This window comes from Apiospora aurea (genome assembly GCF_038362705.1).
Source record: "Apiospora aurea strain CBS 24483 chromosome Unknown utg000010l_segment0_segment0, whole genome shotgun sequence".
In the NCBI taxonomy this organism is placed as follows: domain Eukaryota; kingdom Fungi; phylum Ascomycota; class Sordariomycetes; order Amphisphaeriales; family Apiosporaceae; genus Apiospora; species Apiospora aurea.
This window is the reverse complement of record NW_027117397.1, coordinates 1-436,479: the sequence shown is the minus strand read 5'-3', so window position 1 is coordinate 436,479 and position 436,479 is coordinate 1. Positions and strand designations below refer to the sequence as shown.

The 436,479-nt window shown below is 53.6% G+C and overlaps 123 protein-coding genes across 123 annotated transcripts; 63 read left to right on the top strand and 60 right to left on the bottom strand.

Moving 5' to 3' along the window:
- Positions 1-10,468: 10,468 nt before the first annotated feature.
- On the top strand, positions 10,469-11,221 carry PG986_014161 (uncharacterized protein; the record flags this gene model as incomplete). The annotated part of the gene is made up of 1 exon (XM_066850383.1): positions 10,469-11,221. One exon carries the CDS (start codon positions 10,469-10,471, stop codon positions 11,219-11,221), a length of 753 nt encoding a protein of 250 aa, XP_066692621.1.
- Positions 11,222-11,977: 756 nt separating this feature from the next.
- Positions 11,978-12,847, bottom strand: PG986_014160 (uncharacterized protein; the record flags this gene model as incomplete). Its single annotated transcript, XM_066850382.1, has 4 exons — positions 11,978-12,001; positions 12,073-12,261; positions 12,334-12,561; positions 12,668-12,847. The coding sequence occupies 4 exons, from the start codon at positions 12,845-12,847 to the stop codon at positions 11,978-11,980; spliced, it is 621 nt and encodes a 206-aa protein (XP_066692620.1).
- Positions 12,848-15,794: 2,947 nt separating this feature from the next.
- Positions 15,795-17,000, top strand: PG986_014159 (uncharacterized protein; the record flags this gene model as incomplete). Its single annotated transcript, XM_066850381.1, has 1 exon — positions 15,795-17,000. One exon carries the CDS (start codon positions 15,795-15,797, stop codon positions 16,998-17,000), a length of 1,206 nt encoding a protein of 401 aa, XP_066692619.1.
- A 779-nt stretch (positions 17,001-17,779) lies between these two features.
- On the bottom strand, positions 17,780-18,097 carry PG986_014158 (uncharacterized protein; the record flags this gene model as incomplete). The annotated part of the gene is made up of 1 exon (XM_066850380.1): positions 17,780-18,097. One exon carries the CDS (start codon positions 18,095-18,097, stop codon positions 17,780-17,782), a length of 318 nt encoding a protein of 105 aa, XP_066692618.1.
- Positions 18,098-21,017: 2,920 nt separating this feature from the next.
- On the bottom strand, positions 21,018-21,938 carry PG986_014157 (ribonuclease H-like protein; the record flags this gene model as incomplete). Its single annotated transcript, XM_066850379.1, has 1 exon — positions 21,018-21,938. The coding sequence occupies one exon, from the start codon at positions 21,936-21,938 to the stop codon at positions 21,018-21,020; it is 921 nt and encodes a 306-aa protein (XP_066692617.1).
- A 2,287-nt stretch (positions 21,939-24,225) lies between these two features.
- PG986_014156 (uncharacterized protein) lies at positions 24,226-25,891 on the top strand (the record flags this gene model as incomplete). Its single annotated transcript, XM_066850378.1, has 2 exons — positions 24,226-25,227; positions 25,262-25,891. 2 exons carry the CDS (start codon positions 24,226-24,228, stop codon positions 25,889-25,891), a joined length of 1,632 nt encoding a protein of 543 aa, XP_066692616.1.
- Positions 25,892-26,202: 311 nt separating this feature from the next.
- Positions 26,203-26,814, bottom strand: PG986_014155 (uncharacterized protein; the record flags this gene model as incomplete). Its single annotated transcript, XM_066850377.1, has 1 exon — positions 26,203-26,814. The coding sequence occupies one exon, from the start codon at positions 26,812-26,814 to the stop codon at positions 26,203-26,205; it is 612 nt and encodes a 203-aa protein (XP_066692615.1).
- A 2,686-nt stretch (positions 26,815-29,500) lies between these two features.
- Positions 29,501-30,454, top strand: PG986_014154 (uncharacterized protein; the record flags this gene model as incomplete). Its single annotated transcript, XM_066850376.1, has 1 exon — positions 29,501-30,454. The coding sequence occupies one exon, from the start codon at positions 29,501-29,503 to the stop codon at positions 30,452-30,454; it is 954 nt and encodes a 317-aa protein (XP_066692614.1).
- A 1,238-nt stretch (positions 30,455-31,692) lies between these two features.
- On the top strand, positions 31,693-32,990 carry PG986_014153 (M6 metalloprotease; the record flags this gene model as incomplete). Its single annotated transcript, XM_066850375.1, has 2 exons — positions 31,693-32,592; positions 32,613-32,990. 2 exons carry the CDS (start codon positions 31,693-31,695, stop codon positions 32,988-32,990), a joined length of 1,278 nt encoding a protein of 425 aa, XP_066692613.1.
- Positions 32,991-34,263: 1,273 nt separating this feature from the next.
- On the top strand, positions 34,264-44,202 carry PG986_014152 (uncharacterized protein; the record flags this gene model as incomplete). The annotated part of the gene is given in 7 exon segments (XM_066850374.1): positions 34,264-37,593; positions 37,648-37,747; positions 37,842-38,062; positions 38,127-41,153; positions 41,167-41,656; positions 41,737-42,506; positions 42,526-44,202. 7 exon segments carry the CDS (start codon positions 34,264-34,266, stop codon positions 44,200-44,202), a joined length of 9,615 nt encoding a protein of 3,204 aa, XP_066692612.1.
- A 1,019-nt stretch (positions 44,203-45,221) lies between these two features.
- PG986_014151 (uncharacterized protein) lies at positions 45,222-47,908 on the bottom strand (the record flags this gene model as incomplete). Its single annotated transcript, XM_066850373.1, has 4 exons — positions 45,222-45,495; positions 45,583-46,261; positions 46,321-47,256; positions 47,878-47,908. 4 exons carry the CDS (start codon positions 47,906-47,908, stop codon positions 45,222-45,224), a joined length of 1,920 nt encoding a protein of 639 aa, XP_066692611.1.
- A 1,658-nt stretch (positions 47,909-49,566) lies between these two features.
- PG986_014150 (uncharacterized protein) lies at positions 49,567-51,160 on the bottom strand (the record flags this gene model as incomplete). Its single annotated transcript, XM_066850372.1, has 3 exons — positions 49,567-50,430; positions 50,497-51,076; positions 51,129-51,160. 3 exons carry the CDS (start codon positions 51,158-51,160, stop codon positions 49,567-49,569), a joined length of 1,476 nt encoding a protein of 491 aa, XP_066692610.1.
- A 489-nt stretch (positions 51,161-51,649) lies between these two features.
- On the bottom strand, positions 51,650-52,132 carry PG986_014149 (Mss4-like protein; the record flags this gene model as incomplete). Its single annotated transcript, XM_066850371.1, has 1 exon — positions 51,650-52,132. The coding sequence occupies one exon, from the start codon at positions 52,130-52,132 to the stop codon at positions 51,650-51,652; it is 483 nt and encodes a 160-aa protein (XP_066692609.1).
- Positions 52,133-52,590: 458 nt separating this feature from the next.
- Positions 52,591-53,570, bottom strand: PG986_014148 (uncharacterized protein; the record flags this gene model as incomplete). The annotated part of the gene is made up of 2 exons (XM_066850370.1): positions 52,591-53,322; positions 53,418-53,570. The coding sequence occupies 2 exons, from the start codon at positions 53,568-53,570 to the stop codon at positions 52,591-52,593; spliced, it is 885 nt and encodes a 294-aa protein (XP_066692608.1).
- Positions 53,571-54,799: 1,229 nt separating this feature from the next.
- On the top strand, positions 54,800-56,428 carry PG986_014147 (uncharacterized protein; the record flags this gene model as incomplete). Its single annotated transcript, XM_066850369.1, has 4 exons — positions 54,800-55,594; positions 55,660-55,686; positions 55,767-56,169; positions 56,229-56,428. The coding sequence occupies 4 exons, from the start codon at positions 54,800-54,802 to the stop codon at positions 56,426-56,428; spliced, it is 1,425 nt and encodes a 474-aa protein (XP_066692607.1).
- Positions 56,429-56,909: 481 nt separating this feature from the next.
- On the bottom strand, positions 56,910-58,365 carry PG986_014146 (uncharacterized protein; the record flags this gene model as incomplete). Its single annotated transcript, XM_066850368.1, has 3 exons — positions 56,910-57,821; positions 57,932-58,072; positions 58,129-58,365. The coding sequence occupies 3 exons, from the start codon at positions 58,363-58,365 to the stop codon at positions 56,910-56,912; spliced, it is 1,290 nt and encodes a 429-aa protein (XP_066692606.1).
- Positions 58,366-60,660: 2,295 nt separating this feature from the next.
- Positions 60,661-61,769, top strand: PG986_014145 (uncharacterized protein; the record flags this gene model as incomplete). Its single annotated transcript, XM_066850367.1, has 2 exons — positions 60,661-61,510; positions 61,558-61,769. The coding sequence occupies 2 exons, from the start codon at positions 60,661-60,663 to the stop codon at positions 61,767-61,769; spliced, it is 1,062 nt and encodes a 353-aa protein (XP_066692605.1).
- Positions 61,770-62,549: 780 nt separating this feature from the next.
- On the bottom strand, positions 62,550-63,002 carry PG986_014144 (uncharacterized protein; the record flags this gene model as incomplete). Its single annotated transcript, XM_066850366.1, has 1 exon — positions 62,550-63,002. One exon carries the CDS (start codon positions 63,000-63,002, stop codon positions 62,550-62,552), a length of 453 nt encoding a protein of 150 aa, XP_066692604.1.
- A 6,786-nt stretch (positions 63,003-69,788) lies between these two features.
- Positions 69,789-71,500, top strand: PG986_014143 (uncharacterized protein; the record flags this gene model as incomplete). Its single annotated transcript, XM_066850365.1, has 3 exons — positions 69,789-69,856; positions 69,925-70,642; positions 70,856-71,500. 3 exons carry the CDS (start codon positions 69,789-69,791, stop codon positions 71,498-71,500), a joined length of 1,431 nt encoding a protein of 476 aa, XP_066692603.1.
- A 1,713-nt stretch (positions 71,501-73,213) lies between these two features.
- On the bottom strand, positions 73,214-75,893 carry PG986_014142 (uncharacterized protein; the record flags this gene model as incomplete). The annotated part of the gene is made up of 6 exons (XM_066850364.1): positions 73,214-73,431; positions 73,772-73,964; positions 74,214-74,679; positions 74,757-75,474; positions 75,515-75,578; positions 75,684-75,893. 6 exons carry the CDS (start codon positions 75,891-75,893, stop codon positions 73,214-73,216), a joined length of 1,869 nt encoding a protein of 622 aa, XP_066692602.1.
- A 660-nt stretch (positions 75,894-76,553) lies between these two features.
- Positions 76,554-77,587, bottom strand: PG986_014141 (uncharacterized protein; the record flags this gene model as incomplete). Its single annotated transcript, XM_066850363.1, has 3 exons — positions 76,554-76,967; positions 77,043-77,160; positions 77,259-77,587. The coding sequence occupies 3 exons, from the start codon at positions 77,585-77,587 to the stop codon at positions 76,554-76,556; spliced, it is 861 nt and encodes a 286-aa protein (XP_066692601.1).
- A 2,011-nt stretch (positions 77,588-79,598) lies between these two features.
- PG986_014140 (RP/EB family microtubule-associated protein) lies at positions 79,599-80,673 on the top strand (the record flags this gene model as incomplete). The annotated part of the gene is made up of 5 exons (XM_066850362.1): positions 79,599-79,615; positions 79,703-79,774; positions 79,873-79,985; positions 80,136-80,404; positions 80,458-80,673. 5 exons carry the CDS (start codon positions 79,599-79,601, stop codon positions 80,671-80,673), a joined length of 687 nt encoding a protein of 228 aa, XP_066692600.1.
- Positions 80,674-82,562: 1,889 nt separating this feature from the next.
- On the top strand, positions 82,563-83,714 carry PG986_014139 (uncharacterized protein; the record flags this gene model as incomplete). Its single annotated transcript, XM_066850361.1, has 2 exons — positions 82,563-83,426; positions 83,643-83,714. 2 exons carry the CDS (start codon positions 82,563-82,565, stop codon positions 83,712-83,714), a joined length of 936 nt encoding a protein of 311 aa, XP_066692599.1.
- Positions 83,715-84,809: 1,095 nt separating this feature from the next.
- On the top strand, positions 84,810-85,332 carry PG986_014138 (uncharacterized protein; the record flags this gene model as incomplete). The annotated part of the gene is made up of 2 exons (XM_066850360.1): positions 84,810-84,997; positions 85,020-85,332. The coding sequence occupies 2 exons, from the start codon at positions 84,810-84,812 to the stop codon at positions 85,330-85,332; spliced, it is 501 nt and encodes a 166-aa protein (XP_066692598.1).
- Positions 85,333-87,091: 1,759 nt separating this feature from the next.
- PG986_014137 (uncharacterized protein) lies at positions 87,092-88,069 on the bottom strand (the record flags this gene model as incomplete). The annotated part of the gene is made up of 1 exon (XM_066850359.1): positions 87,092-88,069. One exon carries the CDS (start codon positions 88,067-88,069, stop codon positions 87,092-87,094), a length of 978 nt encoding a protein of 325 aa, XP_066692597.1.
- A 1,327-nt stretch (positions 88,070-89,396) lies between these two features.
- Positions 89,397-91,999, bottom strand: PG986_014136 (uncharacterized protein; the record flags this gene model as incomplete). Its single annotated transcript, XM_066850358.1, has 3 exons — positions 89,397-90,529; positions 90,581-91,693; positions 91,729-91,999. The coding sequence occupies 3 exons, from the start codon at positions 91,997-91,999 to the stop codon at positions 89,397-89,399; spliced, it is 2,517 nt and encodes an 838-aa protein (XP_066692596.1).
- Positions 92,000-94,543: 2,544 nt separating this feature from the next.
- On the top strand, positions 94,544-96,184 carry PG986_014135 (uncharacterized protein; the record flags this gene model as incomplete). Its single annotated transcript, XM_066850357.1, has 1 exon — positions 94,544-96,184. One exon carries the CDS (start codon positions 94,544-94,546, stop codon positions 96,182-96,184), a length of 1,641 nt encoding a protein of 546 aa, XP_066692595.1.
- A 1,860-nt stretch (positions 96,185-98,044) lies between these two features.
- Positions 98,045-101,248, top strand: PG986_014134 (glycosyl hydrolase family 47; the record flags this gene model as incomplete). The annotated part of the gene is given in 3 exon segments (XM_066850356.1): positions 98,045-99,028; positions 99,048-100,870; positions 100,942-101,248. 3 exon segments carry the CDS (start codon positions 98,045-98,047, stop codon positions 101,246-101,248), a joined length of 3,114 nt encoding a protein of 1,037 aa, XP_066692594.1.
- A 1,793-nt stretch (positions 101,249-103,041) lies between these two features.
- On the bottom strand, positions 103,042-104,005 carry PG986_014133 (uncharacterized protein; the record flags this gene model as incomplete). The annotated part of the gene is made up of 3 exons (XM_066850355.1): positions 103,042-103,414; positions 103,475-103,871; positions 103,975-104,005. 3 exons carry the CDS (start codon positions 104,003-104,005, stop codon positions 103,042-103,044), a joined length of 801 nt encoding a protein of 266 aa, XP_066692593.1.
- Positions 104,006-110,990: 6,985 nt separating this feature from the next.
- On the top strand, positions 110,991-111,942 carry PG986_014132 (Protein AIM2; the record flags this gene model as incomplete). The annotated part of the gene is made up of 3 exons (XM_066850354.1): positions 110,991-111,153; positions 111,199-111,606; positions 111,647-111,942. The coding sequence occupies 3 exons, from the start codon at positions 110,991-110,993 to the stop codon at positions 111,940-111,942; spliced, it is 867 nt and encodes a 288-aa protein (XP_066692592.1).
- A 704-nt stretch (positions 111,943-112,646) lies between these two features.
- PG986_014131 (uncharacterized protein) lies at positions 112,647-113,413 on the bottom strand (the record flags this gene model as incomplete). Its single annotated transcript, XM_066850353.1, has 2 exons — positions 112,647-112,868; positions 112,961-113,413. The coding sequence occupies 2 exons, from the start codon at positions 113,411-113,413 to the stop codon at positions 112,647-112,649; spliced, it is 675 nt and encodes a 224-aa protein (XP_066692591.1).
- Positions 113,414-113,469: 56 nt separating this feature from the next.
- On the bottom strand, positions 113,470-114,315 carry PG986_014130 (uncharacterized protein; the record flags this gene model as incomplete). Its single annotated transcript, XM_066850352.1, has 3 exons — positions 113,470-113,591; positions 113,781-114,132; positions 114,181-114,315. 3 exons carry the CDS (start codon positions 114,313-114,315, stop codon positions 113,470-113,472), a joined length of 609 nt encoding a protein of 202 aa, XP_066692590.1.
- A 9,228-nt stretch (positions 114,316-123,543) lies between these two features.
- Positions 123,544-124,346, top strand: PG986_014129 (uncharacterized protein; the record flags this gene model as incomplete). Its single annotated transcript, XM_066850351.1, has 3 exons — positions 123,544-123,721; positions 123,789-124,030; positions 124,089-124,346. Coding segments are annotated over 3 exons (678 nt in total), but the record flags the coding sequence as incomplete, so codon positions are not given.
- An 857-nt stretch (positions 124,347-125,203) lies between these two features.
- Positions 125,204-126,391, bottom strand: PG986_014128 (uncharacterized protein; the record flags this gene model as incomplete). The annotated part of the gene is made up of 1 exon (XM_066850350.1): positions 125,204-126,391. One exon carries the CDS (start codon positions 126,389-126,391, stop codon positions 125,204-125,206), a length of 1,188 nt encoding a protein of 395 aa, XP_066692588.1.
- A 1,274-nt stretch (positions 126,392-127,665) lies between these two features.
- PG986_014127 (uncharacterized protein) lies at positions 127,666-128,325 on the bottom strand (the record flags this gene model as incomplete). The annotated part of the gene is made up of 1 exon (XM_066850349.1): positions 127,666-128,325. The coding sequence occupies one exon, from the start codon at positions 128,323-128,325 to the stop codon at positions 127,666-127,668; it is 660 nt and encodes a 219-aa protein (XP_066692587.1).
- Positions 128,326-128,964: 639 nt separating this feature from the next.
- Positions 128,965-130,023, bottom strand: PG986_014126 (uncharacterized protein; the record flags this gene model as incomplete). The annotated part of the gene is made up of 2 exons (XM_066850348.1): positions 128,965-129,337; positions 129,407-130,023. The coding sequence occupies 2 exons, from the start codon at positions 130,021-130,023 to the stop codon at positions 128,965-128,967; spliced, it is 990 nt and encodes a 329-aa protein (XP_066692586.1).
- Positions 130,024-131,816: 1,793 nt separating this feature from the next.
- On the bottom strand, positions 131,817-132,668 carry PG986_014125 (uncharacterized protein; the record flags this gene model as incomplete). The annotated part of the gene is made up of 2 exons (XM_066850347.1): positions 131,817-132,386; positions 132,447-132,668. 2 exons carry the CDS (start codon positions 132,666-132,668, stop codon positions 131,817-131,819), a joined length of 792 nt encoding a protein of 263 aa, XP_066692585.1.
- Positions 132,669-133,183: 515 nt separating this feature from the next.
- On the top strand, positions 133,184-134,076 carry PG986_014124 (uncharacterized protein; the record flags this gene model as incomplete). The annotated part of the gene is made up of 2 exons (XM_066850346.1): positions 133,184-133,553; positions 133,613-134,076. The coding sequence occupies 2 exons, from the start codon at positions 133,184-133,186 to the stop codon at positions 134,074-134,076; spliced, it is 834 nt and encodes a 277-aa protein (XP_066692584.1).
- Positions 134,077-134,256: 180 nt separating this feature from the next.
- Positions 134,257-141,539, bottom strand: PG986_014123 (ATPase; the record flags this gene model as incomplete). The annotated part of the gene is made up of 7 exons (XM_066850345.1): positions 134,257-136,247; positions 136,313-137,288; positions 137,343-138,009; positions 138,068-138,404; positions 138,538-139,977; positions 140,058-141,156; positions 141,318-141,539. 7 exons carry the CDS (start codon positions 141,537-141,539, stop codon positions 134,257-134,259), a joined length of 6,732 nt encoding a protein of 2,243 aa, XP_066692583.1.
- An 839-nt stretch (positions 141,540-142,378) lies between these two features.
- On the top strand, positions 142,379-143,867 carry PG986_014122 (uncharacterized protein; the record flags this gene model as incomplete). The annotated part of the gene is made up of 2 exons (XM_066850344.1): positions 142,379-142,640; positions 142,705-143,867. 2 exons carry the CDS (start codon positions 142,379-142,381, stop codon positions 143,865-143,867), a joined length of 1,425 nt encoding a protein of 474 aa, XP_066692582.1.
- Positions 143,868-144,038: 171 nt separating this feature from the next.
- PG986_014121 (glycerophosphoinositol permease 1) lies at positions 144,039-145,791 on the bottom strand (the record flags this gene model as incomplete). Its single annotated transcript, XM_066850343.1, has 3 exons — positions 144,039-144,146; positions 144,257-145,200; positions 145,320-145,791. 3 exons carry the CDS (start codon positions 145,789-145,791, stop codon positions 144,039-144,041), a joined length of 1,524 nt encoding a protein of 507 aa, XP_066692581.1.
- Positions 145,792-146,686: 895 nt separating this feature from the next.
- On the top strand, positions 146,687-148,487 carry PG986_014120 (PhoD-like phosphatase; the record flags this gene model as incomplete). Its single annotated transcript, XM_066850342.1, is given in 4 exon segments — positions 146,687-146,770; positions 146,904-147,137; positions 147,154-148,062; positions 148,212-148,487. The coding sequence occupies 4 exon segments, from the start codon at positions 146,687-146,689 to the stop codon at positions 148,485-148,487; spliced, it is 1,503 nt and encodes a 500-aa protein (XP_066692580.1).
- Positions 148,488-150,724: 2,237 nt separating this feature from the next.
- Positions 150,725-152,556, top strand: PG986_014119 (uncharacterized protein; the record flags this gene model as incomplete). Its single annotated transcript, XM_066850341.1, has 4 exons — positions 150,725-150,988; positions 151,100-151,990; positions 152,051-152,139; positions 152,202-152,556. The coding sequence occupies 4 exons, from the start codon at positions 150,725-150,727 to the stop codon at positions 152,554-152,556; spliced, it is 1,599 nt and encodes a 532-aa protein (XP_066692579.1).
- A 615-nt stretch (positions 152,557-153,171) lies between these two features.
- On the bottom strand, positions 153,172-155,882 carry PG986_014118 (uncharacterized protein; the record flags this gene model as incomplete). The annotated part of the gene is made up of 2 exons (XM_066850340.1): positions 153,172-153,569; positions 153,647-155,882. The coding sequence occupies 2 exons, from the start codon at positions 155,880-155,882 to the stop codon at positions 153,172-153,174; spliced, it is 2,634 nt and encodes an 877-aa protein (XP_066692578.1).
- Positions 155,883-156,300: 418 nt separating this feature from the next.
- Positions 156,301-156,940, bottom strand: PG986_014117 (uncharacterized protein; the record flags this gene model as incomplete). Its single annotated transcript, XM_066850339.1, has 2 exons — positions 156,301-156,613; positions 156,681-156,940. 2 exons carry the CDS (start codon positions 156,938-156,940, stop codon positions 156,301-156,303), a joined length of 573 nt encoding a protein of 190 aa, XP_066692577.1.
- Positions 156,941-157,574: 634 nt separating this feature from the next.
- On the bottom strand, positions 157,575-159,034 carry PG986_014116 (uncharacterized protein; the record flags this gene model as incomplete). Its single annotated transcript, XM_066850338.1, has 5 exons — positions 157,575-157,939; positions 158,012-158,133; positions 158,246-158,712; positions 158,774-158,814; positions 158,860-159,034. 5 exons carry the CDS (start codon positions 159,032-159,034, stop codon positions 157,575-157,577), a joined length of 1,170 nt encoding a protein of 389 aa, XP_066692576.1.
- Positions 159,035-161,821: 2,787 nt separating this feature from the next.
- On the bottom strand, positions 161,822-163,057 carry PG986_014115 (uncharacterized protein; the record flags this gene model as incomplete). Its single annotated transcript, XM_066850337.1, has 1 exon — positions 161,822-163,057. The coding sequence occupies one exon, from the start codon at positions 163,055-163,057 to the stop codon at positions 161,822-161,824; it is 1,236 nt and encodes a 411-aa protein (XP_066692575.1).
- A 2,770-nt stretch (positions 163,058-165,827) lies between these two features.
- Positions 165,828-167,211, bottom strand: PG986_014114 (uncharacterized protein; the record flags this gene model as incomplete). Its single annotated transcript, XM_066850336.1, has 3 exons — positions 165,828-166,486; positions 166,551-167,031; positions 167,107-167,211. The coding sequence occupies 3 exons, from the start codon at positions 167,209-167,211 to the stop codon at positions 165,828-165,830; spliced, it is 1,245 nt and encodes a 414-aa protein (XP_066692574.1).
- A 576-nt stretch (positions 167,212-167,787) lies between these two features.
- Positions 167,788-168,517, bottom strand: PG986_014113 (uncharacterized protein; the record flags this gene model as incomplete). The annotated part of the gene is made up of 2 exons (XM_066850335.1): positions 167,788-168,175; positions 168,234-168,517. The coding sequence occupies 2 exons, from the start codon at positions 168,515-168,517 to the stop codon at positions 167,788-167,790; spliced, it is 672 nt and encodes a 223-aa protein (XP_066692573.1).
- A 635-nt stretch (positions 168,518-169,152) lies between these two features.
- PG986_014112 (uncharacterized protein) lies at positions 169,153-169,513 on the bottom strand (the record flags this gene model as incomplete). The annotated part of the gene is made up of 2 exons (XM_066850334.1): positions 169,153-169,285; positions 169,404-169,513. The coding sequence occupies 2 exons, from the start codon at positions 169,511-169,513 to the stop codon at positions 169,153-169,155; spliced, it is 243 nt and encodes an 80-aa protein (XP_066692572.1).
- A 1,741-nt stretch (positions 169,514-171,254) lies between these two features.
- On the top strand, positions 171,255-172,070 carry PG986_014111 (2OG-Fe(II)oxygenase; the record flags this gene model as incomplete). Its single annotated transcript, XM_066850333.1, has 3 exons — positions 171,255-171,566; positions 171,632-171,832; positions 171,885-172,070. The coding sequence occupies 3 exons, from the start codon at positions 171,255-171,257 to the stop codon at positions 172,068-172,070; spliced, it is 699 nt and encodes a 232-aa protein (XP_066692571.1).
- Positions 172,071-172,895: 825 nt separating this feature from the next.
- On the bottom strand, positions 172,896-175,589 carry PG986_014110 (Tripeptidyl-peptidase sed1; the record flags this gene model as incomplete). The annotated part of the gene is given in 7 exon segments (XM_066850332.1): positions 172,896-173,048; positions 173,161-173,388; positions 173,399-174,203; positions 174,271-174,391; positions 174,668-175,010; positions 175,093-175,249; positions 175,321-175,589. The coding sequence occupies 7 exon segments, from the start codon at positions 175,587-175,589 to the stop codon at positions 172,896-172,898; spliced, it is 2,076 nt and encodes a 691-aa protein (XP_066692570.1).
- Positions 175,590-177,282: 1,693 nt separating this feature from the next.
- On the top strand, positions 177,283-178,700 carry PG986_014109 (uncharacterized protein; the record flags this gene model as incomplete). The annotated part of the gene is made up of 2 exons (XM_066850331.1): positions 177,283-177,408; positions 177,537-178,700. The coding sequence occupies 2 exons, from the start codon at positions 177,283-177,285 to the stop codon at positions 178,698-178,700; spliced, it is 1,290 nt and encodes a 429-aa protein (XP_066692569.1).
- A 1,072-nt stretch (positions 178,701-179,772) lies between these two features.
- PG986_014108 (uncharacterized protein) lies at positions 179,773-180,784 on the top strand (the record flags this gene model as incomplete). Its single annotated transcript, XM_066850330.1, has 2 exons — positions 179,773-180,215; positions 180,307-180,784. 2 exons carry the CDS (start codon positions 179,773-179,775, stop codon positions 180,782-180,784), a joined length of 921 nt encoding a protein of 306 aa, XP_066692568.1.
- A 2,850-nt stretch (positions 180,785-183,634) lies between these two features.
- PG986_014107 (Di-copper centre-containing protein) lies at positions 183,635-185,225 on the bottom strand (the record flags this gene model as incomplete). Its single annotated transcript, XM_066850329.1, has 4 exons — positions 183,635-183,898; positions 184,011-184,562; positions 184,641-184,803; positions 184,918-185,225. The coding sequence occupies 4 exons, from the start codon at positions 185,223-185,225 to the stop codon at positions 183,635-183,637; spliced, it is 1,287 nt and encodes a 428-aa protein (XP_066692567.1).
- A 2,694-nt stretch (positions 185,226-187,919) lies between these two features.
- PG986_014106 (integral membrane family protein) lies at positions 187,920-189,374 on the top strand (the record flags this gene model as incomplete). Its single annotated transcript, XM_066850328.1, has 4 exons — positions 187,920-188,084; positions 188,253-188,622; positions 188,684-188,801; positions 188,882-189,374. Coding segments are annotated over 4 exons (1,146 nt in total), but the record flags the coding sequence as incomplete, so codon positions are not given.
- Positions 189,375-190,451: 1,077 nt separating this feature from the next.
- PG986_014105 (uncharacterized protein) lies at positions 190,452-192,920 on the bottom strand (the record flags this gene model as incomplete). Its single annotated transcript, XM_066850327.1, has 1 exon — positions 190,452-192,920. The coding sequence occupies one exon, from the start codon at positions 192,918-192,920 to the stop codon at positions 190,452-190,454; it is 2,469 nt and encodes an 822-aa protein (XP_066692565.1).
- A 1,676-nt stretch (positions 192,921-194,596) lies between these two features.
- Positions 194,597-195,758, bottom strand: PG986_014104 (Upstream activation factor subunit spp27; the record flags this gene model as incomplete). Its single annotated transcript, XM_066850326.1, has 4 exons — positions 194,597-194,785; positions 194,865-195,374; positions 195,525-195,664; positions 195,746-195,758. 4 exons carry the CDS (start codon positions 195,756-195,758, stop codon positions 194,597-194,599), a joined length of 852 nt encoding a protein of 283 aa, XP_066692564.1.
- A 5,453-nt stretch (positions 195,759-201,211) lies between these two features.
- PG986_014103 (IRE1-protein kinase) lies at positions 201,212-204,988 on the top strand (the record flags this gene model as incomplete). The annotated part of the gene is made up of 3 exons (XM_066850325.1): positions 201,212-201,334; positions 201,489-203,802; positions 203,853-204,988. 3 exons carry the CDS (start codon positions 201,212-201,214, stop codon positions 204,986-204,988), a joined length of 3,573 nt encoding a protein of 1,190 aa, XP_066692563.1.
- Positions 204,989-206,163: 1,175 nt separating this feature from the next.
- Positions 206,164-207,916, bottom strand: PG986_014102 (T-complex protein 1 subunit beta; the record flags this gene model as incomplete). The annotated part of the gene is made up of 3 exons (XM_066850324.1): positions 206,164-206,223; positions 206,298-207,827; positions 207,914-207,916. The coding sequence occupies 3 exons, from the start codon at positions 207,914-207,916 to the stop codon at positions 206,164-206,166; spliced, it is 1,593 nt and encodes a 530-aa protein (XP_066692562.1).
- Positions 207,917-208,796: 880 nt separating this feature from the next.
- Positions 208,797-211,021, top strand: PG986_014101 (eukaryotic translation initiation factor eIF2A-domain-containing protein; the record flags this gene model as incomplete). The annotated part of the gene is made up of 2 exons (XM_066850323.1): positions 208,797-209,205; positions 209,226-211,021. 2 exons carry the CDS (start codon positions 208,797-208,799, stop codon positions 211,019-211,021), a joined length of 2,205 nt encoding a protein of 734 aa, XP_066692561.1.
- Positions 211,022-211,938: 917 nt separating this feature from the next.
- On the top strand, positions 211,939-212,827 carry PG986_014100 (uncharacterized protein; the record flags this gene model as incomplete). The annotated part of the gene is made up of 2 exons (XM_066850322.1): positions 211,939-212,454; positions 212,534-212,827. The coding sequence occupies 2 exons, from the start codon at positions 211,939-211,941 to the stop codon at positions 212,825-212,827; spliced, it is 810 nt and encodes a 269-aa protein (XP_066692560.1).
- A 904-nt stretch (positions 212,828-213,731) lies between these two features.
- On the top strand, positions 213,732-215,483 carry PG986_014099 (alcohol acetyltransferase; the record flags this gene model as incomplete). The annotated part of the gene is made up of 3 exons (XM_066850321.1): positions 213,732-213,765; positions 213,833-214,671; positions 214,788-215,483. 3 exons carry the CDS (start codon positions 213,732-213,734, stop codon positions 215,481-215,483), a joined length of 1,569 nt encoding a protein of 522 aa, XP_066692559.1.
- A 3,431-nt stretch (positions 215,484-218,914) lies between these two features.
- Positions 218,915-221,217, top strand: PG986_014098 (tbc1 domain family member 12; the record flags this gene model as incomplete). The annotated part of the gene is made up of 2 exons (XM_066850320.1): positions 218,915-220,669; positions 220,735-221,217. The coding sequence occupies 2 exons, from the start codon at positions 218,915-218,917 to the stop codon at positions 221,215-221,217; spliced, it is 2,238 nt and encodes a 745-aa protein (XP_066692558.1).
- A 1,113-nt stretch (positions 221,218-222,330) lies between these two features.
- PG986_014097 (uncharacterized protein) lies at positions 222,331-222,543 on the top strand (the record flags this gene model as incomplete). The annotated part of the gene is made up of 1 exon (XM_066850319.1): positions 222,331-222,543. One exon carries the CDS (start codon positions 222,331-222,333, stop codon positions 222,541-222,543), a length of 213 nt encoding a protein of 70 aa, XP_066692557.1.
- Positions 222,544-224,458: 1,915 nt separating this feature from the next.
- PG986_014096 (uncharacterized protein) lies at positions 224,459-225,764 on the top strand (the record flags this gene model as incomplete). The annotated part of the gene is made up of 2 exons (XM_066850318.1): positions 224,459-224,635; positions 224,829-225,764. 2 exons carry the CDS (start codon positions 224,459-224,461, stop codon positions 225,762-225,764), a joined length of 1,113 nt encoding a protein of 370 aa, XP_066692556.1.
- A 232-nt stretch (positions 225,765-225,996) lies between these two features.
- Positions 225,997-227,895, top strand: PG986_014095 (uncharacterized protein; the record flags this gene model as incomplete). Its single annotated transcript, XM_066850317.1, has 1 exon — positions 225,997-227,895. The coding sequence occupies one exon, from the start codon at positions 225,997-225,999 to the stop codon at positions 227,893-227,895; it is 1,899 nt and encodes a 632-aa protein (XP_066692555.1).
- A 4,979-nt stretch (positions 227,896-232,874) lies between these two features.
- Positions 232,875-234,326, top strand: PG986_014094 (Delta(12) fatty acid desaturase; the record flags this gene model as incomplete). Its single annotated transcript, XM_066850316.1, has 1 exon — positions 232,875-234,326. One exon carries the CDS (start codon positions 232,875-232,877, stop codon positions 234,324-234,326), a length of 1,452 nt encoding a protein of 483 aa, XP_066692554.1.
- Positions 234,327-236,404: 2,078 nt separating this feature from the next.
- PG986_014093 (uncharacterized protein) lies at positions 236,405-240,870 on the bottom strand (the record flags this gene model as incomplete). Its single annotated transcript, XM_066850315.1, has 4 exons — positions 236,405-239,100; positions 239,160-239,448; positions 239,523-240,149; positions 240,202-240,870. The coding sequence occupies 4 exons, from the start codon at positions 240,868-240,870 to the stop codon at positions 236,405-236,407; spliced, it is 4,281 nt and encodes a 1,426-aa protein (XP_066692553.1).
- Positions 240,871-241,874: 1,004 nt separating this feature from the next.
- PG986_014092 (uncharacterized protein) lies at positions 241,875-242,958 on the top strand (the record flags this gene model as incomplete). Its single annotated transcript, XM_066850314.1, has 2 exons — positions 241,875-242,083; positions 242,349-242,958. 2 exons carry the CDS (start codon positions 241,875-241,877, stop codon positions 242,956-242,958), a joined length of 819 nt encoding a protein of 272 aa, XP_066692552.1.
- A 4,412-nt stretch (positions 242,959-247,370) lies between these two features.
- PG986_014091 (uncharacterized protein) lies at positions 247,371-248,591 on the top strand (the record flags this gene model as incomplete). Its single annotated transcript, XM_066850313.1, has 1 exon — positions 247,371-248,591. One exon carries the CDS (start codon positions 247,371-247,373, stop codon positions 248,589-248,591), a length of 1,221 nt encoding a protein of 406 aa, XP_066692551.1.
- A 2,407-nt stretch (positions 248,592-250,998) lies between these two features.
- On the top strand, positions 250,999-251,984 carry PG986_014090 (uncharacterized protein; the record flags this gene model as incomplete). The annotated part of the gene is made up of 3 exons (XM_066850312.1): positions 250,999-251,233; positions 251,304-251,495; positions 251,530-251,984. The coding sequence occupies 3 exons, from the start codon at positions 250,999-251,001 to the stop codon at positions 251,982-251,984; spliced, it is 882 nt and encodes a 293-aa protein (XP_066692550.1).
- Positions 251,985-254,985: 3,001 nt separating this feature from the next.
- On the top strand, positions 254,986-257,979 carry PG986_014089 (uncharacterized protein; the record flags this gene model as incomplete). The annotated part of the gene is made up of 6 exons (XM_066850311.1): positions 254,986-255,066; positions 255,147-255,202; positions 255,280-255,440; positions 255,525-255,863; positions 255,939-256,167; positions 256,251-257,979. The coding sequence occupies 6 exons, from the start codon at positions 254,986-254,988 to the stop codon at positions 257,977-257,979; spliced, it is 2,595 nt and encodes an 864-aa protein (XP_066692549.1).
- Positions 257,980-259,913: 1,934 nt separating this feature from the next.
- On the top strand, positions 259,914-263,169 carry PG986_014088 (uncharacterized protein; the record flags this gene model as incomplete). Its single annotated transcript, XM_066850310.1, has 4 exons — positions 259,914-259,954; positions 260,133-260,191; positions 260,284-260,591; positions 260,665-263,169. The coding sequence occupies 4 exons, from the start codon at positions 259,914-259,916 to the stop codon at positions 263,167-263,169; spliced, it is 2,913 nt and encodes a 970-aa protein (XP_066692548.1).
- Positions 263,170-264,171: 1,002 nt separating this feature from the next.
- Positions 264,172-264,548, top strand: PG986_014087 (uncharacterized protein; the record flags this gene model as incomplete). The annotated part of the gene is made up of 2 exons (XM_066850309.1): positions 264,172-264,337; positions 264,442-264,548. 2 exons carry the CDS (start codon positions 264,172-264,174, stop codon positions 264,546-264,548), a joined length of 273 nt encoding a protein of 90 aa, XP_066692547.1.
- Positions 264,549-265,394: 846 nt separating this feature from the next.
- Positions 265,395-266,785, bottom strand: PG986_014086 (uncharacterized protein; the record flags this gene model as incomplete). The annotated part of the gene is made up of 2 exons (XM_066850308.1): positions 265,395-265,828; positions 265,912-266,785. The coding sequence occupies 2 exons, from the start codon at positions 266,783-266,785 to the stop codon at positions 265,395-265,397; spliced, it is 1,308 nt and encodes a 435-aa protein (XP_066692546.1).
- Positions 266,786-269,000: 2,215 nt separating this feature from the next.
- Positions 269,001-270,264, top strand: PG986_014085 (uncharacterized protein; the record flags this gene model as incomplete). The annotated part of the gene is made up of 2 exons (XM_066850307.1): positions 269,001-269,077; positions 269,142-270,264. 2 exons carry the CDS (start codon positions 269,001-269,003, stop codon positions 270,262-270,264), a joined length of 1,200 nt encoding a protein of 399 aa, XP_066692545.1.
- A 636-nt stretch (positions 270,265-270,900) lies between these two features.
- PG986_014084 (uncharacterized protein) lies at positions 270,901-273,414 on the top strand (the record flags this gene model as incomplete). Its single annotated transcript, XM_066850306.1, has 1 exon — positions 270,901-273,414. One exon carries the CDS (start codon positions 270,901-270,903, stop codon positions 273,412-273,414), a length of 2,514 nt encoding a protein of 837 aa, XP_066692544.1.
- A 662-nt stretch (positions 273,415-274,076) lies between these two features.
- On the top strand, positions 274,077-276,050 carry PG986_014083 (uncharacterized protein; the record flags this gene model as incomplete). The annotated part of the gene is made up of 2 exons (XM_066850305.1): positions 274,077-274,151; positions 274,254-276,050. The coding sequence occupies 2 exons, from the start codon at positions 274,077-274,079 to the stop codon at positions 276,048-276,050; spliced, it is 1,872 nt and encodes a 623-aa protein (XP_066692543.1).
- A 711-nt stretch (positions 276,051-276,761) lies between these two features.
- On the bottom strand, positions 276,762-278,139 carry PG986_014082 (uncharacterized protein; the record flags this gene model as incomplete). Its single annotated transcript, XM_066850304.1, has 3 exons — positions 276,762-277,139; positions 277,312-277,455; positions 277,990-278,139. 3 exons carry the CDS (start codon positions 278,137-278,139, stop codon positions 276,762-276,764), a joined length of 672 nt encoding a protein of 223 aa, XP_066692542.1.
- A 2,910-nt stretch (positions 278,140-281,049) lies between these two features.
- On the top strand, positions 281,050-282,842 carry PG986_014081 (uncharacterized protein; the record flags this gene model as incomplete). Its single annotated transcript, XM_066850303.1, has 2 exons — positions 281,050-281,247; positions 281,349-282,842. The coding sequence occupies 2 exons, from the start codon at positions 281,050-281,052 to the stop codon at positions 282,840-282,842; spliced, it is 1,692 nt and encodes a 563-aa protein (XP_066692541.1).
- A 1,316-nt stretch (positions 282,843-284,158) lies between these two features.
- PG986_014080 (kinase-like protein) lies at positions 284,159-287,649 on the top strand (the record flags this gene model as incomplete). The annotated part of the gene is made up of 4 exons (XM_066850302.1): positions 284,159-284,498; positions 284,803-285,410; positions 285,474-286,742; positions 286,795-287,649. The coding sequence occupies 4 exons, from the start codon at positions 284,159-284,161 to the stop codon at positions 287,647-287,649; spliced, it is 3,072 nt and encodes a 1,023-aa protein (XP_066692540.1).
- A 2,804-nt stretch (positions 287,650-290,453) lies between these two features.
- On the bottom strand, positions 290,454-292,464 carry PG986_014079 (kinase domain-containing protein; the record flags this gene model as incomplete). The annotated part of the gene is made up of 4 exons (XM_066850301.1): positions 290,454-290,834; positions 290,900-291,657; positions 291,717-291,870; positions 291,925-292,464. The coding sequence occupies 4 exons, from the start codon at positions 292,462-292,464 to the stop codon at positions 290,454-290,456; spliced, it is 1,833 nt and encodes a 610-aa protein (XP_066692539.1).
- A 3,216-nt stretch (positions 292,465-295,680) lies between these two features.
- Positions 295,681-296,875, bottom strand: PG986_014078 (chaperonin 10-like protein; the record flags this gene model as incomplete). Its single annotated transcript, XM_066850300.1, has 4 exons — positions 295,681-296,241; positions 296,299-296,586; positions 296,671-296,681; positions 296,746-296,875. 4 exons carry the CDS (start codon positions 296,873-296,875, stop codon positions 295,681-295,683), a joined length of 990 nt encoding a protein of 329 aa, XP_066692538.1.
- Positions 296,876-298,855: 1,980 nt separating this feature from the next.
- Positions 298,856-299,256, bottom strand: PG986_014077 (uncharacterized protein; the record flags this gene model as incomplete). The annotated part of the gene is made up of 2 exons (XM_066850299.1): positions 298,856-298,925; positions 298,976-299,256. The coding sequence occupies 2 exons, from the start codon at positions 299,254-299,256 to the stop codon at positions 298,856-298,858; spliced, it is 351 nt and encodes a 116-aa protein (XP_066692537.1).
- Positions 299,257-300,783: 1,527 nt separating this feature from the next.
- On the top strand, positions 300,784-302,824 carry PG986_014076 (uncharacterized protein; the record flags this gene model as incomplete). Its single annotated transcript, XM_066850298.1, has 4 exons — positions 300,784-301,022; positions 301,081-301,677; positions 301,740-302,585; positions 302,677-302,824. The coding sequence occupies 4 exons, from the start codon at positions 300,784-300,786 to the stop codon at positions 302,822-302,824; spliced, it is 1,830 nt and encodes a 609-aa protein (XP_066692536.1).
- A 732-nt stretch (positions 302,825-303,556) lies between these two features.
- PG986_014075 (uncharacterized protein) lies at positions 303,557-304,668 on the top strand (the record flags this gene model as incomplete). The annotated part of the gene is made up of 2 exons (XM_066850297.1): positions 303,557-304,089; positions 304,128-304,668. Coding segments are annotated over 2 exons (1,074 nt in total), but the record flags the coding sequence as incomplete, so codon positions are not given.
- Positions 304,669-305,532: 864 nt separating this feature from the next.
- PG986_014074 (Cyclochlorotine biosynthesis protein O) lies at positions 305,533-306,629 on the top strand (the record flags this gene model as incomplete). Its single annotated transcript, XM_066850296.1, has 3 exons — positions 305,533-305,788; positions 305,890-306,163; positions 306,251-306,629. 3 exons carry the CDS (start codon positions 305,533-305,535, stop codon positions 306,627-306,629), a joined length of 909 nt encoding a protein of 302 aa, XP_066692534.1.
- A 652-nt stretch (positions 306,630-307,281) lies between these two features.
- On the bottom strand, positions 307,282-311,134 carry PG986_014073 (uncharacterized protein; the record flags this gene model as incomplete). Its single annotated transcript, XM_066850295.1, has 9 exons — positions 307,282-307,326; positions 307,386-307,584; positions 307,644-307,952; positions 308,352-308,542; positions 308,590-308,679; positions 308,846-308,930; positions 309,422-310,246; positions 310,450-310,967; positions 311,018-311,134. 9 exons carry the CDS (start codon positions 311,132-311,134, stop codon positions 307,282-307,284), a joined length of 2,379 nt encoding a protein of 792 aa, XP_066692533.1.
- A 945-nt stretch (positions 311,135-312,079) lies between these two features.
- Positions 312,080-313,114, bottom strand: PG986_014072 (uncharacterized protein; the record flags this gene model as incomplete). The annotated part of the gene is made up of 4 exons (XM_066850294.1): positions 312,080-312,477; positions 312,556-312,806; positions 312,881-312,991; positions 313,059-313,114. 4 exons carry the CDS (start codon positions 313,112-313,114, stop codon positions 312,080-312,082), a joined length of 816 nt encoding a protein of 271 aa, XP_066692532.1.
- Positions 313,115-313,983: 869 nt separating this feature from the next.
- PG986_014071 (uncharacterized protein) lies at positions 313,984-317,631 on the bottom strand (the record flags this gene model as incomplete). Its single annotated transcript, XM_066850293.1, has 3 exons — positions 313,984-314,052; positions 314,132-316,900; positions 316,990-317,631. 3 exons carry the CDS (start codon positions 317,629-317,631, stop codon positions 313,984-313,986), a joined length of 3,480 nt encoding a protein of 1,159 aa, XP_066692531.1.
- A 2,835-nt stretch (positions 317,632-320,466) lies between these two features.
- On the top strand, positions 320,467-321,956 carry PG986_014070 (uncharacterized protein; the record flags this gene model as incomplete). The annotated part of the gene is made up of 2 exons (XM_066850292.1): positions 320,467-320,774; positions 320,834-321,956. 2 exons carry the CDS (start codon positions 320,467-320,469, stop codon positions 321,954-321,956), a joined length of 1,431 nt encoding a protein of 476 aa, XP_066692530.1.
- A 229-nt stretch (positions 321,957-322,185) lies between these two features.
- PG986_014069 (RTA1 like protein) lies at positions 322,186-323,216 on the bottom strand (the record flags this gene model as incomplete). The annotated part of the gene is made up of 3 exons (XM_066850291.1): positions 322,186-322,649; positions 322,727-322,978; positions 323,057-323,216. The coding sequence occupies 3 exons, from the start codon at positions 323,214-323,216 to the stop codon at positions 322,186-322,188; spliced, it is 876 nt and encodes a 291-aa protein (XP_066692529.1).
- PG986_014068 (uncharacterized protein) lies at positions 323,155-326,251 on the top strand (the record flags this gene model as incomplete). The annotated part of the gene is made up of 3 exons (XM_066850290.1): positions 323,155-323,180; positions 324,146-325,300; positions 326,227-326,251. 3 exons carry the CDS (start codon positions 323,155-323,157, stop codon positions 326,249-326,251), a joined length of 1,206 nt encoding a protein of 401 aa, XP_066692528.1.
- Positions 326,252-326,293: 42 nt separating this feature from the next.
- On the bottom strand, positions 326,294-327,677 carry PG986_014067 (uncharacterized protein; the record flags this gene model as incomplete). Its single annotated transcript, XM_066850289.1, has 2 exons — positions 326,294-326,480; positions 326,659-327,677. 2 exons carry the CDS (start codon positions 327,675-327,677, stop codon positions 326,294-326,296), a joined length of 1,206 nt encoding a protein of 401 aa, XP_066692527.1.
- Positions 327,678-331,642: 3,965 nt separating this feature from the next.
- PG986_014066 (uncharacterized protein) lies at positions 331,643-333,085 on the bottom strand (the record flags this gene model as incomplete). Its single annotated transcript, XM_066850288.1, has 4 exons — positions 331,643-332,277; positions 332,357-332,376; positions 332,520-332,899; positions 332,975-333,085. 4 exons carry the CDS (start codon positions 333,083-333,085, stop codon positions 331,643-331,645), a joined length of 1,146 nt encoding a protein of 381 aa, XP_066692526.1.
- A 1,268-nt stretch (positions 333,086-334,353) lies between these two features.
- On the bottom strand, positions 334,354-335,337 carry PG986_014065 (eukaryotic translation initiation factor 3 subunit EifCk; the record flags this gene model as incomplete). Its single annotated transcript, XM_066850287.1, has 2 exons — positions 334,354-334,894; positions 335,174-335,337. The coding sequence occupies 2 exons, from the start codon at positions 335,335-335,337 to the stop codon at positions 334,354-334,356; spliced, it is 705 nt and encodes a 234-aa protein (XP_066692525.1).
- Positions 335,338-336,013: 676 nt separating this feature from the next.
- PG986_014064 (phosphoglycerate mutase) lies at positions 336,014-337,592 on the bottom strand (the record flags this gene model as incomplete). Its single annotated transcript, XM_066850286.1, is given in 3 exon segments — positions 336,014-336,128; positions 336,164-336,330; positions 336,342-337,592. 3 exon segments carry the CDS (start codon positions 337,590-337,592, stop codon positions 336,014-336,016), a joined length of 1,533 nt encoding a protein of 510 aa, XP_066692524.1.
- Positions 337,593-338,295: 703 nt separating this feature from the next.
- On the top strand, positions 338,296-339,416 carry PG986_014063 (RNA polymerase II transcription mediator complex subunit 9-domain-containing protein; the record flags this gene model as incomplete). The annotated part of the gene is made up of 3 exons (XM_066850285.1): positions 338,296-338,825; positions 338,956-339,189; positions 339,233-339,416. 3 exons carry the CDS (start codon positions 338,296-338,298, stop codon positions 339,414-339,416), a joined length of 948 nt encoding a protein of 315 aa, XP_066692523.1.
- A 352-nt stretch (positions 339,417-339,768) lies between these two features.
- Positions 339,769-341,181, bottom strand: PG986_014062 (Tubulin-specific chaperone C; the record flags this gene model as incomplete). Its single annotated transcript, XM_066850284.1, has 4 exons — positions 339,769-339,981; positions 340,129-340,563; positions 340,625-341,055; positions 341,130-341,181. The coding sequence occupies 4 exons, from the start codon at positions 341,179-341,181 to the stop codon at positions 339,769-339,771; spliced, it is 1,131 nt and encodes a 376-aa protein (XP_066692522.1).
- A 1,523-nt stretch (positions 341,182-342,704) lies between these two features.
- PG986_014061 (antiviral protein) lies at positions 342,705-347,045 on the bottom strand (the record flags this gene model as incomplete). The annotated part of the gene is made up of 1 exon (XM_066850283.1): positions 342,705-347,045. One exon carries the CDS (start codon positions 347,043-347,045, stop codon positions 342,705-342,707), a length of 4,341 nt encoding a protein of 1,446 aa, XP_066692521.1.
- A 1,245-nt stretch (positions 347,046-348,290) lies between these two features.
- On the top strand, positions 348,291-350,785 carry PG986_014060 (glycosyl hydrolase; the record flags this gene model as incomplete). The annotated part of the gene is made up of 3 exons (XM_066850282.1): positions 348,291-348,674; positions 348,822-350,030; positions 350,084-350,785. The coding sequence occupies 3 exons, from the start codon at positions 348,291-348,293 to the stop codon at positions 350,783-350,785; spliced, it is 2,295 nt and encodes a 764-aa protein (XP_066692520.1).
- Positions 350,786-354,663: 3,878 nt separating this feature from the next.
- PG986_014059 (uncharacterized protein) lies at positions 354,664-360,278 on the top strand (the record flags this gene model as incomplete). Its single annotated transcript, XM_066850281.1, has 3 exons — positions 354,664-358,071; positions 358,122-360,058; positions 360,155-360,278. 3 exons carry the CDS (start codon positions 354,664-354,666, stop codon positions 360,276-360,278), a joined length of 5,469 nt encoding a protein of 1,822 aa, XP_066692519.1.
- Positions 360,279-365,329: 5,051 nt separating this feature from the next.
- On the bottom strand, positions 365,330-366,583 carry PG986_014058 (glycoside hydrolase family 16 protein; the record flags this gene model as incomplete). Its single annotated transcript, XM_066850280.1, has 4 exons — positions 365,330-365,580; positions 365,651-366,232; positions 366,282-366,328; positions 366,393-366,583. 4 exons carry the CDS (start codon positions 366,581-366,583, stop codon positions 365,330-365,332), a joined length of 1,071 nt encoding a protein of 356 aa, XP_066692518.1.
- Positions 366,584-367,331: 748 nt separating this feature from the next.
- On the top strand, positions 367,332-368,868 carry PG986_014057 (uncharacterized protein; the record flags this gene model as incomplete). The annotated part of the gene is made up of 3 exons (XM_066850279.1): positions 367,332-367,786; positions 368,340-368,449; positions 368,531-368,868. 3 exons carry the CDS (start codon positions 367,332-367,334, stop codon positions 368,866-368,868), a joined length of 903 nt encoding a protein of 300 aa, XP_066692517.1.
- Positions 368,869-370,261: 1,393 nt separating this feature from the next.
- PG986_014056 (glycoside hydrolase family 7 protein) lies at positions 370,262-371,755 on the top strand (the record flags this gene model as incomplete). The annotated part of the gene is made up of 3 exons (XM_066850278.1): positions 370,262-370,846; positions 370,946-371,500; positions 371,561-371,755. The coding sequence occupies 3 exons, from the start codon at positions 370,262-370,264 to the stop codon at positions 371,753-371,755; spliced, it is 1,335 nt and encodes a 444-aa protein (XP_066692516.1).
- Positions 371,756-372,340: 585 nt separating this feature from the next.
- PG986_014055 (uncharacterized protein) lies at positions 372,341-380,509 on the bottom strand (the record flags this gene model as incomplete). Its single annotated transcript, XM_066850277.1, has 13 exons — positions 372,341-373,195; positions 373,279-373,608; positions 373,683-375,525; positions 375,575-375,621; positions 375,690-376,931; positions 376,985-378,008; positions 378,067-378,226; positions 378,282-378,939; positions 378,992-379,148; positions 379,391-379,740; positions 379,797-380,062; positions 380,117-380,261; positions 380,324-380,509. The coding sequence occupies 13 exons, from the start codon at positions 380,507-380,509 to the stop codon at positions 372,341-372,343; spliced, it is 7,263 nt and encodes a 2,420-aa protein (XP_066692515.1).
- An 885-nt stretch (positions 380,510-381,394) lies between these two features.
- Positions 381,395-382,228, bottom strand: PG986_014054 (uncharacterized protein; the record flags this gene model as incomplete). Its single annotated transcript, XM_066850276.1, has 1 exon — positions 381,395-382,228. One exon carries the CDS (start codon positions 382,226-382,228, stop codon positions 381,395-381,397), a length of 834 nt encoding a protein of 277 aa, XP_066692514.1.
- A 917-nt stretch (positions 382,229-383,145) lies between these two features.
- PG986_014053 (uncharacterized protein) lies at positions 383,146-384,342 on the top strand (the record flags this gene model as incomplete). The annotated part of the gene is made up of 5 exons (XM_066850275.1): positions 383,146-383,385; positions 383,461-383,568; positions 383,622-383,873; positions 384,074-384,273; positions 384,315-384,342. 5 exons carry the CDS (start codon positions 383,146-383,148, stop codon positions 384,340-384,342), a joined length of 828 nt encoding a protein of 275 aa, XP_066692513.1.
- A 2,424-nt stretch (positions 384,343-386,766) lies between these two features.
- Positions 386,767-388,835, top strand: PG986_014052 (major facilitator superfamily transporter; the record flags this gene model as incomplete). Its single annotated transcript, XM_066850274.1, has 7 exons — positions 386,767-386,964; positions 387,028-387,341; positions 387,403-387,664; positions 387,731-387,904; positions 387,972-387,991; positions 388,046-388,756; positions 388,808-388,835. 7 exons carry the CDS (start codon positions 386,767-386,769, stop codon positions 388,833-388,835), a joined length of 1,707 nt encoding a protein of 568 aa, XP_066692512.1.
- A 301-nt stretch (positions 388,836-389,136) lies between these two features.
- On the bottom strand, positions 389,137-390,514 carry PG986_014051 (FAD/NAD(P)-binding domain-containing protein; the record flags this gene model as incomplete). Its single annotated transcript, XM_066850273.1, has 2 exons — positions 389,137-390,127; positions 390,207-390,514. 2 exons carry the CDS (start codon positions 390,512-390,514, stop codon positions 389,137-389,139), a joined length of 1,299 nt encoding a protein of 432 aa, XP_066692511.1.
- A 7,528-nt stretch (positions 390,515-398,042) lies between these two features.
- Positions 398,043-399,434, bottom strand: PG986_014050 (short-chain dehydrogenase/reductase family protein; the record flags this gene model as incomplete). The annotated part of the gene is made up of 4 exons (XM_066850272.1): positions 398,043-398,217; positions 398,308-398,812; positions 398,908-399,207; positions 399,326-399,434. The coding sequence occupies 4 exons, from the start codon at positions 399,432-399,434 to the stop codon at positions 398,043-398,045; spliced, it is 1,089 nt and encodes a 362-aa protein (XP_066692510.1).
- Positions 399,435-400,776: 1,342 nt separating this feature from the next.
- On the top strand, positions 400,777-401,170 carry PG986_014049 (uncharacterized protein; the record flags this gene model as incomplete). Its single annotated transcript, XM_066850271.1, has 2 exons — positions 400,777-400,788; positions 400,862-401,170. 2 exons carry the CDS (start codon positions 400,777-400,779, stop codon positions 401,168-401,170), a joined length of 321 nt encoding a protein of 106 aa, XP_066692509.1.
- A 1,224-nt stretch (positions 401,171-402,394) lies between these two features.
- Positions 402,395-405,936, bottom strand: PG986_014048 (kinase-like protein; the record flags this gene model as incomplete). The annotated part of the gene is made up of 2 exons (XM_066850270.1): positions 402,395-403,487; positions 405,929-405,936. The coding sequence occupies 2 exons, from the start codon at positions 405,934-405,936 to the stop codon at positions 402,395-402,397; spliced, it is 1,101 nt and encodes a 366-aa protein (XP_066692508.1).
- An 840-nt stretch (positions 405,937-406,776) lies between these two features.
- On the top strand, positions 406,777-408,154 carry PG986_014047 (uncharacterized protein; the record flags this gene model as incomplete). Its single annotated transcript, XM_066850269.1, has 2 exons — positions 406,777-406,797; positions 407,030-408,154. 2 exons carry the CDS (start codon positions 406,777-406,779, stop codon positions 408,152-408,154), a joined length of 1,146 nt encoding a protein of 381 aa, XP_066692507.1.
- A 756-nt stretch (positions 408,155-408,910) lies between these two features.
- Positions 408,911-409,921, top strand: PG986_014046 (uncharacterized protein; the record flags this gene model as incomplete). Its single annotated transcript, XM_066850268.1, has 1 exon — positions 408,911-409,921. One exon carries the CDS (start codon positions 408,911-408,913, stop codon positions 409,919-409,921), a length of 1,011 nt encoding a protein of 336 aa, XP_066692506.1.
- A 404-nt stretch (positions 409,922-410,325) lies between these two features.
- PG986_014045 (uncharacterized protein) lies at positions 410,326-410,763 on the bottom strand (the record flags this gene model as incomplete). The annotated part of the gene is made up of 1 exon (XM_066850267.1): positions 410,326-410,763. One exon carries the CDS (start codon positions 410,761-410,763, stop codon positions 410,326-410,328), a length of 438 nt encoding a protein of 145 aa, XP_066692505.1.
- Positions 410,764-411,382: 619 nt separating this feature from the next.
- On the top strand, positions 411,383-412,647 carry PG986_014044 (uncharacterized protein; the record flags this gene model as incomplete). The annotated part of the gene is made up of 4 exons (XM_066850266.1): positions 411,383-411,545; positions 411,601-411,725; positions 411,786-412,521; positions 412,613-412,647. 4 exons carry the CDS (start codon positions 411,383-411,385, stop codon positions 412,645-412,647), a joined length of 1,059 nt encoding a protein of 352 aa, XP_066692504.1.
- Positions 412,648-412,724: 77 nt separating this feature from the next.
- On the bottom strand, positions 412,725-413,465 carry PG986_014043 (uncharacterized protein; the record flags this gene model as incomplete). Its single annotated transcript, XM_066850265.1, has 1 exon — positions 412,725-413,465. One exon carries the CDS (start codon positions 413,463-413,465, stop codon positions 412,725-412,727), a length of 741 nt encoding a protein of 246 aa, XP_066692503.1.
- A 913-nt stretch (positions 413,466-414,378) lies between these two features.
- On the bottom strand, positions 414,379-416,083 carry PG986_014042 (uncharacterized protein; the record flags this gene model as incomplete). The annotated part of the gene is made up of 6 exons (XM_066850264.1): positions 414,379-414,773; positions 414,829-415,137; positions 415,286-415,372; positions 415,425-415,443; positions 415,742-415,864; positions 415,970-416,083. The coding sequence occupies 6 exons, from the start codon at positions 416,081-416,083 to the stop codon at positions 414,379-414,381; spliced, it is 1,047 nt and encodes a 348-aa protein (XP_066692502.1).
- Positions 416,084-417,310: 1,227 nt separating this feature from the next.
- Positions 417,311-425,783, top strand: PG986_014041 (uncharacterized protein; the record flags this gene model as incomplete). Its single annotated transcript, XM_066850263.1, has 9 exons — positions 417,311-417,484; positions 417,565-417,709; positions 417,778-418,385; positions 418,442-418,477; positions 418,537-418,681; positions 418,737-419,618; positions 419,686-423,980; positions 424,056-424,874; positions 424,935-425,783. The coding sequence occupies 9 exons, from the start codon at positions 417,311-417,313 to the stop codon at positions 425,781-425,783; spliced, it is 7,953 nt and encodes a 2,650-aa protein (XP_066692501.1).
- Positions 425,784-426,732: 949 nt separating this feature from the next.
- On the top strand, positions 426,733-432,250 carry PG986_014040 (uncharacterized protein; the record flags this gene model as incomplete). Its single annotated transcript, XM_066850262.1, has 5 exons — positions 426,733-427,703; positions 427,760-429,670; positions 429,732-430,848; positions 431,036-431,149; positions 432,092-432,250. 5 exons carry the CDS (start codon positions 426,733-426,735, stop codon positions 432,248-432,250), a joined length of 4,272 nt encoding a protein of 1,423 aa, XP_066692500.1.
- Positions 432,251-432,335: 85 nt separating this feature from the next.
- On the top strand, positions 432,336-433,389 carry PG986_014039 (uncharacterized protein; the record flags this gene model as incomplete). Its single annotated transcript, XM_066850261.1, has 3 exons — positions 432,336-432,563; positions 432,797-432,970; positions 433,204-433,389. The coding sequence occupies 3 exons, from the start codon at positions 432,336-432,338 to the stop codon at positions 433,387-433,389; spliced, it is 588 nt and encodes a 195-aa protein (XP_066692499.1).
- Positions 433,390-436,479: the final 3,090 nt, after the last annotated feature.

The window sequence follows — 436,479 nt, the reverse complement described above, 5'->3', positions numbered from 1 at the left end:
AATCATTTTTAAAACGATTAAAACGAAGCTTTACCGGCTATAAATACCGCCTAGGCTGCGTTACCCTAAAATTTAATAGGGTACTCCCTTTACGAGATCGAAATAAAGTTCCCTATAAAATTTACCTAGGATTAAGAGGCTAGGATTAAAAATATAACGAACTTAAAGGAACGCGAGAAGCTTAGCCGAATAACCGTATAGAATTAAATAGAGTAAATCGTTAATTACTATAAAGCAGCTAAAAGAAATATAATTAAAACTTAATAGAGAATGTATATTTAAAAAAATAAACATTAACGGTAACCGGATTTCGATATCGGGGATCGGGTATTTATTATTAAGAAAACCTAGTCTTTTATAAAGCTTACCGATAAGCTCGATTATTTTTTAACCCGATAGTACTATAAAATCGAACGAAAAATCGGTTAACGTAATCCACGGTTTAATTAAATACACGGTTTAATTGAATACTTTTTTTTAATTCCGTATAACTTATATTTTATACTTTATATTTTTACTACTTACGATAATAAATTAATAAAAAAAGAACGATATATAATTAACGCTTTAAGCGTTTTAAAAAAAGTTTAAATTACGCGTACGAGCCGTAGCGCGAATATATAATATCCCCTATATAATCTTATATTATCGGCGTCGCGGTGATATTTTACGATAAAATACGTAATTATTAACGTAAAAGCTTACGAATTTCGAAAAACAATTAATTATATAATATATAATTAATTTAAATTCGCGATCGTTTCCGCCTCGGATAAGTAGTTTTAAAAATATAGCGAATCGATTACTTAATTTACGCGACGCGGAATACGTCGGCGTTAATTAAGCTTTTAATTTCGTACGATAATAATTAAATTTTCGGACGCGTTTTAACCGAAAAATCGATTATTAAAAAGTCTTTTACGAAAATCCCGACGCGTATCGCGTATAATTTACTTTTTATATAAAATATAATTAATAAGTATAAAATTTAAAAAGAAAATATATATAATTTCGACGAGACCGGGTTTTTATAAGCTAAATCTCGTTCGAAATAGTCGTAATTATTTTTAATTAATGCGGAAAACTTAAAGTAATATAGTAAAGGAACCGGGAATAAATTATAATAATATAAAACGTCGAATTACACGGTTACGTTATCCCTCCGTATATTATTTTTACCGGGAAAACGTACCTTTTTTTTAGTACGAAAACAGCTTATTATTAAAAAATTAAGTAATCGTAATTATTAAAAATAACTGGACTACGAATAAAAAAAGCGAGGATTAAATTCGATATTTCGATAAATATACGAAGTTTTATATAAAAAGTACTTATCGCTTATTAATTTTTAACGATTATAAAAACTACTATTTAATAACTTTCGAGTTTTATTATAAAAAGAACTCGATTATTATACTTTATATACCTTTTTATTTATCGTATAAGCTTTAGCTTTTTAATATCGGCTGTTTTCGTACGTTAAAAAAGGCGTACAAGAAAAAATTAAAGGTTTTATACGGGCGTATATTACCTATATTTTAAAGGAGGACTTTTTATTAACGTTTTTAAAAGCGTTCCAGGCGATTTTTACCGTTTCGAATATATAAAAAAAGCTTTCGAGGGACCGGATTTGTTTTATATAATCCGGAATATATTATTTTATAATTAAATATAAAACTATGTACTTTAATATTTCCGGGGACGTTTTCCGGCTTATTTATTCCTTAAGAATTAAAAACTTTAAATAACCCGATTAAGGCTTAATTTTAAACCGAATAGGTTCGAAACTGTATCGTACGGTATTAAAATAGCTTTTTAACGTCGATTTTAATTAAACTTAACTAGATTACGAAAAGTATAACGCAAGTAATGCACCGGCTCGCTTTTTTAAAAGGTAAAATAACTGTATTATAAAAAGTAAATAAAATATTTAGCCGGCGCCGCCGTACGAAAAAAAAAACAGTTACAGGATAAAGAATTATTTCGTATATAAACTAAAAAAAACTTATAGTTTTAAAGGAACGTTAATAAATAATTATAGGATAAATCGCGCCGAAATAGTGGTTATATAAAAAAGCTTAAAACGCGCCCGCGACGCTATAAAATTTACGGGAAGCCCGGGTATAATATACGTATTTATTAAAATAATGTAAAAATATTTAAAGAGGAGGATTCCGATTGATTTTAATATATTAAATACGTTATAGTGGAATTGATTTATATTTCGTTGTATAAAGCCTTGGAAAGTGTTTAATTAAACCGTGTATTTAATTAAACCGTGGATTACGTTATTTATATTTACTAAAAGTCTTAAAAGGATGGATAAGTTTTAAAGTCTTTTATATAAACCGACTTAAGAAGTACCCGAATAACCCCTTAGTCGAATAAGCGGCACGAAACTTTAACGGCGAGGTAATCGAACTAGGCGAAAAAAAAAAAAAAAGTATACCGTATTATTAGCTTAAAAACTTACTATCGAAAGTTATAATATTAAGTTAAATAGAAAAAATAAAATCCCGACTTAACCTAGTATCCCGCAGAGAATTTTAAAAAATACGGCTAAGCAATTATAAACCTATTACGAGTAAAATCCTAAAGCTTTTAATCCCTCGATACGTTTATAATATTAATTATAAACGGCCGAGAACGATACGTTTAACGAGCTATACGAAAATAATAATAAACCGGCCGCCCCCGAAAAGAAAACGGTATAACGAAGAGGTCGAAAGAAATAATAATTTAAATAAAGGAATAAGTTTAAATAATTATAATACTAATTTTTTATTTAATATATCTCGGAACGAGCTATTTTAAAAAAAGGGGTAATATTACGGCGCACTTTAAAACAGGCTTTTAATAGCCTTACTAACTAGAATAGAATAAAGGCATACGAGAAATAGCCCGAGCGCCACTTAACTTTTCCCTACCTATTTAAATAAAGAAATCGTCCCGGCAAGGCTGAACCTTTTCCTTTTTTCCCTATCTTTTTCGGTTTTCCATAATAAATTAATAACCTATAGCCTTACCTCCCGAATTACTGTAACTGTGACATATACGAAGTTTCGTATAAATGGTGTTTACCGCCTATTAATTCTTAACGGCTATAAAAGCTACTACTTAATAGCTTTCGAGTTTTATTATAAAAAAAAACTTAATTATTATATTTTATATATTTTCTTATTTATTATATAAGCTTTAGCCTTTTAATATCGATTGTTTTTATACGTTAAAAAAGGCGTACGGAAAAGAAATTAAAGGTTTTATACGGGTGTATATTATTTATATCTTAAAAGAGGACTTTCTATTAACGTTTTTAAAAAGCGTTCTAAGCAACTTTTATTGTTTTAAATATATAAAGAAACTTTTAAAGGATAGGACTTATTCCGTACGATCCGGAATATATTATTTTATCATTAAGTATAAAACTAGATACTCTAATACCTTTAGGGATATTTTCCGGCCTATTTATTTTTTAAGAATTAAAAACTTTAAATAACCCGATTAAGGCTTAATTTTAAACCGAATATATTTAAAACCGTATTGTACAGTATTAAAATAACTCTCCGACGTCGATTTTAATTAAATTTAATTAGATTGCGAATGGTATAATATAAATAATATATTAGCTCGCTTTTTTAAAGGGTAAAGTAATCGTATTACGAGAGATAAATAAAATACTTAGTCGGCGCCGCTATACGAAAAAAAAACGGCTATAAAATAAAGGATTATTTTATATATAAACTAAAAAAGACCTATAGTTTTAAAGGGACGTTAATAAATAATTATAAGATAAATTATATCGAAATAGTAATCGTACGAAAAGGTTTAAAACGCGCTCGCGACGCTATAAAATCTACGGGGAGCCCGGGTATAATATACGTATTTATTAAAATAATATAAAAATATTTAAAAAGGAGGATTCCGATTAATTTTAATATATTAAATACGTTATAGTAGAATTAATTTATATTTTATTATATAAGGCCTTAGAAAGTATTTAATTAAACTGTATATTTAATTAAACCGTGGATTACGTTATTAATATTAAAATATTTAACTTTAGGGCACGAATACGATAAAGAAGGGAAAAGATCGATAACTCGGTCGAATTATTAAATAATCGAAAACAAACTTTATTATTTAAATCTACGAGGTCGAATTAACTTAGCCGAACTTTTATTGAGGGGACGCAGCTAAGGCGCTACGGTATGGATGATCTGATGAATAATCCGATGGTTGTTGATACCGGTCGCGCCGGACTCGCGTAGAGCTAGTATTACCCGCGAAGCAACGTCGCGGCGTATAATTAAAGACTTTAAACGCTTTAAACGCGTTTTAGCAACGAAAATGGCTCGAAAAGAGGTATCGAAAAAGGATTAAAATATTTAGAGAAATTAATCGCTAATTTAGTAGCCTTTAGTAGTAAGCGTAAAGAAATTTTTTAAGTAATTAGGGAACTTCGTATCGAAGCGACCGAATTACGACCGTATTTCGATAACGACGATAACGCGCTAGTAATCCGCGGAGAATTGCGAAAAATAATCGAAGAAGTTATCGTTTAAACTACGTAGGATTTTAAAGCTATATAAATTAAGTTTTAAGCTTAAGTTATATCTGCGCCGCGTAGCAGCGATTTTATTGCTTAATAACCGAAAATTATTGTCCTAGCCCGCCGAAACCGCGAAATAATAATTAAAAGCGTAAATTAATTTAATGATATTTAAAAAAAGAGGCCAGTAAATATCGTATAAAACGTTAATACGGTAATCGGGTATAGCGAAATTATCGTAATGAGGAAATTACTTAGCGGCGATATTGTTTTTATTTTTAAAAACGAAGCGAAGAAATATATAAAAAATAATGGATAGGTTTTAAACGCTTTCGGGATTAACGCGTAGTTTATTTATAAAAAACTCGTAGTTATTGCGAAAAGGGTCTTAGTAAAAAAACTACGGGATATTTACGACGAAGCCGTGTTATTACGTAGTTTACTCGTAGATAAATATAACCCGAAAAAGATTTCGAAATATAAGCGTAGCCTGCCGAAGAATTTTAAAGTACGCTACGCCTCCCTTATTTTGTATACGAACTCCGTTTAAATTGTAAAGGATTTATGCGATAACGGCTTAATATAAGATTCCGAAATTTTCGATTACGAACCGTATAACGTTAGCCTCCGTATTTAATAATATTACCGTTGTTACGGCTACGGTTATATAGTTAAGTATTATTAGAAACAGTAGCGATATAGTTACTATTTTATAATAATATACCTTAAAAGAGACTAAAAATGCCCCTAAAGAAAACCACGAGGTAGGAAACGTTGTATTAATTACGGTAAGGAATATACGGCGTAAGATCGCGGCTGCCCCGTAGTAATTTAACAGAGAAAACGCGTAAGAGAAGTTTATACTTATCGGCCTCGTTAATTCGAAATCCGTAATACCGGCGATAGTTCGGCAAAAATAGGGCGTTTATTATTATTAACGACGTTTTTTATTAGCGATAAAAAAGGTATACAATAATTTCGCGAAAGAGAGGCCGCCCGCGATTCGATTCGATAATAAATAGTTAAAATAAAGAAACACGCTTATAAAGCCGGCGTAACACCGTCGTTCCCTTATTAACGTAAAACACTATTATAGTTTTATAATTATAAGCTTACGAATAATATATTAGAACGTTGCAGTATTAAAGGTAATAACGGTACTTACTTTAATTAATTAAAAAGAATACGATATATTAATATTATAAAAAGTATAAACGAACCCCCGCACGTAGACCGCGTATTGTTTAAAGATAGCTAAGTATCGAGTAATTTACGGCGAGGGTCGAGCGGCTATTTATATATATAAACGCCTCGATATCGTTAAGTTAAAGATTAAGGTAGGCCTCGATTAAGCTGCCGTTACGATACCGAGGGGAAAAAGTGGCCGTTTTATTATATAGTTTATATATTCGCTAATTTAAAAAACTTCTCGATAACGAAACCTTTTAAGCGATTTCGATACGATCTTATACCCCGGGCGATATTTACTCGTCGAAAACTTTAATATATACTATCCGCTTTGAAACGTGTATAGCAGGAAATCGTACGGAGTAGATAACCTTTTTACCTTTACGAACCAATGGAACTTAGAGCTAATTACGCCATATAAAGAAATTACGAAACGACGCTACGGATAAAGAGATTCTACGTTAAACCTAGCTTAGGTAACATAAGGAATGATAATTTTATATAAAAAAAACCCTGGCTTAAAAGGTTTTAATCACAGGGCACAGGTCGTCCGCGTTAAACTAAAAGCTAACTCGCTACGAGGTAGTAAAACGAAAGCAAAGGAATAAAACTAGACGATATTAAATAAAGGGCTAATATAGGCGGAAACCGGAGTACGTTTAACCGATATTGCTAAGCTAATAAGCCCGGAAGAGCTGGATTAAGTTATCGATAACTTTATAAGCGACCTATGAAAAATTACCGATATAGCAGCCTTAAAAAAACCTTTTATATTAATAAAGGTACGCCCTAATAATTATCGGAAATCTAAAAAGCGCAGACTATAACGAAATAACGATACCGAGCCTATTTCGCGGTACCCTCGTAATATATTTAAAACTAATATACCGAGTCGAAAACGGACTTAAAAAGAATCGTTTAAATAGCGAAAACGAAAAGTTAACGCTATGTAATCGCCGTTATTTTTTACGATTTTAAAATACTTTAGTTGTTTAAACGATAAGCCCGACTACGGAGCTGGACGCTATTATAAATAGCGGGAATTTTAGAATTACGACGTAGCGAAAAAGCTATTAACGAAGCGCGAAGTTACGATGAGAAAGCTACGTTTTTTTCGGAAAGGTTTTTCTTTAACTTAAAAGTCGACCTTACGGATTTAAATACCGTACTGAACTACGCCTTTAGCTTTACCCCTATCGAGATAAAGGTAACGGTTAAAGAGATAAAAGATATTATTAAGTAAACGGGACCCTGAAAGGCTTTAGGGGAAGACTTTTTACCTTTTGGTTTCTTTAAAACGTATAGGGAACCCCTTTTCCGGACGTTAGCCGGTTTAACGACAGCGAGCTTTCGGCTTACCTACTTCCTTAAACGTTTCCGTACGGTAAAAGTTATCGTAATCCTAAAACTAAATAAAATAGTAACCGAAAAGCAGACACCTAATGAATAAAGACTTATTTTATTATTTAATACGGTTGGGAAGGTAATAGAGATAATTATAAACCGGCGAATTACCGGAATAACCGAGGAGTACTCGTTTTTATTTAAAAGTTAAATAAAGAACCGGACGCAGCGGTTTACCGAGCTAGTTATTCGATTAATTACTAACGTTATTTATATAACGTAGTAATAAAAAAGCGTCGTTTCCTTTTTTTAATTCGATATTAAAGGCGTTTTTGATATAGTTAATTATAAAAAACTAATTATTATACTCCGCGAAAAGGGATTGCCGGATTAGGTTTATCGATAGGTCGAGAGCTTTATTACGAATAAATCGGTCTATTTTTATTTCGACGGCAAATCGTTAAAGAGGATTTAGTTCCGCGCTAATGTTTCGCAAGGCTTTCCGTTATTACCGATCTTTTTTATTTTCTATATCGCTATATTATACGAAGAGCTAAAAGCGTACGAGTAATTTATTATCGTTGAATTCGCGGATGATACGAATTTTATTACTGTAAGGCTAGATTACGTTACGAATTATCGAAACCTAAAAAAAGCTTAGGAAATTTATAGCCGCTGGGCACGCACGAAAAGAATAGAGTTCGAACTTAAAAAAAGCGAGCTTATTTATTTTATTAAAGCGCGAAAAGCTTATACGTTGTAAGTACGCTTTAGAAACGTTATTATAGCGCCGGTAATTTTTACGAGATTCCTCGGCGTTTAGTTTTATTGAAAATTATAATAGAAGGATTATATTTTAAAAATTAAAGCGAAAATGGTAACTTAAACATTAGTTTTTATTAGGCTCGCAGCGTTAGTTTAGGGATGTTCGGTACGAAAGGTAAAAAAGTTTTATACGAAGGTAATACGTAACGTATTTGCGTACGAAACGTCGGTTTGGTATAAAGTAAGCGATACCGAAAAAAGGCTAGCTTTTAGCTTTATAATAGTCCAAAATTCTTATCTCCGGACCGTAATAGGGGTATATAAGGCAACCTTTTAATGCTATTTAGAGATTAAAGCGGTAGTTTTCCCCTTCGACCTCTATTTAAGTGCGAGGGCAGCTAGTTTCGAAATACGTATGGAAATTACCGGGAAGCTATAATTTTTACGCGGCGCTTATATAAAAGCGGTAGAAATTATTAATAAAGAACGTAGCGTAAAAAGAAAGAGATAAAGGAGACCTTAAAGGGCTATTAATGAAGCCCTCACGATTTTATAATTAAGCGACGTTTAATTAATGTTAGTTAAATAATGGTTAAATAGTTAAACGGTTGAATAAGCGCTTAAAGAAAAATAGGAATAAAAATGGTTTTATACCGTTATTTCGACGCGAGGCCGCCGCGAATTAACTGTAAAGTCGCCGCTAAACTAGGGAGCGTGCTGTCGTTATAACGATATGTTTAAATACGAAATATCGGTTTTAATATAAATACGTATTAAAAAAATAGGGTTTAAGTCGTTCCTGTTTACTTATCGGGTTTTAAACGTTCCGACGCCGCTATATAATTGCGGTAAAGGACGGGAGATAGCCGAACACTTGATCCTATACTGTAAAGACTTCGAGGGAAGATAAAAGTAGCTAGTAAAACAGTTAATACTTAGTCCGCTGCGAACTCGTTGCGATCTAGCGGCGCTTATTATAAAAAAAGATACGGTAAAGGTTATCGCAAAGTAGTTTTTACGAACCGGTCGACTGCCGCTATATAAATTGGCAATAGAAATTAAGGGATTATTTAAACCTAGATAATCTCTCTTTAGGCCCTAAAGTAAGGGTTACTAGGCTGGTGGGTGAGAATTAGCATAGTAACGTCGAGCACGTGAGGTAAATTTTACGATATTGGCAGCGTGTATTTTTAGTCCAGCTTCGGCACGGTTTATTACACGAGGAACTAGGTAGATGTACCGAAGGCCTTCGGCATACGGCGTACTAAAAAAAAAAAAAAAAAAAAAAAATTTATGTCAGCGTGGAGTGGGACGACTCGCCCTCGGAGACGCCTTGGTGCTGAGCAAAAGGCAAATAGCCAAGGGTTGTCAGCAAGAGCACATCGCAATCTCCCCAGGAAACTGCCTGATGCCGTGCACGGGACACGGGATCCGCCAGGGATGCAAGAGATGGTTCGTGGTGATGGGCATCCGTTAAGGTAACAAGGGCCCTTTGATATTCCATTGCGATTGCACTGTTGGCGCTGAGCAGCATTAGAGACGTGATGCAGCCACTTGAGGCCCTCTTTGCCTCTTCAGAGGAATGATGGTACGTGCATGAAACAACTCTTTGCTGGATGCATGTGATCTGTTATGCTTGTGCACAAGATGCGCTCCTGCTTGCAGCGGGTGGTGGCAAGCTGGTTGGCTCCTGTTGGTGAACACCTGCACCTACAGGTAGACTTGAATGTGCCGGATCCGGGTTTACTGTATTTCCCTATCTTGCTGGCGCGTCAATCTGTGACGGTTCCCCAAATATCAACAGGCTGATGCGACCCGGTGTCGAATTGAGTACGTCACGACAGAAACACACGCCAGTTCATCAAACAACCAAACATTGGGTACCGCCGTTTCGGTCCCTCGAATCGTTGCCCCATGAGGCAGGTGGGCCCAACGATCGTTGTCTTCGGCACTGGCAGCGCGCTTGTGCAGGGTCGTGGCCCGCGACAGCGCCAAGCAGTGTCGACCACCAACACCCCCCACACGCGGCCGATCGCAGTTCTGTTGTGTCTGCGCAGCCATGCAGTACTGATGCAGCCCGCCTGTTCTTGGCGGGCGGGAACTTCTGAAACAGCTCGGGGCTCACGAGGCGCAATTCTGCCTGTTCGCACATTGAAGATGGCAATTTGCAGCGAGAATCTTTTGTTGATGTGTGGTAGCACCAAACCAGCCCTATCTCCATTTATTTCCGACAACGAACTGATGTGGAGTATGGATAATCAGGACCTCGTGGATGCCGAAAGTGTATCGGAAACGAACCCACCACCGTGACGAGCGTTTTAACCGGGCAAAGGCAAACGAACGGCCAAGGAGAAAAGAGGCAAGAGAAGGTTATAAGAGGGAGCAGCCCGACCAAGTTGAAATCTCTTTCCACTCGACATCACTACACTCCCATCGACGACTTGCAACAACAACCATCAACCAACCTTTTCTTTTCCTCTCTGTGGCTGGGCCAATATCCTTTGCTTCGACAATCTGTACAAAGTTTTACCTTCTATTCACATCTGCATCGTTCGCCGTTACCAGACCAACCCCATTCCTTCAGACTGCTCCCATACAACCACAAACACAAACACCGACACCATGAAGTTCACCACCGTCCTCCTCTTCGCCACCTCCGCCACCGCCGGCGTCCTCGACCTCGGCTGGCAGCGCCGCCGCGTCACCCACGACCCCGAGGCCGCCGGCGCCAACACGGGCGCCAAGGTCGAGGCCCCGCGCGCCCTCGCGTTGGCCGGCGAGGTCCGCAACAACGCCAACAACAACAAGAAGAGCAGCAAGACCGGCGCCTCGGCGGCCGCGGCGTCCTCACAGGCGGCGGCCTCGGCGGCCGCCGCAGCACCATCGCAAGCGGCGGCATCATCGCAAGCAGTGGCCTCGGCCGCTGCAGCCCCCTCAAAGGCAGCCTCGTCGAAGAAGGCTCGCAGGTCGGCGGCGGCTAAGTCGGCGGCGGCGGCTGCACCATCTCAGGCGGCTGCTTCGGCGGCAGCAGCAGGACCATCGCAAGCGGCGACCCCCTCCAAGGCGTCGTCCCCCAAGAAGGCTCGCCGATCGGCTGCAGCCAAGTCCGCGGCCGCGGCGGGCTCTCAGGCATCACAGGCGGCTGCCTCTGCGGCGGCCGCCGCGCCATCACAGGCGGCTGCCTCTGCGGCGGCCGCCGCGCCATCACAGGCGGCTGCTTCTTCGGCGGCCGCGGCGGCAGCTCCCTCCAAGGCGGCGTCTTCGCAGAGGGCTCGCCGATCGGCCGCCGCTGCGTCTGCGGCTGCTGCTACTCCTGCTGCTACTCCTGCTTCCGCGGCTGCGGCGCCCAAGGCTTCGGCCACCTTGAAGGCTTAATAAAGAGGCTACTACCAACGCGATCGATATTTCGAGTGGGGAGGATGGGTGCGCTGCGAGAAGAATAACGGGGATGACGAAGCGATAGAGGTAATGAGTCTGGGGCTCTTATGGGAAAGGGGGCATGTGACCAGTTTGAGAAGGAAAATGATCTGGGAACCAGTCTAGTACACGGGTAAAGGCTTGGTGTGTTATTATTTGAGAGTTGGTTTGGTTAGTTTAATTGCTGCAAGTAGTACTCTGTATGATAGCAATGGGTATGGTGCAACGAACTTGGCTTTTGAGGTGATGCGGATGACTGCAATACCGTGACATCTGAATTGGAGTGACATATTGTGTGATTGGGACGGGAAACAAGGGTTGGCAGCATGCCTGGAGGCACTGTTCCCAAGACGTGAGTGGCAGAGGCCGTGGTCCGCAGAATGCAGTAAACTCGCCGTGTGTGAGACAAGCAAGTTCAAGCCGAACTCGAAGTCGTAATACAACATTTGTCAAAAAAGGGTCGACTTGGTTATTGTGCTTTGCGTGTTCGCTTGATTGCTATCGGAACGATTTTATATATACAATCCAACATGCGCTCCTCCGCTTCTTCCATAGCATCAAGCCCATCATGCTATCAAATCAAAGGGAATTCGCTAAAAGGTGCACCAATGATAAACAGAATAGAAAACGGATATCAAAGCCAGAAAGGAAATGTCGAATCCGCCGAGGGGACTCAGTGGACCATGTCAAATGGCTGTAGGGATTGCCACCCATCTAGTTCTTGGGGCACTTTCCGTTCTGCAGAGAAAATAAGATTAGAAACTGTCCGTAAAAGATGATGAAAGGGGAAAAGAAAGGGTTTGACTCACGCAGACAGAAAGGCACTTCTGCTGCACCAGAGCCAAGACGGTCGAGTTGCAAGTAACAGCGCAAGCACCACGGCAGACCTGTCCGCCGGTGAGGGGAGCAGGCGCCGGCTCCGGGTCGCGGACCTTGAGCGAGCCGGCGTTGCAGGAGGCGACGCAGGCGTCCTTGGCGGCGGGGACGGGGATGGCAGTCTATTGGGCGTGTGTGTTAGTAGAATTACATTGAAAAAAAGAAAAAAAAGCAATGGGAAGAAGAAGACGTACGCAGACAGTAGCGCAGCCCTTCTGGCAGAGCTCGAGGGCCTTGCCCTTGAAGAGGCCGCAGGCCCGGGCCTCGAGCGCGCGCTTCTCGAGCTCCTCCTCGGTGGGCTCGACCGCGCTCTCCTTTGTCTCTGTCTCCTCCTCCTCCTCCTCGTCGGAACGGGCCTTGACGGGATTCTGGTCGCAGGAGGCGGCGCAGGCGGCCGAGGCGACGGGAATGGGGATGACGGTCTAGTGAGTCGTGGTCGTGTTAGAAAGCTACGTGCCAAAGAGTGTGTGTGTGAGAGAGAGAGAGAGAGAGGGGGAGGAAATGGTGGTGGTGGTGGTGTAGACTTACGCAAGCGGCCTTGCAGGCCTTCTGGCAGAGCGTCAGGGCATTGCCGCGCAGGAGACCGGCGCCGCACGAGCGGGCGTGGAGCTGGAAGGTCTCGGTGTCGGCGGCGCTGAGGGCGGGGGTGGCGGTGACGCCGGAGATGGCGACGGTGAAGAGGAGGGCGGCGATCTTAGTGAACTGCATCTTGGCGGTTGTTGTTGGTGTTTGTTGTTTGGCGAATGAGGAAGAAGAGTTGATGAGAGTGGGTATCAAAAGATGGTCAAGTAGAAGGTCGATAAAGTCGTTGTTGAAGTGAAGAGCGACTGGCGCAGAAGGCTGAAGTGAAGCTGGGAGTGGAAGAAGAAGAGGAGTGTTGGAGTTGTTGGTGAGAGTGATGAGGAAAAGATTGGCTGTTGAGGGTCGATCGTGGAGGCCTTATATACACTGATTCTTCCGCATCTCTGTACTATCGTGAAGTCTTACACCGAGTCACGGAAAGAGACTGACAAGTCGCAATGCTACACTATACGACGTTGGAGAGCCCCTACCCTGGTTACCCCTTCAGAGCGCAGCTCAGCTCAGCTCAGCCTACTCTATTCGCGATCGTTTCGTTGGCAGGCATTGCGATGATTCGAAACCTCTACGTCCCATCAGAGCTATAGCTAGGGCGGAGCAACGCGATAAGCAAAAGCAGCGTGGTAGCTAAGCTTTTTACCGATTGTTCGAGCGCTATAGATGGGGCCCGACATGCATCTGGTTCTATTTTCCGACCTGTCCGCTAAGCTCAAAGCAGGCGGATGCTTCCCACGGGGATGGAATGGCATAGCCCTTAGACTCTATTCCTGGAAACACACAGCTCGCCCTGCCGCCTAGAGAAGACTTGGCTTTGCGGCTCTGCGAACCACAGAGGCTTCGCTCGTCGTTCTCCAGGCCGGGTCGGGGTCTCGTCTCGTGGGGTCAGTGCGCCGGGGTCTGGATGCTGGTTCCTGGACAGGGGTATGGGTTTGAGGCCCCATGTTTCACATCGATGAGGCTCTGTATAACATGACTCGCGAGCATCATGCGTTCCCAATCATGGTGAGTAAAAGTCTTTCTTCGCGTCTCACGCATGAAGGCCCAAGATAGATCTTTGCTCAGCTTGTCCTTTCGCGTATCTGTGAAAGAATGTCACGTTGGCGTTTAGTGTAAACCAAGAGAGAACAACATCCCAGCCGGAGAAAACCTCATGATTCCTGTGCTGCTAGACCGCCATGCTACAGACTGCTGATACTAACCCTGCAACCTCTTACGTCGCTTTCTTATCTCGGTTTCGGCCACCCAAATTGTAAACGCGGGCCGGACTGCTTTTGTAGCCCATGCACCAGTCAGCTTACAATCTGGGGAGCATTGGGGAGAGGACATGCTGTTGTATCAACACTCGTGATTGGTGGAGGCGATGAGAGAGCTGTCAACTCTGCAGGCGAGTAGTAGCATCCGAGCGAGTCATGTTGGTTGACAGGCCACAATCTGGCGTTACTGGGGTCTGATCGGAATATCCCTCCGAACAAACTAGGTGTGTACATGTTGCGGGGCTTGCTTTGCAGGGTGCATGATGCCATCTGACAGGCTGCACAGCCTCACTCACTCCCATTGCAATACAACATTGCGCGACTCGTTGTTTTTCTCTCGTCTGTTTCAATATCGTGGAATACACCCCAGTGGATCGGATTGGACTGGAATGTTTCTAAATTTGCATCAAGACTTCGCGCTAAACGTACACTCAAGGAACCTGTCCTTGCCGATCCGGCTTCACCCAGCGGCTGAGGCCGGTTAATTATCTGTGATGCAATGATCCGGTTTACGGCGACGTCTCGTTCTCGGAGTTGTCAGACATACTGGCGGTCAGCCAGCTGCGAGGACCATGCGTGTTGCGATGCATGTGGGTTGTGTATCTTGTAAAACGTTTCAACTGTGCCTAAAGTTCTGTTTCCATCGTGTACACGCTCGAGGTATGAATTTTGTGAGTTTCATTGTGAAGGTCTGATACGAAGTATAAGGTATGATATATAGTCTACTAGAAAAAAACTTGGTTTTGAGTTATCCATCGGTAGATCAAGTCCTCCCAATATGCGATCAGATAGGGCACGTTTAGCACTAAGTATTAACCTCCTATTTGCCACAGGCGGCGATGTAATGCTGTATCTCATTCCCATCGTCGGGTCTCTACTGGTTTATTTTGGCAATTGCCTCCGGCTTTCGGGCCCGAGAGGCTGCAAGGGCATTCCTTGTGTATTTTCGCCCGTGTGGTGGCGTATGCCGCTCGCTTCCTTTGTCTTTTTCAGATGTTATCGCAAACCACTGCGACTCCTCTTATCGATAACAAGTGTGTTGGCACAGTTTAGTCTAGCAAATTGTGTCATCTGATGATAAGGTTCCGGCATAGTTGACGATGCTGGGATGATTGGTGATGATGAGACGATTAGCGTTGATGCGACTAGTAACGGGGTAGCATCAGCTTTAATACTGACGTCCTCTATTGAAGTTCGTCCCTGTAGAACCCAGGCGTCTTTCAAAGACCAACTGTCGTCCATTGCCTCTCATCATTAAGGGGCCAAGAGTTACTCACTTGGCCCCAAGATTTGAGGGTTGGCGAGTAAAGGGGTTTGCGCGCTGAGGTGTGGTGTGGTGTGCCAAGAAGCGACAAAGAAACGGCAGCCCCCGACGCGCCCCGAGGATTGGATGTGGCTTGCCTGCGGTGCAACTGTACGACGCCGAAGCCCCTGCATGAAGCTGCCAACATCGACATGCTATTGGCCAGCTCCCCCTTTGTTTCGGCCTCGGCAGCGCTTGCATTTTGAAACAAAACGAACATCGACAATACAATAGGATGCTCGACAAGCTGACGCTGCGCGATCCTTTGTTGCAGAGTTAGTACAAATGTCTTCCTTTTCTTTTTCCCCCAGGAAAAGCAATTACTGAGAAACAATACCTTTCTTCGGCCCCCGAACATATCACTTTGACCCTCGGGCAGCATATCAGGTATATAAGACTGTAGATTGACCTGACATACGAAAATGTAGCATCAAACCATCAAACCACCAAACCACACAATACCAACCACTTACTATCTTCTAACCCTTCTTTTTCCCAATAACCAATTTCACCCGCCACAATGCATTTCTCCACATCGACCACCTATTCCATCCTTGGCTCCATGCTCGCATCGGCAGCCTCGGCACATGTCGTCTTGGAGAACCCTCCTCCTGCCAAGTTCCTGGCCTACGGTCCTACCAACCCCATCGAGTCCACCGGCGCGGACTGGCCCTGCAAGATCCCCGCTGGCCAAAAGCTGGACACCTCTGACGCATCTCCCCAGACAGAGATGGTCATCGGCGAGCCCCAGAAGCTCAGCTTCAAGGGCAAGGCCGTGCACGGCGGCGGCTCCTGCCAACTGGCTCTCACCAAGGGCTGGGACCCCAAGAAGGACAGCCCCTGGTCCGTCATCCACTCCATCGAGGGCGGCTGCCCCGCGAGGAACCAGAAGGGCAACCTCGAAGGCGACAACAGCGACGTCTACGAGTTCAAGATCCCCGCGGGCATCGCGCCGGGGCAGTACACCTTCGCGTGGACCTGGCACGCCCGGATCGGCGGCCAGCCGGAGATGTACATGAACTGCGCCCTCCTCGACGTCAAGGCTGCCAACACGAGGCGCATGGAGCTGTCGGCACGCCGGGAGCTAAGCGCCATGTCGAAGCGCGCCGACTTCCCGGAGCTCTTCATGGCCAACATTGGCGCGGTGGGCGGCGGATGCACGACGAGCGAGGCCCTCAACCAGCAGATCCCGATCGCATACCCCGACCCTGGCTCGTCGGTCGACCGCCCTGAGGGCGATAAGCTCTTCAAGCAGCCTTGTGACGGCAACCCGCGCGCCAAGAAGGGAAGTGGTGGTGGAAGCAGCGGATCTCCTGCTCCTGCTCCTGCTCCTGCCGAGCCCTCGTCCCCGCCTGCATCCAGCGCTCCCCAGCCCAAGTCTTCGACTCCCTCTGCGGCCAAGCCCACTTCCTCAGCCAAGCCCACCTCCTCTGCCGCCCCTATCCCCACCACCCCCGTTGTGCCTGCCCCTAAGCCGAGCTCCGCCGCCCCCAGCAGCGCCGCCCCTGCCCCCGTTCCTAACGCCCCCGGCGCCGGCGCCGGCGGACAGAACCCCTCGAGCCCCTGCACTCACGGCCAATTCGGCTGCTTCGCCGACGGCAAGGAGGGCTACGCCTGCACGGGCACCAGGTGGGTCAAGATCTTCGACGTCTCCCACTCCGACCCGCCTCGCAAGTGCACGCCCGGTGTCGGCAACGGCGAGAACTTGGTGCTGGTCGATGCTTAAGTGCATCCTTCACCTTCGCGGGTAAGGGTTGAGAGAGTGTGAAGGAATGAAGGCGGCGTGCGTGGCATCTTTGGATAGACAAATAAGGGAGTCGTTCGCGCTGGACGCATGCATGGAAGGCGTTATGGTATAGACTTATAGATTGTACAGTATGACGGAACAAATCCGAAATAGCATCAATTACCTATGAGATTTTCCTTGCATCGTCGACGTAGCTGTGAATATCATACTGTGGCCATTATTGCTGAACGGAGTCAGCCACCTTAGAGGTGGGAAAGGATACGGCAGCCCTCCCCTGTTGGCACCTATTCAGCATCCGTGGTTACGATACGAAGTGATACCAGCAATCGCAATACATGGCATCAAATGATACATCGCCAGACGGTGTAGTTCACATCAGGACCTGTGTCATGCTGACATCACTGTCGCTGTGGACATAGATAATCTACTCTGCACTAATTGTCCAGGTGTGGAGGCCCTAACTTGGTTGCACAATAACGTGGCCGTGATACTACAGTTGAATACAATGCGTCGCGTTCTATACCTATGGGCAGTGATCAATCTTACTTTATTTGAAAACTGCATACGAGCGAAAGTGTAAAGTAAATGTCCAATACACAATACCTATCTCTAAGGCAACCCCCATCTCTGTTGCTCCCACGACTAGTTGATATTGGCAGAGAAGAATTGCATCACATGCCCCCAGATCCTACATATCGCCAATTTCGTAGCTTTACTTCTCCCAGCACGAAAGAGTGTCGTGCTGTTGATGTGCACTATTAGGTGCAGTGTGTCAATTTGACCACGTCGCATTCTCCTATGGGTGTCGAGGACGGCGCCTCGGAGACGGTCTCGGTAGATGGCTTGAGGGAAGTAACAACTGTGGTTGTTACTACCGCCGTGGGGTAGGCAGCTCGGATCGGATATTCAGCTGTTGCAAAGGTGCCGGGCGGCATCCAAATCTCATAGTCGGTTGAGATGGGGCCCTCATAAGCGGGCATGTCCAAGTCCGGTGCCTCGGCCACCGGGGCAATCGCCCCCAGAGGCACGACGCTGGTAACAGCAAAAGTAAGAATATGGATGTTGAAGTGAAACATGCTGGATTTGGTGGGTGTTTCGGAGGTACGAAACTACTGTGCCAGGGATGAATTTGAGCGCGCTGAAGAGTATTGAAGATCTGATGGGATGAAGCTGAAAGTTAGATATGATCTGGGCTTCTAAATAGAGATGAGAGAACGGGAGCCTGACGCGATTTATATAATGGCGATCGGGGCTCTTGAGTTGTCAAGGCTGGTGCCCTTTTTGACTCTTGATGTATCGTTCGGCCTGACTGATGGGATCAGTTGAGGGAATAGTCATCAGCTCACCTCATCATCGTCTACGGCGAAACAAGAGAATTACCTGACAATGGAAAACCAGACCATGCTTGCACTAAGTTCACCAAAGCGGAACTCCTACCAGATGTAAAAGTTGCCTGAACCATGTCTTTGACATCATCTCTCGGGTCGTAGCCAGAGCTTGGGTGTTGCTTGTCTGCTTCCTTGCTACCTTTGTCGCCCCACGAAACATCGGATGAGTAACGTAGCACAATCTTCGACAAGTTACCTCACGCAAAAGGATAGCGTTTACTGATCCTTTGGAGATGGTGTGGGTGAGAATTTAGTGGTTTTACTCGACCCAAGACACGCTCCGGCCGTAATCCGAGGCAGGGAGTAAGGGTACCTGTCACCATGTCAAGCAAATCATTCCTGCTGCCTTGCACTCAAAAGCAACCACGATACGCAGGGTTAGATGAAACTAGACTGACTTCGTTAGCATATCGAAGAAAAAAAACGTCAGAAATGTGACCAGGAAGTGAATAGGGGGGTCACATTCTAGCTATGCGACATCCCCCATCTAATACACCATTGAGGTATATTCACATCTTTCGTTAGCCATCCGCCAAATTCACTCTTCAGGCAACGTAACAAGTTTATTTCACTGAAACATCGAAGATAGATGTCCTGACTTATTCTGGAAACAAGGCATAAATGGAATTCAACACCTGGGTACTGCGGTCGTCTGTTGGGACCAAGCACGAAAGAAGACAAAAGATTCTCTTGCATGCAAGGGTACCGGGGCGAGAAAGACATAACGATGCAAAAAAAAGAGAAAAACGAAAAATACTGGAGAGGCTGGGAATCGAACCCAGAACCTTTTCCATGCTGACTATTGTGGTAGCGCATGCTAAGGAAACGTCATACCACTAGACCACATCCCCTGTTACTTGATGGAAGCTTTGGCCGTTATGAGGCTACTCATAGTGTGGTGAGACTTGTGGCGGTGGGGGGACGACAGCACAGCATGCGGCCAGGGGAATCTGGCTAGTAGGCAATTGCCCCTGGAGATTGCCTCAGCTGAGGCGGATAGAAATGGTGGCGATGCAATACGATGCAATAAGGTTGCTAAAGGACGGCGTCAATTATACGATACTGAAATTGGTTGGGGCGAATACCACTGCATGACAATCCATTGCGGTAACGGGCTCGAACATCATGCCTCCAGTCTTGTTGTCCCTTCTTGATTTCGGCTAATTCGGCCTCGTGGCCCTCCCCTCTCTTTGCCGTGTATTCAGAAGCCCCATATCTTGGAGAATAAGCAGGCCGGAATTGACCGTTTCTGTTTCCGGTGCATCGCACTCTGTTTCTGAGCTTGACCGATCCAGTCTGCGAGATCCTTGAACTACGAGGGAGGGAAGAGGCTAGATATGCATATAAATGCCACTAGCTATGCACAAAGTTCTTGGTAGTCGCTATTACCGGAATGCACATCCGTATCTTGGCGTATGGTGACATCCCATCGAAACAGTTCGGGAGCGTCCGGTTCCCCGTCCGAACCCGAGATTTCGAAACCAGAGTCGTGATCTTCAGGCTGCTCCGCGAAACGTTCTTCTGTTGACATCACGCTCCGCTTTCATCTGGTCGTGTCCATTGCTCCCCAGTACGTGAACCTCGGGAGGGATCCGGATCCGGATCCGGATCGAAGAAGATAAACCATCATGCCATCCCAGCCACGCCGTCCCTCGCCGTCCCAGGGCCCCGTTTCCCCAGTGATAGTTAGCCGGGCTTACCAACACCAATCAGTTGAGGCTCTATCGCCATGGTCCAGATTCTCCGAGGCAACTCGAGTGGTAGCTGGGGGAAGAGGTGGAAAGCGGACATGGCGTGGATGCATATAAGGAGAGCAGCACGATCAAAGTTGCCTCAAGATGGACAGTGGGACGAAAGGGGAAAAGGGATAGGTCGAAGTCGGATGGTGTAAGAGTTTGGAGGTAGTGGTCGACGATATCGAGCTGATGGAGCGGCCAGGGTTATCGTGCAGCAAACCAACAGCTTCGGGGTAGGCTAGGTGCAACATGTAGTTATTCGATCAAATCCGACATCCGAGTCTATCTCCGAACCAGGCCGAGAACCTTTGAGATGCGTACCTAGATCAACCCCCGCAAACTGCGGGCTTCAGTGAAGCACCCTTGTCCAGTCCCGCTGCTTAGCGCGGAAGAGGGCCCCTACATATACCCCCGCAGAATAGTGAATAAGCCTCGCATCTTCGACGACGCCATCTTCAAGGAGATGTGTGTGTGGGTGTGTGAGTATGGTGTCGTGGAAGCATGCAGCATAACCCACACAGGAATAGGGGTTCAGCGTATGCTAGCGAGTCATGGCCGCAATCCCGCCGGTGTGGAAAACCATCATTGTGTCGAAGACGTAATTTGGCTGCAACAGCAATGAGCGATGAGTACTTGTTATCTACATAGCCATAAGACTCCACTAAATCGGCATGGTAGGAGTCCGGTCTTGCTTGTTGTTTTACGTCCATATACAGTGCTGGCGGGGCTGCTCTATGTATTAATATCTATATACATGTAATTGTACCTCTTGCGCTGACATTATATCCCGAAAAGAAGTCTTGTTATGAAATGTGACACCAGCCCGGGATCCCAACCGTATATCATCAACCGTAACCCAATACATGTTCTCTTCAGCGAAGCTTGTTCGCCGCCGGAGGAAGGAGGTTATCCCTCCCCAGAACCAACGTAGCCTTGATGCCCAACCGCGCCAGCCGCTCCGCCTCCGCGTTCGCCTCGCGCGGCACGAGCCAAAAGTGTATCCCCACGCCCTTCTTGTCGAACTCGTCCATCAGGCCGGCCAGCAGCTGCCAGATGGGCTTGTTCGCCACCGGTGCCCCGCTGCCCGTCCGCCAGCCGTTGGTCCGCCACCGCGGCAGGTGCTCCGTGACGGACTCGACAAAGTACGCCGAACCCGACTTGATGATGATGTGCTGCGCGCGCCGGGGCAGGTGCTCCGGCGACGTCGGGTCCCACTGCCCGCCCTCGGTCGCGAAGCGCATGCCGCACGACGCGCCGACCCAGGCCGCCGCGAGCTCGGCGCGCTGGCGCGTGTGCGGGAACTCCGGGTGGTCGGGCATGCGGAACGCAATGTTTCTCCACTTGGTGGCGTGGCCCTCGAGGTCGCCGAGGAAGACCCCACCGGACGACTTGGTGGCGGCAGCGGCGGCGGCCCGGTCGGTGTCGGTGCCGGTGCCGGTGCCGTTGGCGCCGGGGCACGCCCCGTCGACGGCGATGATCAGGGAGTCGGCGAACACCTCGCCCTCGGTGCCGCAGGGGGCGTGGTAGAAGCCCCAGGGCCCCTGCACCTGGTGCGGCGGATCCCCGGCCTGGTTGCAGGCCCGGGGGTAGACCCGGCACATGGACCAGCAGAACGCCGTGGCGGCGGCGCTGACGGGGCGGAGCTCGTCTTCGTCGTCGTCATCGCCCCGTTTCCGCTTGAGCGCCCCCTGTTGTGGGTGGTCGTCGGGATTGCTGGGTGAGTGAGGTGGCGGCGAGGGCGCAGCGCCGGATGGCCCGTGTATGGCAAATGCGAACCCTGGAGTTGGATACATGGCTACATCTGTACAAGGATGAAGCAGTGCAGAGAAAGCGGTGGTAGTATTGACTTTGAGGAGGGAGACGAGAAAATTCCCACTTCGAACAAGTCTAGTCCACTCGCGGTATCCATTTTCGGAAAGTTGAGGTTCAGCTGGCGGCCAGTTGGCTTGCAGCTGGCGGGGACTGGTAGTACTGAAACGTTGTCCTCCCAATCCAGATTATCACAGGTCGCAAGAAGAGCAATCAAACCCACTGCGATGCAGATGCAATCGAATCTGTATGCAACCAAAAACAAATGAAAGAGTCATCACTGTCGGACCACATTTTGAACGAAGCGCTGCCAGCGAAGTGTTGGTCTTTGGTGGTTTGGATTGGTGGGTGTGGTGTTGATGGTTGATGGTTGATCAATGTGCGATGCGTTGTGCCGCAGGAAATGCGGACCTTTACTGTGTATGAGACAGCTAGGGATTGCCGAGAAAGCATCACCCCGGCCCAGGGACGCAAGCTGTTGGACACACGATCAGTACACGATAGGCAGTCAGAAGAACGGTGTTACCGCCAAACGAAGCGGCAGTTGAACGTCATTTTAAGGTCGGGATGTTTCAATGTTGATGCAGTCGTAACCATTGCTCCCACTTGCCTGGCTGAGTGTCTTGGCAATTATGTCATGGTGTGAAGATTGCTGGGATCGCTCGCTCTCGGTTCTTTGGGGATCCTAAAAATACCGTGGAACCATGCATAACTTGCTTATGCGCAAACAAGCGCAAGGTGGCCGTGGCTCAGCATTGGTAGGCGGTTCTGGCTCGCGGTCGTGGAGGTGAAGTACACCACCGGTTTCGAATTGCAAAAAAAAGGCTAAAAAAGGGGGGAAAAGTGGGATATCGATAATCAGAGTTGGTTATTCTATTAAAACGGCCTATTGCGCCAATTGTCTCTATTTGTATTGCTGAATTAATCGGTGCAAGTCACTCTGTTTATTTTTATTCGACAGCGTTGGAAAGTTGACTATGGGCGGCGCCTCCAGCGACCGGGAAAAAGCAGCAAGCAGACTGGCCGAGGCGCAGATGCAGCCACACAGCGCGGGCACAGGCACAGGCCAGAGCACCGGCTGACAGGGTGGCTGCTCCCAACGCACGTCGATCGAATGGTTTCTGGTTTCAAGTTTCAACAAGCGAGACCAGATGTTGCGACTGCGAGACACGAAAAACAGCGCATCCGTTTTCCCCTGACGATCTCCGCAAGTTGCTTTTCTTTCCAGCCTTCTAGTGCGGACACTGAGCAGTTGAGGTAATTTCGGGGTTCAAGTAGCAGAGTCAAAAAGAGTCAAGTCGCCGTCGACCATTGGCAGTGCTATTGCCGACTGTCCAAGCCTTTGTAGGGGTCGGATAGATCGGGAACGCCAAGCCCCCTGCTCTTTGGAAAATCGAGGCAGTGTTCTACTTGCAACGATTGGGAGGATGATTCATTTTGTTTGGATTGGCGAGACTAAAGTTAGTTCGTTCTGACAACGGATGACATGAAGCGGACGGCGGGCTCGTCAGCTCGTGTTTGTTGGTGGTGCAGCGCAGTGCATTTGCTGCAGCCTGCGACGCCTATCCCTGCAGCAATCCTGCTGGTGCGGAATGTTTACCCATGGTCTGCCGCCAAGGAGCCGTCCGAGCCGTTGCTGTCTTGCTTTCTTTTCCGCGTCTTCCAAATTCAAATATCCTGCACGCATCCTCTGCCTCTGCCGTTGAACCCGTTGCCTTTGACGTTGATGGCTTTTTGTCCTCTGTATTGAGGATACCCGTTTGCCGACTTCAGGCCAATCGGGCTAGTCAGGGGACCCCGAGAGGCAAAGCTTGTTTTTCTCGTAGCGAGGATCACGGCCCGCCCAGCAGCGAGTTCTTACGCGTAATAGCCCATAAGAGACCAGCTAAGCAGGGAAGAGGCCCCCAGAGCGACAGTGCTTGAGCCCACTAGAACGGTGGACCATCTTGGCCCCCCACCAACAGTGCCACCTGCTCGGGCCCAACGCAGCACTTCCTCTTATTTCCCCTGCTTTTTCAGCCCTCCGGCCGCTGTCAAGTCTGTCTTCTAATTTCCCCCATCTTCCTACATCTACGTGCCAAGCCCCTTGGAAATCGGAATTGCCTTGGCCCTCGTCACCAAGCTCTATCCAGACTCACTCGTTCACGGTATTCAATTAGTCCCAGCATTGCTTTTTGTTGCTGCCAGTCAATCATTGAGAAACACCCTCTATACACCATCGTTACCCGCGGGTCGCTTCGCGATACCTGAACCAAAACCCCAAACCCAACCATGCCTTCGTTCGCGCAGACCCTCTCGCTGGGCGCTGCGGCCCTCTCGCTCTTTGCGACGGGCGCCTCGGCCCAGAGCTGGAAGACGATTCCTCCCATCGAGATCTACGGCCAGCATTTCTTCTACAGCAACAATGGCAGCCAGTACTACATGAAGGGTGTCGCCTACCAGAAGGACTACTCCGGCGGCGGTCCTACCGGCGCCAAGAAGCGAGACGACAAGCCCCAGTACGTCGACTCGCTCGCCGACATTGACTCGTGCAAGCGCGATGTGCCCTTCATGAAGCAGATCTTCACCAACGTCGTCCGCGTCTACGCCATTGACCCGTCCGCGAACCACGACGAGTGCATGGACCTTTTGGCCGCCAACGACATCTACGTGGTCGCCGACATGGCCTCGCCCGACGAGTCCATCAACAGCGACGACCCCACCTGGAACGCCGGCCTCTACCAGCGCTACACTGGCGTCATTGACGCCCTCTCCAAGTACAACAACGTCATTGGCTTCTTTGCTGGCAACGAAGTCGTCGAGAAGGCCAACCAGACCGAGGCTGCCGCCTTCGTCAAGGCCGCCGTCCGCGACACCAAGGGCTACATCAAGGCCCGCGGCTACCGCAGCAGTCTCGGTGTGGGCTACGCTACTGCCGATGTGCCCGTCCGCGACCAGCTTGCCGACTACTTCGCCTGCGAGCCTGACAACACCGGCAACGCCACCTCGATCGATTTCTGGGGCTACAACGTCTACTCGTGGTGCGGCCACAGCTCCTTCGAGAAGTCTTCGTACGATGAGCGCGTCAAGTTCTTCGCCGACTACCCGGTCCCCGTCTTCTTCGCCGAATACGGCTGCATCGAGGGCATTGACGGCGGCCCCACCCACCGCCCCTTCGAGGAGGTCGCCGCCCTCTACGGCGACAAGATGACCAGCGTCTTCTCCGGCGGCATCGTGTACGAGTGGTTCATGGCCGCCCGCAACTACGGCCTCGTCAAGATCGACGGCAACAGCGTCTCCCCCTTACCCCGACTTCACCTCCCTGCAGTCGCAGCTCAAGACCGTCAGCCCGACCATCACGGCCCGCAGCGCCTACACGCCCACCAACAAGGCCCCCTCGTGCCCGCCCACGGGCGCGAGCTGGATGCCCAAGGCCTCGCCCCTGCCGCCGGCCGTGAACCCCAAGTTCTGCGACTGCGAGATGGCCAACTTCGGCTGCACCGTCCAGACGGACGACGAGACCAAGTACGGCGACGTCTTCGGCTACATCTGCGGCGAGGACAAGTCCCTCTGCGACGGCATCGCCCACAACGCCACCACGGGCACCTACGGCGCCCTCGGCGGCTGCTCCCCCAAGGTCCAGCTCGCCTGGGTCGCCAACGCCTACTACGAGAAGAACGGCAAGAACAAGAGCGCCTGCGACTTCAAGGGCGTCGCCGCCACCCAGGCCCCCTCCGCCGACGACTCCTGCTCCGCCCTCATCCAGGCCGCCGGCACCGCCGGCACCGGCGCCGTGCCCTCCCCCACGGACGCGCAGGGAGGCGGCTCGGCTGCCACGTCGAGCAAGAACGCGTCACCCGGCGCCTTGGGACCTGACTACTTCAACTTGGGCAAGGTGCTGTTTGGGGCCTACGCCGTCGCGGCGGTGGTTTCGGCGGTCGGCATGTTTGTTTTGTAATAACTCAGGTATCCCAGAAAGAGAGAAGGGGGTAAGACTACCAAGTTGGATGTACAGAATGTTGTATTAGTTTGCGGCAGGAGTTGCGTTGAGCTTTTAATGATTTCACGGCGTTGTTCCGCAAGACGGCACGCACGAGATGATGTGGATGGGGAGTTAGTGGACGCAGCCATCTTTGCGGACTAGGATGAGACGAAAATAGCATGAGTGAGAATAAACATATTTCTGCTTAAGTAACCGATTTCGTTATCTTGTTACTTCTGCCAAAGCACCCATAATAACAGTACCCCCTCATAAGTATGGCTGAGAATTTAATAAAGGAAAGCACCCCGTCTTTGACGCCAAGAAAAGACCAGCGCACTCAATAACAATCCCATCATCAATGGCACCACTAATCGGAACATCTCCTCCACGAGCTCGCCCTCCAGAGTCATGCCACCGGGTACGAGAAGCTGAACGCCAATGACCATGACCGTGAACGCGAATTGGTTCCACACTAGCGCGTACACGTTGCCGAGGACGCCCAGCGTAAAGGCCCCGGCCAGCATCGCTAACTGAGGATCCGTGTGAATGTGGATAATGCGTTGGACCACAACGGCGGCAGATGCGAGTATAATTTGTACGGGGATCTGTCGGAGCCTCGATCCGCCCCGTACGCATGTTAAGATCAGGATCAGAGGAGCGAGAAGCAGTTTGAACTTAGGATGGATGTAGACCGACCGAAGGCAGGCGGCGGAATGGGGATCACTGTTGATCGTTTGCCACAGCAAAGATGCTAGCTGGATGCCGTAACCCAAGAGCACCACTTCGACGGCGGCATTGAAAAGGCGCGCCACGCCAACGGTGCTCGACGGCGGATGGATCAGCTCCAAAGTTGCAATGATGAACGTATACCCCGGCAGGACCGAGACGATGGCGCTCATGGCGACCGGGGCGTAACAAAAGAACTTGCCGTGCCCGAGCGAGGCGAGGAGTTATCTATGTATGTAGGTAGGTAGGTATTGACATATTGCTGCTATTCTGAACAAGGGGAGGGGAAGCCTGTTGGACCTCGCTCAGGCTGCGATCTCCCACGCCGATCGGATCATCAACTTAGTATGTTGACCCAGTCCACTTCTCGGATGCGCATGTTGTCGCCGTTGCGTCGCCCACCCATCGTGCCGAAGAGGCAGATATTGGCTGATCGGCGTCAGCTTGAAGCCAAGTAGGAACTGAGCGACGAGACGGTATATGACGTCCAGCGAGGCCATTCCGTTGTTACCGGCCGGATTGTAGCTGGCTGCGATGCTTCCTACATCGCCCTGTTGTCCAAATAAGGCCGCGAGCCTTTCCGGAACGACTCGATTTGGCTCAGCACGGGGTGTCAAAAGGGGGGACGAGCGCGAGGTGGATGGAAATGCCACACTCGCTCGGGCTTCAGCCCCTCCTCCTTTATTTTTTGACGCACGCTAACAAACAATGGATGAAGTTTCGACGAGAGAAAAGGCAGGAGACGGCTAAGCCCACCGTCATGCATGTTAGGTACCCTCTTGGCTGCAATAACAGTCGATAACACGTCTCCGGGTGGAATAGCGTGTGTAGATGGGGGTGTAGATGGGGATGTAGATGGGGATGTAGATGATGCTGATTATCCCGAGATATGTAAATGCTACACTACTGCTTGGGATGCATTCCCAATTTTCAAAGATCGTTTTCTACACTCAATGCTTCTACTGGCCTGCACTTCAGCAAACCAGCAACTGCAGAAAGCGAACCTTGGTCCATTTCAGATTAGCAAGTGCAGGCGTGTGCTGAGGGCTTCCCGTTAACGATATCGGCCAGTAAAAACCAACGACAAACCCTTCTGAGACCAAGGCGTCCACATTTGGAGCAACTGCACTATATGGTTCGTTGATATACGACCCAAGAGCAAAGAAAACTGGCGAGCAAGTGTGGTAGGTATTTACCTAACACACATACCTTGTTTTGTCGTAGTGGTTTGAGACCGTCGTTGAGGTCAATGGTGCCCTAGCGCCCGACCTGTTCACCAATCCTCATCAAGCAAGAATCGATGAGCGAAATTTGGCCCAACACAATTGATATCTGGATGAGGTGCCTGGTTGTGACTTCGACATTTGGATCCGAAAATGCCCCTGGAAGCATTCTGTTGCATCTCTTCCTTTCTCCACGATCCATCTGAGCTCATCGCAATACAAGGATGGTAACGCCTGCCTTTGCTACTTCCAAACACACGCCCCAATTGAGTTGATTCTTCTAGTTTGCGCATTTTGGCACGTCGATTCTATGGATATTGGCAAGTACCAGTCGTTGGGGGGTCAATCACTTAGGCATCGTTCATGCGCTATCGCCCTTCTTCAGCCGTCGTATTCCACAAATCGACAATCCGGCAAACGTTTCGTATCTTACCAGGCTAGCCCGGCAGAAACAAGATATTCACCAGGACTGACAGCTCTCTTTAGCTATTGCATTCCAGGAATCGATGATCCCACGAACACGATGTACAAAATATCACAATATTCTTACCGACTGAGCGTAACCAACAGCCCCCAATGAGTACGCGATGGAAGGGTGCAGTCCGTCGAGCAAGAAGTCTGCGAGCGGGCATCTTCACAGAGAGCAAGGCCGGGATTTGTCAGTGCCGTAGCCACGCTTGGCCTCTAATTGACGCTTCTATGCGCTACTGCAGGCTGCCTGCTTCTATTAATAGGTGCCGACGTAGTGACTACTACACTAGAAAAGCAGTGCATCTAAAGGTGGACCTCGGTTCTTGCAGGCAGCAGCTCCCCCGCCATTTCCACCACCAATTGGTCTTGCTTACCTTGACTTGCCATTAATCAATTCAAGTTGACCAGTTCAATTGGCGGCAACCTGCGTTTTGCCATCTCTCCTCGTCGCTGTTTCTTCCAATACCTTGTAACCATGTCGCTCCCGTCCTTGCCCGTCGAGCTGCTGCATCATGTCGCCCTGTACTGTTCGCCTCGTGACGTCCTTGCCTTGACTGAGAGCTGCCGGTCGCTTCGAAGCGCCTACGACGACAGCGCCATTTTCAAGCGAGCTTTCTTGGAATATGTAACCTCTGCGATCCCTGATAAGGCTATCGGGTAATGCCGTGGTCCTGCTCCTATTATTTGCTGACTTGTTTGACAGATCCCTCCGGTGACGTCGCGATCAATTGCGAACAAGGAAGCCTTGATGGCCTGCATCATCAAGCAGCTGGGAAATCTGGAAGACACACCTGAGCTCTCCCAAGCAGACCAACAAAGATTGATCTGGAAATGCATGTCAACGGCTGTATACCGCTTACAATGCGTGGGGGACGAGCTGAGTATGCCAGTATCAGCCATTTCCTCCGATCTGGATGCGCAACCACAAACGATTACAGACTCCCTTCAAAAGATCTTGTCATCTTTCACCTTACCCGGCTTACCACATGTCGACCAAGTTGTCTCCATTCCCGAGACAGCTGTCACTTCGAAAACTATAGAATCCTTGCGCAAGAGTTTGGGACTTCTGAGCATGTCAATAGTTTGGGGTTGTGAGTTTACCCATGCTTGTTTTCCTACTATATGTTGACTTTGTCAAGGTTCCTCGGTTTGCGACGACAACGTAATGCGGCTCCTTGATGAGCTATGTGCATATATGTACGCCTTGAAGCCAAATAACCCAGGGCCACCATTCTTCATGAGATCTTCAAGCTCGTGGGACTTGGAACTTTCGTTCTGCTTGGCAATCTGCGCCATTCGTATCGTTGGATGGCAACCAGCAGGCCCGCCTGCCATCGTCCAAGTTAATGGTATCAGGGCTTGGCCTCGGGGCCGGCTCGATTTCGTCCAACGTGCTCTCCGGTGCCTCTTGCAGACTTTTGAGAACAATTGGGGCGACCGATACAGCACGGCCCAAGATAGCCTTCCCCAGAGCATGGCACTTCTTACGTGCGCCGTGGCCGCCCGTACTAAACTGCAGAGTTTCCCGGACCCCGACAGCGCACCACCGCGCCCTAGAGACTTCCCTTTTGGTCTCCAAGAACAAAGCCGGTCGTCGGCGGATATCCCGGCGGACAGTCCAGGTGGTACACACCGAGCACCGAGCATCCCCTTGCCTGAAGTCACCCCGCCCTCCAAGGAAAATAGCAGCCCTTCTCTCTCGCCCTTCGCCTCTGGCAGCTGGGACCTGTGGTACAAGGCCCGCACGAGAGCGGTGATGGACGAGATAGGCTCGGGCGAATGGCAAGGGTGTTACACGTACGGGCTAGGGGCCCAATCCCGCGTCGACCCGCCGATGGAGCAGATCCGATTCCAGAAGTCGGCACAGAGAGGGAACCAAATTGACATCTGCGCCAGGGGCTGCGTCGATATGGTTGGTCCGTTCCGGCTGGACGGTCACCTCGATCTGGAGACGTGCAACGTCTCGCTCCGGAAGAGGTACCTCGGCCGCCACCATTTCGACTGGAGGGGCGCTGTCACCCCGTTGGGAATCGCGGGCTACTACTTTTCGGGCAATAGAGAGAGAGAACCCTCGGGGTTCTTTTGGCTGTGGAAGCGTGATTGGAAAGACGGGAACTGAAAACAGGAGCTGTAACGAGCTCTGTACCATATGAGGCAATAGCAACTGGAATGCGCAGAAATGAGTTGGGTAAGGGTTTGGATTTCATTCATGTAGTTGATAATGTAGAACGGTATGGACCATTTTCTGTCAGGTAAATTCTCGTCAGAAATGCTGCTGCTGGTGTCGATTGCCACTCGTCTTCGGTATATCTCACCAAGCCATCTGCACATATCCCTCGGCATTTGGTTTACTCGCAATCGTGCGTATGGGAAGGAGGAGGTTGGTAGTTCAGAACAGCTCACTCCAATATTTGTCGATGGTGGTCAAGAAAGCTCTGTTGCACCTCCCGGGTTTAGTCCCCCTTCGCGGCAGGGCACCGCGGCCGTGCACCGCTGCCAGGTTAGCCAAAGACCTACTTGCGTGTACCTATATAAGACTTTCTTCCCTCCAAGCCCCTACGGTGTGTTCTCAGCTTCTCTCCTTCCGTTCCCTTGAGATTGTCACGAGATTGGTGAAGCATGTTTGATGATGTCTACATAAGCCTGTCGTCTATCAACACCTTCTAGCCGGGCCAAATCTTTCGTTCCTCAGGATGTCTCAAGCCTATAAAGTTTCGTTTCCTAGATCCCTTCTATACTGTACGTGGCAGAATCACGGTCCTGTTCATGGGCAATCATGTCAAGTACTCCGCCCTTTAAATGCCGTCCCCATGGCTGATAAGTTTTCCAACAACGCCAGAAGTGCACTAGGAATCTGCCTGTACTCTCTGCCAGGCATATCTTGATAGCTGCATACCGACAATAAACTTGATGCGAGAAGAGAGAAAAGAAAGAAAGGGGGGTGGCTGTTGTGGCAGTTGTTGTGGCAGCTGTGGCAGTTATTCTCTTATTGTCCAGGGTTGCATGACAGGAGCGGTGCCTTGGCGCCATTCTGGGTTGCTGGGTTAGGTTTCGGCTTCGGAAGAAGATCCGCTCTGCCCCACTCTACGGCAACCCCCGTTGGACCAAAGTAGGCCAATATGAGAAAAGGGTGGACAAATGGGGTCGCCTAGGGGAAAACCGAGGCTCAGACTCCCGCCCAAGTCCCCTTGAGGGAAGAAGTGCCGGTCGAGACACAAGCGCTGTCCGTCGGAGCCGGAGGTTTTCAATTGCTTTGATGTATATAGTGGTCGCCCGATGAAGACTTTTTCCCTTTTTCTCTTTTGCTTGCTTCACCAACTATTACCCTCGTTAATAATAGCATCATCCGACGTCATTATGTTGGCGTTAGGCACCATTCTTTTATCTTCCGTCTGGCAGGCTGCCACGGCAGTCGGCCATGTAATCCCCAGGGAATTCGACGACTCACTGATGTCCGCCAACGACACAGGCAACTACACTGTCCCGGAACGCGGCAACTACACATGGACACCAACCTGCCAATTGCCGTCCCCCAACGACTTCATGTATAGCATGGGCTTCGATTTGTCGCCCGGCAGCGTTGCGAGCACCGGGACGCTACGGGCCTTCATGCTCTTTGTAGACTTCCCGGACGCCATGGTGCCCGAGGGCGAGAATGCTCAGGCCATGTACGATACGATGGCGCCCAAAGCGGCCGAGTGGTACGCCCAGGCCAGTTACGGCGCCCTGAACCTGAACGTGACGGCCGATACCTCGGCGTACTACCGTATGCAGAAGACGGCCGCCTCGTACAACTGGTTAGGTAGCACGTTCCGCCAAGACGCCTACGCCCGCGACGCCCTCGACGCTTTCACGGCCAGCGGCGCCCGCCTGCCCGCCGACGTCGACGTCGTCTATGTCGTTCCGACGGGCCGCGCTTCGCCCTGGATTTCCCGCTCCCAGACTCTCTTCGACCCCATCGCCACGCGCGACGGCCAGAAGGTCAAGAAGACCGTCACTTTCGGCGCCACCGACTGGGACCTCACCGACATGACCATGGTCCACGAGACGGGCCACACCTTCGGCCTGTCCGACTACTACTCCTTCTCCTCGTACGCGGGCCTGTACGTCGGTGGCTTCAGCGTCATGGCTCAGACCGTGGGCACCGCGCCCGACTACTTCGCCTGGGACAAGTACCGCCTGGGCTGGCTCCGCGACGAGGCCGTCGACTGCGTCCTGGACGCCGGCAGCACGACGCACGTCCTCACGCCCCTCGCCGTCGCCGGGCCCGCCGGCAGCAAAAGGCCGTCATCGTCGCGGCGAGCGAGACGCAGGCCCTGATAGCCGAGGTCCGCGTCGCCGCGGGCGTGGACTCGGCGCTCTGCGCGCCCGGCGTCGTGCTGACCCAGGTGAATACCCGGATCGGGGCGGGCAGCGGCCCCATCCGCGTGCTGGATGCGACGCCCGGCTCGGGCGGCTGCGTCGGCCTCTTCGACGATCTGATGGACGCTGCGCTGGCCCTGACGCTGGAGGGGAGCAAGTCCCTGGCCTGGGCGCCCGTCAGCTCGTACGATGTGCCCGGCTGGGGCGTCAGGGTGACGTTGGTGGGCGTGGCGGGCCAGGAGTACACTATTCGTATCGACCGTCAGGAGTCGGCTAGGACGAATTCGTATTAGTAGTAAATAATTTACTGTTAATTGATTCCGAGGACAATAAATTCATACGAGCACGTTTATACGTGGGTGTGATCTAAAGCCAGTAAGAAAGCAGCCAGTGAAGCCATCCACCATCTCTCGGCACTGGAGGCGGTTGGATTCTGTCCGAGACTGCCGTGACTCGACATCAATACAAGAACCGGCTGATCCCCAACGTGCACGCGAACCAGGGAGTAATATCCTGTTTGAGCATATATTAAATGACGTATTGATGAAATGTGCAGACAAGTCGACAGCCAGGCTGCCACGCTAATGATGCCATTACTCTGACTCAACGGGAAACCTGCATGACGTTCTGCCCCCCAAAAGCCTTCCTGCGTAACGTGAAATGGCGACTACCAGATTCGATGGCGATACTCGGGCCGTGATTGATTGGGTGGGTCGGCGGGCTTCCCGTGCCGAGAAGATCAACTGCAGCCGGAACCTTACGAGTTTGTATGGCGTTTTGGGATCCCTCCCCATTGGTTGCCTACTTCTTACCTAGGTCCGTGTTTGTCTCAAGGCTACGGCGCGTTTCTTATCAAGAGCAAGCAAGCAAGCAAGCAAGCAAGCAAGCAAGCAAGCAAGCAAGCAAGCAAGCAAGCAAGCAAGCAAGCATGCACGCACGCACGCACGCATTGGGGTCCAAGTGCATATGGCGGCCGATAAATGGTGTGATGGGCTCTGGATGCGGGAGGCCCTCCACGCTTGAATTGACATGTCGCATGGCAGCGGCCTGGTGAGAAGAGTGTGAGGATGCAGCGAATCGTATGTCATGACCGGCAGACTGCTTGGTTATGCGTGCTTGATCTTGAGATTGATTGGCTGAGATGAGTCCGAAGAGGAGGAGGATGCTTGCTCTACGAGGTACCTACTTTGCCTTCTCGATTCTGGCAGCAAACTCCACGACAACGTCTAGGCCCGTACTCGACTGCTAAATGAGGTAGTAAAGGCAAGGTACACACAACTTATTACATGTACTGACCTACTACAGAGGTGGGGCAGGCATTGTGCTACATACATCCCACTTCAGTCAACGCGCACCTGTTACACACGATCGACACCTACCTACTTCCTAGGTACTGGAACAATCATTGTTGATTTTGATGTTGATTCCGTTTGTTCAAAACCAACCACCTGCGGTCATTCGCAACTCCACCACCACTCCCGACATTGGATAATCATTTCCTTCCATCTCTTCCACTGACCACTTCTCCCTCACTCACCCATCCATCCTTCGTCAACCAATGCAACGATGGACAACAAACAGAAGGCCCAACGGGCACACCAACGACTAATCCAGTCGTTATTCAATCACCTGGCATTTCCCATCCAATTGCCTCAGCAGGAAGACACGATTATCCCAAAGGTCGAGGCCGCCTTGGTCGACCGACTCATCGTCGCATCGCGTCGGATGCAAGACTACACCCATGGTGACGCGGTTTGGCAGAGCATCCGTCGCACCTTGGAAGCAACCACCAAGGTGACCAATCCGGCCGGCCGATTGGAGCGAACCCGCCTCCAGTCACAGCTACGCGAGTTTGCCGCTGCTACGGCGCGCAGCGAGTTCCTGATTCTCCACATTGCTGCACAGAATGCTGCCATCCTCCTGTACAAATGTGGCAGCGGCAAGAAGTCGGTTGTGTTTGAGATGTTCGAGGCATCAGCCAAGCGAGAAGACGTCTTGGCCTCAACAGGTGCCCTTCAATGGGATTTCCCTGGCGTTGCAGTTCAGGTTCCCATCAACCTTCTCACGGATGAGGCGTTCCTCGAGAACCTTGCCGTGTTTCTCGAGCAAGCCTCCATCGAGGATACCAGGAACTTCGAGTTCGTCACCAAGGCAGGAGTCGCAGTGTGGGAGAACCGCGAAACCCGTGATCCGTCAATCATCACATCTCTTCTTGCCGCCCTACTGGAAGCCAATGGCACTCGCATCGCCCCCAAGCTCCTACGAAAGCGCGTGCGCGACGATGTTTGCTGGCACAAAACCGAGATCCCATTCCGTCGACTTCCCTACTTGCTGGTCTTGAAGGTGGCCCTGGAGCGACACTTGTCTTTGGTTCTCGGTGAGGAACTTGGCAGGATTCACTACAAGCTCTTGGTATCGACATTGCTGGAGCTGCTCCTCGAGGAGTCCAAGGCCACTGTCAGCTTCGAGAACCAGTCATTTCTCGCCACAAAGTTATGTCGGCGCCTTTTCAAGCTTGAGGGAGACATGACGGGTGCGTCAACAGACGCCCAGAGACTTGCTGGCCCCCTCCTGAAATCGGTGTCAACCAGCATTCGCAGCACGACACAAGAAACGACAAGTCAGATTAGCATGATGTGGCAAACCGAGAAGCGTGGATGTACCAAGCTCATACCCGAGCTTCCACGTCAAGCCAGGGACTCTGAGCTTGTCTTGAGCATGTATTCCAGCCGCCAATATCTGCAAGAAGCCTGCCACAGATTCCGCAACTTCACTCCAGCAACCGAACGCAAGAAATTTGAATCGCGGAAGCCCATGCGGATTACAGAAATGCAGAATATGGCGGCCACTTATTTCCGTCTCTTCCAGAGCGAGAAGGAGATGAACCAGTCATATGACGCATTGGACCCGGAATCGCAGGTTTTGACGCTGCAAAAACTCATCAAAGAGTACACGAGCCAAGTTAGCAGCCATTACGACGAGAATGTCGAACAGAAATCCTTGATGCTGTTGAGCATAATGCAAGCCTGGATGGAACTGGACAAAGCCGCTTGTCTCGAGTATCCGCTGCTGAAGGATTATCACCCTCTTTTCCCCTCCCGTATGCTCGACGTCCTGCATCTTCCTCTATTTGATGACATGATTCGGGCTCGAAGAATCGAACAATACATCCAGGAGCGCATACACGACAGCCTGAAAAGCTCCATGACAATATTTGATGATCCGGTGAAGGGGTGCTTCGCTGAGAGATTCTACGACGAATTTGGAGAGGAGGCTGAGCTGCATGATTTGATGGCCGCCATTGAGATCGCTGCCGAAGAAGCGCGACAAGAGAAGAAGAAAGAATTAGATGAGAAGACCGAGAAATATCACAAGCTGTCGCGAGAGATTGACGACACGGCATGCGTTTACATTCGAGATAACTATAGCAACGAAGCGATACACCATCGACACTGCAGCAAGTGCTTCCTGACGAGGGAGAGGCAACGTCTGAGAATACGCGTGTTTGAAGAACCCCTACCAGCGGGCGAAGTGATGAAGAAGGCTGTCATCTTCGAACTCGCTTGCCCGGAAGCCTTTGCGGCCTACCGAGACGTTACCTGGGCTATTGCGGTGCAGTTTAGTGTACAGAGTATGGAAAAGGGCGCTGTACCTATGAAGGAATTGAAAGATTACAGCGAGCTTGAGAAGTATCACACCTCGACCGGAAGCATCTCGCTTGCATCGACAAAGAAGTCATTCCTGGGCACCCACTACGCTCACCAAAAATTCCCTGTTGATCAGAGCCAGATCTTTAGACCAAATGCGTTGTCATACAGCTATTATGATTGCACATCGAAGTCCTGGCCGGGATGGAAACGTTTCAGACCGAGTTTCGCACATCAGTGCAGCCTGATTCTTCCGAAGAAGTCCCCATACGCATCTCTTCTCGACGTCCCAGGCTTCGACAACATCGGCGGAGGCCCATCATCTTATGAGATCGTGGGGAGTCAATCGTCGTGTCCTCCGGGCCTTAATGTTCATGAATACATGGCTTTCCAGTTCTTGATGTCAGGAAAAGCCAGAAGATGGGTTACGCTTTTAACCGAGCTGGCATCCTCGAGCCTCAACTTTTCAACCGAGTCAGTTGTCATGTTGGTCAGCCATGTTTCGTTGCAACTGGGACCCCCATGCGAATCAGGCGACGCTCGAGGCATTGCGCATTCCATCTTTTCGGACGCTTCCTTTTGCGATGGTCTGTTGAGCCAGCTGCAGCTGAAACTCGAATGCATCGCTTCGAACTGGAGAGAGACGAGCGTCATGGAAACGATTCTGACGATCGTGCTTCGCCTCGTTCAACTGACCCAGCACCATCACGGGGCTGCCATGGCAATTCTCGACCGGATTAGAGAAATAACTACGCTATGGATACGCAAGCTACGAGCGGAGACCTATCAAGCGTCAGATTCCAAGTCCGCGAAGAATTGCCAATTCTATCTCCTTTTGGCCGCACTACTTTGCAAACGCGCCTGCTTCAAGCTTCTAGAGGCTGAACATCCGCCGTTCTTCGTTATAACGGCTTTCCTTGAAGCTTGTGTTGCTGTCCATGACAACATCCCCGAGAACGTGCAAGAGTTGCCTCGGATGACTCGAAACCACATCGTCAGGGACTTGAGACTGATGCACGGAGTACGCGATAGATTGCGGTCGCTGTTGAGATCAAGTCAGGGCCGGAGCCTTGTCCAATCTCTCCATGCCGCATGGCCGGCATCCGAGTCCAAGGAAATCGAGACGTTCGAGCTTGACGGAGATGAGTGTGTGGTACTCCATCTGCGAGACATGCACGAACCAGGCTCACAGGAAGTTAACTACAACTTCGTCCAGGGGTCACTATTGGTAGATGGACAACCACTCGGAGTAAGTTGAACTTATGTTACCCCATACAGGAAGGTACTAATTGGAAATGCACAGCGATTATCGACGGATGAGAAGAGTTCCATGATATTGGCCACTTTATTCGGAAACCAGAGTCTGATGAAGTTTCCATCGAGTAGCCCTGGGATGTCCTACAGTGAGTACATAATTACCACATGGTTATACCATCAGCTGCTCCTAGGCCACTTGGATTAACCGTTTGGTCGTGTTGCTAACCGTATATCCCCTAGCGCTTTGTGTCCAGAAGGATGGTTGGCAAACTCACATCGGTTATGATCAAAAGGGATCAACGATTATTCGAATCACCAGACAACACTTTGTACTGGAGTACGTTCCCAGGGAGGTGTTCCAGCGGGATAACAGTATCGACCTACCCTCATCACTGGTGGATGATTGCATCCACTGGCTGAACCTCAAGACACGCCGAATGGAAATACGCCCATGTTCTAGTGTCTGGCTCAGTCAAGCACGCAACTGGACGCTCGACATGAACAAATGGACCTGCAGTCGACTAGTACCTCCGAGCAAAAAAGAACCCCAATGGCACCAGAGAAGATTTGGTAGATCCCTATTCCGACTTATCCGGCCGTGTTGCTCGCATTTTTCATGGATTTGAGCCGCGACGGCACCTTACACTCTACCAGCCTCAGAACGCAGTCCTTACGATTGACCTCAAGAGAATGAGCATCAGGTTCTTCATCAATAAGTTCAAGAGACTGCAGTCCAGCCAGCTTCGAATCGAGATTGATACCAACCAGGATGCTGGTACCTGGTACGGCTTCGACAGCAAACTCGTCTGCATGGACCCCCATGATTCAAGTCAGCGATCAATCCTCATGCCAGTGGGGGACCTGGATGTGGTGAAGCGAGGATGCCATGTCCAGGTAGTGGTGAAGCCTATCATTACGCCTTATGTGCATTACCTCAAATATTCGATCAACGAGACACTGGGACGGCTGGAATGCGCTTGTGAGCCTGTGATGATATACAAAAAGGCCGAAGTACACGCTTTCACTTCGTGTGGCTATCAGCCCGACCCTCTGACTGGCAGAACCGGCACAGAAGAGGCTCTGGATTTGCTTGCTTCGGGTATCAGTCAACCATGGACCTTACTTGGTAGCCTACCTATTTCGTGTCTCCAGTCGGTTGCCCGGCTGTCACCCCGGCGCGAGTGGTACCCGGAAGACAAAAGATCGATGAAACGCGAGCACTGGGACGCGCGACATCCGGTGTCAAACCAGCATGATGCCTTCCGTCCACTGGTCGAGGTCATACTCGAAAAGTCAACGAAGCTAGGGGTTTTCGGTCCTCCCAAGACGATGGAAGAGTCCGAAGCTTCACTTTCTAATGATCCATACTTGGCAAAACGAGCTTTACTACGACGGCAACTGCACCAAAGAACGGTTGAATCTCTTTCACAGCCCAAACAAGTCGATGATCTGCATTACCGGTCCCGCGATACCCCGAGCGATACGAGTGTGAAATACAACAACGTCTACGGTATAGTGGAGACCATCAAGGCAAGACGTCCGGCGATGGCTACGGTGCAGAACCTTCCTGGCGCCTTGGCACAATGCTCCAACATCCAAGGTTACTCAGAGGAGCTCGAGCAGCTTTCTCTCGGTGAACGACTTGATATCGACGTCTGCAAGCTTTGGGGGCCCTTGGTCAATTACATACGCCAATCACAGTGCGAGTATGAAGTCATGTTCCTGTTGGCGACCATCTCCTTCCGCTTCAATGCACCTACGGCATTGATACGTACAATCGCTGCCTTTTTTCTATTCGACGAGCTCAGATCTCTCGACTACCCGCTGGCGGACGAGTACCAGAATTTGCGTCCAGGTCAACTTCCTACGATAGAAAGCTTGTTGAAAGCGATCGAACCGTTCAAGGAAGCTGGTCCAGCAGACCTGCCATTGATGGAATTTGCCAGCTCAAAGGCCAAGAGACAGCTATTCCAAGCCCGGGAAGCTCATGAGAAGAGGGCGAACCGAGAGTGTACATCATTTGCAGAACATCTTCTTCAGCAATGGCCATGTCGGGAGCCAACAGTCGATGGGCTAAATGGGATCAGCCTGGTGGATGTACATCTGGCCCTCGAGGCCGTACTTCCTGAATGGCAGAGGTTGCAAGAGAACCATGTCTTCGTAGCGCATCTGGAGAGCGTTCAGAAGATGCTTGGCGCGAGGTTCGCGGACAGCGCCAATCCGAGACGGAGCTTTGTGACCCGGGAGGTGTTTGCCAGGCCCGCGAGCCAGTACACTATACCCCGGCTTGGCAAAGACTTGATGACGATGGCTGCCTCGAGTGCATTATCTCAGCCTGATCGTATTGTCAGGTCTGTCATGTTCACCCTCCAGAACCAAAGTTCGGTCGTGCAGAAGGGAAATTCGGGCTCTCGAAGACTGATTTCAGATCCGACAAAACCGATTCCAGATTCAAAAGAGCGAGATTCAACCATCGACGAACTAGAAACGATCATCCGAAGAGTCGACAATCCAATGTCAGCCATAGCCAGAGGATATGCGAAAGACCTCCGAAGCAGTGTCAGGGCCATGAAGTCGCACAAAGAAACAGTGGCTGCTTTGGATGTGAAGACACTACCACATATTACCGAATGCAGAAACGCCATCAATAGCCGAATGCGTTCCATGGATACGATGTTGCGCCAGCCTAGTCGATCGATTACAATGGAGCAAATCCAGTGGCTTACTCAAGGTCGGCTTTGGCCCATCGTGACGCCCATTACGCTACTCGAGCAACTCCGCTCAACTGCGAAGGTTTCCTTCGGGTCTGGAATGAAAGAGAGTCTTGTGAACATGGGATTGTCGATAACTGCCTTGCAGCGAGGTAAACGGATTGCGAAGTACGAACGAGACGAGCTGCGTTCCCGTCTGGAAGAGGAGAAGAAGAACTTTGGACATGCGAATTGGTCTCCCTACGAACATACCGACTGGCTTCTGCTGGAAATTGAGTCTGAAATATTGATTCGCGAAACGCAGGTCGATGTTGCTCGGGCCATCGCCACGTCAAAGGTTGGGAATAGCGTTTTGCAAATGAACATGGGCCAGGGGAAGACCTCTTGTGTCATTCCGATGGTCGCCACGATGCTTGCCGACACCAAGAACCTTGTAAGAGTTGTTGTACCGAAGGCCCTCCTTCAACAAACTGCTCAGCTTCTCTCTACCAGTGTTGGTAGTTTGCTCGGACGCCAAGTCCGCCACATTCCCTTTTCGCGTCGAACCTCAACCAAGGAAGACACCATCAAGCTATACCACTCACTGCATCGCGAAATCCAGAAGCAGAGCGGCATCATGCTGTGTGTACCCGAGCACAATCTCTCATTCATGCTGAGTGGACAGCAGCGGTTGCTGGATCAGAGAGTTCCAGAGGCAAGTGTTATGCTACGGACACAGGGGGTGGCTGAACGCAACGGCGCGAGACATCATGGACGAGAGCGACCATATCCTCGCAGTGAAGACGCAGCTAATCTACCCTTCCGGAAGCCTCTATTCAGTCGACGGTCACCCAACACGGTGGTTGGTTATAGAGTCTGTCCTTGCCTTGGTGGACATGCACCTCTACAGTCTCGAAAAGACGTTTACCCAATCTGTACAGGTTGTTAGACGGCCTCAAGGGGGCTTTCCTCTGCGCATTTATCTGCTGCGGCCCGATGTAGGAGAGGAACTAGTCCGTCGCCTGCGCAATGACATCTTGCAGGGACGGATGGGCATCCTTCCCGTGGAATCATTTGATTTGCAGGACAAAGTTGCCATCCGAGAGTTCTTATCTGGCGGTAAGATGCGACCGGGATCTATCGACCGCATCAACAAGCTTTGCCCCGACCAGCTTCACATCCGGCAAACCGTTTATCTCCTCCGAGGCTTGCTCTGCCAACGAATTCTGATCGCGACTCTACGAAAGCGATGGAACGTCGAGTATGGACTGCACCCAGAAAGGGACCCCATCGCAGTTCCCTACCTCGCCAAAGGTGTACCGAGTGAACAGTCAGAGTACGGTCACTGTGATGTAGCAATATTACGTGAGTGACACGTTGACATGAAATCATGATCCCTTCCCTCTTTATGAGAATCCATACTGACCAAATGGCTTAATTGACAGTCACGTGTTTGTCGTTCTACCACGGCGGTCTCAACGAGAGTCAGACCCGCGAAGCTATTGAACAAGTCCTTAAGTCCGATGATCCAGCAAGCCTGTATGAGAAATGGATCGACGAACGATTGCCCGAATACCTTCGAGACTGGCAGAGCTTGAATGTTGACGACCCCCAACAACTTTCCCAAATCTGGGCCTGCGTTCGGTACCGCGTTGCTGTCATTGACTACTACCTCAACACTTTCGTATTTCCCCGGCATGCCAAACAATTCAAGGTCAAGATCCAGAGCAATGGTTGGGATCTCCCACTCCCGACATCCCGATCAGGCGTTGGCGAACACGTACGATTCAGCGGCACCACTGGCTTTTCGGGCACCAACGACAACAAGACGCTTCTTCCTCTCAACATCAAGCAAGAGGATCTGGAACCTCTGTCTCACACCAACGCAGAAGTCCTTACTTACCTCTTGCAACAGAGATCTCGGCGATATTATAAGATTGCCGATCGGAAAGGAAACCGCCGGTCAGAAGTCGAGTTCCTGCATATGCTAAGCAAGCACGGGTATCGAATCCTTATCGACGCAGGTGCCAGTATCCTAGAGATGGACAACTACACGCTGGCAACTACATGGTTACTGGTGGACAATAATGCCAGCGTTGCTTTATTCTTCGAGGGCGATAAACCGATGATCGTTTCCAAGCAGGGCGCAAAGACACCACTGCTCGCAACACCCTACGCCGACAACCTTGATGGGGTGCTTGTCTACCTAGACGAGGTCCATACACGTGGAACAGATCTCAAATTTGCCCCCCACTGCTAGAGCGGCTCTCACGCTTGGTATTGGCCAGACGAAGGACCACACTGTGCAGGCTGCTATGAGATTGCGTCAGCTTGGCACGAGCCAGATCGTGACATTCTATGCCCCACCGGAAGTAGACAGGAGCATTCGGGATATCTGCAGAAAGAAGGACCACGAACATATTCAATCCCCGGACGTATTACAGTGGTTGATGACCAACACGTGTGAGAGCATTGAGGCTCTGCAGCCCTTGTACTACGCACAGGGAACAGACTTTTGCCGCCGCAAGCAGGCTGAGCTCGATTACCCCCGTTTCGTGGATGACGACGATGAGCGAGACCAGTATGTCCCCGCCATCCGACAGAACGAACGTCAGACGCTACAGCAATTGTATGGGCCCCAAAAGAAGGGAAAGTCAACGACCGTCACAATCCGAGGAGGCTCGAGCCTAGCACCGTACATGAGAGAACTGGAGATTCGTCGGAAAGGGTTCCAGGATACTGGTGCTGCAGTACACGCCTCTGCGTTGCAGGAGGTAGAGCAAGAAAGGGAAACTGAGTACGAAATCGAGCTCGTCCGGCAGGTGAAGCGCCCACCGCCCTGTCCTCCTCACAAGTTTCCAGGACTTCATCGGGACCTCGACATCTACGCCAGGACTGGTCGCATACCTGGAGGCTCGGACTGGTTCGTGCCAATGTTCCGCGCCCTTTCCCGCACTGGACTTGGCCGGAAGTACAAGGTCCATGGAGAGCATGTCGGTTTCCCCCTGTTGCTGTCTGCCGAATTTGAGAAGACGGTCAAAGTCGTGATGGAGACGTATAGTGACCAGTTCATGAGGCCTGTGCAATGGGTCCTGTACTCACCTTCGCCAGAAAGCGCCGTGGTTGTCACACCAGAGGAAGCCGAAGATCTGATCCCGATGCTTCGCGATGGAACCTACCCCACTTACCTCCTCACGTACGCTGCGCCAGTGACGAGACGCATGGTCTGCTTTAACTCTTTGAAGTTCTTCAGTATCCCTTCGTTGCCTAGGAACTGGACCGCGCCGCCGGACCTTGTGGTAGAGCTCGGACTTTTCGCTGGTAGGCTCTACTTTGACTGGGACGAGTATACATCGGTCTGTAGCTTGTTGGGCATCGACGAGAGCATGGCCGTCAACAAGGAGGAATTCGACTTCTCGCCCGAGCGGGAGACAACATCCGCGACCGAAAGCTCGACCGAGGCATCGGTATCGATTCCAGCTCTAGACGGTACCGCCGAGTCCAGGATCACGAGCCATGGCCACTCGGGCCATCACGAAACGACCGGTTTCACCCCCAAGCCGTTCACCTTCACCCGAGAGTGGCTATCAGTGCGCCGCCGAGGCCAGGACATCGCCCACAGCCCCATGGGCTTCATCGCGAGCGGGAAGCCCCTGTACGCGGACTTGCCCTTCTTTCAACGGGCCCGGGAAGGTGCCGGCGTCACGTCATCCCTGTTCGCGCCCGTCTCGGCAGCGGGACCGATGGACCCAATGGCGGAAGGTGCTGCTGGTGTACCACCTATGCGCCACGATGAGGAGATGGATGTCGGGAATTACGATGCGGAGGCAGAGCTTCGCGGCGACGAAGTGCATGAGGAGATTGAGTATGAAGAGGCGGATAAGTACCAGGAGGAAGGAAAGGAGAGCTGAGCTTTTGCCGCTGGTTGAGATATGTCGGGCTCCTTTGGGGGCTGTCCGTTCGTTTTGTTTTGAGGGGAAGTTGCTGTAATAATACGTCGTTAGCTGATTCAATTGATTGGTGTCCACAAACTATGCCCCCTTGATTATTCCTCTCAAGGTTCATATGACCTGTAATACCATATTGGATTGTATAGTATCCAGTGTTCCTCTATTGACCCCCACCTGTTTAGTCCGAATTGAGTCGAGGCACTTCTGAAAGCAGCGGGCGGGCTGTGGCGTGGCATATTCTCGGCAAACTGTTTACCTAATTTTTCATTCCGACAAGGTATACGTATTGCCATCGTCCAATGATCACTCGAACCGAAAGTGGTTGCTTGATTTGGTGGCCATGCTGACATTTGTCTTTTGGGGCTGGCCAGTGTTGGTTCGTCCGCTGTTTTGTTAATGTCCCCTGTAGCCTTTGGCAGGGACCAAGGTCGTCCACTAAAAGCCACCCTAGCCGGGGTAGCTACAGGGTATGAAGCGCCATTATTAGAAGAGGGCACCCACTAGTTAGCATAGGTCGTTACGATCAAATTCAGGGGCCCCTGTCAGAGAAGGCAAGTTGGTCAGATACCCAACGAAGTAATGAATGCGTAACCTTCCACAAAGACGTTGTTTGCCGTCCAACAAAGGACAAAGCGGTCCTTATCACGTCAATCGAGTGGCCTGCAACAATTGTTTCTTGCCTAATGCAATACTGTCGACCTGACACAATGGACTTGTTTGGTTGTCATCCTTTGACTTGAAGCCAGACAAAGGCATATGCGCCGAAATTGGATAAGAAGAACATAGGACGGTACCTTCTGCAGCTGCTTCGCACACTTATACATGAGAGGTTCCGGACGCCGGGCCGAAAGAAGAACCGACATACCAGCAGAAAGTCATTCATCCGACTACGAAACAGCACTTGAGCTACCGTTTTGACACCCCCCGGGAGGTCTCAACAAGACGACTTATCTCCCATTAACCGAACCAACCGTCTACTGTCATCCAGCATCATGAGTAACAACGCCCCCTTTTACCAAACCCTGGCTAGCTCTAGCTCGGTCGCTGGCTCGGTCGCCGGTGAAAACGACGAGTGGCCTGTGCCGCAAGACGCCGTGGAGGCGACAGCCATAGCCGATGGCGAGCTCCAACCCTTGTTCGCGCAACTCTCCATCACGTCGGGCGAGCTCAAGAAGCCGTCCACGGAACCCGAGGTGGCCGATGCGTGGCGCGACGTGTTTGGCTTCCTCCCCCGAAGCGAGGCGAAGCCTGTTGCTGGAGTTCCCCGTCAGGTCCCTCTCTCAGCTGAGCCCGGAGACCAAGCAGGCCTTGCTCGGGACACCCAAGGTCAGGATCACCCACGATATGCCGGCCAGTATCTTGTGCGGCGCGGGACCGGGAGGATCGCCCGACCCCCGTCGGAGCAGCAGCCCGTCCCGGCGTTTCCGCGCGAGCCGATGACGGTGTACCAGGGGCTGGGGAGCGTCCCGCCCGAGATCCTGATGGTCCTGCACGCGTACATCCCGCCCCTCGACGAGCTCCTCCTCTGCCACACCCACCCGACCATCTTCAACAATGATCGGTTCTCCTTTTACCGGGTGGACGCCGAGTATCAGGTGGAGTGGCAGCAGTCCAACCCGAGGTGCCAGGACGAACGTGTCCCGTTGCTGTACCACGCCATCTGCAACGAAGCGCCCATGTCCGTGATCGACGACATCCTGGACTCGTGGCAAGCCAACGGCATGGACTTCGACATGGCCTGGGCCACGGGCCGCGTACGCACCCCGCCGATCATGCGGCCCATCCTGTTCGCCACCGGAAGCGGCCGCGTGGACGTGATCCAGGAGCTGAGGCAGAGGGGCGCCAGCGAGCAAGGCCTGGACCAGCAGGTCCGGCTGCGGGCGCACAGCGCCCAGGCGCGCGCCCGGTTCACCGACGAGACGTGGTGGCGCATGGAGACGCTGGCGATCGAGCTGTGCAACCGGGACGTGCCGACGGGGGCGATGCGGCAGCTCTGGCTCGATGCCTGCGTCTGCGCCGGCTGGACGCAGCTGTTCCGGCTCTTCCTGGAGCTCGCGCCCGGGCCTCGTTCTGGATCACGGGGGCCGGACGCGTGCGCCGCGACAGCAAGGCCATGTTCGACTTCCTCTTCGACCGGATCGGGGCCCAGGTCATGCCGCCCATCGAGGCGCAGCGCGGCGACGACACGTTCGACGACTGGCTCGGCAGCCTCGTCGTCGGCGGCGCCAACCAGCCCAAGCGGCCCCTCAACGCGGCCCACTTGTTGGACCGCATGCGCCGGCAGGACTCGTTCCACCTCCTCTCGCTCGCGACAACGGTGCCGCGCTACATCCTCGAGTGCGCCGCCGACGACGCGTGCCTGCCGCTGACGCGCGCCCTGCACGACGGCCTCGTCGACCTGACGGCCAACTACTCGTACACCTTCCTCACCCAGGCCTTCGGCCACGACTACACCCCGGCCCGCCACCCGGACATCCTGCGCGCCTACATGCTGCACGTCGCCCTGACGTCGGCCCAGGGCGCGCCCCAGACGGTCCGCTGGCTCGCGTGCCAGGGCCTCGTCGACCTGCACCTCAACATGTGGGAGCTGAACCGCCCCCACGCGCTGCAGGGGCTGGCCTCGTCCGCGTCCGCGGCCGTGCTGCAGGCCAACCTCGACGCCGTCCTGACGCGCATGCCGGACCCCAACGCCACCGTCGACGAGGGCGTCTTCCCCGTCCGGCCCGTCGACCTGGTCCACGGGCACGACGCGACCTTTGTCGAGTTCGTGGCGCGCGCGCCCGGGCACAGCGACGCGGGCGCGGGCGTCGACCTGACGCTCGCGGGCGTAGGGACCAAGACCGGGGCGCGGGAGCGGCGCGAGCGGCGGGAGAGCGGGATGGAGATTGCGACCATGGGGAGGTCGCTGAGCCAGCTCATGGGGGAGGCGTCGATGAGCTACGAGGTCCGGAGAAGGATTTTGGATTGGTGCATGGTTATGGAGACCAATGAGATGCCGGCGGTCATTAGGGACGTCTAGATGCCGTTAAGGGATGGTAGTAAGATTAGGTAAGTGGCCCCTTTGTCCTCACGATGCGATATTGCTGTGGCTGGCCAGATGGTATTTCTTCTTCTACGTCTTTTTGTCTCTCAAGGTAAGGGCCGCACAATAACAGGTAATCAAGTCACATCGAGGGCAGCTTCCGGATGGGTTTCAGGTAGGTGTCTCTCCCGGTAGGTGTCCTGATTTCCACTTCTGCCTAGCCTTTTCCCATAAACATGGAGCGGTGCAGGTAGGTAATGGGCTTGGATGTGGACCGTTGCGTTTCTAAATAGTGAGTCGCAAAGTGATAGAAATAACTGTCCTCTCTGGAATTTTGGTGTGAAACGCCGAAAGCAGTTCAATGTGACCCATTAGGAACCTCGAGTCTACTCTTGTTTCATTGTTTCTTCCTTACCCCTAATAATCCCTCTTCGTCTGAGACCAGGGTCGCGGAGAGGGAGACCTTTCTGTACTACAGGCCATACGTTTTCAACCCGATTCTAGTTTTACCCTTGGCCGGGACCATGTCGGAGGTAGAACACGATACCCGAGGTTTGGATGTACGCAATAGCCCCGAAGTAGTCTTGGTTCCTTACACCGGAGGGCTCACTCACCTTCGTGGCCTGTTGAAGACGCATCCCCCATTCCAGGACATAACTACTCAAATCTGCATAAGTAGCTCTGATCGGTATCTACATAGCTGGGCCGATTGGTAACCGCGTGGCATGGTGTGCGGATAGGTCATAGGCGATGCCGTAGCAGCAGCTGTCAGTCACAACAGACGGCATCCAGTACCTAGTGTACTGGGTAAGTAATTTATACTTTGGTGTGCAAATGGCGTTAAAATTGGAAATAGAAAAATAAAAAGGGGGAAAAAAAGCCTATTCGCAAAATATAAAAATGGATTGATAGAAAACTGGAAATGATGTGGACAAGCCCAGATGTTGCGCCACGCTAGAACAATGCCATGCCGGCAAGTATGTGCAAGAGGTGTCACGAAACCATCTCCTCCCATGCCAACCTATATATGCACCCCTTTAGGCGTTCTGGTAGTCAAGACGACCGACGCCGTTGCTTCGAACATCAGCCCGAGAATAAGAAGAGACAAGCCTCTCCACTAACATCTTTGCTTGCACGCACCTTTGTCCGTTAATACTGCCCAAGGTGCAAGGGCAACACAAAAAACGGCAACTGGCACCTGGATATGAATGTGACTTGCAGACCCTGCCATCGCTTACCTTATATCCAGAGAGAGTATACTAGCAGTGCTTGGATCAGCTTGCTCAGGGGGAACCGCCAAGTCCTGACGATGAACCTTGTATTGCGAGGGTGCTAAGATAATCCTCGCTTCGTGTTGGGCGACGACCAGCTCGACGTCTCAACAAAACTCAACTTGTTCTCATCTCTGTTCACCCCCTGCCTGGCCATCAAGAGGATTCGACAACTAACAAAGCCCCTTTGTCGTACGAACTCAAAGCCACCACACAATAGCTTAGTTCTGCAATACAATACCAACTCCCCCAAGGGCTTACAATGAGCTTGTTTTCAGTCCCGTCTTTCACCCCAGACCCGAACAAAGAGGTATTCATATCTACTTGCCGGATACGCCGAGGTATGTTCGACGTACATAAGAAACCTTCCGCCGCCGACCCAAGAATAGACCAAACCAGTACCAGGCCACCATATCTACCATCAATCACCAGCACTTAAAGAAACACCAGTTTCTTTCCGTGCCCTATCATACCAAAATCAATTCCCAAACGTCAAAGTCCATCACATCACCCCTTTTGTTTTTACCATCATCCAAAATGGCAAGCAACAACAACCCCCTCAACGCGGGCAACCGCTCCCCTACCACTCCGGCAACGAGCCCTCCGCCCTCGCCGCCGCCGCCCTGACCGGCGCCCTGGACGCCGAAGAGGCCCGCCTCACCGACCAGGACCTCGCCGACGAGGTCCGCCTCAACCCGGGCCTGCGCCCCGGCGGCTCCTCCTCCCCGCCGCCTGCAAGTCCCCCTGCACCGACGACGAGGCCCGCGAGGCCTGGACCGACGTCTTCAACCACGTCGGCCTCGACGTCCGCCAGTCCCTCGAGCGCTCCCCGGCCCGCATCATGCAGCGCGGCCCCAGCCGCCTCGGCCTGCGCGGCGGCAGCGGCGGATCCTCGTCCGCGGGCTCAGTGTCACCCGAGAGGCAGCCGGGGCAAGGAAGCCCCTCGCAAGGCGGCGGTAACGGCAACGGCAGCGATAACGTCAGCTATAACGTCAGCAACTACGAAACGGACGAGGAGTTCCCCACCCAGTATCAGGTATTCCTGAACGCGCTGGGCGACGTGCCCCCGAGTTCCTCCTGAGGCTGCAGGCCTTCCTGCCGCCTATCGACGAGCTTCTGCTGGGCCACACTCACCCGGCACTCTTCCATTCCGACAAGTTCTCGTTCTACCGCCTCGATGCCGAGTACCAGCTGCAGTGGCAGCTGCGGGGTCCTACCTACGGAGACGAGAGGCTCCCGCTGCTGCACCACGCCATCAAATGCAACGCGCCTCTGGACATCATCCAGGAGCTCCTGAACGCGTGGGAGGCCGTCGGCCTGGACCTCGAGCTGGACTGGACCAAGAACAACCCCCAGCCGCGCCAGAAGAAGGAGCTTTTCATCAAGCCCATCTTCCTCGCCGCCGTCGTGGGCCGCGTTGAGGTCATCCGGGAACTGATGAGCCGGGGCGCCAGCACGGCGGACCTGGACCGGTGGATATTGACCATGCCTCTGAAGGACTGGCCCGCCAGGCACTTCAGGACAGTGAACTGGGTCGGGATGGAGAACCTGACCATCGAGCTCTATGAAAATGGATCCCTCACATCCCTGTATAGGCCGTTTTCTCCACTTGCCAAGCGCATGTACAAGGGTTGTGTCACGGGCGGCTGGGTGAAACTCCTCCGCTGGTTCATCGATCCCTTGGTCAACCTGCAGGAGGTCGAAGGCAACGACGAGCACAATGCCAGGGTCCAGCAATCCCATACCAACCTCGCGATCGAAATTGAGCAATGGCTGTTGTATTATGTGGGAGAGGTTCGTCTTGATAATAGGGCCATGATCGACTACATTGACGAACTTTACGCCAAGAGCGAGGCCGTAACAGGGCGGCGCATCCCCCTCAATAATTGGGCGCCGCTCGAGAATATAATCGCCCAGCAAGATGGTATTCCGGCCATGTTACCGGTGATGCGCTTGACCAACGTATGCCACATCATCAACAGGTTTGCGGGGCGCAGTCTGGCGATCGCTTCTTTCTTGATCGATATGCAAGACGTATGGGTCAACCGCGACGACTTTCTCGAACTGGCGCAAGCCTGTCACAATGGCTTCGTGGCATGTTATAGTTACGTTGCAAATCCGGATCAAGATATCATCGGGAACGCGAGGACAAGAATGCTGCATCATGCTCTTGCGAGCCGGCCCGGCGTGCCCGCGATCGTGCGCTGGCTGACCTTGGATGCGAGGGTGCCGCTCTTCACCGACGACCGCCACGCGGTCCTGTGCCTGCTCGAGCACGGCCAGCGCCACAACCCGTACGTCTTGCGGGAGAACATGGCCTGCGTCCTGGAGGCCGCGGGCGGCGACGACAACGCGCCCCTCCCGGGCCTCCACACCGACGTCGGGCTCCGGGACCCCCGCCCCATTGACCTCCTGGTATTCGAGGACGCCCCCTCGTCGAGCTGATTGCGCGCGGCGGTGTCGACGTGACTCTGGCGCAGCCCGCCACGGTGCAGTACTCCGTGGATCGACGGGCCAACCGCCCGGACAGGTTGGACCTAAACTTCAACGGCATGTCGTTGGTGGACCTTATGCGCACCGTCCACTTCACGTACGACATCAAACGCCGCATTGCGGACTGGTGCATCGTGATGAGAACCAACACGGTTCCGGGCGTGATACCCGATATCTAAATGGCAAGGTAAGAGGGGCGTTGAGAGGCGAATGCCTTCGTCGACAGGCTATTTCACGATTTGATCCCGGTAGGTGATACCAGGTAGGTGTTCCAAATCGTTTTCCTCTGGCGTATTTGGTGATGGGTGTATTCAGAAGTGGTATAGGTAAGTAAATGAGTCTGTGTGTAGGCGTTTAAAAGGAACATAGAGTTGGTGTATCAATATTAAGGCCATTTGTGCGATGTGACTTGATGCGACGAGCACCCCGATGCGTTTGAGATACGACTCCATACCAGACATACTTGTTGTAGTGTTAATAATGTGACAGAGAACCAAGACCTTGGCACGAGACCTTCCTGCATCTGATCAGTAACAATCACGACAGGAATGGAGAAGAAGCCTTACCAGATATAGTCTTGCGCCTTCATTCATTAGAATCTCCCCAGAAAGCCCTTTATATCTCATGTAGACGGCTCCTTCCGATGCATCTCTTCGGCGGGCGGCAGGGTATCGTAGCGCTCGGCCCCCTCGGGTATGTCGACGACGGCGGAGCGCATGTAGATGTGCTTGCCGCCGGCCCAGTCGAGCCCCTCGACGCAGCCGCCCTTGATGCTGACGGTCCAGCGCGGGGTGTCCTCGGGCTCGAAGAGGCGGTGGAACAGGCGCGAGCCGCACTCGAGGCAGAACCAGCAGCGCATGGTGCGGTTGCTGTCGGTGGGCCGCGTGTAGCATCCCAGCTTTTGCTCAAGCTCCGTGGACAGAGGGAAGAGGCCAGCGGCTGGATAGATGGCCGAGGTGCCGTATGCAGAGCCGGACTGCTTCTGGCACTCTGTGCAGTGGCAGTGGAAGAGGGCGATGCGCTGCGCGGTTGGGGTCGGGAAGCTCACGTGGCCGCATTGGCAGCGCACGGTGAGAGGTTTGGCGGCGGTGTCTGTAGATGCCATGCTGGAGTAGTAGCGGGAGTAGGAGTCAAGGTTGGCAACTGCAGTGACTCTACGTGGTGCGAATATTGACAACACTCGTAGCATAGATAGCTCGTGCTCTTTTTGCCGAACCTGAGGAGGGTTTGCGGGGCTGAAGAGTAAGCGTTGGGGAAGTTTTGGGGGAACTTGGGGAAGAGCGCTCCTTCCCTCCTGAATTGGACAATTCACTTTAGGCTACTGTTGACACTGTCACCGCCGATTGACGTACAGCCAGCAAGCCGTTCTTTGAACGGCAGGATTGAGCTCTACTCGAACAATATCCTTGGTAGAACAAAAGAATAATGGCTGTAGTCTTCTATATCTCTTCACCAAGTATATGTGACAAACTGCCGCGAAAGAATGTGATTGCTGAAGTGACTGGCCGTCTTGTCGTACAAGTCAAGTCAACCACGCCTTAAACCCCACTACGTCATCGCCCTTCACACCCTGAAGCATGCAAAGTTCATCCTCTTCTTGCTCGCATCGTCCAACGCGCCCGCCTCGCCCCGCCCCTCGTCCACCATCTCGACCTCGGTCCGCCACCGCGTCCCCGTCGCCTCGCCCACCTCGTCCCACAGCCTCTGCCACGTCGCGCCGTCGTGCACGAACCGGCGCTCGCCCCGCGGCCCCCTGATCTCGCGCGGCGACGTGCTGGCCACCTGCCGACCGAAGACGATCGCTTCCTGCCCGCCCTTGCCACCGCCCTCGTTCTTGCTTGACGACTCCCGAAAGAACCGCACGACTCTCTTGGCTGCGACGACCTGGTCGTGCCACGTGAACAGATGGAAGAACGCGCTCGCGTACACGATGTCGATCTTCCCATCCAAGACCTCCAGTGTCGAATCCCCGCCCTCGGCGAGTGCATCCCCCACCACGAGCGTCACCCCCCTCCCAAACGCCCCCTCCCGGTCCCTGAACAGATCGAACCCGGCCTCGACGAACGGCCTCTCCAGATCGGCCCCGTACAGCCGTGAGGGTGCGACGCCGGACCAGACCAGGTGCCGCAGCACCTGCCCGACGCAGCACGCCATGTCGAGGAACGTGGCCGCGGAGCCGGGCGCGCGCAGGCGGGACAGGGCGGACTGGTAGTGGCGGTTCGTGACGAAGTCGAGGGTCAGGAAGCGGAAGCTGCCGATGCAGTTGTAGGGCTTGACGGCCCACATTCTGTCTCGCTTCGAGGGTGGGGTGGAGTTGAGTGCCCTTTTGTTAGTACCTAGTCTTTCAATCGGAGAATAAGAAGCAAACGATAATGGATTGTGTCACTTACAATGGTATGGATGTGCGCGGTTACGTCCTGTGGGGGGATTCCGCTGTACTCCTCAAGGAGTTGGCGGATGGAGCCGATGTCGTCGGGGATTTCGGCGCGGTAGATCTTGGCTTTGAACGCCTCCATGTCGTAGCTTTCTTTGCCATCCGCCATCTCGGAAATGTGTATGTACTTCTCTGGTTGGACAGACAGGAGAGGTATGCGTGGATGATGGGGGGGCCAGGCATACGAGGTGCTCGTTTTTAAAGGATGTGGTCTACTTAGCCGTTCCCGGCTCCGAGTGACTTCGAATCATTTCGCTTCGACCCCGCGACGCGGACGAGTTCCAGGATCGCCGGCACTTGTCAAGACACCGGTGTTCATCCGACAGTCGAGAGTCATGCCTTGGCCCCATTCGATGCCCGAACTCATTATTCATCGGGTATGGGACGAATTGTGCATCCGGATGTGCGGATTGGGTTACCAATTATGAGTATTTGCACTTAGGCTCGATCGGAGCTGTGCGTACGCCTTCGCCGAATGCGAGTTCCAGCTATTCTCTTTCGCATCCGCGTTCAAGATACCTGGTCTGTCTCAACGGCGGCGCATTAGCAGACAATTGCGATGGGGAAAGATATACCAGGCAATCTTCAGCATCCGGTGTGCTGACAGTCATTATATGCTTGCGTAAGTGTGCGCGCGGATATGTACCGTACATTTATGTTTATGCCCCATGAGGATGTGTACCTATATAGCACCCAATTGCCGACAGAAAAGCGCACAGATACGTAATGCGCCAGTCTTGTACCTATCTCTCCATGAACCTTTGCTGATAAGAGGTGGCTTCGTGCATAATGACGAGATCTCAATTCCAGCTTTACAGGGTCGAAGCTTTTGTCATCATTTGTCACGCTCCTACCTATGCTGCGGGTAGACATTGCCAGGCATGTTACCCAGCATCCTGCAAGGATCCATATTTCGGAGCCGACGCCCTCCAGCCCAATCTGCATCCCATACACATCGAAAAAGGAAGGAAAGCGAGCGAAGTCTCGGATCCCGCGCCGTCGTTGCCATTGTGGCGCTGCGACATTGATCACAGGATCAACCGACCGATGCCAGGAACGCGAGAAGAGCGGGCTCTCAATGGCTGCGTGTATTATGTGGCTTCAACCCCCCTGGTCGAATATTAAGCTCCGTATGTGAGCGTGAGCTCTCTGCAGGCATGGCTGCCGGTGGGGCAGTATGTCGTGTGTGATGAAATGCATGCATAAGAAGGTGATGATGTCCCCGACCTGCATCATGACAGACCGAAGCTGTGGAGATAGAGCGCTTCCGAAACTAAATACAGATTGTTGCACGTCCTTGCCTTGAATACGCGCGAAACCGACTTCCCATCCATCACGATGTTCGGTCCACGCAAAACATGGCCCCTAATCTGCCTCCTCCTTTTGACCCAACCCCTCCAAGGCTGTAACATCCTCCCCCCATCCCCCCAAGATGCCGCCCTATCAGCCACCCTCCTCCTCCGCCCCCGGCTCTCCAAGGACGCCCAGATCTTCCTCCCCGGCTCCCCGGGCTACGTAAACGCAACCCAGCGCTGGAGCACCCTCTTTTCGCCTTCCCTCTCCCTCATCGTCGCCCCGAGGACCGAACACGACATCCAGTCCACGATCCAATACGCCCACGCCCACGCCCACGCCCTCCCCTTCCTCGCCCTCGGCGGCCGCCACGGCGTCGCGCAGGCCCTGAACAACGCGCGCCACGCCGTCGGGATCTGGACGCGGGGCATGCGCACCATCACCATCCACGAAGAGCAAGGGACCGCGACCGTCGAGCCCGGCGTCCAAGCCGGCGAGCTCACCTCCACCCTCCACGCCCGCGGCAAAGCCGCCGCCAGCACCGCGTGCGACTGCGTCGGCCTCCTGGGCGCCCTGCTCGGCGGCGGCCACGGCTTCCTGCAGGGCCGGTACGGCCTCGCGCTCGACAACCTCGTCTCCGCGCGCCTCGTCACCGCCGACGGGCGCCGCGTCGTCACCGCGTCCCGGACGCAAAACGCGGACCTGTTCTGGGCGCTGCGGGGCGCGGGGCACAATTTCGGCGTCGTGGCGTTGGTCGAGTACCGCGTTTTCGACAGGCGGCCCGACACGGACGAGTGGGCGTACGAGGAGTACGTCTTCTCGCGCGATAGGTTGGAGAGGGTCTACGAGATTGCGAATGGGATGATCGGGGGCCGGTCGAGTTAACGCATTATGGGCATTTCGAGCGTAGGCCGGGCGTCGATGCCGAGCATGTGAGTTTGCCCCATCCCTTCCCCCTTTACCTATACGCAATCTAACTAGGTAAAACATCTTATTTACCCGCTTTGTTTAGCCCGTCCTCCCCTTCTGGGTAATCTGGCAAGGCCCCCGCGTCCCCTCCCAATACACCGACCCCCTACGCGCCCTGGGCCCCCTCTCCACCAAACGGGGCGTGGTCGACATCACCCAGCTCAACGGCGTCGCAGGCGCCAACCTCTCTTCGCCCTTCTGCGACTACGGCGCCGAGGTCCTGATGTCGCCCACCAGCCTCCGCAAGTGGAACGTGACGGCCCTGCGCTGGGCCTTTGAGGTCTTCGCCGCCTTGCCGCCGTGGCTGCACCGGTCCGCGGCCCTGCTCGAGGGCCACGCCACTCAAGCCGTGCAGGCGGTGCCTGAGGCTGATACGGCGTATCCGGATCGGCTCAATAATCTGCTTGTGTCGCCCGTTATGATCGCGGACCGCGATGCCGACGAGGGTAAAAAGGCAGGGGGCGGAACGGGACGCGGAAGCCCGACCTGCGTGCCGAAATGAAAGAGTACGCAGACCGGTTTCGCGAGGCGCTGCTCGAGGGGAGCGGGGACGATAAGCTGTATGCGTATGTGAACTACGCTTCGGGCGACGAGGGGCTGGAGGCCATCTACGGGTATGACAAGTGGCGGCTGGAGAAGCTGAGGCAGTTGAAGCAAATTTGGGATCCGGAGGGAAGGATGGATTTCTATAACCCTATATCGTAGCACCAAGAACCCAGGATCTGGTGTGACCAAATAGCACCGGAGTTATACTCAACCTCCGTGCCAGTCTCCCCCTTTTCATCGTCTTCCGCATTACCCATCCGCATTCTTACTCCAGCTACGAATACGCGCTCCGTACTAAAGAGACGTGTCAGACGGACAGCCCACATCATGTATAATATATCAATCCAACTTACATGGTAGAAAATGAACGGTACCGGTATAAACAGCACGGCTATCCCGCCAAGCAGCGAGTTCCCTGGCCCAACCCCAAGTCGACTAAATAGCGACCGTGCCTATCCCCACTTGTTAGCGAGTAGCATTGACAACGATACGCAGCCGAGAGACGACTTACGAAAAGGGGAAACGTCGCCCCAAACGAGGCACGAAACAGCGCAGCCCCGGCAAACACGGACGCCGCGTCCTTGGCGTACGCAATCCCAATATAATTGTAAATCGAATTAAACAGCGTGACCATCCCGACCTAAAAGAGCCCCGACCCGAGCACCGAGACGATCCAGTGCACATCCGGCCGCGCCGTCCAGCCGAACCAGAACAGGCAAACGGGCAGCGCAAAGCAACTAACAAAAGTGGGCGGCAGGAGGCTCTCGGGCACGAAGGAGTCGTCGCGCATCTTCGGCACGATTTTAAACCGCGTCCAGAGCAGGAAGATTGAGACGGTGACGGCAGCGAAGACGAAGATGCCGAGGAAGACGAGGCCTTGCTGGCCGGAAGTGAAGTGGTAGATGTCGCCGTAGACGAGGGGGAAGGACTCGAACCAGAGGAAAAGGACTCCGTACAAAAGGCCGGCGTAGAGGTCCACCAGCAGGATGACCGGTTCGCCAAAGGTTAGGGTGAAGGCGTGACCTAGCATGACTAGGGTGTCTTTGGGGGTATGGTGTGCGGCGTCGACCTCGGACTGGCTTTTTAGCCGGTCGTTGCCTGTTGTCTTCCTCAGTCGCTTAGCGCGCTGGTAAAGGATGTTGGCAGAGCTCGTCTCGGGGAAGAGGAAGAACATGGTGAGCAAAACGGCTACACACATCCAGGTGAAAACCCAGATGGTCCATCGCCAACCCATCGCCGGAGCGAGGTAACCACCGATAATGGGGCCGAAGACGGGGCCGCATATCCCCGCCGAGGCCCAGATGCACAGCAGCAACGGCACGGCGGTCGGGTCATATATGTCAGTGATGGTACCTCCACCCGTAGACAGACAGGGACTCCCGCAGAAGCCGGTCACCCAGCGGAATACGAGGAAGACGGCCACGTTGGGTGCGAAACCCACGGGTAGCTGGAGGAGGATGAAGGTGAAGAGAGTCCAGAAGAAGATGCCGGACCGGCCGATCTTGGGCATCTCGGATAGGGGGAGACCAGAACATCGGACCAAAGCCATATCCTCTGTATGGGTGAGAGGACAAGTTAGCATGCTACACTCATAGAACCTCGGGCGCTCCTAGGTGGTTTGGGTGCTCACAAGGCGAAGAGGGAAAGCCCCAAGGTGGCGACTATGTCGCTCACGCCGAACTCGGGCATGAGACTGGCCTCGCCGGGAACGTAGATGGAGCTGGCGATGTAGACGGCGAAGTTGAGCAGGCATAGCTGGAAGGCGATCAGGTGCTTGAGAGCGACTGGCCAATTCTGCGGGTTCTGCGAACCAAGTTAGCGATGCGCAGAGGATTAGATGTGAAAATTGCAAGCAATACCTCCGGGTCATCTGGCCCATACCAGCCGACTATGAGTATGCTGCCATGTCCATCGACTGCATGGGATGTTGACTCTAGTCGTCCCTCGGTCTTTGCGTGCACTGGAGCCGCATCGTCTTTCTGTGCAGCGCCCTTCCAAAGAGACGGATTGTTCTCGTCGGGGTATTGAAATAGCCTGCCACGAGAAACAAGGCGCACAAGCTGGCCGAAGATGGTGGACTGGAAATGAAATGCCATCAGGTAAACAGAGAGAAGAACTAGAGCGGGCTTGACCTCACATCATAAGATCGGGGCCTTAATGGTTTCTCGACTTGATTCGCTCTTTATGTGCTCTACAATTTGATGTTGATGTGAATCGGACTTAGCTGTGTTGCCGTCGCAAAATCCGGCAATCTCCTGGCATGGGAAGAGTGTGACCGGAGGGTCGGAGGATCATCGTGGTTTGCCTGTGCCGTTCATTTGACGGCAATTTATCGCCGATGACGCCGGTCGGGTAACCTCAAGCCAATGCTCTCTGCTCTGACCACCCGCCATCCTCTTTGTGTGACGCACCGGGTTCAAGGGAAACTACTGCCGAAAGCGTCAAGGCCATGGTCACATGGTGATATTGAAGATGAGGCTGTAGGCATTTGACGTCCCCATGATGGCGAACGCGCTGCTTTTCGTGCAATATCTCCCGTGAAATGATCGACGAGAAGCGGGTCCATCGACTTTGACCACATACCCAGTGGAACAAACAGTCGAAAACGGTATCTCAATGGGAGTAAATCATACTGGATCCGTACAGTGCGGCCTAACCCGGTGAGAGCGGTCCCTCTGTCATCAAGGGGACTGATACATGGCGATGGTCTTACTTGATACCTCTTGCAGAAGTATTCACTGCGCAACAGTGGAATGGACAAGAATGGGGGATGATGCATTGGTAGCCAGTAACTTGACCCACACGAAATCAACAGAGAGCGCACAACAACGACAGGGAATGTCAAATGTCAACTTTTTGACAGACAAGGTAGGAAGTATGGGAGGCCTCATCATGAAAGGGCTGCTTGGACTTCGGGCACAGATCAGCAAAATGGCTTGGTGGCAGTTGTTTGGTGAGCAGGCAAAACGAATACCACGTCAATGTGGAAGGATGCAATGGTGGTGAGGGTGTAATTCAATGGAGGGGCAGATATGGAGGTAGTCACACCACTGTAGCGGATGGGATGGGTTATGGAGCGAGATGTTTCTCAAGAGAGGGGGATGTCAACCTGCGGTCAACATAGTGGACTGCAGATGCAATTGCATTGCATCGTTGAAGAGCTGGAGAGGCTGGAAGAGCTAAGCAGATGGTAAGAAGCAACCACACCGCCACACGTGGCTAAGCTGAGTCGAAGGTACGTGTAGCTCGAACTTGAAGGCCCAAGAACGTCCCAGAGTTTCGAAATCTGCATCCTGTCCCGAATCTCCCGAAGAACGGATTATTCGACAAGCCAAGCTTGTCCAGGTGCCTGTTAGGCGGAAGATAAACAAGAGCAGCATCCAATCGCATGGTGAAATGAGTCGGCTCCGATGTGACCTTTGGGCTTGTTGCCTGGTGCCTGAATCGTACAACCCACCTGCCCTCATTCCAAGAGATCAATGCACGACGCTGGGGCCATGCGATCGATGGATGCCCTTTGTCTCCGTCCGGCTTCTGTCAAATGTGGAGGGGAGGGAGGAGAGGAAAAGGTGGAAATCGGCACTGCAGCTTCGTTTCCGCCAATGTTCCATACCCGCGCATGCACGACATGTCCACTCAGGATATGCACCTTTAGCATGTCTGCCTCTCGATTACGTACCTGGTGTAAAAGCTGCACATTGCCCTTGAACAAGAGGACGATATGGGTAGGTTCTTAGACCACGATCGGAGCACGCGACAGCTGAAGAGCTGCTGAGTCAAGCACCCAAGGTACGTTAAATTACGTGGCCGTCATGTGACAGTCATGTGCCTGTGCCTGGGCCGCCTTGGATGCTCATTTCATGTTTCGAACGGCTTTTTGGACGATGAAGGTTGGGGGAGGGAGGATGAATGGCTGATTCCTGAATGGACCTCAGTCTGGCCCGCCTTCTTTTTAATAATGCGGCTGCCTTATGCACTTAGGGAGCCATTCAATACGGCGCAAGCGCAGGTGCAGCGGGCCTAGCGCCGCGGTCGCTGTGGGTGGGAGTGGTACAGGCGTCGCAGTAGCGCCTTGGACCTGTGCAGGGCATGACCATCGCCGTCATTCATCCACTGCAGCTAGAGACAGACTCCAAAACCTCGTCTCTTCTCCCCCGTTTCAACGTCTCGACTCCAACACAAAATATCTAGACATCCGTAGCAGTTCTCAAATCCCGCCCTGCTCTGAAGGTTTCTGCTGCATCTCGGTGTTATCTTTCCTCGCTTGCGGTGCTATTGCGACTTTGCGTTCCTCTGCATTTCCAGAAAAGCCCACCGCCCCTTCGAGTGGATTGTCCACCATCCGTCACAGCGAGTTACGAGTCACGAGTCACACTCAACCCCGACGAAAAATGGCGCCACCCGCCGAGATCACCATTCCGACGACGTCGCTGTCCAAAAACGACGACGGCTCCAAGCCGTACACCCTCTACAACATCACCCTCCGCCTGCCGCTGCGCACGTACGTCGTCCAAAAGCGCTACAACGACTTCGCCGCCCTCCACCAAGCGATCCAGACACATGTGGGCACACCGCCCCCGGCACCGCTGCCCGGCAAGTCGTGGTTCAAGAGCACGATCTCGTCGCCGCAGCTGACCGAGGACCGACGCCGGGGCCTCGAGACGTACATGCGCGGCATCGCCGAGAGCCCGGACCGGCGGTGGCGCGACACGCCGGCCTGGCGCGCGTTCCTGAACCTGCCCAACAGCGCCAGCAACAGCGCGGCGTCGGTGCGCGCGGGCGGAGGTTTTGGCATACCGAACCGAGACGCCGCGAGGAATGCAGGTGCGCAAGACCCGGGTACGTGGCTGGACCTACACAAGGAGATGAAGGCTGAGTTCCAGGAGGCGAGGCGGTGCCTATCCAGGCGAGATAACGCGACGGATAATGCGACGGCCCTGGAGGCCGGTGCGGCGGCCAAGAGGTCGCTCGTCAAGGCGAGCGGCTACATCACATCGCTGGGCGACGGGCTGCGAGTTATTGCCGAGAGCAAGAGGCTGGGCGAGGGCGAGATACGGCGACGGAAGGATCTCCTAGCGGCTGCCAGAGTGGATAGGGAGGACTTGGATAAGCTCAGCAGCTCCATCGCACCGAACATGAAGGCAGGAGCACTTGGCAGCTCGGGCATGCCCTCAGCGAGCGATAAGATGGCGCTTCTGGGCGGTGCCGGCGACCGGCCGCGGGCCTCGGGACGGGTTCTCGGTGCGCCGCTTCCCGAAACGGACAGGACGCGAGAGCTCGACAACCAGGGGTGTTGCAGCTGCGGCAGCAGATGATGCAGGAGCAGGACCAGGACGTGGAGAGCCTGACCAAGATTGTGCAGCGGCAGCGGGAGATTGCGGAGGAGATCAACAGCGAGGTGGCGCGGCAGAACGAGATGCTCGAGGCCGTCGACGACGACGTGAGCCGGCTCGACAAGAAGACCAACATCGCCAAGAAGCGTGTCAAGAACCTGCGATGACGGGACCTCCTCCTGAGCTTGACCGTGCGGGGGACGCTGCTCTGGATCGAGGTCTTCGTGATTGCGGTCCAGCTCGCTAGGGGGATCATGGGATGGACGGCCTGGTGTATCAGGGCCGCGCTGGTGCTGACCCGTCGACTTATCTGAGGATGATGAAGGAGCGAGCAAGTCGAGATGACTGACTGTTGCGTTTGTGTTTACCAAGACGAGACGAGGCGTACCAGGATTTTTGAACTTTCCCCCAAGAAGCGAGTTTAATGCATCATTTTTGGATCGGACGCAGGCATTGATTTTCTGTCTTTTTCTTCGCGCGCTTGGGTTGTGGAAGCGCGGCCATTGGAAGGAAGTATGATACCACACCATAGAGAATGTTAATAACCATGATAGCTACGTACAATATTACATAGTCAACGATTGATACACAAACTACATTTGAGTGCAACCTTCCTCATTGTCCGTTCGTCCATTGCCGGCCTACCACAGCTACACCGTTAGTGGAGTAGTTCCTTGGCTCGTGATGATCGCTGACGCCCGTTCTGCTAGCTCATGCCGGTGGCTTGCTCTCATTCTGGACAAACACCTGTACTAATCTGTGTAGTATACGTCCTAGCGCCAATGCCAGGGTTTCGCCGATGCATGCACTATATTGGATGTTACCAGCAGTAACCTGTACTGTCAATAGATTCAGTGACAGACGCTGTGCAGGCCACGGCAGACGAGGTCGTCAAGCAAGAGCTTCTTGGCCCTCTTCCTTGGGCACACGCGGGATATGCTCCAACATCAGCCAGCGTGACGACGGCCTCGGAGTTGCGGACGGTGCCCTCCATGGGCGGCCGCACGGAGCACAGGCTGCTGGCGGTGTAGTACCCGGGGAACCGCTCGGGCGAGAGCTGCTGATGGGCGTGGCGCCGCCGAGACGAACCATTTCGGCGGAGATAGAAGAGCTGCGTGGAGCAAGGTACGCTCAAGTATATATCCCCGGAAACAAGGCATGGCATTGCATTGGAGGGTTCCAGGCTCTTTCCTTTGCTCATTGTTCTGCCGGGGTACTAGTTCTGCGTTTTTGCTAGTCCCTTGGCTTATTATGGTCTCCGTTCCGCTGGCGTAGACAAGGGCCGTGCTTCGGTCGCTGATGATCTGAAGAGACATCACCGAGGCGATTGTCGCCTTGACGTTCTTGGTGTCGTACATGCGTGGTTCGTGGTCGACTGCGCCGCCGAGGTTCCGGAGCATCACGGAGTCCGTGGTTTCGGTTCGGGACAGAGTGTACAGAGGTGTTGGGCGCGGTGCCGCAGTTCGGGGTGGTTCGGGGTGGTTCGGGGTACATGCGAAGGGTAGAGATCACCGAGTTAGCTTCGTGGTCTATAGCCGGTGTATGTGCAATATAAGGGTTATAACCAGGGAAAAGGGTGCATCTCTATCTCTGCTTGGTAGACGCGGTGTGTTGAGCAAGAAAAGGAAGGCGACGAATGCAGCGGCATGGAGACCAGTCCCATGGGATGTAATTAGATGGACGGATATAGTCGACGTTCGGTTCACCGAAAAAACCAGGTCGTCAACAACAATCAGCTTGGTCTTGCGATCAGAGCTGCTTTCGGTACAGGGGATGTCATGTTCCATTACATACCTGGTTGCCAGGGGGTGCTCCGTTTGAGTGACTTGCTTCTGCTGGCCTGCGCCGGTACGAGTCCAAGAGTAAAAGAAGAAAAAGAAAGAAAAGGAAAACTACTAGGGGTGGTAATAAGGGGTTGAAGAAGCAGCAGCTTCCGGCCTTTCATCAGCAGCTTTGCCGTACAACAGGACATAGCAAGAAATAGCAGGACGGTCGTTTGATCCCTTTATCCTTTCGCTATCACCGTCTCGACTGAACGTTGCCGACGGATAGCTACTACCGCCCGCCAAACTCTTTCCTTCGAACGACACGGCTGGTTCAAAATAGTGCAACGGCCACATTTCCCGCTTTGGCAGGATAATGGTCCGCGGGGTCTCATTCCGTACGCAGTGCTTCCTGTTCGCGTCTGTCTGATTGTATTGAAGTGCGGAAGCGCCTCCGGGCGGGCACCGTGCTGGCGCTTACCAGCTTGTCCTTGGCCATGGCCGCCACACTCTCTGCGTGTCCGACTCTCGAGGCTGCAGCAAAAGTGTTGTCGAATTCGGGGGAGGGGTAGTAGACCTTAATGCCCTATTCTAACTGCTAGACATCTTTTGCCGTCTCCGAAACCCTCTGCAGGGTGTATCCTGCGGCCATGGCCATGGCGCGGCCTGCTCGGAGTCAGGGAGCACATATTGTAGCTCAATGCTCTGTTGTGGTCGCAGTGTCGATCTGCGTTGTTAGACACCCCTTGCCGTCCGCCAAGTCCTTTTTACGGAGAGTCCTGTGGCCAGGGCGATAGTCTTGTTGGGATCGGGGAGGAGGGACACCGGCTCGATAATCTGTTGTGATCACCGTGTTAGTCTGCCCCCGTAGAATCCACTTGCCGTGCGAGGCATGTTCTCGAAACAAAAGGGGAACCAGAAGGAAATGGGCTACGCCAGTTTTCCTAACCAAGCACCTTGTTCTTCCCCAAGCTCCCGTGAGAGCCCAGGCACACTAGATTAGGACAAGTCATGGAGCCAAGTATTAGAAGCAATTCCGAATTGCAGATTCCTACCAGGCACTGGCCGCCGCCGCAGGGTTATGCACTACCCCGTACGGTTCAGCCCCGCGAAAACGGAAGAAGAAGCTATTGCGCCATTTATAACCCGGCCGAGTCGCTCGGAGGAAGGAGTTTCGTCGACGATGGTATCCACTCGCCGGCGGTCAAAGATACGCCCCAGCGCCTTCGTAGAAATGCAACCGCTGGTTGTTGCTGCTGTTGCTGTTGTCGTGTTAGTTATACTCCGAGCCTCTTGAAGGCAACGACACATGCCGAGTTCGACGTACTATCCGACAGAATCAGGCGTGAATACCGCGACGTACCAGAAGTTCACAAAGGTCCCGCGAACGGATCCCTGCTGCCAATTGAGTACCTCGTCACTTTTCTCTGTCCCCCCATTTTGCTGCCCAGACCCTTTACGTATTACCCCGTCGTCTCTTCGCTGACAAGCGTCCGCCCGTTTCCTCGGAGTTGTAACGTGGGCGGATACATGTCGGAGTTATGTACAGCTGTCGGCGTTTTGCGGCGTTCGGTACGGTGATCCGACTCTGTCGGTGGTTTGCCGTACGGTGCGGTTCCTTTCGGGCTTCGCTAACGGCTGCGGTCCGGTTGGCCAGCTGGATAGGGAGTTGGGGGTACGAGGCGAGAGCGGAGAAGCTTGAGGCACCGAAGGGATCGACGTACTGTGCTGAATACCGTCTGGAGGTCGGCGGGTGTGTAGTCGTTCTAGTCCAAGCCGTTGTTATTCTGCTCTTGAAACATCTTGTCAGCTCCCGCCCATGTATCAACCGTGGCTACACTCCGAGTGGAAAGGAGACTTGAAGGGCTCATGAGAATAGAAAATGACTTAGCTGTTGAAACGCGAAGGGTCTGCTCTGGATTCCCTTTGATTGATTACTTGCTTGTGGGTAAGGGGTAATCGAAGGCCTTTTGCCGAAAGAATTTCTTCTTCGCGACTATACTCGTTGGCCGATTCGTTGAGCAGAAAGCGACTGTATAGGAGTAATATCAGCCACATATTTTCAGGTGTATTTGCCGTTCTTGTGATCCTCCCAATGCAGTGACTCTTGCCGCCTGTCTCGTAGGGCTGGCCCCTTTCCTCCGAAGCGCATCTATACTGTCTTGGTCTAGATGAAAGGCCAGGCATATTCTTTGCAGGGATTCGGATGGTCTCGTAGTCAGGACAGTTTCCGGTAACTTCGGTGTGGTATTCTGTTGTACAGGCGGTACGTAACGGGGATCGACCGGTCTGGAAACTCTTTGTTTTGTTTTACTGTTCGACGGTATAGTTAGCACACTGGGTAGATTGTGTTGTCCGAGACCAAGCTGCCTCCAGAACATAGTCGTGGTATCCGGAATTCGTATCTGCCTTCCGAGCATTGTTGAAGGATCGTCAAAGGCTCGTCAAAGGCTCGTCGGAAAACCAAAGGAGACGAAATGGAAGAAGAGTCACTATAACGTACCACGAATAGTGTTACGGGAAGCATGGAAGGAAACAGAGCGAGCCTGGCATCCCAGGTTGCAGGGCAATCCTAGGTAGCCATGTAGAGGAATACTCTCGTAGTTCCCATAGGCAAATAGTCGAAGTAATGCGTGTTTGCCAGAAGGCAACATGTACTAGTCCTGTAGGCAGTCAGCAAGTCTCCATCGCGAAACGTCCTGCTGCTCTCTGGAGGCTAGGGGTTGTCTGCCTTCGCGCCAACCCCTTTGACGCAAAAAGGCACAACAACGACGACGACAACATCAAGAAGAATAGAGGAGGAGGGATCATCTAAAAGGGTTTCTGCCCTGTGCTGCGAAGCGAATCCTCGATGCAGAAACCACCACTGGGCTCGGCTTCGTCCGGAGACAACCGGCTCTTGGAGTCGCAGCGACTCGGGGAAATTAGCACGCGTATTTCGTGAAGAGTCGATTTAATTGCGCTGTTCACGTTAGGCTGCTGCCAGTGGGAATTATGTAGTGATGCCGTGCAATGTTCGAAGGACAGGACGGTTTTCGTAGTTGCTGGAGTCTTCGTGTTTGGTGGATCGGCGTTAGTAGTCTCCGGTCGCCTATAGCAATTTGCTCCCCACGATCCTTGTCTGCGAAGTTGGGTCTTTCAGTGTTGCCGCCTTGGATTTTGTCAACACCGCCGCCATCGTCCAGGCTGGTACTCATCGTTGTGGGCGTTGCGAAGTCTGTCTCTATCGCTGCCGGCTTTGTCGGGAAGGACTGGAAGGAAAGCACTGTTAGTAAGATGCAACCCCTATCGGCTGCCCCCCCTCAAATAACCCATACATTCCGTAGTTTCCCACTTAAATCGGTAAGATTTAAAACTTAATATAAAATTGAATAAAATAGGTAAAAATATAGAAATTTAATTATAAAATAGTAATTAAAATAAGAGAAAATTAGGTATTTAATATTAAAATTTAAAAACTTCGTTAAGGTTTTTTTTATAATAATTTTAAAAATATAGTAACGTGGTTTACTATTACGCGACGTATATCACTTGGCGACGCACTTTTTTTACTTCTCGACTTTTTTATATAAATTAATTTAATTATAACGCTTGAAATTAATTAAAACTATTCGCTATTCGATTCCTCGCTTAATTTTATATTTTTTTTATATATTCGCGCATTGTGACCTGTCTCGCCGTAAACACTATAACGCTTTTTACCGGTCGCTCTCCGTTTTAACGAACCCTTATTTTTATTTTTATTGGGCGTTAAACGCTTTTTTTTTATTTTTTTCGTTTTATAGTTATTGAGATTTTTTAATAATAAGGGCTTTTTTAAACTGGATTCGCGATTTTTTAGCTCTTCGGCGTTTAGAAAGTGCTAAATTAGCCTCTTTTAGTATATGTATTTTATTACGTATAAGGGTTATTTTATAGGCTATTTTGGTTATATTTTTCGCTATTTAGTTTACCGTATTTAAAATCGGCGTCGGAGAGTTTCTTTAATGGGTAGATACCCTTTTTTTAATATAAGTAGAGTGCTTAGTTATTTATTAGGGGTTGGACGGCGTTTAAAGGTCGTAAATACTGGCCGTCTTTAGACGGGATAGGTTAAGTGTAGGCGTCCGGAGACGCATATTTAATTTATTAATTATTTCGTTAAAATTATAAGGTATTAAACTAGATACGTTGAATTTAAATTTAATATTAACTTCCGTAAAAACAGTAAAATGCGCGGTTTTAAAGGCGATAAAGAATTCGAGCTTAATAATATAATTTATAAAAACCTTAATAAATAACTCGATTTTTTTCGAATAAATACGCTTTAAAGGTAAATAAAGTATTATATTAAGAAGTTAGAGTAAGTGCGATAAATAGGGAGGTATATTAATAATAATAATATCGTTATTTTAATAGTATATCTCGAATTCGGCCGAAATATGGTTTTCGTGGCCGTTAAGAATTAAAAGGCGGTAGCGACTTTTCGTTTACGATTTAATATATTTATTAAAGTGTTTAATTTAGTTTAAGCTTATTTCGTTATTAGTTTAATTATTAAAAGTCGGCTTAATTACTTAATCGCTTAGTAAATCGGTTTCGCAGGACTAGTTCGCGAGGTAATATTAGCTTTAAACGATTAAGAACGGCGGAATGTATTAACCCTACGAATTAATGTATTTAATCGCCGTTATTTATTCCCGATTATTAAACTGGATCGACTTCGCTTTTTTACGTCGCTCGGCGCGTATTACGACGAGTATTAACTCGATTATATTTATTATAAAGCCGGTCTCGTCGAAATTCTAGATATTTTCGTCGACGATCCCGTATTTCGCCTTTATATTCGCGACTAGCGTAAATTAAATAGAAATAACTTTAAAATTTTCGTAAAAAGCCTTTTAATAATCGTACCGACGATTTATTTTAATCTTTAAGTCCGGGTTACGGTTAATAAAGCGCTTAACTTAATACTTATCGACGCGGTCGCCGCCGCGCGACGCGGTAAAAAAAATTAGCTATATTTTTTATATTAGCGAAATCGGGAGGTATTCCTCGGATATTTAAATTAATTATATATTTACGAAATATTTCTTTTTTAATTAGATTTATTTTACGTCGTTTCGATCGGATTTCGCGTTTTAAAGTTCGGCCGTAAATTCGATAGCGTAAAATTAATTCGGGTATATTATAAGCTTTTATTACTACTCTTTAGTTTATTTAATTCGATCCGTTTCGTGTCGCTTAAATTATTAAAACTATTCGATTTTCTTAGGATTAATTAAGCATTATAGTTATAGAGGTATTACGCGTTAAAGTTTAATTATATTGGAATTAAATTAAGGTGCGTCGCCAAGTAATATACGTCGCGTAGTGGTAAACCACGTTATAAATTCGTGAAAAATGAACTTTTTATTAAAAAGAGATATAAACATTACGTAAATATAATATTTAAATAACTATAAGAAAAGGAATTTTAAAAAACGAAGTTAAAAGCTAATTTATTTAATTTTATAAAATTATTTTAATTTTTCATTTAAAGTTTACTAAGAAAAGTTTCTTAGAGAAACCTTTATTTAAAGATAAAATTTAAAAAGATTTTTTTAAAATAATAATACTCACTTAAGTCGATAAAATAAATAGTAAAAAGTAAAATATAAAAGTATTAAGTAATAAGAATAAATAATAAAAAAGATATTTAAATAAAAAAAACCTTTAATATAATAATATATTTTTAAATATTTAATTAAATAAAATAACTATTAAAATATAAATTTAATATTTATACGCGTTTAATATAACACTATTAGCGTAAAATATAAAAATAATTTATTTAATTTATTATTTAATTTTTAAGTACCATTTACTTAAAGGGTTAACGAAAAGGGGGAGGGTTAGCCGATAGGGGTTACATTTTAAACTTAGCACTTATACTTAGTACACGACATAAAACTACCTAATGGACTTAGCAGGCTAATAGGATAGCCGACACTGAAGCCTTTAGTCAAATATACCTAGGGGTACGTAAATTAACGGATAGTGTAAAGGTAGGCATTTCCTATTAATCCTGGTACTACATCGTGTATCAGCCCCTGAGAGCCGGAATGGCACGACAATATAAATAACACGCCACAATTCCAATTTTCACCATCCCATCAGCTCAGGTTATTGACTATTGCAAAACAGGAACCATTTTATGTCACTAAAGGTACTATATGTTTATTACAGACACGGATGGATTGTCCTGCCAACATCCACGTACTCACAGTCTAGGAAAACGGATATCAGCACACCTTCCACACGCTAACTGGGTTGCCCATTCTATTTCTGACTACCTCGTCTGTATTCCCCTCACAACATCTTCCAAGCATCGTTTTCCGTTCTCTAACGGATTAAGAACCTAAACGAACGCTTATTCTCTGTGCCAGAATGACTCCATCCGATATGGGCTCTGCTTCATCGACTCTATATGGTGATAGCGACCACGACCGCACCTTCAAGGAAGGAGAGGCGTCAGTACTAACCTGTCCCCTTACAATCCCATGCCACTATCCTTCTAACCTTTTATTCCTATTTCCAGGTGCGTTGGTTTGGACTTTGGACATAGTAGCTCCAAAATGAGCATGGCCTATTATCTGGGAAACAGCAACCTTCCCCATTTGCACCGGATTCCTATCCATGCCGACAACGCGAACGCCCATGTTCTCGAGCGACAGAGCGACCCCCACCAGCTTCTTGCCTCTGCGGGTCGATATAAGGATATATGGGTGACGGGCTGGCTATCCCGGGAATGCGACCAGCGGATCCCACTCAAGTCAATACTCACGTACATCGCTGGTACCTCGCGAAAGCGTATCATGGAGCAGCTACCTGGAGGCAAGGCGTTACACAGCATTATGGAGGCAGACAAGTCGCTGAATAGCTGCACAATGCGAAGGCTTCTTGTCGAGCACTTCCAACAGCTCCATCGATTTGCAGAAAGCGAAGCGGAAGGCAAAGGGGTCAAGATCAAGGTGGTTGTGGTGACATTCCCAAACTATCTCTGCGCGGACGAAATGGATGATTTCTTCGAGCAGTACAGAGACACGCTATTTGAAATCATCCAGCCAAGCTGGGGCGATCATATCCGATATGAGGCTGTTAGCGAGGGACAGGCCACGGCCTTGTACGCTGTGGAGCCGTGCGACGACTTATACAGCAAAGGTCCACGGAAGAAGCGACTGCAGGACCTGTTTGGGGGCTTGGAAGCCAGCGAAGGGTTGAACCTTCTTATCGCAGATAATGGCGGCAGCACAACGGTACGTCTGAGACTCTACAATTGATACAAACAGACACAGTGGGCATTGACTGGTACGAGTGTATATCAATCATGTTCATTGATTATATAATTTGGCAGCCAATGATCCAAACCCCAAAAGTTCATCAATTCACATGTCCTCTAGCTTCTTCGCGTTATCACTACCTTGGCGGTTATCACCTCCTCTTTGCACTGTCCATGCTAATCCGAGTAGAACTTTCAGTCGCTTGGCATCTTCCTCGACAACTCCGGGGAGGTCCTGCACAGCCAATCCAACGTACCAGTCGGTATAGCCACCGGCTCCAAGGGAGGCAGCAACACAGTCAATGAAATTGTGGACATTGAAATCCGAAAGAAGCTTTGGAGACATATCTATGAGCAGAACTTAGCACCAGGCCAATTAGCCGCCATGTCAAGGAATTTCGACCGACGAAAGAGAGAACTTGACTATGCCAGGGGTATAGCGCCAATCACCTTCACCTGCAAGACTGTTGAAGGCGGCGCAGATACAGTTGATGTGGTAATAGGCGGGTATGTCATCAGGGCCGCCATCGAAGCTGCTTTCAACCCCGGGATCGAGTTGATCAAGAAGGAGATCGAGCGAGTGACGAATCTCGGCAAAGACTTTGCTGTCTTGTTCTGTGGTGGGAGCTACATGAACCCAGGCCTATGGCACGCAACGAGCAAGATGATGGAGGGCATACGCAAGAATGCCAAGAAACGAAACATCGTCGTCAATTGGGCCTTCATGCGGACGGAGCCATACTGGTCCAGCGCCGTGTCGGCAGGCGCTGCCTTATCCATGATGCATTTGCCTGCCGCCGAAAGTCTCCTACTCAACTCCGCCTTGGGTATCTAGGAGGTAATATACCACCGTGGTTCATGGGTAGGCGGATGTGAAGCCGACGTGCTTTATCACGGCCATAACCGCCGCAACTCGGTCGTCGATATTGACAACAGCAAGCCAAGGCGAGCCTCGGAACGTCTGTTTGAACTGGTCTGCGATCCGCTCTATGGCGAGCGAGTAGACGTGAATCCACGTGATGCCAGATTGCCTGCGATCAAAACAGGAACAGAACAGGAAAGCTACGGCAGGTTCTGTGTGTACGATGTGGGATAGTGGCTTATGCCCGGGGATCTACCTCAAGGAAAGGTGCGGCTGCGGCTGAGTCTCCTCAAGGAGGACGAGGAAGGGCGGCCCAACACGGACAGGTTGTCATTCTTGCTTACCGCCCAAAGGGTCAACGACTTTGGAAGCAGACTCAATGACGCCCGTGACAAGAAATGGGTCCTTCGGCTCGTGACAGCTCCCCCGACCAAGCTGCTACAGGTGGACGACAACGTTTGCGAGCTCCCGGTGTGGTGCTCCATGTGTGAGGGCGAACTGGAATCGGCACGATGCTGCGAAACTTGCCCAGACTTTTGCATCTGTGAGAGCTGCCATCTAGACCTCTGTTTCAATACCCACAAGCACCAGCATAAGAGCTTCCCTCCACTCGTTATCCCAACCCACGACTCAGCCAAGGGCGTACCTAGAAACTTAGAGAGTGGCCCACAGCGTCAAGAGTAACGACTGGGTACTTGGAGCGACATATTTACCTTTTTTTACTAGCACTAGGGCTAGATAGCAAGAAGTCATTCGTTTATGAGATCGTGAGGAAGATGTGGAGTATTTACAGTGCCTCCGCTATCCTTCGTTATAATCGCCATGGTATGATGTATATTAGTGCTAATTATGAATGACTCGGGGGTTCGTTTGAATCCTAGAGTTTCCATTGTTCTAGACTTTTTTCTCGCATTGTGTATTAACACTTAATGCCATGGTAAAGCCCTCGGGTTTCTAGCAATATCGACGATTATCATGTGTGACTAAGCGATCGAGAGTGGTATAAACCATTATGAGGACACTGTTTAAGTTATTACAAGAGCACAGGCAAGATATCCAGCTGAGTAGGGAACCTTTTTCTTTTTTCTTTTTGAAAGGCATTAAATGGGCGTTATACACGATAACCCTGACCCGAACCCGAACCCGAACCCGGAGCGTTGTTGTAACCCTCTAAGTGACCAGTGTCCTTTGAGATGCTTATTATGCAGAACGTAGCGTTATAACGAAGAGCTGGTGACCTTGTAGCGGGTTGATGACGCCTCTTATATTAATATTTGTATAGGTCTAGTCACAGGAATAGTTCAATCTTTCAAGTACTGGTAATACTGCAGTTTTGTAATCATCGGAATAAACTCTGGTTATCGCGACCAAAGTGGCGGGTCTGCCTTTTCTTTTACCCCTACCACCGATAATCCTCCAACTACCTGTTACGATTGAGTGACATAGTCCGAACTAAGGACGCCTGCGTGGTCAGTGGCAAGATACGTCTTTGAACTCTGGACTAACTATTGGCTCGGTACAGGCGGATTAGTAAGTTGGTAATCCAACGTGGACACGGCAAATGATAGAAATCCCAACTAACTAATGGCTCTGATTATATAATTAATAATTAACACATAAAACATATTTTCGAGCATGCCTCCTCATTATCACTTTATCCATTGCTAGCCAAGCGCGACCACACCTTTAGTTGGTAGTCCCTTGGCTCATTATGATCTCCGACGCCCGTTCCGCTAGCGCGTACAGGGTGACCGTGAGGTGACCGCTGATCTGAAGAGGGATCACCGAAGCGTCCACTACCCTGACGTTCTTGTTGCCGTACACGCGGAGCTCCGGGTCGACGACGCCGCCTAGGTCCCGGGACATCATGGCGGCGGTGCCGAGGCCGTGGTGGTTCGGGGTAGCTGTGTCAGATATTAGGGAACCCCTGAGTCAGTTCTCTAAGCAACCTAGGGCCTGCGAGAATGGGTGTGATCTTTCCAGGGCCACGATGGCTCGGGGAAAGGAGAAGGGGGGGGCGGAAGGAACATAACGGGCTGTCATGATATGGTAGCAAGGGAGGTTCGGAGGAGTGGTAATGGACGGACATTGTCGATGTTCGGTTAAAGGGAGCGAGCAGGTCGCGTACTATACTACGCACACCTAAACGGCGATGGCATCGCCGGATGATTGGGACATTTGCATGCCGCTAGCACCGTTGCCACACGGCATATCCAACGAATTGAGGAGGGAAGATTGGCTTACCCGTATTTGCCAAGTGCGCCTCCCACTGCGCGTCCGTCGCATTGTAGTTCGGCAACGCCTCCGGACCGGGCACCGTGTTGGCCCCCACCAACTCGGACATGGGCGCCGTCCTCCAGAATTTCTGTGCGGCGCGTCCAGCGGCTACGGCGATGGTCTTGTCAAAGTCAGCAAGGAGGTATTGCGGGTTAATCACCTGTCAGATCATGCACGTGATGTTAGTCTGCGTTCTTATGCCCTTTCGATGATGGATAATGAATTGCTCCCCAGGAGGGACAAGGTGACATGAGAAAGAGCGGGCCGACCGGCGATATCTGGGGGGTGTCGGCCGCGTATCTGGTATCGAACCACTAGATTCCCCGAGAGAACGAAGACACTCTAAGCGATGGAGAAAGCGAGGACGGAAACAAGCAACAGGGATTTCCGGCAGTAGGCCATTGCTCACCGGGTCGCGGCTCCTGCGGCCTAGGTGAACGCTGCCCCGCGAGAAGGGGAGGAGTGGCCACCATGCCGATCCGAACTGGCCGGGCCTTGCGAAACTGATGATCTCGGTGACGGTCGCGTTCTTCGCGAAGATGAGGTCGTGTTGGACGCGGAGGACGTGCTCCAGCGCCTTGGCGGAAATGCGATCCCCGTTCGCGGCGGCGATCTGCGTGGACCAAGCGGGGATGGAGTCGAGGTTGCGGGAGGCGAGAGCGGGGAGGTTCGCTTCGCCGAATAGGTCGCCCGCGGTCAGGAAGGTGGCGTAGGGGGCGATGGACCCTGTATCGAGGTCGTCTGGTGTGGTGCCGTTGTAGACCAAGACGATGTTGGGCTGTTCCTGGAAGTTCTCGCCGACGCCCGTGAGGTTGATGATCGTGGGTATACCGAACGAGGAGAGGATACTGTACTGATTAACGTTCACGTTCCTCCTAAGTAGACGATTAAGACGAATACGAGGGGGGGTGAGCGAATAGGAATGGAAGGGTAAAGGGTAATGCGGCCTTACTCTGGATTGCCTACCCCTGACTGTTCGAGGATCAGGGGCGTCCGAATCGCTCCCGCCGATAGAATCACTTCCTTTTTCGCCACAACAGTTACCATATTCCCATCCGGAGTCTCGTATTCCACGCCTCGCGCCACCACCGTCGCGTCGCCGTTCTCATCCATCTGCCCCTGTGACGTGCCACACCCGTCGTCCTCCCATACCACCCGTTTCACCACCCCCTGAACGATGTCCAGGTTCGGCCGGCCCGCTACGTCCCAAAAATACGCCCTCGCCGCGTCCTCGCGCACGTCCGCGTCCCGGTCCACCGTCATGGGCCATGCCGCGAACCCCCGTACATCGCCCCCGTTGGGGTCGCGGTTCCATCCCTGTCCTAGCGCCTCCCACGTGGTACGCATCCGGTCGAACAATGTCCCGTTCAGCATTTCGTACGGGTAGCTTGTACGTAGCGGCCCCGAGTTCCCATGGTACCGCGGGATCCACGACGCGCCTGCCGCCGTTTGAGCCTCGGTGGGAGGGGAGAAGGCCTCGCTGCGAAGATAGTACGGGTACATGGATTTCCAGTCCCACCCGGGGTTACCGAGAGCGGCCCATGCGTCGGGTTCGGCGGCGTCGCCGCGGAGGTACGTCATGCCGTTGATGGTGCTGGTGCCTCCGATTGCCTTTCCCTGGTGGTACTCCAGCGAACGGTTCGCGAGGTGCGGTTGTGGGGTCGTCTTGTCTATACACGAGATTGGTTAGAACCTGCGCCCGCTCTATACGAATACGCGTAAGCGATGGTGCGCGGCCGTTCATGGGCCGAGTCCAAACGGCGAATAGAGGGCGCTAAAGTATACTGCTAAAGGGTCAGTCGGGGTTTTTGTAAAATCCAGGTGTATGTTTCCGGGGTGTTATATACCATTGCCAGTCTATATGGGTATTGAAGGGGACGGTAAAGGCGAGGGGGCTCGTAACGTTGGGGTTTGCATGTTCGTCGCCCCCCGGCTCAATCACTAACACGGAGGTATAGGGGTCGGCGGACAGCCGGTTGGCAACGACGAGACCCGCTGTCCCGGCCCCGGCAACGATATAGTCGTACGGGCCGCCTCCGGCCACGGCGACACGGCCGTGTGCCGCGGCCAGGATCAGTCGCAGTGCCATTGGTCGGCGTTCTACGAGGCAACTACGCATGTCGTCGCGCGGGTAGATCCAGATGAAGTCGATAGTAAGTGGGGGTAAGAAGTTTGATCGTTTGCCTATGTCTAAAGAAAAGCTGATGGTTGATACTCATGGATGGGAGAGGATGAGGGGTAGGCCTAGGCGTTATAGCCGTGATGCTCACGTCAGCTCGGTCCCGAAGGGTTGTCTCACCCTGTCCGGTCTCCGGCACACGACGGAGCGCATTACACGTTGGATATCATGCCCTCGGCTCAGCGGTAGCGATATGCGTCTCTCCATTTGCCTCGATGTGCGACATGGCGGTTTCTGGCAAAGGAGAAGAAGCGAGAATAATGGTGAGCATAATCTTGGTGCAATTGGGATTCGGTACGTTCAAAAGCTTTGTAGGAGTTACAACTGTGTTTCCGTTTTAGTAAGTAGTGTTTTTATCATACTAGAAATGCATGGAAGCACATCTCATCCGTCTGCTTTCATGTACGCTTGGCTGTGACCACTTTGCTTGACTGCGCGCCCAGTCACGGTGTCTCAAAGAGACCTTGGGGAATACATACAATTCCCACTGAAAGAATGATACAACTTAGCGTCAGTTTTTTACAAGCCTGTCTTCAAATATGGATGCGATAACAAACGACTAATACGCGGTCATTCAGCGTCGCTGGACGGCGAGTATGTCCTTCTGCGTTTGGCGGGTCGTCCATCGCAGATGCGGTGGAACTGGTCGACAACCGCCTCGAAAGCCTGGACCATGGCCCCCTCGCTAGACATGCTATTGACGTCTCCTCTTGAATCGAATCCCTGGTTCGCGAGATGGACGGCGTCCTCGCGCTGGCGCCTGGCCCAGTCCCTGGCGTTGCGGTAGGTCGCGACGGACCGGCGGCACACCTCAGGATCGCCAAGCAAGGGCAAGAAGTCGAGGAAGGTCGTGGCGTAACAGAGGTCTTCATGATTGGCCCCCTGCTCTGGCCCTACAATGTGGCTCGCGAACAGCATCAACCCGCCCCCGTGGTACGTCGCCGCGATGGTATAGGCCTTCTGGTCGTATACGCCCGGCCGGGCCTACCCGTAGCAACGCAGGCTGTGCATCGCCCTCGCGCCGAGGGCGCCGGCGTAGATGGTTTTGCATCGGGCGACACAGCCACGCAATTCGGTCTCCACGAAGAAGTTGGGCAGAACGGGGAGGTCTTTGTATGCCGAGGGGACGATGAGAGCATCGAGATCCTCACGGATGTCCAGCTGGAGGCTCTCTGGCCTCGAGCCTTGGTAGTAGCACGGCTTTGCCGGTTCGAGGCGACCGTCGGTGAGATTATCTAGGTTGTCGAATGGAGCTTGGAATCGCTCGACAAATACGACAACTGATCGTCCGCATCCACGAGGTCAAGCAGGTCTGATAGTGCGTTGTCTATTGATTTCGCAGGGAAGTAATTAAAGTGGAAGTCCGACACTTCATCGTCCGTCAAGACGAACGAGGGGCGTGGTTCGCGCAAGGCAGCACGTATCTCGGACAGATTGGATGGTTCTGGAGCCCTGGTGCCATTGGGGTATCGGTAAAAGGGCGGGTAGATGGAATGATCAATGAGGTGCTGCGGGAAGGCGACATCGTCAGGTCCAAACTTCTTGGTGCTGGGCGGCGTCTCGAAATCTTCTTCACTGAGAGTTGCGACGGATTCTTGGTCCATTTTGGGGCGGTCTTGGTGTACCTTGGCCTTCGCGCTTCTTCTATGGCAGATGAAACTGTTGGGCTGGGGGGACACGGACACAACACAGGAATTGGCTTCTGGATGTTCAGCATGCCCCGAGGCTGCTTGGGCTTGAGACTTTTTATCTCAACTGCCAGCAAACACGAAAATAGGCAGCAGTCGCTGTTGGTCGGAAGTCACGCCATGGGGATTGCATCGCGTCCAATTGTTGGGCATGTAGCAGGCCGTCTGGTCGCAGGTTTACGAGCTACAAATGATTGGCTACATCCATCATGGATGCCTGAGTCGAGAGACTGACTCGATTGCCAATTGGGTACTTGTGCGACACGGTTGGCGACTCTGCACACCTGATTTCGCCGTCTCCAGTGTCTGCCCGGCAGTGCCTTGGTGTACACTGCGTAGGGTAGTCATGGCGAACTCGAAAGACACACACTTCGCGCGACCGCGATGTAATAAAAATGCAGTGATTTGTAGTTGAATTGGCTTGATCAATAATGTCATGTTGTGATTACAAGACTCAGTCCACTGTACTCAGTTGCCGTAGGGCTGGTAGCGTAGTGGATTTGGTGATTCTTGCGGATGATTTCAGGGCGATTCAGGGGCCATGGTGTCCCGCTGGGTTACCTGCCCCGCTGCGACCAGTCCCCTGGACAGCGGTACCTGATGCAACAGGGATAAAGACTAACCTCCCCTGTGGTAAATCGCCGTTCACTGAGTGCTACCAGCGACCGGGCGCCTGCCTGCTGCTACCTGGACCGCCTGCAAGCAGACCTCTACCACACTCCCACCATCTATCGCACTATTCTTATCCACTGCATCACGAACGCAGAATTCTCATCTTTCGGGTCCTCGTTCCACCCAGTTCTAGCTATGGCAGATACCAGATGCGATGACCTGGATGCCGACAAGGAGCAGGGAGGATCTCTGTACATATAGATGATGCCCCGCAATGGAATGAAGCCTCTAGGCTCTGTGTTCTGGAGCGGATTGAGCCGTAGTGATACTAAGGAGGATGAATGCTGTTTTACAAAGTACCTTTTAATTGAGCCCCCGTGCGTGTTGAGTTTGCCCGGTCCTGTGTCACCTGCTTCTGCTGGCCTGCGCCGGTATGAGTCGAAAAGCAAAAGAACAAAAAAGGAATGAATAATCGAAGTTCGACCACATGATATTACTTGCTTCTCTTGCTCTACGTTTGATCCACGTTGCTTAAATTGAGAATACGCGTCCAGTTTGGCACGGGATCACTGTTGCATACGTGGGAGATGGTGGGTGGTGGTTCAAGAGACAATTGGCCTGTCTGACGTCGGCCTAAATCTGCATGGTTCCCATGAGACCACTGCGTCCGCCAGCTGCCGATTCATATTGCAAGCTTCAGGTTGAACAGGTAATAACCGGTACTATAAATACGCCATAAATCGAGTTCAATAGTCAAGTTACCCACCAATCGAGTGTCCTGTATTACATTTTTCGCCTGTCGCGATGAAATCCCGTGGCTTTCATTGAACCTGAGAGAAAGGAGTGACTGCGCCTAATTTTTGGTCGACCCCGCCACCCCCCACCTGTCGTGTGGCTTGAAAATAGACAGAAGCTCGAGTGGCCGTGCACGTGCAGCCGAGACCTACCCTGTGCCTCGTGGCTGCCCGGCTAGTCTAGCCAGGCCGCAAGCAGCGTTTTTGGCCATTTGCCTTGCCTTGCACCCCGCCGCTACCCAGACATTGGCAGGTTGATTGGGTGACGCCAGTGTCGATTTTAATCCTGCCGTCCACTGCGATTTGCAGAAGCCTAAAGGGAAGTTGTTGCAACACCACTTTTTTCTAGCCACCACCCGACCACGCTGCAACCCAACTTTGTTGACTTCTCTCCTTCTACGGCTGCAACCATCACCACGTGCGCATCCCCCGTCCTTCGTCGCTCTCGCTCCCGCGTCGATCAGCGTCTTCCGAAACGCCCGCATCCCATTTTACGTTCGTCCGATTTACAGTAAACAAACATGGCCAACGAATCTCGGTGAGTTTGGGCTGTTGACACCACAACACGCCACCTCCACCCCCGCGGTCATGGACCACAACGCTGACAAGACGACGCAACCACCAGGCAAGAGCTGCTGGCATGGCTCAACAGCCTGCTCCAGCTGAACATGACCAAGGTCGAGCAGTGCGGTACCGGGTAAGTCCAACGACTCCTTTCATTTCCTCCCTCTTTGCTGCCCCTCCCCCGCAGCACCGCTTCCACTCCCAGGCTAACCGTCGATCCTCGTCGTCTAGCGCTGCCCTGTGCCAGGTCTTTGACAGCATCTTCCTGGACATTCCCATGTCGCGCGTCAAGTTCAACGTCAACGCCGAATATGCCTACCTCCAGAACTTCAAGGTGCTGCAGAGTAAGTCCCCACTTGCCGCCACCCCTTTGCCCGACTCTCCCGACGCTTGCCGTTGCCCTTCGTATCTCCCACCAAAACACAAGTTGCCCATCTATGGAATGAGAACAGTTGTCGTCCAGTACATTCGCTGACACGATGCTCTTGCCACAGACTGCTTCGCCAAGCACCAGGTCGACAAGATCATCCCCGTCCAACAGCTCGTGAAGTGCAAGATGCAGGACAACCTCGAGTTCCTGCAGTGGTCCAAGCGGTTCTGGGACCAGTACTACCCCGGCGGTGACTACGATGCCGTGGCGCGACGAAAGGGCAGTGGCGCTCCCCCTCTTCCGGTCCCGGCCCGAAGGCTGCGCCCAACACTGCTGCACGAAGGGGGGGCACGACGCCCTCAGGTGGACCCCGCCTCGGTGCCCGATCGGCTGGTGGCGGCGGTGCTGCGTCTGCCGCTCTGCAGGCTGAGAACACCACACTGAAGGAGACGGTCGTCGGTCTCGAGCGCGAGCGCGACTTCTACTTCAGCAAGCTCCGTGACATTGAGCTGCTGGTGCAGCAGGCCGTGGAGGAAGACCCCGAGATCGAGAAGCAAGAAGACGGTCTCGTCAAGCAGATCCAGGCGATACTTTACTCTACCGAGGAGGGCTTCGAGATTCCCGCCGAAGGAGAAGCCCTGGACGACCAGGAGACGTTCTAGGCGGCTTTGCAGAAATGGGAGCCGGGCCAAGGAAGATACTGAAGTGGTAATAGTACTGGGGCGGCTGGGGGCAACCGGGCCTGGCGAGTCGCTGCCAATATGGCATAATGCAGAGAGACGCTGTACGAATGCAATACAAAAAGGGCATAAGGCGTGGACTGGTGTGGAGTCGAGCGGCGAGTGGCATGCGATTTGGTCTACAACAAACCGTTGGGCGTATGGCCTGCACCCCCACGAAGGGGGCTTTGGCATGGCGGTCAGACGTGCTGGGGCATATTGATACCTGCTATGGTCTTGGGGTCTTCTCCTACAGACGAGAAGGCCTTTTGAGTTGTAGCCTTCATGATAGAGAAAGAAACTTCCTTCTGCTAATAACGTTCTACACTACACCCTACTCTGTTTCCGAGACCGTTTGCATACTTGGTGAAAATAGACAACTTGACTGGCATTGCGGTCATCGCTTTCGCTGGTCACAATCTTCTTTCCTGTCAGGATAGCGGTCCTCTAGTCTGACAGCGTAGCGTGATGGAATGGGGTGAGTTGTTGATCAATTTGATTCCGATTCGCATCGGGTTAGATTTGACCTAGAGTATCCTTGGGCGCACGTGCCATCTACCCCTGAGCTACAAGTTGTCTGTTGCTTACCATGCCTCCCTGAAATATGGACAAGATGGATCAAGTGGTGTCGGGAAATACACGTCGGCTGGTGACTAATGTCTTGAAACCTGTGTTGGCCCTGTGTTGGACGACACTGGACGAAGGACATGACGAATTTGATTGTGTCTACACATGCTGTCAGACAGCATCTTGGATGTCTCATGCCGTGCAACTTCTGGGCACTGTCAACGGGGTTTTCGTTCCTCTTCTGGCCGATCCCTATGTGCTTCCACGGGAGCTTGTACTTGTTGGACTTGTCGTCTCCAATCCTGCCATTGTTCCCCTAACCTTCGGCCGAGGCATGTATCTCTGATGTGAGGCACAGCTTGTTCTCGGCCACATGCCTGACTAGGCGTTGTGATGGATGAGCATGGTCCTGGTCAAACTGACGATTAGCTGAAGACAAGTTCTTGCTGGCCTTGACTTGCTATTATCCCACACAAGAAGTACGAAACAAACTCGGTCATACATATTACAGTCCAGATGTTGCGAGCGAGTGTGAAGACTTTAGTAATATGATTCTTTTCTATGCGCCATGTAGAGTCATTAACAGGCCTGTTACTTTTTCTGCCGCCCAGACAAGCCTCATATTAGAATGGAGTGGAATGCACTGTCATTTGATTCTGCGAGGTCATCGCCGACCCCTTTTATTCTCCCCAAACAAGCCTTAGATGGAGCTCAAGCAGAAGGCACCGTTGCCACATGAAGGTGATCCCATGTTCATGTTCAATGAGAAATGAGATAGCTGTCGAATCTGCTTGCATGTATCTGATGCAGCCTGGTAGCATGTCGTCTCGTGTCGTGAGAGCTGGGTGGAGCCAAAGTAAACAAAAAGCCGAATTCACGATTGCTTCAAAGACGGCAGGCGCCCGATTTGGGACGAGGCCAGAGCGGGTCTTTGCTGGGGGCGTGGCTGCTGTATTCAATTGTAACTGCCTGGCCCGAATTCAGGTTTGTTCCTTCCCTCCCCGTCAATGAGTTTTGATTATCGTCGGGTCGACAGCGACTGGCCCCGCCCGCAAAACGCTGCTTGCGAACTTCCTCAACAGGACAACGACCGCACTGCTCCTTCACTGGGCTTTCCCAAACCAAAACACGCCGGGCCTTTTGGCAGCTTCCCATCTGTGCTTGGTCACGCATCCCTTCCGCGCTCCCAAACACACGCACGCACAAACTCCGTGCTTTCGCAAATCGTTGCAGTTCACGTTGTTTCTCCCGCACGCCCGCCCAGAATGGCTGACTTCAACGCTGGCAACGGCTCCTCCTCCGGCAACGGCTTCTTCTCCGGCAATGTCCCCACTTTCGGCAACATCTCCGGCAGCATCTCCTCCGGCAACGAGCCTGGCACGGCCGAATCCGAGTCCACCGGCAGCATGATGTACACCACCTGCATGACCCGAAGCAAGACGGCCGCTTCCTCCGGCAACCCGTCTGCCACGACCGATCCCGAGAGTGGCAAAGAGTACAAGGCTCCCTTGACCCGAAGCATGAAGGCTGCTTCCCCCGCCGCTGCCGCTACCTCGTCAATCAAGACTTACGGCTTCCAAGTCCGCAAGAATGCCTCTGTCCCCCAAGCCAGCAAGAACCCCGTCCTGCCGGTTGCGTCCAGACAATCAATGCGGATTGCCATTGCAAACAGCATCCAGACCGGCAGACAGCACCAGCTAGCCCATCCCACTGCCGCTGCCCGCAACAATGCGGCTGCAACCAACTTGCGCCGCAGCGCTCGCAGCGCCGCCAGAGCTCCGGCCCCGTCTGTCTCTCGCCGTCTCATGAGCTCGTCCGCCCAGCCTGCTTCCTCCACGATCCGCCCGAGACACGGAAGCAGCACGACCGCCAATCCCTACTATAGACGCATCACTGCTGCCGTCGAGACTGGTCGCCGCGGCAACAAGAAGAAGCCTGGTCAAGCCACTGCTGCGAAGAACATGGTCCAGACGGAACTCGACTTCTCTCGTGGCATCCCTGCCGAGAAAGAGGGCTATTATCGGATCAAGAAGATCGTCACCGAGGTGGCCCGCCTTGGAGTCAACCAGTACCTTGTAGAATGGGAGGGGGTTGACCCGAGTACCGGAATGGCATGGCCATACGAATGGGTAAGGCCCACTACCTTATGTGCTTTTTTATTTCGTCGTCATCATTCGTGATTTGGTGGACTGGTTTGCTGCTTTGTTTGGCCTGTTAGACAAAATCGCACAGCGCAAACCGGTTTGATGATGGGGAAAATGACATACGTGCCTTTTTTTGCGTGTTGTGTATTCAATACTGCACGCTCATATTGTTTGCGACCGAATGCTAATTGGTTCTCACAGGTCAACAAGTCTGATCTCAGCAAGGCCGCCCTTGACGCGTGGGAGGAGGAGAAAGATGAGGGAATGGATTGATTCTGCCAGGAACTGAAGTAATTGGAGCAATGTTTGGAGATCTGGGTTCCCGGGTACTACGCACGGACGCTAGGCGACAAGGTCTCTAGAGAGGAAGAGGGCTCACTTGGGGGCCTCACTTGGGAGCCTTGGAACCCGGCGCCGTAGCAGTCATGTTTTTGACGTGCCTCGGCTGCTCAGGACCACTTGGTTCCAAATTCTAGATAGCCTTTCTGATTTTGAAAAGATGAAATCAAGACAGAGCAATGGAGAATTCACACACACACACACACACACATCAACATCAAGTTGTGCTTCTGCCACCGTCCAAACCGCACGCCTTTTATTCTCCCCTCTACAAAGGTCCCATCAACCTGGACTGCCTCCTCTGCGGACAATTCACTGTTCAACTTATTTGTTTCCTTTGCCCCAAACACACAAATACCGTCATCATCTTAGGGCGCCTCCATCACTTTGTGTTTCCTTCTCTGTGAACTCTGTATCGCAACAATCGGTTGTGAATATTTGTGCAGCGGCGCCAGGCGGACGCGCAGTCGGGGCTGCAGGTACAACGCCTGCCAGCGTCGGGGGGTGTGGATGCAGTATCTCGGGGTCTCCCAGTACGGTTCGTGCACGAGCATCAGGGGCAGGGCTTCCGGGCCGGTGCTGCCTGGTTGGTCGGCGGCGAGGTGCCAGATCTGGAGGGATGCTTTTTTTTCAAGTTGAATACACGCCATGCAGGAAGCAAGCCACAGTTTGCACCACCCTCTATGCTTGGTGAGCTTTTGTTGGCAGGTGCGCCATCTTGCAACACAATGGCTTTGAGCAACAAAGCATATTGTCGCTTTCAAAGGGTTGCAGTTCATTGGAAGACAACGTATTGGTGCTGATCACATGAACAGATCAATGGAAAATGTTACGATCGCTTTCTCCTCATCCCCGCTGGCATTTAAGTATTTCAGGTCGTGTTCTCCCCTAGAAGGTATTTGCTGACCACGCTTGCACAACTACAGGACTCTCCTATCTCGCCAGCTGTTGCTCATTAAATACTTATCCCGGCAGAACCGAACCGATCCCATCTGATACATTCCTCGCGAACGAAAAAACACAATCAAGATGTGGTTCTCAAGTATCCTTACCCCTTGCCGCAACATAAAGTTCCCCGAAATGATAGCCCCCCTTACATTCTCCCTCCTCCTCGTCTTCGCCCTCGGCGTCGTCCTGGGCGCCCTCATCACCATCCCCGTCACCAGCGCCAAGCACCACAGCCAAGAGGTAGCCGCTGCTGCCGCAGCTGCTGCCAAGTGCTCCCCAATCACCCCCCAGGGCGACGAACGTTGTCCACGCGCCTGCGACGATCGTGGCGTCCCGCAAAACCATCATGAACGACGATGACGAGTCTGCTAATCATTGTGGTTACAATGTCGACGAGGATCCGTATAAACACCACCCTCACTACAATAACGCAGAAACCCCGGTGATGGGTTGCAAGAATGGGACGAGGAGCAGCAGCGCGAGCGTCGCTCGAATCGGGCATCTGAGCCTCGCGCTGCTGGAGTCGGTCACGGCCGCCGTCATTGTGGTGGCTTTGGCATGGGATCTAGTCATCATGGGGTGGGTTTGTCTTGTGGCACCTTGAGGCAGTGGCCCCGGTAGCCTCAGAAGTCACAAAGGTCACTGAAGACGCCTGATAGCTACCAACCGCTTGTGGGAATTCCTCCGGGGATAAGGACACTTCCTCGTCGCTGATAGGCTAGGTAAGTCATGTTAGTTTTGTTTATTTGTTTGTTCTTGACTTTTTGCGTCTCGACGCCATTACCTCCTAGGACATGTTAGGTAAGTCAGTAAATAATCCATGATATATCGGAATACATTCTTCGAGCTTTCCAGCCGTGTGAGATCCACGGGCTATGTCATGTGCCAAGAAGGGATGAATTCAGGCAGCGAGTTAACGTATATGCAATATGGTATCCGACTCGTTATCATGAGCCACCGCCGAGACCAACAATAAGCCCATGGGACCGGGCAGGGAACAGATAGATAGCGGTTTCTTCGGGCAGGGTCTAGAGTGATGCAGGGGTGCAGCGCCCGGGTGGGCGATGAGCCAAGTAAGCAGATAGACAGATAAAAGAATGGGATGAATAAGATTGGGACCCCGACGCGGGAATTAGAGATCTTATTATAGTCAGGCAGCAGAATTCTTCAGACTCTAGTGCTCGTGACATAGTTTGTCCAGATGGCCAAGAATGGCCAATTGTCAGTCCTGATTGGCTGCTTGGCTGTGGCAGGGCTCGGTGTAATGGAGTTTACGAATCGGACAGCGCCGCATGTCCGTACGGCACTGCCGTTGTGTAGTTCTTGGCAGTCTCACACCGTCGGAAGCGCGGGCACGTGGGAGCCTCTCAAGTGTCTTGTCAGCAGCATTGCGGCTGCGGCTGATGACAGGAATCATATGGGGGAGAGACCATAGTATTAGTTGCCAAGAGAAGTAGCAAGGGCCCCTGACCCTGGTCTCGACCACGACCCATGTGCGACCCCGGGTATGTGCGAGCTTGGCGGTGGACCTTAGATCCCTGTCATCCTTGTCAGTTGGCATCTTGCTTACTCATACGCAGCGCCTATAGCGTACGTAGCCTTCCTGGGGGCCAGATGACCATGTCATCTCATTTCGCCTAGAAACAGCAGGTAGATCCGTGTCAGATCGAAGAGAGATTCCAGTCGGACCAAAGATGCGATTCTCGGGAATAAGCTGGGACCTCGGTTTCAAATTACCGGCTTCGAAAATACGGTACATATCATAGCCTACTGTGTGCAACAGGTACTCAGGTTCGATCAGACGTCACTCCTGCATGAAGTTGTGTCCATCCCGCGGGGGTCTTATTTGAAACTCCAAGACAACTCAGAAAATACAAGGCAAAGCTAGACCCGAGTGAATACGACTTGGTAATTTACAAACGGATAGGTCCCGTTGCAGAGCGGTCGTTAGTTGCGACGTGCTTCTCAGCAGGTGCAAGGGTGAAGTTATGAGGCTTAATTACCCGTCTAATCCCTGTCCAGGTGTACCACGGGTTATTGAAATTGCATGGATACTATCATGGATTCAATAATAACATTGCATCCCAGAAGTAAGCTCTTTGAGTTACCTGTCAATAACGATTCGAATTAGTGGAGACCAAGTATCTACATGTTTGTACGAGTGGACCAAAGGAAGGCAAAATGTGCCACCAATCCGTGCCAGAGTAAGCCCGCGTCTAGTAAACATGAAACCCGTCCGAGCCTAAAAATGCATGTAGTCCATTGCTGTTGATCCATTCTAGTAATTGTGACGCCTAAACCCACTCTATTTCTATATTTTCTCAATAGTAGATGCAGAGCCCCTTGCCTCGTCAGTACTAGCCCTAAATGAGCATGACGTTCCGCGACGTGATATAAATAGTCTTGACGCCGAACTTGTGCCGGATGGCCGCGATGACGGGATCGCTGTCGGTCGCGACGACGGGCATGCCGTCGCTCGACTGGCGCGCCGCGAAGCGGATGGCGGGGCTCGAGAAGGTGACGAACCCGGAGTCGGGGTCCTGCTGCTCGCTGTCGGGGACCATGACGCGCTGGCGGATCTTGCCGGAGCGCAGGTCGACTTCGGCGATGAATTTGTTGTTGCTGCTGGAGGAGCTGCTGCTGCCGTGTCGACTGCTGCTGCTGGGGCCGTGGCGGCTGCGGCGCGAGCTGGAGCTGGAAGAGCCGGAGCCGGTGGAGGAGCTGGACCCCGTGGTCGCGGCGATCTGCGACTTGTCCGCGAAGTTGGTCACGCAGCGGGACTCGGCGTCGATCCAGACCATGCCCTCAGCCACTCGGGCCGACAGGTAGACGGCGTCGTGGTCGAGCTCCAGGCCGTGGGGGGCCGAGTAGCTGGGGCCCAGGTCGATGATTCCGCAGACCTCGGCCGTCGCGAGGTCCACCACGGAGATCTCATGCGAGGCCTCAATGGGCGCGTACGCGTTTCCCTGCCGGTACCGCTGCGATACGTAGAGCAGGTTCCGGCCCCAGTCGTGGCAGACCTCTTGGGGCTCGGCGAGGAGGTCGTCTAGGATGAAGACGCGGTAGGTGACGGCGATGTCGCCGAAGGTGCAGAGGGTCTGGGCATTGCTCATCTTGAAGTGGTTCTTGGGGCAGTTGCGATTTCTTGGTAGCGGCTGGGTTGACAGGATGGTCTCTTTGGTGTCTTCTTCTCCTTCTTCTTCTTTTGGTTTGATGCACGGTGGTATGTCTTCGATGGAGTGTCGGTGTGTATATGCTTCTTCTTTTTCTTGTTCTTCTCTCTTGACAACAACCACGGGCTGGCGATCGCCATCTTTATGTTCGGACTTGATGAGACTCATCTTGAAGTGATAACGGCCCTCAGCCACGATGGACGAGGGGTTTTGGACTGAATGCGGTTATTTTTCTCGACTTCTGATGGGATCAACGACCGAAAACCAGGCAATCAAATAAAATGTCGAGAAAATGAAGTAATCCAATCGGGTATGTCAGAAACGCAGACGAGATAAAGGGTAACGGAGCTGATGCTGCTGCTATGATGCAAAGAGAGAGCCTCGTGTAGAGCCGCCAGTCAGGGCCCGCTTCGACCCCACAGGATCGTATAATCGTGTTAGGCACCGAGTTGAGTATTCGGGGGTGAGAGGGGGCAAGACAAGCGAAGGAATACACGGGCGGGAAGTATTCAGCTGTAATCCAGCCTTATCCGCATCGACATATGGTAAGCTTGACAATTAGGCAGAGAGATAGATGAAAGAGAGAAACGAAACTTGGAAACAATGGTTTCCCAAGATCATCGGGTCGCTCCCAGACAGCACCTAACATCCATATCCGCCGTTCTCATTAGCCAATTGAGTTGGCTTCCCCAACCAATCAGATCGAGGACTGTTGCTGGCAGTTGCAGCTATCGTAAGTCGTAAAATGCAGCTAATCAGCGTCAACGCCAAGATCGATCTACCATGCATGTCACCAACCAGATTGTCCAATCAGAATCTTGCCACGATCTGTCTCTCCCCAAGACTGCGTCCCGACTCCAAAGTCATCGGCTTCCCACCCTGGTTTCGCCTCAGCCCTACAGGGCTGAGCTGGCAAGGGCCTGCATATGTGAGTACCTATGTAAGAAGTCAATTCGCCGGCAGCATGGTCCTATCGGCATCCTCGGCTCAAGCTTTGAGTCGGGTACCCGGTGAGATGGCAATGGCAGTGGGCCACGTCCCCCATCGGAGTGGTCCGGATCCCCTCGGATCATCACAGGAACGTGGCGATATGGCGCAGTCACGTGGGACAAGACAGGCTGGGTCTTACGATATCCGTCCATGTTGACGACATATGCAACGATATGTTACGATGTAGCTGCGCATTCCAGTGCCTCGTGGACGAAACAACATCTCATGTGGTCGAAGGAGCTTCGGGTCACATGCCTCGGTTCGGTGGTGACAGACGCCCGGCTGAGCGGTGAAGGCCATAGCCGACAGCCTCAGCCTCAGCCGACAAAGTTCGTTTTTCAACAAATCAGATTACAAATGGCAGCTGATTAATACCGAGCTCTTTCTCTCCATTATATGCCAAGTTCGGAGCCTGGGCCGGTGGGATAGAGCTGCATGTCCAGGTTACACGAGTATCCAGTGACGGTCAGAAAACTACCAGCTCATTATACCCAGGGGCCATCCTTCAAGCCGTTTCACCACGTGGCTCACCGAAACCATTCATCAAGGTCGACTCGACATCAAATGACACGTACCCTTCCTGCTCTGTGCTGTTGAGCGCATTGGTCCCGTTCACAACAAAGAGCGACCCAGTCGTGTCCCCAGCCTCGGACCTAGCAGTCTGGCCCGTCCGCAGCAGCGCCAACAACGCAAAGTGTCCGCCAACCACCGGCCGCGCCTTGAACGTGACCTCGTCCGGCACCCTTGGATACCCCCCGTCCCCAATCGTCTCGTACAGGTCCGTGAACGGGAACCGGGTCGCCGTGTTATTCAACCAATAGGCGATGGACGTGACGAACATCTTGCGCGTGCTTGCGGAACAGGTCGCCGCGGCCCAGATCCCCCAGTCCGACTTGGTGTAGTGGTGCCGGCTGTCGAGCGGGACGCCGTAGAGCTGCGACACGCGCGCGTACCAGCGCGACTGCATCGCGTAGACGGCCTTGTCGACGACGCCCAGGTTAAGGAGTTTGTCGAGGTAGATGTTGTACAGCAGGCCCCAGCTCGAGCGCCACTGGTACGCGAGCAGCGTGTGGTCGCGCGAGGGCGCGATGCCGTACCGCTCCCAGTCCGCGTAGTAGGCCTTCACGACGGCGTCGGTCACGCCCCCCATGGCGTCGGCGTCGGCGTTGGTGGTGGTGGAGGTGGCGGGGTACATGCGCGACATGAGGGACATGGTCTTGAGCGCGATGATGCCCTTGATGCCCAGGTTGGTCTGGTTGATCATCCGGCCCGCGAAGTCGTCGGTGCTCAGCTGGGCGGCCGGGACCTTGGAGAACGCGAGCAGGTAGCTGGCGGATCGGGTCAGGGTCGGGTAGTGCCGTTGCAGCCAGTCGGAGTGGCCGCTGAACTTGTAGTACGCGTAGCTCATGAGGATGAGGTTGCCGCTCTCCTCCACGGGCATGGCCTCGTCGTCCCCCGAGATGTGCCCGGTGGCGTTGGGGAAGGAGCCGCCGATGTCGTGCATGGCGAAGGGGTTGGGGTAGAAGCCCCCTTCTTGCAGCTGGAAGATGGGCTCCAGGGAGTATTTGAGGATCTCCGGGTTTGCGTACAGGAAGAATGGGGCGGTTGGGAATAAGACGTCGAGAGTACCAACATTGCCTGTATAGTCGTGTCAGTAGTCAACAACAGTAGGTGTTTCATTAGGCTTACCGTCACTTGAGATCTCTTTCAGAAACACCAGTGGTTCTCCACTGCCTGGAGATGATGTGTTGCAGCTAGATACTGTGGGCGGAATGGCATAGACAAAGGAGCCCATGACCTGGCGGGCACTGAGGGCCACGATGGCGTAGTATGAGTCAGATTCAGAAGCGTCAGGGACGCCAAGGCCAGTAAAGTTGTCGGGGTCCAGGAACCCATATGCGTCGCTCGAACCGTCGATGTACGGCAAGATGGTCTGCGTTGGCAAGGCGGATGCGCGCCAGGTACTAGGAGACTGGACTGGTGAAGGGGTATCGGGCGCCGGTTCAGGTGATGAGACGTGGTAGAACTCTTTAACGTCTGACGCGAGCTGGCGTTCAGCTTGGCCGGCAAGCTGCTGCGCGACCTTGAAGTCGTCCCAGTGGATCTTGATCATGGGGAACTTGTCGCCGTAGCAAGATTTCCACCACGGCTGCAGTTGAGCGACGCCTCCTTGGGTCAAGTACCTGATGATCGGCTCTTGGATTAGGCCCACGGTGTATCGTACTTCCGCTTTTGACACGGGACCAAAGTCGTGCGCGTAGGCAAAGACGGCTTCGGTCCACCAAGTGCCGTTGTAGGCAGTACTGACATTGTTAGCCAGGCTGTGAGAATTGACGTAGCTGTAGCGAATGTTCAAAGCAGGGCCACTCTGGAACGAGAAGTTCCGGGCGCCCATCGGCTGGGTGGAGTAAGCGACGTTGCCCCAGCGTGGACGATCGGCGGCCTCCCCGAACGGCAAAGGGGACCCGGGCTCGTAGATCCAGCTGTACATGGTGTCGGGCGCGACGGTGACGTTGCCCGTGCCGTTGATGGAGGCGCCGTTGCGGAACAGCTCCCAGTTCATGACGCCATCCTCGCCGGTGGCGACCCAGGCGGAGTTGATGTCGCTGTAAAACTGAACATCGTGCGGCTTGTCGTCGGTCGACTGGACCGTGGTGCTGAGGTAGCTCAGCGGGATCGACGTCCGGCACAGGTCCTTGGGCAGCACGGGACTGAAGAAGCTCGCAGTGATGTTGACGGGCCCGGCCAAGAAGGTGAAGTTGGAGTAGCTGGCATCGTAGGCGACGGTCAGGGGGAGGAGGTCTGGTAGTTGGGCAGTGTTGGAAGAATTCCCACGCCGTTTCCGAGGTAGTTGTAGGAGATGCCGTCGACTGTGACGATGCCTGTCCAGCCGAGGGCGTCACCGGTCCAGAAGATGGGGCTTACGGTGTTCAGCGTGCCTTGGTTGTAGGTAGAGGACCAGGCACTGAGGTACGGAGTCCTGACGGCCAGAGGGACCGCGGGTGGGCGTGCTGGGGAGTAGCTTGGGAGGGAGTTGCCGTTGGCGTCGGGAGTGAGGGTAAGAGACTGTGTGGCAAAGGCCAGTAACAGTAGGGGGTAGGACAGCATATTGATCTGTCAGAATACTGGTGGATTGGCCAGACGGCCTGAGAAAGAGGGCGAATAGTGAGAGTGAAAACCTGTATGTTGCAGCGAATGATACCAAGCAGCGATAGACACAAGGATGGTGAGCTGAAGAGTTTTGGTATTTGCCCCAGTAAGACAGTCGATATGTAATATCAACGGTAAAGGAAAAGACATATTATTCGGTTGTACAGGTAGAAAACAAATTGCCGATATAGGTTTCGATGTTTCCTGGGCAACACTAAAGGCAGCTAATCGTAGTCAAACTTCATGTATATTCTAACGATTGAGTTTGCTTGATCGTATGCCCTTGACTCAGACATGCAGTGAAAGATGGCCGCGATAGTATGCAACCTGGAGGCTGGTATGTGGTAGAAATGGCGGTCATTCTGGGTCACGCCGGGTCACGGCATCTTGTGTGATGACCGGCACGTTCCAGTAAGTCGCACGGGGGCTCTCCCGGTGGGTGTCCGTGGCTGCCACGAGCTACGAAGGCTCGGACTCGGCAACTACCTTATCTCGAGCCCCCATAATTCCTTGATTTCCGGGTGTTCGGCCCTCGAAACATCGGGAGTTGCACTCCCGTATTGGGACTCTTCAAACCCCGTGGAATCCTAAGGCCGGCACCACCATTTTCATACATCAGGTGTATTCACAGCCGACTAGAGTACTTCACCGCAAGATGATGTAGATTGCGATCAGTACACGGGCATGCAACACGCCGTGGGGCAGAGACATGTGTGATACCATGGCACTGCACTCGAGCACGGCACTCTGGCGATAGCCATCACGAGGTGGCATCTCTTCTCCAAATGGAGAGTCCGTCAGCATCACTGCCCCTCGAGCTCAATTATTCACGGCTTGATGCAGGGCCGGTCCGGACCCAAGTAGTTTCTTCGTATGTACGCTTCGCGTCAGTGTTTGTTTACTGCCTATCTCAGCATCGTGGCCTTGCATCATCCTGCATGCAAATGCAAATGTAGGTGTCACAGTTAGCTTGGTTGCGCCCCATGTGTCACGGCACCCCGCCATGCCCTGAGACGACGTCGAACCTGCATAAGTTGTGGCTGTGTGGCATGCCTACACGCCAATCACTAGCGAAGTAGTCATGTAAACATAATGCAATGTAAATTCGAGTGTGGATACACAAGCCAAATCTGGCAACGTGTCTTGCTGCTCCCGCTTAGACCGGTGAGGTGGCTGACCTGGACGCATGATGCATATCAGCAAGGTCCGGGGTACCGGTGCGACGGGAGGAGTGGCTGTCAGAATGTGATAGCCGGCACCGGGCGGGATTGTGGCCAGAGTACACACCGGTGTGGCTTACGCCGAAGAGGTTGGGTAGGCAATTGGCTTATCTCCGATCACTTGTCAAGTTTTTATCATCACTTCGTCGTTATACCGCCATGGGAATACCCGGGCGCAGTTTTGCCGCCTTCCGGGTAAGTTGTACAGAACGGAGGCGAGTCCGGGACTGACCTCGCCAATCAGACGGGAACACAACTAAATATCCCACCACACTCAGTTGCAGCTCGGCTGTTTAACCCCGGCAGCCTTGCGCCGGTGCCCCGACCGGTGTCCCGATAAGCTGACTAGGAGCTCTCGGTGCATGGTTTCTCGGCAGTATAGGTAAGATCATGTAGCAATGACAGTCGAATTAGAAGAGAAAGCTCCTGCCCTACGTAGTAAGAGATGACGTGAGCCGAGTGGGAAGACAGACTCGGGTGGCGTCTTGGTACAAACTCGGGACGTGAGGGGACAGACATTGACGGAGATCGTGGACGCCCCCGAAGCTTACAAGGGATATAAGGTTTCTTGGTGCTCTCTCGGCAGGTGGTTCCGTAGTGGTCCTGGGACCAGGGCGTGGTTCGCGTCCAGAAATTTAAGAAGCTTGCTGGATCCTGGTGTACCAAGGTGGAAAAGAAAAACATCGTGTAGGGTCGTATGGATGCGTCCGCGCTGCCTCATGTTGGGCGCGACTCACCCTCAACATAATGCTGATCTGGGTCAGATGACGGGAGTGTGACGTGCTTGGGGGTATCCGCTCGCTTTGTCCGGCGTACGATGGATAGGATGCTCGGCGTTGGCGCAGGAGGCTGACTTCTTTGTTCTCTACATATTCCGGGCTTCCCTCGGCGAATTGATCGCCAGTTGGGCTTCTTTCGAGGAATCCCAAGTTCTCGAGAACAAAGAGATTACGAGCAATTCCTGAACAACAAATTGGCTCACAACTTAACAACAACAGATTCCTCTGCGGTTTGTTACACGAAGACTCGCCAACCCAACAAGGGCAAGTCGGCCAAAATGGACAACATCATACTCCTTGTCGATTATGCCATGGCTATAAAACGATCGTTGGTGTCACCTCAAAAAAGGGGGCATTCAACTGCCAGTAGGTATCGTCATGAACGTCACAAGTCTGCTTCCTTCTGCCTAACCTAGACTAGAACCCCTTACTCCTATGCTCTACGCGCTTTTGATACCAAATCACCGAAGAGTATGCCGCCACAAAGAGCACCGATCCTCAGCATGGGCTACGAGTTCGAAGCATGGATACCATGTCTGTTTAATGACCTCAAGGATGAATACCACCCCCTTCAAAACGACGGTCGGGAATTCTTTCCTACAGGAACCTTGAGCACTAATGGTGAGCCTCGGACCGAGGCACCATGGAAATATGATGAAGACAATGCCGCCGGGCCTGATTGGATGCCGAATACGGATCGTGTGCCAACACCGGAGAGCGAGAACGGGATGCTGGACGCGCTCCGCAAGCTCTTCAGAAAGGTCCTAGCCTCTAAAGGACCCGACCTCGTGTCGGACTTGAGTATGGAGAGAGTCGACTTGGGACCTCTGAAGCAAGGTGTTAACGAACTTTACCAGCAGTACACCGTGTACGCTGACAGAGGGCTGGTGGCGGACAAAGACCCGAGCCCTTATCGGAGGGACTCGCAAGTCTACGTAGGATATTACTACTTCAATGCTGTCGAAGTGCGTACTCCGGCGTTTAGTAAGGCGAACAAGCACAACTATCAGACAATGTGTGGGCAGATAGAATCTATTCTAACGGCCTTGACGCGGACATACCCTGTCTCTATCAATGCTGGAGCCGATGTCTGGTACAAGCCACCCGCGAAGAGGATATCAACAGCGAAGGCCCTCCGTGCAGAGTCCAGATGCGGAACCCACATCCACGTTGGAGCGGAAGGGGTCCTTGAGTACCTTGAGGCCCCTGAGGACCCGGAAAACCCCACGCCTGCCTTTCAAGCGGCGTTGGGCATCACGATGAGCAAGCGTATATTCGCTGCTAAGAAGACACTCACTCTTTACTGGTTGATAGAGCCAGATATCCAGCAATTGCATGCATCGTGGAGGTCGAAGGATATGAGATACAGTGGTCTACTGAGGGAGCACACTAATCTAGCCTATTACTTTTCCCTCAAAAAGGACGAGGAAAAGCCACTTCACCCTTACCATAGATACGAGGAAGAGAAAAACCTGGCCGCCAATCACTACGACAAGGCGAAGTTCGACAAAGAGCTTGAGGGAGTATCCAAAACCCATCAGATACCGGCCAGTGAGCTCGAGCAACATGAGAAACTAGCCGCCAGGGTGTTGAACAAGTTGACCAAGACGAAAAGTGGCACTGCTGGTGACCGGGAAGCCATTGCCACCATCTGGAAGGCCCGCAGCATGGACCAGCTGGCGTGGCTTTGCTCGAACCATTTCAGCAACAGGCGGGGATCGCTGTGCCTGCACCAGCTGCTGCCGTGGAACTCCGACTTCGCGGGCGGGGCGGTCCGGGAGGCGAAACGGCGGATCGGGACGGTGGAGTACCGGTACATGCAGGCCTCGCTCGACCCCGAGGCCGTCCTCGCCTGGGCCGACGTCGTGATGAAGATGACCGAGCCTTGCGTCACCGGGGGCACGGCCGACTTCGTCGAGTTCCTCAGCCAGGCCGTGGCGCGCCCGGGCGAGCCGGGGGGGCCCAAGGCCTTCGTCAGGAGGCTGGGCTTGGCCGAGGACAGCCGCCCGTACCGGTTCTACGACGAGAACACCCAGCGCAGGTTCGACGAGGAGGCCGATCCCAGGATTATGAAGGACGGTGTCGCGAACATCCTGGTGCCCAAGCCGAAACCGCGAGATCCACCTGCAGCTGCAAAACCTTAAAGGCCAGAGGGGATCTCTAGTATGATGGGAATTTATTTATTATTTATGAAGACCGAGTTAAGAAGACGGAATGTTTCGTATCTAATCAACAGACATGCGAGCTACCTCACTCTTTAGAATAGAACTTTCTGATTAGAAACAAGCTTATTTTTGCAACGGGCACGCCGATCCCCTGTTTTTGAAACCCCTGGCATTTTCGTGCGAGTCTCGGAAACGGAGGTAGAGACACATCCCTGTAGCCTGCTGCAGGAGCTGCGTCGAACATGAAGTCTGGGGAGAACTGGGCTTTCTTGAAAAGACAAACGCGCATTTGATCCCTGGCTGTCAGCTCAATGCATGCTGATAAAAAAGACCGTGAGCCACAGCAAGACGGTTCCTAGGATATTGTGTGGTTTATCGGCCTGATGTACGACATTCAACACGAGCTGTTGAGCTGCGCGCGCAATTGGCAGATGCAATGGGCTCAGGTTCCAGAAGCGTTCTGAGTGTGCCTCGGATGACTTGGTGCCGATCCTGCCACATATTGCTTCTGCCACCCCCGAATCTTGGTCTCTACCTGCGTGTAATCAAACCAATAAACTGGCAGAAGAGAGCGACAAGTATTGCTTGCGGCAATTGGGGTGTTGCTACTGATATTATACGAGTATTCTGTGGATGTTCATACCCACAGATAGAGCACCAGGGCGACCACGGTAGTAAAAACGGGCATTGGTGAGAATCCGAAGCAGCACTTCTAGAGCAGGCCCACCCACCTGCATTAACTGCAGGCTGTCAGCCCCCCCGCTCCCCGCCCGGCCTTCCGTCCCCATTGTGTGAAGATCATTTACGACTGTGCTGCAACGCAAACATGGCCAGGCAACCAGGGCAAAAGCTTATTGTTTTCCCGTGTTTGACAACAAAGCGATTCTTATCGCCCATGTTTCATTCTTTCTCCAGCCTGTCATCCCATTTTCGCGCAACCTTTTCCTCCTTTCCATGACCCTGTCACAGCGCCTGGAACTCGAAGCCGCAGTGGCTACTTGTTCCCCGTTAGTGACCACCATGATGAGTCCCATCCAATCTATTTGGGCCCTAAAACCGGACTGGTTGCCCCTCTTTCCTTCCCACCGAGCGCAAGAGCGAGCCTGAGCCTGAGCTTGAGCCTTGTAAGTTGTCACTCTCCAATTGAGCCGATCATGTCACGGAAATCCGTCCGTGGGTGACACCAATGCCAAGCAAAAACCTCGTTCTCCAGGCGGGCCCTCCAGGTGGCTTTTTCCCTTTTGCCAAGACAAGTCCATCCTGCAGGCCAAGAGGCCCAGTTGTTCCGGCGGCCCATTCTAGCCATTGCAGTCGCTATGTACTTGTCGCCTGCTCCTGCTCCTGCGGTGGTTTTCGCCCAGACAGGAAACTCAAAGGGTCTCCCCCAATCGATTGGTCCAATTTCGGAACGACTATTGCGCATCGTTTGTCTACCTGGATGGTTTGTCGGCTGTCCAGCTATCTCCCACTGACTTGTCATCTTCGGTTGTTGGTTCCTGCTTTTTCTCATTACCTGTGATCTATCTCTAGACGACATTGCTGTGCGCCCTTGCATGACACGACTCCTTGATTCTTTCTGCTCGTGTGCGACCTGCCTTTGTCTGTGATTTCCTGGGCTGCACCTCAACAAACACATCCATGTACAATACAGCCTTCTTCTTTGGCTACAGGACACCGAATCTCCTTGGAGGCGAGGAGATGTCCGATGTGCGATCGCTATAGATGGTGCCCTTGACTACATCTTGAAGATACGACTTTGACACTGTGCCCTTCTCGACACCCTCCCGACTCCAATATCGCCCAAGGCCCTAGCTGGCCGCACGGCGCTGAACCGCCGCCATGCTTCGCATCCGCAGATATCGCTACTTTGTGGCGTTCGCCGTAGTCTTGGTTTTCATTCTCTATCGAGTGAGCAGGACCGGCGATCGATGGGACGACCTATCCACGCCATTGCCTTTCAAACCCCTTCCGAAAGCGCCAATCCAGAACCCGCCGCCAGTGCACGACCATGACCTCCCAACCAAACCCCAGAAGGTCGCCCAAGACGAGCCGTCGCGACAGAAGCCTGTAAAGGCGGCCGAGAAAGAAGATGTGCCAGTCAAGATCCCGACACTGGAAGACCACGACAAAGCCGGGAAGTTCGACCAGCCGACCACGACGACATCTTTGACCCGGCCGAAGCCGACAGTCGACGATAGCAGCGACGATGTGGCACACAACAAGGTTCAAGACCATGCCCCTGACACCACGAAACCGCCCACGATCCCCGCCATAAACATTCCCGACCGAAAGACGCCGCAGGAAGCATTGCAAGAACAGCAGAAGCAGGCGCAGGCGCAGGTGCCACTCGGCAACCCGCAGCACGTGCCTACTACCACCCAAGTCCATTGGTCCAAGCAGCCCGAGCACTTCCCCGTCGCCAAAGAATCCATTATCCCGCTCCCGACCGGAAAGCCCAAGGCGATACCGAGGGTGCAGCATGTATTCGGGCAGGAGTCGGAGGAGGCCAAGGCCAAGCGACTCGTGCGCCTGGGCAAGGTCAAGGCTGAAATGGAACGTGCCTGGGGCGGTTACAAGAAGTTTGCTTGGCTGCATGACGAACTGTCGCCTATCTCCAAGGCCTTCAGGGATCCTTTCTGCGGCTGGGCTGCGACCATGGTGGATGCGCTCGATACGCTGTGGATCATGGGCATGAAGGAAGACTTCGAGGAGGCCGTCAAGGCGATTGGCACTATCGACTTCACCTTCACGGATAAACGCGCCGAGATACCCGTTTTCGAGACCACCATTCGCTATTTGGGTGGACTACTTGGAGCCTACGATGTAAGCGGAGGCAAAAAAGGGAGGCTACACAATCTTGCTGGACAAGGCGGTTGAGCTCGCAGAGATTCTCATGGGTGTATTTGACACGCCCAACCGCATGCCTGTTCTCTACTACAACTGGAAGCCAGCGTTCGCTTCCCAACCCCACCGAGCGGCCAACGGAGCCAGTATCGCCGAGCTGGGATCCTTGTTGATGGAATTCACGCGCCTTGCGCAAATCACCAAGGAAAACAAATACTTCGACGCTGTCGAGCGCATCACCGATGCTTTAGTGGACTGGCAGACGCGGGGCACCACTGTTCCCGGCATCTTCCCCGAGCGAGTTGATGCCAGTGGCTGCAACCGAACTGCTGCCATTAATGCGCAGATAAAGTTGACACAGGATGAGGCTGAGAGAATCAAGAACACTGTTACCCCGCCGGAAGATTACACTGGAAGAGAGTACGACAGTACGCTGAAGTCCGACAGACAGGAGAAGCCGGACTCGCTGGCTGGTTTTCCCCAGGGCAGCAAGAAGACTCCACCTGCCACCAAGCAGTCTCAACCGTTCAGACGGTCGCTCGCGGATGATGCGGAAGAGATTGACGACCGGCCGCTTACAGTGAAGAAGGGCGCTGCTGTTCCCGCGAACAAGCCCAAGAAGCCCGTCATTTCGCCTCCTGACTTGTACCAGGAGATGAGCATGCATGGCACAACTGGTGAGCCATACGAAGACAAGTACGAAAAGGAGACGTGCTATCCGCAGGGGTTGACCTCCGGATCGAGCTTCCAGACGTATTCCATGGGTGGCAGCCAGGATTCCACCTATGAGTACTTCCCCAAGACCTTCTTGCTTCTTGGTGGTCTGGAGCCCAAATACAAGAAGCTGCATATGGACACTGTCGATGCAGTCAAGAAGTGGCTGCTTTATCGGCCAATGGTCCCCAACGACCGCGATATCCTCTTCAGCGCGAAATTGTCGACAACTGGCAACCCCGAGAAAGATGCGTCAATCGAGTTTGAAGCCACACACTTGACGTGCTTCCTAGGCGGCATGTTCGGCCTGGGCGGCAAGATCTTTGAGGATGAGATTGATGTGGCCATTGGCGAGAAGCTTGCCGACGGTTGCGTTTGGGCCTACGAGAGCACCGCCAGTGGCATCATGCCCGAAGGCGCTACCGTCGTGCCGTGCAGATCGGCTGACCACTGCCAATGGAACGAGACTCTGTGGCACGAGTACCTGGATCCGATGTTCAAATCCCGAGACTCGGAGGTCGCGGACTGGGAGAAGCGCCACGCGCAAATCGTGAAGGCCAAGAAGGACGCGGCTAAGCGGAAGGCGGAGATCACAGGTACCCCTGAAAAAGAGTCCGTCGATGCTGACAAGGACGCAAAGATGGCACATCCAGAACAGGCTCTGGGTGGTGCCAAGTCGCCTGCTGCCGCGGCGGTGGAAAACAGCGCCAAGACGGTCGGCACTGCTAACCACGATGCCCCGCCGGCTGATAAGCAGAAGGACAAGGAGGCGGACTGGGGCACCCTTAGAAAGCGTGGCCTGGACACGGCCGACGCCCTCGAGACGAGCTCGAACGACAACGCCCCGCCCTCCAAGACGTCCAAGAAGATGTCGCTCGAGGAGAGCTTGGACATGAACACGGCGGACGGGACGGGCAAGGTCGGCATGCCGCTGCAGGTCGGGACCGGCCAGATTCCGCTCGCCGAAGTGAAGGAGCTCGAGGAGACGTTGGCCATGCCGGATCCGCCTCGGCCTTTTACGCACAAAGAGTACGTGCAGTCCCGATTGGACTATGAGATCATTCCTCCTGGATATGTCAGCATCAACAGCAAGAACTACATCCTCCGGTAAGTTACCACCTCTTCTCACTTCTCTCATATTTTCCTTCAGAGTAGATGCTAACGAACATTCATTTTAGACCCGAAGCGATCGAGTCGGTCTGGTATATGTACCGCATCACGGGCGATACCAAGTGGCAGGACAAGGGCTGGCGCATGTTTGAGTCGATCATCAAAGCGACGCAGACCGAGTCGGGCCACTCGGCGATCCGGGACGTGCTGGTGCCCGTGTCGGACCGGACCAACGAGATGGAGAGCTTCTGGCCCGCCGAGACGCTTAAGTACTTTTACCTGCTGTACAGCAAGCCGGACGTCGTCAGTCTGGACGATTACGTGCTGAATACCGAGGCGCATCCGTTTTTGCGGCCGGATGCTTCGGTGCGATGATTCTCGCCATGATGGGAAGTAGCAGTGTGGGAACGGGAGGAAGGCCGAGCAGCGGAGATGAAGGACTGGCTGGGTTTCACACACACACACACATATATATATATATAACCACCTGGAATGGTAGGGGTTGCTGAGTGGTTGTGCGGCATACAAAGCACAGCCCACTTCTCGCTCACTACCACGTCAGCGTTAGTCATGACAAAAGGAGACATGTTGCCAACAGCGATAGGGAGGGACGAAAGTATCGTCGCTTACTATATACATGGCAGGAAGACCCAGACTTCCTCGCTAAGGAGGCGAAAGAATGATATAAACCACGGATAAGGGCGAATGGCGCATACAATGAATATGACGGCATTGCTTGAGTAGGCAAGGGCTGGCTGGGGTTTATTTAGAAGATAGAACCTATTTACTGCTTGCTTGCCGGGTTTTGCTTGCTTCGACTTCAATATATATATTTCCTGATGGGTTCATTCCTCGTTGTCTTGTTTGTTCTGTTGGTCAGGTTATGCCTCGGCCTCCCCTGGGGTTTTGTTAGGATCCCATCCGTCCTACGCACTTGGTTGACCCAATCACTTCTTGGCCTGTTGATCACAAGCGTCTCCTTGCCATAGAGTCGGTACATCCCGTAGGATTGAATCGTCTCTGGGCACGTCAACGCACAAGAAGTCAGAAACTAAGATACACGGTCCATGTTGATGTGTCATTTTATTGATGCAATCCGTCTACGTTACTATCCAAACCCAGGTCATTTTCCTGCCCCTTCCTTCCAATATTCCCTGTCTCCCATCTCGCCCAAGTTGTTTGCCTCTAAATATACCCCTTTCCCTCGTCATCCCTTACATCCCTTTCTCCCCGATGCACCCTGCAAGACACATCAGCTAATCACACAAGCGAAGGAAATACATGCACATTAAGTCACAGCAAGCATCAGTCGAGAAGTCTCCTTTTCATCATCATCGATCATCTTTCTTCTTCATTTCATTATATCTGCATCTGTATCTTTCCTCTCGTAGTCGCCGTTGCGGTCGCGGTTTTTCCTGGTCCTGGGTCGGTCGCAACTGGTCCCTCCCCCAAATAAGAACCAAAACCGTCAAGCCCCTCGCCCGAAACAAAAAAACAGCCAAATCAAAAAGGGCAATTAGGTAGTACCATGTGGAAGTATGCGTGTATGTGTCATGGTAATCCAAATGACACCACAGCATTTTTCCAACCTCTACCCTTCCCCGCCTCCTGCCATGTTGAACGCCGTTTCCCCAAATGCTCTGCCTGAATGTTTTTGTGCGGTGGTGTGATGAGGGGTGTTGCTGCAACTGCTCCCTGGCCTCTTTTCCCCAGATGATGGATGGTGCGCTTGCTCCTTGCGACTCCACACCTTCGCTTATCCCATTGATCGCCGCGAGCCAGGTGTTTTTCGCATCTGGTAATGGCGCTAAGAAGCAGAGCACGGCCGGTGGAGCGGGGAAGCTGATCGATCGTATCGAAGGAGGTTTCGAGAATCCAGGGAGCGAAAATGTACAGTGCTGCTGGGTTTGTTGGATTGTGCGTGTGTGAAGGTGTGTTTGCGTGTTCGTGGTCGTCTATAATGTGGTCGTGGTCATAAAACGCTTGTCGCATGCCGTGCCTGCCTGAATCCCTGGGGGTGAAAGAGAAGTATAAAAAAAAGAATACAGAATGATCTCCTAACCATCATGTGATCCGTGCCGCCGTCCGTCCGTCGAAGTTTTCGTTAAATATAGTCTTGTCGAAAAAAGGTCCTCGTGTCGTCTTATCGCTCGTTCTCCCCTCATTCATCAGTCCGCAAGCTGCGTCAATACCCGTATGCTCAGGATCATGACCAGCAGACCTATTGTTACGATGATGAGGAGCGTGAAACTGAACCAACCCAGGACCATGGCCGACGTGCCAACTCCGGACATGACACTACCATTCCCGAAGTCTTGCGCTATGACCGAGGCTGCCACTGATGCTGTATGTTGCCATAACACGCTGACCAACACGAAGATGGAGGCGATGAAGATGATGGCGAGGGCGATTTGAGACACCGGCCTCGAGGGGAACGGCTTGATCTCGCGCTCAGAACCTTCGGAGTCCTCCTCCTCGTGCCAACCGGGGAAGGTGGCGAGCAGCAGGAAACAGACGAAAGCGAAGATGATGGCGATGATGCTGTGGGAGGTTTGGTTAGCTCGTGTTCAATTGCAGTCGGGGATGTAGGGGTAGGCGTACATGAGGTATGGGAAAACAATCATATCCTTGAACTGCGCGGCCAGCCAGATTAGGTTCAGGGGATCCTGGTCTACCGAGACCTCGTTCGCGAGGGCCGTGGCATTGTTGCTACATAACCACGAGCCACCGTCCGGGTTGACGCAGATACCAAAGTAGCCGACGCGGGCCTGCAGATGGGCAGAGCCGACAATGTTCTGGATGGCTTGGTTGACGTTGTAATCGACCTGGGAAGTGTCTGGCACGGCGGTGTAGTGTTCGTAGTAGAGCGACAGCAGGAAGATGTCGGGTATCATCGGCGACGAGGAGGAGCAGCCGGCCAATAATAACGAGAGCAGGATAATGGAGATGGCAATCAAGATCATCAACACATGATGGTAGCCCAGGAACGGAATGAACCCTGAAGCGCAACGAGTGTTAGTAGGATGTCTCTCAGATGCGATGGCATGCCAGCAGCATTCCTCGCCGTGGAAGCCGTGTTGGGTTCGAGAGGTTGTACTTACGGTACCAGCCGACTTGGAATCGTTCCGCCATTCTTTGGATGGGTAGTTTTCTTCTTCAAGACCTCGGATTCCCGAGGCGTAGCTTGAATAAAACCCTCACCGTCGTCCTCCGTGGGAGCGACGTTGGGTACGAATCCGTGGACAGGACAGCTAGGCTGCTGGAATTCTCACGGCAACGAGAGGGTGGAATGGATCGCTAGGCGATGCAACTTTTGCGCAGACAGCAGGTTGGAATGCTGCCGTGATGCGGTGTCTCGGTCGTGCGAAAGCCTCCCAATGCTGTCGTCTCGAGTATAAAGAGGCAGGAGGTTTGCGCCTGTTCGGATGGAGAAGCTGGACTCTCGTTTCCCTACGTGTTAGAGCAAAGCAGCTGCGTGTGCTTGTTGACAGTGACGTGGAGTATGTGCGTGAGTGGCTCTTGATGTGGGAGGGAGGAGACTGGTATGTGGGCGGGCGGTGGTGTGATGTAGAGAGAGTAGGTTAGGCAGAGGAGTAGAAGGAGTGAGTACAACTCGGAAGTAGATTAGTCAGTTGAGCGTCAATAACAATTCCCTATGTTGTTCTCGTCAATAGGCTTGTTAGAGTTTGTGGCAGTATGCAGGTCTCAATTGCGCAACTGGAGTAAGCATCGAGAAGAGGAGAAAGAGACAGAGGGAGAGAGGGAGAGCGGCAGAGGAGCGCGAACGGAGCGAACGTCTTTCGGGTCGGTCTGTCTGGTCAGTACTCAATATCTCGGTGGTTGGGTGGCAGGAAGGTCGGAGGAGTAGTTAGCGGCAGCGATCTTCTTTTCTGGGCTTCGTCTCGCAAGCGGTGGTATGGCATGCATGTGCAGGCCAGATGGGAGAGATGAAAACGGGGGAGAATTGGAGACGGGCGACGGAGGCAGAGGTTGTCATTGGTCTAGCCACCGGGTTTTGCAGTGTTGCCCGTGAGCCGATGTGGTGACGCTGCTGGATGATGAAGCTGCAAGTCTGGTCTCCCAGCCATCGACTTTTTGTTGATACAGGGATTGCGGTTGCTGAGGGGATGCCGACCAGTCCCGACCCAGGCCCCGACCCCTGTCCGCTGGCTTCTGTGACGCCAATTAAGCGACTTTGCCATTCGCTGGGTGCTGCAAAACCAGCAAAATCAGGTTCGACCTGCCCGCATTAGCGCCAGGGGCCCCCACCAGCCCGCCTATGATACCGCACCAGCAAATCAGGCGCCCCGCTATTGGAGGCTGGGCTGGTCTTGGTTTTTCTCTGGCTGCTGCCACTGCGACTGCAACTGCGTCTCCAACCCAACCCAGGCTGGCTGTCAGCACTGCACTGCACTGCACAGCTCGCTCTCTCTTTCTCTTATTAGCAGCTGGGCATTCAAAGGTCGCAATTGGGGCTGGCCTACATGCTAGTAAGCTGTAGTGCACAGTCCCTGCATAGCATCGCCTCGCATCTACGCATCGCATTCTAAGTCCCTTCCTTACGCCGGTGCCTGAATGATGGACCGGGGATGCCCACCCTCTCAGCTTACCCAGTTTGGGGATTTTCGGATTTTCATTGCTCGTGTCGGCCGGACGCGTCAATCTGGCAATCTTAAAGCCCGCCTAGGCCGGCGCGTCCCAGCCTTAGCCCCAGGAACCCGATTATCCGCGCGCACTTGGGGGCCCGGCGTACCTGTCCAATGCTCCTTACGACGGCTTCCCCCCCCATGACGTCGCAGTGTCGCATCCCCTCTGGCGCCTCCCTTTCTCTTTCCTCTGCGCTCCCGGGCAACCATGGCTCGGCACCTCCACTCCTCTATTGTGTTTCCTCTTGTCAGCAAGCCACCGTTGTCTCAAGTCTCAAGCTGACGGACGGCATCGACAGGGCTTGTCTCCTTGTTAGGGTGCTGGAAGCGTTCAACGGCTACCTACATGTTTCCCACCTGCTCAGCTTTGCCTTGCTTCAGCCCAATTGATTGCTTGCAGCAAGCGCTGCACTACTGCTATGCAAGTCTGGTTTGCAGCACTCAATTCAACATGGCATGTACGGTAAATGCCCCATCTCAATTGCATGCACATACCTAATGTATGCAGATAATCCAACACATTTACGCAAAACAGAGGCATCTGTCATAGCACTCAAAGTAGATGCGGTGAAGACCGTAATAATGCTTTGTTCCGAGAACCTGGCTGCTTATGTGTGGTCATACCAATATCGTGATCTGTGCCAAAAACACCCCGCCATAGCCACGCAAGGATGCTTTGAACCCCGGAGAAAACTGATGCCATCACCCGGGGAGCTTTGACCGTAAAAGCCAGCGAGTTGGACAGCGACACAAATGCAGCAACATGCAAATACACATGCCACTTGTGCCGGTGTTCCATCTGGGCAGGACCCGCAACAGCCAAGCACTGCCCAACCAATTGGTCACAGGCGGTGTGCGCCCTCAGGCAATAAGGTCGCAATGCACACTGCAGGCCACGAAGAAGAGCCCTGGGAGGCGTCTGGGAGGCGTCTGGGAGGCTTATTCTCTTCTCAGCTTCTAGAAGAACTATCTTGCGGAGAATTGCATGCAATTCGCCATACAGCAATGATCAGTTTAGGCATGCGGCTGGCCAGCATGAAAGCATGGTGCCCATAATGCCCCAGGCAGATGCAAGCAAGTGTGGATGGATCTAAAGATCAGATCAGCCGTCCTAGCACCTCCTTCCTGGCCAATTGCATCGCCCCGCGAGGGTCCTGCTCCTTCCCCTCTAGGCAATATCAACTCAACTTGACCTCCACCAAAGCCAGGTTAACACCGCGTGTGCAGCATGACTTGCAGCACTTTGAGCTATCATCACGTTGGACGTGAGCAGTATGAACCTTCTGCGCCAAAACCCTTGACACAATTCCAAAATGCTGAAGGCGCTTCATCCATGGAACCAGCATTGACCAAGAAGCACAGCGTCTGTAATAAACTGCACCAATCCCACGACACATGCTTGAGTTACCACGCAACCTCAAAGGTGTTTTGTCCAAGTCGCATGACATGAGACCATCAACCCGCCTCGGAGAGCAGCTGCATACTTGATATCTGGAAATGAAGCACAATTTGAAAAGGCAACGATGAGACAATGAAGCAACGAAGCGAATGAGGTGCAGGAAAATGACATTGGATGGTATCCTGCGAACTGCCTAAAGCTAATTATCTGGTCCAGTATGTACAGCCACAGCCTTCACGTGTGTCTACCAATTGGTCCAAATCAACCATGCTTTGCCCAAACTCTCCCATCCCCAGATGCAACCCAAAACCTCGATTCCCGTTGTCGGTTTGTCGACCGGAAGTTGGGGCTGATTGGGTCGGAAAAGAGTCGGGGCGTGGGGGGGGGGCGGTCGAAGAAGGTTCAGAGGCCCCAAAATACCTATTTAAGGCACACCTGTTTCAATTTTTTCCACGTTTAGGCGTCAGCCGAAGCCCAAGCCTAGGAGATCAGAGAAACACGGTGGTAAAAAATATTTCGTCATCACACTTGATCAGACACGCATGACTCATCCTTTCACCTACCTTGCATCATCCCCCGGTTGAGGAGCCTCAAGGGTGATGTCCGACAAAGGAGCCCCAGTCGGTGCGATGGCAAGGGAGGCTGAAGGGCGAAAGAAACACGGAGTTAACCGAAAGATGATGACTCGAGAGCAAGATGCAACATCCGTCAGCCCGTTGAGGTGAGGATGCGTCTCTGCCAAAGACTGATTTCGGACAAGAGAAAGGGAGGGAAAGAAGAAGGGTAGGCAACCTTGAGATGTCGAGCATCAAGTGATGTGGCTCGAGGCCGGCGGGTGCAAGTCGAATCCGAGACGGTGACTGGATGGAAATGGTGATTGCAATGAGCCACGAGTGTGTGCACAAGGGAAGGAAAAGACAGAGAGGTATGAAGAGAATGCAGCAAGAAACTGGCGATGGAGATCTGGTGTTGATGGAAGATGGGAAGATGGAGAGGAAGGAATGCTTCGAACCCAAGGACGGAAGAGGGCTACTTAAACCCTTCGCGGGCAGTAGAGATGGCCTGCGGAAAATCCAACCACCAGGTAGTTGCTCTACGGCATCGACTCGTCTGTTGAGAAATGACTGACTGTTGCAACGGTAGGTGCTGGTCGGGAGGTAAGTAGTATCTTGTGGGTTGGAAAGTGCCCAGTACGGTGCTGTGGCATCAATGGCGTCAGCGGTAGGTATGGGAAGAGCGACAGCACTCGCTTGCCCAACGAGACGAGCCACTGCAACTTACATAGGAGGTGCCTACCTCGGAAAGCGACATGCGCAAGATCAAAACCAATCTGGTCAATTGGAAACGGGAACCTATTGCAACTCCAGAACGCATGAGCAGGTGTAAATTGATCAGTGTTCCATGGCGAACGACACAAGGCGTCAGGCTACTCGTAACTGGTTCTTTCCATGGCAAGTTGGACTTATGCGGAAATGTCGTCCATACAATGTACCAACCCCTGGTCCAGCAGGGCTTAGCAGGCCTTTGCAGGGTCACTGCACTTACTTACACACCTGCCGGCAGCCCAGGGCGCTGTATTGCTTCTTTCATGTCAATTGAAGGAAGGTCTTTCCTGTCAGGGACTTCAAATACGTGTATTGATGTACCTATGTAGTCGCCGAAGGCTGGCCAGAACGCAGCAGACGGGCACCGTGGCCCCACGCTGCAGCTGCCACTGGTATCAGGGAACCACCCCCAAAACGAGCATCCATCCAAAGGCATTAGGTAGGTAGTCGTGAAGTAAAATGACAACGGTCAAGAAGGAAATCCCAGTACGATATCTCCCCATGCACCGATCGGCAGTGCCGACCAGGTATTGTCCCAACAGTTGGAAGCCAACAAGCGTGCGCCGATTTGCCGTTTGGGTCGGAAAGGAGTTGGTGTTGAGGCAGTCGCAGACGCCAGTGCAGCTTTTTGACGTTCATAGGCGCAAAAGAACGCTCAGGCCTAGCGAAACCAGAGAGAAGCACGGAGATAATTGGCAGTATTGCGGTCGCACATGTGTTGACAAGCATAACTAGGTAGCTGATCGATTCACCTACCTCGTCGGGGTGGACCTAAGAAACACTCGGCCGCCGTAATAACGGAGGTCGAAAGTTATATGGAGCCGAAATGTGATGATGGTTCGGACTATTCACGATACTGAATAGCCAAGACTGGTTTCGAATAGGGGCTTGATGAGGCAACGAGTGAGGAAACGTCCGGTCGTGGTGGTCCAGTGACACGCCCCCGTTGGCTTTCAGATGACGAGCAACGCTGTCGTGCAGCCAAGCCCCAGAAAGCAATTGCGGTCTCGCGGCGACTGACATAGGGCGGCTGTTGTAGCAATGGGTCATTAGCACGTACGTGGCAGAAATGCGAACGACGCGTTGGATCTCGGAGAACATGACGCGCGAGAGGAGGAGTAGTGGCAAAAAGTCTGGGTCCTATTGATAGAATGGAGAAAAGAAAAGAAAGCTCATCGGCCACCGGGAGGGTAGAGGTCTACTTGAGCACCTCCCCACCAAAGGGAAGGGTGCCACGTTAATCTAACATTGAGGCATCCTGGGCTCTATCACATGAACTAGTCTATTGGGAAGCGGCTGAGTTGCGCATCTGGGCAGGCATTGGATTCCTTAGCCTCCATGGAAGAAGATTTACTCTCCTGGCAGAACCCAATGCGCACCCATGTGGCATCCATGTGGCATGAGACAGTATTCGCAACATAGGAAAAGTGATTGTACACAGTTTGCCCGATTAGTAACTCAAAATTGGCTTGTCAATTAGACGTCTGAATTCAAGATACATCAGAACTGGTTGTCGCGATGGAGTCCCCTATATGGAGATGTGTCGCTTTGCAGATATATTCGTGGCCCGCCTATTCTCAGCAGCCTATTCAACTGCCATCCATGTCTCACATGCGAGGAAACTATGTTTAGTATCAGATCAGGCGTGCTGTTGTTATTGATGTGCCCTCGATGTACTCTCCTGTCAAATGTGAGTAGCCGAGGACTGGCCAGGGCTTCGTAGCAAATCAAGCCCCATAGCATTGGGATATGACCCAAACGAACAGCACACCCAGCTGAATCACATGGAGAGAGTTCAGGGGGCACCTGGCTCTGTGGCTTTGCTGGCTGAGGTTTTCTAGACAAAGCCACTGGTTTACCTAGTTGTGTGGGTGGATGCGAAAGGCCGCCAGGAGTGAGTTTATCGCAACAAGGCAGCCGACAGACGCAGGACGTTGATTGATGCGATCTTTCATGTTGCCGTGTTTCCCCATTGGTGTAACTGGTTCATCGTGGCGTCGATCTGGGCAAAGATCGTCGGCACCAGATCCAGTACTGCCTCGAATAGCAGACTGCCGAATTGGCAGGTTGGACCCCAACGTTGAAGAAGCGACTAGCATCCAATGTTGAATGCCGTCTTCCCCGTCTCCTTTAGCCGCAAAGGGGGTCCAGTCGCACCCCGCATCCCGCCTCTTGGCACACGTTCTCGACTAATTGCCCAATACGACGCTGAGAAATGATGCGCCTCAAAGCTTCGATCGTTCCCGAGCCGAGTTTGCGTGCTAAAAGTGCAGGTGAGACATCGTGGTCAGCGCTGCAAGGGCCCTGACCTCAGCGCTAGAAAATTAGGGACGCAGCCAGGTCATAGGCGCTTGGTGGTAATTGCCTGGGGACTAACGAGTAGTCAGTCAGTCGGTGGTTCAAGCGATTGAAACAAGGGAAATTCTAGTTTGGAGTAACGAGCCCTACTGATAGGTAAGTAATAATAGAAGTAAGTAAAGCCAGTTGAGGGGAAATTGGGGGGGAAGCAGCTATGAACGGGTCAGGGCAAGCAATGCATGCTCGGGCATATTTATCCTCTAAGACCGATCGCAGCACATGCACACACCCCTAGAGTGGTTTTCGGAGTGGCATAGGAAGTCATGATTCGGTAATGATCGATTCATTCCGCCTGCGTATTAAAAGGCTCGTGGCTACCCCCAACTCCACGATGGAAAGTAGGAGTTGGCAGAACGGACAGCCAACTTTTCACTTCCTTATTCTGCACGATGCATTGCTTTTCCCTCGCCGTCCCCTTTTGGGGGTTAGCCGCCTTTGCCACGGCAAGAAGCACCTGTTGCAAGGCAGATACCAAGCAATGCCCGGGCACGAATTTGTCGGCCCTTAAAGAAACGGGGGAGCCGGTTGGAAACACGACGGTCTTCGAGAATGGTAATTAAATGAACTTTCTTTTCTCTCTTCCATCTCACTGCCGAGCATCCCTCTCCTCTGCCATGCAATCCCCACCATTAAGCAACCCCGTGCCGGCTGCTGACCATGAGAACCCAACCCGCCCAGTGACCATGTACTACACCGGCCAGGAAGACAAGTGCCGCCAAGACACCGCCGTCCTCTTCCTGACCGACATCTACGGCCTCGCCTCGCCCGAGGACCTGCGCCTCGCCGACAGCTTCGGCCGCGCCGGCTACTTCACCGTGGCCCCGGACCTGTTCAACGGCTCGCCCTCGCCCCTGGACATGAACGCGCCCGGCTTCAACCAGACCCAGTTCCTCGCCGCCCACGGGCCCAACGTCACCGACCCCATCGTCGCCAAGGGCATCCGCTACCTCCGCGAGGTCCGCGGCTACCCCCGCGTCGCCGTCACGGGCTACTGCTTCGGGGGCGGTACGCGCTCCGGTTCGCGGGCGCCAGCGGCGCCGTCCAGGGCGTCGACGCCGCGTTCGCGGCGCACCCGGCCATGTGGACGGACGCGGAGATCGCGGCCATCACGCTGCCCGCCTCGGTCGCGCAGGGCCTGCTCGACGAGCTGAACCCCCGGCCCTGAGGCAGGAGTTGGAGAATATCTTCGACAACCTTACGTCGCCTTGGCAGATCGACCTGTACAGCGGGGCGAGGCACGGGTTCGCTGTGCGGGGCAACCTCTCGGATCCGCAGATGCGGTTCGCCAAGGAGACGGCCTTTATCCAGGCGGTGAGATGGTTCCAGTTCTGGGCCAAATAATGATGATGGTGTGAGATAGATTCAAGTCCTTCCTGATTACCCGGTTACCATAAGTGACGTGGGTGAAGAGGAACGTGATAGAATTAAAGGAGAGACGGATAGACGCAGAGATAGCGTTTGGATATGACACGATATCGCATAATCCCTAATAAAACATCCATGGTACATGAACAACATTGACCAAGGCTACCAATTACACTCTGCTCCTGCTCCTTGGGCCATCCGAGTATTATCAAGGTGCGCCACGCCGTCTCCGGCCTCAGTTTGGCCCTTCGGGCCGTTGCAAGAGTACGTTGAGGAGCAAGGGGTCATCCGAACGTTTGTCTACATGATGAACACGTACATGTCTAAAGTAGTCAAATGTCAATAAAGGTCCTCCGACTCTTGTAAAGTGCACGTACCGTTGAAGATTATCTGGCCTTGGGTACTTATGTTCACCGTCGGGACAGAACGGGCACACATACCCCGGGCGGTCATGAACCGGCTCGTGTCGCCTCAAATCCTTTTTGGTTTTGAAGCCTTTGCCACTAACGGAACGGGGGCAACCTTTGGCCGGGCAATAGTGAGGCCTAGCAGACGCATGGACGTGGGCATGTGTACTGGACACCGTTAATACTTGCGCGGATACCATCGCTCGATCATATACCTACTTTAAGAGATATTGTGTCTGGAAAGGGGTTGCTGTGCGCCCGGCGAATTGGCACTTAAACATCCCTGTTGTTGGTGATGATGGGAGTATGCTTGTCGCTGCTCCCAAATCTAATGATGATTGGAATTGACTCAAAGGCCTGGAAAATATTAGGGATGAAGAAGATGATGACGGGCTTTCTGGTTGGCTTGTATCCCTGGATCGACCAAACCATCTTTCCAGCTGCGATCTCAACCACGCCAAGTGTCTCTCCATAAGACGAATCGGCTTCAAGCTGCTAATCCTCCTGTCGTCCTCGCTTGAAATCAGGGACGAGCGGTGCCGCGTGAAAATCTCCAGCTCTTCAATAGAATCATACTCGACTATAACGTCGTGGGTAAGACTTCCGAAAACGTGGAACTCTAGCGTTATGGCCTCCATGTATTCGATTGCTAGAGGGAGCCGCACAAAACCATCCGTGACATCGGTACTACCATCCGCAAACATGATGGTCTCTTGATTGGGCTCTACCTGGAATTCCCGACTTTGGGCATACTTCGCGCTGAGGAAATCGGCATCGGAGCCAGAATCGGTGTTGGCGGTTGCCCATTCGCCACCCAGGGCGCAAAGCAGACTTCTCGCCGGTGATCCAGTAAGGTTGACTTGCAAAGCCAGGCCAAATGGAACAGTCTGCTCGACGAATCGATCGCGGTACTTGCTCAAGGTCTCCGTATCCTCTAGAAACGGCATACCGAGAATGAGGGGGACCGCCAATGTCCAAATACGTAGAAGAAACATGCAACACCTCCCAGCATTGAAGGTTGACCCGGCGCCAGATCGCATCGTGATGATATAGTCCCGACGGACTTGACGATTTTGCCGTTTGCCAATCGGAATTCCTAGGCGCTATTCTCATCATTCGCAATCGGCAAAGCAAGAGACTTGGCCATTTCAAAAGTAATGACGTTAGAAGCGGCTCCTGTGTCTGGGCATGCAATCATTGCAACATCGCTCAGTTGTCCTTCGAAAGTAATGGGAAGGCCTAGTCGCTTGCGTTGATGTCGGTTTCTTAACTTTTCTTTTGGTTCTTTTGCTTTTCGACTCATACCAGCGTAGGCCAGCAGAAGCAAGTGGTGCAAGATACTCAAACGCGGGAGATTAAGCCAACCCCTCTTTACAGCTGGACCACGTTCGACATGGGTAGTCTGACTAGTGGGCTGCTGTTCGGGCTGCTCTTCGAGCTGTACTACACCAAGTGCCGATGCAGCAAGTGATTTAAGATCGATTAGCGGACCGACTTCATTTTTGAGTCCAGTGAGCTGGGAACCCGTCCGATCAGTTGCTCCATACTCGGTCTCATGGTTCGCTATCACGAGTTGCGATTCATCCAAAGGTTGCCCCGGAGGATTTACCTGCGGTGGAGGGCAGAAAAACGACTCTCTAAAATCTGGCTGAGCGTTTCTGAAGAGCAATGAATCCAGAGGATGGCCAAGAGGGCCTGCGGAGGTGTCAAATGGCGTAGGATTCCCCGTTACTCGGAGCTCCGTCTTCCAGGGCGTGTTCTTCGTTATGTTAGCAGACTGTAACATTTTCTGGTAGGATGTACTCACTAGGTCGTAATGGTCTATCTCTAATGCCTCGGACGTATCCCTCTCTTCGTGAGAAGGATCAAAATTAGGGATGGCTTGGAGAAAAGGACTGTTTCTAGGAATCGCGCTGTCTGGATCGTAATACTGGTTATCCATCTTGCCTCACCAAGGAGGTGTAAGCAGGATTTACACGACGGAAGTCTTTGGAAAGAAGATAATACACAGTTAAGAAATTGCCGTTGGGAAGTGGTCCAGGCCCATCGGGCATCTCGGGGTTTGGCAAAAAACGGCCAACGAAGCCACATGATCTATTCGCCCGCACAGCCGGGCGGCGTGAGGGCTGACGGCTGCCTTGGAGTTGCAGCCAGTGTGAGAAAGAGCAATCAACCCACCAACAGAAATTGATTAAAACTAATACCCAAGGCAGATGCAGTACGGTACCTCTGAACCCCGCAACCAAGGAGCAGCAGCTACCCAGATGCGCACCACCGATATATGCGCAGACCCAGAATAAGGGTCATATACCCGGTACTCGATAAGAAATTAATAATATAGTCTTGCTATTTCGGCAGGTGTTAAAAGTTAATATAGTTAATAGGCAGCCGACGGTATAATTTTATTAATTACTTTAAGAACGTATTTAATCTCGTTAATTAAGTAAGTTTTTAACTTAATTAAAAAGGTTAAAAATATATATTTAATAACGGCTTCTTTTATATATTAATTAAAAATTTAATGAAATATTTATTTAATTTTATTATTTAAAAACGTTAATTAGTATCGTTTTTTATTAATTAATTACTTATATTAATAAATTTTGAATAAATAATTTAATTAATTTAAAACCGATTAATTTATAGGTTTAAAAGTATTATAAAACGTTATAAAGTATAAAAAGTATTATAAATATAATATTATAACGTAATCCATAGTCTAATTAAATATACGGTTTAATTAAACACTTTCTTTTAATTTCGTATAACTCACATTTCATGCCTTATACTTTTACTACCTACGATAATAAATTAATAGAAAAAGAACGATATATAATTAACGTTTTAAGCGTTTTAAAAAAACCCTAAATTACGCGTACGAGCCGTAGCGCGAATATATAATATCCCCTATATAATTTTACGTTACCGGCATTACGGTAATATTCCACGATAAAATACGTAATCGCTAACGTAAAAACTTACGAATTTCGAAAAGCAATTAATCGTATAATATATAATTAATTTAAATTCGCGATTATTTCCGCCTCGAATAAGTAGTATTAAAAATATAGCGAATCGATTATTTAATTTACGTAACGCGGGACGCGTTAACGTTAACTAAACCTCTAACTTTATATAATAATAACTAGATCTTTAAACACGTTTTAACCGAAAAATCGATTATTAAAAAATCTTCTATAAAAATCCTAACGCGTATCACGCGTAGTTTATTTTTATACGGAATATAATTAATAAATATAGAATCTAAAAAAAAAAATATATATATAATTTCAATAAAACCGGGTTTTTTATAGGTTAAATCTCGTTCGAAATAATCGTAATCACTTTCGATTAACGCGGAAAACCTAGGGTAATATAATAAAAAAACCAGGAATAGGTTATAATAATATAAAGCGTCGAATTATACGGTTACGCTATCCCTCCGTATATTATTTTTACCGGAAAAACACACCTCTCTTCCTAATATAAAAACAGCCTATTATCGAAAAACTAAATAATCGTAATTATTAAAAATAATTAAACCACGAATAAAAAAAGCGAGGATTAAATTTAATACTTCGATAAATATACGAAGTTTTATATAAAAGGTATTTACCGCTTATTAATCCTTAACGGCTATAAAAACCACTATTCGATAACTTTCGAGCTTTATTATAAAAAGAACTCGATTATTATACTCTATATACTTTTTTATTTGTCGTATAAGCTTTAACTTTTTAATATCGGCTATTTTCGTACGTTGAAAAAAGCGTACGGAAAAAAAATTAAAGGTTTTATACGGGCGTATATTACTTATATTTTAAAGAAAAACTTTCTACCAGCGTTTTTAAAAACGTTCCAAGCGATTTTTACCGTTTTAAATATATAAAGAAGCTTTCGAGGGACCGGACTCGTTTCGTACGATCCGGAATATATTATTTTATAGTTAAATATAAAACTACGTACTTTAATATTTCCGGGGACGTTTTTCGGCCTACTTATTCTTTAAGAATTAAAAATTTTAAATAACCTAATTAAGGCCTAATCCTAAACCGAATACGTTTAAAACCGTATCGTACGGCATTAAAATAGCTTTCCGACGTCGACTTTAATTAGACTTAACCAGATTACGAAAAATATAACGTAAGTAATATACCGGCTCGCTTTTTTAAAGGGTAAAGTAATCGTATTACGAGAGGCAAATATAATATTTAGCCGGCGTCGCCGTACGAAAAAAAAAACGGCTATAAGATAAAAAATCACTTTATATATAAACTAAAAAAAACCTATAGTCTTAAAAGGACGTTAATAAATAATTATAAAATAAATCGCGCCGAAGTAATAATTATACGAAAAGGCTTAAAACGCGCCCGCGACGCTATAAAATCTACGGGGAGCCCGGGTATAATACACGTACCTATTAAAATAATATAAAAGTATTTAAAAAGAAGGATTCCGATTAATTTTAATATATTAAATACGTTGTGGTAAAATTAATTTATATTTCGTTATACGAGGCCTTAGAAAGTGTTTAATTAAACCGTGTATTTAATTAGACCGTGGATTACGTTACGCGTTTATATTTTAATATACGCTTAACCTTTTAAAACATTAATTTTTATTTTGAATAAGCTTTAAATAAGCCGGCTAAAGAGGTGCGTGTATTAGCCGATAAGTTATAAGCTAGCTGGCTAGAGTAAACACGTCCTAAGTTATATTATATTAAAGGGTTACCCGATACCTTAACCGTTAAAATAGAGGACTAAGCTTAACCTTATAATACTGTTAGATAAAAGGGTTTCTCCGAAAGGCTAGTTTTAAAAGAATATAGAAAACCTTAATAAATTACTTACTATGGTAACTTTAATACACGGAGTTTAGGTTAATACTTTAAAACTTTAATTAAAAAGGGTATAAATAACTAAGAGAAATCTCTTTTATAAGGATAAACGGAGGAGAATAAATTATTTTAAATTATATAATATTTGCTTTTATTTAATATACGTAATATTTAATAATTAAAAGTTTTATATTATTCTTATTAATTTCGAATAAGAAGTATTATAACTTTAATCGGATTTATATAATAACGAATAACGATAATATATAAAAAACTTACTTTAAGTCGTTAAACGATTAGGATACCTAAGGATTCGAGTTCCGGAAAAAGGCTAAAGCTCTCGAAATCTGGGAATATATTAATTTAAAACGAAAGATTAATTGAATGTCTCCTTCGTAACGACTATTTTTACTCGATTATCCTAAGAAACTAGTGTAATTAAATAAACGATTATTTATTAATATCGGCGGAGGTTTAGTTTTTAATTAAAACGATTCACTAGTAATATTTATTATCGACCTAATAAATAACGGCCGAACTAGTTTTTAGCTCGATTATACTATATATACCTATAAAATAAAAAAATATAAAAATTATCGGAATAAGGTCGAAAAGCTTTTTAATTAGGTACTAAATACCGTGTTTAATATATATAAAAAAAACTTACTGCGATAAAAACAGTAATTTAGACGGCTAGTATGCCGCCTTTCGTAAAGTTAAAAAGGTTTAGGACAGCTATTAAATAACGGAAGCTAGAGAGGTTTACCGTATATTTATTAAGCCTTTTATTAAAATGCCTCGAGATTTTAATGCCTAGGTTATTTAATAGGAAACCGCAATAGCCGAAGGTATTCGAAAAAAGGTGCCAGAGACATTTAATTTTTAAGCCTAGTGTTAAAACTTTATTATTACTCTTAAACTTATTATAGAGAATTAGGTTATTAATTTTTAATTTAATAGGTAAAATAATATTTATTCGGGACGGATAGAGTACCGGAAAGTAGCTTTCGACCTAAGAATTTTTTAGAAAATAATAATAAGGGTTCTTTCGGTATTAAGAGTATTTAAAGGGTTATTTATTATTTTTAAGAACGTTTTTAAAAACGAACCTTATATGTAAAACTTTAATTAAAGCACGACGGGCTAGAAAGCTTCTAAGTTTAGTCTTAATATTACCTCGAAAGGGATATTAATACAGTTACGAAAGGACGCCTAAAAGATAAGCGTTAAAAAAAAGAGAGAGGAGACCGATACGGAATGCGGAGCATGTTTCGGTAAACACACTTTAATTAATTATTTCTATTTTTTCTCGAATAAAGCTTTTTAGGGATAACGAGCATTAAAACTAATTTAAAAACTTGTAAAATATAATATAAATATATACACGGAGTTAATAAAAAAGTTAAGCGATTAAAGAAGTCGAAAAACTCTTTAAATTAATAATTCGCGCTACGAATAGTCGGTAAAACTAAAGGTTACTTTATTATTTAATAAGTATTTAAAGGAGCCTTTACTGCGGCCACTTACTTTTTAAGGAACTTAGTAATCCTAGACTTAGGGATTATCATCCATATTTTTAACTAGATTAGTCGATTTAACCGATTCCGGTAAACGCACTTAGATAATTAGGTTTATATAAGAGATAACTCGGTTTAAATTATCGGCTACGAAAACGTTAATATTACCGTTAATAGCTTAAAAAAAGAACGATTATGAGATTAATAAACGTGGCTTATTATAAAGACTTTAATTATAACCTAGTATTCTTTAAGCTCTTACGGCTAAAAGGGTATTAATAAAATAATAAGGCTTTAAATAACTGTTTACGCCGAAAAGATAACATAATTATTTATTACTTAGTAAAAAGATTTAATTAGTTTATTATCGAAAATATCCTAGAGTTTTATACCTCGGCAGTTTTTTATACCCGTAAAAATTAAATTAACATTTAAACGAAAAGAGCTTCGAGCTCAGTATTAAATAATAAATAGCACCTTCGATTTAATTATTTTGAACCCGAAGCTATTTTACACTTAACGAATTATTCTCGAGGGGTAAAAATAAAGGGACCTTTTATCGTTTAATATGAGGCATACGGTGTATTAAAAGCGAAACGTTAAATTAAACGATCCCCGAGAATAAATTTAACTAAACTAGGTTATTATATTATAATAGACTTTTATAACTTTAAACTAGACCTTAACGGTAATAAAAGCGTTATATTCGCGATAAATCGATATATAGGGATAATTTAGGATTATTATTTTAAGGATCGAGAAATAATAACTCTTATTATAACTTTTCGCTATTTTATTAAACTCTTTTAAAAGTAATATAGCCTTAAGGTTCGAGTTATAAAATATAATAACGAGATTTTAATTAAAACTTTTAGCGTAATATATTAATTATAAAATTAACACTTTATCCTTTTCGAGCCCTCGGCGCCGTATACTTAGTTATAAAATAAAGCCGCCGAACGCTGGAGGGGTATAATTAAAGAGAAGGCTCGCGCGATAAGAGTAGGTTTAAAGCTCCCGAATTTCTTATAGAAAGAGATTTAGAAATTAGTAGTTTATTTAAATAACCGAATATTTAAATACTCCTTTTATTAGAAAACTTTATATAAAACTTTTTATGTTTATATAGTATATAAAAACGGCAGCTCTAAGGCGAAGAGGTAATTAAACTTAGCGTATTTTAAAGTTTACGGATGTAAAGCTTATACTTTAACGGTTAACGCCCTAAAGAAATTATACCGGCTTAAACGGTTAAACCCGAAGGTATAGATTAAATATCTTATTAAGTATAATTTAATTAATATTTATAGGGTATAAAATCTATTAATTAACGAAATATTCGCCGTTCGCGATGTAATATTTAACGAAAACTTAGTTTTTAATAGCGCTATTTAACGACTACGGGATAATCTTCGAGAAGTTAATTATTAAGCCTTAAGCTAGCTCTTATAATTAACGGCGCTTTTAAAAAGAGGTGACTTAATACTAAGTGTAGCGATTTAAAAAGAAAATAAAAACATATTAACTAGTTTTAATAGTAAAAGAAATAATTTAATAGTTAAGAGTAGTTCGAGCCCGGAAAATTAAATAAGAAAGAAATCCTATTTCTTTAATAAGTAATTACGGACGGAGGGAACGGAAAGGATTAATTATTTTTATATTACGGTAATTTTCGTCCTATTTTTAACCCCCGAGGTATCGCTTACCCGGCCGGCTTCCCTCTTTGCTAATATTATTAAAAGTTTTATTAATAACGGAGATCGTAATCGTATAAGCCTAGAAATAGTCCTGCCCGATCTCCGGTGCGCATTATTAAATAAGGTAAAATCCCTTCCCGTTCGATATATAAGCTAATAGTTTACTGTAACGAACGCTATCTGGGTTCCAAAGGAAACCTAGTAAGACGTACTGGGGTTTTATGTTTGGCAATACGAGAGAGTATCTGAACGTGCGATAGAAGTCCACTTCTATCGATACAATGTGCAATAGCCGTAGGAACAAAGATGACTGAGGTGCGTAGACTTGAGGGTATTCACAATAGGGTCGTTAAGGCTGTTTGCCTCACCAATGGGTTAGATTGATGCTTAGATTAATTACTGAAGTAGAAAGTGTTTATATAAAATACATGAGGAATGTTCATCGTTATATATCCAACTTCTCCTTCACTGATCTCCCTAGATCTCGGGGATCTCGCAGCTCTCGCGAGATCCTGTCGAGCTGACTCTCTGGCTCTTATCGCGATCCCGAGAGTCGTTACGCGTATCTTATCTCCACGTAACCAGTATTATCCTGCTGTGGCTTATCCTTCCCTGGCTGTTTAGTTCGTGCTGTCCAACTCGTGCTGTCCAGTTCGTGCTGTCCAATTCGTGCTGTCCAATTCGTGGTGTTGGTCATCGTCGTAGTTGGCCTTGCTGACCAGTAGGGTCGTGATAACTGGTGGGGTTTCGCTGACTGGTGGGGCTTCGGATTACGCTGGGTCTTTGTGCAGAGGTTTCGGGGTATCGTAAGGCCGTGCCGTAGGGTGGGTTCTGGGCCGCATGGCTGGGCCAGGTCGTAACATTTACGTTTAACGTAAGAAAAGTATCTGTTACTATAAGCTTAGTTAACGGGAAGAACGTAAATAAGGCACGATTTAAGGCACTCTTAAATTAAAAGCCGAGCTAACTTAATAAAATAAAGTTTAGCTTTTTAGTGCTTTCTTTTAATTAAATATTAAAGGTACTATTAAAGGGCATTAAACTTTATAAAAGGTAAATATTAACTCTATTTAAAAATTACCGTAACTTTATAGTACACCTATATAAAACACTTTTTAAAAAAATAAAGAAATAATATTTACTTAGCTACCGAGAAATGAAATTATAGACGGAAATTTCGTTACACTAGGCTTTAAAACACTAAGTATTTAATTATATATAGGTTTACGTATATAAGTTCGATAAGTATAGCCGGTTTATTAAATATAAAGTACGCTTAATTGTACGTAATAACCAGTAAATAATATTTAAATACGAAAATATATATGCGTTAACGTTAGCTGGCCGTTTTTTTCGAGCACTAATAGTTATTACGGCTAAATTCGACTTAGAACTAATCTAATATAATACCGTAAACGCGTTCGTTAACGTTAAAATTAATAAAAACGTTTATATAAGACTACCTTTTAGTTATAAGAAAACAGCTACACTAACTAAATTAAACAAAGCCTTATACGAGCTCCGAAAATTACTATTATTATAGTAAAAGGAGCTTACTTAAACGCTCCTCGAGCTTAGTTTCGTTTAAATCCCCTATAAACCTTGTTATTACTTAAAAAAGAATATATTAATCTTTTTTTACGTTAACGATATCGTTATAATATTTAAAAATCGAGAGAAATATACGGTTAATTAAACGATTATACTCTTAAAGAAGCACTATTAACTTACGGGCGGTAATAAACTTTAATAGTTCCTCGGAATTAACGTTATTCGAAACCGCGCTAAAAAACATATTTAATTATTATAAACCGATTATATTAATAAGATTGCGTAATTATTAAATTAATTACTAGAGCGGTTATTTCGAACTCTTATAGCTTAAAACGAACTCTTATTTTTTAACGGACTTATACGGCTAAGCGAAATTAACTTATATTAAAAAAGATCGGTTCGATTTTATATGCGGCAGTTATTACTCGATTAAATATCGTATTTACCGCCTCTCGCTTATCTAAATTTAATATAAATCCTAAACCGTTATATTATACTATAATAAATCGAGTCTTTTAATACTTTTACTCTATAAAGTATTTCGTATTATAATTAAAAGGATCCGATGACTTTATTATAATAAGCAACGCTTCCTTCGCCGATAATTCACTAAACCGAAAAAGTTTATAAGCGTATATTATAAAACTATTTAGCGGCATTATTAATTAGCGAGCGAATAAATAAAAAACCGTAACTATTTTTATAACGGAAACGGAGTTGTTTTCCTTTGCTTAAACTATTAAAAAAAGGTATTTTATTTTTAAACTATTAAAAGAATTAAGAGTAAAGCTAAATACCTAAAAAATTCGCCTAAAATATAATAATTTATAAATAATACGGCTAGTTTAAAAGAAATTTACGGTTTTAAATACTCGCTTAAAGTATATAAACGTTTATAATTATTAATTAAAGTAAAAAGTTTGTACTAAGACTTTTAAAGTAATATACACCCCGTTAAAGCATATAATTACCGATAGTTTTACGAAAATATTTCCTTACTAAAAACATTAACGATTTATCGAATAAATCGGACTGGTAAATATAAAGGAAAGACTTGAAACTAAATAAAAAAGGAATTTAATTTTAAAAGACTTCGAAGCAGCCGAAGAGTTAATTATTAAAAAAAAACAGATATTACTAGTTATTAACTCGTCTATTTTAAAAGGTTAATAACTAAAGGGGTGTGTTAAATAAAAGGGTTTCTCCGAAAAGCTGGTTTTAAAAAATATAAAAAACCTTAATAAATTACTTATTATAGTAACTCCAGTATACAGAGTTTAGGTTAATGCCTTAAAACCTTAATTAAAAAGGGTATAAATAACCAAGAGAAATCTCTTCTGCAAGGACAGACGGAGGAGAATAGATCACTTTGAACTACACAATATCTGCTTCCATTTGATACACGTGATATCTAACAGATGCCTTCGAACAAACAACGTACGAGGCCACTTCACCAGCAACATGACTATTCTACTTTCGCCTCTTTTATAGCAGCAGATCTCGATAGAAGCACACTCATTTTTAACCGCTTCGACAGGCTAGCAGCGCGGAATCTGCTGATGATGCAGAGCGAACTGCACGAGCTCCAGACGGAGTTGGACATGCTGGATGCTCAAGATAGCCGCAGCAGCGAGTCGAAGGACGCCGCCCGGGATTGGGTGGTGTTCAAGAAGCGTGGCGAGTCAGAGCCGAGACGCATGCAGCTCGTGCAGGAGATACGGAGCTTGATGAGTGATTATAGTAAGACAACCGAGAGTAGCAAGTACTGATGAAGAAGAGTTCCGTATTAATATGTCCGAGTGAACAGGACAGGCGCTGCTGAGCGAGAATCAAATGGCTTCGCTTCCTCTACCGGATCGGCGAACACTGAAGGCTTTTCGATGGCAGCCGTGGAAAGGAGTCCCCTGGATGCCAGGAAGCGAAAGCGCCCTGGGCGGGAATGGCCAATCTATATACGATGACCACAAAGCACTTGTCGCTCTGAAGGTCCCCGACCAGCACGACCGGATGTCGCAGTTTGCAGAGAATCACCTTGGGGGGCTATTCAAGGTAGTGTTATACCGCGGTGTCCTCAAGTAAAACGAGTCCGCTGACCTCGATAACATAGGACAACTCGACAACAAGCCAAGAGGGAGATCCCAACGTTGCTTTCGTATCCGAACGGTCCATTGCCACTTTCGTTTCCTATTTCAGCACGATTCTCGCCGCAGTCCTCTTATTCGGTGCTATACTAATCCTCTACAACGTCCGATCACCCACCGTCAAGCTCGGTCTTGTGGCCCTCTTTACTGTTCTCTTCGCGGCCTCCGCGAGGCTATTGACGAACGCAAGAAGAGCTGAGGTATACGGCACAACAGCAGCGTATGTAAGAGAATCATACCTATGAGCAGTGCTAACTTGTTTGCAGCTATGCCGCTGTATTAGTTGTCTTCATCAGTGGAGAGCTGGGCGGTGGGTCGGAATAGGGGCAACACATCTCATCGAGCTCGGATATGAGTGAGAATAGAATGGCATCTCTCAATCATGTAGGATGCACCTAGATAAGAACGCGAACGCATCTGTCATCTCGCTTCTCTGCTACATCGGCCGTATCTCACAGGATTCTTGGATCCTCCCATATTTGGTTAACTCTATATCTACGCCGCCCACCCAAATCAGGCATGTTAGGGACCAACACGTATTTGTCCAAGTCGTTTAGAAACGAGCACCTTCATACACACGCATCGTATTCTCGAGGCATTCTAGCTACGTCCGCCGGGCAACGAGGGAGAGGCTCTGCCCCGAGTTCGGATGTCGGTCGGTCTACTGGGCTGGACTTGGCCTCTAAACCGAGCCACGTGAAGAACAAGGAGCCCTCTGGCGACTTACGGGCACCGGATGTGTTTCGCATACGCGGTTCTGGTCACGTCCGTTTGTGTACCTGGGAGTTTCCAGCAGCTGCAATCAGAGAGCGTGACAGTCCTGCGGCCGCATAGACGGACGGCCACTCTGCATCGGCCAGGTCACACCACAAACAAACACTGTTCACCCGACAACTGCTTGCTCGCACACAAACACAGAACCTGCGGCAGCTTTCATCAACGCCACGTCAGTGCTCATGGTCAGCCTCTTCGGCGACCCCCATGATACGTCGGATTGAGTCGCATCAGCTGGGCTATTCAAAAAGTAGTGGTAGTATGTACATGTTCATTAGCTAATAAATAAATCTTATAGATTCAGATCTCAGGGATCCCAACTAAACTTCCGCGCATGCAAGGAGCCGCCCCCGCCGTCCCGCAGCGATTTCCTCCGGGCGCTCGAGCCCTCTATATCGTTGGACGTTGCGATCGAGATCTCATCCTCGCGCCGGTAGGGCGCGATGCTCGTGTCGGCCAGCTCGGCGACGAAGGTGGTCGCGGGCATTTCCTGTACGGCGGGCCCGTGGGCCGGCAGCTCCATCCACGGGTGCGCGTGGGGGTCGGCTTCGTGGATGACGGCGGCGTCCATCTCGGTCGGCATGGGGATCGTCGTCATGGAACTCTTCATCTCCTCTTCCTCGTCGTGGGTGGGCACGCCCGCGAACCCAGCCGAGTTGGCGCTCAGGGCCGTGGTCGAGGCGTTGTTGTTATCATCGTTATTGCTGTTGTTGTTGTTGTTGTTGTTGTTGTTGTCGTTGCTGTGGTCTTCTGTCCTCGTCCGCTTGTATTTCGTCCGGTAGTGGTGCCGCCAGTACAGGAAGGCGATGATGCCGAGGAGGAGCGACACCACCGGCACGATGACGCCTATCACTATGACCATCGTAGGGGGGCCGTCGCCCCCTTCGTTTCCGCCCTTGTCGCCATCGTCCGGGCTCGGGCTGTCTCTCGCACTTGTTCCCGTATACGTCGCGCCGGGCACCGTCGGGTCCGTCTCGAGTATGCTCAGGTCCGAGCTCTGCCAGCGCACCTGGATGCCGAAGGCCAGGCCCAGCGTCGTGGTGGTGTAGGTGGCGGTCCCGTCCCGGGTGTAGACGTAGGTCGTCGTCGGGTTGGCGGCCGTGGTGATGCACTTGCGCCACTGCACGTCGGCGTCGGTGCTCGTGTCCTCGAAGCACGAGTAGCCCTCCGGGCAGCAGATGCGCGCCGTCTCGCCCGCGAGGATGGGGCCGCCGTTCCAGGGGTGTCGGTTTGTTCCCGCGCGCGCGGCCGACTCGGGCAGGTAGCAGCCCTCTGTGTAGCCCTGGGGGCAGATGCCGGGCGAGTAGAAGCCGCGCCGGTTGCCGTAGTAGTCGACCCAGTTGCCCGGCATGCAGACGGACGAGGACACGGCCGGGGTGCCGCTGAACGTCCACCAGGGCTGGTGGCAGAAGTCGGGCATGGTAAAGACGGTCGTCAGGGGCCCGGCGCCGCGCGCCGCGCTCGTGATCGGGTCGGCCGTCGTCGCCGTCGCCATGGCTGCGGGTGGCCCGGCCGATTGCCGTCGTGTGGAGATGGGAAGGACGCTCTGTTTCCGGGGAGGAGGGTCGTTCGGTGCCGCGATATTTTCGGTTCGGGTGTGCTGATTACTGCAAATGGCGGCTCCGGGTTGGGTCGAAGATTATGCCGTTAATGGAAAGAGAGTGTGCAGAACAGAAGAGGGATTGCCTGGCTCAGCATCCACTACAGAACAGCAACGAATCCTGGATGGCCATCAGGAATCGGGATGGCCGACGAACCAGGGATGGCCGACGAACCAGGGATCCGGGGGTGGCCCAAGTGCGGCCCACGACAATCGTTCCCTGGGGCATGGGCGAGCGGAAATTTGCCAGGCAATGCCCAGCTTGGCGTATCAGTAAATGCAATGGGTTGGCTGCCAGTTTAACACGTCCAACTGGCCCTTCGCCGTAGTCACGTTCGGTGATGCTAGGATGATGAGGCCTTAAAAAGTATCCTTCCGACTTTTCGTACCGATGACGGGATGAATTATTTTACCCTTTTCAGGGGACGACCATTTGAAATATGCACGACTCAAGGATGAAACATGGCTCCTGGAATCAACCCACTTGCCAGCGCAGGCTAGGTTAGCGCCCAAATTGAACCAGGATCCTGCACGTAATTCATCACCTGCATCGGCGGCGCGGTGGAGCCCCCTGGTTCCCTCAAGAACGCGTAGCCCAAACGTCAGCGGCGCCCGTAGGCGAGGTGGCATTTTCAGAGTCGTGTCAGTCCACGGCGCGTGAACACGTGACCTACCTCGGGCAGCGGCTCTGCACGTCAGACCCGATATAGGACCGGTTGCATCAGGTGCCGGGGGCCCTCTTGCTGGTTGCCGATGACCGGTAGGGCGTCAACATATTGAACCCGTTGACAAGATTATTGCCGTTACTAGACACGTGCTTGTGGCAATAGGAAAGAACGCACTTCTCAGCGCGTATCACTATCATCGCGCAGGGGGTTCTCAGCCGGGTTGTTGGGAACACAGGGGTATCGCGAGTAGTGGGCCCATCTCGCAAGGTGGGCTAGAGGCGTCAAGGGGGAGAACGTGTCTGGCTAGGTATATTTGACCCTAAAGAAGTGTATCCGTTCGACCTGCGATAATGACCGTGTATAGGTGAAGGAAAATAGTAGTAAAAGCATAACGAACGCCAAATCCCGACACCGAGGAAACAACTAAAAGCACACATCCAACAAACCACCCGAACCGAACATGAGAAACCCGGGAGCAAACAATGAAGCAAATCCCTTAGACTAAGCCAGCATGACCTCCTTCGGCATAATATGAATCCTGTTGGTGTGAAAAGTATTCCGGATTCTTGAGGCCACAGGATCGGCTTGGGCATTGGCAATAAGGGGGCGTGGGCCGGGAGGGACGGCATTGGTTGGGCCAGTGTTCTGACTCATGTTGAACTGCAGGAGCCCAGACCGTTCGTCTATTGGCGTGGTGCCGTACGGCACGTTGACGCGCGCCACGATATGGCCCGTTTCGAGGTCGACCTCCTCGACGAAATTGCCGTACAGGAGCGCCTTATAATACGGATCAGGGTCGGGTTCAAAGGACTTCACCTCAAGGTTACCCGTACTGATCCAGATCATGCCTTCGGGAACGTAGGCCATCAGGTCGCAGGTCTCGTTGAAGAGCCGGAATCCGTACGGGTTCGAATGCGGGCGTATGTTGATGCCGTCCCGAGGCCCCACGGGGCCCTCGAGGGAAGATATCACCCCGATCTTCTGCGAGCTCGGAGTGTTACCTCTCATCCCCGGTACATACAGGACGTTTTCCTCTTTGTGGTGGACCACCTCTACTGGACCTGTCAGGTTCCCGAACTGGATGAAGATGCGGTACTCGCCCGCAATGTCCTCAAAAGACAAGTTCTCTCGCCGCCGGGTCGATTCTTGTATCGCGCTCATTCTACCTTTTGTTTTTTGAATAACTTGTTTATTTGACCCTCACTCATTCTCTCCTTAGGGGTAGCCCGTCGTCGTCTTTATACCCGTACAGCTGACCTGTTGAACCCTTTCCTTCACACCGCAATCAAATTCCACCCGCCATTCGAACCAACATAACGCCAGAGGACCCTAGAATTGCAAGCTGCTAGAATATTCCTTGCGAGCTCTGCTTGTGTTTGGCGGGACAGGAATGCGGGTGTATGTTATGTTTGCAGCTTACTGCCTTATTACGATACATGCGGATCTGGCATTGGCCGGAAGCCTCCACACCAGTACAACATCAGCAACGGTGTTTTTAACGGACCGGTTCATTCCGCCACGGCCTGGACATCACCAGAGGTTGATTATAAAATTATAGACTCCCGTAAGACTGTGGATTAGTATATATAGTGCAGGCTAATCCCATCATGTGTCATCTTTAGTTCGTGTTCCAAAGTCAGAGAACACATCAAATGTGTGTGGCATTTCCCCTAGGTGGTTGAAGAATGTGAGTTGTGTAACTGTAGTACATCGAAGTTGGAATGCCGTGCAACGTAAAGCTCCCGCCCAATGCGGAGGAAACGGTCATAAAAGCGCGCCAAATGGGGTAAGCATTGCTCATTACCCCGTGATAATCTCAGCAGTCTGCGCGAACGGATTAGTCCGCGTCTTGCCGTCCATCGCGAGCTTGGTGTAGCAGTAGTTGTTGGCCGAACCCGCGTCTCCGTCGTTGATCCACGAGACGCCCGCGCATCCCGTCCTCTTCACGCACTCCTCCATGCATTGGAGGAACGTGTCCGCCGTGACGCTCTGCAGGTCGCCGCCGTCCCGGGAGAACCCGCAACCGATCTTGAACTTGATATTGCCGTTGTCGGGTAGTGTGTACGTGCTGTTGTTGGCCGAGGGGCAAGTGATCGGACCAGTGCCGCCGGGTGAGGAGATTGCCGAGGGGGATGCGGAGGGGCCGCCTGATGTTGTCGGGGTTGTACCGGACCTGGTTTCCGTTAGCACATCGAAACTTTTCCAAAGGTTTGGCATGGCACATGTATGGAAGAGAACTTACCCGCCGTTGGATTGTGCACTCGTATTCTTGGCCAACTTCCCACTCTGCTGCACCCCCACCACGACGCCCACCGTGATCACGACAACCAGCAACCCGATCAGCAGCGCCGTGAGCCAGAAGCGCTTCTTGCTCATGCCGAGGACCCGGCCCTCCTTGGATTTCGAAGCCGTCGTCGACTCTGCATCCCAATTCTCAGCGTCCGTCCTATTCTTTGCCTTGTTTGTATTGTTGTTCTTGTAGTAGGCCTTGGAGGTGGGGTCGACCACGCGCGGGCCGGCGAGGACTTCCAGGCCCGGCTGCGACGGGTGCTGGTAGGCGGCCACGATGACTTCCTTACCGGGCTCGGGCGGGTGCATCTGGAGCGTCGAGTGCGTGCTGCTGCTGGTGCCGCTCAGCTTGGAGAAGATGCTGGCCTTGGACTGTTTGCGCTTCTTCTCCGAGAGCGGAGAGACTAAGGCGGTGACGGCGGCGGCCGCCGCCTTTCTTGTGCCGCCGGGATGGCCGGCCTCGACGCAGTCCCAGCAGACAGGAACGGTCCCGTCCGAGTGCGGGCACCGGACCGCTGTCGAGGCCGTGGAGGGAGTGGTGACGGCGGCGCTGTTCGGGGCGGTCGGCATTGTTGGTGATGTCTTTGCCGAATGTGTTTCCGACTTGGGTTTCTTGCTACCCATGTTTTTCTTTTCCAAACGTCGTTGTTATTAAGTATGTTCTATTATTAAATAAGAGAAACCGAGACCGTGTCTCATCGCAAACCTATCAGAAATTTGGGGTAGCGATACATCGAAGGGGTCTTTGAGTTTAAGTACAAGGTGGAAAAAAAAGATTGAATAGTACGTAAGTTTACGCAACCCCTGCGTTTAGGAATGAGAATGGGTTGAAGCGCCATTACGGCTGGCTGGAAATCGACAGAAGGCCCATGTCAACGGCCATGGATGGCGTTCTCGGCCTCTTTGAAGGGATATCTTTAGAACAAGGGCTGTTTGGTGGCTGTTCGTCTCCTCGTGGGGAACAGAGGCTATGGCGTCAAGGCGAGCAAAGGGAGACAGACAAGTCTTAGTCGCCGACCTTGCCCCCCGCAAACTCCGCCATCAAGTTCGCAGCGGCTCTGTGCAACCCCCTTGCGCCGATGGCCCGCCTGAATCATTCCTTCGGGTTAAGCGGCTCGCTCGAATCGGTATACCGCCGTTACGGCCGGGGACACAAGCCACAGCTGAACCAGCTAGAAAGCCAGGGATATACAGTTCGGGCTTAGTGAAGCAGCATCTAAGATTGCAGCTCCCATTGCGTCTGCATAGATCGACAGAAAAGGACAGGACATACCCTACATATGCAGTATCAGTAATCGATAATGACCTCTTCTTTCGCTAGTCAGGCGGATGCCATCCAATAGGACGCTGTATTGCTGCCACACAATCTTGGTCAAAACATCAAGCGTGGCCTCAACTGGAAAGCTAATTTGGTCCAGTGGGACAACACCTCCGGCTCGACCACTTTCCGTAAGGCTACGACGTCAGGCATGCCTGCCCTCAAACAGCAACCCTACACAGCTTACCCAGTACCTCCGGGCTGGGCCTATCAAGGAAGGAGGCCCATGCCAGCTCGGGACCGAAGACGATATCGAGATTACCAAAGGAGCTTTTCTATGACGCCTCCGATACAAAGCATATAAGATCTTTGTGTATTCTGGCACGTGCATCCATCTGAAAACACAATCATAACTCCGATTACTTTGAGTAGTTGGCGCTAAGTAACAAAAGAATTATGCTGCCGGCAACAGCTGGCAAATGGACGACCACCCTTACCTACGCAAGTATCGTCGCCTTCATCTCCGACTTCGTCGAGTCTCACGATCATCACACATAATTCCTTCTACAAGGATCGTTGATTACCATATGCCTTAGTCTTGGGACAGGAATAAAACTTATTCCTTGATATGCCCTCACATCCACCATATTGAACGGTCCGGGACTTCACTAGCACGACGAGATCCGCCGCTGGTGGGGTTCACAACATCGATAATTCATAGAGTGAACGCGTCAACCGTGGTACTTCCCGTTTGGTCAATCAGCTATACGAAAGAGGAAGTGTCAGATCCTTTCAAGAAACCCCTACCTCCGTAAGCGAGACCTTACCTCGTCGGGCCGATGATGGTCAGTCCCATGCCTGCCCCTGCTACGACTGCATCATCCCTTCTTCCCTTCAAGGTAACACATGATGGCAACGCCAATGCTCCTGCTCATGGGTGTTTGGCATCGGACAAACTCGTCCCAAGTGACACAGGTGGAAGCAATGCCTCCTTTTCCACTCCGTACACCCAACCTGACAACGAGATAACAATAACCCATAAAGACCCATCCATTTTCTTCCCCCATTAGATATCACCATATTCTCGTTCTTCCTTTCTTGATTACTATACCCCCGGCCTCGTCCTTTCCGGTACTGCCTCGCCTTCGCATGCCTCTTCCAGGTCATCATCTCGGTACTTGGCTGCACGGTATAACCAAAAGCTACACCAGCCAAAGTTGACGGTCGCAACGCCTCCAGCCACGAGAACGAAGATCCCCGTCCGGGGGTCTCGGGCACCGGGCGAGTCCTGACGAAGCGGCGAGGTGACATGCAGAATGAGACCGAGGTTGAACATCACGACTGACCATGCCATCTTCATGACGGGGGTTTGGAAGATGTATATCATCCGTAAGCTTGGAGAAAGTGTCTCGTTATTCCTGTCGTCGCTCCCCTTGCCCGTGATAGTAGTGGTGGTCGTTAGCCGGAGGAGGGTTTGACGGCGGACGTGTTGGCTGCTCATTTCGCTCCCTGGCCCTAGCAGTGTATAGAGTACCGCAGAGTGTTGTCCCGCCGTGATCAAGCTCAGGATGGACAGCACCAGGCTGAAGTACCATGAGGCAAATACGACCCACGTGGAACCGTCCGTCGAATCCCACGATAGCGCTCCGACGTTTGCTGCAGCTGCAAGAGTGCTCTGTGTGGTTGCGTCATCAGTCAATGTTTTACCTCAGGCGCCATATTCTCGAAGACATACAGCCAGTGTCACGAATTTGAGTTCGTGGCTCTTCCCACGGAGAAACATATTTGCCTCTTTTTGAAACCGAGCATCGTCATGCTGGGTCCCGACCATCCTTTTAATAGGGATGATGGTGAAATGGTTCAATGTCCAGTAGTACGGCCAGGATACCGCCCATAACATGATGTTGGTGACCATTGGCCATATGAACGAGCGCAGTCGAGCTTTCGCCGCAACCATTTTGGATCTCAATTGGCTTGAGTTAGGTGTTTGACTGAAGGAAATGAATGAAACACCGGATCGCAATGCGGGGGATAAATACGTATTATGCAGGAATCAACTCATGGCGAACAGGCTGGTTTCAGCGCAGCCTGACCTTGCGGTACCCCTTTTGGTTAACACGCATGTGGCGTTTTCCTTCGCCTTTCCTTTTATTCGATTATCGCCAGTCAGTCGTGGCTCTGCAATCCAATTGGCCCCTGAAGTCATGCAAGATGTCAGCCTCGGGCGTCGACTTCTGGATCAATGCCGCCCAAGCCTACCCAACCCTTCGCTTTGCTGTCAGATTCAGCCAACTTGCGTAAACCCAAGCCTCAGGCAACCCTTGCCCCGCTTTGTCCTGCCGGCTGACCTACCGGCTCTAGGATACTTAGGTATCCATCTCCCACACTTTTCTTTTCCCTTTCCTCCCGCATCCCACCATCATTATCCGGCCTCCTTATTCTCCTCTACTATTGTCTGTAGAGATCGAAAACATGGCGACCGCAAGCGGCAGCGCTACTGCAGTGAGGCCCTGGGATTATATCTACCTCCGGATCACTCCCATCGCCCGCAGCGACGGGGCTTCGGGGAAGTCCATGGCTTCCCTAGTAAAGACGCCTCGCTTCCAACACTGGGCGTTGCAGGTCCGGCGTTATGTCTACGATGTGTCCACCAAGAACAGCACGGACGACAACGACGGCACCCTTTTCTATGACCCCGTTCCCGTCGCGCAGTGGGAAACTCTGCATAACTTGGCTCCGGGAACGGGCATCAAGACGCCGATTGGCGTCACGTTCTTCAATGACCTCACGATTCAGTGGACAGGTACAGTGCAGTTCCGCTTCGATCCCTGGCCTGCTTTAAGTCCCTTCAAATATGTATCGTATGGCCAGTTGGGGCTGACCTCTCACATGGGACATCAGGAATCTCCACCTGGGAGGCCCATTACAGCGTCAATGGTGGCTACAAGGTCCGGGAGCAAAACTGCCAGCACTTCGTCATGACCCTCACCCAACGGATCCAGGCCAACCGCGCGCAGCTCCCCGCCGTGCCCGCATCCGCAATGGCCAGGGTGGAACGTCTCCCGACGCCGCTCTGGCCCTCGGACACGGTGCCCTATGCCAGCCCATCCGACATGAAGAAGAACGTGGACGCGGAGACGACCTGGCCAGACAAGTGGGAAGCGGGTCACCGTGATTCCTTCCGCCCGGGACAGGTGGCGCGTTACGTGGCCATGGGCTACGATATCAAGGATGTCGTGCTTTCGCTGCAGCGACTGGGGTTCAGGCAGGGGGTGCAGCAGTCTATCAGCTCGGAGATGGAGGCGACCATATTACAGGTTCTCAGGGGCGAGATCAGTCTGGATGACCAAGGAAACGTGGAATGAGGAACAAACTTGGATAGAGAAACGATAGCACAAGTCTTAGAGCAACCAATTTCCCATTTCCGGAGTGACATGCAAATTCCATCCGATATGCATAGCCTAGTAGTATTACAAAATCAACGCCAAACATAAACATACCGACACATCTCTGATCATGCCGACTCACTCAAGCCCCTGAAGATCTCAAGTCCCCTTCAGAGCATGCTCGGGAACAAAGTGCGACCCGCCCGCGCACCTGTATCCCGAATCCTGCTTAATCCAGTGGAATCCCGCGGGGCATTTTCCCATCTGCTCCAGCTTCTTCTTAAACGCCTCTTCCTCCTTGCGCTTCCGGTCCTCCTCCAGTAGTTTCCGCACGATCTTCTCCCGGTCGGCATCCGACGCGGCCTTCTTTTTGTCCTCGAGTAAGCGCTGGTACTCGTCCTCCCGGTCCTGCTCGGCTTGCTTGTCGCGCTGGAGCTGCTCCCAGACCGCGTCGCTGACGCCGGCGTCTCGTTGCGCGTCACCGCCACGTCCTCCTGAACCATCATCTACCTTGAATTTCGGCTCGGGGGACGGCGGCGGAGTTTCCTGCTCTTCCTTCTCGCTCTGGACATTTTCCTTATTAATGGCCGTTTTTGTTCCAGTGACGGTACGTGGCGCCGACGAGGTATCTGAAGCTGATGCAGCCTGCAGCAACTCATCGACGACTGACTTCGGCTTGGCGGATTTGCTGCGCGCTATCCGCTCGCAGAGCATGCAGTTGAGCACTGAGAACACAGTTTGTGGGTCAACAGAGAAACGTCTGGTCCGGATACCTTCTTTCGACTGTATTGTCTTGCTAAAGATGGTTTCGGCCAGAGTTTTGACATCGCGAGCGTTTGCCCAGCCCGATTGGCACGACAGTTCCAGGAAAAGCTTTTTGATAACATTGTATAACTCCTCCTCGGTCGTGGTGAGCTGGCTGGTATCGAAAGATACGGGTTTGGTCTTGTTCTTGTGCTTGTTTTCCAGTACTCGCCCCTTGGCAAGGAGCACGCTGGTCATCAACATGACGCACTCCTCCGGGTTGAGGCTCCGGAACATGATCGCCTCGGGGAAGCGCGAAGAGAGGCCCTCGTTGACCGAGGTCAACCGGTCGATGTCCTTCTCGTAGCCAGCAAGGATGATGATAAGTTTTTTGTAGTAAGCTTCCTTGGTCACGCAGTCGACGATCTCGTCGATCGCCTCTTGCGCAAAGTTGCCCTCGGCAAGCCGATACGCCTCGTCGATGAACAGGACCTTTCCTAGCGCCCGGTCAAACATCTTCTTCACGTTGGGTCCCGTCTGCCCCACGAATTGAGCCACGAGGTCGCTGGAAGAAGTCTCCACCACTTCGGCAGTCGATAAGAATCCCATGTCGTAGAACACCTTACCCATCTTCCTTGCCGTTGTCGTCTTCCCAGTGCCCGGTGGGCCCTTGAAGAGGAAGTTGAATGGTATACTCTCCCGGGGATCCATGTCCAACTCCTTCATGACGCGGACGGTTTGCTGATAGCCCTCGAGCAGGGCCACCGTGTCCTCGGCACCCACGGTACCTTCGAATAGCTTCTTGACATTGGTATCAGACATGACCGCCCGGTCGAAGTTTTCGTCAAAGTCACGCGCCTCGAGAAGTTGCCTCGACTTGGCTTCGCCCTTGCTGACCCTCGACTGGTGACGCGATTTGGTCGCATCAAGGATGATGTCGATCTCACCCGCATTGCCGAAGTTGGGGCGGTTGCGGGCGCGGTTGAGCATTTCCACGGCGACGTTCTTTGCCTCTCCTGTTGCGTCAAAGCCCTGCTGCTTCAGCTTAAGATTCAGAATCTGGAGGAGCTGCTGGTCATTGAAATCTTCAAAGTTGAATGCGGACGCCATAGGGAACCGTCGCGCGAGACCGGGGTTGACGTTGTCGAACATGGTCTGCATTTGATCTTTGTAACCCAGAAGCAGAACGCAGCGGTCGTCCCCAGGGACGGACTGCACCTCGGCCACGATGGTGTCGATGACGGCGGTTTTGTATGGGTCATTGGACGAACCCGTCTGGCCATACAGACCGTAGGCCTCGTCGATGACCAAGACCTTGCCCACTGTAGCGGCTAGGATGCCCTTTGCCTTCTGTTCTGATCCTCCTACGACTGCGTCGATGAAGTCTGCCGGTTGCTTTACCACCACTAGAACGGGGTTAGCGATGCGTTATCTCCAGGTTACCAAGCATCCGCTGTGCGGGACTTCTTACCTTCTCCTTTTGATAGTAGCCCAAGATCCACCAGGATCTTCCCATAGAGCTTGGCCACGGTTGTCTTCCCCGTACCGGGATTCCCGAGGAATATCTTGTTCAACGAATACTCCACAAGTGCCTCTTCGGCCAGCTCCCGGTCGTAGTTCTCCGTAGCACTGTCGACCAAAGCTTTGACATTCTGCTTGACGGCATCCAATCCGATCAGTTTGTTCAGCGCCGTCCACCCTTCCGACTTGGCAAGCGCGTCGGCGGGTCTCGGTCCGATGAGGTCGAGCTTGGTGAATAGGAAGTCGTCCGGGGCTGGCTTGTTCTTCTTGCGGCGCTCCCTTCTGAGCCGAGATGCTTGGGCCTTGGAGATCCGGGCCAGGACATTCTCCACCGTCCGCGCGTTGCCGAAGCCCTCCTTGCCCCGACCACGGCCGATCCGTCGAGCTACGATGCGGCAGTATAGACCCGTCGGTCCATCCTCACACTTCATCTGCTTGTTGTAGTGGTTGTCGATCTTGAGCTTCAGGATGTCCAGCAGCTCCTTGTCCGTGTAATCGGCGAACTTCATCTGGGTGGGGAACCGGCTGGGTAGGCCCGGGTTGTGGGCGAGGAAGCTCTCCATCTGCTTGTCATAGCCCGCCAACAGGAAGACGATCTTGCCTGTGAGGTTTTCCACCTCGGCGAGGAGGTAGTCGAGCACCGCCCCGCCGCCGGAGCTATTGCCGGAGGTCAGCTGGTAGGCCTCGTCGATGAAGAAGACGCCGCCGCCACTGTTGAGCATGTTGTCGACCAGCTTCTGGCACCCATTGACCCCGATATTGGCGAGTTTGGCCCCGGTTGTCTCTTCGAAGTTTGATCCGGGGAGGACTCCCAATGATGTGAGGAACCGGGCGTACATCCGGGCCACGGTGGTCTTTCCTGTGCCGGGATTGCCTAGTAGCTGGGACCCAAACCGTTGCTTGCTGAAGTCGACGCCTTGTCGGACCTAAAGCCTGTCAGTCTAATGCCCTCAAAAGTGTAATAGTCACATGTAGCATACCTTTGTGTCGACCTCGCTCTTGATCTCCAAGAACTGGGTCTTCACGTCTTCTAACCCAATCATGCCCATCAACTCGTCCAATGGAGCATTCTGGACTCCTTCGGCCTGCTTTAGGTGTTCCCATTCCTCCTTCGCGTTGACAGGGACGCCAGGAATGTTGGCACCACTGCTGCTCGGCGTGCTGGATTTGGCTTGGGAGGTATCCTTGGAAGACGCCGCAGCTTTCTTCGCAGCCGCAGCTTCCGCCCTTTCCTTTTGCATCTTCTTCACCTCCTCGTACTTTGCCCTAGACTCCTTCGTCGCCTTGAGCTCTCCTCGCTGTTTGGCCAAGGCAGATTTCTCGTCCTCTTCCTCGGCCATGTACTTGATCTTCCGCTTCTCGTGGTCAAGCTCGTCCTGGATCTCCTGTAGCTCCCGGGCGTACGCTTTCTGTCTCTCGAGCCGCTTCCGCTCCAGCTCGAGGTCTCGCTTGATCCGGCGCTCCTGTTCTTCGTCTTCCTTTATGCATTTGTCACAGCGGTCTTTGCGCTTCGAACAGGCCACCTTCCGCTTGTGCTGGCGGTCGCACACCAGGTCAACCCTGGTAGTACACTCGACTTGTTTGTGCGATCGCTCCCGGTGACAACGTCGCTGGCAAACATGCTGACCGCAGTTCAGTTGCACTCCGCTTGACAGTGTTAGTCAGTCGGTGTTCTTTAGGTATGTCCTGGGGGTGTTCAACTTACCAGGACTCGGCACAGCCCCCATCGGGACAGAACTTGGCATAGTCAGCCGGGTGGCGGATTAGTGCTTTGGTCTCGGGGTGTTGCTCGCACTTGACGGGGATCCCATCGTAGAGGTTGTTATTCTCTTTCAGCAGACCGAAGGACTTGGTCCAGAGCGAGGCTCCCTTCTTGCTCTTGGTGAAAGTGTCCATGTTGCCGATCATGATGAGACAGTTCCGCGCTCGCGATATCAGTACATTCAGTCGCTCAGGGGACGACATGAAGCCGATGTCGCCTTGCTCATTGCCACGTGTCAGTGATGCGATCACGATGTCGGACTCCTCGCCTTGGTAGTTGTCTGTAGTTGATGTCAGTATAATGTGCACTTCTTGCACCTGCTGGAATACTCTGGTAGGAAGGGAAAAGAGGCGAAGCTGGGACAGAAGGAAAAAAGAGGAAAACGAAAGCGTTATGTTGGGAATGGCACTCACCGATGGTGGATAGCCGAATCTGTCTCTTCCCGACCTTCGAAGCAGCCTGTGTAATCAGACCAGCCCGAAGAAGCTCCCCCGAATCCAGATCGTTTAGAACTGGATCGTTCTCGTTCTTCAGAGCCTCTCGGAGGAGGCGCAGCTGTCCGAGATAGGGCGTGAGTATCACCATGTCACGGGTGCCGTAACCCTGTTGTGCCAAGTACTTCACGAGGCCGACGACCATTTGGGCTTCAAACTGGTTCTCCTTGCTAGCTTTGGCGGTCGGATCCCGTTTATCGGCGACCGAGTTGTTGGTAGTCTCGGGCTGTTCGTGGTTGAAGAAGACGACTCTGTCCTGCAGGCCTAGTATAGCAGGGCGTTCTGCCGTCTGTGGGCCGTCAAGTAGTCCGGGATACGTCAAGGCACGGGGGAAGAGGGAGATGCTGGGGTGCATGCGGTGCTGCTTCATGAGGGTCTGAAAGGAATGTTCGTGCTCAATCAGCCTTTCGAACATTGACATGTTGAGATTATATCCATCGCCCTTCTCGACCGACAAAGCGTAATTATTGATCTTGGGGCGAAGCTGCTTGTGGTCTCCGATCAGGATCAGCTGTTTGACCGAAGGCGCCAAGGCGGTCAGGATGTGTGCTTCTTGGATCTCACCAGCCTCCTCGACAAGTACAATGTCTGGGTTAGCGGCCCGGATGACGTTGGTGTACATCGCCGCCGCTGTCGTCGTGCAGCCGATGATGCGTTTGGAACGCAGTGTGTCGATATCGCGCTCGTTGAACTGCTCCTGGACCCGTTCATGTACACTGTCCATTTGCCGAGCTACCTCCTCGATGGCCTCGATCTTTTCGAGGTTGATGGCTTTGTACCACTTGTGGTAATACTCGGTGCGCTTGTTGAGGTTCATGTTCCACACTTTATTGCAGTTCGGCGGAACATCTTGGGTGAAGACGCCGGGATTTCCACCACTGCACCAGCGGCGGAACAGATAGTCTTCCTGGATCCCTTTGCCCTTCTTGTCTACTCGTCTCCAGTCTTGGTCAGACGACGGGATCGTAAAGGCTTGGTGGAAGTCGCTGTCGTCGTCTGAAAACTCAAGGTGCTCCATGATCGCGTTGAAAGAGACCGTGGAGTTGACGAGAGCCGAGAACCGAGACTGGAGTTCTATATGAAGCACCGACCATTCCTCTTTCAGCTTATCAATGAAAGCCCAAGCATCGGCCTTTCGTTTGTATGTCGATGTTTGCTTCGATAGTAGAAGTCCCAGTGTGCGGTCCGTATACTTGGATCCGAGACGGACCATCTGGTCCGCCGGGATCTTGGCATCCATCAATTCCTCGAGGAATTGGTCCAGGGCGTGGTTGGTGTAGCTGATGACCAGGATCCGGTCTTTGGAATTGTCATACAGCGACTTCACGATCCACGAGCCAACAAATGACTTGCCAGTCCCTGTATACTCAGTCAGTTAGTATTTGCTGGTTTAGACGTCGTAAGACCATGATAGTAAAAGGGTCATTTGCCTGGAGGACCCTGAATAAGAGCCACCGGATTAGTCAAAGCAGCCATGAATGCCTCGACTTGGGACACATCCACTCGCCGCTTCACATTGCCGATAGTCACATCCGTTCCACCGTCCGGAACATCCTTGAACTTGTTTATGAGATTAATCCGTGCTGCACTTCTCAAAGGAGCGTCGAGTTCGTTGGGCTCTGGCAGATCCAGGAGTAGCTCGTGAAGCGGGAGGTCCGTCATGTTCTGTAATCCCTTCAACACGGGCTCGTATGCAAAGACCGGGGTCTCCACCAGGACGAACTGACAACCACACTGTGTCCGAAGCGCTAGTAGAGCCCGACCAAGAGCCTTGCTGTCAGTGAACTGGAGGCAGACCTCCGGAGGCTGCATACAAAGCAGTTCAACGTCCCGATCGATGAAGGCGAACCCGTAAATGTCCTTGCCACAGACCAGAGCACCGAACGACTGATGCTTCAAGTAGTTCTTGTTGTCCTCAAGAAAGCGCTTGCATTGTGCTCCATTCATGCTCTTCAGCTGACCCAGGCCTTGGCGGCACTCTACCATGAGCGAGCACTTCTTGCCTCTCTTGTCATCTCCGGCATCTAGACCGACAAGACCGAGGTCACTGAGGATCTGCGCCGGGCGACGAGGCTCCTTCTTGCCCACGATGACTTGATAATCTTCGCGGAGCTCCTGCAGCATGTCCTCTCGGAGCAATCTGAACTGGTTGTCCAGGTGCATACTTGCACGTGCTGGAGGCTCTGCTCCGTCTACGTCTCTAGCTCGACGAAGGAAAGGCTTGGCGGAAGCTAGAAACTCGTCCGTAGTTGGCCATAGTGAAATGCTCCGATAGTCGGCAAAATCATTGTCATGTCGACCGCCCGGGGAATAACTTGAGTCGGAAGCCGTGGGCACGGTCTTCAAGTTGATGACCTTCTGGATCTTATATGCCATTGCTCTGACTTCGTGCGAGTCTGACTTCTGTAGCTTTCCGCGAGCCATGACTGCTTTGATGTCGGGCAAGAAGGTGGTTACGGCATCATCTGTCGAGGAAATGATCTCGTGCATGAGCCAGGCGAAGTGATGAAGGTGCTCATGGTCAAGGTCGTCAAGGGACTTGATCAATCCTTGCCACATAGTAGGGGGTCGATCATGACAAGGATGATCTGCCACAGGAGGCGCCCGTCTGCCAATGCCTTAACTGTGGGGACTGAAATGTAGCGGGCGAAGCTGAGGGTAGAGGTCTTGATGAATCCGGGTGATACATCGGCGCGTACACTCGCTCGCACGCAGTCCAGTCCGTGGCTACTTGCGACGATGTTCTCGACAGTCTGGTCAGGAGATCCAACATTCTCGGCGGACTCAAGAAAGAGCTTCGCGTCGCTTGCACTATTGATAGGCCGCTTTCCCTGGATGGATGCCTTGAACAGTCGGGCCAGCTTGAGAGCCCGGCTTGAGGTGGCATCCTGTCCCGTGGTGGGAGTCTGAATGATAGCCATGACTTTGAGATGAGGTATGTGACCAAGACCGGTTGGGGTAACTGGGTTGACAGTAGAGTAGATGCAACGATAGTAGGTTGAATGAGGCAATAATAGAGCAAAGAGGCGTTGCAGGATATTGATAGGCAGCAGGCTATGACAAAAATGAGTTTCTGGTGATGCAATAAAGGATACCACAAGCAGAGAAATCCTCCAGTGACTTGGAGAACGTAAGAGAGAGGGAGCACCAAAGTCTACCTAGTCTTGGTGGGCATATGGTTGACCTCGAGTGACAGCCTCCCGTTTGTACATGGGAGGAGCGACGATGTCGTCCACCCGTTTGACACAGGCTTATCGGTTTCTACGGCATGGCATCTATGATTGGTTGCCGCGTGCATGAAACTTCCCTGCTCTGCTGCACGCTGCGGGAGGCCCATCATGGCGGGAGTCGGGGGTAGGCAAGGCAGCAAGGCAAACTCCAATTTTCCATGGTACCGATGCGGGCACCAACAGAATTGCCAGCACCGCCCCCAACCAGGCCGCATCAGCCGGTCGAGAAATGAGGCCAACGCATAAACCCAAGGCAGATTCGGCCAGGAAACGGCTCGAAGCTTCTGTGCAACTCGAAGCCCAATTTGATCCCAGGACAGACGCGCACCGGCATTCGATGATGAAAGTGGTGAGCCTCTTTGGAAAATGCCAGGCAGCACAGCACCCCCCGGCGAAGTCCATCCCCTTTGACCCAACATCTGATGCCTTCGATATATCAACTCAATAGAGACCCTCTCAGCTTTTAAAGGTCTAGCCTCTCCTCTGTATTCAGTTCAGTGTGTCTCTTTTAGGCAGCTAAGATCACCGCAATGTACTACAACTCTTCGCGTGGCAGCTCCTATTGGCGAGGCGGCGGTCGCTCGCGCGGCGGCAGATATCCTCATGTCACCTCTAGACCCATCATCCCAGATACTCCCGAACATCCCCTTGGTACTTTGGTCAAAGAGCTGCGATCGGTCGACCTTGCTGAGAAAGCCGCGGACCACGAGCAACATGCAACCATCACGGACTGCCAGCTGGTCGCATCCTACAATTGGACCAACAGCCCCTCTCCAACCATGTTGATGCCAGGTAAGTGTTTCCTCCTTCGCTAATTCCAACTTACGATCAGGGACGTTGATTAGAATATGTAAAGGTATGCCACCTCGGTGGAGCCCACTCAAAGAGCCCATCAAGCTACCCGAAGACAGCGGGAACTACTTTCGGGACCGGAACGCTGCCCGGTACCCGACCCATCCCATGGAGCCAGCCGTGGTCGCCGCGCTGACCGAAGCGCCCGATCAGTGTCGCAGCGCCGCAATCGACCTTGTCGCCTGCAGCAGCACGATGGGTAACCTTCTCCGGTTCCTCCGGGGCGAACAGAAGCCGTTCCGCATTCTCGTCGAAGAGGTCGGAGGCACCATGTTCTTCATCCGCCGCGAGAAGTCACCCACGGAGAAGATCCCGGATGTTCGGGGGTTCGGTCATACCTTTCCCGAGCACTACACCACCTGGGACGAGTCGGTCAAATCATCCACCTCCCACCTGCGCCTTCTCAGCTACAGCTTTGGAGGCATACGGTGCTTCGTCCGCTTCGAGGCAGATGGGTATCTGCCGGCGGCCAACGCCTCAAGCAAGAAGAATGCAACTGCCAAGGCCAAGGACCCAGTCGGCCTTGACGACCTGCTGTCCTCGCTCGGATCCACCACGGTCGACACCGGAGAAACAGCCACCTCTACCGGCGGGCTCAAGATCAAGAACGCCGGCGCCAAAGTAGACCAAAGCCAGGTCTTCGACCTCAAGACGCGCAGCTTCCGCCGTAAGGTCAATCAAGACACCCTCAGCGACGAGATGCCTCGGCTCTGGGTCTCGCAGATCCCCAACTTCGTCCTGGCCTACCACACCAACGGTGTCTTTGACGACATCCGGGCCCACAACGTGCGGAGCGAAGTGTCCGCCTGGGAGAAGCTGCAGCTCCCGGTCTTGACTCGGCTTGCGGCACTGCTTCATCATATCCGGGAACTGGTCCGGGACAATCCCGCGCACAAGCTAGAGCTCTGTCACAATGCGGACAGACCAGGTACTCTCCTGATTCGCCAGCAGCTTGCTGATGCGGGCAATGCGCTGTCGGAAGAGGTCAAGGCCCGGTGGCTGTCTGTCAGTGTGGATGGGGAGAAGGCCGGCGGGTCTCCGGGTGACTCCGACACGGACTCGGACAGTGGTATTAGCTTCGGCGTCAATGACGGAGAGGAAGACTTTACGGCTTGCTCGGACGCTTGTGGTTACTGCGGCCACTGCGCTTTGGGCAAGAATGCTTGATGTCATCACGCGGGTTCTTCGCTACACTTAGCTTTATTTGAACTGTAGCAAACAAGAATAACATCCCACCCTTATATTTTCTTGATAAATATTGAAGCATTTAGTACCACAAACTCTGGATAGCGCCCACCCTTTGGAAACCCGGTATACTTGTGTTGGGACTGGATAGCTCTAGCTCGCAACCTTCGGAGCTTGCAGACCCATGTCGCTAGTATCATAGCCATTCTCCTCCAGGTAGTTCCGGAAGCGAACATCCTCGTCCTCAAGATGCGCGGGAGCCTGTAGAATGCATCAGTCAGTTTTGCCGTTTTCCCTTTCTGGGTGGGACTAAGCCGGAGCAGCTTCTCAGGGGAAGTCTAGACTTACATCCGGGATGAGGAACCACACACACAAAGGGTTCCGACGACGGAGATTGCACTTCCAATCAAGAAGATGACCTGCTGGCCCTTGACCTTGTCGTCAAAAGAGGCGAGGGCCTTGCTCAGGGCGGTGGTACCGATGGCGGCACCAGCCTTACCCACTGCGGCGGCGAAGCCGAGGAAGTGGCCACGCAGAGGCGTGGGGAAGGACTCGGACGAGACGAGGAAGTTGCAGTCTCCCGGACCGACAGACAGGAAAGTCTGGAAAAGAGCATAGAAGACGACAAATAACGGAAATACATGCTGCAGCGGGACCATGGCACCCCCAATAACAAATCCGAAAACGCATACAATGGACCAGCCGAGCGCGTAGGTCTGGCGGCGCCCGATCCGGTCCATGAGCAGGGCGCCGATAAACGAACCGGGCAGCGCGAAGAAGTTGATCAGGGCGCTCCAGCCAATGCTCTCGGTCATGGACTGGTTCTTGGAGAAGCCGGTCACGACCGTGGGGGCTAGTAGGTTGAATGGGTAGACGACGAAGTCGTAGAGAAACCAGGCGGAGCAGCAGCCGAGGAGGGCCTTCCAGTAGAACTTGATGGCGAGCCGGTAGGGGACTTTGCGCTGGATGGCGTGCTTTTGGTACTGCTCCGAGTCGGATAGGCGCATGCGGAAGAGGAAGATGGAGAGCGGCAACTGAGTGTCGGGGTCAGTAAAAGGGGGGGGACGTGACGAACTGCTCTTGGAATATTTGCTCACCACAATGCCGATGCCGAAGCAGATTCGCCAGATGCCGTCGCTCGGTTCGCCGCCATAGGCTGCGATCACGATGAGAGAAACAATGCTCGAGGCAACGAAACCGGAGATGATGGCGGCGTTGGTGGAGACGGCCACGAGCATGCCGCGTCGCTTGCGCATCTCCGGGGTACTGTCGGCGCACTCTAAAGCCTGACTGGTGCAAACAGTATACTCTCCACCTATGGAATGAATACCACGGTTAATATTTAAATTCTTCCAGGGCGCCTTTGAAGCGCAACAGGATGGTGACGGAAAGGCGAGACTCCGGAGTATGCCAAGGAGGAAAAAGGGAACTTACCCGCACCCACACCAGCCACACCCCGGCCAATGACCATCATCCAGAACATGCCCTCAACAGTCGTGCCATGTGATACCGTGGCGAGAATGATACCGAAGACGAGGAACAGTGTGGTCAGGATGATGCCGACGCGACGACCGAAGCGGTCAATGCAAAGACCAAAGAACAGCATGCCGAAGACGTCGCCGATCAAGATGGAGTTGGACAACCGCGTCTTGACTTCCGCGGTCATCTGTTTGGGGTACAGCTTGGCCAGAACCGTATTCATGTAGCCGATAATCTGGATGTTGTAGCCGTCGGAGAACAGTGCTACGCCTTGGATCAGGACGTCGATCTTGCCGGCGGGTCGCTGGGTGGCAGGAGCAGTAGCGACCACCAGAGTCGCAACATCTTCCGAGGATGACGAGTTGGTAGTCTCAGAACTGTTGAGAACAGCAACCGCCTTGGGTGCTTCCTCTACTCCGCTCATCATGTTGGCCAGAGACAGGTTGCTGAGGCGAGAGGTGGATGTTTTCCAACGAGATATGGCTCCATGCGGGAGTCTTTCGGAAAGCGGATGTGGCGTCCCTTATATCGTGCACAGTTGATCCTGGTACGGATAGTCCTCATTCTAGAGCGGTTGCTTTTTCGGGTTGCTCCGACGGAACCGACCCCTGGCCAACCCCCACGTGTAAGTGAACGGGTGCGGGACGGGCAACAGGTGAAGCAATTTGTTACCACTAACTAAGAGGGAGATAGCTGATTCTCGGGGGAAAACTTCATTTTCTGCACGCCGATGGTAGGGGAAGAGAAATGCGAAATTCTGCTTCTTTTCGCGGCACGTAGTCCGGGATCAGGGTGCATCGGGGGTATTAGCAGGGGACGTCGGAAAACGGATACGGCGCCCCCCCCCCCACCGTTTGCGGGGCCTGCCCATCGCGACAAGAAGCCGTCCAAGCCAGTGAATTGAAGCACGTGGTCGTTGACACGATCGGGCCGTCGCGTCGGCCTTCCCATAGTTACATAGGACGCATTCGACGACAAATTTTCTTCTCCTGCTAGTAACCGCGATTTCTAGCCTCCGTCGGAGCTGGTCCCTTACGTTTCGGTCGCTTTCCGGATTTGATTTTGTTAGTCTTGTGGGCGTCGGACTGCCTCCGACTGCAATTGAAGTAACCGGGACCGCGACCATCAAGTCGCCCACGTGCGCCTTTGGGTCAAGACATGTGTTGGCGGACACTTGCGCGGAACATGCCATGGTACGGATGTCGGCATTGAATACCATATTCAACGAATAACTCCGGAAACAACTGTGCCAGACAATTACTCAACTTCCGGCCACAGCTGCTTCCTCCTGGACAATCGCGCAGCCCTGCTTGCCCGTCATCATGTTTATCATCCCGATGTTGGATGCGGTCGTCGCAGCAATTACCCTTACCTTGAGATACTCGTCCGTCTTGTTCGTGCGGTTCGTAAGTGCCACCCTCCCTCCCCTGGCTGCTTGATACGACCCCTCCGGCTCACACTTGGCAGTATCCGATCGCCCGGTATCTACCCCGGGTATACGCAAACTTCACTGCATACGCCCTATCAGCGTTACTACAGCTGCATCTGGCCCGCCGGCATGCACGCAAGGGGCGCCGTTACCCCATCTTGATTGCTCTATTGGGGTGGCTTGACGTGACTCGGCCACTACTCTCTGCTTTGACAGCCCTGATTAATATCCTCTGCGTACTCTCTGCAGTCGACTTTGTCTACCGGGGTCAGTACTTCCACCCGAGCCACGACCTTTCTTTCTCCCGCTTGGGCTACGTCGATGCCACATCCGCCCGGATCGTGGTCCGAGCCCCCTCAGGCGTCGGTCGTGGAGCTGCAGGCTAGGCCCGACGACTCCGGTGCGACTGCCGAGGACTGGATATCCGTGATTGTCCGCAACCTCTCGGAAGAGACCGACTGGGCCGGAACACTGACGCTGGACGGTCTCTTGCCCGACACCACATACACCTACTCCACCAACGCTAGCCACTCTGGAACCTTCAAAACGGCCGCGGAGCACGCGAAGAAGTGGACCATGATCCAGACCAGCTGCGTCAAGCCCTTCTACCCCTACAACCCCTTAGACCACCCCCTGCGCGTCAATGGCCTCGAGCACCTTGGTCGGTACCTTAGCAACCGTTCCGCCGAGTTTATGCTCTTCCTCGGCGACTTCATCTACATCGACCTGCCCTACCCGCTCGGCTGGACCCGGAAGCACTACACCGACCTCTACCGGCAGACATACGCGTCGCCCAGCTGGACGCCGGCGCTGCGGGACCTGCCGTGGCTGCATGTCTACGACGACCACGAGTTTATTAACGACTGGTCCGGGAACGAGACGGGGATGTACCGAGACGCGGTGGCGCCGTACTGGCACTACCAGGGCCACGCGAACCCGCCTTCACCAAGCGAGTTTGGCGCGGGGGCGTCGTACTATACGTTTGCGCGCGGCGACGTCGCGTTCTTCGTGCTCGACACGCGGCGGTACCGGTGGCCCGCGGAGATGCCCGATGGTCCGGAAAAGACGATGCTGGGACCGGTGCAGCTGAGGCACCTCCGTCAGTGGCTCCGGGACGAGCCGCGGTGGAAGGTGGTCGTGAGCAGTGTGCCGTGGACCCGGACTTGGGTCAGCCCGGATCAGAGTGATCGGTGGGCGGCCTACTTGCACGAGCGGGAGATGATTTTCGAGTGGATGAGGGAGACGGATGGGGTCCTCCTCCTGAGTGGCGTAAGTTCATTCCGGCTTTCCGCCTCCGCTCCGTAACACCCCGAAAGCCTCCTTGTGGGGATAAGCTGAACAAGTAAACAGGATCGTCACGAACACACCACCACCCTCTTCCCTCCCCCTCGGGACAAGAAGGCAAAACCCTCATCGAGTTCTCGACGTCGGCCCTGAACCAGTTCTACGAGCCCTTTGACCGGTTCCATGTTCCGGTCGTGGGCGGGGATGAGGCGGTGTACAACCACTGGAGTGGCAACTCCAAGTTCGCGTCCATTTTGTTCGACACGACGGATCCGGGACGCTGGGTGCTGCAGTTCGATTTGATCGTGGATGGGGAGAAGGTCTGGGATTATGAGTGGGTGTACGAGAGGGCGGCGGTGGCCGATGAACCTGAGCCGACGCCGGGTTCTTGGGGGTCTTGGAAGAAGTGATGGGGTTTATTACAATGGAAAGCTTCTTGCATGGGACGAACTGACGGAGGTATCGACTACGAAGCCTTATATACCTACCATTGCTTCCTAGATACCCCAAATTTTCGAGTCTCGTGCTTTGGCTAACAATTGAACCAGTTAAAACACAAATCAACATAGAGCAGTAGATGTACCGGACCATTCGGGCCCGTTCTCGCCCTTTTAAGCAATGATGCGGTCTTGCGTTCGAATCTTGTGTTTGACGCCGGTTTTCCTGGATACGACGCGAAGGCTGTCGTTAGACGGACCCAGGCAAATGCCATGGAGTATAGTGGCAGTGGGTAACTAATCTAACAATGTTCGCGCAAAGATCGCGGGCAGATTTAGGATGTTGAAATACGATTATGTCCAAAACTATGTTTACTTCTATTTCATTGACGGGCATTAAATTACTAAACCTCTCGAGGGCACATGGTTCTGACGCTCCAGGCATCAAATGAACTCACAAATTTTATGCCTCTCTGTGACTCTTGCCGTTGTCCATCCCCTGACAGTACAGCGCTGTCAGGTTGAGAATGAGGCATTCCAGTTCAGGGAATCGAGGACGCACGGCGACGAGATCCATCAGCGTCCTCTAGTGCACATTGACCCCTGGTCTCAAGAGGCAACAGTCCCGGAGGCGGACCGAAATGCTTTCCAGGCTTGCCGATGTGCTGTGACAGTTGGGTTGGGCCATTGCAACAGTTTGGGGTTCTCAACGTGACCATGAACTGGACTGTCGGCTCTAGCCATGGGCTTACTTCCCTGGCAATTAAGAGCGCAAGATTCAGTCGCTCAAAAGAAACGCCAGCTTATGTGTTAAAATTGGCTGACCTGTTGACGACCTCGGAGTATAATTTTCTGATATGCCCGTAACGGTCAATTTCATAGACAGAGCAGCTTGGCACTGACTAATTAGACATTCCTTTTCGAAGCGCGCAAGATTTGGTAAGTTCATCACGTATAATTTGGCAATTGGGCAATGATGCTGCTACCTGTTTGCGTGTGAAGTCGGAGTAACGTCGATTCCCAGTTTGGTCCTGCTGCCGCAGCCTAGAAGCAACGGTCACTTCAGGGGGCTCGTTAGGGGGTAACATGAACCCACTCTATTCGGCTAGCGGCATCGCCCGTCTGTTGATGAGAAAATAAAGTGGACATTTGATGACGGCCCATGCTTTCAGCAGGCTGGCATGCCTTTTTTTTTTTTGGGATCGAAGTCTCGTTATTGGGAAGACAGCGCTACATCTGCGTTTACAAACAACAGGTCATTCCAAAGTTGCTGCAATAGAAACGTGGATGTGTTTGTAGGCAGCTCGGTGTTACAGGCCTGCCGAGTGTGGTAGTGCAGCCACTTTGATGTGCGACGCTTGAGGTCCCATCAATCAAAAACAAGCGGCAGTTCTTGAGCTGAAAGGTCACCACCCGAAAGTCATTTTTCTGCCCACTCGCACCAGGGAAGAACTTGATTTGTACATACGCGTCAGTCGTCCTGCCAAGTCCCCTAGCTTGGCCAAAAGAATATTGACGACATTGAAGAAATCCGGCTTGGATTTGAATGACAGCTGCCGATTGCCGACCAGATGGGACCGCGATGGTCTGCCACCCAATGAGATTCCTCACAGGACGACGCCGGCGCCAGATCGCCAAGCTTTCCAAGAAGGAGGTCGCCCATCGCTTCATTTCAGACGGGACAACTCAGGAGACGAGACAGGATGAGAGTTTCTGTCGCACATGCGACATGCGGGCGCACGCATCTTGATCCAGGCGTGGCTAGGCTTGCTGCACAATGTGGTCTAGCCGCCCGCTAGAGGCTAGAGTTAGGTTCGTCGCAGGTGGGCGTGCAATCAAATCAAACTTCCCGCATTCCCACGTCGCCAGACCTTAAAAAATGCATAACAATGAAATCAATAGTGTGTGCCTGTTGCTGCACAGCGAGGGTGAGAGAGAGGCCTCTTCGCAGTTGTCTGGTCTGTTTGCTGCTGCTATGACGACGACGGCGCACTGCAGGCTTCGTCATCGTCATTTCTCGTCCACCACACCCACCCTGCCACTACTACTTCCCGACTTCCATACCATCAGCATTTTCCCCATCGCATCGCGAAAACAGCAGTAAGTAATTGAATTGGTCTGAACTATTTCGTTGCATCATTTCGATAGGTTCCTCGTGCCGTGCGCGAAAGTGCAATTGACTTGCCAACTGAACGGACGCGACGCCCAACATGTCGTACAACCCGTCCGGGGCGGCGAATGGTTATTACCACCAGCAGCAGCCTCAGCAGGGCGGCTACTACCAGCAACAACCACCACAGCAACCCTATGGCCAACAGCAACAACCTTATGGCCAACCTCCGCCACAGCAAGGATACGGAGGTCCGCCGCCGCAGCAGCAGGCATATGCCACCGATGGCCATGAGAAGACGACTTTTGACCAGACCTTCAAGGTCGAGAAGCCCAAATACAACGACCTCTGGGCTGGTATCCTGGTCCGTGCACCCATCGCCCTTTCCTTTTCATGCCACCATCATTCCTTCATTTTCGACTTCATCTTATGGCGCAAGTAATGTCGTGGATCAATTGCTAACACTGACCCAAAGTTCTTGCTCGTCTGCGCCGGCTTCGTCGTCGTCTCGGCCTTTTCGCTGCAGGGCTACAGCGCCGCCAAGCGCTTCAATGGCGGCGGCATCTACGACGGCGCCCAGGCCGTCGGCCTCAACACCAACACCATCGTCCTGTTCCTTTTCGTCCTCTGCGTCGCCCTGGTCTTTAGTTATGCCTACGTCTGGTGCGCCCGCCTCTTCCCCAAGCAGTTCATCTGGATCACGGGCATCCTCAACATCGTCTTCGGTCTCGTGACCGCCATCTACATGCTGGCGCGCCACTACTACTCGGGCGGCATCGTCTTCCTCATCTTTGTGGCGTTCCTCATCTTCGCTTTCATCACGTGGATCCCGCGCATCCCGTTCAGTGCGCTCATGCTCAAGACCTCCGTCGACGTCTCCAAGAGCTACGGCCATGTCTACCTCGTCAGCTTCCTCGGCGGTCTGCTCGCTACCGCATTGGCCGCCTGGTACAGCATCACCTTCGTCGCCGTCTACGCCAAGTACCAGCCCGGTCAGAATCCGGCCTGCCGTGAAGGTGTTGGTGGATGCAGCTCCGGAAAGGTCACTGGCCTGCTGGTCTTCGTTACGTTTGCCATGTACTGGATCTCCGAGTGGCTCAAGAACACGATCCACACCTCCATCTCGGGCGTCTACGGGTCGTGGTACTTCCATCCCCATGCCCCGCCGTCCGGTGCAACTAGGGGAGCCCTGAAGCGATCCTTGACCTACAGCTTCGGCAGTATCAGTCTTGGCAGCTTGGTCGTGGCCATCATCAACTTCCTTCGCCAGGTTTGCTCCATGGCACAGAGGCAAGAAGCTGCCGATGGTAACATCCTGGGCACCATCATGTTCTGTATCCTGGGTTGCTTCATTGGGCTTCTTGATGTAAGTTACAAAATCTCGTGAATCATTCCTTTGATTATCGTATGCTAACCTTTCGTGTAGTGGGCCGTCCAATTCCTGAACCGATATGCCTTCTCCTACATCGCACTTTACGGAAAGGCCTACATCCCTGCCGCCAAGGACACCTGGAAGTAAGTATTGGACTCTACCTACGTTTCGTACGAATGAAACCTGCTAACCTATGTTTGTACAGTATGATCAAGCAGCGTGGAATCGACGCACTTGTCAACGAGTGCCTGATTGGCCCCGTGCTCAGCATGGGTGCCACCTTTGTCGCTTATGCCTGTGCCCTGATGGCCTATCTGTACATGGTCTTCACTCACCCGGCCTACAACGCGGACGGTACCTACACGCCCGTGGTGGTGGCCATCTCTTTCGTGATCGGTCTGCAGATCTGCAACATCTTCACTACCCCCATCAGCAGCGGCATTGACACCATCTTCGTCGCGGCGGCGTGGCAGCCCGAGGTCCTGTACCGCGAGCACCCTGAGCTGTACCAAGCCATGGTCCAGGTGTACCCGCAAGTTCAACAGGCTATCCATCCTTAAAATGTTCGGCATGGAGCCAGGCTCATGTGAGAAACTGAGATGGCGGCAGGGAACACTGTTATCAACGCGGCAATAATTCAAGTCATCGGTCCGGAGTACCCGTTCCCGTCGCGATTCCCATTCAACATTCGGTCCCTAAAAAATAGTATAATACGGAATTTAGTTTCAAGCACCCATCCTATAATCATAGCTAATCATGTGGGAGCCGGCTTCTTCATTTGGCAGGATTGACTTATGTTGACATGCAAGCAGGTCGCGTACCTAACGAGTCGGCACTTTAACCAAGAGTATATCGCAGTAGTAACATGTTTTGGTTATTGGTTCCAGTGGTTTCCTAAACGCATAAACAGATGAAACAGATAAAATAAGAGCTCGCTCGCTGATGACAGTTGACGAAGACCAACTGGCAACAACAGGAAACAAACAAAACAATTAAACAATGAGCGTCAACGCCACAGCCAACAAGGGCAGCAAAAAAGCCACGACGTGCGTACGCCATGCTGCCCCGGACTCACTTGAGCGTTGTGGTTGAAGAGGGGTTTGAAGGGGGAGGAAAGGCCCTATGCCAACGATTTCATCGTCGGATGCCATGCCGCCTCGTCCGTCTGCTGGATTTTATCGCCTGGAGGAGGCGCGCTCGGTAAGGTGCATCATGAGCGTGCCCACGCCAAAGGCGAAGAGGAAGATGGCTAAGATGACAAAGATGATTACGAAGAAGGCGCCCCCGATGCGCAACGCCTTGGCGACCCACGCGGCGAGCCACTCGTTGCTGCCGAAGCCGCCCTGTCGCCCTGTCGCCGCCCTGGCCCCCTCCTCCGCTTCTTCTCCTTCTCCCATCGCAGGGACCGGGCGGTTCGGGAGCGGGGCGCCGATTCGGCGCCGCGTGGCCGCCTCCTGGATCCAGGCGCCCTGGGCGGCCAGGTCTGTCTGCTGCAGGGTCTGCGTGGCCTCGAGGACGCCCGTTCTCGCGGCCTGCTGGGCCTCGAATTGGGCCAGGCGCGTTTCCACGTTGCCTAGCCGGGTTCCGTGGTCGGCGTTGCCGACGGGGGTTGTTCCAAGGCTCCTACTCTTCCCTCTAGAGTGGTCCTACGGGTCTGCTCCGCGTCGAGCAGCCCCCGGACCTGGTCGATGTCGGGGTTCTGTTCTAGGGTCCTCACTCTGTTGTCGAGGTTGGCGGCGTTAAAGGCGTTGACGTCGGTTCTCAGGTCCGCGATTCGGTCTTCGTGGGTCTGCACCTGCGCACCCCGCGTGATGTTCTCCCCCTGCACCTCGGCGATCAAGTCCCTATGGCCCCGGACCGAACCGTCCAGGCCGTCCAGGCGCTCGTCGTACCCCCGGATCCGTTCGTTCATGCCGCGGATGTCGTTGTCGTGGTTCCCGGACGTTCGCAAGAGCTCGTCCAGGCGGTCGGCGTCCGCCCGGATCCGTCGGTCCGCCTTGGCGAGGTCGGTGGTGTGGTTCCCGGATGTGCGCACGAGTGCGTCCAGGCGGTCGGCGTCCGCCCGGATCCGCCGGTCCGCCTCGACGAGCTCGGCGGTGTGGATCGTGACCCTTGATCTGAGGGCCTCCAGGTGGGCTCCTTGCGCCATGTCGATAGTTCTCAGGTTCCTGAGGTCGTCGAAGTGGCGTCTGCCCTGGTTTTCGAGGTCTCTGCCCTGGTCTTCGAGGGCTTGCAGGCGCCCGGCTTCGTGGCACCGCTGTTGGTTACACGCGGTTCCATTGCCGGTCCTGTTGCCTTCCCCGGTGGTTTCCCCGGTGGTTTCCCCAGTTCCTCCCTCGCTCTCGCTCTCGCTCTCGCTCTCACTCTCGCTCTCGCTGTCCGTACCCCTGTCCTTCTCCTTGCCATCGCCGTCATCGTTACGGTCATCGCCACCACCACCACCACCGCCGCCGCCGGCGCCGGATGTTTGTCCGGTGCTAGAGCCAGTGGGGTCGTTGTTGTTACCGGCTCCGCCACCGCCAGTATTATCGGATTTTTTGCCGCGGTCCTTCTTGCCACGCTTGCCCAAATTTCTTCTCCAGTCTTTGACGATCTTGGCGACTCCTTTCATTCCTCCACTCGCTTCGTTCAACGCCTCGATGATGCTCTCGGGCGTGACGTCCTTGGTGCCGACAGGGGCGGTGGCGTCCTCGATGCTCTTGGCGTCCAGCCCGGCTAGGGCATTCAGGTTGCGGGCCAGAGCCTCCAGCTTCTCGAGGGCGGTCCGCTCGTCCGGCTCGTCTTCTTGGCGGAGATCAATGGGGCCTTTGCCGCGCTCCCTCTTCAGCTTCCTCAGTCGTTCCATGTTCGTCTTGATGCTGCCGAAGTTGCCGTTGGGGCTCCCCAGCGACGGTTCGCCTTTGAATGCAGTCTTACCAGTGATCGGGTCAACGTGACCAAAAGCGCCTTCGATGTTGGACGTGTTGAAGTGGACCGGGACCTCCGTACCAAACCCGGGCACCGGCCAGCCGTAGCCCAAGCCGCTCCACGGCTTCCTCCCGGTGCTATTGCCGGTGCCAAATGGCGACGACTTGCCTTTGCGCCCCGAGGGGGTCGGGGTGCCCGTGGGGTCGGAGGCGAAGCTGACGCTTCTGGTGCCGGGGCCGGCACCGTTGCTGCCAAAGAGCGTGCTGCCGCCGTAGCTGGTATTTCTGGAGCCGGGGACGGTGCCGTTGCTGCCAAAGAGTGTGCTGGAGGCGGAGGGGAGGCGATACGCCGTGCTCGGGCCGCTGCCGAACCCTTTGGTTTTGCTGTAGGCGAACATATCCGCCGAGTCCCGGCTGCGCGGTAGGGGTGGCAGCTTGTACCCCTCGTCCGCGAAGACGGCGGCCATCGCCGCCCGCTTGCGGGATTCGGACGTCGTCCCCTTGGGCGCCGCTCCGCCCCGCGAGCCGACCGGCAATTCGAGGTCCTCGTCGCCGCCGCTGCGGTAGCCGGTGTCGAAAACTGCGCCGCCTTCTTCCTCGCTGCTGTCCAATTCGACGTAAAGGTCCTCCTCCTCTTCTTCCTCCTCCGACGACAGCGGGTTCAAATACAGCGCCCCTCGCGCCCGGGCCTCCCGCTTATCCCTTTTGTTCACCTTCTTACGGTGCCTCTCCCTTGCGTTCAGCTCCGCCGGGGTTAGGTGGTACTTGGATACTCCGTTGTACTCCCTCATCTTCGCGTTGAACTCGTCTTCGTCGGTGACTTCGGAGCTGTCATCGGCCGGGTCCGGGTTGGTGTCATCGTTGTTGGTCTTCTCGCTGCCTTCGGTGCCAGTGTCTTTGGGACCGTCATCTCCGGGGTTAGTGGCTTCTGTACTGCCATCTCCGGAGTTGGGATCCCTTGGTCTCCTCGTCGAGGCCATTTTCCGAATTCTCTGGTGTCTGGACTTGCATATTGAATGTGAATGCAGTCAGAGTCCTTCTTCTTTCCGCCGGCGTGGGATATCGGCTTGTTCACAGACTACCTAGGTTTGCAAAAAACGACTGCTGGTGCTCTGTGGTGAAAGTTGCAATAGCCACGGCTGGAACGGAATCAGAGTTTGCCGCCCTTATTATATCTATGATTTGTTTTTCATTGGCTGCTGCGTCTGGTATGCTCGCATAATGAGGCATTTATGCCTCGCGTCTTTGTGCGAAACGCCGTTCTTTGTCCCGGGTTTTCATCCACGTCTACAGACCACACCGCCTTAAAGAGCCCATTGCGACCTTGTTGTCAGAGGTCAAAGGAGGCAATGAATGGCGCCCCCATGACCCATGTTCTCGTTGTCCACGTCTATCTAATTATGACTGGTTCTCCATACAAGCCCCGTCGTGCAACACCACATGCTCGGGGATGACGTTACCCTCAAAGGGCGCCTGCACCAGCACCGTCTGCTCGTTGCTGGGGAACTCGGTAAAGTGCCCGCGGAGCGTGCTCGTGTTCTGCATGTCGGCCGCGATGATGACCGACGACGCCAGCGTGCCGGGCATCATGTAGGCCACGTTCACCTGCGGGCACGTCGGCAGCTTGTTGCCCAGGAAGTCGATGCAGTTGGGGTCGATGGACGGGGCGGGCGCGGTGATGCGGATGAGGCCGTTCATGACCATGGTTAACCTGTGGGATTGGTTAGGACTTGAGTGTTTTTACTACTTGGTGGGATGATGGGATGCAAAGTGCTCACTGTATAGCCGGCGCCCAGGCTTCGCCGGGCGTCGTGTTGGGCTCAATGATGGACCAGGTGGCGCTTGTGGTGTTCCCGATGAAGTAATTCATGGCCGACATGGCCTTGGTGGGTACGGATGCATTGAGCTGCCAGCATTCTAGCACCGAGACCTGGTTGCGCGAGGCCAGGGCCGTGATGTTGAGGGGTATGAAGCTGTCCGCTCTCGGCTTGATGGGAGCAAGGGAGAGAGCGACGGCTATGCGTTTCAGGAGATACATTGCGAGGGCGAGCACTCAGCTCGGTAGACAAAATCGCAGCAAGGGCCGTGACGACGCGAGGGTCAGATCATGATAGCATTCAGAAGAACTGAGAAGAGAGCAGGTCGGCTCGCATGGGCGGATGCGATATAAGACATCCCGGTCGGTGTGGGTGTCTGTGTGCCACAAGCTGGAACGCCACGGGCATCGAAATAATGACGGACATCCGGCATAACACACGGGATGCAGCGCCCAAGCACGCCCAAAATCCATCATGCCACGTTAATGTCAGCCACAATGGAAGTATATGTCTTAGCACAGGGAAAAGAAACGATTCTAGTGCCACTGCGCTGCCGCTCCTTTCAATCCTTTTCTTTACAAAGGCACGGCAGGTCCCTAACATTTGAAAATGGCATGATGATAAAATGTTTATGTTCAATTCGTGAAGAAGTATACACTTTATACGGGCGGCACAAACCACTCCGGGATTTTTCGGCTCTTTGTCCACCAGGGATTCTCTCATTCCATTCGTACAAAGCGAGTGCAAACGCTCGGATTCATTCCAATCAACTAACCAGACTAATCCTCCACCTCCATCCTGAACTCAGTCTTCCGAACGATCCGGTTTCCCTGAATGATGATGGCCTCCTTGCTGTCATTGCTCGACGGCATCGGGGGGCTCAGCCGAGTCGGTGGACCCCTCCCTCTTGCCACCACCACTGCTGTGGCTCAGGTACGTCTTGGGCCCCGTGTAGGGCCGGCTGCCGGAGCCGCCCATGTGGGCGTACTTGGAGCCGCGGCCGCCGCCGTTTTGCTGCCGGTAGTCGGGCGTCTGGTGCAGCGAGGAGCCGAAGAGGCGCGGCCACCAGCTCTTGAGCAGGACCTTGAAGGCGGGCGCGGAGCCGCAGAAGATGGCGACGTAGATCTCGAGCTCGCACCAGTTGAGCGAGTCGGCCAGCAGGAAGTACATGTCCGTCTCGTTGGAGAGCTTGCGGACGTAGCCGAACCGGACGCAGCCGGCTGTTGCGCGAGGAGGGGTCTTGGTTAGCCGGATGTGCTTGAAATCGAATCATGGAAGGTCGGTCGACTTACCGGCAACAGAGAAGAAGCCGAGGCTGAAGACGCCCAGCAGGGCCACCTTTTGGCGCATGGGGATCTGGATGTTCCACAACATGGGCATCGGGGCGATGTAGATGGCGATATCGGTAATGATGCTGTGTGATAGGTCGGTCGGTCAGCATTAGGTACAACATAATCAACAATATCGTTTTCGCTCTATTGCATGTTGTATGTATGATGGGCGATCTGGCTGGGGAAACCACTTACTTGAGATAGCCATTAGCGTCGTAAAACGCCTGCTGCGCCCCGGGCGCCATGCACTCCCCGTCGACGACGCCCTCGACGTCCCAGAAGAGCGCGGGCGGGAAACACGAGATGGCCAGGACGACGCCGCTCGCGATGTTGAGGGCGGCCACGACGAACATGAGGCCGTAGACGGTCCAGCGCATGACGCGGCGGTGGTCGAGGCGCAGGTAGAAGACGAGCAGGGACTGCTTGACGAAGAACATGGCGACGCAGTACAGCAGGCGCGTCGAGTAGATGGACTGGAGCATGGGGACCATGTCGGCGGGGGGATGTCGGCGACTGTACGAGGGGGCGGTATTGTGAGCTTCGGGGAGTTGGGAAGGAGGGATAGGGTGAGCTTGAACTCGGGCTGGGGGATGCTTACTATGTTTACCGACACCATAGTACGCGGCTAGCATCGAGGCGACGGAGAGCCCAAAGGTGAAGATCTGATATCAATCTTGTTAGGACTTGGACAGATCAAGGCGACGAAATTCTGGAGCGTCTTACAGTGCCGACCAACATAAAGACTAAAACGACATCGCGGTTAGCTTACTACAAAGTATGGAACAGATGGATATGAGTGTGTCACTTACTGTCGTCCACCCCGACCGCCTTGATCATGAACATCCGGACGTACATCCGCACCGATATCAGCATCGCGATGACGGTGATGAAGCTGATGCCGACGCCAAACACCGAAGCCTGCCGCGATCCCTCCTGGAGGCCGGCTCGGGCGTCGAGCTCATGGTATTGGGGGTGTGGCGCCATGGTCGTTTCGAGTATACTCGTGTATAGTCTCGCAATGGGATCAGAGGAGAGGTTGATTGTCTTGGTACCGTTGCCGCCGTTACTGCTGACTGGGCCAAGGGGGTCTTCCGTCTGATGGCAGGTTTAAAAGAACAGTCAGCCGAAAGAGGACGGCCAAGGGGTTTCGCCTTTATAACGGCATTTGGGGGTCGAGGGTATAGAGCGGGGGTGATGGCGTATATGCCTGCCCTGTTTTTTTTTAATTCTCCTTCCGAGAATAAGAAGCGCGGTGGGCGCGCATCAGGGTCGTATGGAAGCCGTTTGCCTCTATTTGCTTGTTTTACATTCTGTCTGTATCGGTCGATTGCAACTGCAAAAATCGACCAAAAGAAAAGGGCGAGGCGAGTTGCCGCCGGACGGGACTAGACCTGAAGGGCACATCCACCATCACTCGCTTAACGTTGTTCCCCGGTTTCCTTGCATATTGGGGGAATGGATGACTTGCAGAGAGGGAGGGACCAGATACGGCAGGTGGGCTTGGCTGCCTATTCGCCTGTCGCCCTTCTACCTTCAGGGGCCGGCGGGTAACTCATCATTTCTCAGATTGCCGATGTCACTCTGTCGATGCAGAGAGTAATATGTGCCTCGGTCCTAAGCCTCTGGACAACCGCGACACAGCCGCCCGATTGGGTGTGACGACGTCTCTTCGGACGTTTTATAAAATGGGATCAGCGGCCAGTCACATTTGTCAAGAGCCTACTAGTAGGTGCCCTAATAGCGGGCGCTCCCGGGGCCGGCGGCCGGTCAAGGAAAAGGTGGGCTGGGCAAAGAGTCGCGAGTCCCACCCCCAGAGGAGGAGCCAAAGAGGGTTTGATATTGGAATAGATCCTTGGCATTCCTTGCAGTGGTGCCGTTGGTAGCGCGCTTCCTAGTGGAAACGGTCGTGGAGTCGTTGTTTTCTTTCCCAGGTGGCAAGTGTGACAGCCTACGTCTCCAAAAAATAAAGTAAAACCTGCATCCCTTTATGCGCACAGCAGTCAGCTCGCGTTGCGACAGGCTGACACCCAAGCGGCCGGTTGGCCGTACATATGCACGCAATCAACTGTCGGCGCTGGAACACGAAGTTGTTTGCTTCTTTCTTTGTTTTCGCTGTTTCTTTTGTTCGTTGAGTGCTTCCCTCTACAAGCGAACGATATCTTCCGCCAACCAGTCCCCGGAGCAAACCATCTCCAGAGCCTGGTGTTCGCAACTGTGCCGTCCAACCAGACATTTCGCCGAGATAACGAAACCAAAGACGGCAGTCGAATGTGTGTCCTGTACGAGAATGCGTTGGCTCTAGCCTCTCATAGGACAAGACGCGCAGATGGGCAAGGTAGAAGTCTAATTAAGTATAACGTATGCTTCAGGTTTGGTGCGTGTCCAGAAACCGGCCGAATCCCAAAAGAGAAAAGGAGCTCCATTCTGGCAGCGGGCCGCACGACCCAGGATGCGCCCATGAACATGTGATTGGTCACCTCGGGTCGTCCCTGGGTCCTGGCTCTCTCATTACTTTGTCTCTATTCCGGGATTCACGTTGTTCATAGGTAGGGCCAGAGGGGGCCCCGATGGGGAACGAATGAAGATACTAAGGTAAGGATCGGTTGTTGAGGTTGTACTGCTAACCACTCCCCAGTTTTGTTGACAGAATTGACCTGTCAATGGACAGTGCGGGCGTCCGGAAGCGTGGCCCGAGGCGATCATATTGGTGGGCTTTGGCTGCATCGGAGCTGAAGGTAAAATTCTGGCTCGCCCTATAACATGCCAGCTATGGGTGTTTCGTGGTCTACGCGCGGAGAGACTGGCTGACTAGCAGAGCAGGCATGATGATGCCAGGCTGACCTCACCCCGAAGCGATACCACCTCCGGGCCTCTGCTCCAACTACACCCGCTAAGAGCCGGTATTTTCGAGGGGGGACATCATGTTAAAAGTTCAAGAGGTTATCATCATCAGTTTAACCAACGGTCGCTCTCACTGTGCCTCTTCCTGATAATCTTTCGGAAGTTGCTCGTGGCCTCTCCACCTTCGCCCGCCTCACGGACAGGGGAGCTCCAGAAATAAGGGGCCACTGAAAACGATCCACTATCCCTCCAACGACTCATTCGGCGCAAAAGGAAACAGCAAAGCTGGCAAGAGGGGACTCTCCCACAATTACTACAGATGGAGCTGTTCCTTGCAGTGGTGTCGTGTTTGAACGAGTGTTTTGTCCACGAGTTCGCGCCACGAGCGCGTCAAGTCAGCCGTATCGACGCAATCGCATCAATACACCATCACGGGGATGAGTAAGGTACATCACACGGTGTTTATGCATCCATCCATCCATCCATCCATCGGAGATCCGTTGGAACCTCTTGGCTGCCTGGCTGCTGCTTGCATGGCTGCTTTCTATCTCGATCAATCAGCCTCTGTCCATATTGCCCAGAGAGTGCAATGTCATCCATTCGTCATAAGGTGCTGCTGCATTGGGATAGAAGAGCTGAAAAGCTACTATGCCATTTGAGAAGGAATAATAATAAGAGACTCGTTAATTACAGTAATGCTACAAAAACGACGACGACCAATGGTCGTCCGCAGAACGCTGATGCCACTCCACTCGCCCACGATGTATACATATAATCCCAGTCAACGCCGCCCTGATTGGCCCGGCGGAATACCCGGTCCACCAATTCTGTTGGGGCCTTTCAGTAACCAGCCCCCCTGGCCACCCATCGGAACGTGCTCCCCGATCACCATTACCACACACGTTGTTGTTCCAAGGTCAAGCTGCTCGCTCAGACGTGCACCGCAGCGGAGCCGACCCCCACTCCCCCCTCCAGATGCGGCAACATGTCCTTCTCGGCAATGCAGCTGTCAATCGTCACCGTCCGCTTGCCCGCGACGACATGGCGCAGCTCGTCGACGAAGTCCTGCTGCCACGCCTCGGCCGCGTGCACCGGCGTCCACCCCAGCCGCTCGCGCGCCACCGTGCCTTTCGTGGCTCTGTGCCCGGCCCACCCGACCTCGGCGACGACGACGTTGCCCGCCGTCGTCGTCGCGGCCTCTTGCAGGTCGACCTGCCGGATGTACTTGCGCAGCGGCGTCATGACGCCGTCGCCTCCACGAGGTAGCACGCCCGCGGCGAACGCGGCGTCGAGGCAGCCCTGCGCGATGTCGCGCATGTAGACGCGGCCCGCGGTCGGGAAGACGATGCCCCGCGCGCCGCTGGGGAGGTTCGAGGCAGAGTTCTCGACGATGTCGCGGACGCAGCGGACGTACAGGTCCGCGAGGTCCGAGACGTGCACGTAGTCAATCACGCCGGTGCCGTCGCCCAGCTGGAAGCCGTAGCCCTTCTCGACGACGTACCGCATCATGATGGGCACCATCAGGCCCGCGCGCTGGAACAGGCCCTCGCCCTCGCCGAAGATGCAGGGGGCTTGGATGCTGACGGCGCCGACCTCTGGCGAGGGGCCGGAGACGGCCGGGTGGCTGAGGACGGCGAGCTCGGAGGCGCGTTGGGGGTACCACTCCCGCGCGTTCTCGGCCTTTTCAAAGTCGTACACGGCCGTGCCGTCGGCGTCGTGCAGCTCGCGGTCCGGGAAGGCCTCGCCGGTCAGGGGCCGGTCGGACACGTTGGAGCAGCCGCTCGTGTGCAGCATCCAGGGCTTTGCGGCGGTGGAGTTTCGCTGTTGCTGCCGGCTGCGCTGGCGGAGCCCGCGCACCATGGCCTCGGCGCTGGCCGGGTGGAAGCCGGAGCCGGCGTTGATGACGATGTCGTGCTGGCTGGCGAGCATCTCGATCAGCTCCGTCTCGTCGTAGTTGCGGAACAGGATGGGCAGGACGCGGTCCCGGCCGTAGGTCCGCAGCAGCTCGTCGACGCGCTCCTCGCCGCGCACGAGCACCGACACCTTGGGCAGGGCCCGGATCGAGGCCTCCGGGCTCGTCAGGAGGCGGTGCAGGACCGTGCCGCCGACGTAGCCGGTCGCGCCGGTGAGTAATATCTTGGGGTAGGAGGAGGAGGACGACGACATGGTTTCTGTGTCTGGATGGGGAAGGAGGAGACGCGGAAGAAGAAGACAAGCGTGATCTGCGGCGGGAAAAAGCAATGCCGATCGGTCGGTGAGAGAGAAGCGAGGGTATGTATGTCTGTTCTGTCTTGGTAGGCGTACTGAGTGAGAGGGTGCAGATGTAGAGTGAGGGAGGGATATTATACAATAAGCAAGTGTAAGTTGGATCTGCGTAACCGATGGGAGAGTGGGAGCTGCAGGCGAGAGGTCATTTGTAGTAAAGTGCATGCTGCACCTCCCCTTCGAGATAAGAGACCTGTCGGATTTGGGCATGATGTCCGACATCTCATGTTACGTGGCATTCCCAGTCCCTACACAGTCCCTACACACCCCCATTCTCTGCCCCAAACTCCCTGGCCGGGTCTGGTCTGGTCTGGTCTGGTCTGACGTTCAGGCCATGCACCACGAGAGAGCTGAACCCTGGAATGAAGCAATGGCCGCATACTACGCATGGCTGCATCAGAAGTAGGGGCTGCTGCTGCATGGCTCTTGCATGGGTGGTATACAGTACATTGTAGGTTAACCCCTTCGAGGTGCGTTGGTGGATGGTTGGATGGATGGATGGATGGATGGATGGATGGGGCCCCCTCCCAATAGTCAGGGCCCCATTCCCCTTATGTACTACTATTCCCGGTACCCTTGGCCCGGTCGCCGCGGGTGGACCACCTTCCATCTCTTGGCATACTATGTGGGCTGGGAAACAGGGCACAGGCTGACAGGTTGAACCCCCCGAGTCTGTCTGGACCCAAGGCCTTTTCTCCCAGGATTTCCCAGGAAGATCCCTTCCTCCAGATGGCGTCCGCGATAACCAAGGTTCTTGCAAAACGTGTTTCTTGCGCCATGTTGCATACCTACCTACATAGGTATTGCGGCGGATACGGCGGGGAATCCGTCGACGGTCGCAATCGGACCAATCCATGGCTAGAGCTCTGCGGCCCCTCATGGCGCCTGCGACGTTCATCTTACGAGCAGAGATGTGCATCTGAGTATACCGAGCCCGCATTGGTCGATAGCCACCTTCGGCCTCTTACCGTGTCTTTTTTCGTAAACGAACAGCACATTTAGGGGCGCAATCTCGATATGATACGGTCGCCTCGCTTCGGCAGTTGCAAACGAGGCAGCATGATTCATTGCTGTATTGCATATCTGTTGATCTTGCGTCGAGATCCAATGATCGCAATCCTTCCTAGGGTTGGCTCTGGCTAGGACTATGCATCTCTCTACTAATACTTTACCACACGTGGGCTATCGTCCCATCCCACGGTGGAACAAATTTCTCCGGTTGTTTCGGCTGACAACGTCTGTTGTGTACGGACAAAGGATGTTCCTTTTGGGTATACCTTTGCACACTCGTGATGGGCTTACTCAACTTCTACTGATGGCCCTTGGTAGATCCTGAAACCAGGCTCTCAATGCCGATGGCAGCCGTTCTCGTGTGACTGCGATATGTATTGCGAGGATGGCCTGTGACAGACGACCTGTAATAGACGCCCATGTCCGAGTTGCCGTCGGCACAAAGGGTGTGGCGGTATTGATTATAAGCTGCCTGGCAGAGGTACTCGTTGGTATGAAAGATGAAACACAAAAAGGAATTTATAGTGCTCACTACCGGACTTGAACCGGTATCCGCTTGACTACTACTTATCTCGAGTACACGTGCTTTCCCATTAAGCCAAGTGAGCCTCGTCGGTCGTTCGTATATTGGCAAGATGTACTCGGCGATCAGCTTATTGCCACTTATGACCTTGACCGAGTCCATATTATGCAGCGGCTTGTATTCACTTGGCGACGTGAAACACGCAAAAAGGAAATATTTGTCTTTGGTTTTGTGATGGTAGTTATCAAGGCCATGCAAAAGGTACCAACGCTCACTACCGGATTCGAACCGGTATTCGCCTTACTACCAATTGCGTATTTGCCGGGAGTAAACGTGCTTTGCCATTAAGCTAAGAGAACCTGCTGCTGCATCTCTGTCGTTTATGCCTACTCGGCCATCAACCTATTGCGCTACATAACCCCCTCTGTGTCTTATTGGGCAGCACTCCCAGCTTCTCAAACCGGCCATCGGCCGTTCCTTGACCCCGGCTGGGCGGCTGCGCAAGACTGCGCACGCCTATCACGAGGTCGACTTCCTCGCCATATTATAAGATACTCCGCAAGCACATGTATGACACCACCATGACGGACTTGGAGACGTGATGGCGGAGGTCCGGTGGACACCCCCTTACGCAATGCCGCCCAAGCCCCTACAGGGTATGGTATTCGCCTCCTAGCCGTCGATGGTGTGTCTCCGACTCGGTCTACTGCTTACTAGGCATAATACCAATCTATACATTTATCTACCTGCCGTCCCCCACCCCAGGTCGACGTGAAACTGGAAAAGCTTGGCTTATCCCTTGGGCCGTTACAACAACAAGAGCCTGACGACATGCTTGGTGGTTTGACACAACAGTGCCGTTTGGTAGATGACCGGGTTGCGTTGACCTGGCTTTGTATCCTACCTGGCAAATGTGCCAATGAAGGATGCCTTTATTGTTTCTCGTTTTTGGACTAGTCTTTTGTTCCATGAAGACAATGTGGCAAATGATGGCGCTGCAACTCGCGAGACTTGTGGTCCTTTCCAGACTCCCCGTCGACATTCCAATTTGTTTGGTAGATAGCCAGGAATGGCTCTTTTGGCTTCTTCGGTCTATTTGAAGCTGGTCTAATTGGAGATGATCTTGTGGCCTTTGGATTATTGCACCTGTATAGCTCGGCTGTTGTTCTTCACCCCGTACTTCTCCCGCTTCCGCGTCCTCTGCTCCGCGTCCGCGTCCTTGAGCTGCTCGTTGAGCACGACACGGATCACCAGAACCAACGCAAACGAAGCCCACGACATCGCAACCAGCCCCGACCCGCCGCCGATGCGGATATGTACGGCCTGCGTCATGATGTCGACGAGCCCCGTGATCAGGCTCACGGCCGAGACGATGACGGACGCGATCAGCAGCGCGTACAGGGCTATGGCCGGGACTAGCTTGAAGAAGGTCGCGAACCCGAACACGTTCTCGGCCAGCGTGCGCTTGCCCTCGGGGTGCTTTTTACCTAGGGTGAAGCCGCAGACGATCTCGCCCACCAGCCCCAAAAGGAGGAGCCAGGCGCAGGCGCAGGCCACCGCGTAGACGATCATGGTGGGGCCGAAGGTGAAGAGCATGACGCCGCGCTTGAGCGAGTTGCTCGCGTTGACGAGCTCGCGCTGGACGGTGTTGCAGCCCTTGTCGATGGGCTCGCGGAGTTTCTGCTGGACGTCCTTCGGCATGAGGAAGATGCTCGTCACGTTGGCGATGAGGTCGCCGGGGGAGAAGCTGAAGATCTTGCCGCCGTTGGCGACGGGGTCGAAGGTGGTGTTTTGGCCTCGGAGAAGGTCAGTAACGTACGAAAAGGGGGAGGGGGAAGGATGACTCTGGGTTTCACTTACCTTCGCCGAATAGAGAAGTACAATTCTGCGGCGCCGTCGAGAACTTGGTCGTGCTGTTCGTATACTCCACCGAGCGCGGTACCCTGCACCACGTCGTCGTATGCAACGAGTACCTCTGCGAGATGCCCAGCTCGTTCAATTTCCGCACGACGCGCAGCCCCCACTCGTTGAGCTGGTCCTCGATCTTGGCCAGGACCTTCATGACGAGCTTCTCGACAATGTCCTTGATGTCGCCGATGTTGTCGCCGACCTCGTCGGCGAGGTCTTTCGCCTTGTTGGCGATTTGGGAGGTCGCGTTCTTGACCTTGTCCTCGGCGCCGTTGACGACGGTGCCGACTTGCCCGGAGGCTTTGTTGATGCCGTCGCCGACTTTATTGGTCACGGAGCTGATGTCGATCCTGCGCACGAGTTGACGCGTTTGCGGCTTGTCGACGAAGGCGATTTTGGTCCAGTTGAACTCGGCGAAGTCGCCCATGTCGATCTGTAAGCGCCGCCTGTGTTAGTTGATGAAAACGTTTCCCATCTAGGCTCTCCCCAGGACATCTGTTTCTCTTACCGATATGACGGCTAGCGTGCTTGGCATCTCCGCATCGCCCCGTCCCACGCCGAACGCAAGTGTCGTCATGATGCTGACGGCGAGTATAGGCAGCAGGAGGGCCATGGCTGTTTTGTTGGGAATACCAGGGAACTTTCCCCTGACCTGTTTCGTGACAGGATTATGAATGATCCAGGACAACATTTTTTGCTGGTAATAGTAAAATGAACGTGGCTAAAAAATTAGAAGTGAATAAACAATAGTATAAAAATTGAGATTCGAGTGAGTGTGCCGGTTTGCCATTTTCGAATAGGCAAGCAGCAGACTCTAATATCTCTTGCCATGACTTTTCTTTATTCCATTGACTTCTGGCGGATGAAGGGATAACCCCGTCCGGTCCCTTTATCCAAGAGGTCACTACGACAACAGCCCGAGTCCCAATCACCTGCTATTGCCTTTTGTCGGCCAGTTTCATTGTTTCGTCCCGATTTATTTCTGGAAGCCCCAAAAGAAGGCCGCTTAACTAAGGGGCGAAAAGAAAAGGAACGTTGCCCCGACCAGACTGCCGATCATACAGGCTAGGTTGCTGTCATCCCCCCCCCAAGTTTCTTTGTGGGGAGGCTAGGGAAACCAAACCCGGCTGCCCTAGTCAATTGGCAATGGCCGAAACAACCTTAAATGGACGACGGGCGATAAATCAAGTTATGTAATTTTCAAGAGTTCAGCGGCGTTCTGATACGCGACCTGGACGAACTCTGCCTGCGATACCAAGCCGCTGTTCCGCAGCGCCGCCATGAACGCCGCGCCGTCCTCGTTGCCGGCAAAGGGGTAGTCCACGCTGTACAGAATGCGGGTCCGGTTGGTGTTGCGCACGAGCGCGGCGACGGGGTCGAGACTGAAAATGCCGCTCGTGGTGACGTAGGCGTTGCCCGCGTACACCTGGTCCAGGGTCCGGCTCAGGCCCGGGCTCAGAAACAGGTCCGACCGCCACAGGTAGTACGGCACCAGCTCGCCCATGTGGCCGGGGACGCGGCGATGGCGGCCGCGAGCTCGTCGTTGGCGGTCGCGCACGCGGGGGCGACGAGAGGACCTCGGGGACGGGGACGTGGGAGATGACTTGGATTTGGATGTTGCTGGCGTCCATGGACGCGAGGCGCTGCGCCCCGATCTCGCGGAGCTTGGGCAGCGTGCCCCCGCCGGGGCTGCCGCCGCCGCCGATCAGCGCATTGAGCGGGTTGGCCAGGAACTGCTGGGCTAGCGAGGGGGAGAGCCAGTGCTCTTCCAGCGTGTAGTAGGGAGGGAGAGTGCAGTTTCTGGTTGTGGCCGGCTTGCCGTGCTTGCTATTTGCTCCAATGGAAGCGGCGGGCAGGCCCGACGTTAGCGACGGAAGCAGCGGGAACAGGAAAAGGCCTGCCCGGATAAACGAGTGCATGCTGTCGGAGCATTAACGAAAGTGGTATGAGAAAAACTGGCGAACGAGCAAAAGGCGACGGTCTGCTTCTCTGCGCTTCTTTACGGCTTCTTATGGTGCTTCGGAAACTCGCACTTCGACTTGCATACGATGTCGTCGGGGGAGGTGGGATGTCTTGGGTTTTGAGTTCACGTTACGTATCCGCGTCGAGGGGCCTGCCCGCCCGCCCACAGAGTGTGTTGACTTCGGAAAGCCATTGCGTCAGTAGATGCAGCCATCCGCGAACTCACGTTTGAAAAGTGATCATGGGCTTAAACCTCCCAATTGCGGCAGCCTTGGCCAAGACCGGTCTCGACTTTGGCGCCAGGCCCCTCGTCTTGGGACATACAGCAGGCATAAGAGTTCAGAAAGTAACACGCATTTGTCTGTGTGATAGCTTCATATTGCCGACGTACCAACATGGACCAGATACCTCCAATTGTCGCATGAATCAGGGGCACGTCGCACTATTGCCCGGTGCTTCCATTAACGTAGACCTGCGTCCGGAATGCCCCAACGTCGATGTGCTGTCTTGACCCTGTCTCGTACACTCAAGCCCACCCTGTCGCTTCCATCAAGTTTCTCCGTCGCTGTATGAGGCGCGCAGTCGACATTTCTCAGCCGCACGTGGCTCCGAACCGGCTCCCGATCTCGTCAATTCGCCGTTCATCCTGGCACACTTTGGTGCCTGTACAGGTCTCCTTGACGGACAGCTTCCCGGCGCTGCACTGGAAGGAAATTTTGTTGTTGCTACATGCGTAGAATATAGTTATGCGTCAGTGAGTTCGGCATATTCATTCAATGGCACAATGGGAATTCAAAGTTCGAAATGCATGGCGGCTGTTGAGATAGCTGGGAGCTGACTGACCCGCAGAACACATCGCCGTCTTGGTGTTTGTCGCCACTGCACTCGCCGGCACCGGCGTGCGCCATGACCACGCATAGTGCGATGAAGAGAAGGGTCGCGATGGACCGCATTTTGATAGCCGAGAACAGATAGACCAATCCCGCGATAGCGTTGGAGCTGGATAAGGTTTCCTCGCCTGTGGAGAGCTACCAGGAAGTTGCAAAAGAAGAAAGAAGAGAAAAGAAAAAGAAAAAAAAAGAAAACGTCCGTAAGGCTGGCTTATCTTACGCTGCCCGACTTGGTGACACCCCGCCGGGGGCTGAGCGGCCCCCATGTTGCAGTATTGGATATGCAGGTCTTCCGACCCGGTCAGTTTAACCGAACCAATGTAACGTTCGTGCAGGCAGAACATCTCACCTCGGCATCGGGTTGCTGCAGAATCTGTCGATCATGGGCATCTAATAGGGATGACATGGCAAATTCTGATATCATGCTTGGTTCAAGGCTGGTCGGTTCACCTTCAAATCTCCGGTATCCTAAGGTGCGTTGAAGTGTTACAATCCATGTTCTTACCCCAATCCCCAGGGCGATTTGGTCAAGTAGGACTCGTAGTTTTTACAGGTCCAGGACTTATAGTGTAGCTGTACAAGTACGAGCAAGTCCAAAGGTGTCTTGATGTTTAGTTACTCAGTCTCGATATGGATCTATCGAAAGATAGGAGTGACTTCAGATAATGAATAGGGGCTTGGCGCTATCTGCCGGAGGCACAAATACCTATTTCTGATGTTCGACAAATAGTGTCTCATTCTGTACTTTGCCAACTGTATCGGACTAAGCAACGTATCCCAAGCTTAAAAAATGGCATCCCAAGACGGAGGGTAACGGATCCATGTCTTATGCACATCATAGGTCCTCCTGGGCTTTTACGGCTTTACACAGAAAGGAGTAGAAGGGGTCACAGTGAAACACGTATATAATTCTTATTAGCATCCATAATCACGATTGGATTGCCATATCCGAGATCAAGTACGCAGACGATGCGTCGGTCTGAGTCATGGTTTTGTTCCTGTCGAGTGTGTCTTGATATCGGCCACCAGAGATATTGGAGAAGAGAATACATAGGCACGACTGAAGTTGGAGATTACAAAAGGGGGTTTGTTTGGCTTCTGGCTTAGAGGCGCTGAACCTTTGAGTGCTTCCCTCGACATGTCAACCGGTATACTTGGGAGAAACATGCGTTCCCGCCATATCGGCGGCCTTCTTTTTTAAGGGAAAAAAAAAAGAAATGATGTTCTTCTCTCAGCCCAATTTGCTGCTCTACCTACGGCGGCCAGGAGGTCGTGTGGTTGTTGTGAGCAGACCTATTCAAGCTGCGCACCATCGTAAAGCATGCCGAAAGGAGGAATCAGGATGAGAGTGCCCATACAATGACCATTGAGCCTCATCGATGGCAAGGTGCTCGCGCTGCATCCACTCCAATGTAATTTTATGTCGTTCGTGCTGGGATACCAAAAGAGCTATGTAATATGTATGGAAAGTTAGGTACCAATTGAAGTCCAGGGGGGTACAGAAATGGCAATGTCCCTATGGCTTTCTTTTAGGGGTCTTTGTGGTGTACCAATCAGTACCCTACCGCTAAAAATGTGCCCCCCACTTTGGCCAGCCCCGATGGCTCGATTTGGTGGGCTGATTTTTCCACGGGCGCAAATACAACACCATCTCACCATTCACTCAGCAACTTTGTGGGCAAAATTAGAAGAAGAAAAAAGAAAGGGAAGAAGAGAAGGGGAGGCGAAATAGAGGTTTAGAGAAGGAATCCAAAGTAAAGGAATCCCGACAATAAGGGGTGAAGAGAGAGGGGCCTTGTTCGAAATGGAGGAGCTACCGATGGAGCCCCGCGGCCTCTTCTACCAGGACAACTTCGTCAGTCCCGCGCACGAGGCCGAGCTGGTGCGCCTCTTCCGCGAGGAGCTGGACTGGCCCGTCCGCCCGCCCGGCACCCGCCTCAGCCTGCACTACGGCTACACCTTCGACTACAAGACCTTCGGCGTCGACCCGGACATCCCCTTCAAGCCCTTCCCGGACTGGCTGCGGCCCCTGATCCCCCAGACGGTCCGGGGAGGCCTCCCGCCCGCGCAGGTCTGCCTGCAGTACTACCCACCCGGCGCGGGGATCCCGCCGCACGTCGATACGCACTCGGCTTACGACGAGCTGTACTCGCTGTCGCTGGGGGCGCCGTCATGATGCAGTTCCGCCGGCCCCCGTCCACTGCTGCTGCTGCTGCTGCTGGCGCTCCCGAGACCACAGTTGGGAACGAGGAAGAGGAAGAGGACAAGCGCGCGGAGCTGGACCTGGCCCCCCGCAGCCTCCTCGAGATGCGCGGCGACTCGCGCCTGCACTGGACCCACGGCATCAAGAAGCGCAAGACGGACACGCTGCCGGACGGCACGGTGCGCCCCCCGGCAGGACCGCTGGAGCATCACGTACCGCTGGCTGCGGGAGCGCGCCGTCGACGAGAACACGCCGGCCGAGTGCGAGTGCGGCAACGCGCGGCTGTGCGACACGGCGCAGCGGCGCGTGGGGATCGAGCGGGAGTACCGGTGGAAGCAGCAGGAGCAGGAGCAGGAGCAGGAGCAGGAGCAGGAGAAGAAGCAAGATGGGCCACAACCGCAGGAAGCGGCCAGCTGAAAGGGAAGGGGGAAAGAACATCAATCGATCAACCTCACACTGACAGCCAAACGCTTGAGCGATGCACGACCCATCACGTGTCGAATGGCATGTGCAAGCATGCAGCAGGTGTCATTTGGATGGGATGCTGCCTACTTACCTACATCCTACAACCGAAACATGCATCACACCAAATCAAGCAAGCAGTCAAGAGTGACTATCCGCCCAGTTCCCCAACTCTAGGAACGCTTCAATGCGCTCATGCGCCCCAAAAATATCGCCGCGCGGATGTTGATATGTGTTCTGGCAGGGTACGGAGGCGAGGGCTCATTCTCTAAGCAGCACCGTCTCAGGTCGGCGGTCATGGCTCGTACCGTGAGCAGTGCGGCTTGGCAGACTCTGAACTGTGCGTCGAGACAATCTTCGCGCCTGGTTATTCAGTCTTAACTATGACCTCAGGGCATAATCATCGATGACCTTGGTGCTGTTATTGGTGTCGGCCCGCGAGTCAACGTAGGAACACACGCACTGAAGGGGTAGACCACGCAGTTCCTTGTGGCGAGGTAGACTTGGATCAATCATACTTGATAGCGTCAAATGATCGAATTTCTCTTGGCATTGATCTGACACGCATGATAACTAGCTGATTGCTGCCATGTCGGCCATTCATGAGCCGGCCCCGGAGGTCTAGCAATCAAGTAGGCAAAGTCTTTCATTCGAACAACACGACGTAGGCCTGTAAACACCCAAGCTTGCTTCTTGTCATTCATCTATCTATCCCGTACTATAGCGCAAGACGCGTTACCCAATAATGCCATCATGTCACCATGCCGATTCCACCACTGCTCAGAAACTCATGAGCAGGTCCAGAAGCTTGGGGAAGTTAGGCGACCCAAGCCCCGTAACCGGATCCCACCCCTTCGCCGCCGTAAAGCCCGACGAGCCGCACCCGGGGTTACTACCCGCCGTCACATCGAAGAAGACCTCGGGATGGGCATACTAGATAAATTGTTTGGTCAGCCATCAATCAGTCTCGTCTTCTCTCCTCATCACACAGACGCTCTTCCCAGATATTAATTAAACAAAAGGACTCCATGAGCGAACGACTTACCAGAATAGGGTTGATGAAGCCCACCGTGCTCTTTCCCGCCTTCAACCGCTCTTCATTAATCAGCGTCAGTATCGCGCCCCACACCGGCGCCGACAGCGACGTCCCGCCGATGAGGAACCAGCTCCCGTTGGTGTAGACGACCTGCCGATCGCCCACGGCCGCGACGTCCGGGTACGCGCGCCCGAGGCTGTTGTAGACGCCGTTCGTGACATTAACAAAATCGCCGTCCTTGGGGAACGCGCCGTAGGGCGCGAACGGGAGGGGCCGGGCCGACCTTTTCGAGGTAGTGGCTCACTTGGCGCTTCTGCCACTCGGGCGCCGCAAAGACGTTGCTAAACCCACCGCCGCTCCCGAACCGCGCCGTCGCGACCTCCTTAAGTCGCTCGCCCGGCAGGGGCGCCGTCGCGTCGTGGTGCCGGTCCCACTCGGTGCTGCCGACGGCCAGGACGTAGGGGCAGGTCGACGCGAAGTCGGGACCGAACAGGACGGTCGCGTTGTCCGCGCCGCCGCGGGGGCAGTCCGAGCCCACGCCGTCGTCGCCCGACGAGATGACGACCGTGGTGCCCTGCAGCGCGAGCTTCATCCACTCCTTGCACTGGCGCTGCATGTAGTAGTCGGGCCAGTCGTGCTCGCTGCCGCCGTACGAGATGGAGATGACGTTGGTCGGCGCGTAGACGCCGCACTGCAGCTGGCCCTGGTACCCGCCAGGGTTGGGGTCCGGGTACGACGGGTCGCGGCACCGCTCCTCGGTACAGTCGCCCGTCTCGCCGTAGGCGCTGTAGGTGCAGTAGCTGCCGTCGATGGCGTCGAGGAAAGTGTTCCAGAAGCCCGAGAAGTTGTATGTGCTCTCGTAATATTCGTCGTCGACCTGGTACAGCACCGTCTTCTGCGGCCAGATGAGCGGCCAGGACGCGTCGAAGTCCAGGGCGGACTCGGAGCCGGGCTCGCTGATAGGGAGGTCTGGGGACTGTTCCTCGAAGGCGCCCACTGCGCCATCGACGAGCCTCTCTTCTGGGTACGTTCCATTTGGTATGTTCATGTGTCTACCGAGACGTGTTAGTCAAATAAGAGCGGCTAACAATTTCATAATGGAACGTTGCATAAACATACGGGTAAAGCGTGGCAAAGAAAACGTCCAGGTCAGCCCGGCTGTAATGGTCGTCGATGCTCTCGAATATGCCAAGCTCGTTCCCGGGATAGGATGTTGTCCCGTTGGGCAAGTTGTACTGGACTACACTCGGTAAGTACTGGCTCGACTGTGATTGACAAAAGGCTGGCTGGACTCAAAACGACGGTTTTTCTGCCGTTTGCGTTGGACAGCCACCTGTCGGAAAGTTCAACGATGAACAAACACTTGAATGTACGCTGTTCCACACTGAACCTTTGACAGGTGGTCGGTCACACAGACACGTTTGCTGGCTTTACCCCTGGTTCGTGGCGTTGAACCCATCCTGTCTGTCTGCTTTACAGAGGCCGACGTGGTGGAACGAGCTGGAAATAAACTCACCTCTCGTGCATTCCGCCGTGACGTAGAGGTCGCAGGTAGTAGCATTAGGATTCGGGAATTCTGGGAGCTGCGTGATCGCCGGACGAACGACGTTGCCGTTCTTGAGGCCTCCCCGCTTCTCCTTCCTCTGGCTGCTGCCATCCTTGCCGCCTCTCGTCGCCGCCGAGCGCTTCCGCAACCGGGTGCCGGGCGTCACGTAGTCGACGTGTTCTTGGGCGTGCGAGGGTACATGGTACGACTCGGTCGAGATGTCACGTGTGCCGTCCGTGTTGTGCTGCCAGACGTGGAACTCTGCGTACAGCAGGCTCTCCGCCTCGGCTGCCGTGGCATCAAACTGGATCCACTACAACAACATCGCACGCGCGTATGATGAGCAAACGGCAACATCGACGAAAGGACGGCTATGTAACTAGCCAGCCACGTACCTGCTTGTTGACAGACTGGGCCACCCGGTCTCGGGAGATTCCCGAAGCGACCACCCAGTCGATCACAGCGTCGGCGCTCGACTGCTGCGGGGCGAAGAAGTCGATGACTTCGTCAGAGCTCATGTGTTTCCCGTAGTTGATGGATTTGGGATTCGAGCTTTTTGGCGAGGGGTTTCCTCGTGTTAGTTGTGATTGATTGGACTGAGTATGGGTGGTACGTTTGCTCACATATCCATCAGCCTATCATGTCCGGCGTCCAGGTTGCTCTGCTTCAAGCCGATCCTCATGGGCAGGATGGCGCGAGGATGGACCTTGGCTCGCTTGGTCCATTGCTGTCCCAGCCGAGGAACGTGACGCTCGTGGAGGTTGTGCGTAGCAGGAACCTCGCGCCTCTTCAGCCACGAGGGGCTTCCACGCTGCGGCACGGCCACGGGGTTGGCAACGGCCTCGAGGGCGAGGCCGGTGGTGAGGGCAGTCACCAGGGATTGGATGAGCATGACGACTAATGGTCAATAAAGACCGGGTAGACAAGTAGAGGTGAAGGAGTAAGGAGAAGAGGCAAGCTGGCCCTATCTTGTTGACCCTCAAGGGCCATGGCGGCCTTTATAAAGGAGATATTCGGCACCTGCATCTGCTCCAAGCGATCTGGTCGTGACCTGGTCATGCAAGCGAAGTGCACATCTCGATGTTTGCTAAGCAATCCATCGGAAACAGAGCATGGTATGCCATATCCCGCGCAGATTGCAGCGGTCATCGAAAGCCGCAACAAGCGAGAGCCACGGGAGGGGAGCCTATCATTGCCATGTCCAGTCCGGGGGTGGTTATCGGACCTTCCTCATCGCTACTAATGCCGCAACCTAGTACGTGATTAGAACCATGCAGTCAGATCAAAGACGACGCGCCAATGCACGGCTTGACGGTTCGATGCGCAACCGACATGGTGAGCGGAAGTGTGAGCGACGCGAGCTCCCTCATCCGGACTAGCTTATCAGGAAATGGCGCGAGCAATCGTGCGTATTGATAGGTCGCCATCGTTGCTCGTCAAACACCCCTGAATCCTGGTCCATAGCCGGCCCCGCAGGCTCGACGGCCGGGTCGCTTCTCATTTCTCGATTGGTCGCATTGGTTCCTCAGAGGACTACCAAGCTTTGACTAGACGGCGATATTCCTGGGCAGGAAGCTTGATCTCACTTCTCCCGTGGGACCCCATGAGTGAATGTCTGGTACATCCTGTCATGAGTTTGGACATAAGATTGGTTTCATTTCGGTGCTTGGGTACTGCAGGGAGCGTCGGGAAAAGAACCTGGAGTTTGTGCTGATCGTCTTGTTGATAGCTCATATCCTGTTGCCGTCAAGCCATGACCTCCCGGCAGAATGCACCAGCCTTGTTATGTGACTACCAACATATATGTTCCAGTCACCCAGCTATAATCGGGGTGTCGCCGCTTGCTGCTGCATTCGTCTTGCATAGGTGGCGTTCGAGCCCTATGGAAGACTTAATAGCCGGTATCAAGTAACATTGGAAACGCGGATGGGTAATGCATGGAGTTGGTAACTCATCCATGGCGACGAGGGCGCAGTAATGAGGAGCTGTCTTGGTGTAAAATCTAAGGAAGGTCTCGGGGGGGGTTGTTCAAGTTGTAGGTAGGTATGAATACATGGAAGACAGATCAACGGGCAAGCAGAACTACAGGCTGTTGGGCTGTTTATTTCGGTGATGCTACTTGAATGCAACTGCCCAGATGTCTGGGTGGCGCTTGCCTCATGTAAGTGGTCTGTTGCAGTTACAGCGCCTTCAGCACCCGCTTGAGGACATTGGCTGTCCACTGATGCGCATGGATCGACACGATGCAGTACGACATGAGATTTCTGGCAACCCTACATATTGGGAACAATCATCTTTTGCTGGCACCTAGCATCATCTTCAGTGTTTGATCGGGACTCAACGAGGCAAACACAGTGAGAGAAGGAAGGAGGAGGCATCCCTGCTTCCTTCCTTTGGCCATAGGTGGGGCACTTCAGGCACAAGTGCCCAATCCGATAAGCAGCTTTCGCTGTACCCCTCCCCCGCCATCCACGATAAGAACAAAAAATTACTGGTCCTGTCCCGCATTCGCATTCGAGGCCATCGTCGCGGAGAAGCTGGTGCTACTTGGTAATGAGCGATCCAGTCATACCTACACAGAAATCATGGCGCCTTACGACAGTGACTCGTCTGGAGGCGAAGAAGAGGAGTACACCGAGACCAACGTCTTGCTGGGCTACGCTTCCAAAGACGCCGACGATGACACCATCAGCCGCCTGGGAGGACGCCCTGTAAGTCCTACACTCTCCCAAGCACACTCTGGGCGCTAGGGTCGCGGAGGTGACTCGATATTTACTGCGCCATGGCTATATTCTTTTGGTGGTTCTAATTTCTGATGCATATTTGCTTCAATATTTAGGAATGGCTAGACCCTTCTTCGCCCCCGTCGGCCGCGCTCGCCAGGTGCAAGGTCTGCAAGGACATGATGGTCGTCATCCTCCAACTCAACGGCGAACTGCCCGAACAATTCCCCGGCCACGAAAGACGGATCTACGTATTCGCATGCAGAAAGAACACCTGCAGGCGGAAAGATGGCAGCATTCGCGCAGTTCGCGGCGTACGGATTGCGCCAGGCTCCAAAGTCGTCGCGGCGAAGGAGGAAAAGGAGGAGAAGAAGCCGGCACCCCCGGCCAAAGCTGAGCCCAAGCCGATCACCACCGGCCTAGGAGAGTCCCTTTTCGGTGCCAAGCCGATTGGATCCTCTACGGGCTCGGCCAACCCGTTCGCGACTGGCAAGTCGTCTGGCGCCGCCCCGAGCAATCCGTTTGCCTCCGCCGCGAACCCCTTCAGCAAGCCTGCTGCGCCGGACGCCGAAGAATCGAAGCCAGCAGACGCCGAGCCTAAAGAAGAAGCTACAGTTACGGAGAAGGTCGCGGAGGCTGTCAGCTCTTTACCCCAAACCTTCGCCGAGACGCTCAACCTCAACAACCCCCAGGCCAAGTCCGACAAGCCCGAGCCCACGGAGCCCTGGCCCGCCGAGAAGGACCTGCCCGCGCCCTACCCCGTGTCGTACCTGGCCGACGCCGACTACGAGACACTAGACCCCACCCCGGCCCCCGTACCCCAAGCCGTGCAGATGGACGTCGACGACCCCTCGGCGGCGGGCGGCAGCGGCGGCGGCAAGGAGGAAAAGGACGTGTTCGAATCGACCATGGACGCCGACTTCCAGAAGTTCGCCGACCGCCTGGCGCAGAACCCGGAGCAGGTGATCCGCTACGAGTTCCGCGGGCAGCCGCTGCTCTACTCCAAGACGGACCCGGTCGGGCAGAACCTGAGCACGGGGCGGAGCATGCCGCGGTGCGGCAACTGCGGCAGCGCCCGGACGTTTGAGGTCCAGATGACGCCCAATGCCATTGCCGAGCTCGAGGCCGAGGAGATGGGGCTCGAGGGCATGGATTGGGGCACCATCATCGTCGGGGTGTGCGACTCGGACTGCCAGGCCCGTGGGGTCGGTGAGGGCGAGGCGGGATACTTGGAGGAGTGGGCGGGGGTGCAGTGGGAGGAGTTGACGATGCGACGATGATGACGGGGGAAGAATACATATTGAATGAATGAACGACTAGCACATACTACGGAGCAAACGGGGACGGGAGGCGGTCAAAAGTTTGGGCAAGCTGCCGACTAAAGGAAACGCTACTGCATTGCCTATTCGTGGTGCTCATGTTCCTGTCACAAAGAGCTTGCGTAGATGTACTATCTATGGGATTCAAAATACACCCCCAAGGAGTTCGCACTCGTTCGTCACATCCCAGCGTTTGTGTTCAACTGCCAGTTTCCACGAAGCAATACGCGATAATCTATTAACCCAACATAGCCCAGATGGGGGAGCACGATATTACACGGTGATTGCAACATCGTCCAGCAGGGCTCTCATGGCTCCTTCACGGTTGGCATGCCGAATGATGGTTGAGGAGGCCTTGAGGAATTATTATTTGCGAGATGAGTGTCCCAAAGCAGCTGGCCAGATTCCGAACGATCCAGATGTGGATCGAGAATCATCCTATTGACGGGGTCCCCGGGAAGAGGAATCATTGGAGATACCCTTTTCCACCAATCACCACATGGGGTTGGCAGATGTGCCCCTTGCAACCGCTCCCCCGCCATGGCCGGGCAAGCGACCCGTCTTGGCACAATCTGCCATGGAGCTAGCGGTCAATATACGCTTGAGCTAGGCCTTCTTCTTCTGCGTCCGACTGTGGTCATGGAATGGAACGCTGCCGAATCTGGCATGTCCGGAGCGTGGATGCCGCTCGGTACCCTCCAACCCCCCCGGCTACAGCACCGCGGTCCGCGGGCCTACTCACAATGGCACCGGTACGAATGCTTGCGTGTTGGCCATGATAGGTTAGTGGCGGAATGAATCGGCGACGACGGAATAGCTACCTAGTTACTACATGTATATATATATATATATATAATGGGAGATGGTAGGGCTCTCGTGTGTTTTCCCCATTGCCCTTTGGGTGGGCACAATCCCGTCAGCTGCAAGAGCTTGCGGCCATCTGCTTCTGAAAGTCGTTTCGGATCGCCTACCGTGTTCCTCCTAGGCCACGCTCACCACGACAGCGAAAGTCCCCCCCCACCCTGGCGTGAAGATGCAGTTCTCCCTCTCCAGCCTCGTCATCCTGGCGCTCGCCGCCGCCACCGCCTCCGCGCAAAGCAAAGTCAAAGTCATGCTCCTAGGCGACTCCATCACCCAAATCACCTGCTGGCGCCCCAAAGTCTGGTCGCAGCTCGCCTCGGCGGGCCTCGCGGGCAGCGTCGACTTCGTCGGCAGCACGCGCGGGCTCGAGTCCAAGTGCGGCGCGGCCCCCGCCGGGTTCGACCCGGACCACGAGGGCCACTCGGGCTGGCAGGCGTACGACATTGCGCGCAACAACATCGCGGGCTGGGTCCAGAACACGAAGCCCGACGTCCTGCAGTTCATGCTGGGGACCAACGATGTCAATATCGGGAAGCGCGGGGTTCAGGCTATATTGGATGCGTACACGACGATACTCACGACGACGAGGGGGCGAATCCGAACGTCAAAGTCGTTGTAGGTTTTCTTCTCTTTCTTCGTGGTGTGTTGTGATATACGCCCTTGGGGCGAACAGGGTGGTTGGACGGGTACCAGCCAACTGACAAAGTCCATTGAACAACCGCATGCTGATAACACACATTTGCCCCCATGCGCAGATCGACAAGCTGATCCCCACGAGCTGGAGCGACTCCACCATCGAGTCCGTCAACAGCGCCATCCCGGCCTGGGCCTCGCAGCACAGCACCTCCGCGTCCCCCATCGCCGTCGCCGACTGCTCGCGCGCCGCGGGCTTCACCAACGCCATGCTGCAGCAGGACGGCGTGCACCCCAACGACCTGGGCGACCAGTTCATCGCGCAGCAGGTCGGGCCCAAGCTCATCGCCGCCATCAAGGCCGGTGGTGGGAGTGCACCGGTCGCGACCACCACACTGAAGACGTCGACAACGGCAGGAGCACCTTCGACCCCGACGGGGAACTGCGCGGCCATGTATGCGCAGTGCGGCGGGAACGGGTGGGCGGGCGCGACGTGCTGTGCGCAGGGAGCTTGCAAGGTCTCGAATGAGTGGTATTCGCAATGCGCCTAGGCTTAGGCTTGGGCTTGCTAGTCGAGAAAATGCATCAATGGTTCTGGTTCGGAAAGTTCAGGGGTAATGTACCCTACATACAAGCCGAGAATACTGCATTATCCAAACGCGTCCCGAACGTTTCCAAAGTCGATCTTAGCAGCTACTGTTAACCACCGTGTGTCGGCCTTGGCTTGCCGTATCAGGTAAAGTTGCATATATATATCCGAAGAACAATGAGAAAAAAAAACACGCGGCGAAATGCCTTCAGGGGACGGACGGGAAAGAAGCAGATCAGATGGTCAAAAAGATGACAAACTCGTCAGAATGTCCGTATGCGCATGACAATCCCAAACACCAGCACCCTCCACTTCCTAGTTCTTTCCTTGTTGGTGGGCCTCTATCGGACAACTTCAACTTTACGGCAAGATCACTTTTTTCGTCTTTTGCGTGGGTGGGCCCTTAGCGCTACTTCGGCTGCCTTTACCAAACCCCATGATTCTCCCTGTTGTTGTTGAGTCTCATACTCTTCCAACTGAACCAGTCCGTGTCGAGAAGCACGGAGGTTGCGAGAGTGCGATGAAGCGAAATAAAAAGCAAAGAGAGCATCAGTCTGCATCTTCGATATATCACGACCAGAGAACAAGTGGGCTGTCAGCGCGAAGGTTGGAGTCGGATGACAGAAGCGACGGGGCAGCCTGCAGCTTTTTACTCCTCTGGCGTCCAAAAGCCCACCGAGACGGTGGATACTCGCTCCAGCGAAGGGTAGATAGCCCTGTCATCTCCATAGGTACTTACTTACTTGGAGGGCAGATGATGAGTATATCTTTATTTTTTGACTACGGGCGTATACTTCAATGGGCAATCGGACGGCGTTGGGAGGCGGGTAAAGAACAGGCTACGATTGGGCGCTGCCAGGCAGCATGAAGCCGGTGAAAGGCTGTTCCAGTAGCGAGCGACTGTCGCAGCATCCATCCACCGAACCAACGGCCAGGCCGTTCAATATAGCCTCGGAAACGTGAGAATGGGGCCAATGGCGCATGTTAGAAGATCTTTATTACGTAGTTCATAGAGAGCGTGCAGAGAAGTCGTTTGGCTCGCAACCTGTCCCTGGGGAGCAAGTGAGGAGGATACAGAGGTTGAGAAATGGTGTCGCGCGAAAAGTGGCATCGCTGAAGTTGTCAATTGTCCCTCGTCGGCGGGGAGAGCGGACCCAACGAACCAAGCTAATGAATGCACCTGCATATGACATGCATATTCTCCCCGTAAATATAGCCAGCAGGTCACCAGCCATAATTGTAGTAGTACTCGATGTAGAAGACCAAAAGAAGGAAATGGGCTTCATAGTAGATATTAATATAGAAAGAAAAGGCTTTAAAAAACGACAAAAAAAAAATTGCGCGCGCTGTGAAATTCGAATTCAACACCCTCTACCTCAAGCCCACTTGGAACACCCAGTCTCTTTTGTCAAGGGAACTGCTGTGAGTTCAAATGGTTCAGGTGCATGTGCGGTAACATAGCTTGGTTCAGTAGCGCTCGGCGTGTGCGAGGCTTGGAGTAGTCAACGGTCCGGCTGTGGGACGTGTCTGTATGGTATGTACGTATCTTCCTGTTAGGACGAAGATAGAGGTAACGGTTTGGATTCAATGAGGCGAGTAAACTCAGAATGTTTCCAACTAGACCATCGGTGTCAGGCGTTGAGCTCCGAATTTAGTTGGGAGAGGTAAAGCTATGACGGGTTATATTGCTGCGCAGAGGGCTGTTCTGTAGTGTCCTGAGCCGGAGTATGTATAACCGGGTGAGAGTGTTTCAAACCTTGGAAAGCTTTGGCCGTCGAGTGGCAGAAGAGTTGGGGTCTCGAAGTGAAACAGAAAAGTGAAGCCGGACAGGAGAGAGTGCTTTTGCACATATCATGTACGAAACAGGAGTTTACTGCTAATACAGAAGAATGGACAACAGTTTTGTTACTGGTGTGATGGACCTGCAGCTGCAGAAGTTTCTGTTTAGTGAGGCCCCGCTGACGGTGTGCATGGTTCCCCTCTTTCGGCGACCAGGTCCAGAATTGCCCTATTCAGCCAACTAACTGGTCCACTTGTTCTAGGGCCCAGAGCGAGCGCGGGACGAGACGATGGACTTGAGTAAGTGCTCCCTTTTGGCCAATAACGCTGCAAGAGGTATGTATTAGCCCATCTCACTGCAGTTGGTAGTAGGTGTAATAGTTTGATCGGTACACAGTAACTGCGAGCGCAGGATACAGCGCCGACGCAGTAAATCAACCTAGTTTGCACCAGCATTTCCATTCCATGTGCGCTCCAGCGGATCACTAGAACCAAGGCAAGAGTCATGATTCCGTGCCAATGCATGCCCTGCACCGGCCGTCAAGCCCTCAAGAAATCAATGTGAGGATTTCGGATCGATAGCTGGAATCAGGTCAGGTCAGCTCGGTCAGGTCGGTCAATCTGCCAGCTGCGTCACTGCAAATATGGAGTCCTTCGTTATGAAATGAATTAACAGCATCTAGCCAGTTTCTATCTAGGTACTCTATGGACAGGGATATCATGCCAAAATCAGGCTATATGCAAAGAAGAAGAAGTAAAATAAGAGGAGAAAGAAGAGAAATCGTTTTCGTCGACCGCGGTACAGCGGCGCGAGGTTGGTGGCCCGTGACGACGCGTTCAACGGCTGCTGAGTCGGAGCCGGGGCCTCTATACGCATGGGCGAAAGAAGAAACAGGTCATTAGAATAGTAATGATTACGAAGAGAAAGGTAGGTAAGAGGGGGAAGCAGCCACCACAACCAACCGAGCTGGATGGGGAGCAATGAATGAGAGGTGGTGGAGGAGGAGAAGGAGGGTGAGGTAGCGGGTTCCCCTTACAGAGAGTAGGTGTAGCAGAACGGCCCGTCGTGGATGCTGGTCAGCTCGCGCATGGTGACGGGCCCGCCGCCGGCGTAGAACAGGTCGATGACGGTGTCGAGCGTCGTGTTGGCCGAGGGCGGCTGGTTCAGGAACGTGTTGGTACCCGCCACCTGGTTCTGCCGCGCCGGGAAGTCCGCCATCTGCCACACCCACCACACCAGGTCGATCATACCGTGATGGAGGTAGAACGCCGGGTCGCCCGGAGAGGTAAAGGTGTCCTGGTTGACCAGGAATGTCAGTATGTCTTTCGTTTGATTATATCGAGGGGTTTTGGGGAATAGGGGCTTGGTTGAGCTGGGAGGGCTGGAGGGGGGAGTGAGGAAGACTTACGCCGGCTGGGTCACCACCAATGGTGTAATGACCACCTCCGTGCACACCGATGCTGCCAGAGCCCGGTACACCCTGCATGACCATTTCGAAATCGGCGACATTGTTATTGTTCCCAATGAGCTGCATAATGGACGTGGCATTCGCAAATGCCTTATTGACGCCCGCCGAGATATCGCGCTTCAAGCAGCGCGGGTTATAGTTGAGTCCCGTCCCCTGAATGACAGTCCCGTTATTCAAAGGCAGCGCCACAGGGCCCAGGTTGACCACCATATCCTTGAAGGGCCCGGTCTTGACGCAGCCGCCGCCGTTGCCGGGCGGCAGGACGACGGGCGCGAAGTTGCCGAGCAGCAGCGTGATGGGCCCCTTGTTGGCGACGGGCTCGCCGTCGCCCGACATGCTGAAGGCGCTGCCGTCGAAGATGGGCGACGTGACGGGGTCGTCGGCGTACAGGGCCCAGTTCCAGTACGGCTGCGCGCCCTTGTAGCCGCACTCGTTCTTCAGGGCCTGCTCGTACTGGAAGGTGAACCAGCGGTGCCAGGCCATGAAGGTGCCCTGTGCCATAGATGAGGGTTTGTGAGCGGTCTACTACCACATGGACATCGGATGCCGTGTGGGAGGATCATGTCTTACCGTGTAGTGGATGGTCTGGGTCTGGTTGATATGGGATGCCAAGAAGTCGTCAAACCGCGTCCTCGCACCGGGCACCAGACTCGTCGGCGTCCGGGCCGGAAGCTTTTGCAGGCACAGGACGGCATCGGTGTAGGCCTTGCGCTCCGTCGTGCTCAGCGAGCCCCTAGTACATGATAAGTATTGGTCTCCGGCGACGTCCCTTGAACAAGAGAACCTGGTGCCAAAAAGAGAGCGACCACCATGGCGGCGAGGAGGATCATGATGTGGGACTGCTTACCAAGGCTTACGAACGGTCAGCTTCTCCTTGGTGCATTTCCCCCATTTTGAAGGAGGTGCCGTCGAGTTGCCAGCGGGGGTCTTAGGTCCTGCCTGAGGGGGCGGCGGCGGCGTCGGTAGTCTAGGAAAAGGAGGCGGTGGTGGTGTTGCCCGTTTCGCTTTCGCATCCAAGATGGCGGCCTGGCTTGCTTGAGCCTGGGTGACGAGAATCTTGAACTGGGCTAGGGCGTCGCCGCTCTTGAGATCCGGCGTCAAGGCTGCCAGAGCCATCCCGAACAGGAAGGCCGCCGAGGCCAGCGAGAAATGCATAGCGACTAAAGAGGATCTCCTGGTATAGGTAGCAAGCAAAACTTTGCTTGGGATCGAGGGTTTCAGAAACGACAGGAAGAGGAAAGGAGTTGTGAGACTATTGGATCAGGTAGGGAGATGAACCGGTGTATGTACCTCTCTATTCAATTATTGAACACAGCTGCTCTCAGGCAGACAGGCGATCAATGGAACGAACGGGAATCTGGGCGACCGAAGAGCTAGCAGACGAATCAACGGGGGGGTCCTTGGATTATAACAATGGCCATGAACGAGCACGCGGCGATGGTTGGTCTCTTCCACATACTAGTATCACTGACCAAGCTCGCTCTTCTCCTCGCCGTATCCTAGAAAACCGTCGCATCATGTTTAAAAGGCATGCTGCAGCCCCCTCCTCTGATGCTTACCTACATACAGCCACCGCTAAGAAGCCCGTCCTTCCCATTCCGCCCGTCGGCCGTTGGGTTGTTTGTGGATTTCCCCCACCTCCCCGGGGACATTGAAACCAGGGCCCAAATCGCTAGCTCTAGAACACTACCCTAAGAGATGCAGCTTCCGGTGGATCTTACACCCCTCCCTCGCCTGGGTCATCTTGGTTTAGTCTGGTCTCATCGCGACGACCCAGTCAGATCCAATCTCTGATCCGTCCAGGGTCCTGGAGCTGGGGAGCTGTTAGTGTTGCTACTCTCCCGCCATCCCGGGATTCCTTGGCCGTTGGGTGGTGCGGTAGTAACTCATGCGCACGGCCTCTATCCTCCTCTTCCACTTCGCGCACCCGGCTGTCGGCTTCGGAACCATGGTAGCAAAGGAGTATAGCGGCGTCGGGGCTGGGTGCATTAGGCTGTACGCACCATGCAGACTATTATACGACACCTACATATGTAGCTCCTTTTTACCAAGGTGGCTGCTCCCTTTTTTTTTCGTTTTTCAATGTGGAAGGTTTTCGGATCCCGTGAGTCCTTTCCCGGCCGCCGGTCTTCTCTTCAAAGTGACAACATCCTTGACCTGGCGAGTGCCGATTTTCCTGAAACCGCGCAACAGAAAACTTCGCGGGGTGTTCCTGGCCATCCTGGTGAAATAAAATCAATTTTCCCCCGATCTATGTTCCCTACTGCAGATTAACCCGATGGGCGATCGGGGCCATTAAGGCTGTTCCTCCCCTAAAGTAAATGTGCCGATTGCCCGCCGCCGTTGGATCTTCCCTGCTTGGTCAGGGCGGCATCAGGGGAGAGATCGAATAGCATCGCCTAAGGCCCCGGTTCGTCTCTTTTCTGTAATGGTTCCATTTGGCCTTGGTGACATTGGCGACATCCGCTGGTGATGCCAAAAACAAACATCAGGCGTTTTGCAACAGACTCAGATATTTCCAGATAACCAACGAAGGCTAACTGATTAGATGAAGCATGCCCTTATGTACGTAATGTCGCCATTTCTCGAGTCCTCCAACGAGATGCCACAGGACAGGGATAACGATGCAGTAGAGCCCAAACGTGACCATCGGGCCAAAGTGCCGAGAATTACACGACAGGTTTTCAGAAGGTAGAATATATGCCTAGTAGTTGGCTGGATAGGAAGAAGCATCACTAAAGAGTAAGCTTGCTTGCTAGTGACTCGTGAGGGGCTTTTTCCTTGCCGACACCTTCGGGCGAGTCAAGCAAGTAGACGGCATATGCCACGAAGTGGCAAGTTGGGGGGTCACTCTTCTTCCGCGTCAAGCCCGACAAAGTTAGACGGTGATTCTAGTCCCAGCCTGGTCTGACGACGTTGTCGCATCTGGATGCCCCTTAGTATCACCGTCGTTCATGCTAAGGTAGCATCTCGTTTGCTAAGAGCGACCTGAATATTCACCTGATATCTGGGACGAATTATACCGAGTAAGCCATGTAACCTGTGTCGGTAGTACCTAATGCAGCAGCTCGTTCCTGGACGGGAGCGAGAAACCTGCTGGTCATGGGCGAAATAGAACGCTCCAGTCGGTTGCATTGCGAACCCCCTTGTTTCGTAACCGAGGAGGAGGGCATGGCATTTGTAAAATACCAAGGCGTCAGCCGGGTATTGGCACCTGCAGCCTGACCAGGTCCAAGTAGCCTGACAAGGACTACCCCCCTCCCATTGTTCGTGATCGAAATGCAAAACGCGAAATATGAGGCGTCGCCGTGTCGGTACCGTTTTATGGGAAGCCCACACCAACAAGGCGAGAGAGAGAGAGAGAGAGAGAGAGAGAGAGAATGAGAAATACCTACCTACTGGAAACAAACCATGTGAGGATTAGCCTGCAGGCAGGAGAGGGAGAAACCAAGGTCTTGGAAGGCTGCCGGGGTTCAGGCACGAGGAAAGAGTGCCAAGACGGTGGGGACGATCGAGAAGGCTAGGAGGAAGCTGGAAGGGAAGGATGCAGAGATATACAAATCATATAATCCCCGACGAGACCCATGGCCACACCCTTGTTCCAGTCCGTGTGCAAGTATGTGTAAGTGTGTGTATGCCGTGCCCACTATCCTCTGCCGTCACCTCCCCCCTTTGCTACTCCCTATCAATCAACAATGAGTGACGTGAGGATCTGCGACACCAGATCGACCACCACCCCATCCCGCGCTTAGAGAATCTTAAACCAGACGACGACGACGACGACGACGACGACAGCAGCGACTTGGGCCGCACACCACGATCACTTCGCGGCTTGCAGGATCAGATCCAATGTCTGCGGATTCACCACCACCGCTCCCGGGGGCTGGACTCCCCAACGAGTACAGGGGCCATGAGATCCTCGGTGCGGTCATCGCCACGACGTCGATGGCGCTCATGACCGTCTGTGCCCGTCTCTGGGTACGCCTTACCATGGTTCATAAGATGGGATCCGATGTAAGTTTAACCCACAAGGTCTTTCCCATGGTGGCTGTAAGTTGGGACACTGACAGGAGGATACCGAATAGGACTATGCCATGATCATAGCGATGGTAAGCTCATCTGCTCTTGCCCGGACTTACATATCCTTATATTGTATTTGCTAACAGAAAGCCCCCATCGCAGACCCTCTCCCTGGCTGGCCTGGGCGTAGTCGTTCCCCAAGTCGTCTACGGCGCGGGCCGGCACATCGTGTACCTGCCGCCCGCCGTGGCGACGACGGGGCTCAAGATCAACTTCGTCGGGCAGGTCATCTACCTGTGGGCAATCCCGGCCGTCAAGATGTCCATCGGCCTGTTCTTGCTGCGCATCGCGCCCAACAAGCATTACCGGCGCGCCCTCCAGGGCGTCATGGTGTTTACCATGGTCTACACCCTGTTTTGTTTTGTTACGCTGCTGGTGCAGTGCACCAATATCGCTATTCTCTGGGACCCCACGGTCCAGGCGACGTGCTGGTCTAAAGGAACGCTGCAGCTGCTTAGTTATACTAACTCCAGTGAGTCCTGAACCACCTGTGGGGGAAATGAATTACAACTTACTGACGGTCGAAACTTAAGTCATCAATATCCTCACAGACATGTTCTTCGCCGTTCTCCCTGCGCCAATGCTGTGGAATGTGCAGATCAACATGCGCACCAAAGCCTCCCTGATCTGCATCATGGGACTGGGTGTATTGTAAGAGTGGCCCCTAACTCACTCACTCTCCCTCTTTCCTCCTGCAATCCAACTGACTCAAACCCCTTAAACTCCCACAGCGCCGTCGCCGCCGCCATCGTCAAGTCCTTCTACATCTCCAACTACGGCAAGACGGGCGACTTCCTCTGGGACTCGACCGACCTGACCATCTGGATCTCGGCCGAGTGCAACACGGGCATCATCGCGGCCTGCCTGCCCACTCTAAAACCCCTGTTCAAGCGCATCCTCGAGACCACGACGCAGCGCTACGGCAAGTCCTCGCAGAACCGGACGGACCGGTCGTACAAGATGAAGCCGTACGGCCAGAACAGCAACAGCACCAGTGCTAGTAGCAATAAGGCGGGGGCCCGGCACTCCCAGTCGCAGAACCAGGCCCAGGCCGGACGGGGCAGCCGGGCGATGAGCAATGGCAAGGGGGGCGCGAACGAGGACGAGCTGGCGCTGACGCGGCAGGCGTCGCCGACCGCCATCACCAAGGTCACGACCGTCACGATCGACACGTCGCACCCCATCGACTCGTCGTGGTGGTCACCCACCAGTCCCCGGATGCGGGTGTGACTAGCGGGTAAATCCACCTAGCTGATGATGAGTATGTGTTGTCGGCGGGCCGGGCGCCTGTTCGTTTACTTCTTACGATATACCCATTTTGTCCAATATTCTTTATTTTATCTTACTTTATGTCTATGCATATGTTTGGGCGCATTCTTTGGACAAATATACATATTCGGAGGGACATGACTTCCAAAGCGCTTCGAGGAGGACACCTAGCAATCAATATATCATATCATATATTTTCCTACTCTCCTTCAAGTAGGTACCTGGCTTCACTTTCTCTCTTGTCCTCCTACTATCAAGCGCGTTACCAAGCACATGGTTGAGATTGCTGAATACATGATGCCCTGAAACCTCAAATACTCCTCATCAAGTCAAGTTGGAAGTAATCATCTCGAAAACCAAGTCCACTTTAATCATGCTCTATCTGCTTAGGTCTGCACCGCCAGTGACACACCTCTGACCAGTCCCTGCCAAGGATTGCCAAGCCAGCAGAAAGCTTGAAAAGCCCCCAGGAACAGAGCCGAGATAAATACATAAATTAAATTGCATCGTCATAATCCTCTAATTCTGGGACGCGGATCGAAACCTGGGATAGCCCACTCACATGAATCGACGGCGAGCCCGGAAACAGAAATAGTTACACATACCAGCATCACCCATGAAGCGGATGAACGAACCTGTTCAACGACTGTCGCGGAATGACCGACAGCTCCAACATTTCGAGATCATCTGCGAGAGACATATGGCTGTGTAGACATCACACCAAAGCAGATAACTGGCAACAGACCAACTCTGTGGCTTCGAGGAAACATTCAGTAAGATGACAAAAGGCCATACACTGGACCGGCACTGGTTTCGATATGCACTTCTAGTGAAGCGGAAAATAACGAGTTGATCAGCCATTGGATTCATGTGAATACAGACTACCTGATTGTACGTGACCAGGCAAACGAAGGATCATCTGCTGTGTTTCTATGATTCATCTCTTTTACCTTCGTTTCGTTACCAGCCATTCATCCATCTGCTTCCCCCCCTTTTTTTAGCTTCTTCTTCTCTTTCTCTCCTGTCACATACCTAACCCCATTGCACTAGCACCTTCTTCTGCTTCTTCTTCTTCCCCTTAGCATCAGCAGCATCCGCCTCCTCCGCCTCCGCCTCAGCCGACGGGGGATCCCCACCAGACCGTCCATTCCAGTTGAACCCGGTATCCCGCGACCCGCCGATATCGCGGCGCACAGCGCCCCGGCCGTACCCGAAGATCGTCGTCAAGGGCTTCGGCGCCGCCGGCAAGGCGGGGAATTCGGGTCCACTGGCTGCCGGCTTCGGGGCCCTGTGGATGGTGTTGTTGTTGTTGCTACTTGACGACGGCTGGCTGTGGCTGCTGGGTCCCCATAGCGAGGCCGATGTCGCTGCAGAAGATGAGGACGATGCGGGCGTAGGTTTGGGTCCCTTCGAGCCCTTGGAGGTGGAAGTGCGAGCCGGAGGTAGAGACGGGAACGAAACGGTAGGGGGCGGCCGTGAGGCGGTTGACCCGGCGGATGCTGCCCAGCTGTTGGACTGCTGGGAGTTTGACCTCTGCGATTGCTGCGTCATGTTCTTGAGCTTGAGCACGCGTGTAGTATGACGCCCAGTAGGCATGTTAGACGCAGCAGCAGTGGCAGAACTCGATGCAGCCGCGGCCCAGCCACTGCTTTGCGTCGTAGCACCATGCATTCCCGACAGGTTGGGAAGTGTTGGGTAATCTTCGTTGATAGCGCGCCAGTCATTCCATGCATTGCGCAGCCTTTGCGCTTTGTCCTTGTCTTCAAACAGGTCCGCAACTTCGCGGACAAGTGTACCGAGCGCCGTCGACGAGGTCTCAGAAAATAATGTGAAGAAAGACTCAACAAGTGCCGTTGGCGTTATCGAGCCTTGGCGATAGGCAGAGATGTTAGATCTGAAAGTCGCCATCTTGCTCGCGTCGTTTTGTAGAAGATTCGAGGCACGCTCGACAACAGATGCATGGCGGACAAGGCGAGCACGCTCCTCGGGTGTCAGATTGGGGTCGGTCACACTAAGACCTTCCATACCAGCAGTCGGAACGGCCTCTGCAGCTGGCGCGGCGTTGTTGGATGCCGAGGCGCCAGTGCGCTGTCCCGCCGGTGCATTGCGGGAGGGCGTGGCAGATGGACCTGCGGCACTGGAGGACAGTTGTCCGCCAAATGTGCGGGTCGATACGGACTGAGACGAGTGAATAGCCATTTGACGTTGGAAAGCCAGCTCGTCGCGGCGCAACGGCTGCGCAGAGCTTGCCGGTATCGGTTCAGCATTGGGGTCACGACCTCTCCTGCCCCTGCCACCCCGGCCGCCCTCCCTATCACCCCCTCTGTCGCCGCCTCCACGGCGTTCCTGTTGGTAGGGTTGTCGGAAGTCGAAGCCAGCCATATCGACAAGTCTTGCGTCGCGTCGCACATCCTTGGACAGTGTGCTTCCATGCTCACTCAGCTGGTGAGCCTTCAGGTCCAGCTCAGATGCAAAGACCACAAATTTCTTCTCCTGACATTCGCGATCGGAGCAGAGGTAGTGGTCCTTCTGGAAATGCTTCTCCAGAGCAGGGTAATCCATGTAGTAATGAGGTTGTCTTGGATCTTGTCGGTCGCACAGGAAACATCGCTCGTGCTTGTTGCGACAGTGTTCGTAGAGTTTGTCATCGTCGTAGAAGCGCGAACCGCAGAAGGCGCAAAGGGGATGGCCCCGGAAGCCTGTCTGATCAATCGCACCTGGCCGGTCGTCTCCGTTTCGCATGTGCTTTTCCAGTTCCTTATCGGTGAAGAGATCATGTTCGTGGGTGAACACTTTCTTGTTGCGGGTACACAGGTCGCACATCTTCTTGTTGTGGGCGCTTCGAACGTGGCGATGAAGGTCGGGCCAGCCTAAGCCAGCAAAGTCGCAGTCGACGTCTGGGCAGTTGTACCTAAGTAGTAGAACGGTATCCCCGACGATGTCCTCCTTAGCATAGCGGATACCAATGTTGTCGTCGACACTCGTGATGTCGGGCGCATCGGCTGTGTAGTCCTCGTAGCGCTTCGTGGCGTCGTCGGTGAAAATGACGTATTGGGAGGCAGTGCGGCAGTGAGCGCACTCCTTGTTCTTGTAAAGGGCCCTCATGCGCAAGGAACAGATGTGACATGTCCGGTGGTTGCAAGGCGCCACAGATTGGTGGACCACAGGGCTGGCGCAGATAAAGCAGACCTCGGCCTCGACGTCGTCGCCATCAGCGTCTCCTGAGGGGGCGGCCGCGCCGATGACCTTCTTGGTTTGCGCAGGTGCTGCTGGGGCCTCGTCGCCTGCACCTTTGGCTGCCGACTGCTGCTGGGCAGCTCCTCCTTGTCCTCCTTGGCCGCCGCGTCCTCTGCCTCTCTGGGATCTGCCACCTCTTCCGCCCGCCTGGTTCTGGTTGCCGCGTCCGCGGCCACTGCCTCGTTCTCTGCCCTGGCCGTCGCCTCTAGGACGTGCGGGCGCAGAGGACGGGCCGTTGGTGTCGGCAGGCCCTCCGGAAGACATGACTTGGGAGAATTCTTGTGGTTCGGTAGGGCTGGTGTTTGCCGATCGAGAGTGGGTTGGTTGGAGTAATGGTGGCACCAGGTAGGAATTACCAGCAGATAAGGCTTGGGAGAGCTTCAGTGCGATCGGTGACGTAAAGGCCAATTGGCGGGGCGAGGTGAGCAGTTGCTGTTGCTGTTGCTGTTGCTGTTGCTGGCTTGGCCCAGCAAGAAGAGTTGAAGGACGATATGGTGTCGAAGGTTGTGCGAGTGAGGAAGAGATCGGCCGTCGTTAATTAGTAACAGCAGGGTCAAAATGGTGAAAGGCAGTGTCTGTCGACTCTCCCGTTGCTGGTGGACCTTGGCCAGGAAGCAGGTGGTAAGGTGGGCTTGGTGGGGGGAGGCGAGGACGGTGGTGACTGAGAATAGCCTGGACTGGACGGGCTGGACGGGAAGCACTTTTCCAGAATGACACACGCCGAAAATCAATCCTGGCCAAAAAAAAGAGTGATGACTGTACCTACAGGAGGGACTGCCGGATTACTTAAGCTGGCCAGCTGCTGGTACTGCACCAGATTGCCAATCCACAGGGGTTCGAAGAATGAATCATCATGATTGACTTGGATGCCCCAATGTCAAACTCGTAGAAATCTCAGCCTTCTCTTCTGGGCTTCTATCTCCCAGACAAATGCCCTATTTCCCAAGATCCGGCGTGGTTGATTTGATTTGATAGCAGTGCTGCGGGGCATTCTCCTGGACCTCTGATGACCCCGCCTCCAGTCTTGCATATTAGATCAAACGCGCTGTTGCTCTCCTTTCATCATTGATCTGGGGAAAATGGACACTTCCCGACTGAAATGCAAGCACGAGTAGTAAGCTGTCACTTGGTGTGCCTTTTTCAGGGCGATAGCCCATGGACGAACTTTTGCGTCTAATATAACTCCATGAGGCGAAGAATGTCTTCAACCCCATACCCATATCACCACTGAGAATTGTGGCCATTGGGTTGTATCACTCCTAGAATAACCGCCATGTATTCACTCAAGCTGCCTCATCAACACAGCTGCTGCTCCGGAGTAAATCCATTTCGCCTGCTCAGAAAGATCCGCGGCCATATCATAGGTGTAATTTCATGTAACTGCTAAGAAGTACTGCATAAGATAGGGCAGACCGCTTCGCTTTGCAGCCCGGGGAAAAAAGACCCCATGTGGTACGTAAGAGTACTTTAGTAGAGAGATAGATGGCTACATAATAATACTGTATCTATCCCCTCGGTAGACGCTCTCTCTCTCTCTCTCTCTCTCCCTCTTTCTCTCACTAGGTAAGATCATAACAATAATAATCTGGCCAACCACCGTCTGCTGCAGCACCCAGATGTGCCCAACCCAGGGCGGGCAGAGCGGCGGCCAAATGGGGGCCAAGATGGGCGTGCAGTATGCAGAGAAAATAACGAGAAAAACCACCACGATATCCTATCGCCGCTGCGGTGCCAATGCCCACAACCGCCACCGAAGAGTCAAAGAGCAGTCCACTTGCCCCAGGGAACCCAAGACGCCAATACGCACTGAATACCGAGCCGTTCGTTCAAAGTCCACGAAGAAACAACCCCAGCCCGTGCCGTGCCATAATCGTAGAAACACACCCATGCAATATGACGACGCGTCCGCCTTCTCACCATCTACGCCGGGAAAGCCGAAGTTACTCTTCTTCCACGGGGTACAGATGGTTGCCCACGAGCTTGTTCATCTGGAACATGTCCACCTTGGCTTGTTTGAAGATGGCGTACATCTTTTCGTCGCAGAGGATCTGTCGCTTGTCGCTGGGGTCCTGGAGTTCGTTGGCCTTGATGTGCTCCCATAGTTTCTTGACCACCTGAGGTCGCGGCAACTGTGACAACCAGAAAAGATCAGCAGATGTTCAATACGAAAGGGGGAACGTGACCATGTAGGATTGGGGCTCTTCTTACCCTTGCCTCGCCTCCACAGACCTCGGCCAAAGGTGCACTCAGGTTGAAGGGCTTCTGGAAGCCGCCTCCTGCCTTGCGGGGCTTGTTCGTCGATTCCTCACTACCGTCGACGTCGCTGTCGTCCTCGCGTCGGACCTTGTTGGAGCTCTTCTTGCGCGGCTTCTTCTTGATCGGCTTGGCCTTGGAGCCGCCGCCGCGCGTGGCCCGCCCGCTCATCTGGTTCTCCTGCGCCTGCAGTATCGCGGCCAGCTTGGCGTCCGAGTCCTCCGTGTCCTCGCTCTTCTCGGCCTTGCGCTGCTTCTTCTTGGGCGGCTGTGTGGAGACCTCGATCTCGCCGCCGTTGGCGTCTCCATCCTCGTCCTCGTCGCCGTATCCGTTCGCCTGGCGCTTCGGCGTCGGCTGGGGCGAGGCCGAGGCCGTCGCGGCCGGCTCTTCTTCTTCTTTGACGTCGACCGGTTCCGAGGACGTGAGGGCGTCGAATCGGGCCTCGATGAGATTTTTTATGGCCGCCTAGTTGTGCGACAGAGACTAGTAAGCGCGTGCGTTCGGAGAGGAGCAAGAAGAAAAATGCGCGCCACAAAACGCTCCTCCAAGGAAAGCAGGTGCTTGCTGGGATATACTGGCGCGCCTGTCTGTTTCTTTTATATGTGCTTTGCTTACCTTCTGGCTGCTGAGGTCCTTCCCACCCAGCTTGTCTTCCAACTCGGCCCGGATCTTCTTGCGAGTGACCGTCTCCAGGTCCACGCTGTGAAGGATCTCATCGATGTACCTGGTGTACAGTGCCTCCTCCGTGGAGGATACTGCAATCAAAGCAAAAGAGCACTAGGGTCAGTAAGAGCACAATATGACGATCCAAAACCAACTCCCGGAGGTAAACATACAAGGAGCCGACATTGTTGTCACCCGCAGCCAAGCCCCAGTAAGTCCGATGGCGTAGGAAGGTACAGGCACTATCGGATTGGCGCGATGCAACTCAAGAGTTCCAATTGCACGCAAACGGCGCGAAAGATGAAACCGTCTGGCGGGAGGATGGACTTTGGGATGTTGACGTGACTGGGGGAAAGCTTGGGAGGGTCGCCAGTTGCGCGCAAGGTGGGTATCGACGTAGCTTGGAGCTGCTGCTGCGGCTGCTGCTGCTGCTGCTGCTGCTTCTGCTTTGTCGGTGATGTAGATGGGCTACTACTAAGAGATTGTTTGTTTTTGTGTCGCAAACCGGTATCAAAGCATGGCGGCGGCAGCGAGGCGGAAGATAGGAAAGATATAAAATAAAATAAAAAAATAAAATAAAAAATTAGAAAGGCACAAGGCAAATGTTTCTCTGGTGGGACTGTCGATAGGCGGTGACAATTCTTGTTGTTTTTCTTGCTCTTGGCCCTCACAGGCAGCGGATTGTTGGTTGTTGTCGCGTGTAGTCAATGCCCTCCCCCGAAAAGCAGCGCCGTTGAAGATGATTCGTTACCCAGCTAAGTAAAGTATGATTGTTTGGTCTCGGGAGGTCCGCCGTCCTACTTGCTAGCTCACGAAGCCGTGAATTGTGGATAATGGGATGGCCTATCGTTCAAGCCAATTCCTCAACTAACTGCCTAGCAGCTAGTCGTCTGTCGTCCCCAAATTCTTGTCAAACAGAGAGTGGTAGGTTGATGGTCCGGAATTGTTGGCGGCGTGGAGTCAGTCAGTCTCGGGAGGAGTCTTTCTTCTGGTGGCAGAGCAGGAGAGGTCTAGAGGTTGACCGTTGACTTTGCTTGCTTGCTTGCTAAACAAATCGTCCATCACCTGGTTAATGGGTTTGATGGCATGGTATGATTTGATGGCACTGGGGAGGTATGTGGAGGCGGGCAACGGTACGTAATGACACCGCAATGTAACGGACCGCAACGCAACTGCGATGGTGTGCTTAGCTAAAATAAAATAAAGTAAAAAAAAAAAAAACACGGGTGGCCGGGCAGTACCACCTTGCCGACGGGCTTCGACTGCAATTGATCAAATTGAATGCTTCAGGTAGATACCTAGATAGATGCACGCCTACCTGTAGATACCTCCGTCTACTGATGCACGCAAGCAGGGTGGTGTGATATCGGTCAGGTGGGATTGTCATACAAGGCGACGAGAGGGAAAATGACAGCCCCGAAAAGAGAACAATGGGCGAACAGTTGGCTGCGCCGGTCAGGTACTAGAGTCAGGTCACGACTCATGGGCCACAATGAAACTGTGCTATATCCAAAACGTAGGCGCCCGCTTCTGCCTACCAGCAGCCCACGATGTCACAGAAGTTGAGGAATGTTGGCATTCCTGAGTGGCGGCAGATAAAGCCACGATAACAAAGCGGCTGCATCGGTAGGTACTTGCATGGCCAATGGCCATGGCAGTTGGGTGCTTGTTCCAGGGGGGGCTTGCATGTCCACCCGGTTTCTATGTGCCGGATAAGTGTATCCAGCCGCAAATCATATGACAGCTGCTTCCGGTGCGCCACGAGCCACGAGGACAGGATAGACGCAGAAGGCCTGGCCAGTTCATCCCATATGGCCAAGGCTGATTGACTCCGGGGTAGGTGCAAATGCCAAATGCAAGCTGGCGGTTACAGGTCGTCAATTGATGGAAGGGTTTTCTGGGTATATCGAACATAGAACTGGACCCGGGGCCTGTCACTGACCGAGGCCTGCCAGCTTACCCACCAGAGCGGATGCGCCTAAAATTAATAATCCTCCGCTGCAAGTCGACTAAAGCAACCTTAATTCTGCGTCGTTGGAACTTGGGGCGGCTCCCTATCCGCCTGCCATGGCCTCATTTTTATTTAGGCTTGATTCTTCCAATGAAGCAAGAAAACTTCCAAAATGACCTGGGTGCGACACGACGTATTCGCTTCTGGTCCCATAGTCTTCAGTTTGCAGCGCTTTTCAGTGGCTGTTGATCAACCACACATCGGTTCGTAATCGGCCATTTTGCCGCTTTTGAGCTAGCCATGAGACAGGCTCTCTCTCTTGATCTTCTACCATTTCCAAGTACACAGCGAAGTACGGATGCAGGTTAATAAAATAACCCCTTTCAGAAAAATACCGATAGGCAATTACGAGGTAGTGGTGAATGATCACCATAGGGCTTAATAGATGCAAGAGTTCTGTCATCTGCAAGTACCTTGAATCTAAATTTCATGTCATATTGCTATGTCTACGATGTTCTGACTCTTTCGAGGGCTGATATACCCACGGCTTAACACCACTTACACTCCAACGGCTTTCTGCTTAACCAAGCGCCGCTTCGTGAATTTCCCAGTACACACAAAATGTGTCCTTCGTCTTCGGTTCAGGACCTAGATGGGAAGCGACCATTCAACTTACAATTCCAGGCTCCCCGGCACTGTTGTCACAGTACGAGAGAATACCAGCCAGCATACACACGATCCATTCTCTGAAATATCACGTTAGTCCTCGAACAGTTATTCCATCAAATCGCGCGGTAAACTCTTCAGTCACAGGCTCTTTCCAAAGTATCAGGTATAGCACAACCTCATGGCAAGGATCGCCGATATTGTGGCACCCTGATGTGTGCCATTTACTGAGAAACTGGCCACGTTCACTCCTGGATGGCAATATTTCTATGGTAGATAGGCACCATGCCGAGCCAGAACACAGAGAGACAAAAGAGATGAGGAAAGTGCTGATGTTCGGGTGGCGGCCTGATAACGCGATAACCAGCACCGTCATGTTTGCTTGGGAAGGCTCGGAAAGGCATCACCACACCCTCAGGCATTTTATTATTGCGCAAGTGGGTGGAACGGGACTTCGGCCCCAGGAGATCGAGGTTCATGTGAACGGTGGCGGCGGAGCGGGTCAAGCAGGGGAGCCCGGGCGGCGCTCTAGACGAGAACACTATCCGTTCGTTCGGCGGTGGCGCTGGTCTAGCGGCCAGGTTCTGTCAGCATGGGGTAGGACGACAGATTCCGAGATCTCCACACGCAGCACAGCAAGTCCCCTGCTTGCGATCCAGGAAGTCAGAGCCTTACGCCGTCGTGATGTGTCGCGCGAGGCTTCGGATCTAGTGGAGACCCCTTGACGATCTGCACCGACAGCTGGACGAGTGCAAAGAACTTATATCGCAGGGATCTACGGCGCCATAGTCAAGGGGCTATCAGCGTAGCTGCGGGCAACGGTCTCAGGCTATCCAAAGCCGGGGTCATGTGGTTATCCGGTGCGCTACTTTGCTGCTTACGTGGATGGCGAGGCTTCGCGGGGTCCTTCACGGGGCTGGTCCATCAGTCACATCACGAAATTATGTATCGCCGTTTTCGGTGTTGGAACATGATTCAAATATAATATTGCTGCCTTGGAAGGGGGAACCAAGCTTTGCGCTCCGAGTATTGTCGCGATGAGAGAGATGTCTTGCGTATGTATGCACTCAGATAGGCTGGAGTCTAGAATGCTGGGACCTAGAGCCAGGCATCCGTCAACCTTGTTCGAAGCGAGGCTTTTTGCAATGCGCCATGCGATCTATCTCGAGGTTATCGTGGGTGCCAATTGGCTTGCATGAATTCGGCACGAGTTTGTCAACGTGAATTTGATAAAACCATGGTATGGGTAAGTGGGAAGCAACTACAAGCCAGCGGCAGAAAGGCACGGGAGGGTTTGCCCTACCTGCCACACCTCGATCAAAGGCTGGCTGATTGGTGTCTCATATGAGAGTGACTTGGGCTTCAGTACGTCAGGTAGCCTGGCTGCTGCTAGGTACTTTATATGGAAGAAGTACCTGGGGGGGGGACAGTTACAGGATCGGGCTGGCCCTTGGCTGCGTTGATGTGTTTTAGTCAACCCTCCAAGGCTGCTACTGGCCTACCAACCCCGACCCCGACTGGAATTTGAGTGGGTTTCTTCCCGAACACCGGCCCCCTCCCCAGACTGTTGCAGGCACGACAGGCCTCCCCAAATCGGAACAGCCCGCAGCTACCAGTCCAGTCGACCCATTTCTGGCGCCTTTCCGTTGCTGGATCCTCCGGGCGTTGGTTCAATCCGGCAGACCAACCGGTCGCCCCCCTTCTAGCGACATTGCTTGATGCCCATCCCTCATCCCTCATCGAAACCAAGACCAAGAGCAGCCAGGCCTGAACCAGACCAGCAGCTAGACAGGGTGGTGTGAGACATGTGAGAGGGTGGTAGCACACCAGGAAATCCTTCCTAATGCATACGCTTAATCGGAAAATGCTGGGGGTGACAAGCTGACAAGTGACGGAATCTGACATGCAGCAGCCACCGGGAGGAATTGCACAATATATCCCATCCATGGATCCATGGCAACACCACCACAGGGCTCAATTCCAGTAAATATACCCGTGCTCTCCGGTTGATTGACCAGCCCCCTTGCCCTTGAATACAGCAGCCTGCCCGCCGCAGTCCTTCCTACGTACGCACGTAATTACCAACCAACACACTGCTCTGCAGGTGAACACAACAGCAGCACAGCCTGTTCCTGTCTTCTTACCAACACCACCATCATCAACCTTTTATTCTGGTCATCGTCGTCCCTTCTCTCCGTGCCAACCATCCATCCGTCTCTCATCAGCGTAACACTGTCGGGTCTCTTTTTCGACAAACAATTGCCGCCCCCTTTCGGCTTGTCGAGCTTGGGCCCTGCTTGAGCCCGCGACATTCTAGCAGTCCTAGCGCGCCAACTGTTTTACCTTAGCCCGAACTTCCAGACTTGGATCGGTCGCCCGCACACTTCGACTAGGGAAAAATATAGCTGCCTGCTTTTTCCCCGAGTTGCGTCGCCCTCTGCCAACGCCTGCGACTTCGCTGCATCGACACTTTCCCACGGCCTACCGGGTATCGACACCACTGCATCCGTCCTGATAGATATATACTCGCTCATATATAAATATATACCCACCTGCACCGCCATTTCCACGGGCTTCTGGACCACACGGCACAAGTGGAACGCGTAAGACGCCGAAACAATTGGGGTCTGATTTTCAATGAGTCGGGCGCCTTCGATCGAGCTCCCCTCCGTCAAAAGCAACACCAGTCCAGCTCTCAGCGTCTCACCCGATCCCTCGCTTCCATCCCTCTCCTCGAGCCTTTCTCTTGTCGACTTGAGCATTTGACCGCTGAACTTTTTCTCTCTTGCTCATCCATCGACATCGACCATATCGCGATAGCCCAGATCCACCGCACGCGTCGAAACCCCCTCTTCCGACCGAAAACTTGCCCCTTCAGCCGCGATACCTTGGCCCGCACGCATCCCCAGCTGAATGAATCTCCGCCGATAAATCGTCTCCCAGCTTCCTCTTTCCTAGGGCTGGGCAAGTCGAAGGCTTCGAGTAGCCCTTTCTCAGCCACATCAGTATTGACGGTTCCAACATGTGGCGACGGCCTCCTGGCGAAGGACGGCTTGTCGCTGAACAGCGCAAGGCCAAGGTCTTCTTCGCTCTGGCCGTCTTTGTGCTTCCGTGGCTTACGCTCGTTGATGCTCAGCAGCAGCAAGTAAGTAATAGCTTGGGCTTCTGTCGACTTTTCTACTTTCCTGATGGAGAGGCTATGCCGTCATGGTTCAGCAACCCAAACTAGTCAGTCCAACGCAATGCTAACGTAACCGTTGCTTAGAAACAGCAATCATTGCAATACCAACAGCCCCCAGTGGCCAACATTCTCCGGGGGAGATGCCGCCTCTCGTCAGCACCAGCCTCGCGTCGGTCGTCAAGCCGAGTACGACGGCCAGGAGAATGACGTGAACGTCGCTCAATCGAGCCGCGTGAAGAAGCCAACTCGAAACCAGAGCAAACAACCCCCGACGCCAAACGACTATCCTGGCAACAAAAACAACAACCCCTCTTACGATGCGAGCGCCCTCGCTACTGTGGCTCCGGGTACCCCCGTTCGAGCCTCCAATTCTCCAAGACAGCTTTCCAGCGTCCTTGCCGGCGCCGGCTTGTCCTCGCTGCATTATGCGCGGAGTCTGGGGAGATGGGAAGTGGAAGACTATGTTCTTCTGGCGACCGTCGATGGACATTTATATGCCGTTAATAAAGAAAGTGGCGACGAACGCTGGCACCTCGAAGTCGAGCAGCCGGCCGTTGAAACGATTCATCATCGCCCCAACAACACCCTCCTCGAGGACTACAGCTACCACCCTCTCGATGACCATGTGTGGGCCGTGGAACCCACTCAACATGGCCCCGTCTACTTGTGGCAGCCTTCCGGACCGAACTCCGGGCTGAACCCCACAGGTTTCACGATGAAGCAGCTGGTGGATGACTTGGGACCTTATGCTGTCCCCGATCCCCCAGTTGTCTACACCGGTGATAAGAAGACGACCATGGTGAGTGTGGATGCAGCCACGGGACGTGTGTTGAAATGGTTCGGCCAAAGCGGTTCTCAGGTCGACCAGGGCGCTACCTGCTTCCGCCCTAATGGCTTAGTCGACTCCAGCTCCGAGGCATGCACCAGCACCGGCATCATCACGCTGAGCCGCACCGAGTACACGGTCAGCATCCATCGCCAGGACGATGGCCGAGCGTTGGCTACCTTGCGATATACCGAATGGGGACCCAACTCGTATGACCAGGATCTTCATCGGCAGTATACCACAACCCAGAACGGTCGCTACATCACCACTGGGCATAATGGCAAACTCTTCACATATGATGGAAATGGTGCAGAGCCAACCATGTCTCTCCACCTTTCCGTACCTGTTGGGCGTGTGTTTGATGTGGCCCGTCCGGGTGACGCTCCTCAGGGCAGCAATCCTGAGCTCGTCCTCTTGCCCCAGCCCATTCCTCCCACTCGCAATGACGAGGATGCCTTGGCCAGAGCTTCTAGCATTTTCCTTAACCGAACCGAGTCTGGGGGGTGGTATGCCCTGTCAGGGGCTGCATACCCCCTTGTTCTCAACGCTCCAGTGGCCGAAGTCCAGTCGAAGGATTGGGCCGAGTCTGATAATACCTGGAGCTTCGACGATGCCTTTGTTAACGAGGCCCTCGTGGGGAAACATCAACTTGGCCGCATTCACGGCGCCCAGGGGACTGGCCGGATGTCTTGGCCACAGCCTCTGCCCGCTCTCCCCCAGGAGCCTGAGTTCCCGGACGACGATGGTTCGAACAATGCTTCCCTTGCCACGGTGCCGGATGACGGATCTGATCTGGCCACCATTGTAGAAAAAGTCAAGACTCTGCCAGAGTATGCATATGCCAGAGTCCGCGACTTCTTCACCAACCCCATTCTCTTCCTCTTGGTCATGTCTGCTGCGATTTGGTATCTCAAGGGTAGCCACGTCATTCGGAACAGCCCGAAATATGATGCTCCCACCATCACCCCATCCGTCAAGTCTGACAAGGTCATCACCGAGGGAGCTGCGCAGTTGCCCAACATGGATGCACCAGCTCAGGCCGTGGCCGGCGAGGGGCAAGCTGTCAATAATGAGAACAACCCAGCTGATGCGGCCGCCGGCGCAGAGGAAGCAGCTGTTGCGCCGAATGGCGGTCTGGAGAACCCTCTACAGGCAGGCGCTGATCCACAGGAGCCTGTAGCGGCACCCGAGTCGCCCGAGAAGAAGAAGAGGAGGACTCACCGTGGCACGAGGGGCGGGGCTAAGCACAAGAAGAAGAAGCAAGACCAAGCACAGGGCCAAGATGATAAATCCCAACATTCCGACCATGGCCCGACTCAAGAAGACATCAACCAGATCAAGCATATCCCGCAAGAAACTCATTTGCAGCCCAATGTCAAGTCAGTTGTTGACGATCCTCGCGATATCAGCGCTACGGGTTTCGAAACAACCAATGGCCTGCGTGTCAATCTGGACGATCAGCTTGGTATGGGCAGCAATGGTACCGTTGTCTACTCGGGAACCTTCCACATGCGTGAGGTTGCTGTCAAGCGGATGCTTGCGGTCTTCTACGATATTGCCTACCAAGAAACTCAACTTCTACTAGAAAGTGATAACCATCCAAATGGTAAGTTTGACGCAACTTGTTGCCGCACTTCGTTGCTAATATATGTCTAGTCATTCAATACTACGCCTTCCATCAGGAGAACGCTTTCCTTTACATCGCTTTGGAGCGTTGCCATGCATCTCTTGCTGATATTGTGGACAAACCGCACATGCATAGAGATCTCGCCCGAGCCGGTGAAATGGACATACCCAATGTTCTTCTCCAAATTGCCAATGGTTTGAGTCATCTGCATAATCTGCGCATTGTTCATCGCGATCTGAAGCCGCAAAACATCTTGGTGACAATGACGAAGGACGGACGCCCGAGGCTTGTTGTTTCCGACTTTGGTCTCTGCAAGAAGCTTGATGGTGCTCAGTCATCGTTTGGTGCTACCACCGCCCACGCTGCTGGAACTTCAGGCTGGCGAGCTCCTGAGCTGCTGCTGGACGACGATGCTAGAGAAGGCTCAGCATCCATGTCAAGCTCCCACAGCGAGTCCAGCCAGCTCGTTAGCTCTGGCCTGATGCCCAACCGCCGTGCCACAAGAGCTATTGATATCTTCAGCCTGGGTCTCGTCTTCTTCTATGTGCTCACCAAGGGTTGTCATCCGTTCGATTGTGGTGACCGCTACATGCGCGAGGTCAATATCCGCAAGGGACAGCTGAACCTCCAGCCTCTGGATATCCTTGGCGACTTCGCCTTCGAGGCCAAGGATTTGATCAGAATTATGCTGCTTCCGGAACCCCGCGACCGCCCCAATATCCGCGAGGTCATGGCGCACCCCTTCTTCTGGGACGCCAAGAAGCGTCTGACTTTCCTCTGCGACGTGTCGGACCACTTCGAGAAGGAGGTGCGCGACCCTCCGTCGGATGCCCTGCAGACGCTGGAGCACTACGCGCCACGGATCTGCCGAGGCGACTTCCTGAAGTTGCTGACCAAGGACTTTGTCGAGAGCCTGGGCAAGCAGCGCAAGTACACGGGAACGCGCATGTTGGATCTGTTGCGGGCGCTGCGGAACAAGTGGAACCACCGCGAGGACATGTCGGAGGCGCTTAAGAAGTCGGTCGGGACCAGCCACGAGGAGTACCTTGGGTACTGGAGCCGGCGGTTCCCGGACCTGTTGGCGACATGCTATGAGGTTATTTGGGTGCTGGATCTGCAGGAGGCCGTGCGGTTTAAGGAGTATTTCGAGCCGATGAAGCCGTAAGAAGCAGATGGGAAGGAAAGGAATAAAATGGCGGTTCTAGCGGTGGATTTTCTATGTAGTTGGATACAGAAAAGGAATGGCGTTATTTACTCTCTTTAACCTTATGTCTTGCCAATTGATGGTGGTTTTTCATGTGTGCTACAACTACGGACAATTGTGACTGTGCCTCGTTCCCCTTGAATGCATACTTGGGTACAGTCATGGCGTATTGGTTGAATCAGGTCGGTGCTACTGATCCTTTGAGAGTGAGGTGCTAACATATCGGTATGGTCTTCTCGTCCTCACTTCTCATAGCAAACACCTATTCTCTGTTGGGAAAGGAAAGAAGGGTTCCATAGAGTGAAAATCTCCGATTGCCAACACATAGGCAGGACCGCCGCAGCACTTTTTTACTCTGGGGTCCTGACAGAAACACGGAATACTTGGGTAGGGATGTAGATGCTAGTTGCGATATCGAACCTTTCTTCAACTGTAACGTGTTTTCCCTCCCTCGCGACTTTTGTCACGATGTACGATTTCATTCTTCGGGTAGACTGGGTTCTGTGTATGCATTAGATGACGAAGATGGCTAGCTAGCTAGCTACCTAGGTAGAGAGTAGAACCTGTGCTTGCTGTGATAGATCAATCAGATTGCCTACTCAACGTGGGATATTCGCTAGGGTCGTTTGCATCACCAGATGTCAGTGATACAAGGTACATAAGTAGGGAAAGATGGGTTAGCTGCGACGGTAAGCATTAGGCATTATCATCAGCCTACCACCACCACCACCCATGCTTCTTCTTGTCAGGACGGCAGTGGATATGTTTGCCATCAAGACGTCCCCGTTCCACCAGGAAGAATAAACCCATCGCCCTGGCTGTGAAGAATACTGTAATCAGGGCAAATAGGGGCGCCAGAATGGAAAAGGTTTTGATGAGCATGGCTCTCATGGGATTAGTTGTCGAAGAAGTAAGACATATACTAAAAGGCACCATGCAATCATTCATTCACATCAGTATCTTGGGACCTGGCGATGACATTGAAGTTTCAATATAATGTTGAGAGGCTTTTCATACGGCACCCATAATGTTACAGGCACACTCTCTATTCATGATCATTACATGGGTATAACAAATCATCAACGTGTTACATCCATTCTAACTAATGTATGCCAGCCTCCTTTTCAACTTTATATTTACATCCGATCGCGCCTCCGCGGTGCGGCCCGAATAATATCGTCCACACGCAGCAGCAGCTAGAGAAAAACCAAGTCAGTTCATGCTTTCAAATTGGAGGTAGAGAAGTGTAGAAGGGGAGGTGGAAACCTACCTCGGCAGCTTCGCTTGCTGACGAGACAACGGCCTTCTTCAGCTTGTAGCTCTCAATCACACCGAGATCCCGCATGTCGGTAATGCCACCACCAGGCGTCATCAGGTCCAGGCCGTACGTGGACATACCATCGTAGATGGCCTTCCGGAGTCTGGCGACCAGGTCACTCGAGTCCAGACCAGCGTTGTCAGCCAGAATGGTAGGCAGCTGTCGCAGAGCTGTGGCGAACGAGGCAACAGCCATCTGCTTCTTACCCTCAACCCGGGTAGCGGCACCCTCAACGGCCTTGGCCATCACCAGCTCGGCGCAGCCACCGCCCAGGGTAGTACGGGGCTCCCGGACGGTCTGCGAGAGCACGGCCAGGGCGTCGTGAAGGGAGCGGTCGGCTTCGTCGAGCAGCTGGTCCGTGGCACCACGCAGAACGATTGTGCAAGCTTCGCCAGCCGCAACACCGGAGAATCGGATCAGAGTATCCTCGCCAATGATAACCTCCTCAATCACGTCGCAGTGGCCGAGCTTGATACCTTCGGGGTTATCGAAAGTAGATGTGATTTCACCACCCGTAACCAGAGCCAACCGCTCAATACCGTCGAAGTCTGCGTGCTCTATCGACATGATGCCGGCGTCGGTGAACAGCTGCTCGGGCCAGTTGTAGATGAGCTGTCTGTTGATGAAGCAGTTGATGCCATGAGCCTTGATCTTCTCGACCTTGGCCTTCATCTTGTCCTTCTCAGCCTTCTCGATCTCGGCCAGCTTGCTTGTGGAGCCGACCTTGACGCGTGCGCCAAAGATCTTGACCTTGTCTGTGTCCATGGTGGTGTTGGCGACCAGAATCTTGGCCTTCTCGAGGCGCTTGGGCTGGTTGACACCAATCTTCTTGTCGAGAATGAAACCCTCGTCCAAGTATGAGTCGCTCAGCTTGCCGCCGGGCTTCTTGATGATCTGGATGTGGCTGAGGTCGGCGGAGCCCTTGAGGCGCAGGACGGCGTCGACGGCCAGCTTGGCGAACAGGTCGCGGTCCTGGGAGAGGACCTTGGAGCTGAGGGTGGTGCGGGCGATGGCGAGGAGGTCCTTCTTGAAGGCCTCGGGGTTCTTGCTGTGGTCGACGGAGGACTGCTCGAGGGCCTGGAGGGCGGCTTGGCTGGCTATCCGGTAGCCCTCGATGATGGTCTGGGGGTGGATCTTCTTGTTGACGAGCTGCTCGGCCTCGCGCAGCAGCTCGGCGGCGAGGACGGTGACGGAGGTGGTGCCGTCGCCGACCTCGTCGTCTTGGACCTTGGAGATGTTGACGAGGACCTTGGCGGCGGCGTTGTCGAGGGCGATGGCCTTGAGGATGGTGGCGCCGTCGTTGGTCACCATGATCTCGGCGGTGGAGGCGGACTGCAGGATCTTGTCCATGCCCTTGGGGCCGAGTGTGCTCTTGACCAGGTCGCCGACGGCAATGGCGCCGACGAAGGCGGAGAGACGGGCATTCTCACCCTTCTCCTCGGTGGTACCCTCCTCGAAGATCTGGGTTGGGCTGAAGGACGACTATGTAAACAGCCACGATAAGTCAGCAGATGCGTGCATGCAGGGCCGGGCCAGGAGGAAAGGAAAAAGGCAATGGGCTTGCTTACCATTCTCGCGGCTACTTGGGGAGTCGAAGGAACAAGACGGTAGCAGCAAGTTCACACGTAGTCAAGAGGTGTCGGTGGGATGGCTATGTCAACTTGGATGTTGTTCGATCACCAACAATAGCTTCCTTTGCTACCCACTTGCCAACCCAGAACTTTTTTGCTTGGCGGGGGACCAAGTGCGGGACAATTTATTGGTCGCCTACAGGAATGAGGTAGGCACCTAAAGGGGGGGTAGGCTATCTGCTATCAGAGTGACAGCTAGCCCGTAAACCCGGCCATACCGCCTGTACCTCCAGCTGGCTGGTGCTTGGGTAGAGGAGGTACCCGCCTAGAAGCCCGGCATTAGGGGGCAGGCTACGGTGAGCTTCCATCCATTGCTCTCGGTGAGCACAGGCAGTAAAACGGTACCCAGCAGCAGTCCATGTCGCTGACTGCGCTCACACTCACTCGCGGGGCTCGGGTCACGGGGTTTCAATTTGGCCGCCACACAATTGCTCGCCTCTCCACCTGATAATTTCTAAGGTACAGCGCAAAAACGGGCCATCGCGAACCTGAAGCAGAGTACGACGCCGACAGCAGCAGCATTCGCCTATTGCACTTTTAATAGCGATAATATCTTGTAAGTTCACGTTGTTGGTCTGGCGCTGTGAAGGAAGCCAGAAACCTTGGTCCAGCTGAACCTTTTTCTAACTTTTCCCGTGTGTCTTTTTTTTTTTTACAGTACCTTCTTGTCTTGGTATCGATTACTGGCGCGGGGCAAATTGCTACTTTCCTCACCCCCACAAGGAAACAGCAAAAATCCAACTTTTACACCCAATTCGCCCTGCACATCCCAAACAGCCAAATCGGAACTCAAGCCAGCACTTGAGCCAAACCACCCAACATGGCGCCCTCATTTGATCATCTGCGCGATGCAGATGTCGACGAAGACGATTACGATGAGAACGAGATTGATCTCTCCGACCTGAGAGAGAAGTACGAGGTCCAGCTCGAGCAGGGTTTCGACACCTTTGTGGTCATCGATGGCCTCCCCGAAGTCACCGAGGAGCAGAAGCCCAAGCTTGTCAAGTTCTTGCTGAAGAAGCTGAAGTCGGTCGGCAACACCAAGGAGGAGAGCATCTTCATGCCCATGGGCGACGATGGCAAGTCTATGCGCTTTGCCTTCGTCGAGTACTCCACAGCCGCCGAGGCCGCCGCCGCCGTCCGCCAGCTTGACCTGGTTCCCCTCGACAAGAAGCACACACTGCGCGTCAACAAGATGACCGACATTGAGAGGTTCGGCCGCGAGGGCCGTGTCGAGGAGGAGTACCAGCCCCCGTCATTGAGGAGTTCAAGGAGAAGGAACACATGCGCTCTTGGTTGGCCGATCCCTCCGGCCGTGGCCGCGATCAGTTCGCCATGTACCGTGGAGAGACCGTCGGTGTCTTCTGGAACAACGAGAAGGATACCCCCGAGAACGTCGTCGACCGCCAACACTGGACCGAGAGCTTCATTCAATGGTCGCCGCTCGGTACTTTCCTGACTTCGGTCCATCAGCAAGGTGTTCAGCTCTGGGGCGGTCCCTCTTGGACGCGCCAGAGGCGATTCGCCCACCCCTTCGTTAACATGCTCGACTTCTCCCCCAGCGAGAAATACGTCGTTACCTGGTCCAACCGTCCCATCTCTATTCCCGACGAGGGCCACCCTCAACTGGCTGCTGACGACGATGGCAAGAACTACGTCATCTGGGAAGTCGAGACCGGCAAGCCCCTGCGTTCCTTCGCCAACCTCGACCTTCCCACTACCGGTCCCAACGGTCAGCCCCTCAAGGCTCCCCCTAAGTTCCCCTGGCCTGCCTTCAAGTGGTCTGCCGACGACAAGTACGTTGCCAGACTCACCCAAGGCCAATCCATCTCCGTCTACGAGCTCCCCCGCATGACTCTGCTTGACAAGACCACGATCAAGATCGAGGGTGTTATGGACTTCGAGTGGGCCCCTGCCACTGTCCAAAGAGATGGCAACAAGTCATACGAGCAGCTGTTCTGCTACTGGACACCGGAACTGGGCAGCAACCCCGCCAAGGTCGGCTTGATGAGCATCCCCTCCAAGGAGGTTGTCCGTTCCCTCAACCTCTTCAGTGTCAGCGATGCCAAGCTGCACTGGCAATCCGACGGAACCTACCTGGCCGTCAAGGTCGATCGTCACTCCAAGTCCAAGAAGTCGCAAGCCACAACGCTTGAGATCTTCCGCGTCAGGGAGAAGGGTGTCCCGGTCGAAGTGGTCGACACTATCAAGGATACTGTCATCAACTTCGCTTGGGAACCCAAGGGCGATCGCTTCGTCATCATCACTACTACCGAGCCTGTCGGCCAGACTGCCGTTCCCCCCAAGACCTCTGTCGCGTTCTTCTGCCCGGAGAAGGTCAAGGGCAACGTGGTGGGCAACTTCAAGCACCTCCGCACCCTGGAGAAGAAGAACAGCAACAGTATCTACTGGTCTCCCCGCGGTCGTTTCGTTGTCGTTGCCACCATTGCCAACCAGCAAGGCTCGGATCTTGAGTTCTACGATATGGACTTTGAAGGCGAGAAGCCCGAGAGCGACAAGGACCTGACTGCCAATCTGCAGCTCATGAACATTTCCGACCACTACGGTGTCACAGATGTGCAGTGGGACCCCTCTGGTCGCTTTGTGACATCTTGGGCATCGGCTTGGAAGCACGCTATGGAGAACGGATACCACATCTACGACTTCAAGGGAGAGCAGCTGCGGGAAGAGCCACTGGAGAAGTTCAAGCAGTGGGCCTGGCGACCTCGCCCCGCTACCCTGCTTACCAAGGAGGAGCAGAAGCAGATCCGCAAGAACCTCCGCGAGTACTCCAAGACCTTCGAGCAGGAAGACGCCGAGCGTGTGGCCGGAGCTGACCAGGCTGTTGTCGAGGAACGCCGCCGCATGCTGGATGAGTGGTACGCATGGCGCCAGAGCGTCGAGGAGGAGCTCGAGTGGGAGCGCGAGGAACTTGGCCTGTCCAAGCCTGCCGAGGCTGCCGCCAAGGGCGAGGATGCCGAGGGTGAGGTCATTGAGGAGATTGTTGAGGAGGTCCTCGAGGAGACGGAAGAGATCGTGCAGTAGTGGATTTGACCATCTTCGGAGAGGAATGTGCTTCAGCGATATGATGAGGAACGGTGTCCCATGTACCACACGCGGAGGGAGAGCGCAATGGCAGCATGAGGCGTTTGTGTATGGGCATATAATGATTTTCACCGGACGTACAAAAATGACACGAGAGCTACACAGCGATACCTCCATCTTTTTCTCTCTATCTCGTGCCTTCAGTGATTACTCCCAGTTGATTCGACCTTTCTCTAGCCGCCATCGTCTTTCCTTGCTCTGGTTCAAAGTATGGCATCTATTCTCTGGGAGCTACTAGCGTGTTACTGGAATGGGTAAGTAAGTTCCAGTCTCAGGTGAGTTGTGTTATTCAGATTGGCAGATTTATCCTCGTCTTGCTCTTCCTTTCCCTTCGAACTGGTTCATGAGTGTGGGAGATGTTGGTTATTTGCGGTAACACGTATCGGTAGATGCCTAAAGCTCAATTAATGTCTTATGGGTTGACCGTATGCTGTTGTGGGATCTTCTTTGTCTCCCTCCCCTCCCCTTTCTCTGCTTCGTCGGAGCCAGACTCGAATAGAAAACACAACGATGCTTTCTTTCTTTGTCCGAATGCGTACACCGTCCGGCGTGGCCATTATTTACATGTTCGCACGTACTTAACGGTCATTGTCATAGCAGCTTATCCCTATCTTTCAGTAAAATTGTATCCTGCATCTGGTACTTTGGAGCCATCGGCATTGTTTTCGTCGCTATTGCCCAGCGCTTAATCAACACAACAGCGCGCTCCGAGGAGGACGAGGCCGGATAGACGGGACACATACGAACGCTCTTGTACACACACACACACACACACATGCACACTGCCTGGGTGCCTACCTACTACCTTTTGAATAGAAAGGGTCTTTTCTTTCTTGGCGAGAAACGAGACGGGGAGAATGGACTACCAAGACGGAGAAGTAGAGAAGGCACCAACTCCACCTCCAGCATCCCCAACAGCATCCAAACACGACCCGACCGAAGAGGAGGAGGAGGAGGAGCTCGAGCTCCTCTACACCGAGGCCGGCCTCCGGCAGCTCATAGGAGACCGGCTCCCGACGGCCGAGAGTCCGCCCAACTACGTCCGGCTCTGGCTGGGCGGGTACTTTACGTACCGCGGCGTCGACCCGGGGCGCGCGGACCAGTTCCTGTGGTCGGGGGCGGAGTTTATGGATTTGGCGCTCGAGGAGCTGGTCGAGGGGTTCAGGGCGAAGCTGGGGTCGGGGAGGGATAGGGATAGGGGTTCTTCGGAGGCGGGAGGGGATGATTGTAAGAGGAAGAAGGGCGGAGGGGGCGGAGGTGGTAAGTGTAGCAATGAGACGGAGACGACGGCGGCTACGGGGGCGCGGTATACGAGAATGGTGACGGAGACGGAGGTGGAGATGTTGGCGTTGGATGTGTTTAATTTCATACAGGTTGGTTTTATCCATTCATCTATCTACCTATTCCCCAATTACTTCGATGATACTTACTTACACACGTCCTATGCTACAGAGCAGAAAGCCATGGTTCTGGAAACGAGAACTGGCCCGCGCCGGACGGTTGGTGTCCCGCCAGGCCACCATGGGGCAGCGGCTGGATGCATTCCTGAGCATAGTCGCGTATCTGGGGCTGCTGCTCTTGGTGCTGGCTGGCTTGTCCGGTATCTGGACTTATAACGGCTTTAGCGAGGTTGTGGGGGAGAAGGCGCAGAGATATGGGATTCGGATGGGACAGCGCATAGAGAAGTGGCTGGGCCCGCCGGATTCATTGAGGAGGCTATTGCCGCCGTTGCATGCGTATGTTTGATGGTTAAGCATTGGATGACCGGACTGCGGTAAAGTTAGGGGCAGAGCGGGACATTGGCGCTGGTTTGCTTGTATCCCCTTAATGGCGGCAACGCTGCCCTTGGCATAATACCTGGGTAGTATATTACTAATTGAATAACCATTACACCACGGTACTGGTTATTCCCTAGTCCATACAGGATGACACGATATGGTGGGGGCAGCGTTGTCGCCATCAACGGGACATCTCATGACATTTGAGGGGCGTGTATATATCTCTAGAGCAAGCCAATGGATCAACGATGATTATACACACACTAGCACCGGAGAGCTTGACTGCAAGCGAGCTCTTGCGTATTCTATCTGGTCGAGGCAAGTAGCCTCAGCCCAGTATGGAATTCCTTTTTTTATTTCGATCCGAGGCCTCCGAGACCTGCCTTGATTTGTACAGTAGTGCTTCTCGTATGGTTCTGCACTAAAACGCCCGCTCATTTCGCTAATGCACCGTCGGCATCCTTCTTCCCAGTCCGCCGGGGACCGGGGTCGTTATCGATACAGTTGGCTGAATACATTTGATGTACCGCATCGTTCGGGATCGGGTTCGGGAACACGGACAATCGTAGGTCGCCAGGGAGGTATGCCGTAATTTTGGTAAGTAGAAAATGATCGTCAACATCTCTGGTCACGTTTAACTTAGTAAGTGCCTGTAGGGTGTACATGATCAATCAAAGGTGTCCGTCCTCAAGCTGTCCTTAGCAACACCACTCATCCATGCATACCAATCTAGGTCTCTAGCAACTTACTAAGTCTGGAATCAAACGCGAACATCCAAGAAGGGGATCCCCCGTGAGCTTTCTCGTGTGACTTTGCGATATCGAGCTGACTGAGCAGCCCAGATTCCCGTGCTATTGGACAAGTAGACAAACATGAGTCAGGAGGAATTGTTCCTGCGCTATGCAAGTAAGTTCATTTCCAGATACTCTACGCTAGTTACCTTGGACATGCTGATCACCTAATAATAACCCAGGCCCTAGCGAGCGGCGCATGATCTCGCGCGAAGACCTCGGCTTCTACAACAACATCGTCGTGGGCGCAGTCTACGAGTTCCGAGAAGGCGCCAAGGAGGTCGATGTTCAATCCCTCCAGACTTTCGCGGGCCCGCTCAGGCACTGCGTCGACAAGTTCCCGTACCTCAAGATCGTGACCCGCGATGCGGCGACGGAGAAGCCCTTCTTCGAGCGCGTCACGAGCCTGGATCTCGAGAACCATTTGAGTGTTGTCGACTGCCCCACCGCCAGATCGGGCGATGGCGACGATCAACAATGGATGGAGCAGGTCCTCGAGTCCCTGGTGGACAGGCCGAACTCCATCGCGTCGATTCCGCCCTGGAGGGTCGCGGTGTGTCCAATCGCGCCGGGCCGCTGCTTTGCTGTGTTCGCGTACTCGCATATCATCGGGGATGGACCGGCTGCGCTCGCGTTCCACCGTGCGTTTCTCGCTGGTCTGCGGCGGCAACAGAAGACGGGTGGTTTCCAGGTGGAGGTAGGAACAGTACTTACCGTGACCGAGTTCACGTTGCCGGACCCGTTCGATGTACCCGGGCGTCTTCCTATCTCCTGGTCGTTTCTGCTGGGTCCGCTGCTAGCCGTACTGTTGCCCAAGTTTGTTGCGGGCTGGCTTGGGCTTCAGGCGAATGCTGCCAAGGTCGATGAAGGCACCTGGACGGGCAGTGATTGCTTCTTCGAGCCCGGGGTCCATCGTAGTCGCGTCAAGATGTTTGCTATCAAAGATGCCCAGGTAGCTGCTGCGATCCGGGTTTCTCGGGCTCACGGTACTAAGCTCACTGGCACTATTCACCAGTTGATTGTAAGTCACACCTTCACATCCAGTGCTACTCAGTCGAAGCCTGAATTTAAGGCAGTCGCTGGGAACGAGGCCAAAATCAGTTGGTTAGTTCACCTGCTCATGTGAGATTTCTTCAGGTCCGCGCCTTGAGCAAGCACATCACAAACGCCAAGGCTACCAACTTTGTGTCGCAGACCGCCATCAGCATGCGGGCCGCCGTCGGTCACCCGAGCGAGGAATGGGGCAACTACGCGTCCGGCTGCTACGGGACTCATCCGGTCGTCGTCGAGGAGACAGAAGAAGGAGCCACAACGAGGCTACCGGCCCATTCGTGGGAAAACGCCTCGTCGCTGTCGAGAGCCATCGCGGAGAGCGCCGCGCAGCTGCGGGACCAGCCCCTGGGCCTGCTGCGGTACGCCCCGAGCATCCGGAAATGGATCCAAAGCAAGCTAGGCGGCCGGCGGGACTGCTCGTACGAGGTAAGCAACCTGACGATCTTTTCTTCTAGCCCTAGCGGCGAAGACGATATCGAAGCGAGCAGCGACAGCTCGTACAGGCAGGACAATAAGATGAAACAGGAGATCAGTAGCTGCGGCAGTTGCTGCTGCCAGATCACGCAGATGGTCTTCGCGCAGCCCGGCGGCGTCGTCAGTGCCCCGTTGGCGTTCAACCTGGTCAGCGTCCGCGGCGGGCCGCTGCTGGGCACCATCACGTGGGGTCAGGGCGCGCTGGGCGTGCCTGTCGAGGCGGAGGACGCGCTGGTCGAGGGGATCCGGGGGACGCTCGTGGAAGATTTTGCCAGTATTGGCAGCAGCAGCGGCAGTCAGGTCTAAAAAAAGGACGCGAAGAGACGATACTCATGACTTCAAAATTGCCAGGAGCATCTAGACTGGCAGCATAAAAGCGGAATGTCTAATCGATGCCACATCTACCCGCAACTAGGGTCCTTGCGACAAGTGGCTGGTTTCTATATCTTCGCATTCGGGTTGCATCGTGGATTCAAAATTGCATGCGTTCTGCTGCTTACCCGCAGCAAGCCACTAAAAGGGGGGAGGAAGGAAGCAATCTAGAATTGGAAGCACCGGCCAGCTATATTCCAATGTTACCTGTAATTATCTCGGATCTTATTTTCTTATGTGAAATTGCGTTCCTGCGAAGGGAAACAAGCTTTTTCTGCCCACTCTGCTTCGCTGCTCTGCTCGAGCCAACGGTGCCATCCCATAATTCCCACCCGGCCTCGACTTTGACAGTTCTTGGGCTTCCACCCTTCTTCGAAAAGGAATACATACACAACAGAGAAGAGGTGTGTGTGTGTGTGTGTGTGTGTGTGTGTTGTGTGCGTGCACCCAGGCACACAGTGTGGCCGGGCGCGCTCTGATTGGATGAGCAGGAATATTCCTTGGGCTGGCCAAGCGAAAAAGGAGAAGCTGATTGTTAATTTCCGGTCGGTTAGCTTTGCTGGACTTTGGCCTCGCCATCTCGATTGGCTGCGTGCCTGGCATGATCTTGGCCCGGGATGGTGGTGGAGATGGCGGTTCGCCGGATGCGGTTAGCTCGTCACGCGGTTTAGGGGGAGGGGGGATGGCTTTTTGGGATGCCAGTCGCGGCCACTTGGATGGTGGGAATAAGATGGATGGAGTCGCTGCCCACCCTGCTCATCTCCATCAAATCAAATCAAATGAAGGAAAGGAAGAAAAAAAAAAACACTGGCTGTCTGTCGTGCAGTGGCCCGCTGGGCCATTGCCTAGGAGAAGTCCGTCAGCAAGCACTGCGCACTGCAGAAGCAGAAGTCGCACAGAATGATTCTGCGCAGAAGCCCAAAGCCAGAAGCCCAAAGCCAGAAGCCCAAAGCCAGGCCCCAGCCGCCAGCCCAGGCCCCAGAAGCCAGGCCCCGGCTGAGCACGCGCAGGAGGCAGACAGATTGACAGGGCCGGGGGGGCAGTGTAACAACGGTTCCTGGGTAGAGCATGCAGTAGTAATGTTGTAGTCGCAAGCACAGGCTGCGAAGTCGACTCCAAGTGGACGCTTTCTGGACGCTCTCTCCAACTCCGCGCTCCCACGCACCACGCCCGCTCACACGCTCGATTGATTTTCCTTGGAAATGATTGCGGTCAGCAAGCCACGGCCCATTGGTCTCCTGGGGGAAGAAAAAACAAACTAATAGCCAACTTTCCCGTCGCATAGCATCATCGTCTCCGACCTTCGACCCTCGACCTTGAACCTTCTCACTTCTCTTCCACTCTCCCAGCCTGTCCAAGCCTTGCCGTCCCCGCTTGGCTTGCTTTCCCTCGGTCGTTGATTCAGTCACTCTTTACTGCAATATCGTCATTCGTTTTTCATAACACACCACACCACACTCGCTAAACAACACCATCGTCAAACTCACCAGTCTCTCACCGACTCGTCGACTCACTCTCGCTTTACTATAAGAATACTTGCACAAGCATCTATATCTATTCACACTCGTTTTTTTTGAACAATCACCTGCAAACCCTGCAAACCCTCTTCGTCGCTTCTTGGACCCTCCTGTCAAGCCCTCCTTTCCGTTTCAGAAAACACCACTCCCCCAGGAAAGAGGAGCCGGACCAGTTGCACTGCCCGTACTTGCTACTACCACAAGCCTCTAATATCTCACCCAACTCCACCCCACGCCGACTACCGTCTGCTATTTTTCGCTCGCTTCGAGAGAGAAAAAAAAAAAAAAAAACCAAGCCGCAGTAAGGGGAGAAGAAAGAGAGGATAGTTGCTAGTTCTCTGCCATGCGGAGTATCTATTCGATCTAAACTTGGGACCATTCGTTACATCCTTACGCCTTCGCCCGCCCATAACAATACTTAATTACTACTGTCGACGCTGCGCTGCCACCATTGACCGAAGCGCCGCCCACACAACCGACGACTACGCCGCCTGCAAAAAACCCCGCCAACTCTCACTCTCCAGTCCCTTCCCGAGACAGGCCCGGCAGACTGTACTGTAATGTTTTGATTGTTAAACGATATTTCTTGCCTTGAATCGCCACGACGGCCGCTTCCTTATCTCTACGTCCCGGGGATTTAGAGTTGACTTGGCGACTTGGAAAAGACCCTTTCTTTCGTCTGAACTTTCGGCACCATCACCTTCTGAAACAACAAGGCTGCACATCACCAGCACCAGCACCAGCACCAGCTGCACCGCCAGACCCAGCTCACAGTCCGCCCTCGAACTCAAACCACAATATCGGAAATTTGGAACTCTGCTGTGCCAGGCCTTCTCGAAGTCCCGAACTGCCCGCCAAGTTGTGTCATCCAAGCTACCTACCGCTACTGCTTTCCCGCAAGAGCCAGAGCCAGAAGCCAGAGCCAGAGCCAGAGCCAGAGCCAAGCATCCCCAAAACCAAGGGTCCCCGCCGGTCCGTTGCATCACCGACCCGACCCAAAATAGCTCCCTCCCTTGCATAACCGCCCACCTTGACAGCATTGATTGATTGATTCCGCATTCTTTCGGACATTTGCTCAATCAATCAATCAATCAGCTTCAAGCCAGCAACGCGGGCGCGCTGTCTCGAGACACGAGGACAATCGGATTGATCGGACCCTTGCCTGTCTGATCTCCATCCTCTTTTCTACTCTTCCCGAGTATTACCATCGTATTGTTATTTGTTGTTACCCGCTGGTTGCGGTGTAGCATTCATTGCCAGGGCAATCCCGCTGTGCATTGAGGTCTCGGTCCAGGATCTTGAGACACGTCCCGCGCCTCACTCGCCCAGCACTTCAGGGGACCGGGTTTCCTCTTGCAAATCCCGCCCTTCACCTAGTCCAGGCCCAGCTGCATCTTTCGGCACTCGGTCCAAACGTTGCATCGCATCAACTTCCTGTGATTCGTTCTCTTCTACCTTGGCCAAGGTTGAAACATCGCAGGCCCGGTTGCACCGAATCCCAACTCAACCCACCCGCGTCGGTCTCTCTGTGCTTGAGAAACCCAAACGGCAGAGACACTTACACACGTCGACCTTGTTCTGTTCTACTCAACAACCAAGTCGACTTTGCTGGGCATTCGACAAACTCGTTCTCTATTTGCTTAGGAGACGACGAGGTCAAACCAATACACTACTAAATCACATACTTAATTACCAGATACGTCACGATAAAACCATCTAATACACCGAGCAAGGTACACCGAATATCAATATCTGCGCTATCACAGCACCACGACGACAGGAACATATCCATACCCTCATTAATCTTTGGCAGTGCCTTTCAGCGGAAGGCCAGCAAATGCAATAATAATGAATTACGAGACCGACAACACCGTTTCCGGAGCGATTGATTTGTGCGTGCCCAGTCCTGGGTCCCCGCCCGGTATGATCTCGTCCAAGACGTCCAGAGCGTCCTCTTTGCGGTCTTCTATTGGTTCAGACGACGACAACCACCAAGTGGTCGATGTCGGCAACTTCGAAGAAATCGGCCTCGAAGATGATACCGTCACCGTCGACGCCGCCCATTCGCGTGACCTCAACCAGAGCAAAAACAGCCCCAACCCGTACAGCGCATCCTATGCCGCCGACCTTCGTTCCCGCTCCACGAAACATGTCGGCACCACAGGCACCACAGTACGCCAGCAGCCGGCTCAGCCCAACCCAGCCCGCCCCCAGCGTGACATCACCTCCGCGGGCAAGGGTCGCCCCCCTTTCCTGAACTTCCGCGGCCAACAGTTCAGGGATACCAGCACACACAACCTGTCCGGTCTAGGCGCGCAACCTCATTCCGGCCCTGCCCCTATCCGCGGGCTTCTCGTGCGATCCAGCTCCACAGCCAGCGCCAGCCGCCGTCAGCAACGAAGTCCCAGCCCAAACCTGTCTCTGCGCACGACGAACCCGCGCAACCCCAGTGTCGGTTCTCTTTCGCGCCGGAGAAGCTGGCAGTCCGCTCACACTAACGAGCCCAAGAAGACGTCCTTGGAGCTGGAAAGGGAGTTTGACGAACAAGATGACGACGATCATGTGCCGGAAGGCTTCATTCTCGATAACGTCCCCATTTCTCCCCGGCCCATGGAAGACCGCACCCCCAGTCGCCCGGTCTCGACCTCCACATCCCCCGAAAGATCCAAGTCGCGCGTCCGCAGTGTTGGTAACGGCACACCCCTGGTTCCCGCTGAGCAAGGATCTCTCCGGTCGCCTTCGTGGCGGTCCGACGCCTCCTCGGCCGAGTCGATCAAGAGCCCCGGCTCCTGCCCGTCTCCGCTGAAGGGCAGAGCCAAGAGCTGGAACGCGGCACTATCGGAGCTGAGTGCCGAGGCCAGGTCGCTGACGGAGAAGCTTGAGGAACACGCCGCTGAGCTCGACAAGCACGGTGTCAACTCTGTCGCGCGACCGGCGCCTAAACCCCGTGTCAAGTCGGCATTGGCCGAGCTCCCACCCTTACGCAGGACGAACATCATGATCGATCCCCTTCCCATTTCAAAAGAGAAAGAGGCTGTGCTTTCGCGCACGCGCCCTTCTTGGTTACCGCCGAAGGATCCGGCGGAGGAGAAGAAGCATATCAAGGAGTACCAAAGGATGATGGCCAAGAGCATCGAAGCCGACAAGCGCCGCACTGCCGCCAAGCTGGAAAAGGAAAAGAACAAGGACGACATGTCCGGCAACACCCTTCGCATCTGGGAGGAGGATGTGCTACCGCGGTGGAAGGAAGCTCTCCGTGAGCGCCGGACGCGCGAGCTGTGGTGGAAAGGAGTGGCACCGCGGAGTCGCGGTGCCGTCTGGACCCGGGCCATCGGCAACGAGCTGGGCCTGACCGAGACCAGCTTCCATGCGGCCTTGGCACGAGCTCACGAGATGGAGCAGCGTATTGCCGAAGGCAAGGCGACCACCGAGGACGAGAGGCGCAACAGCTGGTTCAGCAAGATCCGCCGGGATGTCAAGGACAACACCTGGGTTGACCTCAAGATCTTCCAAGCCGGCGGTCCTCTGCATGACTCGCTTGTTGATGTCCTGAAGGCATATGCCATGTACCGAAGTGACATTGGCTATGTCTCGGGCATGAACGTAAGTTTTTTATTCCTACTTTCCCATGATTGATGTCGTCAGTACACTAACATGCATGGCTCTAGACCATTGCCGCCACTCTCCTGCTCAACCTGCCCTCGGCCACGACCAGCTTCATCGCCTTGGCCAACATGTTGAACCGTCCCTTGCCCCTGTCGTTCATCGCTTGTGACAACGGGGCCAAGCACAGCGCATATAACTTATTGTTGGACACTCTCTCCAAGAAGAGCACCCGCCTCCACGCGCACCTGACCAGCGAAGAGCTGTCGCTCGACCCCGAGTTGTACCTCGCCGAGCTCTTCTCCGCCATGTTCACCCAGCACCTGTCCCTCGACGACTGCAGCCGCCTGTGGGATGTCTACGTATTCGAAGGCGACTCTGCGCTCGTCCGCGCGGGCGTCGCGCTTCTCCTCGAGAACGAGGGCCGCCTGCTCGCTGCCAAGACCCAGAAGGAGGTCTTGGCGGTGTGTTCGGCGGGCCACGCCAAGACATTACAAGGTCGCGGAGACGACTGGATGTTGCGCGTTCGCAGTGCCGGCAAGGCGTAAAATGAATCAGGGAACAAAGGGAAATGAACTAAAGGGGGAAAAGGAAAGAGGAATGAAAGAGTTAGAACCAAGCTCGTTGGAAGGAAAGGCAACTTTTTACCCTTCGTCGTAAAAAAAACAAAAACAAAACAACAGCAAAAAATCCAACGAACGACACTTTGCATATTGTGTGTTATAGCAAGCAAGCGAGCCACGAAATGTCACCTTAAACTCTAATGGATTTAATGGAATTATACTTCTATCTTGGGATAGGGATGCTCATTATTGGTTGATGTCTTTCTGCTGATTGCTTATTTACTGTGACTGTGGTTGATGTGATCTCTCTGGGTGTTCTTTGCTATGTGTATGTGGAGGCCCTTGACAGCCTCGATGACGTCGCCTTGCCCGTGGTTTGGTATCCCGGGTCTAGCCATCATACTTGTCTTGGTGGTGTCTTAAACCAGAAACGTGGGACTGCCTGCCCCCTTTCGTTTCGCGGTTGCCCGCCCTGCCGGTGCTCCGCTGTCTCGTATGCAGGTGCCCTGCCACCAGGCTTGACTTCCTACAGCCGGCGGTTCAGACTCGAGTAAATGGTCGGTTGGTCGCCTGCATATAGCGGCCCGGCTTCGCACTCGCTGTGTGACATGATAGGATCATTCACGCGCGCGCAAACGGACCAAGGTGCATACATTGATTACCCAGTGAAGGTGATCTTGTTCGCACCCGTGGTGGATGTATGGATGTATGGATGGATGGATGGATGGATGGATGGATGGAAGGATGTGCGCCACGGGTAGTCACAGCAGGCCACAACGAGAACAGGATGTCACATAGGTTTATTCAATACCTATGCAGCTTTGCGGGTTGACATAAGTCGCGGCTTGGTGAGAAAACAGAACGGCTCCTGCTGCCTACATGAAGGTACGTAGGTGGGCCTGCCGGCGTATGAGCCCCCTTTCGTCGTCAACCATCTGCCAGCTGTATAAGTGTTTCGGTATTACGCATTCCTTGAGCGCAGCCCACGCACACCACTGAACTTATCTCCAGGCGGCATTTTGCATATGAAAAGGCCACTTCATCATCACAAGCACCTGCTATCTCTGTCCGTGAAACGGTTTGGGACAACTGGAAGAGATGGAAGTTCGACAAGGTTCCTCCTTCGACGACGAGAGGTGGGCCCGCCGGCGGCCGCGCGTGGAGGAGCTGCGGTTCGTGCAACGGACGGAATGCATGCCTCAACACGGGCTCCGGGTTGCCCCACCGCCATCCGACACGGTAGGGGCAGGGCGGGTGCGGGAGGAGGAGCAGGAGGTGGAGGCAGAGAGACGAGGAGGAACAGGAGGCTAGACTAAAGTTCACCCGCAAAGGCGAGAGTTGGTGGCGGCTGGGGTATGTTTTCCCTTCGTCCCTCCCCCGTCGGAGGAACCAGGCGGATTACACCAAATGCGAATAGCCTGTACGAAAAAAAAGGGACCAAATTCGTATGAAAGAAACAATGCTACGACAAAATATGTATGTCACCAAACCTGGCTATATCTTCAGCAATGAATTCCAGCCCACGTATGATGATCTCGATGCATTGGCAATTGTGATTAGAAAAGTGTCGACGAGGGAGGACACGCGGATCCATGTGCCATTCAGGTCTTTTCAAGGACAGGCATGGTCTAGGGCAGGGAATCGGTGATGTGACGGGTTCACTGAAAGCTAGTCCATCCAAAAAAGCAAAGCTCGTCCGGGCAACTCAACCGAAACCTGCGGCCAGCCCTAGACCAAGGGGCGATTCGGCAGTAAGTAAGGGGGAATGGTGCAACTAGATTTGGCCCTTATACAGATAGATACATAGATAGGTATATACAGGCCTTACATCTTCCTGCAGCAAATTCCTTTGGGCACATCTTTGCATTGCGTGCTGAGCTTTCGATGCAGCAGTCTTCGAAGATCTGCCGCCAAACGACTCGAGGCTGGATTCGGAATTGAAATCGTCGTTGTTTGCTACCCAGGTCGCCGCTTGGCAACTTGGGTTGCAGCAGATGGTAGATGAGGCGCCTGGTCCCATGTAACGGCAAACGGGGGGGGTTCCTGGATCTCGGGCCTTGGGATGGCGTCAGGGATAATGAATAGATCGCGCCGACCTGGGGATTGATCAGATCAGGCTTGGCCAGCACCCAAATTCCCATAATGGCGTCTTGCAGCGGATCGAGACGTGGTCAACGGGCAGATGAACCATTTATTTCCACACATCCTGGCATATCTTGAGAGGAGATTCCCAAGGACTGTGAGTTCGTTTTACCGATTGCTTCTGCCGTGGTGGGTGGGATGAGTCCGAGCCTCGAAGACCCTGGACGTTGGCTGTCAGGGAAACAAAAAAAAAGCAATCATGGCTCTGTCAGGCCTGTCAGGATTTCCGGATAGCTAACCGGCGGTATTTCTTGGGGTACGAACGCCGGCAGCCGCAAAAACAAAGTAAGGAAAGCGAAAGGGAAAAACTGAATGGCTGGTCGTCGTCGGCCACGCTGCATATTCTCATACACAATTATATTGTCTCGATATCTCGCTTATGGCCGAGGTCGCAGAGCTAGCCTCTTCTCGTGGCAGACAGCCACGACGCACTGGTGACCGTGATGTCCCAGGAATCTACCACAAACCCATTCCAGTCACACCGGACTGGTGCAGCTACCCTGGAGCGAACCAGAGATTGAAAGGAGGGAAAAAGCAATCAAGCAACTCAAGTCCTCTTGATCAAAACCCAATGAGACGAGCAGGAACATGGCGCCCGCGGAGAGGAAGGGAGGGGAGGGAGGGCAGGGAGGAATTCTGCTCCTCTCCGGGAGGGGCAACGCGTTTCTCAGTCGCGTGCCCTCCCTGCCTCCCTGCCTCCCTCCCTGCCCCAGGTGTCTATCTGTTCCTGGTACACATTCTGCTCTCCGCTGCAACTCGTCGTAGAAATCTGTTCTCGCCTGGCTGGTTTGTGCATTCTTTGATTCTCTCTCAACTCCAAGTCGCCAACGACATGTCTATCGTGCTGTGAGCATAGTCAAGTCCAGACAACTACATTCGCCATCGTCACAGAGACAGATCCACTCGACTGCCAGAGCCAGTGCTCTCCAGATCATCGCCATCTCCTCGGGCTGGAAAGTCTCGTTACAGGGTAATTCACAGGGTAACCCCCCATCTCTTCGTCCATACGCTCTTGCAGCACATTTGATCAGTCTTCACCCATCCTTCCAGAGGCAGCCCTGGCCACAAGGGCTGGCGTGCAACCATGTCCAAGCTACCGAATGAAGAAGAGAGGACCAGGTTCCTTCAACTATGCTTGCAAAACAAGAGGAAATGGCTCGAATCGCCCATGGACGCGAAGAAGAACAGCGCGTTTTGGGACTTGATAGCCCGGGCCTTCAAGACGACGGAGGGACACGCGGTCTTCACCAAGCCTTCCCAAGTAAGCATCTTCTCTGCTATCTCAACGGGCCCCTACGTTTCCCTCAATTCGGGACTCCAGCGAGCGAAACCTTGCTGTCGCACCCATGGCTGGCCCTGGCTTTTGTTTTTCCACGTTGTCTCTTGCCCCTATCGAGTCTTCCTACCATTGAGGCTGACCAAGGCGGCCCCTGCTGGGCGACGTTGGCATACAGGCTAGAAAGGAGATGAACATACTATGCCGAGACAGGCGGAAGAACCGCCTCGTCAACAGCAACGGGCCCAACAGAACGAGGCTGCAGGTGGCTAAGGATGACACCGTTGCCGTTTGGATGGCCAGCGACCTGATCCAGAGGATTGCCGACTTTAGGAACCAGTTGACTGAGAGTCTGGGGGATCTTGCGGTCCGGGCAACCCAGGTGCAGGTGGAAAATGCCGCCGCTGCCGCCGTGGCTGTCCATGGCGACGGCCACGAGAGAAGTGACGCTGCCGACGGCGAGGTGTTTGAGCAGAACATCCTGTCGCTCTTTGCGCCGCAGGTAGTCGGGGCGATGGAGCGGTACATTGCTTCGCTCAAGACGGCTCCGCCTAGAGCGCGGCAGGAGACCGTCAGCGATGATGGTGAGGAGAGTGAGGATGATGATGTCCCAATCCCGTCAATTGAGCTGCAGGAGGTAGAAGACACGGACGATACAGATGGGGAAGAAGAGGACAGCAACCCCAGCTCCTCGCAGGAGAGCTTTGTACGCAAGACTATACCACCACCGGCGCAATGCCACCCCATCCGGAGAGCAAGGCGCAAGGACCCGTCCTACTCTCCTATCGTCACCCGCGGGAGGGCGGACCTGCTTTTGCTCGAAGAACAGTTTCGCCGTGAAAAGCAGACGCGGAAGCAGCCACGGAGCGGCCTGAACCACACTGCCCAGCTGCCCACGCCGCCGACTTCTTCCCAGCCTGTTGCTCCCAACGCCAGCCCCGAAGACCATCAGCAGATGGAGGAAGATGCTGCGGAAGAACAACAGCAAGAGAAAGACAATCCAGGGGCCAGCGAGTCCTCGCCGCGTCATGCGGGTCCTGCCCCCGGACGTGGCATCGAGCCCTCCGCCACGAGAGGACACCATGGACATTGGGTTTTCCGAGTTTATGGATGAGTCTGATCCGGACCTGCCACAGCCCGGCCCGTCACCGTCGGGCCCACACCGGTCACCTTCTGCTGCCAATCCACCAAGTGCTCGAGACTCTCGCCCGCGCACCCCGATGGCCATTTCAAGACCACCCTCCCCCAGCCGTGCTAGTCGAAGCCCGACCTACTCACCCCCTTTACATATCCGTTCAAGTCCCCGGGGCCACCCGCCATCCACGATCCTGGGCGCTCGTTCGTCGATGCCTGAACAAACCCCACGCCCAGACTTTCAGCATACTGCTGCTACCCCTGCGCGGTCCGAGTCCGGGCTGTTCGTCCCTCAGATCATTACTCCGGTACCGGCGCCGCGGCCGTGGGAGTTTCAAGAGCAACCGAAGCGAGAGGATACCATTCCCCCTCTCTCCGAAATTGCGTCGCGAGTGAAATCCGGCAAGAATGCCACGATGAAACCGCCTCCACAGCCCGTAGCGGCAGAGAGGCGAAAGAGCAGCGATCTTGCTTCAGAGCCAAGGGCTTCGCGGTCTTCGAGCGGGGCGGCCGAGACGATCCTTGTGCTAAGCGGAGGGTCCTCAGCCTCTGAAAATGGCCCTCACAGGGCCACTAGAAGGCACGAACAGCGACGTGATCCACACTTGATGCCGAGTCAGCCTAAGCAACCTAAAGACCATGGCGCCGCGAACGCGGAAGCAGCGGCAGAAACAGATACTCGGCCGGCCGCGAAGAAGCCGAAGAAGGCTCAGGAGAAAAAGGGGAACGGCAAAAAGCAGAAGGGCAAAGAAAAGGGGAAGGGGGAGGAGGAAGAAAAGGTGGCAGACGTAGTAGGAAACAGACCGGAGCCGGCTACAGTAGCCACAAGATCTGAATACGCCCTGCCACAACGGTTTGCCAACTCGGTGAAGCCCCGGAGCGCCAAGTACATCGGCGCACCTTCGCTCGCTCAGTCGGTGGAGGACTTGCGGCGGCGGCAGGTGACGTCCATTGTTCCGCCACCAAACCCAGTTCTCCAACGTCCGGTACCTGCTGCTGCTACTACTACTACTACTACTTCGAACACTGTACCGGGCGCCAAGGGTTGCTATCGTGGTCAAGATAGGCCCGCGATCCCTTCCTCCTCCCAGAGCAGGGCGTCACGATTTCCGGTTAGAGCAGCTCATGACAAGCCCAAACAAGATGTATACGACATAGAAGCCTATACGCCGCCGCCGGATGCGCACACGCGAAAGCAGCAGCAGCAGCAACAGGCTCGGCAGCCCTCGGCAAGCCTTCCCTTCTCGGGCACGCACATCCATTTTGGCGAAGATGGAGATGTCGTGGAGATAGGACCGTCCACAGTCGTGGCAGCGGGGCCGGGTTCGCAAGCCTCATCAAGTACACTGTCGGCGCAGTCGGCAGCATCGCAGCAAACGGTGGAGAACGATGAACCTTCCAGCAGCCGCCCAGGTTCGTCATCGGCGCAGCGCAAAAGGCGACATAGCACGGCGACTCGCTGCGACTCGGCCATGCGGCCGTCATCGGCTGCTGCTTCATTAGCAAGCAGCGAGCCCTCTCACGAGGGATGGCACGATGGCTCCTCGTCGCCCGCGAAGCGGCGAAAAGGACATCACGGCAAAAACAACCGCCGCAACTCTACCGCGGCGCCGTCGCCGTCACCCGCCGGCCCCAGCTCCACTCCACAGGAGCATGGAGGAGGAGAGCAACGGAAACCGCGCAACAACAACAACAACGCGAGTCGCCGAGACTCTGCCACGAGACTCTCATCCGCTCCGCGGTCGTCGGAACGCTTACTGACTCCCGTTGAATGGAACCGGGAACCGTCGCCTGTGAACCTACCGAGAAGGTACCGCAGCATGATGGCGATCCCGCGTACGTACTCACCTGTGCCATCGTTTGTTTCGTCGCCGAACCGCGAGCTGCCGCCCCGAAACCAAGAGAGGCCCACCTCGGGCCTGGCTAGGCAATCCTCCATGTCAACTCATCCTCCCCCCTTCCTCTGCCCCTTCTTCGTCTCATACCTTGCCGTCTTCCACGGCGACGCCAAGAGCGGCGCCGAGAGACGAACCGCGATCAACCAGACACGCATCACCGGCAATATCTGCTACAAGAAAGCAAAGAGACGTCGTCGCGACGCCCAGGAATAAGCAGGCGACATGTCAGGGGCGCGTGGCTACCGAGTCACCGCACCACGCAAGAACGCAAGCGCAGGCTGGAGCGGAGAACGGCACCAACAGAAGCCAGGAAGCAGCCGGGAGGGCCCCGTCATCCTCTACTGCGGCCGTGAGGGGAGGAGCTGCTGGCCGATCTGGAAAGAGTCAAGCAGGAGATCATGAGTGCCTATCCGCCCACACCGCGGAGAAAGTAGCAGTAGTCATCACATGGCATCACCGCCATTGTGTGGGCATCATCTTCCGCTTCTCCTTCTTCCCCAGCGACACCATATCGCATCATCTATAGCGAAACACGGAAGAGCCGTATCGCGTCGTGGAACAATCGTTTTCATTGTCCCCGGAGCAGAGAAGGGGGATGCCGAGCTCGAAGACGAGGACGAAGAAGAAACCGAAAACGGACGGCATGGCTCGAGGGCCTATCTCAAAAGGGGAGGCGCATGATAAGCCCTCCCACGGTGGAATACGCATACGTATGAGAGATGCTATAAGAGTATATACTGCCACCCTCCTATATCAGGCCGGGGGGCAGAGCGAGGGTGGCAGAAGTGACGCATGAGGCTTGGGCATTACAGGTGCTAAAACAGGTGGAGAGGCTAGAGAATCAGAGGGGTCGGAAACGATGATGATTTGGCCGTGTCATTTTCTTATGAAGCACCTTTTTGGGACTTTTTGTACATTGATGACTGACTGTTGGTGTGGTGTTGTGTTCTCCGGGGTTGGTTGGTTGGTTGGCACATGCATGGCTTCACCTGGGTAGGCAGGCAGTTTTGCGATTAGGTAGCACGAATTTCCAAAGTCGGCGCACTTTCCCCTCTTGCTTCGCAGCAGTTATGCCATTGTGCATCTACTACTAGAACAGTGCAACGGTAATCGCCGAGTCATGCAGTCGGCCGAATTGCATGTGATGCCAAGTTGGTAGCAAATAGGATATGTTTGCATGAATCTCACAATGATGCCGGGGAAACGTTGGTGTTTGGAGAGCCGAGTCGTAACAAGAAAGAAGAAAAAAAGAAAAAAGAAAAAAAACGGACTGGCCTTGCGACATGGCCTGGTGTGTGCCTATCCCACTGGCCTGGCTTGCGAATAAGACCAAAGCGAAGTTCTTGTTTCTTTGAGTTTGGAGTTTGGCATTGTGGTGTTGGCATACATTACGCGCATTGCCGACATACATCTTCAATACATGGGTAACCATCATGGTGTAATCAATACATCTGACATGACCGAAAACTCTTCCTGTTGTTGATGAGCAGTGCATGCTACGGGTGTTGTTGAATTGGAGGTATGCGGCTGACACGTGCAACCACGATGCACTGAATAAGTCAAAATCCATCAGGTTGGAATACTTCCTCTATCCTAGTGCTGGGTATTAACGAATACACCAGATTCACTGATCAATTATTCATTCGCAGTAGCCTCGGGCCATAGTCCGGGATGCCGTGCAGAGGGTACCCTGTCGTTGCTTGTTGGAGGTCCTGCAGGCCGCTCTGGTTGGCTCGCCCTCAGCTCTCAACAATTATCTGTTTCGGGCAAGAGGGGCTGGACCTTGCATCTGATCGGCTTCCCCAACAGAAAAAAAAAAAAAAATTGTTCCGCACAGGGCCCTGGTAGAAGAAGCCATTGGCAGAAAAAAAAGAATTGAGAGGAAAGAAGAACCTTAGGCGGGGACAGAGAGAAAGAAACCCCACTCCTTCCTTTTTCCCTGGCACTGGGTTCCATTTCATCCCATGGATCCCATAATAAAACCATCTCCAAAAGCAGCACATCAGGACCCTGCATCTCCCACCAGTCCTTAATCCTTATCGGGCATCCCAGATCCAGCTTCCACGAGCATCAAGCAATAGCAGACCAACCCCTGGCTTAAATACCCCAAGGTCGAGTGCAGGCGCAATGCCCGTAGCGTTCTGTTCTGCTTGCTTTGCTTTCCACATCTCGGAATAGCCTCTTCTGCAGTGGTGATGGAGCACTGACAGGTAGGTAGTAAGTAGTAGTACTTGGCTGCCCGTACCGGCCGGACATGGAGATCTGCAGTAGCGTTGGGCGGGTAAAAGCCCCATTCCGGTCCCTCCTTTTCCCCCACGTCCCACGTTGTATCCATTCCCCAAAGTTCAACATCACAGAACTTGCCCTGCACACACTGCCAGCAAACGCCCAGAAACAGCCTAGACAGCAGGCCCTTTCTCCAGATCTGGCAGCGTGGCAACCTAACCGCCCTTCAGCAATGCTTAGTCCATACTTTTCCTCGCCTCCCATCTCACAAGATCATTTCACCATCGTGCTATATCAGATCATTTCCTGCCAGCGCGCCTTGTCGATCACTCCCTTCACCTCGACCCGAAGGATCGATAGCCTTGTGTGCTACTGCAGAGGGCTGAGCAGGCTAGAGGGAACTACATGTACATATGTACCTGCACCCGTGGGACCTAGAGGGGCCTTGACACTTGTCTGTCTGACTGACTGACTGACTGACTGACTTTGCTTGCTTGCAACCCTGTCGCCCTCTCTCGTTTTCACATGCCAGGTAGCCCGGTAGCACATACACAGTAACCTTAGACCCGCCAGATCGAAGTGCCAACTGAACGCCACGCGGGCCCAGAAACCCCCTCTAACCAGCTAGCCCTTCCGCGGCAGGACGGCTTGAGTTCGTTCGAGGGCGGTGAGGGAGCCACACAGTGACACGTCAATGCTTTTTCTTTTCCCCTGGTCTCGGTCACGCATGTCTTACCTGTGTGTGGTTTTCGGGATGCGCAATGGGCGGCTCATCCTCATCTCTTGTCTGTCCGTTTGATTTGCAAGCCAGATTTGATGTACGGTTTGGATCATCCCTCATTATCCCGACATGTCGTGCAGCGCTGGAAAAGCCAAATGTCGGGAGGGCGGCACCGAAGATGGTAATGACCGGCCAGGCTGACCTCTTCTCGACGGAAGCTGACGCTGGAAAGAGCTACGAGAATTGCCGATCGACACATGGGAATTGTGAAAATGAATATGTTCTGTTTGCCGAACTATTGCCTAGTTATCTCCTTGGTGCGACTGTCACTCGGCGTATGTGCTTGTGCGTGCTGTGCTCCCCCCCAACCGCTGTCGGGGTTGAACCAGACTTGCGGAACTGGACCGAACCCAACAACCGTCGTTTTCTGGAGACGGGCAGGGGACCCAAGACCTTGAACCAGGATACTTGATAGGCATTGACAGATCGGCCCCTGTCTGCCTGTCTCTGTATCTCGGGTTCCACGTTCGTGATACCGCCCGTACCGTATGTGCGGTACTGTATTTGCTGCTGTGCTCACTCACTTGGTTTTTTGCCCCAGAGGAGAGAGGCTCCAGGTTGCAGGCTGGGTGCTGGCCTTCAGTGGCCATGCTTGCTGGTTTACCCCCCGCCCAGCCCAAACCTGCACCTGCAATCCTCGACGGGGAAAAGTCTCGACTTCTTCGATAAGCCATGCCAGCCCCCAGTCCCCCCTGTGATCAGCGGCGAGATGCTTCTTCGCTCCGTTACTTGGCACGCCGTTGTGACTTGTGGGCGCCCTAAAACACGGCCGTCGGACGGACCGCTGCACTCGAGACTCCTGTATTCGCCCCCCTTCTGGCTTCGGGTGGTCTATCCATTCCAGCTAAGTTGCCCAGATCAGTCTAACCACTTCGTTTTTTCTTTTTCTTTTCTTTACTCCCAACTCCCTTTCTCCCCGTGCACGGTCTAGGTCTACATGCTGTAGGGATTGTGTGCATTAAGGAGAGGTGGCGGCGGGTCATTTCCTCTGTCGCGTAGCGTAGCGTTCGCTATGATGGATTGATAAAGTATACCGGCCGATACATGGCTGGCACATGGCCAAGAGGACTGACCAGTATACGAGGCTTGGAAGCGATGAAGCGTTCCACCTTCTACACCTCAGCGCAAGGAAGGAATAGCGAGAGAGAAAGAGAGAAAGCTCTGAAGCATAATTAAACGAACGCAAAGTTCAGCAAGCACCGCGAGGCTTGCGATGATAGATGGATCTTTAATTTTTCCAGTCCCAGGACGGTGGATTTGCTCGAGCCGCGGTTGGTGCATTCTATCCCAAACTCCCAAACTCTGTCCCGATATTTTTCTCTGGTTCAGTTCGGAAGTTATTTGCTTGCACCTGGAGGTACCTGAATCGATACATCGGCCAATTGGTGATTTCTTACCGTGAGATTGTACCCTCGTACAGTCATTGATCAAATCTGCAGTCTGCACTGCAATTCGAAGATTACCTACATCCAGTACCTACCTACCTACATACATACAGACCTCAGCCGGAAGCTGTTGGCACGAAAATAAAGGAAGCGACAAGTGTGTGTGTGTGAGAGAGAGAAACTAGACTGATCAAAAAAAAAAAAAAAAAGAGTCCATCCCACTTCCGTCCCAAGCCCGCCGCCAGTTCCCCCAACAAATTGGCTCACAAGGGAAAAGAAACCGACCAGCCTTGGCTCGGCTGCTACTCAATCCCCCGGCTACCGCTGCCACTACCACTACCACTACCACTCTTGGTACTGTACCACTCACTTACAGGAGATACTTAGCTGGTGCTGCAGTGGCCACTCACCAGACCCTCTTTCTCCATTCACTGTTTCGTCGTTTCTTTTTATTGGTGTCGTTTGCCCTCCTCCTCTGTCCTCGAGAAGTCCGATTCTGCAGTTATACAGTCCCTCACTGGTTGCACTACTACTACAAGTACTTCCTTCGAGTCGTCTGTTTGCCCTTTAAGACACTCTTTCTCCCCCCTGTCTCACCCCTTGGTCTGAAGTCAGGAACTTATTAGACCTTCTGGACACCCTTCAGCCAACAGGGTCCCTAAAACCAAACCACCTTTCACTTCAAGAAGGAAGGATCTTGGAAGAAACACCATCGACTAATACCAACAACACTTCTTTCTTTCTTTCTTTCATTAGACAAAGAAAAGAAAAAAAGCACATACTCACACACAAACCACACCATGCCTTCCACGACAGGAAGGGCTACGCGCCAGAACCCTGCGCTGCGTCGTACCATGACCTCGACCACCACCGAGTCGGACATGTCGTCGCCCTCGACCCGCATTGGTTCGCCCATCGACTCCCCTAGAGCTTCGGCCTCGTCCACTTCCCTCTCCTCCATGTCGTCGCTCGACGAGAAGGACGCCAAGACGTCCCACGGCAAGCTCATCGACACCTACGGCAATGAGTTCCAGATCCCCGACTACACCATCAAGGACATCCATGACGCTATCCCCAAGCACTGCTTCAACCGCTCCGCCGTCACCAGTCTGTACTATGTCTTCCGCGACATTGCTCTCGTCTCAGCCAACTTCTACCTCGCCAACAAGTACGTGACGCCCGAGATCATCCCCAGCATGCCCGCTCGCGTCGTCCTCTGGGGCCTGTACGCCTTCATGCAGGGTCTCTTCTGCACCGGCCTCTGGGTCCTGGCCCACGAGTGCGGCCACCAGGCCTTCAGCAACTCCAAGATCCTCAACGACACCGTCGGCTGGATCGTCCACTCGGCCCTCCTGGTTCCCTACTTCTCCTGGAAGATCTCCCACGGCAAGCACCACAAGGCCACCGGCCACATGGAGCGCGATATGGTCTTCCTGCCCCGCACCCGCGACCAGCAGGCCACTAGAATGGGCAAGCTGGTCCACGAGCTCACCGAGCTCGGCGAGGAGACCCCCATCGTTACCCTGCTCCACCTGATCGGCCAGCAGCTCATCGGCTGGCCCAACTACCTGATGACCAACGTCACCGGCCACAACTTCCACGAGCGCCAGCGCGAGGGCCGCGGCAAGGGCAAGCACAACGGCTTCGGCGGCGGCGTCAACCACTTCAGCCCCAACAGCCCCCTGTACGAGGCCAAGGACGCCAAGCTCATCCTGCTGAGCGACGTCGGCATCGCCATCACCGCCACCGTTCTCTTCTTCCTCTGCAAGACCTACGGCACCTCCAACATGATGGTCTGGTACTTCCTCCCCTACCTCTGGGTCAACCACTGGCTGGTCGCCATCACCTTCCTCCAGCACACCGACCCCTCGCTTCCCCACTACGCCGCCGAGTCCTGGACCTACGTTCGCGGCGCCGCCGCCACCATCGACCGCGAGTTCGGCTTCATTGGCCGCAACCTGCTGCACGGCATCATCGAGACCCACGTGCTGCACCACTACGTCTCGACGATCCCCTTCTACAACGCCGACGAGGCCAGCGACGCCATCAAGAAGGTCATGGGCCGCCACTACCGCTCCGACGTCAAGGACGGCTCCATTGGCTTCCTCAAGGCCATGTGGCGCAGCGCCCGCATGTGCCAGTGGGTCGAGCCCAGCGAGGGTGCCCAGGGCGAGGGCAAGGGTGTCCTGTTCTTCCGCAACCGTAACAACATCGGCACTCAGGCTACCAAGATGGCCGCCCCTGCATCATGATGCTGTCCAACTGAGCAGATGAGAAAAACGAGATAAACAAGCAAAGCAAAAACCGTCTTGGCCTCGATCGTCATGTGTGCGGCACCTCGACCTGTCTCTTCCAACGCATGGAAGCCGCGTGAAAACCAAGCAGCTGGCGAACCTTGCTTGGAAAAAGGAGTAATGACAAGCAGGGAACGAAAACGATGTGTCGACTGGAACCTGAAGATCAACAACCGTGGTTTTTAAATGGGATGTTTTTCGCGATGTGTCGGCGATTCTGCGTCTGGAGTTTTGGAGTTGCAAATTGCAATGTTTTCTGGTCATGCGGCTGCGAATTCTTGATTAACCTACCCAACGATGATGCGATCTTCCTTTCCTACTACACCTCCCTGAATATAGACACCACCACCAACCGCTATCACCATGACGACGAAGGAACCAGTCGGAGAAAAGACAAAGACGAAAAGACGGGTGTGTTTAGAAATAGACCTAGTATAGCATGCTAGAATTGAGGGTTACATTTGACTACCAAACTTGTTTCTTGGGCTTGGTGATGTGTGATGATTTGCTTGCCTTGCTTGAATGTGTGTACCAGATATGAACTCGACTTTGCCTCCGTGTGAGCAGGGCTGTCGAGATATATCATAGAGAGATGGACGCACTGCTGCTTAATTGAAACCCCTGGATTTCCGGGACGCTCCCTCCATTTGCGCCACGGATCGATCTTGAGACTGACAACTTCGTGGAACGTCAAGGGATTCTTCTTGGTCTTGGTGGATGGTGGTTTTGAGATGCTGGTGCGGGGAAGTCAGTCCAGTACCGACCAAAAAGACATGGCACGAGGGCGGTTGAACCGAACCATCCATCCACCCCGCAAATGGCATGGGGCACTTCAGTAGAATCGCGGGAGAAAAGGGGGATCGACGTCACTTTCATTGAGCCAGCTAAGCTAGGCAAGTGCACAATGTATATAGAACTAACGACACGACGATTTCGAAATGGACATGTCATTTTTTTTTCGGATTGGGGGAGCTTGTGCTGATTGACTGATTGATGGGTTGGTGGGATGTGTTCGCTGGATTGAGTAGATGTTCCTGGCAGTTCATACCCACCCTGTGTATTGGGAGAGAGAAGGGAGAAGGGAGGAGGGAAGATGGATGGTTGATATCGTACGCGGAGGACGAAAGAGAGCATGTACATGGGCGAGAGAAGACCTTCAGAGCAATCAATGGTAGACATGGCGTGGTATCGCTATCGCCGTTGCTTACCGGGGATCTAAAGCATGAGGGCAGCGACACTCGTAGCAAAGGGAGATGAAAGTGGGAGAACGCAACTCTTGTGATCTTTGCATATCATCACCAGGACTGAGTTGTCTATCTACCTCATCTATCTAATGGAACTGACTCCCCAACTGCATCCGTCAGTCAGGTAGAAAGAAAGATGCAACCGCAAAAATTCCAAAGCCCACTCTGGCAGATAGTGCTTGAGAATAGGCAGAGAGAGGGAAATTCCAAAGATCTCTCAACTCCATTTCCATTTCCATGTCCATTCCATTTGCGTGCCAGTGCCGTTCGGTTCTTTTTGTAATAGTGTACACTCAAGCATCGCTGTCTTTTTCTCTTTCCCCATCTGCCCTCTTCCGTTTCCTTTTCCGTCTCGAAACTCCGTCCGTTTCCGGTTCCCTCCTCGATATACATATACACACCCTCTCTGTCGCTCCGTCGTGTCTTCTCTATCTTCCCCTATTTCCTGTGTTGGTGGTACAGGTGAGACTCAAAAGAGAATAAGACCGAGAAAGAGGAGAGAAGGAAATCAACTCGTACACGAAAGACAAAGTAAGGAGGGCGTTCGTTGGTGGGCGGGTATCGACATTTCCAGGCGAGGGGAATCCTGAAGGCGAACAAAAAGTGAAAAGGGGGGGCCCTTCAAAAATAAGAAAGAGAAAACGCCCCATCGCCTTGGTCCCTTATACTCGTACACGCATTCGTTCGGTTCTTCTTTCTCGTCGTCATCAAGTCGAGGAGGGTCTGGTTCATGGATCATTCACCGCCGTGGAGTCATGAACTTTCCCTGCTTGTTTGCTTGATTGGTTGCCCTCATGTGCCTACCGACGGCGAAGTAGCAGAGACACTGTCAGTCCTACTGAGACCCTGCTTTCTACGTCGGTAGCTCATGCGATTCTTCTTGTTCTGCTTGCGGTTTCGGGGAGGCAACGGCAACGAGTTCGACTCCGTCGCGGGCGACTTGGGCCGCTTGTGTTCTTCGTTCTTCTGATCGACAATGCGAGGTATCATCGGTGCCGAGCCAGGCTTGTTGGTCATGGCCTGCAGCGGCGGCATTGTTGTTGCCATCGGTGCATTTGTGGTACCCGCTGCAGCAGCTGTGGGTGCACACGCATCACCGTGGTTATGCTTGCGTTTCTTGCGTGAGGGAGCATCTTCGGCATCGAGCGACTTGCGGTGCTTCTTGCTGGGCTTGGCTTTCTTGTGGGACGAGCCATCCTCTTCAACCTCCTCAAACTTGACCTTGACCGACGTGCGCGGTGGTGCCGAGTCGTCCAGAGATTTGCGGTGCTTCTTCTTGTACTCATTCTTGGCAGCAAGCTTCGAACCAGAGACGACAAACTCGGCATCGCTAAAATGGGTGGCTTTTGTCTCTCCACCATCACCATGGCTGTGCTGATCCTGCTGCTGCTGCTGCTGGTCTTGATGGCGAGACTTCCGCGCCGACTTATCCTTCTTGTGGTGCTTCGACTTGTGCTTTTCCTTGCGGGACGACGATTCCTCCACTGGCACTTCGCTGTGTCTGCTTTCGCTGTCTCGGCGTCGGCGCTTCTTGACAGAAGACTTCCAACTCGCTGCATCCGAAGCAGAAGGGCTCGAAAGGGTCGAGTCCCAGAGGTTGTCGCGTTCCTTCTGAGGTGTTTCGGGCCGCTCAGTAACACCGGGCTGCTTCTGTACCGCATCACTAGTACCCTTCTGCGACGAGAACGAGTTGTTCACTGACGGCTTGGAGTGTGCAGGTGTTGCTCGAGGGTATGCTGGTAGTGAAGGCGGTGACACGGGCGTGAATGATCTGAAAACGGGGGCTGTTGTTTGCGTGGCAGACTTGGGCGGCACGGGCGTGAAGGACCTGAAGATCGGGGCCGTCGCTGGTGTAGCAGACTTGGGCGGTTCGGATGCCAGTCTCTTTCTGTCAGAGCCGAAGCTGTTGTTGAGCTTACGATCCTCAATCGCTGGCGGACTTGGTGTCGCGGCTCTAAAAGTTGGAATGACGGGTGGGGGAATCGGCGTGTAGGATCTGAATCTCGGGGGCGCGGAAGACGACGGAGGCTCAGACTTCTGTCGCTGCATGCTGGGCGATGTTGATGTGGCCGAACTCCGGTTAATGCCCTTCCAGATTCCCTGGGCCTGACCGGTCGTGGTGAGGCTGTTCAGCCAGCGTGGCGATTCCTTCAGCACATAGTCCAATGCCGAAACCCTCGAGGCTTGAGATTGCTCCTTCCCATCCTCATTATCAGAAGCCTCCTCCCCTGCGATCTCTGCCAGCGGTTTGGGTAGTAAGATGGTCTCATCGCGCTCTTCCACATCACCTTCGGATTTTTCAGCAGTTTCAACGTTGACTTCTGCGAGTGGTTTGGGTTTTGGTGTGGTCTCATCATCATCCTCCCCTCTCACCTCGTCAGAGAACGTGACCTTCTTGATCGTAGCCTTCCTGCCCTCCGACAACCCTGAGTTATTAAGCACAAGCTTGGAGATGGGCTTCGGCGTGTCTTCATCATCATCATCTGACTGGGCGGGGGAGTCATCGTATCTGCTCGCCGACGCCGATCGGTTGGGCGCTACCTTGTATCGAGCGGTGGGCGTTTTGGATGATGGACTGGAGGACATGAGCATTCCAAGCTGCTGGTTAGAAGGAGGACATTCCGCTTCCAGCTGCCTTCTGATCATGACAGAAGACGCTTCAGAGTCGGCAGAGCGAAGGTCCGACTCGTCCGAGACCTTAGCATCTTGCGCAGTCTGCCTTCGACTTGTGGGAGTCGCACTGTTCGGAGTCGCAAGTTTCAGGCTGCATGGCGGAAGCTGAACTTGTTCCGCGTCATCTTCTTCGTCGCCATCTTCGCTCTCCTCCAAGTCGTTTGGATTGACTTGGGGCTCGGCGTTCTTCTCCTCTTCGTCGTCGTCAGCTTCGCTCTCTTCCAGGTTGCTTAGTTGGCTTCGAGGCTCGGCGTTCTTCTCTTCTTCGGCTATTTGCGCATTCGAGGGAGGCTCGCAGCCAAAGACGTATTTTCCGCGGTGGCGACCGTTGAGAATGAGGCCTTCCCACGGTCCGTCCCCAACATAAGTATAGCCACGGTCTCCCAAGCTGACAAAGGACGTCTTGTACTTCCATGAGTACTCCTTGTAAGCTTTCGGGAGTCCGTCTGCCTCGTCCAGCACTTCGCCACGCCAGAACTTCTCCTCTTCGCTGCCAACTGACGCCTCGTCGTCTTCGTCCGATTGCTCCGCATCTGAGAACCGGTCTCGGAAATGTTTCGGGTAGTTCAGCCCAAATGTCTTGCCTGTGGGATTCGAGTTGGCCTGTTCTCGCTGCTTGGGGTACAGCGTGTTGATGGGCGTGAACGCTGTGGTCGGCGTAGCCTGCCTGCGTTTTACCTCGGGTCGGGGAGTTTCTTCTGCAGTTACATACGACGACGATGATTGTGAAAGGCCTTTGATGATATCGTCACCCAAGTGATCATCAGATAAATCGGTGTCTTCAAAGAAAGAATCGGGGATTTCTTCAATCAGTGCTGCCGGTAATGGTTAGTAAGAAAAGACGATAGCAATGGCTGGCTGGTTGAAAACTTACACCTTGGTTCGATTTTGCGATTCGTCATCTTCTTGAGTTGGTCAATAGCGTCACGGCTTGAAACACGCTTGTTGCGAGCCTCAGCTTCTGCCCTCTCCTTCTTTGCCGCCTCTTCTGCCGCGGCCTCTTCCTCAAGTCGCTTCTTCGTGGCTCTGCTATGCTCTCCTAGCCGCTCGATTAGGTCTGTGGATTTGCGGGTTGAGGGTCTCGTGCATGGTGACGGCCCAGGGAAAGCAGCCCCCGAGCTTGAAGGGGGGTTGTAGCCTCTCGCTGGGAGCTGCTTCCCTTCCTACGGGTTACAGAATGCGTCCCTCGCGTGTTCTTCACCGTGTAAGAGTCTGGCGTTTTTGCAATGATGCGCACGTCTTCATCTGATTCCTCCGACACAGAATCTTGGCTATCCTTAATAGTAATGACCTTGGCCTTGGGAGTTGGCAGTGGCTTGCGAGATGATGCAGTCTGCTCTTTGGTACCCTTCTGTGGCAGCGGCGAGGATGGGACCACATCGTCCTGCAAAGCTCGGATCCGAGCGCGGAGATCAGTATCTTGCTGTGGTGTAATGAATTCACTATCATCGGTGTCGGAAGGAACATCGTAGACATCTTTCTGCTGGTTCCGAGACCTGGAAGAGGAAGAGGCTGATGCTCGGGAGGGAGCAGGCTGGGATTTAGCCGTCTTCGATTCGGTCTTCGCCGACGATGCAGGTGCTGTAACTGATGGGGCAGTTTTCAAACTTAATGAAGGTCGACGTTGCTTCTGAGTGGAAGGAGTACGTTTGGGCGACTTGGACGAGCTCGAAGGCAGAGACGCTTCCGGCTCCTTGGGTGCCTGTGGTTGCACAGGGTGCTCGTGACCAGAGGTGATCTTCGTGGCCACTGGAACAGGAGTCCGATTCGATGGCAGTAACGATGACGCTTGCTTCTTGACCGGGGGGTCAGTAGTCCGGTTGCTTGGAAATGAAGAGGAAACCTTCCGGCTTACGGATCCATCCTGTTATACGTTATTAGCCAAGTTCTGGTGTTTTGAGCAAGATACAACTTACATTAGTTGGTGCTCGTGACCCTTTGCTTCCGGCTTCCGGCGTAGGAGCCGGCTTCTGAGAGCCGTCAGGAGTCTGGCCCATGAATATGCAATCCGTGTCTTCGGTACTGGAGCGGCTCGAGTCGCTCGAGTCGCTTGAGATCTCGATTTGAGGGGTCGCTTTTGAGGTTACTTCTTTTGATCTTGGGCTTGATCGCGGCGCGGACCCAGGGGCTGTAACCTGGTGGTCTGGATTTGACGGAGTGCCCTTGGCAGATTTGGGAGGATTTGGCGTGGCAGGCCCCTTCTGGCTCTGAGGAGACTTGGTCTTGTTCTTGGTGGATGGGGTCTTGGGCGTCTCCTGAGACAGGGTAGATGACGGCTCCGTCAGGAAAATGTGCAGGGGCTCGCCGTCCTGCAGCGTCTCGAGGGACTCGTCCAATCCGAACTTGTAGTACTCCTTGTCCATGATGATGTCCACCTTGACCAGTCGACCTTGTTCGGGGTGCTCCTGACAGAACCTCTGTAGGGCCTTGAGCCCAGCATCGGCGAAAGTGTCGTTTTCCATCATGTTCATCCGGTAGCGACCAAGCGTTTCTGCGTGTTCTGGCTCATTCCGCTTGCTGTGGTCGTGCATGAAGACACGCACAGCGCGAGGCGCCACCTTCATTTCTTCTTTGTCGCGAGGCATGGCGAAGAAGATCGATGCGAAGAAAGACAGGTTCAAGCAGTTGTCAAGTGTGTGATGCGATGCGAATCTTGTATGCGCAAAGAAGTCGCGAAGCCTTGGCGACGAGATCTGGCGATCGCAACGATCAAGTCGGGCCGTGAAACGGGTATTGGCTGAAATATGAAGATTTGAAAGGTTTAGAACGAATCTCCTCCAATATGAGAGACACCAAAGATATGTCACAATTAACAGGCGCGCATCGCAAAGTTGCGAAGTGCTAGATGCGCCAGAGTTGGGTATGTTTCGAAGGAAGTTGCCAGATGGGCTGGTCGTCGGCAACGTTGACCCGAACCGACCACCAAGATGACCAAATCAAAAAGAGGACGGTCAAGAAGAAGGTCGCTGTCACAAATCCGAGGCTTCACGTCCACCTCACTCCCCTAACTCCTGCAGCGATTGTGTCTGGCGTCTTTGAATCGAAGTCATCTAGAGGTGGCAGACGAGTTAAGTGGGGGGGATTGTTGCTTGCTCTCTCTTGCCAAAGCTCGGGGTCAGTCAGAATGCAGCTGGTATGCAACAGGCCGGTTCGATGCACGTCACAAATACGACTTGGTGAGTAACGAGAAACGGACGAGAGGGATCGAAGCACAAGGCAATTGTTCGTCGTTTAATTGAAACAGCCAAGTCAATTGAGAGAGAGAAAGTGGGTGGTGAAGATTCGCTGGTGTTGAAGAAACGGACGCCTCCCCCGCGCGTTCCCGACGTGAATCTTCAACACCACCCAACCTAGCGCGTTTTTGCTTCTGGCAATTAACTTTAATTGATTTCCCAGCCACCGCAACTTCCCGCTCAACCGCCATGGAACTTGCCTATCTCGAGCAAGTACAGCCTTATCGATGGTGGTTGCTTGAAGCCCTGCTGGGAGAACATTGAATGATATCTATCACATATCATATATGAGTGACCAGTTCGCTAGAGCTGACAGAACAGATTGACCTAGATCAGAGCAATGCATGTTTGTCACCATGGAAACTGCGCAATTGCGAAATACCTATCTGCCAAACTCCCCCAAACTCAACTGGTGGTTTTGTGTTCGCTTCCCGTCCCAGCAACGGGCCAAACGCATGGGTCAATTGGCTGGTGGTCAGGATGACACTCGTCAACCACCTACCCACATACTCCGTATACAGAGTATATACCTGGCTGGGCTTCTTGCTTTCGAGTTGAATAGTGTGTAAACATACAACATGCCTCTTGCGACCTTGCGACTGAGCAGTAGAATAGACGAGAACTTACATGCGCCTAGTATGCCCTTGAGCGTTCTGCGACATAGTGAAGACTGGAAGCTTCGTCGCTTTTGATGTATTCTCGGAGACCCCAATGACGCAGTGGGCCGGAGCAGCCAACGTTGGCCAACGGTCAAGTTGCGTCTGGTGTCAATCTGACAACAGGTCGTCCCCGTTCACTTTGCTTCTGTCGCAAATGAAGTGCCGATGAAGTATCGAGTCCTGGGTTCATCACCGAAAGCGACATCCTCTTCAGCACAACCCACATGCACCGCTCGCCACTCAATCTGGCAGCGACATCAAAGCTGTAGATCCTTACTTTCAGGTACCCGGCACATCTTCACATGTTACCTTGACCGGTTCGAATGACGCATCGTATGCGCAATGCGAAGAGAGGAAGAGGAACATTTTTGCAAGTGGCCCTTCTCCCTCATCCAGCTGCTGTGCTGTCCAAGTTCTAGAAGCAGCCACCAATGACCTCAGAGCCGCCGGAACTGGCAATGTCCCTCCGCGTGCGTGGCGGTCGACCGACTGCGGTGAGTCACACCCACTGGGTCTCGCCTACCGAGCCCTCCTCCACCTGCCCGCCATACTCCACGCAGCTCCGAAGGCCTCCCGAGGCCAGAAAAAGAGGCCACTCCTTCGTCGAGGCTTGGTGCTTGGAGCTTGGGGAGCGGTGGCGAGCGAGCGGGAGATCCCCGGAGAGGGGAGCGGGATCCGCAGTTTGCGAAAAAGCGAAAACGAAAACTGGGAAAGCTTGTTCGCCCTATGGGATGGGTGGCCCAGGTGGCCCTTCAGAGGAAGCCTGGCGCCCGCCGCGTGACCCAAGCCGGAAGTTGGCGCGCGGAAGCAGAGAGAGGGGGGCCAAGGGCTATCTTCGGGAGAGGGGCGCACAGGGCTCTCTCAGAGGTAGCCAGCCAGGGCCTGGCAGAAGAAGAGGCTGAATTCGCCTCCCCGAGGAGGGGAAAGCCCTATGAGGCCTCTCATGATGGAGTCATGGAGCATGGCGCACGCGGGGGGGGGGCGGCTCATGCGAACGAGCCAGCAAGCCGACAAGGCACACTGGGCTGAGTGTGCCCTGGAGTGAAGGGTGCACCTATTTTCGGATGGAAAATAGGTGGATTCGGCGATGCTTGATTTTTCGTCGAACCTCGCCGCCTGGAGAAAGGCATGAATCAGGGTAGGTAGGGTAGGATAGCGTGAGTGCAACTGAGGAGCATTGACGGCGCTGGACTGAGGAAGGTGGTGTGTGCCTTGGTCTCGACCCCGTCGACCCCCTCCCCCCGTACAATTTACGTAGGGCAACACACACAAGCACACGGGTGACGGCACCGGACACCGTACTCGCGAAGCGAACGGTGGGCGAGACGGGGGGACGGGGGACCATGGCCATGTGCGTTGCCTCTTTTGCGACCCTTTTTTGCCACGGACGATACGATGTCAAGCAGTCAAGATTTCGCTCATGCCTGTTCTTTTGCTGCCTGAAGTCACATTGGGACCGGGTCCGTCCTTGGATCATGCAACGCCCAAATCGAGACACAGCCTCCGCACTCCATGTGGCACAGATGCTTGGAAGACGGAGTTCGACCAGGCCATGTCCCTTCAATTTTCGCCCCATAAGTTTCCAAATGCTGTCTGTCCCTGACTAGCCCTGAGCGCCTCCACTGAGAGAGAGGACTGCTGCGCACGCAAGCCACGGATCATCCGAATTCCATTTCCCCTTTCCCTGTCCAGTAATAAGGTTCCCTGACTCCTGCGTCCCCTTCTTCAGCAGAGATGTCGGAAAATACATGCTTCACGTGACTGGGAATGCGATACGATGACAAGGCAGGCTTGCCCAGAGGCCGTTGAAGAAAGCTTACTGTGTACGTAATGCGGCGGGTTCGGTGCCCTGGGCCCTGGCACTACCCACCGCGGGAAGGGCATCCGAGAAAATGAAAGGATACAAACCCAATGTCGTGGGGTTCTGGCGCGCCTACGTAGTACGGCCCTCTGCATCTGGCCACCACTGCGGCACCTTTTTCTTCTTAATGAATATGCGACCGGCGGGAACTATTCGGGGATCCGACACTATGTACCTGACAGGTCGGTCAGCAAGTGGTGCCGTCGTAGCGCAGGCGACTGATAATATGGATGAAGCAGTCGCTGGTTTGCTCCTTTTGCCCTCTTTGGGGGGTTTCAGAAGGGGGGCCAGTCACACGGCAGCTCGGTCTAGCTGGCGTTGGCCTCGGCGACAAAATCACTCATATCGTAGGGGAAATAATGGTAATATGTCGTCGCAGCTAATTGTGACAATTTCCATCCAGGGGCGGCTGTTTTCTCATCCAGATTCAACGGGAGCCAGCCATCAGGCCTCTTTCGGGCCCCTTCAGACCCCTTCAGATGCCGTCCCATGCAATGCTTAGCCAAGCTGCCAAGGTCGTGGGTGGGTAACGTTGCGTCGCCCTGTGCAGGGTCGGGCTTGCCAGCCGCTCACGAGCCAAAGAAAGCCACGGCCGGCGGTTGAGATCGTGCAGCTTAGGCGAGCTAGCAGGCATGCCGGGGTCTCCTGTTTGTTTGTTTTTTGGTTCCTTCTCTCTCTTTCTGTCTCCTGTGATCTTCCTCAGACTTCCAGACGAACATTGGCCAAAATGGCATTGATCAACAGGAGTTTCCACCTGCAATCACGAATGCCACATGCGAGATCTGAGAAGTTTGCTAGTTTGTCAAGACCTTGCATGGGTTTTCTGGTTTTCTGTGGTCTCTCTCTCGTTTTTTGGCGAATACGTACATACGTAAGCCCGTTTCCATCCCCTCGGCCGCGCGAGCAATGATTGGCTCTGGGACAACGACGTGCGTGAAACATTATCCCAAAGGCCGCCGCCATCGGATATCAATCACGTACATTAGACTACTGTACCCTAGAGTCCTGCTTCACCTGACTACCACGTCCCAACGTCGGTCGCTCTGTTAGGCAGTGACGATAGCTTGCTGCGTAATTGCCCCTCCGGTGGCCCTCGTTAGTGTTGAAGCCGGAGTCCATGCTGCGAGACCTGATATGCAAGACCTGAATCGCGACGTGTGAGACAGCCTCAGACAGCATCGTAGACAGCGACGACAGCTGTCTAGATCTAGACATTTGCATGCACACGCGTGACCGGATACGAGGAGGCCAGGCCAATCACCAAGCCAAGCATCGATTTGGAATGGGAGGCCACCCGGGTTCAGTCTGGTAGTGCCTCTAGTACTGCTCCAGTAGTACCTGCCAGCGGACGCCAGGCCGTTTAGCGAGTTACCCTCCGGGCCCAGTAGTAGAAAAACTAAGAGGAAAATCATCCGAACCTCAGATGCGACGAAAAGAGCTTGTTGCTTGATGGGCAAAGATGGGTGGCCCTGGTTCCCCAGGGCCGGTAACTGAATGAGTAAGGTGAGTAAAGGTGTGCAGCGTGTGCTTGCATTAACCTCTCCCCCCTGAACGTTTACCTTGGCTGTGCGGTGGTTGATCGTCGAAACGCATGAATTGGCAGCGGGTACGTCGGCAATCTTCAAGGGTTAATTTCGCCGAACCACCGCTGCAGCGCACTCAAACTTCATTTCTATTTTTCTTTTGCGCTTCCTATTTTCAGATGAATGGTGATCAACCAGAAACGTCGCGCTTGCCGCCCTTCCGTAGTAGTAGTAGTACACACTTGGCCTTGACAATTGAATTGTAGGCGACGATCGCTCGGACAATAGCAGGTAATCCCTACGCCTTACTACTTCAGACCAGAGGTGCAGTGCGTGCAGTGTGTGGTGGTAATGAAGACTTTTTGGGAACAAGGAAGTGTGCACATGAAACGGCGGCTCTGCTCGTCTGTCCTCGTCCTCTGGCAAATGGGAGGCTCTGCTGAGGCGCTTTCTGAAGGCCGCCCAAAAGCAGGGACAGGGGGCGGCTGGGATTTAGCAGCAGCAGCAGCAGAGGGGCAGGACCAGAATGGCCCGCGGGCTGCAGCTAAGCTTGAAGATTGGCTACCGATCAACGCAGCAGCAGGCAGGGGAGAGTCGGGAGACGCAGGAACAGCGCCACTGCCAGCCTACCAGCGCGCCAGCTTGGAGCCATGATGGTGCTTAGGTGCTTAGGTGCTTAGCCATGCTCCCTCCCAGCGTCTTCCCGGTACCTGAACCCCACTAAACTAGCCCTCGTCCCGCCGGCCCCGCATGCCCTTTTGGGCGGCTCTTAGGGAGGCAGGCGAGGCAGGGGGCCAATTCAACCTCTAGCTTCGTTCCATATCCTCAGGGTCCCGAGCAGACCGAGGCCGCTGATTGGCGGGCGGGTGTCGTTCTCCAGACTCCATCCCCCCCTTTTGCACTTGAGACCTTCAGCTCACTCACACAAGTAGTAGTAGGCATTTCGTCCCATTGCCTGTCCGCCACTCGCTGGGCTGGTGCCGGGCTGGTGTACGACTGCGCAGGTGGATTGCCTTGTCTTTACCGCGTACCCAACTCGCCTCCCTCCATGCTCATGCGGCCACCGAGTGCCATTCGTAGCGTGCTGCCCATGCTCTCCGGAAACGAGAGGCAATCTGGACGACACTTGCAGGGGGTGTGCCAGATAGAATTGTTAGGCATGGGACTGGGGACAATGGACACCCCTAGACACCCCTAGACACTCCCCACCAGGCCTGGTAACCAATGATGGCGTGCCGATCCAAAAGCACAATGGCCTGCCCGGACGTGATATGCGCGGGTGGGGCTCTCTTTTCTTTGTTCTGCCATTGTCCCATTGTCCCAAGTGGGTAAACACGAATGGCTGAGCCTGTCTGTCTCTACCCGTACCGCCGTACCTCGCCTGTACCGCTTGTAGGCTGTAGGCGGCCTGTTGCATTCACTCCATAGTAGAACAATCGGCCAAAAGCAGACACGGGGTCTGGCATCTCATGGATATTTAGGAACCTCGATTCCGGCCCTCTTGTCCAGACTTTTTGTTTCGATCCATCTTCACTATCCTTTTCACTTCTTCTTTCCACAAGCCAAACATTCCTTCCATCCAGACGCATCAACGCAAAGTCGTTCCAGCCTGGGGCTTGCATTACTTCATTCATTCCTTCTGCCATTCAGTGAACATCTTACACGAAAAGCCTCAAACCGCCCGTTTCAGCAACACCATAGCCCGGCGCTCCATTCAGTCCTTCAGACAGAACTCGCGGTAACCTGCTATTCGGCCACCGAACAAACAGCAACAACACATACCAAAACAACCAACCACACACCTCCAAAATGGGTCGATTCACCAGCTACGCCGCCACTCTGGCCGCGACCCTGGCCGCCACCGCCAGCGGTCACATGATCATGAAGTCGCCCGCCCCCATCGGCAACCCGGACAACTCGCCTCTCAGCGCCGACGGCTCCAACTTCCCCTGCAAGGTCACCGGCGACCCCGCCACCTTCTACGCCAAGGGCGAGACCACCAAGGTCAAGGCCGGCGAGAAGCAGACGCTGTCCTTCACCGGCAGCGCCGTCCACGGCGGCGGCTCCTGCCAGCTCGCCATCACCACCGACAAGGCCCCCACCGCCTCCACCCAGTGGTCCGTCATCCAGAGCATCGAGGGCGGCTGCCCCTCCAAGGACGGCAGCGGCCCCAGCGAGTACGAGTTCGAGATCCCCGACAGCGTCCCCAGCGGCGACTACGTCTTCGCCTGGACCTGGATCTCCAAGATGTCCGGCGCCCCCGAGTACTACATGAACTGCGCCAAGCTCCAGGTCGAGGGCGGCGGCAACAAGCGCTCCGTTGGCGCCCGCGCCGAGGAGATGCCCAACCTCTTCGTCGCCAACCTGGCCAGCGTCAACACCTGCAAGTCCCGCGACGGCGGCTCCAGCGTCGATGTCCTCTTCCCCAACCCCGGCCCCAACGTGGTCAAGCCCGGTTCCAGCAACACCTTCTCCAAGGCCATCGGCGACCAGTGCTTCCCCAAGGGCGGCACCGCTCAGGGTGTTCTGGCTGGCGCTGGTGGCTCGTCCGGCGGCGGTGACTCTGCTCCTGCCCCGGCCCCTAGCGCCCCTGCCGTCACCTCTTCCGCCGCTGCCTCCAAGCCTACTGCTCCCGGCGGTGTCTTCGTGACCATGCCTCAGAACGGTGGTGGCGCCGCTGCTCCCACCTCGGCCCCTGCTGCCTCCAAGCCCAGCACCACTGCTGCCGCGCCCGCCGCTCCCAGCGCTCCCGCCTCTGCTCCCGCTGCCCCTGCTGCCCCCAAGCCTTCTGCTCCCAGCACTCCTGGTGCCGGTGCCGGCTCCGGCAGCTCCCAGGGCGCTCAGAGCGGCAAGTGCACCGAGGAGGGCCAGTTCAACTGTGTCGGCCAGCAGTTCCAGCAGTGCGCCTCCGGCTCCTGGACCCCTCTCCAGGCCATGGCCGCTGGCACCAAGTGCGCCCAGGGCTTCTCCGCCTCTCTCTGGGTTCCCTCTCGCCGCCTCCGCCGCGGAACCCGCGGCGCTGCTCTGTAAATTATCCAACGAGACAGACAGACCCGATGACTTCAAAGTCACTTTCTTCTCAGATCCTGTAAATATATCGAATATGCCTTCAGCAAATACCGAAAAACTTCGAGCAGGACTCAACACAAAATTCTATCAACCTTCTTCTTCTTCTTCTTTCATCCTTCACTCGCTTTTAAGGATACCCGACCCGACTCTTTTTTCGACTTGTACATAGCTTGAAAAACAACGAGGGCAACTTTTTCTCTTTTTTTCTTCTTCACATTCTTCACGTTTTTCGGTATTTTGGCGTTTTCTTCACGAAGGGGCATACATACAGGGCACGGGACAGGGGGGTTGGATTCTTCATGACGACTGCATCTTTCACGACAAGGGACGAGAAAAGGGAAATACCCAATTCAGAGATTTGCGAATAGATCCAGCTAGTGGATGGCACAATACACACCAGCTGTTGAAAACATTACTACTTCTACCACTATGATGATTTGTGACTTGGAACTGTGACCTTGATTCATTTGCGATGACTATGACTTGACGTGACTTTGTTCATGATGTTCACTCAAGGTTAGGTTAGTGGTCAGCAACCAGCATCCTGGGAAAGCATTGATGCAGAACAACATCCCTGGTCCCGCCACGCATTTCATTCCCGGCTCGAACCTTATCGCCGAACAGTGTAACACACATAAGACAAGGACGATGCGGTAGAATGTTTTCAGTTTCGTCCACGAGGTCGTCCACCAGACGAACCTCTTTTTCGGATCACGCATTTTTCTGTACCGTTTAGCCAAGCCTGATTACACAAGGATGCAGTGCGCATCGCTCGCTTATCTGGGCCGATGTCCATTGCACCATGGGTGGAAGCAAACATGGTGAGAGCATGGGTTTACATACGTATGGACTGCCGTGTACCAAAATGAGCGAATTGATAAGAATGAAGCAAGCCACATGCGATATGCTCCATGTAGATTAGGTGAACTAGTATAGGAGAGCGCGATTTCCTCCTGTGCAAGTTTCCAGGTATGTGAGTAGGTAGGCCTCCAGGAAGAAACCTGGCAGGCTGGCGGCAGGGAACGAAGTTGCCCGGCCAGCCAGCCGGTGAGTTGGTTTGTCACGTCGCACAACATGCATGATTGAGATCGGCCATCCCACAGCAGCAAGCAAGCAATTTCACGATCCTCGGACAGCATGACATAGCTGTACAAGCCACTTGGGCACCTTTCCAAAATGTCTTATTTTTTTTTTCCGACTGTGCTGCCAGGAGGAGGCTTTTGTGTTAGGAAGCCACCGACCGAGGCAATTGATCTCGAAAGATCTGCGACTGAGCTGAGATTCGTGGGTGCTTGCCTTCGGGTGCTCGATGAGACGAGCGAATCGGCACCGCCCTATTGGCTCTGGAGGTGGCCGCTCAGAAAGAGACTGCACAAGTGGCAATCAGTGGCAATCAATGCGCGCAACATACTCGTGTAATCAAAGCAGCCGTCCACAGCGGGCGTGGGCGAGAAGAACGAATCGCCGCGAAACGACGCGATTGGGAGCGAACATCTATCTTTTACTCTTCCCGCAAGCAGGAGTCCTACAGGTGTAGGTGTGAAGCAGAAGTGACATCCTCGCTCTTGCCCAACGCAATCATTCGGCTTGCTGAGTGTTGCGTCTTTCGAGTACAAAGAGTTCTGCGCCAGCAGCAAACAATTCGCGTTGGTAGTTTGACCTACCTACATCAGCCGAGGCCCCGGTGATGGACTTGGGCCGCGTGAGATTGAGGAGAAAGCATGGAATCTTCTCCTTTCCACGGGAGATACATTTTATGAAGGACTTCTATATTCCCAGTTTCCCCAACCTCGTATAGTAAACTCTTTGCACGCTGCTTCGTGATGAAGCCGAAGTCAAACAACAATACCTGGAGAGAATGCATGATATCCAATCTACCCCTTGAATAACAGCACAGTCCTCAGTGCACAGCGCTCATCCAGACACTTCTGGTGGTAGATGCCACACGGGGGATGCATTCGTCATCTCGAGGCATGCCCGCGTTCGTCCCGAGTCCCCGAGAGGACGAGGTAACCACTCACAGCGGGCTCCCCTCCAGCGCACTTGTGCGAGTTTGGTGCTGCTGAGCGCTGCTCAAGAAAGCACAGGGTTTTTTTGGGGGGGCTATCCGACATGTGGACATGAGAGTACTGATTGATGTCGGAGACAAGGGAAGGGCATCGTCTATGTCGCTTGGGTTCCTCCAGTCAGCCATCTACCAGCGCATCACCGGCTTCTTTGATTCCGCAATGCGACGAGATGATATAAACCAAGCACGGCCTTCTTCAGGGAGAGATTCCACACTTCCCCCCAAGCTTCCGTCTCTGCTCCGAAGTAAGTGCGATAACCTGAAGGGCCGCAGCAGTATCAGCATCATCACTGTGTCGAGATGCGGCTCGCAGGAATTGTGGTCATCTTCTGCATGATCATCACAGCTGCTGCACTGCCCTCGAAGAACAACAACAACGACATTGCAGCATCCACAAGACGACATCTCCATGATCCGCGCCACCAGCATCATCTGAGAGGCGAATCAAGTAGCGTCCGCAGCCAAGTTGTAGGCAATGTCACTGGCCACACCCAGATATTCTGCCACAACGAGACGCAGCCTCCGATCTACTTCAGTAACTACCAATACTACCTGACATTTCTTGGCATACTCGAGGCATGCTCTCTGACTTGTTATGTCTAAAGCTAGTCAGCCCGACAACGGAGGCCCCGGCGTGTATCTACTGAACGCAGATCCGGTACGGCACGGCGCAGTGAACGGGACCATGTATCTTTTCTACGAGAACGACCACGACTTCGTGCCTTACCTGTGGACTGTCGTATGTTTCTTGAACCCTCTTCTTCTTTCGTCCACGAAGATCCTCTTACTTCCCCCAAGTATCATGGGGTTACTGACGCGAAAGCTCCCCAGATCCCCCAGGCGGCGCCGTCTTCGTAACCCCCTGCCCGACCTTCGAGGGCCGGATCGTGCGCGGCGACGTCTCCAACTTCGACGGCCGGAAGCACCTGCTGGGCACCTGGGGCGAGCTCAGCTGGAGCACGAACGGCACGGCGTGGGGCGACGTCTCGCTGCTGGAAGGCAACGACGGCCCCGTGCTGGTCCAGGCGCTCGACGCGGCCAACAAGTACAAGGGCTTCTCGATCGACGTGCTCAGCAACGCGCCCGCGGGCGCGTGGGCGCAGAAGCTGGGCACGGGGTCGTGGTGCCTGGACAAGATCACCAGCGAGGGCGGGAACAGTGTCACGCGGGCGTGGGAGACGCAGTTTCTGGACCCGAATAGTGTGTACCTCGAGGATAACATTAACCCGGTCATCAATTCGATCAATGGGAGGTTTGCGGTTACGTTCTATGCGGGGGTAGTTTAGCTTCTTCTTCTTCTACGGGGTGGTGTCTGGTTGAGACGAAGGAGTCAACAATAGAGAATGATTGAAGAGACAGCCGTCGATCCAATTCTATTTCAGCTTGCTTGACATGCTTGTGGTTTTCCTCTCAACGAACCAAACCAAACCAAACCGAACCAAACCTGAAAACTCTCAGATATGGTGAGCAAGTGACGAAAGGCGGTGAGAAGCTATCATGGGATGAAACGTTTTACCCGACTATCAGAACTCAGACGAGGACCAGGCGGTGCAAGAACTTCGGTACCAAACGAAGCCTCAAGCTTTAATGGGAGGTGGGATTTGAGTGCTTACGCTACGCCACCTGGATCCCTTGCATCTACCTGGCTGATGGAACCCGGTTTGCGGGGGAATACGCACCACCATATGATATCAAGATGAAAGAGCTTCTTGGCATGTCACACTGTAGACCTCCAAGCACTTCCAGAAGCATTTGAACATGGATTTGAGCTTCACTTTGGCAGGCAAGCTCTCGAGTTCCCGTTGCTTCTTATGTTGGTGCTGTAGCTTTGTCATCCGACATATCCCATCATTGATGCCCATCCGCGCCGGGCCATGGTCGGCGGCTGGACGGCAGGCAAGTCTAATAAGATCGGCACCGCTCGCTCACACCTCCTCTTCCATCCAACACCTACTTACCTGCTTTCCAGAAGCATGGCTTAACAAGTCACGGGATGAAAAGAACGTATACGCTTTTGCAACGCCACATTTGCCAACGATCGTCCTATGTGAGCTCGGCCCTCGGCGATTATGTACAGTAGAGTGACCACCGCCCGCATAGCCTGTAATGCCGCCGTATGCGACCTTTTGCACAATTACCTTCCTGGGTAGGTTATTAGGATGCGTGTACATACGATACTTGAGCGCAATGAACTCGCATTGGCTTCACCTGGGGACTTTTATTTTCTTTCAAACCTCCCCTGTTCACAATTCCTGGCTTGGGGATTCCCGACCAGGCTTGTAATCGACCATGTTTATTGTGGTATTGGTTTTGCGGTTGGCTGCAGTTGTTGAATGTGACATATCCCATATCTCATGTAGGTTATCCATGAAAATGGAAACATTACACCACTCCGGATGTTTTCTCCCTTTTATTTTCAGTCTCGAGGTGTAACCAGTCTCACCTCGAATGAAATGCTGTAGAAGGTCTCTGGGTTCGTACCAGTAGTTAAGCATACTACAACCCGCGGGAGTTCATATCAAATTTTGCCACCAGTACAAAGTCGGTCTCGTCTAGTCTCGCATCATACACAGAGGTTGGGCGCGGGAATTCAACATATGTATGCATGTTATGTATGTAGCAGCAGCACTACTACGCTACGTCGTATCTTGCAATGTTACTAGAGCCGGCTACAACAAGCTTCCGGGCACTGAGTCGGTCTGGGGCTTAGTTGCCGCATATCCCAAGTCACTTGACCTATCAGGCGCCGAGACTGGAGCCAGTTAATAAAGCACACTGCTGCCGTGATGGAAAGTATCGCACTTCCTCCTATCACCTGAAGCGTCCTCGAATACCCGCATGCTAGTTATGCCTCTGTACCACTAGATAGCGCGGGGCTTGCTCGGCATCGGCAGTCAAAACAAATGAGCCTCTCAAGCAAGAAGTCTCTCGTTTCGATCCGAGGCTGGTAAACGTATCTCATCGTTAGGTCTAGATTAGAGGGTGTTTGGTCTATTGCGCCCAGATGATGAACACGCGGCTGAGTTGCATGCTATTAGACAACGCGAGCCTTATCAAACGACCTTTAGACAAATAACATATTCAAGAAAACAGATAGCTATAGAGAGGAGAGGAGCATGGTGTTTGCTATTCTAGATCCCTTCTTACAATGACAGTGATGACAGCTTGGCACCCCTTTTAGCGGTTCATTCACAGCATGAGCTAACGTGAACCTTGAGCGGCTTCTGGGTTTGGGAACGCAATTTAGAATGCATATGCCGCCCTGCCGTTCAATTGCGAAAAGTAGAGAGATAATGATAAGGTAACCAGGGACGTGGCTGGTTGATGGACATTGGCAAGCCGAAACACCGCCACGGTGGCCACCGCTCATTTGGACTGCCGGCTGTCGCTCGAGTCAGCAAAGATAAGACGACGAACTTCCAGGTGAGGGGGTGGTAGGGGGAGGGAATTGAGATTAATGCGGTCGGTCATGTTGAAGAGGCTCGATTCTGCCTGGGAGGGGATCACTCATCAAAACTGTCCTGAAGGTGCGTCGGTCTAGGCTATCAAAGTTACAGCGTTCACCCTGGTGGCAGGTTATGGCGATAGCGCCCTCATTCGAACTGCGACTGCCCGTTTTAGTGTCATGCCCGCCGACATGGCCAACCAGGTTGCTCTGACAGAATATCAATACTCGAAGAGCTGGCTAGAACACTCGGAATGAGGAGCGGCTCTAATTAAGCTTGCATGCTCGGCAACTCTGCGCGCGGCATCATGAGGTCAACGATTCCAGCAGAGCTCACCAGGGCAACGGCCCTTCGTATTGTCTGAAATACTTTACCCAGCTGGCATATCGGCTCTTCCCTTGGTCTTTTTTCACCCGGAACTTCACAGGGCTTCTCCCGACGATATGCAAGTACCCGCGGAGAGCCAAGGATTGTTGGTTTGCTGTATAGGACGGGCCACGATACCTCGGGGGCTGCATTACCCGTCCTCTATCGGCTATACCTAGCCTCCGGAGTGGATCTCACGAGCCGGGACCAGCCAGCTCTCCATTACCCCAGGGGGTTGCTCATGATCTCCCTCGCTCTTCCACCCCCTCATCCGACATTGTGGACGAGACCTGAATGAATAGGAGGTAGTGACGGAGAGCGACTCAGTGATATGCATGCAGGTCGGCCTATATCACCACACCGTACCGCCGCTCGGAGAAATCACTCATCCATTATCCCCCACCCCTCTCTCGTCCTCACCAGTCGGGCAGCTTATCCTTCCCTTGGAAGCTATCCCCTGATCTGACAACCAGCCATGGCTTCCGTAATCGAGAAGGCAGAACCTGCGATGCCGCCAGTGTCCAGCGACGGCGGCTCTCTCAACAGAGAGATATCCGTACGTATAACGAACACTCCATTTTCTGCCCTGCTTATACGTCTCGTCTCGCGTGCACTTAGCTGACAATCCCGGCTCAGGACGAGAAGAAGCGCGGCGACTCTATCAACAAGTCTCTGGATGTCGCGATCGAGCAGTAAGCGCGCCACAAGTTCCCCAATCTGTAGACGTCTAAAATATGAAATGAGATGATGACCACTAACCCGGAGCCAGTGAGTTCGCCATCACCGACGAAGACTATGCGCAAGCCAAGGCGGTGGCGGACCAGATGTCCCTCGCCGAGGTCAAGGCTCTCATGGAGAACGTGATCAAGATGCACGACCGGGACCCTAACTTCCCCATGACCATCATCGAGAAGATCCGCCAATTCCTCGGTTCGTTCTTCTGCCTTTACCTACCACGCACAGGATTCCACCATGTTTACGTATAGTATACTAATACCAATGTCCACCTCCCAGGAAACGACGCCATCTTCCAGCACCCGGAGCAGCACGAGGAGCTCGTGTACGAGATGAAGCTGGAGGCGGCGCTCATCACCAACAACAGCCCGTACGCCGAGGTGCGCTCCGTCGTCTCGAACCGCGACGACCCGGAGATGCCGTGCGGCACCATCCGGGCCTGGGTCATCGGCCTCTGCTTCGCCGCCGTCCTCGGCTTCATCAACCAGTTCTTCTCGGTCCGCCAGCCCGCCATCCAGCTCATGGCCAACGTCGCCCAGCTCCTGTCCTTCCCGCTCGGCAAGGCGTGGGAGCGGTTCATGCCCCACGCCACTGTCTTCGGGCTGCCGCTCAACCCTGGTAAGTAGAATTATACCCTAGTATTTAGTTCTCGAGGTTGGAAAAAGCTCACTCTGACCTGATGTGTGTGAACAGGCCACTTCTCCAAGAAAGAGCATATGCTCGTCACCATCATGGCCAACGTCGGCTACCAAGCCCCTTATACCGCCAACATCATCTGGGTCCAGAAGCTGCCGGGCTACTACAACCAGGCTTGGGCCGGTAACTTTGGCTACCAGATCCTGCTCGCGCTCGGCACCAACTTCATCGGCTACGGCATGGCCGGTATCGCTCGCCGTTTCCTAGTATACCCTTCGTACTGCGTGTAGGTGACCCCTCCTGCGGCATACGGCATAGTTTCATCGAATCTTTGTGAGAAAAGAGTACTGACCCTGTTGGTGGAAACAGCTGGCCTGCCTCCTTAGTCACGATTGCCTTGAACCAGTCCTTCCATACCGAAGGAAACAGCGCCGTCAAAGGCTGGTTCAACAAGGTGTACACCATGTCGCGCTACAAGTACTTCCTGCTGGCGTTCGGCGGCATGTTTCTTTATTATTGGTTCCCCTACTACATCTTCCAGGCCCTCAGCATCTTCAGCTGGATGACGTGGATCGCGCCCGACAACGTGAGCCTGGCGGCCATTACCGGGTGGAACAACGGGCTCGGCCTGAACCCGGTCTCGACGTTCGACTGGAACACGCTGACGGCGTACGACGGGACGGACCCGCTCATGGTGCCCTTCTTCTCGACCTGCAACAAGGTCGTCGGCTCGCTGCTGGCCGTGCCCGTCGTCGCGGCCATCTGGTACTCGAACGCGTGGAACACGGGCTACCTGCCCATCAACAGCAACCGCGTCTACGACAACACGGGCGCCCGCTACAACGTCTCGGCCATCACCGACAGCCACGGCATGCTCGACGTCGAAAAGTACCGCGCCTACTCACCCGCGTACATGGCCGCGGGCAACCTGGTCATCTACATCGCCTTCTTCGCCATCTACACGGCGAGCCTGACGTACATTGCCCTCAACCACTGGTTCGAGGTCAAGATGGGGTTCAAGAACCTCTTCAACTCGTTCCGCCGCACCAAGAACCAGCAGGGCGGCGAGGCCGGCGGCGAGTACACCGACGTCCACAACCGGCTCATGCGGCGCTACCCCGAGGTGCCCGAGTGGTGGTACGCCGTCTGCCTGGTCGTGGCCATCGCCTTCGGCGTCGCGGGCGTGGCGGCGTACCCAACCGAAACCACCCCGGGCGTGGTCTTCTACGGCCTGGCCCTATGCCTCATCTTCATTATTCCGGTGGGCATCATCAAGTCCATGACGGGCATCGAGGTGACGCTCAACGTGCTGGCCGAATTCACCGGGGGCGCCTTCGTGCCGGGCAACGCGACCTCGCTCAACTTCTTCAAGTCGTTCGGCTACGTGACCTGCGCGCACGCCGTCTGGTTTGCCAACGACCTCAAGCTGGCGCACTACATCAAGATCCCGCCCCGACAAACCTTCTGGGCGCAGATGTGCGCGACGCTCGTCTCGACGTTCGTGTGCACCGCCATCCTCAACTTCCAGATGTCCCTGCCCGACGTCTGCACGCCCCACGCGCCCTTCCGCTTCACCTGCCCGGGCATCAACACCTTCTTCACCGCGTCGGTGCTCTGGGGCACCATCGGCCCCCACCGCGTCTTCGGGGCCGGCGGGACGTACACGGCGACGCTGGTCGGGTGGCCGCTCGGCGTCGTCATCGCGCTGGCCATGTACGGCCTGCAGCGCCTGTTCCCCCGGAGCTCTTTCCTCCGGCAGATGCACCCCGTCGCCCTGCTGTACGGGGCCATGTTCCTCGCGCCGTACAACGTGGGCTACCTGCTGCCGTGCCTGCCGATCGCGTACTTCTCGTGGGTGTACACCAAGAAGCGGCACCTGGCGTTCTGGTCCAAGTACAACTTCGTCACGTCGGCGGCCTTTAGCGTGGGCGTCGCGCTCACGGGGCTGGTCTGCTTCTTTAGTCTGCAGTACACCGGCGTCGAGCTCAAGTGGTGGGGCAACGAGGTCATCTACCAGGGCTGCGAGGAGACGGCTTGCACGCTGTACCAGGTCCCCGAGGGCGGGCACTTTGGCCCTGGCGTCGGGCAGTTCTTTTAGATGCAGGAAGAGGAGGAACGTGGAAGTGATGTTATAGACCTAGAACACGCCACCTGGGAACCCCCCAAAACACCCTTTTCTTTTGTGACGGTTGCATTTGGCGGCGTTTGGGTTTGGGTTTGGAATACTGGGAGTAATGTATATACGCGCTTATGATATATCTCATTAATATCTACGATCCTAATGTCAATATGTTATCTGCGAATGATCAAAACCAGTAAAAGAAAGTCCCAAGTTTTGGCTTCAGATGCTCTCGTTTCATGAGTCCAGTGGCTGCACATACTAGTTGCGCGGCCACAGTGGCATTTACGCCTCACCGGTGTGTTGCGCATGTGAGCAAGCCGACAGAGACCCTCCGTCCTCGCGAAATGGGACTTACCTGCCCAGAAAAAATGTATTTTTATCATCTTGGCCCGGGTAACATTGCCCAACTGCGCCAAGTCAGCAATTGGCTTTGTCGGTGGTTGTAAGCTCTGGGAGTTTAGTGTGCGGCACAGGATCCCCCACGGAGAAATACACATAAAGAACAAAACGGACGACGCTATCGTCATGAATGGAACCGCGCAACGTCTTTAAACCGGGGAATATAGCCTCAGAAACCCACACGCGGCTACCAGGTGTTTGAACTGAAGGAAACGATAACGCAAACAGTCAATTGAAACATGTAGCGGATATCAGTAAGTAGGTAGGCAATGATGGACATGGCCAAGACCTACCAATCCATCCAGAACGGCCAAGACGAACCTTCGGCATGGGTGCATGGCGCAATGTAAGATGTAAGATGCACTTTTGCCGTGTCGCTCTTGGCTTTTTTCCCATCTTGGGCCTCGACTGCAGCCGGTGGACAGAAGCTTGGAAGCGTGGGCCTGGAACCTGCCCTCCCACCGACCGTCCCCGTGGGCAACGGCTTGGCGTTCAAAGAGTGCATGCACTCGTGGCAATCCGCACGGCGTACGCGTGTTGGGCAAGCCTCCAATTTGCAGTTCATCAATTGGGTTCACGAGAAGAAGAAGAAACGAACAGTGAAGCAATGGCGATGTGCATGAATACTGGAGTAGTGGTGAAATAAACGTAGCGGATGCTGGGTTAAGCCTGGATCAAGCCCAGCCTCGGACGGGGCATTAATTGGACCTGCCGAAAACCTGCTTACTACAGCCTCCAAGCATGTCGTAATGTTCCCCAGTGGCAGCCCCATGCGGCCGTTTGACAACATCGAAGATCTCAGTTGATCTGCATCTTTGGTGTCTGCCAGTGCAGGTGATTTGGGCCAAGTTACACTGACTGGCAGACTGACTGACTGACGACGACTTTGATGGTCTGTTACCTCCTGCCTCTCGTGCCTCTCGTGCCTCCTGTGCCTCTCTGCCTATCGCGTATGCGCCCCTCGCTTGCTCACCTCCCATTTCTGCTGTTAGCGCCGGTTCCCTAATTCTTCTTGTTCCCGCCGCGGTGCCCAGCCCAAATTCAACGGTGCTCGCCCGTCCCTTCCCCAGCCGCCGCCATGGCTGTTTCTGCCGGAGAAGAGTGGAAACAAATTGCTGACACCCATCCATGCATGTGCTTCCTCAGTAGCTGCGGCACATATGCGAACATGGCATTCGGAAGAGGCATTCGAACCTATCATCAAGGCCCCCCATCTCCATCTCCATCTCCATCTCCATCTTTTCTGAAGCCTATGCCCGTTAAAAATATGCCCCCCCCAGGTGCCCAGGTTGGCGAAGAACCAAATCATGGCTGCCCACTGTACCACCAAAACCACGTAGTACCCGCTAAAGCCCAGAGGCCTGCACCACCATGACCCGGCCAAATCTCCTCGTGCCTTGGTCCAGTTTCCTCCTGCTTTCCTCGCTCTGTCGACGATAGCTGGCCCTCAAACCTTCTTCTCATGATTCGAGGCCCGTCCCCAAGGTATTCATAGTTGATTTCCTTCGGCCATGTGGCAGCAGCATTCCCGGCCGGCGGTGGCCGCCTTTGCGTGAGTCTTTTGCTTTTGCCTACCTACCTACCCCAACTTACATCATTCCGGCCTGTCTTAGCCCTTTTCCCCATCTGTGCTGCAACTTTGCGCTGCCTTTCCGCGAGTCAAATACGTCAAAAAATGCCAGAAAGTAAGATAGCCAGGCCTGGTCGCTAACCAAATGCGCCCATCATAGCACTCTCGCCCTCTCCACCGCATTTCTCACTTCTCGATGCCAGAAGAGCGCCGCCTTTGGTATGTTTTCCCACCTCCCCCCGACAAAACAATTGGGACGAACAAACGCCTTGGTCCGGATCGGCACATGGACTGACTTGCATTGTTACCAGAGCGGCCATTTCACTTCTCCGTCCTAGTATCGCTCCTCCTCGGCCTCGCCGCCCGCCTGTACTCGACCTTTGTCGCACCGCGCCATGCCGGCCGATATGAACCTCTGCGCCCTTCCGACCTGCTCGACCGAGGCGCCAACGGCCACAGGCTGCTGTCTGTCGCCACGCTGCGCAACGCCCCCGCCGCTCTGCTGAGAATACTAGTCGCCTCCCGAGACCACACCCTCCTTGTCGTTGGCATAGCCGCAAGAACCGTGCTGTTTTGGAGGATAATCAGGACCATACATTGCTCATATGACGGGCTGCATGTTGGTACCCCTCTCCTTCTTCTGGCCAAAGCAACAGATAGACCGAAGGACTTGGTTACTGACACTGGCCTAGGCCTTCCTCCCATGCTACATGTTCGCATTGAACGCCTTCGATGCGCGAAAGTACGCCTCCCTGCCATGGAATACGGGCGAAGCTCCCAAGTCGGTCAAAGAGCGCCTCGCCAGCACCACGCCCTGGCTAGTCGTCGCGCTGGCCTGGGGAATCGCCTCGACCGATCTGCTACGATCGACTGAGCAGGCGACCACCGTCATATGCCCCGCTGGCCTATGGGAACGGTTAATTCCGCTGGCCCAAGTGGTCCTCATAGGATGCGATGCTACTATCATGGCCCACGCCGGACGCTTGCGGCAGCACCAGGAGAAGAAGCATGACGCATGGTCAGTCATCGGGTCCTCGTCCTTGATTTCGGCCGGCCTGTTGCTCTTCATGGCTGTCTGGTCGTGCATTGATCGCGGCAACCTGCGGTGGAATGTTCTTCTCACTTCGACAGCTGTCCGCGATCTTTTGGTGGATAGTTGCGCCGTTGTGATTGGCATGGTGGCAGCCATTTATTTGATGGCCGCGTACCAGCCCCTGACGGTCATTCTCACTTTCGTGGCGTCGATGTTGATGGTTCGGATCGAGACCGCGGTGTACGATGGAACTATGGGCGCCTTCTTGCCAACTTTGCGGGGTCTTGGTGTAACGGCGATTGTGTTCTTGGGCACGGGGGCTCTGTTCCAGTATGCCTCTATCCCCCTTTCTGCCGCGCAACCGTCGGGCAAGGGTCCTATGCACAGGAACAAATACATCGGACTTGCGTCGCTGGCATTGCTCGTCGTAGCTGTCCAGACCCTTGTCGGGATCAGCGCGCAAGATCATTCAGGTGACATTAGCCGTGTCATAACCAACGCGAGAGCGGAATCTGACAGATGGCTGGCTGGCGCAAAGAAGAGCAATACCCTGGCCGAGGCGGTTGCCGAGTACAAGGAGCGACATGGCATACCCCCGCCTCCGAACTTCGACAAGTGGTACGAATATGCTACTTCTGTCGATTCGCCCATCATCGACACCTTTGGGCAAATCCAGGCCGATTTGCTTCCATTCTGGGGCGTGCGCCCTGCTTCACTCCGCCAGCGGACAATTCACTTACTAGAGCGTCCGAATCTTAGTGTGGGCGGTCTGATTATTGAGAATGGCCAGGTAACCATAGCACCGCTCATACATGGAACTCACCGGTGGATGATGGAGGTGATGCAGCATATGGTTGAGCCGTTTGCCCAGTGGCTACCTGACATGCAGATAGCCTTCAATCTGGACGACGAGTGCCGGGTTTCTGTGCCATTCGATAAGATGCAAGCTTACTACAGCGATGGGACTGCGTCCCGCTCTCGCTTGGCCGCCCGAACCGATGTCCAGGGCTTCAGCCCTTCGTACGAACCGCCGTGGCCGCGACACTACCTGGAAGACACGGAGGAAAGCCAGAAGCTGTGGGGACAAAACTCACCCTGGTTCGAAGTATGGTCCAAATCGCCCATCTTCTACAATTGGATCTCATCTACCTGCTCGCCCTCGGCGCCAGCCAACAATCTGCACTGGTGGAACAGGAAGGCGACTTGCCAAAGCTGCGCCGCGCCTCATATGACGGATGGAGTCGTCTCGGACTGGACCATGTCGGGTGACCTCTGCCACCAACCGGACCTCGCCTACCAACACGGGTTTCTCTATGCGCCGTCAGCTTTCGCGGCCTCCCATGAACTGGTGCCTATTTTCAGCCAGAGCCGCATGCACAACTTTGCCGATATCCTGTACCCGAGCCCCTGGAACTTTGGAGACAAAGTGGTCTACGACGAGGGCCAAGGTATCTCTTGGAAGGACAAACTCAACAGCCTCTATTGGCGTGGCCGTGCCTCGGATGGCTATGCCACCAACGGCGCGTGGCAAGTTTTCCTCCGTGCTCGCCTGGTCCACCTGGCCGCCTCTATCCGCGACTCGCTCCGGCCTATTGCGTTGTTGAGCTACATTGCATCGGAGCGACGTGATGATGATGTGCCACCCCCATCATGGTCAACGTGTCATTCGTGGGCGATTTCAACGACCGCTGCGATCAGCGCGACTGCCGCCAGCAGCAGGCGACGTTCTACGGCAGCCCCACGGCCGAGCCCGCCCCGTCGCAGGATTTCACGGAACACTGGCACCACCGGCACCTGGTGGACCTGGACGGCGCGGCATTCAGCGGCCGATTCTTGCCGTTCCTCGCCAGTCGGTCGCTGCCGTACCGCGCCGCGCTGTTCCGCACGTGGTGGGAGGAGCGCGTGCACGCGTGGCGCCACTTTGTGCCCCTTTGACGTGCGGCTCAGGGAGCTCGGCAGTGTCTTGGGGTACTTGGGCGGCACCGCGTCCGGGAACACGGACGCGGAGCGCATCGCGAGCGAGGGCCGGGCTTGGGCCGAGAAGGCGATGCGCAAGGAGGACATGTCGGTGTACATGTTCCGGCTGCTGCTCGAGTGGGGGCGGCTCCTGGACGACCGGAGGGAGGAGATTGGGTTTGTGATGCCGGCGGCGCAAGGGCAATGATGATGATTACAAAGCATAGCGTTTTCTTCTCATTACTGTGTATGCTTTCCCCGCTAGTGATGGGGATATTTTTGTTTGTTTGACTACTTCCTATGGGCGAATATGACGCATAGGTAAACTGCGGAGTTCTGTATATAACCTGGTTGATGGACGGGGGGTTCTTCCTGGATGAAAAGGGAAGCGAGAAAGCGAGCTACTACTGATCTCTGCTTTACATGTTACGAGATATTGCATGATACCAATGAAACTTCAGTTACGTCAAGAGTCGCTCTTCTCATTTAAGAGCGAGACTGGCAGGCCATCAAGCAGGTATGCTGAATATCAACATGGTTGATGAGCTATTCCATTTCATGTTGGCCATGAAGAGCAAGCCACTCGGCACCTTTTGTCGTCTGGAACGAATTCCTCATTTGCTTTCCGGAGCATGTTCTCCGGCAGCCGTGCATTCATTCGATTAAGGTGTGGACGCAAACTGCCTGCTTAGCCACACCTGACGTCATTTTGCGCCCAGTCGCGCGTCACTTTTTTTCAGCCCTCGCAGAGCAGAAAGCACGCGATCACGGTGGTGGGATTCGGTCCAGACGGACAATGAGACTCGACTGGCCAATCAAAGCAGACCTTTCCCGTTCAGGAATTCCCCATATCCTGCTTTCCCCTTCTTTGACGATATGTGCTGTACTTGGGTCACACAAAGAGCTCCTGACGTAGCGCGGCATGTTTTCAGCCAGCAGCGAGTGGCTTCCAGACACAGTTCTCCCAAGGTATGGTAGAATGTAGGATAGGTAGGCAGGCAGAAGCCTCGCAGCCTTAGCTATGATGTAGCCATTGCAAGCCTGGTCAAAGGAAACCACTGGGTGATATATATATGTACTGCCGTCTTACCTGATTATGTTCAATCCAAACATATTCCCACTTACAATCCACCACCAGTACCACCAAGACTCACTTCATAATCCACCCCCCACGAAAACATACAAAACACATCAACCCAAATCAGCAACCATGGGCATCGCAGCCGGCATCACCCACTTCTTCGCCTCCATCCTCGAGGTGATCCAGGGCATCTTCGCCGCCGTCCTGCACGCCTTCCAGTTCGTGCTGCAGTGCTTCGTGGACCTGGGCAAGGGCGCCGTCAACTTCGTCGAGGGCACGCTCGGCTTCGCCATCCGTAAGTTTTTTTCTCCTCTCTCTCTTCTTCTGGCTGTCCTTACTCGCGTGCCGCAATGTCGCGCACGCTATGGTCAATGTACTAACAACGTACACTTGTTACAGACAACTTCTTCATCCTGGGTACCATCGCCGCCGCCGTCTTCGGCTACTTGCTCTACGTGCAGAGACAGGGCTCCACGCCCGTCTCGCGCACGATGAAGAACAAATAAGCGGAACATGAGGAGAGATTTTGCCGGATATGATGCGATTGACATGGGCCCCAAAGGGAGGAGGAGGCGGAGAGTTGGGAGAAGCAGAGACTCTATTTGGCCCATTAATGAGCAACACTACATGAGGAGTGAGAGGCACAACTAGTCCTCTGCTACTGATGATTCTTAATGAATATAAGATACCCCCATCGTTTCACTCCCCGCTGTCGAGTTCCGCTGCAAGTTCTTTTCCATCTTTTGATTCGAATGTTTCGCTGCTCTTATGTGGTTCCGGCCAGCGTCAAGATGTGTGATAAGGAGTGTGAGATTACCCAGTACCGATTCCAAAGCTCGGCCTCTACCTTGAAGGATAGTCGAGCAGAGGCCAGATCAGGGTACCAGAAAGATGCGGATGCGTCGGGGCCTTGGCCTCGAGGGTCGTGACGTGTGGGAAGGAGCTTGGCTGTTGTAGGGTGAACCGGACCAAGATGTAACCTATTGGTTAGTCACTTCAGCAGTACGGATTCCCAGAGAGGCCAGTTGATGTGGTAGTTCTCGCTATTCTCGCAGTGGCAAGCGCTCCGGTATGATTTTATCTAGCTAACAATATTCAGTTGTCGACTTAGTTCCACAACTCCCGACGGCTTGATACTCTTTGCACAGCATGCCAGCCGTGAAGACTATCTCAAGCAACAAGATGAGCCATTATACCTACATGAGTCGCATCTAAACAGCGGGTTAGTGTGAGCCTCATTCCGACCCGTCATGGCACCAAGAATGGCCCAAAACCATGGTCACTCCGGTTGGCTCGTTTTCCAATATAATCTGCTCGCAAACGCTTTTGTAAGCACCACCAAATTCCCGTGGCTATCGTGAAATGCGGTCGAACACAATCTCCTCCAAGGCCGGAAGTCGAGTAGCTTTCAAGGCCTGAAAGTCGTGAAATAAGATCTTGAGAGCGTCACCGTGATGAGGGGCTGTTCCGTTCGAATACAGTACCAAATGGGTGACTGAGTCTGGGACCAAGTCGCTTAGTTTTACCTCGAGAGATTCCATGTCCCCATAGCTCAAGTCCTCCAAAGATTTGTTGATACGAGTTGCGATGTAGGAAATCATACACGCGAAAAGCTCAACCGGCAGCTGGTGTTCTCGCAGACACTGAAAGCCGCGCATGGACATGTGGCCAGGCACAATTGCATGACCAGCAGTTGCAAGGCAAATAGTGAGCCCCTCGAGGCGAGTTCCAGCCTCGCCCTCAATCAGGCGCAGGAACCGGCAGATATCCCAATGTGCGTAATACACTGTGCCAGTGTGGTATTTCAAGGTCTTCAGGCGCCCAGTCGAACACAGGAAGGCGGCCAAATCGACCTCCTCGTGAGTTTACTCCAAATCCTCGCACTCTCGAGCTTTTCACCCAAGGGTAGTTGATTGTGCGAGACATCCCCAGGGGTAGCGCTTACAGCCTGGGGGTTGGGGCCGTTGTAAGACCGTAATTCGGGCAGAGCCAAGAAGGGGGATAACCTGAGGTCTTTAGGAGTGACAGCCGAACTTAAATAAGTCCGCGAGTTAAACCTAACGACCTGGGCCAGACTGGAGCTGTGCTGCTGCACGTGTTGCGTGGAAGCTGACTGCCTGGCTCTTTCCACGACGGTGTTGACGAGCTTGTGAGATAGGTCCGTCGGAGCCCAAAGCTGGGGTAGTTTGAGATACTGAGCATTGGGTAAGAGGGTCAAGACAAAGGCAGCAGCGTGCTGTGAGTATGGACCTAGCAAGTCTACTTTGTTGTAATCGTCAGCGATGTGCTTGTGGTATTCTATCCAATCCAGACCTGCTTGTTTCAGGCAAGGAGAAGTGGCGAATAAGGCGGCAACAGGCCCATTGCGATCTATGCCGGATTGAATTCCAGCAGGAGGATGGATTCGGTTGCGGCTGTCCCGGCCGAGGTCGGCATGTTGGATGTAGCGTGCCACTATGGGCTCTCTAGCAATACGCTCAATAAGATCGTACGCGTGACGGATAGGTCTCCGCAAAGGATCCTGACCAGAATAAGAAAAAGGAGAATACTGGAACTTGCTGAATTGCGCGCGCCTGAGGTTGTGTTGCTTGATGAAGGGCGTGCACAGCTGGTACACGGCTTTGCAGCTCAAGGCCAGGCTTTCGAACCCTTCCGGCAAGGACTCGGATATGATCTGAAGTAGCAGTTCGGGGGGCAGGTCCACGAGGCTGGTCGCGTCCGAAGGAGATTGAGGAGCCGCCATCGGATCGGCTGGAAGCGGACATCAAGGTTGACCAGGGTCTCTTGCAGACGTTTGATTATCTCAACTTGTCTGGAACATGATCGTTAGTATTGCTGACGCTGGACGCTTCGACGTTGCCCGCTGTCATCATCATAACCCAAGACAAGCAGCTCGTCTCCTGCTGTGCGTGTCATTCAATCAATCCTCGGTCAGTTCGGCTGGATCAAAGGCCAGAACCTCGCGAGATGGGCCGCTGGCAAATTGGCGATTCATAGAGGATTCATTCGAGTGCTTCCGAATGGCCTCCGACCTGTTCCACTTACCGTAGCACGGAAACACTGGTAGAGCGTGTTGTACTGCGAATGATTGCTACAAATAATTGCTGCCAAGCAAATGAAGCCGTCCGCTTGATACGATTGATGCAAATGCCTTGGCAGTCCAGTGGGTAAGGTTAGACACCCTGAATTTGGAGCTTCAAGTGTATGGGCACGTTGGCGGGTTAGTGGGGTGTTTGAATGTTTGTGTCTGGTGGGGGAGCTGCAGCCTCGTCAATTGATGGAATCCAGTCAAGAATTTAGACGTGCTTTCTGCTTGTCGGTGGCTCTTGCCCTCAATGAATGAATGGATATAAGCCATTTTCAGCGAACATCCAAATTGGCAACTGCCTAAGAATCAATGCACCTGGTTGTGTGGTTTCAATACCCGATCATGGCATTGAATATCGATTTTGTACATGGAGAGTGGCATGGTCCTCGCCGCATATTTGCACCGAAGAGTAAATGCAGCTACGCTCAAGTCCAAGCAGGCGTATGTTGATTTGATCAAGCCAGCAGCAACGAGAGGGGCTTACGACAGTCCCTAGAAAGCTTCAATGTTTAGTTCTTCCTGCAGGAACAGACAAGTAAGGACTTTGAACTTATGGACGACCCCCTGAATCTTCATATGTAAACGACCATTCAGCATACCTACCATTGGGTCTATTGTTGCCCTCCAACCTCGACGGCTGGTCACTCCAACCAAGAAAGTCGGGAGGTAGCAGATGGAAGCTGTTCGGAATATTCTTGCTATCGCCGATGCCTGGCCATCGAACCCCGCGTTTTTGGTTTTTGGGGGAGGGACCCTGTGATCGGCAGGTTTTAGCAGTTGGGAACTTGGGGGGGCTTGGGGGCAGCGGTACGTCAGGCGGTTGAGAGCCCCACCACTTATCAATCTGGGTCGGAGGTGCTCCTGGAAGCAATCAGGGCGCCCCTCCATTTGCATTTACCTTCGAGAAAGCTCTCCTGCATATGACGAATGACGGTTGCTTCCGATCGAAATGCCCGTACAAACGAGAAATACAGGTTTCCCAGAGCTGGTAGGTCTGCAATAACCCAAGGTACACCTGCATGGAGGACATCAGGCCCATTAGATTAAGTACAGTGATCGCATTGGGTCCTATTCGAAGGCAGAAAAACAGGGCTGACAGAGTGGGCGGTGCTGCGTTGCATCCCCGGGGCCAGTGGTGGATGGGCGCTCGGTGGTGGGTGGGTATGTCTGGCATTTAGTGCCCCCAGCTGGGCTGTAGTGCCGCCTGCAGTAGTGCTGGCAGCGTGAGCATATTCCGACGAAACATCAAACATCACACAAACAACAAGTACCGACCACAACCTCATCCCATTCCACGTACCGTGATCAACAACACCCTACCAATACCGTACCGTACCGTATCATACGTATTCTGTTATTATTGAGATCCCATAGCCGGTTGAACATTGAATCTTTTGTCTCGAGAAACCCCCTTTGTGTGTGACTTGCGACTCGACTCAACAACGCACTGAGCCTCTGCGAGAAGAGAACATTAGCAAGCGGCTGAAACCGAGACCAACCTCACTTGATTGAACTTGACCGAACTGGACTCCAAGCCCCCGACAGGACGTCATTTCCTTAAGCTTCCTCTACTTTTGCACTTGATGTAATTGGAAGGCCCGCCGATCCCCCAGACTCAGACACCCAAAATCGCGACCCATCCCAGACACCACCAGAAACACATGCTCAATACAATCCAACCACTTTCCCAGCCCAACCCAAACCAAAGCGCATTACGTATAGCCATCCATCCCATCCAGCCCATCCCGTAACATTTGACTCTCGAGCACACGTCCTCTTCCAGTCGCATCATTGAAAGACGAACGAACCATCCATCCGTACCTCATCTCTTTGCCGCCGTGAGCCATCCACTGCACCACACAGAGCAGCCATGTCGCAACAAACCGGCCCAATGTTGATCAACCTGCCCACCCCCTCTTCCCAACCGGATACCCCCAATGACATGCCGTAAGTAATCTGTGACGACGCTGCATCAGTGCGACACCATCTAACCACCCGTTCTTTCCTCCAGCGGCACCCCCACCAGTACGACGACGTCGCTGTCTGCGCTCTCCACCACCGCCATCAAGGACGGCCACCGCGGCCACACCCACGGGTTTCCTGCTCTTGGCGGCCCGCGCGGTCACCAGCACCAGTCGTCGACCAACAGCCTCGAGGCCGAGCGAGCCGACCGCATCTCCCGCCTGGCTGGCCTCGAACGGGTCTCCACCCTGCGCACTCCCTCCCAACAGCAGCAGCCCGGCCAGCACGCGCCGTCGCTGTCGCCCCAGCAGACCACCCCGACCTCCACCACCTTCCCCAACAACCAGCTGCAGCAGAACCAGATCGGCAATCTGCCCGTCGCCCCGGCCTACTTTGACTCCAATGGCCAGCCCACCGCCGCGACCAAGATGAGCACCGTGGGGTCTGCATCTGCGACGGGTAGTGTCGGCGCGCGCACCACCACCGAGGCGGGCGAGCAGTTCGATGACCAGACCGAGGTCGACGAGGATGTCCTGAGCATGGACACCAACTACCGCACCATGGACGTCGACTCTACCTCGGGCGCCGACGCCATGGACGAAGAGATGGCCAGCCGCTCCGTCGGTGGCTTTGAAGATCGCATGAGCGACGACGGAACCGCCAGCCTCGTCGGTTTTGGCGAGGGCGCCAACTCCACCGTGAGCGGTCCCATCTACCACCGCCGACCGCTACCGGGTGCCGCGGGTGCTGCCGGGGGCTGGGGGCTGGAAAGAAGCAGCTCTGGCCTCAGCGAAAGTGCCATGTTGCGGTCGCAGCAGATGCGAGAAGCCGCCAACATGACAGCAAGCGGCGATGTCAACGCCAGCGCGTCCGCCCAGGCCGAGCGACGGGATGCGCGCATGATGGACGGCGTCGCGGTAGATGGCGGAGGCCACGTGGGCACGTCGGACGATGATGTCTTTGTTGACACAACAACACGGGGTCCCGTGCCGATGCAGGGAGGCCACCAGCACGGCGCCTCTGGCTCGACATCGCGAGAAGCGGCCGAGCGCATCTTGCGAGAGAGGCTTGACAGAGGCGAGACTCGTGTCGGGGCCACATCTTCGACTCTCGGCAACACCAGTGGTGGGGGCGAAGCACTTGGCCGGTTTTATTTCGAAGAGAAGAAGTGATAGTTCCTAAGCACTATCTGACTTGGCTTAGGAAGGGTTATGTCAAGGCGTTAGGAGTTATGTTGATGACCGAAAGAATGGTGTGTGACGAGAGTCGACCTGACTGTACTCGGAAGCCGTTGAAGCCTCGTACGAAAATGTTTACTGGCGGTTGAGACTCATGATTACTTATGGTTATGGCAAGGGACGCAACTGGAAAGAAACTGTTTGCGAGAGATTTTGTATTAGTACTGCTATTGCAAGAGGTACTTGTTGTCAACGTCGAATACGTATGCTTCATGCTCCTACATCGTGGGCCCACCTATCGTGCATTGATGATGCCAACCAACGGCGATGCAACCTGTTATTTTCCCGCCAACACTCCTGCATTCCCAAGCAAGCAACAACGACTTCACATGCCTGTTTTGTGTGCTACTAGATACCCCCATGTCGTGAATTTACGTTGGTTTTCCTTGACATGACATTCCGCTAACTCTAACGCCGGGAGTTGAGAAATATATAAAGCACGTGCCACACTGTAACGGCCAAATCGACCGACCCAAATCCCAAGTGCCAAACGTCGGACGAGGTATCCAGAACCTGTCTCATACCAAAAAAGTATAAACCCCACACCAGAAATTGAAGGTCGACGATAGGATGGACGAGACATACGCGGCCCACGACCTCTCGGAAAAGGCACTGGGCGGAAGCCCGATCCGCGTCCAGGATGGCCACTTCGTCGACGGCTACGGCCGGACCCTGGCGCTGCGGGGCCTCAACGTCTCGGGCGCGAGCAAGCTGCCCACGACACCCAATGGGCTCTCGCACCTGACCGAGGGGTTCTACGAGGAGCACCGGACCGTCACCTTTACGGGGCGGCCGTTCCCGCTCGCGGAGGCGCCGCTGCATTTCCGGCGGCTGCGGGCGTGGGGGCTGCCGCTGGTGCGGCTGCTGGTGACGTGGGAATCGATCGGGCACGCGGGGCCGAACCCGGAGACGGACCTGGATGGGGACTACATTGCGTACCTACGCGATCTTATCGCGATGATGCCGGAGTACGGCATCAAGTGCTTTATCTGCGGGCACCAGGATGTTTGGAGCCGGTTCAGTGGCGGCAGCGGCGCGCCGGGGTGGACGTTTGAGGCGGCTGGGCTCGATATTGCGGCATTTACGGATACGGGTGCTGCGTACGTCCACGGGCAGGACGAGGAGCGGCGGCGGAACTTGGAGACGGTCGATCCACGCGAGCCCAGTGGGCCGTTTGTGTGGCCCTCGGGATATCAGAAGCTCGCGGCGTCGACTATGGCGACGCTGTTCTGGGCCGGTGACGCGCTGGCGCCGAAGCTCACATGCCGACGATCGCCCATAGCTGCCGTTGGCTCATCATCAAGCAGTAACGACAAGGAAGAAGAAGCCGTCTCGGTGCAGACGTTCCTGCAAGAAGCCTTCATCGAAGCCTTCGGGCGCCTCGCCGACGCCGTCGGCCACCTCGAGGCCTGCATCGGCTTCGACCCCATGAACGAGCCGCACCGTGGTTTGGTCAACCTGCATGGCTTCCACAAATGGGACTATAATACTGATTTGCACATCGGCCACTGTCCCTCGCTGGCGCAGTCGCTGGCCTTGGGCAGCGGGTATGCCCAGGAGGTGCCCTTCTACGTCAAGTCATGGCCGCACCCAACGCGCAAGAGCCACGGTTCTCTCGTCGATCCCAAGGGACGCTCTGTCTGGCTACCAGAGGAGGGGAAGGAGGCAGTGGACAGACCAAGGGGCATGGGCAAGTGCGTCTGGCTCAGCCACGGCGTCTGGAGCTGGGACGAGCAGCAGAAAAAGCCCGTGATCCACCAAGACGACTACTTCGAGGTCGACCACCGGCCCGGCCGCGAGGGCGAGCGGCTGGAGTGGTACCGCGACTGCTGGGCGCCCTTCCTGCTCAAATTCTCGGAGCGTGTGTCGCGCGGCAACCCGCAGCACCTATCGCTTCTCGAACCCATCCCCAACGAATTTATGCCGCCGTGGGAGGGTCAGGAGGACGTGTTGGTGGAGCAGAAGAACGCGATCATGCAGACCTACGCGACCAAGACCGTCATCACGACCAAGCGGCCGCAGAACCTGGTCTACGCCCCGCACTTTTACGATTTGAACGTGCTCTTCTCCAAGGCGCACGGGCTGATGAGCGTCAACGTACAAGGGTTGTCAAGGGGCATGTTTGTGCTCAAGGCGCTGTACTTTGGGGAAGCCGGGCTCCGCGCCAACTACAAGAAACAAATTGGCAACATCCTCGAGTACGGCCGGCGGTCCCTCGGTAAGGCGGTGCCGGCCCTGATCGGCGAGGTGGGCATCTCCTTTGATATTAATGACCGCCACGCCTTCGCGACGGGCGATTACGACGTGCAGCGCCAGCTGATGCACGGGCTGGTCTCGGCCATGGAGGATTGTCATGTCGCGTTCACGCTGTGGAACTATAACCCCGACAACCGGGTCGAGTACGGCGACGGGTGGAATAAGGAGGACTTTTCGGTCGTGAATGGGGATCACCACGACGAGGACGGTATCCCGCCGCCGCCGGATTATAGAAACCAGTCACATGAGGAGGACGAGCTGTACCGCGGCGGGCGCGTGCTGGATGTGATTATTCGGCCCTATGCGGCCAAGGTCGCGGGCACGCCGGTGCAGTCGGAGTGGGACCATCGCACGCTGCGGTATTCGATGGTGTGGCGGACTTCTGCCTCTACGTCTACCTCTACTGCGACTACTACTATGGCCCAGAACAGCGACAGCAAGAAAGCCCGCCTCACGGAAATATTCCTACCCGAGTACCACTACGCCGCCCACGAGCTCAACGTCGCGACCAGCCACGGGCTCGAGTGGACGCTGGACCACGAGCGGCAGACGCTGTATGTGCAGTCGACCCACAAGGATACCGAGGCGTATGTCGCGGCAGGGCTGCATTGGTGCATTGTCGAGATCCGGGACGTGCCTAAGCGGCTGCGGGAGCGGGTGCTGGAGAGGCGGCGCGCGGGGTTCTCGGGGAGTTTGATGCAACGGCTGCCGCTAGAGGTAGAGATTTGGCTCGAGGAGACGATGTCGTTCGGGCAGGGGGCGGGAATGGTCTTGTTGTTGGCGGGGGTGTTGGGGGCGTTGGTGGCTTGGTTGTTGGGGATGGTGTAAGGGGGAGAAGCAAACGAGTAGAAAGCGAAAGAATGCCAAAGGGTGGAAAGGTGAAGAAGGATTTTTCTATGGCAGCTCGTGGAAGAGCAAAGGCTTATGAGAGCTAGAAGAGATTATGGAAAGGCGAGGATTGGGGTGGGCACATTGCATTCACGAATATGAAGCTGAAGTGAAACCCTTCTCATAACCTTGGCTGGTCTGCCCCATATGTCTTCTTCTAGTGATTCCAGAACGAATGGCCAGAAGCGACCCATCGAGATGTTTCGATTAGATATCGTAGACTATGAAAGCCGGCCTCGTGTTTAGGTTGCAGAAAGAGATGAGGGTCATAAAGGTCCAGGCTGAATGAAGCCTATCATGCATGATGCACAAAGGGATGGGCATAAGCTATTATATGTGAGGGGGAACATGTTGGAAGAGTCAAGAACGAAGAAGACTTTGTTTTGCTTTTCTTGCACCTATATGGAAGATATGTCTCCTGGTTCAAAGGATATGGAAAGCAAATAAGAACTCACTACATCATACAATCATCTGCGATACGAAGGGGAGATAGCCACCCACGTCACCACCACCACTTGAAACAAGTTAAACTGCCTACGTCCAACATACCATTTCAGATCTAAGTATTGGCGTGGCCTATACCTGTACGAGATAAGAGAATCATGCCTCCTCGCAAAAGTCTAGCAGCCACAGCCGGGCAAGTCAACGACATCAAACTCGTACGGACCAGCGTCCTGGTAAGCAAGGAGCCCTCACTCTCAAAACGAACTCCATGTCCGTCCGAGATCAAGTGTTATCTGGTACGGACTCGCTAACCTCAGTCGTGTGCGAAACTGCAGTGCAATGGCGACCTCGCGACCTACCCGCCGCCCGCCCGCCGCCACAGCAGCGTCCCCTTCGTGGGCAAAACCCACATCCCCGGCGCCGGCAGGATCGGCCATCGCCAAAACTACACCCACCGCCTGCCCGACGACCTGAGCGCCAAGATCGAGGACGAACTGTACGCGTTGAATCTGTTGCAGCTCACGCGCGACTACCCGCTGAGTCCGTACTGCCTCAAGTACCCGCTCGACTTCCTGCTCGAGAGCCTGCCGGACGAGGTCCGCGGTCGAGTTGTGGTGTTGCTTGAACCGAGTACGTACGCCGAGATGGAGGGCAAGCTGTTTGGGGAGGATGAGGGGGCGTTCAGGGAGGCGTTGGAGGATTTGGAGATGCAACCGCCGCGACAGCGGACGCCGAAACGACAGCGGAAGGTACGATTCCTCGACGGCGATGGAGATGATGATACAGAGGAAGAAAACGACGATGACGAAGATGGCGAAAGAGATGAAGAAGAAGAAGAGAAGGAGGAGGAGGAGGAGGAGGAAGAAGAATATGAACAGTACCCCGCCTTCTTCCACGACATCCGCGACCACGGCGAATACGTCTTCTGGCCCGTCGATACGGGTGGTCACCAGTGGTTCCTCTGCGTGTTACATTTGAAACGCAGCCCGGAGACGTGGTTCCGGGGCGCGGTCTACGACCAAGTCACCGACTTCGCCGTCGTGGACCCCGAATGGAGCAGCGATAGCGACGGCAGCAGCGGTGTCAGCGCCGAGAGCAAGGAGCGCGTGCAGCGCGTGACGGAGCGGCTTGTGAAGATCTTCGAAGTGGGCGGGATCGAGATCGTGCCGGCGAAGATGCGGCGGGAGATTTGGGTAGCGCCGTCTACTGTGCTTCCACCAGCAGTACCACCACCAGCAGCAGCAGCACCAGGGCTGTCTGGTGTTAATATACAGCAACCGCCATCGTCACCGCATTGGGAGTCCGGCGTCCGCTGCTTCCACCTCGTGCGCGAACTGCTACAGCGAGCAACCGCCTACGCCTGCCCCGGCGCCGCCGAGTACGAGGACGAGCGCTTTTTCGAGGCCGGCTCGGGCTGGGTGGATGTGGACGCGGTGCGGCACGAGATGGTGGGGATGGCGCTGCAGCAGTGCAATGCGGCGCTGGGGTATGCTTGTCGGTACTACTTGGCGCCCATCGATACGTTATTACTGGTAGGCGATGGGGATGGAGACGGAGACGTAGAGGATGAAGGAAGGATCGTGCAGCCGGATGCGCTGCGGCCTTCGCCGGTGGGGAAGAGGATGTATGGGCCCGAGACCTTTGACGTGCTCAATGATGGTGGGTTTGACGACCAGGACACTGGTGGCGGACGAAGAAGGCGGGCACGGGGAGGAGGTGGAGGTGTACTGAGAGCGATTGGTGACAATGTCGGCAGCATACTACTGGGTGGACGAAGCAGCAGCGGCGCTGTCGGCGGAGGCGGCGGCGTCGGCGGTGGGGCAGTAGGAGGAAGCGCTGTTGCTGTTTCTTCTTCTTCTTCTTCATCCTCGGCGGCGGCGGCGGCGGCGGGCATGCATCCACCTCCGCGACAAAGGCTACCCCAAACACCAATACACAACAACATGCACAGCATGAACTCCTACGCGTTGAACCGCCGTCCTTCGAAGCGGACGGCTGCGGCTGCGAATATTGATGCTGATGAGGGCAATGATGGAGGAGGAGGAGGAGCAGGAGGAGCGGGAGTTGGCAACTTGAGTCCTACGCGCCAGACCAAGCGCGCGAGGACTTCGAACGGCGACAATGATGCTTGAAAGGGGCGAAGGCGATGCGGCGCGTTTGGGCAGGAAATGGTTCACCCGAGACCGACATGATGAACTGCTGGCTATGTTTTTGTTGTTGTGAATGTCTTCCTGAAAGCGGGGAGTAAAACATGCTCTAGGGAGATGTGATGTGTATTATGACATGGAACTGCAGCTCACTACCGTTTGACAAACGCAATATGTCCATACTGGTATACAGGGTGGATGGTTAGAACTATCGATGATGAGTTCCTTGCTTGTTGAACCTTGTTGGCATACCACTGCTGACTTGGCGGATGATGAATATGAATAGAGGAATTTGCATTGATGCGGAAGATCCGACGAGTGCAGAGTCGAAACAGCATGCTGCGTTTCGGGGTAGGTATGCTCTCAGCGAGAGGAAAGGGGACGGACCAAATGTACTTACTGGTGCTGCAACGCGTTTCTTGACTCGAAAGACCTACCCGCAGCTGGCACGCGTTCAGTCCGATGAGATGCCCAGAAGGGTTGGATCAGAAGCGAACTCGCCCACTGGACGACGAGCGCGACTGCAACTGATACGCGCGTTTGTAGTCTTGCAGCTTCCCAGCAACCGCCCTCCAATCTCCCTTCACTTTTCTCAAGAAACCTTCCACCACCTAACCACTACACTTTTACCTTCACCCCCAATCCCCAACACGACTCTCCACACAGCATATTTTTCGGGACAGCAACCAACCTCCCCTATCCATCATGGACAATGCCACTCCAGGCTCCGAGGTCTATCGCGCGATAGACTACGCGAGAGTCAAGCTCGAAGACGAGTTCGAGAAGCTCAACATGAGGGAAGCCCTCTTCCACGGACACGCGACCAAAACATACACGCCGATCAAGGAGGAGCGTCGCGCCAAAATGTGGGCCAACATGGACGTCAAGGGGCTCACCCTTGAAGAGGCTATCGCCAAGGCGCTGGACCTGGTCTTCGAGTATTGGCAGAAGACCAACAGAAGTCTCATCAGCGAAGCCAGGATGCCGGGGAGAAAGGACATCGCGGCAGAAGCGCAGATGAAGGTGCTCATGGTCAAGATCATAGTGCTTGGGGAGTTGAAGAAGAACCCTGAGCTGTTCCGGGAGGCAGACAGGCAGGTAACACCTGCCCCAGGCGATGGGGCTGATCGTGAGGGCGCCGAGGAGTCTCCGTCAACACGTCCTCGTCAGCAGCAACATCAGCAGGATATGCCCGACAACCGAGGAGAGCAGGCCGTTCCCAACACCTCCTTATCCCGCCACTTACGACCCCGTCCCGGAAACGCGGCAAGAGATCGGATCCAGAACGATGCGGCACCGAGGCTTCCCGACCTGCAGCATCAACTGCAGAGAGTTGACCAGGAACAGCATCGAGGTAGCCAAACCGGCGCAGGACTCCAAGAAGGAAGACCTGGGGGCCGAGGAAGAGGAGGCCAGAATCAACCACGACCTCTCACACGAAACTACCACGATCAGCGCAGCGGAGCTGAACCTGCCCAGACGCCTGCTGATGCACCCCGAGACCAGCAGGTCGACAGATTTTTAGACAGCATCATGGTGCGAACCGAACCGAGTCCCGTGTCGGAGGCGCCCAGATCAGACTCTTACCGACCTGGCCCACGAGGACAAGACACCCAAGCAGCACACCGAGCACAGCCTGCACATCCCACAACCCCCACGAACGAAGGCCCCCGCCGCAACCCTCGTCGCGGTGCAAACAGAAGGGAGCTGGAACCGGCCAACAACAATGCCGATACCAGCCCCAAACGGCCCCCTCCCCGTCGCACGGCGAGGGCCCGAAAAGGAGGATCAGCCAAAAACAAACCCTCATCATCGGCACCACCGCCGGCGCAGCAGAACAGAGCAACCCCGCATTTGCTGGACAAGATCGACAGGCAGTCGGAGGACCTCAAGCAGCGGCTGGAGAAGTTGCAGGCCAACATACGGTCTCAGGAGCGGGCGATCCGGGGGATGGAGCGCGAGTGCAATGATGCCCGGCGCGTCGCGGCGGATTTGCGGCGGGCGCTTTCGGCGCTGGACGAGGTTGCTCGCCGGCCGTGAAAAACAAGGAATTGTTATGGGGCCCAGCTGACATCGGACCTCGATGCTATCTCAACTCATCTCATGGAGGTATGAGTAGGGGCAGGCGGTGTATGCTGTGTGGGTTCATCCTTAAATTGGCTCTGACTGGATACCTACGTTTTTTGGATGGCGGCTGATGAGGAGATGGATATCTACGTGTATCTGGTTGGCGGGTTATATGCTGGATGGTAGTACAGCGTAGGAAATTATGCCACCCCTCGTGTACTAATTGAAGCAATGAATTCAATGATGAGTAACATTCAACAAAACCTTTAATGGTGGGACAGGAGTGACGTGCATATGTCATTGCTGCCAAAGATAAGTCATGTCGTCCAAAGGAGAACGCGAACGGGCGATCAGGCGATCGGCTAAAAGGCCGGCTGTGCAGCATCATCACATCTTGCATTGGCCGGGGGCCAGATCCTGCCATTTGGATGTCGGGCAACGCAACTAACAAACGCGACTTTCTCCATCGGGGCAGGATTCCCGGCAGGGTTCCGAGCGGGTAGGGAGGAAAAAGGAGGAAAAAGGAGGGAAGGGAAGGAAAAGGAACAGGCAAAAAAAAACCTAGGGTATCCCATCCTAGGTGCGCCTATGCCTCCTATTGGTACAGCACGCAAGGGATCTTCCCGACACAATTACATAACGGATGGGTTTGTTTCAATGTTGCCGACCCAAGGATGCCGCGCGGCGTGGTGGCATGTCGCAAGTATGCGAAGCCGACGTCTGGTTTTGAGTGGTGGAAATGGTTTCCCAGATCTGGCCTCTACTCAACATGCCTGAACTGATCTATCTCATAATTGGCACAATATCATGGTTCAGCATGATAGGCCCCCTTTGAAAAGAGTCTCGGTTCTAGAATTTTTCCCATTAATCATTGCTACAAGTATGCCCAATAGACGACTACTTGAAGGGATCATTGCCCATCTGCCCCGAAGCCGACGTAGCCGCTAGACCCTCAGTGGGTAAGGCTTGGCCCAGGGCTTGGGATGGGCTTGGCGGGCATTTTGGCAGGCATGGCGGGCAGACATTTGACATTCTAGACGGGTCAGACATTTTCTTTGACGGGCAAAATGGACACAATGTCAACTAAACTTTATCCCCATACTTGGGGCGCAGATCAAGGCGGGTTCCAGCGGTTCCTCAACCATGGTTCACGTCCCCTCGAGCCGTTCACCCGTGCTGCCGTGTCCGTTACATCAATTGCCTGCCCTGTTGAGATCTACCGCTTCTTCTACCTCCCATCATCGCATACGCGTGAATGAAGAGCCATCAAAAAGAAAAAGTGCATCGTGTCAGATAAAAGGTCCAGCCTTGCACGGGCCGCCGCCACTGCGAGATGAATGGCATGATGCGAGCAGCAGTAGCACAGCAGCCAGCGCGCTCGTACCTAGTAGTAGATTCGCAGCGAGCCAGCTCTTCGCAAGTGCCCCACTAAGCGCTCCCTAGCCCTCTAGCCCCTGGATCCTAAGACCCAAACCCGTTAATGAATTCAGCTTGCTGGGTCTGCAAGTCTGGCAGAGGCAGCTAGCCGCCTAGCCCCCCATTAGCCTGCTGTACCTGGCTGCTAAGGGTCCCTTATCGCGGGACAAGGACAACCAGGTCGAGGACGAGTGCTGGACGATGCTGCACGCCAACCAATCTAGATCATGATGGGCAGATGGGCGAGTCAGAAGTAAGCCCGAGAACAGGAGATGAACAGAGTGCAAGGGCGGATGATAGGCGGGACACCAAACGGTTGAGAGGAAAAGGGAAGCACGATGACAATTGTGTGACGGCAGGTCACAAGTGGCACTTGGGATCTTCACTTCGTAATGTCGGTCGTACACGTAAGTCTGTGTCTACCGCAGACGGAGATCAACATGTACACACAAAGTTACAAACACCGCAACGCAACGCATACCACGCAACGCAGCAGCCAGGCTGGTTAGGAGTTTGTCTGTCCGTGCTGATATCGTATCGCAACTGATTGATTGATTGATTGATGTGCTGATGCGCCATCATGTACCAACGCACCTACACAGCGGGCGGCGGGAGCTGAACAGTGGAGGAGCACGAAGGATGCATGTAGGATGATAGCACCTAGTCCCATTCGATCAATCTTAATAAATGAAAAAGAAGAAATAGACCCTTTTCCCAGACGGATTCCAGCTGCAACTCTTTTGCCTCCTTATTAAACTGCGGCTGTACCTTCCAGTAACCATCGACCTTAGCTGGCGTTTAAGGTCTTGGCAACATCTGCACACTGCAAACTGCACACTGCAAACTATCAGAAGCCATTCCCTACAAGGCATCCGAACATTTCAAGGCCCCCCCCCTCAACTTCCACGCCAAAGGGCGGCGCCGTTTGATCTCGCGTCTCTTCCCTCCTCCAGTCCCATCCATCACCACCACCCGTCATCTTTAATCGCATTCGATGGTGCTGGAGCCCCGACTTGACTTGACCTTCGCCATCTTTTCAGCCTTTTATTTTTGGCCATTGCCCAGCCCAGCCCGAGGCCCCTCCTCTGTTTCTTCTGTCCCTTTTCTCTCTCGAGCTCGTATTCTGTTCTGTGCTACCCAACTGCGACGCTTGCTCGGTCATTCGCACAATACGACATCCTTGAACGTCGGGCCTAATTTCTGTCCACCCACCCGACCGGCGCGCAATTGGCAGTTGACACCGTCCTCACCATCGTCACCACCACCTCAAGTACTTTACCCACCTGCCAACCTTACCTTTCTTCCTCTCTTTTTTTTTCCTTCCACCACTCCGTCAGTCAGAATAGTAGCAGCCACACGAGACAAAGCTTCCCGATTTCCGACTCCGACTCGCGCACTCGCCTTTCCCCCACCGGCGCCGCCCGTGCCGCATCGAGGGCCACCCGACTCGAACCTGTTTAATTGGCGATGCTGTCTCCACTCCCACGTTGAGCCGTCCTCCATGTTTCCCAGCAAAGTTCCCCGCGTCGTCCTCTTGACGGGGCTGGTCTTGCTGTTCCTCGTCATTGGCACAAACTACTACCTCTACGACGATGACCCGTTCCGCCCACCGCCCAACAGCCTGCAACAGCAGCCTAGCAGTCCCAAACCACCGGCCCCGGTCGTCCCTCCCGTCGCCGGCTCCAAGAATGAGGCTTCCGTAGGCAAAATCGAACAGCAGCCGCCCCCGCAGCCCCGGCTGCTCACGACGATCGCCCTGTCGCCGACACCGACGATAAGAAACCCCATGGCGCTCCTCAGGCAGATGCTGGGCAAAAGCCTCCAGCAGCCTCAGAAAACGAAGCACTGCCACCGCCTCCGCCGCCGCCACCACCAGCAGCGAAGCCTTCGGGCCAACCAGGCGCAGAAGAGCACAAGACGGCGGCGACGCCGGCCCCACCTGCTGAATCCCCCAAGTTCGACCACGGCGACGAACACCCACCACCGCCGCCAAACAACTGCCCGACCGAGCTCGACTTCCTGGGCAAGACCGGCAAAGAACTGAAACTAAGTAGTCACGTCAAGTACAGCCGTCGCTGTATCACGCCCGTCTTCTCGGCCGATGTCAACAGGAACGAGGTCGTCAACATCTCGACCCCTCTCACGGGGGAGGGAGAGACCACCATCGACATGAAGAACTGCGCTGCGAACAAGCTTCCCCAGTGTATCCCCATCAAGCTCGACGTCCCGAAACCATATCCCAAAGAGAAGTTTAACAACATGATCTTCGGCATTTCGACCGGCTACGATCGTCTTAACGACGCGAGCTCGGTGGACACATTTGCACATTGGATGGCGGACACCGACGCGCAGCTGATCGCCCTGGTCACCGACATGCCGGAGCGAACGGCCGCCGAGCTAAAGGCTCTCAACAAACGGTTTGCCGATGCGCACATAAATGCCACCCTTGTGAGGGCCCTGGACGACTCCTTCACCACGAGTCAGTCGCATTTCACCGTGCTGGTCCATATGCTCAACCACAGCACACCCGAGACCCAATGGTACGGGCTCTTGGACGACGATACCTTCTTCCCCAATCTGAAGCCGCTCTCGGATGCGCTGGCCAAGTTCGACCACCAGAAGGACTACTACATCGGCACCCTTTCGGAGGACTTTGCGGCTGTGCGCAACTTTGGCTACATGGCCTTTGGAGGCGCCGGTGCATATCTCTCATCTGCGCTCGCACAGAAGCTTGGCGACAATGCGCTCAAGTGCATCGAGGAGGCCACCGCCCCCGAGGGTGACATCATCATTCGAGACTGCGTGTACCGGCACTCCAAGGCCAAACTGACCATCCTCGACGAGCTGTGGCAGCAGGACCTGATGGGCGACCCCAGCGGTTTCTTCGAGTCGGGCGTGCGGCCGATCAACCTCCACCACTGGAAGAGTTGGTTCCACCTGCGCCCCGAGAAGATGTCTCTGGCGTCGAATCTCTGCGGAGACTGCTTCTTGCAAAGGTGGCGGTTCGGCACGGACGAGGTCCTGTCCAACGGTTACTCGATCGCCAAGTACCGCGACGGGCTGGAGGAGCTGGACCTCAATTTCATGGAGAAGACGGCGTCGAATCTCAACAACGGCTTCGATTTCAGCATCGGACCCTTCCGGCCTGTCATCCACCCCGACGCCAAGAAGAGCTTTCTGTTTGAAGATGCCAGCATCGACGACAAGGGCGTCCTGAGGCAACTCTACGTCTGGCGAGGCAATGCCGAAATAGGCGAGATGGACGAAGTCGTCGAGCTGGTCTGGAAGAAATAAAACCAGAAAAGAAAGCTCAAATCAAAAACTGAGTTGGTTAGGGGCGCAAAGGGGGAGATACCACTTGAGAGACATAATGAGCAAAACCTACTCTAGATGCAGGCTTGTCTTGAAACGATTGGTTGGTGTTTTTTTATATTTTCTCTCTTTATCGGGGGCCGAGAGAGAATTTTTGGACATTTCTTCTCCGCGTACTACTACTTTTTGGTCTTTTCTGTACATTAACGCCTGACGAAGACTCAGCGAAAAAGCATATTAAACGGCGGCGGAAAAATTCGCATATGCTTGTTTTGAACTGCTTTTACCTCCTTCTATAGCTGAAGAAGAAGATGATGATGAAAGACGAAGCACACGCAATTTGGCCTTTGATGATGATGTCTGTCTGCGATCATTGATGCCTTGACGTATTCTGGGTTTTTTTTTCCGCATGTAAAAGCTCATTGCGAATATACGGTGATGCCCGTCTGACTTTGTGGCTGCGCTTGCAATGCGATTTTGTCACCCGTGTGGCCGGCCCTCCAGAGGTCAGAACCTTATCGTGACAAGTGGCCTACATACATGTACGTATCGCGCAGACAGCTGCTGATTGATTGATGCCACTGCCCACGGCGGTGGCGCCAATTGATAACGGACCGAGAGCTCTTTCTGGCAGCAGCACCCTTCCGTTCCTGACACCAGGGTTTCGGGCCCGTTATCGTGAACTCGGATATCGCCCTTGGTTAGGAGATCATGAAGAGTGGCCGGGGACGGCTCGGTCACTATCTCGGGAAAGTATAGGCTCAGCCTTCAGGTGGCTTTTTGGGCATATTGTTGCGCATAAGCATATATCAGATAGTGTTAGTGGCGGTTGCAGAATCCCAAGAACCAAACCTTTGTCAATATAGCTTGCCGAGGCCCTTACCACGAGACCTCAACAGTACGTGGGTCCGGGTGCTTCCAAGGTTCAGATACAGCACGGCATGTAATATGTAAGAAGCGTACCTTTTTGCAATTTAACATGGAGCGAGTTGATGAGGTCTACTCCCAGTGATTGGCATAGCCTGAACGCAGATACGGTACGTCAGCATTGGCGTACAGAACTTCAGTCACTGCTGGTGTACCGCTGGGCGTACCTAAGTGCTTCGGAGTACATATACGGCTTGGAGTTCAATTGGGGTAAGTCGACCATCCTCCCACCAACCTGGTAAACTACGGCGCTCTTTGCGACGCTTCTAAGAATGAGAACCTTGACTTGAATACTCCATATCTTTCATTCCTACATACTACGGGGCAAACAAAAGATACCAAAAAGAACTCATAGGTCGGCCGCCTGGATCATGCTTTTCGACGACGCATTGTCTGGTAGCCTTGTGTCGTCCAGTAACGAGGTGACGTCATTAGCTCGTTGGTCATCCCACAGCGTCAACACTGGCATCGAACAACAGGGTCCATTGGATTTGGTTTCAGCGCTCGCCGCGGCGCAGCAGCTGAATATCGACTTCTTGCCTTTCAAATGGGAGAGACGATCTAGGCCTCTGGGCCACGGAGGAACGGCTAATGTGTTTCAGTCACCAGTCGACAATGAGGCCAGTATCGTCTTCAAGGTTTTTCGGGATGCCGAGTTCGTAGAAGCCAGAGACCCTACCGTCCAGATCCAAGATACCGACAAAGCCCTCCGTGTGTTCGTTCACGAGATCAATATGCTGAAACTCCCGCACCTGTGCAACGAGCCGAATGTCGTTCAACTTCTTGGAGTATGCTGTCAGATACTACCCAGCGGTACAGTCTGGCCCGCAATGGTAATGGAGAAAAGCAAATTTGGCAACCTATTTGAGTTTACTCGACAAGTCAACACATGTTCCATACACCAAAGATTAGAACTGTGTACACAACTGGCCAGCGCGGTATTACGACTGCACGGCCACGGTATAGTTGAATGGCTCTTCCCACAACCAAGTTGCATTAGCTAACTATATCACAGGGATAATACACGGAGACTTGAAGCCCGAGAACGTTCTAGTAGACGTGGATGAGTCTGGCGGAAACGTGGTGAAGCTTATTAATTTCGGATATTCAGCCTACTTCGGCGGCCCCATGCATCCTCATGGGGTGTATCTACCAAAGTCCGAGCCATGGCATGCCCCTGAAGTGAAGCTGGACCATTCCTTCACTTTAGAAGAAGCTCAGTGCGCGGATACATATTCTCTGGCTTTGGTTTGTCTCTGGCTCATCTTTCACCAACAACCAACCAGCAGCAAGGGTACCTCGGGAGTCTCGAGGGCTGTTCTCTTGCAACTGAGGGATCAAGGCAAGAACTTGAAAAGTTTCGCTTTAGACTGTTTAAAGAGCTGCAAAGAACTGGATAACAGTCTACGTAATGAGTTGCTCGGGATATTTTCGGCTGCTCTATCGACCAATGTTTACGAACGGTTACAGGGGCTACGAAAGCTGGCCGCCCTGGAGGGAATCAACCCCTCCGAATTTGGTACGAACACTTCCGATATCGTTAACCGAAGTCCTGGGACAGGTGGTAGCAACATATTGTTGCAACTCGGTGGGGGTTACACCCAAGGGGATGACGCCTTTTCGGTATGTAGCAGAAATCTCTTCATCTACCGTCAAGTTATATTGCTGATATGATTAATTCCCTAGATAAGGAGATCGTCCCTCCAGTTCCTCCGCATGGACCTCAGATTACAGGCCGCAATCTGTAGATCATTGCAAGGTCGGCTGAACCGCCAAGATGGCTCATCAGCTGAATGGGCCTCATTCCAACTTGCGTTATGTGCTAGACTGGGGTTTGGTATCTCTCCTGACCGCAATAAGATGCTTGAACACCTTCAGTCAAGCAACCGGACCACGGTTGACTTGGAAGACGAGATCCAATATCTGAAGAACAGCAACTTGGTATATGCTTCGCCGGTGTACGCCCAACTGCAGGAGCGCGATGTCCTTTTGACGGAAGACTCGATAACTCCTGACGATGACACGGTTACCACCAAATCGTACGATATATACCAAAGGCAGATCACGGCTCTCAAAGATGTCTTAGGTGCAAGGCATGAATCTGTTCTTCGTTTGAGCCAGAGATTGGCTTTTGTAAGCCATACGCTTAAGAAATATACAGAAGCCGATTCATTGCGACGTGAATTGAGCGCTATATGGGAAGAGCGACTTGGACCAGGTTACCGTGGGAGTTCTACCTGGATTCACGAGCAGGGTAACCTGGCAGTGGTCATTAGCGACCAGGTAGGTCGCGAGGATGAAGCTGAACAAGTATATGTGGACCTTTTCCGGCATCACGATAAACACGACCCGAATAAAACGTTGCTGGTGGCTCGAACCTTCGGAAATCTTGGACATATGTACGAAGTCAAAGGAGACATCGCTAAGACATTGGACTACTATAAACGAACATTGTACCTCTTGGAGGAAGACCTGGGTCTTTACCACCAATACACCCTCTTGGCGGCACGGCAACTTCTAAATGCGTCACAGACAATCGGCGATACCACTAGTATCCCTGATATCGTCGAGCCTCTGCAGCAGAGATATGAGGACGCAAATGGCCCGTGGGATTACAGGACCCTTAATCTGGTCCTAGACATAGCCCGCACATACCACAGCAGAGAGGCATACGATAAAGCAATATCGAAATACAAGCGTGTGCTGGGAGGGCCACCTGGCACATCTGATCCACGATTCAGATACAAGACTACCGCATTGGCCGAGTTAGCCTGTTTGTACTTTCATACGGGTAGGCCCCACGAAGCAGGCGAGACTATACCGCTCTTGAGGGAGTGCTTTCACTCCGAATTATTAAACGAGGAAAGAACAGACCTCCAAATACTTGCGCAGGCCACCCCGCAGCATTTTGACAGGAAGACGCCTTCCGATACGTTGGCACTTACTAGGGATATTGTGGCTGCTCTCGAAAGTCGACTCGATACGCAGGATGCGAACTTGCCACTAGCTCACCAAAAAGCTCGCTTCTCAGTATTTTGATAGCGGAGCTTATAAGGAAGCGGAAGAAGCGTATCTCAAGGCCTTGAACTGTGGTACTGATGGATACACTTGGACCATATCCAACATGATTGCGACCAAGCGACAGCTTGGCGAGACTTACCGAAGGCAAAACAGGATGATCGAAGCCGAGCGAGTTTTGAAAGAGGTAGAACTGGAGTACCAAGAGCGGCAGTTCACGAAGAGTGATGGATACGTGTTCGCTCTTGAGTCGCTTGGGCTCCTTTATGAAACACAGAACCGCCGAGAGGAAGCCATTGATTGTTTCCAGCGTAGCCTACAGGCCACGGAAAGTTGCCATGGGCAAGACAGCCTGAGGAGTATACAACTCACGACCAAGCTTGCTAATCAGTACCTGGACATACAACAGCCAGAATCTTGCGAACCTCTCTATAACGAGATTAAGTTGAAGCTTCGACAACATTGGGACGGTCGATACGAAGCTATGTACGAAGTACACAATCTTGCAGACTTGGAAAGGCGCCTGGGAAAGTTCGAAGACGCGCTCCAGGGTTATGAACATGCCAGGCAGGGCTTTCACCAACGATTCGGGAGTGGCAGTTTGGAAGTAATCACTACGCAGAATAATATCGCAAGAGTTCTATACAAGAGGGGGAACCATGATGAGTGCCGACGGCTGCTTCCACCTCTGCTCGCGAGATCCAGAGTCAGTCTTGGAGCGGACCACATCCAAACGACAAAGATTGTGGAACTAATGGAGGCTGTGTTGAAAGATGAAGGAAAGGCCAGGAACTTTTTCGAAATTAAGAGAATGAAAAGGGGCGTCGGGAGATGGAAATGGTAACGATGACCTCATCCAACCATAAACGGGATCAATCTCAAGATGAATACCGCAGGACGGACACAGGATATACCAAAGTAAAGCCAATGAAAAAAAAATAAAAGCGTAGAACATCCAAGTTTGGACTCAGGTTACCACTCCTGTCGTATGTCGTCTTCGCTGATCATCTCCTCGCGTTGTTTCTGGGAGGAACAAGAGGATAACTGTTTCACCACGAGATCCACAAAGTTTGAGCGGCGAATTGAAAACTCATCGTCCCCTTTGAGACTTCTGGGGATATTGAGATCTCCCTCCAGGCATCGCTTAACGGCTTGGCGATACCCAGTTCCCATGGATTGAGCGAGTCGTTTGACAGGATCCTCCATCAAGTAACGCTCAAAAGAGGTAGTTTCCCGGCCTTGGCTTTTAGTCATGGAATTTTTCTTTTGCCACCGTTCCGCAATGTTCTCAAGCATTTCCCAGAGACCTATCTCCAAGAGAACCATCCCCAGGCTATAATAGTCATGCATCTGGTGGTATCTGACGTTGCGATCTTCTCGATAGGCAGGATCTTGGTAGCGCAGATGGGACACATTAAGCCGGCCACCCCTGCTACGGGCCACCCCTGCTACGGGCCACCCTTCTATCTTATTAACCCTTACGATCACTACCCCTAAATGTGTATATAAGTTAGCCATTTTCCATCGTAGAATTAATTAAAATACATTATTCTTTTCCTCTTCTTTTTTTCTTTTTATTTATAATAATAATTAACGAGAAAAAGTTATAGGCTACGATTTAAATTATTTCGGATAGTCGATTAATTAAATTTACCGCGAAATTATATAGTATTTCGCGGATTACGATTTCCGCGCGAATATAAGGCCGTCCGATAATCCGAGAGAGAAATAAATCTTTTTAAGCCTTTTTTATAATTAAGGAGGCTCGGATTATATTTTAAACCTTTACGTAATATACTCTTAGCGTCTTACCTCTTTATTATATTTTTCGAATCTTCGCTTAACGTATACTTAAGGCCGCTAATAATAACATTATACTTAAAAAAAACTAAGTAAAAAAGTTTTATAAGCGCTATTAATTAATTAATTTTACTTTTTTAAAATCGATAGATTTTAAATAAATTATAATAATTTCCGAGGAAAATATATAAAAGTTTTTTAATAGGCTTAATTATAATTTTATTTATAATACCCTTATCGAGTATATTTATAACGTTAACGAAATAAATAATTAAATTAGCCTCGGTAATAATTAAATAGTAATCGGTCTTACCGGCTTAAAACGAATTATCGTTAAAGATTTTATTAATCGCGAATAGGTATTAATTATTAAATACGTTAACGTAAATAATTAAGCCCTCCCGCCGCTAGTTATATTTAAAGGGTTATCGGTTTAGTAGTAATGGTTCTTAACGGCGGAGGAGGACCTGGCGGCGGAAATTAAAGACTAGCTCTTCGCGGCGTTACCGAAAGGGTGGATAAGTAATAAGCTAGCGTTTATATAGCTTAAAAAGATCTTTATCCTTTAAATTACACCGGCGTAGGGGGGATTAATAAAAGCTTTTTATATTAAATAGTTATTCTAGCTACGCTATTATAAAGTTTATATTAAAATGCTTAGATAATAAGATTTAACTCCTCTTTTTTCCTGTTTATATCTCGTATCTCTTTTAGCCTTTTAATCTCGGCTCCTTTTATATATTAAAAGAGAGGTTCCGCCGGATAATAACTTTCTATTACTTAGGGCTTTAAAATATAACGATAAGTAAGAAAGATTTTATTTAGTATTAATGCGAGGCTCGTAAGATAGCTTTTAAAAAGATTAATATACTAAGTAGTTTAAAAGCTATTAGTATCTTCCCTTATAATATTAATAAACCCTTAAATAGTAAATTTAAAAGGGATGCGGACCGGCAGGCTTAAGCTAGACCTTTTAAGCCACCACCGATCGATTCGTACGCTTAATTTACCTTTTATAAGTTAATAATATTAATTAGCTCTCGGTAAATTAAGTAGCTCACTACCTTATTTACTAGTGATAATGTTATATTCGATAGCACCACTTAGCGTTATCTATTTAGGAAGCTTAAGAAGGGTTTTAATATTTTAATAAGCTAGATCCGTAATTTAAAGTACGAGAAGTCTATCCTAGAGGTAAATCTAGAAAGAGAAAGAGGAAAAAAGAAGAAAAGAATAATCCCTAACCCTAATTAAAAGTATATAACGATGATAGATATATATCGTATATAGAGAGGGATAATAGAGGATACGTAGGAAGGTTTAATAATAACTATATTATCGTCGGCGTAAGACGCTATTCTAATTAAATTTAACTTTAAAAGTAATGCTAAGAGTATTATCGAGGTATTATATAGTTGATTTAGTATTTTTATAATTTATTATTATTTTTTAATTGAATTGTTTCTATATTATAGTATTATTATTGTTTTGTTTTTTACCCTGGCCCGTAGCAGGGGTGGCCCGTAGCAGGGGTGGCCGGCTTATCTGTAGGCCCTTCGGTGAGCCCCATATCATCTCGCCTGCTGTATAGAAAGCCCAGAAAGTAGGGACCGCGCTTGATCTCTCTCCATGAGCCCTCGTCCTTCTTCTGGTAGTGAAACCCAATGTTGAAGGATGAGATGCTGCGATGCAGCCATCGAGCCGTGTGGAAATGCGCCACAGACGTAGCCAAAGACGTCGCCAATTGGTAGCACAATTCCAAAGGGGGCTGGTACTTCAATCGTGCTTGGGAGTCTAGGATCTTGTTTAACGTCGTGAACCCTCCATGGCTAGAAGGTAGCCGGTAAACTAGCGCGCACAGCGCTGACTGGGGGTCTTGGTAGTATCCTTCGCAAGTATCCTAAACGAGTGGCTGTCTGCAACTGAGTTTGCTTGCTTCAATAGCTCGGTGATGTTCTTTAACCTTGCATGGAGCTGGTTTGCTTGGGCTGGGTCACTGTGCATGACAGTATAGCCTTTGTACTCAACGACTACTGGACGCCTTTGCCCATCCTCCTCTTTTCCAGCCACAAGCTCGGTCATCAAGAAGTCGCCGACAGGACGCCCGGGAAGTAGCTGGCCACTGTTGAGAGGCAACGGTCCCGATGACTCTCGTTCCTGAAGTACGTCAGGCATGACCCGAATGGCCGCTAGCTTGGCGAAGTAATCAGTATAGTCGCTGATATCTGTCTGTTCCAGGTCCATTGCAATTTGGCCGTTGGCTCTTCCTCTGCAGAGAAACTGATCCCGCATACTCGGGCCCAACTACGGAACCGAGTGTGCTCAAGAGCCGCTGAAAATGTTTCTGCATTCTTGCGAAGCTCTTGGAACTGACCCTGAACGGTGCTGCTCACCATCGCCAACGCCACGTGTTGAGATTTGAGTTCAACTTCATTGGCTGATGGTCGACGATTTGGGTCCACTTGAAGGATAGATTTGGCTGTGCGACTCAATAATTGACGCTCAATCAAGTTGACTTTGCTTTGCTCGCCCAAAAGCTGCATGACGGCTGGTTCGTCCGAGCCAAAGCGGTGGAATCTATGCGTAGTCGTCGATTCTCGTACCTGTTTTCTCGCTTTGAAGAATTGTTGAATTTCGTCAGGTCCACTAGCTAGGAATGCAATCATCTCTGCGATGATACAGCCAAGTGACCAAATGTCGCTTGATCGGTGCACTCGAGGCTTCTCCTTGACTGTTTCCTCGGTGAAACATTCTGGTGGGCTGTAATAAGGATGGACGAGTTTCCACGATGTTTCCGACCCCTCATCTGCTGCCTTTAGTCTAGAGAGACCAAAGTCAGCTAGGATTAGTCGATTGTCTTTGATGAGGATGTTTTGTGGTTTCAAGTCATGATGCAGACCTATCAGATTGAGTCGAATCCCGCTCTCAACGTAGAGGAAATCATGCAATGAACGGAGGCCGGAACAAAGTCCAGGAAGTGCCAGTACAAGAAGTTCTCGGGGTGAGAAAGGACCTGTACTTTCTCCTTTGAACACCTGTGATAGTGTTCCACCTGTAGCATTGGGAAATATGATGTTGAGTTCTTGAGTTCCCCTTTGTACTCGTAGCAACTTAGAAGCTGCACGACATTTGGATGGGACACCAGACTGAGAACCTCAAGATCCTTCAATTCTTTCTCGAAGGAGATGTCCTTGGAGGGTTTCGCCTTGGAGGAGATTGCATCTCCCTGGGACGAATCTATGCACTTGAACTGCTTGCGCACAAACTGAGAACCTATTAGAACTACTGGCGACATAGGATGATCGTGGGGGAGTCAAACCTGTGTTTGTGTAAATCTATGATGCGTAGAAGGGATGTCGATGTCAAACACCACACCAAAACTACCTTCACCTCTGTCATTGACTCTTGTAAAGGGAAGCACAGTGTCGGTTTTGAAGGAGCGTACGAATACACTTCGTGAAAAAACCGGAGCCGAGGATCCGTGCTGCCAATGACTAAAATCTGAAGTCGCATTGGCATCACCCAGAGTCTTCTTCAAGTAAGGTAAACCGAAAGGCAATCCATCGTCTCTAGCCGATTGTTTGAAGCTGTCCGACTCGAGGAACTTCTGAATCAGTCCAGGTTGTCTGATTAGTACAAGGATCGCAAATATCCTGTGTGTACCCTGGAGGACCCCAGTGACAGCACTGCCAATATGTTCGATTGGTAAACCAGAACTGCCGCTTTGACTACTATCAATAAGTGCATGCCTAACATTGTCCTCTGACATGATGTTCTTGATAGCTTCGTTGGCCCAGAATGATGTTCCACTAGAGTTCTTCTGCTCTGCTTTGTATATCAAACGTCGTAGAGCCTCCATCGTATCTTGAAGCACAGGGAAAATGACGATCCCAAGGGCGAATATTGTAGTGAGTGTTCATTTCTTTTTCACACTGACAGCTTCGATGTCGTCCTGTTGATTTGACCCTGGTTAGCTGGGAGACTTCTCTATCCGCTATAGGTGAGCACTGCTAACATCGGATAATTCTCTTGGCGCCGTAATAACGTAGTGCTCCTCCGTCTCCTAGCAATATGCGTATGTCAGCTCTAGAACGCAGCTTATGAGAAGAGACAGGCAACCAACCTCAATGTCGTAGTTTCCAGATGGGAACAAGGCTCGTAGCTTTTCCTTCAACTTGTCCAAGTCGATGTATCGCAACCGGAGACTTTGCTGAACCATTGCTCGAAGGTGTTGATTGTTCAATGCTGTTACAATATGCTCGCTGTGATTAGAGAAAAGTAAGAATTGAGATATGAGCTGAGAGAAGTACCACTCCTTGTTTGGAGACGACGAGAAAACATGTCTACTATCGCCCTACACGTGAGGAGGTTAAATCAGGCAGCAGTCACGAACGGCCTGTTTGGCATGCTTTGCCGCCTAAACTACATGACCTTATCTAGTGACCAGTGACATGGCTTTTCCCTTCCTTTCCGATGTCACACGGGGGAAGGAAGCTGACAAATCGGGCAACGAAGCCGTGGTGGGTTGCCGCAGCCTGACGCCTCGGCACCAAATAGAAAACAATAGAAACCGAAAGAGGGGAAGTGAGGCGAGCACATGTGACACTCCTCCATGAGGGCCAATCAATCGTACATCGGGTCAAGGGAAAAGCCAGTTCGTGTTTCTTAAACTTCGGATTCTGACCAATATTAGGGTATCCTTACGTTGCCTTTTGGTTCAGCCTGCAGCTAGTTGAATGGTTGCATCGGTGGCCATGAGGCCATTCTGGCTCGGCAAGTTAGACTTGGTTTTGCTCCGCCTTGGTCAACTTCTAAGCCTCATGGCATTGCCAGGTGGAATATTGATTAACTACTGTCTCATACACATATAAAGGCAATGAATGACAGGTAGTTGATGCAAGTAGTCACCGTTGCAATTACAGGCCATGGCGCATGACTTTATTTCGAATTGCAGCATAACATTGGGCGTGAACGAGAAGCATTTCCGCTGCCATTACGCCAGCAACCGACACCGTCTCTTTTGCCACAAGGATGATTCTACATTAGTCCATACACTGCGCGTAGGCCATGACGGCGGATGTTAGTATTATTCAGAGATCGTACGAATCAGCAAAATTTACAATATAGTCTAGTCAGTATTGGCCTTCTGGATAATACGGATCAAATTCGGAATCACATTAAGGCAAGGCTATGTAAAGGATGATATGTCGCTTTTACTAACCTGTGGCTTATAGATTAACCCGGATCTTCTAGATCACGACTTTTAGTAAGCCCTTCACCTTGGCCAACAAGTGATTGCTGTGGGGGCGTAGGACCGGCTTAGCTAATATAAAATGTAGTTTCATCACACAAGACCATTCCTGGAGCCGTTTGAACAATACAGAGGCCGCATTCCAGATGTTATATTCTAAATTCTACCTCGCTCTTCCATTTCTTGACTGTGTGTGTTCTTTCGGGTTCAAAAAGCATGAGGATCACCACAACTGGATAGGGTTCCGGGCAGAGACTTTACATCAGGACCAAGGAAGGCAACAAGAGTTCCAGTATAGTGAGAGAAGCCATGTTCCCGAGATTTTACGTGAAGTGTGAGAACTGCAACTATTATCTTCTAACCCAACCTAGATATATTCTACAACATCCAATTCATGGAACAAAACGCACATGGAAAAGGTGATGCTTGGTCGTTGCGGCAAACAGGGGTATATCAACAGCTCAGCTTCAAACCCTTTCGGACTCGTTGGATGATCTTACGAGCATCCCAACTCTCCCATTCCAATGTTCAAAGCCTTTTCAAACCTGAGTAGGCTGAGAGCCGGGATATGACAGACCATCTAATTTTGCCTCATATAATGCTCATGTCATCCATGCTTGGAAATTGGAGGGCCTATTTTGATTATCTACATTCACGCCTGGCCCATCTTGTGAGTTTGTCCAACCCCATAAGTGGTGCTGCTACTAACTGCAAGGCAGAACGACAAGGCATGCTTCTCAAAGGTCAATGATAATCCGAGCCAACATGACTATCGAACTTCATTCGCTGATTGCCAGCATCTGCAACTTTTAAAGCAGAAACTCCTCCGTGCAAGCCACATATTGCAGTCAGACTTGGTAGTTCTGAAGCAGTTTTTGGAGCATTGCAAGACGTTGAAGAGCGTCGTTGATACATTGCGAATTGACAGATACAGCACGGAGCTCAGCTATCATGCAGAGGAGATGAGAAATCAGCAACATAGGCTTTCCTGTCTTCAGCAAGAGGCCGAAGGGACAGGTTCTCTGGTACGCTTTCACTTTGCCTTCAACCACTAGCATTAATTCCATACGCTGATGATTTCGAGTTACGAATTACCTTCTCAAGATTCTGGGGTTCAGAAACGAGAAATGTCTACGCGACAGTAGCCATGATACGACGGTGCACCTAAGCTTCCTGCAGCAAGCTTCAACGCAATCCTCACAGGAAAGCACAGTGATGACGGATTTGACGAGCAAGTCTTTGGAAGAGTCGAAGATTGTGAAGGCATTCACTCTGATCGCTATATTCTACTTGCCAAGTTCACTAGTCGCTGGGAGTTCACTCTCGTATATATAGAAACCCCTCTATCACATAATGTCTGATTGGCATTTTAAAACAGAGCATATTCAGCACCGGTTTAATTCATTTCGATGATGAGTTACGGGTGTCTCGGTTCACATGGGTATTTGCTGTTTGTGCAGTCTTGCTGACCCTTTTCACTTACTGGATTGTCATCTTTGCGAAAAGATACAAGAATTAGGTATTTGGCAGGGTTTGAGAAGTCTTGCATGCGCAGATATAATAGAGACAATGGTGTTGTCGTATCGAGTAGAACATTTTCCGACTACGAGAAGCTTATCACAAAGAGAAGAAGATCACTGTCGGATAAATAACATGCACGGCATACGAATGATGATATATATATAAGAACCGACGATATGGATTTGTATGGGAGATCTTTCTATAAGTCTAAGTACCATTGACTATTCTCTCAGTTGAGTTCATCAATGTATCCCTGTGTCTAAAGTAAAGTATCCAGAACAAAATGATCAGGGCCAATCTATGTCAGTTGATCAAGACGGCCCTGTAGTGAACGTCGCCCTTCTCCAGCCTGTCCAGAGCTGTCTTGATGCCCTCCTCATTCATCGGGAACTTCTCCACAATGGGCTCGATGCGGTGGCGTGCGGCAAAGTCCAGCATCTGCCGGTGCAGGTGTCGGGGCGCCACAAGACTGCCCTGGACATTGATACCGTGGTCGACCAGAGGCGTGTAGGGAATCTCAAAGTTCCCCGACGAGACGGACAGCGGGTAGATGGCGCCGCGGGGCGCCATGACGGGCAGGATCAGGTCCCACTGCGGCTGCGCCGACGTCGTGACCAGGAGTCGGTTGACGGGGCGCGAGACGGACAGCGAGGTAGCTCCCTTGGTGGCGACGAACTCGTCGGCGCCGAGCGCGAGGGCCTGCGCCTTTTTGGCCTCGGAACCCGAGAAGACGACGACGCGGCAGCCCATGCGGGCGGCGAACTGGATGGCGAGGTGGCCTAGGCCGCCGACGCCCATGATGCCGACGGTGTCGGTAGACTTGATGCCCTGGAGCGCGGTGAAGGTGGTGGCGCCGCCGCATTGCTGTCATATGCGTTAGCTTGCGTCGAGATCGGAAGAATGCAATCTGATGATACTCACCAAGGGGGCGGCGACCTCGTCGCGCATGTCATCGGGGATCCGGTGCAAGAAGGCCTCGCGCCAGACCGCGTTGGTGGCAAAGCTTCCCTGGCCGGGGTTGGAGCTGCCGTACAGCGCGGCCTCGGCGCAGTAGGTCTCGTTTCCGGTGAGACACTCGATGCAGTGGCCGCAGCTGTTGCTCTCGTACCCCCACCCGACGCGGTCGCCAACTTTGAGGTACTTGACGTCGGGCCCGATAGACTCGACCACGCCGATACCCTCGTGGCCGAGGACCATGTCTTGTCTTTTCTGTGAGACTAGTCAGTCGTGTATGTCCCAAATAGGGGTTCTGGGTGGGGTTATATAGCAGGGGGAGGGGGGGGGACCACTAACGTAGTGGAGATCTGGGTGGACATTGTCAGATTTATGCAAGATCAAATGTTTATTGGGTGGAGTAGGTTGACTTACCGGTTCCGCATACCCCGGAGGCTGTGATTCTCACGTAGACGTTGTCGCCGGTGAGTTCATCGGGCTTGGTCGTGGTGCTCTGGCGGGGAATGCCGTCCTTCTGACCCTTGAAGACAGTGAAGCTAGGCATGGTGATTGGTTGGATGTTTCTGACCAATGACGAATGCTATTTCAATCAGGATAGGGTGGCTTGTTGGAGTGGTCGTCTTTGCTGAATGCGTGGGCGTCAAGGCGTACTCGTTGTCGCTGATGCTCTGCTTCATCTTCCTGGCCCGTCTGGGGTTTCGGCTTCCTTTTATCGTCGCCATTACACGTCGAAACAAGATGAACATCTGAATAATACGTCGGCGTGTAGGACATATCGCATCAATCGCCTGGCTTACCTAAAGCCGGGCGTTCATACAGCCGGGGCCAATGCCAAGCTTCGTCTTGGCTATCCCCAAGACACCAGTTAGTCAGCCCCCAAGAGGTTCCCCCCTTGTGCTACTATAGGGATTTGATTGTCCCGCCCGGCTTAGGTCAGGCAAAGCTGCTGACAAAAACCTCGATCCTCGAGTTCCCCCGACGCTGGAAGTGCTTCGTTGGGGTAGCGGCCTTGGCTGTGTAACCACACTTTCACACACAGCGAATCCCCATGTTTGGTCCTCTGTCGGGTGAATTGTGACTAATCCCCCTCGCTGCCCCTTGGGGGAAAATGCGGAGAGAAGGTTTTGGAAAATCAGAAATCCGGATTGGGGGCATGTTGTGATAGCAAATGCAGGTTTGGTCCATCGGCGATAGAATGAAATCTCCCTCTAATCCTCTAATGTGTCCAGGAGACAATTGGTGTCCAGGTATGTCATCACCTCTTGTCCGCCAGGACCAATTAATCATCTATCTGAATGCACCGATACTCGTTAGATCCTCTCTATTGCCTCAGCTCGACGACATCCGTCGCATTTAGAATCCTCGTCCATGCCGGCGTTACTAAAGATTGGGGCGAAGCGACATCCCATCATCACCTAAGCAGAACTATATAATATGTGACATATGACCGGTCAAGGAGAATTGCGTTCAATGTAACCTATGCCCTTTGAAAAGCCATAATGACCCAGGCGCACACCACTTGGGATATAACATCTTGATAACCAGATGAGCCTGTCTCGCAGACGTCTCCAACAGCCTATGGCTCGTGGCCCAACATGGCTAAGGACGTGTTTACTTTTTGTCAGCCAGCTTAACTTTCTGCCGCGCACGTCCCCTTAAAGGGGCTAGAAGCATATGTCCGGTGACGGCCCCCTTTTTTTACATATCAGCCGAAAATCCAGCAGTGTGTTTACTTCGACCCTTTGGCTAAAAGTAAAAAAAGCTGGCTGCCGTCGTCTCGTCTCTTCCTATTAACCGGCCAATCGGATCGACGAATCTCGGCTGATCCAGCTTTTTCTAGGGCCTTACAGGGCGTAGAGGGCCCTGTAGAGGGTGCTGTAGAAGGTGCTGGAGGTTGCTGTAAAGGGTATTGTGAGTGTGGCATTGCTCGCGCTCGGTCTTCGAGCTGGCGCGCGTTAGCCTGCGTTAAAATTGGTGAGTGTGGCATTGTTCGCGCTCGGCCGTCAACGTACCGGATGAACGCTGGCCTTTATTTCGACGCCAGCACGGAAGGCGCCGGTGACGTCGACGAGAGCATCAGCTGGTAAGCCGGATCGAAAAGCTGGCTCAAAATAAGCTGCTGAAGAGGTGCGTGCGCGGCAGAAAGTTAAGCTGGCTGACAAAAAGTAAACACGTCCTAAGTACCTTCTCCTTGGCCCACTGGAATTTATTTTACGCTTCCTGCTGTCTTGCTTTCCGCCTTTGTGTCCCGGCATTTGTATCCCCTTGATGACGATAGCGCTGCCCCTACTACGCATCCGTCCTGTACACATTGAGAAATGTTTCATGATATAGTATAGTATTCATTCTACCGGACGTGGTGCTTATCTCACTGAATATAATAGTGCCTGATTACGCAAGTAAACCTATCGAGTATTTGCCGAAGGAACCTATTATACTAAAGGCAGCATTGGCGCCATCAAAGGGATACGTGGCTTGCGGCGCGTGGACGGCTTTCTGGCTCCCAGTAACCATGGCAATATCCTTAGTTGGTATATACAGATACCACGCCGTCTCCTCCACCTAATACGATATGGTCAGTGGTCCCCACGTAGCTAGTAATCGTGGGCAGCGATGATTCAACTCACACTTCTGCGGCGCGTACCCGGGACAGGGGGTGTCGCACAGGCCATCGTCGACCTTGGTGTCCGCGGCGGGGATGTCGGCCACCTGGCCGCAGGCGCAGTCCGTGCCGTTGGTGAGTCCAAAGACGGGGAAGCCGGCCGCCTCGCACTGGTCGTTGCACAGGCCGACGGACTGGAATGTGGCTGGGCCGAGATCGACGAAGCCCTTGACGGACGGGAAGCAGCCGACGGGCTTCGCGGTCTGGGCGAGGGCGGCGGAGCCGAGGACGGCCAGGGCGAGGTAGGCTTGGTTCTTGTACATCATGATGTTTATCTGGTTGCACGTCGATTGATGAATTGGAATAAATGGCTTGAGAAATGTTACAGTTGGACTACGGTGCTGCCTATTTAATGGTACCCGTATAATCGTGTCAACTATTACTACCGGCTGACGTGACGTCAAGTGGGTTGCAGTTTTGACTGCTTTTTCCATTGCTTACTGTGGAAATGGTTAGGTGTCGCCGATATAGCCGTCGAATCCGATCCAAGCGTACTTGAGCCGAAGTAGCCGTTCCAATGATCATCGCCATCTCTCCAGCACTCGAGAGTATTCGCGATGTGATGTTTCGTCCGGGAACAAAATAAGGACTCCAGCTGTTGGAGACACAGCCTCATGTTTTCCACAATTGAGTTACCACCGAGTGTGACAAGCACTGCGGGAGCTGAAGTTGCACGGGGGCAGCGCGTGGTGATCGGGACGGATCGTTGCTCGCTCAGTAAGCCCAGGCCGACTGCCCAGGCACCAGGTCGTGGCTATTTTTAGGCCGCAGTAGCTGCAGCCCCCCTGAACCGACTACCCCTAGAATCGCCTAGCATCAGAAAAAGCACCCGAAAACCGTCTGAAACCGAAAGCCCGAGCCTCCACAAAACTGCAGGAAACAGATGCACAAACAGCCAACACCTGCTCAGCCATCCTGCCATCCCATCCTTCACCCCCAAAAGGCGTACAATAGTTGTCAACCCTTGCCCCCGCCTCAAATCAATGGGCTGACTTTTATCTGAAGCTGAATGTGATTCTCGGTTTGAGTGACAGTGATAAGGCTGCAGGATTTCATGAACGCCAGACCAGCTCGCTTGCCAATCTGCATTTTTCACTACAGTTGGTGCAGCAGGCCACGGGTTGTAAAACGCCGCCCATCTCCAACACTACCTACTGACTCGCGTGTCCGGCTTCAGTGCCTCAAAACGTATCTTCAAAACAACACAACGTCCAACCGAGCCTGATTGAGCTCCAGTGGCTTTTCCATAAGATAGTGATGGACCTCGGGGCCATGCGCACATTGTCCACCTGTTTGCAATGTCACATACTTGAGCTTTGGGGTATTTGCCTACAAGGGACGACGAAGGATGATGGAGAACTGAAGAACCTAGCCCCTCCCCAAACTGTTTGCTGCGCCCCTTGCCGAGACAACCCCCAAAGCCCCCTGCTTGGGCCGGGATCGTCCTCAAGGTTGCGTCTTGGGGGCGGCGACGTGCGTGCATCAGCCATGCAAGCAAGCACCGAAGTGCAACATGAACAAGGCTGTTGGATGGGCAGGTGCAGATTCTCGGGATCCCCTCGAAATACAAATATTCAGAGAATCCCGCCCTCCTTGGGTTACATATCAAGCAACCCATATCTGCCCTTCAGTTGGACTGCGCACGTATAGTGTCCCAAGGTGGGCATAGTGCCATGAGCCATAAGAGGCGACGATACCCCTTCAGTATACACTTCTTGTTTTCTCACGGGATTATTATTATCACCTCGTTTTAGAGAATTGTACTCGATTGGCTTACCAACACGCCCAAGATGTTGTTGACCCAGGTTGCCAGTTGCCTGATCTGGGCTACAGGCGTCACCCTAGCATCCGCTGTTGTTCCGTCCGATGTCACCATTAGCACCCGCGATCCACCTGGGGCGTCCTCGGCAGACACTCTTCGGGCCTTCCAGAGGGCCGTCGTTGAGATTAGTCGCCGCGAAGTCAGCCCGGTATTCAAAAACAGCACGTCACTCGAAAAGAGCTGGGACGGAGCCACGTTGTTCAGCTAGTAAGTAAACCTGAAGCTTGGGGTTCACATGTGTGCATCTACCAACAAACGATTTAAGCCACGAGAAAGCTCGGAAGGGCAACGCCTCAGTGACCGCCGGCGTCGACATAATATGCACGTCATGCTACCTCAAAGCCAAAGCCACGGCTGAGCTGAGCATTGACAAGAGCTTCAACGCCAGCACGGCCCTCCGCAACCTGACCGAGCAGGTTTCCACCGAGGTCAAGAACGCCACCGACACCGCCGTCGACTGGGTGGGCAACTACATCAAGAGCACCGTCCACAACTTCAAAGACGGCATCGACCTGGACGACTTCGAGCCCCCGCCCCACGGGCCCGACGTCGAGTTCAACGTCGTCATCCCGCGCATGCCCGAGTGCCGGCTCAAGTTCAGCTTCGACGATCTCGAGCTCTACATGATGATGGACACGCAGCTCTCGGCGGGCGCCACGTACAACCTGAACTTGTACTCTTCCAACACGCCGATTGGCTTCTCCTTGGGCAAGGATTTGGAGCTTGGCGTGGTCTTCTCGGTAGATCTTATACTCACGGCGGATGCCCATGTTGACATCAGGAGCGGTTTCCACATCAAGATAGACGACGGGGCGTCCTTTAGTCTGGCTATGTTTGCTGACAACCTTACTGACACGACGTTGTAAGTGTGCTCCCGAAACGTAGTCATAGGTAGTACGGGAAAGGCAGCTAACAGTAAAACAGCAAGGGCGGAAAATTCGAGTTCCTACCAGTAACAGTCCAATCCTCCGGCGGGATTCTGAAGGCAGTTCTGCGCCTTGGCGCCCACGCCGGGATCAAAATCGAGACCCCCGACACGGGCATCCCGGGCCTCGAGGCCAGCGCCGGCATCGAAGTCGGCGTATTCGCCCACGTGGCTGAGTTCGTGACCAACATCACCGGCCCCAGTAATAGCCCGAAGCGCAACGACCACCACGATGACAAGGACTGCGTCCTGCGGGTCGAGGAGTCGTACCAGCTGGCCATCGGCGCCGCCGCTGGCGCGACTGTCGCCATCGCGGGGGAGAAATGGGGTCCGGTGCCGCAGACGATCGTGCCCGTCTTCTACACGACCCTAGCCGATGCGTGCGCGACGTCGCAGCCCGCCACCATCACGACGTCTGTGCCCGCGATAGCGCCCCGCCAGACTGGTGCTGAGAGTGGTGAGCTCAAGACCACGACGATAACGACGAAAGACGTCTTCACCGGCGTGGCGTGTCAGTCGCCCGAGCTCGTCAACTGCCCGGCCTCGCTGCAGAAGACCACCAAGACCACCCGTACGCGCACGCTGGTCACGGCGGTGCCGTCCGGGATCAAGGCCACCTTCCCGCCCACGACGCACAACTCGGTCGCTACGACCGTGGACTTTGGCAGCCGGGCCAAGAAGCTGTACGAGACGTCGGGTACACCGACCTCGTTCAACCCGGATGAGCCGACGTCGGCCGTCGGGAAGGCGATTGATGCCGTCAACGGCGTGGATAAGCGGGTCATCATCGGGGTCAGCGTCGGGGTTGGGTCGTTTGTCATCATTGCGGTCGCGGCGGGTTGCTGGTATGTTGTTCCCCGTTCTCCATTCATCTCCCCTCCCCCCCTTTTCGTACAGCATGGAGCACATAAAGCTAACCTTCCCTTTAACAAACAGGCTCTGCACCAAGCGCAGGAAGGCGAAATACCAGCCCGTCAGTCGCATTTCTCAGGTCAATATGTCATCGCCGGACGAGTATCCTCCGAGCACTTACGATCCACACAAGGCTCATTATGTGACGACGGTCGAGCGGGATGGGCGTTGAGGAGGCAAGGCATCGACTAATACTTACGGATAGGGGCCATGGGGATACCAATTTCTGGGATACACACATTTTGGTTAATGAAAATTATGACTTCAACTTTAACTAGGTACCGCCCTTTACTTCGGGTGCAATACAATGTTCTTCTATTTAATAGAGAGCTGGCCTACAAGATGTACGTTGGGATTAAGCCGTGTATGAGCTCATATAAAACTTGATACTACCTATATACACTTGTGTTTGTATCTTGCATCCGTTACTCATTGGACCTTGTATGGCTCTGCCCTGGTTACCAACCGGCAATGAACGAAATATCACCACGAGGGGGGGGCGTATACCCGTGATCTTTGAAATGACGGTCTGCCTCAACGATTCTTGGCATCGATCGACTCAAAGGCCCCTCGATGTGAGGAGGCGGAGCCGTTCTCCCTGTTCCACCAACGATAGGCCCGAAGGCATTGACCACTGAGATCATGGTTACATAGGCCACGACCAAAAATGCATCTGGTTAGATAGGATGACCCTTATGGCGTGCCGCCGAGGTAAGGGGTGTGGTAACACACCGAGATGCTTCCGTGCGGGGTCTCCCACACCCAACTTCCCGAATATTCCGAACTCCACCGTCATCCCTTGCTTCATATCGAAGCCCAACAAACATCAAAGCCGGCTAAATGTCGCCCTTATTACCCACCCCACCCCCAGTAACTTCCAACTACTGCTACACCACCCCTAGGTCACGATGAAGCCTACCGGAGTGCTCATGGTGGGCAGCGTCCCCGGCGGCTCGCCGCAGGAGGTCTTCACGCGCCTGGCGACTGCTCTTCCTGGCCGCTTGTCAGCTATACCAGACGGCGAGACGGGCGAGCGATGGAACTATATCGGATGACAGTTGCAACGCTTCCCCCAGTCGCCCGGCGAAACGAACTGGGGGGGACCACGCTCCCCGAATCGGGATCCGAGTCTGTCCTGGCAGCCTTCACGTTTGACGACATCAAATCGACAGCATATGATGAGGCAGCTTTGTCGTCATATGCCGAATTTAAACACCTCCGTCAGCGAGGTATCATTCCGTCCGACGTTCGGTTCCAGATTGGCCTGCCGTCTCCCTACAGTGTCTTAGCAGGTCATATCAAGCCGGAAGTGGCCAATGCGATCGAACCATTATACGAACAACTTTTTGCGGAAACCATCGATCGTATCTTTGCCGAAGTCCCCACCGAAGATGTGGTGATCCAATGGGATCTGTGCTTCGAGATGACGGCGCTCGAGTTTGAATTGGGACGGCTCCCGGACAAACGGCACCAAGCATATTTCCCTCGCCCGGAGGCGTGCAACAAGGTCTCGTCGACCGCGTTGCTCGATTTTGCGAGAGGATTCCTCAAGATGGAAAGCTCGCTTTCCACCTGTGCTACGGCGATCTTCGGCACAAGCACTTCATCGAGCCCCAGGGCACGTCGCTGCTGGTCGACCTCGCCAACGCCCTGCTTGAGCGTGAAACCATTGGCCCGCGAACTGGATGGATCCACCTTCCGGTGCCAAAAGAGCGGACGGATCCCGGTTATTTCGCACCTTTGGTCCGTCTCCGACTTGGCGCCCCTGAATTGAAACCGCCTCGCTTATATCTCGGGGTGGTGCACGCCAACGACGAGGTGGGCACGAAGAAGCGTGTGGAAACTGCACAAGCTGTTGTCCCATTTCCTTTCGGGGAGGCCACGGAATGCGGGCTAGGACGAACCCCGCCTGAAGAGGTTGGCAGTATTCTACGGATCTGCCAGGGAGATCACTCAGGACCTCATTCGGGAGAATATATGAGCACGATGCAAAGACATGGCGGAGATATCCTTACAGTATGCAGACGCGTCGTTTTAGTCAAGCCTGGTCCAAAGTATCGGTAACGAATACCACGCGGTAACCACATACGAAAGGCATGCGTCTTAGCCGAAAAGAACCCAAACAGTACGGAGGTAATGCATGCTTGGCAGCCAGCAGGGCATTAGATTTACATGCATAGCACACTATCCGAGACATTTCAGCCAATACCGCTGTGTTGGCCACTGACCCACGCGGGAGTTGAATTCAATGTCTCAAAGCCTAAAATGTCTCGTGTTTTGATCCATAAATGAATGCATCTTCCCTCTCCAGCGCAACGTGGTAGACGGTCCATATAGTACACCCAATTGCCATGACGAAGATTCATTCGAGGAGGGTTCGCCTGGTCGGAATTACACTAACACCTGGCGATGGTGTCAGCACCATATATGGTGGTTTGATGAACCAACCTGTAGTCTCCGCAGATTCGGCGTATTGCTTTTGCCCTTGATCGCTGCGCCCGTGAGAAACATCGCCCTCGCAGATCGTCAGACAGCCCCGTAGACATGCTCGCGTTCTAATACACATTAATTTCCAGCGGCAGACCGGCATCTAAACTGGCACACGGATGGCTGAGTACAATATCTGTCTGCTTGTATTACGACTGTCGTAGGTATCTACCAACCGCTCTTCACCCCTCAGGCTGTATCCACCTGCATGACGTTCCGGTTACTGAGGAGTTTGTTAATCGTCCGCGTCTTCGTAATCATTCGTTCATTTCCGTGGCCCTTGGCGGCTCAGCCGTTCATCCTTGGCCGTTTATCCTTTAAACACTGCAAAGACCATGGTAAATTCCCTCTCATTTTTGTGAGATGCTGGATTGCAATCAGTCATTTTCAACCATGGCACCGTCGTCGCATATGTTGTATTCCCCCGTGGAAATCGGCCCGGAAGGCGAGTCCGACCACTTTCTAGAGAAGCCCTCTTCCCCGGATGCGAGGCAGAAGAACAGGGTTCGAAAGGCGGTGCTCTTACTGCCATGGGCTCTCACCATCATATTCGCCAGCTTGTCGCTATTCCTCTTGGTCGATCGCAACGCCACCAAGAAAGGAGCCGCCGCATGGGGTACCTACGAACAGGGGTTTAGTACCGACCCCAGTAAGTGAAGCGTCTCGTCTTGCACCACACTGGGGGGTCAAAACGACCCTGACCAAGGCCGGATCATTGATGACAGAGGACCTTCTGGTTCTGTTATGTAGTCACCGACTTCGAGATTCCTCTTGAGCTGGTCACCTTTCGTCGGAGCCCGCATTTCAACATGAACGGGTCTGGCTATCTCGACCCCGTCGACAAGGAGGCTCCGTGGCCCGAGAACATGGTCCTCTTTGGCGACCCCAGCGACGAAATCGACGACAACTGGGACCGGCTCATCGAAGACCGATACTTCTCCATCACCGAGGAGGAGGCCACCCGCGCATGGGGCGACAAGCGCCACGAGTACGTCGACGAAGGGGAGGGCGGGTACACTGCCGGGTAAGCCAAACCGCTTTTTCTTTTTGTTCCTTCTCCCTCCGGCCGTTTGACCAACGACGCTTGAATGAAGAGCTGACCACGTCCCAGTCTCGACGTCTTCCACACCCTGCACTGCGTCAACGCCCTCCGCAAGGCGCTGCACCCGGACTACTACAGCACGCACTCCCACCGCAGCCAGTTCCACGTGGAGCACTGCCTCGACATCCTGCGGCAGGCGGTGCAGTGCTACGGCAGCACGACGCTGATCCCGACGCGCTTCTTCGAGGGGCGGGAGCACAACTACATCGACTCGGACCAGACGCACGTCTGCCGCTCCTTCAGCCACCTGCGCGCCCTCTCCACGGCCCGCATGGAGGAGGGCGAGCTCTACAAGCCCCGCGACATGGGGCTCGTGGATGCGCGGAAGCACGCGATTGCGGTGGCGTGGGAGGCGAGGTACGACGGGAAGGAGAGCCACAATGCTTAAGTTGAGTTTCTGAAGGAGAAAACGTCTCTGTTTTGCATCCACGGAGGCTATGTACCTGCATGGCTTGGTCGCCCTGACATGGTTCTGTCGGACAGCAGGTCATGAGCTGCATGATACACTCACTTCATGTACTATATAACATCAAATCATGAGTGACCATCGTTGTAGGTTGAAGCCAAGAATGTTCATGGTTGGACTAATAAAGCCTCGACGGCGTCGTTTATTTTTACATTAGAGAATATATGGGTACATGGCAAGCCACTCTCATGCTTTAACCAACACCCCCGTCGCCCAGGTGCTCGTCTTGCCTCCTCGCTAGCAGTCAGCACATTGGCTTGGCTGCAAGTCCGCCAAAGTATAGCACTTTTCCGGGATGATATCAATCTGAGTAGCGCCACCTTAATAATTTCGATTGGCCATACGTACCTTGCTCTGATAAAAGCTCCAGCGCCGGTTCGGATTCACACCAAATAGTGCACTATTAGAGACAACGCAACTTAGCCGAGAACTTCCCTTGAGTGCACCACGTCGAGCTGGTAGTGAGCGTCTCTAGAGCAGGGGTTGTTTGTAGTCAGCCTACAGCCCGCAATCATGGTAAAGAAGTTGCCGAGGGCAATACTTACGTGTGGATGCTAAGCACGCCTTTGAGTTCCTAAACGGTTGCCGAAAATTCAAAGTCAGAAGGCTTCAGACCAATCTTCGCATAACCAGGCGGGCATGAGGGAGAAGGAGGTTATTCAGTCATGGTTATCTTACCCCTAAGACCCCGAAGTTGGGCCCCACGGTGATAATGCCAGGGGCATTGAAGGGCGAAGCAAAGTTTTCCATGCCGAAGAGCTCAATCTGTCCCGTCGAGAACGAGAGCTTCGCCTGCGCCTCCAAGTGCAAGCCGGCCTGGATAGACCCTTCATTGCGGAAGAGGATGCCGGTCTTCTTTTGAAAGCTGGACGGGTGGCTGAGTTTATCCTAAGTCGTGAGTCAGTTGAACTGTTGATAGCGAAGGGCCAGAGTCACGTTCTCCATGGACGAGCATGCCCGGAAGCACCTCCTCCAGACTTACGATGACTGTGAGAATCGCCGAAGTCTTGATATCGACCGACAGGTCGGCCCCAAACGGCGAAATAGGCGGTGTAGGGGATATTCGCGAGTTCACAACTGAGGTGCTCATTGAAGATCCAAAAGGGGAAGGTCTCCTGGACATGGCGGCTCGCCACCGGCGTCTCGAACTTGATATCGTCGATGGCCGAGAGGACGTCGCAGTCATCCATAGTCACCTGGTCTGACAGACAGATTAGAACCCGTCGTTGAAGGCCAGCGGATGCCCTATCGTTGTAGGCAACTCTTAGTGTATCCAACAGAACTTCAGTACGTTCTCAAAACTCGTGACACCTCCTTGGCATTGAGAGAAGTTTTGGACACTGAACTCTTTCAGGAATTCCGATCCCCACCTCGACGTCCGCGCCACCTAGTTCTTCTTCCACGTCCACTGGCATCACTACCCCGACCCCAACACAGTCTGGGATGATCTCCAGCTGCAATGCCTTTTACAAGGTTCAATCCGGCGATACCTGCAATGCTATAGCGTCCAGCTACGGTATCTCCGTCTCGAGTGTTAGGCCTGGAACCCCGCCGTCAAGACCGACTGCTCCCTCCTGTTCTTGAATTTGTATGTGTGCGTCGGCATCACCGGCCGTACAGCGGCCACCGCCACGTCCACCTCACCTCCTTCCAGTACCACTACCGGGAACGGCATCAGCACACCCACCCCGACGCAGACCGGCATGGCCGGGAACTGCGACGCGTTCTACCTGGTGCAGAGCGGGGACAACTGCGCCGCCATCGCGTCGGCGCACAGCATCAGTCTCCCCGGCTTGTACGCGTGGAACCAGGCCATCGGGTCGGGCTGCGAGGCGCTGGGGGTGAGCTACTACGTATGCGTCCACCTCATCGGCGGGCCTACCGAAACGCCGACCACCATGACCACTTCAACAACGACCCGGGGCAACGGGGTCGCGACGCCGACTCCAACGCAGGCGGGCATGACGGCCAACTGCAGGGCGTTTCATTTAGGTACGTTGTCGAGAGTTCCGGATACTTATTTATCAGGGGCGAGCGGTTGAGCTAATCAATACCTCTTCTTAGTGGCCTCTGGAGACAATTGTGGAGATATCGCGTCGGCGGCGCATGTGTCCCTCTCGGACTTTTACGCTTGGAACCCGTCCGTCGGGTCGGATTGTGCGTCGCTGTGGCTTGGATATTACGTTTGCATTGGTCTCCTTTGAACGGGCCATAAGGAAGGTTCTGTAATAACATGCCGTGAGGGTCTATTCGATGTGTGGGGAGGGAACATTAATCGTTAATTTATAGTTAGAGAGTTACTATAGCTGGAGATTAAGTGATAATATATAATAAATGCATGCTGACGAAGACATCTCCATACTCGCCATCCACCAGATCCGCATCCTTTTCGAGGGTCTTTCAGGCATCCTTACTCGCACCGCAGAGCTTCACAGAAACTCGATTCTGGATGGGTTGAAAGGCAAGGGCCTTGTATTGTTTCTGTACTGCTTGTATCATGAACACCGAGAGGCCCACGTAAACACGGATGCCCCTTAAGCGCCAAAGCTTCGCGATGGGCAGCTGATACTGATCTATATTAAGATTACCCGGTTCATTCACTGGGAACGCCCCCCCCTTATCTCTCAATGTGACCCTCACAGGGAATCCATCGACTGGATGTGCCCCGCCCCCCACCCATCTCTGCCTGGTAGACCCTGTTCCCCTCGACAGACGTAACGCCACGCTTCTTTTTGGGGTGCATCACATGCCACTCGTCGTAGGCTGGGGCAATATCGAACATGCGCAGCATCATGACCAGCGCCACCTTGAGTTCCAGCTGCGCGAGCGTCTGTCCGATGCAAGCTCGGGTGCCCCATTCGAAGGGGCGCCATGACCCCTTGGATGGGTGCAGCGCGGCATCGGGCCCAACCAGCCAGCGGCCTGGAAAAAACTCCTGAGCCCTCACGAAGACTTGTTCACGGTGGTGCATGGCCAGGGTCAACGTCCAGATGTGGCAGTCTTCTGTCGGGTACGGGCCCCCGTTCTCATCTGTCAGAACAAGGCCTGGGCGGCCGGCTCGTAGGCTGCCCGCCGGAGGAAACAGTCGGAGCACTTCTTTGATTACCACCAGGGTGTATGGTGTCTGGTTGAGGAGGGCAGGGTCCTTCGCAATCACCTCATAAAGGTGCTGGTGAGAAATGTTTCTGCCGAACACCTCATCCTGCTCAGTACGAACTTTTTCCAGCTCTTCAGGATGGGTAGACAACAAGTAATAACAGTATAACAGCGTACTACTGGTTGTGTCGTGGCCTGCGTACAGGAACATTCGGAGCTGCGGTATAACCAGTCTTTTAAATGTCGCCTTGGACAGTTGCTCTGTTTCACCGGTTTCTGCTAGGTACTGGTCCATGACCAGCGAGATGACTGAGCGCGAACGCGATTTTACGTCTTTCGCATCTCGGCGTGACGCGGCCAGCTCCTCGAAACGCTCGTCGACCTGCTTACTGAGATAGCGATCGATGCAGTAGCTGTTGTACCACTGGACCAGAGGGCGGGGGCTAAGATACCGGCGGAGCGGATTGAAAGAGGTGCCATAGGGAGTCCAATAGACCAGTCACCGCAGGCCGTCTGCCAAGATACTGCCCTGGGTCTGATATTTTATGCGGGCACCACTGTTGATAAAAAGACAAGAAGGTTAGAACCAGCGAGGCATGGGTGCTAGTGCCCCGGAACTGAACTCTAAGGGCATGGCGGTACTCACAATGTTATCCGACTAATCACGTCGAATGTGAGCTTTAGCGTGTACTCTTCCAACTGAAATACCTTACACTGCACTGCACGGTCACGTAGCAACTGGCAGAGTACTTCGACCTCCTCCACGATGGACGGGGCAAACCCTGCCATGTAGGCTGGCGCGAAGCCCGGATTGAAAAGGGCACGCCACTTCTTCCAGGTCTCGCCGTGCATGGTCATCAGCGAGGGCCCGCCATTGATCACCTCCATGGTCTTGCACATCGGGGCCGGCTTATCGAGCAACGCAGCCTCCACCTGCGCCGTGGCGACGGGGTTGGCGTTGACCAGCAGGGTCTTACTGAAGGGCCAGAGGTTCAGGTAGAAAATGCCGCTGGGGAAGCTTCTGGCCAGCCTTTGCACCATCACGTGCATCGTAACGTTTCGCGGCAGTCCTTGCATCGCCTTTTTCACCGCGATAAAGTGGCCAAAGACGGGGTGGAAGGGTGGCATAGGCTGGCGGAGCCCGAAGAGTCTCAGCACGCTTTTCTGACACAAATATACTCATCTGCAAGAGATTATGAAAGGACTATACTTACCAAGTTGGCGGCCTGTAGCTTTCGCACATGTTGTCGGTTGGATACGAATTTGCTGACGAATACTGTCATCAGTGCGGTCACAGCCGCGATGGCGACAGCAACACTCAATTGGGCCATGGCGTGACGTGGGGTAACACAGGTTTTGATACCAATAGCGTATTGCTTATGAAAAAGATGGTCTCTGAGACTCGACTCGAACAAGGGCGGAGTGCAGGTTATCGAGGTCAGGTTGATACATAGGTAGGTGGGATGCCTTGTAAAGCAGGCTTGCTCAAACGTGCAACAGCCAACACCCAGTACCAGCCTGCCTATTGGTAAGTACTTGCGACCCCTGTATGCTGGGTCGCACACCCCTTCGAATTGCATATGATTAACCGAATGCACACAACCAAGCGAAAGCGCGGGCTGGGCTGTGAGCGGGGTTGCTACGCTGTCCAGACCACTGGGGGAAGAGGGTGGTGGTCTTGTACACACTAATCCAATCGTTTGGTTGATTGTGCAATTCCAGAACCTCCGAATTGCTCTCATGGTCCCCTCTTGTCTGACAAAGATGAATAGGGCCTTGTATGGACTTCGAGAATCACCAGTGCTCTGGCAGAAGGACTTGACACAAAGGCTCCTTGGGCTTGGTTTCGTTCAGATGCCCCACGACCTCTGATGCTACTCCCGAGGGAATATGCCAATCCTCTTCCATATGGACGACATCATTATAGCATTCAAAGACCGAGATAGACAAACGGTTGTTCAAGCCATCACGCTCCTGAATGGGCACCATCAGCGTACGGGCGGAAGTGAGTTACGAACGCTAATCATCATAATTCTGGTGACTTCGTGGCTTCAACACGTCTTTAAGTCCTAGAGCATCATTTGCACAACACCAGACGCTTGAACGACAGTTTGTCAGCTATGCCAGGCGTAGCATCGCGACATCATATCAGCCTTTTTCTAGCGGAAACAACATGCAGTGTTCAGACACCGTCTGTGCCGACACCTACTACAAAGCCCAGCATTAATTTCCGCCAAATCTTCGGTGGTTATGCGTGTCCAGCGAAAAAGATCATCTCAAGGTTTCCTCCCCACGACCGCATACTTCGTGGTCGCCAAGTACGCCCCCTTCTTCGTCTCCGCGACGGCCAAGGGTATCAGCCTCTTCAGCTCGGCCACCATCGCCTCATTCTGCGTCTTGCGCGCGATGAGCTCGTGCATGATGAGGCCGCACTCGTGCTCCAAGTACGCCCAGTGCGGCGGTGTCGTGTGGACGTCGGCCTCGACGTCCGCGAGACCAGAGGCCCGGAAGATGTCAGGCAGGTCGGGGACCCACGTTGGGTTGAGCCGCGGGTCCTGGGACTGGAGGAGCCGCATCAGGGACTCGATGGACTCTTTGCTGTTCTCGGGCCGGAGCAGTTTGCCGTGCACTGTTTGGTTGTCGGGCTCGACCCATTGGAGGTGGCCGCCGGGCTCTGTGTGGATTGCGGGAAATGATCAGTAACGTATTGCATATACGAATAAGAATAGAGATTCCATGGTTCAAAACTCACTCAGCATCTGCATCAGCTTGCCCACTGTTGCCGGAACATCGTCCTTCCGAACAACGAAGATCATGAAGCGGACGTTGATAATATCGAAGGCGCCGAGCAAGTCATCAGGGACAGGCGTATTTACATCCCATTCCCGAAGCGTGATGTTGGAGGGTAGTGCCTCGCGCGGTGGCGCTGCAGTCTGTGAAATATCAAGACCGACGAGCTGCGTAGACTCATGGAGCCGGTCACCCGCATCTAGGAGCCACATCCTTCATGGGGGGACGGAAAACGGGTACAGTTAGATACTTTGGGTCCACATGCTTTTTGGAATTGAGCCACTCACCCTGTGCCCGAGCCGATGTCTGCTACTTTGAGATTCTCCCCCTGGGTGGGGATGCTGGGATGGATGAGGTACCCAAAGTCTTTCACCCAATGGTGATGCATTAGATTGAGGCTGCTTTCTATCAGTATATATAATGCGAACAGTTGGCAGGGTATGCAGAGGGAAGAGAGCAACGAACCGACTGTTGTCGAGAAGATCTCGAGTGAAGACGTAGTCGTCATGTTGAGAGGCCATGGCTGTTAGTGAGGCGATAGAATCGGTATCACGGTATAGAGGAGGAAGATGATGAGTGACGGAAGGCAAAAGGCTCTTGTGGAACTTTTCGATAAAGTTGAGTAATGGGAGGAGTTTCTTGACTTTCGATAAATGGTTCCGCGTTATATATCCGTCATCTTTTGGCTGCTGGGCGAAGGCGAAGCAGTTGGGAGGCAACGAATATCTCTTTATTGCATATCCAACAAATAGGAAGTAAGGGAGGTGAGACGAGGTTGCATTTACATCATTGGAGCAGCCAATTGTCACACACCAATATGCACGTCAGACTTGAGTCGCCTAGCACGTCGGTTGGTTGAGTCTGGCAACCTGCAGTGTACAGCGGGCCGATGTTTCTGTGTCGGTGGGGATGAAAGCGAGGGAGGGACTCTAAACCCAATGGCTGTTCAATACTGCAGCACACCACTCATGCTGTTGGTAATATATGTTTGGATCATGTTAGATCCCACAAAAGAAGATCGTCGGCCTCGATGATTGATCGCACCAAAGGCAGTGGGCGCAGCGGATGCAGCAGAGTGCGCCAGCGAAAAGTGCATACCATCAGTCATAGCAAAGAAGCATTATTTCATTATTCATTATTATTTAATCCCTCGTCTCGCACGTATGCTATGTAGTGTGTTTCTCGTGTGGGCGTACTGGACCTTGCCCCTAAAACCCCCTGAGTGCAAGAGCCCTGGCCCATCCTTGATAATGCAACGGTCCATGATGCCAACCAACACTTCGTTTCCAAATATCAAACATTAATTCATAATCCAATGCGTGGGTATCTTTAGTTTCGTTGTATTTCCATATCCATTTCCCTTTACCTTTTCCAAGCACATGCAGATGGATTACTGGTTCGCCGGCGGCATCAACGCCTCGAGGAACGAGCGCACCAAGTCCGAGACAGCGCCGACCAACTATTACCATATTATCATTAGTACTCATCAAATCGATAGATGGATGAAGATTGAATGGGGGAACGAAAAGAAAACATACCGGCGTAGCATCCCCAATCAGCTCCGTCGTCTGCGACACAAACGCCGCCGACAGCAAGCTCTGCGCATTCCCGAGCAGCCCGACGACGGCATTGACCGACTCGGGCGTCACGAGCGGCGCGACCTCGTCCACGATACCCTGGATGTCGATCTGGTTCAGCGCGCCCAACAGCGGCTTCGCAGCGCGCGCCAGACCCTCCAGATCGACGTCGCCGAGCGCGCTGAGCAGCGGGCTCAGCTGCTTCACCAGCGCGGGCACGTCGACGTCGCCCAGCGCGGAGACGAGCGGCGCGGCGCCGCCGATGAGGGTCTGGGTGTCGTCGACGAAGCGCTTGGTCAGCAGGTCCTCGGCGTTGTCGACCAGGCCCACCAGGCCGTCGACCGAGTCCCGCGTCAGCAGCGGCGAGACGGCTTCGATGATGCCCGCGAGGTCGAGCTGGCCGACGGACTGCAGGATCGGCTCCACCTGGTCGATCAGCTTGGACAGGTCCACCTTGCCCACGGCGTTCAGGATGGGCTGCAGCTGGCGCACCAGGCCGACCAGGTCGATCTGGTTGAGAGAGGTCAGGAGCGGGCCGACTTGCCCCACGAGGCCGGTGATGTCCACCTTGCTGATGACGTTCAGGAGCGGCTGGACTTGGTTGAGGAGGCCGACGAGGTCGATCTTTCCGACCGTGTTTAGGATCGGTTCGACCTGATCGATGAGGCCCGACAGGTCGACCTTGCTGACTGCGTTGAGGATGGGCTGGAGCTGGTTCACGAGGCCGACCAAGTCAATCTTGTTCAGCGAGGTCAGGAGCGGCTCGACCTGATCAATCAGGCCCGAGATATCCACCTTGCTCACGGCATTAAGCAACGGCTGGACTTGATTCACCAGACCCACGAGGTCGATCTTGTTCAAGGAAGTGAGAAGGGGCTCGACCTGGTCAATCAGGCCTGTAATGTCGACCTTGCTGACTGCATTCAGCAGCGGCTTGACCTGGTTCACCAGCCCGAGCAGATCGATCTGCCCGAGGGAACTCAGCAGAGGCTGCACTTGATCGATCAAGCCGACCAGGTCGACCTTGCTCAGAGAATTGAGCAGGGGCTGCACCTGTCCGATGAGCCCGCTGATGTCAACTTTGCTGATCTCGTTGAGCAGGGGCTTGACCTGGTTGACCAGGCCAATGAGGTCAATTTCGCTGAGCGAACTCAGTAGGGGCTGCACCTGGTCCACCAGGCCCGCGATGTCGACTTTGCTGAGCGAGTTGAGCAGGGGTTCTACTTGGTTGATGAGGCCTTGCAAGTCGATGCCGCCAAGGGCCGCGATCAACGGCATGGCGCCGCCGATCAGCGTCTTGGTCTGGTCCACGAACTGGCTTGTGAGTAGATTCTCTGCGTTGCCCAAGAGCCCAACGATCCCTTCGATGGACTGCGGTGATAGTAGCGGTTGGACGGCATCGAAAAGACCCTGCAGGTCGAGCTTGCCAAGGTTGTCTAGCAGAGGCCCGACTTGGTCGATGAGAGACTTCAAGTCTAGGTCCTTAAGGCCCGCCAATAAGGGGCCAGCTCCGCCAATCAGATCCTTGGTCTGATCCACGAACTGAGGCGTCAGCAGGCTTTCTGCGTTGCCCAGGAGCCCGACGATGCCTTCAATAGACTGCGGGGATAACAAAGGTTGCACGGCGTCAAAGAGAGCTTGCAGATCGAGCTTGCCAAGGTTGTCCAGTAAGGGCCCGACTTGATCAATAAGAGATTTGAGATCCAGGTCCTTCAAGCCCGCCAGTAATGGACCGGCTCCGCCAATCAGGTCCTTGGTCTGATCGACAAAGTCCCGCGTCAACAGCGTTTCGGCATTGCCAAGCAGGCCGGCAATGCCCTTGACGGACTCGGGCGAGAGTAAGGGACTGATGGCCTCGAACAGGCCCTTCAGGTCGAGCTGGCCCAGCTCGTTGAGGATGGGGCCGATCTGGTCCACGAGCGATTTCAGGTCCACCTCTTTCAGGCCGGCGAGCAGGGGGCCAGCTCCGCCGATCAGGTCCTTCGTCTGGTCGACGAACTCGGCTGTGAGGAGGTTTTCGGCATTGCCGAGGAGCCCGGCAATGCCGCGGACGGCTTCCGGAGAGAGGAGCGGACTAATTGCATCAAAGAGCCCCTTGAGGTCGAGTTGTCCTAGTTCGTTGAGGATGGGGCTGATTTGATCCACTAAGGATTTCAGATCGATGTCTTTCAGGCTGGCCAATAGCGGACCGGCCCCGGCGATGAGGTCTTTCGTCTGGGTCACGAAGTCACCAGTGAGGAGGTTTTCCGCGTTCCCGAGCAGACCCGCAATCCCCTTAACCGAGTCCGGAGATAGCAGCGGGCTGAGGGCGTCGAACAGGCCCTTGAGGTCCAGCTGCCCCAGCTCGTTCAGGATGGGCGCGATTTGATCAACCAGGGACTTGAGATCGACGTCCTTGAGGCTGGCCAGGAGCGGGCCGGCGCCCGCGATAAGGTCGCGGGTCTGGGTCACGAAGTCGGATGTCAGGAGGTTCTCGGCGTTCATCAGCAGGCCGGCGATGCCCTTGACCGAGTCGGGGGTCAGCAGGGGACTAACGGCATCCAGCAAGCCCTTCAGATCCAACTGGCCTAATTCATTCAGAAGCGGACCAATCTGGTCGACGAGACCTTTGATATCGACATCTGCCAGTCCCTCCAGCAACGGACCAGCCCCCGCGATGAGACCCTGGGTCTGGTTGACAAATGTAGGGGTAAGCAGGTCCTCCGCGTTGCCCAGGAGCCCCGCAATGCCCTTGACGGATCCCGGCGTCAGCAGGGGGCGATGGCGTCAAAGATGCCCTTGATGTCCAGGCCCGCGACCTCGTCGAGGATGGGGCTGACCTTGTCGAGCAGGCCGACGACGGTCTTGATAAGGGCGCCGATGTCGACGCCCTCAATCTCGTTGATGATGCTCTCGAGGTCGAGCTTGGCGACCAGGTCCACAACCGGGTTGAGTTTGGTGAGCAGGTTCCGCGCGATGCTTGGAATGGGCGGCTGCAGGGTCTGGGCCAGGTAGGTCAAGGAGTCGTGGACGGCCAGCAGGAAGTCGTCGTTGAGCAGCTTCTGGAGGGCGTTGAGGAAGCCGGCGATGTCGGTCAGCTGCAGGACCAACTTGCCGAGACTGTCGAGGATGTCGCCCAGGTCCCCCAGACCCGGGAGGTCGAGGAGACCACCGCCGCCAGATCCAGAGCCAGAGCCGGAGCCGCTGCCACCACGGCCGCCTCCAGAACCTGACCCAGAGCCGGAGCCAGGCCCTGTGCTGTTTTGCCTGGGATACAGGACATGTCCTAGGCGCTCATCCCTCTCCCGCCGCTTGAGTAAGGTGGTGAGCTCCGTCAACGCCTCGGTGAGCTCTGACCGGGGGACCAATGCCAGGTTGTGCTTGGCGAGGTATGCATCGAGCTCAAGCTCGGCCGGGGCAGCAGTGCCAGCGACGAGGCCGAGCGGCGCCAACGCCAGCACGAAAAGATTGGAGAACCGCATGGCGAGGACGATGGGGAGGACGTGTGGCCTGTGTTGATTTCACACAAACACTTGCGCACGCACAAGAGCGTCGTCCTGTGGGGGTTTGACGGTGAGAGGACGGACGGAGTGGTGAAGGAGGAAGGAGGGGAAGAGGAAACGCCCATGAGCAGGAAGTGTTTCCTAAAAGGAAATATTGTTTCCGGTATGGATCTCAATCTGGGAAGATGAATCTCTCTCTCCCCGCCCTACCTCTCGATCTCACTGACACACTCCGTCGCGAGTTTTGCCCTCCCAGGCACACTTACATGACTTGCCTCAAGTCGGCGACTGGCAGCTTGATGCGGAGATGCCTCGGACCTCACTTCAGTGACGCTGAACGCACGCGATCTCCCCTGTTCGTGTCCCCATCCCTACCCTACCCTACCCTACCAAGCTCTGCATGCTCTACAGCGCATCGCATACTTGCCGAGGGCTGTACTGGCTGCATAGCACCAGGTTCCCTTGCGTGCGTTCTTTTCTTCCTCGCCCTCGTATGTCTCGGCCGGATGGCTCTCTGATGGGTGGGATGGGGATGCGCTGGGCTGGCTGGCATACCCATACCTAGCAGAATGGTTTTCCGAATGTCACATGGGGCAACAGTATTTGTCGATGAATGCGATATGCCTGATCGGCGCGCTCGTTCCCACCCTTGCGCCGGAGCTACTCGAGCTACTCGAGCTTCTTACCCCAGATTGTTTCCAGTCACCTTTCCCAAAGCGAACAGACGCCCGAACCGGGAATCCAATCAGAGCCCGCGGACCCTGGCTTCGATGCTCGGACGTGGTGGGTAGGACAGAGCACGCCGGTGCTTTGGACCATATGTGTGTATGCTTTTCGCTGCTGGATGCTACACTGACCAGCTACTGGAAAACTGGCCTTGGGGCTGGTCGCTGGGCTAGTTAGCAGCATGCGGGATTCCTGGGTAACACATGCAAGGCTATCACGAAGTTCCTCCTCACTTCCCCTCTTCTTGAGGCCACCCCAGTCACCGCCGGAATGAACTTGGCTGCTTGGGTTATTGTGTCCGACCTTCTTTCTGCCTGTATGTTTATTAATGTTGTAACCGGCCGTACCGAGACCCCACAAACAGGGCGCGATGGCACGACGGACGGCCGTCGGGAAAACACGTCATTGGCATGCAAGGGGACAGGAAGTGGGCATCCACCTATCGGTCCTTATGTTGCAGAGGGACGAATGCATCAAGGAAAACGAGTGAGCAAAGTCAAGTAAACCCCCCAGCCAAAAGAAGGTCTTAATGGGGGACTTCGGTATCTGTGAGTAGAGCAGTCTTACTATTCTGCTAGTAAGAAACGACAGATGAGATATAGCCACACACACGCGAGAGATGAATCGATCAATTACATGTAAAGAAGCCTTTCTCGCAACATCCACCCCCGCATCTTGGCGAATGGGGCGACGGGAAACAACCGTAGCGGCAGCCCCGCCCCTAAAAGAAAGCCGTTTTATTGACAGGGTCAAGGGTGCGATGAGGGATGTGAACGGTTCCTCAGCCCGCCGACGCTCACTTCAATGGATGCTGCTCACATCTCCAACCTCTCAAATAACCAGCTGCCTGATCGGGAAAGAAGTGATGGGAGCTAGAAGAAAAGGCGCTCAATCTACAACTAAACAGGCCCAAACGGGGGGGGTTGTGACATCACCTTCACCACAGAGCAGAGGTAGCGATCGCCCGGAAATCGATAGTGCTGATGGTAAGGATCCTGCATTGGCTGCATTGGGACGGGCGGGCTTACTTCATCGCTATTACTCCGACGAATCGAACGGCTACCGCGGCCCCGCCAACTCTTTCTTCACCAACGCTGCCAACAACAGCAACGCTGCCCAGTGCTACTAATGCCATCAGTCAGCAGGTGGGCTGATGAACTGCGTGGCTAGCTGCCAGGAACCAGGTGGACTAATGAGAAACAGGCTCTGCTCGGAGCTTCTCTGCCAGCCTAACACTTCCGGTCCGAGTATTGATGATGATGTGCATCCTCTAGACCGGGATCCGTATGCAGGCCTGCAGGCTCGCAGCCCATTCTCGCTCACCCACACTCGAGATTCGCTCCCTCCCTTACGAAGTAGGGAATAGCCCACATGTGTAGAATGCAGAATATGGTCACATGCATGCGGAAGAGGGAAGAGAAGTGGTGTATACTTGCCTTATTAGGGTTGCAGTCTGGCAGACAGCGAAAAAAAAAAAGTGCTCTACGGGATGCGGGGAAACGGGCAACACAGGGGCGAGAGAGTGTGTGTAAGTAAAAGAGCACAATTCGAGCCGAGCTCCTTACCGCATCGAGACCATCGTTGCGAGCGCTACGAGAGAAGATCTCCCAAAGAGATGCTTGCAAGTCACGCGAGGGAAGAGAATGGTAAAAGGCATGGTGAATCCGGACATTCACATGTTCTCAGCTCTCCCGCACATCTCTAGCTGGCGCTGATCTCTGTCGGCGGCCCGGTCTGTATCTGCTTCCCAGAGTCATAGAGGGATAGTGTGTGTGTGTGTGTGTGCCCCTCAGAGCTTGCCTTGATGCTGGATACGATCCAGCCGCGGCTGCCTTCATCACACTCCTATCCCCCGCTCTCTCTCTCTCTCTCTCTCTCCGCACTGCCTCCGCTTATTGCTGAGTGTGTAAGTGCGGTTCACCGTCTTGTGTGTTGTATGTGATACCGCACTTCTCGTCGTCGTCGCCGGGCATCTCGTGAAGGGGTTCCCATCACTCTCCCACTCCCACTTCGCCGTCGAGTGTGATTGCGCTTGATGTCAGTGTGAGAAGGATACCCTTAGAGTGAGCCATCATCGTCATCTCCATCATGACCTCTGCTTTCAAAGAAGATGTCCACAGTGGGCCGAGCGCGCCGCCTTCGGTCCATGGCGCAAGGGGAGCAGCGACTGCTGGTGCCAATGGAGAGCAGGAGCAGCTGCGGCAGCAACAGGCTGGCACGTCGTTCCTAGACGGTCCTGGGCGAGACGACTCGTCGACAGACGATCACGTCCAGGATAAGGCGCCGCCTGCTGCCGTCGTCACTAGGAAGCAGAAGTTCAAGCGCCATTGCGGGAGATTTAAGTGGTGGTACGTCGCAGGAACCATCATCTTCCTCGCGATATTCTTGCCAATCTTGTAAGTGAAAGCGCAGGAGACCAGGCCAAAAGGGTATCGCTGACGCACGGAAATCCCAGATTCCTGGTGATCCTGCCCGCCATCGTGCAGCGCATCGTCGACGACCAGGGCCTGCCCATCAAGGACGGCGCCTTCCTGTGCCTGTCGCCGACGCAGATGATGATCTCGCTCGAAACGTCGCTCAAGACGCCGCTGGCCGCGCGGATCGACCCCTTGACCATGTTCCTGTACAACAAGGAGACGCCCGAGTTCTCGCCCTTCCTGAACCTGACCCTGCCCGAGCAGAAGCTCGACGGCGAGACCGCCATCGTCGTCACGAACCGCACCGTCGCCATCACTGACGAGAAGGAGCTCATCACCTGGTTCGACTCGGTCTGGGACAAGCCCCAGACGGAACTGTCGGTGCGCGGGGACTCGACGGTGCACCTGGGCGCGCTGCACTCGAAAGTCCACCTCGAGAAGACGGTCGAGGTCAACTCGCTCAACCAGCTGAGCGGGTTCGGCATCGAAGACCTCTCTCTCATTCTCCCGCCCCTCGACGACGGCCGTAACGTCCGGGGCACCCTGAACCTGCCCAACTGGGGCAGCCTGACCCTGGGGCTCGGCAACGTCTCGCTCAATCTCATGGCGGGCGACGTGCGCATCGGCCTGATCACCATCTACGACGTCATGATCCCGCCCGGCAACAACACGCGCGAGTTCGACGGCCGGCTCTTCCTGGACCAGGTCGCGGCCAATCTGGGCGCCGTGCTCGCGAGCCAGGGCGAGGCCCTGAACCAGGGCATGATCCAGATCGACGCGACGGGCAACGCGACCGTGGTCAACGGCAAGCACATCCCCTTCGTCGAGGCCATCCTCAACAAGAAGCGCGTCACCTCCAAGATCGGCGTCTTCACGCTGCTCGGCGACGTCATCGACAGCCTCACCAACAGCCAACAAGCGGCGGGCAACGGTACAGCGACCAGTGGTAACGGCGGCTCGCTGGTGGATTTGGTGGGGGATACCTTTGGTAATAGCACGTTGCTGTCGCAGGCGTTGCAGCACTGGAAGAACGCGACGGCGCAGCAGCAGGGTGGAGGCGGTATCGAGAGCAGAGCTACGGCCACGCCGTGGTGGACGAGAGGGCCCTCGTCTCTTCACCTGTTGAGGCTGGGCATGAAGATGAGGATAGGCAAGCTTTAGCTAGATAGGCACGAGGGATATATGAGATGAAGTAATAATTAATGTTTCGAATTATTTAATACTACTTGTTCGGGTCAGAACAGAACAGCATGACGGCGGCACTGGGCCAATGATGATCATGGGCCATTCACTGACACCAAGTCAACGGACGAAGTGGCGTCCAAGAAATGAATAACTCTAACAAGATAATAAGTGTGCATATATATACATGTGCCGATTTGGACATGAATCACTCTTTCGCCAGTGTATGCACAGGTACGTGCCCCGTACCTTGCTCCAGGAGATGAGCAGCTGTACCACCAACCACTCGGCATCCGCCAACCACACAACTCGGATGCATCCAATTGAAAAGCCCTGACACGACGAGCATGGGCACCGAGTCCAGTATGTACAGCCAGTACTCGTGGCCCTGCAGGGCGCCCCCCTGCCCCTGGGCGTACTCGGCGACGCGGTACAGCGACCGGACCATGATGAGCAGGCTCGCGGCATACAAGACATACACCAGGAGTGTCCAAGGCGCTGTGACCGCGTAGGACTTGCTAGTCGGCTCGCGGCGGATGCACAGGTGGAAGAGGGCGGTCACGAGGCAGAAGCCGCCGAAGAAGAGGATCTGGATACCCAGGCCGCCGAGGATCATGTTCTCGCCGCGCTTGACGTCGTCCTGCGTCCTGGCCGTCGTCAACATGCCGCCTCCTAGTGAGTGAGTCAGCTTCTTTTCATAATCATAATTACTTGATCTCCCAGTGAAGACTAGGGTCACTACTACTCACCACCGCCTTGGGCGAAGAAGGAAAGCACATCCCCCAGGACGAAGACCTTGGTCAACCAGCGAGGCGGGATCAGGGAGTACGCGTCGGCGTCCAGCAGGCGTACGAGCCGGTCCAGGATCATGTAGATGGACGCGGCGAAGAGGGTCGGGCCCAGGAGGAGCAGGACGGACTGGATGATGTACGGGCCCTTGGTGAAGTCAGGAAAGGACTCGGAAGACGACATGGCACGGCCCATGTAGCCAAGAGTTTCAACTACATAGTCGTGGTTGTCAGTAATCTGAATCCTGAAGACTTCCTGAGAATGAATGGCTTGGTCTGGAAAAAACTTACACAGGCAGCCGATCGTGAAAGGGATGAAATACCACGTTCGACTTTGGCACATCTGCTTGATATGCCATAGAGACGAGAGGCCGAAGATGACAGCCAATATGACTGCACCGGCCATGGAAGGCTGGTAGGCATAGAAAACGAACTTGCCGGGTGGCGCCATGCTGATTATGGGCATGCGTGGTCAATTTGCTCCTTCCGATGGTCGTGTAGGCGTGGCCGTGTTGGAGGAATCAGCACCAGAGTTAGTCGGGGAATGTTCTTGGAAGCTTTGGGAGAATGCATTTTGGAAACACGGCTGCCGGACTTATATAACCGTTCTATGATTTGGAAACAAGGAGCTATACACGATGCCCAGATGGGAAAACCTCTGCTTCATCCAAATCCACGGACAGGATATCCGCGTATTCTCTCCGCGGATAGAGCTATACGCGTATCGAATAGCCCCCTTGCCCCACTGTCTTGTTTCTAGCCTCCAGGCACTCACTACATGTAGCTTAAGCCCCCAAAGCGCCGTTCTTGTCGCTCAGGCTAGCAGCGTGCATGTAGCACGCACTTATCCAATGACTGGTGTCCCAGCTCAGAATCTACTGGATCTGCGTATGGGTTTTGCATGTTTGCCGTGTGTCTCTGCGGTCGGAGAGTAACATTGAGCTGAAGGGGGTACGCGCGTGCAAGCTAGGTTCCGGTTAGGTGCTGCTGGCTGCCTAACTGTTATCGAATACGCGTATTGCTAGACTTTCCATCCTGTACTTCCTCGTATATCAGAATTGAATCAATCTTACGCCAACCAAGAAGGGATCCTTGTTTGGGTTCGTGATTCACATTGAGCAGTCAATGAAGCGACGCGGCCACCGAAAGTCCCGTCATGGCTGCCAAGAATGCAAGAGGCGGCACATCAAGGTAGGGCACCTAAGCAACTTACCTGTCTCGGTTCCTCGAGTTATGCCATCGCATGAGTTTATTTGTACCGGTTCTTACACTCTTCTCTCTTGCCATATAGTGTGATGAGGGACGGCCGCAGTGCGCCAACTGTACCATTACGAGTCGTCGTTGCGACTTCGGGGACCGACGCAGTGACAGCCGGCATAGCTCTGCTTCTGCCGCCGCTGCCCCTCAACCACATCCGAGAGCACCGCCACTTGTGCGAGAAGCAGAAGAAGGACCGCCCGGTGATTTACCGCAACGAAACCATGGCACCCAGCAGCAGCCGGCTCCGGACGCATATGGGGCGGTGAATCTGAGCCATATGGAACTCATGGCCCACTACACATTCGCCGTGTCGAACCCGGAGATCGACCCGGACCTCGACCGCGCGGCGACCAAGATGGTGGTCCAGACGGCGCTGGACTTTCCCTGGCTCCTCCACGAGATCCTCGCCATCTCATCCCGGCACCTCGCCTTCGCCCGGCCTGGCCGAGCCGCCTTCTACCGGGCCCAGGCATCTCACTTACAAACGCAGGCGCTCCACCTCTTCAACCGCCGAGGAGTAGGCAACGGAAGTGACATTGATATCGACGAGACCAACTGCGCGGCCGCGGTGCTCTTCTCATCCACGTTGGGACGTCATCTGCTCGCCGACACGCTGGAAGATCTGCACCAGGGGCCGCAGGAGAATTTCGACGACTCCGAGGCCGCGCTGGACCGCTACGGCCGCTACCTCCAGGTGCACCACGGCCTGCGTGCCGTCGCCTCGAGCTCGTGGTCGCACCTGATGGAGTCGGACCTCTGGCCGCTGATCGCACTGGCGGGGCGCATCCACACGCCCAGGTCGTCGGTCCGGGGCACGGAGCTGCGGGATCTGTCGCGTTGGGTCGAGGAAGAGGCGTTTAGGCAAAAGAAGACGAAGACGACAGCAGAAGAAGCAGTGAGGCAAGACGACGACGACGACGACGACGACGACGACGAAGAAGAAGAAGAAGATGCAAAAGAAGAGCAGCAACGTAAGACATGTTTGGAAGCCATCGATCTCCTGCAGATCGGCCTCGACGAGTCTGCCGGCACGGCATCGGCAGTGTCACCTTCATCGAGTTCGTGTTCATCGCAACAGCAGCAGCACCAGATGACCTTCACCTGGCCCGTCCGCTGCCCCGCCCAGTTCGGCGAGCTCGTCCGGCAGCGCTCGCCGCCGGCCCTGGTCATCCTGGCGCACTACGCCGTGCTGCTCCATCTGAGCCGGGACCTGTGGCAGATCGGGCCCGCGGCGCCGCGTTTCCTGCAGGTCATCTCGGATGTCTTGGGGCCGGGGTACGAGGCGCGCCTGGCGTGGCCGCGGGGTGTTGTGGCGGGAGGAGCTGGGCGGCGTTTGCGATCATCTAGGCAAAGGTATGTAGGTTTTAAGGAAGTACCTAAGCGCCATCATTCGGTCCAATTCCAGTCAGTATAAGAATATGAGGCATCTACAGTTCCTTAATAAATTGATAGTCAATCAGGTAATGAATGTATAGCTACGGATCAAGGCAGTCATGATGCGTCCCGGCTAACATCCCAAGGCAACATGAAGAGTATCCCGTCAACTGTCTGATCTACAATCTCCCGTGTTTGGGACTGGTCGACGGTCTTTCCAATGAAGCACTGCACGTAGATGTGACGAGGATTGCGCCATGGCATGCGCGAGGAGGCATGCCCGGTTACGAAGCAAAAGTGCACACGGTCCAGCATCGCGCATCGCCGCTCTCGTTGCTTGCAACTGCCAATTTCTCGAGCTATTTCCAGCAGCAGCAGCAGCAGTGGCGTTGCCGGAAGAAGAGATGGGCAAGATCAAGGTGTGGTGTCGAATGGCGGGTGCGGGGTAGCTGGCGAGAACCTCCAATTGCCTGGCGGGGGAGATGAAGCCAGAGCACGTGTCGGCGGGAACATGGTCAGAAGGACTTCTGGCTGGGACTTTTTGGAGGTTATCATTGGCAGGAGATGATGGATTGGATTTCATCATCCCCATGTCTAGTTCATTCGTCTGTCTAAGTAGGTAGTCTAACGCAATGCCATGATGATCATCTCTATGATGTGCCCAAAAATCAACGAAGGAAGTGAGTGGTCTTTTTCTCCTTCTTCTTCTTCTTCTTTTTCTCCTTCTCTCCCAAAGACCCTCGCGACGCCGATACCATGCTGAGTGGTGGTTTCATCGGAAACACCAAGGTGCAGACTCTAAAAAATCTATAACATGATTCTAACAGCAGAGCGGAATGGCAAGAAGCATAAAAGCAGGAAAATCCATGAAGATGGTCTCTTCTTCTTCTTCCTCTAGGCAGTGCCGGGCTTGTTCCACTTCATGACACCGGGCATGACCGGGTCGTTCTCGACGAACTTGCAGTGGTTGAAGGTGGTCCACAGGTCGCCGTAGAAGGAGCCCTTCTCCTGGTGGTACAGGTCGCCGAGCATGGGCTTGATGGCCTCGGTGGCGTCTTCGGCGTAGTAGAAGGGGATGCGACTATTCAAAGAGGGGTTAGTACGGCTGTTTCCGAATGAAGCAATGGGCGGATATGGCAGGAATGGATGGAATGCTCCGAAAGGACAGGACCACGTGATGTGAAAAGAGACCGACATCTCCAATCGCCCAGAGCTTTGGGACAGGGCTTTAGGACAAGGTTCGGGGGGCAACAACTTACGCGAACAGGTGGTGGACGACGTGGGTGCCGATGATGCCGTGGAAGAGGTGGCGGTCGATCCAGCCAAAGTCCCGGTCGACGGTGGCCAGGGCGCCCTTGACAAACGTCCAGCCGTTCTCGTCGTAGTGCTTGACGTCGGGGTGGTTGTGGTGCAGGTAGGTGATGGCGATCAGCCAGTGGTGGACCCAGAACCACGGGATGCCCCAGAGCAGGAAGACGGTGGCGGCATCGAGCTGCTGCGCGGCGAGGTACAAACCAAAACCGACGAGACCCAGGCCAATGTCGGACAGCAGGATGAAGATGGCCTCGTTGGGGCGGAAGACGGCGCTGAAGGGGTCGAAGTGGCTGACGCGGTACCAGGCCGTGTTCTTGTTGGGCTGCAGGCTGCGGGGGCCGGACGAGACGTTGAACAGCAGGTACGTGGGCCAGGCGAAGAGCTGGTGGCCGAGCAGCTTGATCAGCACGAAGGCGGGCGCGTCCTCGAGCAGGTCCGAGTGCCACCACTGCGTGGCCCGCTTGCGCTCGTGGTCCTCGCGGGTGGCGGGCACGAAGGCCATGTCCTTGTGCATGTGGCCGGTGAACTGGTGGTGGCGGGCGTGGCTGAACTTCCAGGAGAAGTAGGGGACGCCGAGCAGGGAGTGCAGGGCCCAGCCGACGGTGTCGTTGACGCCGCGGTGCAGGGAGAAGGCGCCGTGGCCGCACTCGTGGGCCAGGATCCAGAGGCCGGTGCCGACGAGGCCCTGGGCGAAGGTGTAGGCGGCCCAGGCGGCGGCGCGGGCCCACGGGTTGGACAGCTGGGGAATGAAGGTCAGGGCGCCGTAGACGAGGGCGCCGGCGAGGGCCAGGTCGCGGACCACGTAGGACATGGAGCGGGCGACGGTCGGCTGGAAGCAGTAGGCCGGGATGGCCTTGCGGATGGTGTTGACGTCGGGGAACTGCGGCTCCTTCGACTCGACGGCGGCCTTCTTGTTCAGGCTGATGACCCCGGCCGTCGTGGTGGTGGCCGACGTCGAGGACATGGTGGTGGTCGCTGTGGTAGCCATGGTGTCGATTATGGGGGGGACAGTGTTGCCTCGCAGAGGTCAACTTTCCTGTCTCTTGGGGGTATCGAGAATGGGAGTGAGAGAGGAAAATGAATGGCACCCGGGACACACTCAGGCGATCGAGCAAGAATGAGGGAGAGGAAGGAAGAACAAGGAGGCCGAGGGCAGAAGCGACCGAGGGGGGAACGGTCACTTTTGTTCTAGGGCAGGAGGAGAAAAATACTCTTCTTGCCCTCTCTCTTTATCGGCAGCTGGCCTTTTATTTTTTCTATTTGTATTTTTTTTTTTTTTTTTTTCTGCTGGCCGGCCGGCAGACTGGCTGGCACATGTGAACAGATCTTTACCCACGCACATGGGTTCTAGATCTAGGGGTCTTGTAAGGTTAGGCGGAACGACGAAACTAGGGTCCCTTTCAACGGTTCCAATGCATCTGCAATACTGGATCTCGGCCCACATGGCTGATTGGCAGGAAAAAGCACAGAGGCACCCTGGCACCCTGGCACCCTTTCTCCTGTCTATCAAGGAGCAACTCGGCCCTGGTTGGCACTCTAGGCTGTTAGGGACACTCTGCTAGGCAAGTAGGCGCCGGTTACGGGGTACGAGAGGGCAGGGAGGGCTCGGGAGACCAGAGGTTATGCCACCAGGTCTGGCTGGCAGTGCGAGCGAGTCGTCGTATCGACAATGGAGAGCGACTACAAGTACAAGTAAAGCGAGGAGAGCGACTCACCACCACGACTACGACTACGGCCCCCATGTGGTGGCGTTGCGTTGACAAGACTCAAGTCTCGCCCCGACTTTTTCCATTCTCCCGTCCGGTCAGCTTGTCAAGTCATGAGCGGGAGATGTACCTATCCATGTGTGTGGCTGATGACGAATAAGGGCAATAATTCCCTAGGGTTTCTAGTCAATGTCAGAGACTGAGACCGAGAGATGTCAACCCAAGGTACATACTATCTTGCTCTCAGGAGTTGTACCTGGCTACATGCATTCAACACTGTTGCATGTAGTATTCACTGTTGTTGGTTTGCACGCAGGCAGGAGGACAACACATATCCGTACCTACATACCATACACCAAACACCCATACGCGCACGCGAACACACGCACTTATTGCCACCCCGCCTGAACACCCCCCATGCTCCTCAACGCTTTACCTGGTCGCAGATCGCTGGTAGGGTCTTTCTGGAGTACAATGCGGGCTTTTTTTTCTTTACTTCTATTCTGGATGGAGTCGGATTTTTTCGTTGAGAGGTACGCTAGGCCGCGTTCTGACTTTTCCCCCCCCTTGGATTGTCGAATTTCTAGGCGGCTGGTGGGGTCTTCTGGGGGGGCACTTGGGGCCTTGGGGCCCCCTCCCAGTCTTTTCGGTTTCATGGCGTTTGGGAAAAAACTCGTCTCGTCTAATTTTATTTTCCAGTACGAGCACTGAGACGAAAACGTGAAAATCCAGTGGCTACAGTAGGTTAGGCAGGGCCAGGCACGGGTTCGCCTCCTACAAGTAGGCCTCCTATCCTTAATCGCTAGCGCTGCCGAGAATCGACTTGACACTTCCACTGGTCAATGGCCGCTAACGAATTCAATCTCAGATAAACTGCGGCTCAATCTCAGGTCATCGTACCTACAGTCTACAGTACAGACCAAGAACGAGGGCAGAGAAAACTGACAGATGCTAATTTTACTCTTTAATCTAATCATGGGTGGGCTCTGCCTGTCTGTTTGTCTGGTTCGCTCCTTTCCCGGTTCCGTCCCTGGGCGCAAGCAAGACATACTTGAAGTATCTTGGCTGTCGTCCCGTAGACCCTTTTCCCTTTTATCCATCCACGTCCCTCACCGTATTTGCATTTCCCTTCCGGATCACGGACCACCCACCGTATCTGACTTGGAAGGTTACGAGTCGTCTAGCTCAACAAGCCAGCCCTGGCTCAGTCAGTCAAGTTACAGTGTGCGCAAGCGAGCAAACGACAGGGATCGGCGAGGGACTGGGCGAGGGGTCGCCATGCTTTCTTCTTTCTCCCGTCTCTCAGTTCCATCCCCTGTCTGCCTGCCCCCCTGGAGACAAAAGCTAGGGGATCCGTCCCGTCGGTTGTCGACTCCCCGGCCCCCTAGGCGGTCTCAATTCTTCCAACCCACGGGCCTCCATATGTACATCCATCCGCTATCCTGGCCGGCAAGGCTTTTTGCAGGCTGGCACTGGCTTCGAGGCGGTCTGTCCTGCAAACTAGCATTCTAGCAAAATGGGGTTCCTTCTTTGTCAGAAACATACATTCTCTCCACGAACTTGGAACTAGGAGGTGGCCGAAAAGATTATTTCGATGCCCTATGATTCGACACACAAAGCCGGTGGAAACGGCCGAGTTCGATGGCTTCCGGTGGAATATCGATCGGCACTCCTCATTGGACATTCACGGCACTAGGCACGCTCATCTATGTGTTGTACATACGTGTATGGCGAACCTTAGGTAGGTAAGGTAGGTGCTTAGGTGCTTAGATGCCATTAGTCCTTCTTTTCTCTTGGCGCAAATGCAACCCTGACGCTCACACAGTGTGGCCATATAGAGCCACAAGCAAGGTGAGCAATGAGGGACAGCCAAGAAGTGCTTCTCTATTCGTTGCTTGAGACGGCGGATACCGAGGTCGAGCCTGTTCTGTCATGAAAGCAGCTGATAGTAGGTGACTTGGCAGGGCATGTAGGGCATGCATGTCCTGGCAATTGTCCCCCCGGGAGAACACACCCGTATCGAGTGCATTGGAATGCAGAGCTCATTGCCCAGTCCTTCTGACTCGCAGTAGGTGCTTATTACTCGCCTCACAGAACGCGTCTGATCTTACCGGATGCGCTATAATTACATATATGGGTATCATAACTGTTTGGTATGCCATTGCAAGGGATCCATCCCATTCCCTATTTGGGGGTTATGGGATTTGTTATCAGATAAGATAAGATTGGAGAAGATAAGATAAGCGAATACCGATAGCCCTCCCTTGGGCCATGGGGAGAAGGGGAGAAGGGAAAACGCTGCCCTCACCACGTTATGCCATGCCTACTTACACATTAGGGTATGTCAAGGGCTGTTGTGTAATGTTTATCCCATAGGGCAAAATGCTTATCCTACTAAATGTGATGGTTTTATAATTAGACAAACAGACCTATCGATTATTCGCGGAAAGCGCTTATGCCAGAGGCAGCGTTGTCGCCATCAAGGGGGCAAGTAGACAAGCTCCTGGGAATTGCAGTTTTCGTGCAAGTCAAACTACCGTTTTTCTCCGTGATCGGTGTATCGAGGATCCATGAACACGACCGAAAGATACTGCGTCCGAACTATCCCACGAGTCGCAGTTCCAGGGGCATCAGTACGAATTCACTTCAGGGCCAAAGCTTAACATTTTCCCATCTCAAGGGCAAGTACCGAGGAAACGGTAACTTTAGCCACAGCCCCAGGAAACTTGCGTTCGTCATTGAAGGGATACGATTGTAAATAAGAACTCAAATAAAAACAATTATGACGCATTTGCCGCCCATAATCAAGCCGGATCTGCCCGTCCATGTTCGGCGTGGAGCTTCGGCATGTCGAGACGGATCGAGTCAATATGCTCGCGTAGATGGCGCAGCTGCGTATCCGTGTTTGGTGCGAAGAGAAACCAATGCCTGTTCAGGTCTCGAGAGACCGTCACGGAGAAACTTGGGCAAGAAGGCCGAGTATGTACGGAGGAACGAAGGAGTTTCAGGAGTTGACGTTGCTCAACTCTTGGTCTCGGTTGTCGAGGAGGTTTGGACTGGTCGTCGATATGTTCACGTAATCCCTCACCTGGTCGAAAGAGGTGATTTCCCCTTGCAATACTGCCTTGACTTGATAACAAGTGCTGCTAATAATTCGTCTTCATCTATCCTATGTGCATCTGAGAACCCCCATCGTATCCTCATCACCCCTTTCCTTTACCACTCAAGCAGCAGCCACTCCCTGCTGCTGATACACCTGCGCCGCCCCAACCCCATCGAAAAACGTCTCGTCCAGCAGCGCGAACAGCACCCGCTGCCCCGCCCACATCTCCTCCGCCGCCGGCCGGATTTGCTCGGGCGGCAGCACGAACCCGAACCGCCCCGTGTCGCGCAGCTCAATGGTGAAAGACCACTCGGCCCGCCCGACGCTGTAGACGTGGTCGGGCGCCGATCCGCTCGTCGCGTAGAGCGTCGCGCCGCTGGCGCCGAACGTGTAGGTTGTCGCCGCGTCCGAGGAGTCCCGGATCGTCTCGCTGATCATGCTCGCGGCCTTGGTCCATTTGCCCAGCTCGGGCGCGTACAGCGTCTCGGCGTAGCCGAAGGGGAACAGCAGGTACTGCCCGTAGCTGTGCCAGTCGATGTACAGCTTGATGCCCTGTCGGTCGCGGACCTGGCGCATAAAGGCGTCCAGGCCCGCGTTTTCGGGGCTGTCGCCGGGGGCGGCACCGCGGTAGGTCTGGGAGCAGGGGTTCGTCGACGAGCCGCGCGGGTTGGAGTCCCAGCCGTGCTCCCAGTTGCGGTTGATATCGCGGCCCAAGCAGGTGGCATTGGCAGCGTCGGAGGGGGCGGCTGCCGGTTCTTGCGCCAGAGGCGGTCGGTGGTTTGGGTGTAGACGAACCCGTCCGGGTTCACGAAGGGGAAGATGTAGTAGTCGTACCGGTCCAGGAAGGACTTGGTCTGGTTGTTGCCAGCGCTGTAGCCGTTGATCAGCTGCAGCGTGATGTACTCAACCACCTATGTTGTGGACCGCGTTGACTGTCAGCCTGTTCTCTCTTACAGGAGCGTGGGCATGTTCTATCAGATATTCCATGATGACTTACCGGTGCAGTGATCCACTCTCGGGCATGAACAGTCCCGTGGTACAGCACCGCCGGCTTCCCGGGCCCGTCGGCCCCCACAGGTGAATGCCAAAGATGTCTCGGCCCTGGTACGACTTGCCCGACGACACCAGCTCCGAGTTATTGGGAAAGGCGTCGTGCAGGTCGCGGAAGTACTGGATGTGGTCCTCGTAGTTGTGGTAGGTTTCGAACCACGCCAGAGGATCATCTTGCCTCTTCTTCTTGTTGGCGACGGACGACTCGGCAGAGATGGAGGTGCCCAAGTCCTGGTGCATGACGCGGTAATCCAGCCCGAGGGCCTCGAACGCGGCTGCCTCGTCGGGCGCGACGAGGACGTCTAGGCGCCCGGCGTCTTGGTGCCACTGCTAATAGGACGACAGAGCGGACAGCTTGTCTTGAACCTCGGGCGTCCTCCCGAGCGTGTTGATGTGGTATACCTTGTAGCCGCTGTACGACACCGTCGCCTCCTCGTCCTGCCTGCTGGGCAGGGCAGTGACGCCGGTGAGGAGCGGCGCCGCCAACAACGAAGCCAGAAGCAGGAGCCTCATGGTGTGATGGAGGAATAAGGTCCAAACACACGAGTCAAGAATGCGGTGGCTGTTGGAGACGAGACCTGGATTTGGATCGCCATAGCCCCTTCTTATACATATCTACTTGGTTACTACTAGATACCTTACCCCGAAATGATCATGATTCGTCTTGGCTTGCTCGCCATCCGAGCTTCGTCAATAGCAAATACCCCTCCTTTCTATTTTCCCGCACAAGCATGCATTGCAGAGTGCCACCGCAGGCCTTGTCCATGAGAACCTCCTTCCTCATCCAGCGTTACCATCAAGCGAGCTTCGAGCTTCTATCACATTTCGACCAGGTGCCTGGATGCGCCACCGAAGAAATCGTCATGATAATGATGCTTGTCGTCTATTGTTTTGGCCTTGGCCCGCAGCCCGACCTTCCTTTTTCAACATTGCGTCACCCTTGGCAACAACTCTGGGGGTGGGATTGCGCCTCTTGAATGTTAGGAGCCCAGAACGATAATGATTCGCGATACCCCGCCAGAAGGACGTCAAAGTTGGAAGCCAAGAAAGTGAGGGGAAACCGCTGATCTGTCTGATCTCGGGTTGCCCAGAGGTTTACCACTATTACTCTAGATACTCTAATCACACTGATGTCGGGTCGGATACATACAGACCATACATATGGCATCCATCCCCCCTGATGGCGACAACGCTGCCTTTCGTATAATAGGTTAAGTAGGTACCGGAGATGATCGACTGATCTATTGGTTTAATTTTATATTACATTTAATAGAATAAGCATTACGTATAGTGGGAGAAACATTATACCACGGCATTTAAAACAATGTATACAGGACGGTATGGTATGGTGAGGGCGGCGCTATCGCCATTCAGGGATATTTGGCTTCAGCCCGATACAGGTTGAGCATGTCCACTATGGCACCACCATATCATATCCCCTTTTCATGGCGGTTCAAAACAGACACATAAACACAATGCGTCGAACATCACAGTCAAGATATAGCCAGGCAAATGTTTTGTACTTCATCAGGGAATTTCATGATTCTCATAGCCCGTCATGCAACGGAGGGTAATAGTAGCATGATGTAAAAAGTGACGTTCATCACAGCCTTCCCCGAACCCAAGACTGCGGGTTCAATGCACAGTCCCAAATAACGCAAAACCCTCGAACGCCGTGATTTTTTGATGTGTCATGTCGCCAGATGCTGCTGCTACAATCAAACTGGCTTTCCTTCATTGCCGTCTTCCTTCTTCTTGTCTCAGAAAACAGGAGCCAGTGTCTATGCGGTCTCCTCCCACGCTCTCCGCACCACCCGGGAGAACATGTCGACGTTGACGTCCTCGCGCACCTCGGCCTTCTTGGCCTCGTTCTCGGCGTTGCGGGGCACCTGGACCTTGTCGCCCTCGACCTTCCAGCCGACCGTCTCCTGGACGAACTTGCGGGCGGCGCCCTCCTCGAGGCCCAGCCACTCGGCCAGGACGGCCATGTCAACCTCGCGGAAGGCGTGGCTGACGAGGGTGGCGATGCGGATGCGCACCATGTCCTCGAAGCCGTCAATGTCGGCGACCAGGTCGGCGCACAGGTCGTCGCCCTCGAGGTTGCGCCAGAAGCGGCTGTACTGGGCGCCCTGCAGCTGGGTGTTGAGCTCGCGCAGCTTGGCGAGGGCCTCGGGCAGCTCGGCGCGCGAGTTGGGGGCCAGCGTGGAGGGGGGGATCAGGTGGAGGGCGAGGGAGAACTGTGGCGAGGGGAAGCAGGTCATGGCCTTGACGAGGACGTTGGTGACGACCTCATCCTTCATGCGGTCGGGGTTCAGCTGGTACCTGTTGGTTGGGGGAAGGGTCAGTCAAGTGCTTCGAGGCCAGCATCACGCAAGGCAGGCAAGGCAAGAAGACGACAAGTTGGGTTGGTCAGATAGAGCTAATAACTAGACATCAGAGCGACGCGACGGGTTCAGACGTCAGGCCATGTCAGGTAATAGGAAACGTTTACGTTGTTGGTCATCATCCCCAGAGTAGACACGTCGTGCCGAGACAGCAAGTCAAGACAGACACGACACATGAAAGCAAAGACGACAAGAAGACAGAAGGAGACCAACTCACAGCTTGAGGAGCGTGCGGTTGGCATTGCAGTCGCAGTAGCGCTGCTCGCACTGCTGGCGCAAGTAGTCCTCGAGCAGGCCGACGGCCTCGGGATTGTAGCGCTCGAGGCCATTGATGATGGCGGTGATGGCCTCGGGCCTCTCTTGAGTGTCTTCGCACTCCATCTTGGCAGGGTGTGGGAGGTGAGGGTGAGGGTGGGAAAAAAGACAGAGTCGTGGGAGAGGCGGGAGGGCTGCTGCAAAAGTTCGCTTTGTTCGAACCACGGTTGGCAGGGCGGGCAGCTGGTGGGCTTGGGTTTGGTGGTTTGGTGGGGTTGCTGCTCTTTTTTCGTTGCGATTTGTGCTGTGGGGCGAGTTCCTCCTAGAAAGTGCCTGATTGGCCGCAGGTGGTCGGCGAAATTGCTGGCTTGGTTCCGACCGAGCAATCCCAGGCCCCTCCAATGTACCTGAGTACCTCCTGGCCCGAAGCCAGAACATTAGTAGTAGTAGTAGGTGCTCCTCATGGTCAGCCAGCTTGATGCTTGATGACATGGATGCAGTGGCTCACCACCACCTGCAACCAGCAACGCCATGCCCGAGCACTTACGTATTGGCTTATAGGCACATGTCGACTCTGCGCATAATGATAGAACCTGACGTTGCAACACGAAGCTCACTACGCTAGATGACACATGCAGTAATTAATGTAAAGTCGGCAGTAGGTAGTTTGTTTGCTCCCAGAGGGGGAAGCTCAAAATTCCACATTCGCTAATTCTATGTTCATTATCTAACCATTTATGTCATGTCATTGTTCTTCTTTCTTTCGTTCGTTCTATTTTTGTACCAGCCTTGAAGCCTCTTCCTACGACTTCACCAGCAGGCTCTTGCCGGACATCTCCTCGGGCTGGGGCAGACCCATGGCCGCCAGCACGGTAGGGGCAACGTCGCCCAGCACGCCCTCGTCGCCCTTCTTGAGGCTCCAGCCCGCGGGGGGGCGTTGGCCATGATGAACGGCACCTTGTTGGTCGTGTGCGACGTCTTGGGCTTGCCGTCGGGGAACTTCATCTCCTCGGCGTTGCCGTGGTCCGACGTGATGAACAGAACGTAGCCCTCCTTCTTGCACGCGTCCAGGATCTTGCCAATGGCCTTGTCCGTGGCCTCGACACCGACCAGCGCGGCCTCGTACACACCGGTGTGGCCCACCATGTCGGGGGTGCGAAGTTGTTCATGACGAAGGGGAACTGCTGCTCGCCCAGACGCTTGGCCACCTGGTTGGCGACGCCGTCGGCGCTCATCTCGGGCGCCAGATCGTAGGTGGCCACGCTCTTGTTGGAGGGTACCAGATCCTGCGACTCGTCACGGGCCTCGAGCTTGAAGACCTTCTCGACACCGCCGTTGAAGAAGAAGGTGACGTGGGCGTACTTCTCCGTCTCGGCAATGTGCACCTGCTCGACGTCCTGGGCGCCCAGCCACTCGGCCAGGACGTTGTCCATGGTCTGGGGCTTGAAGGCGATCTCGAAGGGGTAGCCGCCCTTGTACTGCGTCATGGTCACGTAGTTGGCCTTGGGGTAGGCAAAGTCGGGCAGGGGCGAGCGGTCGACGTCGCCGAGCAGCTGGGTGATCTGGCGGACGCGGTCGGATCGGTAGTTGAAGAAGAAGACCTCGTCGCCGTCCTGGATGCGGCCCTCCTTGCCGCCGACGATGATGGGCTTGAGGAACTCGTCGTTCTCGCCCTTCTCGTAGCGCTCCTTGACCGTCTTGACGGGGTCGGTGCTCTCCTCGCCCTCGCCGAGGATCAGGCCCTTGAGGGCGAGCTCGACACGCTCCCAGCGCTTGTCGCGATCCATGGCATAGTAACGGCCAACAACCGTGGCGATCTGGCCGACGCCGAGCTCCTTGGTCTTGGCCAGCAGCTCCTCCATGTAGCCGGCACCGGACTTGGGGTCGGTGTCGCGCCCGTCGCCGAAGAAGTGGATGAAGACCTTGGGGACGCCGACGGCCTTGGCGGCCTCGAGCAGGGCGTAGAGGTGCATCTGCTTGGCGTGGACGCCGCCGTGGGAGACGAGGCCGCAGAGGTGCAGTCTGCCGCTGCCGTTCTTGGCGGCCTCAAACTGCTTCTTGATGACCTGGTTCTGGAGGAGCTCGCCCTTCTTGATGGTCTGGTCGATGCGGACGACGTCCTGCCAGACGACACGGCCGGCACCGATGTTGAGATGGCCGACTTCGGAGTTGCCCATCAGGCCCTCGGGCAGGCCGACGGCGAGGGAGGAGGCCTCGAGCTCGGTGAAGCCGGGGCCCTTGTAGAGCTCGTCCATGACGGGGGTCTTGGCGTTGGTGATGGCATCGCCGTTCTTGGGGCTGTCAGCGCCCGGGATGCCCCAACCGTCAATGACGATGAGGCATGCCTTCTGGTCGGTCTTCTTGTGGGTGGTGTTGGACATGGTTGCGGATGTGGTTTGGATGGAGAAAAGAAACAAGAGAGAGAAGAGAGAGAGAGAGACAGTCGGAAGGGAAGGGGAGGGAGGGAGGGCACTTTATGACCGGCGGCTGGCTGGGATTGGGAAAACGCACGACAATCAGGAGCAGTGGCTGGGATTCCGGCGACTAGACAGATCAACGATTGCGATGTTTTTCTGGGATGGTGTGGTATTCGCGCAGTCGTAGCGGGCAGGCGGGCGGGCGAGAGACAAGCAGACAAGCAGACAAGCAGCACTGGACAAGGTGGGATGGAGGGGTCGGACGGAGGGGTCGGGCCTACTATTGCGTCGATGCTACCCCATCGGGTTAAACGTTTCAAGCACGGGTGGCAGGCAAGAGGGGCATTTCGCTGGAACATGTTGTTTCTATCGCTCCAAGTGTTTTTGGTATGGCCTCAAACATCCTGTGCATCAGTTGACTTCGTTGAGTGTACAAATCTTAAAATACATTTTCTTTTTTAATTCCAACAGTATCAGAGTTCAAAGTGCATGTAGAATAAGGTATGCACCCATGTATCAACTGAAGTATTCTGCAAGCGTGACCCTGCAGGTTGAGTGCTACGTGGGGTCAAGCAAAGGAGGCTCATCTTCTTCTCTGCTCGCTCGCTTTCTAGATTAGCTGTTTTGGTAAGACAGCCGGGTGCCTGCGCTCTAGTCCCTTCCAGGCATGACCCTCGAGGGCATCGAGGCTTGCAATAGATTAGCAGTCTTGCAGTGCAGCAGCCCTTTGGCCAGCCTGCCAGCTAACATTGAACTAAAGTTGCATGATGGATTCGATGGCAGCTCCAGAATAACCAGCAGATCTGAACCGACAATCAGGCGACCTCGTCAACAACAGGCGATTGAGACGGTTCGATTGGGGAGCCACTCACCACAGCAGGCCCAAACCACAGGCACTAAATCCGAATTGAATCGACTTCAGCAGTCCAGCAACCAAAGGAAACCCACTAATTTGCCTAGCGCCTACTCCCAGCCCGCCGGGAAAACAGGGGACTTGTCAGCGCATTCTCCCCCGAAAGCAGCTGAGAGCTTCGGACCTTCCATCGACTGGACCCCTCTCACCTCTCGCCATTCCAAGTACTGCCATACCGACGACGGTCCGAATCGATTCTCGTTCTCGTCCCGCACCGCAACAGCCGCGTCCACTTTGCACGCGTCTCTTTCCGAAGCACACCATAGACGAGAGACACAGCCGGAGTCAGACACACAACAGCAGGCAGCTAGCATACTGCTCAAACTCATCCAACTCAGCTTGTCTCCACTTCCCTCACACCCATTGAACCCACCACACCCTCCGAACAAACATAACAAAATGGCCACCCCGAAGAACCCCCCGCCGGGCCCCCGACCCCCCTCGGCCTCCCCCGAACCTCTCTCCCGACAACCTCGACCCCCTGACCGAACTGCACGCCCTCCTCTCCCGCCTCCGCGCACCACCCGCCCCTACCACCGCCTCGGGCACTGCTACCGGAGCCACTCCAGCCGCAGGCGGCGCCGCCACCTCGGCCCCAACTCCCTCCAACCACCACGTCAACGACCCGACCAGCACCATCTCCATCCAGTCCCTCCCCATGGCCACCGACGCCCTCAAGCACAAGCTGCAGCGCTCCCCGCGCGGGCGCCAAGACCCTGCCCGACATGAACCGCGGCACCGCCGACCAGGAGGCCGAGATGGCCGAGCTCGAGGCCCGCATCGCCCGCCAGCGCGCCGTCCTCGAGGGGCTCCGGAGCAAAGGGCTCGACTTTGCCGCCGCCAGGGGCCAGGCCGGCGACAAGATGGAGGAGTGAACGCGGGGTCCAGTGGCCGTAATGCGAGAAGCAAAACGATAGACAGTAATCTCAATACAGGGATATTAGGCGGACTACACGCACCAGGTGTGTGGTCATAGGATCATGCAAGGTAGGTAGAAAATTTCCGACGTTTTCCACGAAGAACCAAAGCTGACACAACATCACTTAATCGCTAGGTTGTGACTTTCGGGATGCGCATACTTCACCCACAAACAAAGACCATGAATGAAAAACAGAAAGCCACCAGACTCAATATGCTATATGCTATGGGTATAGGAATGGAACGGAATCAAGCCTCGGTATCATATGTACAACAAGAAAGGAATGCATGTCTGCTGTCGCCTGCCTATCAAACATCAGATCGGCTAGAAACGCCAACACTGCGCAGGATTTCCTTCCTCGACGTCAGGCTGCCAGACACCGTCTTCTGCCACACGTCGTCGGCGATGCGGGCCTCTTCGGGAAGCACCCGCCAGTTGGGCGACGACTCGGCCTTCAGCCACTTGAAGTCGTCCACCCGGTCCCATTGGTTCTCCGCGCCAATCTCCTCGGCTTTGCCAGCCTGTTGGTTCCACGAATTCATGTTAGCAACCGGGTATAGCGGCTGGACAGGGGTCGAACGAGGTTTTGGGAGGTGGCTGGAGCAGGGCAGAGGAAGGATGGAAAAGACCAAAACCAAGGAGAAGGAGAAGAATAGGCAACAACTTACGTAGTAGGTAGCAGGAATAGGAGCGAACCGCATCCCGCTGCAGTCCTCAATGATGGGATGGCTCCCGCAGTGCAGATACAGGTCCACGTTCTCGCACTCGTGTATGCGCACCTGCCTCGACGCCACAACAATAATACTGTCCTTGACCCCCGTGATGTGCGTGGGGCCGGCGACGGTCCCGCAGACCAGCAGGCTGTTGCGGATGTTCTTGATGACGAGCCCCGCAAAGGGCACGCCCGACGTCGACGACGACGTGGGCACCGTCATGTCGACGACGCACGAGTCCAGGTCCGCCAGCGCGCCCGACGCCGTGGCCCGCGACGCCGAGGAGGGCAGGATGATGTGCAGGCCCGTGTGGTCGTAGATGGATATGGTACGCGCGCTTGAGAAACTGGGCTTCCTAACGCCCGGGTTGCCTTGGGCGGCGTCCGCCATCTCCCTTGTTGTAGTCCTTGATCGTCGCGGCGATCTCGTCATGCGGCGGTAGGCTGCTCACGGTGTCGCGCTCCTCGTTGTCGCTGCTGGCGACGGCGGAGGAGGAGGCCTTGTGGGTGTTGGTCGTCTCGGAGAGCTTGTGGTTGATCTGGCGGGGGTCGGGCTGTTGTGCTGTTGACTCCTTTTGCGTGGCCGTGGCGGCCGGTGCGGTGCGCGGCTTGAACTGGAACCGAGGCTTCTTGGCCGCTGTGGACGTGGAGGTGGCGGAGGAGGAGGATGAGGTCTGCTGGCCCGTGGCCTTGTTGAGGTTGTCGGTTAGGGCCTTGATGGCCTGGCCGTAGGCGCGCTGGTCGTAGGCCGGGATGTACTCCTTGGCGTCGGCGACTTCGTTGCTGAGGCGGGAGACGCCGGCGAGCACGTGGTCGGTGCAGTCGCGGCGCTCGCCGGCGACGGGGGACAGGTTGGCGAGGTCATTGATCTGGTCTTGGATGGCTGTTGGGGTTTGCCAGTGTTAGTTTGTGAAGCATACTTATGTATGGATGCACGCATGTGGTGTCCAGACGTACCGGTGATCTCGGTCTGGAAGTGACGGTAGAAACGCTCTTTGGGGTCCGACATTGTGTGGATGGTAGGGGAGGGTAGCCCGTCTGCCGGGCTGCAGGGGACGAAAACCTGGGTTGTAGTCATGGTGTAAGAGGAGGCACCAACGTTGTATCCAGAGAGCTTGGAACAGAGGAGAGGATATGAAGGGCAGAGCGGTGGTATTCAATGCAGATGCAGGAGGTATGTATGTAGATATATGGACAACGCCTTGCGCGTGGAGAAGATGTGTATGTACCTTGGTTCAACGGATACTGAGTGAAGCTTCAATGTTGGGCTGGGTTCTCAGGATGCAGTAGACCGGATCGTGCCTTCTTAGGAGCTTCTTATATGGTACCGTAGACTGAGGGGTGGTCGTGGGTGCGGCGGCTTGCGAAATTCAGCAGGTCGGGTCGGGTCGGGTTGTGTGTGTGCGTGTGTGTGTGTGTGTGCGTGTGTGTCAGTCCTCGTCAACTGGTCGCTCTCGGGGATAGCATCAACAATGAATGGGGCGGGCGAGAAGGCGGGAAGGTAGTGAGCATGCAGCAGCAACGCGCTATGATGGCACGACCAGGGGTTTCGCCTGCGGTGCGTCGTCGATGGGTGGGATCGATCGGGCTGGGATGGTGGACTGATTGGAAAGGTCGCAGGCGCGCATCGGTCGTGAAACAGAAGGGAATGAGTCGGGTGTGCAGGTGCAACGGCTGCAACCACGACGCCTCCCCCAGAAATTAGGCAATGGGTAGGCGCAAATGGATGCACGACGACGTAGTTGGTGGTGTGACTGGCCGTGTGATGGTGACCAGCGTGGATGCGGGGTGCTTTGTGGGATGCTTCCACCGTCTGCAGTCGATGCTTTTATGGAGGAGCGGTGGCCTGTCCGGCTTATCCATTGGCCAATCGTCCGTTGCATCCCCCATCGTCTCCCCCTCTTCCCCGACAATCCCCTAATCCATTGACTAGCAATCCGGGGTTCTGCTGTACTGGAGTCACTGGTCGCATTCATTCATTATTGAAGTCGGCGGGTGTGCCCTCCTTCACATCAACACCCCGTATTCTTCGTTCGATGTATGCCTGCCCCTACATGATGGTCGCACAAGGTTACGTCAAGTAGCAGCAGCCGATGTTGGAACACGAACCCTCCAAAGCTAATGCATCGCCCAAGTTACTGGAGAGCCTCAAGAAGTAGCATAGCTGACGAAGCAGCAGTCGTCATAAATGGGCGCCAGAGCCAAGCGTGAATCAAATCACCCATGATACACCAAGCGTGATCATCTATCGGCGCTCCATTCTAGAAATTGCTGCATGTAGTTCGAGAACGTTGGTCAATGTAGAGTAATCCGATTTTCAGTGACTGAGGCTGTCGTCGATAGGGGGAAGCTCACGGTAAATACTACGACATATAACACGCATTTTAGCAGAACCCATCGCCAATTCATTATCTGCGTAGTCTACACGTAAGTAGTCTGACACCAGGTATCCACGCCTCATCGCATCCATATCTCATTCAACCCCCATCAATGCCATGCCGCCCTGCCCTGTATCGTGTAGAAATCTAACATCTACTGCCCGAGTCTCATCATCACCGCCACCACCTTCAGCATCCTCATGACGCCGCCTTTGCAGCCGTAGTCGCCTCCCTCAACGCCCCCACCCCCCGTCCCCAAAGACGGGGCCATAAACGCCGCCATCTGCGCATCCGCCGCCACCCCCGTGCCCGCAAACGCCCGCGCAAACTCCCGCGTGTCCAGCGGTCCCGCGGGCGGGATCTTCAAGCTGGCGACTTGCAGCGCCACCTCGGCCGCGTGGTCCTCGCCGCCCAGCTCCGACAGGCTGGTCCAGCCGTGAGGCAGGTTCGGGTAGAGGAACGTGTTGATCTGCGACTGCGACACCATGTCCTCCCCGGTCTCCTGCTTACTCGCCGAGGCAGAGAGGAAGCTCGTCGCCCCAAGGACCTCGCCAATCTTGGCCTGCTCCGACTCGACCGGCTTGTCGCTGGCACGAAGCGCCTGCAGCTCCGCCATGACCGCCTCCATCGACTCCTCGTCCCCATCCAGCAGCGCCACCGCGCCCAACAGCAACACGGACTGCACGTGCGTCGCGTCCGACTCGATGACCGAGAACAGCACCTCGCGCGCCCGGTCGCGGGCCTCCTCGGTCCCAATGGCCCAAAGGACCTGCGCCAGCAAACAAATAACGTCGGGGTTGCTGTTCGACTCTTCCAGTGCGGCCTCGAGGTAGGTCAGGGCCTCGCTGGGGCTTTTGCTGAAGTACTTGGCCAGTCCGACGGTGAGATGGGCCGACAGGCGGGCTCGCGTCCGCTGCTCCGCGGTGAGCTCGTTTCCGGAGTCGTCACTGCTGAGCTGCAACGCCGTTTCGCCGCACTCGACGGCTTCTTCGTTCTTGCCCGAGGCGAGATACATGCGGGCAAGGTCCGTCTTGGCCAGAGCAAACTGGCCCAGCACCTGGGGCGACTCGGTCTCTTCGTAGTGGGCCTCGAGCTTGCCGCAGATATCCTCGAGAGCACCGATGGATCGGGCATGGTCGCCGACTCGCTCGAGGAAGAGAGTCGAGAGATGGCCATACACCATATCCTGCGGCTGCAGACGCTGCAGCTGCCTCAGACCAAACAGTGGCTGGATGAGATCGTTGAGCTTGGGTCCGTTGGGGCTCGTCAGAATGTGGTCGAAGATGGAGACGCCAAACTGCTTCCGGGTGACAGCTGACGAGCACTCGGCAATGTTCGTCGCGTGGGTGAAAAGGCTGCGGGCTTCCTTGACGTCGCCATAGAGCAAGGCGACAAAGCCCTGGCCCAGCCAAGCATGCGCGTAGTCCGGATCAGTCGACTGCGCCCTCGTGAAAGCCTCGTTGGCGAGCTGGAGGTCGTTTTGCAACAACGCCAGAGCACCAAAGTTGGCCCACACATGAACGCCCCGTTCGTCCAGATAGAGGGCCCGGACAAAGGAATGCTGGGCGACAGATGGGTTGATCTCACTCGTGATAACGCCCAGCGAGTTCCAGAAATCCGGATTGCCCGCCTCGAGCTCGATCGCCCGCTTGAAGCATCTGACTGCAGCCATGTGGTATCTGCTGGATTTTATCCGCAGCTCCGCCGGGAGGCAGCTGTGTGCGCGATACTCAGCCCAGCCCAGGTTGTAGAAGGCGATGGACTGAGCATGGACGTCATGTGACGATAGATGCACGGCGCGCTTGTGGGCGAGAATCATGGCATGCAGACATCGAGTGAGTTCGACACCCAGTGTGTCGTTCGGCGGCGACAGGCCGTCGGCGAAACCAAGGTCCTTGGAAACCCCATCCACATCTTGCATGATACTATAAGCAGCATCTTGATCATCGCCTTGACCAACGAGCGTCTTGATAGCATCCACGGGGAACTGGCCGATACAGCTTTGCACCTTGGAGAAGATGGAACAGGCATCACCGAGCGCTTTCCAAAAGTTGAAGGTGCCCGAAACCGCATCCGAAGAGGACTGTGCAAACTCAACCGTCTCCGTCGCCAGGCTGACCGACTTGCCAAAGTAACCGTTCTCCACACAATCGTGCGCGCTCTCGACCATGGTCTGCATAAGCGCCAGCATCACGCCAGCCTCGTCTTGCCGATTCTTGGTGACTTCACGATACAGCAGAATTGCATTGTCGTATTCGCCCGTCTCGCGCTCGATGTTGCCCAGTAGGTATTTGGTGAACCACGTGTCGCCTAGTGCCTTCTCGCCCAATGCCACCTCCAGTCTCTGGGCGTTGAGGATGGCCTTCTTGGCAGCCGTATGGCGTCCCGCGTTATGATAGGCCTCGCCGAGCCCAACCCAAGAATGGTAATTGTTGGGCGCCATACGCAATGCCGACTGGAATGATGTGACGGACCTGTGGTAGTCCTGCTTGTTCAGCAGTGCCACGCCCAGTGCCGAAAAGGGCCAGCTCACTCCCTTCCGCTTGGATCCGGGAGGTGGTCGAATCTTTCCAGAATCGATCACGCGCTGGGCGACAAGTTCCACACGGTCCCAGTCACCATCATCCGCAAATGAGCGTGCCAGTCTCTCGGCGGAAGCTATCTCGGCCGACGACAACTCGACGGCTTTGAGGAAACATTTGCGAGCACGCTTCTTGTCCCGGCCGTAATCGGCGTAGTAGACGCCCAGACTGGTGTAGGCGGGAGCGTAGCTAATGTCGCTCTTGAGGGCAGCCAAGAAACAGGCATAAGCACCGTCACGACTCTTGCGAGCATCCTTGGATGTGTCGAGGTTCCAGATACAGACGCCGAGCCGATGTTGGGTCTGCGCCAACAGCTCTTTCGATGTCGACGAGCCTTTGCTAGTCATGAGCCCCAATATATCTTCGAGATCCGACTTGCCACGAGCGAAGTCGCCCTTCATCGAATATAGCCACGCAACTTCTGCCTTTACCCGAAGATTGCTACCATCGCGCTTCAAGGCTTTCTCCAGGAAGCTGATGGCCTGGTCGTACTCCTCCTCCTCTTCGTAGATCAATCCGACGCCGATTTGTGCAGGCGTAGATGACGGGTTCACATCGAGAATCTTGTCGAACAAGGACTTGGCCTCGCCATGGTGCCGCGGCGACTGGTAAAAGACCAAGGCTGTGCCCAGGTACAGCATGTAGGCCTGGTTGGTGTGGTTGAACGACTTTCCGATTTTCTGAGCTCTCTGCCCCAGCAGCTTCATGGCCTTGCGCATAAGTTCCACGTTGCTCTCGTACTCCTCCAGGTGCTGATAGTATTCGCCCATGAGTCTATGAGCGAGCAACGAATCTGACGTGGAGATGCCGTCAATCATCATCAACAGCCGATCCTCGTCGGTGAATGGAATGACCAAGGTCGGTGCGCCGCCATCCTCCTCATCCTCACTGCTTTCGTCCTCGGCCTGGCTCTCGGCTGGGGTCTCCGTTGGCGGCGAAGATGCGGACGGCTTCTTGGAGAAGGGGGAGATGCTGCTGGTCATGTATCCCGTCAAGATCTTGCAGAGATCGGTCTCCGGGAAGAGCGAGCAATAGTCGACAAGTGTGTCGACGTTGTAGTCCTTGATTTCCTCATGGTCCTGCCAGTTGATGGCGACGTCCCAAGCCAGTCGGTAGGGGTGCTTGATGATGACCATGTCGGCAGCAAGCTTCTGCACGACAGCAAGCTCGGCCTGCTTCTCCGGGCCCGGGAGGAAGTTCATCAGGCGATCGTGGCGGAACTGCAGAAGCTTCTCCTCATATTGGCGTCGAATGTCGTCGTCGTTGGTCCAGTTGATGAGCTGCTCGTAGATATGGCCCAGCTTGCTCTGCGAGAGGACTTCTCTGTTGACCTCGACAGTAACCTCGCTGACCTTTGCGCCGATTCTGGTGCGCCTCTCGCCGATCAGGGTGTTGATGCGCTTCTTCTCGTCGGTCTCGAGGATCTGGGCCACAATCTCGTAGGTCTTGGCCGGGTGTGGGAAGCGCCCCTCGAGGGCGTCGTAGATGGGGCTTCCAGGAAGCATGACCTCGAGGGCGTCGGCATATTGGGTGCGGGAACCCTGGGAGCGCGCGAAGTCGACAAACTTATCCACGACATCCTGGCATTTGTACATGTCCTCTTGTTCGTGGAAGATGGCGGCGAGCTTGGGGGCGGCCTGCTTGTATTGGAGGAGCTTCGTGTCGCCCTGCTTCTCATAGAGCTTGATCAGGCCCTGCCATGCTTGGGGGTCGGCGGGTCGCAGCGAGGTGGCGGTCTCGTAGGCCTTTTCGGCGTCGGCGAGCTTATTCTTCTTGTCGAGGGCAAAGGCCAGGAAGACGTAGGCCTGGTAGCTTTTGGAGTCGTTGTCGATGATGTCTTGGGCCTGCTGGACGGCCTCGTCCCATTTTTGCTGCTTGATGGCCTCGCGGACGACCTTGAGCTGTTTCGACATGTCGGGCGGGAGGGAGAGCGTTGAAGCCGCTCAAGCTACATGCGCGCGTAGCTGGAAGGAGGGGGTTTCCAGAATTTTGTATGATGGAATGAGTGGCCTGGCCTTGGACGGCTAAGATGTACAGATGCTTGTGGCAACGAAAGATTGAATCATCCAGGGTGGTGTCTGGTTTGGGGCGGCTCCATGAAGAGAACAACAGTGAGAGCTTCTTGACGATGGCTCATCATTGTCGTCACCAAGTGGGATGGAAATTCAGCACCTATCGACCTAAAGGCCTAAGTACGGTCAATTGCAATTGCGCATGGCTCTTTCTTTTCGCTGTCCCCCAACCCCCACCCACTTGACAATGGGCGGCGGCAGCAGCTGAGCTTCGGAGTCCCTGCGGGGCGCCTACAGCGGCTGCGGGGTCTTTGGCAACATCAACGGTACATGGCGCCTCTGCTCTTTTGCTAGGTACCACTCAGGGCGTATTGCTTTTATTTTACTTTCCTATGTTTACAGTGTATGTACTAGGCATATTTAGTCGATATATGTATTCTTTGGACAGTTCGCATGCACTGAAATAAACGTAGAACCAGGATCAGGGACATCGCCAGCGCTCGGCGCCTCGGCGCTGATGACCTCATCGTGTACCACCCATCACACCGCACCACACCGCGTAGCTGATAGCATTTGCGTATCATCTGTTGCTGCACATGTGCTTTGAGCCACCTGCATTCTCACCAACCATTATTCAGGTGGACATTGCACATAAACAAACTATCCGTGTAGGTAGATACAGCTATGTAGGGGGGATCGGATGCATACATGCATGATGTACCTAGCTTGCCCGCAGTATTCCGTATTCGTACAGAGTACTTTCCATAGGTCAATCAACTAAAACAGATGCCAAGCCCAAGCCAGTAGCCACTCTCGTACACTAAAGAGAACGCCGGCAAACAACGACAGCAGGCAATGTTGGCACCCTTGGCACCCTTGGCACCCTTCCCCAAATCGTTTCGTCACCGATGCTCGATCCCTGTCCTGTTCGCATCCGATACGCCATCACAGCTGCAACGGCTCATAAGTTGCGCCCCCCGACAACCTACCTACCTACCTACATGTACCCGACCTTCGACAGCTCTTGTCTCTTGCACTGCGTCTAACTCGCATTGCATGGACCTACATATACTTAACCACCCTTCTTGTGCCCAACGCTAAAGTCTCGCCTCCAGTCCCACCGACCGTCACGGAACCGTGGGTATTATGTCTTCGCTGCGGCTCACCATCGAAGACGGCCAATTCAAGGACAAATACGGACGCTATGTTCTCCTGCGCGGCATCAACGTAGCCGGCGAGGCCAAGTATCCCAACGCCCCCGAAGTCCCCTCCCACGTCGTCGACGACTTCTTCGACGGCGACAATGTCAAGTTCCACGGCCGCCCCTTCCGCAAGGAGGATGCCCACATCCACTTCTCCCGCCTGAAGCGCTACGGCTACAACACCATCCGCTACGTCTTCACCTGGGAGGCCGTCGAGGCCGCCGGCCCGGGCAAATACGACGAGGAATGGATCCAGCACACCATTGAGGTCCTGCGTGTCGCCAAGGACTACGGCTTCTACGTCTTCATGGACCCGCATCAGGATGTGGTGAGTCCTTGCCACCCCAACTCTACTAGTACACCGATTGCATACCGAGGGTGAGGCCATGCTGTTCAGCGCAACACTTCAGCTAACTCACTTGATCACGACAGTGGTCACGGTATTGCGGTGGCTCCGGAGCCCCCATGTGGACAGTCTACGCTTGCGGCTTCAACCCCCCAGAGCTTCGCGGCGACGGAAGCCGCCATCGTACACAACACGTACCCCGAGCCCGACAAGTTCCCCAAGATGATCTGGTCGACCAACTACAACCGCCTGGCCGTGGCCACCATCTTCACCCTCTTCTTCGCGGGCAAAGATTTCGCCCCCAAGTGTATCATAGACGACCAGAACATCCAGGACTACCTCCAGGGCCACTTCTTCCGCGCCTGCGAACACCTTGCCATGCGCATCAAGGAGGCTGGCGATATCCTGAACGACGTCGTGTTTGGATGGGAGAGCATGAACGAGCCGAGCCGAGGCATGATTGGCCATGTCGACCTTAGTATCATACCCAAAGAACAGAACCTGAAGAAAGGCACCTGCCCGACCATGTGGCAAGCCATCCTCACGGGCTCGGGCCGGGCCTGCGAGGTCGACTCCTGGGACATGGGTGGGCTGGGACCGTACAAGGTCGGCCGCACGCTCATCGATCCGCACGGGGAAACGGCATGGCTACCCAACGACTACGACGACTCGAGGTACGGCTGGAAGCGAGATCCGGGCTGGAAACTGGGCGAGTGCATCTGGGCGCTGCACGGAGTCTGGGACCCGTCCAAAGACCAGCTGCTGCAGAAGAACTACTTTGAGAAGTGCCCCAAGACGGGCGAGGTGCTGGACTACCCCAAATTCACCAACACGTACTTCATGGAGTTCTACCGACTCTACCGTGACATAATACGGCCGCATCACCCCGACGCCATCATGCTCTGCCAGCCGCCCGTGCTCGAGATCCCGCCGTCCATCAAGGGCACCATTGACGACGACCCCAACATGGTGTATACGCCTCACTACTACGACGGCATCACCTTGATGACCAAGAAGTGGAACCGCACGTGGAACGTCGATGTTTTGGGGGTGCTGCGCGGAAGGTATCTCCATCCTGCTTTTGCCATCAAGATCGGCGAGACGGCCATCCGCAACTGCTTCCGGGACCAGCTTGCCGCCATGCGTAAAGAGGGACTCGACAACATGGGCAACCACCCATGCCTACTTAGCGAGTTTGGCATCCCGTACGACATGGACGACAAATACGCATACCGGACGGGCGACTACTCGAGCCAATCAGCGGCCATGGACGCCAATCACTTTGCCGTCGAAGGAGCCCCCATGGAAGGCTACACGCTGTGGCTCTACAGTTCCCAGGTCAGGTTTCACGCTCCCTTCAAGTTTGGACCCTGCTAATGCTACTGACTCAGAATGACCACGTGCGCGGCGATCAATGGAACGGCGAAGACCTGTCCATCTTCTCTGTGGATGACCAAACGCTGCCCATGTCACCGCTGCCGCCGCAGACGCCCGAGGCAGGCCAGTCTAAATCCAGCTTGCTCAAGACGGCCACCAACAACAACAACACGACCACCGCTACCGCCAAGAAGGAGGTCGATGACGAGACGTCAGTCAACCCAGGCAACCTGAAGCGAACCTTGACTAACCCCTCGATATCTTCGGAACCTTCCAGCCCCGATCCAGAAGTGACCAATGCCCCCGGCCTGCGCGCCGCCGAGGCCTTTGTTAGGCCGGCGCCCATCGGCATCAACGGGACCATGACGAACTACGGCTTCGACCTCAAGAACTGCGAGTTCCACCTGGAGATCCGGGGAGCGGCACCCAAGGACGACGAGCAGCCGACGACGGTGTTCCTGCCGGATTACCACTTCCCCAAGGAGCAGTGCGCGGTCGAGGTCAGCGGGGGCAAGTGGGAGATCAGCACGGACGACGAGGAGCGGGCGTGGGTGCAGAAGATTCGGTGGTGGCACGGGGATGGGAAGCAGACGATGCGGGTCAAGGGGCTGGTGAGGCCGCAGAATGCGCTGGCGGGCAGTCCCGAGGAGGCGGGATATTTGGAGCAGTGTCAGCAGAGTTATGGGATCGGGGTGGAGAAGTGCTCTGTGATGTGACGTTGTTCCTTTTGGACTTGGTTCCGGCAGCAGCCATGCCTTTGCTGAGAGCAGGCTGGATGGATTCGTTTCTCAATCGTTCGTTCAAGCGCCTCATATACTCACGATGGCGTTTGGGAGTTACTTGTTATAATGCTTATAACGTGGTTTACCACTACGCGACGCATATCACTTAGCGACGCACCTTAATTCAATTCTAATACAATTAAACTTTAACGCGTAATACCTCTATAACTATAATGCTTAATTAATCCTAAAAAGATCGGATAGTTTTAATAATTTAAGCGATACGAAACGGACCGAATTAAATAAACTAAAGAGTAATAATAAAAGTTTATAATATACCCGAATTAATTTTACGTTATCGAATTTACGGCCGAACTTTAAAACGCGAAATCCGACCGAAACAACGTAAAATAAATCTAATTAAAAAGGAGGTATTTCGTAAATATATAATTAATTTAAATATCCGAAAAATGCCTCCCGATTTCGCTAATATAAAAAATATAGCTAATTTTTTTACTGCGTCGCGCGGCGGCGACCGCGTTAATAAATACTAAGTTAAACGCTTTATCGACCGTAATCCGGACTTAAAAACTAAAATAAATCGTCGGTACGATTATTAAAGAGCTTTTTACGAGGATTTTAAAATTATTTCTGCCTAGTTTACGCTAATCGCGAATATAAAAGCGAAATACGAAATCGTCGACGAAAATATTTAAAATTTCGACGAAACCGGCTTTATAATAAACATAATCGAATTAATATTCGTCGTAATACGCGCCGAGCGGCGTAAAAAAGCGAAGTCGGTTTAATCTAGTAATTAAGAATAGGCAACGGCGATTAAATATATTAATTCGTAGGGTTAATATATTCCGCCGTTCTTAATCGTTTAAAGTTAATATTACCTTACGAACTAGTCCCGCGAAACCGATTTACCGGGCGATTAAATAATTAAACTAATTTTTAATAGCTGAATTAATAACGAAACAAGCTTAAACTAGATTAAATACTTCGATAAATATACTAGATCGTAAACGAAAAGTTATTACCGCCTCCTAATTTTTAACGGCTACGAGAGCTATATTTCGGCCGAATTCAAGGTATATTACTAGGATAACGATATTATTATTATTAATATACCTCCCTATTTATCGCATTTGTTTTAATTTTTCGATATAATACTTTATTCGTTTTTAAAGCGTACTTATTTAAAACAAATCGAGTTATTTATTAAGGCTTTTATAAACTATATTATTAAGCTCGAGTTTTTTATCGCTTTTAAAGCCGCGTATTTTATTGTTTTTACGAAAGTTAATATTAAATTTAAATTTAGCGTATTTAATTTAATACCTTATAACCTTAACGAAGTAATTAATAAGCTAAATATACGTCTCCGGACGCCTACACTTAACCTATCCCGTTTAGGGATAGTTAATACCTATAACCTTTAAACGCCGTCCAACCCCTAATAAATAATTAAGCACTCTATTTATATTAAAAAGAGGGTGTTTATTTATTAAAGAAGCTTTCCGACACCGATTTTAAATACGGTAAACTAAATAGCGAAAAATATAATTAAAATAGTTTATAAAATAACCCTTATACGCGATAAAATATATATATTAAAAGAGGCTAATTTAACACTTTTTAAACGCCGGAGAGTTAAAAAATCGCGAATCCAGTTTAAAAGAGCCTTTACTATTAAAGAATTTCAGTAGCTATAAAACGAGAAAGTAAAAAGGAAGCGTTCAGCGCCCGATAAAAATAAAAATAAGGGTTCGTTAAAACGGAGGGCAACCGGTAAAAAACGCTATAATATCTACGGCGAAACAAGTTACAATGCGCGAATATATAAAAAAAATATAAAATTAAGCGAGGAATCGGATAGCGAATAGTTTTAATTAATTTTAAACGTTGTAATTAAATTAATTTATATAAAAGGGTCGAAAAGTGGAAAAGGTGCGTCGCCAAGTGATATGCGTCGCGTAGTGGTAAACCACGTTATACGTTTACTTGTCAGAGATTCTTGGTGCTAGTGATGAGGTATAGACTTGTTAGTAAATCCCTCGATGCATGTTACTATTTGGACCACCTCGTGCTGGCACGGCTGTTTTATCTTGTCTCCTCATCTTGTCTTGGACAACTTCCATAGCAGAAAACTTTTAACTTCTGATTTCGTATCCCCTGGATGGCGACATCGCTGCTCTTGGTACAATACTCTCCTTTCCGCAAATAGTCGTCAGGCCAATCTGTGGACTCACCTAGCCAGGCATCACAGATGAGCATGCCGAATAGGATAAAACATCATCAGCCACCTGCGCACACGTGCACATGGGTGTGGGGTAACGGGTGCATCAGTGTAGGTGCTACAGCAGTCCCTAGGTACATACCGACAGCCCTTGCCTGCCCGCAGTCGTAAGAGGGCTTCAACGAAGAGAGGGCGCCGTTGGCTGCCCATCATTGGACGGCCGCGTGGCACTACCTAACACGAGGCCCAGCGACCGCATCCATCCGGCATTTCCTTCGAGAGAGCGCACACACCCGACAAGACGACAGGAGGTCATGTAGGTTCCAAGACCCGGAACACTGGGCCCTAGTCAATCATCGTCCCGGATTAGGCGCCTAGCCGCCGAGTGATTTTAACTTCAGCTACATGTACATAGAAGATAGGCCCAGTACCAGGGAAGCTGCATGCTCCGGTTACCAAGACAGTTGGACATGCTTTTTGAATTATCCTCTCGATGGCGACAGCGCTGCCCTAGCTTACCAGTACGTGGGATACTGGAAGTGGCTTGGGTCGATCGGAGATAGATAGATAAGTAGCAAACACGATTGACAAATAGCTTTCAACGGGACATCCTCGCCAAGCGGAAGTCGAGTTGATAGTTGCAAACACAGGCAAGGCGACGGACCATTTCTTGAACCAACTGATCGACAAACCAAAAGGAAACTCGTCGCGGGCACTAAAATAGAAAAAATAAAATAAAAAATAAAAAATAAAAAAAACCAGAACCAGAAACCCAAACGTCGGTCGGGAGGTTCCTAGTGGTGTCTCAAACACATGCAGTGAGACGTACATACAGGAGGCCGAGAATAAGAATACTTCATGTACGTCCAGCCTATCCAGTCAGAGGATTGGGGGACGTCGGGACGGGAGCGTTTGGAGTCTGGCAGTTAAAAGAGACAAAGTCGAGCCGATCGCGTGGCACAGAGGCGAGTCTGCCTGCCAGTCGTTGACTATCCGTCAATCCATTCACCCACCCACCCATCCATCCATCTGTCCATCCCTGAGACAGCTAGCTGAGCATACATTAGGTAAGGGGAGAGCCTCATTGTCGCGAAACGTCAGGAGTAACGTCGAAGTTTTCGCAGCATCCACCAACCAACAATCCATTGATTGAGCAATCGTCGCCGTCCCATTGAAAGAAAGCCGACAAGACAAACACACGAACGGCGGCCAGAAACGTCCAAGACCAACCCAAGCCCACAAAAGAGAGCATGCGCCATCCCTAAACGGAGCTAGCAGCCGGCCTGGATTGCCTGCCACTGCAACTTCGGAAACCTCCCCCTCAAAGACAGACCCAAGACCCAAGACCCACGAAACGGTCGACCCAACCCTAGACTGCTAGACTCTGGTCGCTGCGTTAGGTACGTAGCGCCCATACGGAGGAGCACTTGCAGTGCCATAGTGCACACATAGTGCCCCTGGAAAACCCACCGGCCAGCCGACGACCCGCGTCTGCCCCAGCGCCAGCGCCAGCGCCAGCGCCAGGGCCCTGGGTTTTCTGGCTCTGGTTTTGCGCCCGCGCCTACCCGCCTACCCGCCTACCCTTTCTCGTTTCCAACTGCTCGTCGTTGATTCTTGGTTCCGGGTCATGATCAGCTCGCGCACCGCCTTGACCAGATCCGAGAGCACCAGCGAGGCCACCGCATCCGCTCGATACCCAAACCTGCGCCAGCGCTTGCAGGACAACGTCAACACCCTCGACAGTCTCATCAACGACCCCCCTCCTCCTCCGAATCCTCCGAATCCTCCTAATCCAGCTGCCGGTCTTGCTGCTGCTGCCACCAAAACCACAACCGCCTCCGCCTCCGCCTCCGCCACCCCCTCGGCCAATCCTCCCGCTACGCTGGCTCCGGGGTCTCAATACCCTGGACCAGGCCCGACGACCACCACGGACGACCCTCCCCCGTACCTGTCCGCCAACTTTGCCGGCGTTGGTGGTGCGGCAACCCTACGCCCGCGGGCGTCCACGGCCAGTCTCGCTGCCTACGGCTCGGCGGCCGACTCGACAGCCAACAGCACCAGTCGGCCGGCGACACGGGGAGGAGGGCAGCCTGTACCTCCTCCGCCGCCGCCCTCCACCTCTGCCACCATGTACTCCAACACCCAGCGGCCAGACCCCAACCGACCCTTCAATGTCCCGCCCCCGCCCCCCATGTCGCCGCCCTCCCTGGGCCACATGAACGCCACCGCCATGAACATGAACATCCCCCCGCCGCCTCCTCGCTACCCCAGCGCGCCGACCACGACCACGACCGGCGGCCTGCAGCTGCCGCCTCCCCCGTCCGGGCCGCCCCCGAACAGCGCCATGGGAGGGTCCGCAACATGGCAAGGCAGCTGGGGCACCATGTACAATACAAGGCATGGCATGACATCGATACCACCTCCCCCGTCGGGAGGCCCGCATGTCGCCTACAATCCGCGGCTGCACCAGCAGGCGTCCATGGGGAACCTCCAGATCCCGCCGCCGCCCACCCAGTTCCCCATGCCGCAGCAGACGACCGGCGACCAGCCGTCGGGCATGTCCGCGACCTATATCCCCCACGGCGATACCTACGGCGAAGGGGTGGGCATTCCCGCATTCGGACCCGACGAGTCCACCACCTTTTCGGCGACGTCGCACGGCTCGTGGCCGACGCAGGGCAGCAACGCAAACGACACGGCCAACACCACGCCGGCCGACGGCGAGAGCCGCGACAGGCTCTACACAAACGCCCTGAACTCACAGAACCAGAACCAGCGGATGATGTCGACGGCTTCCAACGCCACCAACACTCCCTCCAACATCCCGCCCGAGATGGCGGCCAAGTGGCCCCTGGACCATGTCCTCCTGTGGCTGGCCTCGAATCAGTTCTCCAAGGAGTGGCAGGAGACGTTTAAGGCACTGAACTTGTGCGGGGCCAAGTTCCTAGAACTGGGGAGCGGGCAGCACGGCCGCGGCAACTTTGGCATGATGCACCAGCAGGTCTATCCGAGACTGGCGACCGAATGCATCAACAGCTTCACGGGATGGGACCCCACCCGGGAGAGAGAAGAGGGCAAGCGTATGCGGCGACTTGTCCGCAACATCGTGCACGGCGGTGGCGTTGCGACATCTGCCAGCGGCAGCCGGCCGGATGGCCATTCGCGCAAGGACTCGCTCAATGCCTCGCAGGGGGCTGGCACGGATATCGAGTCGCCCAACACCCCGATCAAAGCCCCCGGGCCCGGGTTCGGGAGCCGGCGGTTCTCGCAGACGAGGTCCACCACGATGCCCACCCTGAGCAACACCATGAGTTCCGACTCCAACCACCGGACGCTGCTCAAGAACCTCGACGTCGAGAGGAGCCAGAGACACAGTCCAGGCGCGGGCGAGGCCGGTAACGCTAGCTCGCGCGGCTCGGCGCCCCGCAGCGATAGTCCGGGTGGAAGTCCCAGGCCGCCCAACTCGGGGATGCTGTCGGCCACATCTCCTTCGGGAAGGTTCCTGGGGCACAGGTCGCGGAACAGCACCGATTCGGTTTCGTCCAACGCCGCCATCTACGGTTCAGGCGTGCCGCCCGAAGCCAGTGCCTACCTTCGCAGTGGCCTGAACGGCTCGCGCTCGCCACACGAACCGCCGGGCGACAGGTCGGCGGGCTCCGAACACCCGGCCTCGGCCAAGGGAGACAGCAGCCTCTTCGGCTTCCTCAAGCGCAACAAGCACAAGCAGAAGGAAGACGGCACTTACCACTCACCCAAGGAAAGCGACTCGCCCACGAGCCCTGAAATGCTCAAGTCTTCTGGTATCGGTGGCGCGCATGACGCCTCCAACTTTGACGCGCTATCCTTCCGTGCGAGGAAGGAGAACGCCCCCGGGGCTTACCTGCTGGCGACCGTGAACGGGTGGGATTACCGCATGTGTGTCGTGACGGACTGCGAAACGGCGCAGGAGATCCGCGAGAATATCTGTGCCAACCTCGGAATCCATGACGCTAGGTCGGTCCTGCTGTACCTGACGGAGCTGGGCAAAGTCGAGCACGAAGAGCCCCTGGAGGACCAGAGCTTGCTGATCCACAAACGGAACAAGGGCGACAGCAACGGCTCCCTCAAGCTGTTTGTCCGAGTGGGCGCGCCACCTCCCGTGACGCCCGAGGTGCCGGGCTCGCTAACGCCGGGCTACGTCCCTCCGGGCGCATCGATGGACGAGGACACGTACGCGCGCCTCAGCGGGCAGCGATCCCGCTCGAGCTCGTCGCCCCCCACCTCCCGGGTCAACACCGTCGGCGACAACGGGCCCGACCCGAACGAGCTCGCCCAGAAGGCGACCGCCTACAAGGCCGAGGTCGAGAAGCAGCAGCAGGCCTACTTGGCCAAGCGAAAGCAGGCACTGGGGAAATCATCGCCCCAGGAATCGGCCGCGACCTCGCCGTACGGTGTCGGTATCGTGGGACGAAACGTGGATTTCGACCAGCCTCGAGTCTCGCCGTATGAGGAAAAGAAGACGCAAGACATGCTTTTCCCGCAACGCAAGGCGCCCGCGCCGCCCGGCGTGGAGACGGCCACCTTGATCAAGGCCAACTCGCTCAGCCGTCGGACCGGTCATAATCTGCGGGCCTCGCAAGGTAGTATAGACGGCTTCCCCAGCCAACGGAGACCTACTACATCCACATCTGCATCTGGGTCCTCTGGCGAGAACAGCCAACAACAGGAGATGTCGCAGAGGCGGCCGTCGTCGGCAAGCCGGGAACCCGCCACCTCGGCCTTGGGCGCCCTGGTCGGCATGGGAAGCGCCCTGAGCCACTTTGGGCGGCCTACGAAACAGCCGCACAGCAACAACAACAACAACGGGCGACCCGTGTCGCCGCCGCCCCAGCCCAACCGCAACAACTCGGGACCAGCCGCAGGAAGTGCGCACGAGGAGCAACGAGGTAAGAGATCTATTGCGAATGTTGATTTTGGTGTGTCCACTTCGGGCCGCAGTAGTCCGCGACCCGGATCCCCCGGGACCCTGACCTGGAGCCGAGGAGACCTGGCCTTTGTGATTCCGGACTACTCCCCCCTGGTGGCACCCCACCGAACAAGGGAAAGCCACGTGACAAGGTTGCTGGTGATGATGATGGTGACGATGAAGGAGAAGAACCCCTTGCTAAGAAGCGTGACGGAATAGCACAACGAGCGCCGTCCCCCGGTAACCCCAGCCCCACGACGGCGCATCCGACGGGCCCAGCGCCGCCGCCGCCACAGTCGCCGCCGAACCGCCGCAAGTCCCACGGTCCGGATATCGACTTCACCGACACCGACGTGACCTTCGACCAGCCGATGGCGCCCAAGGCGCAGAAGGACGACGATTCGGACGACGACTCGGACGACGGACTGTTTGCTGTTCCGGTTAGGGGCCGCACACCTTCAGTCAAGGTCAGCAGCTCGGAAGAGTTCGATAGGCACGGCAAGCGGCCGAGTCTGACCCTGAGGACGAGGAGGTCCAAGAAGCAGCTTTCGGTTTCTTTCCACGCGCTGGAATCAGACGACGGCCTCATTCCCGCGGACGAAGACGGCAGTGGTCGACGCCGCCGCACGCCGGCCACGCCCTCGGATTCGGACGATGGGAAGCTCGGCCGTCGCAAGTCCTTCATTGAGCGGGACGTGTGGGCGAATCGTCCGCCCCCCGAGGCGCTGTTGAGCAACCTCGACGCCTTCTTCCCGGAGCTCGATCTGGATCAGCCCGTCTTGGACGAGTCGCAACTCCAAGAACCGACGTCGCCAGCCGATCCGGACAGTACTAAGAACAGCAACAGCTTGGATGGAACGACGGAGAATGGGCGCAACGACAACAGCCAGGTGGCAAGTTCTCAAGCAGAAGCCGAACAGAACCTGCCGCTGCCTTCGCCATCTCCGAGCATCGCCACTGCTCGATCGTCCATGTACAGCGAGAACGACACGCTTGGCTCGGACGAGTCGACGCTGAAAGCCGAGCGCCCGAGTTCCATCAATTCGGTGGCCCAGCGCAGTATCCGCCGTTCGGGCGGCGGACTGGGCCGGATGAAGTCGATCCGTGAAGTGGCCCGGGGCGCCCACGAGGCGAACAAACGGTTCACGGCGGCGTCGGCGGCGTCTGGCGCCGGAGGTCCGACCTCGATGATCCAGCGCCGCAAGAGCACCAAGATGTTTGGCGCCAACCTGGTGCAGATCCGGCCCGAGCGCGGGTCCATGATCGACGTCATGCCGCAGATCCCGCAGGACACGCTGCCGAAGCGGCAGACGACGTTCCGCTGGTTCAAGGGTGAGCTGATCGGCAAGGGCACGTACGGCCGGGTGTACCTGGGTATGAATGCCACCACAGGAGAGTTCTTGGCCGTCAAGGAGGTGGAAGTGAACCCCAAGGCCGCGGCGGGCGACAAGAACAAGATGAAGGAGCTGGTCGCGGCGCTGGACCAGGAGATCGACACGATGCAGTACCTCGACCACGTCAACATTGTGCAGTACCTGGGTTGCGAGCGCAAGGAGACGAGCATCAGCATCTTCCTCGAGTATATTTCCGGTGGCTCGATCGGGTCCTGCCTGCGCAAGCACGGCAAGTTCGAGGAGCCCGTCGTGTCGAGCCTGACGCGGCAGGCGCTGTCGGGGCTGGCGTACCTGCACCGCGAGGGCATCCTGCACCGCGACCTCAAGGCGGACAACATCCTCCTGGACCTGGACGGCACCTGCAAGATTTCGGATTTCGGCATCTCCAAGAAGACGGACGACATCTACGGCAACGACAAGACCAACTCGATGCAGGGGTCCGTCTTTTGGATGGCGCCCGAGGTGATCCGGTCCCAGGGGGAGGGCTACAGCGCGAAAGTCGACATCTGGTCGCTGGGCTGTGTGGTCCTCGAGATGTTTGCGGGCAGGCGGCCGTGGAGCAAAGAGGAGGCCGTGGGCGCGATTTACAAGATTGCCAACGGGGAGACGCCGCCGATTGCGGATGAGGTGCGGGAGGCCATCAGTCCGTATGCGTTGGGGTTCATGCTGGATTGTTTTACTGTGTAAGTTCGCCCTTGCTAACCCTTTCCCCCTTCCACGACCCTCTCCGACCCTGTTACTGGCGGACAGTAAACGGCTTGCTAACGATACACAAACAGTGACCCGGGCGAGCGCCCGACGGCGGAGCGGCTGCTGATGCAGCACGAGTTCTGCGATCTCAACGAGGACTACAACTTTTTCGACACAGATCTGTATGCCAAGATCCGGGGTACGTTCCAGTAGAGGAGGGAGACTCAGTTCGACTTTGTTGTTGTTGATCGGCAACATGGGTCATGAAGGCGGAATGCGAGCGAATCCAACGGTGCGAGTACCTGGGTAATTGTGGCAAGTTATCAGACAGGGTGCCTGGCCAAGATGATGCTTATGCTTTGTTGGGGCAATGTCTAGCACATATACGCCAGGTGAACGAACGAACTACTTGCGAGATGGATATTTCGAGGGTAGCAGTTATAATTATGTAGTTGTTTAGGCTTTTGGCTTGCTAGCTAGCATGGCGTCCCGGATTTCGAAATGGAAGAGAGGTCGAACATGGTTGTTACTGGTCTTTTCTTCCCCTTCCGGTTGCAACCTTTTGCTTTTGATTTCGCTTTGAGGTTGAGGTGATGTTGGGTTCCCATTACCCGGGAAGATGAGGTCCATTTCGTAGTAACTCAGGATCTTCGGAATATCCCCCACCCCGAGCTAGAGGCAGCTGGTCGTCAAGTTTCTTCAGCGATAACATGTGTAGTAACAGCAAACACAAAAGTCATGGCGACGGGGATTTAACTGTATTATTCGGGCCTTTCCTGCTCTGGAGATCCCATATCATGCCTGAAACCCGTGGGTGCCATGTCCTAATCGGTTGGATGCTTGCACTAGGAATAAGACGGACAGACTATTAAGTAAACAAGTCGCAGGCTGCCCTTAGATATATTAGCTTATAAAGGAGTTATTAGAGCTATAATACCTTTAGATTCCGTTATTTAATAGTATACCTCGTTATTTATTAGCTGCTTAGCTTATTATAATTAATTAGTCGCTATATAATATATAAACTAATAAAAATTATAACGTGGTTTATTACTACGTAACGTATATTATTTAACGACGCACCTTAATTTAATTTTAATATAATTAAACTTTAATGCGTAATACCTTTATAATTATAATACTTAATTAATCCTAAAAAGATCGGATAGTTTTAATAATTTAAGCGATACGAAACGGACCGAATTAAATAAGTTAAAGAGTAATAATAAAAGCTTATAATATACCCGAATTAATTTTACGCTATCGAATCTACGGCCGAACTTTAAAACGCGAAATTCGACCAAAACGACGTAAAATAAATCTAACTAAAAAAGAGGTACTTCATAAATATATAATTAATCTAAATATTCGAGGGATACCTCTCGATTTCGTTAATATAAAAAATATAGCTAATTTTTTTACCGCGTTACGCGGCGGTAATCGCGTTAATAAGTATTAGGTTAAACGCTTTATTAACCGTAACCCGGATTTAAAAACTAAAATAAATCGTCGGTACGATTATTAAAAGGCTTTTTATAAAAATTTTAAAGTTATTTTTACCTAATTTACGTTAATTACGAATATAAAAGCGAAATACGGAATCGTTAACGAAAACATTTAAAATTTCGATAAGACCGGTTTTATAATAAGTATAATCGGGTTAATACTCGTCGTAATACGCGCCGAGCGGCGTAAAAAAGCGAAATCGGTCCAGCTTAATAATCGAGAATAAGCGACGGCGATTAAATATATTAATTTATAAGGCTAATGTATTCCGCCGTTTTTAATCGTTTAAAGTTAATATTATTTCGCGAATTAATCCCGCGAAACCGATTTACCGGGCGATTAAATAATTAAGCCGATTTTTAATAATTAAACTAATAACGAAACAGGTTTAAATTAAATTAAATACTTCGATAAATATATTAGATTATAAATAAAGGGTTATTACCGCCTTTTAATTCTCGACGGCTACGAGAACTATATTTCGGCCGAATTCGAGGTATATTATTAAAATAACGATAACGTGGTTTACTATTAAGTGGCCCGTATCATTAAGTGGTTTATTTTTACTACTTCTCGATATTTTTATAAAAGTTATTTTAACCACGACGCTTTAAATTAATTAAATTTACTCGCTATTTAATTCGCTACTCGATTTTATATGTTTTTTATATATTCGCGTATTATAGCTTATTTCGCCGTAGATCCTATAACGCCTACCGCCCGTCGCGCGCCTCTTCGATAAATTATTATTTTCGCCTTTATTAATCGCTAGCCGCTTTCTTTTTACCTTTTCGTTCTATAGCTTTCGAGATTCCTTAATCGTAAAGGCTTTTTTAAGCTGGACTCGCGATTTTTTGGTTTTCCGGCGTTTCGAAAGGGTTAAATTAGCCTCTTTTAAAGTACATATTCGATTATATATAAAGGTTATTTTATAGGCTATTTTAATTATACCCTTTACTATTTAGTCTATCGTATTTAAAATCGGCGTCGGAGAGCTTTTTTAATAAGTAAATACCCTCTTTTTAATATAAATAAAGTATTTAATTATTTATTAAGGGTTAAACAGCGTTTAAAAGTCGTAGGTATTAGCCGTCCTCGGACGGGATAGGCTAAATGTAAACGTTCGAAGACGCATATTTAGTTTATTAATTACCTCGTTCGAGTTATAAGGTATTAAGCCGGATACGCTAAATTTAGATTTAATATTAATTTTCGTAAAAATAGCGAAATGTATAACCTTAAACGCGATAAAAAACTCGAGTTTTATAATATAATTTATCGAGGCTTTAATAAATAGCTCGATTTTTTCGAATAAGTACGTTTTAAAGGCGAATAAAATACTATATCGAGAGGTTAAAACAGGTGTAATAAATAGGGAGGTATATTAATTATAATAATATCGTTATTTTAGCAATATATTTCGAATTCGGCCGAAATATAGTTTTTATAGCCGTTAAAAATTAGGAGGCGGTAACGACTTTTCGTTTATAATCTAATATATTTATTAAAGTACTTAATTTAGTTTAAGCTTGTCTTATTATCGATCTATTTATTAAAAGTCGGTTTAATTACCTAATTACCCGGTAAGTCATATTCGGTGGCCTAATTCGCTAGGTAATATTAGCCTTAAACGATTAAGAACGGCGGGATGCACCAGCTTTACGAATTAATATATTTAATCGCCGTTAACTATTCTCGATTACTAAGCTGGACCGATTTCGCCTTCCCACGCCGATCGGCGCGTATTACGACGAAAATTAACCCGATTATACTTATTATAAAGCCGGTCTTATCGAAATTTTAAATGTTTTCGTTAACGATTCCGTATTTCGCTTTTATATTCGTAATTAACGTAAATTAGGTAAAAATAACTTTAAAATTTTTATAAAAAGCCTTTTAATAATCGTACCGACGATTTATTTTAGTTTTTAAATCCGGGTTACGGTTAATAAAGCGTTTAACCTAATACTTATTAACGCGATTACCGCCGCGTAACGCGGTAAAAAAATTAGCTATATTTTTTATATTAACGAAATCGAGAGGTATCCCTCGAATATTTAGATTAATTATATATTTATGAAGTACCTCCTCTTTATTCGCATTTAATTTATATCGTAAGTATTAGATATCGCGTTATAGGGTTTAATCGTAGATTCGGTAACGTAAAATAGTTTTAAAAACGTCGTATACTTTTACAGTATCTTTTTTATTTAATGGATTTAAATGTTTTCGTATCGCTTAAATAGCTAAACCGATCCGGTTTTTTTAATTTAAATTAAGCATTATAATTATAAAGTTATTACGCGTTAAAGTTTAATTAAGGTCGAGAAGTAGTGAGGGTAAACTACTTAATAATACGAGCCACTTAATAGTAAACCACGTTATTATTACTATTAATATACCTCTTTATTTATCGTATTTATTTTAATTTTTCGATATAATATTTTATTCGCTTTTAAAGCGTGCTTATTCGAAAAATTAAGCTATTTATTAAGGCTTTTATAAATTATATTATTAAGCTCGAGTTTTTTATTATTTTTAAAGCCGCGCATTTTAATATTTTTACGAAAATTAATATTAAATTTAAATTTAATATATTTAATTTAATACCTTATAACCTTAACGAAGTAATTAATAAATTAAATATGCGTTTCTAAACGCTTATACTTAACCTATTTCGTTTAGGGATAGCTAATACTTATAACCCTTAAACGCCGTCTAACCCCTAATAAATAATTAAGCACTCTATTTATATTAAAAAAAGGGTGTTTACTTATTAAAGAAGCTCTTCGACGCCGATTTTAAATACGATAGATTAAATAGCGAAAGGTATAATTAAAATAGTTTATAAAATAACCTTTATACGCGATAAAATATATATATTAAAGAAAGCTAATTTAGTACTTTTTAAACGCCGGAGAGCTAAAAAGTCGTAAGTTTAACTTAAAAGAGCCTTTATTATTAAAAACTTTTAATAATTATAAAACGAGAAAGTAAAAAAGAAGCGTTTAACGCCCGATAAAAATAAAAATAAGGGTTCGTCGAAACGGAGGGCGACCGGTAAAAAACGCTATAGTGTTTACGGCGAAATAGGTTATAATACGCGAACATATAAAAAAATATAAAATTAAGCGAGGAATCGAATAACGAATAGTTTTAATTAATTTTAAACGTTGTAATTAAATTAATTTATATAAAAAGGTCGAGAAGTGGAAAAAGTGCGTCATTAAGTGATACGTTACGTAGTGGTAAACCACGTTAAGTATTTATTTAAATATTATATTTAAACTATCCCGGAATAAATAGAATATTTCATCGAAATAAATCGAGAACTAATTAATTATTTATAGTAAGTAATTTTAAACGCAGCGTTCTCACTATTAAGGGGATATAATTAACATAGTTTAAAAAGTAAGGTATAAGTAAAATAGAGTAACAGTGAATATAAGTATAAAACTTTCACAAATACCTCCCTCCTATGCCCATTTCGAGAAACTCTAAGCCTTATTCTCATATGTCATCTCCGCGTCATGAGAGTCACCAAATATTTCCCATCCAAAAAAGCGAGGGAATGGAAAAAAAAACACCACTGGGAATCAGAAAGCTCAGAGGGTATCATAACTCGAGAGATGAAAGCAGCAGAGCAAATGGAGCGAGTGCTTTTCCGTAGTTCGTTAGTCGGCCAGGCGTTTTTTTCTTTTTTGGTGGTGTCATGGATCATTATATCCCAATCTCCATGACCTTCCTTACTCTACTAATTAAGAAAAGAAACGTCTCGCAATCCTGGTGATGGTGTTGGCGGAGATGGAGGGTGCCTCCTTGTCCAGGAGCATCATCATCTCGGGCGCGACCGGAGCGTTCGTGTTGGGATACTCGGTTTCGGGGCTGCTGCTGTTTCCATTGGCGAATTTCATTGCGGCCATGTTGTTGCGCTGGTAGTGGGCGACGTAGCCGACCTCCATCATGGCGCCGTATCCGTCCTGGGTGGCACCGTTGGGGTTTCCAGGCCCTGTTGTTTATTAGTAAATATACTTCCCCTTTCATCAGTCCTGGGAAAGGAAGGGAGGGTTGCGACTTACAGCCTCCGCCGACGGCCATGTTAAGGATGAAGAACATGGGGGCGTGAGCCAGCGTGTTCCAGACGGCCTGGTTGCCAATGTTGCCGCCGGTAAGGGTGTGGTAGGCCTGGCCGTCGACGAACCACTTGATGGACTGGGACTGCCAGTTGCTCGACGTGAGGTCCCACTCGAGGCGCCAAACGTGGAACTCCTGGTTCGGGATGCCGATGCTCTTGCCCAGCCCCTGCGTCTCCTGGCAGATGCCGCCGGGTGCCCGGTCGCAGTGGACGGTGCCGTAGCCCGTGAGGAGGCCGTTGACCGTCTCCATGATGTCGAGCTCGCCGCACCCGGGCCACTGGACCCCGTTGCGGATCGAGTTGCCCAGCATCCAGAAGGCCGGCCACAGACCCTGCTTGGCGCTGATGGGATTGGAGCCGAAGCGGATGCTGGCTTCGACGCGCGTCACGGCGCCCGCGGCGGGGGTGAAGGTGTACTTGCTCTCGATTCGGCCGGAGGTCCAGCCGTGGGTGCCGCCGCCCTTCCATGGCACGATCTGCAGGGTGTTGCCACCGGACAGCTGGAGGTTCCGTGAGCTCGAGGAGTCTGCACGTTGAAAATGCACATGTTAGTCCCTACTCAAATATCTTTTGACCTTGGATTGGGCAAGGGGCTAGCAGCTGGGCAGCATAAACAGACGTACTAGACAACAGCAGTTAGTACACGGATAGCAAGTAGCTAAGACGGCCTGCTGGGAGCTACGTACCAAGTTTCAAGCTCATTGTTGACGTTCAAGTCGCCCGTGATGATGTTCCAGTTGCCCTGGTCGGGGCTGGCGCCGCCGCTGCCACCGAAAGCGTCGGTCCATCGGAGGTTGAAGCCGCTGTAGGAGGGAGGTGCCCAGGCAAGCGAGGAGGCCACGAAAGGGGCCAGAGCCAGAAGCGTGTTAGGCCACATGTTGTCGGTGGATGGAGGAAGGGATATATTAGTGTAAGTGGGTGTGTAGTGTAGGATAATCTTGAAGCGAACAGGTAAGGAGTGGGTATAAAGGAGTGTATAGACAAGCTTGATCGCTGTCAGGATGTGTGTCTGCCTGTGGAAAAGATCGACGGTCACTAGAGGAGATGATCTGCGTTATATAGACCTATGCATCGCTTGAGGCTCATGGAACGACCCTTGTCTTACATGATACATCGCCTAATTTGGAAAATGACAGTAATGAAAGACGACATTCTCAGCGGTCCAATGGAACGTCGCGTACGGCTCTCTATGAACACCCATGGCTGCATCGAGGCAGGACGCACTAGGTCCTAGCGCCATCGATGGCCTGGGATTGGCTAGTTAGCTTGTTCAGTAGGACAGGGGGTGCCTAAGGAGTAGGTGAGGTGAGGTGAGGTGAGGTGAGGTGAGGTGAGGTGAGGTGAGGCTCAAGGGAGCAGACGAGGATGCATCCCTTTGAGAGCTGGTTTAGACCAGAGCCACCAATAAGCAACCAGTCTGGGGCTGAGACCTAGGCCATGGGGCTGCAGGATTGGCATGTGGGATGCCTATGGGGTTCATATGGGACGTTGTATTCAAACGTTACAATCTCACTGGATTCATGTGCTATCTACCCCAGATCGGCCCTGCACCGGTGGATTTGGGGACCGGGGGTTGTTGGGGCTTGGAGGCTGAGAGGTGCGATGCGCGACCGGGTTGTTGGACCATGGAACTCCGAACCTCTGCTCATTTGGGTTGCCGTGTTGCGATCAAAGACTGGAAGCGACCTTGCGACCTTCTGCATCGCGTTTGGTGTCGTTGCCGTCGCCGTCGCCGTCGGTTGGCTGCTCACTGGCAGTTGCATGATGCCGATGGGGAAAACCGGTTCCTGACTGTCGGCGGTCTCATGGCGCACCAAGACAGCCGTCGCCTGCCCCCTTTTGGACGACTTATGCTTAATCGGTCTGTCATATCCGCCACGCCACCACACGCGGCAGGGCGGGAGGCTATACTCGATGTGGATAGGCCGACCCTGGCCAATTCCGAGTTTGGACCAATCTCTGCGATCCTTTGGGATGCTACTAGCCGAAGGTGCTACTTGCTACAGCCTACACGCGGCTTTGGGGCGCTCTCGATTGGATGGAGGGATACAGAGCCTGGATCGGTTGCCTTTTGGTCCGGGTAATTCCTTTCCCAGGTTTTTCCATCTACAGAGTAACTCGTCATCAAGTGCGTGATGTGATGTGATGCCATCAGTCGCGTCCTTCCATTGGCCTTCTCTGCTAGGCCGAATCAAGACACCCGAGAAGAAAAAGATCTTAAGACCCTCACCTAGATTAGTGGTCGGTCTAGGCCGGGCCAGGAACACAACCGACATCGAACTCTGGCCGCTGATTGGGTACCGTGTTTGATGCCATCATTGTGCTTCAACACCAAAAGAAAAATAAGAGAAATTGCGCTCTAATGCCGATAGTGTCCATGACCTCCGAATTACACTCGGGAGAGTGAAGCAAGAACTGAAAGTTTTGAAAAAGCCCTCCTCCTGCGACTAATTACTTACTAAGCAAATGACCACTGTCGAATCGCCTCCGGATAGCCGGTGCCGGAAGGAGCAACTCCTATCTTTAAGCGTAGTAAGTAAGGAACAGCAGGCCCCAAGGATTCCAGGCGTTTTAAAAAAGGGGGGCCAAGACGCTGCTTTTCGGTGACTTTTCTGACTGTACTAAGTTTGAAGGATTGTCGCCCGTGTGGCGCGACAAGAGCACAGGATCAGTCAAGATGTCAGCAGTCAAGCGCGTGTGATCGTAAGATTTCCTAATATCGCCCACTCGCACCGAAGTGATTGTGAGTTTTCTACATCCTTTGTCCATGTAACCATCCTTGTGTAGATGGACAAAACTGAAATTGCCTGGCCAGGAACTTAAGGTAAGATTAGTGAGCAGGAGTCGGCCGGAACTGATGCCCACTCGATATATGGGCTGTTCAAATCCGAAAAGAAGGGTGCAGATGCCGGGACAGGACCTCGAAATTGGAGGATACCCGGGGCTGCAACTAGTCACCGGGATGACGAGAAACTGATCGACACTCTAGCCCTCGACGTCAGCCCCGGCCGTGCGGAAAGATGGCATGTTGCCGTGAAGGAGGCCCTTCTAGGACTTGTGGAGAGGAAATCAGTCCTCATTGAGCTTGCCGCTAAATTCTGGCTTCGGAAAGGCGCTGGGGGGGCGCAGTATCACGGGTTTCAGTCTGTCCACGCTGTTTAGTGCCAACTTGGCCTGAGGCGACGACGCCGATGAGCAAGTAAACGATACGAGGACAGATAAAATATATTCAGCCAAAATAATAAATGGCCCAATTTGTACGGCATAAGACGGTGGAAGCAGCGCTGTCGCCATTAAGGGGATATGTTTTGGAAACCTTTGATCCCTTTCTTTCTACCTCTTGACATATGTGTATGAGGGCAAGCCAGACTTGAGAGATATGTAGACAAGTCATATTTGTGGACCGTTGGATTGCTGACGAGCCTGCTCCGAAATGGAATCGAGTGCCCCTCTGTTCCCGTGCACTGCGTGATCTGGATTGAGACTTGAGAAAGTATTTGTTGGCAAAACAATACAATTTGTTCCATAAAGGGCGCATCAACATACTTCACAATAGATATCCCGTGGCCTAAACATATCCCCAAGCACACCACTCACTCTGTCGTTGGTGAGAAAATGGCCAGATCGATTAAACGTCATAAATTACATTATGCAAGCTGCAGCCATTCACAAGGAGTAATATAAAGTTCCTTCCCTATTGCAACCACATCACCCGCTCCTCTGGGCCTCTGGGACAAGATTGCGACAGGTGAGCAGTTAATGTGAAACGGAGAGGTTTGTCCAGGATGATGATTCGTGGGTGGGGGCGGTAGAGATGCTGATCTCAAGTAATGACGGCCCGGCCGTACCTAGATCTTCATTTCGGCGGGTGCGCCTCCGAACCAAGATTCTTGAGCAAAAGCTCGTCCCGTGCCGCGAACTGTATATGATCGTCTTATGCGCTGTGAAAGTGTGTGGCCAGTTCAGAAGGGGATCCCAGAATCGGGGAGGGGGCATTTATCCGGGCAGACTCGCAGAGGCGCCCATGCCGATCCCCCACCCGTTGCGGACGGAAAATCCGGGGCGCCCACTTGGCCAGCGCCGCGGCACGCGTCGCCAAGGCGAAACGTGCTCATATAACCGGCCCGCCAGGCGCTGCCTTAAAGTCCCAAGAGGCTCGGCGCTGGGCAGCCCTAGCAAGTTGGCCTCCAGCCACCACTCCTCGTCGTCATTTGTCGTATGCCAGCCTGCCCCATGAGTCAACATCAGGCCGTCAAAATCGCCAGCGGGAGATCTGCGGAGCCTTGTCGCTCAGCGGCGCGCCCTCCGGAACAACTCTACGTCTGACCCGAAAACCGCAGTCCGCGACGAGAGAGGAAGATTATGGATCCGCGAGCCATCTTCGCCTGGCGGGACAAGATGGAGTTGCCTCCGTGATGCGTTGGGAAACCGGTGGATAGGAGACAGGTATCGTGTATAAGTAGCGGCGATGAGAATGAAGGAACGCGGGCTGATATCTCGACTCTAGAGCACCAAGCCACCACTGAATACCAGATCTGATTCTTCATCCTGCACCATGTTGTCCAAGATCGCCATCCTGGCGTCCCTCGTCGCCACCGGGCAGTCGCAGCTGGCCGGCACCGAGCAAGAAGAGGTGCACCCCAAGCTGACCTGGCAAAAGTGTACCGCACCGGGCTCCTGCAGCAACGTCGCGGGCTCCATCGTCGTTGACGCCAACTGGCGCTGGGCGCACGGCAAGGGCGGCTACACCAACTGCTACACGGGCAACACCTGGAACTCCGAGTTCTGCCCCGACAACGAGGCCTGCGCCGCCAACTGCGAGATCGAGGGCGCCGACTACGCGTCCACCTACGGCATCACCACCTCGGGCAACGCCGTCAGCCTCAAGTTCGTCACGCCCAACAGCAGCGGCACCAACGTCGGCTCCCGCGTTTACTTGTTGGCCGACGACGAGAACTACGAGATGTTCACCATGAACGGCAACGAGATCGCCTTCGACGTCGAGAACGGCGAGATCGGCTGTGGCCTCAACGGCGCCGTCTACTTCGTCTCCATGGACGAGGACGGCGGCAAGGCCCGCTCCCCGGCAACAAGGCGGGCGCCAAGTACGGAACCGGCTACTGCGACTCGCAGTGCGCCCGTGACTTGAAGTGGATCGACGGCAAGGTGAGTCCTCTTCTCTCCGGTCCTAGTTCTTCATGGCCTTGGAGGAAATCAGTGCTGACGGATGACGGGGTAGGGCAACGCCGAGGGTTGGAAGCCGTCCCCCGACGACGCCAACTCGGGCGTCGGCGCCATGGGCCCCTGCTGCGCCGAGATGGACCTGTGGGAGGCCAACAGCATGTCTTTCGCCCTGACCCCCCACCCCTGCGAGGACTCCGGGTACGTCGTGTGCGAGAACGAGAGCTGCGGCGGCACCTACAGCGAGGACCGCTACGCCGGCCAGTGCGACCCGGACGGCTGCGACCTGAACCCGTACCGCCACGGTAACACCGACTTCTACGGCAAGGGCAAGACGGTCGACACCAGCAAGAAGTTCACCGTCGTCACCCAGTTCCACGGGTCGGGAAGCAGCCTCGAGAGCATCTCGCAGTACTTCATCCAGGACGGCGCCCGCATTGACGTGCCCGAGTCCAAGGTCGTCGACGGCGGCTCTGTCATCGACGAGGCCTTCTGCGACGCCTCCAAGGAGCTCTTCGCCGACAACCTGCGCTACCAGGAGCTCGGAGGCCTCGCGCAGATGGGTGACGCCACCGGCAAGGGCATGGTTCTGACCATCTCCATCTGGGACGACGTAAGTTTTCACTGCCACCTTCCACTGCCATTGGAGGAAACTAACAGGACTTCGACACAGCTGTACTCCAACATGCTCTGGCTCGACGGCGTCGTGTACCCCACCGACCGTAACCCCGGCGACCCCGGTGTCGCCCGCGGCGAGTGCCCGCTCGAAGGCAGCGAGCCTGCGACCGTCCGCCAGAAGTTCGCCAACGCCAAGGTCACTTACAGCAACATCAAGTTCGGCCCCATCGGATCCACCTACGACGTCTAAGTAAGCAGAAATGGCTCGCTGCTGTCCCATATCCCTGGCCGTAGTTGTGGGTAAGCACTCTTGTGTACATCGATTACGCCATTTGTAAATAGTTTCGGTCGGTCGCTCTGAATGGTTATTCTGGCAAGCTGGGGCATCTGCTGCAAAGTACCTGTATATAGTCCGTGGAATTTTACATTATTTATTATTGAGCTACGCTGCTTGGCTGAAAGCATGCGGATATAAGTGCCTGTGTTGCGGTAATCTGGCCGAAGTCATGCAGGGTACCTAGTAATCATGGTAACCCGCCACGCAAGCACCAAATTACGTCGGGGCGACCTAACAGATCCCGCCACAAGGCCAAACCGCACTGATTCCAGCCAACAGCTCTAGAACAGACCACTGAATTGCCAACAGTGCTTGTATTAATTGGACTGCGAACCAGTGCAACCAACCAACCCTTTACAGACGCCAATCCCTTACACAGGCCTGATCTATGGGCAACCGGCGCAACAGAGTCAGCAACTCATCCTCCATGGTCGCTTCTTTTGCCCGGTACCATGACCATTTTCCTGTCGCCCTCCGTCTGTTCTCTCATCCACTCTTCTAGGATGCTCGCAATCTGCTCTTCCCAGCCACCAAAAGCCCTATCGAGGCTAGCGTCTCGTCGCCGAGGATGACAAATATCGGCACATCGGCTGCAAACTCCTGACCAAACCAGCTTCGCAGCTCAATGGCTTGCAAAGAGTCGACCCCAAAGGTTTGGACAGGCTCGTCGAGGTGCTTGGCGTCCATGCGATCTCGCAGACCTGGCGTCATGGCGACCAAGCGTTGCAGAAGGGCCTGGGAGACGATCACGCCAGCATCAGCAGTCGATTCGGCGGATACGAAATCCCGCCGCCGCTGGGCGGCTTCCAGGCTTTTTTCGTCCCCGATGGCCTGTTGTTTGTCGGAGTCGTCGGCGCCGGTAAATATGTGTTTATAGAAGGGGAGCGAGAGGAGCGGGCTGCGGGTCTGTAGGCTCGCGGCCCTGAGCTCCGATGCAGGGGCCAGTCCTACGGCCACTTGTGCCTCGTGCGGGCTTGAAGTAGGGTCGCAATAGTGATCGAACAAGGCGAGCAGTTCCGTCGAATTGATGCCTCGGAGAAGCCCGGCAGAAAGAACCCGATCACGCAGTGCGTCGTTCGCGGCCAGGAAGCCGTGGTCCAGCATCGCCCCCAAATCCAGGGCCATTGCCCGCTCGCCAAGGGCATTGCGGTAATGGGCCAGGGCGTCCATGTACGTGTTTCCGGCCGCGTAATTGGCTTGGCCGGCGGAACCCACTATCCCAGAGATGGACGAGAGCAGGATGAAGAAATCAAGGCCCCTGGGTAAGACGGTGTGGAGATTCCAGGAGCCGCGCACCTTTGGCTTCGTACTTGCTACCCAGTCCTCATGAGACATGTTGGCAAAGACGGTGTCCTAGGGTCCTCGTTAGAATGTCCAATGCTAACATCTCTGATTTCATGCAGTCAGGCACTCTCGTAGGAGATGAGACGACGAACCTTTAATACCATTGAGGATTGGATACAGCCAGCAATCGGGGGCATGGAGCCTCGGCATGTTTCAATGACATCCCGCAACGCATCAATATCGCTAATGTCGCATTCGGGTGCTTCAATAACAGCGCCAAGCCCACGAAGATTGCTGACCGTATTCGCGGCGTCGATAGCTTTGTGCTTTATACCAGATCGTGACAGTAGAAGTAAATGTCGGGCACCCCTCTGCTTTACCAGCCATTCTGCGATCATCAGTCCGAGACCGCGGGTACCACCGGCAATAACATATGTTTTGGTGCCATCCAAGTGCCACGCCGACTGGGATCGGATTCGGACCTGTTCAAAGCAGTCGGGGTCAGCAAGGAAAGAACAGCGTTATTAAAAACACAACAAAAACAAGGTATTCCTACCGGCACAGGTGAATTCTCTGCCATGTTGAATACGATCTTCCCGATACTATGCCCAGACTGAAGGGCGCGCATCCCTTCTTTGAGCTGAGATATTGGCAACACCTGAAAGTTCTCCACGGGATGCAAAGTCCCTTTGGTGAACATATCCAGGATGTTATCGATGATCTCTTTCCCCAAGACGCCAAAATCCGCCGCTGTGGCCCCAATTTCCAATGCGGCGAAGGTGGCGCGCCGCAGGAACGGTCGCATGGGGAGACCGCTATTGGCGGCAATGTCCTTCTTCCCCAGTTCGATGAACCGACCGTGCGGAGCAATGATGTCCCACGAGGCGAACAGCTCATCCCCAGACAAGGAGTTGATGATGACATCAACACCGCGGCCATGGGTTAGCCGAAGAATTCCCTGCGCAAAAGCCGTATTGCGACTATAGAAGATGTGATGCTCGGGAACGCCATAACTCTCGATAAGGAACCTTTTCTTCTCCTCGGAACCGACGGTGGCAAAGACGTCACAGCCCAGCAGCTGCGCCATCTGCAACGCCGCTTGCCCAGTCCCCCCCGCAGCCGAGTGGATCAGGATGCTCTCTCCTTTTTGTGTCCTGGCAGCGCTGTGGATGGCATACCACGCAGTGACAAACTGTACTGGTACGCCAGCAGCATGCTCAAGGGACAACCCATCGGGGACTCTGGCCACATGCTCGGCCTTCACCCTGGTATAAGTAGAGAATGCAGTCGGGGAGAAAATGCAGACTCTGTCGCCGATTTCGAAAGACGTGCCGCCTCCAGTTCGGTGTACGACACCGGCACACTCATTTCCGAACGTCGTGCCATTCTCTCTCCCCAGGGCCAAGAGCAGGTCTTTGAAGTTCAACCCTACCGCAAGAACGCGGATCTCGACCCAGCCGGGAGACAGGGGCTCTTCAGCTGGCAGATCCTGATCGAAATACAGGCTGTCCAGGAGGCCGGGTGTTCCGACTGCCAACCGTAGAGGTGGCGCCTCCTCGAACGGAAGGACCTTGGACTGGTATGGCGACAGTTTGCTGAATATGGTTTGAGAGAGGTTTGCGTTGGGCCGTAGGCGGCCTATCTGGAGGTTACCATCGACTTGACGATATGACCCCTCGTAGTCTTGGTTCGTCGTCCCAAAGTCCGTGGCCAGAATCAGCGTCATGATCTGCTCGGCTTGGTCAGGGGCGGATGCACTTGCAAGCCCGGCAGTTACGATGACTGCTTGTCCATTCTCGGAGCGGAGGACTCGGGCCAGCCCGTCGGCCAATCCGGTGTCAGGTGGCAGCAAACCATCTTCCCCAAGGCCGGTCAACCAAAGGAGGCCTTTCGTCGAGGCCAGGGCATCCCGGATCTTCAAAAATTCAGATGGCGAGGGGTTCAGAAGGAGAGGACGCTCCAACTCAGAGATGAATATGAGAACTCGTTGAGGCTCCTCCTCCTCCTTGGCCTTGGTGAGCTGGTCAAGATAACACACCGTATAAGTCAGAGCCACATTGTCCAACTTGCTTGTAAGAACCCGAGCTAGCTTCTCCTGGAATGGGGTTGCCTCGACCACCAGAACATAATTCATTGACGACTTTGGTACGACGGTGTTGTAGGGCTTTGACGCGGTGAGCAGTATCTCCTCATCCGTTGTGCCGGTGGTAGAACGCCGCACTTCGGAAAAGCCGGACTGTTCAAGATCAAATTTGTAGTCCGGCCCCTCAAGGCCATGAGGTTGCTCACTCGCTGGGGTATGGTGTTGAGTTGCGTAATTGTCTGTGTGATATCCGTTGGTGATCTCTGCGTGTTGGTTTGCCGGACTGGGGCCCGAAAGTAGGGCAAGCTTTCCACCTCTGCCAGTCGTTAGGGCCATGCAGTCTATAGTAGATGGGAATTACTTACGGCTTGAGCAATCGATGAGCTTTGCTCAGCGCATCTGGTAATGATCCCTATCATAGATGTAAGATTTTATTTCCGCCACTTGTTCATAGTGCAGCGAGACTCGGGGTTTACTCACAAACGAATCGACAACAAGATCATACATGTCAATGTCGGCGGCCTGAGCTTTCAAAGAGCTAGAAACCAGTTCTCGACAAGGTAAAGTAGGACCGGTCCCTCCCTGATGGGGGCGAAGAAGCTCCTCAAGAAGAGCGCCGGTTGCAGCACCTCCTTCGGAATTAGCAACATGCAAAATCTTCATGTCGGGATTTTTGAAGGTTAGGAGCTCCAGAAAGTTAACAATGAGACTATGAGCCTTTGTCAAGGAGGTTCCTTTGTGCTCAGTCGCCTGAGTCGGGGAATTCGTGGCCGAGGGTTGTGTGTTGGTGTGTAGCAGATCTATGTCGGGCCTCCACTCCATGGTGTAACACATATGATGATCTTGTGCTTGATCCTGTGAAAGCGCCACTCCCGTAACGAACCGCGTCCTGACGCCCTTGGCCTCGAGCGTGACCTTCGACAGTTCACTGTCGAGCGCAATGACAGATGTTTCATACCCTACATTGCCATGGGCGAGGAAAGTTCCTACCGACCGGACCATGTCTGCGCGCGGCTTGCTTAGACCATCTTTTGATACCCAAAGGTATTCGATCTCGGAAGGGACGGCGGTCGATGTAACGTCCTCCCCAGCCCGACAGAATGCTGCAATACTCACTTGGAGGATGCCGTCAAGAGTGACTGGGTGCACAACATGTTCCTGAAAGTGGTTTCTGCCGTCAACATCCTTCCATTCAAAACAGTCGATGCTGGCCGTGGCCCGACGTTTGGGCCGGTCACTGTAAGCAATGTTATCCATGGCCCTAAAGGCGGGCCCGAAAGTGTAGCCCGATTTGAATGCCGAGTCGTAAAACTCGTCCTTGGTCCGTCTGAAGACTGCGGATTCGCCAGCGGCGCCGTAAGTGGCCTGGGCCTGTTTCAATCTTTCCAGGTCCTCGTCAACTTCGAGGCCATGTTGCACTCGCGCATAGTCTATATGAACGGTTCCGTAGCTGTGCTCCTGCCATTGTGCGCCGTCATGGGAAAGCAGCTGGAACCTCCACGAGGCAGCACTGTTTGACTCGGAGCTCCCCGCGGAGAGGGGGTTGAAGACCAGCTGAGTCTCGATCCCTTGCGCGCTGGTTGGGATGGCCAGGGCGACCTTGAAGCAGGCATCGGTGAGCTTGAAGCCCTTGATCGGGCGGGCTGGGTCGGCGAGCTGGTTAGCTGCCTCAATGGCCATAACCAGCACACCCACGGCCGGGTAGATAATCGTGTCATTGATCTGGGTGGTCGATTAGCGAGAATTTTTACTCGGATTTACTGTCAACTACATACCTTGTGGTCCTTAACCCAGGGAAGTTCGGAAAGTTTCAAGAAGTTCCTCCATCGGGGCTGTAAGGGGTTCCAGTCCACCACTGGTTTGCCTAAGAGGTCAAGTTTGCCGTGCTTCCGAAACCGAAGGGACCTTCCCAATCGCCCGGTCGGAAGATAGGTACAAGAGTGATCAAAGGGGTATTCGGGGAGGGTTTCGATCACTCTGCCGGATCGTCTATGATCATTCGAACTGCCAATGGTGCTCACAGACTTGAAGTTGACTGTGACACCATGGCATGAGAGGTAGCCAATGGTCGCAAGGAGATGCCTATAAGCCGGCACACGGCGCTTCATAGAAGAGTAATACTTGACACTCGCGGCTGCCGAATACGACTTGACGATCTCACGAACGGGGGACTCGAGTGCCGAGTGAGGGCCAATCTCAACTAGGATATCCACTGGACTGTTACTTGCTCGAGTACTCGCATGCGGCTCTTTGCGCGCAGTGACAGCTCCAGCGGACCAGATGCAAGACATGGCATCGGAGAAGAGGACCGGCTGCATCATATTTTGCACCCAATACTCGGTCTGGCGGAGTGTCATTGCGTCCACAACCTGGCCGGTGACTGAAGAGATCATGGTCGGTTTGGTGTCTAACTCTGTTTCCGAGTTGATGGTTCCTGGCTGGATCACTCCCATATCCCGTTTGTACCCCGTGGAGACAGTGCCCATAATTGGCGAGTGATACGCGACGTCTACACGCAAACGACGATGGAAGATTTGGCGTTGCTCCAACAGAATGGCCAGCTCCTCTAGCAGGTCTTTGTCACCGGATATGGTCACACTTGCTGGGCTGTTGATGCATGCCAGGGTCAAAGAGGTTTGGGGCGTGGCCACCATTTCCAGCAAAGGCGCAATGTCCGAAGCAGCCATGGCTACTGCCATCATCCCTCCCGACATCTTTTGACTTGTTTCTGATGCGTGAACGCCACGAGTATAGGCGAGCCTGATGGCTGACTCCCGTGATATTGCTCCAATGCAGTAGCTTTAATTAATTCAGCATTTAGTTATGTCCCCGGTTTCAAGGTAATATATCCACTTACGCAGCAGCAATTTCCCCGGACGAATGCCCGACGACCAGAGATGGTCGCACGTGGAGGGCGCGGTAAAGGTCACACAGTGCAATTTGTAAGACTGTACAGAGCGTCTGGCTCAAGACTGGGTGGCCCAGATCAGACTTGTGGTCGTCATTGCCGAGTACATCTTTTGCTGGTTAGCGAACGTCCCAGACTAGGATGAAGGGGCCCCCTCATCTTACCTATGAGATCCCAGCCAACTCCAATCTCCTTCATGTACGCATCAGCTTCCCTGATAGTATCATAGAACGCGGGAACTTGGAATAGATCTCGGCCCATACCGGCCCATTGTGCGCCCTGGCCGGTAAAGACGAATGCCACTCGAGGTTGGCTTTTTGAGCGGATCGGGGAGGAGAAATTTCCTCCTCCTGCCTGGATGGCATCTTCTTCGTTGACCACAGCAAAGCTCCGGTATCGTAAAAGGCTGCGACGTTCCAGAAGGGTGTATGCCAGATCCCGAAGAAACTCAGGGTCGGTTTTGATCGCCGACATGTTCTCTTCCATCCATTGTGAGTGAAGATTCAGAACACGTCGCAGCGCTGGCTTGTCGAACGCAGATAAGACGATCAGGCGTGGAGAGTTGGTATGCCCAATGGAATCCTTGGAGCCATTGAGGCCGTTGACATGGAGAGCCCGAGTTGGTTCAATCCCATTTAGAGATGGAACGGCTACTAAAACTGGATCTTCCCTTGTGCAGTGATTTCCTCTCAGATTCCGTTGACGGAGATAGTTGAGTGCGTCGTCAAGTACAACATGAGCATTGGTACCGCTCGCCCCAAAGGAATTCACGGAAGCTCTTCGCAGCCCGGCAGCCGGCCAGCGTGTCAAATGCTCAGCAACCTAGGTACATGTGAGAGTGGAGTCAATGTAACGCCTGGATGTTTCTTCGTACCTTGATTTTCAACCGGTCTGCTGCTATCTTGGGATTCAAAGACTCGAAGTTGGCATTAGGAAGAATCACCCCGTTCTCCAAAGTGAGAATCGCTTTGATTACTGATGCGAGCCCACTAGCACCTTCTGCGTGGCCAATGTTCGACTTAACAGACCCGCTGTCGAGGATAATATTAGCTGAGACTTGAAAAGCCCGGTGATCACTAGTTGGTGCCGTGTTTGAGGAAATAGAGGGTATACATACATGTACAAGGGGTCGTCCAGTGATCGTGCTTCATGGAAAGCGGCCCCGATAGCGGATGTTTCAATAACATCTCCGACCGGTGTACTACGATGATGCACCAATTAGCTTGGCTACTTTCGTAGCATGGTGTCGAGGTATTACGAGATCCTGGCTTACCCAGTCCCATGTGCCTCGAAGTACCTCGTAGGTAGCATACTGAGGCCTGCCTTGCTGTAGGTTTCGCGAATCAAAGCGAGCTGCGAAGCTCCGCTCGGTTGCGTGACGCCAGGCGTACGTCCATCGTAATTCACCCCCGTAGAGCGTATGACGGCCCGGATGGTGTTGTTATCGCGCAGCGCGTCCGGCAGACGCTTGAGGATCAGGGCTGCGATGCCTTCGCCCCTCCCGTAGCCGTTGGCACGGTGGTCAAAGCTGAAGCACTTGCTGTCCGGTGACAGCATGCCCATGTTGGAAAGCAGGTGGAAGAAGTTGGGAGCAAATAGAAGGCTGCATCCCGTCACGATAGCCTAGAATCGAGCTCTTATCAGCGCCAGTATTATAAAGCAGCATCCAGGGCACTTACCATATCAGAAGAAGAAGCAAGAAGACTCTGACAGCCCAGATCTAATGCGACCAGGCTGCTGGAACATGCCGTGTCCACAGTCAGGCTCGGCCCCTTGAGATTGAAAAACCAGCTCAACCGGCCAGCTAACAAACCTGTCATGCCAACCATCCCGTACTTTGAGTTCTGCTCAATGTCCTGTGCAAAGACAAACTTGTAATCATCAGCAAGGTTTCCCGTATACACGGACGTCTTGCTGTTGGAGACGGTCTCCATCGACTCGCCCGCTGGATTCTATGTCAGCCAAAGTTGCCTGGATCCGTAGAAATGCTGCTCGATACCATTCTCGAGGGCTCTATACGTTGTCTCCAGAAGAGCCCTGGACAGTGGATCCATCGCTTCCGCCTCGGAGGCAGAAATCGAAAAGAACGGCGCATCAAATGCCCCCAGTTCTTGTTCGATGAAGTGCCCTCCTTTCAATGGCACCTTTTGAACCGTCAGAACCATTCGGATTGTCACATTGTATTGATCTAGGGCGTGAAGCTTACACTATCTCCGCGGGACCGGTCTGGATGATAGAATGCCGAGCCCCCAAGTCGATCTTCTGGGAAGTCGCTCGAGGCACATCGCCTTTGCGACATCATAGACCAGAGAGACCCGGGTGATGTAGCCCCTCCGGGGAACTGAAAGGACATGCCAACTACGGCAATAGGGGTGGTGGTGTCTGGCTCCATGGCGATGAATGGGTATTGATGAGTATTGGACTTAACGCACGTATACTAGCTTTTCGTCTTGAACTAAGAAGTCATGAATCTAGACAAACTGATTGATGTTTATCCTCGTACTTTGGCGGGCTGGCATGATAAGGCTCTGTTGCGTCGATCTTATATTCACACCTACGATATATTACAGTCCCTACAGGCGATGGCCAGCATGCACATGGAAACGCGTACACCTAGAAAGCTAGAAAGATGTGACATACGACTCCCATGATGTAATCAAATGTACCGAAGTACTCTACATGTATCTGGACTGCAGTGATTTCAAGGCTCCTGATATAACACTTCAATATTAGAGGGTGGGGGTGGGGCGAAGTGACGCCCTCTTCTCATTTCAGCTGTGAATGTACACCCGTAAGCGCCCCCTGCCGTAGCTTGGTAGCACTGCACATCCTCAGATACTGGGCGTAATCTTCATCAGCACGTAGTGTGGTGTGAAGTCTCCCCACCCCCAAAGCTACCACCCCTCCCAGACACGCATGGGCAGTCAGACCGAGGGCGGTGGCTTAGTCGTAGCAGACTTAATCGATCGACCGATATCAAGGAAGGCGGGCAGTTGGCGCAGAAACAAGAGCCAGATAGTAGAACATCCTGTCAATGTAGAACATGAGCAGAGCTTGGGGGCAGCAAAACAGTCAGTCTAGGGCCTAATGTCTGGCGGATGTTGTGTTGAGTCAATCTAGTGATCTAAAAGAGTGTATTTTGTCTCTGAGAACACCTCTGAGCCACTATTTCAAATCAAGGCCCCCAGTCTTTCAGTTATGAAAATAGAATTGTGGACGATGAGTGGTGACAACTCTGATGCTTAATTCCTACAGACAGTCATGCCTATAGAGAAGGTCAAATCTCCCTGCCTTCCCACACGTCACTGACAGCATTGACGTAAACCTCCTCATGCTTGCTGATATGGTTGCAATGCGGGGTGTCGTCAACAATGATTTCCTTCGTCTTCCAGCCCATCTTGCGAGCCTCGGCTGCGTGAGACACCACATCCCTCCAGTCCGTCATCTTGTCAATCTTGGATGCAACGTAGCATACCTTTCTGCAGCGGATGAGCTTTTCATCCAAGACAGACCTTCGCCAGTAGTCCTCTGGGGCCTCGTTTCCCAGAGCGATCCATGCATAGAGCAAAGTGATGGTAGCATAGACAAACGCCGTGGTGAAGAGGTTGATAGGAAAACCACAGGGGAAGGAATACATGAAGGCGTGGCATGTCTTCTTCCATGAGGAGGCATTGGGCGTGCTATCGCAGATCAGCCCGGCCATGGGAAGAGGAGCCTTCAATCGCGCTTTAAGGTCAACAAGCAAGTTCGTTGCCGAGTTGGCTCCTCCATTGGACATCATGTGCAGCAGGATCCGGGGCTCCTCGCTGAAGCTTTCGCCACCACGCTGCAAACTGTAGTGCTCCTGCAAGAGCTGACAAACTGCTTGCTGGGCTGGCCTCATGGCGCGCCGTTGGCTGGCGTAGGAGCTGATCATGCTGCCCACGACTGACTTGAGCAGTAGGATCTTGGCGCCGGGGGCTTTCTGGCGGTAAATGTCCGCATATTTGGCAATGTGTTTGTCGGCAGCACCCATCCAAGTGCATAGGATAATCAGCTGGCCGACCTGATGCTCTGATGGCGTGTAGAGAAGGATGTTGGGTCCAAGTTGGACAAAGCCCGGGAGTGCCATGATGAGCACACAGAAGACAACTGCGGGGTTCGGGTCTGGAACTGCTGATGCCCGATGTCAATTGGCCTTTGGAGATCAGAACAAAGAAAAAGCACAGAGACCGTGTGATTCGGTGTCTGGAAAAAGATGGACAGGCCTCGGGATGAGAAATCAGGAATATCCTACGAAGTACGGACAGACGTCTGGTTTTGGAAGGAAGCCCAGCCGGAAGTTGAAAAACATAAAAACAAAAACTTGGCCTGGGGTACCTCTGAAAGCCGATCAGGAGATTGGCGCAACCAACAGCAATTGTCAACCAACTGGCGACCACGGTTCCATACACCTCAGACCATAATCAGGCAGTCTGAGGGCTGAGTTATTAATAGACATGTGCTAACATACTTGTGCATTGCATGCGTTTTCCCGACCATGACCAACAATCAATAAATGTTGGTGCTTCGCCCCCGTAATCTGCAGCGTGAAGACTGTGCCGGAATGCAACACCAAAGCTGCAGTGAAACCTCAAGTCACCAACACCTATTCTTTGCAAAGGTAGCCAACCAAGACTCGCCATTTGAAGCACATCTTCGCCAAACTGCTGCCGAAATGATACCGTAATGGTGGTCAGCCCTACGCCCGAGGCAGAAAACCTCTTATGTCACAAAGGTAAGCAACATGATGCAGTGTGTTCCACGCATCCATGGTCTGCGGGGTGTCTTGATTTGCATCACGCCCTCCCTTTTCTATTATTCTGTTCTTAGTTCACAGCCTTGCGACTCATAATGTCCCGTGAAAAGCATGCAAAACCCAAGTGAGTCCACACTTGGTAACCTCAAAAACATCTTCGCCATGGTCCTTCTTCTATGCTGCTCACTCGGCGGAAATTTCTACTTCCAAGATAATCATTTGCGAATAAGTTTGCTACTCACCTCACCAACATGGCTCATGTCCCTTTATCGCCTGCGGCTCGGGAGAAGATGCTGAATCTCCCAGCTTCACCACCTCCGCCGGGTGTGCAGCCAAATTTTGTGAACCCTGACAGCGTGGCCTTCAGCGCACAATGTGCCCTTCATGGCTTGCATGCTCTCTCTACCATCGTGTTCTTCATCAAGATGTATGCACAGATTTGGATTGACCGCCAAATGGGCCTTGAGAACTACGTGCTAGCACTCGCTTGGGTGAGTTGAACTCCATGACAATCAGTGGCCTACCTGCCCACTCACCGAAATCCGGGGTTGCTTACATCCCTCAAGGTACTTTACACAGGGGCTTTTGAACCTGTAGGAGTCTTGCTTGCCCGGGCACCTATGGGTGTACATCAGTGGGATATCACATTCAGACAGTTTGGTCGATACCTATTCGTATGTTCAGCCCCTTGTCAATGCCAGAAGCTTTCTTTACTTACCTCTGGCAGCTCCAATATACGCTGCTGGTTATCTGGGGAATTCTCATTCTCTTGCTCAAGATTACAATTTTGGCGCAATACCTCCGTGTCTTCGTTCCACATGGCACACGCAACTTCACGTTCTGGGCAGCACAAGTCCTCCTCTATACCAATGGTGTATACTATGTTGCCTTCACCTTTATCCAAATCTTCTCCTGTTCTCCACGGGAAACGTGGTGGGATAAGACCATCGTGGAAGGCCACTGCATCGACATTTTTGCGGTAAATGTCTCTGGCGCCGTTGTGTGCCTTGTCTCGGACCTGGCAATCCTGCTTATTCCCCAGAGAGCCGTGTCCAGACTAAACCTACCCCGGTCGAGAATCATAGGGCTTTCCGCCTTGTTTGCCATTGGAATATTGTAAGTACCAGACCTGGATCTCTTTTACCACTTTATTCCTTCTTGTGGCACTGTTGTCTGTAGATTAACCAGCGAATTAGCGCATGTATCGCCTCGGTTGTTCGTCTTTATTATAACATCAAGCTCTTCCAGGACCAGACGGACGTGACTCATCAACTGTCGTTCATGTCGTTCTGGGGCACTGCACAGATCCCTGCCGCCTTCCTTGTCGTTTGCCTCCCTAGTGTGCCAAAAGTCATCAAGTACGCCCGGTCCAAGCCATGGTGCGTGCGGCTCGAAACATCACTGCGTGCGGCATTCAAAGTGTCGACGGAAAAGGTGCATACTACTAGGCAAATCGTCACAATCGGCGGGGGGCCAAAGGAAACAACAAGAAGCCGACCGTTGTCAGCGATGTTGAGTTTCGGGACCTCATGGCTTCAGATGGAATGAGTCTATCTGGTACTTCACGCGCGAACAAAGAGGCAAGAAACAACACTCAAGATGCGGTTTAAGAGGGGTATGAGTACATCGCCCGGAAGGCTTTTAAAGCACCTAGGTACGTTCTCCAGGAGAAAGGGCGTTAAGTGTATCAGCAAATTCGAGCATGGAGCGTTGGCTTGGTTTTTTGGCGGTCTTCCCGCAGGTTAGCTAGCAATGTTGTCTTGTTACAACAACACTGTCAGTTCAATGCCCACGATGCATTATAAATCATAGCTCCAAGATATCATTAAATGCAAACTACATCAAGCCCCGCGACCCCGCGTGTGTCTTGGCCTCAGCCGTTGACACATCCGAAATGCTCCGCTTTGCCGTCCCGAGCAACACCGTAATTAGCTGCCACCGAGCCTGGCGCATTAGCAGGTTCATATCTGCATGGCACTTTCAGAAGGACATAAATCATGAGCTGATGAGTCATACTAGCCGCAGCATTACGAAACCCACACCTAGGCTGGGTAACCTACCTGCATACAGGCCTCTCCATGAAAGCAATATCGCTCCATACTTCTGCATGTCTCACCAACACGCCACAGGTTGAGACACAATGACACGGCAAAATGATAGGTAGGAAGAGTAGGCTGCCGCTATCATACTCCAACTTGCAAACAAGTTAGCCTAAGACTTGGCCCCCGCACTGGGGGCTGACCGGGTGCGGCTTACTTGTGCATATGCCGCTCAGCTGACTTATTATTACGCCTACGATATTCTATATAGGGAAATATTCCATGATACCTACAGATATCAGAAAGCAATATGCAAATGTGACGAATCGACCGTCTCTGCCGCACTCCAAGTCAATTACCAATACGAGATAACGGCTTGGCCCGGCGGCTGCCGGGCGAACGGGATGTACCCGTAAGCTGAGTAAGACGGGCATCGTTGAACATTGCGGACATGATCAGATGTTCCAAGCGAGGCTGGCCAACTTTACATACAAGGTTGCGGCTTATCCCGCACTGCGTAGTGTGGAGGGTGGGGGCTAAACGCCAGATGCGACCACAACGTATCGCTGAGCGGTATGATCGGATGATTCAGGTGTCAGCTTCCAGTGACCGAATCGGAATGTTCTGGGCTTGCGAGGTACACAAGCTGCAGCATCGACCAACAATGCCCAGGCAGACCAACTTCAAGACTCCCAAAATTGAGCGACACACATCACCAACGGGCGCTTGGAACTGTAGCTTTCTATTGATCATTGGCCCCTGTGGCTACCTCGGTACACGAAACGCATACCTACCTACTCTGCAATTGAGGGGTTTTCTGGATGCCTTGCCTCGGAGGTGCGTCTCACGCGGCTTTCATGGTGTGTGATACGAACGGCTGCTTCCGCCAAGCGCAGCCCTATGAAGGCAGGCTCTGGTATTTGAGGACTAACGAGCAAGTGGCAGGTCTTTCTCAATCCCGAGGTCACCTCCGTATTGGGGTCGACGGGTGTCATGTCGGGCGACTGGATACGATGATACGTTATCCCCCCCGCCCCTACCCGATTCCTTGCATTCTATCACAACCCACTACCTCGACAAATTCAGGCTGTGATTGGCAAATCTGCACATATTGCACAGTACAGGTACCGAAAGGTACTGCTACATTTGAAGACGTACCAGTTTGTCGGCTCGTTGGAAATGAAATGGTCGGTCGGACATGAACCAAATGTTTGATCAGGCTGCCTATGCTCTAAAACCAACCAACTATCAGTGCAGCCCGTTTGATCACGGCACCATTGCACATCCATCTTTCTGTTGATGGGATCCACTGTAACGCCCAGCCCCATTCGATTCCCCCATTCGGGAAAACTGCCGGATCGCGATGCTGTTACACCACTTCGACTTGTCCTATTGCCATCCAGGTTGCCGTTGTCATTTCAGTCGTCTGCCGATTAATAAGGCTGCAACAGACTCAACGCACAACATTTCACACCCACTTTAAATTGTTAACATTCGGTGATGCTTTAAAGCGGTCAGCACCAATGTATATACGCAGTCCAGCCTTGAGTCGTTGGAGATGGGCAAGGCTTAATTCGACTTAAACAGGAGCAGGCTGGCTACCTGGAATCCAGGCATTTATTTGCGAAGAAGCGTACAGGGTCTCGGGGACCCCCCTCAGCAAATTCCTTCGCTTATCTACCCATTTGCCAACAGCATCTATTGACAACCAGGCAAGCAAGCCCTGATCGTCGTTGCAAAGTATTATTCTTCGGATGTTCTCATTTTGCCATCTTATAGCTACATTTCAGGCATATTCTCAAACCACCTCCCCCAGAGAGAACTGAAGGCACTATGACACAGTCTACATCCACCAAGGTCAGGGAATCAGGACCCTTTCAAGCCATGCCAGGCGTCATGGCCGATGAATCGCAACTTGCGCCCGCCACGGATTGGGAGCCATCCAGGCACCAGAAGGCTATCATCTATACCATCGGGGTTCTCAACCTGATTGTTGCACTCGATGCAAGTATCATAGTCACGTCTCTGGCGGTGAGTTCTCCCCTTCGCGGTTGATACTTCCCCGGTGATACGAACTCGACGTCCCCGTTGTAGGCAATCGTGAGCGACATTGGTGGCTCAACCACCGAAGCATTCTGGATTGGAACGTCGTATCTCCTTGTCAACGCTATCACTATGCCTATCATCTGTTCTGTTAGCGAAGTTATTGGCCGACCCATTTGTCTTACCTTTGCCATCGCTGTTTTCACCATTGGTACTATCGTGTGTTGTGTTGCTAGCAATATACCTACTTTGCTTGCTGGCCGTTGTGTTCAAGGTGTTGGGGGCGGAGGCATTCATTCCCTAGGCTTGGTGGTTCAGACCGACATCGTACCCCTGAGATGGCGGCCGAAATGGTACGCTATTATGTGAGTAGCATCCCCGACTGTAATGACACCCAGGACTATCTCTCTGACACTTCTTATTCAGCCTTGGGTTCTGGGCCCTTGGCCTTTGTCTAGGCCCAGTCATCGGCGGCGCAGTGGCCGAGAAGACGACATGGCGCTGGATCTTCTATCTTATGTTTCCGATCTGCGCATTTGGATTGGTAGCGGTTCCTTACCTGCTCACTCTGAGGCCGAAGGAAAGGACAGCACAGGAAAAGCTGAGTCGGATCGACTGGATCGGAGGAGCCCTCTTTGCCATCTCTGGAACAGCCACCTTGGTCGCTATTTCATGGGGTGGTACACAGGTATGAAACTCCTATGTCTGTAGGGCCGTGGTGACAAGAACTAATTGCCTCTGAACTGGATTACAGTATGCCTGGGACAGTGCGGCAACTTTGGTCCCGCTCATACTGGGCATCGTCGGGCTTGCCATCACTGTAGTATACGAACACCTTTTTGCGAAACATCCTTTTCTTGAAAAGTCTTTGTTCAAAGATACAGGCTCCATCGTCACATACATGGCCGCCGTGGCTCAAGGAATCGTGGTAGGTTGACCCACCTGATCCGTCATCGTCCATTCTCTATCCAGTGTTTATACTGACTGCCTTCAAGTTATATAGTGCACTGTACTAGTGAGAATAAATCTTTCTTCGATTGTGACACCCTGACTTACTAATAACTTATAGTTGCCCCTTCTACTTCATGGCCGTCAAAGAATACACCGCCTTGCAAGCCGGGGTGGCCTTGCTTCCCCTACTCTTCACTATCACCATCTCCGGCATGGTCACCGGCAGGCTCGTGACCCGCTTCAACAACTACCGTTGGCCAGTATGGGCCGGATGGTTCGTCGGCGCCGTCTCGCCCGGCATGGTGATGGTGTGGCGCAGAAACGACAGCGCGGTCGTATGGGTCCTCACTTATATCATCGGCGGTCTCGGCCAGGGCGCCATTCTCAACGCCCAGAACTTTGCGTCCCAGGCCATCTGCAATCCCGGCGAGGAGGGCAAGGCCGCGGCCATGTACACCTTTTCCCGCCAAGTGGGGATGTCTCTCGGCGTCGGGATCGGTGCTACCACATTCCAAAATGTGATGAAGCTCAAACTCGGCTGGGAAGGACTCCCATTGAGTATCGCCACCCACGCTGAGGCGTATATGCCAACTCTTCACAACCTCCCGCCTGGGCATATGCACGACGCAATCTATGATGCCTACAAATTTGGGATTCAAATTGTTTTCAGCGTTTCTGTCGCCTTGTCGGTCGTCACGCTAGTCTTGACAGTCTTGTTCATGAAGCAAGTAGACATGAACAGGAAGCTTGACACGGAACACCTTCTAGTTACACAGCGCATGGGCAAGCATTGGGGTAGTAAAGAGCAATCCGTGAACGATAGCGGAAAGTGAGTGTATCCTCGACGCTTACTAATGGGCATTGGAATGACGGAATTCAGGTGGACTTATGGTGTTGGTCGTCCCTAAGAACCACCAACGTTGGTGTGGGAGATAGAAGTAGAAAAGATCGATCAGTTACATCTTTAGTCCATCTAGCATTTGGTTAAATAGAGAATGCCGCTTATTTTTGAACAAGAGGTACGCAATATAGGTGGTGTCGTCTAACTAAACAACCGCGTAGTTCCTATCGGCGATTTAACATACAAGTAGTCACTTACATGGCCTCACCAATTATCAATTAGCTGAGTTTATTGACATATTTCAGTGCTTTTGTCTGGACTAAGAGTGGAATACCTATCGGGATGACAGCAACTATACAGCAGGAGGGCTATGGAACCATGGCACTCGGACTTCCCGATCTTTGAAGGGCACGTATTCCAATATCTGACCTCTTTTGATGAGCTTTTCGAACCTGCTCACCACCATATCCACACCGATCCAGGGGGTTGACGATACGATCCCAGAACCAGTCCGCCCAGGTCTGCCAGGTGACACCACGGACTTGCTTTCTACCGATGTCAAACAGTCGACTGGCCTCGAAAGTCCGGTCCTTCTGGTAGCGGGCGAACGCGTCCTCGATCGCTCGGGTGCTCGGCTCGGGGTCAGATTGTATGACGCGGTATAGCTCGTTAGCCAGCACGGCAGCTGAATTGAGGCCAGTGCTCACGCCCAAGCCCGTGACCGATGTAGATTTGTGCACCGCGTCGCCCACGAGCACAATCCGCTCGTGATACCACTTGTCGCAGTATCCTTCCTCTTGGTCCACCAAAGCAACGGTCTCCTTCACGGCAGCCTCCCAAACAGCCTGGAATCGGACCCTGGGAGCAACCATGATGCTAGCCAGGTCTCCAGCGAGGCGGTCCCCATCCTCTTTTGAGTACTGCTTCGACTCTGCCGTCGGTGCGGAATTGGGCCGGACAATGGAGAAGTGTGCCCTGTCTGTACCAATCATGATCTGTGAAACGACCCCAGTGCCGCGTGACTGGTAAAAGGTGCCAACCTCCAAGTTAAGGCTGGCAGGGGGCAGAAAACTTCCGTAGAGGCCATGATGGGTGGCAGTCATCGGCCATGTGTCGGGCGGTGTCTGATCTAGCTGCTGCATTATACAACGCGTTTTGCTGTGAACGCCGTCGACGCCGAGAAGAATGGAACCTTCTTGTGTGCTGCCATCTTGTAGACGGACCTTGACGCCCTTTTCATATGCCTCTACGGCAAGGACGGCTGCGCGGGTCTTTACCCGTTCCTGCTTCTCTGGCAGATTCTCATAGAGGAGGGCAATCAATTGTGCGCGGGAGAGGCCCGCCATTGGGTACGTATGCCTGGTAATTGGCAATAATTTAGATACTAGTCATTTCTAAAACAATCAAAGAAAAGGCTAAGCGGGACACAGTCACTCACTGTTCTGATAACATCGACCACAAAGGCGATTCCTTGAATACTCGGCCATTCCCAGTCAAGACCTCTCGCTGGGTGCGGTTCACGATAAAATCATTTTCGATCTTCTCATAAAGGCCAATCTGGTCCAACAACCTGAGCGTTTGTGGGTAAAGGAGAACGCCGGCGCCTCGATCTCGATGCACCGATGCGTGTTGCTCAAGCACAATGTAGTCGATATTGGCTTTAGCGAAGGCGTGCGCCAGGTACAAGCCCACGGGCCCAGCGCCAACAATGATGGCCCGGAATTTGGTAGGGGTTGGCTCCATCATGGCACCTGATAAGACGTGGGCCGGTGGGAAATTGACGCAAGTCAGAAAGGAGAGAAGCAAGATGGGCAGCGGGACCTTAAGCAGAATTCATGGTGCCTCAGGCAACCGTTTCCCATTTCATAAATGCAATGTGATGGATGGGGTGGCTGGTTTATGTGGGACGGAATGAACAAGTGTTGCACTGCATACCGAATCCAGAAGTCCCAGAAACAAATTGATTTTGTGTTACAGTGAAGCAAGCTACCTGCATATAAGTACTCTGACAAAAACATTCCCCTGGTACCTGTACGTAGCTCGACCCCTCACTTCACATCTCTGCCCCTTGCTTTGCCGCCTTGTGCGTGCACGTTGTATGATTGGTTAGAGAAACCAGCGACGCATCTCACGTCAGCACTGCAACTACAAAAACACACACATGTACACAGCCAGCTTCACAGCCGAGACCTACCACGTCATCTCTAGCTGCCCACCAAATTACAGACGTGAAGGGGCAACTGAGCTTTGATAACCACAAACTAAAAGCCCACACTGTAGAGAAGGACAGCGCGTATGCGAGCCACTCTCATCGAGAAGATCCAATAGTCTCTCCTCATAACGATAAGGTAGTTTCGCCCCCCACTCTTGGCATCCCACTGTGACCAACATCAACCATATCAGCGGCTTCCTCGGCAACATGACCACGGTGCAGCATATATATAACGCGCAAGTGGCCGTTTCTAGTTCATACATCTTGGGCACCCTCCAGGCCTGGTTGATGAAGCTTGGGATGAGTCAACTGTAGGCGTTTGCAGGGGAAAAGGAGGAGCTTACACGGATGTGAGTGCTGAACCAAAGGCTAGCGTGGTTGCCCTGGAGAAGTTGCTTGCCAACGAGGCTTCCGCTTTTCTCATGAATTTTGGCATGTACCGGAAATGTAAGCCATGCCTCGGGCTATCGGAATTAACGACTGCTTCGCGCCTCAGCCTGAAGTAGCTTTCGTTTTGTGGCTGGGGATGGACTGGCTCGTTGATTTGAAGCCGTTGTAGGTAGTATTGTCTTTCACCTTGTACTTTCATGAAGGCATGTGACTGTATGCCATCGACTCCAGGCGTCGATCTCGGTACGCAAGGTTCCAACGAATGTTTGGTTGTTGATGACGTTCGATGCGCCCAGGGCCTTGTCTCGGGCCTGACGGATGGGCTAACTCTTGAGGCCCAGCCGGGCCCCTTCGCCACTCCCCATGATGGCTTCGGGGGGTTATTGCTGAGAAGCCACGGTCCTATAACTGATGTAAGTTGTATCCTCATGCTGGGTGTCGAGAGCAGGTGAGCTGGGTACGGGCAAAATAGGATTGTGCTAGCCCATAGCCAGATTCAAATTCATGGTCTAATTTCAGTCAGAGGAAAACATCCATGGCGAATCCAAGTCTTGTAACGTGATGATTAAATATGCACCATCACTTACCCCGGCAACTTAACCTGTGCCTTTATCCCCTACTGTGGCAGGGTGTCCTGAGCATTAGCCCCAGCACTGTTGGACGTTCGGCGGCGGTCAGGACTATATCGATTAAGCTCACGTATCCCCTCACTGACTCCCCCTCTCATTGACTAATGGCTATTTTTAAATATTTTAATTAAAATATAAAGAAGAATTTTCGTTTTATTAGAATTTAACTATAATAAATAGTAAATATAAAGATTTTATATTTTTTACAGTTTTATTTAATAGAATAAATTAAGGTATTTAAAATATTATTATAACGAATATAAAATAAAGTTTATATATAAATCACGTGACTATTTTATTATTTATTATATTTAAGCTTAATAAAGTATTTTATTTTAGAAATAGAAAATAAATAAAATAAAACCATTTTTTAATTAAAGAAAATAAATTTTCTCTAGTTTTTCCACATAGAAAATAATTTAAAATTTTAAAATAAATTAATAATTAAATAAATAAATTACATATAAGCTTTGTTTCTTTAATTTACCTCTTAAACAATATCTTGTAACCGTAAAATGTTTTAAACTTAAATAATAATATTTATTTAAAGTTTTATCCTAATTTTTACATTTCTTAGTAATTTATATATAAAATTTCAAACTCGGTCGAACCATCGAATAATCGAAAACAAACTTTATTATTTAAATCTACGAGGTCGAATTGACCTAGCCGAACCTTTATCGAGGGGACGCAGCTAAGGCGCTACGGTATGGATGATCCGATGGATGATCCGATGGTTGTTAACACCGGTCGCGCCGGACTCGCGCAGAGCCAGTACCACTCGCGAAGCAACGTCACGGCGTATAACCAAGGACCTTAAACGCCTTAAACGCGTCCCAGCAGCGAAAATAGCTCGAGAAGAGGTATCGAAAAAGGATTAAAGCATTTAGAGAAACTGATCGCTAATCTAGTAGCCCCTAGCAGTAAGCATAAAGAGATTTTCTAAGTAATTAGGGAACTTCGCACCGAAGCGACCGAACTACGACCGCACCTCGACAACGACGATAACGCGCCAGTAACCCGCGGGGAATTACGAAAAATAGTCGGAGAAGCTATCGCCTAAACTACGCAGAATCCTAAAGCTATATAGACTAAGTCCTGGGCTTAAGTTGCATCTACGCCGCGTAGCAGCGATCCCACTGCCTAGTAACCGAAAATTATCGTCCTAGCCCGCCGAAACCGCGAAGTAATAATTAAAAGCGTAGATTAATTTAACGACATTTAAAAAAAGAGGCCAATAAATATCGTGCAGAGCGTTAATACGATAATCGGGCATAGCGAAGCTATCGCAACGAAGAAACTACTTAGCGGCGATATCGTCTTTACCTTTAAAAACGAGGCGAAGAAATATATAAAGAATAATAGATAGGTTTTAAACGCTTTCGGGATTAACGCGCAGCTTATTTACAGAGAACTCGCAGTTATTGCGAAAAGGGTCCCAGCGAAAAAGCTGCGGGATACCCACGACGAAGCCGCGTTACTACGTAGTTTACTCGTAGATAAATACAACCCGAAAGAAATTTCGAAATATAAGCGTAGCCTACCGAAGAATCCCGAAGCACGTTACGCCTCCCTTATTTTGTATACGAGCTCCGTCCAAGCTACGAAGGATTTGTGCAATAACGGTTTAATATAGGATTCCGAGATTTTCGACTACGAACCGTATAACGCCAGCCTCCGCATTTAATAATGCTACCGCTGCTACGGCTACGGCCACGTAGCTAAGTATTGTCGGAAGCAGCAGCAATATAGCTACTACTCTACAGCAGCACACCTTGGGGGAAACTAAAAGTACCCCCAAAAAAACTACGAGGCAGGAAACGTTGTATTAATTACGGCAGGGAACACACGGCGTGGGATCGCGGCTGCCCCGTAGCGATCCAGTAGAGAGAACGCGTAAGAGAAGCTTATGCCCACCGGCTTCGCTAGTTCGAAGTCCGTAGCACCGGCGATAGCCCGGTAAGAATAGGGCGTTTATTACTACCGACGACGCTCCCTATTAGCGATGGAGAAGGATATATAGTAGTTTCGCGGAAGAGAGGCCGCCCGCGATTCGATTCGATAGCGAGTAGTTAAGGTAAAAAGATACGCTCGCAAAGTTAACGCGGCACCGTCGTTCCCCTATTAGCGTAAAATACTATTATAGTTTTATAATTATGAGCTTACGAATAGTATATTAGAACGTCGTAGTATTAAAAGTAATAACGGTATTTACCTTAGCTAATTAAGAGAAGTACGATATATTAATATTATAAAAAGTATAAACGAACCCCCGTACGTAGACCGCGTATTGCTTAAAAATAGCTAGGTATCGAGTAATTTACGGCGAAGGCCGAGCGGCTATCTATATATATAAACGCCTCGATATCGCCAAGCTGGAGACTAAGGTAAGCCCCGATTAAGCTACCGTTACGATACTGAGGGGAAAAAGTGGCCGCTTTACTGTATAGTCTATATATTCGCCAATCCAAAAAACTTCTCGATAGCGGAGCCCCCTAAGCGACCTCGATGCGACCTCGTACCCCGGGCGACACTTGCTCGTCGGAGACTTTAATATACACTATCCGCTTTAAAACGTGTATGGCAGGAAATCGTACGGAGCAGACAACCTTCTTGCCTTTACGGACCAATGGAACCTAGAGCTAGCCACGCTATATAGAGAAATTACGAGACGACGCTACGGACAAAGAGATTCTACGCTAAACCTAACCTGGGTGACACGAGGAACGACAATTTTATATAAAGGAAACCCTGGCTTAAAAGGTTTTGATCACAGGGCACAGGTCGTCCGCGTCGAACTAAAAAGCTAACTCGCTACGAGGTAGTAAAACGAAAGCAGAGGGATAGAACTGGACGATGTTAAATAAGGGGTTAGCACGGGCGGAAGCCGGAGCACGTTTAACCGATATCGCCGAGCTAATAAGCCTAGAAGAGTTAGATTAAGCTGTCGATAATTTTATAAGCGACCTACGAAAGATTACCGACATAGTAGCCCTAAAAAAGACCTCTTATACTGGTAAAGGTACGCCTTAGTAGTTACCGGAGGTCTAAAAAGCGTAAACTATAATAAAATAACGATACCGAGCTTATTTCGCGATACCCTCGCAATATACTTAGAATTAATACACCGAGTCGAAAACGGACCTAGAAAGAATCGTTTAAATGGCGAAAACGAAAAGCTGGCGCTACGTAGTCGCCGCTGCCTCCTACGATTTTAAGACATTTTGGTCGCTCGAACGATGGGCCCGATTACGGAACTAGACGCTACTACAAACAGCGGGAATCTTAGAATTACGACGTAGCGAAGAAGCTATTAACGAGGCGCGAAGCCATAACGAAAAAGCTACGCTTTTTTCGGAGAGGTTTTTCCTTAACCTAAAAGCCGACCTTACGGACTTAAATACCGTACCGAACCACGTCCCTAGCTTTACCCTTATCGAGGCAGAGGTAACGGCTAAGGAAATAAAAGATATTATTAAGTAGACGGGACCTTGGAAGGCTTTAGGGGAAAACCTTTTACCTTTTAGTTTCTTTAAAGCGTGTGGGGAACCCTTTTTCCGGACGTTAGCCGGCTTGGCGATAACGAGTTTTCGGCTTACCTACTTCCTTAAACGTTTCCGTACGGCAAAGGTTATCGTGATCCTAAAGCTAAATAAAACAGTAACCGAAAAGTAAACACTTGGTGGATAAAGACCTATTTTATTACTCAGTACGGTCGAAAAGGTAATAGAGATAACTATAAACCGGCGAATTACCGGAATAGCCGAAGAGTACTCGCTTTTACTTAAAGGCTAGATAAAGAACCGGACGCAGCGGTTTACCGAGCTAGCTATTCGATTAGTTACCGACGTCGTTCGTATAACGTGGCAATAAAAGGGCGTCGCTTCCCTCCTCTAACTTGATATTAAAGGCGTTTTCGATACAGTTAACCATAAAAAATTAATTGTTATACTTCGCGAAAAGGGACTGCCGGATTAGGTTTACCGATAAGTCGAGAGCTTTATTACGAACAGATCGGTTCACCTTTATTTCGACGGCAAATCGTTAAAAAGGATTCAGTTCCGCGTTAGTGTTCCGTAAAGCTCCCCGCTATTACCGATCCTCTTTATTCTTTATATCGTTACACTATACAAGGAGCTAAAAGCGTACGAGTAGCTTATTATTATCGGATTCGCGGATAATACGAATCTTATTACCGTAAAGCCAGACTACGTTACGAATTGCCGAAACTTAAAAAGAGCCTGGGAGACTTGTAGCCGCTGGGCACGCACGAGAGGGATAAAGTTCGAACTTAAAAAAAGCGAGCTTATCTATTTTACTAAAGCGCGAAAAACTTATACGTTATAGGTACGCCTCGGAAACGTTGTTATAACGCCGGTAACCTTTGCGAGATTCCTCGGCGTTTGGCTTCATCGGAAGCTATAATAAAAGGACTATATCTTAAAAATTAAAGCGAAAATGGCAACTTAGACATTAGCTCTTACCAGGCTCGCAGCGTCAGCTTGGGGATATTCGGTACGAAGGGTAAAGGAGCTTTATACGAAAGTAATACGTAGCGTACTCGCGTACGAAGCGTCGGCTTAGTATAGAATAGGCGATACTAAAAAAAGGCTAGCCCTTAACCTTATAATAGTCCAAAACTCCTGTCTCCGGACCGTGACAGGGGCATATAAGGCGACCCCCCAATGTTACTTAGAAATTAAAGCGGCAGTTCCCCCCTCGATTTTTATTTAAATATAAAGGCAGCTAGCTTCGAGATACGCACGGAGACTACCGGGAAGTTACAATTTCTACGCGGCGCCTATATAAAAGCGGTAGAGATTATTAATAAAAAACGTAGCGCAAGGAGAAAGAAATAAAGGAAACCTCAAAGGGCTACTAGCGAAACCCCTACGACTTTATAGTTAAGCGACGCTCAATTAACGTTAGCCAGACAATAACTAAATAATTAAACGGTCGAACAAGCGCTTAAAGAGAAATGGGAACAAAAATAATTCCATACCGTTACTCCGACGCGAGGCCGCCGCGAACTAGCTACAAAGTCGCCGCCAAACTAGGGAGCGTACCGTCGTTACGACGATATGCTCAAGCACGAAATATCGATCCTAATATAAGCACGCACTAAAAGAATAGGGCTCAAATCGTTCCTGTTTACCTATCGGGTTCCAGACGTCCCGACGCCGCTATACAACTACGGTGAAGGACGGGAGACAGCCGAACACCTAATCCTATACTGCAAAAACTTCGAGGGAAAACAAGAGCAGCTAACAAAACAGCTAATACTTAATCCGCTGCGAACTCGTCGCGATCTAGCGGCGCTTACTGTAAAAAAATACGGCGAAGGTTATCGCAAAGTAGCTTCTACGGACCGGTCGACTGCCGCTATATAAGTTAGTAATAGAGATTGGGGGACCACCCGAACCTGGATAATCTCTCTTCAAGCCCTAAAGCAAGGGTTACTAGGCTAGTGGGTAAAAACCAGCATAGTAACGTCGAGCACGTGAAGTAAATTTTACGATATTGGCAGCGTGTATTTTTAGTCCAGCTTCGGCACGGTTTATTACACAAAGAACTAAGTAAATATACCAAAGGCCTTCGGTATACGGCGTACTATTAATAATAATAATAATAATAATTAATAGCGTTAAATTTATATATTTTTAAATTCAAATTATATTAACTTTAAATTGTCTTTTATTTTAAAATATAAAGATCTGATTAATTTTACCTATTTTATTTAATTTTATAGAACCTTTTGAATATTATAAAGTTTTTACGATTTTAGTGGGGAAAAGGGGGTCAGCGAGGCAGGGGGTTAGCGAGACGGGTGGTGAGCTTATATTCCCCAATATAATTGATCTCAGTCCCTGGGCAAGTTCCATGCGACGTAACGTTATGATCCGTATCTCTTATAAAGCTTAAACGGTACAAGTCATTAAAGATATATTAATGTTGTAACATCATAGTTATTGCATTAATTGCCCCAGTTCCGCCGGAAAAAGGAACCGCAGATGGAAGAGAAAAGGAATGGAAGTATGAAAGTTTAATTCTTTATAGAATCAAGGAAGCGGTCGCTGGACATCCTACCACCCTTCTGGTCCAATTCGGCGTAGACTTGGACTGCGTCCGGCGACAGGGCCTCCAAGACCGACCGGGTCTCGTCCCAGACGACCTTGCGCATCTCTCGCGTCTTGGCCGATTTCATGAAGCTCGTGGGCCTGTTTTGAGTATTTTTGGTCAGCATACGGTCGCGGGGTTCTCAGGTACTGGTACAGGAAAAGAAGAAACAGGAGACAGTGGGTCCGTACTTCTCGACTTCATAATCCCAAAGCATGGCGCCGTGCGAATTCTCTACAGGCAGGCAGGAGTGGGCAATCGCTCTGCCGCAGGTGAGTGGCGAGCGCCCAAACACCTTCAAATACGCCCTGGCTATGACGGAGCCGGTGCTCAGTGGTGACCGGGTGCAGCCGGGGTCGAGCGAGTGGACGTGGACCTGGCCCGGGTCCAGCAGCGACGACAACGTCTCGAGCCAGCAGTAGTGGACGATCTTGCAGACGCCGTATTGCGCGATCTGCCAGATGACCTTGCCGTCGCTCATGTCGCGGAGATAGCCCGCGGGGGCGGGCGCGGGAGGCTTATTGGGATGTTGGCTCCCCTTTGCGGGGAATTTCATCCAGGGCCCGGTCATGCGGACGGCCGACGAGGAGACGTTGCTGATGACGGTGGGAGTGTGGTTCTCATTGGCCGAAATTTGGAGTTTGGGGAGCAGAAGCAAGGTCAGAAATGCGCAGGAGAGATGAATGACCTGGAGATCTATAACAGAAGGTGTGCGAATGCGATGGTCAGCGGACTTTGCTCTAGGGATACTGGAGATCTCAGCAACAGTCATTAATTGAGGGTCGTCTTACTCTCTTCCCACCCATCCCGCGTGACAAATTTCTTGGTGTTGTTGGTCGCCGATCCGATCAGCAGGACGTCCAGGCGCGGCAGGCTCTTGTTCAAATCCGCGGCGAAGGCCTTGGTGCTCTCAAAGGACGTGAGATCCACCTGCTTGATCAAGATGCGCTCTCGGGCAATGCCGCACTCGGTGACAATCTCATCCACCAGCGCCTCGGCCTTTCCCACGTTCCGCACGCCCAAGACTAGCGTGCCGACATCGAGTTGGGCCAGGACTTTGCAAGCTTCGGAGCACATGACCCCTGTGGCACCTGTGGGTGGCAACATGATACAATCATTAGTAAGCACCTGGTCGAATATAAGGATGGCATTAAAAAATCAGAGCCAGGAAGGTAGGGAGGGAGAGAGAGGGGGCTGCTGCAACATTACCAATGACGACGACGGTCTCATCGCGGAATGAGGTGGTAGGCTGGGCAAGATTGGCCTTGGCCTGCCGCCTGATCGAGCTGAGGGGAAACGATTCACGGATCTTCATCATCGTTCGTGGTTCTCTATATTTTCATGACTGGAGTGATATTGGTAGGAAAGCGGGACAGTTGCACGATGCTACAAAAGTGAACGGATAACTACATGGTGAACTCACCACTCTCCTCTCTTCGCTACGCCAGTTTCGATGCCTCGGGGTAATGACTCGACTTGAGTTCATGGCAGGCCTAGCTTTTGTTACGGAAGTCGCGGGAGAACTTTTAGTCTATGATAAGTTCTTCGGGAGGCAAAGCCTATTCCCGCCCGCGGCTTCCTAACACCAAACCAGCCACACGGGGTTGGCTCTTTCCTTGCATTATCAAAGCTCTCCTGCATTAGCGACACCGATGTCATCTGATATAAGCTGTGGTCTGGCAGCGGGTAGTCAAACTCCCATGAACTTGTTATGCAAAAGCAAGGCTGAAATGATTCATCGATCTGATATCCTACCGTTACTTGATGATAACGCCAATGCAGCGGCCGAGGTTCAATTGTTACGCCGCGAGCTTGGACCAACCATTTCAAAGTCCTTGCCCGTGCGTGCGCGCATGAGTTGCAGAAGAATATCTGGTGGTGGTATTTAGGAGGCGAGGTAACTCGAAGAAAAACAAAACAGATATCACTGGGGTTCTTGGTACAATTGGCTTGCGTGTCTTCAAGCGATTTTAAATGACATAAAATTTTTGACATGATCTTATCTACACCGTTTTAGATGCTGCATAAGCTACTCTGCGAGGGCTCCGATACACATAGAGAGAGACAATATGAGCCTCTAAACCGGTCACTGGGCCGCATCTCAGGTGTGAGTGCCCAAGGCATACCATTATGCCTGATGTTGGACCATTCAACCTCATCTAAGGTCGGGGCTCCGAGCCGCGCCAATCCCTTTGCAAGACAAGATTCTGGAAAGCCCGGATTCCTGATATGACTACTTACGCACTGAAAAGAATGCCTGAATGCCTTGCCAATATCTTTGAAAGTGTCTATATGCCTATAGTAAGCCCTAGCAATAGCTCGCACCGCCTTGGCATAGCCTCTCAGTCGTATCGAGTCCCGTATACAGCTCGTCAGCCTGGATTGCCCAGAGCCCCAAGTGCGTCACGAGGAGATGATCATTCGGAGAGATAGTAGAGGCGACACCATGTCAAGATACAGTCCTCTGTGGACACACGGATAAGTATATATAAGCCCTGTCAAGTTACACAGCAGAGTTTGCTGCCATGCCTCTCATCCTTCTGTATCTATCCTGGAACACTCTCACCGATATTTGAAAAGAAAGAATCAGACATTGCCTTTGGCGGTGGCATACGCGCTTGCAGATACATTGAATAACACATAGACTGATTGAAAAGATCATGTGCTTTACTGTGAGTCACTCTGCGGTGTTCCCTCAGGAAGACCACTCATGGCCTCTGAGCATATCAACTGACGTATTTGAAGTCCGGAAAGAAGGAGTCCGGCTATGCCGCGCCACCTCCTCGGCCCGTCGCGGCGTCCTCGAATCCACCCATGAGCAGCGGGAAGCAGCAGCAGCAGCAGCAGCCGCTGTGGACCTCCGGCGCGGGCTGGTCCTCCGCGGGCCGCACAACAGGCGGTAGAAGCCGAAGAAATAACGTTTCCTACGCTGGTTGGAGTGGTGGTGGCTATAGCGGTGATGGCGGGGGCGGTGGCTGCTTCGGTGACGGTGGTGGTGGTAGTAGTAGTGGAGGAGGCGGCGGCGATGGAGGTGGAGGCGGCGGTGGTTGTTAATTGAAGGGGCCGGTAGAATCACTGACCGCCGTTTGACGAGCAGAGATGCACATGCTGAGCGGTTCTGGAAAGAAAGGATTTGATATTGTCTTTAGCGCGTGTCTCGTGTACGACTGCTCCCCTTGTAGGACTCCCATCCACCCTTGGCTGATGTAGACTTGCGCATTGAAAGGAGTTGGATGCGTACCTAGGTAGTTTCTATCCTTGACGGGAACCAATCTCCTTGACAAGCTGTAGTGTGGCCTGTCTCTCTATCTGCCACGAATATCATTTGATCATTGGTTAATCTGCAGAAGACGCCGTGCCCTCTCCAAGAGAGCATACCATTTTCATTACAAAGACTTTGGTAACGGCGGGCTTCTTGCTTGAGTTGAACCATCATGATCGAGTCCGTCTTGACAGAAATGCAGGCTCCAGCGCCCCCGCCGACCGACCGCACTAACGCCCTCGTTTAACCACCAGTTCAAGCGTAGTAATTACAAGACAGGGCGAGCCTAACTATGTCAAGTACGTCGGTTCGAGCATGTTCGTTATAGCGAAACTGTAATTCTCTTGCCGCATGTACTATCTAACAGCGTTTGTGGGCGTCGTTTTGGCGCTGCGCTGCAAGCGGTGGCGCGTTTTATCAGTCAAGCCGTAAGTTTAGGCGGCGCTTCCACCCCAACGCCACCCCTGTCAGCGGCAGTCAGCCCCTGTCTGCCCGTGTCAAATTCACCGTCTGAAGCTGGAAATTTGTACAGGACGCCGCAGCGTTTGCTCTTTCTAGCTGCAGCCACCAGGCAGCGAGATTGCAACACTGCATCTACCCGTACGATTATTCGTGGTCCGGGGTGCGGGCGATACTATCTGGCTTTGCCCTTGAGTGTAGACCGCAATTCGCACCTTTGACGTACGGTAGATGCAGTGTCAATCTGGGTAGGTTCTGATTGAAGTTGCTCCCTGGCTGCAATCAATGCAATAGCCATGGTCATTGTCATACAAAACAAGAAGGGACAGTGCAATGGACAGTATGTAATAGTGATTAAGTATTAGACAAAAGGGGTATCTCTCTAACTGTGTGTGTCTATCGTCTAATGAAACCCAAGGAAATAACTTTTATCTAAAATGTCTCCCGTTGCTGCCGCCATCGTAACCTCAATCGGCGTCAGGTGGATGAACGCTCCCATTTCATAACCCGGTATATCGTATGTGCATGAATGAAAACAAATGCAATGGCTCTTCTCTCTAGTTCGCGACGTCCTGGAACCAAGCGTGTTCGAGGGCCTGCTGGGCCGTGATGCGCTTGCGGGGGTCAAAGTGCGTCATCTTGCGGATGAGGTCCTTGAAGTCGGCGTCGAGCACGTCGCTCTTCCACATGGCAAAGGGCCGGCGCGGGTTGCCCTGTCCAAAGGACCGGGCCATCTTGTCGAAGCTGGACCGCCACGGGTGGCTGCGGCCCAGGTACTCGAGGAAGTCGTCCAGGTCGTCCCACTCGGCGAAATGGGAGATCTGGCGCTCCAGGATGGCGAAGCTGGGGTCGTTCTGCTGGGCCATGTTGTGTCCGCCCTGGGGCATGTCCATCCAGAAGATGACGCGGCGCAGCAGCAGGAAGATGCTGACAATGGCAAAGGAGAAGATGTCGGTCTGCTTGTTGATGGCGCCCCTGACGTGCGCCTCGGGGCTCCGCCACCAATGGTTGCCCACCTGGATGCCGCGCAGAGCCTGCCGGGGCGGGATGTGCGTCGAGTCCTCGAGGTCCGACAGCTGCACCTTGTCGACCACGATGCCCTTTTCTTCGGTCTCGTGGTAGTCGACCATGATGTTGTTGGCCTTGATGTCGAGGTGGGCAATGTCGTGGGCGTGCATCCGGGCGAGGCCGCGGAGGGCGTCCCGCAGGATGCGCTTCTGGGTGCTCAACGAAATATCTTTCCAGGCGAAGTTGAGCAGGTGGTCGCTCAGGTACTCGTTGACGAACATCTTCTCGCCGGGGATGGTGTCGCGGACGGCGCGCAGGTAGGGGCTGTCGGCGAACCTTTGTTGCAACGAGAGGGCGTAGTTGTACTCGGGCTCGAAGAGCGTCTTGAGGACAAACTTTTGCTGGTCGGCCTCGGCCAGGTAGACGTGGCGGTCTTGCCGGTCCTGGAGGACCTGCTTGATGACATACTTGCGACCTGAGCGCCCGTGGAGGGAGGCGCCGATGTGGGCAAAGGGGTCTTCGGGGGTGGAACCAAGGCCAGCAGCGGTGGTCTCAATGGCGGTCGCGAAGGTGCGAGGTCGAGCCAATTCAGCTCGGGCGATGGGAGCGACACATGGTCGGCAGGCCAGGGGGCCGAGGGTGCTGTTAACGAAGAGCGCAGTAGTCGTGATCCAAAGGTAGAGGTCACGTTGCGTAGTTGCATATTATTGGCCCTTCCCGTATGTGTGTCGTGTCTTTGGGTAAAATGCGAATGCAGATAAGTGTCTTGTTGTTAAAGTCTATGGTGTACTTTGTGTCATGGATTCAAGAAAGCACGTAGGAATGAAAAGTCGAAAACGGCGTGGGCGAGGTGTCCAAGGAGGAGGACGGGGAAATAAATATAAGCAAGTCGACAGTCAATCTGGCCGACGGGTCCGAGTGCGGATCTCCCGCAAATGTGCCTAGAAAACAGGCCAGGGGGCCAAAAATAGGTGAAGCAATTAGTACAAAGGCGGCCGGTCCAATTTTGCCAACGTAAGGGTCCGGTTGGTTTCTGGCTTTTCGGGTTTCAGACTTTTTGTGTTGTTCTCAGCTCAGCAAAGGCTGGCCTAGAAGCCTGAATGCAGCTTGGTTGGCCATCCTCGCCGTCGGGGGGATCGGCCATCCCAGTGTGGGCACGATCTACAGTGGGAACAGAGCAGTGGAGGCGCTGGAGCGTAGGTTGGGAGGTGCCAGTGCATTAGGGCGCCCAGCGGGGAGCATCGGGGTCCCTGATCCGGGGGAAGCTGGGGCTAATTGGAACTATTACCGGCCCTGGGAATGCCTGGGATTGGTCTAGGAAGCGTAGCAGGCCTAGCAAATGGAGGCTGATAAGGCGGTTGCCAAGGTTCGCTAAACCCTCGCCCACCTCGCTCGTGTTCTAGAGCGCCCAGCAGGCACAAAGGCACCAAGGCCGCTGCAGGAGGGTGGCAAACCATTCCACCATCCGTCGACCGGTCGGTGTGCGAGATTGCTGATCTTGAGTCTAACCAAGTAAGTAAGTCGATAGTCGACTTGTCGAGACTGTTGGAGAGCCTTCGCATTTGTCTAGGCAGTATGCTGGTATCTGCCCAGAGACCCTACAAGACCGACATCGACCTCGCATGACCCCTTTCTTCTCCTGCTTGCTGCGGCAGCTGGAGGCGGCGGGAAACTTGGACCCAGCCGTTTCGAGCGGTGTCCGATAATCATCTGAACCGGATTGATCGTCTCAGCTGTCAGGTATGTGTGCGAGTCTGTGCCTGGATTAGCATTAGCCTTTGCGAGGACGCGCCAGCCAGTGCAGAGTGTCGTGTCATGTAGCAGTACACCGTCTGCCAGCCCGTGTTTCCCGTATGACTACCTAGGTAGGTAGCACTGCACGTCCTGGCCTCGTACCTTGTTCTGCGCCCCTGGATGCGCCCACGTTGCGAAATGATTGACTGCTGGGTGCTTGGCTTGCAAGCTCGGCCGCCACAAAACTGGGAACGGACAGACACGAAAGCTAGAAAGCAAGCATCTCCCATCCCCAGAAGCCCATCCTGCCATCCCTCCCATTTCGAATTCCTTCACCGCCGACATGCGCTTGTTCGGGTTGTAACTTGTCTGCCTGCCCACATGGATGCATGTGCACATCTGACTGGATGCCAAGTGCGTCTCGAATGAGTCGAATCCCACCGTATGTACAGCACATCACAACTCAAGCTTGACAGTCTGCAGTGTCTTCATGCGAGATGACCACGCTGCATTGCATGCCTTAATTGCCCCCGAGTTCGTTGGAGGCGGTCACAGTGGGCGGCTCGGTGAACGGAATGCATTTGAAATTGCTTTTACAAGGTCACGCGGCCGCATGGCTGCCGGTAGTCTGTCTCGTTTCGAGGCGTGGGGGTGAATCCTACCGTAGGCTTGGCAGCTTGGCAGCTTGGCAGGCATGGGGGTGGGTGGCAGACAGAGACACAGGAACTGTAAGAACTTGATGTCAGACAGACCTCAGCAAAAGAGAGAGGAAACGTTTTCCAGCTATCCACCAAACTCCATCCATGCGGGCATGGCATTTCAAAACGTCGCCGCCGCATATTCAGTCTGCATTGAAACAAACCGCCAAACCCTTCTGCGAAGGCCGCATTGCTATTCTTATCCCAACTCTGCTGGCAGAATTGCATGTACACTGTCATGAACCTGACGGCATTGTTTATGTAGCATCCTCAAGTAAGGGGCAGGACTTCATGGGGGTCTTCGCCGATGACCGGAGGCTTTTGCGACCGGCTTCTCTGCACCGTTATATCCGATACAGCTATCTGCTACCTCCCGCTCTCGTTTATTGATTCATTAATGTATTCGAACTTGTCTCAATGGGGTAACAATGTGGGCTCGGGGAACTCGTAGCCGCCGTGGGATTGCGGCGCTGGCTTGCAGGCAGGTAAAGCCACTGGGGCGGGCATGTGCGTAAAGAAGTAATCACCCCACGTCTCATCCGCATCCGTCGCAACGGGGAGGAATCGTAGAATCACTCTCACGATGTTTGCTGAGGGCCAGTCGGCCTCGTCTGGGGCCTGAGTTTGGACAACTGTGCAAACGAGGAGTACCAACCCATCTTCACCCCACACATATGCAAGACCCTAGCAACGGGGGCTTCGGGGCCATGATGATGTCGCTATTTCGTAAATCTCCCACCACGAGAACACGTCGGTTCCAGCCGCATCGTGACGAAGCTCGCTGACGGAGCAGGAACATCCCGCATCAGCTGATTTCGCGCGGATATCAGCCAGTGTATCTGGGACCAAATCCAACATGCGAGGAGGGAGGTAAAGGCCGTTGTGCTTATTCCGTCTTCTGTCCAGGTCAGAAAAGGCAGTGCAAAAACCCCACGGTGATGGGTGTCCTACAATGAAAAGACAATGCACTTCACGCTATCTAGCCCAATTGCCCCAACACTACAGACCCCAAAGTCATTAGCTATCGAACTATTTCGTTCTCTCCCAAGATTGTCCCAGCTTCTTGTCACGATGCTACATGCTGACACTGCTGACAACCTGTCAACAAAGATCTGGCACCGTTGGAGCTGTCTTTGCCCCCTCGACAAAAATCGACCAAAGCCCCCGCAAGCTCACGCTGTTCACATAAGTAGTGACGATGTAATTTTCAACAACCATATTCAATGCCAATTCGTCTGTCTCCTAGGGTGAAGACGCGATTGTGAGGGTATCTTTTTGGCTGCCTGGCGCGAATGGATGGTTCGGCCAGTTTTTAGTTGCCTTGGTCGCTGTCGCGTCTCAGTGTCGTTGCGGGGTAGCATCATCCATCGTCAGAGCGCGCAGGCCCGTCTGCGATCTGAGCCGTCGCGACCGTTTCGCATACGATGCCCATCTCATTCTCGCCATCAGTGATGATTGACTGATTGACTACTGGTTTTCAGTCATGTCAAATTGTCAAGATGGCTGAAACATCACGAATGGTAAGTTGCGAGGAGCTTCTCTCTCTCTCCCCCGTCCGACTTGGACAGCAGCAGCGCGTCTGATTGGTTGCAGCCACCAACACCACTGTGGGGAGCGCTTGGTGAACGCACTCCCAGCCAAGGCAAACGATTGCCAAAGTTCTTTCGGTTCTGCTCCCCTCAAAATTCCCCGGTCGCCCGTGCAAACTGGCATTGGGACTCGGAGGGCGAAGAGAAGCTATGGTGAAAAGAGTCCGACAGGATCCAGAGGGCTCTCAAAAGCCCCGAGCAGAGCCGCCTGGAAAGCGCCCTGCAAGAGCTCCGTGACAGCCGGCGCTCGGGGGACCGTTTTGCCATGATACGGGAGGCGGCGGTGGAGAGCACGCGCCTCCGCATCCCCACGAGGAGCTCCATCGCCTTCCGCGTGCTCGACGAGGCCATCGAGCCCGCCGTCGAGCGGGCCCAGGACGCACACTACACGGCCGTCACGGCTGCTGGCGGGAAGCGCAAGGCCTCTTCCGCCGGCCTCGAGGACGCCATCGACAACTACAAGCAGAGCTTGAGCCACATTGATACTTCGGAAATGTACTTTGACCTCCATTGTGACCAGATCCGCGCCAAGATCACCAAGGTCGTCGAGAGTGGCGTCTTCAAGAAGACCGAGTTCTGCGGCGCCATTGAAGTCAGCAACGCGTCTGTCAACATCTTCCTGAAAATGCGCGGGGCCTTCCGAGGCGCGACGAGCAAAGCTTTCATCCACGCTTGGGACTGGTTCAAGCAACGAGAGATCGCGGGTCTCAAGTTGCCCGATCCGAACAAGCGTCGCCAAACTGCGGCCGTCCGTGCCGCCCTTACCGCCGCCACCGCAGACGGAGCCTCGTACCCTGGCGCAAGTGCTGGTGCCAGCACAAGCGCAACGGCGAGCGCACTCGTCTCGCCTATTTCGCCTGCCCCAAACTCGGGCAGCACCAGCGGCGCACCTCCCTCGATCCCGGATATCGGCGGTATCCACCTGCCGGGCGAGGACACGGACGAGGTCCCCGTCTACGACACCTGCACCGAGGTCCGCGAGAAGATCGACGCGCACCTGCTCGCCCACAAAGGCCTGACCCAGGCCCAGTTCTGCCGCGATATTTATGCCCACGGGCTCAAGTCGCCCACGCGCTGCAAGGGGATCCAGCCCAAGCAGCTGTCCGACTTCCGCCACAAGCAGGGGTCGAACGCGGGCGCCACCAGCAGCGTCTTCTACGCGGCCTCCGTCTACTTCGAAAAGATCCGCCTCGCGCAGGGCGCGCCCAAGTCGGCGCACCGCCTCGAGATGGAGAGGCGCTGGGGCCCCGAGGGGTTCGACCGGGACCACGATGACAGGGCGCCGTGAGTAGCCCGGGCATTAGCCCCCTTTTTCGGCTCGAGTAAGCAGTGGCTGACATGGAGCACCCCCGTTAGAATCACCTCGCATGCCAGCGAAACGGCCCATTGGGACGACTATGGCGATCGGAAGATCAGCAGAAAACGGTAGGCTCGGTTTGAGGTACTCCGGGGTGATGTATGTAGGATTTCCAGTGCAAGGTAAGAGTGGGAAGTTGATGGCTCTGCCTTTAACAGACTGTGTAACGCCATGAAGGCATGCTCGGTGTAATAATATTTGGCCACGTTCTCGAGTGGTACGATGCACATTCTGCATGAATGAGAAGAGAGGAGACGTGCCAATGATAACGAATTGGGTACTTGTGGATGGAGAGTCTGTTGTCACGTTAGAGTGTATCAACACCACCGACGACGGCGCATGAAGTCGCGCTGCGGCTAGCTCAGCTCGGCTTGGATTGGGCTGCCGTTCGCCTGGTCCCACTCCATTGATGATATCCGCGAATCACATGGCCCGACGACTTCATCAGCTTCTCGTCATTAGCGCATCTCGGCCTAACTTTGCCTCGTGCTTATCATGTTCAGCCTATAGCTAGTTTTTCAGCTAGCAGTCCATTAGGAAAAAAAAAAAAAAAAGGTCGGTCACCGCGCTCCGTGATAATGAGCCGTCACTCTTCTCGACGTTTTCATCGTCTTCCCCCTCACTCGTACATATGCTTTGGTTCTCGGAAACGTCTATATACCAACCACTCTTATACACACATCGGCCATGGCTAACCCACCAACTCTGATCTTGGTGCCAGGCGCGTGGCATAAGCCCGCGTGCTACGACCAGATCATCCACATCCTCCAGGGGATTTACAAGCTCAAGTGCGTCGCCGTCACCCTGCCGTCGGCGTCGAACAACCCGAACGGGACCCTCAAAAACGACATCGACGTGGTTCGCGAGGCCATGACCAAGGAGTTCCGAAAAGGCCGCGATGTCGTGCTCGTCGCCCACTCCTACGGCGGCATGGTGGCCAACAGCGCCATCAAAGGCCTCGCCAAGCCGCGAGGAGGAGGACAGCAGCCCGCCACCCAGAGCACCAGCCTTCTGTCGGCCAAGATCAAGGCCCAGACGACGGGCCACGTCGTGGGCCTCATCCTCATCGCGTCCGGCTTCACCCTCACGGGGCTCGCCTTCATGGACCTCTTCCGCGGCCACCCGCCCCCGTTCTGGCGCATCAACGAGGACACGGGCTACGCCGAACTCGCCGCGGACACGCACCGGCTCTTCTACCACGACGTTCCCGCGGAGGAGGCCGAGTACTGGGTCTCCCAGCTCACGAGCCAGAGCCTCAAGTCCCTGTTCGAGGGCGGCGAGCACGCCTACGCCGGCTGGCGGGACGTGCCCGTCTGGTACCTGGGCACGTCCGAAGACCAGGGCAACCCCGTCGTGGCGCAGCGCATGCAAATCGGCATGGCGCGGGAGATGGGCGCCGACGTCCAGCACCGCGAGCTCCCGACGAGCCACTCGCCGTTCCTGAGCCTGCCCCAGGAGACGGCCCAGATCCTGCTGGAAGCCGTCGAGGCCTTCACGGGGCAGCCGGTGGTGGCGGCCAAGAGTTCCGGCAGCAGCAGCAAACGTACCCGGCAAGACGACGCCCTGCTGCCCGTGCCCAGGCTCTGGCAGCCCGCCACGTGGTTCAGGTTCGGGCTTCCGATCTTGTTCGGGCACGTGTTTGGAAGGGGTATTCTCATATCCGGTTGGTTCAGACAGACTTTGTGGCGGTCAAGGTAGTCGGCATTCTCGTGTAGTTCGGCAAGCCAAGGGCATGGAGGAAGAAGACAGAGAGAACGCTGCAAACAAGTGTACCCTTCTAGTGCCACAAGTTACCAGATAGGAGACCCTGGCGAACAAGCTCTAGTCCTGCCTTTGCGGCAATATCAGAAAACCAGACGTGCAGGTAGATTGCGCATGCCTATTGTGATGCCACGAGTTGAAAGACGGACAAGCCAAGCCCATTTGCCCATGTGCATGACCCGCCGGCGCCAGAGACTTGCTCAGGAGCTCGCTCCGGCCAGTGTTTTGAAACTCAGGGTCTCGGTCATTTGGCAGGGCCCGGAGCGCACAAGCTGGTGGTCCGGGATTGATCCGTTTCGAGTCGGGGTGACGAGCGCCGTGGTTTCGGTATTTCCGGGGTATTATGTCGTGTAGTGCCCTTCGCCAAGCCCGGCCGTATCGGCTGCGAAGAGCAAGCCAAACTGGCCTCCCTGGATGTATACACCGTCCGAGCCGTCGCCGGGGATGGTCATATGGGCCAGGCCGGCCGTTATCATGACCCATCTGTCAGGCTGAGGTCGGCGACTATTTTTAGACGTCGTGGCGTTGTGGCTCACAAAATTGGGAGGAATAACCGAGAAATTGACGTTGTCTACGGCTCCGAGTTTCGCGATAGCACTACCGCTGATGCCGGCTGTTTTGGACGCAATGAACGGCGCGTCTAGCTGCCAACACTCGAGTGCGGACTTTCTATTGGCGGCTGTGACTGCCGTGATATTGAGTTGGACCGCGCTTGCAGTTGTGGCAGCCAGCAGGCATGTTGCGCCGAGAAAGAAGGCTGAATCGTTCCGGAAACCCATGTCAAGGAGGGAACATATGCCGCTCGGAGTGGTTATACCAGAAACCGGAAAGCATGAACAACGAAATTCCAAGTTGGAAAAGAGGCCGGAAGGGTTTCCAGACCAGGCGAATGATTTTCAAGCCCCGCTTGGTGTTGGTGCTGCCGAATGCTCCTGTGCCGCAACAATAATGTAACGCGACCATGCAATGACATGATCTGGATCTGTCCACATGAAGGCCGGAGTGAGTGCGTGATCGACAACCCCCATTTTTGCCAGCGCTAATATCAGGCCCGATTGGATCTGTGGGTTATTTTTATCCTGGACCTCACCCGCATGCCTCGGCTGGCCTTGTGGCACAGCCTTGCCACATACGGGATAGATATCCAAATGGGACACCCAACGGGACACAGCCGGCTTAATAAGACGCGTGTGGTTACACGAGTCCTACGCCGCGCCACAACTCCTCATGTCCAACACCTGCGCGCATGCGAGTGCCGCACGCCGGGCTATTCGGACATATATGCCCACGGCCCTCTTCTTCCTCTCAAGTGGCATAGGCCAAATGTGGATTTTTGTCATTGTTCATGACACCCTTTGCGCTACGAGCACAGCAGGCTCATGACCGTCCCCTGCTCCCATGGCTGCAGAGCATTTCGTTTCGGGTGCCGCTGAGCGAGCCCCCACGTCGCCGGCCGCCATCATCGGCGTCTCGACCACGTTCGCAGTACTCAGCACCAGTGTGCTATTGGCTCGGATATACACCCGGCTCCGTGTCCATCATCAGCTATGGTGGGATGACTGTACAGAGACACTGCACCGAACCCAACGGGCAAGCCAGACGCTAATACGTTGCAGGGACCATGGTGGTGGGCACCGCAGGGACTCTGGGGATGTGCGCTTTGAACCTCGTCCTGATGCGGCACGGTGGCGGTCTTGCTATCGACGACGTCCCCGAATCTGAGCTCCGGATATACACGAAGGTAGGGATTTCGAGATTGCCATTCAAATCCGCTCGCGAAACCTTTGCTAACACGATCCAGATTTTCAACATCAACCAGATGGTCGCACGGGTCTCTATCCTTTTCGTGAAGCTCTCCATTTTGTTGCTCTATATCCGCATCTTCTTCCCCGTCGGGGTGGACCGAAAAGGAACCTTCTGGTGGCTGATCCAAGGCGTCATCTGGATGAACGTCATCTACACCGTTTCCCTCGTCCTCGCTCTCGCCCTGCAATGCGTCCCTTACGGACTCCCTTGGGGCAGTTCCTGCACGAACCAGTGGTTGGTCATTATATTTGCCTCGATTGTCAACATCGTCAGCGACTTCGCCATCCTCTTCGTCCCCGTGGCGTCGGTTTGGAAATTGCAGATGAGCAAGAGCAGGAAGTGGGCCGTGGTTTCCTTGTTCGCCTTCGGGACCATAGCTCCGCTGGCGAGTATTGCCAGGCTCATTTATCAGATTGCCACAGTGGATAGCAAGGACAAGACAGTCGTCTACCTGGTGGCTGGTATCCTCGCTACCGCCGAGCAAGTGGTTGGCATCATCGTCGGCAGCCTGCCAGCCACGAGCTCCTGGGCCGTCCGGCGGCTAGGGAAGCTGAAAGCTGGAAGGAATGCCCTGCGCGCCGCATCGCAGAGATTGCGGCGGGATTGCGGGACCTCGCCGGGCTCGAGAGATCGGAAACAACAGCACCGGCATGCTGGGGGACGAGACCCGTATGAGGCGACCAACGCTACCGTTTGGACAAGCCAAGAGTTGCTCTGCTCCTCTCTCGAGAGTGAGAGAACAAACGAGTCTATCGTTACGAAACCTTTGCCCCCTGCTGTTTCAAAAACAGTCTGACGGTCGGCGGTTCGCTGTTGGCAAAGACACAGATGGTTCGGATTACGGGCCCAGAGACTAAGGAATATACATTTGGTACCAAGATCCGTCTCCACAACCGTCATATCCATAACTTCTAGGTGCCCAAGCCAATAGTCGTCACAAGTTGGCCCGCGGCTTCCTCGCCTTGAACAGCAAGGTCATGCCCACCAGCCACGTCTGCACATCCTCAAACGCGTCCCCAAGGGCTTTCTCGATATCCTCCCGGTTGTCGTCGAGGTTATGAAACATGCCCACCCGGTTCATGTGCCGGACCGCCAGCCGGCTAAGCCACCACCGCGCCGCGTACTCCTCCCCCAGCACCGTGCAGCCCACGAGCACCCCGCCTTCGGGCTCGAGGACCCGGCCCAGGGTCCGGAACGACTGCAGCTTGTGCGCCGCGCCGCCGGGGACGCAGTGCAAGAGGTTAAACATGGAGATGGAGCGGAACTTGGCGTGCTGCAGCGTCGCGGACAACGGCGCCGTGACGTCGGCCTCGACGCGTTCTATGTCGATGGGCCGACAACGACGACCTCCTGCCCTAGACAGGATGGCGCGTTCGGTGGCGCGTAGGCAGTTGGGGTTGAAGTCCAGGAGCGCAAGCCGCTGATTCTGCTCCTCATCCGGCTTCGAGCCACCACTGCCCTCTAGGCAAGCTGCCGGGAAGTAACCGGTCGCGACGCCGCAGTCCAGGTGGTTGGCCGAGAAGTTCTCCTTGAAGAAGGGCAGGAGCACGGACTTGGTCGGGCACCGCCACAGGTACTTCATGTTGAACCCGAGGACGAGCCAGTCGTAGATGTAGCGCAGCAGCCTCTCCGTGTAAATCTCCCTGGAGATCGGGCCCTTTTCGGAAGAAGACATGGCGACTGATTTTGGAGTTCTGTGTTCTGATGAGCAAAAAAGGTAAAAGTCGTGTCGTCGCTCGCCCCTCCCGGCCAGAGGATCTCAGGACAGATGAGCAATGGATGTTAATGAACCTGGGCCACGGGCGGGCACAGCTAAATCCAGTGCTACCAGCGGGCCCGGTAAAATGGTATGCAGATAACGAATGCATGGTCCCATTGCAATCAACGGACCGTTTACGGTGTAGCATGTGAGCAGGCCAGGGGTCCGTCCCCCTGACACGTTCCGGGGAACGATCCCGGGATGCAGAGAACATGCGGGACAGCTCACCCATCTTGCGGACGGTACGACGAAACAAACCAAGCCCAATGGGTGTACCACAATCACGCCACTTGTTTTTGCCATGTTGAGGAACATGAGAATCACCCGAATTGGCTCCTCGGTGGAATGCACTTTGACCCCCTTGTTCATTCGACTGCGAGCTCATCACCATTGGAATTTGTTTCATTTGTTCACATGCATCATGCAAGGCGGACCCGGCTGTCCATATGGGTAAGTGGGAATGCCAATGGCAGGCCAGGGTAGCAGTTCCGGCGTCCCGGGCAAACAATCGTATGTGCCAGGATGCAGGCCATTATCAAAAGGGCAAATCCTCCGCGGCAGGATTGCATAACCCGAGACAGCGACGGCCTGCACAAAGACGGCCCGCAGTTGCGACCGTTTGATGATAACGCGAATCCATGCCCAGATACTACGGCGTTCCCCTTATTGCGAAGGTAATATAGTTCTCTTGGTTCTCAGTGGTGTCGCAATGCAGCGCGGAGGCGGAGTTTGGTGTTGGCTACGGTGGCTATCATTCCATTCATTATGCTTCAGCTATTTACTCTCTAATCCAATGCGACGCCCAGCTAAATTAGCCGTCCTTTTGCTACTAACCACGCGGCTTCTGGGCGTATACCGTGAGGCTTTTGTACCTATCAGCAAGCGTTTCTGGATACGGAAAGGGGATAGAAAAGCGACCGTACAGTGTATAAAAGCTATGTATGTTGGGTTCCTGTAGGTCGGTCCGGACCTGACGAATAAGCGCGTCTGACTCTTGGGCCGTCCAGCCGAGCACGTGGACGAACAGGTCCCGAGATAGAATCTCGATTACCGACAAGTAATTCGTGGCGGTCATACTGCCTATCCTCTGCAACGACTTGCTGTTGGGCCAGGCATTGAGCGGGACGGCGTATTTCCGCACGTGAACGCGTCGAAACCCGGCCTTCTTCAACAAGCCTTTGTAGTGGTACGGAAACGTGGCCGGTCTCCCTAATTTGCTCAGCGCTGTTGACGTGTTAGTGACTTGCGCTCAAGGCGTAACCAGTGCTGACAAGCTTACCTCGCCGGTAGGCCCTGTCCCATCTCTCAAAGGCGGTACCTTCGACCGAATGGTTCGGGCACTGGAGTACTTGCACCCACTCGGTGAACTCCGCCCAACCCCCGGGCGCCAGGTTCTCGTAGAGCGAGTCGATCACGCTCAGCGGCGGCAGCTCTCCCAGCATCCGCAGGTGGACGAAGTCGAATTGGAGCTGGAACGTCCACGCATCCGTGATATTCATTACTTGGAATCGACAGTTGGGCACTTCCGGCTGGAGAGGAATAGGTTCTAGGTCGACGCCCAGTACCTTGGAACCTGGATGTTGCTTTGCTGGTCACGAGTCAGTTCAGTCGACCGTTCTTTCCCATTGATATTCATAAGACTTGCCGAACTCCTACACGACGCTCTGGTCAGCACACGACGCCATACATCAACAATCGAGTGATACAGACCAGAGCCCATATCCCAGGCGACGCACCCAGGTCCAAGACCACTGTTGGGTCTCGAACAGGTGCAAGGTGAAGTTTTCCTTGGAAGATCTCTAGAAGCAGTCTGTGCTGAAGCTCTGAGCAGTTGTCAGCAACGTGACCGAACTTGGAGGGGGTTTCGTTCCATACCGTTTCGTTCACGCTCTACCTATAGCAAATACAAATGTCAGTGACGGAGGGCATAAACCAGAGTGTCTTGTCGCATACTTGGTCGTTGGGTAGTATTTGGTAGCCTATGGGTAAGAGTCAGCATGTCGTCTCTCGACGAGGGTTTTGCATCAACATCGACTTGCGAGTGTTAAACGTCCTGCCAAGCCTGGTGGCTACTGCCCTGAAAAAGATGGCAGCCTTGGAAGGCCCCTTGGGTCTTTTGCTGTTGCGCTATTAGCCCACTACATTGGACCTGAGTAGCCCCATCGGTAAGTGGTGTTTTGATACCGTTTCACCGGACTGCCCGGCGCGCCCTCCGGCGGGGTATCTGAATCGTCAGTGTCCACCGACGGCCAGAAGTTCTCGGCTCCGGTGATGACGGCCCCGTCCGCAGCTTCAGCGTCAGCACCAGTATGAGCCTGGACATTATTAGCCGCGGCTATATATGAGGACCGACCCCGTCTGCTCGGTTGGCGCGGTTGTACTCACGGAGGAGGCTACATGGACTGGGTGGCCTTGGTGACCCGCCAATGGAGTGGTCGCGAGCGACCCGCTGGACTCGCTCTCCGGGGGGCGGGGGGCAGCTCCTTGGTAAACAGTGGATCGGTCGAGGTGGAGGCGTTGCCGGAGCTGCCCATTGTGGTCTCTTTGGCGTCCGAGGATTCAGATTAGGTAGGCGTATTCGGTTCAGGCCGCGGTCTGTGGCTACTTGGCGGGCGAGATAAGATGCAAGAGGAAGCCCGATAGCTTTCGGCTTAAGTCCCCATTTGCTGGAAAAGGTCTGCTAGAAATCGACCGCAATATGTATGGCCTTTCCAACTCCCATGACCGGCCAACCGAGAAGCGCACGTTGGAAGGAGAGGAAAAGAAACAACGCAACGCGTCGTCTTTGCCTGCTCCCAACTGGCCGGGCTCAACCCAGTCCCGCGGTTGCCAAGAGGTCGGTTAGAAGCAACAGCCCCTGTCCGCAATTTGAACAAAGGCCAATCCCCAGGCCTTGCCCCTCTCGTCCCGCCCCACCCTCACGCTGTCGCCTGTCACCTGCAGATGTCAAAGGAATCCGGAGTAGCATTGGTATGCAGCGTGGCCAGTTCAGTCACACAACGCCGACAAGGGCTCGGACCGCCTGCTGGTCCCCTATTTCCAACAGACGTCCGTCGATGGTGCTGACCACCACGACCCTGGTGTTGCGGCGCAGTTCAAATGCGCCGCTCCCTTGTAGTCGAACATGCCTCTTGGGCCAATGTTCGTGTTTTGGCCACGCCAGCGGGACTGTGAGCCGGCGCCGTCGGTGACACCAGGACACGGCCCGAGACGCAGCCAAGTCGGCTGTTGCTCATATCTACAGTGGGCCACGAGGTCTCGCATGGCCTGACTTGTATGCACGCACGGGCGGAATGACATATGCAAAGCAACGCAAGGGGAAACTCTCTTCCTCGGGGGTGCTCTACTTGCACATCCCCCCCTTGCTGATTCAAGCTACTCGGGACGTCCTATTCGGTCGTGCATATCTGAAAGCGGTGAGTGCAATTTCGCGATGCTCGGAGCAGACGTGCAGCCGACGGAAGAAAGATGACGGTTCGGGAACCAAACCCTGGATAGGTGTGGGAGTAATGGGTGTCATCCAGGTGCCATCCGGGCTTACCCGACGTCTCGGCCAGACAGACCTACTGGGACCATGATGCCGAGGAAGCTAGGCGCCGGGCAGGTGTGTGGCAAAGTGCATGCTTCTATATATTGCTCATGTCAGCTCGTGTTCGGACGTGGCTACATACGTACATGTTTGTCAGTGGAATACTATATGTCCCCGTCGCGTACTTTCTGACCAGTCGCCGTGTATACGTCACCACCCAACAGCACAAGACATGGATGAGCCCATAGCCGTCATCGGCCTCGATGCCGTCTTTCCTGGCGATGCTGATACCGCAGAAAGGTTTTACGACTTTCTCCTTCAAGGCAGATCGGCACGTACGGCCGTGCCGGCAGATCGGTACCATGCCGAGGCGTATTGGCACCCCGACATTGAGAGGGCCGGGGCAGTAAGTGGCCATCGCCACGAGAGCTAGTGGATTCCATGCTGGGCGACCGCAGACTGATGACGAATTACTTCAATGCACAGGCTCGAAACGGCACCGGCCACTATCTGAAGCAGAATGTCGCGGCCTTTGACGCCCCTTTCTTCTCCATCACCGCCGAAGAGGCGGGAGCAATGGACCCGCAGCAGAGAGGCGTCTTGGAGGGGACCTATCGCGCCCTGGAGAATGGTAGGGATGCACAACCATACCCCCCGAAGCGCAACGTGTGCTAACTCGTGACGGCGCCGCCTCCCTAGCCGGCATCCCCATCAGCGCCGCCAAGGGCACCCAGACCGGCGTCTACGTGGGATGTTTCAGCCACGACTACCAGGGCATGCTCCAGCGCGACATCGACTCCCGCTCTAAGTACTCGGGCCTCGGGACGAGCGCGAGCATCCTGAGCAACCGCGTCTCCTGGTTCTACGACCTGCGCGGGCCCAGCGTCACCATCGACACGGCCTGCTCGAGCAGTCTCGTCGCGGCGCACCAGGCCTGCCTGGACCTGCAAGTCAAGGAGACGTCCATGGCCATCGCGGCGGGGTGCAACCTGATCCTGTCGCCCGACTCGACCCTCGAGCTCGACGCGCTCGGCGTCCTCAGTCCGGATGGCACCTCCTACAGCTTCGATTCCCGGGCCAATGGGTACGGACGCGGCGAAGGCTTCGGCACCGTCGCTCTCAAGCGGGTGTCGGACGCCATCCGCGACGGCAACACGATCCGGGCCGTGATCCGCGGCTCCGCGGTCAACCAGGACGGACGGTCTCCGGGGATTTCCCAGCCGACCAAGGCCGCCCAGGCCGCGCTGATGAAGCATGTCTACTCCAAAGCTGGCCTGGATCCATCGCTGACACGGTTCTTTGAAGCGGTAATTCTCGCTTCATCTCAAACTCCCTTTATTTGATGCTGACGACTTTCTTGCAGCACGGCACGGGCACCATGATCGGGGACCCCATTGAGGTCAGTCACGAATTTCCCCCTTTCCACGTAGTTTGACATGCCATACTGACCGATGGCAGGCCGGCGCCATTGCCGGGATGTTCTCGGTACACCGATCCAAAGAGCAACCCCTCTACGTCGGAGCTTTGAAAAGCAATATTGGCCATCTGGAAGGCGCCGCCGGAATCGCCTCGGTCATAAAGGGGGTTCTCACACTTGAGAAAGGTATCAATGAATCAGTCACCATCCTCTTCGAACCACATATTCTGATACTGGTCAGGTGTAATTCCCCCAAATGCCAACTTTGGACATCGAAACCCAGCGATCCTGGATGAATGGAACCTCGAATTCCCAACTAAACCATACGCTTGGCCGGAGACAGAAGGCGGACTGCGGCGCATGTCCATCAACTCCTTCGGCTTCGGCGGCACCAACGCCCACATGGTCCTGGACGATGCCGCACACTATCTCCGAAGCCATCGACACGCAAGATCGGACGAGTCCAGCTCCGAGTCGTCCAGTCAGCTTGGTAGCTTCAAGGACTCCGGCGTCGCTTCCGAAGTCGACTCCGGATCGGAGCCACACACTCCAATCAACCCCAGCATCGACGGAAGTTTGCAAACAGCGGAGCGGGTCGCGGTGAACCTCGGAGCCGAGCCCTGTCACCATCATAAGACTGAGTACAAGACCCCGGCCGCGAGCCCTGCTGAACAAGCCATTTCTCAAACAGTCGCCAGTCTCCCGCAATCGTCGTCGCGCATATTTGTCTGGTCAGCCCAGGACAAGGCTGGAACCACACGGTTGCGAGACCTCCATCGCGCCTATGCAGTCTCCAAAAGGGAACTCGGTTTATCCGAGGAGCAAGAATCAAATCTTCTTCGGGATCTGAGTTACACGCTCGTATCGCATAGGACCCACCACGACTGGCGGTCGTTCAGTATCGCACAGACAATCAGAGATCTATGCCAGTCGTCTGATGAGAGTGACATCTCCGGAACCTCGCGTATCCATTCCGACCCCCAGCTCGCACTCGTGTTCACCGGGCAGGGAGCGCAGTGGCCCGCCATGGGTAGGGAGCTGTTCGAATATCCGGTCTTCAAGAATAGCTTGCTAGAGGCGGATCACCATCTTTCGAAACTTGGGTGCCCGTGGTCTTTGATTGGTACGTACACGGCGATGGTCATCGTTTCATGCATATCGCGCCAGGCTTTACTGACAGAACAATCTAGATGAACTACTGGATACTACCGAGTTGTCAAATATTAATGATCCCATTTACTGCCAGCCGATATGTACCGCTCTGCAGGTAGCACTTGTGGACCTGTTGGAGTACTGGGGCGTTGTCGCCCGCGCAGTCATTGGGCATTCATCCGGCGAGATTGCGGCGGCGTACGCGGCAGGCCGCCTGTCCAAGCACGCCGCATGGAAGATTTCCTACTTTCGTGGATATCTCTCTGGGCAACTATGCAGCTCGGAGTCGCAGCTGCAAACGACCATGGCCGCCGTGGGGCTGGACGCGAGCCAATGTGCTCGGTACATCGACAAAGTACAAGCTCTGGAGCTGACCCCTGGCGGCGGCCTCGAGGTTGCATGCATGAACAGCCCCCAAAGCCACACCATCAGCGGGACCATCGTCGAGATTGACTCGCTGATGGCAATGCTGCAAGATGAAGGCATCTTCGCGCGGAAGCTGAACGTGTCGATTGGCTACCACTCGCGTTTCATGGTCCCCGCCGCGGACGAGTATGCAATACTTATTGGAGACATTGAGGGTAGACAGACACCCTTGGCCATCCTGCCTCACTTCTTCTCTTCAACTTACGGTAGCTCCAACTTTGATCTCTCGGAACTACAGCAAGCTTCATACTGGGTGAAGAACCTTGTTTCACCAGTCCGGTTCAATGAGGCCGCCGCAATGATGCTAAAGGAAGACGCCACTGAGCTGTCTTCATGTGGCAGCACAGGCTCCATAACAGACATTCTTGAGATTGGCCCCCACGGCGCATTGCGGGGACCCCTGAATAGTATCATGAAGCATCAAGGCAGCGAGAAACCCGCGACCTATCAGTCAATATTAACGCGCAACAAGTCCGCTCGAGCGACAGCCCTCGAATCTATAGCAACTCTTTTCTGTCGCGGACACGACATTGAATTGACAACTGTCAGCCAATGCGGCCCCGAACGTCATCCCGCCAACATGCTCACCGACCTCCCGCCCTACCCCTTTAACCACACCAAGCAGTACTGGTCCGAGTCGCGGCTCGGAAAGAACTTTCGCTGCCCCTCCGCGGGCCGTCACGAGTTGCTTGGTCGGCCCCTGATTGACGACATGGGCACCCAGGCTCCCAAGGTGTGGCGTAACTGGATCCGGATTTCCGAGAGCCCCTGGCTGCTCGACCATAAGGTCGACGGGGAGGTCTTGTACCCGGCGGCAGGCATGCTGGTCATGGCCATCGAGGCCACTCGTCAAGTGAGCGGCAGTGATGACAGGTCTGCCCCAAAGGCACTCCGCATGAAAGATGTCTCGTTCCATCTCGCGTGCCGGATCCCGGACGACTCCAAGAGCGGTGTGGAAGCCTACTTCTCTCTGGCACCTCCCCGAACCAGCGGCCTAGCTAACAGGTCTGGTTGGAGTGAGTTCCAGTTCCTTTCCAGGGAAGAAGACAGTTCCGAATGGAGAGAACATTGCCGTGGTTTCGTGCAACTCGAATATGATTCTGTCCCCACCGCCGTCGACAACGGGCTGGATGCAAACCTATTTCAGGAGGCTATCCGCCATGAAGTCAACGAAACCAGACAACTGTGTGTGCAAAGGCACACGAGCCGTGAGGTCTATAACGCACTAAAGATTTCCGGCCTCGAGTACGGAGCGGCGTTCAGGGCTATCGGGCAAGCATATACTGCTGGGCCTGGAGATCGGACACGTGTGCATGTACTGGTGGACAATGCGGTTCCGAAGCTGCTCCCGTCTATGCCACATCAGTATGTTCAGCCACACATGATACATCCGACAACGCTTGATGGGGTAATACAGGCCAGCCTGGTGCCCCTAGTGCTGGGCCCAAGTGCGATCAGACGGCCTTTGGTGCCTACACTCCTGGACGAGTTGTGGATAGCGACATCTGATCACCACGACTCATACTCCGTTTCGGGCACAACCGTAATGAATAATGGCCCAGAAGCAATCCTGGATATCAGCGCCCTAGATGAGCAGTCCGGCGAGCCCATGATCAAAGCCGTTCTACGCGCAACCCCTTTGCCAAGCCAGAATCCCATATCGGACCGCGGCCAGGAGAAGCCACTCGCCTTCAAGGTTGAATGGAAGGCGGACCCAAGTTTCATGAGCGAGAAAGAGACAACTATGCTTTTCGAATCACCGGACCTGGCGACGGCGGAAGAAAGCCCAGCGGCTCAGAAGTCCGCCGCAAACATCACTAATGACCTGGAAACCCTCTGCAGGCTCTACCTGCGAGAGCTGCTCACCTCCACGGAACAATATTCAGCCCCGAGCACCGCTCCCCATATGCAGCAATACCTCAACTGGGCCCGGCACGAAACATCCCTATTTGAGGATGATGCCATAAACGTCAATGCGAGAATCCAAGAATTAGAGAGCAGATTTGGCTCTATACAAGCCCCCGAAGCCAAGCTAGTCATGGTCGTGGGCCGCTCCCTTCGCGACATTGTCTTCGGTCAGAAAGACGCCCTGGAAGTGGTCTTCCAAGGCAAGCTCGCCGACGACGCATACCGGCACGGCTTCGGCGCCGACCAGATCTACGCCAGACTTTGTGGATACCTGGACATACTGGCCCACAAGGAACCCGGCCTGCGCATCGTCGAGGTGGGCGCGGGCACGGGCGGAACAACAGCGCCGGTCCTCGAGTCGCTTTCCAAAGGGATCAGTGGCTGTCGCTTCAGCCACTACGACTTCACCGACATATCGCCTTCGTTCTTCGAACAGGCCAAGGAGAAGTTTGCGGGATACCCAGCGCATGACCGTATCGGCTATCGAGTTTTGAACATCGAGAAAAGCTGTGTCGATCAGGGTTTCGAGCTCGGCTCCTATGATGTTGTCATCGCGGCGAATGTGCTTCATGCCACCCGCTCCATCCAGGCAACACTGGGTCACGTCTTGCCGCTTCTCAAACCGGGCGGCAAGCTGCTTCTGTACGAGGTATCTGACCCCACAGCACTGGGGCCCTGCTTTTGCTTCGGGATATTCCCCGGCTGGTGGCTTTCGCACGAGCCGGAACGGTCCACGTCGCCCCTTTTGAGCGTTGACAGCTGGAGGTCGCACCTGAAGTTGGCCGGTTTCTCAGACCAAGTCGACAGCTTCACTTGGAGACAGTGCTCCTTCATCGTCGCCACGAAGCCAGAGCTCCCAGTGCTGCGCGACTCGATGCCCATCCATATCGTCATCAACGGCAGTTCGGAGGTGCAACAATCTGTCGCTGAGCACTTGCCCGGTTGCCTGGCCTTGGAGGCACCTGTCCCTATCCTGGATATCTCGGAAGTGCGAAGCCGGGATATCTCGTTGGGTACATGCATCCTTCCCATCGAGCTGGAGCAAGCAGTCTTGCGCAACATGACACAAGAACAGCTCGACACGATCAAATACGTCTTGAGTCACAGCAACGAGGTGGTGTGGCTTTCCAAACAAGACACCCTCGACCCGGACAAAGCGCTGATTCACGGATTCGTGAGAGTTATCAGATCCGAGTGTCCCAACCTCAAATTCACGACCGTGTCATTTGACGGTAGCATGGATTTGGAAGCAGTTGCCCGGACGACCGCCGAGATCGTGTCGAGTGCCCGAGGCGACGAGAACAGCTTCCAGGTTACCGAGGACAACACCGTGCTGATCCCTAGGATAACCGAATCCCATGACGTGGATGCTTACCTCAAAGCCCGCGTAGCGAAGGCGGACCAGCAGAACCCCGTCACAGAGCCCCTGGGCATGCACAAGAAACGCCCCCTGGCCTTGACCATTGGCACGCTAGGTTTACTGGAAACTCTCCGTTTCGAGGACGACACCCTGGCCGGCGTTCCCCTAGAGCCCGACGAGGTGGAATTCGAAGCCATGGCGTGCGGCATGAACTTCAAGGACCTGGCGTTGGCCTTGGGAAAAGTCCACGGCGACCCCTTCTCGGGCCTCGAGGCCGCCGGCATCGTCACCCGCGCCGGCCCGTCCTCGTCGTTCCGAGCGGGCGACAAGGTCTTCGGCCTGGCATACGCGGGCGGCGCCATCGGGGGCGGCTTCAAAACGCATGTCCGGAGTCGCGATGGGTTCCTTGCCCGGCTCCCAGTGGACAGCGACATGAGCTGGGCCCAGGCGGCTGGCATTCCCCTCGTGTACACTACTGTGTACGGCTGCCTTTGCGAACGGGACCCCATACGCGAGGGCGACGGTATCCTTATACATGTTGCCGCCGGCGGCGTGGGTCAAGCAGCGATTCAGATTGCCCAGAGTTTCGGGGCGGAGGTCTTTGCGACCGTGGGAAGTGTTGAGAAACGCGATTTCCTAGTAAGTTCAGCCATGATAGGACAACATGCCAAGGGCTGGTGATGATTGAGCGACATACTAACCGCACTCTGGCAGGAATCGACGTATGGCCTCGCTCGCGATCACATATTCTCAAGTCGCGATCTTACATTCAAGTCTCAAGTCCTCCGCAAGACAGGCGGTCGTGGCGTCGACATCGTGCTCAACTCGCTAGCCGGGGAGGCACTGAAGGCGTCGTGGGACTGCGTCGCTCCCTTCGGCAGGTTCATCGAGCTGGGGATAGGTGACATCGCCGCCAACTCCCAGATCGGCATGGCCAACTTCTCGCGGCATACGCGGTTCGAGTCCTTCGACCTAGCTTACCTCGCCAAACAAACGGACCCTGCCATTCAACAGCGGACGCAGCGCATGTTCCAAGGCGCGATGAACCTCGTCCTTACCAGGTTACAGGACGTCAGGGGCAAGATGCCGGTCACCGTCTTCCCCATGTCGGATGTGCTGGGAGCATTTAGGCATATGCAAGCCGCGAAGCACATCGGCAAGCTTGTGCTCGAGCCCCGAGACGACCAAGGGGTGCCAGTCCTGCCACCTCAGGCGTCAACGCCTACCTGGAAACTCCATGCTGGTGCATCTTACGTCATCTCCGGTGGGCTAGGCGGGGTAGGCAAAGCAATCGCTGAGTGGATGGTATCTCGGGGGGCTAGGTATCTGATATTGCTTTCGCGATCTGGTGCCGAGGCCCATCCCGAGAGTCAGAGTTTCGTGCAAAGCCTCGAGGCCCAGGGCATGACTGTCGCAGCACCCCCATGCGATGTAGCGTGTAATGAAACGCTCAAGAGTGTCATTCGAGAGTGTTTGGAGGTGAGGGGAATGCCGCCCATCAAAGGCTGCGTGCAGGGGTCCATGGTGTTGAAGGTAAGCCAATCTGATTGCCCTCACACACGTTCTGATAGTGATACTAAACACCATTTCTAGGACAACCTGTTTCTGGACATGTCGCTTGAAGAGTGGCAGGCTGCGATCAAGCCAAAGGTGGACGGCTCCTGGAATCTTCACCATGTCTTGGGTCCCCTGGACTTCTTTGTCCTCCTTTCGTCCGCCACAGGCATCATCGGACACCAAGAGCAGTCCAACTACGCAGCAGGCAACACTTTTCAAGACGCGCTGGCACGCTATCGCGTTTTGCAAGGCTCTCATGCGGTCTCACTTGATCTCCCAGCGGTCGCGGATGTTGGATTCGTTGCCGAGCGACCCGAGATTCTCGGATCTCTCAGAAGCCAAGGGCTGGATGTTCTCCCTCTTGCCGAACTTCTGGCAGTCCTGGACCACTGCTGCGATCCGTTACAGAGATGCCTACAGGCTGCGGACTGTAACGTGGCGCTCAGGCTGGCGCTCCCTCAGGAGTTGGAGGCAGAGGGCATCGCGACACCCCGATGCCACAAAGATCCTCTGTTCAGTCATCTGACCCAGTTAGAAAGCTCCGCCATCATGACCAAGACGCAGCAAGTCAAGCAAGAGTCGAGGCATTGCGTATTACTGGCCTCAGCAGCATCGGCAAAAGAGGCGCACAGGATTGCACTCCACGCGATCCTCCTCAAGCTCGCGCGCATCTTGAGCGTGGAGCCGGAAGCGCTCGACCCGTCCAAGCCGCTGCACGCCCTGGGCATCGATTCGCTCGTCTCCGTCGAACTCCGGTCGTGGCTCGCCAAGGAACTGGGGGTTCAGATGACGGTGCTGGAGATGACTAGCAAGGCCAGCGTGCGGCACCTGGCGGAGACGGCGGTGGCGCGGAGTCAGTACAAGCCAAGGTTTCAGGGAGACTGAGTGCCTGTGATGGATGCAGTATGTCTACCCGGTTTAGGAAGGTCATGCTAGGCGGGCCAAAACTTCTCGATGCGCGTGAACATATCTTTTCAACAACCACTTTCAATGTTCATTCAAGTCTCTGCATTTCATTTCTATCCGATATTGGAAGATTGTAACATGAGCTTGGAAACCCCTATCTAAAAGTACATTGATCGATCAAGACCAAAACGGATGTGAGACTCGAAAAGATGTCCCACGAAAAGATGTCTCATCTACTAGTACATCAGGCAGTGAATCGTTGCATTCATGCTCGGGGTCGGAGCCTTCAGAACAACCAGTCATGCGGTCTTCGGAAGGCCTCTCAAGCTGTTCGTCATGCCACTTTTGGGATCGACGCAAGGCGCTGGTCTGGTCTGGATATAAGAACCAACCCTCGGCCAAGGAAGAGCGGTACTGTTCGCGGGTAAGCTCGCCTGAATCCGGAAAATGCGATATGCTCGCGGCAGAGGAACGGGGATAGAATCGTTGATCGTCAAAAAAACACCCAGGCTCGTTGTTGGTATATTCTTCTCTTTAGTTGGGGGTAGTCCGAAGAGATACGAGGGTAAAGCATTCGGTACATCTCAGGGCCTTGCTGATAGTCCTCATCATTCCAATGATCGCCGTCATGACCTAGGCCCTATTCCACCGGCCGTTCTTCGTGAACGTATGCCCATTTGGCGTAGGGTAAGCGTCGCGCACGGGCCCGTTCCCGTAGGACGGCTTCACGTAGGACGGCGCGCGTCGATTGGCGCGCGCGCACGCCCCCGGGGGGCCCACGTGGGGTTGGGGTTGGGGCGGCGTGGTCGAGCTGGTGTGGTTCTTTTTCTTCGGCTTGGTTCATTGGGAAAGAAAAAAAAACAAAAAACAAAAACAAAACAACGACAACAAGAACAAAGCCAGAAAAAAAAAAAAAAAAAAAAACGACATGGCGACCCCGAATGGAGACAACAGTAACGACGACGACGACGACGACGACGACGACGGCGCGCAGGCGGCGGTCGCCTTCGACCGGCCCCGAGGGGTCGTGCTCTGCCTCTTGTGCGGCGTGGGCGTGGGCGCGGCGGCGGCGCACTTCCGCAACCGGCACCGGTTCACGGGCGCGCGGCTCCAGCGGGTGCTGGCGCGATGCGGGTCGGTCGAGGGCGGCGCGCGCGATCCCGCGACGGTCGCGCTCCCAGCGGACGGGGGCGCGGCGGTCGAAGGGCTCGCGCGGCTCGCCGGCTACGCGTGCGCGCGGGATGGGTGCGCGTACCGGACGGTAAACTACAACAACATGCGGCACCACGCCCGAAAGGCGCCGCACGCCGACGCGGCGGACGGGCGTACGAGTCCCGGCTGGACGCGGGTCACGCTGCAGTCGTATACGCCGGGGCGGCACGCGCGGTATTGGATTGTCGCCGCCGACGACGACGACGACGACGACGATAACGACGACGACGACGAAGAGAAACAGGACGGCGAAGGCAGCGGCGAACCGGGCGACGGCTGGGAGCAAATGCTCGCGGCGTACAGCACGCAGCTAGCCGCCGAGGAAGCGGCGCAACGCCGTGTCGCCGAAGCGCCCGCGGGACTCGACGGCGACTCGGTCTGGGTGCGCGAGATGGGCTGGGCGCGGCACCTAGCCGGGAAGGACCTCGTGGCGCTGTACGAGGCGAGCGCTGGCCCGGTTTCGCGGGCGGTTCGGGCGAAACTACGCGACCGCGGCGCGCGGGCGGAGCAGGCGCGGCTGGCGCGGCTCGCGGGCGCGTTCGACGGCGAGGTGGCGCGGTCGCTCGAGCGGGTGGCGTGGGTCCCGCACGAGACGCTTCGCTGGCTCGAGAGCATCGACCCGAGCAAGCCGGCGGGCCGGCCGTTCCGCGCGAAGGAACACGCCGACACGATGACCCGGTACCGGGGGTACTGGCAGCGTTATCTCTGCTACTGCGTGCGGGCGCACGGGCTCGGGCGCCAAGAGGCGGAGGCGCAGCGGGGGTCCGATTCGCGGACCGGCAGTGGGACGCGTTGGCCGACGTCGTCGACGCGCTCGAGGAGGAAGAGGAGAAGGAGGAGGAAGACGACGCCGCCGACGGCGAAGGCCGGGACGCGCGGGGGCTGTTGGGCCGCGCCGTTTTCCAGTTCTGCGTTTACTCGCTTCAGCAGAAACTCGGGGGCCGGATTTTCGAGAGCCCGCTGCTGCACTTCGCCGCCGTACTCGGGATCGACGTCGAGCGGCGGGCGTGGCGGGCGGCGAAGAACTACACGAACCAGCTCGCGGGGCTGCTCTGGTGCGGGCGGGTGTTGCTGCTCGAGGCGGCGTTCGAAGGCCAGCCGGACGACGCCGAGGCGGTTGACGTCGACGCCGTCGAGCACTTTAAGCAGGAGCACCGGGCGTGGCTCGCGGACGGCTCGCACACGCCGGTCAGCACGATCGTGCGCTGGATGGCGTACGGGAAAGGGTTCCGCCGGCAGGAGGGCGGGACGTCGGCGGTGCGGTGGGAAACGGGGCCGGAGAAGGAGATCTTGTACTACTTCGGCCAGCGGATCCGGCTCGGGGCGTTCCGGCAGGGGGCGTGCGCCGTCGTCGACGAGGCCGAGGCGCTGTTGGGCGAGCTTTGCTTCGGCGGCTGGGGCGCGCTGGCGGCCTCGCTGGATCTCGCACGCGTCGTCGATACCGTGATGTTCGAAGGGGCCGGCCGGTCGTTTGCGACGCACGAGGCGAACCGCTGGCTGCGGCCGGGCCACGCGCGGCTGGCCGAGCTCGCGCGCGCGGCGTTGTGGGACGGCAAGCGACGGCGGTGGCGGAACGGACCGGTACGGGAGTGGCTCGGCCGGCTCCAGGCCTTCCGGCGCGCCCACCTCGTGAACACGCACGTTTGGGGCGGACAGCCCGGCCGCGGCCCGGAGATCATGACGCTGCGGCACGGCGATACGCAGCAGCTGCTCCGGAACGTCTTCGTACTCGACGGGGAAGTTATGCTCGTGACGGACCGCGATAAGAACAAGGCGATCCGGGGCATCGGCCGGAAGGTGGCGCGGTTTCTGCCGGCGCGCCTCGGCAAGATGATGGTCGCGTACGTCGTCTGGCTGCTCCCGTTCGAGCGGTTCGTGGAGACGCAACCCGGCGTGCAGGGGGCGGCGCCGGCGCTCGCCCCGCTACTCTGGAGGGACGGGCGGGTGGGGGCGTGGCAGACGGCCGAGCTCAGCAAGCAGCTCGTGCGCGTGACGGGCCAGCACGTGGGGGTCGAGCTGTCGGTGGCCGATTACCGGCACGTGGCGATCGAGCTGGGGCGGACGGTCCGCGGGCTCGTCGTGCGGCAGCTCGAGGTCGATCTCGCCGGCGACGACGACCGGGGCGGCGACGGGGCGACGGTCGAGGACGCGGCCACGGGGGAGGCACGCAAAGGGGCGCGGTTCGAATCGGTATGGGATCTGCAGGCCACGCACGGCAGCGCGGTAGCGCGGCAGCACTACGCCGTCGACGTCCGGTTCCCGAACCAGCTCCAGCCGCAGATGGTAGCGAACTTCCGCGAAATCAGCCGGCTCTGGCACCGCTACCTCGAACACGGCAATAACGGCGTCGATTTTCACGGCAAGAACGGCGTCGATTCTCACGGCGGCCACGGCGAGGAAGCCCCGAAAAAGCGACGTCGCAGCACGCACGAGCAAGCGGACGAAGATCCTATTACGGCCACGACGCCGGCGGCGAAGCGGTCCGAACCTACGCCCGACCCCGCGGCCGAACGGCGGCAACAAAAAGCCGACGGCGCGCTTAAAACGCTACTAGGCAACGGGGCGCGTTGGCGGTCGGCGGAGCAGGAAGACGCGGCTCGTCGGGTGCTAGCGCTAAAAGGAAACGCCGTGTTAATCGTTGTGCTCCCCTACCGGTGCGGGCAAGAGCGTACTATTTTTGTTGCCGGCGGTACCCGCTATGCACGCGGGGGTAAGTCTCGTCGTCGTCCCGTTTACCGCGCTGATTAACGACCTCGTGCGGCGCGCAACGGACGCCGGGCTAGACTGCTTACATTGGCAGCCGGCCGAGGTCGAAGGGCGCGACGAACAAGCCCGGGTCGCGCGGCTCGTCGTCGTAAGCGCCGACGTCGCGACGAGCAGCGAGTTTCTCGCGTACGCGGACAGCTTACGCGCGAGGCGGCTGCTTCGGCGTATTTTCGTCGACGAGTGCCATACCGTGCTGATGGACGCCGCGTACCGGCCGCGGCTCGAAGAGCTCCGGGAGCTCCACCGGTTCGACTGCCCCGTGGTGCTGCTCACGGCGACGCTGCCGGTGCGGCTCGAACGCGCGTTCCGGCAGGCGATGCTAGCTGAGGAGGCCGCGATCGTACGGGCGCCGACGACGAAGCGGAACATCCGATACCGCGTTACGACGGTTACGCCGGGCCCGACGGCGGTCGAGGACGAGGTAGTACGTACCGTGATCCGGCTACAGCGCCGCTGGCGGGACGACGAAAAGGGGGTGATATACTGCCGAACCCAGCAAGCGTGTGAGGCGTTAGCGGACAAGGTCGGCTGCGCGTTTTACCACAGCGGCGTGGACGAGGCAACGCGGCAGGCGCGGCTCGAGGCGTGGATACAAAGGAAGGCCGACAACCACTGGATCGCGGCTACGACAGGGCTAGGGACGGGGGTCGACGTCCAGGGGATCGTGGCGGTGGTACACGCGGGGCTACCGTACGGGCTAGTCGACTTCGCGCAGCAAACGGGCCGGGGCGGGCGGCGGGAGGGCGAGACGGTCGATTCGGTCGTCGTTTGGGACGGGCGGGCGGCGTGGCAAGCCCCGCAGAGCAGCGACGTCGAGCAGCTCAACCGGCAGGCGATGACGTGGTTCGTACAGAGCGTTGACTGCCGGCGGGTAGGGCTGGGGACGTTTCTCGACGGGCAGGGCCTAGACTGCGCGGGGGTTCGAGGAGACGCGTGCGACCGTTGCGAACGTCAAGGACAGGGTCCGGGTCAGGGCCCGGGCCTAAGTCTAAGTGAGGGCCGGCTCCAGCGGTGGTACCGGCAGAAGTACGAGGCCGACCGGGTATTACAACGTTGGCTAGACGAGGTACGGGGAGGGAAATGCCCGGTCTGTTTTATAAAGTGGCAACAACGAGGACGGCCGGCCGAGCTTAAAAAAAATCTCGCACGCATTTACGTCGTGCCGTACGATCCCGGCGGCCGCGTATAGCGCGTGGCGAGAGAAGCTGCGATTCGGCGAGTATAGCTGCTGTTACCGCTGTGGGCTACCGCAGGCGTGGTGTACAGGAGCGGAGGGCGAAGGGGTGGCCGGGGGCGGGTGTCCGTGGATCGACACGGTGCTCCCGGTAGCGATGCTCGTCGGGACGAGCCAGTCGCTACAGAGGCTGGTACGAGAAGCGTTCGATATAGACGCGAGCGACGAAGCGTATACCGGGTGGCTTTGCCGAACGCGGCGGGTAGACGGGGTAGTTGCTACGAACGCTTTCGCGACGTGGCGAGCGATTATATTGTCGTGTTTTTAGCCTTTATTTTTCGAGTTTTATTTTTTTTCTTAGCCCGGTTCGATGAATTGCTTTCGTATTAACCTTGTGTACTCGTTGTTGAGAGCGAAATCTAGAGCTTTTATGTCGTTGATGTTAGCTTTTTTGCGGTCTTAATCCTGGTCCTAGCCGTGGTGGTCCTGGTGGTCCTGGTGGTCCTGGTCCTGGTTGTTCCAGGGTAGGTACAGGGTAGCTCCAAGGTAGGTACAGGGTAGCTACAGGGTAGCTATAAGGTAGCTTTAGTATTTTATGGTGGTCCTAATTGTGTTAATTTAATTCTTAGATAAACATAAGTGGTGTCATTCTGTCCGGAGTTGTCTGTTCCACGGACTCGGGCTATAAGCTCGTTGATGTTAGCCGTCGTGGTCTCGGCCGTGGTGGTCCTGGTGGTGGTGGTCCTGGTGGTGGTGGTCCTAATTGTTCCAAGGTAGCTCTAGGGTAGCTATAGGGTAGCTCTGATATTTTATAGTAGTCCTGGTCCTAGTAGTCCTAGTTATATAAAATCTACGATTTTTATGCCGTTGCTCCGTTTAACGTTCGCTCGAGGGCGATATCCTTTCTAACGATGGATCTTGGAATACGGGTTTGAGTCGGCCTTTGGGTTTAAAACGGCGCGGTGGTCCTGGCCGTGGTGGTCCTGGTTGTTCCAGGGTAGGTACAGGGTAGCTACAGGGTAGCTTAAATCTTTTATGGTGGTCTTATTCTTAATGGTTCTAGTTGAGTTTCTTTTTTATCTTAGCCCGGTTCGATGTATTCTTCTCGTATCGACTTTGTTAACTCGTTGTCGAGAGTGAAATCTACGGCTTTCATGTTGTTGATGTTGGCCTTTTTGCGGTCCTGGTCCTGGTGGTGATGGTGGTCCTGGTCCTGGTGGTCCTGGTCCTGGTGGTCCTGGTGGTGTTAGTCCTGGTGGTCCTGGTGGTGGTGGTTTTAGTTGCTCTAGGGTAGCTACAGGGTAACTAAAGGGTAGCTACAAGGTAGCTTTAATATTTTATGGTGGTCCTAATTGTGTTAATTTCATTTTTAGATAAACATGAGTGGTGTCATTCTGTCCGGAGTTGTCTGTTCCACGGACTCGGGCTGTAAGCTCGTTGATGTTGGCCGTGGTGGTCTCGGCCGTGGTGGTCCTGGTGGTGGTGGTCCTGGTGGTGGTGGTCTTGGTGGTGGTGGTCCTGGTGGTGGTGGTCTTAGTCGTGGTAGTCCTAGTCGTGGTAGTCCTGGCCGTGGTGGTTTTGGCCGTGGTGGCCCTAATTATTTTAGGGTAACTATATAAGAAGCTCGACTATGTCTAGATATCCTATGAGGGAAGCGAGCATTAAAGGAGTTGCTCCGTTCGACGTTCGTGACTCGAGTAACTCTTGTTCTCTTTACCGGTAAAAGAAGGGTAGTGCGGCGTGCGGGAGATTTCAAAGTAGTTACAGGGTAGTTACAGGGTAATTACAGGGTAGCTTTAGTTTTTTATGGTGGTCTTAATTGTGTTAATTTAATTCTTAGACAAACATGAGTGGTGTCATTCTGTCCGGAGTTGTCTGTTCCACGGACTCGGGCTGTAAGCTCGTTAATGTTGGCCGTGGTGGTCCTGGTCGTGGTGGTCCTGGTCGTGGTGGTCCTAGTCGTGGTAGTCCTGGCCGTGGTAGTCTTAGCCGTGGTGGCCCTAATTATTTTAAGGTAGCTATATAAAAAGCTCGACTATGTCCAAATATCCCATGAGGGAAGCGAACATTAAAGGAGTTGCTCCGTTCGACGTTCGTGACTCGAGTAACTCTTGTTCTCTTTACCGGTAAAAGAAGGGTAGTGCGGCGTGCGGGAGATTTCAAAGTAGTTACAGGGTAGTTACAGGGTAATTACAGGGTAGCTTTAGTTTTTTATGGTGGTCTTAATTGTGTTAATTTAATTCTTAGACAAACATGAGTGGTGTCATTCTGTCCGGAGTTGTCTGTTCCACGGACTCGGGCTGTAAGCTCGTTAATGTTGGCCGTGGTGGTCCTGGTCGTGGTGGTCCTGGTCGTGGTGGTCCTAGTCGTGGTAGTCCTGGCCGTGGTAGTCTTAGCCGTGGTGGCCCTAATTATTTTAAGGTAGCTATATAAAAAGCTCGACTATGTCCAAATATCCCATGAGGGAAGCGAACATTAAAGGAGTTGCTCCGTTCGACGTTCGTGACTCGAGTAACTCTTGTTCTCTTTACCGGTAAAAGAAGGGTAGTGCGGCGTGCGGGAGATTTCAAAGTAGTTACAGGGTAGTTACAGGGTAATTACAGGGTAGCTTTAGTTTTTATGGTGGTCTTAATTGTGTTAATTTAATTCTTAGACAAACATGAGTGGTGTCATTCTGTCCGGAGTTGTCTGTTCCACGGACTCGGGCTGTAAGCTCGTTAATGTTGGCCTTTTGTAGTCCTGGTGCTGGTGGTCCTGGCCTTGGTGGCCCTGGCCGTGGTGGTCCTGGCCGTGGTGGTCCTGGCCGTGGTGGTCCTGGCTGTAAATGGAGAATAAACGTCGGCTAAAGTTACGAAACTAAATAATATATCTAAAACTCGGTTAGCATTGCATTCTTGTAATCCAGGTACCTAAGTGTGGTGATATGTGGATGTTAAGGTGGATAGTAGATAGACGGGCATTAGTGGTAATGGGAAGAAGTGGCGATAAAAACGAACTATAAGAACTAACTTACCTCTCAATAATGTAAAACGCAGTGGGTGTTACGAGTGGAGTATCGAATGGGATAGAAAGGGCGTGGTGATCGTGGTGGTGGTGGTCCTGGTGGTGGTAGTCTTGGCCGTGGTGGTTTTAGTTGCTCTAGGGTAGCTACAGGGTAGCTACAAAGTAGCTTTAGTATTTTATAGTGGTCCTAATTGTGTTAATTTAATTCTTAGACAAATATGAGTGGTGTCATTCTGTCCGGAGTTGTCTGTTCCGCGGACTCGTGTTGTAAGCTCGTGGATGTTGACCTTTTTGTAGTCCTGGCCGTGGTGGTCCTGGCCGTGGTGGCCTTGGCCGTAGTGGCCTTGGCCGTGGTTGTTTTAGTTGCTCCAGGGTAGCTACAGGGTAGCTACAGGGTAGCTCTAGTATTTTATAGTGGTCCTGGTAGTGGTAGTCCTGGTGGTGGAAACGAACCATGAGAACTAACTTACCTCTCAATAATATAAAACGCAATGGGTATTGCGAGTGGAGTATTAAATAGGACAGAAAAGGCGTGGTGATCGTGGTGCTAATTGCGTAAGGAGCGGATTAATAGCCCTAGCCGTGGTGGTCTTAATCGCTTTAGTGTAGCTATAGGGTAGCTATATAGTAGTTTAAGTATGTTATGGTGGTCTTAATTGTGTTAATTTAATTCTTAAATAAACATAAGTGGTGTTATTCTGTCCGGAGTTGTCTGTTCCACGGACTCGGGCTGTAAGCTCGTTAATATTAGCCGTGGTGGTCCTAGTGGTGGTAATCCTAGCTATAAATAGAAAATAAACGTCGGCTAAAGTTGCGAAACTAAATAATACATCTAAAACTCGGTCAGCATTACATTCCTACAATCCAGGTACCTAAGTGTGGTGATATATAAATGTTAAGGTGGCCGTAGTAGTCCTGGCCGTGGTGGTCCTAGCCGTGGTGGTCCTGGCCGTGGTGGTCCTGGCCGTGGTGGTAGTGGCGATAGAAACGAACTATAAGAACTAACTTACCTCTTAACAATGTAAAACGCAGTGGGTATTGCGAGTAGAGTATTAAATAGGATAGAAAAGGCGTGGTGATCGTGGTGCCAATTGCGTAAAAAGCGGATTGAGGGCTACGACAGTTCCCTACCGAAGTTTATGAGTTTGTGTGGTACATGAAATTATTTTGGCGAAGGCTCCATTAAGCTTAAAGTCTATTGGATAAAGCTTATGTAAAAGGCGAAGGTAGTTGTAACTTTACCTAGGCTACCTCGGCAGGAGAGCTGTGTACAGGTTCACGATGCGATTCGAGCGCAAGGTCCTGTATACGGTAGGAAGACGGAGATGCGTGGTGATGAGAGGAGTGTTGCTCTAAATGAAGGAGGAGAGCCCGGTGACTCCCTAGGCCCTATTCCGCCCGGTTGGCGTAGGGTTCGCGTCGCGCACGGGCCCGTTCCCGTAGGACGGCTTCACGTAGGACAGCGCGGCCGGATTGGCCGGTCGCGGCCCCGCCCTACTTAGGGTAGTTTTATAGGGTGGTGGGGCCCTGCAATTTGCGGAGCTGGCCCGTCGGAAAGGATAATAACGACGACAACCCGTTGGTTTGCGAAGCTGGCCCGTTGGAGACGATAATAACGACGACGACAACCCGTCGGTTTGCGGAGCTGGCCCGTCGGAGACGAAATATTTTATATAGGGTGGTGGGACCCGTCGGTTTTGCGAAGCTGGTCCGTCGGAGACAATTAATAATAACGACAACGATAACCCGTTAGTTTACGAAGCTGGCCCGTCGGAAATAGAATAGTTTTTATAAAGTAGTAAAACCCGTTGGTTTTGCGAAGCTAACCCGTTAGAGGCGATAATGATAACGACGACAACCCGTTGGTTTGCGAAGCTGGCCCGTTGGAGACGATAATAACGACGACGACAACCCGTCGGTTTGCGGAGCTGGCCCGTCGGAGACGAAATATTTTATATAGGGTGGTGGGACCCGTCGGTTTTGCGAAGCTGGTCCGTCGGAGACAATTAATAATAACGACAACGACAACCCGTCGGTTTGCGGAGCTGGCCCGTCGGAGACGAAATATTTTATATAGGGTGGTGGGACCCGTCGGTTTTGCGAAGCTGGTCCGTCGGAGACAATTAATAATAACGACAACGACAACCCGTCGGTTTGCGGAGCTGGCCCGTCGGAGACGAAATATTTTATATAGGGTGGTGGGACCCGTCGGTTTTGCGAAGCTGGTCCGTCGGAGACAATTAATAATAACGACAACGACAACCCGTTGGTTTGCGAAGCTGGCCCGTTGGAGACGATAATAACGACGACGACAACCCGTCGGTTTGCGAAGCTGGCCCGTCGGAAACGAAATAGGTTTTATAAAATAGTAAAACCCGTCGGTTTTGCGAAGCTGGTCCGTCGGAGACAATTAATAATAACGACAACGACAACGATAAGGTTAGGGTTAGGGTTAGGGTTAGGGTTAGGGTTAGGGTTAGGGTTAGGTTAGGGTTAGGGTTAGGGTTAGGGTTAGGGTTA